This window comes from Macaca fascicularis, chromosome 7, assembly GCF_037993035.2.
Source record: "Macaca fascicularis isolate 582-1 chromosome 7, T2T-MFA8v1.1".
Lineage (NCBI taxonomy): Eukaryota > Metazoa > Chordata > Mammalia > Primates > Cercopithecidae > Macaca > Macaca fascicularis.
Genome location: NC_088381.1, coordinates 35,451,561 through 36,022,080, shown reverse-complemented (window position 1 = coordinate 36,022,080; position 570,520 = coordinate 35,451,561). Strand labels below are relative to the sequence as shown.

The following is a 570,520-nucleotide window of genomic DNA, read 5'->3' as shown; positions in this document are numbered from 1 at the left end:
TTTTTCAAGATGTGGTCCAAGGACCACCTGAGTCAGGCTCACCCCAGGACTAGCTGAATGTCCAGAACCACTGAAGCAGAATCTTCATGCAGTAGATTCTAAACAAAACCTACATTTGGAACAAGCTCCTTAAGAATTATTCTGTACAATAAAACATAAAAAACAGACGCCTAGAGGTATTATTAGGTTGGTACAAAGTAGTTGCAGTTTTTGCCATTACTTTTGTGCCAACCTAGTATTATCAATTTATTGCTAATTGACAAAGATATTTAGACAGCTCTTTGAAAACTTATATTTTTGGCCAGGTGCAGTGGCTTACACCTGTAATACCCATGCTTTGGGAGGCTGGAGCAGGAAGATCACTTGACTGAGGCCAGGAGTTTGAGACCAGCCTAGCCAACACAGTGAGACCCCATCTCCACAAATTAAAACACACACACACACACACACACACACACATTTTTGTCCAATGGCAGACATCTCTTAATCGGCAGAGTGAAGACTCAAACTCTTTGCCTTGTGTTCCTTCCCCTTTGCGACAGCTGCCTTGCTTTTGTCTGTCGAACCCTCAGGGGCAAAGCCGTGCAGAGCCTGTCACCTGCTTGACACCAGAAAGCCCCGTCACTTTTTCTGGAAGGTGAAGGGTCCTTGGATTTCTCTCCACCTCTTAAATTTCCTCTCCCTGTCCTTTCCAAAACGCATGCTTCACACTAAAGAATCCTGAAATGTATTTTAAGCAACTGTAGGATAAATATCCAGCTAAACCAGACATGAGGTAATTTATGTCAATCTTCCCCCACCAGTCCATCCCCCAGCAAATGGAAGTGACTGCACATGAATTTAAGTAACTGTTGACTCAGCTCAGCTTTTTGCACCAAACCAAAGCATATTGGAGATTACTGCTCACTTGTGATTGGCTGTCCTTGATAGCACATCTGCCTTGGTCCATTCGGTTGTGACCAGGGACATAGGCCACCTGAGCAACAGAGACTGTGGGGGGAACAGTTTCATTGAGAGTGGCGTGCAGAGCAGTCACCATCCCTAACATTTATAGTACACTCCCCAAGGTGGTCAAGTCCCAGAAGACTGCTGAAAGTACATTTTATTATAATAACTAGCGTTCCATATAGTTTCATATCATTTGCAGACTCACTGATGCTTCAAGTTGAAACAACACCCTCAGCCGGGCACCATAGCTTACGCCTGTAATCCTAGCCTTTTGGGAAGCCCAGGCAGGCAGATCACCTGAGGTCAGGAGTTCAAGACCAGCCTGACCAACATGATGAAACCCCTGTCTCTACTAAAAATACAAAATTAGCTGGGCATGGTGGCACACGCCTGTAATCCAGCTACTCGGGAGTCTGAGGCAGAAGAATCACATGACCCCAGGAGGCGGAGGTTGCAGTGACCCAAGATGGCGCCATTCACTTCAGCCTGGGCAACAAGAGCAAAACTCTGTCTCAAAAAAAAAGAAAGAAAGACAGAGAGAGAAACAATAGAAACAATACCTCAAATAGAAACAATATCACCTACTCCTGTGTTTCAATACATTTTCAGTAATAATATTTTTTCAACAATATTTATTAATTTCCTATTAACTATTGGTTTCTTTCTAGATATTAGAATACAGTTTATATTCCAAGAAGGATTAAGGACCCAGAGTGGGGGAAATCACGTTGTAAAGAGGGAACTTCTTACCACCACCAAGCATTTTCAATGAGGAAAATCTGAAAATAATGAGGAGTCTTGATCCAAAGGGCCAAGCTACCTCCAACTAAAATGGGCAGTGGGCAGAGGGGATTTACTAGAAAAAAGTGTCACAAAGACACCTTAGAAACAAGGTGGGAGGGGTGATAAAAGATAGGAGGGATTTTCAGGCTGAAATGAATGACTTTTTTTTTGTTGTTTTTTTATTTTGTTGTTTTGAGACAGAGTCTTGCTCTGTTGCGCAGGTTGGAGTGCAGTAGCCTGATCTCAGCTCCCTGCAACCTCTGCCTCCTGGGTTCAAGTGATTCTCCTGCCTCAGCCTACTGAGTAGCTGGGATTACAGGTGCACACCACCATGTCCAGTTAATTTTTGTATTTTTAGTACAGATGGGGCTTCACCATGTTGGCCAGGCCTATCTTGAATTTCTGACCTCAAGTGATCCACCTGCATCAGCCTCCTAAAGTGCTGGGATTACAGGTGTGAGCCACTGGGCCCGATCTGAAATGAATGACTTTACACACAAATGCAATAATATTAACTCCCATTCTCTTCTTACTGTCTTTCTTCTTTGCAGCTCTAAAGGTCTATGAAATGCAGACCTAAGAGAATTATGCAAAGAAAGCAAAGGTTTGACACAGGACTTCCTTCCCAGAAATGTTAGCACTAGAGTGAGGCTGTGCTAGGAAACTCACTAGACCCGGAGCCAAAGGAGCTGGTTGCTTAGCCTTGTTTCACTGGCTATGTGACCTTGACCAAACTTTCTTGATATTTCATTTTCCTATTTGTAAAATGGAAACCGTAATTTCTCTTTTCTTCTTTAATTTATTTTTGTTTCCCTAAGGTCTAAGATGGCTGCTAAGAAACAGTAATTTCTTACTCAGTGGGTAGGAAAGTGTCTGACACATAAAAGATATTCAATTAAAATTCATAACTTCAGTTTCTTCATCTGAGAATGAGAATAATAATGATAACACAGGGTTAGTATAAGGGAGGTAAAGTGGTCTATCAATTACAAAGTCCTGTATATGTATCAAGTCATCATTATTTAAGACATGGGAGGTTGGCAGAGAGGGTGCTGGGGAGTAGGTTCTCAAAAATTTAGCTTAGTGCGCCATCTAGTGATAGACTATAGTTTTGGATTAGTTTTAGAAAAAGCTGAAATGAAGTGAAACAGAAATGATGTCTGCTTCCTGAGTTTTATGAAGTCAGGCATATCTAGACCTTCTAGCTTTTGAAACACCTGTTTAAAAAGAGGTCTGCAACAAAATTTATCTTTCACATTGCCCAGAAACGATATGTGGAAGAAAAATGTGCATGGAGACATTCTCAATAAATGATTAATTCAGTGGTCCCCATATTTTTACCTTTCTTTTGTTTCTTTGTTTTCCTTTTTCAGAGATTTTTTTCTTTCTTTCTTTTTTTAGAGACAGGGTCTCACTTTGCTGCCCAGCCTGGTCTCCTACCTCAAGCAATCCTCCCGCCTCAGCCTCCCAAAGTGCTGGGATTACCGGCATGAGCCACTACACCCTGCCCCCGCTTCCCCCTTTTTTTTTTTTTTTTTTGGTGTTTTACCCCCAAACGTAGACGTTTTACAAAGATTAGTTAATAACAATGCATTAATCGATTAATCAATTTATTCTATTTCTTTCTTTTTTCTTTTTTTTTTTTTTTTTTGAAACAGAGTCTCTCTCTGTCACGCAGGCTAGAGTGCAGTGGCACGATCCCGGCTCACTGCACCCTCTACCTCTCAGGTTCAAACAATTTTCCTGCCTCAGCCTGCCAAGTAGCTAGGATTACCAGCGCCCTCCGCCACACCCAGCTAATTTTTGTATTTTTAGTAGAGATGGGGTTTCACCCTGTTGGCCAGGTTGGTTGTGAACTCCTGACCTCAAGTGATCCGCCCTCCCAAAGTGCTGGGATTACAGGCATAAGCCACCACACCCAGCCTCTATTTCTCATTAATCAAAGACTTTAGCCCATCTGGAACTATTGTTAAGTGCTCTGATGGGTGTGGATGCACTATCAAGAGCTGTCATAATGTGAGACAACGTAAGGACACCTGAGACCTTAGTCAACCTGCAAGTCCTTTCACAATTAGCACCTGACTTCTCATAGACATTTTTTAAATATTAGGGAAAATGTGATCCTGCCTTCAAGTAGGTCACAGTTTAGGGAGAAGACACCCGTGTGTAGTTAATGGAAACAATAGTTTTGAAATTTACTAATTTACTGGTGTCCCTTGCATTTCCTTGTCCTCCCCCCAACTCGCCCCGTTTTCTGCAGAGGCATCCACTTGCCCAAGAGGGAGCTAGGACTGTTACAACAGGAATTCAAAGAGGATGCAGTCCACATTCAGTTTTGAAACTCAGAATAGATACCTGGACAGCACAGAGAGATGATAGTCTTAAAAGCCAGGCTTTGTCATGGAAAAAAGAATTGTCTAAGTTCCTTTGGCTCCTAGTACTGTGTCAGGAGCACTAACTCTAAGCCTAAGTCAGATCACAAACTCACTTCCATCGTGCAGAAGGAATACTCCTGCTACCATTAAGGGGCTTAAGTCTCCCTCATCCCCCTAGAAAGGAGGAAATGACAGTGTGGAAGGCCACCCTAGAGAGGAAGCAAAAATAGAAAACCTGGTTCTCTTTTTTACACAAGTGGAGTGTGGGGAGGAGAAAGGAACGTTGACAAACATGTTCTCCCTTTTCTTCCTCTTAGGGTGAAACTCTGCTGGGGACAAACTGGTAAAAATGCCCAGCTAGGCTGGAGGTAGCTGAGAACCTTGTAGGAGGAATAGGGAAGGTGAAGACTTACTAAAGACACTTGGCATTTGGTCCTGCCCAACATGGTTTGGGCAGCAGAGCAGCAGTTGCTAGACAGGTAAACTCTAGACCAGAGGGTTCCTGGGTGAGGCCAGAGGAAGTGAGGGACCAGCAGGTGCCTGCATCAAGGACAAGGGTCTGCTCTGGCCAGGCCTTGTTCACGGACACAGGAATGAGCACCTAGCACAATGTCGGGTACTCAAAAAGCCTTAGCTAGCCCTAGAGGGTATTAGTTTATTAGAACACAAGAGCCACACAGCGCCAAAGGAAAAGCAGATACATGGTATGCAGAAACAGTATGATAGCTACAGATGCAAATTACTCCCCTTAAGCATTGCATCAGTTAGGGTCCATTCAAGAAAGCAGAATCCTCCCTAGGTATTCCAAACACAGAGAATTTAATAAAGGGAATTAGTCACCCACATTACAGACACTGAGAAGCCAACCAGGAGATAATGAGTCATCCAGAGATTATAAGAGCAGGAAGCCCCTATTAGCCATGTGGTTGGAAGGACAACACATCGGCAACTAGATGGACATTGAATGCCTGAATCGTAAATAGGTTTATTTTTATAAAAATATTAATTAATTAATTTTTTTTTTTTTTTTTTGAGACGGAGTCTTGCTCTGTAACCCGGGCTGGAGTGCAGTGGCCGGATCTCAGCTCACTGCAAGCTCCGCCTCCCGGGTTTACGCCATTCTCCTGCTTCAGCCTCTGGAGTAGCTGGGACTACAGGCGCCCGCCACCTCGCCCGGCTAGTTTTTTGTATTTTTAGTAGAGACGGGGTTTCATGGTGTTAGCCAGGATGGTCTCGATCTCCTGACCTCATGATCCGCCCGTCTCGACCTCCCAAAGTGCTGGGATTACAGGCTTGAGCCACTGCGCCCGGCCTTATAAAAATATTTAATAAGATGGCCAGGCGCGGTGGCTCATGCCTATAATCCCAGCACTTTGGGAGGCCGAGGCAGGGGCATCACGAGGTCAGGAGTTTGAGACCAGCCTGACCAACATGGTGAAACCCTGTCTCTCCTAAAAATACAAAAATTAGCCAGGTGTGGTGACAGGCGCCCGTAGTCCCAGCTACTCAGGAGGCTGAGGCAGGAGAATCGCTTGAACCCAGGAGGCGGAGGTTGCAGTGAGCTGAGATCACACCACTGCACTCCAGCCTGGGCAACAGAGAGAGACTCGGTCTCGAAATAATAATAATAAGATGGCCAGGCATGGTGGCTTATGCCTGTAATCCCAGCACTTTGAGAGGCCAAGGCGGGCGGATCACAAGGTCAGGAGATTAAGATCATCCTAGCCAACATGGTGAAACCCTGTCTCTACTAAAAATACAAAAATTAGCTGGGCATGGTAGCATGTGCCTGTAATCCCAGCTACTCAGGAGACTGAGACAGGAGAATCGCTTGAACCAGTGAGTCGGAGGTTGCAGTGAGCCAAGATCACACCACTGCACTCCAGCCTGGCAACAGAGCGAGACTCCGTCTCAAAAAAAAAAAAAAAAAAAAAAACATATTTAATAAGATGTAGGTAAACTTTTATTTTTATTTATTTATTTTTTGAAACTGGGTCTCACTTTGCCACCCAGACTGGAGTGCATTGGGGTAATCTCGGCTCACTGCAGCCTCGACCTCCTGAGCTCAGGGACCCTCCCACCTCAGCCCCCAAAGTAGCTAGTACTAAATTTCACCTTGTTGCCCAGGCTGGTCTTGAACTCCTGAGTTCAAGTGATCTGCCTGCCTCAGCCTCCCAAAGTGCTGGGATTACAGGTGTGAGCCACAGCACCAGGCCAAGATGTAGGTACATTTTAAAAATTAAAATCAGCATTAAATAATTTTTGCTTAAAAATGTATCTTTGGCCAGGCACAATGGCTTACACCTGCAATCCCAGCACTTTGAGAGGCTAAAGCAGGCAGATCACTTGAGGTCAGGAGTTCCAGACCAGCCTGGCCAACACGGCAAAATCCCCTCTCTGCTAAAAATACAAAAATTAGCCAGGCGTGGTGGCTCACACCTGTAGTCCCAGCATTGGGGAGGCTGAGATAGGAGAATAACTTGAACCTGAGAGGTGGAGGCTACAGTGAGCTCGGATTGTACTACTACACTCCAGCCTGGGTGACAGAGTGAGACTCTGTCTCAAAAAAAAAAAAAAAAAAAATTCTTTAACTTGTATTTTATCATTAAATACAGGCAAGAAGGGGGTTTGTTCTTAATGTATTTAATGTATTTTTATCATTAAATACAGGCAAGAAGGGGAAAGGGCTGTTAATCACCTTCATTTTATAAAGTAAGTTTCTCCCAAACTTAGTTCAGCCTATGCCCAGGAAAGAATAAAAACAGCTTGGAGCTTAGAAGCAAGATGGAGTTGGCTAGGTCAGATCTCTTTTGCTGTCTCAGCTACAATTTTGCATTAGCGGTTTCATGATCTCAAGGGGCTCTTTTCCTGAGGCATTTCTTGGTTCTGTGTTCTCCCTATTGAAACAGATTCCCTAGGAGTTTTCATTCTCTCCAGGTGGGGGCAACAAAGGACAGTGAATCCCATGGGCGGGCCTTGTAGTGCTGTGGAGAGCTCCTCGCACTTCTCTGGTGGCTGGCAGCAAGTGCTGGAAATCTGCAAACATCTTCGCTCCCCTCCCTCTCTTCCCCCATGTCTCAGAGGAATCACACCTGCTCAGAGTCAGATCTTTGCTTTACCTGTGGCCCAAGTCGGTTTCAAGAATAATTAAACTACAAATTTAAAAATTAAACAAAGTATGGTAATTAGAAATAAAAACACACCAGAGACCATCTAAAGTAATCAGATAAGCCCAAGATAAGCTAATTATAAAAACTAAGCACTGAATTTAGCTCCAAATTTCTAGATATCAGGGCAGGGTCAGGATTAGGGTAAAGCAGACTCAAATGCAAAAGGTAAAGGGACACCGAGTGTGGTTACTCACACCGGTAATCCCAGCATTTTGGGAGGCTGAGTTGGGAGGATTCCTGGAGGCCAGGAGTTAAGACCACCTTGGGCAACATAATACAACCCCATATCTACAATTTTTTTTAAATTTTAATTAGCCAGGCATGGTGGTGCACACCTGTAATCCTAGCTACTCAGGAGACTGAGGCTGTAATGAGCTATGAGCTATGATCACACCACAGCTTCCAGCCTGGGTGACAGAGGGAGACCCTGTCTTTAAAAAAAAAAAAAAAAAAAACAGTGATAAGGAGAGGGGCAGACCAAAATCTCAATAACCAAGTAAATAATATTACCATGTAATATTTCCAAAAATCAAAAACCCTCACAAAAAACAGTATGTCCAATTTTTGCATAAAAACATGTATATAGAGGGAAATACTTTTTCTTTTGCCTCAATTCCAAAATGACACCACATAGCACAGTCAGATCTGGTTTTTAGTTAAGATTTGATATTTTGTTCATCTGGGATTTTTTTTTTTTTTTTTTTTTTTTTTTTTTGAGACAGAGTCTCACTCTGTCGCCCAGGCTAGAGTGCAGTGACTCGATCTCGGCTCACCGCAAGCTCCGCCTCCCAGGTTCACGCCATTCTCCTGCCTCAGCCTCCTGAGTAGCTGGGACTATAGGCGTCCGCCAGCACCCCTGGCTAATTGTTTGTATTTTTTAGTAGAGACGGGGTTTCACCGTGTTAACCGGGATGGTCTCGATCTCCTGACCTCGTGATCTTCTCACCTCAGCCTCCCAAAGTGCTGGGATTATAGGCATGAGCCACCGCTCCCAGCCCTGTTCATCTGGAATTTTTTAGTATTAATGCTGATCTTTTAAAATATTGCATTAAAATATTATAATCTTAGAGTGTTTGGTGCCCCTCTAAATTTACCAAGGTGAATTCCTCACTGTCACTCACCTTCATTCCAGACCTGCAAGGGGCCCCCTCACTAGGGAGCATCAGAATCACTGGACTCCCCTGGCCAACAAGCCTTTGCCAGGCATCCCACATGCCCAGGATGTCCTGGGGCAAGCCTGGCAGACACACAGTTCACAAGACACCACCCTGTCAGCCTTGGGCTGGCTCTTCCCCCTGCATCTGGTGCCAGCTACCAAATCCTTCCCAACACAGTGCTCCAGGCACCTCTATCTACTAATCAAAACTGACAGATGAGATAAAAATCTTTTTTAAAAAATATATTGTGGTAAGGACATGCAACATGAGATCTACCCTCTTAATGAAGTTTTAAGTGTACAACACATAGCTGTTGACTATAGGTGCAATGTTATACAGCAGATCTCGAGTTGTTTTTGTTTGTTTGTTTTGTTTTGTTTTTTTGAGATAGAGTCTCTCTCGCTCGGGCTGGAGTGCAATGGCGCCATCTCAGCTCACTGCAACCTCTGCCTCCCAGGTTCAAGTGATTCTCCTGCCTCAGCCTCCCGAGTACCTGGGATTACAGGTGCATGTCATCACGCTTGGCTAATTTTTATATTTTTAGTAGAGTCAGGGTTTCACCATGGTGGCCAGGCTGGTCTCAAACTCCTGACCTCAGATGATCTACCTGACTTGGCCTCCCAAAGCGCTGGGATTACAAGCATGAGCCACCATGCCCGGCCAGATCTCTAGAGTTTACTAATCTTGCTTAAAGATAAAATCTTGTAAAGAACTAGGAAATTATTTTAACGGGGACAACTGACATAATATTGTAGGAATGAGACTGGAGAGCATTTCCAGCTCCAAAGCTCATTTTAGCCTGACAGATGATGGTGCAGAGCTGTAGACAGGGCTGTGTATTTGTCTGCTCTCATGCTGCTAATAAATACATAACCAAGACTGGGTAATTTATAAAGGAAAGAGATTTAATGGACTCACAATACCACATGGCTGGGGAGGCCTCACAATCATGGCATAAGGCGAATGAGGAGCAAAGTCACGTCTTACATGGCATCAGCCAAGAGAGCGTGTGCAGGGGAACTCCCCTTTATAAAACCATCAGATCTCATGAGCCTTATTCCCTATCACGAGAACAGCAGGGGGAAAATCTGGCCCCCACAATTCAATTGCCTCCCACCAGGTCCCTCCCAAGACACATAGGAATTACGGGAGCTACAGTTTGAGATGAGATTCGGGTGGGGACACAGCCAAACCATATCAGGCTGTAAGATGGAAGAGTGAGGTAACTACTGCTCTAGATGCTGCTGCTCTGGGGACACTGTGAGGACTATCCAGTGGAAATTCCTGCAGTTAGAGAACTCGTCCGCATTCGCACAGGCAATACAGTAGGCACTGACCATGGGAGGCTACTGAGCACTTTAAATGTGGCTAGTGCAACTGAGAAACTAAATGTTAAGATATATCTAATTCTGATGAATTTATATTTACATTTCAATGACCACATATTTTCTTTTGGCTGGAACGACCATCTTCTAATCATTTGCCTAAATGATGAAAAAAAAGGGAAAGAGGAGAAGCACCTGCCCTCTGTCCCCTGGGTCTTTTAGAATTTATAGAGTTGTTCCTTTGGACACACACATACGAATCTATAAGAAGGGAGATGTTATAGACATCAAGGGAGTGGGTACTGTTCAAAAAGGAATACCCCACAAATGTTACCATGGCAAAGCTGGAAGTCTACAGTGCTACCCAGCATGCTGTTGGCATTTCTGTAAATAAACAAGATTTCTAGCCAAGAGAATTACTGTATATGTTGAGCATATGAGGTACTTAAAGAGCCAAGATAGTTTCCTAAACGCTGAAGGAAAATGATCAGAAAAAGAAGGAACCCAAAGAGAAACGTACCTAAGTTCCATTGAATCACCAGCCTGCTCTCCCCAGAGGAGCATACTTTGTGAACCAACAAAAGGGAGCCTGAGCTGCTGGAACCTCTTCCCTGTGAATTTATGGCATAATAGGTGCCAAAAACAATTAAGAACCTCTTGACTGTTAAAAAAAAAATCCACGTAATTAGTGGCTACTTATTAGTGTAGCAGGCCTCAGATTTTATATTAGAATCACCTGCAGGACTTGAAGCAATTTGGTGAGCCCATCTCAGAGCCTCTGATTCAGCAGGTCTGGGTGGGGCCTGAGAGTTTTCACATTTTTTTTTTTTTTTTTTTTGAGACGGACTCTCACTCTGTTGCCCAGGCTGGAGTGTAATAGCACGAGCTCGGCTCACTGCAACCTCTGCCTCCCAGGTTCAGGCAACTCTGCTTCAGCCTACGGAGTAGCTGGGATTACAGGCGTGTGCCACCAGGCCCAGCTCGTTTTTGCATTTTTAGTAGAGACAGGGTTTCACCACAGTGGCCAGGCTGGTCTCAAACTTCTGACCTCAGGTGATCTGCCCACCTCGGCCTCCCAAGGTGCTGGGATTACAGACGTGAGCCACCGTGCCCAGGTGTACACATACTGAGTCCCCACTTTCAGTTCTTTTGGGTGGGGAGATCCACTTCTAAGTTCCCTCACATGACTATTGGAAATTGTCAATTCATCTTGACCCATTTTTTGGTTCAGTTCATCTCAAAAAGTTATTTTGTCATCCTTACAAATCCAGAGCTAAAGGACCTCTGCAGGTATCCTTTTACAGTAGACACTGCACTGCAGGCCTACCTGGCTCTCAGAGTCCAGATTCTGGCTGGAGCAAGAAGTCGGTACAATGTCTCCCAGTGACCCCATCCCCAGCTGTTCAGCCCCTTGTGTGATCCCCTCCCACTGTGTGTGCGCTGGACTTGCTTTTCATGAAGAGAATAGTGGAAGTGGTGGCTTGTCACTTCTGAGATTAGGTTACAAAAGACTAGCTCCCTTCCCGTTCACCCTCTCTCACTCATGCTGGTGGAAGCACGCTGCTGTGTTGTAAACAACCTGTCAGGAGGGCTGTGTGGCAGGGCAAGGGACTGATGTCATGATGCTTTGTGATTCTTTTTCCCCCTGAAAGCCTAGTGAGATAATTACAACTTGAATGGAGCCATCTTCTCTGTTCTGCTCTATACTCCCCCAACACGATCCATCTCCCAATGTGTAAAGCCAGGGCCCACAACCTCAGACAGCCCAAGGGCAGGGGTGAAATGCCTGTGATCCTACAAGTCCTGTGGCACCAACTCCCCCCACCTCTGGTGCCTCCATCGATATAGCCAGGGGAAGACATTTGACAAGCTAATTAGAGTGCCTCATTAGGTATTCAGAATTGGGGCATTAAAAAGCAAGGGTTCTCAGATGGCAGGAGGCGAAGCATATATAGAGATATGACTGGTGTCGGTGGCCTAGCAAGTCACTTATGTGGGAAGCCAAAATGTGTCTTCGGAAGTAGTGCAGTGTGCTGGTAACGCTCCCAGAGTGTGGAAGTAGGCGGCCTGGTTTGAATCATGACTCCCACTTATTAGCTGTAGGATTTGCGGCAAGTTGCTTAACCTTTAGGTGACTCTGTTTTCTCATCTATAAAATGGGGAAATGGTATTGAACTCAACTAGTTAAAATGAAAAGAGTTGACACACACAAGGGATACAGCACACACCCGAGAACTGCCAGAGACAAGAAGGCTGCAGAGAAGTCCCCACAGCCTCAAAGCCCACAGACCAGCAGCTCCCAACGACATTCCAGTCCTCAGAGGGGCTGCCAGGACTTGAGCACGTTATTTCAACCATCAAAGCGTTTCCACAGAGAGCAAACACAAATATTTCCTATGGCATTTTACCTAATTAAGTCTTCAGCTCAACACTAAAAGACTTTTCAATTTAAAAATCATATACCACATTTATTTGAAAGTTTTATTTTTCTTTTTATTGCAAATTTCTGGTAAAGGAAAGAACATGGAAGCTGATTCTCATTTGAGCTTTGGTGAGAAGAGTACTGCACTGTGGCTCGGCAGCTCACCACCTCGGTCGCACACCCAAACACGCGGAGGCCTCAGGCACGCACTGATACTTGCGACCCACCTCCCAGAGGTTCTGACTTAATCGGTCTAGGAAGCACAGGGGGACATCAGTAGGTTTCCCAACTCCTCCAGATGATTCCAACGTGTAGCCGAGGTGGAGCACGCCTGCGGTGGCTCATCTCAAGGGGCTGGCAATGTCAGAAGCACCTGAGAAGCTCAGCTGACAGCCCAGTGTCACCTGCTTACGTCACCCCTTGGCCAGAGTCCAGCTGGTGCTCCCGCCTCCCTCTTCCCAGGTGTCGATGTTCTGATTCCTTCTCCTCAAAGACCCCAGAACACAGAGATGCTGGAGGGGCTGTGGCTTCCTGTGCTGTGGTTTGTGCTTAAACGTGGAGAACCACATGAAACGTGTGTACGCTACCACAGAAGAAATTCACTTTCTGATTGCAAAACAGCAATCGCCTCTTTTTTTCCTTTGTTAAGTGGAAATTTGTGGCAAAATAAGAAAATATGTGTTGGATAATAGAGTCCCTATATAACCTCTCACGTCCAAATTTGAAAAAAATTGTCAAGCCATTGAGAGCAAAATATGTACTTTAGCAGCATATTTTATATGGGTAAACAGTAATAGCCAGTTAGATACTGCATTTGTGATTTATCCTAAAAATAGAAAATGCTTTTTATTTTCCTGAGTCCTTGGCAAACAAAAAACTTTTTTTTTTCTTTTTAATTGTTAAAGTATTCCTGTTTTTCTTTTTCCTGGGGCACCCTCACAGTTCAGATCAGTGTGTCTCACTGTCAGTTTTTACATACAGAGATGAACAAACAGCACTGGGGCCAATTTCCAATGACTGATCACATATGGCGATTGAAAATAAAACACCCATCATCTATAAAGTTGCTCAAGATGAAAGTTTCTTGACAGTGCTACAAATGCAATATCAATTTGAATTGTTGTCCATACAAAAGTATGAATTTCTATTCCATTAGTAATACTGAATGATTAATACCTTAACAGTGATAAAATTTTTAGAACATTTAAAAAATACAGAGGATTCCAGTTTTACATCATACTTCTGACGGATTATCATACTTTCTATTTTGTCTGCAAAACTTTTACAGAGTACAGTGCATTGACATGATAAAACCAAGGCACAAAAATACAGTTACAATAAGTGTATATAAACCCTAGCACTTTGTGCCAATTTTGGAAAGAGAGAGATCATAAAGTCTGAAAAATTATCACATTCTATTTGATTAGTGAACAATTAATTGTGCAGTAAATAGACTGTTAACCACCATTCCATTATTAAATATATGGCTATCACTATACAGGCTGTGGATAATTCAAAAATAGTTTTAAATATTAAAACCTGTAATATCTAGGTGGTCGATGCCAATATTGAGCCTCACTTTATCTAAATAAGTCTCCATTTAATTTGCAATCCATATGGCAGTTAGCAATTTTTAAACTATTTCCATTACATAAATGGTGGGATTTATTCTAAATGTTAAATCCTTTCCCCTTACAAAAGACAGAAGATTTACAAGAAGATAACCAATATAAGAAATGCATAGACAACAATAAGAAAATCCAAATTGGACTCAAAGGTTGAAGTCTAATCTACTGGGACATTCTCTTAATTTAGGGTGAGGAACAACACATTCCTGTGATGATTCATTAGTTTCTTAATTAAAAAAAAATAGCCATGACATTTTTCAAAATAGTAAACAGTCTTCATTAGTGCATCAAGCATTGAAGAAAAATTGTCATTTTTCCATTCATAAAATGAAGAAGATAAAAGCCTTTCAAAATCCAGGGTGGGGGATTTCCATTGAATTTAGAGAAGTGAAATAAACTGGTAAAAACTGTATTTCATACTTTTAAAGAAAGAGTATTTTCAAGACTCAAGGTAAACATTTAGACCCATTAAACACATTTCTTGGCACATGCACGCCATGGATGGAACAATCCCGAATGCGGCGACGGCCTGGCTACAGAGGTATCCGGCTCCTAGCCCCACTGGCAAAACTGTCTTTTAGGAATTTGTCCCAGCTCCCTTCACATGGGGGTTTCTGGTTTCTGCATCAGCTGGATTTGCTTCTGTAGCTGGTCCCTGTCCAGCTTCATCTTGGCCTCGAGAACTTGCCTGAGGGATCCTATGCTTTCATAGACAGCTGTAAACCCTTGAAGGAGAGGTAAATTTCACAAGAGTTAATATTTTTTTAAAATTCTATATCAAATTCTGTATCATCTAGTAATGGTTGATTCAGGCAAAAATTATTAATAGATGCTAAAACCCTTGGGGTAAAAGTTTGATGGGGAACAGGTCAGTTTCTAGTTTCTCCCTAGAGACTACTTTTTAATTTACAAAAAGGAAAAAGTAACTATTACAATGGAGAAGACTGTCACATACCACTTTAACCAAGTGATCAAAGCTCATGTCACCAATACTGGGAGAAACCAACATCATGTAACTCCTGAAAAGATACCCTGAGCAGGGCATGACATCACTTCTTGACATTTTTAAAGAATACCAAATGCACAACCTAAATCATATCAAGATGAAGCAAACAGGCCTTGTACGGTGTCTCATACCAGTAATCCCAGCACTTTGGGAGGCCAATGCGGGTGGATCACCTGAGATCAGGAGTTCGAGACCAGCCTGGCCAACATGGCGACACCTCGTCTCTACTAAAAATACAAAGATTAGCTGAGTATGGTGGTGCATGCCTGTAGTCCCAGCTACTTAGGAGGCTGAGGCAGGAGAATCGCTTGAACCCAGGAAGCGGAGGTTGCAGTGAGCCAAGATTGTACTACTGCACTCCAGCCTGGGGGACAGAGCAAGACTCCATCTCAAAAAAAAAAAAAACGAAGCAAACCAATCTAAACTGAGGAGGGACAGTCTACAAAATGCTGGCTGGCTGGTACTCTTTAAAACTGTCAAGATCACTGAGAAACTGATCCAGAATAACACAGACTAAATAAAGAAACAGGACAACTAAATACGATGCGTAATTCTGGATTAGAACCCGAAGGGCCAACATCACTAATCATAAGGGCAATACAAATTAAAACCACAATAAGTTACTACCTCACACGCGTTAGAATGGCTACTATCAAAAAGACAAAAGAGTACAAGTATTGGCGAGGGTGTGAAGAAAGGGGAACACTTGTACACTGCTGGTGGGAATGCAGAATGGGGCAGCCATTGTGGAAAACAGTATAGGGCAGGGGTGTCCAATCTTTCGGCTTTCCTGGACCACACTGGAATAATTGTCTTGGACAATACAAACACACTAACACTAATGATAGCTGATGAGCTAAACAAACAAAAAAAATCACAAAAAATTCTCAATGTTTTAAGAAAGTTTACAAATTTGGGTTGGGCTTCATTCAAAGCCATCCTGGGTCACATGTGGCCTGCAAGATGTGGGTTGGACAAGCTTGGTATAGAAGTTACTAAAGAAATTTAAGGCCGGGCGCGGTGGCTCAAGCCTGTAATCCCAGCACTTTGGGAGGCCGAGACGGGAGGATCACGAGGTCAGGAGATCAAGACCATCCTGGCTAACACGGTGAAACCCCGTCTCTACTAAAAAATACAAAAAACGGCCGGGCGCGGTGGCTCAAGCCTGTAATCCCAGCACTTTGGGAGGCCGAGACGGGCGGATCACGAGGTCAGGAGATCGAGACCATCCTGGCTAACATGGTGAAACCCCGTCTCTACTAAAAATACAAGAAAATTAGCCGGGCGAGGTGGCGGGCGCCTGTAGTCCCAGCTACTCGGGAGGCTGAGGCAGGAGAATGGCGTGAACCCGGGAGGCGGAGCTTGCAGTGAGCCGAGATAGCGCTACTGCACTCCAGCCTGGGGCACAGAGCAAGACTCCGTCTCAAAAAAAAAAAAAAAAAAAAAAAAAAAAAAAAAAAAAAACTAGCCGGGCAAGGTGGCGGGCGTCTGTAGTCCCAGCTACTCGGGAGGCTGAGGCAGGAGAATGGCGTAAACGCGGGCGGCGGAGCTTGCAGTGAGCTGAGATCCGGCCACTGCACTCCAGCTTGGGCGACAGAGCGAGACTCCGTCTCAAAAAAAAAAAAAGGAAATTTAAAATAGAGCTACCATACGACCCAGCAATCTCACTACTGGGTATATTCCCAAAGGAAATTAAATTACTACCTCATAAAGATATCTGCACTCCCTTGTTCATTGCACCATTATTTACAATAGCCAAGATATGGAAACAAATGAAGTGTGTCCAAAAAATTAGTGAATAAAGAAGTTGTGTATATATGCATATGATGAATATTATTCATCCCTACAAAAAAAAAAAAAGAGAGCCTGCCATTTGTCACAAATGGATAAAAATGGAGGACATTATGCTAAGTGAAATAAGACACATACAGAAAGAAAAATACTGCATGATCTCATATGTGGAATCTAAAAAAAGAAAGAGAAGGAAGGAAGGAAAGAGAAAAAGAAAGGAAGGAAGGAAGGAGAGAGAGGGAGGAAGGAGAGAAGGAAGGAAAGAAGGAAGGAAGGAAGGAAAGAAGGAAAGAAGGAAGGAAGGAAGGAAGGAAGGAAGGAAGGCAGGCAGGCAGGCAGGCAGGCAGGCAGGAAGGCAGGCCGGCCAGCCAAGGTGGGTGGATTACTTGAGGTCAGGAGTTCGAGACCAGCCTGGCCAACACCATGAAACTCCATCTCTACTAAAAATACAAAGATTAGCCAGGCATGGTGGTGCACATCTACAATCCCAGCTATCCACGAGGCTGAGGCATGAGAATCACTTGAACCAGGGAAGAATAGGTCACAGTGAGCCGAGATCGCGCCACTGCACTCCAGCCTGGGTGACAGAGCAGGACTCTGTCTCAAAGAAAAAAAAAAAAAAATAGAATAGAGAATAAAATGGTGGTTGCCAAAGGTGGGGAGGAAGAGGAGGAAATGGGGAGATGCAGGTCAAAAGATACAAATTGCTGATATGCAGAATGAACAAAACCAGACATCTAATGTATAGCATGAGGACTACAGTCAATAATACTGTATTGTATTTGGGATTTTTGCTAAAAGAGTACATTTTCGGGTGTTGTTGCCATACACACACACACACACACACACACACACACACACAAATACCTGTGAGACGATATATATGTTAACCTGCTTGAATACGGTAACTATTTCACTATGTATATGTATATCAAAATATAAACATCTTGTTGTATATCTTAAATATATACAATAATTTTTTATTTAAAAAACATGCAATTAGAAAAAAAAGACACTGGACTAGAAAAGGGTTGCTATAAAGGAAACAATGGCACATTGAAAATTGAATATTAAAAAAATTTCATTGATGATACATTGTATTGAAGTTATTTATAAGGGAATATCCTTGTTCTTAGGATATATACACTGAAACAATAAAAGGGCGACCACGCAGTGGCTCACACCTGTAATTCCAGCGCTTTGGCAGGTCAAGGCAAGAGGACTGCTTGAGGCCAGGAGTTCCAGACCAGTCTGGGCAACATACTGAGGCCCCATCTCTTAAATAAAATTTTTTTTTAAAATAAAAAAATGAGCTGGGCATGGTGGCACATGCCCAAAGTCCTAGCTGCTCAGTAGGTCGAGGCAGAGGGTTCACTTGAGCCCAAGAGGTTGCAGTTAGCTACGATCACACCACTTCACTGCAGCCTAGGCAACAGAGTGAGCCCCTGTCTCATTCTGTCATTTTTTTTTTAATTTCCAAAAAATATGGAAATAATAAAGGGTAAAAAAGCATCATGAGGCTAGGCCTGGTGGCTCTTGCCTGTAATCCCAGCACTTCAGCAGGCCGAGACGGGAGGATCATTTGAGGTTGAGAGTTCAAGACCAGCCTGGCCAACGTGGTGAAACCTAGTCTCTATTAAAAATAGCAAAAAAAAAAAAAAAAAAAAATTAGCTGGGCATGATGGCGGGTGCCTGTAATCCCAGCTACTCAGGAGGCTGAGGCAGGAGAATCGCTTGAACTCTGGAGGCAGAGGTTGCAGTGAGCCGAGATCACGCCACTGCACTCCAGGCTGGCAACAGAGCAAGATTCTGTCTCCAAAACAAAAAAAGAAAGAAGAAATATATTGTCTTTGTAATAAAGACAATGGCTTTATCTTAAGGTTCAGAGGCTTTTCATATTAGGTGCTAAATATTAACATCCTCAATGGTATGTTAAATAGATAACAATACATTCATTCAGGGAATGATGCAAAGTTAAACATCGATGAAATATTCAAATACCATATTTTAAAAGTCCAAAGACTAAGAAAGAAAATTCATTTTTATCTTTACAAGTTCTCTAATTTATATATTTAATTATAGCTCCTACAAATAAAATAATAAACATTTGGTGGTAATAACAAAATTATTCTTGGGATAACTAGCACTTTCATTTCCATGTGGCCAAAACAGAACAATGTCACAGAAGAAAATTCATGGGATCATACAATTGGAAGAAGCTGGGAGAGAATTTAATTCCACTTCTCACGCTAGAGGAACATCTTCTTCCTGACCACAATCAATCAGCCTCTACTTGAGTATTTTCCATAACAAAGAGCTCTCAAGCTCCCAAAGCCATCAATCTTTTAGGACTCAGGAACTTTAAGGTACTTCTCTGCCTCACATTGAGTTAAAAGCTGTCTTCCGGTATCTTCCACTTAGTGGTCACAGTTCTGTATTCCTGAGTTCAGAGTATAAATCTAATCCCTCCTGTATATGACGGCACTCAGAACTTAAAATCAGCGCTAATGTTCTCCTCTAAGCAAGTGTGAACTGACGGGCCGTGCTGACCTGCCAGTAGAGGAAACTCATTCATTGCCAGCGTGGTACTATACTGCTAGCACTATAAAATAAGCCCTTGAAACCCCCTCAAAGATATGTGCTTCATTCTGAGACATGTTAACCTTGGCTATGAACAGAAAAGACTTGGCAGATGATGCTAAAGAAAATGTACCTCAGTTGCAGGCTAAGCAATTTCAGTTTTGTTTGCCTGTCTCTCATGGGGGCTCTTTATACAGGTGAAATTCATACAGCATTGTAGCTACTTAGACAACACAGCACAGCTACTCAGAAAATCAACTAAGGATATTTCACAGTTATTACCATTGGCCAGGTTCATAGGTAGTTGCAGGGGATACTAATTAATAGATTTTAGATCAAACAGAAAATAATGCATGTGAGTTGTTTTCGTTTTGGCCTACCAGCATTAACTTCCGCTTTCATTTCCTTGATGTTCTGGTTCATCTGTAACTCCAGCTTGGTGATTCGCCCGTGCATCTTCTCCTCTTCTTGCCTTGTTCTCTGACCATCGAAAGTCTTCTTTTGACCTTCTTCTATTTTGTCAAGTCTGGCTGACATCTGGCTGAGCTTCTTCTCCATATCCCTTTCACTGGCTCCCTGAGATCCATGATAAGAGCTGCACTTAATCACTCCAAAAAGAAATCCGCATTGCATTCACATCAGCCATAATATCATTTAACAACAATCTGCAAGAAACAGATTTGCAACACCTGCTTGTTGCCCACCATACTATCCATTCTCCCTTTCTTCCTTAACAGATCCATGATTTTCAGCTGGGTACAAGGTCATTCAAAATAAAGACTACATTTTCAGGCCAGGTGTGGTGGCTCACACCTGTAATTCCAGCACTTTGGGAGGCCAAGGCAGGCAGATTACTTGAGGTCAGGAGTTAGAGACAAGCCTGGCCAACATGGTGAAACCCTGTCTCTACTAAAAATACAAAAGTTAGCCAGGGATGGTGGTGAGTGCTGTAATCCCAGCTACATGGGAGGCTGAGGCAGGAGAATCACTTGAACCCGGAAGGCGAGGTTGCAGTGAGCCAAGATCTCGCCATTGCACTCCAGCCTAGGTAACAGAGTGAGACTCTGTCTCAAAAAAAAAAAAAATACTACATTCAATGAGATGTAAGTACAAGTGTATACGGCAGTTTCCAGGAAAAGTTAAAAGACAGCTGATGTATATCCTTACTCCTTCCTTCTTCCTTCCCTTTCTGGAATTCAGCCAGAATGGCTGGAGCTCTAGCAGCTATACTGAATTATGAAGATATGGATCACTCTAGGATTGGCAAAAAGTTAAACTAGAAGGATCCTTGGTCACTGAGGACTGACAAGCTATCACGTCAGTCCTGCATTACCTATACCCAGACTTCTGTTATGAGAAATAAAAAATAAGTTTCTATTTCATGAAAGCCACCATTATCCTGGGGTTTACTGTTAGCTATTAAACAAACCCATATATAAACAGTGATTCAAAGACCCAGAATTATTAGTACAAATGTATTAGTACAAATTAGTACTAATGTATTATTAGTATAAATCCAAGTAAGTCAATCGGTAGATGTGATGGAAACACAGGGAAATACTTAAAAGAACATATCTAGTATCTTAAATAGATATAAAATCATATACAAAAATTAAGTCTTTCCTTTTTTCCTTTTTCCTTTCCACATGCTTGGTTTTTATGGGAATCTGTGTCTGCCAGTGAGCTTGGAGGCCAAGACTGCAAACTCCAAGCTGTAAGTGGGTTATGGCATGATACTCCTCTCTTGATGGTGCTCAATGCGGAGTCTGCAATTCAACAGCTCCACATCTGGAGAGAGGAGAGTTAGAGATGTACTGCACCAGTCATTTCAGCTCAATCGTCAATATCCAACAAGCGGAAACAGTGCAAGAAAAGGAAAGGGAGATGGAGATGTCATGCTAAACAATTAAAACCAATGAAAATCTGCTTGCCAGGTACTGGTTTGGGAGCATAACAATTTTGAATATTACATATGCAAGCCTTTCTTTTTTTTTTTTTGAGATAGAGTCTCGCTCTGTCGCCCAGGCTGGAGTGCAGTGGTGCAGTCATAGCTCACTGCAGTCTTGACCTTCCTGGGCTCAAGCTTGATTAGGGCTCAGCCTCCCAAGTAGCTGGGACTGCAAGCGTGTGTCACCATGCTCAGCTAATTTTTGTGTTTTTTGTAGAGATGGGGTTTCACCACGTTGCCCAGCTCAACCGATCCTCCTGCCTCAGCCTCCCAAAGTGTTGGGATTACAGGAGTGAGCCACAGTGCCCAGCACAAGACTTTCTTGATATCGTTTTTGAGCAGTTCTACAAACCTTAGCTCTGTGAGAGACTGGGATGAAGGATAAGGAAAATGGGGGAAAAAATGGTGGATTCTGTTTACATGTTGCACTGCGGTATCTCACATGTAGCTACAGTAGAATGGCGTGATCTGGAGACAGAAATCTATTCAACACCAGGCAAAAAAAAGCAAAACCAGATCAAGAAATTAAAACAAACAAGGACAAAGTTGGTAATTCTTAGTTTTATGTAGAAATGCAGATGAACAATTTGGATCATTAAGGTTTTAGCTTAAGTTCATCTTAACTGAAAGTACTGAAATTTTCTACTTAGTCTTTGTTAACCAAAAGAATTCAGTGTTCTATCTCTTTATGAAGAATACAAATAATCAATATGAACTATGGCAATAGATTTTAAGACAAGAAACAATTGAACAGCTTTAGGTGGTGCCAAATAAATCAGTGATAAATTACTAGGTATTATCATTCAAACAGTGTAGGCCCCTATTGAATAACTTTACTAAATTATTGCTAAACATCAATACCTACACTGTTTTCCTTCACAATCAAGGAAAGCTGATCAATTTTCTGTAAAAGCTCTTTTTCTATCCGTTCTTGTTCCTGTTGCAACCAACTCCGTGCAGATAATATCTGGTTACTGAGTTCCTCAACTGTACCTTTAAATCTAAAAAAATAAAAATAAAAATAAATTGCAAGTTAGATGTAAAACAGTTTTTTTTATTTTTATTTTTTTGTTTTAAGTTCCAGGGTACATATGCAGGATATGCAGGTTTGTTACACAGATAAACATGTGCCATGGTGGTTTGCTGCATCTGTCAACCCATCACCTAGGTATTAAGCCCTGCGTCTATTAGCTATTTTTCCTGATGCTCTCCCTTGCCCCACCCATGCCCCCAAACCCCAGTATGTGTTGATCCCCTCTCTGTGTCCACATGTTCTCATTGTTCAGCTCCCACCTACAAGTAAGAACATGCGGTGTTTGGTTTTCTGTTCCTGCGTTACTTTGCTGAGGATAATGGCTTCCAGCTCCATGCATGTCCCTGCAAAGGACATGATCTCATTCCTTTTTATGGTTGCATAGTATTCCATGGTATATAAGTACCATATTTTCTTTATCCAGTCTATCATTGATGGATATTTGGGTTGATTCCATGTCTTTACTATTGTGAATAGTGCTGTAATAAACATACGTATGCATGTATCTTTATAACTGAATGATGTATATTCCTTTGGGTATATGCCCAGTAATGGGATTGCTGGGTCAAATGCTATTTCTGGTTCTAACAATTTTTTTAATGACATCATATAACATCAATTTCCAACTATCATATTTCTGGTATATATGCCAGCATTAAACTCGGCTCAATCAGAATTGCAAGTTTACCTTTTCTTAGAATTGCACTTAGCACTAACTTGGGAAGCTGGCAAGGCAGGAGAATACAACAGATAAACCATTTGATGGTGCTTCCTACTCACGAGGAGTGGGTGGCACAGGCACTGAGGTGACACAGCAGCACAGAGCTGGGCTAGCTGCAGACCCGTGCAGTTCCGAGGGTCCACGACACTCCTGGCTCAGAGGACACAGTGTCTCTCATGTCCTCTTCTAAGGTCCCCTTCTTCCCCAGGCGCTTCCTTCTAGTCCCTTTTATCTCTTGGGACTAGAACCTGGCTCCCTTTCTCTCTAAAGTTCCCCAAATTGCCCTTGCCCTCTATGGATACTTCCTAACGTAAATCAAAAGAAAAATTGAAAGAAAAAATAAAACCCTCCCATCCTTCCATTCCTCTCCTTTCCCAAATTCCTTATAACTGTCCATACATGCTACCTCCCTCTTAATTACTTCTTTCCAGTTTTTATTATAATATGTAATAAAATACAGAAGAATGTATGCGATGTAGACAAGTGATTTAAATAATGATAACATGAACACCCATTGTAGTAGAGCCACCACTTGTCCTGCAATATGTTCTCTTCTTCTTCCTTATTAAGAAGCCCTCAAATGTCAACTGGGTACATAGCTGCCTAGCCAGAGACCACATTTCCCAGGCTCCCTTGCAGTGAGGTGGAGCCTCCGGATGCATAAAAGTCATAAGCATGGCTTTCCAGTCATATCTTCAAAAACAAAGCTTCTGCCCTGGACTCTCTCCCTGTCCCAGGTTACTGGGAAGCGACAAGGACTGGAGCCTTGGAAAAACCACACTGAGTTGTGAGTGCTGCCTGCCTCCTCTGGACCACTGATCTCTGCACTGTTATGTGAGAGCCAGCATGGAAGCTAGCCTGTACCCTAAGTACACAACCGTGAACCCCCACTAGGTTAAGACATGGAACATGGCCAGGACCTTAGAAGACCCCAGTGTACTCTGCAATCACCCCACAACCCAAGAAGTAACCATTTACTGGAACTTATTGTCCTTTATCATTTTATTCTATTGGTTTGGATCCTAAAACAGCATATTTTTCAGCATTGCTTTTTTTTTTTTTTTTTTTTTGAGACGGAGTCTCGCTCTGTCGCCCAGACTGGAGTACAGAGTACAGTGGTGTGATTTCGGCTCACTGCAACCTCTGCCTCTCAGGTTCAAGTGACTCTCCTCCCTCAGGCTCTTGAATAGCTGGGACTACAGGCACGCACCACCACGCCCAGCTAATTTTTGTGTTTTTTTAGAGACAGGGTTTCACCATGTTGGCCAGGCTGGTCTCCTGACCACAAGTGATCTGCCTGCCTTGGGCTCCCACAGTGCTGGGATTACAAGCATGAGCCCCCTTGCCTGGCCAGCATTGCATTTTTTAAAATTTTATATAAATGGAACAGTACTACAATACGAGTTTTCTACTTCTTTTTTCACCCAGCATATGTTTGTGAGATTCATTCACGCTGATTTGTAGCTGTAGTGAACTCATTTTCATTGTTGAATAATATTCAATTTTGTGAATATACCACAGCTTATCCAGTCTTCTGTTAATGGACATTTGTTTTGGTTTGTTTTTATCCATCTTTGCTATTAAAAATAATGCTGTTATGGGCCGGGCACAGTGGCTCACGCCTGTAATCCCAGCACTTTGGGAGGCCGAGGTGGGCAGATCATGAGGTCAGGAGATTGAGACCATCCTGGCTTACACGGTGAAACCCCATCTCTACTAAAAATACAAAAATTAGCTGGGCGTGGTGGCATGTGCCTGTAGTCCCAGCTACTCGGGAGGCTGAGGCAGGAGAATTGTTGAACCCGAGAGCTGGAGGTTGCAGTGAGCCGAGACTGAGCACACTGCACTCCAGCCTGGCAACAGAGCGAGACTCCGTCTCAAAATAAATAAATAAATAATAATAATGCTGTTATGAAAATACTGATACATAGCTCCTGGTTCACATTTGGAAGAGTTTCTCTAGGGTCTGAACATGTCCAACTTTTCCAGAAAACACCAGACTGTTTTCTAGAGTGGTTGTACTACTTCACATTTTACTGAGTGCTATAAAGAGGTCCGGTTCTCCACACCCCTGCTAACACTTTCACATATCTGATGTGAATTTGTGTCCTTTGGATCTTTTCTAACATTTGGAAATTATACACTCAATTTTATTCTTTTAGAATAGAAATTTTAATATATACATTTAATTTATCAAAGTCTAAAGTTATTCAATGTCTCTAATTTGATTCTGAAAAATTCCTAAGAATAATTTCAGAAATCTTCCTCCTCATTTAGATGTTGTCATTGACTTATATTTTAGTTGTGTTTTGATCCTCTGCAAATTCAACTTTAATATTACCGTTTGTTTAGATTTGCCCAATGTTCATCATATTCTTTGCTCATCCTTTCTTCTTATATTTTGGACCTTCTTTTTGTATTATTTTTTTTTCTTTTTCTTGTTTTTTCTTTCTTTTTTTTTTTTTTTTTGAGATGGAGTCTCACTCTGTTGCCCAGGCTGGAGTGCAGTGGCATGATTTCGGCTCACTGCAACCTCTGCCTCCTGGGTTCAGGTGATTTCCAGCTACTTTCGTATTTTTAGTAGAGACAGGGTTTCACTATGCTGGCCAGGCTGGTCTTGAACTCCTTACCTCAAGTGATCCACCCACCTAGGCGTCCCAAAGTATTAGGATTACAGGCGTGAGACATGGTGCCCAGTCTCTTTTCCCTTTCCCTGAAAGCTGTCTTTTTATTTATTTATTTATTTATTTTATTTGTTTTTTAGACAGAGTGTTGCTGTATTGTCCAGGCTAGAGTGCAGTGGTGCAATCTTGGCTTACTGTAACCTCCACCTCCCAGGTTGAAGTGATTCTCCTGCCTCAGCCTCCCTAGTAGCTGGGACTACAGGCACACACCACCACGCCCGGCTAATCTTTTGTATTTTTAGTAGAGACAGGGTTTCACCATGTTGGCCATGCTGGTCTTGAACTCCTGACCTCAGGTGATCTGCCTGCCTCAGCCTTCCAAAGTGCTGGGATTACCATTACATCCAGCCATGAAGGCTGTCTTTTTAAAATTCCATTAGTGTAGTTAGTACACTTTGAGTTGTTTGTTGTTGTTGTTGTTGTTTTTGTTTTGTTTTTTGAGACAGAGTCTCATTCTGTCACCTTGGCTGGAGTGCAGTGGCTCAATCATAGCTCACTGCAGCCTCAACCTCCTGGACTCAAACAATTCTCTTGCCTCAGTCTCCTGAGCAGCTGGGACTATAGGCATGCACCACCACACCCAGCTAACTTTGAGTTCTTATTTGTCTGAAAGATCTTTATTTTCCCACTGGCTGACAATCAATCAGCCTCTCAGTATCTGAAAGTACCAGACCACCTTCTCACCATTAATATGGCTGAGGAATCAGCGTTGGTCTAATTTCTCTCTCTGTTTTAAGACCTTTCTGTATTTGGTGTTCTGTAGTTTTAGAGCACCAAACTGATATATCTAGACTTGGCTTTTTACTTATTCTACTGGAATGTATTTTGCTTTCTTTTTCTTTATTATTATTATTATTTTTTTTTTTTTTGAGACAGTCTTGTTCTATTGCCCAGGCTGGAGTGCAGTGGTGTGATCTCAGCTCACTGCTGCAACCTCTGCCCCCTGGGCTCAAGCAATTCTCACGTCTCAGCCTCCGGAGTAGCTGGGATTACAGGCCCGCGCCACCACACCTGGCTAATTTTTGTATTTTTAGTAGAGACAGGGTTTCACCATGTTAGCCAGGTTGTTCTGAAACTCCTGCCCTCAGGTGATCCATCCGCCTCGGCCTCCCAGAGTGCTGAGATTATAGGCATGAGCCACTGCACCCACGCTGTGTTTGGTTTTCTAAGTTTGAGATTTCTCTTTCATCAATTCTGTATGCTTGTCTGCCATTCTCTCTTTTGATACTGCTTCTCCCCTATTCCCTCTATTATCTCTCATAGGATTCTGATTAGGCATAGGTTGGGCCTTCTCACTCTATCTTCTTCTATTTGTGTCTATTGCTGTCACAAAAGACCCCTGCGAGCTGGCCTGCCTCCCCTGCAGCCTCATGCCCCACTGCTTCACCCTCACTCCCTGTTCCAGTCACCCTCGTCATCTTTCAGTTTCTTGCATGCCACATTCCGCCCACGACGGGCTGTTCAACCTCGTATATTCTCATCCTACTCTTTACATAGCAAAGCTCCATTCACTCTCCAGCTCTCATCTCCAGCATCCCTTCCTCAGGAAGGCCCCACAACCAGGCCTCTCACTCATTCTCACAGCACCGCTGAATTAGTTTCCTGTGGCTGCTCTAACTAATTACCACAAACCTGGTGCCAGAAAACAATACAGATTAATTCTCTTGCAGTTCTGGAAACTGAAGGGCTAAAATAGGTTTCATTGGCATGAAGTCAGGTGTCTGTAGGGCGGGTTCTTCTGGAGGCTCTGAGGGGAGAATTGTTTCCTTGCCTTTTGCAATTTCTAGTGGCCTCCTGTGTTGCTCGGCTTGGAACCCTTTGCCCTGTCCTCAAAGTGCATCACTCCAGTCTCGCTTCCATTATCGCATGGCCTTCTCTCTTGACTCCTATTGCCTCCCTCTTATAAGGACTCTAGTGATCACATCAGGCTTATCAGAGAAAACCCATTTTAAAATCCATAACTTAATCACATCTGCAAAGTCCCCTTTTGCCGTATAAGGCAATATATTCACAACTTCCAGGGATTAGGACACGAAGATATTTAGAGGACCATTATTCAGCCTATCACAACCACGAACCAAACCTTTAACGTACTTACCACCATTAGTAATAATATAGTAGATGCTCATTTACATCATTGATGAATAGTCATCAGCTCCCTAGACTAAACTCCATAAGGATAAGAACAGAGTCTGGTTTGTGTTCATTACCAGGTCCTCAGCCCCTAGGCCAACAATGAATACGCAATACATACTTGTTGAATGAATAGGTGGATAATTATCCAAACATAAAAAACAATAATTATGAAGGAAAAGTGGCAACATGCTACATGGAAACTTTTCTTTTTAACTTCCATTATTGTTTTCAATTTGTGCAATAAATAAAAACCAAGAGGACAAAGATTGTAGTAATGCATAAACTCATACAGAACTTTAAGTTTTTTTTAAAATAAATTGATTGCTTACTTAGTGTCCAAAAGCTGAAGCTGGTGGTTACTGTCTCTGTGGGACATCTTCAGTTTGGTGCTCTGCTCTGATATTGACAAGTCCACTCTGTTCAAAAGCTGAGAAATCTGGAAAAGAAACCTTGCTTATAAATATCACATCTAACGTCTTCAGATGCAACTTCAGAAAACATTTAGTAAGCCATATTCTAGTCAACGGCATTAAGATTCGATCTAATTTGATAAATTCATTTATGAGTCTACCTCATCTTCCCACCTCCATTTTCTTCCTAATATACCCATTGAAAATCAAGACCAGTAGCACTGCCAAAATATTCATCATGCACTGAACACTTAATTTTACATATAGTTCTCTGATGAGCAAGCCCAATTCCTGCCCAAGACCACAACTTCTACCAGTTGTCATGAAATACAGTCAACTTTACTTTGGAATTTCTACCATCAGTGTAATGGCTAGTCATAGAAAATAGAATTTTTATTGCTTACAAACTCCACCAAGGTCTCAGATTTACTTCCATAACAAGTCAGGTCACCAGTCAATATAACTTGTAGACTATCTCCCTCCTGTTCCTTTCTCACACCACCTACCCATGTCCCTTGTAATACTGGAATTTAACAAAAGCTAGTCCTGTGTGAAATTTCTGTCTTTTCAGCAAAAATTAGAATGTTCATGGCCAGGCGCGGTGGCTCAAGCCTGTAATCCCAGCACTTTGGGAGGCCGAGATGGGCGGATCACGGGGTCAGGAGTTCGAGACCATCCTGGCTAACACGGTGAAACCCCGTCTCTACTAAAAAATACAAAAAACTAGCCGGGCAAGGTGGCGGGCGCCTGTAGTCCCAGCTACTCGGGAGGCTGAGGCAGGAGAATGACGTAAACCCGGGAGGTGGAGCTTGCAGTGAGCTGAGATCCAGCCACTGCACTCCAGCCTGGGCGACAGAGCGAGATTCCGTCTCAAAAAAAAAAAAAAAAAAAAAAAAAAAAAAAAAATTAGAATGTTCCATGTTCCTTACTTAAAGATTCATGGTATTTGTCAGATCCAGAAGAAAGAGAAAGCAGGTCTCTTTTGATGGATATCTGTACATATTTTACTTGGCTCGGTTATAAAAAAGCTTATGATTTCCTTAGCATCTCTTCTCTGGTATAATAATTCCATCCTCACTCATTCTTCAAAAAAGAAATTATTATTGGATTGTCTTTTTATTCTTTTTCATAGTTTTATAATATCTGTATTTTTCACATAAGTAGCTTTATATTCTTATTAGAGATAATTAAGGTTTAAATGTATTTAATCCAATAAGTTAACCAGATGCACCTGTTTTACTGGAATAGTCTCTTTAAACGAACAGTAGCAAATAAGGCAGATACTGTTGAAAAAATCCTAGAAGACAGGCCCTACGATGGCAAACGGAAACTTTTAAGCGGCCAAAAAACAAACTGAAATACCAAAAGTTTTGCTTTGTGAAATTAATCTGTGATGTGTGAGGTCAAATACTCTCATATTCATTAGCCTGCCTTCGCTCTAGCTTTGCCTAATTTTGTCTCACATACAGACTATGTGATGAGGGAGCACATACAGTGAGTCCCAGGGAATACATTATTTCCTGAATCAAAAATTGGGACGAGTGGCATGTAAAGGAATGCTTGATCACTTACTTGTGAAAGAAATAACTTTCAAGGTGTCATTTATAATTTCTGGAATATATTAGTTGTTCTAGGAATGTGGTGGTGGGGGGAAGAATTAGGACTATACCAAACAATGTTGGTGGTTTGGTTGCCAGACACATGAAGGGCCACTCTAGTGAAATAGGAACGGAAGAAGCAAAGAAAAGATGCTTATGATTGGCATAAACCCATGCTAGGTGCCCCAGCTGGTTTCTCCTGTGACAAATAATCAACACCACGTTATTCTTAGCTAAGAACAAATTACTCGCTTCTAAAAGCTACCTGAAACAGGTCGTACCTGTCCCTCTGCGTCTTTGATTTTTGTTTCCAGGATAAGTTTGGCAGCCTGCTGTTCTTTGTTCAAGTGCTGGAGCCCCTCATAGGTCGTTTTGTGCTCTGCAGAAAGTCTGGCTATGCTGGCATCACATCTGTCCAGACAAAGAACAAAGCTGATTCTTATTAAAGTTTAAAAACATGCGCAAACGCTTCCTTACACACTCTGAAATGCAAAACCCACTCAAAGAAATTGCACTATCAATCATTCTTTTGAACAGAGGCTCGAATGAATTCAGAGAACTGGCCTCATTACGGTTTTTAAGCTAAACCACAGGGATGTTGCTTAATAAGGCTAGAGATGCAACCACCAAAGAAATAAAGTCTTTACAACAATCATGAGTACAACACTGTATGTGCAGCAAGAGGACAATACAAAGAGCATAGCTAGTGTGCCGGATGTGGTCTGTCACTCTTCAATACCACCCCTGCCTTTCAAAGTTGGGGGCCTCCTTGGATTTAGGAGGCAACTTCTACCATGTTGGAAAATACTACTTCTAAACTTTGACCAAATCACTTGTAAGGCTGTATAGTATGAGTGGGGTCTAGAGCAGGGGAAGGCTTTGCAGCCAGTTCAAGCTGTAGTAAAAGCTGCTGTCCTGTGGGCCTTGCAACTTGGCAGATCCAGTGGTACTCAAAGTATGTGTGGCAGATGAGCTGTGTGGGGCTTCTGTGAAGTCCTAACAGGAGAGTCACAAATGGACCCATAAGAGTTTAGAGCAGGCCGGGCGCGGTGGCTCAAGCCTGTAATCCCAGCACTTTGGGAGGCCGAGACGGGCGGATCACGAGGTCAGGAGATCGAGACCATCCTGGCTAACACGGTGAAACCCCGTCTCTACTAAAAAATACAAAAAACTAGCCGGGCGAGGTGGCGGCGCCTATAGTCCCAGCTACTCGGGAGGCTGAGGCAGGAGAATGGCGGGAACCCGGGAGGCGGAGCTTGCAGTGAGCTGAGATCCAGCCACTGCACTCCCGCCTGGGCGACAGAGCGAGACTCCGTCTCAAAAAAAAAAAAAAAAAAAAGAGTTTAGAGCTAAGTAATGCTCTGTTCTGAGACAACATTTCTCTGTTGAGGAGAAGCTGCTGGCTGGCTCCTGGGCTCTAGTAGACACAGAATGCCTAAGAGTGGGACATTAGGTGAGTCTGCAATCGGAGCAATCCATCATGAATATCATGCCTATGACTTCATCTTCTCCCTCCTGCTGCTTGGGAGGCTGAGGTTGAGGCAGGAGAATTGCTTAAGCCCAGGAGTTCAAAGCCAGCCTGGGTAACACAGCAAGACCCTGTGTATACAAAAAGATAAAATGACGACACACGCAAAAATAAAATAAAATAAAAAAAATAACCTGTGGCTTCTAGAAGAGTTCTTGATGTCTTGATGACCAGGTGGACTGAGGGAGAAAGTCAGGCCTGGCTACAGATGGTCACACCCAGTATGCTGACACCTTCTGGAATAAGACCGCTGATGCTTACAGGTCTACTCAGGAGTCGCCCTAAAGACTGTCAGGAAGGCAGAATTTCATACAATATATTGGGAGATTCATTTTGCCTGGAATAAGAGATGGCCAGACATTCAAGGAAAGTGGCTAAGGGTTAGAGACTAAGGAAAAAAACTGGAGGATTAGTGACAAGGAAAAGAGTTTATATACATGGATCATTCTTAAGTGACAAAACATTTTTGCTCCTTGTAAATGCTCTTTGTATTGTAGGGACTGAAGCCCCAAACTATACTTTCCAGACGTCCTTGCCAGAAGGCTTCTGAGTTAGATTCTGACAGTGAGAGGCATTTATACAAGACTCAGAAGGTAGAAGAGAAGAACCTTTTATTCTCTCCTGTCAGTAGTGGGCAGACACAGGGGCGAACTGCAGATGTGAGGTGTACATCCACTTTCAGGCACACGCCATCCAGCAAATCACTTACTCCCATGCTATAGGCAGCTAAGATGATCAATGACTCCTTTCTGTGACTTTTTTTTTTTTTTTTTTTTTGAGTCAGAGTTTAACTCTGTGGCCCAGTCTGGAGTGCAGTGGTGTGATCTCGGCTTACTGCAACCTCTGCCTCCTGGGTTCAAGCCATTCTCCTGCCTCAGCCTCCTGAGTAGCTGGGATTACAGGTACACGTTACCACACCTGGCTAATTTTTGTATTTTTAGTAAACACGGGGTTTTACCATGTTGGCCAGGCTGGTCTCGAACTCCTGACCTCAGGTGATCCACCTGCCTCAGCCTCCCAAAGTGCTGGGATTAGAGATGTGTGCCACCGTGCCTGGCCCTTGTCTTAATAATTCTAGACTGGACATAATTGAAGATAGAATCAGTGGATTCAATGATAGTAGCAAGGAACTCACTCAGAATGTAGTGGACAGAGATCAAAAACATGAAAAAATAGTTAAGAAACATGAAAGTCAAATAGAGGGATGCTAACATGAGTCAAGGAGGAGTTCCAATAGAAGGAAATAGAGACAATGGCAGCGAAGCAATATTTGAGGTGTGAATGCCAACAATTTTCTAAAACTGAAGAAAGGCATGAATTTTAAGATGTTCAATGAATACAAACTGGGATAAGTAAAAATAAATAAAGCATGGGGAAATTCAGATAACCAATGATAAATATAAAACCTTAAAAGCTACAGACTAAAGAGAAGTAACCTACCAAAAACTACCAAAAACTGAAAATAAGACTGACAGCCCACAATAGATATAGGAGACAATAGATATCAGAAGATAATGGAGAAATATCTTGTAAGCATTGAGGGTAAATAACCTCTCATCCAAGAATAAGTACAAAATAAAGACTGTTTCTAACATGCAAAGATTAAGAAATGTATCACCCACAAGCCAATATTGAGAAAGTTACTAATGAATATACTTCAGTAAGGAGAAAAGAGCATCCACAAAGGAGTAGGGTGCAAGAAACAATGGTGAGTAAATGGATAAAATTGTGGTAAATTTAATGTATTATTGACTCTAAAGATAGTAAGCTACCAGCTCAATTATTCAAACATTCTTATAGACTCACTTTGCAACAACTGTTCTAGAATGTAAACTGCATGCAAGGAGACATTATATATGCCTTTTTCGTCACTAAAACCCTAGTACCTAGCATACTGCCTTGCATATGGTAGAGGCTTAATAAATATTTGTGAATGAATGAATATAAGGAAATATTTACTATGTACTAGGTACTGTACTAGATACTTGACATATGTTATTTCATTAATCCTCACAAATCATTCCCATGTCATAAATGACCATTAAAAATAATGCCAAATATAGACCCTGATTTTTTATTTTGAGTTCATAATTTTTTAGCAAAATATTATTTAAATCATATTTGGGGAAAGCTGAGGTTTTTAAAATACTATAAAATAAAAAATATTATAGTTTTTTAAAAGACATTATTTTCCAGTCCAAACATAAGCTTTCCAGATAAACATGATCAGGTATCACTACATCAGACCAGTTTCACCTTTACAAAGCTGTTTGAGGGACAGACTGTGTTTTGAAATGTAGTTTGAAAAGGTCTCAAAATTATTCTGAAGACTTCACTAGCTATCATTTGGCTTCACTGCTGTGTCTCACTTGGAAACAAAAGTACTATAACATAAATTTCTATTAATACAACAGTGGCTTGGGCTGGGCACGGTGGCTCACACCTGTAATCCGGCACTTCAGGAGACTGAGGCAGGTGGATCACTTGAGGTCAGGAGTTTGAGACCAGCTTGGCCAACATGGCAAAACCCCATCTCTACTAAAAATACAAAAATTAGCTGGGTGTGGTGGTGCACGCATGTAATCCCAGCTACTCAGGAGGCTGAGGCACAAGAATCGCTTAAGCCTGGGAGGCAGAGGTTGCAGTGAGCCGAGATTGCACCATTGCACTTCAGCCTGAGTGACAGAGTGAGACTCTGTCTCAAAAAAAAAAAAAAAAAAAAAAAAAAAAGTGGCTAAATACATTGAATTATAGTACATAGATGTAGCAGAATGCTCTATATCAAATTAAAAAGTATGCTAGATCTATGTGCATACTGGAAGAGTGTCCACATATATTGTTATGTGGAAAAACTTATGTTGCAGAATAGTACATATAATACTTTGTAAAGTTAAAATCACACTATTAAGTAACTTATTAGACTACAAACCATTATATCATTGTAATGATAAACTATTATCTTATTATTACTTATGAGAAAAGTCTGAAAGGACAGACAACAGACTGTTAACATTAGTTACCTCTAAGGAGTAAAACAGAGCCAAGAGATGGAAAGGCTTTTGTTGTCGTTGTTGTTGACAGAGTCTCACTCTGTTACCCAGGCTGGAGTGCAGTGGCGCGATCTCAGCTCACTGCAACCTCCCGGGCTCAAGCAACTATCCTGCCTCAGCCTCCTGAGTGGCTGGGATGACAGGTGCCCACTACCACACCCAGGTAATTTTTGTATTTTTAGTAGAGACGGGGTTTTCACCATGTTGTCCAGGGTGGTCTCGATCTCCTGACCTCCGGTAATCCACCCACCTCAGCCTCCCAAAGTGCTGCCACCACTCCTGGCCGGGCTTCATTTTTATTTTGTATATTTAATTGCGTTTCTGATTCTTTCCTACCATTACCCATCCCTTGTGTACTTTTGTAAATAAAGAAGCAGGCTGGGTAGGGGACACAGAGAAGAGCACAAGGTAGGATACCAAAGACTCCCATCAGAAAACACGGCTGGGCATGGTGGCTCACACCTGTAATCCCAGCACTTTGGAAGGCGAGGTGGGTAGATCACCTGGGGTCAGGAATTCGAGACCAGCCTGGCCTACATGGTAAAAACCCGTCTCTACTAAAAATACAAAAATTACCTGAGTGTACTACTACTGGGTGTACCTGTCTCTACTAAAAAATAAAAAATACAAAAATTAGCTGGGCGTGGTGGCAGGTGCCTGTAATCCCAGCTACTCAGGAGGCTGAAGCAGGAGAATCGCTTGAACCCAGGAGGCAGAGGTTGCAGTGAGCTGAGATCGCGCCATTGCACTCCAGCCTCGGCGAAAGAGCAAGACTCTGTCTCAAAAAACACACACACAGTGAAGTCAATTCTGGTTTTCTTATATTTCAAATAATGTTCTTACTCTCAAATGTTTCAGAAAAAAATTCCATACATGAAAGAATAATACAGTAAATGACATATTGTTAACAATTGGTGAATTTTGTAATTTTTTATAAATTTAAAATTATTTCAAAATAAAAATATATTTAAGATAAAAGGAGGAAAGCAATATTGCTATTTCATCTAGCATTAAATCAAAGACATCATTCCTGTCTTAAAAAGAACTCATAAAAGACAGTCTCAGGGCTTTAATATAGCTGTGTGTATCGCTCAGCAGCTTTAGTTAAACAAGAATTTGCAATGAATCTAACCAGTTTTCCTACTCATCCTTAATGTTTTACATCATGATGAACAATAATGTACTCATTCCAAATTTTCCCTTTTTGGGTCTTTGGACAGCTGTTATCTCCTAGGTACAATTTCAGGTTGTGGCCATCAGGTGGCAGAGTGACTCTATTGCTAGGCTTTCCTAATCACTGGTGGTCAGAAGTCCATCTAGAGAGTCCCAAACATCTAACGGGTATGACTTGGGCCACACGCTGATGCAGAACTTCTCCGTCTGCATATGACATACTGGCGTAGCATACCAAACACAATGACATTTAAAACATCAGTCTGGTCGCTCATTTTCCATATTATTGTAATTTTTGTATACATACATAATTATTGTATATATGTATCATTAAGCCCTTTATAGCTGGCAGTTATTTAATTATAGTACCATAAAACTATAGGACACTTTATGTCCCAGGGTATTGTCAAAAATAGTAGAGCAATATTCTAGTAATTAGTGGAGCCTAAGATTTGGGTGTGAAATCAACAGAGGAAGACAGCCTAATAAAATATCAGGGAAATACCAGTGAAAGAGAGCCCTTCCAAAACCACTGTCATTGCAAATGATTGCGCCCGTTTCCCAAACTGTACTGAGGAAGTGACATCAGAGGCTTCATAGTGCAGGGTAAACAGACATCACTAAAAGAGTCCATTCAAGTCGCTAAACAAATAAACATGCAAACAACCTCAAAAACAAGCTTAGGGGGCTTGTATCCAGAGTTGCTACAATATATTATCTAAAATGGCCAGGAAAATGTGAACTACACTCAGGGGGAAAAGAACAGGCAAACCAACTGCCTGTAAGAGGACCCAGATGTCAGATTTTAAAAAAGAAAACTTCAAATAGCTAATATAAATACAGAATGAGCAAGCATAGGATGACTGAAACCACACTTTAAAAAGTAAAGGAATGTATAATAACAATGTTTCTTCAAATATAAAATATTAATAAAGCTATAGAAGTTATAAAAGAAAAAGAAGGAGAACCTAATGGAAACACTGGAATAAAAAATCGACAGAGGGGCTCAACAGAAAATGTGAATAGGAAGAACAAAGACTGGCAAACTTGAAAATAGGTGGATAGAGATTATGCAGTCTGATGAACAGCGACTAAAAAAAGAAAGAAAAAAAAATGAAGAGAGTCTCCAAAAAAAAAAAAAAAGGCACCATTAAATGCACCAACATATGCATAATGAGAATAATAGGAGAGAAGACACGAGGCATGGTGGCTTACACCTGCAATCACAGCAACTTGGGAGGCTGAGGCAGGAGAACTGCTTGAGGCCAGGACTTTGAGACCAGCCAGTGCAACATAGTGAGACCCTGTCTCTAAAAATAAAAATAAAAATACTTAGCTGGGCATGGTGATGCATGCCTATAGTCCCAGCTACTCAGGAGACTGAAGTGGGGGGATCACTTGAGCCCAGTAGTTTGAGGTTACAATGAGCCATTATCTTGCCACTTCACTCTAGCCTGGGTGAAGAGTAACACTCCAACTCAAAGGAAAGAGAGAGAAAGAGAAGAGAAAAGAGCATTAAAAATATTCAAAAAATAATGGCTGAAATGTTATGAAAAACATTTCCAAAATGTTATGAAAAACATTAATTGATACAAACAAGTCGTTCAACAAACTCCAGGTAGGGCAAATACCAAGAGATCCATACCAGACACATCATGGCCGGGCACGGTGGCTCATGCCTGTAATCTCAGCACTTTGGGAGGCTGAGGCAGCCAGATCACTTGAGGCCAGGAGTTTGAGACCAGCCTGGCCAACATGGTGAAACCCCGTCTCGACCAAAAATACATAAATTAGCCAGGTGTGGTGGTGCACGCCTGTAATCCCGGCTACTCAGGGGGCTGAGGCATGAGACCCACTTGAACCTGGGAGGCAGAGGTTGCAATGAGCTGAGATCATGCCACTGCACTCCAGCGTGGGTGACAGGGTGAATATGTCTCAAAAAGAGAAAAAGAAAAAGACATAGACAAAGAGAAATATTTGAAAGCAGCAAGAAAAAACAATTCCTCACATACAAGGGAACTAGAATAATATTAATAGCTAATTTTTCATCAGAAATAATTGAGACCACAAGGCAGTGGATGACATATTCAAGGTGCTAAAAGAAAATAAACTGTCAACCAGGAATCTTACATCCAGCAAAATTACTTTTCAAAAAAATAAGGCAAAATAAAGACATCCCAGAAAAACAAAAAATGAGAGAATTCATTGTTAGAAGACCCACCCTAGAAGAAATACCAAAGTTTGTCAGGCTAAAAACAAGTGCCCCAGATAGTAATTTGAATTCTCATGAAAAAACACGGAGCATGGGTAAAGGTAATTATGTAATTATAAAGAGCAATATAAATGAATATTTTCTTTCCTGTCATAATTGATTTAAAAAGCAATTGTTTAAAATAATATGCATACAATTGTATTGTTACATACATAGAACAATGTACATTACATTACAAATTTAACATATTTGATAATAGCACAAAGGAGGTGGATGGAGCAAAGCTGTATTGGGGGTAACAAAATGACAACAGATGGTGTCATTTCAACAGATGCTAGCAAACTGATCCTGCAATATACAAAAAGGATTATATATCATGATCAAGTGAGATTTATTTCAAGAATGCAAGTTTGCATTAACATCAGAAAAGCAATTAATGTGTAATAAACCTTATCAGCTGAAAAAAGGGCAAACCCCACACGATCATCTCAATAGGTGAAGAAAAAGCATTTGACAAAATCCAATACCCTTCATGATAAAAACAGTCAACAAACTAGGAAACTAGGAAAAGAAAATCTTTCTCAACCTAGCAAAGAACATACACAAGAAAATCCACACTTGGGCTGGGCGCGGTGGCTCATGCCTGTAATCCTAACACTTTGGGAGGCAGAGGCAGGTGGATCACTTGAGTTCAGGAGTTCAAGACCAGCCTGGCCAATATGGCGAAACCCCATCTCTGATAGAAATACAAAAACTAGCTGGGCATGGTGGCAGGCACCTGTAATCCCAGCTACTCGGAAGACTGAGGCAGGAGAATCACTTGAACCTGGGGGATGGAGGTTGCAGTGAGCCAAGATCGCACCACTTCACTCCAGGTGACAGAAAAAGACTCTGTCTCCAAAGGGGAAAAAAAAAATCCACACCTAACATTCTACTGAATAATGAGAGTATGGATACTTTCACCTAAAATCAAAAATAAGACAAGGGTATCTGCTCTCACCACATTTATTCAACATCATACTGGAGGTTCTAGTCAGGGCAATTAGGCAAGAAAATGAAATGAAATCCAGATTGGAAAGTAGAAAGTAAAACTCTATTTGCAGATGGCATGATCTTGCATGTAGAAAATCTTTTTTAAAAATCCACTAGAAATTATTAGAAGTAATTAATGAGTTCAGGAAGGTTGCAGGATACAAGACCAACACACAAAATCTACTGTACTTGTCTACAGTGGCAGTAAAAAAACAAAAAGATTTGCTATTTACAGTAGCATCAAAAAAGAATAAAATACTTAGGAATAAATTTAAAGAAGTATGAAACTTATACTTTTAAAACTCCAAAATATTGTTGAAACATATTAAAGATGACCAAAATAAATGGAAAGACACCCACATTCGTGGATCCAAATACTTAATTTTGGGGCCAGCCATGGTGACTAACACCTGTAATCCCAACACTTTGGGAGGCCAAGGTGAGAAGATTACTTGAAACCAGGAGTTCAAGACCAGCCTGGGAGAGACCCTGTCTCTACAAAAAATGAAAAAAATTAGTGAGATGTGGTGGCACATGCCTGTAGTCCCAGCTATTCAGGAAGCTGAGGTGGGAGGATTGCTTGAGCACAGGAGTTCAAGCTGCAGGGAGTTGTGATCACGCCACTGCACTCCAGTGTGGGCGACAGAGGAAGATGATGTTTCTAAAAAAATTTTTTTTAAAGAAAGGCTTGTTTTTTGTTTTTTGTTTTTTTTCGAGACAAGGTCTTGCTCTCTCTGTCACCCTCGTTGAAGTGCAGTGATGTGATCATAGGTCCCTGCAACTACAGGCATGTGCCACCATGCCCAACTAACATATTCATTTTTTCATAGATACAGAGTTTTGCTATGTTGCCAAAGCTGGTCTCAAACTCCTGGCCTCAAGCAATCCTCCTACCTTGGCCTCCCAAATCCCTGGGATTACAGCCATGAGACACTGAACCCACTGAAAGACTCAATATTTTTAAATGGCAATATTCCCCAAACAGATCTACAGATTCAACACAGTCCCTATCAATATTCCAACTGGTTTCTTTGCAGAAATTGACAAACTGATCCTAATTTTTTTTTTTTTTTTTGAGACAGAGTCTCTCTCTGTTGCCCAGGCTGGAGTGCAGTGGCGGGACCTCGGCTCACCGCAACCTCTGTCTCTCAGGTTCAAGAGATTATCCTGCCTCAGCCTCCCTAGTAGCTGTGATTACAGGTGGCCGCTACCACACCTGGCTTAATTTTTGTATTTTTAGTAGAGAGAGGTTTCACCATATTGGCCAGGCTGGTCTCAAACTCCTTATCTCGTGATCTGCCCACCTCGGCATCCCAAAGTGCTGGGATTACAGGCGTGAGCCACCATGTCCAGCCTGATCCTAAATTTCTTCTTCTTCTTCTTTTTTTAAATTTGAGACAAAGTTTTGCTGTGTCACCCAGGCTGGAGTGCAGTGGCATGATCTTGGCTCACTGCAACCTCTAGGTTCAAGCGATTCTCCTGCCTCAGCCTCTCCAGGAGCGGAGATTACAAGTGTGCGCTACTACACCCAGCTAATTTTTGTCTTTTTAGTAGAGATGGGATTTCACCATGTTGGCCAGACTGGTCTCAAATTCCTGACCTCAGGTGATTCACCTGCCTTGGCCTCCCAAAGTGCTGGGATTATAAACATAAGCCACTGCACCTGGACTGATCCTAAATTTCATAAGAAAATACAATGGACCTAAAACAGCTAACACAATCTTGAAAAAACTGGATGAAGTTGGAGGACTCACACTTCTCAATTTTGAAATTTACCACAAAGCTATAGTAATCAAGACAGTGTGGCACCAGCATAAGAAAAGAATTGGGAATCAATGCAATAGAATTGAGAGTCCACAAATAAATTTATACACCTATTGCCAAGTGATTTATTTTCTTTCTTTCTTTCTCTCTTTCTTTCTTTCTTTTTCTTTCTTTCTTTCTTTCTCTCTTTCTCTCTCTCCTCTCTCTCTCCTTCCTTCCTTCCTTCCTTCCTTCCTTCCTTTCTTTCTGAGATAGAGTCTTGCTCTGTTGCCCAGGCTGGCATGCGGTGGCAAGATCTTGACTCACTGCAACCCCTGCCTCCCAGGTTCAAGCGATTCTCCTGCTTCAGCCTCCTGAGTAGCTGAGACTACAGGTGCAGGCCGCCATACCTGGCTAATTTTTGTATTTTTAGTAGAGACGGGGGTTTCACCATATTGGTCAGGCTGGTCTTGAACTCCTGACCTCCTGATCTGTCCGCCTCGGCCTCCCAATGCGCTGGGATTACAGACGTGGCCACTGCTCACAGCCGCCAAGTGATTTTCAACTAGGGTGCCAAGACAATTTGATGGGGAAAGAATAGACTTTTCAACATATTTTGCTGGTATAAATAGATATCTACAAGGAAAATAATAAATGTGGAACTCTACCTTATACCATACACAAAAAAATTAACTAAAAATCGATCAAAGGCCTAAATGTAAGAGCAGAAACTTTAAAACTTAAAAAAGAAAATATACGCATAAATATTTGTGACCTGGATTATGCAACAGTTTCTTAACTATGACACCCCAAACACTAGCAACTGAAGAAAAGATTAAAAATTTTTAAGTTTCAAAAGACACAAGAGAATGAAAAGACATCCCTTAGAATGGGACAGTAATTTTTCAAATCAGATATCTGATAAGGGAATTATATCTAGAATATATAATTTTTAAACTCTTACAGCTCAATAATAAAAAGACAATTACCCAATTTAAAAATGGGCAAGGAATCTGAATACTTCCCTAAAGAAGATACGGCAATGACCAGTAAGCACATTAAACGATGTTCAACACCATTAGTCTTCAGGGGGATGCAATCAAAACCACAATGAGATACCCCTTCAAACCCACTGGGATGGCTATAATCAAAAAGATAGGAAACAACTGTTAGTGAGGATGTGAAGAAATCGGAGCTCTCAGACACTGCTGGGGGCAATGTAAAATGGCGGCCATTTCCGCAAACAGTCTAGCTGCGCTGTTCCTCAAAAGTTAAATATAGAGTTATCATGTCACTCAGCATTTTCATTCTAGGTACACATCCAAGGGAAATGAAAACCTATGAGCACACAAAAACAAACAGACAAATGTTCACAGCAGCATTATTTAAAATAGTCAAAAGTGGAAACAACCCAAACTTTCAACTGATGAATGGGTTTTTTAAATGCAGCCATAAGGAGGAATGTAGTACTGATACATGCTACAACACGGATGAACCCAGAAAACATGATGCTAAGTGTCAGAAGCCAGTCTCAAGGGAACACATTCACTCGAAATGCTCAGAAGAGGGAAATCCATTAGAGAGAGAATGTAGGCCTGCCATGGACTGGGGAACTGGGGAGGCTGGGGAAAAATGGGGAGTGACGGCTAACGGGTATGGGGTTTCCTTTTGGATGATAAAAATGTTCTGAAATCAATTGTGATGATGACTACACGACTATGTGAATATACTAAAAACCATTGAATTGTGTGCTTTAAGTAGTTGACTTATATAGTACCTGAATTAGCTCTCACTAAAGCTGTTCAGAGACAGAGAGAGAGAGAGAGAGAGAGAGAGGAGAGAGAGAGAAAGGGCGCCATCTATCGGGCCTTCAGGTCTGATCAAGTCCTGTTTAGAACATGGTATGCCACGTGAGCTAAATGTGTATCTCACCTCCATAGAGAACTTGCCTTTGCCCTTCTGAGCTGGATTTACAGCGAAAAAAATCAAGGCCCTTTTGCTACTAATTACATCACCAATGGACCCATAAAAACTATAAAATTAAATATGAAATAATATAGCAATCTAGTAACTTAAGAATACCACTTAAAATGTTCATAGCCCTCCAATATAATTCATAATCACTACAAGAAAGACAAGAAGCTTTTCCAAAGAATTTTTATTTCACATGAATTCATTTCAACAATCAAGTCTCATCAGCATTCCAGGCAAAAGACTAATATAGCTAAAAAACAAATCAAAAATATCCAGTACTCATAACAAACATTTTTTATGCCTTTAGAGTGAAAGTTTTTGTTACAGGAAAGGAACAAGTTGGATAGAGAAGTTGATAAGAAACTGAAGAGTATAAGATTCCTGAAAGTATTTTAAAATAATTATTCTACTTTGTATTAGAACCAGCATCATAAGGACAATGTCACTGCTCTTGCCCCTGAGATGATACAGCTACCAGTGGTTGCAGGCCCTGTTCATCGCATGCAGGGCACCAAGCCTCTCACATGTATTCCATCACTTGATCTTCATCTGCAACTCAAGCGGGTATGAAGATCCTCAAAGTCCTCCTAGAGTCCCTACTCTGTCGTGTAGCTCTCCAGTTCTTCTAACTCCCTGCTGTTCTGAGAGGTATCACAGAGCTGGTATTTCTTTTAAGCCGAACTCCACAAATGAAGAGTTAAGGTTTTCCAGTCCTCTTACAGTGAGTTTCCAAGGTCATTTCTTCATCAAAATGGATGATGAATGTTGAGTATCTACTGTTTTCCAGAGACTGTTCCAGGCACTCAGCTATAGAGAGATAACACATCTGGAACCCCCCCTCCAACACAGTAAAGGCAGCAGAGTGAGGAAGACAACAGAGAGACTCAATAGAGCAGTGAGTGCTAGGAGAGCTCTATGGAGTGGGAGTGTCAGGGAAGACTCCCAGAGGGCGTGACACTTCAGCTGAACTTTAAAGACTGAAAAGAAGTTAGAAAAGGAGGAGGAGGCTGGGCACGGTGGCTCACACCTGTAATCCCAGCACTCTGGGAGGCCAAGATGGGCGGATCACCTGAGGTCAGGAGTTAGAAGCCAACCTGGCCCACATGGTTACAACCTCATCTCTACTAAAAATACAAAACTTAGCTGGGTGTGGTGGCAGGTGCCTGTAGTCCCAGCTACTCGGGAGGCTGAGACAGGAGAATTGCTTGAATCCAGGAGGTGGAGGTTGCAGTGAGTCGAGATTGTGCCACTGCACTCCAGCCTGGGCGACAGAGTGAGGCTTGTCTCAAAAATAAAAAGAAAAGAAAAAGAGGAGGAAAAGGAATGCTAGGTACGAGAACAGCACATACAAAAGTGTAGCAATAGACGAGCGTGGCTTATTCAGGGACTAACAAAGAGTTGATCACTGCTGAAAGGTACAGTGCAAGGGGAGAGACAGGAGAGGGAGTCAACAGGGTGTCATCACCAAGGATCACACTAAGGATACTGAAGTTCATCCTATTGAGGACAGAAAATCACAGAAGGAGAGTGATCAACCTGTCCCCATCCAATCCATGCAGCCCTCTGCTATTAGACTGATCTTTACCCAGCGGACGCAAACACACATGCCCAGCATTCAAGGCCCTCGACATGTTGTCTGCACAAACACACCCTAACACTACTCCTCCCTGCTCCAGAGGCCTTGCATGCTAGAGGTCCTTGTTCTTTCTTCCGCCCGTCTCCTTGCAGACCACCCTCATTGCCACCTCAGGCTGATGGGAAGTGCCATTTGCTCCTCAGCTCCGGTGCTGATACGTATTAATGTACTTGGCTCTTAGTCCCAGCAGAGGGCAGAAGAGGCCCATAAATACTTCGGACAAATTTGTCCCAGTCAGATAAAAATAGCCCTAGAAACAGTCCTGGTGCAGTGCTTCCCAGACTTTCCCATGCATATGAATTCAGGGCTCTTGTTAAAATGCAGATTCTAACTCAGTAGTTGCGGGGTGGGCTGGAGACAGTACATTTCTAACAAGCTCCCCGGTGATGTTGAGGCTGCTGGTCCACGCAGCACACTTTGAGAAAATAGCACTTTTCATACTGAGGAGAAAGATCTTTTTTCTAAGTTTCCAATCTTTCCCAGACCAATACTTTCAGAAAATTAAAAAATGAATAACAGAAAAAATTAAATTTCCAAAACGACATACGAACTATGTCAACTTTATATTATCGGATTCAATAAACATAGTATTACCCTATCAAGTTACAAGGTCAGCTGAGTGAGTTCTCCCATCATTTCTTCCCATGAAGACAACACCAATTGCGTAACAAAAGAAACCCATGGCGCCCTCACAACCAGGTTTAACTCCTACCACTGGATTTTATGGCCAAAGCAGGGAGGGAATGTACTAAAGGAATGCAAGGCATTTGCTTTGGGGCTTCCTTAATACATTCCCCACTATAATGGAGTTTGTAGAAAATGGTTTTTGATGAACAGAGACCCCAACATTTGAACACCTACCTTGCTACTCTTCCTCGAAGATCTCCCAAACCGGAGAGCTGGCGCATCTCCAAGGTCTTTAAGGCAGAATTAGTTCCATAGCTAATGTTGTCCCGGGCACGAATCTGCTCCTGGAGTACCTGGGCAACATAAAAAACACTAAGGGAGTCATCTAAGAATTCACATGCTTCCACAAAAGCATTTTCTACTTTTCGCAAAAATAAGAATGTTTAACTCAGTCTTTCATAAGAGACTCCTTTTCAACGGTCACCTGATGCACACTTAAACAGATAACTAGGGGGCTTAGACAGAGACCTTAGAGGCTCCTCCCAGAGCAAGTCCCTTTACTTACCATTAAAAACTAAGTTCCGGCCGGGCGCGGTAGCTCACGCCTGTAATCCCAGCACTTTGGGAGGCCGAGGCAGGCAGATCACGAGGTCAGGAGATGGAGACTATCCTGGCCAACACGGTGAAACCCCATCTCTACTAAAAATACAAAAATTAGCCGGGCGTGGTGGCGGGAGCCTGTAGTCCCAGCTACCCGGGGAGGCTGAGGCAGGAGAATGGCGTGAACCCGGGAGGCGGAGCTTGCAGTGAGCCGATAATGCGCCACTGAACTCCAGCCTGGGCAACAGAGCGAGACTCCATCTCAAAACAAAAACAAAAACAAAAACAAACTAAGTTCCTTTAGTTTTAGTATTTCTTCCTTAGTAATGAAGCCATTTTCTTTTTCTTTTCCTTTTTTTTTTTTTTTGAGATGGAGTCTTGCTCTGTTGCCCAGGCTGGAGTGCAGTGGCACAATCTCAGTGCAACTTCTGCCTGCCAGGTTCAAGCAATTCCCCTGCCTCAGCTTCCCGAGTAGCTGGGATTACAGGCATATGTCATTACATCTGGCTAAGTTTTGTATTTTTTAGTAGAGACGGAGTTTCACCGCGTTGGCCAGGCTGGTCTTGAACTCCTGACCTCAGGCGATCCGCCCGCCTCGACCTCCCAGAGTGCTGGGATTATAGGCGTAAGCCATGGCGCCAGCCGGCATTTTCTTTATAATACAGTATTTGCCGGGTCCATAGATTGGATATGGAGTGTTTTCTTTTTTCAATATTTTGATGGCAGTTTAGAATTCCTCTTTGGGCCAGGCGCGGTGGCTCAAGCCTGTAATCCCAGCACTTTGGGAGGCCGAGACGGGCGGATCACGAGGTCAGGAGATCGAGACCATCCTGGCTAACACGGTGAAACCCCGTCTCTACTAAAAAATACAAAAAACTAGCCGGGTGAGTTGGCGGGCGCCGGTAGTCCCAGCTACTCCGGAGGCTGAGGCAGGAGAAGGGCGTAAACCCGGGAGGCGGAGCTTGCAGTGAGCTGAGATCTGGCCACTGCACTCCAGCCCGGGCGACAGAGCGAGACTCCCTCTCAAAAAAAAAAAAAAAAATGAATTCCTCTTTGATCTAAAGATATCTTAGGAATCTAAGGATTACTTAGAATTGTGGGGTTTTTTTTTTTCATTTTCAAGCAGTTAAGTTTTTTTTTAGTCATTTGTATTATTTATTTCGAATTGTATTGACTTGTGATTTTATAAAAATATTCCTAACACAGTGGCTCATGCCTGTAATCTTAGCACTTTGGGAGTCTGAGGTGAAAGGATGGCTTGAGGCCAGAAGTTCGAGTCCAGCCTACATAATAATAAAGCAAGACTACATCTCTACAAAAAAAGTCTTCAACTCAGGTAAAATTTCTTCTCCTGTGTAACTAGTATTTCTTCTCCATCTGTTTCTTTTTCTCCTCTGGAACTCCTATTACGGACATGCTAGGTGTCCTGGATCTGTCCACCAAGGCTTTTAACCTTTCCCTTGTGGTTCCTCTCTCTTTGCCTTTGGTTGTAATGTCTCAGGGATTTCTTCTACTTTGTCTTGGGGGCAACTGATTGCCTCTCATTCATCTACTGACTTTGTTTTAATTTTTAATTTTTGTGAGTACACAGTAGATGTATATATTTATGAGGTATATGGGAATTTTTTTTTTTTTTTTTTTTTTTTTTTTTTTGAGATGGAGTCTTGCTCTGTCACCAAGGCTGGAGTGCAGTGGCATAATCTCGGCTCACTGCAACCTCCACCTCTCAGGTTCAACCAATTCTCCCTGCCTCAGCCTCTCGAGTAGCTGGGATTACAGGTGCCCACTACCACGCCCGGCTATTTTTTGTATGTTTTAGTAGAGATGGGATTTTGCCATGTTGGCCAGGCTGGTCTTGAACTCCTGACCTCAGGTGATCTGCCCACCTCGGCCTCCCAAAGTGCTGGGATTACAGGGTTGAGCCACCACGCCCAGCCATGGGCTATTTTGATACAGACATACAATGTGTAATAATCACATCAGGGTGAATGATGTATCCATCACCTCAAGTATTTATTGTTTCTATTACAAACAACCCAATTATATTTTCAGTTATTTTTACATGTACAATTAAATTATTATTGACTATAGTCACCCTGTTGTGCTATCAAATACTAGATCTTATTCTAACTATTTTTAATACCCATTAATCATCCACATTTCCACCCTACCCCCCACTATTCTTCTCAGCCTCTGGTAACCATCATTCTACTCTCTATCTCCGTGAGTTCAATTGTTTTAATTTTTAGCTCCCACAAGTGAGTGAGAACATGCGAAGCTTATCTTGCTGTGCCTGGCTTATTTCATTTCACTTAACATAATGACCTCTGGTTCTATCCATGTTTTTGCAAATGACAGAATCTCATTCTTTCTTATGGCTGAATACACTCCATTGTGTATCTGTACCACACTTCTTTATCCATTTGCCTGTTGATGGACACTTGGCTTGCTTCCAAACCTTGGCTATTGTGGATAGTGCTGCAATAAACATAGGAGTGCAGTTATCTCTTCCATATACTGATTTCCTTTCTTGTAGATATATACCTAGCAGTGGGGTTGCTGAATCATACGGTAGCTCTGTTTTTAGTTTTGTGAGGTACCTCCAAAGTGTTCTCCACAGTGGTTGTACTAATTTACATTCCCACCAACACTGTAGGAGTGTTCCCTTTTCTCCATATCCTTGCCAGCATTTGATATTGCCTGTCTTTTGGATAAAAGCCATTTTAACTCAGGTGAGATGATATCTCACTGTAGTTTTGTTTGTTTGTTTGCTTTTTGAGACTGAGTCTCACTGTCACCCAAGCTGGAGTGTAGTGGCATGATACCGGCTCACTGCAACCTCCACCTCCTGGGTTCAAGTGATTCTCATGCCTCAGCCTTCCAAGTAGATGGGATTACAGGTATGCATCACCATGCCAGGCTAATTTTTTTTTTTGTATTTTTAGTAGAGATGGAGTTTCGCCGTGTTGGCCAGGCTGGTCTCAAACCCCTGGCTTCAAGTAATCCACCCACCTCAGCCTCCCAAAGTGCTGGGATTACAGGTGTGAGCCACTGCACTCAGCCAATATCTCATTATAGTTTTGATTTGCATTTCTCTAATGATCAATGATGTTGAGCACCTTTTCATATACCTGTGTTTGCCATTTTTATGTCTTCTTTTGACAAATGTCTTTTCCGATCTTTTGCCCATTTTTAACATAGATTATTAGATTTTTTCGTATAGAGTTGTTTGTGCTCCTTATGTATTCTGGTGATTAATCCCTTGTCAGATGGATAGTTTGCAACTATGTTCTCCCTTCACTTTGTTGTTTCTTTTGATATGCAGCAGCTTTTTAACTTAATTTGATCCCATTTGTCCATTTTTGCTTTGGTTGCCTGTGCTTGTAGGGTATATCTCAAGAAATCTTTGCCCACTCTAATGTCCTAGAGAGTTTATCCAATGTTTTATTTTACATAGTTTGAGGTCTTAGATTTAAGTCTTTTTTTTTTTTTCAACTTTTATTTTTGGTTCGGGGGTATATGTGAAGGTTTTTTACATAGGTAAACTCATGCCATGGATGTTTGTTGTACAGATTATTTCTGTAAGATAATTAAACACAACTATTGGGTACTGAGTTTAATGTGTTGTTGTACAGATTCTGTACATTAAGCCCAGTACCCAATAGTTATTTTTTCTGCTTCTCTCTAATCTTTAATCCATTTTTATTTGATTTTTTGTATACGGTATGAAATAGGGGTCTAGTTTCATGCTTCTGCATATGGATATTCAGTTTTCCCAGCACCACTTATTGAACAGACTGTCCTTTCCCCATTGCATGATCATGGCACCTTTTCAAAAAGGATTTTACTGTAGATGTATGGATTTGTTTCTGGGTTCTCTATTCTGTTCCATTGCTCTATGTATCTATTTTTATGCCAGTGCCATGCTGTTTTGGTTAATGTAGCTCTGTAGTATAATTGGAAGTCAGGTAACGTGACTTCTCCAGTTTTGTTCTTTTGCTCAGGATAGTTTTGGCTTTTTTGGTATTTTGTGGTTCCATATGAAATTTAGGATTTTTTTTTTTTCTATTTCTGTGAAGAATGCCATTGGTATTTTGATAGGGATTGCATTAAATCTGTAGATTGATTTCGGTAGTACAGACATTTTAACAATATTATGTATTCCATTCCATGACCATGGAATATCTTTCCATTTTTATGAGTCTTCTTCAATTTCTCGCATCAATGTTTTATAGTTTTCATTGTAGAGATCTTTCACTTCTTCGGTTAATTCATAGGTATGTATGTGTATATATGTATATATTTATTTACTTTTATTTTTTATTTTTGAGATGGAGTCTCGCTCTGTTGCCCAGGTTAGAGGTTAGCTAACTACCACCTCTGCCTCCCGGGTTCACGCCGTTCTCCTGCCTCAGCCTCCTAAGTAGCTGGGACTACAGGTGCCTGCCACCACGCCCGGCTAATTTTTTTTTTTTTTTGTATTTTCAGTAGAGACAGGGTTTCACTGTGTTAGCCGGGATGGTCTCAATCTACTGATCCACCCGCCTCGGCCTCCCAAAGTACTGGGATTACAGGCATGAGCCCCTGTGCCTGGCCTATATTTATTTATTTAATTATTGAGACAGGGTCTTGTGCTGTCACCCAGGCTGGAGAGCAGTGGCGCGATCTTGGCTCATTGCAACCTCTGCCCCCAAGGCATAAGCAATCTTCCCAGATCAGCCTCCCAAGTAGCTGGGACCACAGGCACACACCACCATGCTCAGCTATTTTTTTGTATTTTTGGTAGAGACGGGGTTTCGCCATGTTACCCAGGCTGGTCTCAAATTCCTGAGCTCAAGTAATCTGCCCACCTTGGCCTCCCAAAGTGCTGGGATTACAGGCGTGAGCCACAGCACCTGGCCAGTATTTAATTTTATTTATAGCAATTGTAAATGAGATTACTTTCTTGACTTCTTCTTCAGATTGTTCCCATTGGCATATAGAAATGCTACTGATTTCTGTATGTTGATTTTGTATCCTGAAATTTTACTGAATTTGTTTATCAGTACTAAGAGTTTTTTGGTGGAGTCTTTAGGCTTTTCCAAATATAAGATCGTATCATCTGCAAACAAGAATAATTTGACTTTTTCCTTTCCAATTTGGATGCCCTTTATTTCTTTCATCTGATTGCTTTAGCTAGGACACCTAGTACGATGTGGAATAACAGTAGTAAAAGTGGGCATCCTTTTCGTGTTCCAGATCTTAGATAAAGACTTTCCATTCTTCCCCATTTAGTATGATACTAACTGTGGGTCTGTCATATATGGCTTTTATTATGTTGAGATGTGTTCCTTGTATACCTAGTTTTTTGAGGGCTTTTCTCATGAAGGGATGTTGAATTTTATCAAATGCTTTTTCAGCATCAGTTGAAATGATCATATGTTTTTAGTCTTTCATTCTGTTGATATGATGTATCACACTGACTGGTTACATATGTTGAACCATCTTTGCATCCCTGGAATAAATACCCCTTGGTAATTATGAATGATCTTTTTAACGTGTTGCTGAATTCCGTTTCCTAGTATTTTGTTGAGGCTTTCTGCATCAATATTCAATGGGGATATTGGCCTGTAGGTTTTTTTTGTTTTTTTGTTTTTTTTTTTTTTTTTTTGCTTCTTTGTTTAATTTCGGTACCAAGGTAATACTGGCCTCGTAGAATGAGTTTGGAAATATTTCCTCCTCTTCTACTTTTCAGAATAGTTACAGTATGATTGCTATTAATTCTCTTTAAATGTTTGGTAAAATTTACCAGTGAAGCCATTGGGTCCTGGGCTTTTCTTTGCTAGGAGGCTTTTTTATTATGGCTTCAATCTCATTACTTGTTACTGGTCTGTTCAGGTTTTGGATTTCTTCATTATTCAATTGTGGTAGGTTGTATGTATCCAAGAATTTATCCATTTATTCTAGGTTTTCTAATTTTTTGGCATATAGTTGCTCATAGTAGCCTCTAATGATCCTTTGAATTTCTGTGATACCGGTTGTAATGTCTTCTTTTTCATCTCTGATTTTATTTAGTTGGGTCTTTTCTGTTTTGTTCTTAGTCTAGCTAATGTTTGTCAATTTGCTTATCTTTTCAAAAACCCAACTTTTTGTTTCATTGATTTTTTTGTATTGTTCTCATTTCACTTATTTCTGATCTGATCTTCATTATTTCCTTTATTCCACTGAGTTTGGTTTGCTCTTGCTTTTCTGATTCTTTAAGACATATCCTTAGATTGTTTATTTGAAGATTTTCTTCTTTTTTGATGTAGGCACTTACAAACAAACTAACAAACAAGCAAAAAGAAAACTAGTAAAAACTCTATACTTTATTTTCACATATATATATTACATATATATTCAGAAGTGCTGCTAAATCTATACTTTAACATCATCTCTACACTTTTTCACTTTTCATTGTTTCTATTCATATCTTATTGTACTGTCTATGTCTGGAAAAGTTATTATTTTTGGTTGGTTCATCTTTTCATCTTGCTATTTAAGATAATGAATAGTTTACATACCACAATTGGAGTATTATAATATTCTGGGTTTTTCTGTGTACTTACTATTACCAGTGAGTTTTGTACCTTCAGATGATTTCTTATTGCTCATTAACATTCTTTTCTTGCATGTTGAAGAACTCCTTTTAGCATTTCTTGTAGGACAGGCCTGGTGTTGATAAATCCCTCAGCTTTTGTTTGTCTGGGAAAGTCTTTATTTCTCCTTCATGTTTGAAGGATATTTTCACCAGATACACTATGGTAGGTTTTATGCTAAGTGTTTTTATCCTTTAGCACTTTAAGTATGTCATGCCACAAGTCTGCTGCCAAACATATTGGAGCTCCATTGTATGTTGTTTCTTTTGTCTTGCTGCCTTTAGGATCCCTTCTTTATCCTTGACCTCTGGGAGTTTGGTTATTAAATGCCTTGAGGTAGTCTTCTTTGAGTTAAATCTACTTGGTGTTCTATAACCTTCTTGTGCTTGAATTTTGATTTCTTGTGCTTGAATTTTGATATCTTTTGTTTGGTAAGTTCTCTGTTATCCCTTTCGATAAACTTTCTACCACTATCTCTCGCTCCACCTCCCCTTAAAAACCAGTAACTTCTAGATTTATCCTTTTGAAGCTACTTTCTAGATCTTGTAGATCTTGTGCATCATTCTTTTTTCATTCTTTTTTTTCTTTTGTCTCCTCTGACTGTGTATTTTCAAATAGCCTGGCTTCAAGCTCACTAATTCTTTCTTCTGTTTGATTAATTCTGCTAACAGACTGATGCATTCTTCAGTATGTCACTAGCATTTTTCTGCTCCAGAATTTCTGCTTCTTTTTACTTTTCTCTTTCTTTCTGTCTTTCCCTCTATCTTCCCTTCCTTCCTTCTTTCCTTCATCCCTCCCTCCCTTTCTTTCTCTTTCTTTCTTTTTCTTTCTTTCTCTTTCTTTCTTTCATCTTTCTATTGTAGCTCTGAGGCATTTTGTTACAAAAACTTAGTACTCATATACATAAACAAATATGAACTTAAAATTCATCATACATTTACTTCATTTTTTAGCTTGATCTTCTAGTAAATCTTTAGCTTCACTGATTTTGGCTGCTATATAAGGAGATCCTCCTTTGTCAGGACTATTTAAAAGCATAATTCATTGATAAGCATCTCTTATTTTCCCTTTATTGGCAGTAGGGCTTACACCTAGTATTAATGCTGCTTCCCATTTTGTCATTTTGGGTTCAAACCCACCTCTATAATAGCCACCACTGAAGGCAGATTTTGTTAGGCTTTGAAAAACCTGTTTTACTTGAGGCTCCATATGCTTCATGGCTTGCAAAACATAACAGCTTGCAAATCCCGCAGCAGCAATGGTCAGTCCAACTGCTACCACTGTACTGGCTATGGCTCCAGCTGGGCTCCCTTGCTTCCTCCAGGAGCACAGCTCATCCCAGCTCCTCTTTCTCTCTCTTTCCTTCCTTCCTTCCTTCTTTCTTCCCTCCCTCCCTTCTTTCTTTTTCTTTTTTTCTATTTCTTTCTTTTCCTTTCTCTCTCCCTCTCTCTCTCTCTCCTTCCTTCCCTCCCTCCCTCCTTTCTTTCTCTCTCTCTTTCTCTTTCTTTCTTTCCAGAAGGATGGAGTACAGTGGCACAATCTTGGTTTACTGCAACCTCTGCCTCCTGGGTTCAAGCGATTCTCCTGCCTCAGCCTCCTGAATAGCTGGGATTACAGGCACCCGCCACCACACCCAGCTAATTTTTGTATTTTTAGTAGAGATGGGGTTTCACCATGTTGGCCAGGCTGGTCTCGAACTTCTGACCTCAGGTGATCCACCTGCCTTGGCCTCCCAAAGTGCTGGGATTACAGGTGTGAGCCACTGCTCCTGGCCAATAATTTCAATTTCTTTGTTAAATTTATCTGATAGGATTCTGAATTCCTTCTCTGTGTTATCTTGAATTTCTTTGAGTTTCCTCAAAACAGCTATTTTGAATTATCGATTAAAAGGTCACATATCTTTGTCTCTCTGGGATTGACTTCTGGTGTCTTATTTAGTTAATTTTGTGAGGTAATGTTTTCCTGCACGGTCTTGATGCTCGTGGATGTTAGTCAATGTTTGTACCCATCCTTCTTGGGAAGGCTTTCCAGATATTCAAAGGGACTTGGGTGTTAAGTAATCTAAGTTATTCGGTCACGACAACCATATCTGCATTAGGGGGTACCCCAAGCACAATAACACTGTAGTTCTTGCATACTTGTAGAAGTACTACCTTTGCGGTCTTGGAAAAGATCCAGAAGATTTCTCTGGATTACCAGGTAGAGACTCTCATTCTCTTCCCTTACTTTCTCCCAAACAAGCAAAGTCTTTCTTTCTTTGTGCTGAGCTACCTGGAGCTGGGAAGGGGTACACAAGCACCTCTGTAGCCACCACCACTGGGACTGTGATGGGTCTGACCTAAAGCCAGCACAGCACCGAATCTTGCTCAAGGCCTGCTATAATCACTACATGGCTACCCCTATGTTCACTCAAGGCCCTAGGGCTCTACAATCAGCAAGTGGTGAAGCCAGCCAGGCTTCTGTCCTTCCCCTAAAGGCAATGAGTTCCTCCAGGCTCCAGGCAGGTCCAGGGACGCTATCCAGGTGCCCCGGCCTAGAATCAGAAACCTTAGACATCTACCTGGTACTCTATTCTACTGCGGCTGAGCTAGTGCTGAAACCACCAAAGTCCTTCCCACTCTTCCCTCCCCTTCCCCCAGGGTGAGGAGTCTCCCCGTGTCCACCACATGCCCACAGGGAATAAAGTCAGGCTACTGCCATTGTTCACTTGAGGCCCAAGGGCTCTTCATTCAGCTTGTGGTGAATCCTGTCAGGCCTGGGACTCACCCTTCAGAGCAGTGGGGCCCGCATTTAGCCCAGGGTACATCTAGAGATCCAAGAGTCCAAGAGCCAAGGCGTGGAGTCAGGGACCCCAAAAGCCTGCTTGGTGCTCTTCTCCACTGTGGCCGAGCTGGTACCTAAGCCAAAGACAAAGTCCCCTTTACTTTTCCCTCTGCTTTTCTCAAGCAGAAGGAGTCTCTCCTGACAGCCACCACAGCTGTGAATGTGTAGAGGCACCCCTAAAGCCAGAATGTCTCAGACTCTTACCCAAGGCCCATGGCACACTACTTGGTTATCACCGCTGGTTGGCCGCCCTGCATTCCAAAACAGTGTCCCATAAACACTGCACTCTCCCTCCCCAAAGCACACAGGCTCTCTCTGAGCCACGTGGTCTGCTGACGGGGGGACGGGGGAGGGGTGGTGTCGGTGATTCAAGACTGTCCTTCCTACCTCTTCAGTGCCTCTTTCTGTGACACGATGTTAAAATCAGGTATTGTGATCGCTCACCTGCTTTCTGGTTCTTAGGAAGGTGCTTTATTTTGTAGATAGTTGTTAAATTTGGTGTTCACGTGGGGAGGACAATTGGTGGAGGCTTCTATTCTGCCATCTTCCTCTGCCCTCCTGTCCATCTACTGACTTTTAGAAATTTAAGTTCAAGAAGAAATGTTATGTGACACTTGGATCTCCTTAAATGTAGGAATTATTTTTTTATTCAAGGCCTACCTGTTTTCTATTTCATCTGCACCTGTGTTAAGGGCAGTGCTTATTCTTCCTCCTTGTGGCTACGGGCCCCATTAGATGTGATGTGACTTTCCTCTCTCTATTCACTGGAGTGCCTTAAGTAGGTAGTCTTGAGAGCAGTGGAAGGGGCTTATGGGCTGGTGGTGCAGCCAGTGGGAAGCACAGGGCCTGTCTCCAGGTGAGGTACCAGGAGGATGCCTCTTTACGTCCTATTCCCTCAGCTCTCCCAGCCCAGAGGCAGTGGGGAACAAGCCCACCCTACAACCCCTCCACCCCTCCATGGGGGAAGCTCACTCACAGGTGTGAGCCTGGACCCTCCTCCTGAGACTCCTAACCATGGGATCCTGCTGGCTCCCCAGGCCTTCCCGCCTGCCTATCCCAACTGTTCAGGAAGGTGGCACCTGGATTGGGAACAGAATGGAGACAGGCACACTAAACCACCACCTTCTCTTGCCTTCTGCGTCAATCCAAGGGTTTCTTGAGATTACATTCCTGGGTATCTGCTTGTTACTATTTATTTCTAGGAATTTTGATGGTTTCTGATGTGCTAACAATTTGCGGGAAATGAATAGGAAAAGCCCAAGTAGAGATGTAATTATGCTTACATAATTTGTTTTTGTGCTCCCTCTTCTTAACTATATTTTCTTTTCTTTTTTTGAAGTATAACATACATAAAGAAAATACTTGTGTATTTTCTTCCGGATTTTCAAACTTCTTAGTAAAAAAGAAAAAGAAATTAGGAATGTACATATTCTGTTTCCCTTAGTGGAAACCTGCTTGCGGCATTGACAGTAAAAAGGAAAATTTCACTGGGCGGCCGCAGTAGCTCATACCTGTAATCCCAGCACTTTGAGAGGCCGAAGCGAGTGGATCACAAGGTCAGGAGTTCGAGACCAGCCTGACCAACATGGTGAAACCCCGTCTCTACTAAAAATACAAAAATTAGCCGGGCATGATAGCACACACCTGTAGTCCCAGCTACTCAGGAGGCTGAGGCAGAAGAATTACTTGAACCCAGCAGGCGAAGGTTGCAGTGAGCCAAGATCGTGCCACTGCACTCCAGCCTAGGCAACAGAACAAGACTCCGTCAAAAAAAAAAAAAAAATTCACCAGAAAGAATTTAGAATTTCAAGACCTATCTATTATTTCTGTAGCTTCCAGCTTTTTCTCAATGAACCTGCTCTATGAAGAGGAATACAAACTAGTTACAATCACCTGTGAATGACAAAATGTGAGTCATCTGAATACATTCTTGCAAGGCAACTTCACATCTGACTAATGTGGTTCTGGCACTCTTCCACTGATGAGAAGGCGCTGGCAAGCTCTCATGCACTCTCTCTTAATAGGAAGTAACACCTATTAGTTAGAGTCAATAGAAAGTAACACTTATTCTTTTTCCATGTAGAGGTGCAAACCTTTGCCTATAGTAAGGCATAAGACCAGTGGTTCTCAAACATCTTTGGGGTACGTAAGTCTCACCCAGATGGCTTGTTATGCACGCAAATTCTTGGACCCCATCCCCAGAAAACCAAAGCTAGAGAACGAGCCCAGTGCCTAATACACTGTATTAGACACTATAGAGCTGGGCATGGTGGCTCGCGCCCATAATCCCAGCACTTTGGGAGGCTGAGGCAGGTGGATCACCTGAGGTCAGGAGTTCGAGACCAGCCTGGCCAACATGGTAAAACCCCATCTCTACTAAAAATATAAACATTAGCCAGGTATGGTGACAGGCGCCTGTAATCCCAGCTACTCAGGAGGCTGAGGCAGGAGAATTGCTTAAACCCAGGAGGTGGAGATTGTAGTGAGCTGAGATCACGCCATTGCACTCCAGCCTGGACAACGAGAGCAAAACTCCATCTCAAATAACAGAACAAAACAGACATTATAGGAATGACAAAGGCTATAACCAATCTTATTTCATTTGAGTTGTTTTTCAATCACCAAGCAATGAAAATGGAAAGCAATTCACAAAAAAGGGGCTTTAAAAAACACATTTTAAAAAAGGTTCAACCGTTCTAGTAAGCAAAGACACAAGAAGTACAAATCATACTATTATAACATATCACTCTGGTGTGGGATGTTGATAGTGGGAGAGGCTACGCATGTGTGGGGGCTGAGAGTATACTTTCTGCTCAATTTTGCTGTGAACCAAAAAAAAAATGCTCTAAAAAAATAAAGTCTATTTTTTAAAACCTCAGAAATAGCATTTTCACTTATTAAAGAAGCAAATATTTTAAATCTATAATGCTAAAAATATATCAAAAATCAAAAAGGTTTCAGCATCTTTTGCTTGCCTAAAAAACAGAAATAAAAAAGGCACAGCTGCCGGGCGCGGTGGCTCACGCCTGTAATCCCAGCACTTTGGGAGGCCAAGGCGGGCGACAATCACAAGGTCAGGAGATCGAGACCATCTTGGCTAACACGGTGAAACCCCGTCTGTACTAAAAATACAAAAACATTAGCCAGGCGTGGTGGCGGGCACCTGTAATCCTAGCTACTCGGGAGGCTGAGGCAGGAGAATGGTGTGAACCTGGGAGGTGGAGCTTGCAGTGAGCCGAGATTGTGCCACTGCACTCCAGTCTGGGCAACAGAGCAAGACTCCATCTCAAAAAAAAAAAATAAAAATAAAAAATAAAATAAAAAAAAGGCACAGCTGGCCCTTCCCAGTACAACTTTTCTGGAGACCAATGCCAAAAAATATATATTCATAATGTTCATAACCTTTGACCCAGTAACTCTAGTTCTTGGAATTAATATTAAAAGAAATAATAAGAAAAATGTATGCATAAAAATGTCTTCATAGTGTGATACACACGTCAAGTATTTTACAAGGTACATTATTACACAAAAACACTCAGAGGTTCACAAAGGGCTTTTAGCCAACAAGGGAAAGTGTGTACAATTTCATATTAAGCAAAAAGAAAGCATAGAAAATAAATATGGAACAGGATTCCAGCTGTGTATTAAGATGCATGTAAAATACTAGAATGTGAAAGTTTTACTTATCTCTAGGGTGGGATTATGGTTTATTCTTTTTTTTTTTTTTTTTGTATTTCCCACAATGGACATACATTACTTTTATAGCCAGAAAAAAAAATGTGCTGTAAAAAAATGCTTAGAAATAAAAAAGCCCGTTTAACTCTCCAAATTCTTATGCAGATGAATAAGGTATTGCATTAGAAGTGCTCTGGGGCCAGGTGTGGTGGCTGACTCCTGTAATCCCAGCACTTTGGGAGGCCGAGGCAAGAGGATTGCCTGAGCCCAGGAGTTTGTGACTAGCCTGGGAAACATGGTGAAACCCTGTCTCTACACACATTTTTTTTTTTTTAATTAGCCACGAGTTGTGGTGCACACCCCTGGTCCTAGCTATTCGGGAGGCTGAGGCAAGAGGATCGCTTGACCCTCGGAAGCAGAGGCTGCAGTGAGCCATGTTCCCACCAGTGCACTCCAGCTTGAGCAACAGAGCAAGACCCTGTCTCAAAAAATAAATGAATAAAAATTTAAGAAAGAAGTGCTTTGAAGAATACAGGAAAGAATTCTACCTGACATTAACAAAGTATTCATGTTACTAGAAAGTAATATGAAAACAGAAGGTGTTAGATGGCTTATTATTTAAATAAATTCTAGAATGAAAACTTAGAAAAGTAATTCCTCTGTAAAGTCAATAATGTTCCTGTATTTGTCATTTTGGAACAATGTATCATCATGATGCATTTATTTTAAAAAAGATTACACCATTATATATGGCATTAATTCTCCGTTTTCAATTCAATTTAAGAAACTTGTTTTTTGCACACCTACTGTGTACTGGGCATCAGGCATACCTTCAGGGAGCTCAGTTGCAGCAAGAAAAACCAAAGGGTGGAAAGTGCATTGTCCAGTTCCACATAATAAACGTGCTTTACACAAGCATGGAGCAGAAGCTAGCCACCTTGAAAAAGGGATGTCCCAAGTCCTCATTTATTTTTTCAAAGACATGGCCTATCTTTAAAAAATCTCCCTTCCCAAGACAGCTTGGAATAGGGACTTCTGTGGGAGCCTCAATGTGCTGTATAATGCTGTTTAAGCAAAGGTGAAGGCAACCAATCCCCTGGGACATCTAAGGCCCCCAAGACAGGCCAGTGTTGCCAGGAACCAGGAAAGAAACAGCTCTCCATATTCCTCCTTCTCCAACTCTTCCTAGATTGGGAAGGATTTGGAAATGAGGAAGTATAATTTCAAATCACCTAGAGAAAGGCCCACCTACAGCAGAGCAGGGAATTATAAGGTAGTATTCCCCTACATAGCTTTTTACCACAGTTCCAGCCTCATATATCAAATTGCCTTCTTGGCATTTCTACCATTTGATGGAAGTCTCTCCCTCCAATAGGCAGGAAGTCCTGTCAGCTCCATCTCCAAAATCGCTCCAGAATCCATCCTCTTCTCTCCATCTCCACCATGCCATGCCTCTCCCTGAACTCTGAAGTAGCCCCCTAACTTGTCTCCCTGCTTCAATTCTTGCTCCCCTAAAATCCTTCTCCACGAAGCAGCCAGCGTGAACTTTTTCAAACATAAATCAGTCTATATCCACAAGGACAAGGGCTTTTATCTGTGTTTTATTCACTAATGTAGCCCCAGCACCAAGAGTGTGAGGGGATTATTTAAATTCCTTGGCTGAACACTAAATAATGGCTTCCCATTTCCAGACTCTAAACTTCTTATCACAACCTTCAAGTTTCATGAGCTGCCCTTCCCCCAGCTCACAACACTCCATCCACTGGTCCCCTTTCTGCTCCTTAAACATGCCCCGCCTCTTCCTGTTTATGGCCTTGGAACCTGCACTTCCCTCACTCTGGAGTGGTCTCCCTTCGTGTCTCCTCCCTCAACACCACCACCTTGGCTTGGCTGGCCCTATATGTCATTCCATTCTCAGTTCACATGTCACCTTACTCCCTTACCATCCTTTTTTTTTTTTTTTTTTCTTTTGAGATGGAGTCTCACTCTGTTGCTCAGGCTGGAGTGCAGTGGTGCGATCTCAGCTCATTGCAACCTCTGCCTCCCAGGTTCAAGCGATTCTCCTGCCTCAGCCTCCCAAGTAGCTGAGACTACAGGCACGCGCCACCATACCTGGTTAATTTTTGTATTTTTAGTAGAGACAGGGTTTCACCATATTGGTCAGGCTGGTCTTGAACTCCTGACCGTGTGATCTGCCCGCCTCAGCCTCCCAAAGTGCTGAGATTACAGGCATGAGCCACTGTGCCTGGCCACCATCCTTTCTAAGACAGCCACACAGTCACTCTCCATCACATCCTTTCATCAGAGCACTTGACATTGGCTAACATCACCTTGGTTACTTAGCATTGACTGCCTGTACACCCCACTAAAGTGTGCAGTAGGGAGAAGACCAGAGGCCTGTGTGCTTGGGCCATTACTGCAGCCCCAGCGCCTCTAATAATGCCTGGCTGTTAGTAGGTTCGCGAGTGATTTATCAATTAATTTAGCTCCATGTTCTAGGATCTGATCTTCCAAGTTGAAGGCTTAGAGACTATCTCTAGCTGTCCATCCTGTCTTTGGTTTAAGCTGTTATCAATCCCTTTGATTTGAGCTGTTATCAGTCTCTGGTACCCAGACATGATCAGGTCCTCAAAGAGGACTCAGACAAGCTAAAATGTACTGGAGACAGAGCAGACACCAGAACACGAATTTATTAATTTACATTGAAAAACCTCTGTCAACAGAACTGAACAAATATTCGAATTCCATTCAATTTACTGTCTTCTCCCCCGGAGTCAAGTCACACAACAAGCCAAATCTAGTGGGTAGAATGAAAACAAAATGAATTTGGATGATAATCACCAAAACCCCTCTGCTGATATACCTGTTTCAATAGAACCAAATCACAGAGCTGCAGGCTGAAATTCTCTTTTTAAGTAAAATGCGTGAAGTCCAGTAGCCAAAACTCTTCCCTCATTGGCAGTACTGGAAGCACACTGAACCAAGATCCTGTATGTCCGTCCAACTACATATTAACATCACTGTCTACGCCTCTGCTTTGCCATGTTAATAAAGCCCAATGCTGCACTCATCGCTCAAGTTCAGAAACTCCAGTAGTCCATTTGCAAATTATTAAACTAGTAAACTATGTATGATATATTCAATTAGATGAGGGCTTGATACAGTTTCCCATAACCCAACTAGGTTAAAGCCAACATTCCAGGCCAGAAGGACATCATGAAGTTGAGCACATGGGAACTAAAGTAGGTCTGCAGATTCTAACCAGACAGGTGGCAGACCCCACTGCCTGGTTCCCAAAGGCCAGAGACACAGCTAAAGCCATAAAAAGACATGGGGGTCCAAACTACTTCCCCCAGCCATCAAACTGGCTTGGAAGGGAAAGCTTACCACCAATAAAAGGACCATGGACTGCTCACCAGGGCTTGGCTTCCAGGGAGTGATAATGGCTTAAGCCAAAGACAGTATGGATAACTCAGACATGTATAATTCATAGTTGACTATATTACTTCCTCTAAATTTATCATTACGATGATCATTTGTGGAAAGTTTCTGAGGAATAAATAATTGATAAGCTTCTCCATATCACAAGGCACACTGCTAACAGAGACTGTGGATGGAGACGTACTAAAACAAATTTTTCCATTTAACATTTATCAAGCACTTACTGTGTACTAGTATACAAGAGTCATCTGTTTTGACATTGGAATCTGCTGAAAGAATATGAACAATAATTATAGGGTTCTGGAAGGGGCAAGGAGACCCAGAGCCTTTGATTATGAAACATTTATTGAGCTCCTACTATGTCTTAGACATTGGTAGGTGTTAAAAATAGAAACATTAAGACTTTGTTCTAGCTCTTGAGGATCACATAGGGTAATGGTTTGATAATATATTTTACTTTTTTTCCAGTGTATAACTGTTCAGAGTCACATGATAGAAAATCATAAAGACTTATCTAGGCAAATTTGCCAAGATACAGTGTTAATATATCTCAATTTGACTAGTTCTATCAGGATCTAGGAGTAAGTTCCACATCTTAAGAATGGCTTCAACTTTACTTCTGTAATATAAATTCACCTGAGGGATGACTCTAAAAAAATCAAATAACCCAGTAAAATTTTACTGCGTGAACTGAAAAACAGCTATAAACCAGCAATAATAATAATAATAATAATAATAATAATAATAAAAACCCAGGCAATTTACAGAAGATATTCATCAAGAATCTCTAAATAAAAAATACACCTTCTGCATCATTGAAATACAATTTAAATATCTTCATACCTCTGCTTTAAAACTGATACTACAAGTATCAAGTTATTTTGTTCTTTGTTTTGTTGTTTTTGCTTTTGTTTTGTTTTCTTTTTGGGGTTAGAGTCTCACTCTGTCACCTAGGCTACAGGGCAGTGGCACAAAATCAGCTGACTGTAACCTCCGCCTCCCAGGTTCAAATGATTCTCCTGCCTCAGCCTCCCGAGTAGCAGGGATTACAGGTGCCCACCACCACGCCCAGCTAATTTTTGTATTTTTAGTAGAGATGGGGTTTCACCATGTTGACCAGACTGGTCTCGAACTCCTGACCTTGTGATCTGCCCACCTTGGCCTCCCAAAGTGCTGGGACTATAGGCGTGAGCCACCGCACCAGGCCAAGTATCAGTTTTATATTATGCCCACTCTCCCTATTTATTTTTTTATTTATTTAGAGATGGAGTCTTGTTCTGTCACCTAGACTGGAGTGCAGTGGCATGATCCTGGCCCACTGCAACCTCCACCTCCCAGGTTCAAACAATTCTCCTGTCTCAGCCTCCCAATTAGCTGGGATTACAGGTACACGCCATCAGGCCCAGCTAATTCTTATATATATATTTTTTTTAGGAGAGATGGGGTTTCACCATGTTGGCCAGGCTGGTCTCGAACTCCTGACTTTAAGTGATCCACCCACCTTGGCCTCCCAAAGTGCTGGGATTACAGGCATGAGCCACTGTGCCTGGTGCCGATTTTTATATTACTTATAAATGAAGACTTCCTTTCAGTACTTTTTAATTTTTACTCTACATCATTGTTATGGACTGAATGTTTGTGTCCTCCAAAAATTCACATGTTGACCAAGCGTGGTGGCTCATGCCTGTAATCCCAGCACTTTGGGAGACCAAGGCAGGAGGACTACTTGAGCCCAGGAGGTTGAGGCTGCAGTGAGCCATGACCGTACCACTGCATTCCAGCCTGAATGACCGCGCAAGACCCAGTCTAAAAAAAAAAAAAAGAAAATTGTATGTTAAACTCCTAACCTTTAATGTGATGGTATTAGGAGGTGGGGCCTGTAAAAGGTGATTAGGTCATGAGGGTAGAATCCTCATGGCTGGGATTAGTACCTTAAAAGAAGGTCTTGCTTCTGCTCTCTGCTCTCTGCCATGTAAGGATACAAAAAGACAACCATCTACAATTCAGAAAGCAGGGGGTCTCACCAGACACTGGATCTACCAGCATTTTGATCTTGGACTTCCCAGTCTCCAGAATCATGAGAAAGAAATTTCTGTTGCTTTAGCTACCCAATCTATGGTAATTTGTCATAGCAGCCTAAACTAAGACAATCATGATTTTATTTTAATGAACTTTGGCTATAAGACAGCAATTCTGATCTGTCATCAAGCATCCTAATATGTTTAGGTAGACATACTTAGGTTCATAATACATATAAATCAATATAATTAGTGTTTCACATTGGAGTCGTAAATTTCTAAACTTCGTTGTTGTTACTTTGTCATTATATATAGTTACTACCAGTTATAAAAAAAGTAAACACTCAAATACAAACTAAATTTTTTGCCAAATTTAGATTTTACTCAGTTTTCCCTGTCTATCATGGAAATCATCACTTGCAAAATTGCACACTCCAAAAATATATGTAAATATAAAAGAGTGCTGTCTGGTTAAGGCAAGAATAACCATTACATAAAATGTGTTTCTGGATGTTGGGAAAACAGCAAAATTGAAATGACTTTCTCACTGCATTGTAAATTTTTCAAAAATCATCTTAAAGAAACATGTTTAGGCCAGCCGTGATGGTGATGGTTCATGCCTATAATTCCAGCACTTTGGGAGGCCAAGACTGGTGGGTTACTTGAGGTCAGGAGCTCAAGACCAGCCTGGCCAACACAGTGAAACCCTGTCTCTGCTAAAAATACAAAAATTGGCCAGGTGTGGTGGTGTGCCTGAAATTCCAGCTACTCAGGAGGCTGAGGCATAAGAATCACTTCAACCCAGGAGGTGGAGGTTGCAGTGAACTGAGATCACACAACTGCACTCCAGCCTGGGTGAGGGAGTGAGACCTTGTCTCAAAAAAAAAAAAAAAAAAAAAAATTGGGGAAAAATTAATTAGCAGAAGTCTAAACAATTGATGACTTTAGATTCCTTAGGTAGTTTTTTTGATAAACCCGATTATCGAAGCAATTCAAGTGAACTCTCGTCAAAGCAAAGATGGGTCAGGGGAGAACTCAGTGAGAAATAAAGCTAGAATTATCTAGTTTCATAAACAAGTTCTCCCTGAAACTCAGAAAGCAAAGAATGGCTGAACAGCACAGCCTGTCACATCTGAGAGTCGATTATAGAAGATTAGGTTCTAGAAGAGCTTCCAAAAGGTAAAGTAGAAAAGAGCATATTTTTGGAGTTTTACCACATGGGTTTATTCTCAGCACTGCCGCTAACTGGCCTTGATACTTCAGGCCACTTCACTCAGCCTATCTGAAAAGGATGCTCTTTGCATTGATAACTTCAGTCTCTTCTAGTCCTTTTTGCTACCAGCATATCTACAACTGGCTTCACTCTGTATTGGGCATTTATTCACTTAATAAGTATTTGCTGAGGTTTGAATGATGGTGCCCCCTCCAAAAATCATGTTGAACTTAATCTCCATTGTGGTGGTATTAAGAGGCTTGGTATTTTGGGAGGTGATTAAGTTATGAGGGCTCTACCCTGAATGGACTGGGGCCCTTATAAAAAGGGTTTGTGGGAGGGGGTCCACTCTGTTCAATCTTTTTGCAATGTGAGGACACAGGATTCGTCATTCTTGCCCTTCCACCTGCCATGTGAGGATGCAGCAAGAAGACCTTACCAGATGCCAAGTGCCAGTGCCTTGGGCTTGGACTTCCCAGCCTCCAGAACTGTGAGAAATAAATTTCTGTTCTTTATAAATTACCCAATCTCAGGTATTTTGTTATAGCAACACAAATATACTATGACAGCATTCATAGCATTTTACTCCAAATATTGTACTAGACAATGCAAAGATGAGTAAGACAAGGTTCCTCTCTTTTTGAGAGGCTTGTAAAGAAACAATGTCAGTCCTATTCAATAAATGCTATAGTAACAGTGGCATGAGTTAGGTGTTCAGGATACACTGAGGGAAAGGAAACTGGGAGCATGAGAGGAACTGACAAGGAGGGCTTCCTAGAATGAAACTGTTAAATAGCGTCAGTGGCCCAGCTGAAGTTGGAAATTATGTATTTAAAGTGGCTCTGGCTGGGCACTATGGCTCATGCTTATAATCCCAACACTTTGGGAGCCCAAGGTGAGAGGACTGCTTGGGCCCAGGAGTTCAAGACCAGCCTGGGAAACATAGCAAGACCTTGTCTCTAAAAAAATAAAATAAAATAAAGTGGTTCTGGCCATTGGAGTAGTACATGGCAGCTACCAAACGGGAAATTATTCCCTGGATCTGGCAGTTGCAGCTAAAACACTATCACCTCTTACGTTGACAGAAAAAATTAAGACGAGGATTTCCTAAGGGTAGAGTTATACGGTGCTTTTACCTGGATGGGGACGGTAACGTCAGAATAGACTGACTCTCATCTCTAGTCTTCCCCTACCCCCATAAGCAAAGGGAACAGAGCTGAGTTCCCACAGGAAAGTGCTGGGTATTCTAAGAATGGGGAAGTAACACTATTTTCTAATACGAAGCATGGTGGAAGTTTGTATTTTTTGTAACATACCTTAGCCCCCTCTTATCTGAAGGGGACACGTTCCAAGACTTCCTGTGGATGCCTGACACTGCAGATAGTACCAAACCCTACATATACTATGTTTCTTTGATCTGATCATCAAGATATCTACTAAGTGACTAACAGGTAGGTAGCATATACAGTGTGAACTAAGGAGGGATTCACATCCCACACAGGCTGGGGAGTGAGAGATTTCATCATGCTACTCAGAATGGCACACAATTTAAAACTTATCAATTGTTTATTTATGGAATTTTCCTTTAATATTTCCAGATCATGGTTGGCCACAGGTAACTGAAATTGCGGAAAGTGAAGCCACAGATAAGGGGGCCTACTGTACTTCTTTGCCAGTGGTTGAGGGGATGGGAACCTGAGAATTCTTATTGATCCCCATCACTTGGATTTTACCTGTCATTAGATTTAGGTGCAGCAGAGCTATCAGTCTCTTGATGAATCTGAAATCCCTTTCAAAACTGAAATGTTCAAGTTGGGGTTCTTCAATTTTGTACAGTTGTCAACTTAGGGTTGCTTAGTTTTTAGCCTCTGGGATAAAACTGACTCAGCACCCAAAAATAAAACTGTAAAGATCATTCTTAATATAGATACCAGCTTCCAAAGACAAGTACATTATTTACAGCAATTTTGTAAACTTTCTACGTTCCTCTGAGGTTGTTCTACTTCTTTAGTTGCAGGTAATTGGACCTGACTAACTTAAGGGGGCAAATGGAAATTATTGGACAACGCAGCAAGACTCCTGTCTCTACAAAAAATAAAATAAGTAGCTGGGCATGGTGGCCTGTGCCTATAGTCTCAGCTCCTCAGGAGGCTGAGGTGGGAGGATCAATTGAACCCAGGAGTTCAGAGGCCTCAGTGACCTATGATCATACCACTGCACTTGAGCCTGGATGACAGCCAGACCCTGTCTCCAGAAAACATTAAAAAAAAAAAAAAAAAAAGAAAAGAAAAAGAAAAGGAATGGGGAAAGGAGCACACAATCAACAGGGAAGCTGGGTTATGCAGGTTGGGAAGGAGATACAAAGAGTATTTCCTGAGGTTCAAGCAGCAGGAACTACTAGCCAGTATCCCGCAGGCAAAGTGGCTGCAAGGAAGGTACTATGGCCATTTCCAGTCTTGGAATCAGCCTGCTCAGGTTTTTGTTTTGGTTTGGCTTGGTTTGGTTTTAGTTTTCAATGTAGCATCTCCCTCTGTCACGCATGCTGGAGTACACTCGCATGACCATGGCTCACTGCAGCCTCGACCTCCCAGGTTCAACAAATCCTCCCACCTTGGCCTCCCAAAGTGCTGGGATTACAGGTATGAGCCACTGCGCCCAGCCCAGCCTGCTCAGGTTTTAAATTCCAGGAAGGGAGGGTCTCAGTGCTCTGGCCTGAGTTATGGGCCCCAACCCCTTTAGCTAAAAAGGGGGAAAGGCAATCTGATTATTAGCCATCCCAGTCTGTACTCAATGAAAGAAAGGTAAATCCCAAGAGAAATCAAATTGCTGTGACCAAAAGAAATCGGAATGGATACCATAAGTCACCAAAGCCACAAAGATCCATTGCACTGTCTTACTAACAAATACACAGTTGTTTTCTTTAAACATCATAAGAAGTATACACTAGAACTCTTAGAACCCTGAAGACAAATGCACTTTAATTAGGATATAATTACAAGTGAATCCTTGTCCTTAGTAAACATATGCGAGAATCTCAAAGAACAGTGAAATCTGATAACTATATACATAGGCCAGAGCCAAGAGGCACAAGCTTGGTGAGAATTATCAAAAAAAAGAGACCAGGTACAGTGCCTCATGCCTATAATCCCAGCACTTTGGGAGGCAGAGGCAGGAGTTCAAGACCACCCTGGGCAACACAGCAACACCTCATCTCTACAAAAAATAAAAATAAGAAAAATTAGCAGGGCATGGTAGCACATGTCTGCAGTCTCAGCTACTCAGAAGCTGAAGTGGGAGAATCAATTGAGCCCAGGAGTTTGAGTCTGCAGTGAGTTATGATTGCACCACTGCACTCCAGCCTGGGTGACAGAGATTTGGTCTCTCTAAAAAAAAAACATGAATTATGCAAACAGTAGCCATAAAGGAGCTGGAATACCTATACTGATATCAGACAAAACAGACTTTAAGAAATATTACAAGAGACACAGAGAGACTTTTTACAGCCAAAGGGTCAATGCATCAGGCAGATATATGCAATTATAAACTTATATGAGCCTAACAACAGTGCCCAAATACATGAAGCAAAAACCAATAGAACTGGAAGAAGAAACAGACAATTCAGCAATGAGAGTTGGATATTTCAATAACTAATAAAACAAGAAAGAAAATCAGTAAGAATAAGAAGGCCATCAAACAAGTCTCAAAAAATGTAAAGAGATTAAAAATGTACAAAGTATGTTCTCAGCCAGGTGTGGTGACTCGTATCTGTAATCCTACCACTTTGGGAAGCTGAGGCAGGAGGATCACTTGAGCCCAGAAGTTCAAGACCAGCCTGGGCAACATGGCAAAACCCTGTCTCTACAAAAAAATTAGCTGGGTGTGGTGGCATGCACCTGTAGTTCCAGCTACTCAGGAGGCTGAGGTGGAAGAATCACCTGAGCCCAGGAGGTTGAGGCTGCAGTAGGCTGTAATAGGGCCACTGCATTATACCAGCCTAGGTGACAGACTGAGACCCTGTATCAAAAAAAGAAAAAAAAGACGGGTGTTCCAAGATGGTTGAATAGGAACAGCTCCAGTCTGCAGCTTCCAGCATGATTGAAGCAGAAGACAGGTGATTTCTGCATTTCCAGCTGAGGTACCTAGTTCATCTGATTGGGACTGGTTGGACAGTGGGTGCAGTGCATAGAGGGTGAGCTGAAGCAGGATGGGGTGTTGCCTCACCCGGGAAGCACAAAGGGTCAGAGGATTTCCCTTTCCTAGACAAGGGAAGCCATGACAGACTACCCAAAAAAACAGGGCACTCCCACCCAAATACTGTGCTTTTCCCAAGGTCTTAGCAACTGGCAGACAAGGTGATTCTCTCCCGTGCCTGGCTCAGCGGGTCCCACACCCATGGAGCCTTGCTCACTGCTAGCACAGCAGTCTGAGATCGATCTGCAAGACAGCAACCTGGCTGGGGGAAGGGCGTCCACCATTGCTGAGGCTCAAGTAGGTAAACAAAGTGGCTGGGAAGCTCAAACTGGGCAGAACCCACCTCAGCTCAGCAAGTCCTACTGCCTCTATAGACTCCACCTCTGTTGGCAGGGCATAGCGGTACAGAAGGCAGCAGACAACTTCTGCAGACTTAAATGCCCCTGTCTGACAGCTCTGAAGAGAGCAGTGGTTCTCCCAGCATGGCATTTGAGTTCTGAGAACAGACAGACTGCCTCCTCAAGTGGGTCCCTGACCCCCATGTAGCCTAACTGGGAGACACCTCCCAGTAGGGGCTGACAGACACCACATATAGGCGGCTGCCCCTGTAGGACGAAGTTTCCAGAGGAAGGATCAGGTGGCAATATTTGCTGTTCTGCAATATTTGCTGTTCTGCAGCCTCTGCAGGTGATACCCAGGCAAACAGGGTCTGGAGTGGAACTCCAGCAAATTCCAACAGACCTGCAGCTGAGGGACTTGACTGTTAGAAGGAAAACTAACAAACAGAAAGGAATAGCATCAACATCAACAAAAAGGTCATCTACACCAAAACCCCATCTGTAGGTCACCAACATCAAAGACCAAAGGTAGATAAAACCACAAAGATGGGGAGAAACCAGAGCAGAAAAGTTGAAAATTCTAAAACTCAGAGCACCTCTTCTCCTCCAAAGGATTGCAGCTCCTCGCCAGCAATGGAACAAAGCTGGACGGAGAATGACTTTGACGAGTTGACAGCGTAGGCTTCAGAAAGTCGGTAATAACAAAGTTCTCTGAGCTAAAGGAAGATGTTCCAACTCATCACAAGGAAGCTAAAAATCTTGAAAAAAGATCAGACGAATGGCTAACTGGAATAAACCGTGTAGAGAAGACCTTAAGTGACCTGATGGAGCTGAAAACTATGGCACGAGAACTTTGTGACGCATGCACAAGCTTCAACAGCTGATTCAACCAAGCAGAAGAAGGGGTATCAGTGATTTAAGATAAAATTAATGAAATAAAGGGAGAAAACAAGGTTAGAGAAAAAAGTAAAAAGAAATTAATAAAGCCTCCACGAAATATGGGACTATGTGAAAAGACCAAACCTACATTTGATTGTTGTATCTGAAAGTGATGGGGAGAATGGAATCAAGTTGGAAAACACTCTGCAGGATATTATCCAGGAGAACTTCCCCCAGCCTAGCAAGGCAGGCCAACATTCAAATTCAGGAAATACAGAGACCACCACAAAGATACTCCTTAAGAAGAGCAACCCCAAGACACATAATTGTCAGATTCACCAAGGTTGAAATGAAGGAAAAAGTGTTAAGGGCAGTCAGAGAGAAAGGTCGAGTTACCCACAAAGGGAAGTCCACAGGACTAACAGTGGATCTCTCAGCAGAAATCCCACAAGCCACAAGAGAGTGGGGGCCAATAATCAACATTCTTCAAGAAAAGAATTTTCAACCCAGAATTTCATAGCCAGCCAAACTAAGCTTCACAAGTGAAGGAGAAATAACATCCTTTACAGACAAGCAAATGCTGAGAGATTTTGTCACCACCAGGCCTGCCTTACAAGAGCTCCTGAAGGAAGCACTAAACATGGAAAGAAACAACTAGTACCAGCCACTGCAAAAACATGCCAAAATGTAAAGACCATTGATGCTGTGAAGAAAATGCATCATTTAACAGGCAAAATAACCAGCGAACATCATGATGACAGGATCAAACCGACACATAATAAAATATTAACCTTAAATGTAAGTGGGCTAAATGCCCCAATTAAAAGACATAGACTGGCAAATTGGATAAAGGGTCAAGACCCATCAGTGTGCTGTATTCAGGAGACCCATCTCATGTGCAAAGATGCACATAGGCTCAAAATAAAGGGATGGAGGACGATCTACCAAGCAAATGGAAAGCAAAAAAAAAAAGCAGGGGTTACAATCCTAGTCTCTGATAAAACAGACTTTAAACCAATAAAGATCAAAACAGACAAAGAAGGCCATTACGTAACGGTAAAGGGATCAATTCAACAAGCAGAGCTAACTATCATAAATATACATGCACCCAATACAGGAGCACCCAGATTCATAAAGCAAGTCCTTAGAGACCTACAAAGAGACTTAGACTCCCACACAATAATAATGGGAGACTTTAACACCCCACTGTAAATATTAGACAGATCAACGAGACAGAAGGTTAACAAGGATATCCAGGACCTGAACTCAGTTCTGCAACAGGCAGACCTAATAGACATTGACAGAACTCTCCACCCCAAATCAACAGAATATACATTCTTCTCAGCACCACATTGCACTTATTCTAAAATTGACCACATAATTGGAAGTAAAGCACTTCTCAGAAAATGTAAAAGAACAGAAATCACAACAAACTGTCTCTCAGACAACAGTGCAATCAAATTAGAACCCAGGATTAAGAAACTCACTCAAAACTGCACAACTACATGGAAACTGAACAACTTCCTCATGAATGACTACTGGGTAAATAACAAACTGAAGGCAGAAATAAAGATGTTCTTTGAAACCAATGAGAACAAACATATAATGTACCAGAATCTCTGGGACACATTTAAAGCAGTGTCTAGACAGAAACTTATAGCACTAAATGCCCACAAGAGAAAGCAGAAAAGATCTAAAATTGACACCCTAACATCACAGTGAAAATAACCAGAGAAGCAAGAGCAAACAAATTCAAAAGCTAGCAGAAGGCAAAAAGTAACTAAGATCAGAGCAGAACTGAAAGACATAGAGACACAAAAAGCCCTTCAAAAAAATCAATGAATCCAGGAGCTGTTTTTTTTTTTTTTTTTAAATCAACAAAATTGATAGACTGCTAGCAAGACTAATAAAGAAGAAAAGAGAGAAGAATCAAATAGACGCAATAAAAGATGATAAAGGGGATATCACCACCTATCCCACAGAAATACAAACTACCATCAGAGAATACTATAAACACCTCTACACAAATAAAATAGAGAATCTAGAAGAAATGGATAAATTCCTGGACACATACACCCTCCCAAGACTAAACCAGGAAGAAGTTGAATCTCTGAATAGACCAATAATAGGCTCTGAAATTGAGGCAATAATTAATAGGCTACCAACCAAAACAAGTCCACAACCAGACTGATTCACAGCTGAATTCTACCAGAGGTACAAAAAGCAGCTGGTACCATTCCTTCTGAAACTGTTCCAATCAATAGAAAAAAAGGGAATCCTCCCTAACTCATTGTATGAGGCCAATGTCATCCTGATACCAAAGCCTGGCAGAGACACAACAAAAAAAGAGAATTTTAGGCCAATATCCCTGATGAACATCAGTGTGAAAATCCTCAATAAAATACTGGCAAACTGAATCCAGCAGCACATCAAAAAGCTTATCCACTACAATCAAGTTGGCTTCATCCCTAGGATGCAAGGCTGGTTCAACATACGCAAATCAATAAACTTAATCCATCACACAAACAGAACCAATGACAAAAACCCACCTGATTATCGCAATAGATGCAGAAAAGGCCTTTGACAAAATTCAACAGCCCATCATGCTAAAAACTTTCAATAAACTAGGTACTGATGGAATGTATCTCAAAATAAGAAGAGCTATTTATGACAAACCCACAGCCAATATCATACTGAATGGGCAAAAACTGGAAGCATTTCCTTTGAAAACTGGGACAAGACAAGGATGCCCTCTCTTACCACTCCTATTCAACATAGTGTTGGAAGTTCTGGCTAGGGCAATCAGGCAAAAGAAAGAAATAAAGGGTGTTCAGTTAGGAAATGAGGAAGTCAAATTGTCCCTGTTTGCAGATGACATGATTGTATATTTAGAAAACCCCATTGTCTCAGCCCAAAATCTCCTTAAGCTGATAAACAACTTCAGCAAAGTCTCAGGATACAAAATCAATGTGCAAAAATCACAAGCATTCCTATACACTATTAACAGACAAACAGAGAGCCAAATCATGAGTGAACTCCCATTCACAATTACAGAAAAGAGAATAAAATACCTAGGGATCCAACTTACAAGGGATGTGAAGGACCTCTTCAAGGAAGAACTACAAACCACTGCTCAATGAAATAAAAGAGGACACAAACAAATGGAAGAATATTCCATGCTCATGGACAGAAAGAATCAATATCATGAAAATGGCCATACTGCCCAAGGTAATTTACAGATTCAATGCCATCCCCATCAAGCTACCAATGGCTTTCTTCACAGAACTGGAAAAAACTACTTTAAAGTTCATATGGAACCAAAAAACAGCCTGCATTGCCAAGATAATCCTAAGCAAAAAGAACGAAGCTGGGGGCATCACGCTACCCGACTTCAAACTATACTACAAGGCTTCAGTAACCAAAACGGCATGGTACTGGTACCAAAACAGAGATATAGACCAATAGAACACAACAGAGGCCTCAGAAATAACACCACACATCTACAACCATCTGATCTTTGACAAACCTGACAAAAACAAGAAACAGGGAAAGGATTCCCTATTTAATAAATGGTGCTGGGAAAACTGGCTAGCCATACGTAGAAAGCTGAAACTGGATCCCTTCCTTACACCTTATACAAAAATTAATTCAAGATGGATTAAACACTTAAATGTTAGACCTAAAACCCTAAAAACCCTAGAAGAAAACCTAGGCAATACCATTCAGGACATAGGCATGGGCAAGGACTTCATGACTAAAACACCAAAAGCAATGGCAACAAAAGCCAAAATAGAAAAATGGGATCTAATTAAACTAAAGAGCTTCTGCACAGCGAAAGAAACTACCATCAGAGTGGAGAGGCAACCTACAAAATAGGAGAAAATTTTTGTAATCTACCCATCTGACAAAGGGCTAATATCCAGAATCTACAAAGAACTCAAACAAATTTACAAGAAAAAAACAACCCCATCAAAAAGTGGGCAAAGGAAATGAACAGACACTTCTCAAAAGAAGACATTTATGCAGCCAACAGACACATGAAAAAATGCTCATCATCACTGGTCATCAGAAAAATGCAAATCAAAACCACAATGAGATACCATCTCACACCAGTTAGAATGGCAATCATTAAAAAGTCAGGAAACAACAGATGCTGGTGAGGATGTGGAGAAATAGGAACACTTTTACACTGTTGGTGGGAGTGTAAATTAGTTCAACCATTGCGGAAGACAGTGTGGCGATTCCTCAAGGATCTAGGACTAGAATTACCATTTGACCCAGCAATCCCATTACTGGGTATATACCCAAAGAATTACAAATCATGCTACGATAAATCATGCACATATATGTTTATTGCAGCACTATTCACAAGAGCAAAGACTTGGAACCAACCCAAATGTCCATCAATGATAAACTGGATTAAGAAAATGTGGCACATATACACCATGGGGCACTATGCAGCCATAAAAAAGGATGAGTTCATGTCCTTTGCAGGGACATGGATGAGACTGGAAACCATCATTCTCAGCAAACTATCACAAGGGCAGAAAATCAAACACCGCATGTTCTCAATCATAGGTGGGAACTGAACAATGAGATCACTTGGACACAGGGAGGGGAACATCATACGCCGGCGTCTGTCAGTGGGTGGAGGGCTGTGGGAGGAATAGCATTAGGAGAAATACCTAATGTAAATGATGAGTTGATGGGTGCATCAAACCAACATGGCACATGTATACCTATGTATCAAACCTGCATATTGTGCACATGTACCCTAGAACTTAAAGTATAATTAAAAAAAAGAAAAGAAAAGAAAAGAAAAAAAAAAAGGATGTTCTCTGCGCCCAACCATAACCCCTAAAATTTCTATGGAACCACAAAAGACCCCAAATAGCCAAAGCAACCCTGAACAAAAAGAACAAAGCTAGGGCTGGGCGCAGTGGCTCACGCCTGTAATCCCAGCACTTTGGGAGGCCAAGATGGGTGGATCACCTGAGGTCAGGAGTTGGAGACCAGCCTAGTCAACATGATGAAACCCTGTCTCTACTAAAAATATGACAATTAGCCTGGCGTGATGACATGTGCCTATAATCTCAACTACTTGGGAAGCTGAGGCAGGAGAAACACTTGAACCTGGGAGGCTGAGGTTGCAGTGAGCCAATATCATGCCACTGCACTCTAGCCTGGGCAAAAGAGTGAGACTCTATCTCAATAAATAAATAAATAAATAAATAAATAAGAACAAAGCCAGAAGCATCCACTACCAGACCTTAAAATACACTACATAGTTGTAGTAACCAAAACAGCATTGTACTGGCATAAAAACAGACACATAGAACAATAGAACAGAAAAGAGAACCTAAAATTAATCCACGTATCTACAGCCATCTGATTTTGGACAAAGGTGCCAAGAACACTCATTGAGGAAAAGACAAATCTTCAACAAACGGTGCTTGGAAAACTGGACATCCATATGCAGAAGAATTAAACTAGGGCCCCCCCACCCCACCCTGGACAAAAACAAACTCCAAATGGGCAAAAGACCTAAATGTAAGGCCCGACATGATAAAACTAATAGAAGAAAACATAGGGGAAACACTTCACGACACTGGTCTAGGAGAAGATTTTATTAAGAAGACCTGGCCGGGCGCGGTGGCTCAAGCCTGTAATCCCAGCACTCTGGGAGGCCGAGACGGGCGGATCATGAGGTCAGGAGATCGAGACCATCCTGGCTAACATGGTGAAACCCCGTCTCTACTAAAAAGTACAAAAAACTAGCCGGGCGAGGTGGCGGGCGCCTGTAGTCCCAGCTACTCGGGAGGCTGAGGCAGGAGAATGGCGTAAACCCGGGAGGCAGAGCTTGCAGTGAGCTGAGATCCGGCCACTGCACTCCAGCCTGGGCGACAGAGCGAGACTCCGTCTCAAAAAAAAAAAAAAAAAAAAAAGACCTCAAAAGCACAGGCAACAAGAGCAAAAATAAACAAATGGATTATATCAAACAAAAACGCTTCTGCACAGTAAAGGAAACAATCAACAAAGTGAAAATACAACCTACAGGATGGGAGAAAATTACCTGCAAACTATTCATCCAATAAGATTAGTATCCAGAATACAGAAGGAACTCAAACATCTCAACAGCAAAAAATATGCAATTTTTTAAATGGGTAAATGATTTGAACAAATATTTATCAAAAGAAGACATACAAATGGCAAACAAATACATGGAAAAAGGCCCAATATCACTATCAGGGAAATGCAAATCAAAATCACAATGAAGTATCATCTCACTCCAGTTATAACGGCTATTGCCAAAACACAAAAAGTAACACATGCTGGCAAGTATGCAGAGAAAAGGGAGCTCTTATACACTGTTGGCGGGAATGTAAACTAGTACAGCCACTATGGAGAAAAGTATGGAGGTTCCTCAAAAAACTACAAATAGAACTACCATATGATCCAGCAATCCCACTACTGGGAATTTATCCAAAGGAAAGGAAATCAGTATATTGAAGAGACATCTGCACCCCCATGTTTATTGCAGCACTATTTGTAATAGCCAAGATATGGAGTCAAACCTAGGTGTCCAACAATGGATGAATGGATAAAGACAATGTGGTATATATATATATACAATGGAATACTATCAGCCATAAAAAAGAACAAAATTCTGTCTTTTGCAGCAACACAGATAGAACAGCAGGACATTATGTTATGTGAAATAAGCCAGGAACAGAAAGTTAAACACTGCATGTTCTTACTCATATGTGAAAGCTAAAAAAAGTTGATCTCAAAGAAGTAAAAATTAGAATAGAGAATACTAGAGGATGGGATGGGTAGGGGGAAGGGAAGGAGATACAGCAATTTGTTAAAGGACACAAAATTACCTTGATCTGGTCACTGCATATTAGATGTATTGAAACATCACTATGTACCCCAATAATATATATAATTATTGTCTGTTAATTTTAAAATTTTAAAATTAGTAACAAAAACAAAAACATCTGACAAAATTAATAAAACCAAAAGTTGGTTCCTTGAACAATCAGGCACAGTATTAAGATGGCAACTCTCCCCAAATGGATCTATACATTATTTGTTTTTATTATTATTGTTATTATTATTTTAGAGAAAGATAGGGTCTCACTATGTTGCTCAGGCTGGTCTCAAATTCCTGGGCTCAAGTGATTCTCCTACTTCTCTCTCCCAAAGTGCTGAGATTACAAGTGTGATCCACTGCACCCAGCCTTTTTAAAATCTATACATGCAAAGCAATGTCTATCAAAGTCACCTTTTTAATATAAACTGATAAGCTAATCCTAAAATTTAATTGAAAATGCAAAGGACATAGACTAGCCCAAAAATACCTTTTAAAAAGAACATAGTTGGATAACTTATATTACCTTATTTCAAAAATATACTCTAAAACTAGAAATCAAGACAATGTGGTATTGACATTAAGAAAATCATACAGATCAGTGGAATCCAGAAATAAACCCTTATATTTTTTGGTCAATTGATTTTCAACAAAAGGACAAATGGGAGAAGGATAGATTTTCCTAGGATAGCAAGATGAAAAAAAATTAACTTAGACCCTTACCTCACACCATATACAAAAATTAGTTCAAAATAGTTCACAGACCTAAGTGCATAAACTAAGAATCTTGAATTAAACATAGGGGAAAATCTTTGTGACCTTGAGATAACAAGCAAATAGTTGTAAAGACACAACACCAAAAGAATAAACCATTAAAGAAAAAAATTGATATTAGACTTCATTAAAACTAAAAATGCTCATACTTCAAAAGACACACTATTACAAAAATGAAAATATAAGTCACAGAATGGGAGAAAATATTTGTAAATCACATATCTGAAAAGGGAATTGTATCCAAACTACATAAAAACTTGCATAAGTTATCAATAATATGACAAATAACCCAATGTAAAAATGAGTTCTGATACCTGTTACATTATGGATGGACCTTGAAATCATTATGCTAAGTGAGAAAATTCAGACACAAAAGGATAAATTATTGTCTGATTCCACTTATATGAAGTAGCTAGAATAAGTAAATTCATAAGGACAGAAAATAGAATAGATGTCACCAGGGGCTGAGGGGAAAGTGGAGTGGGGGGTTACTTTTTAATGGGAACAACGTCTCAGTTTGGGATGATGGAAACCTTTTGGAAATAGACAGTAATAATGATTGCCCAACATTGTGAATGTACTTAATGTCATTAGATTGTACACTTAAAATGGTTAAAATGGTAGCTTTTTTCCCACAATGAAGAAAATCTAATTTTTAAAAAATGGGTAGAAGACTTAGACATTTCACCAACAAAGACATACAAATGATCAATAAGCATACAAAAAGGCGTTCAAGATCATTAGTTACTAGGAAAATACAAATTTAAACCATAATGAGATACCACTACACATCCATTAGAATGACTACAATAAAAAAAGATAATGCCAAGTATTGCTGAGGGCTAGAGAAACTGGAACCTTCATATATTGCTTATGGGATTGTAAAATGTTATAGCCACTTTGGAAAATTATTTGACTATGTTTTAAAAAGTTAAATATAAGCTCACTATAAGACCCAGAAATTCTACTCCTAGTAATTTACTCAAGAGAAATAAAGACATATTTTTACATCAAAGACCTGTCACAAGTGTTCATAGCAGCTTTACTCATAAAAGCTAAGAACTGGAAACAATCCAAATGTCCATCAGTTCCTGAATAGATAAATACAATGTGGTATATCCAGAAAATAGAATATTACTCAGACATAAAAAGGAATATGATACATGCTAGGATATGTCTGAACCGCAGAAAGATTATGCTAAATGAGAGAGGACAGGCTGTACAGTGGCTCACATCTGTAATCCCAGCACTTTGGGAGGCTGAGGCAGACAGATCACTTGAGCCCCGGAGTTCAAGCCCTGCCTGGGCAACATAGTGAGACTATGTCTCTAAAAAAAATACTACATTATGGATGGACCTTGTAATATTAAAAATACAAAAATTAGCTGAGCGTGATAGTGCACACCTGTAGTCCCAGCTACTTGGGAGGCCGACATAGGAGGATTGGTTGAGCCTGGGAGGTCAAGGCTTCAGTGAGCCACTATTGCACAACTGCATTCAAAACTAAAACAAACAAACAAACAAAACAAACAAATAAAAAAAAAGAAAGAAAGAAGCCAGAAGCGAAAGACCTCATATTGTAAGGTTTCCATTTACATGAACTGTCTGGAAAAGACCAATTTCTAGAGACAGAAAGTAGATGAGTGGTTGCCTGGGACTGGGGTAGAAGTAGGACTTGACTGCAAACAGGCTTATGCGAATTTTGGGAAGATGATGGTAGTGTCCTAAAATTGAATTGTGTTGAGGTTGCACAATTTTATAAATTTACTAAAAATCATTTAATTTTACACTTTTTGTGACATTTACGTTATAGCTCAATAAAGCCATTAAAATAAATAAATACAAATCTGACAATGGAAAAAAAAAGAAATGAGGTTTAATTTTAGGAAGCATAATTCAGATATAATCTCCATCATAGGAAACAAAAGTTTTCCTTAATCTAGCCATATATCTATTATTCATATATTCAATCATTACATGTGAAAGATATGAACATTGAGTAGTGAGGGAAACCCAAGCCCTAAATGATCTGAAGCTTCCTGAACTAAACTGTGTGGTCCCTGTGATTGTTCAATAAATAGCAGTAAATCTACCAATTCTAAAAATAGACAATATTGGCCTTTTATTGGTCTCACTCCAAAGAGAACTACAGCAATAAAAAGGGGAGTCTGAGGAGCAATTCGAATGCCTAAATTGTCTGAGTTATAAACTGTATTACATATAATCATTATGAACTAGAAACATTTAACCTGAAGCAACAAAGTCTGACCTTAGTAACTGACTTAATAGCTGTCTTCAAAGATGTGAAAGATTACAGAGAGAAACTATTTGACTAGTTCTTCCCTCTCTTCATTAAGAGTCAAACAAAATAAAGTCATTTAATAATCAGCAAGGTAAATTTAGATTAAACATAACACTGACAGTCACTGTTATCAAATACTGGAATAAATTTAATTAGGATATTTCCACAAGCTGTCTCCTTGGCGATCATTAAGAATAGACAAGACAGACAGCTTTGTTCTAAATGCATTACTGCCTGGGAGGTAGGAATTAGACTTGGGTGACCTCCTGACATGGGGCAATTCTGTGGCAAGGGACATAGGCCACCTGACTTTCACAAACCTTACCTCGATATCCCGATTAAGTTGCTTCACTATGGCAGTTATGTTTCTGATATGCTCCTCCAAGAAAAGCCTGGCCAAGCGGTCACCTCCCCCTTTGTTTTGCATTTTCTGCAAACTGTTGACAATGTCATCTTTAATCCGAAAGGCGTGCTCTACAAGGGCGGCGGTGGTTTTCTCGTGGCAGAGGATCCTGTCTTCCAGTTGCTCCACGAGGCTTACAGATGAGTACGGTGCCATGGTCAGGGACTGGCTGTGTCGGGGCATGGTTCTCACTCGCCTGCAGAAGGGAATCATGAGGGCTGTTCATTGGGAAAAGAGAATTTTTAAAGCCAGATTCAAAACTTCCCAGAGAGGTTTGGAAATACAAATTATCTATAACCACATGCTAAATAGGGTTTGAGGCAGGATTTCTGCCTAAAAGAGTTTTCTTCATGAGCCGGGAAAGATCTTTAAATAATCATGCCCACAGATTTAAGTGTGCTAGAAGTGGTCTCCATGGCTTCCAAGAGCAAGAGGCTGGCAGACTTTGGTACACCGAGATGTCTCCCCAATATAATCTATGTTATCAAGATCAAGTTCAAACAAAGTCTCCTAACATGCTCTCCTCCTCCTCCCTTTCTGAAACAGTGGTTACAAACTCAATGCCTACATGGGTCAGGCAGGTGACATCAATGAGTGAAGCATACTACATATGAGGCAATAGGGAGTGTTAGGGACTTTGGAGAACTGGAAAGGGTATTTCCCAGCTAAAGGGAGCCACGGTTCTGCTGCACCCATCAGTAACCATCAGGGACTTCAGGTCCCTTTTTCCAGATCATCAGATATTTCAAGAAGAGCTAGCAAATTCAGATTTGATTGTGAAATCACTTGATTTTAAAATGTTAACGATTCATTTTAAAAGTATTTAAGGCCAGCGCAGTGGCTCACACCTGTAATTGCAACACTTTGGGTGGCTGAGGTGGCAGGATTGCTTGAGCCCAGGAGTTCAAGATCAGCCTGGGCAACACAAGGAGACCCTATCTCTATAAAAAACTATTTAAAAATTAGCTGGGCATGGTGGCACATACCTATAGTCCCAGCTACTCGGAAGGCTAGGTGGGAGATCACCTAAGCCCAGGAGGTCCAGGCTGCTGTGAGCTGTGACTGTGCCACTGCACTCTAGCCTGGGCAACAGAGTGAGACCCTGTCTCCAAAAAGCGTATTCAAGAGCATGCAGGCCAAGCAATGTACTTCATGAGCCAATTTTGGCCGATAGGCCCCTAATCTGCAACTTCTGATTGGAAAAGCTTAACAGGGATGTTAGCCTCAAGTCCCCAGAGTTATATTTCACTCTCGACAGGACTACTGTCGAGACAGGACTACCTACTGCAGGACTACTGTGAAATCTCTATTTCTTGGGGTCACTGAGTGGTCCACAGTATCCTATAAATTGAAAGCTAGAGGACACAACAGTGTTTCTCTTGCCCTTGAACAAAACCATTCTTGGATAATGTGACAGCCCAAGCTTTCATTTATAACTATCACACCCACTAGCAGCCCCCATGGGATGAGTGGAAAGGAAAAGTATACCTTAGATGCATATTTTCCATAAATTATACCTTTCCTTGGTGACACGAGAAGGAAGTACAGTGCTCCGTTGGGCCATTTTCTTTTTAATAATTCACATCTGTTGAAAAAATAAGCACTAAATTATTTAACAGTTTATATCTAGAACTTAACCTCAAAAGCTTATTATTAAGCTGCTAAGTGGATCATAAATTATGTTGAAACACTGATCAGTTATATTATTAAATGCCTTGTATCATATACATGAAATAAACAGCATATGTTTCCAAATAAGAAGAAAAGCAATCAAGCAAAATCAAAGCTCTTCTGAAATTAATACAGCTAAGCCTTGCAAGACAGATCAACAGGGACTGTGCAATGGAGTTTCCTGAAGCTTCCTCACTTCAAATCTGCATCTCAAGCTTGAGAAACCACTTTAACAGAAACTAGAGTGTCTTTAATAGGCTTATTCAATCTTATACTTCTCTGTAGAAATTTGCAGGAAACTACCTCAGTAAATTTGATCTCAGAAAATTTTTACTACTTGTTCCATCGTAAATGAAGAGTACTTATTTCTAAATTAATCTCAAATAAAATAGCACATGATCAATGTGATCTGATTTGTGGGAAGATAACTACCCACCAAGGGAACGAGAATGATATTCTTCATTAGAACTTGAAAACTTTATAATAAGATACAATCATTCATATTTCATCTTGCATATAAGGAACATTTGGCCATCGCAACTCATTAGAAATATGAAAAACACTAGAGAACGTTTAAAATACTTTTTTAGGTTCCTCAATACTGCCATCAATTGCCTTAAAACAATGAGTGCCTACTAACCATGATCAGATTCCATAATTAATTCTCATTTAGATGCTGGATTCAGAAAGCATTTCTGATTGAAATCACTGTTTTGGCATCATCTCTCTAGTGTTTTATTTTTGGAGTTTCAAAATGTGAACATTTCACTTTCTTAGACAAAGAACTTGAAACAAATTACATTTAAGGAAAAAAAAGTCATTCATGCCAAACAAGCTATGGTGCCCAAAGAGTTCTTCAGTGTCAAAGAGAAGAATTTCTGCCATATAGACCTACAGTAGCCCTCCCTTATCTGCAGGGGATACATTCCAAGACCCCCAGAGGATGCCTGAAACTGAAGCCTATATATACTACTTTTTCCTACACATACATACCCATGATTAAGTTTAATGCATAAATTAGGCACAGTATTCTTGCACTTTGGGGCCATTATGAAGTAAAATAAGGGTTACTTGGTCACAAGCACTGCAATACCCCAACCATCAATCTGATAACAGAGATGGCTATTAAGTGACTCACAGGGCCGGGTATACATGGTGTGGACACGCTGGACAAGAGGATGCTTCCCGTTCTGGGCAGGAGGGAGCAGGATCACACAAGATTTCATCACACTATTCAGAACAGCACACAATTTAAAACTTATGAAATGTTTACTTCTAGAATTTTTTATTTAACATTTTTGACCATGGTTGACCTTGGATAATGTGGAAAGTGAAACCATTGATAAGGGGGGACTACCATAAATAAAATTAGGCCAGTGTGGGAAATGCTGTTATTTCGGATCACAGAATCTTTACAGTTTTAAAGTTGTAAGACATCTCAGTTGAGATATTAATCTACAGAGTAGCCTAACTTAAGAAACATGTATTTGGCATCTATTAGCTAATTAAGTAACCTAACTAGGAAAAACAAAAATCCCTTCTCTCAGGAGAAGTCATCTAAACCAACCAGAAAACAATGGGTCGTGGCTCATGCCTGTAATCCCAGCACTTTGGGAGATCGAAGTGGGAGGATTGCTTGAGCCCAGGAGTTCAAGCCCAGGAGTTCGAGGCCAGCTGGGCAACATGGCGAAACCCCATCTCTACAAAAAATACAAAAATTAGCCAGGCATACTGATGCACACCTGTAGTCCCAGCTACTCTGGAGGCTACTCAGGAGGATCACCTGAGCCCAGGGAGGTTGAGGCTACAGTGAGCCATGATAGCGCCACTGCACTCCAGCCTGGGCAACAGAGGAGACTCTGTCTCAAATACAAACAAACAAAAACAATGGGTGAAGTGGCTAACCCTATGAACAAAAACACATGGGGAGGGAAAACAGGAGAGAGGTCGATTTTTCCTGGGTAGCAGCTAGGTCAGGAAGAACTGATGAGAATGAGTCGGCTTTCCCAAAATAGGGGATGGAGAGATTGTTCCACACTTTCTCTCCAATACTCCAACCTCTACTTCCTTTCTTCTGAACATGCTCTGGCCTGCCTAACCTGTTCTTCCAGCCTCATATTTGGCCACTCCTTACCACAATCACCTGCCCCAGTCACCCGGAACCCTCCCCCTGCCACCCCATCCACCACCGCCCTTGGATATGTCCTGCACTCTCCTGCCATCACGCCTCTGCATGTGCTCTATGGGAAATGCCCTTCCCGCCCCTGCCAGCCTAGAAAACTCATGCACTCTTTAAGGCCTCACCAGCCCCTCCAGTCTATAAAATGGTTCTCTCTTTTGCATTTCTCCAGCTCTTTATCTGTTTACATACTATTTATTATACTCTATTCTTTTTAGTTGTTTAATAGTCAAGCTCCCCTACTAAACGACACGCTCCTTATGGGCATGTTTCAAATCTTAATAGACACAGGGCTGACCTAGAAGTATCCATAAGTGTTTGTTAATGACTGAGTGAATGACCAGCACTTCCAGATCAGAAACTGCAGCAATAAAGATATAAGACAATACAGTTTAGTTAAAAAGTATAATTATTTACCAAGACTGAATCCCAAATATTAGACACTCAATAAGTATCTGAAAGAATGGAGACTTTGGCATTCCCTTCTCTGAAGGTCATTTCATCTACCTGAACAGAGCCACAAAAGTCAAGCCACACCACTGATTATCGGAGATGGCTTTTCAGAAGCAAACCCTCCTAAGTGCTATGCAGCTCTATGACAAGAAATTTCATAAGGTATGAGCTCACAAGACACATTATTCAGAATGGGTGCCCTTTATGAATCTGGTGAGGATCTGCATATCTGGCAGGTCGCTTGGTTTGTTAGCATCACGAATCTTTGCCAGAAAGTGGGATCTATATTGCAGATGAATAAAGATTGATAATGAATAAGTCACAGGATTAAATAACCTCCCAAGCATCGTTTGCAGATCTTCCTGTTGTTAATTCTGGCTTACCTGCCTGAGGTTATCATCTCCTGTACGTTTGTAAGTCTGATCACTGATACCACAGGTCTGTCTACAACCTTATCACACGGGTCTGGGTTTCATGCTGTTTTGATTGTGCTGTGATTCCACTATATTAAACAATATATTAAACAATCTCCACTTTACACGGTTTTAAAATTGGGAGAAGTTGGGGGAAGGGACAGGTAGGTAAAGCAAGAAGAAAAGAATGGGAAAAAATAACAAAAAATAAAATCCGGGGCCAGGCACTGTGGCCTGTAATCCCAGCACTTTGGGAGGTTAAGGTGGGTGGATCGCTTGAGCTCAGGAGTTTGAGACCAGCCTGGGCAACATGGTGAAACACCGTCTCTACAAAAAAAAAAAAAAAAAAAAAAAAGTTAGCCAGGTGTGGTGGCACACACCCATAGTCCCAGCTACCTGGGAGGCTAGGGTGAGCCCAGGAGTTTGGGACCAGCCTGGGTAACATGGCAAAATCCCATCTCTACAAAAAATCAAAAAAAAAAAATTAGCCAGGTATGGTGGCACACACCTGTAGTCCCACCTGGGAGGCTAAGGTTGGAGGATTTCTTGAGCCTAGGAGTTTGAGACCAGCCTGGGCAACATAGCAAAACCCCGTCTCTACAAAAAAAAAAAAAAAAAATTAGCTGGGCGTGGTGTTATGCACCTGTAGTCCCAGCTACCTGAGAGGCTAACGTGGGAAAATCACCTGAGCCTGGGAGGTCAAGGCTGCAGTGAGCCACGAATGCACCACTGCACTCTAGCCTGGGTGACACAGTAAGACCTTGTCTCAAAAAAGGAAAAAAGAAAAACAATCCAAATGCCCCAAATATGCAATATATAAATAGAATTCAGGAGTTCACAGAAGACTAAAGTGAACTGCTATTATCTAAATCATTATTTGTGATTATGAGGATTCTATAAAGGGAGAAACAAAAAAGGAAGTAGATATACATAGAGATGAGTATTTTAATATTTTAATGAAAAAGAAGACATTAATGCCAATTATTATGGTTTTATAAGTAACGTGACACTGAGTAGAAAAACCTGCCATACCATTTTAATGTAAAATGGTAAATGAATTTAATAAATTAAAACAACAATTTTTACTAATGAGTTGAATATCAATCATGTAAAAACAGTTAATTTTTCATTTCACTATTAAAATATAGGATTGATACATTATGCCCAACCATCGGAATAGAAAATAGGCAAAGCATTTATGAATAAAGCGGTTGTAATATGATGGTGAAAGAAAACCCTATTTCCTTATAGCTAAAAACAGAGTGAAAGGATAGAGGGTGGGAACAGTGGAAGGTTTGTCTGGAAAGACAGCTGGGAGTTGTTCTCTAACTCACCTCCAACAGCACCCTCAGGCCTTTGGACTTGATCGGCAGGCCCTGAGGAGTGATAGGAAATTGTGGGATGGTGGAAGGCAAGGGCCTCCCAGGCAAGCAGGAGTCGGAGGAGATGGGGAGGCACAGTGGTGCATGCAGGCCCAAGGCCCTGGTGACTAGACTGGGAATTCAGGCAGCCCAGAGATGGGATCTGGCTGGAGTAGCAGGAGAGGCATGCAGATTCACCTAGGGCTTCTCATTCCTCTCTCTCCTCTTGCCTCCCTCCCTACCCTCTTCCAGCTCTTCTCCCTTACCTTCTCCCTGCCTCCTCTCTTACAATTTTTTTTTTTTTTTTTTTTTTGCTTTCCCTGCCATTGATTCCTCTTCATTTTCCTTTGCCCTTTCTCTTCGCTTCCCATTTTTCCTTCCTGTTTTCCTTCTTCTACTGTCTCTCTCATCCCTCTTTCTCTCACTCTCCCTTTATATAACTACAGTCCAACATAATTTTCTCTCACAGAAAACATGCTGGTAGGATCAGAAAGGCTCTTGCTTGAATCCCGGCTTCCCCACTATCTGTACAATCTCAGCGGGCCCACCTGAGTTGGCTGGGTTGGGGGTCACATAACTAACAGCTGCTCACACATAATGTAAGGAGTAACTGCTTACTCGTGAAGGTCAGGTACTCACGAAGCACATTTATGTGCATTAGTTTAATTCATCATCACAATTGTTTGTAAAGGATTACTCTTATTATCAACATTGAACCAGAGGAAACGGAGACTATGAAATGTTCAGCAACTGGCCCAACATCACGTGTCTAAGGAGAAGTAGAGCAGAGATTTGAACCTAGGACCTCAGCCTCTGCATCACCAGGCATTAGCCACAGAAGGCTATGGAGTATCCAAAACAGTGTCTGGCCTTAGGGCACTGGATAAGCTTCCAGTAAGGGTTGGTTCCTTTCCCTTCCCTGGCTAATGTCCCTTTATGCACATCTGATAGAATACCTATATGATTTTTAAAATAAAACTCTCAGCCAGGAGCGGTGGCTCATGCCTATGATCCCAGCACTTTGGGAGGCCAAGGGAAGAGGATCACTTGAGCCCAGGAGTTCAAGACTAGCCTGCGCAACATAGCAAAACCCTATCTCTATAAAAAATGCAAAAATTAGGCAGGCATGTTGGTGTATGCCTGCGGTCCCAGCTACTTAGGACGCTAAGGTAGGAGGACCACCTGAGCCTGGCAAGTTGGAAGCTGCAGTGACCTGAGATCATGCCACTGCACTCCAGTTCGGGTGCCACAGTGAGACCCGGTTTCAAAATAAATAAATATATAATATAATATAATACTTCATAGACTATGTGTATGCTGCATTTACGAATTGACACTACATCATAAGCATGATTCCATGTCAATATATAAAGATATACATCACCATTAAATTTTTTTTTTGTGAGACAGGGTCTCATTCTGTCACCCAGGCTAGAGTACAGTGGCTTGGTCATAGCTCACTGCAGCCTCCAACTCCTAGGCTCAAGCAATCCTCCTGCCTCAGCCTCCAGGGTAGCTGGGACCACAGGCCCGTAACACCATATCTGGCTAATTTTTCAATTTTTTTACAGAGATGAGGTCTTACTATATTGCCCAGGCTGGCCTCAAACTCCCAGCCTCAAGTAATCCTCCCACCTTGGCCTCCCAAAGTGCTGGAATTACAGATGTGAGCCACTATGCTCAGCCTACATCACCATCTTTAATGCCTGCATGATAGTCCACTGAATGGATCTACCATAATTGCTAGCTAGTCTCTTAATGATGGACATTTTCACTGAAATAGCATTTATAATCATGGATCAGTTCAGCTTTTTGGTATCTTATTTTCCTTTCCTTTGCTCTACAAAATGATGCAGGTAGTGTAGAAAGTCAATGGGGAAGACTGTAAAATCCAAGTTAAGATGGGACTCTGACAATGAAATCTGAAGAATCAGAAAGAGATGGGAACAGCTGATTTATAAAAACGATCCAAGACACTGCTGACACTCACTACTGAAATCAGCAAGCACTCATCATACTAGTTCAATATCCATCTTTGGCTTTATGCTGCATGCTCCACGAGGAGCTGTATTGTCCACAGCTATATCCCAAGCACCTGGCACATCAGAGCTGATCAGTAAATGTTTGCTGGGTGTGTGAATGTCCAGGAGAGATAACTGAATTGAATTAATTTCATGCTGTTGAATATAATCAATTGAATTATATTCTGGCTCAAGAAGGAATGTGCAACCAGAAAGGAGGATGGTATACACAGCATGTCTACTAAAAGCGGAGTTTGAAGAGACAAAACATATTGGTGACCAGACGTGGTGGCTCATGCCTGTAATCCCAGCACTTTGGGAGGCCGAGGTGGATGGATCCTTTGAGGTCAGGAGTTCAAGACCAGCCTGGCCAACAGGATGAAACCGCATCTCTACTGAAAATACAAAAATTAGCAGAGCATGATGGTCCACACCTGTTATCCCAGCTACTCGGGAGGCTCAGGCAGAAGAATCACTTGAATCCAGGAGACAGAGGTTGTAGTAAGCCCAGATCACACCATTGCCTTCTAGCCTGGTCTGGATAGAGTGAGACTGTATCTCAAAAAAAAAAAAAAAAAAATTATTGGTGTTTCCAAGGACCTAAGAATCCAGGGCAGCAGGAAAAGTTCTATAATACAGGGAGATGCATTAGGCTCTCATGGTCCAATGATATTAGCGTAAAGATAATCCTATTCACTCCTTGCCCTGAGTCCATACTCACCAACCACATCTTTTAGCTTTCCATATAGCTGTGCATAAAAGAAGAGTACACAGGAATTGGCAAACACAAGCCTAAGTCTATCTGCCAGCTACTTTTCTCGATGTGAATTAATATGTTGGAATTTCACTTCCAGTGGGAACCAGGCTGGGTAAGTCAGCCTCCGGATAGTCTCTGATCACCCTAACAATGCTGATCTAAACCCACGACACTGGAACCCATGATGCTGAAACATGATGATCAAAAAGGGTCCCTGCTGTGGTGGACAGACTCATAAGGTGCGCCCCCCACCGACACCATCCTTGTCTCTTGGTGTTCACACCTTGCATGGTCCTCTCCCTTTGAGTGTGGGTGGGACCTGTGACTTGCTTCTAACCAAGAGAATACAGCATCCAGAGATCAGCCAACTGACAGTCACCTGTACTCAGTGGGCAGTTGGAGTCAGCTGAGGTTCTAATACCAAATTACACAGGGTGTAATTCTGTTCACTGGAAATAGAATATTTATTTTATAATCTAAGTTTTAAGTCTAAATAGATTTCCAAATGGCTGTCTTGCTTGGCAAATCTTAAAAGAATATTGAAGGATAAGCACTTGAACAAGTTTTGTTGTTGTTGTTGTTGTTGTTTTTAATATATGTAACTTTGGTTCTGTTCTGGCCAATGGAAGCAAACTATAAAATAAATCTAATTTGCCATAAGAGATAAAATCCCCCAGAGATACCATTACATCACATCAGCCTGCCAAAAAATCAAGTCTGATAAGATCAAGTATTGACAAGAATATATATGGAACAACAGGAACACCAGATGGGAGTGTGAATTGATACTACCACTTTAGAAAGCAGTGTTCAATATCTAGTAAAGCTGAAGATGCACAAACCTAACGACCTAATAATTCTACTACTAACGAATCCTCAAAAAACTTTCCAAATGTGCTCTTAAGGAGACATCTGCAAGAATACTCAAGGTAGCATTGTTTCTAATAGCAAAAAAATGAGGAGGTGGGAATGAACGCCCATCATTAGGCAAATGGAGGAATAAACTGTGACGTACTCATGCAATGAAAGAACAAATAGGATTGAAAATAAATGAATTAGCAGCTAGGTGCAGTGGCTCAGGCCTGTAATCTCAGCCCTTTGGGAGGCCGAGGCAGCAGATGGCTTGAGCCCAGGAGTGGGCGTGGGCAACATGGCAACCCCATCTCCATTAAAAAAAAAAAATTAGCTGGGTGTGGTGGCACACACCTATTGTCCCAGCTACTCAGGGGCTGAAGTGGAAGGATCACCTGAGCTTGGGGAGGTCAAGGCTGCAGTGAGCAGTGATCTCGCCACTGCATTCCAGCCTGAGCAACAGAGTGAGATTTTGTCTCAAAAAAATAAATAAATAAAAGGAAAGAAAGAGAAAACGATGAATTATAATTACAAGCCCCAATGTGAATGAATCTCACAAATATATTAAGTGAAAAAAGTAAGCTGAAGAAGGATATGAACACTACACAATGTCATTTTATAAAGGTTTAAATTATGCCAAGTAATATGCCAAATCTGTAACATCTAAAGATGAATGTGGAAATGACAAATACCAAGTCAGGGTCATATTTCTCTCTAAGTGAAAAATAGACAGGAACAGACAGAACACTGGGAGCTTTGACTAAATGTATCTTTTACTTCTTAATTTTTCACTGTGTCAATTTAAAAGAAGGAAATTACTTCTTCCTGCCCCCACTTAAAAAAATATGTAAACCAAGAGTTCAAAGGGGAGTTAAATTGTTGGACACTCCAGGGGATGTACAGAACTCACTCTTGCCCTATACATTCTAGGACCATGAAATTGGAATTCCATGGCAAAGTAACTAATCCCCATGAAATCTCTACTCTTAAAGCATTTTAACCATACCTAATACTATGTGATCTTGACTAGATGATAATATTTCTATAAATGGCTATTGGTTAAATGCCCAACAATAGAAGAGCAGTTAGAACACAGCACATCCACTCAAAAGAATATCAATAGCTGGCCAGGCATGTGGATTACATGCCTGTAATCCCAACATTTTGAGAGGCTGAAGTAGGATGATCGCTTCAGGCCAGGAGTTCAAGACCAGCCTGTGCAACATAGCAATGCCTTGTCTCTACAAGAAAATAACAACAAAAAATAAATTAGCCAGGCATGGTGGTGAACACCTGTAGTCCAAGATACTCAGGAGCCTAAGGCAAGAGGATTGCTTGAGCCCAGGAGTTCAAGGCTGCGTGACACTGCACTCCAGCTTGGGTAACAGAGCTAGCTAGATATTGTCTCTAAAAAAACTAAAAAACAAAAAAACGCTAAGAATATATTTATGTATTTATGTCCTTGCTATAATGCTAAGGTAAAAAAGAAAAAAAACAAAACCCACCAAGGTGGATTTATAGTACACTCTATCTATCTATCTATCTATCTATCTATCTATCTATCTATCTTACTAAACATCCTACAATGCACAATAGTACACATTATTTAGAACTATAACCAGGGCCTGGGAACCAGAGCTTTGCTCCAAGGCACCACAATTGAGATGGTGCAAACATTTTGACTCATGAGTTTAAAGGACGCTGCAATTTATTTTTTCTTTCAGGCAGAGTCTTGCTCTGTGGCCCACGCTGGAGTGCAGTGGTGCAATCTCCGCCCACTGCAACATCCACCTCCCGGGTTCAAGTGATTCTTGTGCCTCAGCCTCCCGAGTACCTGGGATTACAGGTGCTCACCACTACACCCAGTTAATTTTTGTATTTTTAGTAGAGACGGGATTTCACCATGTAGTCCATGCTGGTCTCAAACGTCTGACCTCACATGATCCACTCATCTAGGACTCCCAAAGTGCTGGGATTACAGGCCTGAGCCACCACACCCAGCCAACCCTGCAAATGTTGAAGTTATCCACCTCCACTACCACTGCCACCACTACCATATCCTGCTCCTCTTGCTCCTCCCCCTTCACTTTCTCCCCACAGTGAGAAGACTGCTTGACCATGGGCCAGCAAAGATGGATGAGGTAGGAGACTCAAAGTCAAGGACAAGGTAACCACTGCCCTGCTGAGTGCCCAGGCCACCAATTATCTGCCTGCCTTCTCTCCTGTATCTGAGGCCTCCTCCCTCCATGCCTAGATGCCTCCATGGTCTTGAGGCTACGTTTAACGCTGTTTCTCCCTCCCCTCCCTTCACTCATCCTCCTACCAACTTTCCCCATGCCAAATTGCTGGAATGATCTCTGTGGTGTGGATAGTTGGTATCTGGCTAAATCACGTGCTTTGGTAAAAGGAGGAAGAGGGCTGTGCAACTGAGGTCAGGATGCCTAATTTCCCAAGCCAATGTATCTAGATTGACAAGGCCAAAGGAAGGACCAATGCTAGTAGCAGGAGCTTTCCACAAATTAACCGCACTGTCCCAGTTGGGGAAGTGCCTCCAAATTATGTGCAAAGGAAATGAAAACAGTGCAAATAAGCACACTCTGTCTCCTTCATAGACAGCTCACCTCTCCCCACTCCTGATCAGAATTTTTTAGAATAGCTGAGCCGTCCTTGGGAGAAATATATTGGGCTAGCATACTGAGGAATGCACATGGCATTATGGCTGTGAGGCCGATCTAGGGAAATTTGGGTACGTCATCAAGGACTTACACGGTCTCTAAGACATTGGGCATCCTCACACCAAAACATCTGTCCTTAGGCCAACAGCAGATGTAGCTTACCTGACACATCTTGACATTTTTGCAACTGTACATCATCTCAGCAATCCAGAAATCCTACAACCATCTTGGAGAGCGTGAGGCAAGGATTCTAGCACTAGAAGTATTAGTATAGTCATATCTTGTAAAAGAGTGGAAAGAAATAAATCGAAATGTAAATAGTGGCACTGGGTACATTTTTATTCTGCTTTTCCTAATTTTCAAAATACTTCAACAAGTGTGCTATTTTCACAATGACACAAATGTAAATAAAACCTTCTTGAAGAAAAGAATGAACCAGTGAACGACAATAACAATAAAAAGGATAAATCGTTCATTTACAGCAATCAAAACCAAGAAACAAGCCTGATTCTGGGCTGCAAAGACTACGGTTTAGTTAAAGTAAGTTTGCTATCAATTTTTACTTTCGTTTCCTTGTGGGCACAGAACAAGGCTTGAGGCTGGTGCTCTCATCAAAGCTGGGACTGAAGCCTGGATCGCCTGTGCATCAGGGAATCAGCATGTTGTACAGGTCCAGTGGTTCTGGAGTGACGCCAGCACAGTATTCCAAAAACTTGAGGTTCCAGGAAAAGTGCAAGTCCCTTCACGGGGTCCCAGAGCAGATACTTTCAATGCCCTTTGTGAAAATGACCTTCAGTCCACTTAGCAAGACTTGCACTCTTTCCCTTCCATTCTATCACATTCATAAAGGGAATTCTGTTGGAGGTAGAAGGGAGAGGGGTGATGTGTTTCGGACCCACAAAGGTGAACTTTAGAATGCTTAAACCATTGACAGTGCTCTTCCAGCCAGTGCAGAGATTTCTGCATAATTGAAGGGAGGCAGTCAATCTGCAATGCACACACGGCCTGTCAGGTCCAGACAGATTTACAGACAGACCCCTAGAACCCAATGACTGGTCACTGATGTTGCTTCAATCCACTCTCCACAGCTTAGAATGATGTTAACATTTTTAGGAGAATCCTTGCAAAAACAGATTAGTTTTTGTTCTCCTCTATTAATAACAGCTATTTTGAAACGCTATTTAAATCTTCTATTGTTATTTGAATTTTTCACGGATTATGTCACCCCAGGTGAGCTGCTGTAGGGCAGCGGGAACCACATCCTACAAGAACCTGTAATCTCCACAAAGCCTAGCACAGCGCCTCTTCACGGGACACTCATACATATTCGTTCATTCGCCTTTCTGTTTTTCTAATTTGGGAAGATCCACTGTTTTCATTATTGAGTTGCTCTACCCAAATGACGTATCGATTGCTGACTGAAGGTGCCCTTCCAGCTGTGAGCTCAGCGGGAGGCTGGAGGTCACCCCGCAATGTGCCCGGACACTCACGCTGTGAGCTCGGCGGGAGGCTGGAGGTCACCCTGCAGCGTGCCCGGACACTCACACCAAAAAAGAAGTCATTACTTTTAGGTTGTTTTATTATAATCAACAGCAATATTTGGCAACTTTTCTTCTAGCATTAGAAAAGACACATAACCAAATGTTAAAAAAGAAATCTGCCAAGTGCAACAGCTAGAAGAGAAAAAATATTATTAAAAGCCCATGTAAACTCTCTACCTACTAAACTAGGAGGGGAAGGCACGATTCTGTGTACCCTGGTACAGACAGAACGCCGGTGGTGACTTTTGGTTCTACCCTCTATGAATCGCTGGCTGAAAAGCTAAGAATTTAGGCTCAGAAGAAAGATCCAGTCTCCAGTCTATGCCCTTTTTCTCACACTCAGAGAGAGGAGGCTGGGCTTCTCTGCTTAACATGGTAGTCTTCTACTCTTTTATGTGGAGTAACGACCTGAGTACAGCACATTAATTTTATAACTATTTTAGGAGCAGGGGAGGACTCTTGAGTTTTTCCAGAGATAATTAAAAATGGGGGAAAAAAGAAACCTGAAATAAACAAAAAACAAGCTGAAGGCACCAGGGGTTTCTGAATAACATCTTCCCGGTTCAACAATTTTAAGAATTCCATAATGCGAAAGCAACCCCCACACATTCTCTCCCACATAAACATGCTTTTTATTTAAGCCACACTCAGCGACGGCAGCAGAATCTCTTGCCTGCACTTCTGTAGTTGCTTCATCCAGAGAGAATGTCATCTCCACAAACGCGTTCTGAAGTGGGGCAGGGGGTGACCGCCGGTCAGCAAGTGCAGACACCTTCAAGGAGGAAGACTGAAGTTCCCAGTAAGCTCAGCAGCTCGCCACCCGGAAATCTGAGTTTTCACCACACTGAAATCTGATTTTCAACCTCAAGTACCAATGTTCCCTTGGCAGCAACTGAAAATTTTAGGCTTCTTGATATTTATCAACCAGCACATTCCTAGTAATTTTCCTGGTGTACCAGAAAGAGGTAATTATGTTCCTTCCGATAAACCATTTTATTATCACTGATAACTACATTTTTTAAATAACAAGAACCACTGAGCATGGAAGGGAGTCAACAAAAGACCACCAAGGCATAAAAACCAATTGGGTTTTCTCTTTTTGCAAAAATCACCTGCTTTTATATGGAAAAACTCATGGAACATAAAACCACATCCAATAAGTCAAAAAATAAAATAAAACAGTCAATAGGGAGAGGGAGAACAGTAGAAGAATTAAGAGAGAGGAACAGACAGAAAGAGTGAAATATGGGAGGAGAGAAACAGTGAGTAAGGTGGGGAGGCAGTGCTGAAGGACAGCAGAGGAGACACAGGAGGCCAGACAGCCAGAGGAGGCAGGTGGCTCCAGGGCTCCCAGGGAGGAAGGGAGCTGGAGAAACTACTCCTCTCACATTCAGCTGCTCATTTGGCGTGTGAAGAACTAGATGGGCCATTTTTAATATGCTATGTTAGTTTCTCTACTCTTTTTTTAAAAAAAATCAAATATGCTCTTTCTTTGTCTTGACACATACACACGACGTTAAGATGTCATCAGGGAAGAATCATTTTTCCCACTTACAACATGAAAATGCCTTCTCAAATTATCCACCGTTTTACTAAAAAGATCCTATTTTGAGCCAACACCCACCTGACTCTTCGGGTAAGGCATGGGTCTCACATCCACCATCGCATACCACGTGCTAGCAGACAGCTCCATGGTGGTTCTGTGTACTTGCTTAATGATTTCATCAAATAATTTAGTCCAGTCAACAAATATTCATTGAGCCTCCACATTGCTGAACAAGACACAGCCCCCGCACTGCAGGAACTTCCATTCTGCAGGGAAATAACATTAGCAAGCCACTGTGCAAGAACGCAGGGGCTGGCCAGTGCCACTGGGCAGAAGGCAGGATCAGTTTGAACTGGGCCATCAGGAAAAGCATTTGAGGAACAGGCATTTGAGTCTGATATTCAAAGGGGTAAATGATGTGAATTCAGAGCAGCATGAGAAGGGGTGGAGAGGGGGCAAAGCAGAGGAAATACCAATTGCTGAGGACTATGGGACCCTTGGGTTCCTGTTGCTAAGCAGTGGCTGATTAGGCTAGAACAGTCGATTGAGGCCAGTGTGCACAGGCCTTCACTCCACAACTGCCCCAAACAGGAGACAGACAGTAGGAGTAGAAAGGAAGGCACGAATGGAGGGAGACTGTGCAGGGAACACCTCAACTTGACCCAATGACCGGCTGGATGTGGGAGTGTAAGGAACAGAAAGTCAGAATAACCCCAGGTGTTCAAGCTCTGGTTACACAGAAGAGGATGACGGCACTAATGTCATCAAGGAATGCACTGAGAAGGACACACTCCACTACTCATGAGAAACATCAGACAAGGCCAAGCTACAGGGCATTCTACTACGTAACTGGACTGCACACTTCAAACGTGTCAAGGTTCACGAGAGACAGAATCACTGGGAAATTGTCCCAGATTAGAGGAAATGAAAGAGGCATGACAATGAATGTAACACAGATCCTGGATTGGATCCTGGACCAGAAAACATCTTTTTTTTTTTTAAGCTTTTTTTGGCCAGGTGCGGCGGCTCACGCCCATAATCCCAGCACTTTGGAAGGCCGAGGCGGGTGTATCACCTGAGGTCCGGAGTTCAAGACCAGCCTGGCCAACATGGTGAAACCCTATCTCTACAAAATTACAAAAGTTAGCCAGGCATGATGGCAGGTGCCTGTAATCTCAGCTACTCGGGAGGCTGAGGCAGGAGAATCGCTTGAACCAGGCAGGTGGAGGCTGCAGCGAGCCGAGATCGTGCCATTACGCTCCAGCCTGGGCAACCAAGCAAGACTCTGTCTCAAAAACAAAACAAAACAATAAAGATCTTTTTTTTCCTCCTCTTTTGCTATGAAGGACACTATTAGGTCAATAGATGACACATGAATAAGGCCTGTTGATTAGATAATAGCTCTTAATGCTAATTTTCCGATTTTGGCACTTATACAAGAAAATGTCCTTTTTAAAAGGAAATATACACTTGAGTATTTAGGAGAACAAAGGTGTACCATGTCTACAACTTACTCTAAAATGGTTCAGGGAAAATGACAACATATGTGTGTGTGTGTGTGTGTGTGTGTGTGTGTATACATATGTGTGTGCATAAACACATAGACACACAGACACAGAGACAGAGAACGAGAGAATATGACAGAGTGAGAAAGGTAAAGCAAGCGTGTTAAAAATTAATATTTAGAGAATTTGGTTGAAAGGTATGTTGGGAATTATTTTAATTATTACGACTTTTCTTTCTTTCTTTTTTTTAGAGACGGAGTCTTGCTCTGTCGCCCAGGCTGGAGTGCAGTGGCACGATCTCAGCTCACTGCAACCTCCACCTCCTGGGTTCAAGCAATTCTCCTGCCTCAGCCTCCTGAATAGCTGGGATTACAGGCACTCGCTACCATGCCCAACTAATTTTTGTATTTTTTCAGTAGAGACGGGGTTTCACTATATGTTAGCCAGGCTGGTCTGGAACTCCTGACCTCAGGTGATCCACCCACCTTGACCTCCCAAAGTGCTGGGATTACAGGCGTGAGCCACTGTACCTGGCCAATGATTGTAACTTTTCTATAAATTTGAATTATTCAAAGTAAAAGGTTTAAAAAGGGAAAAAATTATTACAGAAGCCAGGATGACAAGGTAGAGACAAAGCAGCCAGGCTTCTGAGTATTACATTCTGAGTGAAATGTGGGAGACAGCTCAGGGCCCAAAATATAGATTTGAAGGTACCTGGGGGCCCTGAGTAAACAGGGTTAAAAGTGCGGCTCTAAGGTCAGACTGGTGGAGTCTCTTTCCCAGATCTGCTCCTTGAAAGCAGTGTTTTCTTTAAGTTATTCAAATCTCCCTCGACTTCAATTTCTGCACCTACATAACGGGAGTAATCAGAGTCTCTCCCTCACAGAGTTGGAGTAAGGATTAGAGGAAGTAGTACAAGTGGGCGAGGGCGCCCAGTGAGGCGCGGGGAAAGCGCCCAGTGCTCTTTAAATACTACTGTGGGCTCAGAGGGGAGGCTGGGGCAGGGAGAAGGGAAGAGGAAAAAGGAAAAGAAAGACCAAGGACAGGATCTCACAGCATCCCTGTGTCTACAGGCCAGGAAGAAAAAGGAAACAAATGAGGTTCGAGTAGGCCTGGACAACCAGTATCATGGAGACAGGGAGAGAGAGAGGCACAAAGGGCTGACCGCTGCCAGGAGACGCAGGGCAGGGACCAAGGAGAAGAAGGACAGGGCAAAGGCCTCAGATCTGCAGCCAGGACACCTATGCCAGAGCCCTCCAAGGAAGCAGTTTCAACAGAAAGATGAGGGTGAAACCAGAATAGGTTAGTGGACAAAGAAGACAATCTGAGGACAGTTCAACAGAGTAGCAGGGTCAAGAACAGTGCTGCCCCATACGAGAGCCATTGGCCCTATCTGACTACCTCAATTGGATTTAAATTAGTTTAGAATTTACTAAAGTGGAAAACTTGGTTCTCAGTCACACTAGCCACATTTCGTGTGCTGAAGAGTCACATGTGGATAGTGACCACCCTATGAGACAGTGCAGATATAAAATATTTTTCTCACCGCAGAAAATTCTACTGGACAGAGCGAGGACCCTACCATAGTTTCTTATGGGGAGGATGACCCGTATAGTGGAGTAAGGGCTGGGGCGGAGTAGGGAAGGACCAAAGACACTGGAGAAGAGGAACAACAAATGCAGCCAGTTCCCAAAAGAGGTGAGAAGGAAGGAGTCAAGACCAGAGAATGAGGAGTGTGGAGTGCATGTGGATTAACCTTGGGGAAGGGACTTGTAGACATTTTCTTCCTTTGATAAAGAGGAAATAAAGAAGGACAAAGAGAGGAAGAGAAAGACACTTGGGGGTCTTGAGGAAGGTAAAGTGGGAATTTATCTGGTGAAATTAGAGCCAGCGTAAATTTTCAATGGAACCTGTCCAAAAGTCTTTGTGACTTCCTCCTGGATAATGAGGCAGGCTGGGAGAAGAATAAGCAAGTAAGGGGGGTGATTTTGGATTGAGGACTGGAATATGAGAAGCCCAACACATTGAAACAAAGGATTCTGGGATCCCAGACAGAACAGAAATGGCTAGCAACCTACATGCCCCAAGTGGAGAAACAGAGTCACAGATGGGCTGAAGGATTGGAACAGCAAGTGCTTAAGGGATCAGGGTCCTCGGCGATGGTTAAAATCCAGAGCAGTATGTGGGTAGTATCAGCTAAATAGGCTGAAGTCCAAGTTCAAGATCTCGAAGGTTCCGTCTTGCTCAAGACTGAACAAGTCCAAGATGTTGGCTGAAGCAAAGTGGACACTGAGGCTCTAGGAATAGATGTTGAGGAACTTCAAGGTCAAAGAATTAAGAGAGCTTCAACACAAACCCCAAAGTCCCTGGCAAAAGACAAAGCAGAGAAGAGAATGAAGCTGGCTGGTCATGTTTTTTGTTTGTTTATCACTTTTTTGTAGCATTAAGTGAAGAGATCCCCACTGTACCTGGGTGTACATCAGAACTGCCCAGAGAGTTCTGCCTTCTCTTCATCCTCTCCTGCTGTTCCTCCTTTTGGGGTTTGTTTTTAAAATAGGGATTTTTAGGTCTTACTCCCCCACCCTACCCCAGCCCCCAATGATTCTAATTTGGTATATCTGAGGGAGTCCAATGACCAAGTTTTTCAAAATGTCCCAGGTGATTCTGAGGAACCCTGAGGTCGGGACCAGAAGATAAGAAGGAGGGTAGGGGCATAAGCAGACAGCACTACCTTCCGAGAGACTTGGTTGGTGATGGTGCATTGGTTTGCAGGCAGCACTAAGGAGCAAGTGGAAGAGCCTCCCTACTCTGGTGAGAGGCAGAGGACACTAGAGAAGGCTCTTCTGCGGGAAGTTGTTCACTCAGGCTCTGGCGCTCAGGAGAGAAGGTGGGATCAGCTACAGAAAAAATGAAAATGCAAAAGTGTGGCTGCAGGATACAAGAAACCAGACATTGAAAGCCAGGTCGGAGTGACACAGCCCAGTGGCCTGCAGAGAGAGGAGGCTGAATAATGCACTAAGGAGGGTTCCAAGCACCATGGGGTGTGGTTCATTAAAGCGTTGGTAGGGCTCCGTGGCTGAATCCCTGGGCACTCAGGATTGTTCCGTCCATACGCTATCAGATTTCTAACATGTAACACATTAAAGGTTATTAAGCCCTCAGGTAAACAAGCTTGCAGAAGCTTATTCATTAACATTGGAAACTGTGTCTTCCCAACCCACATTCTTATACAAATGATATCAGATTCGAATGAAAATCAAGGGCAGCCTTTAAGTAGAAAGTCAGAAGGGGCAACCAGGGATACGTGTGAGAGGGTACTTCCTCCCTTCCCCTCCGTGGAAGAGGGAACTTTATAGACAGTGGATATGGAAGTGTCTTTTTTAGTACCAGTCAATGCTAAAAATAGGATAAGTGCCACGGAATCCCCCCGCCCCCCAACACACACACACACACGTCAGTGACAGGGCACACAAGACAGATACAGTGTGCAAACCTGGGGATGGTTCTCAATATTTATTCTCTACAAACCTAACTCTTATTTTAAAAGCAAGTTGCAAACGTTTGCCCCTGCTTCTGAGAGAGCTGCACTTTTGTGGATTCGAATCATTCTAGCGTTATTTCTGGTTACTCCTATGAAATAATTTCTAACACTGCCGTACACAGACTTCAAGCTGAGGACGAGAGCGCACGCGCACACACGCACACACACACACGCGCGCACACACACACATAAACCTCGTGCACATTGAAGAAATGACTCACTCAATTTGCTGCTGCCTGCCACGATTGGGTTTTGATTTTACCTGTTCAAATACAAAGTTTCCTATTAGATTAACTACAGGAAAGAAGAACTTAGGAGCATTAATCCTGATTTTGTTCATGTCTTTAGGGCACCTAAGAGGTTTTAACCTGTGCATCTTAAGAAGCCGTTCTCCGGACCACCAACTGCTTGCTCCATAATCTTTCAGACAACGATAACATTTCTTGCCACTTTAGGAGCCAATTAATGGAAACCCCTCCTGGAATAAACATGGTCAAGCTTTGCATCTCCGGTACCTGCAGAACCGTACTTTAGGGCTCTTTCTCAGCTCGCAGTAGGATGGCACAACAGCATTCTGGAACTGCAAAGACCCCCTAGCCCCTCCTTTGAAAGATGAGAAAAAGCGAAGAGGCGGAAGAACAGATGGTTAACCTGCCCAAGGTCACTCACTCTGAGTCGTGGCTCGGCTGACTCGCCTTTACCCCTGGTAATCCGTGCACCACCCCAGCTCCCCCAAACAGTCCCTCGGGCGTCGGTTGGTTCGCTAGCATGCAGCCCCCGCGAAAATGCAACGCCAGTTGCGCTCTGTGCCCAACTTCAGCCCTTCGCGTCACATGCAGTTAACCCTCTCGCCCGCGGCATGTCACATGGGCCACGCGCAGCTCTCTCTCCCCTACGCCTATCTCCTGAGCGGCTGCCCCAAGGTCACCGGCCGTCCCAGGGAGCTCCCGCCGCCCAGCCCCGGAGGCCGCCCGGTCGGGGTTCCCGGGGCGCGGCACTCACCGGCGCGCGGGGCGGGCGCGCCACGGCTGCCCATATCCTCACCGGCGCGGTTGGGTGCGGCGGCCGCTGGCGCTGGCTGAGCAGGGCGCCCGGCTGCGGGCCCGCGCCGCGGGGAGCGCCGTCCAATCAGCGCGCGCCTGCCGCCTGGCCCGGCGCGCGGCCCGGCAGGGTTCGCGGCTCCCGGGGGGCGCGAGCCGCCGCGCGCCGCCCGAGCCGCTTCCGGGCGCGTTGCCTGGACGCGGTTGCCGTGGCAGCCCGAGCTGGAGGCTTTCCCCGCGCACCCGCGCCCAGCCTGGCGGCGCCGCCCCTCCTCCCTCCTCGTTCCCACACCCAAAATAGCCTCTGCTCGTCGCTGCTGTTTCCCACAGAGCTCGCATCCAAGAGCCTTGGAGTTGGCGGGCGGGGATTTCGCTCATTGGAAAATAAATCCTGTTGTAGGGATGGTTGATTCGGAGACGTGTTGAAATGGTGCCTGATGGAGATCATAGCCACGGTGGTGGCATTGCAATTCTCTCCAGAGCCCCAATATACCTTATTTACTAAACCGCTTTCCCACAAAAATAGTTATCTCCCCCGCCTCACCTCAAATTGGGGAGAAGTTATTTGATTAGGCCACGGTGACGCCCCACCTGTGCAGGTGAACGAACCCTCCGGGGCTGCCAAGTGTCATTTACTGAATCTCCTTGACACCTGCAGTTAGGACCCAGGATCGTGTCTCATCGCAGCAGACACGACGCAAGAAAGAACCGCGAACACCCCTCCTCTTCCCAGTCCTTTCTTCTCCTATCAGCTTCATCCCCTCCCAGCGCGTCCTGGCTCTTTCCACCTTCCTCTCGATTTTGGATTCTCATCAGGACGCGCAAACCCATTCACTCATAATTATTCTTCCTCTCGGTGGGCGGGATTTCAGCGGAGTTGAGGAGTACACGACCTTTGCCCGCCTCGCCTCATCTGGTTCGTGCCTCCTCCGCAGACACTGGTGCTTACCCAGCACAGGGGCTCCTGTCTGTCTCCCCCGAGCCTGAGCCCTTCCAACCCAGGGGAAGGAGCCCGACATGGTAGAAGAGCCCGAACTGTGGATTCAACTGAGCGTTTTTGGAATCCTCGCTCCCGCAGGATTATTATTTAGGGGCTGTTAGTATTAAAGACTGTTATTTGTGTGTGATCTTGGGTATTCTGCGACTGTTTCCTCACCAGTAAAACGGGCTAATACCCTTCACAAAGCGCTAATGCATCTGTAACATTCATTCAGACAACAGTATCTATTGGATGCCTGCCAAGTGCTAGAAACTATGCTTAGCCCTGAGACACAATGGTGAAGATGAAAAAAAGAGGCATCACTTTCTGCTCGAACAGAGCTTACAGCCTGACAAGCATTCACCAAATAATCACAGACACATGTAACACTGCCGTTGTGACCAGGAGAGTAATGGCCTTGAGTCTTGTGATGTGTAGATCTGATCTAACGGCATCTCTTTAGTGCTGCAAAATCTCAATGATTATTCTTTCCTCTCTGGGTTAGATTCTCACTGCCTGGTGCATGGTGCGTACTAGGTAAATACATATTGAATTGGATCCTATGTCGTGGTGTTGACACTGTCATTCAGTGTCCCAGTGACTTTCTGGCTGTAACTTGCCACAACATCTGGAAAGGTGTGCATGGGTTAGCAGAAAGTACCCATTCAAACCTAGAGTCCATCACCAAGAGTCTAGAAAAAGGTTCAAAATGTTTCTTGCCTGTCTCCATGGGGGTGCCTGTCAGTGCATATGGAGAGCATCTCAGATGGACACATGACGTCCCCTCTGTCTTGTTTCCTCCTCTTCTTATTGTCCCCTTTCCCCGCCCACCCCAATACCGACCCTACCCCCTCTACTACTTGAGGTGCCAGAGCCTCAAGGCACCCATTCCTGGCTTCCTAGGAGAGTGGTAGTAGATCCTAATATTCCTCAGAATGGATTACCTATAAAACAGAGGAAGTGCCTTCTTACTTCTGGCCATCAAAACCGAACTTTGATTTTTCATTTGCTGTAAGACTCCCTCACTCTCAAAGGTAGGGAAGGAGAGGACCTGGAAGGTGAGGGGCTCTTGCCATATGTCGGTACCTTCTATTTAGGCTGACTTTCATTTCCTTTATAAAAATCATACCAATTAGCAAATAAGACAAATAATTGTATTAATAATTATTTCAAAACATGAATTTCTCCTAAGAACACGGCTTTCAATGTGGTCTTGAATCAGGCCCACGACTTCCCACTTCTTATCTATCTTTTTTCTTTCCAAGTGATTTGTTTTGAATCCCAAGGGGACAAACTTTAATGTACAATGATTAAGCCTACACTAGTTTCTTTCTAACTCTTTCCCTATTTCTGTAGGCTAAATTGCAATTAAATATCCATTTCCAGAATCACTTTGATTGTAACTCATTACAGGAGATGGAGTTTTTCTTGCATTACTTCATTTAAAAAGCCATGATTTATCACAAATTATTTTATGCTGCAAAGGTTACCAAAAAAATTACCAAAGAGAACAACTCTATAAACTCGATGGTTGTAATACTATTTAGAAAGCAGTCATTTAAATACAAATAACTTGTGCAGTATATTATGCTAGACACAATGGAAATTTTTTTTTTCTTTCTTTTGAGACAGAGTCTCACTGTCTCACTCTGTCACCCAGGCTGGAGTGCAATGGCTCGATCTCGGCTCACTGCAACCTCTGCCTCCCAGGTTCAGGTGATTCTCCTGTGTCAGCCTCCCGAGTAGCTGGGACTACAGACGTGTACCAGCATGCCCGACTAACTTTTTTTATTTTTAGCAGAGAGGGGGTTTGCCATGTTGGCCAGGTTGGTCTTGACCTCCTGACCTCAGGTGATCCGCCCACCTCGTCATCCCCAGGTGCTGGGATTACAGGAGTGAGCCACCACACTCAGCCCAACTGGGTGGGAATTTATTTATTTATTTTTTGTTGTTGTTGTTTGTTTGTTTGTTTGAGACAGAGTCTTGCTCTGTAGCCAGGCTGGAGTGTAGTGGCGTGATCTCGGCTCACTGCAACCTCCACCTCCCGGGTTCAAGCGATTCTCCCGCCTCAGCCTCCAGAGCAGCTAGCTGGGACTATAGGCACGGGCGCCACCACGCCCAGCTAATTTTTGTATTTTTAGTAGAGATGAGGTCTTGTCATGTTGGCCAGGATGGTCTCCATCTCTTAACGTCGTGATCCACCCGCCTCAGACGCCCAAAGTGCTGGGATTACAGGCATGAGCCACCGTGCCCGGCTGGAATTGTTTTTAAGTGATTTATTCCACGGCGGGGCTCTGGTTCTACTTGTGTCTCTGCACTGCCATTAGTCATGAAGATGAGATACACACGACATCTGTAAGGCTAGTAAGCAGGCTCCTCTAGGTAGGTAGAGGTCAAGGGCTTGTGTAGGTCAACGTGGTGTTTGTAAGAAGGCTAGAAAGCAGTTAGGCCAACGCCGTGGTGAGTTTGGGATAGACAAAGAGTTAACACTTTGTTTAGTCCTCAGCAATTCTCAACCATGGTTTGTTGAGATCCACTGGGAGGTGTGTTACACATTGTTCATTCTCAATACTAGAATGCTGAAGAATTGGACCACGAGGAATAGTCATATGTAGGGACCAGGAGGAGGAAGAAGGTTCCCACCGGGAGCAATGAGGAAGACCCAGAGATGTAAGGGTGAGGACAATGTCAGAGAAGACACAGGTGAGAAGGCTCAAGGGCAGAAAGTTTCCAGGGGACAAGCCCTGCAGAAAGCCAAGAAAATTTAGTGAATAGAAAGTCATTGGTGACCCTCAGGAGTGTGTTTTAGCTATCAGATTGCTGTGGGTTAAGAAAGGACTGGATGCGGCCGGGCGCGGTGGCTCACGCCTGTAATCCCAGCACTTTGGGAGGCCGAGGCGGGCGGATCACAAGGTCAGGAGATCGAGACCACGGTGAAACCCCGTCTCTACTAAAAATACAAAAAATTAGCCGGGCGCGGTTGTGGGCGCCTGTAGTCCCAGCTACTTGGGAGGCTGAGGCAGGAGAATGGCGTGAACCCGGGAGGCGGAGCTTGCAGTGAGCCGAGATCGCGCCACTGCACTCCAGCCTGGGCTGGGCGACAGAGCGAGACTCCGTCTCAAAAAAAAAAAAAAAAAAGAAAGGACTGGATGCTCATGAGGTCAGGAGATCGAGACCATCCTGGCTAACACGGTGAAACCGCATCTCTACTAAAAATACAAAAACTTAGGCGGGCGTGGTGGTGGGCGCCTGTAGTCCCAGCTGCTCTGGAGACTGAGGCAGGAGAATGGCGTGACCCCCGGGAGGCGGAGCTTGCAGCGAGCCAAGATCACGCCACTGCACTCCAGCCTGGGTGACAGTGAGACTCTGTCTCAAAAAAAAAAAAAAGAAAAGAAAAAGAAAAGAAAAAAGAAAAGACTGGATGCTGTAGAAATGCAAGAAAGGTGTAGGTCACTCTTTAGAGAAGTTCGGCAATGTAAAGAAGGTGGGAAGAGATCTGTAGTGCCTAGTGGACGTTTTTAAGATAAGGGAAAATAGTGTCTGCATATTTATATACAGTTGTAGGTCTGCAGACAAGGAGAGCACAAGGGATTGTTTTGCAATGAGTAACTCAATCTAAATTTTACCATTCCTTTCATTATCACCATATCCATTTTCCTTTTTAAAAATGTTTCATCGGGCCGGTTACGGTGCCTCACACCTGTAATCCCAGCACTTCCGGAGGCCTAGATGGGTGGATAGCTTGAGGATAGGAATTCGAGACCAGCCTGGCCAACATGGCGAAACCTGTCTCTACTAAAAATGCAAAAGCTAGCCGGCCGTGGTGACAGGTACCTGTAATCTCAGCTACTCAGGAGACTGAGACACGAACATTGCTCAAACCTGGGAGGCAGAGGTTGCAGTGAGCCGAGATCGCGCCACTGCACTCCAGCCTGGGCAACAGAGCAAGACTCTGTCTCAAAAATAAAATAAAATGTTTCATCAAATAAGAGAAATCTTACATTGAACAAAGGTGGGGTGCAGACCTTGGGACACTATTCTGTGAATAACCAACGAAAAACTTGGGTTAATAGCCAATAAACACAATATGTTATTCTTTATGACTGTTTTTTGTTGCCAATAGTAATATAGAATTAAGAAAATTCCTTTTTTTCCACGAGGTCAGGAGATCGAGACCATCCTGGCTAACACGGTGAAACCCCATCTCTACTAAAAAAAAATATAAAAACTAGCCGGGCGAGGTGGCGGGCGCCTGTAGCCCCAGCTACTCGGGAGACTGAGGCAGGAGAATGGCGTAAACCCGGGAGGCGGAGCTTGCAGTGAGCTGAGATCCGGCCACTGCACTCCAGCCTCGGCGACAGAGCGAGACTCCGTCTCAAAAAAAAAAAAAAAAAAAAAAAAAAAAAAAAAACGCCGGTTGCGGTGGCTCAAGCCTGTAATCCCAGCACTTTGGGAGGCTGAGACGGGCGGATCACGAGGTCAGGAGATCGAGATCATCCTGGCTAACACGGTGAAACCCCATCTCTACTAAAAAATACAAAAAACTAGCCGGGCAAGGTGGTGGACACCTGTAGTCCCAGCTACTCGGAAGGCTGAGGCAAGAGAATGTCGTAAACCTGGGAGGTGGAGCTTGCAGTGAGCTGAGATCCAGCCACTGCACTCCAGCCTGGGTGAGAGAACATGACTCCATCTCAAAAAAAAAAAAAAAAAAAAAAAAAAAAGGCTGGGTGCAGTGGCTCATGCCTGTAATCCCAGTACTTTGGGAGGACAAGGTGGGCGGATCATGAGGTCAGGAGTTCGAGACCAGCTTGACCAATACAGTGAAACCCCAACTCTACTAAAAATACAAAAATTAGCCAGGTGTGGTGACACGTGCCTATAATCCCAGCTACTCAGGACCCCAAGGCAGGAAAATTGCTTGAACCCAGGAGGCAGAGGTTGCAGTGAGCTGAGATTGTGCCACTGCACTCCAGCCTGGGTGACAGAGCAAGACTCCGTCTCAACAAAAAAAAAAAAGGAAATAAGTCTATGTATTTGGTGCCACAGGAAGGGTGGAAGTGACATCACTGTCCCATCCTCCCCATCCCCCTGCTGATTGAAATCATTCTTTCTCCCAGTGAAAATCTCTGAGGATAAATGTGGCTGGCAACGGCTGAGGAGTCCATGATCACCACCACCAGACGATTATTTGGCCCTTTCTTTCAGCTGCTGGGTTTATTTTTATTTTTTATTGTTTTGGTTTATTCTCAGTGATAAAGTAAAATTACAAAGCATCCCCAGAACAAAGAAGACTGGTACCTCCCTAATCCTACTACCTGGCCTGGACTCAACCCTCTAAGACTCTTTTCCACCCGTCTGCCCTGTTCCCAGCATCAGGAGAGCACCTATTCCTAACTAGGACTTCTGCCTACATCTCTTACATCAGAAATTAGGGCTTAAATTTCCCTGGCTTATTTTATCCCAAATCCAATGAGAAAAGTGAAAGTCTAATTAATCCTGATTCAACTATTTTATTTTACACATGGAGACAAACATTTTCTAATTACAGTACTTAGAAGTCAAAACTTTTTAAAATACAATCAGTGATATATGCAAAGTTATTGCTAATTCATTGTAAGTTTAAAGCCCAAATATGCCTACTACCAACTTTAACATAATCAATTTAACTCTTGTTTTTCCAAGCAAGAGTCAACCCTTTTTCTAAGGGGAGATAATAATGGTATATGTAGGAACATTTCCACAGGAGATATCAGCTTTCCTTTTATTAAGTTTAGAGAAGAACAATTCTAAGTAAAGCTTTAAAAAATTATTTAACACAGGTATTTTTTATAGGCAATACTGAAGGACAGGATGACCAGTAAGGGTGCTCAGAGTAAAACCCCTAAAGTTGCACAAGTTGTAGAAGAAATTTTCTTATAATGGAAGGACATGAGTTTCTAGATTGAACAGAACTACCAGAAACCTGGCAAAGTAAATGAAAAAAAGATTCATACAAAGAAAACTGACTTTGAAATTTCAGAACACAAAGATAAAAACAAAATCCAAAAATTTCCAGACAGTAAACATTACATATAAAGAATTAGGAATCCAAATAGCATCAGTCTTCCCAATATTAGCAGTTGAAGAAAGAAGAGTACGTTTAAAATCCTGAGAGAAACTTATTTCCATTCCAGAATTCTATACCCAGTTAAACCATCCATCAAGACTGAGAGCAGAATAAAATATTTTCATGTACTTCAATTCACAACAATGTACCTCATATGCACCGTTTTCTCAGGAATCCACTGAGAAATATTTTCTAGGTATGAGAAAGTAGATAAAAAAGGAGTAGATGGGAGGGGTGTGGTGGCTCATACCTATAATCCCAGCACTTTGAGAGGCGGAGGCAGGCAGATCACTTAAGGTCAGGAGTTCGAGATCAGCCTGGCTAACATGGCGAAATCCCATCTCTACTAAAAATACAAAATGTAGCTGGGCATGGTGGCCTGCACCTCTAATTCCAGCTACTTGGGAGGTTGAGGCATGAGAATAGCTTGGACTTGGGAGACAGAAGTTGCAGTGAGCCGAGATTGTACCACTGCACTCCACCCTGGGTGACAGAGTGAGACTATGTCAAAAAAAAAAAAAAAAAAAAAAAAAAAAAAAAAAAAAGAGTAGACATGGCTCTAGGTAGTAGAAGATGCACCCCAAGGTAATATCAAAGGAACCATGGCAGGTGCCTATAATCCCAGCTACTGGGGAGGCTGAGGCCAGAGGATCACTTGAGCCCAGGAATTCGAGACCAGCCTGGGCAACATAGTAAGACTCTGTCTCAGGCCGGGCGCGGTGGCTCACGCCTGTAATCCCAGCACTTTGGGAGGCCGAGGCGGGCGGATCACAAGGTCAGGAGATCGAGACCACGGTGAAACCCCGTCTCTACTAAAAATATAAAAAAATTAGCCGGGCGCGGTTGTGGGCGCCTGTAGTCCCAGCTACTCGGGAGGCTGAGGCAGGAGAATGGCGTGAACCCGGGAGGCGGAGCTTGCAGTGAGCCGAGATCGCGCCACTGCACTCCAGCCTGGGCGACAGAGCGAGACTCCGTCTCAAAAAAAAAAAAAAAAAAAAAGACTCTGTCTCAATAATAATAATAATAATAATAATAATAATAATAATAGCAAAGAGAATTCTCAGGACTATGACAAAAGAAAGCCCCAAGAGTGATGTCCAGCAGGTCTGATGGAGAGCAATCACTGCAGACTGGATGAAGCAGAACATTCATCTGACAAGGAATTAATAATCACAATATATAAGGAATGCAACCAACTCTACAGGAAAAGTATCTAATAATCCGATTTAAAATGGGCAAAAGATCTCAATAGACATTTCTCAAAAGAAGACACACAATGGCAAACAGGTGTATGAAAAGGTATTCAACATCATTGATCATCAGAGAAATGCAAATCAAAACTACAGTGAGACATCATCTCACCCCAGTTAAAATGGCTTTTATCCAAAAGATAGGCAATAACAAACGCTAGCAAAGATGTAGAGAAGAGGGAATCCTTGTACACTGTTGGTGGAAATGTAAATTAGCACAGCCACTATGGAAAACAGTTTGGAAGTTCTTCAAAAAACTAAAAATAGAGCTATTATATGACCCAGCAGTTTCACTGCCAGATAGATACCCAAAAGAAAGGAAACGAGTGTATCGAAGAAATATCTGCACTCCTATGTTTATCACAGCACTATTCACAATAACAAAAATTTGGAAGCAACCTAAGTGTATGTCAACAGATGAATGGATAAAGAAAATATGGTATCTATACACAACGGAATACTATTTAGCCATAAAAAAGAATGAGATCCTGTCATTTACAACAACGTGGATGGAACTGCAGGTCATTATGTTAAGTAAAATAAACCAGGCACAGATAGATAAACTTTGCATGTTCTCACTCATGTGTGGGAGCTAAAAAAAAAAAAAAAAAAAAAAAAAAAGGACTCATGGAGATAGAGGGTAGAATGGCAGTTACCAGATGCTGGGAAGGAGACCGGGGGCTGTGGGGGCACAGTGGATGGTTAATGAGTATAAAAAAACAGAAAGAATAAATAAGACCTAGTATTTGATAGCACAACAGGGTAACTTTTGCTATCAACAAGTCAATAATAATTTAATTGCACATTTAAAAATAGCTAAAAGAGGCCAGGCATGATGGCTCACGCCTATAATCCCAGCACTTTGGGAGGCTGAGACAAGCAAATCACTTGAGGTCAGGAGTTTAAGGTCAGCATAGCCAATGTGGAGAAACCCTGTCTCTACTAAAAATACAAAACTTAGCTGGGCTTGATGGCATGCACCTATAATCCCAGCTGCTCAGGAGGCTGAAGTAGGAGAATCGCTTGAATCCAGGAGGCGGAGGCTGCAGTGAGCCGAGATCACACCACTGCACTCCAGCCTGGGCGACAGGGTGAGACTCGGTCCCCCAAAAAATAAAAAATAAAATAAAATAAAACCAAGAAGTAGAGCACTATAGGGAGGTCACTCCCAGGCAAATGGGAGAAAGAAACAGCAACAGATTGTCTGATATGTTTGATGTTAGCGAAAGGAATTATAGTTCTGTCAGAAAGTTTATAGATGAACTAGTGGTATGTGCATAAAAAACTAATAGCCCAAAAAAGGCAATGCTTAATGCTAAGAGTTAAAAGAAATGTGTTCAATCATACTTGACTCAGCTGTGAACAACAGTCATAATGTAAATGTATTACTGAGTGTTGGTTTAATCAAAGATCGCTAAGTCACTCTATTGAGAAGCTAAGGGGGGAAGTGTATGTGGCAGAGGTATGTTGAGGCGTGTTGGAGAACTAAATCCTCACCTTCCTTAGTAGCAAGTGACTAGATAATGTCTAACAGTGAAAGATGAAGAAACATCAGTATAAGCATGTTTGGTTTTATAAACTAAGTATACGTATTTCTTTGTTTGATTTTTTTTTTTTTTTGAGACAGAGTTTTGCTCTTGTTGCCCAGGCTGGAGTGCAATGGCGTGATCTCGGTTCACCACAACCTCTGCCTCCCGGGTTCAAGTGATTCTCCTGCCTCAGCCTCCCAGTAGCTGGGATTACAGGCATGCGCCACCATGCCCGGCTAATTTTGTATTTTTAGTAGAGAAGTAGAGACAGGGTTTCTTCATGTTGGTCAGGCTGGTCTCGAACTCCTAACCTCAAGTGATCTGCCCGCCTCGGTCTCCCAAAGTGCTGGGATTAAGGTGTGAGCCACTACACCCGGCCAGTACATGTATTTCTTAGAGGCAAAAAAAAAAAAAGTTTTTTCATCCAGAGTTAAGAGAAATAAATTATAGAATATTTTTAAAGTATGCATACCTATTGTTTTGAAATTCCTCTGGTTATTTATTTAAGAGTCTTACTGCCTTTCTTCCCAGGACATAATTTCTGTATTTCTGTTTTGGAGACATTCAAAAAGTGTGGTTAGCAAACCACAATTCTTCCATTTAGAACGGCATTATGAAGCCTTTTTTAGAGGACTTAAGACACTAATTTAAAAACTAATTTTGTTCACAAGAACATAAACTCATTGACTGCATGGCAAATTGTTCCAAATATATTTTAATAACTTTCTGACCAAACAAAATCAGAAGATGGTTTTTAAGTTCAGTTTGAGTCCATTAAAAATAGAATAGTCAGCTGGGTGCAGTGGCTCATGCCTGTAAACCCAAGAGGAGGCCAAGACAGGAGGATCGCCTGAAGCCAGGAGTTCAAGACCAGCCTGGGCAGCATAGCAAAACCCCATCTCTACAAAATAAAATAATTATCCAGTCATGGTGATGCAGGCCTGTAGTCCCAGCTACTCGGGAGGCTGAGGCAGGAGGCTCACTTAAGCCTGGGAGGTTGAAGCTGCAGTGAGCTATGATCATGCCACTGTACTCCAGTATGAGCAACACAGTGAGATCCTCTCTCAACAAACAAACAAACAAAAGAATAGCCAAGGCAAAGCCTATTTTACTAATACAAAAATATTTTCCAGATACAGTATTCATTTAAAGTATGATTTTTCCATGTAACAGTAAGAATACTTCATAAAGCAACAAAAAAGAAAAAAAACTTAGCAATTTTTAAATGAGGCTTATGAATGACAAAAGTCAGGGGCCTTTTTCCATAACTCAGATAATTAAAGTAATTATCTGCTGAACACATATTACATGAATTGTAATGAAAAAGAAGGACTCCAAAACTAGAGTCAAAGACTTGCGTTCAAATTCTGGCTTCATCGCTCACCAACTGGATGAGTTGGGGTAAGTCATTTTATTTGTTTCAGCCTCAATTTATTCATCCCTCAAGCACCTAGATGGTATCAGGCACTATTTCAGGCACAGGGACACAGTAGTCGTTGTGTGGTCCATGCCCTCATGGAGCTTACATTCTAAGGGGAAAAAATATCCCAACACTTTGGGAGGTTGAAGCAGGAGGATCTCTTGAGACCAGGAGTTTGAGACCAGCCTGGTCAACATAGCAAGACTCCATTTCTACACAATAAAATTACTGGATCATATCTGGCCTTTCTTTCTGTAACATAAGCAAATAGGTAAATGATGATGCCATTTATGAAATGGAGAACTCTGTGGGAACAGCAGGTTTCAGTGGTGGATATCGAGAGCTTAGTTTTGGACTTGTCAAGTATGTAATGCCTACCAACCTCTAAGAAAAAACATCGAGATGGCAGCTGGAGCTATGAGTCTGAGGTTTTGGGGAGCATTTGAGCAGAAGCTATCCTTTGATTAGCATTAGTATACAGGAGATACATAAAGCCCTGTGACTGGATGGGATTATCTAGGGAAGATGTGCACATGGGGAAATGTATGGGGTTCAGAACGAAGCCCTGGGCCAGAGAAGGAAGAACCAGATGCTAGAAATGAAGAATCAGCCGAGCGCGGTGGCTCACGCCTGTAATTCCAGCACTTTGGGAGGCCAAGGCGGGCAGATCACGAGGTCAGGAGATCGAGACCATCCTGGCTGACACAGTGAAACCCTGTCTCTACTAAAAATACAAAAAATTAGCCCAGCGTGGTGGTGGGTGCCTGTAGTCCCAGCTACTCGGGAGGCTGAGGCAGGAGAATGGCGTGAACCTGGGAGGCGGAGCTTGCAGTGAGCCGAGATCACACCACTGCACTCCAGCCTGGGTGACAGAGCAAGACTCTGCCTCAAAAATAAAAAATAAAAAATAAAAAAAAATTAAAAAATTAAAAAAAAAGAAATCAAGAACCAAGAACCAAGGAAGGTCACTGAGAAGAAAGAGCCTTCATAGTTGAAAGAAAACCAGGAGAGTGTGGTAGCACAGAAGCCAAAAGAAGAGTTTCAAGGAGGGTATGAACCCATTGATCAGCTGGGTCAAAGGCTGCTGAGAAGTTCCAGAAGGTATGGCCCAAAAAGTGAGTGACGAATGTGGCAACAAGGAGGTCACTGGTGACCTTAATGAGGGCAGTTTGGGTGCAATGGTGGGGACAGAATCTCTGCTGGAGTGAGCTAAGCAAAAGATGGGAGGTGAGTGAGAATGTAGTGACCATAGGCAATGCTTTCAAGAAGTTCCCCAGTGAAAAGGAGCAGACAAATGGGAAGGTAGCCAGAAAGAAATGATGTGGGATCAAGAAAAGTTGTTTTGTTTTTTTTAAAAAGTGGAAAATGTTAGCGTAGGTTTCCTTTCAGATAGGAATGATCCAGTAAAGGAAGAGAAATCAGTGATGTAAGAGAGAGGCGGTAATAGTTATAAATCATGTTTTAAAAATCCTGACAGGTGAGTAATTAAATATGAATCTCCTACATTAAATGACATTGGTTTTTTGTTTGTTTGTTTGTTTGTTTTTTCTTTTAATGGAAAACATTAGCGTAGGTTTCCTTTCAGATAGGACAAAATTCTTGATTTCTCTTTCCTCTTTTCCTGCATCACAAGTTCACTGAACTCTACCTCTGCATTCTAACCAAAGTCAGTCCACTGGTGTCTATCTCTATTTCCTCTGCAGTCATTGTAATCCAAGCCACCGTCATACCTCACTACTACAATAGCCTTAAAACTGGTTTCTCTACTTTCTCTTTCTTCTCTTATGCCCTCGTAATTCATTCTCAAGACAGCCACCAGAGTAAATCAGATCAGTTACTCCTCTGCTTAAACCATCCCACGGCTTATCTCAAATACAACCAAAACTCTTTACTGCAGCTTTCACACTTCAACACACATTGTCCTCTGGTACTCCTGTCTTTCACTCCTTTATTTTATTTTATTTTATTTTTATTTTATATGAAAAACTTTCAGCATGAAATCTCCTTGTGAATGGTTCTATGAAAATGTCTGGTATTTTGTTAGCTTCTCATTCCTTATTTCCAAATATTTAATATTGAGTTTATGTGTATCCATTTTATTGGTTCGTAAGAGTTTACATTTCTCCATAATTCCTTTTTGTCACATCTAATAAGTCTGTGTCCACAAGAAACATTATTCTGCTGTGATTTACAGGTCAAGTCTTGGAGTCAGATTGACTTGGATTAAATCTCAGCTCAGCCGAGTGATAACTCTGTGGCCTTGGGAAAAGTTAACTAAAATCTCTGAGCTGCAATGTCCTTTTCCGTCAAAAGTTAATAATAATACCTATTTCAGGCGAGGCGCGGTGGCTCATGCCTGTAATCCCAGCACTTTGGGAGGCCAAGGTGGGCAGATCACGAGGTTAGGAGGTGGAGACCATCCTGGCTAACCCGGTGAAACCCTGTCTCTACTAAAAATACAAAAAATTCACCGGGCATGGTGGTGAGCGCCTGTAGTCCCAGCTACTCAGGAGGCTGAGGCAGGAGAATGGCCTGAATTCAAGAGGCGGAGCTTGCAGTGAGCCGAGATCACGCCACTGCACTCCAGCCTGGGCAACAGGGCGAGACTCTGTCTTAAAAAATAATAATAAAAAGGCCAGGGCCGGGCGCGGTGGCTCAAGCCTGTAATCCCAGCACTTTGGGAGGCCGAGACGGGCGGATCATGAGGCCAGGAGATCGAGACCATCCTGGCTAACACGGTGAAACCCCGTCTCTACTAAAAAATACAAAAAACTAGCCGGGCGCGGTGGCGGGCGCCTGTAGTCCCAGCTACTCGGGAGGCTGAGGCAGGAGAATGGCGTGAACCCGGGAGGCGGAGCTTGCAGTGAGCTGAGATCCGGCCACTGCACTCCAGCCTGGGCGGCAGAGCGAGACTCCGTCTCAAAAAAAAAAAAAAAAAAATAATAATAATAATAATAATAATAATAATAAAAAGGCCGGGCGCGGTGGCTCAAGCCTGTAATCCCAGCACTTTGGGAGGCCGAGACGGGCGGATCACGAGGTCAGGAGATCGAGACCATCCTGGTTAACCCGGTGAAACCCCGTCTCTACTAAAAATACAAAAAAATTAGCCGGGTGAGGTGGCGGGCGCCTGTAGTCCCAGCTACTTGGGAGGCTGAGGCAGGAGAATGGCGTGAAACCGGCGGGGTGGAGCTTGCAGTGAGCCGAGATCACGCCACTGCACTCCAGCCTGGGGCACAGCAAGACTCCGTCTCAAAAAAAAAAAAAAAATAATAATAATAATAATAAATAAAAAAGGATAATACCTATTTCATTAGGTTGTTATGAGGATTGGAAAACAAAATATATACAAAGTGTTTCACATGTAGTAAGCATCCCATAAATAACAGCTATTACTATCATTATCATTACTCCATAGGCAAATAAAAAAGCAAAGTGAAAAATATTCATATAGTTAAGAAATTTACCATTTAAGAGTTACATCAACTTGTGAATTCAATAAATGCAGAAATTTCTTATGAACCAACCAAGTAATCTTCAACTTTACTTTCATGCAGATTTCATTTAACTATGCTTTAAATGCTTTGAAACTAGATCAAGGTGGCTGGGCATGGTGGCTCACGCCTGTAACCCCAGCACTTTGGGAGGCCAAGGTGGACAGATCACGAGGTCAGGAGATCGAGACCATCCTGGCTAACACGGTGAAACCCCGTCACTAGTAAAAATACAAAAAATTAGCTGGGAGTGGTGGCGAGCACCTGTAGTCCCAGCTACTTGGGAGCCTGAGGCAGGAGAATGTTGTGAACCCGGGAGGCGGAGCTTGCAGTGCAGTGAGCCGAGATCGCACCACTGCACTCCAGCCTGGGCAACAGAGCAAGACTGTGTCTCAAAAAAAAAGAAAAGAAAAAATAAAAGAAAGAAACTAGATAGAGGTGTGAACATACAAAACACGATTGAATTGAACACTGTATTTTATCTTTAATTTGTTTTAGAGACAAGGTCTCCCTCTGTCACCCAGGCTGGGGTGCAGTTGTCTGATCATAGCTCACTGCAGCCTCGAACTCCTGGGCTCAAGTGATACCCCAATCTCAGGGGTACTACAAGCTGGTACTACAAGCATGTGTCACCATACTTGGCTAATTTTTTTTATTTTGTGTGGAGACAGGGTCTCACTATGTTGACCAGGCTACTCTTGAACTCCTGGACTCAAGCAATCCTCCTGCCTTGGCCTCCCAAAGTGCTCGGATTACAGAAATGACCCACTGTGCCTGGTCCACTTAAAAACACTTTAAAATGGTTAATTTTATGTTATGTGAAATTTCACCTCAATTAAAAAAACACAACGAACACCTGTTATGTGCTTTATTTTGTTTAAAAGATATGGCCTTATGAACTTTCTTTTCCTTTCCTGGTCAAAAATATCAAATTAAAGTCGATATAAATAGGTGAGAGATGATAGATAGATAGATAGATAGATAGATAGATAGATAGATAGATAGAGGTTTGAGGGTTTAATCTGTCCCCAAGGATAAGAGCTTTAAAACCTCAATTCTTTTTTAAGAGATAGATAGATAGATAGATAGATAGATAGATAGATAGATAGATAGGTACATAGATAGACAGACAGACAGACAGACAGACAGACAGACGGATAGGGCCGGGCGCGGTGGCTCAAGCCTGTAATCCCAGCACTTTGGGAGGCCAAGACAGGTGGATCACGAGGTCAGGAGATCGAGACCATCCTGGCTAACACAGTGAAACCCCATCTCTACTAAAAAGTACAAAAAAAACTAGCCGGGCGAGGTGGCGGGCGCCTGTAGTCCCAGCTACTTGGGAGGCTGAGGCAGGGAATGGCGTGAACCCGGGAGGCGGAGCTTGCAGTGAGCTGAGATCCGGCCACTGCACTCCAGCCTGGGCGACCGAGCGAGACTCCGTCTCAAAAAAAAAAAAAAAAGATAGACGGATAGATAAAGGTTTAAGGGTTTAATCTGTCCCCAAGGATAAGAGCTTTAAAACCTCAATACTTTTTCCGAAGAAGGACCAAGGACTCCAGGTATAGGCCAGCAATAAATACAAGGTATAGCCAGGCAGCAGTGGCAAAGTAGAGCACAGTTACAAGTAAGGATTTAGACTGACATTATAGACAAAATAACAGAAATTCGGAAGAGGCTCCTGTGAGGAAAGCAGACATGGGGGAAGTCTTAAGCAGCACCAGGGAGAGCTCCCAGCCCGTAGTATATATGCTCCTGCTATACGCTAAACTGCCCATTTTCCTCCAGAAACTAAGGTCTTCCCCAGATTGTCCTGCCTTTAAAGCAGGGCCATCATGGACTTAAGGACCTTTCTGACCTCCAGTGATGGGGTCCACATATACTCCCACAGAAGAATTTTTGGTCAAGCTCTCAGGTCAAGCTCCACTGAGCTCCAATTCTACCTAGAACATTGCCCCTCAAAGTGTGATCTGGGCACAAGAGCACAAGCCCCTCTACTGTGTTAGGAATGCAGAGTTCAAGGGCCCCAGTCCACGTCTACAGAATCAGAATCTGCATTTTAACAAGACCTCCTGCTGATTCGTATGCACATTTAAGTCTGAGAGGTACTGGCCTAGAGCATGTGGCCCCACCAGAACTCAGCAGAGCACCGTTTTCAAGAGCCTTCCTTGGCTTTGTTACTGGATGAGTGATCCTGGGGGTAGGAACCCCGTCATTAAAATCATTGGGATTATACAATAAGTCGTATAAAGCATTGGGAAGAAATGTGATAAAAATGAAGAAACAAAAGGAAAAATTATCTCTAGGCTGATATTTGGTATGCAACAACATGCAACTGGTATTTGGTTTAAAATGTGTTTGTTTTTCCATTAGATTCAGCTGTCCTAATTTGAAAGAGCCTCCAAAAATATCAGTTGCTATTTAGCTTCCCTTAGTTAAGACTTGTTTAATTTTGTTAGACAATGAAGTTAATTCTCATCACTGCAACAGGAAAAACAATGTCATGAACCCACAAAAGATGTCCCCACCTACCTATGGTCACAGTGGCATAAGCTGGGGACACTGACTAAAGGCATGTCCTAGTCACTTAAACTTACCAGGGTATAATGGGGACTGCCAGAATCAGCGCTAGAAGCTGCATGTAAGAGATGTGATTCCTGCTTGTGTTTGCTTCTTGAATTTCAATTTCCTAGCAGGAACATTTTTGCCCTGCTTCTTAGACGGCAGTCCCTAAAGAGTCATTCTCCATTTTTATCCTGCAATGGATTTTCTAAGCCATCATTTCAGGTAAATTCTCTATGAATCAATCCAGTATGCATGAGGAATTGGCTCTGAGTCCAGCTCTGGGCTAGGGGGTGTGAAGGGGAAAGGGGCTAGGTGGCAAGACCCAAAATACATTCCAGCTGCATGCTCCCTACCCTCCAGAGGGGCAGAGCTGTAGTTGTTTTTTGGTTTCTTTGTTTTTTGTTTTTTAGATGGAGTCTTGCTCTGTCACCCAGGCTTGAGTGCAGTGGCATGATCTCAGCTCACTGCAAGCTCCAGCTCCAGGAGCGATTCTCGAGCGATTCTCCTGCCTCAGTCTCCCAAGTAGCTGGGATTACAGGCATCCGCCACCATGCTCAGATAATTTTTGTATTTTCAGTAGAGACAGGGTTTCACCATGTTGGCCAGGCTGGTCTCAAACTCTTGTCCTCAAGTGATCTGCCCGCCTCGACCTCCCAAAATGCTGGAATTACAAGTGTGAGCCACAGCGCCCAGCCTGTTGTTTTTTAATAGACTTCAAAAACAGGAAACCATTGGGAAGAAATGAAAGAGAGGGTAATGAAGTACTAGAAAATGTGGTTCGCACTTCAAGTACTATAGAAGGTCAGAAAAGAATGAGTTCTTTCCTATGAAAAGAGGAGAGGAAAATTTAAATGGTCCTTGATGAATGTGTTTCAATTTCATGCATAGAAGAGAGATTAAGGGAAGTTTCTAGGGAGGAAAGAGGGAGTGCAAAGGCACAAAGGTGAGAGTTATTTAATATCTCGTATTTTACCTTCCACTTCCCTAAATGAGAAGAAGAATAACAGGATTTGTTTTAGTTAAATCATAGGTTTTAATGATACGGTTAAATGAGATGGTTTTTGCAATTGCTTTATAGACTAAAGGGTTATTCGAATTATTCCTTACTACTGTTATTATTATCATTGTTATGGGCATGCCTGCTGTGTTTAGGACTTTACCCTAGGCCTATGGATAATCAAACTGATAAAATGATTTCAGTAACCAACTAGCAGTGATTTAAAACCAGAATACCAAGTTCTGATTTCTACAACTTATGATCACACCAGCCAAGAGATTTGAATCAGTCTTCTACGTAAGACATTTTTTTTCTACAGTCAGTCTGTTCAGAAATCAAACTACAGATCAGAAGGATAATGATGACAATATTAACACTGGTCATCATTAATTGTATATCAGTGGACTGGGCTGTCTGCACACATGCCCTTGCTAATTCCTCACAGCAGAACTATGAGGAGGAGACATCACCCCCATTCTGAAGAAAAGGAAACTGGGGCTCAGAGAATTTAAATAACCTATCCATCTTCAGAACTAATAAGTGATGAGCCTGGATTTAAACACATGCTTGTCTGGCTTCAAAGCCTAAGCTCTTCCCCCATGTTACCAGATATGAAAAGGAAATCACTCAAGAAAAGTCACCCTTTAGGGTTTTTCCTACCATGCCTGGGTAACATGAACAACAAATTGGGAGGAAAAAATAGCTGAATACATGAACTAAACTGAACATTGCACCAAGCTTGGAAACACCTTTGTACCCTGGACCAAGCTATTGATTAGACCAGATTCTAACAGCCTTTCTAACTTTTCTTACTCTACTCTTGGGGAGAATGGATTCAAGGGAACCAACCAGCTTACCCTTGTAAATTACAGAATGTTGTTTTCTAAACAGGAAAAGGTGGGGGTTACAGCTGATGAACTTGATTGGTTGTAAAACTCAGTTAGATAAATTACATCCAAAGCACCTCTTCGCCACATAAGGTAGCTTTTCTGTTGCCACTGTTTGTTGCCTCGGCCCCCATAGCTCATTTCTCATCACAGCCTCACAGCTACCTCACAGCTCACATCATGCCCTCAATGTGCTTGCACTGTGAAGCGAATGCTACTGTATTTGTTCTCGGGAAGAGAAAAAAGTATCACCTTTGTCTTCCTGATAAAGTCAGACAAAAAACCTTTTTTATTTTTTTTTATTTATATATTTATTTTGGAGATGGAGTCTCACTCTGTTGCCCAGACTGGAGTGTAGTGGCACGATCTTGGCTCACTGAAACCTCTGCCTCCCGGGTTCATGTGATTTTCCTGCCTCAGCTTCCTGAGTAGCTGGGATTACAGGCGTGCACCATCAGGCCTGGCTAATTTTTTTTTGTATTTTTAGTAGAGATGGGGTTTTACCATGTTGGCCAGGCTGGTTTTGAACTCCTGGCCTCAAGTGACCTGTCCATTGTGGCCTCCCAAAGTGCTGGGATTACAGGCGTGAGCCACTGCACCCGGCCAGAAAACCTTTTTTTTTTTTTTTTTTTAATAGCTACATTGATCACAAAGTAAGTTGAACACTTAGAGGTTGAGGAGGCAACATTAAGAAAACCAAGTAAATATAAAAGGGGAGCTGACAGTTTGGTACAGAATGTGACCACTAACTCAGCATCCTCAGGCTCTGAGAGGGACAGAATCAGAATGTGGAGAGCACAGCCTGGGTGTTCAGCACGCATCCATCTGGACCTTCGGCAAGCTGAACTCACTTTCTATCTATAGCATCCCTCATTTTGTTTTTCTTTTAAAAATGTATTTCCCAGGATTCTTTCACGGCAACCACAGAAGTGCCTTAGCTCTTTCCCCATGTCTCCCCCTTCCCCAGCCCCCATCACCCTCTTCAGTGATTCTGGGCATAGCACCAGATGCAGACACGACAGCACAAGTCTAGGATGGGAACTGTTTGGCTGCTTACTCGCAGAAAGAATTTTGAAAAACTATGCACCCCCCTGTCTATTTTTAGGTTGGCATCTAAAATTTGTCACCATAAGTTCAAATAGTTGCACAAAATGTAATTTCTAGCATAATGATATTTGAAAATAGATTGGTTCCAGCACCCTTTGGAATGATTCCAGTGACCGCTAAGCATACAGATATGGGATACCTGCTTCTTGGGTCATTATGCAGACTCAAGGGCTGAATAGAGACACAGTGCCTGGCACATGATAAATACTATGTCTTTGCCGTATGTGTGGGCGTATAGAGAAAGAAAGAGGGAAAGAGAAGGCAAGATGTTAGCAGTAAATCTTAGGAGGGATTGTAGCAGACGATGTTGATGCCCCACCCCACATCCCCTCAGCTCCTGTTTGAGTTCACTCACAGCTGTGGTTCACAGTTTTTGCCATGGGAAGACTTGACACCTCAAATGACGCATCTCACCGCTTCTCTGCCAGAGGGCTTTCTCCAGCACAGGGAAGCGTGCAATACTACTGGTTAGGCACAACCTGGAAACTGAGGCAGCTGACTTTCTCAGGGTTGACTCTTAACCAATGGGAAGAGGAGGCAGTGGATAAAAGCCCCCGTCTCCCCATCCTTTGGTGAGACAACTGGGAAGCTTATCATGCTTGGTTTCCCAGAAGGTCCCCAGGACGGAGCCCCGGTTGCACACAGCGGTGACTGCCGCAGGAATGCACATATTATTACTGTGTTTTCCTTTCCTGTCACACGTCCTGCACCCTTTCACTTGTGCTTTCTGGGATCGCCTCCCGAATAAACGTTCTGTACCCAGGTTCTCTCGGGATCTCCTCTGAGGGAAACCCAACCAAGTCCAGGAGATATGGGGATTCATTACAGTGCCCTTTCCATTTTTCTGTGGTTTGAAACTTTCCAAAGTAAACATATAAACAGATTTGTTTAAATGTTTTAGAAGAGCAGCCCTACGGTATGTTCAGGGATTGTACCTGGCTGTGTGCTCCAGAATCCAGTCTGTGACCCTCCCAGAGATTCTGTAAACTACTGAGTATCCCTTAATCAGCCCATTTCTGCTTAAAAACAAATCATTGATATTGAATCGTTTTAGTAGCAAGAGATATAGGAGAATGGTTCTGAATGGGGAATCCTTCCATCATTCAAGGGCAGCTAACTCCTCTCAGCCTCTGACTATTCTTTTCGCTGCCATTTAAATATACATTATATATATAATGAACGTGGTGTCTTAAAACAGCACAAACTTATTATCTTACAGTTCTGCAGGTCAGAGGTCTAGCATAGGCCTCACTGGGCTAAAATCAAAATGTATACAGAGCTGTACTCTTTTTTTTTTTTTTCTCTTGAGACGGAGTCTCACTCTTTCATCCAGGCTGGAGGGCAGTGGCACAATCTCGGCTCACTGCAAGCTCCACCTCCCGGGTTCACTCCATTCTCCTGCCTCAGCCTCCTGAGTTGCTGGGACTACAGGCACCCGTCACCACGTCCGGCTAATTTTTTGTATTGTTAGTAGAGACGGGGTTTCACCATGTTAGCCAGGATGGTCTCGATCTCCTGACCTCGTGATCTGCCCATCTTGGCCTCCCAAAGTGCTGGGATTACAGGTGTGAGCCACCGCGCCCGGTCTCAGAGCTGTATTCTTTTTAGAGGCTCTAGAAAAAGCTTCATTTCCTTGACTCTGCCGGTTTCTAGGGGCTGCCTGCATTCTTTGGCACATGGCCCCTTTTGCCGTCTTCAAGCCAGCAATAGCAGATCAAGTCCTTTCAACATAGCATCTCTCCAAACCTCTCTTCTGCCTCTGTGTTCCACTTTTAAGCACTCATTAGATTGGCCCCATCTCAAGATCAACTGACTAGCAATCTTAATTTCCTTTTGCTGGGTGCAGTGGCTCACACCTGTAATCCCAGCACTTTAGGAGGTCAAGGCAAGCGGATCAAGAGGTCAGGAGTTCAAGACCAGCCTGGCCAACATAGTGAAACCCCCATCTCTACTAAAAATACCAAAATTAGCCAGGCGTGGTGTTACATGCCTGTAATCCCAGCTACTCAGGAGGCTGAGGCAGGAGAATTGTTTCAACCCAGGAGGCGGAGGTTGCAGTGAGCCAAGATTGTGCCACTGCACTCCACTCTGGGCGACAGAGCAAGATTTTGTCTCAAAAAAAAAAAAACAAAACAAAAAAACACGCTGCACGCGGTGGCTCACACCTGTAATCCCAGAAGTTTGGGAGGCCGAGGAGAGCGGATCGTGAGGTCAGGAGATCGAGACCATCCTGGCTAATATGGTGAAACCCCGTCTCTACTAAAAATACAAAAACTTAGCCAGACATTGTGGCGGATGCCTGTAGTCCCAGCTACTCAGGAGGCTGAGGCAGAAGAATGGCGTGAACCTGGGAGGCGGAGCTTGCAGTGAGCCGAGATCCCGCCACTGCACTCCAGCCTGGGTGACAGAGTGAGACTCACTCTCAAAAAAAAAAAAGTTTTTTCCTTTTACCATGTCAAGTAATGAAGGAGTTCAGGAAATGCCATCCCCAAATACACCAATTTGGTATATTGATTACTTAGAGCTGGAGGTATTTGAAAGAGAGCAAATGCAAGGGGAGGCTTTCTCTTAACTCCCCACCTGCCTAAATACAGATCCTCAATAAAGAACTCAGTTGTCACCAGTCCCCTCCTCAGGAGTTTCATCAGCCAGGGAAGATTAACTCATCACAGGAGAGAAAACAAGAAGCCAACACCACACCCAGAGAAGGGCCCATTCGTTTTTATTCCAAAATCACTTACTCTCTCCTAAATTGCCTGCATACATCCTCCCCTCTCCCCTATGAAGAGGGCATACAAGCTCCTAAATCCCTCTGGTTTGGGGGGATTCCCTTTTCTTTCCTGTGATGCCCCGTGCACATAATACATTTGTATAACTTTTCTCCTGTTAATCTGCCTGTTGTCAGTTCATTTCATGGGCTCAGCTATGAAACCCTCAGAGAGTGGAGGGGAAGTGTTTCCTCTCCTACAGTAGCATATTCACTAGTTTCAAGAATTAGAATGTGGGTCGGGGTGGTGGCTCACACCTATAATCCCAGCACTTTGGGAGGCCAAGGCGGGAAGGCAGGGGGATCACTTGAGGCCAGGAGCTCGAGACAAGCCTGGCCAACATGGTGAAACCCTGTCTTTGCTAAAAATACAAAAATTAACTGGGCATGATGGTAATCCCAGCTACTCAGGAGGCTGGAGGAGAATCCCCTGAACGTGGGAGATGGAGGTTGCAGTGAGCCGAGATCACGCCACTGCACTCCAGCCTGGGTGACAGAGTGAGACTCTGTCTCCAAAAAATGAAAAAGAATTAGAATGTGGACGTCTTTGGGAGAGCCACCATTCTACTTGCCAGAGCCTCATAGCAGCCTGACCCTCATCTTTCCCTTCTCAAGGATGATTAAGAACACCTGGGAGGAAGCTGTGGGCTGTGGCTTCCCAAGCAAATAGGTTTGCTGAGGAAATGAAAACAGCCATCTACCAATCGCTTAAACAGGAACTCTTTTTTTTTTTTTAGAGACAGGGGTCTCACTATGCTGCCCAGGCTGGTCTCAAACTCTGGCCTCAAGCTATCCTCCCACCACTGCTTTGCAAAGTGCTGGGATTGCATGCATGAGCCACCATGCCTGGCCAAAACAAGAGCTCTTGCATGCTACAATAAGGAATAGCAGATAATGGCTTAGAACTCTGTTTGCAAATTTAGGCTTAAGTACAGAGACTTTTCTATTTTCCCAAGATTATGTCCCCTAAAATAAGAAAATTAGCTATTAATTCCTCAGTTCACAGGGTGTGTGGTTGTGTGTGTGTGTGTGTGTGTGTGTGTGTGTATTTAATACTGTCCAACCAGTTTTGAGGCCCTGGCTGGAGATGGTCGGTTCCTCTTCTTGGGCGGCCAGTTACGTCCACACCTCAACCACCTCCCTGACTGGGCCCTCACACTCTGGGACACTACACACCCACCCTAACTGCCCTGGGCCAGGTGCCAGACAACGAGGGACAGCCCCTGTGTCCCAGAGCCCAGTGAAATTATTCAAATTAGCCAGTAGTAAGCCATGTTCCCCCGCCTCCCACAGAGACCACAAGAAAGGTGCATTTCCACAGCCACCCCCTCGCCCCCTTTGCCACGTGACTGACCCGGGGCTTCACCCGAGTGGCCTTGCGTGGAGTGCTGTTGCTCCCAAGGGAGCTGCACATATAACAAAACTGTAAAACTCTGGTTTCTCTCTCTTGATCTGCACATTCACTTAAGGTAGCATGTTTACAACGCAAGGTACATGTGTTTGGTTTTTCTTACTTTTTATTTTTTGATTGATTTATTTCCCCTTGAAAAGGGGCTCAGGGAGGAACCTTCTCAACCAGTTCAAGGCTCATTTTAATGTCAACAGTGGAAAGTCCAGAAAGGCCTGAGGCAACAGTCTGCCTTCCTACACTGATGCCCAGTTTCCCTCCGGCCACTCCATAGCAGATGGCAGCAGAGACAGTCTAGGCAGGGACCCGCTGTAACACCTTTTTTTTTTTTTTTTTTTTTTTTTTTTGAGACGGAGTCTCGCTCTGTCGCCCAGGCTGGAGTGCAGTGGCGCGATCTCGGCTCACTGCAAGCTCCGCCTCCCGGGTTCACGCCATTCTCCTGCCTCAGCCTCCCGAGTAGCTGGGACTACAGGCGCCCACAACCGCGCCCGGCTAATTTTTTTGTATTTTCAGTAGAGACGGGGTTTCACCGTGGTCTCGATCTCCTGACCTTGTGATCCGCCCGCCTCGGCCTCCCAAAGTGCTGGGATTACAGGCGTGAGCCACCGCGCCCGGCCTGTAACACCTTTTTTAAAAAATTTTTTTTCCAAGACAGCGTCACCCAGGCTGGAGTGCAATGGTGCAATCACAGTTCACTGCAGCCTCAACCTCCTGTACTCAAGCGATTCTCCCACCTCAACCTCCCAAATAGCTGGGACTATAGACGCATACCACCACGCCCAGCAAATTTTTGTATTTTTGTAGAGAGAGGGTTTTGCCATGTTGTCTAGGCTAGTCTTAAACTCCTGGGCTCAAGAGATCCACGAGCCTCAGTCTCCCAAAGTGTTGGGATTACAGACATGAGCCACCGCACCCGGCTTGTAACACTGTTCTTTGGAACTGTCTTTTGATTAATCCAAAAACCAGCGTGCAGGGTAGCAACATAAATTCAGACTGAAGAAATCTTCTCCTTCATGAATAACTGCTTTATAGCAAGTCTTTTCTGTTTCACAAGTCTTCTCTCTCCCCAACAAAACTCCCGGACCTCCTGTGCCATCATAAACGCTAAACTGCCCCAAACTTGCAACCTTACTGCACCATCTTAGGAGTCCCAGCCCCCGGTCCACTATGCTGGACTGTCTCTACAGCACAATCTCCCCACTCAGAGGAACAGAGAAGCTGGACCCACATGCAGATCTGGGCCAACAGCCCCCAAAATCCAAGCCCTCCTTGGGGCCTCTCCCCTCTGCCCCTCCCACCTCACTCTATCCCATTCTCCCCCTTCCTTTTAACTGTAATAGCCTCTCATCCCCCGTTTTGTTTTTTTGTTTTGTTTTTTTTTTTTGGTTGTTTGTTTTTCTGCCCACTCAAGTAAAGGCTGCAGCAGGTTCCACCCCGGGGCACTCACCTAAGACAAATAAAGATTAAAGTATTTTTGTTGTTGAGACGGATTGCTGTCGTGCATTCTCGGCTCACTGCAGCCTCCATCTCCTGCGTTCAAGGGACTCTCCTGCTTCAGCCCCCAGACTCAGCTGGGACTACAGGTGCCTGCCATGCCCGGCTAATTTTTGTATTTTTAGTAGAGATGGGGTTTCACCACGTTGGCCAGGCTGGTCTCAAACTCCTGGCCTTAAGCAATCCTTTCGTCTCGGCCTCCCAAAGTGCTGGGATTACAGGCGTGAGCCACTGCACCTGGCCAATTAAATTATTTTCTTCCTCCTGGTGGAGGGAGATGATTTCACACCTATGAGGGTGAGAGGATGGAAAGTTTCTGAAACTTTTGTCTTTTCCCTGCTCTGAAGGAGAAGTGGGTGCAGCTGTGCTTAGTTTGTTGCGTTTGAGGGCTACTAGATACACTCTGATCAATACTCTGAGTAATTTCCTTCCCCTCTTCATGTTTCCAGCTGAACTATTTGTCAACTTTTCTTGTGGGAACCTCAGTGGTCTCTATTGGAAGATACATATATACCTCTTTGTCTCTGCTATGGACTGATACTCATCTTGCTTCTCCTCTGAGTCCAGTCCTGGGCTCCCAGCAACCATACGTTAAGAGACAGCCCTTCCCTCTAGCAGGCATCCTCTGCCCCAACGACTGTTCCCAAAGCAAATCCCAGCCTGTGCTCTGTGCGTTGTCCTCACCCTCCCTGATCTGTGGGTTATGATGTTTGGACTCATTCACAGGGCAAGATCTTAGAATAAAGTAATTATAAAATCCAATATACTTCAACATAATGTTCAAAAGCCGAATGAAAAGCCTGGTGTAAAACCTATACTAAAGAAACATCTGGGCCTGGCATGGTGGCTCACCTCTGTAATCCCAGCACTTTGGGAGGCCGAGGCAAAAGGACCACTTGAGGCCAGGAGTTCGAGACCAGCCTGGCCAACATGGTGAAACCCCGTCTCTACTAAAAATACAAAGATTAACTGGATGTGGTGGCGCATGCCTGTAATCCCAGCTACTCAGGAGGCTAAGGCAGGAGAATCGCTTGAACTCAGGAGGCAGAGTTCAGCCAAGATCGGTAAGCCGAGATCAGCCATTGAGCTACAGCCTGGGCTACAGAGCCAACAAAGCGAGACACTGTATCAAAGAAAGGAAAAGAAACATCTGTTGCTTGAGCTTGGTTTAAATACAACATTGTTCAAACGCATTTTCTAACTTTTAAAATGTTTCTTTCAAACACAGGATGTGGGACTTTTCTCTGGTTAATGAGTAACCCATTTTCCTGTTGGCTCTGGGTCACCAGGAAGGACTAGGAGTTCCTTCTCCTTCAGTCACTGTGGGTTTTTTCTTGTAGTCCACAGCTCATATACTCCTTCTGGCCTCACTCATTCCTGCCCAGGAAGAAGCCAGGGGTGAGTGTGGGAGGCACAGAGGAGGGTAAGCTTTACTTAAGGTTAAGAGCTAAGTTATTTGTGTGGACTGAATTCAGTTAGCTCTACTCACTAACTCTGTAACCTTGGATAAGTTAGCTTAACCTCTTCAAGCCTCAGTTTTCTGCAAATAGGGGCTAATAGTAGTACTGACACTTTCTTCTGTACTAGTAAGTTCTTCTTTTTTTTTGGATATGGAGTTTTGCTCTTGCTGCCCCGGCTGGAGTGCAATGGTGCAATCTCGATTCACTGCAACCTCCACCTGCCGGGTTCCAGCTATTCTCCTGCCTCAGCCTCTCAGGTAGCTGGGACTACAGGCATGTACCACCATGCGCGACTAATTTCGTATTTTTAGTAGAGACGGGATTTCACCACGTTGGCCAGGTTGGTCTCGTTCTCCTGACCTTGTGATCCGCTGCCTCGGCCTCCCACAGTTATAGGATTACAGCCATGAGCCACCATGCCTACCCTGTACTAGTAATTTCTATATTATAATAATAGTACTGATATCATCTTTGTACTAATAATTTCTGTGCCTTAATACTAATTTCTGTACTAATAATACAGATACAGTAAAATGTCTGTGGCACCAATAATTTAATAATTCTGCATAATTTCCGTTCTATAACAAACTGCTAAATTTTTTTGTAAAGTGAGCCTAATATAGAGTTATTCTGAGTACTGGATGAGACAAAAAGCAGATAAAACATTCAGAGTATAGCATATAGTACAGGTTAATAAATGTCAGCTATTATTATTATTAATGAGGACTTGTCTTCTAGTCATTCTGCCCGAGCCTTTGCACCTACAGAAACTTGTGAAGAAAATCTAAAACTGGCTTGTTTTCAGGTCTGTCTCAGTACAGAAAAGACAGTCCCAGTGAGTGATCTGTGGGGAAAGGAGAGGAGAACATCCCCTTTCCCTGGGACCTCTTCAAGGAGTCTGTGCACTACCTCCCCAGCTTTGAAAAGAATTTCTTCCTGCCAAGGAGAGAAATGGGGATGAAGGGACTGCAGTGAACCACATGGTCATGAAGCATGAAGTAGGGGCTATTGTTTTCTCTCTGGATAGAATAGCGATTTTTCTCAGAGGGACAAGGATGGTGATCAGACAGAGAAGAAAGGGGACTGACTCTGGTTTGGGGCGGTAACTTCTGACTGTCCCAGAGAAAGGCATCTTCAGGCATAATGGAGACTCCAGAGCCAGGAGAGTGAGAGCCCCAGTGTCACTGCACTGGACCCAGGCCTGGAGTAGAAACACATTCCAAACCTCCCATGGCTGTAAGTGGAATGAGTGGGTGTCTGGAGGAGGGAATAGGAGTATCATCTTCCTCACCTCCCCTTCCAGGGAGGAGCCACCAGATAGAGATGAGCTGAATCACTTCAGGGCTGCCCTTAAGACGACATTTTAATTTTTAAATTTTTATCAAATTTTATTTTTAAAGATTAGTCAAGTGTAGTAGTAAGAAGGAGGGAAAGAGTAGAATAAGGTGTTTTATCTGTAACTGACTGAACAATCAAAGTGAGAGATGACAATGTGCTAGCAGCCCTCACTGGCTCTCAGCACCTCCTCGGCCTTGGCGTCCACTCTGGCCGCGCTTGAGGAGCCCTTCGGCCCGCCGCTGCACTGTGGAAGCCCCTCTCTGGACTGGCCGAGGCCAGAGCCGGCTCCCTCTGCTGGGTGTGGAGGGAGAGGTGCCGGGTTTGCGCCTGGCGCTCACGGGCCAGCACCAGCACCGGGTGGGCGCCGGCTCAGAGGGCCCCCGCACTGGGAGTGGCCGGCCCACTGGCCTGCCAGCACCGCCGGCCCCAGAGAGTGAGGGGCTTAGCACCTGGGCCAGCAGCTGCAGAGGGTGGGCCCCATTCCCCAGCACTGCAGGCCCGCATGGGCCGCGCTGGAATTCTCGCCAGGCCTCAGCTGCCTCCCCGTGGGGCAGGGCTCGGGACCTGCAGCCCGCCATGCTTGAGCCGCCGGCCCTACCCACGGTGGGCTCCTGTGCGGCCCAAGCCCACCCAATGGGCACCACCTCCTGCTCCGCAGCACCCAGTCCCATCTACCGCTCAAGGGCTTAGGAGTGCAGGCATCCGGCACAGGACTGGCAGGCAGCTCCTCCTGTGGCCCCACAGCACGAACCACTAGGCGAAGCCAGCTGGGGTCCTGAGTCTGGTGGGGACTTGGAGAACTTTTATGTCGAGCTAGAGGATTGTAAATGCACCAATCAGCACTCTGTGTCTAGCTCAGGGATTATAATCACACCAATCAGCACTCAGTCAAAGTGGACCAATCAGCTCTCTGCAAAATGGACCAATCAGTAGGATGTGGGGGGGGGGCCCAGATAAGGGAATAAAAGCAGGCTGCCCTAGCCAGCAGCGGAAACTGGCTCCAGTCTGTGGTATGGAGTGTTTGTTCTTTTGCTTTTCATGATAAATCTTGCTGCTGCTCACTTTTTTGCGTCTGCACTGCATTTAAGAGGTGTAACACTCACTGCAAACGTCTGCAGCTTCACTGTGAAGCCAGCGACACCACAAACCCACCAGGAGGGACGAACAACTCCAGACACGCCATCTTTAGGAACTAACACTCACTACAAGGGTCTGCGGCTTCATTCTTGAAGTCAGCGAGACCAAGAACCCACCAATTCCAGACACAAAAATGAGATAACTCACTGCCTTCGGACCAGCCAGATTACATTTTAAAATTAGATCTTTAGGGCCTCATTTTGTTGTTTGTATTTTATTTATTTTTATTGGTTTTTTTGAGACGGAGTTTTGCTCTTGTTGGCCAGGCTGGAGTGCAATGGTGTGATCTTGGCTCACTGCAACCTCCGCCTCTCAGGTTCAAGAGATTCTCCTGCCTCAGCCTTCTGAGTAGGTGGGATTACAGGTGCACACCACCATGCCCAGCTAATTTTTTGTATTTTTAGTAGAGATGGGGTTTCACTGTGTTAGCCAGGGTGGTCTTGCTGTCCTGACCTTGTAATCCACCCGCCTTGGCCTCCCAAAGTCCTGGGATTACAGATATGAGCCACTGTACCCGGCTAATTTTTGTATTTTTGATAGAGATGGGATTTGTTGGCCAGGCTTGTCTTGAACACTGGCCCTCAGGTGATCTGCCTGCCACAGCCTCCCAAAGTGCTGGGATTATAGGCGTGAGCCACTGTGCCCAGCTGTATTTTATTTTAAATGGAGTCATCCTTGAAATGACTTGGAGTTAAGTCCACGAATTAAAATCAACTATTTCAAATATTTTAAGAAGTAAAACAAAAACAACAACAACAAAAAAACCATGTATGATTCCCCAACCCTACAATCACCTCCACCCTGATTTTCTGCTTTCAGCCAGGTAGTGCTGAGCCCCTGTCCTCAGAAGCCTGGAATATTTATCAAACAAAAACTTTTTTTCTCTTTTCTCCTGCCGCCCAAGATGCCAGAAGGGAAGAAGGACAAGGGGAAGAAGGTGGCTCCAGCCGCTGCTGTCGCAAAGAAGCAGGAGGCCAGGAAAGTGGTGAATCCCGTGTTGGAGAAAAGGCCTAAGAATCTTGGTATTGGACAGCACACCCAACCCAAAAGGGACCTCACTTGCTTTGTCAAATGGCCCCGCTTTATCAGGTTGCAGTGACAAAGAGCCATCCTCTACACATGGCTGAAGGTGCTTCCTGTGATGAACCAGTTCACCCAGGCCTTGGACCCCCAAACAGCTACTCAATTATAGTACATAAGCTGGTCCACTAGTACAGACCAGAGACAAAGCAAGAGAAGAAGCAGAGGCTGCTGGCCTGGGCTGAGAAGAAAGCTGCCAGCAAAGGGGACGTCCCCACCAAGAGACCACCTGTCCTTCAAGCAGGAATTATCACTGTAGCCACCTTAGTGGAGAACAAGAAGTCTCAGCTGGTGGTGACTGGACGTGATGTGGATCCCATCAAGCTAGTTGTCTTCTGCCTGCTCCCAGCCTCAGCCTCCTCATCTGGAAAGTGGATGATGATAGGCCAGGCGTGGTGACTCACGCCTGTAATCCCAGTACTTTGGGAGGCCGAGGCGGGCGGATCACCAGGTCAGGAGATCGAGACCATCCTGGCTAACATGGTGAAACCCCGTCTCTACTGAAAATACAAAAAAACTAAGCAGTGTGGTGGCGGGTGCCTGTAGTCACAGCTACTCGGGAGGCTGAGACAGGAGAATGGCATGAACCTGGGAGGCGGAGCTTGCAGTGAGCCAAGATCGGGCCACTGCACTCCAGCCTGGGCAACAGAGTGAGACTCTGTCTCAAAATAAATAAATAAATAAATAAAAATAAATGAAAGAAAGTGGGTGATGATAGTGCATTTCTCTGTGTTGTAAAATAAAGGTCCCTGACTGCATTATCAAGGGGAAGGTAAGACTGGGATGTCTAGTCCATGGGAAGACCTGCACCACTGTCACCACACAGGCTAACTTGAAAGACAAAGAAACTTTGGCTTAGCTGGAGGAAGCTATCAGAACCAATTAGAATGGCAGACACGATGAGATCCGTCATCACCGGGGAGTCAATGTCCTGGCTCCCAAGTGTGTGGCTCTCATTGCCAAGGTGAAATAGCCAAAAGCTAAAGAACTTGCCACCAAATTGGGTTAAATGTATGCTGTTGAGTTTTCTGCACATAAAAATAATTAAAATAATACAAATTCTCCTTAAAAAAAAAAGATAAAAACTTTCCCTCTAGACATCTTGCAGAAATGGAGTTACAATACCTTCCTCCTTGTGCTAAGCCAATCCACACCTCTGAACTGAATGTTGAGAACTGAGCTGAGCAGTCTTCACAAAACAAATGCAGCTTGTAGTAAAATATCATGCAGGATGATTTCATTTCTCTATAAACAGCAAATTTATAGAGACAGAAAGTAGATCAGCGGTTGCCTAGAGCTGGGGGTAGGAGTGGGTATGAACCGAAAATGGACATGAGGAAACATTTTGGGGTAGTGGAAATGTTCTAAAACTGGATTGTGGTAATGGTTGCACAACTCTGCAAACTTACTAAAATTATCGAATTGTACACTTAAATGGGTGAATTTTATGATATATAAATTTGCCTTAATAAAGCTCATGTTGTTTTAAAGTTAGTGTAAGTAACTGATTTAAATTGGTATGCCAAATAACACTGGTTAGTATCTACATTAGGATCCTGACTCCACTGCTCGCAAACCACGTGAGTTGAAATAAATGATTTCACATCCCCCAGCCTCAATCTCCTCATCTGTAAGTGGGTGATGATAGTGCATATCTGATAAAGCAGAGTGCCAATTAAATGAGGTAACTTACAGATTCTTAACGCATTATATTTTATCTTAGAAATGAGAATGTAAGAAGGTAAGGAGGTGTGAGTGTTTATCCTTTCTTGGCTTGGGGAGGGAAGGTCATTCTGAATTTTTCAATGAGAATGATCTGGAAGGCGCATTTCAGACTCTCAGACCCACCCATTCCCATGTGCCCAGTGGTTTCACATTTCCCGTCTTCCTTTCCAGGGCCCTTGAACATTGACAGCCACCTCTTTCTGGGTCAAGTTGCAAGGATAAAAGGAATAGTATTTGTTATCAGGCAGAAGGAGCGAGTGGCAGACTGCAGAAGCTCCAGGCCCTTAGGTGACTGTTCTATACTGGCTGCCCTAGGAGACGCTCTAAGGCAGACATAATCAGGGCAACTGAATGTACAACATGGATCCCTGATGCCCAGATAAGCCCAGAAAAGTCAAAGCTGGCTATTGGGAGCAAAATGAGATAACTCAAAAGAGGCAGTGTGGGAGAAAGAGGGATGGGCCCAAGGCCAGTGGGAGGGTTTGTTCTCTCCTCGTGTGTGGAGCGCACTTATGCTGAAGTTTTTAGGGACATGGGATGGACAGGATGAAGTAGTAGCAATTAGTATTATTATTATTTTTTAGATGAAGTCTCACTCTGTCGCCCAGGCTGGAGTGCAGTGGCGTGGTCTCGGCTCACTGCAGCCTCTGCCTCCAGGGTTCAAGCGATCCTTCCACATCAGCCTCGCAAGTAGCTGGGATTACAGGCATGCACCACCATGCTCAGGCAATTTTCATCTTTTTAGTAGAGATGGGGTTTTGCCATATTGTCCAAGCTGGTCTTGAACTCCTGACCTCAAGGGATCCACCCGCCTCAGCCTCCCAAAGTACTGGGATTCCAGGTGTGAGCCACGGAGCCCGGCCTAATTCTTAGCAGAAAGAGGCATACGGTTGCATTCTTCATACCCTCACAAACCCCTCCCACTCTGTTCTTGGCAGGCTGGCCTGTTCATTCATTCATCCCACATACACTACCAAATTCCTGTTCTCACAGACCTTACATTGTAGTGGAAGACAGATCATAAAGAAATAACCAAATGACTCTATAACCTAAATGCTAACAACGAAGGGATGTGTAGGAGGCAAGATGGCTTAGACTGAGGGGTCAGGGAAGACCTCTCTGAGGAAGTAACATGTTAGCAGGGCTTTGAGGGAGCAAAAGAAACAAAGTTTGGAAGAAAGAGCACTCTTGGCGGACAGAAGAGAACATGCAAAGGCCCTGGGCTTGGTGTCAGCTCTGTGTGTTCAAAGAGCACAAAGAAGCCAGTGTAGCTGGGACAGAGTGAGAGGGAAGCAGGGTGGTAGGAGATTATTTCAGGGTGATGCTCAGGGCCCAGACCTATTGGCTTTACTGGCCATTAGAAACTCATGGATTTCATTTCAGATGTGATGAAATGCCATTGGAAGAGTTTTGAACAGGATAGCAAGTGATCTGATCTTGAGGTTATTCCAGCTGTTGTGACAAATATAGGCTGGGCATGGTGGCTAATGCCTGCAATTCCAACACTTTGGGAGGCCAAGGTGGGAGGACCACTTGAGGCCAGGGGTTAGAGGCCAGCCTGGGCAACATAGTGAGACTCCATCTCTACAAAAACTACAAAAATGAGGTGGGTGTAGTGGTGTGTACATGTCGTCTCAGTCAGGAGGCTGAGGTAGGAGGATTGCTTGAGCCCAGGAGTTGGAGTCTACAGTAAGCTATGGTCGCTCCACTGCACTCCAGCCTGGGCAACAGAGCGAGATTGTGTCTCTAAAAAAAAAACAAAGAATGTATAGGAACTTTCTCACCAAACTACTACAGGATTCCACACCAAAGTGAACAGCCCCTTCTACCTGAGAAAATCTCATGGTCTTGTCTAAGGTGCCAAGAAATATGGGCTACAGACTCTGAATTGCCAGAATGAGGAGCTGGGTCTTTCCTCCCATTTTCTCTTCCTGATGGATCTTCTCTTTCCCACTTAGGCCTCGTGCATAGATGTGTCTCCCTCTCCTTTTTTGCCCTGAGAATCAATGGGTTTGTTTGTGGAGGTTTACCTTTAGAAACAATTCAGGTCAGGCACGATCGTTCAGGCCTGTAATCCCAGCACTTTTGGGAGGCCGAGGCAGGCGAATGACAAGGTCAACAGATCAAGACCATCCTGGCCAACATGGTGAAAACCCGTCTCTACTGAAAATACAAAAATTAGCCAGGTGTGGTGGCGCCCACCTGTAGTCCCAGCCGCTCAGAGGCTGAGGCAGGAGAATCGCTTGAACCCGGGAGGCGGAGGTTGCAGCAAGCCAAGATCGCTCCACTGCACTCCAGCCTAGGCGACAGAGCAAGACTCTGTTTCAAGAAAAAAAGAAAAGAAAAGAAAAGAAAAGAAGCAATTCAGTCCCCATTAATTCTCTGATATTGAGTCTTGAAAACACTGGAAAAAATGTTTATTAAGATTTGGAAGAAATTTGCAATTTAAAGTGTTTTAACTGAAAAGAAATCAATTACCTCCCTGAGTGCCATGAATGCTAATTCTCTTTGTGTTTTTTTTGTCTTTTATTATTATACTTTAAGTTCTAGGGTACGTGTGCACAACGTGCAGGTTTGTTACATATGTATACATGTGCCATGTTGGTGTGCTGCACCCATTAACTCGTCATTTACATTAGGTATATCTCCTAATGCTATCCCTCTCCCCTACCTCCTCCCCACAATAGGACCCGGTGTGTGATGCTCCCCTTCCTGTGTCCAAGTGATCTCTTGTTCAATTCCCACCTATGAGTGAGAACATGCGGTATTTGGTTTTCTGTTCTTGTGATAGTTTGCTGAGAATGATGGTTTCCAGCTGCATCCATGTCCCTACAAAGGACACGAACTCATCCTTTTTTATGGCTGCATAGTATTCCATGGTGTATATGTGCCACATTTTCTTAATCCAGTCTGTCACTGATGGACATTTGAGTTGATTTCAAGTCTTTGCTCTTGTGAATAGTGCCGCAATAAACATACGTGTGCATGTGTCTTTATAGCAGCCTGACTTATAATCCTTGGATATATCCCCAGTAATGGGATGGCTGGGTCAAATGGTATTTCTAGTTCTAGATCCTTGAGGAATCACCACACTGTTTTCCACAATGGTTGAACTAGTTTACAGTCCCACCAACAGTGTAAAAGTGCTCCTATCCGGCACCTGTTGTTTGGACAGCACCACATCCTCTCCAGCACCTGTTGTTTCCTGATTTTTGAATGATTGCCATTCTAACTGGTGTGAGATGGTATCTCATTGTGGTTTTGATTTGCATTTCTCTGATGGCGAGTGATGATGAGCATTTTTTCATGTGTCTGTTGGCTGTATGAATGTCGTCTTTTGAGAAGTGTCTGTTCATATCCTTTGCCCACTTTTTGATGGGGTTGTTTGATTTTTTTTAAAGCTCTCTTCAACTCTAACCAGATCTCCACTGCCTGAATTGAAAGAAGACCTTAGGTAAGACTTTCTAGCCAGAGATAACACTTCCATAAAATAACCAGAAGAACTGGGGCACAAAGAGGCTGTACTCATCTGCTTGGACTGCCATAACAAAGCACAGGGTCAGGGTGTCTTAAACAACACAAATGTATTTTCTCACAGTTCCAGAGGCTGGAAGTCCAACACCAACGTGCCAGCGGGATTGGTTTCTAGTGAGACTCCTTTCCCCTGCTTGCAGACAGCCACCTTCTCACTGTCTCCTTGTGTGGCCTTTTCTCTGTCTATGCTTGGGGGTTGGGAGAGCTCGGATGTCTCTCTTCTTTTAAGAACACTAGTCCTATCTAATTAGGACTACAATCTTATGGCCTCATTTAACCTTAATTTCATCTTTAAATGCCAGATCTCCAAATACAGTCATATTGGGGGTTAGGGCTTCAACATATGAATGTGGGGGTAGGAGGTGGGGGGCGGGTAGCACACTTCATAACTGAAGTTCTCAATAAATGTTCAGTGAAGATCTAGGTAAATGAATGGATTTCCCTGGACACCCTGAAACTATCAGAGACCTCTGATGGAGCATGAGGTAAAGACAGTGGCTCAGGCAGAGAAATTATAGACCCATGAACTAAGTGACCTAGAACCTACATAAATCAGTAGCGTTCCTCTACGTCGGCAATAACCCACTAGAAAATGCAATAACAATTAAGACTCAGTTCACTGTAGTAACAACAATCATAATATCTCAAATTTTACCTAGCAAATAATATATATATAAGACCCCTGTGAAGACAATTTAGAAATGCTATTAAAGCATATTTTAAAAGGAATAGAGGATGGGCATGGTGGCTTACACCTGTAATCCCAGCACTTTCGGATGCCAAGGCAGGCGGATCAGTTGAGGCCAGGAGTTCGAGACCAGCCTGGTTAACATGGTGAAACCCCCATCTCTACTAAAACTCCAAAAAAAAAAACAAAAACAAAAACAAAGAAACACCCAAAAAACTAGCCGGGCTTGTTGGCACATGCTTGTAATCCCAGCTACTTGGGAGGCTGAGGCAGGAGAAACGCTTGAACCCGGGAGGCAGAGGTTGCAGTGAGCCAAAATCAAGGCACTGCACTCCAGCCAGGAAGACAGAGTGAGACCCTGTCTCAAAATAAAAATAAAAATAAGTAATAATAATTTTAAATATCCTTCTAGCCAAGCCAAGCACATCGAAGGGACTAAGTAGGCCTGTGAGCCACTAGTTTGTAACTCATGGTGAGTATAATAGGCATGAGGCTTGTTCCTAAACGTAGGGGTGTAGGAGGCAGAAGAATACAAGGAGACCCTCCCCGTCCCACACGCTGTTACCTCTCCACCTCTCTACAGGCAGCTTTCCTAAGGTCCTGGACCTTCAGATCCTTGCTGGAGTTGGAGGCAGAAATGTTCTAGATCTACAAAACAGTTAAGGGATATTAAGGAATATTAAGATAGTCACCTCCCAAACTAGGGCATCCTCCTAACATTATCCACGGCTGATTAGTAACACGTGGGAGAGAAATTTGGGTTTATTACTCTATAGCAGTACATAAAGCAATAGCAAAGTTAATACAAAATCACTTTCCTGTCAGGTCTGCACGGGGTCGGCTCATGGGTCTCTAAGACCTGAAAATTGAGAGCGTTTTCGCACCCCCGCTCCTGGCGGCTCTGCGGTCAACATGCCACGGAACAAATATATTGAATTACGCCGTAAACACTATGGATACTGTTTAGATTACCATGAGGAAAAGAGAAAGAAGGAAAGTCGAGAGGCTCATAAATGTTCAAAGGAGGCAAAGAAAATGATTAGTCTGAAGGCTAAGCTTTACCACAAACAGGGCCATGCTGAGAAAATACAAATGAAAAAGACTATCAAGATGCATGAAAAGAGAAACACCAAAAAAAACAAAAACAAAAAAAGAATGCTGAAAAGATTCCACAGGGAGCAGTACCTGCCTATCTGCTGGACAGAGAGGGACAGTCTCAAGCTAAAGTACTTTCCAACATGATCAAACGGAAACGAAAAGAGAAGGCGGGAAAAGGGGAAGTCCCTCTGCCTAAAGTACGTGCCCAGGGAGAAACAGAAGGATTAAAAGTTATTCGAACAGGAAAAAGAAAGAAGAAGGCGTGGAAGAGGCTGGTTACTAACGTCTGCTTTGTTGGAGATGGCTTTACAAGAATACCACCTAAGTATGAAAGAGTCATCAGGCCAATGGGCTTGCGTTTCAAGAAAGCCCATGTAACACATTGTGAACTGAAAGCCCACCTTTTGCCTACCAGTACTTGGTGTAAAGAAGAACTCGTCGTCCCACTGTATACAACTTCAGGTGTTATTACCACAGGTACTGTCATTGAGGTAAATGTGAGCAAATTGGGCCTTGTGACGCAAGGAGGCAAAGTTATTTGCAGAAAATATGCCCAGGTTACCAACAATCCTGAAAATGATAGATGCATAAATGTAGTCTTACTGGTTTGATAGCAATTCCACATATAATTATTGAGGACTACACACCAATTGAAAAAACTGCCATTACTGTGATGTTTCTGAATAATACGAAACAGCCATACACGTCTGCAGTCATCAAGATATTTATTAAATTGTAAACATTAAAATGGAAAAAAATACAAAATCATTATAAAAATAATAATCCTTTAGGACTCTAACTTCAAACATACCTCTTATCTGCAAATATTAGAAAAGATCACTTTCCCTTTAAATGTGCAAAGAGAAAATGTTTCCAGAATAAATCTGAAACCTTTGTGGTCCTTTAGCTGGAAGGATCACCCTACTAAAAATGCATCAAAGAAACACTAATCAAATAACCAGTGAATGTAAAATTATAAACCAACATGTGTATTAAAGGAAAGAAACGGAGGGAATGTGCAAGGACTTTTAACAGACTGGGAGTTTAGATTTCCCCCCTGAAAGCAACTGGCACTGACAACAGAAGGAGACTGGGATTCACTGGAAGAAGAAGAGCATTGCAGCTTGGAACAGACCTGAGGCCAAAAGGAGGGCAGAGCATTGGCAAAAGTCAGCCAAGGAGGCTGGAGTGAAGGGAGCAGGGGAAGGAATGACGCCTGATGAAGCAGGAGGGGTGTGGACCTGAGTGATTAGAGCTGTGTAGACTGCAGTTAGCCATCCTAGGGTTTTAAGAGGTGGAGAAGGAGGATCATCATCAGCCTTATGTTGAAGATGATGACACTGGCTATAGCGTGATTCATGGGGTAGGGGGTTCTGAGCCGGTGCAGGGCAACCAGACTTGCAACCACTGCTGTGATCGGGAGAGGATGATAATAGCCTGGACTAGCGTGCGAGGTGCAGTGGACGTGGAGAGGAGTACGCAGAAGTGCAAGCTATTGAAGAGGTAAATTTATTAGACGCGTGAGTGGTTGGATGTGGGCAGGGAGGGAGAGTCCATGCTTGGGCTGACTCCTGGCTTTCTGGCTCCGGCATTGGGATGTCTGCAGACACATTCCCCTAGACAGGAACACTGGAAGAGGAATGAATTGGGGGGCAAGAGCAGGAGTCAGTCTTGGACAAGCTAACTTGGAGGTGCCTTTGCAATCTCCGAGTGAACCTCTGGCCTGTTTCCCAGTTCACGAATCCCTCGCCTCCAACAGTTATGATAAAAATGGCAGGAACGGCCGGGCGCGGTGGCTCAAGCCTGTAATCCCAGCACTTTGGGAGGCCGAGACGGGCGGATCACGAAGTCAGGAGATCGAGACCATCCTGGCGAACACGGTGAAACCCCGTCTCTACTAAAAAATACAAAAAACTAGCCGGGCGAGGTGGCGGGCGCCTGTAGTCCCAGCTACTCGGGAGGCTGAGGCAGGAGAATGGCGTAAACCCGGGCGGCGGAGCTTGCAGTGAGCTGAGATCCGGCCACTGCACTCCAGCCCGGGCGACAGAGCGAGACTCCGTCTCAAAAAAAAAAAAAAAAAAAGGCAGGAAGTTAGCTTCTAGGTGTGGAGGAGCAGAAGAGAGACTCGGACAGGGGCTTTTCATTTACCCCCCCACCCTCCCTGGAGCCTCTCTGAAAGAAACTCACTGAAGATACTTTGTTTTTTGGTCTAGTTGAAGGAGAAACTCAAATGTGTTCTGAAAAATAAGTATGGGGCCTTCTTAACAAGGCTATGGCATACTATCCACTTCTTTCCCCTCCTGCCCTGGAGGGAGTGGCTGGCCACTCAATGCTAAACTTAGAGAACCAGCTGCAGCAGGAGGAAAGGAGGAGAGCCAGACCTCTGGGAACATTACTGGAGAACGAGGACTGGCCAGAGCCTTGCATGGGGAGCGACTTCTCCTGCCTCCTGTCTTCAATCGGCCAGAGGCGCAACTTTCAGTTCCCCCATCACGGCACACTTCTTCTCTCTTGTGGCCTCACATGTGCTGCCCCCTCACCAGAACCCCCCTGCCCTTCCTCCTCTCCTACATCCCTTTCATCTGCCTGGGTTCTTGAGCATATTTTATTCAGTGCTTAGATACCATATCTTTCTGGAGGCCTTTTCTGATGTCTCATAGCTGGGTTCAGTGTTTGTGGCAGAGACTGCTAATCATCTACCCCACATCCATTTATCTTGTCTTTTTTTCTTGGTACAAGAACCCCTAATATTGGGCTGAGCGTAAAGTGCTTCGTATAAAGTCTACATTTTCCAATATCTTTTGCAGCTGGATGAGACCATTTGGCTAAACTCTGGCTAGTAACATGAAAGTGGAAATGTTTCCACCTTCTGGGATATGATTTTACAAGGAGAAGACATGCCTTTCTTCCCCTTCCTCTATATGAGTATGATGACTGATTCTTTTCGTTCTTCTTTTTTGTTTCTGTTTTGAGACAGAGTATTGCTCTGTCGCCCAAGCTGGAGTGCAGTGGTGCGATCTCGGCTTACCATAACCTCCGCCTCCCAGGTTCAAGTGATTCTTCTGCCTCAGCCTCCCGAGTAGCTGGGATTACAGGCACATACCACCACGCCTGGCTAACTTTTTGTACTAGTAGAGACGGGGTTTCACCATGTTAGCCAGGAGGGTCTTGATCTCCTGACCTCATGATCCGCCTGTCTTGGCCTCCCAAAGTGCTGGGATTACAGGCGTGAGCCATCATGCCTGTCTGATGGCTGATTTTTTAGTCACCAGCTTGGACTAGGAAGACCTAGACCACACCCTAGAGATGGTGAAGCTTTGCACTAGAAAGAGATTGGATTCATTTCCTTTTTTTTTTTTTTTTTTTTTTTTGACAGTCGTGCTCTGTTGCGCAGGCTGTAGTGCAGTGGCATGATCTTGGCTCACTGCAACCTCCGCCTCCCAGGTTCAAGCAATTCTCTTGCCTCAGCCTCCTGAGTAGCTGGGGATACAGACACACGCCACCCCTCCCCGATAATTTTTTTTTTTTTGGTAGAGACGGGGTTTCACCATGTTAGCCAGGCTAGTCTCGAACTCCTGACCTCAAGTGATCCACCTGCCTCAGCCTCCCAAAGTGCTGAGATTACAGGCATGAGCCACCGCACCTGGCCTGAATTCATGTTCTAATGACTTTATGGAGCTACTCAGTATTTTGCACTGTTTACCTCTTGCCTTCATTGTGTAAAAGGGAAATCAACTCTAATCCTATGTAATGCGCTGTTATTTTGGTTACATGCAGAAAAACCTAATCCAAATTTATACAGTGTTCCTCCCATGTGTTTATTCCTATGAAAATGCTTAGACCCTGCATTACCAATTACTTACCTGAGTGAAAAAAAGTCTGTCTTGCCAGAGTTTACACTCTTGTTCTTATGCAGATAGCTTCAAAGATGTCCTCACCTAACATAACTCATATCTGCAAGTGTTCAGTAAGGAACCAGAAAGCCAGTTATCCAAAGGCAATGCTGTCGAACCACTTCAAATGTTGCTTTCTGGTCTCAGGCTTGATAGTAACCAGGTGATGCTATGGTTAGGATTGTGCTCATTTCTCCTCCAGTGCAAGTTCTATCTCTTGGATGGAATAGTCATTTCATACCACCAATAAACCCACAGAAAACAGGAAGGCAAAAAAAAAGCACGTACAACAAATGTCTTAAAAGTGGTGTCTGCTAGTTGACACATCCTGTGTTGTAGGATTTGGAAAACCAAAAGTAATTTTTAAAATTCTGATGGTTTGGCATTTGGAATATTGAAAGCAATCTGGAAAATCCCGATAGTCCATTTGTGTCTCCATCATTAGCTGAAGAAGCAGATGGTCAGGACAAATTTCAGTAGGATCAGAGGAGTGAGTGTATCCGGTGGATTACCTCACTCCTAGCACCATTAGTGAGGTTGGTGATACACCCTTTAACAGACTCTGCCAACGAATCTGTGTTGATTAATTTACTGTTTTTCCCCAGAATCTTTCCGAGGTCAAATACTGTGTATGACAGTGTTTTATACTTTTATACCAAGTGTTTCTGCCTTAATTGACTCATCTGTAATTGATAGTCTTAAGTATGAGCCAAAATAATAATGGCTAAGAGAAGTACATAACCTGGACAATATCCTGAAAGTCAGAATTTTTTTTTTTTTTTTTTTTTTTTTTTTTTTTTTTGAGATGAAGTATCGCTCTGTCGCCCAGGCTGGAGTGCAGTGGTGCGATCTTGGCTCACTGCAAGCTCCACCTCCCGGGTTCACACCATTCTCCTGCCTCAGCATCCCAAGTAGCTGGGACTATAGGCGCCCGCCACCACGCCCAGCTAATTTTTTGTATTTTTTAGTAGAGACGGGGTTTCACTGTGTTAGCCAGGATGGTCTCAATCTCCTGACCTCGTGATCCACCCGCCTCGGCCTCCCAAAGTGCTGGGATTACAGGCGTGAGCCACCGTGCCCGGCCAAAAGTCAGAAATTTTAAAAAGTTCAAACATTATCCATAGAATACTGTCCAAATATCTGGACACATCTGATAATCTTATAGGATTGAGGTTCCAATTATGTTGGATTTTTGAAGTGTCACGGCCTGTTGGCCAGGCTGGTTTCAAACTTCTGACCTCAAGCGATCCACCCGCCTCAGCCTCTCAACGTGCTGGGATTACAGGTGTGAGCCACTGGACCCCGCCAGGGCTGAAGATTAAATGAGGTAGTGTATATAAAGCACACAGCTGCTATCAATAGGTTTGAGCTATTAGGCAGTGGACTTGAACTCCCTAAAGAGGGACTCCATTTTTTTAAAACTCACACTGTATTCCTAGTACCTACCATAGTGCCTGGCACGTAATAAGCACCCCTCAAATGTCTGATCGATGCTAACTGAAACTATGAGAAGGACCTTGAATGCAAAGAGTTCTTGCTGGGATCCTCCTTTAAGTACAATGCTCCTCTCCTATAAACATAACCCTTCCCTTAGAAGGCTACACAGAGCTGGGCACCATGACTCATGCCTGTAATCCCAGCACTTTGGGAGGCTGAGGTGGGAGGATCACTTAAGCCCAGGAATTGGAGACCAGCCTGGGAAACATAGGGAAACCCTGTTCCTACAAAAAAATACAAAAATTAGCCTGGCACGGTGGCTTGTAACTATAGTCCCAGCTACTCGAGAGGCTGAGGTGCGAGTATTGCCTACGCCCGGGGAGGTTGAGGCTGCAATGAGCCGTGATTGCACTATTACACTCCAGCCTGGGCAACACAGGGAGACCCTGTCTCAAAAAGAAAAAGGAAAATTAAAAAAAGAAAGGAGAAGGAGAAGGAGAAGAAGAAGCCTACACTGGAAAGAATACCAGCCCAGAGTTTATGTGAAAAGGAGATCCCTGACACATTGGTCCTGTGATTCCTGGAGGCTGCTGGGTAGAAGGTTGTTAACCAGAGTAATTTATGCATCATCAGTGACAGGCAAGAAAGAAGGTTTCATACAGCTTGAAGGAGAGAAGTCATTTTATTTGGGCTCCTGCAGTATTATTATTTAGACTCTCATTCATTTTACATCACTTCTCTGATGACTGTAATGAATAAATATTGACAAGTTGAATGATCTGATCCCTGCACTAGAGGGTAAACTTGCATAATCCCTTGTAGACACACTCCGGGGAGTCAGGCTACTTTGTGGAGTTCCTTGCCAGTGTACCTAAGCATAGGATTCTTTCTTGTTCTAAACTGTGGCATATGATTGTGGTTTTGGAGCTGGAAAAGGAGAATAAGATGGAATATTACATGGCAAATGAGCTGGTCATTTCGATTGTTGAACATTTTTCTTTTAAGAAGAGTTATTATTACACCCTCTGCTGGCTTAAGGCAGTGAAAGTCCAGGCTGGGCACAGTGGCTCATGCCTGTAACCCCAGCACTTTGGAAGCCTGAGGTGGACAGATTGCTCGGGCTCCTCCCTACTGCCCTCTGATGCGCTCACTCCAGAAGCGGAAGGAGAGAGGCCCTGGGTAGTGAGTCCACCAGACACTCCCAGACCAGCAGAATCACCTCTTGAAGACAGAGACAAGAATGAGTGAAAGAAATGTAGCTAGGAAAAGTCAAAAGGAGATGACAGGCTTTTGAGATGTTTGGAGCGAGTTTTTTTTTGTTGTTTTTTTTTTTTCGGAGACGGAGTCTCGCTCTGTCGCCCAGGCTGGAGTGCAGGGGCGCGATCTCCGCTCACTGCAAGCTCCGCCTCCCGGGTTCACGCCTTTCTCCTGTCTCAGCCTCCCGAGTAGCTGGGACTACAGGCGCCCGCCAGCTCGCCGGGCTAATTTTTTTGTATTTTTTAGTAGAGACGCGGTTTCACCATGTTAGCCAGGATGGTCTGGATCTCCTGACCTCGTGATCCGCCCGCCTCGGCCTCCCAAAGTGCTGGGATTACAGGCGTGAGCCACTGCGCCCGGCCGGAGCGAGTTTTATTCCCTTTCTTTGGATTTGGGGGAAATTATATCGCACAGGCTGACAAGGAGAAAGAGGGAGGGTGGAAGTTTTGTCTTTATTCACCCATTTGTCTCTCCAACCTTGAATTTGCATGGGAGCTATGCGGGGGCAGGTGACAAGGGTGTCAATCAAAAAGGATATGTGCCATCAGCACCATTAGTAATAAACCAGGCTGGGCACAGTGGTTCACACCTGTAATCCTAGAACTTTGGGAGGCTGAAGGGGGATGGATCACTTGAGCCAAGGAGTTCCAGTAGCCTGGGTAACATAGGAAGACCCTGTCTCTAAAAAATATTAAAACTTAGCTAGTCACGATGACGCACAACTGTAGTCCCAGCTACTTGGAAGGCTGACGTGATAGGTTGAGCCAGGAGGCTGCTGTGAACTACTATTGTGCCACTGCCTGGGCAACAGAGTGAGACCTCATCTCTAAAAATAAAAATAAAAAATAAGATAAATAGGCCAGGTGCAGTGGCTCACACCTGTAATCCCAGCACTTTGGGAGGCCGAGGAGAGTAGATCCCCTGAGGTTAGGAGTTCGAGACCAGCCTGGTCAACAAGGTGAAACCCCATCTCTACTAAAAATACAAAAATTATCTGGGCATGGTGGTGCACGCCTGTAACCCCAGCTACTCTGGAGGCTGAGGCACGAGTATTGCTTGAAATCAGGAGGCAGAGGCTGCAGTGAGTCACGATTGCACCAGTGCACTCCAGTCTGGGCGACAGAATGAGACCTCATTTCTAAAAATAAAAAAACAACCATCCAGCCATTTGTGCATTTTTGGGTGAGTCCACAGAACGAAAGAGAGAGAGAGAGAGAAAGAGCAAGGAGAGAGAGAGAGAGAGAGAAGGAAGGAAGGAAGGAAGGAAGGAAGGAAGGAAGGAAGGAAGGAAGGAAGGAAGGAAGGAAGGAAGGAAGAAGAGACAGAGAAAGAAAGAAACCAGATTTGCTGTATTAGTATGAAGCTACACTCACCTTTGACTAGCTGGAAGCTTCTCTAAGATTGTGGTTAGCAAAAGCTAAGAGCTTCCTAGAGGTAAGATTGAGAAGGTTTTTGTTGAGGCTGTTTTATTGGCTATGTGTGAGCTCTTGGGAGTAATTTGCATAAAACTTATCAGAGTGTATTTTCAAGGTGTGAACCACTAAATTTTCAACATTTAAGATAGGAACCTTGGTCAATCTGACATCTGCCTGCCTAGGTTTTACCATGCACTACCTCCCAAAAGCAATCAGCCAGTTGTGAGGTTAAGGTTTTAGGAAGCAGTTGAGTCTACAAACAGCTTCAGCAACCTGCAATAAGAGGGGTGGGAGTGGGATGTCAGGACCCAGTGGGTGGAGAGGTACGATCCAAGGAGTATGGCTAACAGTAGAGTCAGTGGTTTGGAGTAAGCAGGTCAAGATTGAATGTGTTTCCTCAGCTTTAAAATGGAGTTAATGAGAGTACCAGCCCCAAAAGGCAGTTGTGGTAATTGAATTAGTTAAAGCATGTAGCACGCTCAGCACACTGGTTGACTCATAACGTATTCTCAAGCAATGTGAGCTGTGTTCATCATCACCACCATTATTATCACCATCTTCATCACCGTCATCCTGGCTCTTCTATTTACCAGGTCTGTGACCTGGGGCAAGTTGTGTAACATTTCTAAACCTTGGATTCCTCATCCTTACATTAAAGAAAAAAGATTATCTTCAAGAATATAGTGAGGATGAAATGAAATGAGGCACATAAAGCATCTAACATGATGCTTGGCAAATAGTAGGTGCATGTTGAGTGAGTGTTATTTCCTGTTGGTTTCAATGGCTTTGCTTTATTGATTGATAGTCAAAACCGGTATTTTGGAAGAAAGAATACCAAAGGAAGGAAGACAACAAAGTCCCTGTGATGGGAAAAGTTTACTCGATGGAAGAAACTCTCATGTTTTCGATGAGAGTTTTTATTTTCATTTTTTTGTGTGGTCCCATCGGACATCCCCCTAAGACCTCAGATGTCCTTCAGTTTACAGTTCCACACATTAAGTAGCTTTCATTACTGAAAAAATCAGAGAGGATTGAAGATTTGGGAACATGAATGCGGGGTTGCCAAACTTAGCAATAAAAATGAAGGTGTGCAATATTTATCTGGCCATTATACATGGATGCCAATTTATCTTCTTGTAAACTCAAGCTAGGATTGACTCTTGTTTTGTGACTTTGTGTGATTTACGATATCCACATTCAAGGGCTTCTCAGCGAAAGAGAGAGATGCTGTAGAATGTAGACTCGGCCGGGCACCGTGGCTCACGCCTGTAATCCCAGCACTTTGGGAGGCCGAAGTGGGTGGATCATGAGGTCAGGGGTTCGAGATCAGCCTAGCAAAGATGGTGAAACACCATCTCTACTAAAAATACAAAAATCAGGCCAGGCGTGGTGGTTCACGCCTGTAATCCCAGCACTTTGGGAGGCCGAGGCGGGCGGATCGTGAGGTCAGGAGATTGAGACCATCCTGGCTAACAAGGTGAAACCCCATCTCTTCTAAAAATACAAAAATGAGCCACGTGTGGTGGCGGGCACCTGTAGTCCCAGCTACTCGGGAGGCTGAGGCAGGAGAATGGCGTGAACCCGGGAGGCGGAGCTTGCAGTGAGCCAAGATTGTGCCACTGCACTCCAGCCTGGGCGACAGAGCGAGACTCTGTCTCAAAAAAAAAAAAAAAAAAAAAAAAGAAGAACGTAGGCTCAACTTCTCAGGAAGACAGTTATCAAGAGCATCTTCTCTCATGAGTCATGTTGGGCCTAAGTATTATAAAGCAAAATGGATCCTGGAGGTTAGGTTCTAGTAAGAAGGCCCTGGGTTAACTTCCTCAAGGCTTCTCTTCATTATTATTTCCTGTTACTATCAATAGAGCACTGCTCACTGTCCTTCAACCCCTACCGTTCCCTTACACCTTCCTTAGCCCTACAGTGCCCCTTCTCTTACTAGTGGGAACACTGCACAGTCTCCACAGCCTAAGGGATAGGGGGAGCTATGGCTTCCTAAGGATGATATTATGAGAACCCAACACAAACCAGGCCTCCTGGGCTCCATTTTGTTCAACTCATAATATTCAGATGTTACATCGTTTCTCTTTCCAAACTCCAATGGCATTTCCTAGTGACTGCTTTTGAAATGAAAATGCAGGTAGCAGAGCAAAGTATCAGATTAATGACCTTTATCTCAAAACCTAGTTTTTTGGTAACAAGAGGAGCAGACTTCAGAGAAAGATCAGGTTATGAACTCTCTGTGACATCTCACTCACTGTCCTTCCCTGAAACCATTTTTTTTTTACCTGCAGAGTAGGTCCTAAGATAAGGTGGGGTGTGTGCATGTGTGCGCGCCCCTCTCTCAAATTTTCATGTACAATCTTCATACCATTACTAGCTGAGATCATATGGAGTCAGCCCTCATTGCAGACTTTTAGATCCTGGTCTCTAAGGTGGGGTAGGTGAGGCTTCCTACCTTCCCTGTTTTCAGCGCATACCTGTCTCCCTCCCAGCCTGGGTCAGGGGGTAGAAGAGACTGTGGCAGCACATCTCACCCCAAGACATCATGCCCAGCTCCTAAGCCCCTCCCACATCCCTTCCCACTCTGAACTCATGGCCTGTGGAGCTCCTGGATGGGCCCACACTATCTGAGAGGGGCCAGAAGACTTTGGGGTGACACACTTTGTCTGCCTGCCTCTCAGCATGACTGACAGCACCTGAACCATGAATGCAGAGATAGAATGAATGGTGGCCCTTCTCCAAGCCCTTGGTCCTCCTTTTACTCATGCTCTTTGCCTTCCAGCCTGGGGATCAGGAAAGATTTTTTTTTTTTTTTTTTTTGAGACACAGTCTTGCTGTGTTGCCCAGGCTGAAGTGCAGTGGCATGATCTCGGCTCACTGCAAGCTCCGCCTCCCGGGTTCATGCCATTCTCCTGCCTCAGCCTCCCAAGTAGCTGAGACTACAGGCGCCCGCCACCACGCCTGGCTAATTTTTTTTTTTTTTTTTTTTTTTTTTTTTTGAGACGGAGTCTCGCTCTGTCGCCCAGGCTGGAGTGCAGTGGCGCAATCTCGGCTCACTGCAAGCTCCGCCTCCCGGGTTCACGCCATTCTCCTGCCTCAGCCTCCCGAGTAGCTGGGACTACAGGCGCCCGCCCCTGCGCCCGGCTAATTTTTTTCTATTTTTAGTAGAGACGGGGTTTCACCATGGTCTCGATCTCCTGACCTTGTGATCCACCCACCTCGGCCTCCCAAAGTGCTGGGATTACAGGCGTGAGCCACCACGCCCGGCCAATTTTTTGTACTTTTAGTAGAGATAGGGTTTCACCATGTTAGCCAGGATGGTCTCGGCCTCCCAAAGTGCTGGGATTACAGGCGTGAGCCACCGCGCCTGGCTGAAAGATTTTTTATTTATTCATTTATTTATATATATTTTTCCAGACAGAGTCTCACTGTGTCTCCCAGGCTGGAGGGCAGTGGCATGATCTCGGCTCACTGCAAGTTCTGCCTTCCAGGTTCAAGCAATTCTCCCTGCCTCAGCCTCATGAGTAGCTGGGATTATAGGCAACTGCCACCATGCCCAGCTAATTTTTGTATTTTTTAGTAGAGACGGGGTTTCGCCATGTTTGTCAGGCTGGTCTCAAACTCCTGACCTCAGGTGATCTGCCCACCTCAGCCTCCCAAAGTGCTGGGATTGCAGGTGTGAGCCACGGCGCTCGGCCAAAAGGTTATTTTTGACCTAATTAGAGAAACCAAAGATTCGTGTGCACATGCTCTGCCTTTGAAGATCCTCCTGCTTAGTCCTCATCCCTGGGCAGAAATCTTCGAGAAACACAGGGGCCTTTGCTTCATGTCAGGAGCTGGCCAAAGGGCACTAAGAGTGAAGGGACCATGGTCTACTGAGCTTCTCCCAAAAACCCTGTTTAGCAGAGGAGGAAGTGGGACAAGTGACCTCTAGAAGTTATGAAATCCATCCCCCTACCTTCTGGCAGCCCTGACAATCAATAAACAGTTCCCTCTCCAAGATGATTTCCATTGGAATTAGAACCTGGAATTTCCTCAAATTGTAGTAGATAATTTGAATTTCTGAACCTGAATTTCCTCAGATCATCTTGGAGAGGGCCTTTAAAGATTACAAATTAGAAATGAACTGTTTGATGTTCTCCTTACTTTTTTTTTGGATGATGCATGGGACTCCAGAATTCTCTGACCAAGTGTCCCCAAGCTTGTCTCCAGACCCAGTGCTGACCTTTTCAAGGTCAGTTCTTCTAAGGGTGACCCAGATGCTGGTGTGTGCAACCCAAACTTAAGGGATCAACAAAGAGTGAGTGTTATGAGGAAGTTGGATATATGGGCTGAGAAGTCCATATGGGAATGCAAGAGATGTATGCTGATGCAAGAAGGGCTGGAGTCGGTAGTGGGAAGAAAAAAGGATGAAGGATGAGGGCCAAAGCTGGGGGCTGGCTCTTCCCATGCCACCATGTTCCAGCAAGAGATTCTGACATCTAGGAATTTAAAATTCCAACCTGGACTTCCAGGTTGTTCTGAAGGTATTTTTGTCAAGGTAGGAGGACAGAACATATTGTATTGAATGATTTGGGAGCTTTATTTGTAACTTTAAAATATTTAGACATCTGGTTTTTAGGCCTCCATTTGTGCTCTTGTCAAGACCTACAATACCCCATGACCTACTCCGCTACCTTCTGGGAGAGAAACCTTCACAGTCCAAATGGCTCAGAGCACAGTCCAGCTGAAACCACATGCTGTACCACCTCACATCTGTCCCGCTCTGCCCTATTTTGGCCCCTAAGAGTGGTTAGATCTTACAGGGCACATCCTATGGCCATGTGTTTTGCACAAGCCCTATACTAGTTTTCTGGTCTGTACCGAGGGCATTAAATCAAATGTAAGAGTTTTGCCCAGCTTTCAAGGACCACTACACTTAACGCAATTGAATTATGGGCCTTGAAGCCTTGCCTGAAAAAGATGAGGTGGTTGGGCCGGGTGCGGTGGTTCACGCCTGCAATCCCAGCACTTTGGGAAGCCGAGGTGGGTGGATCACCTGAGGTCAGGAGTTTGAGACCAGCCTGGCCAACATGGCAAACCCTGTCTCTACTAAAAGTACAAAAAAAATTAGCCAGGCATTGTGGCACATACCTGTAGTCCCAGCTACTTGGGAGGCTGAGGTGGGAGAATCGCTTGAACCCAAGAGGCAGAGGTTGTAGTGAGCCGAGATGGTGCCACTGTAGTGAGCCGAGATGGTGCCACTGCACTCCAGCCTGGGTGACAGAGCGAGACCCCATCTCAAAAAAAAAAAAAAAAAAAAGAGGTGGTTGAAATTTGGCTGACAATCCAACTTTCTTCTATTTTTTCCATGTCAGACGGGTAATGGGCCGACATCGTAACAAGGTTTGAGGGAGGCCCACCCATGTCTCACACACAAGCATGAAACCACAGTCATCACACTTAAGAACTACAAAAGGATCGCTGACTCTCTTTTTAAGGAGTGGCACGCGCCAGTGAAGGGAAGAAGGGAGCAATGTCAGGCTCAGGGGGCCACTTGAGGCAGTTTGGGGAAGAAGAAAGGCAGGCAGCAGCTGCTGAGAGGGACTTGGAGGGACAAACAGAAGTGTTTGTAGGTATCCTTAGGGAAATTTTACCATACTTTATGAGAGCTTGCCTCACTTTCCCAAAGAAAAGTCAGTAAATGCTACCTTACTCAAGATGGCTGACGGAGCTGGATTTGTTCATTTGTTTTGGAAGAGGGTGACCAGGGTGTGGAAGCAAGTGCAGAGTCTGGCCCAAAGCTGATCTTGAGGTGACAACAGGAGCTGCAGAAGGGCCCATGTGCATTCAGGCTAACTAATTAAATGGAATGTTGGACACCCATTTCTCTTTCTCCAGAGCTGACCATGTAAAGGCTTCAAAGTAGACGCCAAAGTATCTGAAAATGAAACAGAGGCAGCAGCAGCAGGATCACTCAGGCCTTCCTGGAAGATGAACTAAGAGACAGGTGCGCTGCATGCCTGGCCTTGCTCTACCGAAGCCTGTTTTTAGATATCTGCTTTGGTTGTTTTTGTTCTCTGTTTTTACAATAAAAGGAATTTGTGTTTATTCAACAAAATTTGAAGTGGGCCAGGCAAAGTGGCTTATGCCTGTAAGCACTTTGGAACACCAAGGTGGGAGGATAACTTGAGCCCAGGAGTTCGGGACCAGCCTGGGCAATATAGCAAGACACTGCTTCAGGACCCTGCTTTTTTTTTTTTTTTTTTTTTGGATACAGAGTCTTGCTCTGTCACCCAGGCTGGAGTGCAGTGGTGTGATCAGGGCTCACTGCAACCTCCGCCTGCTGGGTTCAAATGATTCTTCTGCCTCAGTCTCCTTAGTAGCTGGGATTATAGATGTGCACCACCATGCCCAGCTGATTTTTTTTGTATTTTAGTAGAGATGAGGTTTCACCATGTTGGCCAGGCTGGTCTCGAACTCCTGACCTCAGGTGATCTGCTTGCCTCGGCCTTCCAAAGTGCTGGGATTACAGAGGTGAGTCAATGTGTCCAGCTTATTATTTTTTAAAAAATGAGAAATGTAGAAAAAGTTAAAAGCAAAAATAAAAATCATCTGAAGTCTTACCATCCAGTATAACCAGGTAAACATTCGTCATATTTCCTTCAAGGCTTTTCTTCCTCTCTACATAGGGGTGTGTGTGTGTGTGTGTGTGTGTGTGTGTGTGTGTGTGTGTGCGCGCGTCAGGGAGAGTAAAAGAGAGATTTTTAACATAATTGGATCCTCTTCCCTTAAGCAGTGTTTTCAAGGCAGCAGGGTTAATGTGATCTTAAAGTACTAAGATGAGTCATCTCAGAATTATTGAGTAACTTCATGAGATTTGGTAAAAACAAGGTTGACTTTCCTTCATCTTGTCATTAACAATTACCTACTCTAATATCCAGCTGCTTTTCTTATGGTCCATACTCAGCAAGAAGGATGGCAAGATTCAAATCTGAGATGTTAAAGTAAGAAATTTAACATCTTAAACAAATTTAAGGCACTTGCTATTGACTTGAAGACTTAAACAGATTTTTACACCTGAGTCTTTTAGTCACAATAGTCTCACTTCGCACTAAGGTTAAAGAGATAAAAAATCAAGTTAAAGTTAAAGAGTTCAAGAATCAAGCTGAAAGGCTGGGCATGGTGACTCACGCCTGCAATCCCAGCACTTTGGAAGGCCAAAGCGGGCAGATCGCTTGAGCCCAGGAGTTCAAGACCAGCCTGGGCAATATAGCAAGACCCTGTCTCTACCAAAAAAAAATTAGCAGGGCATGGTGGCACACACCTGCAGTCCCAGCTACTTGGGTGGCTGGGGCAGGAGGATCACTTGAGCCTGGGCGTTTGAGGCTGCAATGAGCTGTGTTCGTGCCACTGCATTCCAGCCTGGGAGACAAAGTGAGACTCTGTCTCAAAAAAAAAAAAAAAAGAATCAAGTTGAGGCCAGGCGCGGTGGCATATGCCTGTGGTCCCAGCTACTCAAGAGGCTGAGGTGGCAGGATCACCTGAGCCCAGGGTTCAAGGCCAGCCTGGGAAACATAGCAAGACCCAGTCTCTAATTAAAAAAAAATCAAGTTGAATCATTTGAATCTTCTGGTAAGTCCTGTTCTAAAATATATTAGGACTTGATTTTTGTGGTATAAGTAACTTTGCATTTACTTAGGGATTCTTCTCAAGGATGAATAAGAGATGAGACAGCTCTCCCATATTTGAGGATGGCGTATCAGCAGTATATAAGGAGCAACATAAATTACCTTTTATAATTGAACAGAGACTGGGAAACCAGACTCATTTAGTCACAGTCCCAAAGAGACAAAAGTGAAATCTCAGCTCTTTTTTTCTTAGTGAGTTTGAGAAACTGTCCTGGGAGGAAACATTTCAGTAAATTTAATAATAAGCCTTCATACCCCTGGGTTTTTGCTTATGCTAATCCTTTGTTTTGCTTTGTTCTGTCACCCAGGCTGGAGTGCAGTGGTGTGATCTCGGCTCACTGCAACCTCCGCCTCCCAGGTTCAAGTGATTACAGGCAGGCGTCACCACGCCCGGCTAATTTTTTGTATTTTTAGTAGAGATGGAGTTTCTCCATGTTGGCCATGCTGGTCTCCAACTCCTGACCTCAGGTGATCTGCCCGCCTCAGCCTGCCGAAGTGCTGGGATTATAGGTGTGAGCCACCGCGTCCTGCCACTGCTTATGTGAATCGTAAAACCTAGAAAGTCCCTGCCAGAGGCATTTGCACCAGAGTAACTCCACTGTGAGTGAGGGCTAGGAAAATGAGGCTGGGACTTACTGGGCTGCATTCCCATAAAGTTAGGTATTTCCTTTTTTTTTTTTTTTCTGTTTTTTTTTTTTTTTCTGTTTTTTGAGATGGAGTCTCGCTAAGTTGCCCAGGCTGGAGTGCAGTGGCCGGATCTCAGCTCACTGCAAGCTCCGCCTCCCGGGTTTACACCATTCTCCTGCCTCAGCCTCCCGAGTAGCTGGGACTACAGGCGCCCGCCACCTCGCCCGGCTAGTTTTTTTGTATTTTTTAGTAGAGACGGGGTTTCACCTGGTTAGCCAGGGTGGTCTCGATCTCCTGACTTCGTGATCCGCCCGTCTCGGCCTCCCAAAGTGCTGGGATTACAGGCTTGAGCCACCGCGCCCGGCCAAAGTTAGGTATTTCTAGCCTCTAGATGTTTACAGTTAAGGGCTCAGGTTGTAAATGTTTACTAAGCAGATCCAGACTTGGGAGTGTCCTCATATCCCAGTATCTTGAGAACAAAAGAATTTCTAATTTTGCTTTAAAGATAATATCGATTCTCGCAAAATATAGTAATTAAGAAAATTAATCCTTTATTACAAACCCTTGTAGCAGAGCACATCTCCCCATGATCTTTTCTATCCTGTATATAAACAAGCATTGTACCTAGGGTGGACGTGTTCCTCCTCTTACTTTCAGGAATGCCCTACTGTGTCTATGGAGTAGCTGTTCTTTCACCACTTTACTTTCTTAACAAATTTGCTTTTGCCTTGCACTGTGGATTTGCCCTGAATTCTTCCTTGCACGAGATCCAAGAACCCTCTCTTGGCATCTGGATCGGGACCCCTTTCCTATAGCAATCCTAATCCTCCACCTTTCTATTTTTTGGAGACAGGATGTCACTCTGTCACTCAGGCTTGTGTGCAGTGGCACAATCATGGCTACTGCAGCCTCGACCTCCTAGGTTTAAGAGATCCTCCCACCTCAGCCTTCCAAGTAACTGGGAATATAGGCATGTGCCACTGCACTCTGCCATCCATCTGCTTCGGGCTCTCCAAATGCTGGGATTACAGGTGCGCACCACCACACCTGGCCTTCTCCACCTTTCTAAATCAATCTTTACAGCCAGACAGACCAGAGGCCACCACTCCAAGAAGCCCTCTACAATCTCTGCCAGCATGAATCTTCATTGAGCATTCATATTGTTCTGCCATGTGTAGCAATGTCTTCTGCTTGATAACATGTTTTAAGTGATAAGCAAGATATTTACAAGATATTTACAACCATTACAATGGTTCAAAAATTGAGCAATATAATAAAGCATTTCCACTGTACCATGTTGTTCCTTGCCCCCACATCCCACAAATACTTCTGTCAGCTTCTTGTGTCTTTTCCAAAGTTTCTTCTTGCAAGCATAAATACAAATCTACTATTTCACCATCTCAATTTTCTTACACAGAAGGTAGCCTGATATACATATAATTTAATTTTATACCTTGTTCTTTTTTTTTTTTTTTTTTTTGAGATGGAATTTTCTTTTTCTTTGCCTAGGCTAGAGTGCAATGGCACAATCTCAGCTCACTGCAACCTCTGCTTCCCGGGTTCAAGTGATTTTCCTGCCTCAGTCTCCCCAGTAGCTGGGATTACAGGCATGCACCACCACGCCCGGCTAATTTTTGTATTTGTAGTAGAGATGGTGTTTCACCATGTTGGCCAGGCTGATCTCGAACTCTTGACCTCAGGTTATCTACCTGCCTTGGCTTCCCAAAGTGCTGGGATTACAGGCGTGAGCCAGCATGCCCAGCCACCTTGCTCTTTTCATTTTAACTTATGACTACATCTTGGGAATCTTTCCATATAGGTTTAGAAATAAATTCCTTATTCTGTTTATAAAGGGTTTTGTTTGCTTGTTTTTGTTTTTTGAGATGGAGTCTCACTCCGTCACCCAGGCTGGAGCACAGTGGTACAATCTTGGCTCACTGCAACCTTACCTCTCAGGTCCAAGGGATTCTCCCACCTCAGCTTCCCAAGTAGCTGGGACTACAGGTCCATGCCACTGTGACTGGCTCATTTTTGTATTTTTAGTAGAGACAGTTTCACCATGTTGGCCAGGGTGGTCTTCAGCTCCTGACCGCAAGTGATCCACCTGCCTCAGCCTCCCAAAGTGCTGGGATTACAGGCGTGAGACTCCACACCTGGCCTCTCTAGAGCCTCCACATCTGGCCTCTCTAGGCTGGTCTTGAACTCCTTGCTTCAAGCAATTCTCCCACCTCTGCCTCCCAAAACGCTGAGATTACAGGCTAATTTCCTTCTTTATAAATTACTTCTAAGCGTCACCCCCTGCCACCACTCTCACACCCACTCACAGTTTTTAAACTGAAAAGAAACTAGAATGTTTACATAATCATTATTGGAGCTCGGACGCTATTTAAAGGGAATTTATATAGCTAGGATTCGTGATGGTTGTGTGATATTTTTATGTGGTGTCATGCACTTCCAACTCACTGAGGTCTCTTTTGTAATAAAAATGCATATTTATATTTATTTTGTATAATTTGGAGCAAAACTGCATTACTTTACATTATGGAAGTTTATAATTGTCATAGCTGTTTTTAGAATCACATTCTTGGTCCAACATATAATCCATTTGTTACCAACTCCTTATTGAAGCAGTCCTCCTATGGGAAACTGTCATCAACTTTATCGTGTTTGGCTCTATTTCGGGATTTCCAGGAATTCAATACAATAAAAGAGAGGGGCCATCTCCTTGTGCCCTTGACCTTTGTACATTCACCTTTCCACAGATACAGACATTGTATAGAAATGCACCTGAGCCATCTTTCCTACATGGCATCAGGACAATGAGCCAGGCAACAAAGGAACCTTTTGAGCTATCTCGTGGCGGTGCTGCCTGCCAGTCCACAGCTCATGTCCATCTGTGCCACCAGCTCTGTCAAGCTACAGCATTTACTCAATTACATTCATACTGGTTTCCGCTTAGCCTTGTCGCTTTTTCAAAATTAGTGAAATACGGAGAAAATATAAGTGCAAACACTAGTAAGAAGGAGTGTTGTTCTCCTAAACACAAAACAATTGAGACAAAGAAGGGAATCATTAGGTGTGGAGAAGGTAGTGAATCTTCAGCCTCAATAATGACAACTCATACCGAGACGATGCTATGCATCACTCACCATTGCTATTACTTGATATGATTTAATTCATATTCTTACAACACTAGGCGAGAAATAAATGATGAAGTTACTATTATTATCTCTGTCTTTACAGATTTAAAAAAAAAAAAGTATGCTTTACAGAGGTAAATAGCCTGACCCAAATCTTAAAGCTGCCTATTGGACTTTAGCTGGTCAACTTTGCTAGGATGGAGACGCTCAGATTTTAAAAACATCTATGCATGCTGCAATTATAGCTTAAGACTATGTCTAAGGGACAACACACAATCAGGAATTTTATACTACATTTCAGATCTCTGAAAATAGAAATCTGTGCTTAAAGTACGTAGGTTTGTTTTTGAACTTTATATATCTGACATTGGTGTGTGTTTTGGGAACGTGTTCTATGTGAAGGTAGAACTCTCTTGCATTTTTGTATGCTTTGGATGTACATGTAAAGATGTGAATCCTATGAGGAGAGGGAGCTTGTCTTCTACTTCTCCAGAAGCTACGACAGTGCTCAATAAGGGTTTATTGTGGTGCTGAGTGAAAACAGTAGTCAGCTGGAAACCATGCGGCCATAATGCTGAACACCAAGATCCACTCTATTCAATCTCCCCAAGTGTTTGTAACAATACATTGAAAAACATGTCATCTGGCTGAGCATGGTAGTTCATACCTGTAATTCCAGCTTTGGGAGGCTGAGGAGGGAGGATTGCTTGAGCCCAGGAGCTTGAGACCAGCCTGGGCAATATAGCAAGGCCCAGTCCTACAAAAAAAGAAAAAAAAAATTAGCCAGCCATGTTGGCGCGGCCTATAGTTCTGGCTACTTGGGAGGCAGAGGCAGGAAGATTGCTTGAGATATGTGTTCACACCATTGGATTCCAGCCTGAGTGACAGAGTGAGACCCTGTGTCAAGAAAAAAAAAGAAAAAGAAAAAAAAGTCATCTTAAATACACACACACAACACACGCATCTAGGTGTTTACAGAAATATTTAAAGGCATGTAATCAAAAACACATTTATAAGTACATGATAATAAAGGAAAAGTGATGTCACATCTCCAGTATGTAAACACATTTACAGGCGTAATGACGATAAAGGGGAAATGATGATCGTTACAAAGGCCATACATTTTTTTCTGTTGAAGAGGTGAATGGAATTACCCTCCTGGACTCGTAAGTGTAGAAATCAAGGCAGCAGACAGGCACAGTCAGCAAACTGCTCCATGCCCCAAATTTGGAGTGTCTACCCTGTCTTCCCTCCCCAGAGACTCTGTCCCCATTTGCCATCTCTTCTTAATGGGGCAGTAGGCTTTAGGACACCACTCCTCTCACAGCATTCACTTGGAATGCGACTGGACAGGCACCGGGTCCCAGTAGAGCCTTCCTTGTCAGTGACCTATGACCTGGGTGGAGTGGTTTAAAAGGTTGAGCTGGGTGAGTCAGATTCTCTCTCTGTTTTTCTCTCCCTCCCTTTCTCCCTATGGAACTTGAATCAAAAGGCCTAGAGGGAAGTTTCTAGTGAGCTGTGGGCAACGCTGCAGAAAGGTTGTTCTGGGGCCCACATCAGGATCATGACAGGCTACAGGCACTTTGCAAGCTGAAATTAGGGGAAGAGGAACAACTGTGAGTTAAGCGGGAGAAGCTTCAAGAGACAGAGAAGAACAGAACATTCAACTATGCAGAGATGCACAGCCCTGCCTTCTTTTGTCTTCTGTTTTTCCTGGGCTGCTGGGCATGTATACCTTAAAAAAATTTCTTTCTGGCCTGGTGAAGTGGTTCATGCTTGTAATCCCAGCACTTTGGGAGGCTGAGGCAGGTGGATCACTTGAGGCCAGGAGTCCGAGACCAGCCTGGCCAACATGGCAAAACCCTGTCTCTACTAAAAATTCCAAAATTAGCCAGGTGTGGTGGTGCACACCTATAGTCCCAGCTACTTGGGAGGCTGAGGCATGAGAATCGCTTGAACCTGGGAGGCAGAGGTTGCAATGAGCCAAGGTCGTGCCAGTACACTTCAGTCTGGGTGACAGAGTGAGACTCTGTCTCAAACAAAAACAAAAACAAAAACAAAAAAATAAAGCAAAGGCCGGGCGTGGTAGCTCATGCCTGTAATCCCAGCACTTTGGGAGGCCACAGCGGCTGGATCACTGGAGGTCAGGAGTTCAAGACCAGCCTGGTCAACATGATGAAACCCTGTCTTTACCAAAAATACAAAAATTAGCCAGGCGTGGCCAGGTGCAGTGGCTCATGCCTGTAATCCCAGCACTTTGGGAGGCCAAGGCGGGCAGATCACAAGGTCAGGATATCGAGACCATCCTGGCTAACATGGTGAAACCCCGTCTCTACTAAAAATACAAAAAATTAGCCAGGCGTGGTGGTGGGCACCTGTAGTCCCAGCTACTTGTGAGGCTGAGGCAGGAGGATGGCATGCAGAGCTTGCGGTGAGCTGAGATCGCGTCACTGCACTCCAGCCTGGGAGACAGAGCAAGACTGTAACTCAAAAAAAAAAAAAAAAAGTTAGCCAGGCATGGTGGCTCACACCTGTAATCCCAGGTACTCAGGAGGCTGAGGCAGGAGAATCGCTTGAACCTGGGAGGCAGAGGTTGTAGTGAACTGACATCATGCCACTGCACTCCAGCTTGAGCAACCGAGTGACTCCATCTCAAAAAATATATATATATATATATATTTATATAATATATAAATATATAATATAAATATAAATCTATATATAATGTTTATATAACATATAAATCTATATAAAATATATTTATATAATATATAATATATATATAAATTTATATAGAAATATATTTTTTTCCTTAAAGTAACCCATGTGCTCTTCTGATGCTTGTTACTAAAAGAAACTAAATTGGAGCAACAGATAACGGGAGAAAAAAGTCTCTCTTGGCCAGGTGTGGTCACTCACCTGTAATTCCAGCAATTTGGGAGGCTGAGGCAGGAGGACAGCTTGAGGCCGGGAGTTTAAGGCAGCAGTGAGCTGTAATCACGCCATCATACTCCAGCCTGGGCAACAGAGCAAGATGTCATCTCAAAATAAATAAATAAATAAATGAATAAATAAATAAGTCTCTGCCAGTGGAGGATATAAACTTAAAAAAAAAAGAGACAGGAGAACCATATAAGTACAGCAGTCCAAGACCATGACAGTGGCAAACAGTCATTTCATTTGATAGTCCCCAAGGACCTCGGTTCGTGCAATCCTGTGCAATAATCAATATTTATGGTAATAACCTTGAGTCTTAAAGCAAAAGCTGCTTGACATTCAGTGTATTTTCAGAAGTCAATGAAATGTGTGGTTTCATTCAGAAAAAACTTTTCTTAAAGTTAAAAAAAAAGTTTTCGTGTCTAAAAACAACAAGATTTGGCTGGGTGTAGTGGTTTATGCCTGCAATCCCAGCACTTTGGGAGGCCGAGGCTGGAGGACTGCTTTAGCCCAGGAGTTCGAGACCAGCCTGGGTAACACGGTGAGACTCTGTCTCCACAAAAAAATAAAAAAATTAGCTGAGCTATAGGTAGTGTGTGCCTATGGTCCCAGCTACTTGGGAGGCTGAGGCGGGAGGATCACTTGAGCCTGGCGCAGTGATCCACGTTTGTGTCACTGCACTCCAGCCTGGGAGACAGAGTGTGATGCTGTCAAAAAAAAAAAAAAAAGAAAGAAAAAAAAGAAAGAAAAAGAAAAAAGGACAAAAGGCAAGGTTCATGCAGAGATTTGTTATTTTTTACTTTTTGAAATGCACATCTTTATTGATTCATGCCTTACCTTGTTGCAGCAAAGAGCTCAGATGACTTATAAGAATACACAGAATCCAACAGGAAACTAAACATTGACAGTGAATGAGGAAAAGAAAGAACATCAGGGTATGGACAGGAGATTTAGTTATATGCAAAGCTCATTTCCATGGACTTCCTCATTCTTTGCTAGATCATGGCCCACCATAACTCATTATTTCAACTCCAAATTTTTTAGATTTGGAGGAAGATCAAGGTTTATCTTCTGAATATAAAAATCAAATTGAAACTGGAAGAGAGAAAATAAAATATTGATTTAAATCAGAGAAAATATAATAATCTACATAAACATGCTTTTAATAAGCTGCTAATTTAAGCATATGTTTAAATCATTTCTATTCCTTTACTTCAGTAAAATAATTGTTACAGCAAAATAATTTTATCTTTTTACCTCTGTCATCCAGGCTGGAGTGCAATGGCACTATCTTGGTTCACTGCAACCTCTGCCTCCTGGGTTCAAGTGAGTCTCCTGCCTCAGCCTCCTGAGTAGCTGGGATTACAGGTGCCTGCCACCATGACCAGTTACGTTTTTTGTATTTTTAGTAGAGATGGGGTTACACCATGCTGGCCAGGCTGGTCTTGAATTCCTGACCTCAGGTGATCCACCTGCCTCGACCTCCCAAAGTGCTGGGATTACAGGTTTGAGCCACCGTGCCCGGCCTTAATTTTATCTTAATCAGAAGTAGCATCATATTACATTATACAACTGGTGAAATTCTCTTCTACATCCTTTTTATAAACCAATACCAACATACTAGAGGGAAAAAGTGTTTAGAGTTAAACTCATTATGCAAATAGAATTTTTATATTCCATTAAAAAGCAACGCTTTTTCTGAGAGCTCTGGTTTGGAAAGGCTCACGGGGTTTTAATAAGTGTGCTCCTATTCATTTTGGGCCTGCATTAGGGACAATTTCTTCGGATGGACATTTCTATTACACAATCACTGCTTAAAGGGTAATAGTGTAGGCTTCAGAGCCAGGCAAATGTATGTATTTGATGCAGGATAGCAGAGTAATAGCTTGGGCAAATTACTTTAAGTCTTCCCAACTTAGTTTCTTTTTCTTTCTTTCTTTTTTTTTTTTTTTGAGACGGAGTCTCGCTCTGTCGCCCGGGCTGGAGTGCAGTGGCCGGATCTCAGCTCACTGCAAGCTCCGCCATTCTCCTGCCTCAGCCTCCCGAGTAGCTGGGACTACAGGCGCCCACCACCTCGCCCGGCTAGCTTTTTGTATTTTTTAGTAGAGACGGGGTTTCACCGTGTTAGCCAGGATGGCCTCGATTCAACTTAGTTTCTTAACTGCAAATGGAGCTAACAAGGTCGTATGGAAGATTAAATAAGATATTGTACATTAAGCACTTAGTAGCTAATATCTAGTGAACCTAATATATGATATGTGTTATGATAAAAACAGTGAATTGTAGAGGACATTTCACACTGATAATGATACAAGTCTCTCTTTCATTAGTGTCTTGTTAAAGGTTCCTAATTTTCCCATTAACAAATTTTCTTTTTTTTTTTTTGGAGACGGAGTCTTGCTCTGCCACACAGGCTGAAGTGAAGTGGCAGGATCTCGGTTCACTGCAACCTCCGCCTCCCAGGTTCAATTCTCCTGTCTTAGCCTCCCCAGTAGCTGGGACTACAGGCGCAGGCCACCACACCCGGCTAACTTTTGTATTTTTAGTAGAGACAAGGTTTCACCATATTGGTCAGGTTGGTCTTGAATTCCTGACCTTGGGTGATCCACCTGCCTTCCAAAGTGCTGGGATTACAGGCGTGAGTCACCACACCCAGCCAAATTAATTAACTTTAGTGTTGTGAGTGCATTCTGAATGATTTTTTTATGGTATTGACAGGGAAACTAGTTTTATTGCTCAATATTATTTTCTTGCTGCTTTCCAGAAGCATAAACAATGATTTATTTCACTGATAGGTTTATACAGAAAATTTTACTTTGTATTCGTTTTGTTTTTTTATTGGTTCCTTTTCATTCAGCCCCAGAAAAATGCAATTAATCATGCCAAGGGATGTACCAAGTCTCATCTGACTAGCTCCATCATGTGTCTAGAATGAGTTTTACAGTTTTAAAACTTGCTTCCACTTCACTGCTACTATGGTCTTGAATAAAAATAAATATCTAGCCGGGCTCAAGTCTATAATCCCAGCACTTTGGGGGACTGAGGCAGGCAGAACATTTGAGGTCAGGACTTTGAGACCAGCTTGGCCAACATGGTGAAACCCCGTCTCTACTAAAAATACAAAAATTAGCCAGGCATGGTGGTGGGCGCCTGTATTCCCAGCTACTCTGGAGGCTGAGGCAGGAGAATCACTTGAACCTGGGAGGCAGAGGTTGCAGTGAGCTGAGATCTCACCACTGCACTCCAATCTAGGTGACAGAGCAAGATTCCGTCTCAACAAACAAATCAAGGCCAGGCGCAGTGGCTCACACCTGTAATCCCAGCACTTTGGGAGGCTGAGTCAGGTAGATCATGAGGTCAGGAGTTCAAGACCAGCCTGGCCAAGATGGTGACACCCCAGCTCTACTAAAAATACAAAAATTAGCCGGCGTGGTGGCAGGTGCCTGTGATTCCAGCTACTTGGGAGGCTGAGGCAGAGAATTGCTTGAACCTGGCAGGCAGAGGTTGCAGTGAGCCAAGATCGCGCCACTGCACTCCAGTCTGGATGACAGAGCAAGACTCCATCTCAAAAAAAAAAAAAAAAAAAGAAAAGAAAGAAAGAATAAATATCTGGCAATATAGTACTGAAGCCTCTGAAAAACAGATGGAAATCAGAATTGGGAAAATGTTCATTTTAAAAGGTGAGGATTTTTAAAAATGTAATTTGGCCAGAAATCTAGGGTGACCATATAAGTTATTATTCAAATTAGGCCTTTTTGGGAATGAAAGATGGGTACAATTAATACATTCATTGGACTAAAGGCATAAACCAAGACTCTCCCAGGGATATCAGGCTGTAAGTATGTAAGAGGCCGTTCTAGCCCAAACTGACAATGTACCACCTTCCCTAAATTGAGGATGGAGCGGGAACAGGTTTGAAGTGATTCTTCATGAAATCATAGGCTGTATCACATGACCACACACGATATTCTACACTCAAACTGGGAATTAGTGGGTTCTGTTTTGAGAATCCAAGCTGAGCCTCTGGCCTTAAGGCATCACGCTTAGTTCTAATCTATATGCCTCAAGAAAAACACAACAACAGAAACAAAAGCCAAGAGAAGCATAACTAATATGATCAAGAGCTGTGGCTTCTAATATTTTGTCTGTTAAGGCATCTTTGAGAATCTGATGAAAGCTCTTAACACTCTACTTAAAGAAAAGAGCACACACAAACAGTCCCTACCCTTGGCATGCAATTCAGGGGCCATGGTCTATCCATTCTCATCTAGGTTTCCAGCTCTGAATCTCTGACCTAGAACACCTGAGATGGATGAAGGGAAAAAGGAATCCACATTTACTGACCATCTTTACACACATTTCCTTTTATGCTCACATCAATCTGTTTTATCAATAAGAGAACTGAAGTTCAGAGAAACTAAGATCTCACAGCTAAGTAGAAACACCAGACTTCAAGTCTGTGCGTCACCAAATCTCATAATACATAAAGCACTACTTTTATATATATATATGACTTTATAACAGTCTCATTCTCATATATATTATAAAATATATAATCATATCTATAAATCATATATGCATATAAAATCTCATATATATTATAAAAAATAAACACAAGCATACATCTTCATCAAAGTCCTGCCTACTACAGTTAGGTGTGCCTCTTGAAACTTGAAAGAGATTACAGATTATTAGGGCAATAAAAGTAAACACTAAAACATTTTTAAAAAAATAATCAGAAATGATGATATAATGGACGAATAGTCTCAAGGTAGTTTTTGATAAATCCAAGACTGTTCAATTGTCAGTTGACTGTCAGTGGATTATTAAGAGTTTTTCAGTGTTTCATTGTATTCCTGGGCTATATTTGGGAAAGAAACTACGCCTTTGTATATCTCAAAGCCTATGTCAATCTGACTACTAATCAGGGTTGACCATGGATGGGATGGTGGTTTAGGTAGTGTTTCTTGTGTTACTGGTAAGCTGACATTTCCATTTTGATAACCTCTGTTCATACATTCCTAAAATTCATGATAGGTTTTGTTGTTTTGAGACAGGGCTTCACTCTGTTGCCCAGGCTGGAGCGCAGTGGCATGATCATAGCTCACTACAGCCTCGAATTCCTGGCCTCACACGATCTTCCCACCTCAGCCTCCCAAGTAGCTGGGACTACAGGCATGTACTATAATGCCCAGCTAAATTTTATTATTATAATTTTTTAATAGAGTCTTGCTCTGATGCCCAGGTTGGTCTTGAATGCCTGGTTTCAAGCGATCCTACCATCTTGGCTTCCTAAAGCACTAGCACTGTAGGCATGAGCCACTGAGTTTAGCTGGCCCAATAATATTTTGAAGGTGATATTCCCCTATGAGATATGGAGTCAGACTTATCTGAGAATTTATCATGTCTGTGTGTACCTAGGCAATGCCTAGTACAGATGCCATGCGTTTTCTTTCCAATTCATACTACGTAACCATACCAGATGAATTTCCTACCCTAAACTACAGCTCCAAATATGACAGTTCCTTGCACAAAACTACTGTTGTGTTTCATTATGCTTGCTTCTTTCCTGTAGTTATTTATTCTTTTAAAAAATTCATCATTTGTTTTCCCCATTCTAAAATTGTAAGCTCAGTGAGGGCAGGGACCAGTTGTAACTCCAGTGTTTAGCCGTGCTGTCTTATAATACACATTCGATTATATTGTTGCCAAACTATGTGAATGATTACTACAAGAATTTGGACAATATGATTTTTTTTCAACTTTTAAAAGAGATATAATGAACACACCATGTGATTCACCCATTTAAAAAGCACAACAGTGGTTTTTAGTATATTCATAAACTTGTACAATCATCACCACTATCTAATTCCAGAATATTTTCATCACTTTGATAGGAAAATGCATACCTATTAGCAAGTACTTCCATTTCCCCTCTCCCACAGCCCCTAGCAAACAACTAATATACTTTTTATCTCTATAGATTTTCCTATCCTGAACTTTCATATAAATGGAATTATATAATATGTGGTCTTTTGCTCCTGGCTTCTTTCACTTAACACGGTATTTTCGAGATTTGTCCATGTTGTAACATTTTGTTTACCCTTTTAGACAAGATAATGTTTAACACCCTTTCTAACTCTATGCTCAGATAGTCAAGTGAAGAGCTACAACCAAATTTTTTTCTTTTTCTTTTTCTTTTTTTTTGAGACAGAGTCTTGCTCTGTCGCCCAGGCTGGAGTGGAGTGGTACGATTTCTGCTCACTGCGACCTCCGCCTCCCCTGTTCAAGCAATTCTTGTGTCTCAGCCTCCCGAGTAGCTGAGATTACAGGCATGCACAACCATGCCGGGCTATTTTTTGTATTTTTAGTAGAGAAGGGGTTTCACCATGTTGGCCAGGCTGGTCTCAAACTCCTGACCTCAGGTGATCCACCAACCTCAGCCTCCCAAAGTGCTGGGATTAGCCTCAACCGAATTTCAGAAAGTATCATAGTATCATTATGCTTCATAGTTTTTTCTCTATGCCCTCAAGTTTATCAGTTTTATCTTCTACAGATCCCAGGAAGGGAGCCTGTTAAGACCCACCAAATTTACTTCCTCAGCCTCCAGAACAATGAAATCAAACTCCCTACCCTGATTTTGAGATTCTGCTTCCCCCCCACCAACCCCCCCGCCAATCTTCTGGGAAATTCGACGCTCTGTAATAATGCATTTTTACAGTTCTGATTGTTTTCAGCAGATGTGTTGGCTGAGGTTGGATGGGGTTTCTTCCCACCTATCTCTCCTCTCTCCTTCCCTCTGCCCACCGCACGTGCAACAACTTTTCTGTCATCAAAATGTGCAAAAAAAAAAAAAAAAAAAAAGAAGAAAAAAGAAGAAAGGAAAGAGAAAGAAAAACAGAAAAAAGAAAAGAAAGAAAAAGCAGCCGGAAGGCTTCCTTTGTTTTCCAAGGAAATTCAGGTAAAAGGAGGGGTGGGGAAATGATATTTTTGACTTTGCTCACAATCTAGACGTAGGAAAGAAAAAGGATTTCCTTTGGGCTGCTGCCACGACTCTGATGTTTTATGCTGATAAAATATTTCCTTCTTAAAAAAAAAGTTCTGGGAAAATCATGCATGCCACTTCAACTTGGAAGCGAAACCCACCCTAACTTTCGTCTTAAAACGCAGCGAAGTGAAAGGTCTGCTCCTCTTTCACGAGGGTTTTCTTCCTTACAGTTCGGGTCCTTGCTACCAGGAGCGAGCTGGGTCCGCAGATTTCTTCGGAGGCTGGCGCGGGAGGAGGACTACAGGATCCAGAGGTCTTTGGAAACTCCAGCAGCTCCAAGCTTGTTGGCTACTACGGTTTCCCTGAGGAGTGACGCTGCGAAAACAAACCCTGATTGGTCAGGCCTGAGCTGAGTTCTCCATTTATGGACAGATTGCCCGGCCCGAGCCGAGACTCAGCCAGAGGAGTACGGATTAAGTGGCCGAAGAAAGAGGAACGAGGCAGGCTAGCGAGGCGGACGCTCCGAGTGCATCGGACTCACCTGGGCCGGCGGCAAGCGGCGGCTCCGAGTGGGCTCCTGCCCTCCGCAGTATGCGCCGCGCCTGCTAAGTCGCAGCCGTCTCGCCCTCACCTAGCGCCGCCGATCCCGCCTGGATGGAGTCCCCCCTGGGTTCCCATTGGCTCCTGTGAGTGCTTGGGTGTCGGGAGCCTGCTTTTGGCGAGGGGAACCAACTTTTGAAGTTCGCCCAGGAGACTGCGTTCCAGCCCCAGCTCCCCGGCAGCGGGACTCGGAGGCGCGACCGCGGCGCGAGTCACCATGGTGAGTTGGCCGCGCCGCGTCCCAGGACGCCGGGCCGGGGGACTGGGCAGGAAACCCCGGCGCGGTGCACCCACCTTGGGCGCGCTGCCCGGGCCAGGAGTGGAGAAGGTGGACGCGGGAGCCGGCACGTCGCGAGCTCTGATTTCCTGCCGCTTTCCGTAAACCCGGGCCGGGGGAGAGTGAGCGAGGGGCCAAGGAAAACTTTATTCCAAGTCGCCTTCTGCGTCGCGAAACTTTCTGTGGCCGGGTTGCTATGGCTGCCAGCTGTCGGAAGCCAGGGTGTGGGCGCATCGGCGGCGAGGGGCACGGCGCGCTAGGGGGTCCCCTCCTCCTGCTGGGACGTGGGGGATGCAGCCGGCAGGGGAGGTGCTCGCAGACTCGCGCCGCAGCCGCTGGCGGCGCCCCCTGCCCTCCCCGCGGCCGTGCCCGCCCCGCCCCGGGCACCCTCTCGCCGACTCCCTCTCCTCCCCGCCGCCGCTCCGCCGCCCGGCAGCGCCCGCAGCTGTCCCGCCTGGCAGCGGCACGCGGGCGGGGGCGGTCCCCGGCCTGCCCTGGCGAGGGGCGGCGCGGGCCGCACAAAGGCAGGCGGGGGCGCCAGGTAGGGCGAGCACCTGGCGGCCAGCGGGCTGGCTGTGGAGAGCCGGGGCGATCCGGGCGCTGACGGCAGCTACGCCGTCCCGGACCTGTGCCGGGCGCCGACCCCGGAGGTCTGGGCGCCCGGGACGCCGAGTAAACACCTCCCGAAGAGGACCCCACCCCTTCCCAAGCGCGAGGGGACCGGGGCTTTTCGGGGATCCAGGGGACGTTTCGCACGGAATGACGCTCTCGCGAGTTTCAAGTTTGTTGCTCTTTTCCCTTTGGCACTTTTGGAATGTATGGAAGGGGTCACCTCTTTGACTTGTGACTTTTCTGCTATTCCACCTCCCCAGTCCAGCTGCACTCCCCTCCCTCCCTGTATAACCTTAGCCACCTCCCTTGGGCTTTGGCGTGGTGTACTTTTCTTTCCGGGGCACAAAAGCAAGGACTCTATTTTGAAGAGATAGGCAGTTCATCAGAGAGAGAGAGAGAGAGAGGAAAAAAAAAAAAAAAAAAAAAAAAAAACTATTACAAGTCTTCATAGTTTTCACACTTGCTTCTTTTCAAGTAGTCCTGCTTAGGTGGATGATGTCGTCCTCTTCTGGTTTGCTGCTGTTTCCTAATGGCTGTGGAAGAGAACCAAGTCAAAATGATAACCAGCACAACACTAATTAAACAATCGATAATCCGATGAGCAGCCTGAGGAAGGAGCAGCCGAGGCCCATCGAAACCTGCACTCAAAGCTCAGATGCCCCCTTGCCCCGTGCTGTTTATTCAAAAGAATGATTACAAACAAACATCAATGAGAAACCTTTCAAGGCGTCCTCGACCAAAGCCTTTTCTTTTTACATAGTCCAAAATTAAGTCACTTTTGCCCCATCTAAGAGAACACTTTATCTCTAAATTTCCTCTTCCGGTTTTAAGGTTTAAGAAGTCAGTCTACTCCACGTTACTTTGGACCCCTCCCCTCACCCCAGCAGAGAACCATTCCCATTGGGCCTGTGTTTGGGTGAAGCTACCTCACTGGGCACCTGGTCCCTTGAATTGAAGCAATGTAATAGTCCTGGTACTTGAGAATTGCTGTAATCATTTTCCGTGGGTCAATATTTCTTAAAAAAATCAATGTGTTTATGTCAAGAACTTAAAGAATCTTACTGAATTTAAGTACTTGAGTGGTACCTTGAGGAAATTAACTTCCCCTCGGTTAAACTCATTTTTCATGCTGAACGGACTGAAATATAGTTTCGGTTGCCTTTTCCGAAACCTGGGACACCATGCTTAATTCAGCCCCCTTGCAGATGAAGTGGAGGTTTGGTTAAATGCATGCGAAGAAGGCATGCTCTAGGAAGGAGATGGTTCTATCCGGGGACAAGGTGTGACTTACCGATTGATGGGCTCCCTGCCATCAGCACAGATGGGCATGTTGTGCGCCGCCAGGCGACTATCTGTGCATCAGATACGATTGCTGAGGTCACAGTTAGCTGAGGGAAAAGTTGAAACAGCTGGCTGTCCTGAAACAGGAGATGTGCCATTGGTAGATCTACTGGATCCAGAGTGATGTGGCTGAAGTTAATCATTTCTTTCCTGACTTGAAAAATTGTTCATTATGTATGTGAAGTTGCCTTAGAATACAGCATCATCTTAAATATTATCAGAAACCCAAGTTACAATATTTAATGTTTATGTAAGATTCCGGCAAGCCAAATGATACTTCATTTTGTGTTCTACATGTGCCCAGGCCTGGCCAAGTTGTATCCCTTCAGCTGCTTAGAACAGGAAGGGAAAGGACATTACCTTCTTTGGGTGTGGCTGAAGATTAGCGTGGAGGCTAACAGTCATCAGAAGGCCCTTGGCAGCCAGGCACAGTGGCTCACGCCTGTAATCCCAGCACTTTGGGAGGGGCTGAGGCAGGAGGATCACTTGAGCCCAGGAGTTCAAGACCATCCTGGGGTAACATAGTGAGACCCTGTTTCAGTTAAAAATTATTAGGAAGAAGAAGAAAAAGAAGGCCCTTGGCTGGGCTGTAGGGAGAGCACCTGTACTGTGGACTTCTTCGGTGTAAGTGTGTGTGTGTTTGTGTGTATGTGTCTTTTAGGAAGTCTGGTAGCATAGTAGGAGGGCTCTCCATCTGTACCCGAGGCCCTACTAAGACTCATTCAGTTGTGACTCATAAGGAAAATAGCCATTTTCATTTTCTGACTCATGAAAACAGTGTACAGCTTGTAGTTCACCTTCTATCTTCCTCCTGAAAACTCACTTTGGGACACTTTTCTATCTTGAGAAAACTAAGAACACTACCAGGCAATAGTTATTTGTGTCTTTTTCCTTAGGAGACTCGAAGAAGTTAAAAAAAACCCTGCACATCTTTATAATTTAGTGTAGGTTGTTTAGCAGAGTACAAAAAAATCTCTGTTGACTTTAATCGTAATACACATCTAAGGCTTCCTTTGGAGAATCTGGGTTTATCATCATCCGCAAAGGAAATTCAGCTATTGTGCCCATGACCAGTTTGAACTCTCTGATAGACTCAAACCCATGGCTCTAGATCTGCTGTGTACTTTGGATCCAGAAATTGTGATTCATTTTAATGCAAGGTTTCTGTGCTTTAAATATACAGAAATATTTGAGCAAATCTGAATTGACCATCACCTCAGAACATGTTCAAGATCTGTTCCCTTTTCCTTACTTGCATATACTTGTGAGTAAATTATAGATATGACACACAAGAATACCCAGGAATAGATTTACAACCTAGAAATCTGATGGATAACTGATGATAAGGTAGGTAAGTTCCTTTAGGTGACGGCATGGCATGTATTTAGAAAGTTTGGAATACATTTCAAATGTTTCCTGGGAAGGTAACCTACTTGATTTCCACTGATTAGTTTATCAGATAGCTAGCAGTCTCCTAGTCAAAACAACACAATACAACAAAACAAAACCAGAAAGGAATGGGATCAAGCACAAAAAAAGTTCTGATGGAGGCAAAGGGTTAGGGAAATACCTAGAGTCCGGGACATTATCTAGGGACAAGTGTGAGTGGGCTGTCCTAGTTGGGAAATATTTGAGAGGCCAGGCATCTCCTTGGAGAGAAAACGAGTGGAGCAGTGGATGGAGAGGGATGGAGAAGTATAAGAAGCAGACGTTCACTGAAGTTGAAAGTCACCTCCCACCACACTTTTGCTGAGGACTACAGCCTTGTCAGTGGTTGCAAACTTTTTTTTTTTTTTTTTTTTTTTTTTTTTTTTTTTTTTGGAGAGGGTTCCACTATGTTGGCCAGGCTGGTCTCAAACTCCTGACCTCAGGTGATCTGCCCGCCTCAGCCTCCCAAAGTGCTAGGATTATAGACGTGAGCCACCACGCCTGGCCTCTGCCAATTTTCATATGTGACTTGATCATCTCAGAGGGGCCAAACACACCTGCAGTTTAGCTGTTTGCAGCCACTTTAGTGTAAGTCTTAACATGGTGTCCTTCTGTGAACCACAGTGCTTCTTCTCATTCACTCACCAGGAAGAATGACTAAACGTTCACCACATACCCAGTAGTGGCGTTCAATATTTATTGATACATCCGCACCTTCCTACTGGGTCTCCCTAAAGAGAGGGAGCTGCCTGGTATTTTCAGCCCATACAATCTCTAAGCTATTATAACAGGGAAAGTCTGCATCCAGCTGCTACTATTTGGAGCTATTTCAGCACCTGTGTAGGATGGTTCCACGAGTGGTGAGGCTGCAAATTGAACTTTTCTCTTCAACCCTTCAACTCCTTCCTCCACTGAAAATGCCATGGCCTCCAATGTCACATGATGGACTTCTTGTTTGTCACTCCTTTCTCAGTTGAATCTCATGAATTGGAGGTCTGTCTCAGGAGTTATCCTGAGGGTTAGATAATGAGCAGTGGTGAGCATTCTGATAACTTGGAATACAACATTTTGCTTCTGTGCCTACTGTGGGCATGTGAAGAGCTCCGGTGAGACTCAGTGAAAGACAACATATAGTGCCTTGTGTTTCCTCATGAGACAAGTATGGGGCCTTATTATTTGTTAGGAATTTGAGAAAGCTCTTTATCTGCTTCAAAAAGCAGAAATATTTTAAATCTGTGTAAGTGCAAGGTATTATAAACTTCATGGTAGGATATATAGGAATTATGTACAGTCATGATTTTCCAAGTTTGAGTCTTTTTTTTTTTTTTTTGCAAAAATGCAGCAACTTGTGTTTTTACCAATCTGTGATTAAAATGTTTCTTAATGGTGAGTTAAAAAATTTTTTTTCTTTTTCTCAGCATGCTGAGATGATATTTACAGAGTAAATAAGAGGTTAAAGGTTAAATGCCGAAGATATTAAAATAAACATCTCAGCCTTATAATCACATTCTGTGATAGTGCTAAACAAATTGTGTTTTGAATTTCAATTTCAGAATTTATGTTGGCAGAGACAAAAGGATTTTGGGGCATCCTAGCAAAGTATTGTTTTCATATATCTTTGGGACAGCCACACTTGAGAGAAGTACAACTATAAAAGCCAGCCCTAACATAATGACATGGACTTTGACAACCCATAGAACTTAAACCGTACATGTGAATGAAGTTGGCCCTCCCTTCTGAGTTACCACCATGAGAATGACGTCATTGTCGTTGTTCAAAGCACTTTTGAATGGTCATTTATGAGCTATGTAATAAAACCTATTTTTTGCCGGGTGTGGTGGTTCAGGCATTTACCAAAAAAAAAATTTAAAAATTAGCCAGGCGTGGTGGCATGCACTGTAGTCCCAGCTGTTTGGGAGGCTGAGGTGGGAGGATTCCTTGAGCTCAGGAGTTCAAGTATGCAGTGAGCTGTGACTGCGGCACTGCAGCCTGGGTGAGAGTGAGAGAGGGAAAAAGAGAGAGGAAAAAAAAGAGACAGGGCTGGGCCCTGTGGTTCACGCCTATAATCCTAGCACTTTGGGAGGCCGAGGTGGGCAGATCACCTGAGGTCAGGAGTTTGAGACCAGCCTGGCCAACCTGGTGAAACCCTGTCTCTACTAAAAATACAAAAATAGCCAGGTGTGGTGGCTGACACCTGTAATCCCAGCTACTTGGGAGGCGGAGGCAGGAGAATCACTTGAACCTGGGAGGCGGAGGTTGCAGTGAGCCTAGATCATGCTATTGCACTCCAGCTTGGGCAACAAGAGTGAAACTCTGTCTCAAAAAAGAAAAAGAGAGAGAAAGAAGGGAAGAAGAGGGAAGGAGGGAAGGCCTTATTTTTTATTTTTTAACTCCTTAGTGCCCAGTGCGATCATTCCTATTACTCACCAGACTTTACACCATATACCTCTCAGCTGTTTCCAGAAGTTACATTGTGCCTCAAAGGCAGAACAATTAGCCCCACTAAAGAGATGCAGTATCCAGCAGGTCCCTCTTTCCTGGAATAAGTATAATAACTGCTCTGAAGGGGGCACACTCTCTTGGGTCTTTTTAGCTCTGATAATGTTTGTTACAAAGTCATTTATAGCACTTTAAGGTCATACGCTACATTACAGAAAGTAAAACATAGGCTACCTTGTAGAAAGCCCAGAAGAGAGCTTAAGAATTCTATCCTAAGTCCGTTCGTTAACTTCACAGAGAGATCTAGAGAGGTTAAATGACTTCCAAAGTCTCGTAGCTATGTTTTAGCTGAGCTGGTGCCAGAATCCAAGGTAGATCTGATCCAGTGCAGATCTAACCTTATTAGATCCCAGTCGAATAAAGTTTTTCTTACCAAACAGTGGTGGAAATCATTCTTTAAGGGTCTGGACGTGACCAGGTAGTTTTCTTTCTCAGACTTTTCAAGAAAGTCTGCTTGTAGGTGGAAGGTTACTGTACTAACTTCATTATAAGAAATTTAGAAGAATTCAGCCGGGCGCCGTGGCTAACGCCTGTAATCCCAACACTTTCGGAGGCTGAGGTGGGGGGGATCACCTGAGGTCAGGAGTCCGAGACCAGCCTGGCCAACATGGTGAAACCCCGTCTCTGCTAAAAATACAAAAATTAGCCGGGTGTGGTGGCAGGCTCCTGTAATCCCAGCTACTTGGGAGGCTGAGGCAGGAGAATCGCTTGAACCTGGGAGGCGGAGGTTGCAGTGAGCTGAATCACGCCATTGCACTCCAGCCTGGGCAACAAGAATGAGACTTTGTCTCAAAAAAAAAAAAAAAAAAAAAAAAAGAGATTTAGAAGAATCCACCCATAGTACTACCACACTCTAACACAGTAATTATTTTTGTCTTTGGGTTTCCTTCCAGTCTATTCAAATGCACTGCATTTTTGTTTGTTTGTTTGTTTTTCTGGAGATGGAGTCTCACTCTGTCGCCCAGGCTGGAGTGCAGTGGCACAATCTCGGCTCACTGCAACCTCCCTCTGCCTCCCAGGTTCAAGCAATTCTCCTGCCTCAACTTTCTGAGTAGCTGGGATTACAGGTGCGCGTCACCACACCCGGCCAACTTTTTTATTTTTAGTACAGACAGGGTTTCACCGTGTTGGCCAGGCTGGTCTTGAACTCCTGGCCTCAAGTGATCCACCCACTTCAGCCTCCCAAGGTGCTGGGATGACAGGTGTGAGCCACCACATCGGGCCTCAAACACATTGCTTTTATGTGGTTGTAATTATGGGGCAAATATACAATTTGTGCTCTGTATTTTTCTACTTGTTTTAGAAATCCTTTTTCTTGATAAGTGTATTATATTTTGGTGGCAGTATTATAATCCCATGTAGCCTGATCACCTACTGTGTGTCATAACTGCATGGAGACTTCCTCCAGAAGTGTGCACGGGGAGAGTTCCTCCTTCCACCCACTAGAACTGCTGTGGTCAGTAATGGGCTGCTTAATCTTCTTTGGCTCCTGAGATATGAAGCCCCCTCTTTGGGTGAGTTTGGGATGCATACTCCATATTCCCAGGTTCTAGCCCAAAGGTGCCTACCATTGGTGCTCCCCCTGGATTCTGGCATTGACACTCAAATGTGTGATACCAGTGGGTACTCAGATGTCTGGGTCTTCCTTGGCAAATATGGCTGGTCCTACCAGAGAACGGGAGTGGTTGGAGATGGAGAGCTTTGAATCCCAAAGTAGAGAGAAGACATTGCCATGGCAAAGGAGGTTAGCAAACAGGCTTGGTGAATTAGGCCTGGGCACAGTGGCTCAGGCCTGTTATCCCAGCACTTTGCGAGGCCGAGGAGGGCAGATCACTTGAGGTCAGGAGTTCGAGACCAGCCTGGCCAACGTGTTGAAACCCCTGTCTCTACTAAAAATACAAAAAAATTAGCCGGGCGGGGTGGTGGGCACCTGTAATCCCAGCTACTCAGGAGACTGAGGCAGGAGAATCACTTGAAATGGGAGGTGGAGGTTGCAGTGAACCAAGATCATGCCACTGCACTCCAGTCTGGGTGACAGAGCAAGATTCTGTCTCCAAAAAGATTAATTAGGCTCTGCCTCTGCTTATGAGAAGCTCCCCGTATAGTGGAGAAATAACAAAAGGCTTCCATATACATGATTTCATTTCATTCTAGCACCAGTGTTGGTTTTCATTGCCATTTTGCAGGTAAGAAAATCAAAGTCTAGTGATGGGAGGGGAATTATTCAGGGCCACACAATTTGTATGTAACCAACCAGATCTGCTAAGTCCATGCTCTTTCAAAAGCAATTCAATAAATTATTTATAAATTTGACAATACCAAGTCCAAGTATTTGTATAATTTTTCATTATTTCACATACTCCTGAAGGAAGGTAAGGCTGATAGAAAATCATCAATTTTGGTTGATTTTATTCAGTAATACCAGGGTGGGATAATTTAGACTTAAAAACATTGTCTGTTATGAGTAGTAGTGTTCTGCGTTTTAATTTCCTTGCTTTGGGACTTTGCCGTAGAGACTAGAAGATGTCATAGCGAGAACAAGCATAAAAGTAAGAGAAAGTCGGCCGGGCGTGGTGGCTGACGCCTGTAATCTCAGCACTTTGGCAGGCTGAGGCAGGTGGATCGTGAGGTCAGGAGATCGAGACCATCCTGGCTAACACGGTGAAACCCCGTCTGTACTAAAAATACAAAAAATTAGCTGGGCATGGTGGCGGGCACCTGTAGTCCCAGCTACTCAGGAGGCTAAGGCAGGAGAATGGCGTGAACCCGGGAGGCTGAGTTTGCAGTGAGCTGAGATCGTGCCACTGCACTCCAGCCTGGGCGATAGAGCGAGACTCTGTCTCAAAAAAAAAAAAAAAAAAAAAAAAGTAAAAGAAAAGTCGTACTAGAAGGCTCTCTAATCTTAACTAGGATTAAAAATAACAAAATAGGAAAATGAGATAACAGAGATTTAGCTGTTTAATTCTTATATATGCAACAACAACAAAATTAGAATATCACATTGTTAGTGTCTTAGGAATTTATTTGGTGTGACCACCATTTGATGTTGACAGCAATTTAGGATAATATTACATGGTAACAGATTGTTTTGGACAGTATTATCTGATTCTAAGAGATTTTCAATGAAAAAAAAATAGGGCCGTTTTTAGTGTCTTAGGAAGATGCAGACCTTATAGAAAATTTTAGATTTAAATTCAAAAGCATCTAATAAGCTATTATAAGAATGTAAGTAAAGATCGCTTCCTTCAAGACTTGGGAATGCTGTAATGCAGAAATATGCATCAATGCAAAATGATGACATTGCCCTTTCCCCCCATCATATTATCAGAGATTCCTAACATTTGGATGGGAGAATGTCCTGAAGTCCTCTGAAAATATGTTGGAAGCTACTGACCTGTTCCCTGACAGTGTTCATAATAACAAATAAACATTCCACAGATCACGAGAACAAACAAAACAGGAACAATCTAAATGTTCATTAGAAGAGAAATTCATGTGGCTTATTTGATAATATAGTATCAATATGGATAGGTGTCACAAGGGTAGTGTTTGGTAAAGAAGCAAGTTGTAGAAAGATGCATATCTGAAACCATTTAAGAAAAATGTCAAAAACACAAAATAAGACTACATATGTTATTTGGGGGTCTATACATTTATTTGTGTGTGTGTATATATATGTATTTGTGCGTATATTATTAAAAAAAATATAGGCCAGGCATGGTGGCTCATGCTTGCAATCCTAGCACTTTCAGAGGCCGAGGTGGGTGGATCACCTGAGGTCAGGAGTTCTAGACCAGCCTGGCCAACATAGCGAAACCCCGTTTCTACTAAAAATACAAAAATTAGCCTGGCGTGGTGGTGGATGCCTGTAATCCCAGCTACTCGGGAGGCTGAGTCAGGAGAATCGCTTGAACCAGGGAGAAGGAGGTTGCAGTAAGCTGAGATCATCCCACTGTACTCCAGTGTGGGCGACCCAGCAAGACTCTATCTCAAAAAAAAAAAAAAAAGAAAAAGAAAAAAAGAAAAAAAATCCACAGACTAGAAAGATCCCTACCAAGTTCAAAATACTGAAGGGAGAAAGAGGAAAGGGAGACGACCGAGTCAGTAATGTTTTATTTGCTTTATATATGGAAAAATCCAAAGAAAATATGAGATATTATTAATTCTAGGCAGTTGTACATATATATTGCTTTGTTATTCTCTGTAGTTTTAACATCTTTTCTCAGTTCAGCTGAGACCAAAAAATGCATATAAATATAATTCTTCATTTAACTTCAGGAGGTTTATAAACCCCTGAAGCCCATACAGCGGCATTCCAAGAATTACAACAAACATTGTCTTGAAATGAGTATTAGGGAGTGTGGTAAATTTTGGATCTATATCAGGTTATTTCAGTGACAGTTGACATACAATCACATCAATAGTGAGTCCCACTGACTATTGTATAAAGAGTCATTAGGGGATATGTCTCCCAATGTTCAATACATCTTAGCTCTGCTTAGTCACCTTTCCTTGTGTTGGCTTTCGGTGTGACAGATCACCCAAACTCAGTAACTTAAATAAGAAACATTTATTCTTTCTCATGATTTTGTGCACTGGCATGGCAGTTCTGGTCTCAGCTGGTTCCTTCAGTCACTGTGGTCAGCTAGTGGCTTGGCTGGGAATGGATGATCTAGGGTGGCCTCACTCACATGTCTGGTAGTTGGTCCAATCTCAGCTGGAACCATTGGATGGCTTGGCCACGTATCTCTTGTCACAACAGGCTAGCTCTGGCTTGTTTACATAGTAGTGGTCACACCACAGGGTTCCCAAGAAAAGCAAGGGTACAAGCTCCAGGGCACACGCATTTTCCAACCTTGGCTTGCATCATGCTTGCTATTTTCCCCACTGGCCGAAGCAAGTCACACTGTCAAGCCCAGAGTCCTTGTGGAAGAGGACTGCCCAAGGGCTCAGATTCAGTTCCCCACCCTCAACCTTTTCTGTCACTTTCCTACATTGCCTGAATATATGGAAGCAGGAATAGATTCAGTGGTAGCTCCAGTTTTCCCTGGCTGATCCCCCAAACCCTTGTGTTTGACAGAAGCCAGTATGACTCCTGCTCTGTCTGCTGCTGTTTTCCCAAGGCATGAGGAATTGGAGCTGAAGTCCATTTTGTGTTGATGGAGACTCAGTCTGATTCTAAAACTGCTATCTTTTGTTGGGGAAAAAAGGGCAAAAGCAGAAGCTAACAATTTTTCTATCTGCTAAAGAGTGCTTTACAAAATAAGAGTGCTTACAAAATAAGAAACATTTTACATTAAGCCCAAAGTTAGAGGGCAGTCCATCATGCCAAACCATGCTGGGCTCAATGGCCTGCTGGACAGAAAGGGGAACGCAAGCCTTCTAAGGTGGGGACAGTACTTCTTGCTGCCCAGTTCTGCGTTTTCACCCACCTCTGAGCTGTCCATGTGGAGAAAGGCTTTCCTCACACAGACAAAAATTCTTTTTTTTCCCCTTGGTTGAAAGTCATGTCTTTTGGATGGTAAGATGGTTCTCAAAATAACCCTGTGTCGATTCCATATTCTGTGAGCCACAGATCGTGCTATCTGTGGGCTCCTCAAGATGTGAATCGAGTAGGATTAGTTTAGCTTCATGCCTAGGACTTGCACAGGACATGAAAAATGCCTTAACCTACTGATTTTTCACTTTGACTACTTTCTGTCTTTGTCTCTCAATCAAAAATTTGAAAAAACGTAAGTAGAGAGAAAACAAATTCCTCAACTTCAACAATTGACAACTCATGACCAATCTTGTTTTCACTGTTCTTATCTTCCCCCAGTTTCTTTTGAAGCAAATGCTAGATAGCATAACATTTCATCCATAAATATCTCCACATTATATTGGCTTTCACATAGAGCAAAGCTGGACACTAACTGCTCATTGGACTGAAAGAAGAGCTATGCTCAGAGAACCAAAGCAAATAGCTTCCCTTTAACTTTTAATACGAGTGGCTTTGTTTTATAGAATGATGTAGGCATCTCCAGCCACTGAGGGGACTTCTTCGAGCTTGGCCCAGCGTCATCCACAGAAGGATCTGGCAGTGATATCTTGGCATTCACATCTTAGCATGCAGGATAGCATTGGTTCCCCATCCTACAGTCCCAGCTCTACCTAGGCACTATTCATATGTATCATGGTAATAGCTGTAGAAAATAATATCCCTCGCTCCCTCACTGCCTTCCTCTCTTCCTCTTTTTAGAGATGGGGTCTTGCTGTGTTGCCCAGGCTGGTCTCAAACTCCTGTGATCCTCCCATCTCAGCCTCCCAAAGTGCTGGGATTACAGGTGTGAGCTCTGTCACCCAGGCTGAAGTGCAGTATGTGATCTTGTCTCACTGTAGCCTCAACCTCCTGGGCTCAAGAGAGCCTCTATCTCAGCCTCTTAAGTATCTGGGACTACAGTTATGAACTGCCACACCTAGCTAATTAAAATATATGTATATATTTTGTAGAGACAGGGTCTCACTGTGTTGCTCAGGCTGGTCCAGAACTCCTGGTCTCCAGCGATCCTCCTGCCTTGGTGGCCCAAAGTGCTGGGATTATAGGTGAGAGCTACTGTGCCCAGCCTTGTTTCTTTCAGTGACCAACTACCTTTAAATATGGAATGTCAAGATGAGAAGTATCCTGGAGACCACTTCCAGGGTAGTCTATGAAATTGTTTGTGTCCACGTTCATTCTTATGTGAATTTTTTCCTGGGAAAAAGATTCATAAATCCCCAATGTGGTTCATAGTCTCCCGAAGTGACCCTATAAGTTCCAGAGAATTGTAGTGGCCTGACCTCAGTCTCTCAGTTACTTGGCAAGTTAATAGCAGAGTTGTCCCTAGAAGACAAGTCTCTTGACCCACAGTTCAGGAATTATGGTCGTAAACCTGCTTTTACTGGAAATGTTTGAAAGTCAAACATAATAGAGTATTAGAAGAAAGGTTCAAAGTGGTAAATACTTCTGTGATCACAAAGAAAAATGCATTCAATACAGACTCTAAATAAATATAAGTCAGGTACATAAAGTTTTTACTTTATATAATTAATTGAAAACGCATTATTGACCGGGCACGGTGGCTCACTCCTATAATCCCAGCACTTTGGGAGGCTGAGGTGGGCGAATCACCTGAGGTTGGGAGTTTGAGACCAGCCTGACCAACATGAAGAAACCCTGTCTCTACTAAAAATAAAAAATTAGCCGGATGTGGTGGCGCATGCCTGTAATCACAGCTGCTCGGGAGGCTGAGGCAGGAGAATCGCTTGAACCTGGGATGCAGAGGTTGCGGTGAGCCCAGATCGTGCCATTGCACTCCAGCCTGGGCAACAAGAGTAAAACTCTGTCTCAAAAAAAAAAAAAAAAGGAAAACCCATTATTTTCCTGGTGAGGATACATTGATAATAATTATAAAATCAGTACTTAATAGTTGAGGGCACATAAGATATTACTGGGCTTTAATATCTGGACTCTGGGGCAGATTTCTGTGCTTTGTTTCTATGATCTAGAGCTAGGGCTTGGGGTGTAGAAAAACTGGGATGGCCTTTTCCTTCTAGCTCTTTCTCTCACACACCCCCACACCCCAAACACATGCTCCAACTAGTGTCCTTTTATTTCCCCACAAGGCCTCTTGCCCATCCTCTCCTTGAAGCATTCATCTGGACTTGGAAAGGATGAGGAGAGCTGGAGAAGGCAGGAGACATAGTTTGCACCTGCTGAGAAGTGAGGAAACATAACTAAGGCCACCAAACGAAAAGGAGCTCTCTCCTCCTCCTCATCCTCCTCTTCCTCTTTCTCCTTTTCCTCCTCCTCCCTAAGGCTCTCTTGATCCTCCTTGGTCCAGCACTGCTTAGCAACTCTGCAAGCAAACATGGAGGCCAATGTGGCAAGCAATGTCTGCTCTACAGAGCCAAGGAGACACTGTCCTCTTTGTTTGGGGCTGTGAGTCAAGAGTCTTTAGTTTTTTGCAGCAGTTGTATTTAAGTGTCAGTTGACAAAAGTGAATTTTATATGCTGTAGTTAAGATGTAGTGAATTGTGACATTCCACCACTTGCCAAGTCCTACGATTCCACCTCTGCAGTGTGGCTGCACTCACCTATATCAGCTGACCAAATTCATCCACTTGGTGTTTCCCTTTCAGGCTTAGATGTTCTCCATCTTAGCTTGTGTCTGGCTGGAATCAGTTCCCTCCCGTCTCCATCCCATCAGTCTAATTCTTCTTTTAGACCAGGCTTAACTTTGCCTTCTTGAGCCTTAACATTGAAAATTACCTCCTTGGCCAGGTATGGTGGCTCACGCCTGTAATCCCAGCACTTTGGGAGGCCAAGGTAGGCGGATCACCTGAGGTCAGGAGTTTGAGACCAGCCTGGCCAACATGGTGAAACCCTGTCTCTGCTAAAAATACAAAAAAACCCAACCAAACAAACAAACAAACAAAAAAAACAGCCGTGCGTGGTGGTAGGTGTCTGTAATCCCAGCTACTCGGGAGGCTGAGACAAGAGAATTGCTTGAACCCAGGAGGCGGAGGTTGCAGTGAGCCAAGATTGCACCACTGCTCTCCAGCCTGGGCGACAGAGTGAGACTCTTCTCCAAAAAAAAAAAAAAAAAAAAAAAAAAAAGTTATCTCCTTCTTCAAAAACTCATATGAGCACTTTATCTATAAAGATCTTATGATTGTTCATGTGCATTTTATCTTTCCTTCTGATCAGTTACTTTTCAGGTAGAATCCTTTCTTGTTCAGCTTGGTATCCCAGCCTCTCCTCTCCCTATTCCTGCTTCCCCTCATTGTTTCTTGACTTCCAATACTGAGTATACGATACTATTTTAAAACTTAATGGGAGGACCAGGCGCAGTGGCCCACACCTGTAATCCCAGCACTTTGGGAGACCAAGGTAGGTGGATCACCTGAAGTCAGGAGTTCAAGACCAGCCTGGTCAACATAGCGAAACCCCATCTTTACTAAAAATACAAAAATTAGCTGGGTGTGGTGGCGGGCGCCTGTAATCCCAGCTACTCGAGAGGCTGAGGCAGGAGAATTGCTTGAATTCGGGAGGTGTAGGTTGTAGTGAGCTGAGATTGTGCCCTTGCACTGCAGCCTGGGCAACAAGAGTGAAACTCCATCTCAAAAAAAAACGAAACAAAACAACAACAACAACAACAACAAAAAACAATACTTAATGGGAGGCAGGGCACAGTGGTACAATGCCTGTAATCCCAGCACTTTGAGAGGCCAAGGGAAGCAGATCCCTTGAGCTTAGGAATTCAAGACCAGCCTGGGCAACATGGCAAAGATCTGTCAGTACAGAAAATAGCTGGGTGTGGTGTTGCACACCTGTAGTCCCAGCTACTTGGGAGGCTTATGTGGGAGGATTGCTGGAGCCCCGGAGGCAGAGGGTGCAGTGAGCTAAGATTGCAGAGAGAGACCCTGTTTCAGAAAAAACAACACCAAAAAACCCCAAAAAACTTAATGGGAAAAATGCTTGTATCTATTTGTGTTACGCTGAGTATACAATCTTTAAAACTACCCCCAGGTCTTTTCCTTGAGGGATAAAAGTAGGGTGCAGAACTGCCTACAAGGTGGAGCATCCTTAAAATCTCCAAAAAACTGCTGCCCTTGGGTACTCAGCTGATAGAGTGAACAGGAGGAGTGAATGAATCGGTGAAAGCACCCTGTGATTTAAATGTCACAAGCCTTTGATTTTCGTTGGGAACCTTGTCTGATGTGTGTCACTCCTCGCTCCGTTGCGCTTGCCCTTTGGAAAGATGGAATGGTGAGGACAGAGAGGAGACAGCTGATAAAAAGACACTTAAGAGGGCACCGGAGAGCCACGTGGCTTGTCCCTGGAAGGCGGTAGAAAGCAATCTGCAGTCATGATGCCTTTCTTCACTCATCAGTAGCTATAATGCTGAAAATGGGGCAAACGCCTTCCCCCTACAACTGCTTAACAAAAGGTAGTTCTCCTAGAAAACAGAATCTGTTGTATATGTTGCCAGTGATTTTCACAAGTGTAGATGCCTAAGAAATAGGCAAATATGCTGAGTGCGGTGGCTCACACTTACAATCCCAGCACTTTGGAAAGCCTAGGCAGGTGGATTGCTTGAGCCCAGGCATTCGAAACCAGCCTGGGCAACATTGTGAAACCCCATCTCTACAAAAAATAAACAAAAATCAGCGAGGCGTTGTGGTGTGTGCCTGTAACTCCAGCTACTTGGGAGGCTGAGGTGGGAAGATTGCGTGATCCTGGCATGAGTCTGCCGTGAGCCCTGATCATGCCACTGTACTCCAGCCTGGGTGACAGAGTGAGAGCCTGTCTCAAAAAAAAGGAAGAAAGAAATAGGCAAATACAAGAGATGGAAAAAGGAATTGAAAGAATTGCCATGGGATTGTGCATTAGTTAGACAATTTGCTTTTTAAAATTGCATGTGGTTTTGAAGGACAGGTTGAATTTGGATATTTAAAATGCTTAGGTAAAGCTAAGACTGGCAGGGTCAAACTGTGCCCATGAAATCTTTGTTCTGGAACTCAAGTGAAAAATTGGCAGATTTGCACTTTTTGAGCTTTTTAGAGTACATTTTCCATGTAGCTCCAGGTGGCTGGGTGAAATATGCTAAGCTCTACAGAAGGGTAAAAGAAAAAGCCTCCCGCATGAGTGGCAGGAGTAGGTTAACCTGTAGTATCTGGAAAGATATGTAGATCACCAGTTAGAACATTTGAAAGGAGGAATTGCCAGTGGCTTTTAGACAAGGAATGGAGGAGTCGAGACAGACAAGGTAAACTGGGGCCCTCCTGCCAATCGGAAGTTTTTGAGTGATATTTTTAATATTTATTATTCCATCCTCCTTGGTTGGAAAGTCATGAGGGAGAGGGACACTGTCATGCTCATGGTTCGGGTTGGTATTTCTGGCATGGGGTAGAACTGGCAACTTTGCTGAATTGAACAACTGTTCCCCACTACACCAAAAGTGCCCAGAGGACTGAAAACCTTCCAATTCAACTTGGTGGCAGCAAGGCAGCCGCCAGTGAATGAGTGATTGATGAGAGCCAGCGGATTAAAGGAGACAACTAATTGTAAACTGGAAATATTTTTCAAAGATAAAAGTAGCCTCCTCAGATAAAACCACTAGGGCTTCCTTTTGAGTTTTCTTTTCACAGAACAGGATATTAGTGGTTTGGTGGGTCTCCTGCAGGAGGGAGTAGCTGTGGACGGAAGCTGGTAGGCTGGGAAGGTTTCTACCTGTTTCTCACTCCTTTCCTACTAAGGCCCCTTCAAGTGAGAGGCTGGGTAATTAATTACCTGAGATCACACAACCAGTCCTGACCTGTCCCCACAAGGGGTGGAGCTGTTCTTTACAGGTCAAAATGGAAACAAAATTCACCAGAGTGCTATCCGTTCAAAAGCTGCCAACTCCGAACAGAGAGCCATTGCAATGGTGTCCACCTGGGCACCATTTTGGAAACTGATATTTATGATCACGTTTAGGTTCATATGCCAGGTGCCCGCCTGGCATGGAGGCAGCAGCCTGTTCGAGTTCTGCCACCTGAGGACACCCAGACCTGTGACCCCAAGTGAGGGCTTTTCTGACCTTTGGGGAGGAGTTAGGCTGCTTTTGCTGATATAAAAGATCACTGCCAGATTCATGTCCAGGATAAGGTTTTCCTTGTTAGGTGATACGGACTTTCAGAATGTAGAATTTCCTGACCAAGGTTGTGTCTGTTCTGGTTTAAAGAGGAAAATTTGCTGCCTGTGTTTTTCCTTAAGCCAACGCACCACCCACCTGCGCTAGAGGAATCTGGTATTGCCCTCCTCCAAAGGCCAGGACAGTCTCAAAGGAGACATGCTAATGGCTTAATTGTTTTGTTTATTCTGCTCCTCACAAATTCCAGTAGCTACATTTACATTGAGATAACTTTTTTCTAATGTCTTGTCATTTCCCTTGGTTTTGAATGGCTCTTAATGTTTGCCCTTAGTGTTGTTTTGAAAGGTTGATGGAGCCCGTTAGTGATGGGTGTGGCTTTCTCCAAATGGGGGTTTTTCTTAGTGTGTGGTAGAGAAAGTGAGAGTAATTTTAAAAATAAAATATGCACACTTTTTGTCTGTATACACAAACTGTAGATTATTTTGGAGACTGATATTTATGATTACATTTATGTTCACATGCTTTAGGTTTTGGGGGTTAAAAGATAAACGTGCGCAAGGGAATGGTGATATTTAACAGGACAAAAATTTCACGTTTACAGAGCTGTGGTTTGCTTTTCAAAATGTAGAGGTTTGTTTCTTCACCTTTGCTTTTTTTTTCTTTTTTTTTTTGAGACAGAGTTTCGCTCTTGTTGCTCAGGCTGGGGTGCAATGGCGTGATCTCAGCTTACTGCAGCCTCCACCTCCTGGGTTCAAGTGATTCTCCTGCCTCAACCTCCCAAGTAGCTGGGATTACAGGCACGCGCCACCACACCCGCCTATTTTTTTTTTTTGTATTTTTAGTAGAGGCGGGTTTTCTCCATGTTAGCCAGCTGGTCTTGAACTCCTGACCTCAGGTAATCTGCCCACCTTGGCCTCCCAAAGTGCTGGGATTACTGGTGTGAGCCACCGCACCTGGCCTGTTTCTTCACCTTTGACCAAGAATCAAGTATAAGACTATTCTGGTTCATGTTGTAAATGCTTTTTTTTTTTAGACAAGGTCTCTATCTGTCACCCAGGCTGGAGTACAGTGGTGCCATCACAGCTCACCGCAGCCTTAATTAAACTCCTGGGGTCAAGCGATCCTCTTACCTCAGCCTCCCAAGTAGCTGGGACTACAGACGTGCATCACTGCACCTGGCTTAAATGCATTTTTATAAATTTAGTATAAACAAGACATTTTAGATTGAATAACTTTGTAATGTACTAGGACAGTAATTTTTAATGCAGGTGGGATCCAACTTTTGAGAAAGGGAAATGTGAAGGTTGAAGAAAGTGAAATCAACTGCTGTTGGCTAAATCTAGGTGTGCTGACCTCCTTAGAAAAGAAATGCTTCCTTTGCCTGCAAACCGGAGTTTGGGAAATTTAGAGCTAGGAAATCATGTGGTCGATCTTAACGTTATAAATCACTCAGACAAATACAGGATAATGCTGTTTTCGGAAGTGCTTGTGATTGTACAGGATTACATGTTGATAAAGAGTTTTCAATGGCTCCTCCAGTTTCTGAGGGAGTTCTGTGCTTTGCTTTCTTGGTAATTCCTTCTGCAGACTTTAGAGCCTTTGAGTGGGGCTGGGTATGCTTCCGTGAATTTAACAGTTTAACATGCTGTTGAATAGAAGAGAATCTGCTATTGGATCTAGCAATTACTAAGAAACCACTTCTGTATCATCCAGCATTTGTACTTACTTTGAAGTACGTATTAGTATTTTCCTTGGTTTACAGACAGGAAAATGAGTTAGGTACCCTGTTCAAGGTCACCCGTCTGAAAAGTGGCAGAGAGGGGATTTAAACTCCTGGTCATCTGAATCTAAGGTCTGCTTAGAAGAGGCGCTGTTTGCTTCTAGACACATGCATATTTAAGTTGTGGGTCCATGGACTAACGGCATGGGCATCCCTGGGATATTATTAGAAATACAGAACTTCAGGCCCCACCCACACCTGATTCCAGATCTGTGTTTTAACAAGGTCTCTAGGTGATCACAAAGCACTACTGCACAGGAACACTTCCCCAGAGGAAGTGTGATGGCCGCCCTCCAGGATATCATCTTCCAAGTTTAGGGACGTGCCAGATATCCCAAGCCTTCAGATATGCGACTCAGTCATCTCTAATTATCCTGCTCAACCAAAAATTAAAGAGCGATTCTTCCAAGTGGAATCAAGGGAAACTTTTCTCCTAGACAATTCTGGGGGGAGTCCAGCTGTCTTTAAGGAGATGCACAGAATAGGTTGTTGCCTACAGCACGCTTGGAAAACCTATCAACCCCGGGGTGCCTCTTCCACGGCTGCTGTCCATGCCATACTTTCTCTCATTACTGATCCCTCTGAACTAGTCTATCAAACCTTCTCCTAAAGAGGCTGAGAACAGATTTTGTCAGGCCAGAGAAGAAGAAAGAGATCCAGAATGGGGACTATCAATAGCATGAAAGTAGAGAAGGGCATGAAAAAGAGCCCAGCCTTCAGAACACTCCAGTCCTGGTGCTTTAGAACTGCACTTTACCTTTTCCTCCTACCTGGTTTTCCTTTTAGAATTCCCCCAGGCATCTATGCTGGAGACAGTAGTGTCTTTGTCTGTTGTTCCCCTCCCTGCCTTGCTCCTGCCAGTTCCACCGCCCTGTGAGTATATCTTCACAGGGCCCCCCCTTCCTTTTCACAGTGGCCACCCCAGTTTGGATGTGCATTGTCTTACACTGGGAACATTACAAGAGTTTCTTAAGTGGTCTTCACTCTTATCCCCCTGTAATTCACAGAAATAGCATCAGCACATCATCTTCTAGTAACACAGCTTTGCACCTGTCACTCTTCCTCAAAAACTCTCAGTTCCTACTGCGAACAGTCTAAAGACCAAAATGCATTACGGTCTAAATTACACCAATTACTGGTTGCGTTTATCCAACTTGATTTTCCAGTAGTTCTTCTGAAATAAACTCCGTGAGGGCAGCCTACATGCCTTGTTCCTACTATTAGCTCCTAGCACAGTGCTTGTACACAGTAGATTCTCACTAAATATTGATTGAATGAACGAATGAACTTATTCTCAGGTTTATGTTTTATAGTCTGCCTAGAATACACTCCTTGGTCAGACCATTTCCTGTGACTAGATTTCCCTTCCCTTTTTTGCTGTTTATCTGAATCCTTAAAAAACCAAGTAAGGCCAGGCGCGGTGGCTCACGCCTGTAATCCCAGCACTTTGGGAGGCTGAGATGGGCGGATCACGAGGTCAGGAGATCGAGACCATCCTGGCTAACATGGTGAAACCCCGTGTCTACTAAAAATACACAAAAAAATTAGCTGGGTGGGTGGTGGACGCCTGTAGTCCCACCTACTCAGGAGGCTGAGGCAGGAGAATGGCATGAACCCGGGAGGCGGAGCTTGCAGTGAGCCCAGATCACGCCACTGCACTCCAGCCTGGGCGACAGAGCGAGGCTCCGTCTCAAAAAAGACAAAAAACAAAAAACCAACCAAACAAAACAACAACAACAACAACAACAACAAATAAAGACTCATTTCCTGGAAGCCTTTGATTTAACTCATAGAGATCATTCCCTTCTCCAAATTGTAGCCCTTGTCATAGAGTTATTTATTTGGGACTAAACTATGTCATCTTGCATTGTTATCCGTTTTCATACAGTCTCTTACAGCCCAAGTAGACTGTAAGCCTCTTGAGATCAGAGGTAATTTACATTTCTTTGTATTTTTCAGAATTCACCATCTTTCCTTTTGGCCTTCCCACATTCCTGTACACCCTCGACATTCCCTGGTTATCTGACAGTTCATATTGGGGAATTATGGTTAGTTGTGGATCTGGCCTCCTCTCCCCACTTTCCTCTCAGTAATGCGTGTAGTCTCTGAGGGCAGACACTACATTCTTCTGTGTCTTTTCTGGTTTATTGAATGATAGAGGCTGTACTTTGTCCTTTTCAATTTTATCTACATTCTTTTCCTTCTCCTGCTCAATTCTTGGAACTCCCGTTTCTGAATGTCTACGAGTACAATGATGGTGAATAGAAAGTAATGAAACTGAGTCAATGTATCCTGTAGCTGGAGTGTGAAGGTGAGTCAGCAGACAGCAGCAGTGGATCTCTTCCACCCTGAGGAAAGGCTGGCCTGGTGATCAGGGAAGGAGGTCCTCCTCCCAACATTGTTTCCTGGAACTGAGTAGAACAAATTACTTAACTGTACTTCAGTTTCATTTGTTAAAAAATGAAGTAAGAATAGCTTCCATTCTCTTTTCATTCAAGTGGTGATGCATTGACAATTAATAAGAAAATTATAAAATGCCTTAGATACCACCGTTGGGACTATGTAATGCACCACAACCTGGTCGCGACTGAGGCTGTGTTCTAGCCACCCCTCTTTTCTGACTCTACCACATTGCCCTAAAGTTAGAGGCAACAATAGAATTACCGCATTAGTGTTTTTCTAACAAACCTGTTCAAGTCGTGGCTCACTGAATTTTAGGGAAATGATATCATTTCTCTCCAGTCTTTTAATAGATTGTCTTTGAAAGAGTTGCATGTTGCCCGTTAAGGAAATGCTTCAGTTGAACATAATTAAGGTTAGAAATGGTTTAAGAAAACAGACACATCTCTGCTTGACCTGCCCAGCCTCAAACTTTCGTATCTCTTAGTTTGGGGAGGGATGGATGGCAGATGTAGAGTGCTTCAATTTTTGTTTTGCAGAAAGTTATATAATCATCATATAGAACAGACATCAGAGAACGAAATTAATTAGTAATGCATTCACCGAATTTGGGCAGGATAGTTTGCTTATTTGAAAAAATTCTTGGCAAGGATGAGGATGATTTCTCATCATCCTCCTCCCTGACTGGCTGGGTAATTTAAAGGTTTTTGAGTAGAAATTTTCTGAATAGAGTCGGTTCAGTTTACCCTTTTTTATATGGTAGATTTGGTAGATTGGTAATAGTGCATTACTGGGAGTGAAGGAAAGACACCTTTTTCTGCCTTAATCCTGAGCTGGAGGAAGCACAGCCTTGTCTAGAAGCGAAAGATATAATTATATCCATTTCATATGCAGTATGACAAAATCATTAGAAAATTATAATTGCAAGTAGAAAAAATATAGGAGGCATACGCATATATGTCTAAGATGTTCATATGAGAAGTTATGGGAGGAAAATGAAATAATTACTAATTAATAATTACTGTTAATAAGGTTTCAAGTGATCCCCTTTTTTCCCCTTGCCTGGGTGTGCTTCCATCTTATCCAAGTCTTAGATCGGTTTCTAGATCTAGGCTCAAGAAAATTCCCTCCCCTGGACCCCCAAGCCTTCCCAGATAGACACCTTCCTCTTCCATATGTCCATGACACCTAGTTTGAAATGTTCTTACCTCATGCATCATGGTCTGCCTTGTGTAGACCCTTTAAGCTTTTGTGTCTCATTAAGATACTGAACTCGGTGGCACGGTGGCTCATGCCTGTAATCCCAGCACTTTGGGAGGCCTAGGCGGGCAGATCACCTGAGGTCAGGAGTTTGAAACCAGCCTGACCAACTTGGTGAAACCCCATCTCTACTAAAAGTACAAGATTAGCCGGGTGTGGTGGCGCATGCCTATAATCCCAGCTACTGGAGAGGCTGAGGCAGGAGAACCACTTGAACCTGGGAGCCTAAGGTTGCAGTGAGCCGTCATCGTGCCATTGCACTCCAGCTTGGGCAACAGAGTGAGACTCCATCTCAAAAAAAAAAAAAAAAAAAAAAAAGATATTGAACTCCAGGGAACAGAAGTTGTTTCTGACATATAGCCAATGGTCTTAATCCAGATAAAATTCACCTGTAGTACTTTTTAAAAATGACAGCTCTTGGGCACCATCCTAGACCAAAAGGATTCAGACACAACTGTATTACTTTTCAGAGCTTCCTGGGTGGTTCCAAAAAGCAGCCTAGGTTGAGAGCCACTGTTGGTGGATGTTTAAGCATTGTTGGCTCTGCCATAATTGGAGGCAACACCAAATGCAAACTGATCGGGATGTATTTTTGCCATGCTGTAACACACCATGTAACATAGGAAGTTTTGTGGTTTTGGCTTTTTTGGTTAGGGAGGGTATTATTTAATACAGCTGACTTGAATAAATAGGAAACTAGTTCCCAGGGGACTTTACAAAAGGTAAGCCTTTGTGTGACTAGCGCCTGAGGGGTTTCGTCGATGGCAAGGCTATGGTAGTTTTACCACCTGAATTCTCTTACCTCATCCCCACTTTGGCGTTGACCCTAGACCAGAGGCCTCCAAAACATGGCGAGGCATCAAAACCACCTGAGGAGGTGATTCAGCTGGTTTGGGATGAGGCTTCAAAATCTGTTTTTCACCAGGGTTCCAGGTGATTCCAGTGGAAAAACTGATAGTAAGGGGACCCGCTGCTTTACAGCTGTGTGGAATTGAAAATGACGTGGGTCTTGGATCATAAGCAACAGGGTGTTTTTCTTGCTTTTCCTAGATTATGTTCCTTAACCCCAAATTATGTAATTACATACATATTTTCTCTAGAACTTTTTTGTATTTTTAAATTTTAGCTCCTTATGTCACCCAAAATTTACTTTTCTGGTGTGAAGGAGGGGTATAATTTTTTCCAAATGGTTAATGGTCTTAAAAATAATTTATTCTGTGGTGCATTCTTTGTCTTATGTTGTGAAGTGCCACCTTTATCTTATGTTAAATTCATATCTATCATTTGTTTCTAGCCTCTTCTGTTTCCTTGATCCTTTTCTTTATTCCCAAACCAGTTGCTAGTACCACATTTTATAATTACTCTAGTTTTAGAATATGTTTTTATATATATATATATATTTTTTGGCAAGACTTTACTAATTAAATTCCTTTTTAAATGAGTTCTTGGCAATTTATACTCATTTACTCTTCCAGATAAAATTTGGGATCAATGTGTCAAAGTTCCAAAACAAAATCTCTTTGGAACTTTGGTTGGAGTAGCATGAACCCTCTAGAGCATCAATCCCCAACCTTTTTGGCACCAGGGACCGGTTTCGTGGAAGACAGTTTTTCTGCAGCCTGGGGTGTGGAGTGGGGTTGGTTTTGGGAGAAAACTGTTCCACCTCGGATAATCTGCATCAGATTCTCGTAAGGAGCGCCCGGCCTAGATCCTGCACATGCTCAGTTCACAATGGACTTTGCGCTTCGATGGGAATCTAGTGCTGCTTTGATCTGACAGGAGGCGGAGCTCGGGCGGAAATGCTTGCTTACCGGCCGCTCACCTGCTGCTGTGCAGCCAGGTTCCTGACAGGCCACAGCCGGCACAGGTCCATGGCCCCGGGGTTGGGAACCGCTGCTCTAGAGCACTTTGAGAAGGTGAACGTCTTTGTAACTGATGCCTTACATCCACAGACAACGGTGTCCATCCCCATCAGCCCTTCTTTCAGTGGCCTCCATTCATCTTTATGCTTTTCTTTATACAATTATTTCACTTTTTTTTTTTTTTTTTGGAGACAAGGTCTCGCTCTGTCACCCAGGCTGGAATGCAGTGGCATGATCAGGGCTCACTGCAACCTCCACCTCCTGGGATCAAACGATCCTCCCATCTCAGCCTCCTGAGTAGCTGGAACTACAGCTGTGTGCCTTCATGCCCAGCTAATTTTATTTATTTATTTTGTAGAGATAAGGTTTTGCCGTGTTGCCCAGGCTGGTCTTGAACTCCTGGGCTCTAGTGATCCTCCAAAAGCGCTGGGATTACAGGCGTGAGACACCATGCCCAGCCATCTTCCCCATTTCTTAAGTTTATTATGGGCATTTTATAACCCTTGTTCCTGATTTGAATGGGATATTTCCTATAACATTGTCTTTTGAAAATATTAATAATTTTATCCGTAGTTCTTATAATTTAATGGATATCACATCATAACCCATGGAATTACAAGAATATCACTCACCTGAATATGGAGGGATTGTAGCATTCTGAGGCATTCCATTTTTTACTCTTGCTTCAAAAACAGACAAAACAGGTTCTCCTCAAGTGTCCCAGTGCACTCTTCTTCATGAACAGAGTGGCCTGGGCTGTGGGGTCGTCATTCGGAGGCTCTTTGGCAGAGTTGCAGAAGGAGCTGAGTGTGGGCTGAATGTGGTCCATGGTGGGACACAGCCTGCAGTTTGTGCTTCTGAATAGCTCCCTGGTCGGGAGCTGGATGTTCAGTGATGCACCTCGTTATCCTAAGGTCAAGAAAGCACAAGTGGAAGAAGGGGAAAGACGTCTTAATTCTGCCTAGCTGAATGAGGGATTCAGAAGTGGGAACCAGGCCTTTGCTTATAATCTCAGAAGGAAAAAAGGATGATTCCAGGAATCAAATAATTCTAAGAACCAGTTATATAAAAAGCATTTTGCAAACTACAAAGTGATATTCACATGCATTCGGAAGTACTACCTCCATGTGTGTTAGCTGCATTTGAAAGTCTTTTAGAAAGAAAGCAATGCAATTGCTGGATAAAACCTCATCCCTCTACCCCGGAATTGTTGTCACAGCTTTAAGGAAGTTTTATGTGAAAGCAGAGGAAAGTAACAGTAACTCTTTAATCCAGACATGTGTCTAAACCGTGGATAACTCACAGAAGGCCTTAGAGACTCTGAGAATTGGTGAATATCCTATATATCCTTAGCATCTACAGGCTAAATACCCCTCCATTCCCTGAGTGAGGGCATGCGAGCTGTTAACAATGTCCCATCCCTGGTACCTCACTCTTTGCATTTCCCTGTCTTTCCTCAATCATCTTGTATCACAGGAGTTATAAAAGTAGTTAGGCAGTTCTATTTTTTGACAGCAGATTAAAAACCAAAGTTAAAGGTAAATGCTTAACCCATTGGGTTCTAATAAGCTAGTAAAGCCTGGGCAATATAGTAAGACCCCTATTTCTAAAAAAAAATTTTTTTAATTAGCTGAGTGTGGTGGCACATGTGCCTGTAGTCCCAGGAGGCAGAGGCAGGAGAATCCCTTGAGCACAGGATTTTGAGGCTCCCCAAGAGAAAGCTGAGGCTCCAACAGGGTAATCTGTGGTAAGAGTTAAACCTCAGTCCTGGTACCTTTGCGTTTTTGTCCTATATTTCTTGTGCAATATTCTGCACTTTGCTTAGGTTTTTTTTTTTTTTTCCTAATTTAAATACTTCAACTGCTTTTCTGATCTGTTAGCCTTTCTGTGTACTGTTACCTGATTGCTTTTGGAAAAGAGCTTCCAGTGGGCTAAATATGTTTAATCTGCTGTGGCTTCTGAAGTCCCTCATCTTTAGGGAGAAGTGGCTCCTCTGTCTACCCAATTGGTCAAGCCTCTTTCTTTTCTTAATGTTTTTTTTTTTTCTTCATAAAAAGCTAGGCATTTAAAATTTTTTCTGTTCATCTTTCTAAATAAAGTACTTCAAGTTATTTTGAAAGCTATGGTCATATCCTATCAATATGCAAACAGATGAGTTGATGTTTTAAAAATGACATGCTAGTTTGAGATCTTGGTCTTCTAGTACCTATTGATTCTAGTGCCTATTAACTGGCTAATGACTGCTTGTATTTGTTGAATCTAAATATTATGTTCATTGATTGGTGGTTCCCTGGCAGCACTCCCCGTGGGCCTGTGGGTTGGAGAACATGGGAAGAGATACCTGGTTGGGGAAAGGTGGGAGGTAAGAGTGGGAAGGACTTTGGTGGTTTTGGTGCCAGCTTAGCCACAGCAGAATAAAGTACTCAGTAGATTTCTAAGGTTTCTGACTCCACACCCTGGTTTCCTGATAGCATCTATGGACTCACCTGGGCCCAAGGCTGTCCTGAAGGAAAGGACACAAGCCTAGCTGGCCTCACCACTTGATGATTGTAGAGCCCTAGGGTCTTGAGGGAGCATAGGGCAGATAGTTACACAGGCCTTGGGCAAGACCCAGTGTTGTGCTGGCTTCAGGTCAGACCTGCAGTCCCAGTGGTGGTGGCCATAGGGGTGCTTGTGTCACCCTTCTCCTAGCTCCACACATCTCAGCACAGAGAGGAGGACTGTTTGGGAAAAAGTAAGGGAAAAGAACAAGAGTCTCTGCCTGATAATCCAGAGAGTTCTTTTGGATCTTACACAAGACCACCAAGTCTTGTCCACAAGAACTACAGTGTTACTGGGCTTGGGATACCCCATAATGCAGATATGGCTGTGGTGTCCAAAACTTAGATCATAACAACCAATTCCCTTTGGATACCTGGAAAACCTTCCAAAGAAGGGATGGGTACAAACAACTCCAGATTGTGAAGCCTACAATAAATTCTTAACTCTTCAATGTCTACATACCCGTGAATATCCACAAGCATCAAAACCGTCTGGGAAAACATGGCCTTACCAAATGAAATAAATTGACCAGGGGTCAGTCCCAGAGAGACAGAGATATGGGACCTTTCAGAAAGAGAGCTCAAAATAGCTGTTTTGAGGAAACTCAAATTCAAGGTAACACAGAGGAGGAACTCAGAATCTTATCAGATAAATTTAACAAAGAAATTGAAATAAGTTAAGAGTATCAGGCAGAAATTCTCGAGCTGCTGAATGCAATTGACATACTGAAGAATGCGTCAGAGTCTCTTAGTAGCAGAACTGATCAAGCAGAAGAAAGCATTAGTGAGCTTGAAAGACAGGCTATTTGAAAATACACAGTCAGAGGAGACAAAAGAAAAAAGAATTAAAAAGTATGAAGCCCACCTACAAGATCTAGAAAATAGCTTCAGAAGGGCAAATCCAAGAGTTATTGGCCTTAAAGGAGGTACAGAGAGAGAGAGAGAGAGAGAGAGAGAGAGAGATAGTGATAGTAGTGGAAAGTTTATTCAAAGGGATAATAAGAGAACTTCCCAAACAAAAGATATCAAAATTGAAGTATGAGAAGGTTATAGAACACCAACCAGATTTAACTAAAAGGAAATTACCTCAAGGTGTGTAATAACAAAACTCCCCAAAGGTCAAGGATAAAGAAAGGATCCTAAAAGCAGCAACAGAAAATAAATAACACATGATGGAGCTCCAACATGTCTGGCAGCAGACTTTTCAGTGGAAACCTTACAGGCCAAGAGAGAATGGCATAAGGTGCTGAAGGATTAAAACAACAACAACAACAACAACAACAACAACAACGCTTACTCTAGAATGGTATGTCTGGCAAAAATATCCTTCAAACATGAAGGAAAAATAAAGACCTTCCCAGACAAACAAAAGCTGAGGGATTTATCAACCCCAGGCCTGTCCTACCAGAATTGCTAAAGGGAGTTATTCAATCTGAGAGAAAAGGATGTTAACAAGCAATGAGAAATCATCTGAAGGTACAAAACTCACTGGTAATAGTACACAGGAAAACACAGAATATTATAACAGTATAATTTTAGTGTGTAAACTATTCATATCTTAAATAGAAAGATGAAAGGATGAATCCATCAAAAATAATAAGTTTTCACGGCATAGAGAGTACAATAAGACAAATAGAAACAACAAAAAGTTAAAAAGTGGGGAGACAAAATTATAGAGTTTTTTTTAGTTTTCTTTTTGCTTTTTATGCAGTCAGTGTTAAGTTGTGATCAGTTTAAAATAATGGGTTATAAGATGTTATTTGCAAGCCTCATGGTAACCTCAAATCTAAAAACATACAGCAGGTACACAGAAATTAAAAGGAAGAAATTAAAATGTGCCACCTGAGAAAATCACCTTAAAGGAAGATAGGAAAGAAGGACAGAAGGAAAAGAAGACCCCAAAACAACCAGAAAACAAATAACAAAATGGCAGGAGTAAGGCCTCATTTATCAGTAATAACATTGAATGTAAATAGACTAAACTCTCCAATCAGAAAACATAGAATAGCTGAATGGATAAGAAGCAAGACTGAAGGATGTATTGCCTACAAGCAACACACTTCACCAAATCAAATCAAAATGGCTTAATGCCTTAAATGTAAGACTTCAAACTATGAAACTACTAAAAAAAAACATTGGGAAGACTCCAGGACATTGGTCTAGGCAAAGATTTTTTGGACAAATGGGATCACATCAAGTTAAAAAGTTTCCACACAGCAAAAGAAAAAATCAACAAAATGAAGAGACAGCCCACAAAATGGGAGAAAATATTTGCAAATTTTCCAGCTCACAGGGGTTTAATAACCAGAATATAGTAAGAGCTCAAATAACTCTATAGGAAAAAAATCTAATGATCTGATTTTAAAATGGGCAAAAAATCTCAATAGACATTTCTCAAAAGAAGACATACAAATGGCAAACAGGTGTATGAAAAGGTGCTCAACACCACTGACAATCGGAGACATGCCAATAAAAACTACAATGAGGTATCATCTCACCCAAGTAAAAATGGCTTTTATCCAAAAGACAGGCAATAATGAATGCCGGCAAGGATGTGAAGAAAAGGGGAAAAGGGAACTCTCATACACTGTTGGTGGAAATATAAATCAGTACAGCCATTGTGAAGAACAGAAGGGAGGTTCCTCAAAAAACTAAAAATAGAGCTAGCTACCTTATGATCCAGCAATTCCATTAGTAGGTGTAAACCTAAAAGAAAGGAAATAAGCATATGGAAGAGATATCTGTATTCCCATGTTTATACTAGCACTTTTCACAATAGCAAATATTTGGAATCAACCTAAGTGTCCATCAACTGATGACTGAAATCATCTGTTGATACACAACAGAGTACTAATCAACCATAAAAAGGAATGAAACCCTGTCATTTGTCATCTGCAAGAACATGAATGGAACTGGAGGTCATTATGTTAAGTGAAATACGCCAGGCACAGAAAGATAAATTTCATATTTTCTTACTTATTTGTGGGAGCTAAAAATTAAAACAATTGAACTCATGGAGATAGGGAATAGAATAATGGTTACCAGAGGCTGGAAGGGGGATTGAGAAGACAGGGGTTATGGTTAATGGGCACAAAGAAATAGTTAGAAATAATAGTTAGAAAGAATGAATAAGACCTAGCATTTGCATGCTCATGGCAGCACATGTACTAAAATTGGAACGACACAGAGGAAGATTAGCATGGCTCCTGCACAAGGATGGCATGCAAATTCATGAAGTGTATTTTAAATTTTATTGAAAAAAATATCTCGTATTTCTTAGCATCACAGAGTGACTATAATCAATAATAATTTGTGCATTTATAAAAGAGTATTATTGGATTGTTTGAAACACAAAGGATAAATCCTTGAGGGTGTGGATACCCCATTTTTGATCATGTGATTATTACATATTGCATGCCTGTATCAGAATATCCATATACACCTAGTTATATACACACCAAAATTAAAAATTAAAATGAATTTTATATTATTTGAAGATTTTTCTTAAATCCTTCCTGATTTTTTCCAGAATAAAAACCAAATATTATAAAGTTAGTTTTAATTTTGACATTAAATGTCCAAGCAAATTAGAAATAAAAAATAGTGAGGAGGAATTAGAAACGGCAGTTATTTGCAAAGGCAATTGTAAACATGTCATTTGATGCTACTGTTATTCGACACTACACATGGTAAAAACACAGTGAGTGACATCATAGAAAACCAACTCAAGCATTACTTTTTCCTGACAATTTTCCTCCTCCTTCCAATATTCCATAGAAATTAGACTGTCTAGAGAAAGTAAAACAAGAACACAGCACATCACGGAAATAGAACATCAAGAAAAACAAGTTTTATGTGAAAAGTTTGCCTTATTTAATTTAAATATCAGGCTGGGTTTAAAAAATTACTATTTTTTTGAGACAAGGTGTTGCTTGTCATCCTGGCTGGAGTTCAGTGGCATGATCATGGCTCACTGCAGCCTCAATCTCTTGGGTTCAAGCAATCCTCATGCTTCTCGAGTAGTTAGGATTACAGGTTGCACACCACCATGCCCAGCCAGTTTTAAAAATATTTTGTAGAGGTCAGGTGCAGTGGCTCATGCCTGTAATCCCAGCACTTTGGGAGGCTGAGACAGGCAGATCACCTGAGGTCAGGAGTTCGAGACCAGCCTGGCCAACATGGCAAAACTCTGTCTCTACTAAAAATACAACAACAAAAAAATTAGCTGGGTGTGGTAGTGGACACCTGTAATCCCAGCTACTAGGGAGGCTGAGACAGGAGAATCGCTTGAACCTGGAAGGCAGAAGTTGCAGTAAGCTGGGACTGTGCCACTGCACTCCAACCTGGGTGACATAGCAAGACTCTGTCATTATATATATTTCGTAGAGAAGGTATCTTGCTATATTTCCTAGGCTGGTCTTCAACTCCTGGGCTCATAGCAGTCCTCAGGCCTTGGCCGCCAAAATCCTGGGATTACAGGCTGGAGCCACCATACACGGACTGAATTTTTAAAATTCTTAGTAGGGAGACCTTTTAATTGGAAGTTGACTATAGGAACGAAAAGGAAAGTGGGTGACTGAACAACCCTATTAGGAGAGAAAAATAGATGAATCAACGTGAAGAATGTCTGGGATGGGAGCCTCACATGCCCAGAGCTGCCCTTTTGTGTCTCTTGGGAGGGGCAGTGTTCTGGATGAAGGCTGTCAACAGGAGGCTGGACTACTCTGAATATCGAGGGAGTGACCTTGAGAAATACCAATTCTACAGTATGGAGTCAGTTAGGTCAAAGGTTTTGTACCTCCAATAACCAAGTTATCTTACGTTTCTGTCTGCCTTTGGAAACCAGAAGGTCAGTCAAATATTTGGTTAGAAAACCAGAAACAGGAAAGCATCTTATTACGCATAAAATCTGTATCCAAGCACTATGTATCATTCCACACCATCCATTAGAACCAGCGGAGAGGAAGGCCCTGAAAGCTTTCTGTCTATTGAGGGTTGATAAAATGGAAGAGTTTAGTACCCATTCTTGCCACTTCAAAATGAATAAAATGTGTCATCGACATTTTCTTTCTTTTTTTTTAATCTTTTTTTTTTAATCTTTTTTTTTTTTTCTTCTTCTTTTTTTTTTTGAGACAGAGTCTTGCTCTGTCACCCAGGCTGGAATGCAGTGGCATGATCTCGACTCACTGCAACCTCTGTCTCCCAGGTTCAAGCGATTCTTCTGGCTCAGCCTCCCAAGTAGCAGGGATTATAGGCATGTGCCACCACGCCTGGCTAATTTTTGTATTTTTAATAGAGACGGGGTCTTGCCATGTTGGCCAGGCTGGTCTTGAACTCCTGGCCTCAGGTGATCCACCTGCATCGGCCTCCAAAAATGCTGGGATTATAGGCACAAGCCACAGCGCCCAGCCTGATATTTTATTTATAGGGTGCACTCTTTATTGTTTAAATGTCTATTTTTAGATGTTGATAGACCTTTGTAGGTAGTTTCACCCCTGTCTTTGGTTCTCTTGCACTGTTTGCCGCATAGCATTCTAAATTTTGACGCAAATGGGTTTTCAAGGACCTTGCTCCTCCTGCCTGTGGGAAGTGGTTACAGGTTAGCAGGGGTTGAAACTCCCCTACTGTTTTTCCCAGCTTAGCAGGCTGGGTGGTCACCAGCCCCAACACTTGTGAGAGCCCATAGAGACAGTCCTGGCTCAGCACTGAGGACATCTAGCAGGCAGGGCTGGCTGAGTGTTGTGTGGAGCAAGCTTAAGAGGGGATGTTCTAAAACCAGAGAAGAAACATTTTTCTCTGACAGTTCAGCAGATAATATCCCTTCATGGATTTATGATAAACACAGTCCTCTCATTGACCAAGGTTGAAAAACTCAGAAAGTTTGCTCGGCAGAGATCTGGGAGTCAGGAACGTACTATGTGCTGAGGAAGCCATTTCAGCTCCTCTTTCAAGCAAAAAAATAAAAATAAATTAAAAAAAGAAGAAAGAAGTCAATACTGATCTAGTTTATATAGCTATTATAAAAAATTATATTAATGAAAATAGAAATCCAGTTGTAAGTAAAGACAGCTACCAAATTCCTAAGCAATCTATTCATTTTTGGTTTTTTTTTTTTTTAGACTTGAACACTTCTACTTGCTTTGCCTCACAATGCAATTGTCAATATAGGGCCACTTTAGTTATACTTAGTACCTGACTCTGCAAAGACCACAGAGCTTACTTCCTTTAGAACGATTTTGTTTGATTAGTTTACACTCTTAACTGACATTTCTCAGTTGAGTAGGAGGCAAAAAAGGAGCTTCATTTAACCATATTAGCCACATCATGGACGGGGAAATGTATGGAGTATGTTTAAGTGATTTGCCTTGTTGAGTAAAGATATATCTAAGCTTTGATTTTACTTTGTCCTGTAAGAACTCTGTGAGCAAGATTTTTTTTCTTTTTTGAGATGGAGTCTCACTGTGTTGCCCAGGCTGGAGTGCAGTGGCGTGATCTCAGCTCACTGCAACCTCCACCTCCCGGGTTCAAGCGATTCTCCTGCCTCAGCCTCCCGAGTAGCTGAGATTACAGCCGCAAACTGCCATGCCTGGCTAATTTTTTGTACTTTTAGTAGAGCCGGGATTTCTCCATGTTGGCCAGGCTGGTCTCAAACTCTTGACCTCAAGTGATTTGCCCGCCTTGGTCTCCCAAAGTGTTGGGATTACAGGCGTGAGCCACTGTGCCCAGCCGAGCAAAATATTTTTGACTATAGTAGTTTGAATGTTCTTTTACGTTTCATAATATAGGCTAAAGCTCTATTTTCTGCCAAATGCGAAATTGTAGAACAGAATAAACCCATGTGCTTTATATTATACGAATTATATGTGATGAATGTTCATGTTTAGAAAAATCACAGTCAAGCTCAGCAGTTATAGATATGCATAACACAGCTCCTTTCCTGAGCAGAGCAGGTTTCATCATAATTGCCTTTATATGTTTTGTTTTCATACCTGTAGTAAACTTAGGAAACTTAAAAATTATTCAGTAGAAATTTAGAGTGTGGAGCCCTGGTTTGAGTCCTGGCTCTTGTCATCTTAGATCAGTTCCCTCCATTTTTACATCTGTAAAATGGAAATATTCATAATAATGAAACACCTCAATAAGAATCGAATGAAATAAATGGAAGTGCTTTATAAAAGATAAACAGTTCAATAACTGTACAATTCAATAACTGCAAGGAGGTATTTTATAAGCATAGATTTGTTTTAAAACTAGGTGTTCTCAACCCAAATGCCCATCAGTGATAGACTGGATAAAGAAAATGTGGTACATATACACCATGGAATACTATGCAGCTATAAAAAAGGATGAGTTCATGTCCTTTGCAGGGACATGGATGAAGCTGGAAACCATCATTCTCAGCAAACTAACATAGGAACAGAAAACCAAACACCACATGTTCTCACTCATAAGTGGGAGCTGAACAGTGAGAACACATGGACACAGGGAGGGGAACATCACACACCAGGGCCTGTTGGGAGGTTGGGGGGCTAGGGGAGGGGTAGCGTTAGGAGAGATACCTAAGGTAGATGACAGGTTAATGGGTGCAGCAAACCACCATAGCACGTGTATACCTATGTAACAAACCTGCACGTTCTGCAGATGTATCCCAGAACTTAGAAGTATAGTTAAAACAAACAAAAAAAACTGGGGGTATACCGTGTGAATCACTGGAGGTATCAGAGAATTCTCAGATGGTCCGACACATGTCCAAAATTCAAGTACTATTAAAAACACATAATTTTAAAAATAAAAGATACTTATGAAAGTCTGACTGCTAGATTCAAAGGGACATAAATAAACCTTATTTACCTTATGTATTTATGTCCCTTTGAATCTTGAGACAGGGTTTCACTCTCATCACCCAGGCTGGAGTGCAGTAGCATGATCTCGGCTCACTGCAACCTCCATCTCCTGGGCTCAAGCAATTCTCCTGCCTCAGCCTCTGAGTAGCTAGGACTACAGGAGCACGCCATCGCACCCAGCTAATTTTTGTATTTTTTTTAGACATGACGTTTTGTCATGTTGTCCAGGCTGGTCTCAAACTCCTAGCCTCGAGTGATCTGCCCGCCTCAGCCTCCCAAAATGCTGGGATTACAGGCCTGAGCTACTGCACCCAGCCTAGTTTTTTTAAATCCCAGAAAAATTTTCAAGATTTTTTTTTTTTTTTTTGCTTTTGTGTTAATATTTTGGGAATAGTGGGAGAGTGGGTAGCACACTTTAGTTACTGCAGGACTTGTTTTTTTGTGTGACCAGAGAGAGCCCACGGCAGACAGCCGGGTTCTCATTGGAAAGCCATCAAAACAAGTGCAGACAGCACTGCTTACGGCCCGTGACACTCCTTCCTCTGCTTGAATCAGGACCACACATGGCTTCAGATGATACAGGTTCTTTCCTGACATCTCAAGGGTAGTCATTTGAATGCATCCGTGTCTCTCCCACCACCTCCCAAAATGCCGGCCTAAGTTAATTGGTAAATAAATGCTCAGGCTGCTTAGCAGAGGCCTGTCTCTGGGGCATGAGGTCTAATATAGTTTAAATGTAAGTCCATCGTGGCCTCCAAGTAGCTAGGAAAACAGGTGGGGGACTTCAAAGAGATCTGAGAGCAAGCCTGGCCAGGTCTCTTCTACTTTTCCAGCCCTGGCTTATGTGTGGGACAGTGGTGAAAAGCAGCCCTTGAGGTAGAACCAAGTGGGTTTTTTATTATTATTCATATTCGGCACAGATTTACTGATGCAAAAAACACGCTCTCCTGATGTGGCCACTGAATCATCTCTTGCTTCTTTCAAAATCCCTAAAATCTTGCATTCTGTGGTATTTGGCAGATTACATCTCTTACTGTAGCAGCCTGTGCTTGCCAGCTGAAGTGTCTGAGAGTAGTCTGGAGTCATTTTCACACTCTTTGATGCTGGTCCACCTTTTACTACATACCAAGGATAGTACATATATCCACCAAGTGGTGCCAAATCTTGTTCTTTATTCTTCTTAAATTTTACCATCAAAATTGCACTTTAATAATAAAAACATAAAGCCATGAGCTATGCAAGTAATGAATAAAGATTATTCTGAGTAGGCTTAGGTGCCGCAAGAATGCCCTTGTTTTTCTCTTTCATGGCTTGACCCGTTGTGATGTGAATGTTCTCTTTGAGACAATCTTTGTGTTAAATCTTTACACTAATAAATGTGTTAGAACTTCCTCAGGGATATTCTTAGCAAGGCGGAGTTGGTGGATGTGTTTTTTTTTGCAAAGAAGCTTCCTTTGTCTGCTTGGCAGTTCCCTGTGAGGTTTCTGACCTGTACATGAGACATACAAGTGGACAGAGCAGAATGAGGGAGACATGTATGCCAGTCTCATAAGTAAATCATTCTTGTAGTCAATGTGGAAGAGTTGGTAAATTTCTGTCAGATTTCCTTCTGTTTTTGACTCTGCCAGGCTGAACCCAAAGACCCGACATTGTGACTGGAAAGGGCTACAAAAGAAAGCCCTTGCTGAGTGATCTCTGTATAATTGTCTTTCAGAGACTTCATAAGCTGTGGAGAATATTTGGATGAAGTTGGCAGTTTTATTGATACCATCTGATTCTACTTTGGTCCTATAGCAGTTTCTGCCACTTTGTCCCCAGTGGGGGAAATATGCTGTTACCATAATGGAAAAGGTGGACATTTGGTAGCATTTTTCTGTTTATGTCAGGAGTCATCTAAAATGGTCATATTTTTGTTTTTTTAAGAAAAACTTACAGGTACAAAGTAGGTGTATGTATTTATGGGGTACATGCAATATTTTGATACAGTCCTACAATGCGTAATAATGACATCAGGATAAATGGGGTATCCATCACCTTAAGCCTTTATCATTTCTTTGTGTTATAAACATTCCAATTATACTTTTAGTTATTTTTACTTATTTATTTATTTTGAGACAGGGTCTCATTTGGTTGCCCAGGCTGGAGTGCAGTGATGCAATCATGGTTCACTGCGGCCGCAACCTCCTGGGCTCAGGTGACCCTCCTACTTCAGCTTCCTGAGTAGCTGGAACTACAGGCATGTGCCACCATGCCAGGCTAATTTTTAAATTTTTTGTACAGATGGAGTGTCACTGTGTTGCCTAGGCTGATGTCAAGCGATCCTTCCACTTTGGTATCCCAAAGCATTTACGGGTGTGAGTCATTGTGCCCCACTGACAAGAGGTTTTTCATATTTCTTTTATATCCACTGCCACAAAACTGAGTGCAGTTGGTCTTTTCAGTCAGGAAGTCACTTACCTTTCATGTGCTTCCCTATTACCTGGGCATATTTCCAGGGGGTTTCAGAGGAAGAAGTAGCTCTTTCCTATGAGAATATATGCTGGTTCTGAAATGTTTACTTAGATGCATAGTGGAAGCTCAAAAAGTATTTACTGAACTCACTCTTGTGGTTTAGCTTTCAATTATAAGCATAGGAATAAAGAGAGAAAAAAGCAAGAAAAACTAGAGGCTGCACACAAGGCAGGAAGAGCATGGATCTAGAAAGAAGTGGGAAGTCCGTTTGCTCAGAGGAAGGATACCCACTCACCAATGGGAAATAGGTCCAGTGTTGTGTGGTAGGGTTGTGGGTGGTAGTAGAAATTTCACAGTGGGTGTGGAAGGTTGGTGAGTAGATGGACTATATTCAAAAGTAGATACCTTGCTCTCACCTATAATCCCAGCACTTTGGGAGGTCGAGATGGGAGGATCGCTTGAGCCCAGAAGTTTGAGATTAGCCTGGCCAACATGGCAAAACCCCATCTCTACAAAAAATACAAAAATTACCCCGGTGCGGTGGTGTACCTGTAATCCCAGCTACTCCAGAGGGGGCTGTGGCGGAGGATACTTGAGCCTGGGAGTTCAAGGCTGCAGCAAGCCAAGATTGCACCACTGCGCTCCAGCCTGGGTAACAGAGCGAGGCCCTGTCTCCAAAAAAGAAAGAAAGTAGATAGTGATGAAGCTGGGTAGTTAAAACAGAAATTTGAAAAGCAAGATGTGGAATTGCGATATAGGATTTCAGAGTTTAAAAGAAATGTGACATTTCTTAGTGGATTGTCCTTCGGTTGTGTTTGCTAAGCAGCTGTCAGCTAGTGAGATGACTGTGTATGGCCAATCCAGATAAATAAGATGATGAAGTCTTTATGAAAAGGAAAGAAAAATTTGGAATGCATACCTCTGTCCAGCTCAATTCCTCACTCCTTTTTAAGATGGAGAGCTATTAGGTTTGTCTACACAATAGGAAACACCTGATTGAATAACAGCATGGAGTCAATCTTGACAGTGAAATTGGCTGCATCCAGTAGAATCCCAGGGCTGGTCGTGGTGGCTCGTGCCTGTAATCCCAACACTTTGAGAGACCGAGGTGGGAGGATCACTTGAGCTTTGGTCTCAGGACTTTGAGACCAGCCTGGGCAGCATAGTGAGACCTCGTCTCTAAAAAATTAAACAAACAAAAAAAAAGAACACCAGCAAAATCAATTCCTGGACTCTCTTGTGTTCAGTAGTAGCATAAAGGCCTGACCTAAGTGATGGGGAAAGTTGATTTATGTGGCTGTAGCATCAGACGGATCAATGACAATCCTGCTTGTGGATTTATAGCACAGGGGACACTACGTCTAGAAACACCTGTCTGTGGACTGCTGCTGCTGTCAGGTTAGTAATCTGTGTATTTTAATGTGAATGGACGTGACCTCCCTAGTGTCGACCACATAATGGAAATCCTGGATCAGTATGCTTACTTCTTCCCATCTAATTGCAAGTTGTAATTTGTAAATAATGGGTTTACTTTTTAATTTTGAGAAGGTAAATGTGTTGCTGTACAAAAGTCCAGGATTCTTTCCCATTAAATCGGCAGCGTTCTTGGACATGGTAAATCGTATCACACACTTGTCTCACAAAAGAAGTAGCAGCAGTTAGAAGACTTTGAATTCTCCCTTACCCGTGACTTTGAGCAACCTCTCAGACAACAGAGTTCCTCTTCTGCAAAATGGAAATAATGTCTACAGTATATATTTCTACACACAGAGTTGTTTTAGGACACAAAATGGCAAAGGAAGGAAAGGCTAAGTTACTGCAAAATCGTAGGATACTTTTGCTTTTTAATTTGATTTATACGCACGCCAATTTTTATCTAGAACCTAGATTTCAGGCTAAAGAAGAGAGCCCTTGGGCTTCATTCCACTTGAATTAGTTTCACTTTATCCTTGCTTTAAAATTAGTCTTTATTTCCTTTCATCTCTTTTGAATATCCCCCTTGCCCTGCAATAATAAAAGAGAGCTGCATGCAGTGAAATCAAACCGTGAAATTATAGAATTGTAGAGCCAGAACTAGCTACATATAAACAGAAAAGAAAATCTGATTGAAATATTAATAATTTTCATCAAGGTGAAAATGACTGGCAGGTGTTACTTTAACAGAGTTATTTATCCTTTTTAAAGGTGTGCTACGGAGCTGTTAACCTAATGAAATTTAGATAGTGGAAGGAATATAAGTTGTTGAATATTTGGGATTCATTTGTTTCCATCTCAGTATTTTCGGAGTGGCAGAGCGATGTGTCTGCATACTTTTGTAATAAGAAACAATTTGGGGCTGGTGTTGATAATCAAGTTGATTGCAATCTCTGGGAGGGGCGAGTGTATCTCTTCTTTTTCTTGCCATTTGCATATATTGTTCCACCTCTCCCATCTCATCTGAAATATGGGGCAGTTTCTTGGTTCTTAGTTGTTTCTTTTCTGACATGTTGCCGACGTCTGATTTCTCGTATCAGTGCTCTTCCCTTAGTTCAAAGATACGTCTCCCCAGTTGTAGATGGGGGTTTGAAAAGGAAGGTGCTTGTGATTTAAAAGGCCTGCCACGTAGTGCTTCCATAATACAGTGAGTACACCTGTGGACTGAGCAAGGCCGCTGTCACATCTTTCAAGGTTTGCCTCATCGGTCCTACATCAGGTCAGCAAACTTCTGTAAAAGGCCAAATAGTAAATATTTTAGGCTTTGTAGACCATACAGTCTCTGTCAACAGCTACTCACCTCTGCCATTGTAGCATGAAATCACGTGGCTGTCTTCTAATGAAACTTGATTTACAGAAACAATCAGGCGGGCGTGGTGGCTCACGCCTGTGATCTCAGCACTGTGGGAGGATGACACAGGAGGATTGCTTGAGCCCAGGAGTTCGAGACTAGCGTGGGCAACATAGGGAGACTCCATTTCCACAGATTTTTAAAAAGTTAGCTGGGCATGATGGTGCATGCCTGGGGTCCCAGCTACCTGTGGGGACTGAGGCAGGAGGATCGTCTGAGGTTAGGAGGTCAAGGCTGCAGTGAGCCACGATTGTATGTCACCTAGGCTCCAGCCTAGGTGACGGAGCAAGAGTCGGTCTCAAAAAACCAGCACAAATCAATAAAAATAAAAAATAATCATTGAGCCAGATTTGGCTTACAGGCTGTAGTTTGCTGAATCCTGTTCTACATGATTTTCATAAAGATGGGACAGGTGCACTTACAATATTAAATGGAATGGAGGGTGCTATTGCAAATACCCTCAAGTTGAATCAAGGATAGGTTTTTAAAGCAGTTTGCTTAGGAATTTGCCTACGAAAGACTATTATTATAATTTTCAGTACCTCCCTGTACTGTGTACCTATAGATTGAATTAGGCAAAAACCTGACAATAGACCTTGGGAATATTTGGGGATATTTACTTTCTTCAAGTAATTGAGTTCTACCTACTTCATCTGCTACTTTTTACCTTGCATTGCCAATTTAAGTTAACATTACTGACCTAATGTCAACTGTGTTCCACTCTTAAGGCCGGAAACTGGATTAGAGGTGAGCAAGGAAGGATGAGGAGAGGGAAGTTTACCTTAAATGATCCTTGTAGTCAACATTAGGTACCTTGAGAATCCCTTGCTGCTTGATTTTAAGATCTTCAATTACAGCACTTTGATTCTTAACCTTAAAAAAAATTCTCCTTCAGCCATTTCAAGCCATGTGGAATATCTATTACTGCTTAGGAATTTGCTGTGGTTTTTCATTGACCGTGGCCCCAGACTCTGGAATATGTATTAATTTATCTGGGCAGAGAATACAGAAATCCACATGCAGAATAAAGTGAACTTTATGCTGAAGCAGAATATTGAAGCTGGGAATGATTAATTCTTAAAAAACAAACCACCAGCCTTAATAAATATTGAATTCTAAGAAGGTATTTTGCAGTTTGCTTCTTAAAGTACTGAGATAATCTGACTGAGTTCCCATTTAAAAGTGAGAAGTTTTTTCCCTCCATGAACAATATTTGTTTACAGTCATTGGTAAATTATTAATCTGCATTCCAGTGTTTCATGTTTGAAATACCAGTCCGCCCTGTCCATGGGGATTTGATCTCACGCTGTAATCAGCAAAGGGTTCTGGGAAGTGAGAATGGCTGTGGTTTGCTCTTTTAAAGACCTTAAGAGAGAATCAAAAAGTGGTGGTTATGCAGGAAGTTGGCCTGTCCAGTGTTTGACGGCTGGCAGTTTTCCTATGGAGTCATATGAGACCATGAACTTGGAAGGCACACTAGATTGTGGGAACGTTTGGGTGGGCTTCCCACCGCCCTGTGATTTTCAGAGGTCCTAGAATGTTCTTGAAAGTATTCCTGCAGCTCTTTTGAGTGGATGTCAAATTTCTTTTGGTTTGGGGCTACCCCAAATGTTTACATTCTGAGTCCTTGGTCCATTTTCCTCCCAACAATGCACATTTAGGATTGCTATTGGGTATCTAATGAACTGGATTGATCATAAGATTCTCAGGACCTCTGGTCCCAGCTCGACACCACTTTCTAGCTATGGCACGTTAGGTAAGTCCTTTAACCTCTCTGATTCTCACACTGAATGTAGGTTAGAACAGTATCTACGTCAAATTGTTGCTTGAGGATTAAGAGGAATAATTCATGGGACTTGGCATGAGTCTCTCCACTAGATTGTAAGTTCTATGGAGGAGCTGTCTTCCCAGTGCCTCCAGCAGTGTCTGGCATATAGTGAGGAGCTCAACACATATTTGTTAAATTAACAGTAAGTACTCAGTCAATGTTAATTATTACTGTTGTCATGATTAATATTTTCATACTTATTATTACTTACACTACCCATTTTGAGTCCTTCTCCTTACTTTCTGTTGACAACAGTCATCTTTGTGAAGCAGCTCTGATGGTGTCATTGATAGGATGCTGGGTTCAAATTCTAACCCTGTCCTGATTACCTATGGGCAAAGTTACTTAACCTCTCTGAACTAGTTTCCTCATCTGTAAATTGCGATGATAATACCTTCCCACAGAGTCTAAGAGGGTAACACACCCCTGCCCTTAGTTTTCTCAAACGTATGGATAGAAATAGCCCTGGGACCTACTCCCTTATCAATGTCTTAGATTTTTCACATGCCCTAAGTGCTTAACTCTACAGACCTTGCATGCTCCACACCAGAGTCTTCTGCAGATTGCCCAATATGTGGAGGCTGGTGATGTCCCCTCCCCACAGAACAGCCATGTGTAGCAGGTTGAACAAAACATCTGTATTCTGATGAGGGTCATCTCTGCACAGCTAGAGTTGTGTATGTCCTTAAAGTTTCCATAACTTGTCATCATAAAATACTAAGTATAGTCATACTCATTTATGTCTCATGAAATGAAAAGATACCAACGACACAACTGGGGTTTCATAGAGGTTGTAAAAATGAACTTTCTGGCCCCTCTCATGCTTGGTATTGGGAGAGGGGCCACAAAATTCATTATCTGGTCAATTTTCCACCCCAACGAAGGTGTGTTCCTTTTCAGAGCTTTCAGTAGTCTTGACGGTTTGAGCCTGACAATGGATCAAGTTCTCTTTCCTCCTACAGAATCTCTCTTCCAGTCTACACTCTGGGAGGTAGATGGGACTAAGCAGGCCACTTCCCCAGTGCGAGAAAATGCACTGCTCCACTCCCACATTCTACCTTTGGTTTGAGCAAAGACCACATTTTGCAAGCCCTTTTGCTGCCCAGTTAATCTTCCAGGGTGAACTTTCTCTCACCCTCTGCTGACACCTCTGCCACCCAGCCCCATCGCCTTTGAGAGGGGGAACCCCCCATGGAGCTTTGTGTTTTCCTCCGCGTTCTCCTTTCAGCAGGGTAAGCCCCCATACTCCTGCCCAGGCTGCTGGGCCCACCATCTCCTCTTCTAACACAGCTTCCGAAGTGCTGGGGATGGAGAGGGTGTCAATGTGGCAAACATTCCTTTGCCCACTGATGAGAAGTCTCAGCCTTGCCCAAGACATGTCTGGAAATGGTAGTCCACCCTGGCCTTTCCTTAACTTCACTCCTTCTCTCAGCCTCTGCACATAAAAGTTGTCAGTACATCTTGTTATTTCTGCTTATAAGAATACATAGAATCTTACAGCTTTACCCCACTGTATAGCTGCCCTCCTAATTCAGGGAGCTGGAGAGGTGATTCTCGCTCAGGATGCTGTAGGATATTCCTGACTGGTCTCTCTGCCATCACACTAGACCCTCCTGCACTGTCCACTTAACAATGACGTTTAAAAAGTAAATAAATGGCTGAGCATGGTGACTCATACCTGCAATCCTAATACTTTGAAGGCAGAGGAAGGAGAATTGCTTAAGGCCAGGAGTTTGAGACAAGCCTGGGAAACATAGGGAGACCCCATGTCTATAAAATAAATAAATAAATAAAAATAGCCAGATGTGGTGGTGCGTGCTTGTGGTCCCAGCTACTCAGGAGGCTGAAGTGAGAGGATTGCTTGAGCCTGGGAGGTCGAGGCTGGCACTGCACTCCAGCCTGAGCAATAGAATGAGACCCCATCTCGAAAAATGAAAAATGTTACAAAGTGGCTGTTAAAAAGCAGGTATATGGAGATCTAAGCAGGCATCAAAGCTAGCAGTGCCCAGCGGTGGACCACGGCTGCACTGGTGGGCCCATGGGAATAGACACAAAGTCTTGGGTCCACACAAGGCGGAGGATTACACGGGACACTCCTGCATGGAGGTGTGCCCTCGGTGGAAGAGTCAAGTGGGAAAATGCCTTCCCCATAAAGGGAGATGGTGTCATTACCTCTTCAGTTCTTTTTCCCTACTGCGACCCCACCCGAAAAGCCCCACCTAGGTTCCAGTTCCTAGGGTGCAGGTGCCTGATTGCCTGAAGCCTGGTGCTCAGGATTGTCCTACATTCTCCCCGCTGTTCCCTGAGTGGTTCCCTGACTTGCTGTTTTATAAAACCTTTTTACATACAGTAGAGTGGGGGGCAGGTTTTGGCCACTCAGCCCATAAGAGGTAGACTCTGAACAGGTTGCTTTCGAGTTTTTTTTCCAGTGTCCTTTTTACCCTATTGACAAAGGGAAGAATTTATGTAGGAATACATCATCTTTAATTAAAGCATAGCTATAAATTATACAAGTAGCAATACATATTTTAACACAAAAGCAAGGTTCATAGACAAAAACGGAATGGTAAAATCATGAAAATGTAAATCTGTTGGTTAGGAGACATTTAGGCTCAAAATAATAATTTATGATATGACATTGAAAAACATCTTGTGATTTTAAATTGAAAAATGGGTTCAGGCTGACCACCCAAATAATTCTTTTTTTTTTTTTTTTTTTTTTTTTTGAGAGGGAGTCTTGCTCTGTCACCAGGCTGGAGTTCAGTGGTGCAGTCTCGGCTCACTGCAGCCTCCCCCTCTCGGGTTCAAGCGATTCTCCTGCCTCAGCCTCCTGAGTAACTGGGATTACAGGCATGCGCCACCATGCCTGGCTAAGTTTTTTGTATTTTAGTACAGATGGGGTTTCACCATGTTGGCCAGGATGGTCTCGATCTCCTGAGGTCATCATCTGCCTGCCTCAGCCTCCCAAAGTGCTGGGATTACGGGCATGAGCCACCGCACGTGTCCCACCCAATTCTATGCACTTTTCCAGAGAAGGGTGAACTATTTGTGTCTTCAGGGAAATACGTAACTGTTTTGGGTTTTTTTTTTTTCTATTTTCTTTTTCCTTTAAGCATCTGATAATACAAATGTACTCAAATAGAAGAGGAACCGAACCTTTGAGTTTGATGAGAGTTTTGGTGTTTAAAGAATTCAGGATCATGAAGAATATGGGGTGACTTCCCTCTTCCTATTCCCATTACTTTAAATGTTGTAGTTGTTGCTTTTTGTGCTTTGGGAAGATTCTTGATGCCTCCATATGCTGATTCAATGGACAGCCCTGGTTATAGGCCATGGGGGTCAGAGCTGGAAGGGGCTATGGGAGTCAATCCATGTCCCGCATTTGACAGGTCAGACACTGGAGAACAGATATTTAGAGTTCAAGGACTTGCGTGGACTGACACCGGGCACTACAGATGCCGTGGAAATAGATACCTGCTCCTATACTCACCAAGCCCAGCCTGGGCCAGTGGATGGAGGAAATAATGGTTTAATCTTAACTAATTTAATTTTTAAAAGTTGAAATGCTAAATTAATTTTTTAAAATAATGTTATTCCTTTATGGAAAAAAGCTAACAAAATGATTGGATATGTATACATTTTAGTGTTTGTTTAAAAGATGTGTTATTGGATTGCACTATCAAACTTCATAAAACCTGGAGTTGAAATATATAAATAATCTCAACCTGTGGTGCAGATAGGTGCTAGTCAGCTGATGTCACAGCCTACTGACTGGGACTCACTGTGCAGGAATTTAAGGCCTTCAGGCAAGCTGTGATCACTTCCACAAAATCCCTGGTTATGTCATTTGGAGATCTTTTATCCCCTAACTAAAAAGGAAAATTGGCCAGTCACGGTGGCTCACACCTGTAATCCCAGCACTTTGGGTGGCCGAGGTGGTGGATCACAAGTTCAAGAGATCGAGACCATCCTGGCCAACATGGTGAAACCCTGTCTCTACTAAAAATACAATTAGCTGGGTGTGGTGACGGGTGCCGGTAGTCCCAGCTACTCAGAAGGGCTGAGGCAAGAGAATCACTTGAACCCAGGAGGTGGAGGTTGCAGTGAGCCAAGATCGTGCCACTGCACTCTAGCCTGGCGATAGAACGAGATTCTGTCTCAAAATAAAAAAAAAGGAAAATAGAATTTATTTAAATCGTTAAACCCTACTGAAGGGAAGATAGTTCTTCAGTCAAAAGGGTTTTTTTGTTTTGTTTTGTTTTGTTTTCTAAAAAGCCTTAGAATGCTAAAAGTAAAAACAAATCCAACTATTACTTGAAGTTTTGTAAATGGGAAATGTACTTGTAGTTGAGACTATCTGTATTTTTCTTTATGTCTTAATTACTCCCTGATAGAAGCAAGGCCTTTAGGAGTCTTTTAATGTCTGTAGGACATAAGGCTCAATTTTACTCAAGTCCCCTTCAGTCTGAAGGAAGCAGGTGCAGCACTTGAGCATTCATCCAACCAATTCTTCTCAGGCCCTGCTGTATGCTGCCCTCTGTGTGAGGGGCTTGGGATGGGAATAGATGGAGCGAGACACAGCTCTTTCTCCTACTTGGGCTTCGGGGAGAAGAATGTCACCTTGAACTTAAGGAGCTGTATCTGGCAGTATCTCTGAGGTGTGCTTCTTCTCTACCTTTTCCTCCCCTGGAACCAACCCACATACTCTGGCATCCCCAGTTGCTCCCCAGAACCTGCCCAACTCCAAAGACAGCCTGATTTTTTTTTCTTTTAAAACCCAGACCCAGAAGCAGATCATTTATGGATGGTTTAGCACAAGGCTCTCCACAGTCATGTGTTGCTCATAGGCCTGGGGGTGGCCCCCTTTCCTATATTGTCACTGATTTTCTTTTGAATATTCTCTTTTTCTTTTTAATTTAAAAACATATTCTGTCGGCCCGGCGTGGTAGCTCACGCCTGTAACCCCAGCACTTTGGGACCCCTCTCTGGCTGTACTCTTTGTTCCAAGCCTGCTGTTTTCCCTTGACTTCCAGGTCCCCCTCCCCTCCAGTGTGCTGGGGCCCTGCAGCACACAGCAACATCAGTACAGTCATCAGACAAATGCACACAGAGTTTCTCTGTATCACCCGTAATTTTTTTTTTTTTTTTTTGACACGGAGTCTCACTCTGTCACCCAGGCTGGAGTGCAGTGGCGTGATCTCGGCTCACTGAAAGCTCCACCTCCAGGTTCGCGCCATTCTCCTGCCTCAGCCTCCCAAGTAGCTGGGACTAAAGGTGCCCGCCACCTCGCCTGGCTTTTTTTTTTTTTTTTGTATTTTTAGTGGAGACAGATTTCACCATATTAACCAGGATGGTCTCAATCTCCTGACCTCATGATCCACCCGCTTCGGCCTCCCAGAGTGCTAGGATTACAGGCATGAGCCACCGCGCTCGGCCCATATCACCCTTAATTTTAATTCTGAATGTTAATTCCCTTCTTGAAATTGTTTATGTTTCATGTTCAGAAATTACCATATTTCATCAAAACCTTTGGTTTGGTTTGGTTTTAGAAACATGTTTCTTTTCTGTCAATCTTATTTCCATTTTTGGTTGCCATTGATTTTTCAAAAAGCATCTTTTTTTTTTTTTTGAGAGGGAGTCTTGCTCTGTTACCCAGCCAGGCTGGAGTGCAGTGGCGATCTCGGCACACTGCAAGCTCTGCCTCCTGGGTTCACACCATTCTCCTACCTCAGCCTCCTGAGTAGCTGGGACTATAGGTGCCCGCCACCACGCCAGGCTAATTTTTTTTTGTATTTTTAGTAGAGACGGAGTTTCACCTTGTTAGCCAGGATGGTCTCGATCTCCTGACCTCGTGATCTGCCTGCCTCAGCCTCTCAAAGTGCTGGGATTATAGGCATGAGCCACTGCACCCGGCCAGAAAGCACCATTTTTATATACCTTTAAAAAAGAAAAATATTGCTAACTAAATTAAGACATGTCTTCTATTGTAAGACATATTCTGGTTTAAGATATGTTAAATGGAAGACAAACAAACTCAAAACCCATGTACCTTTTTCTTTTTCCCAATGTGCTTTTTAGAATCAATACAGTCTGGGTCAGGACTCTATTAGATTTCACTTTCCCTCTGACAGAGCCACTTATGCTTTTAAAATAGCCAGGTAAGCAGGACAGTTTCCTTTCAGCCCATCGCTGGCTCTCGTGGCTTCCTTCTTACACATGCTAGGTAAGCACTTTGAACTTGAAAAACACTTGACTAAACACTCGTATGATCTGGATTGTTTAACCACAAAAAGTTTGGTCTTTTATAGTGAAAAATGCTGTGGGTTTCTTTTTTACCTTTAATTTCACTTTTCAAAATTAAAATATAGCTTTTAAGGTCAAAATTTTCAGAGCAATTTGTAAGTATAGATACAGTTTCATGGTGACAGTTTCTTATGTTGTAAAGGTGACACAAAACACATCATCTTTTATTTTAGATTCAAGGGGTGCATGTGAGGATTTGTTACTTGGGTATATTGTGTGATGCTAAGGTTTGGGGTATGATTGATCGTGTCATCCAGGTACTGAGCGTAATACCCAATAGTTAGTTTTTCTTTTTTTTCTTTTTTTCTTTTTTTAATTTTTGAGACAGTCTCACTCTGTTGCCCAGGCTGGAGTGCAGTGCTGTGAACTTGGCTCACTGCAACCTCCACCTCCTAGGTCCAAACGATTATCCTGCCTCAGCCTCCTAAGTAGCTGGGATTACAGGTGCCCGCCACCACACCCAGCTAATTTTTTTGTATTTTTGTAAAGACAGGGTTTTGCCATGTTGGCCAGGCTGGTCTGCAATTCCTGACCTCAGGTGATCCGCCTGCCTAGGCCTCCCCAAAGTGCTGGGATTATAGGCACCTGCCACCGCACCCTGCCAGTTTTTCTTTTCTTTTTTTGAGCCATGGTCTCACTCTGTCACCCAGGCTGGAGTGTGGTGGTGTGATCTCAGCTCACCATAACCTCAACCTCCCGGGTTCAAGTGATTCTCCCAGCTCAGGCTCCCACATAGCCTCCTGGCAAATTTTTGTATTTTTTGTAGAGATGGGGTATAATTAGTTTTTCAATTCTTACCTACCCCACTCCCTCCTGCCTCTAGTAGTCCCCATGTTTATTGGTACCATCTTTATGTCCATGAGTACCCAGTGTTTAGCTCCCACTTATAAGTGAGAATATAGGGTATTTGAATTTTTGTTCATACATTACTTTGCTTATGATAAAGGCCCCCAGTTTCATCCATGTTGCTTCAAAGGACATGATTTTGCTCTTCTTTATGGCTGCATAGTACTCCATGGTGTATATGTACCACATTTCCTTTATCCGGTTCACTGTTGATGGGCACCTAGGCTGATTCCATGTCTTTGCTATTGTAGATAGTGCTGTGGTAAACATGCAAGTACATGTGTTGTTTTGGTAGAACAATTTACTTTCTTTTGGATATATACCCAGTAATGGGATTGCTGAGTTGAATGGTAGTTCTAGTTTAGGTTCTTTGAGAAATCTCCCAGCTGCTTTCCACAGTGGCTGAACTAACTTACATTCCCACTTAAAGTGTGTAATTGTTCTCTTTTCTCCTCTGCCTTACCACCATCTGTTGTTTTTTGACTTTCTAATAACCATTCTGACTGGTGTGAGATTGTATCTCATTGTGGTTTTTATTTGCATTTCTGTCATAATTAGTGATGTTGAGCATTTTTTCATTTTTTTTTAACAGTTTGCATGTCTTAGTTTGAGAAGTATCTGTTCATGATTTTGCCCACTTTTTAATGGGATTATTTGTGTTTTGTTTGTTCAGTTATTAAAGTTCCTTAAAGATTCTGGATATTAGACTTCTGTCAGATGCCTAGTTTGTGAATATTTTCTCCTATTCTGTAGGGTGTCTTTTTACTCTGTTAATAGTTTCTTTTGCTGTACAGAAGCTTTTTAGTTTAATCAGGTTCCACTTGTCAATTTTTGTTTTTGTTGCAATTGCTTTTGAGGACTTAATCATAGCTTCTTTCCCAAGATTGATATCCAGAGTGGTGTTTCCGAGGTTGTCTTCTATTATTATTATAGTTTGAGGTCTTACATTTAAATCTTTAATCCATCTTGAGTTAATTTTTGTATATGGTGAAAGGTAGGGTCGAGTTTTATTTTTCTGCATATGGCTAGCCAGGTGCCCTAGCACCATTTATTGAATAGCAAGTTCTTTCCACATTGCTTATTTTTGTCGACTTTGTCAAAGATCAGATGGTTATAGATGTGCAGCTTTATTTCTGGGTTCTCTATTGAACAGAACAGAGAACAAAATATTGATCGATGTGTCTATTTTTGTACTAGTACCATGCTGTTTTGGTTATTGTACCCTTATACTATAGTTTAAAGTCAGCTAATGTGATGTCTCTAGGTTTATTCTTTTTTGCTTAGGATTGCTTTTGTATTCGGGCCCTTTTTTGGTTTCATAGGAATTTTGGAATAGCTTTTTTTTAGTTATGTGAAAAATGGTGTTGATTGTTTGATAGAAATAGCATAGAATCTGTGGATTGCTTTGGGCAGCATGGCCATTTTAATGATGTCGATTTTTCCAATGGATGAGCATGGAATGTTTTTTCCATTTGTTTGTGTCATCTATGATTTCTTTCAACAGTGTTTTGTAGTTCTTGTAGTTATCTTTCACCTCCTTGGTTAGATGTATTGCTAGGTATTTTAGTTTTTTTGCTGTTGTAAATGGGATTGCATTCTTGATTTGACTCACAACTTGAATGTCATTGGTGTATAGAAATGCTACTGATTTTTGTATGCTGATACTGTATCCTGAACTTTACTGAAGTCACTTTTCAGTTTGAGGTGGAGGAGTGTCTTGGGTGTTTGTTCGTTTGTTTATTTTAGACGGAGTTTCACTCTTGTTGCCCAGGCTGAAGTGCAATGGCGCGATCTCGGCTCACGCATCCTCTGCCTCCGTGTTCAAGTGATTCTCCTGCCTCAACTTCCCGAGTAGCTGGGATTACAGGCATACGCCACCATGCCCGGCTAATTTTGTATTTTTAGTAGAGATGGGGTTTATCCATGTTGGTCAGGCTGGTCTTGAACTCCCGACTTCAGGTGATCCACCTGCCTCGGCCTCCCAAAGTGCTGGGATCACAGGCATGAGCCACCGTGCCTGGCCGTATCTAGGGTTTTCTAGGTGTAGAATTATGTCATCAGCAAACAAAAAAAAAGGTAGTTTAACTTCTTTTTCTATCTTGGTGCCTTTTCTTTCTTTCTCTTGCCCGATAGCTCTGGCTAAAACTTCCAAGCCTGCTTATTTTTGAGCAGTTAAACTTACTAGAAATGTCAGGGCGATTGCATTATTTTATTTTATTTTTAAAAAATAATTTCATATCATGCATTTATTTTCTTTTAAAGGTAGAATACAGAAAGGTTATCACAGAAACTTTGTTTGAGCTAAATTTTCTTTTTCTCTTTTTTTGAGATGGAGACTCGCCCTGTCACCCAGGCTAGAGTGCAGTGGTGTGATCTTGGCTCACTGCAACCTCTGGCTTCTGGGTTCAAGCAGTTCTCCTGCCTTAGCCTCCCAAGTAGCTGGGATTACAGGCACCCGTCACTGCACCGGGCTAATTTTTTTGTATTTTTAGTAAAGACAGGGTTTCACCATGTTGGCCAGGCTGGTTTCAAACTCCTGACCTCAAGTGATCCACCTGCCTCGGCCTCTCGAAGTGCTAGGATTACAGGCGTGAGCCACCTGACCCAGCCACTAAAATGTGTTTTTAAATAACACTTACCCATTCATATGGGTTCTGCTTCTCTAGCATGACCCAGTCATTAAGTCTTCTTAACCCACTATCATGTCTTCTCTGAGGCTTAAAATGCCCAGTTTCTATAAGACAGGAAGTCAGATAGACCTGGGTTCAAGTCCAGCTTTGCAGTTTACTCTTCGTGTAATCTTGAGTGACTTTCTCATTTTCCTCATCTTTAGAATGGGGATAATAATAACATCTGTCTCAAAGAGTTTTGTGAGGATTAAATTAATTGGTGCACATAAAGTCTTGAGTACAATGCCTGGCAAACAGTAAGTACTCAATAAATGTTAGTATTTTTAGTCAACATTCTGGTAGGCTTCTACTACTCCCTACCCCCAAACTCCAGTAAAACAAAAACATCTTCCTCTTTTGTAACTTCCAAATATCTATGACTGGCAATGCAAATCTTCTAGACTCATAATTTTGAAATCTTTTTTTGTTTTTTGGTTTTAATCTGTTGTATGATTTTCGTGTCCGATCAGTTATCAAATCTACCATCCTTTAGTCCTCTAGTTCTCATGACCACTCACTTTGACCATTATAAAAACCATTACCTAGTTTGTTGCATCTAGCATGTCCAGGACAGTGTGGTGGGAAAAGCAGGGGCTCTCATGGTAGTCTCCTTTGGGCTCAATTCTGTTGCATACAGGAGTGTATGGTCAAGATATTGAAACATTTTGAGACTTAGTTCCAGCACTAGGAAGATGGGACCTTCATGTCTGCCTCTTCTAGAGCGATTGTTGGAGAATGAGGTAGGATTATAAGATAATGGCTGGAGAGGCCTGTGTACACCAGAGGCTTTCATTAAATGCCATTTATCTTCCATTTCCCCGCTGGTTCATCCTACATGTGGTGACTACATGTGCTCATGAAATCGCAATTGTAATTACACAGTGTCTTTCTTCAGTGACTCCCAATTTCCTCCTTAGTCAGATCTAAACTCTTCTGCCCTACTTAACTGGAGAACCAGGCTGAATGCATTTGAATTCTGGCTCTATGACTTACTAGCCACCTTGAAACAAATTTCATAACCTGCTACCTCAGTTTCCACATCTGAAGAATGGGCGTGACAATAATCGTGCCTGCCTTATGAGGTTATGTGGCTCAATTGTAAATATTGAATTAGCCCACATGAAGGACTTAGAAAAGTTCCTGTTTCATGCCCTTGCTCTGTCACACCAGCATTCTCCCCATCTCTTCTTCCATCGCTCATCTTTAGCACCCCTAGGCCCTGACAAACCAGATAATTTGTTCTCCTAAATCTGTCCCCCAATTCTGCCCCCCCTTCTTACACAGGGTTTACTGCTCCAAAGAACAGAAATTCGACTTGTACCCAGAGTTCCAAATTAATATGGGGCAGTCCTGAAACTGAAACTATCAGCACTGCTGCTCTGATAACAGTTTGTATAGTTGTCCTAGGTTTGGCATGCTGTCTTCCGGGGCTGGGAGCTGCTCCGAGTGGTCATCTTGCATGTGCTGCCACAAGAGCCTTCTTTATGGAGGTCTCTTGTTGCTGCTCTCTTCCCTTTCTCTGTTGCGTTGCCCTTAGTGATTGTGAGTTTAGAGTTTACCCTAAGCATCCTGCATGTTATCATGACTCATGCCAGAGTAAATTCTACTTAGTTACCAGCCTTCAGCACCTTTTTCCAGGTGTCTTTAGGGAGGAGGGAGAAAAGGGTATGTCTTACCATGCACAGCTCTTATCAGACTGTTAGCATTGCTTGTTTACTTCTCCGTTTACCTTATTGGACTGTAAGGTCTGTGAGGGCAGGTAATGTGTGTGCCTTGTTCATCTCTATCTGCCAACTCATAGCAAAGTATTTGGACCATTAATCAGCACTCAATATTTATCGAATAGATGGATGGATGATAGACAGATGGAAAAAGATTGGAATGTACATGCCCTTTTTGGCATATACAAACATCCGATGCACTTTTTTCTCTGCCTAGGGAGGAAGCTATTCCTGGCAAGAAGACAGCTTAATACTCTAGAATATTCCTGGGCTACTGAGGTTACTTATTTAGCTCTGCTGCTAAGGCCATGGGAAGTTAGTTATTTGCGTTTAGGAGTGGTATTTTACTAATGCCAGCTTTCACAGGTACTTGGATGGATTCCAGATTTATTTCCCTACTCTAGTTGCATTATTTGCTTTGTATGATATCTTCCTTAGAAAGCACAGTGCTTTCATATAAATAATTTGAAAGACTTGCTAACAGATCCCGTAGACCTCACGTAAATCCTCTGTGAAGTTCGCTATGGAAAGCAAGAGGATAGATGTCTAATCCTTACATGACAAGATAAATTTTATAATTGAAAGACCAGTTTATATGGGCAAGAAGTGATCAGACTTCCAAAAAATAAAAAAGAAATAAAGAAATAAAGTCGGAAAGACAAATGTAAAAAAGCGTATGCAGTCATTTGGTCTTAATATCAGAATTCTTTCTGGCTTTTATTCATTTCCCTTTGTTTTCTTTTTCTTCTCTCTCTAATATTGCTATAATAGTGACTGCTGGGAAGAAAGAGTGCTGCCCACAAATTTTTTTGGCAGACTTGGGTATGAGTTAATTAGCATTTTGGCCTCCAGTCTGGAGTGCAGACCCTATTCTCTTTGTAATGGGTGCCGGCAAGGAAGCTTTTCAAAGCAGAGGGAAAAACGGCATCCACTCTGCTGTCAAGGACTTTTATGAGGGTCAAGTGGTGTTGGCAAGAATTCAGGCCAGAATGATTTGGCTTCAGCAAAGAAAGCCACAGCCCTTGTGACAGGTTAGGTTAGCCATAAACCTGGATACACTAAATTCTTAAGATGGTGAGAGATTGTTGCACTCTGGCCCAAGAATTTCTTGTATGCCTTTTTCGGTTTTCGCAAGTGGAGGTTTGATGGTTTGAAGCTGCCCTTCCCTTACTTGCTCTGTCTCCTGCTGCTCAGGCTTCTCAGAATCACCATGAGCCAAACCACTCTGGTACTTGTTGGCCCACGGATGCCTTAATGCGAAAGTATTTCTCAGTGTCTACAAAATGTTACAAAAACGTGTCTGAGTAAGCTGATGGGTCGCAGCTTATTTGTCACTGAGAAAGTCTGAGTTAGTGCCCAGATTCCACCTTTGCAGGTTTTTTTGCTAAGCCTCAGAGAAATATAAACACGAATCTTAATCTAAGTGTGCTTATTTTAATATTTTTATTAGCAGCAACAGCAGCAGCATTGGGGCATTATTTCCAAAGGCAGATAATTCAAGGAAGAGGTTAATGTGATCATTTTAACTAATCATTGCACATATAAGAGCTCATTCAATCTTCCTCACTGTCTGATGAAGTGGTGTGAGTATCATGTCTGTTTTACAAATGAGGAAACTGAGGCACAGAGAGGTTAAGTAACTTACCCAGTGTTTTTTCTTGGCAGATCAGAACTAGACCTTTTTAATTTTTAGTTCTAGGATACATGTGCAAGATGTACAGGTTTGTTACATAGGTAAATGTGTGCCATAGTGGTTTGCCTCACCTATTAACCCATCACCTAGGTATTAAGCCCAGCCTGCGTTACCTATTTTTCCTAATACTCTCCCCCGCCCACCCTAAGAACTAGACCTTTCCTAAGACCCCTTCCAATTCTGAGATTAAAATGTTTTATGTGGATGGGGATGGCAATCAGGTCAAAAGATGTAGCTGAAGAAGTGAGTGGGAGAGAAAGAGGTAGGAGTTGTGTACTAGTTAAGGCTTTTGGGGGCACATGTTATGGAAGCCATTGCTTAGGCAACACAGAGAACTTATTTTAAAACATCATGGTCTGTTGCCTCACAACATCCAAGGAAGGGGAGAAGCCAGATAGCCTCAAGGAGCTCAAGTAAAGGAGACTTTGGGTCTCCTCTCCCCATCGGAAGCTGTAAGCTGGTGGCCCCCAGGCTCCATGAGGCCTAGAGATGTGTTTATTTGGCCCATATATTTTTAAAAATGGAGCTGGTGCTTAAAAATCAAAAGATTACTCATGGAAATCCAGATTTCCAGCTTCTCTAGAAAAATCAGACCCGGCAACCTTGAGGCCTCATTTCCGCTGCCACCCTGCCTGTGGTAATGCTTGACTGGAGCTGTATGGAAGCCGCCTCCTCCTCAGCCCCTCCACCTCCAGCAGTCAGCTAAGCCAGGGTTTTTCAACAGTGACACTACTGACATTTTAGGCCAGAGAGTTCGTTGTTGTGGGGGTTTGTCCTGTGCATAGGAGGATGTTTAGCAACATCGCTGGTATCCACCCACTAGATGCCAGTAGTACCCCCTCCTCAGTCTGACAACCAAGAATGAATCTATAGTCTGCCAAATGTCCCCCGGGGAGCAAAGCTGCCCCGGAGTTCAAATCACTGGGTAGTGTAATGAGCCTAAACCACTGACCACTCATTCCCTAAATCTTTCCATTATACCATTGCTGGGAGTGAGATCACTTGGTCTGGCTTGGGTCAGAGGCCTTCTCCTGTGACCAGGTGGCAGGGTGGCATTAACCATCATGGCTGCAGAGAGGGTCAAGGCAGGCAACCCAATAGGTATCCATCACAGGGTGTGGGAAGGAGGGATGCAGAAGATACTGTGTGAAAACAAGAGAGTCCAGGAATAACTCTTAATAGTATAACAATCTTCACTTCCCAGAAGTTCTTTGAATCTGTCTTCTCAGTGTATTCTCTCCAGCATTGTGTGAAATAGTTAAGGCACATAGTTGCCATTCTTATTCAGGGGATGAGGAAACTAGGGTGCAGAGAATGGTTTTAAATGGCTGCCTAAGTGCACATAGTGAGGTAGAGAAGGGACTAGAACCCAGGCTTCCTGGAGCCCACCTCTGCCCCTCTGGCTACCCCTAAAACGGCAGTCCTCTGAAACATACTCTGCTCTGTCTAGTCCAGGGAGATTGAGGAAGAAAGGCAACACTGGCCATCATCAGACTCAGCCCAGGCCTGAAAACATGAATGATGCAGTCACTTGTGTTTGCAGAGCAGGTTTAGCTGGCAGGAGGCCACCCTGTCTAACTCCTGTTCCAGTCAGTCTGGGCGTAACCCAGCCATTATGGTCCCACTCAGGTTTCGAATGCACAGGAGCAATTAAGTCATTCTCATAATTTCATGTGGTACAGAAAGTCCCAAGCCAAAAATACCATCCTTGGTTCCTACTTTTAGACTCCCAGGGAACTTCCCCCTCCCTCTCTCCCTATAATTCACTTTGATTCCTTCTATTTTTCTCTTCGTGAATGCATTGGCCAGACACAGAGTCCTAGTTTACTTAACAAGGGGCTGCAGAGCCAACACAAATCAAAATAAATCCAGGCTTCATTTGGCAGGAGTGGTGGAAGTTGGGAATTGCTGGAGGTTCTCAGATACAAGAGCCTGAAATACAAGAGCATATGCCTCTCATCTCCAGGTTGTGAGATAGGAGATAGGAGAACACACCACAAAATGATCACTGAAAGATGATGGAGTGCTGGGGGCGGGGCGGGAGTAGTAGGTGCATCTGTACTCTCGTTATTATTTCAGGGTCCTAGATAACCACAATTAAGTCACTTTCTTTATCATTAGTACAGAAGATTTCTTGTCCTATAGAACCATGACATCAGACCTGTGTTGCTTCCTTAAATGATGAGTTTTTCAAAATATCCTTCCGATGCATATTAACAGTTGCTTCCTGGCAGTCAGGTGGCGGATTTGGTCTGTGTGTGTGTTGAGGGGTACATATGTCTACACACTGACTCTGCCTTCATGTGGACCCCCATTTGGGTTATATCAAGAGCTAAATGAAATCTAGTTGGAGATGATTTCAATGTATCCTCTGTAGGAATAGATAATTAAAACTTATTTCTAAGTCTTCTCACTAAAGCAGTGGTTCTCAAAAGCCTTAACCAGCACCAGAATCTACCAGAGGACTTGTTAAAGTGCAGATTGCTGGCCCCACCCCCATGCCCAGAGCATCTCATTCAGCAGGTGGGGGTGGGGCCCAAGACTTTGCATTTCTTTTTTTTTTTTTTTTGAGATAGAGTCTTGCTCTGTCACCAGGCTGGAATGCAATGGCCTGATCTCCGCCTCCCGGGTTCAAGCGACTCTCCTGCCTCAGCCTCCCGATTAGCTGGGACTACAGGTGCGTGCCACCACGCCCTGCTAATTATTTATTTATTTATTTTTATTTTTTAATTTTTTTAGTAGAGATGGGGTTTCACTGTGTTAGCCAGATGGTCTCGATCTCCTGACCTCATGATCTGCCCACCTCGGCCTCCCAAATTGGTGTTGGGATTACAGGCGAGAGCCACCGTGCCCAGCCAAGACTTTGCATTTCTAACAAGTTTCCTGGTGTTGCTGATGCTGCTGGTTTGGGGGCCCCGTTTGGTGAACTAGCATAATCAAGGATGGTGTTCTCGCCTAATCCCAACACTCTGGGAGGCTGAGGCAGGAGGATCGCTTGAGCCCAGGAGTTTGAAGCTGCAGTGAGCTATGATCATGCCATTGTAACAGCCACAGCGACAGAGCAAGATTCTGTCTCTTAAAAAACAAAGAGTGGTGCTCTAAACACAAGGTTTTCACAGCAGTAGTGACAGCTGCTCCTTTATGCTTCTGTTTCTTCATGTGTGTTGTCTCTGGGAAGTCCCCCTCCTCCCAGTGGCTAAGTCCTCTGCTTCCTCCAGGCTCGGCCCGAGTTCCTGTTCCTCCATGGAACAGGACCAGTGCACACTGATCTTTCCTCTTCTCTGAACTCTTTCAGTTGTAAAAGTGAAACCCTAAAATTTCTTTTGTTGCCTTGTATTATGCTCAGATTGATGCATGGGAGTTCTTTTCCCAACTAGACTGAACCGATTTGATTCATGAACGTGACCATCCCTTAGATGCTCTTCTGTGCGTTCTTGAACTTAGCACAGAGCCAAGCACAGGACTCAATTATTTATTTTGTGATGAAAGTTAAAAATGAATTAAGAGAGAAAATACATTGCTGAGTGTCGTAGTCCATTTGGTTTGCTATAGTTGAATACCACAGACTGGGTAATTTATAATGAAAAGGAATTTTATTTCTCCTGGTCCTGGAGGCTGGGAAGTTCATGGTCGAGAGACTACATCTAGTGAGGGCATTCTTGCTGCTTCAACACAGCAGAAGGCATTACATGGCAAGAGAGTGCACGAAAGTGTGTGAGAGATAGCAAGAGAGGGCCATACTCACTTTTAAAACAAACCACTCCCATGATAACAGCTTCCTTTTATTCATGAGGGCAGAGTCCTCATGACCTAGTCACCTCGTAAAGGTTCCTCCTTTTTCTACCTTTCATCACTGTTGCATTGGGGATTGAGTTTTCAGCACACGAACTTTGGAAGACACGTTTAAACCATAACATTGCCTGTAACACCAACTGAGATTGCCTGATATATATACAGTGCTGGAGATACCCACCAAATTATGATTTATGCTTCTTATATGGTAAAGTCCCGTGATTTCTGTGCCCAAAGCTGCAGGTCCTTCTGCCTGCTTCAGAATTGCCCAAACTTTTGGTCTTCTTAAGCAGGGGTCTCCAACCCCTGGGCAATACGGTCCTGTTAGGAACTGGGATGCACAGCAGGAAGTAAGCATGGATGAATGAGTGTTACTGCCTGAGCTTTGCCTCCTGTCAGATCAGATTCTCGTAGGAGCACGAACCTGTTATGAACTGCACATGTGAGGGACCTAGGTGACGTGCTCCTTATTATAATCTATTGCCTGATGTGAGATGGAACACTTTCAACCTGAAACCATCCCACTCCTATGACCGTCATGGAAAAACTGTCTTCCACAAAACCTGTCCCTGGTGCCAAAAAGGTTGGGGACTGCTGTTCTAGAGTAAGGACCTTGTGGTTTTGCTTATTATGATGGACACTCAGGGCCACTCTGGATGGTTGCCATGACCGTGCCTGTTGTCTACTGTGCGTGAGAATCAGTCGCTGGACTCCAGGGCAGAGTGATGGCTGGAGGTCAGCATGCAGGCAGGGAGATGGAGGGGGAAGATGAGCGTGAGTACATGAGTACATGGGACAGGTAGGTTGGGGCCAGACTTGAGAGGGCTTACATGGCACACTGAGGGCTTGCTTGGAATTTGTCCTACAGAAAGTGGAGGTTTTTAACAAAATCACATTTGTTCTTTAGAACCATAATTCGGAGACCACTAACTTCTTACAGAGGATATATATGAAACGACCAAAGGCAACTTTGTGAAGTAGAAGAATTTGGGCATGAAGGCTTCTTTCATCTGGATGGTCAGCCCTTCCCACCTTTCTTTAGATACTGTAATTCATTTCCTAGGGCTGCCTTAACAAATAGCTATGAAACGGTGGCTTAAAACAACAGAAATGTGTTCTGTCACAATTCCGAACGCTAGGATTCAAAATCAGCGTGGGCATCAGGACCACGCTCCTTCCGAAGGTTGGGGAGATTCTCTTCCATGCTTTTGCTCAGCTTCTAGTGTTGCTGGCCAGCCTTGGCATTCCTTGGCTTGTGGCTGTGTCACCCCAATCTCTGCCTCCATCATCACATGACCTTCTCCCTGTGTCTGTTTCCGTGTCTCTTCTCTTCTTTAAGGACATGAGTTATCTCGGATTAAGGCCCACCTTGCTGACTTCATCTTAACTTGATTCTATCTGCAAAGACCATTTCCAAATAAGGTCACATTCACAGATACTGTGGCCTAGGACTTCAGCATATCTTTTTTGGAGGGAACACGGTGCCACCCACAACAGACACACACTTCGCTGCACCTTATTTTAGGACTCAGTGGGGGCAGTGGACTTGCTGCCACACTCAAGCTGGTCAACTTGGCGGTGTCATGTGTTCTTGGTGAGGGCCAGGAAGCTGCCTGCACCTTGAGTAAGTAATACTAGCAGCTCACTTAAGTAATTGTGAAGGGAATTATGCACAGGACCAAAGCAGCAGGCTGTGGGGAACTGACCAAAAAGATGAGTTAGGGCGCTATTGCAGGTGAGAAATAAGGAGACCTTAAGTAAGGCAGTGGCCGTGAGAACAGAGAGGAGGGGGAGTAGTTGAGGGGCGGGTCTGAAGTAGAACCACTAAGATCTGATGTAGTGGGAGGAAGGATCAAGGGTGATACTTAGTCTATTTACAAATGTGATGGTGGGGTGTATAATCCCTATCAGTATATACGAAGGCCTTCCAGACAAGCTTCTCTTTGTCTCTATCTACTTAAGTTATGCTGTCTGTGCTGCCAAGAAGCGTAAAACGGTGAAAATGATATGGAAGAAACTGACGGGCAACCTTAGAAATGCATGTGAATAAATATATTTTAAAGGGAGAAAGGCTCTTCTGGGAAGATTTCTCTAAATGGAGTGTAGATGTCTCAGGGAATGGCAGCTACTGACCTGCTGAGTGGACATCTCACAAGGCAATTCTAGGGCCGTCGTCCAGCCTGAGAATACACAGCTGGCTGACCTCCAGGGAGACTCAAACATTCTTCCTGAACCTGTGTTGCAGGTCCTGGCATCACCGTCATGATGTTCTGTCACTCTTCAGTAGCATTTAGTAAACAGTTTTGCATCTGTTTAGTTTACACAAGAATCTTGGAACAATGGAAAATCCTTTGACAAGTCAGAAAATTCAAGTCCTGTTTTTTTCGGTTGTTTTTGTTTTAGTTGCTTTTTGGGGGGTTGTAGTATTGTGAGGAGACACTTAACTTATGGAAGCCTCATTTTCTCTTCAGTAAATGGAGAACCAACATCATTCTTACAGTATCGCTGTGAGGATGGACATCAGTGAATACATGTAAGGTGCCGGGCTCAGAGCTAGTGCATAATACGCAGTCATCCCTTTTCCCCCTTCCCATCAATCTTCCTTCTCTTCTGTCTTTCAGGTTTTTTTCTTTTAATTTATTTTTAGAGACAAGGTCTCACTCTGTCACCCAGGCTGGAGTGCAATGGTGTGATCATGGCTCTCTGCAGCTTCCCAACTCCCAGGCTCAAGCGATCTTCCCACCTCAGCCTCTCGAGTAGCTGATACCACAGGCATGTGTCACCATGCCCAGTTAATCGAACAGGTTTTCTGACTCTCTGAGGCCCAGAGCTCCTTCTGCCATTCTCCCTCTCTGGGGATAAAATATAAATAATAAATAAATAAATAATAAATCCCTCTAGAGGATTTTTTTTTTTCTGAGATGGAGTTTTGCTCGTGTCACCCAAGTTGGAGTGCAATGGCACAATTTCCACTCACTGTGACCTCCGCTTTCCTGGGTTCAAGCAATTCTCCTGCCTCAGCCTCCCGAGTAGCTGGGATTATGGGCACCTGCCACCATGCCCAGCTAATTTTTTTTTTTTTTTTTTTTTTGAGACAGTGTCTTGCTCTGTCACCTGGGCTGGAGTGCAGTGGTGTGATCTTGACTCACTGCAGCCTCCACCTCCCGGGTTCAAGTGTTTCTCCTGCCTCAGCCTCATGTGTAGCTGGGATTACAGGCATGAGCCACCATACCCGGCTAATTTTTGTATTTTTTGTAGAGATGGAGTTTTGCTATGTTGGCCAGGCTGGTCTCGAACTCCTGACCTCAGGTGATCCACCTGCCTTGGCCTCCCAAAGTGCTGGGATTACAGGCGTGAGCCACTGTGCCCGGCCTTTTTTTTTTTTTTTTTTTTTTGAGACAGAGTCTCACTCTGTCACCCAGGCTGGAGTGCAGTGGCATGATCTTGGCTTACTGCGACCTCCGCCTTCTGGGTTCAAGTGATTCTCATGCCTCAGCCTCCGAGTAGCTGGAACTACGGATGCACGTCACCACATCTGGCTAATTTTTGTATTTTTTTTTTTTTCTTTTTTGGGTAGAGACAGGGTTTCACCATGTTGGCAGGCCGGCCTTGAACTCATGACCTCAAGTGATCCGCTCACCTTGGCCTCCCCAAGTGCTGGGATTACAGGTGTGAGCCACCGCACCAGGCCCAAGGATTTGTTTTAAACTAATTGGAGCCAGGCGCGGTGGCTCATGCCTGTAATCCCAACACTTTGGGAGGCTGAGGCAGGTGGATCTCCTGAGGTCAGGAGTTCGAGACCAGCCTGACCAACATGGAGAAACCCCATCTCTACTAAAAATACAAAATTAGCTGGGCGTGGTGATGCATGCCTGTAATCCCAGCTACTCAGGAGCCTGAGGCAGGAGAATCGCTTGAACCCAGGAAGCGGAGGTTGCAGTGAGCCAAGATTGCGCCATTACACTCCAACCTGGGCAACAAGAGTGAAACTCTGTCTCAAAAAACAAACAAACAAACAAACAACAAACTAAACTCATTGGAATCAATTACAAATAATATACTCACCCAAATAGTTAGGTTAGGGGTCTTAGGGTCTATGAAGCAAACCCTGAGAGTGAAGGTGGGAAGGAAATGTCAGCATTATAAGCAGGATTAACGGAGATTAAATTTGACAGAATCTGGTTCTTGCTCTGTCCCTTTCCCATGGTGGCCAGCCCTAGCCGCCCAGCTGCTGTTGTCTATAAGCCAAAGCTCCTGCGTGTTCTCCTTCCAATAGAAAACGACTATGCGGAACCTCATCCTCCCTGGGCCCGAGGTGTTGGTGCAGCTGCTGAGGGATCTGGTGTGCTAGCCTATGTTCATGTGCCACTGCAGATGCCAGGAGAGTTCCAATGCCCAGGCCATACCAGCAGCTCCCTGGGTGATGTCCGCTTGGACTTAGTTTCACTCTGAAGCTGGGAAGCAATAGCCTACATTTTCAGCTAAATAAAAGCTGGAAATGGTGATCTCGTTAGGCCTGCCTCCTGTACTTCGTGCTTTGGTGCTCTGCTTCATTTTCCTGCCAGGAAGACTTTCCTAGTGCCCCTTTCCATCTGCTTGCATCCCATTCTCAAGTCTCTGAGCAGCGGTTCCCCTCTGAAGTCCATTCCACAGACGTGTTTGTTCAAGGCTGCCAAGATACAGGAATGAGAACGCTTGCTGCAATGCTGCTCATAATAGGGAGACCAGGAAAATAACCCCAAGGGTCATTCACACACCAGGTTTTTGAGATGAATGACATCATGAGCAACTCATGAGCATGAACACCAAGAGTGCCTCACCATCTCGGCTCCTTGTTGATGACATGTCAATCCCTAACATCCAGCCTGACTCCAAGGACTGAGATGATGAGCGTGAAAGTACTTTGTAAATTGCAAATGGTTTTGCAAACCTAAGGGATATGATGAATCAACAGTGAACAAAGTCCTTTGAGACCTTTCACAAATAAAGGCGTTTTATATATCTAAACCCTTGGCACTCACAAATTTAGCATTTGAGGTTTTGCCAACCTGTGGAGCAACCATATGGCAATTTGCCATTTAGCGGAGGCATGTATTTTCCTCCATCCGCAACCTGAGTATCTCACACGAGGATAAGGAGTGAATGAATGAAGGAGAAAGGTTAAAATATGATTACATTGTAGAGTCTTTAAATACTCATTAAAAACAGGTATTTGTTCAGTATCTTTTGTGCTCTCATCAGTGTGCCCTAGGCTATTGAGAAAGAAAGAGTAAGACGAAAAGGTGAAAACTAGAAATATACTATGTAATGGAAAAGACCATTAATATACTCGTGAAACAATTAGTGAGCACAGCAATATACAATAAGGTAATCTTTAATAATATAAACTACAACAGAATTTTCCCTTATTTTGGATTCTGAGAAGTGAGTACTAACACAAGGCAAAGGGATTTAATTACAAATGATTTGTGTAAGCCTCGTGCCACAGAAAAACTTCTGGGGTTGAATTTAATTTTATCACATTTAAATAGAAAAATGCCCACCTGAGAATGTGCAGCTGTGATTACGAGGGAGTTTTATTGGTTGTTACTGTGGCGTGTGTTTATTTCTCTCCCATTTAACATTCTGGATGGAGGGAGTTCAACGCTGCTGTGTAGCTCTGCAGTTGTCTGGTTTTCCTGCTCTGCTATCCTTAGGGTATGCCCTTGGTCTGTGCTCGTCATTATGGGCCCCCGATGAAGCTCTGATTAAGACCTCCTAATTTTGAGTGTCCCAGAACTTGAATACACCCCTTCCACTTATGTCACCCAGCCACATCTAAACTGCATGGTAGGCTGGGAATGAATTCTTTATTCTAGGTGACTGTGTGCCCAATAAAAAGCCAGAGATTTTATAATTCAAGGAAAGGAAGCACAGCTCACAATTGCTGCCACAGGTCAACCTCTGTCTGTCCATGAGCCAATTGTTGAGATGGGAGGAAATCTGAATAGAGAAAGAGACAAGTCAGGCAAGAAAGTTGTGACTCAGGGTTTATCTCATCTACTGGGGGAGTTCAAGGGACAGTTTAATACTGGCTGTATTTTTGGTTTCTCTAAGTAGAAGTTTCATTTAAGTTACTGTGGAATAGGCTGGGTGTGGTGGCTCATGGCTGTAATCCCAGCACTTTGGGAGGCCGAGGTGGGTGTCCGATCACTTGAGCTCAGGAGTTCGAGACCAGCCAGGGCAACATGGCAAAACTCCATCTCTAGTAAAAATACAAAAAATTAGCCAGGCATGGTGGCACGTGCTTGTATTCTCAACTACTTAGGAGGCTGGGGTGGGAGGATTGCTTGATCCTGGGAGGCAGAAGTTGCAGTGAGCCGAGATCACGCCACTGCACTCCAACCTGGGCGACGGAGTGAAACCCATCTCAATAAATGAATAAATAAATAAATAAATAGTGGAATGATCTTCTTTGACATTCTGCTAGATATGACGGCTGCTTAGAGACAGTTGTTTGAGAAAGAATAAAGCAAGCCCTGACCTCCAGGAACTGGTGACTGGACACTGGACGCCACTCGTTCACAGTGTTGCTCGACGCTGGTCAGGTGCTCACAGCTCGACCATGTTGTCCTCCTGTTGGCCATAAGCCGTCTCACAGAGCACCAACCTTGGACAAGGTCCTGGTGAAACCATGGTAAATAGAGACAAAGCAAAGCCACTTGATATTTTTTTCTGAGCACAGACAAAAAAGTTTCCTGTAGAACCCATAATTTTGATCATGACAGGATAAAGACAAATTCCATTTCCTAGGATTTGATTTGAGCCAAGGTCAATGAATAGCTTATTTTATAGCTTAATTGACGACAGTAAATAGTTTTGCAGTCTTAGGTCCTGCTTATCTGTCCTAGGGAGGATAATTTGAACCAGGAGCCTGATCCCCAGGCATTTCTGCCCTAACTAGATCACAGGCTAAGGATGCAACAGAGAATAGTTTCAGCAGAGCCCCCTTGAAAAAAAAGTTATGCTGAATCCATGACGCAACATCCATTTGAAAGGAGCAAAGAGAAGGCAAAGACGCCATGATTTATTTTGTGTCATACCTAAATAATTAGAATAAATCCCCTTTTTCTAGCAGCACCTATAAAAATTTCATTGGGCTTTGGAGGTCTAAAGGGAAATTCTAGCATCAAGACGTATTTCAGTTCCTGTTAATCCAGAGTTACCATCTCAGTTTTGTGAAAAGATGGAAAGAGACCAACTGAAACAGTAGCGTAGGAACCCAGCTCTGCGTTTTGCTTTCATATGTGACCTTGGCCACGTACCTGACCTTCACCTTTCTCGAAAAGAAAACAAAAATAGGCCGGGCATAGTGGCTCACGCCTGTAATCGCAGCACTTTGGGAGGCCAAGGCAGATGACTCACCTGAGGTCAAGAGTTTGAGACCAACTTGACCAACATGGTGAAACATGTAGCTAGGCATGGTGATGTGTGCCTAGAATCCCAGCTACTAGGGAGCCTGAGGCAGGAGAATCGCTTGAACCCAGGAGGCAGAGGTTGCAGTGAGTCGAGATCGCGCCATTGCACTCCAGCCTGGGTGACAAGAGCGAAACTCCATCTCAAAAAAAAAAAAAAAAAGAAAAGAAAAGAAAATGAAAATAGAGTCGCCTGCCTTTTACTCCTCCAGGCATCACTTTAATGTGTATGGAAACTCTTAACTGTGAAAGGCTGTATATCCAGGAAAGGGGCCATTATATTCCTGGTGCTGTTGTTAATTTTATCAGGAGAGAGTCCTACACTGCCGACTCAGTCGAACAAGTAGCTTTTGAGCAATGGTTTTGTGTCCAGTCACTGTGCCTGGTATTTTGTGCCGCTGCCTTTCCCTGCCACATTTGTGAGCTAGGTAGAGGGGCACATTCAAGGTGATCACACTGCAGTGCCACTACTCGCAGATACCATCTCACTGTGGGATTATACTGCTTACTCCGAGGAGAGATCTGGGCGGCATCGTTGCCTCTTGCTTTTGCATTTTATGTATCTATTTATTTATCTTTTTTTCTTTCTTCCTTTTTATTATTTATTTATTTATGTATTTATTTTTAGATAGAGTCTCACTGTATTGCCCAGGCTGGAGTGCAGTGGTGTGGTCTCAGCTCACTGAAACTTCTGCCTCCCGGGTTCAAGCAATTCTCCTGCCTCAGCCTCCCAAGTAGCTAGGAAAGGGTCTCACTGTGTTGCCCAGGCTGAAGGACTGTGGCACGATCCCATCTCACTGCAGCCTCGACCTCCTGGCTCAAGTGATTCTCCCACCTCAGCCTCACAAGTAGCTAGAACTACAGGCACATGCCGCCACCACACCTGGCCAATTTTTGTATTTTTGGTAGAGATGGGATTTTGCCACGTTGCCCAGGCTGGCTTTTGCATTTTAGGTGATGGATTTTATCAAGCTGACATCTGATTCTACCAATCAAATTTGCACTTGATGAGGATCTCAAGTTGAAGACTTTATTTGTAGCATGGAACTCACCTGCCAAGCTGGCATCTCAAAATACCAGCCAGGCATTACATTTTCTTATATGTGGGAACCAGCTAATACGTAGGTGGCTTGGAGTGATTCTGAGGGTTATTCTCACCAGACAACAACTGAAAGTTTCCTTTCTCCACTCTAGGGATGCCTTGGCCTAAGACATTGATTCATAGGTGCCCTGGTCAAAATGTCCTTCTCCCCTGGGCAGAACTGGAGACAGCTTTACCAGTCCTTACCTTCCAATGCCATTTTTAGTTTCTAAAGTGGCAAGTGTCTTTTATTTATTTTCAATACTTTTTACATATTTATATAATTTAGACAGTGTTTCAGAGTTTATAATGTATTACTTTACACCTCATTTTTCAGTTGTAAATGGAATAAAATTGATCAAGCCCCAAGGAGTGTCAGGCACTGTGTTAGATGGACTCTGGAGATTCAGAGAAAAAGAGACAGATTTCTTTGCTCAGGTGGCATGCAGCGCCTAGTCAAAAAATCAGTTGTGTTATGTCTAATTAAAGTCAAGATGGCATGTGAAATCCAGTAATACAGATGAGTCCTAGGCACAGCATGTTTCTTCCTGGCCTCATGAGTTAGGTTGTGGCACCCTTGTCATGAATGAGGAAAGTGAGACTAAGCGGCCTTAAATGACTGCAGTGGTCACCCAGCTAAAGTGGTCTGACTTCTAAATACTGGCCTTGTCTACCCAGCACACTGCCCCACCTCTCACCTTGCGAGCATTCTTTTGCAGTGGGTTGCCATTTCAAGACGGCATGTTAATGTCTGTGATCATATAGAAGTTCTATTTTGGGGTGCCTTTTTTCTCAAGACATTTAGGACAGTGTCTTCGTTATTTGGACATGACCCTAAATCTTACTTGAGTCACAAACTGATCCCTTCATTGGCACGCTGGTTTCTGTTAGCCTCAAGGTGTACTCTTTCTAACTTTTCCTGCCCCCCGCCTCCACATCTGATGCTCATCGTACCTGTGACTTTCCTGAGAATTGGCCAGACCCCATGTTCTTATTACCTCCAACAGAGGCTTTACTTCTGCCAGGCAGGGGACAAGCCTACCTTTATTTAGGTGTTCTGTTTGCATGCATTTGAAACTAGGTTTGAGGGCAGGGGAAGGTAAGTTATTTGAAGTGTGTAGCAATTAGGATGAGGGTATATATTAGGAAAAATGAATCAGTAGTATCGCAGATGGTCGCTTGATGTTATCAAAATAACTCATTGATATGACATCTTCAGGTTAGCTTTCCCGTTCTCTCTCTTGGAAGTCAACCCTGTGAGGTTGGAAACAAGAGTTTAAGAGAATCCCCTGGGCCACCCAGCTGGTAGTAAGTCACAGAAGAGGAATTTGGAGTCCGCTCTTCAGGCTCCAGTGCTAAGCCTCTTCTCTCTGCCAGGTCATGGCAGAATATGGACTTGGCCACGATAAAGCTGCCTCAAGGACCTAGGAGAGTGATTGTTACTGACGGACATGATTCCTCCCAGCATCCAAGAAGATCTCTTCAATTAAACATTATAGCCTTCGGGTATTAGCCCAGGAGACACAGTTGAGGGTCCTAGGTGCTTTCACCTAAGGCAGGGCTGTTGAGTCTGTGAGAGGATGAGGGCATCGCAAAAGAAGGCTAGCTTTCAGGATTGCACAGCGAGGTACCTGCTCCCAGCAGACTGGGGTTAAATTTCCTGAGAATGAGGACATTTCTGAGGAAAAGAGAAGGGAAATTTTGGTGACTACAAGTTGCTATAGTTTAAATGGGGGAATTAATCTATTTTTAAATGCTCAGATGTAAAGATACATTCTTATTGTTGAATCCACATTTTCCTCAGAAGACGGTGGATACATTAATTAAGGAGATGTTTTTATTACATCTTGAGGATTCGGAGGCTGCCACTGATAAAATGTAAAAAGGAAAGCAAATGGGCCAGGTGCGGTGGCTCACACCTAGCACTTTAGGAGGTCGAGGCAGGCATATCACCTGAGGTCAGGATTTCAAGACCAGCCTGGCCAACATGGTGAAACACCATCTCTACTAAAAATACAAAAATTAGCTGGGTATGGTGGTGGACACCTGTAATCCCAGCTACTCCAGAGGCTGAGACAGGAGAATCTCTTGAACATGGGAGGCAGACATCGCAATGAGCTGAGATGGTGCCACTGCACTCCAGCCTGGGCAACAGAGCAAGAGTCTGTTTCAAAAAAAAAAAAAAAAAAAAAGAAAACAAATGATATACAATAAGCTCCCTCCTCCAAGAGTTTGTTATGATTGTGATTTTATCGTTTGGCTGTCTTCTTAGAGCTAGCCTGTGATCCCTTCAAAAAAGCCTGTCAGGATGTTTCATAATCATACCTCCAACCAAAGAGGGGCAGTTTGGGAATTTCTTTTTTAATGGGAACCCTGGAAGATTTATAGCTAGAAGGCAATCACAGGTTTCTAGATCAGTGTACCAGCGTTCAGCTTCCTTTTACATCATGTGGCCCACTTCCAGGTTTCAAAAAGTGTGACCACATCATGGGTAGACTCACATCCTCTTGTGCTTAGGTCTGAGAATGAGCCGGCAGAGTGGGGAAGTAGCAGTGGGTGGGAAGGGTGGGTGTCTGAGGATGTTTGTGGGAGTGTCCAGTGATTGTAAGCCTCAGAAAGTATCTTTGCCAGTAAAGACTCAGAAAAGGGAATGGCTGTGTGTGCGTGTGTGTGTGTGCCTGTGTGCACCAGAAATGGCTCTGTGTGTGTGTGTGTGTGTGTGTGTGTGTGTGTGTGTGTGTGTGTGCGCGCGCCCGCGCTGGGCAGGCAGAGCCATGGGAACAGGAAAACCCAGCACCCCCTTCAGCCTTTTCCCAGGGACTGGCATTCATTGCCAGGCATGCTGGTTGGGAAGAACTGCCCTAGATTTTCATCTAGAAGAGATTCAAGAGGACCCAAAGCCCAGGCACTTGGGACTTCACCAGATGACAAATTATAAAGTAGCTGACTGGTTTGTGGTAAACAGTTGCTCAAATGCCCTTTTAGTTTCTCAGTGGTGACAAAGTATATCTCCTGGAGATCTTACATTACATTAAAGATGTAGGGATTCCCGTTAGGATATTTAAAACCTTTGCCAGACAGGAGATGGTATCACCTACCTCACACCAAATTTGTGCGTCTCACAGCTGGGTATTGAGATTTTTAAAAGAGCAACTTCTGAGTGGAAAATTGTTAGGGAAAATCTAATCAACTTAATTTAAATGGCACAAATGATGATTAGAGCTAATTATTGTCAGAACTTGGGCTGGTGTTTCTAAAATGAAACTACAGAGTTTCTTTAAATGGGGTCATCAGGTTAGGATTCCGTTTTCAAGAAAGATCAATGATTTGTGTGAACTCACAGTCTTCTCAGCTTACCTGGTAGCCAGGGGTAATATTTCACAATTAGGAGTGAATTGCATTTACGTTCTTTTTTCTTCATAGCTCACTGGGGATTTTTAAAGGATGAAAGAATCAAATCTTATGGCAACAAACCCCATTTCTTCACAATGGAACTATAAATGCAGACTTAAGTAATTAATTTGTAAACCTTTGTATCTTTTTGAAACATCATCCTATCCCCAAGGCCTAGCATAAGTTTTATTGGCCAGGTTAAATGACTGAATCAGTGAATGATTGAATAAATGAAAAATACAGGATGCAGTTCAGGAAAAAAAAAAGACCACAAGAGTGCGGCGGCTCTTTAAAAAATGCCATCCCAGAAATTACTGTTATTGTCAATTCCTGTTTGTGTTTAGGAATCCTGAGGAATTTTGGAGTGTGCTACCAATAATTTGTATCTCATTACTCAAGTCAAAGGAGAAATAAATGAGTCCTAAATGTAAACCTTTTACCGTAAAAATGGAAAACCTGTGTTTTTCCAGTGATGTGTCAGCAGTAGTTATTAATATTAAAATCACGAGCATTTTAATATTAATAACTACGTGCATACCTTTCAGAAATGGGCTCCAGGCTTGTAAAACGTAGTACTGACAGAACAAGAATCTGTGGCCTCTGAATCAGCTCACTGGCCTTCATGTCTGTGCTGACTTGCTATAGAGACCAGGCTTTTTTTCTGAGGGTCTATCCCAGTCGCCGTAGTTGTGGAAGTGGTGGTTCTTGTATAACAAAGTGCCTGAGGTAATATTTCCACACAAGAATTTTTAGCAAAAAGAAAATACTTAATGGCTATCCCAGGTGGCAGCAGATTCCCTTGTGGAAACAAGAATGGCTGAAATCAAAGGTTGGGCACCGAGAAGAACTTTCCTCTTTGTGGTTCGAGGACAGATGTTGGCAATCTCTTTGAACTGAATGGTTGGACTCCATCCTTTTCACTCATGTTGTCCTTTACCCCCAGTCCTCACCTGGCTTTTAACAGTCTGGTCTAAAAGAACTTCCATTTCTACCCTTTAAATAGGTTCTTATTTAATGCCACTGTAGCCAAAGAAGGGAGGGGGAACAGGATTGGAGTAGGGGTGAGGCTCACAGGTACCCTGAGAGAGGAAACCAGACGTGAACATCCCACACATAGCAGCTTTGCATATGGACAGACCTGATTTCCTTGTCTGCCTCTTCCCACAGTGCTGTCTGGGCCATTAAGAATCACCTTGACTCATAGTTCCGGTTTTCAGTTCAGCTTCTAGGAATGCATGATTTCACACCTTGTAGAGGTAGAATGCAGCATCACTGATCAGGGCGCAGCTATCTGGCAACCTCAGCCTCTCTGGAACTCAGTGGGCTGTGAGGAAGTCATGTATCTAAGAAGCCCAGACGCATACTCCATAGCCCTTCTCTGTCTGAAAAACTCGGTTTCGGAGTTTAATACATTCCCCCAGGGTACCAAATAACTAGATTTCTAAATGTAAATTTTTTCAGTCAGTTCTTAAGGTTTGATGAGGAACAGGGTATTTACATAGTCTCAAAGTATCTCACCACAAATAACTTTGCATTTATAATAGGAAAAATTACGCAGTGGGGAAATTGGACAAAACCAAATGATACAAATGAGTATCACCTACAAATATCATGTCCCTCTGGACATCATACCCTGAGAAGGACACAAAATTATTTGCCTAGAATTCTAGCCAAAAATGTAAAAGATGAATCTAATTATGACAAATATCAGACAAACTCAGACAGAGGAAAATTCTATAAAATAACTTGCCTGAACTGTTTAAAATGTTGCCATCATAAAAGACAAAGGAAAACTCATGCCTATAATTCCAGCACTTTCAAAGGCCATGGCAGGAGGATCACCTGAGCTTAGGAGTTCAAGACCTGGGCGGCAACATAGTGAGACCTCATCTCTACCAAAATTCAGAAAAATTAGCCAGGCATGGTAGTGTACCCCTGTAGTCCCAGCTACTCCAGGGCTGAGGTGGGAGGATCACTTGAGCCCAGGAAGTCAAGGCAGCAGTGAGCCCTAATTGCACCACTGTATTCCAGCCCGGGCCACAAGAGGCAGACTGTGTCTCAAACAAATAATAAAAAATTAAAAAGCCAGACACGGTGGCTTACACCTGTAATCCCAGCACTTTGGGAGGCTGAGGCAGGTGGATCACTTGAGGTCAGGAGTTTGAGACTGGCCTGGCCACCAATGTAAAACCCCATCTCTACTTAAAAAAAAAGAATAATAATACAAAAATTAGCTGGGCTTGGTGGTGTGCACCTGTAATCCCAGCTACTCAGGAGGCTGAGGCAGGAAAATCACTTGAGTCAGGAGGCGGAGGTTGCAGTGTGCTGAAATTGTGCCACTGCATTCCAGCCTGGGTGACAGAGTGAGACCCTGTCTTAAAAAAAAAAAAATCTGACAAATGTGGTACATGATCCTGCACCAGGGGAAAAAATAAGTCATAAAGGACATTATTGGGATAATAAAATTAGAATATTGACTTGTATAAAAAGTATTCTATCAATGTTAAGTTTCCTGGCCAGGTGCAGTGGCTCACGCCAGTAATCCCAACACTTTGGGAGGCTGAGGTGCATGGATCACAAGGTCAGGAGATCGAGACCATCCTGGCTAACACAGTGAAACCCCGTCTCTACTAAAAAATACAAAAAATTAGCTGGGCGTGGTGGCAGATGCCTGTAGTGCCAGCTACTTGGGAGGCTGAGGCAGGAAATAGCATGAACCCGGGAGGCGGAGCTTGTAGTGAGCCGAGATTGCACCACTGCACTTCAGCCCGGGCAACAGACTGAGACTCCATCTCAAAAATAAATAAATAAATAAATTCCTAAAGTTGTTATTTATGCTGTAGTTAATAAGAGAAAATGTCCTCACTGAAATATTCAGGAGTAAAAGGGCATAATGTATACAACTTATTTTCAAATGTTTAGGGAAAAAAACCATATACATATGTGCGTGTATGTGTGAGTGTGTGTGTGGGTGTATATATATATATATATGAAAGAGGAAGCAAGCATGGCAAAATGTTACAAACTGGTAAAGTTACTGAGAAACTAAACTTTGGGTAAAGAGTATGTGAATTCTTTGTTTATTTTTGTAATTGTTATGTTGAAATTATTTAAAAATAGATGGTTTAAACAGCCCTACCTTCATTATCCTGCACTCAAACACAAAACAAATAAAAAACCCAGTTGTCTCCTACTCTGGGATGGATCAGCAATCACTAAAAGGACTAGGAAGAGGCCTCCATACCCTCTGCCCCTCACCCTTGCTCCAAAATCAAGTCCCTCCAGTTGATGTGGACGGTACCTGCAGACAGACACCTACCAGCATATCCCGACTGTGTTTTAAGGGCAATTAGGCCCAGGGAACTGCTGGGCAAATGAGCTGTTCTCCCTAGGCCTTCATGCTGGCCTGTGTTTGTAAGAGCCCCAGCTCTGCCCTGCAGAGCCAAGAATTTTCTCAGCAACAGTAATGGTGGCCGCAAATTGAGGTCAGTAGGAAAACAGATCTGTTTTGGTTTGTAATGTTGCACACAATTTGATGAGTGAACCGAAAAGAATGTACCCCGGTGAAGGGGACAGCCTGTGAACCCTGTGTTTGGTTCTGAATATCCTTGTGATGCCCAGCATAGGAAACAGGAAACATCAGTTAAAATGGGAAATTGCTGTGGGCTGGATTACTGTAATTCCTTGTCTTACTTAGAAGTTGGCATGGAGCAGTGTCCTTCATCCACAGCGTGATGTTGCTTGCTTTTCTATGCCTTGATAATTTTGCCCTTTCTTTAGGGTGGTGCATTACTAAGCTGAGAGGCTTTTAGGCTGGAATTGCTACCTTTTAGTATGCTTAGAAATTGTGTTTTTAAAGAGCTGTTTGTTTTTTCCCTGTCTCTAGGTTAAAAGCAGTCTAGCTCCACTGCTGGTTCTGGTTCCCTCCTCCTGCCCCCTCTTTAGGTCTAAGTAGGCGAGATTGAGCACACAGAGGGACTCACAGCTCAGCTTAATAATAACCCTGCAGTAAGTGACATAGCCATTGTTACGCTAGACAGATGCACAGAGGTAAGTTCTCCAAAGCAGATGAGCCCGACCGGAAATCTGCGCGTCAGTCCTTCCCCATCTCTACCACTCCTTTGGGGTCCTCTAAAACAGAAAGGGAATTTTGCCAGCCTTTCCACACTGTAACATGGAGATAATTATACCTGCTCTCCGCCCTCCTCGCAAAGTTGTCTTAGGACTCGCCTGGGATGATTAACGGCTAAGTCGTGAAACACTGGAAGCAAATGTGAGGTGGCGTTATTTTCTCTCACTGCATGGGGATCTGACTACAGTAGTTGGGTCCTTTCCCTCTGGAAAGAAGACAATTTTTCTGCATGACCTGGGCTGCACCCTCTGATGGAGATTCCATCTTGGCTGCCTGTTTCCTGTCTCTAGTGCCAAGTACTCAGCCTTGCCTTCCTGGCCCTCCTTCGGTCGGCTCTATTTTCCTACTTAACCGAGGCTACCATTCCCTCAACACAAATCCCCCTTTCTAGTCCAGTTGGTCTTTTTAGGGGGTTCTCACGTGGTGAAAAGCTCAGTGCAAACACAAGCGATGTTGTTGTCCTCATCCATGCCTTTGCTCTCCTTGTTTCCCTCTCAGGAATGCCTTTTTATTCCCTCCTTTCTCCCAATTCAATGCTTAAACTTTTTTCAGTCCTAACTCAAATCTGGTCTCCCTGAAGCCTCCTAGGATGACTCAACTTTTAGTGATTTTGTCTCATTCATTACTTCATTGAACAGGCATTTACAAAGCCATTTATGTGCATGGCTCTTTATTAGGACAAGGAGAGTTCAGAGATGAGGCATGCCCCATCCTCAAGTCACTTACAGTTGAGAAACGGAGGGAGAGGAGATATAAATAAGCCATCAGTGGGGATCAGAGGACAGACAAGATTACCGATAATCTGGGAACTTGCAGGCTTTAAAGAGATAGCATTTGCATTGGGTCTTCAAGGATGGTCTATAGACTGAACATGCAGGATATTTGGTCAAGGTGGTGAGAACCTCATGGGCCAAGATGCAGAGGTCAGATGTTCTATGCAAAGAGCCCCAGGTAGACTGGTGGCAGGAGCATGGGGCATTGAGGGGAATAACACTGGCAAGGAGAGTGGGCTATGAGCTCGGCTAAGGAATTTGAACCTCAATGACTGGCAGGGAGGAGCTCCCCTGAGGGCAAGAGAAAGACCCTGTCTGTTAGGCCGAGTCAAACCCCAGTCCTGAGTGGGCTGAGAACAACAGAGGCAAGGGAACCAAGAAGGCCTGTGTTCTCCCCCTGAGTTGCTGTGGCTGCCATTGCAAATTGGGAGTGAGAAGGCAAAGATACTGGCATTTCCAGGACATTTTGTGGTATGTGGCATGACGTGACCAAGCACAGCTATCCCTCACTATCCAAAGCTGTTTATTTCCAAATTCAATGGTGTTTGGGTAGGACATTTGGAAATAAGGAATGCTCCTTTGTCCAAATCTATTCGGGATAGGACGTAGTGAGATTCCAGATAAGAGGTGATTTATCAAAAATTTTATACAGATCTATTTAGTTACTGATTTTGGAGCTCAGAGAATGAGGGATATCTGCCTTCGAAGGAGCTGGCCCAGGAAAATCTCAGAGACCTCTAAGGGGCATGATCATGACATAGAACTCACACCAAACCATCTCAGAGTGTTACGGTTTGTCTAGTTGTTTAACATAAGCGGGAGTAGTATAAAATGTTTCAATAGTTAGCAACATGCACACCAACCAGTCAGGGTGGACGCCAGCCAGACGCTCTTTCCAGTGGGAACTGAGTATCAGTTCTGTATATATGTCAGGATTTCTGTTGTTATTTTGTTTTGTTTGAGACAGGGTCTTGCTCTTTCACCCAGGCTGGAATGCAGTGGTGCAATCACGTCTCACTGCAGCTTTGACTTCTTAGTCTCAAGCAGCTTTGACTTCTTCGTCTCAAGCAGTTCTCCACCTCAGCCTCCCAAGTAGCAGGGACCACAGGCATGCACCCCCATGCCGGGCTAACTTTGGTATTTTTAGTAGAGACAGGGTTTCACCATGTTTCCCAGGCTGGTCTCAAACTCCTAGGCTCAAGTGATCTGCCCACTTCAACCTCCCAAAGTGCTGGAATTACAGGTGTGAGCCACCACACCTGGCCATATATCTGGGTTTTTTGTTTTGTTTTGTTTTTGCTAAATCAGATGAAAAAACTTTTGAAGGCTTCATTTACCTTTTCTGAATTCACTGTGATGCCTAAAACAACACTGTGCATATGTTAGGGGCTTAATATTTTAGATTTAGCTGAATTTCATTAGCTTTATACATATTTTTTCATTTTACAAAAAATATTTATTTTATTTTGAGAGGGAGTCCTACTCTGTCCCCCAGGCTGGAGTGCAGTGGTGTGATCTCGGCTCACTGCCACCTCCGCTCCCAGGTTCAAGTGATTCTCCTGCCTTGGTCTCCCACATAGCTGGGATTACAGGTGCCCACCACCATGCCTGGCTAATTTTTGTATTTTTAGTAGAGATGGGGTTTCACCATGTTGGCCAGGCTGGTCTCAAAATCCAGACCTCAAGTTAATAATAATGCCAATGTTATGGATTGTTGGGACAATTAAATGAGTTAGGATATGTAAAGCGCTTAGAATGTTGCTTGGCAGATAGTGAACCCTCAATTAACTGGGAGGGGGTTTCATTCTAAGCCAGTGTGCCTTCCATCTGGTCGATTGGGGTGATTGTCCGCTGCCCTTCTTTTCCTAGCAGAATAAAAAGGGTGCTTTGCTGAGTTCTGAACTGTTTTCTCCCACCACAGTTGAGACTTACTCCTTACCTGTGGTGTTCGGACCATTGGTACCCCGTGCCTCCCTGCTCAACTCCAGAAAAGTGCCTTTCTCAGCCCAGCAAACAGGACGGTTTAAACAGTTTATGAGCCGAGGCCTCCCCTTTGTCTACAAACTCCCATTTGCCTGCCACCTCCAATCCTATGGGATATATCCCCCTGACACTTTATACAGCAAGTTCACCTCTCAAGCTCTGGCTTGTAGAAATTCAGTCCCTTCTTTGGTGATGTGGATGCCTGAAGTGGTAGATAGTGGGCTCTGTTCAGATAAGAAAAGACCCCCTAAATGGGTGGACCCGTGCTCATTTCACGGTCTTGTTTGTAGCTATAGTACTGTCGCAATTCAGTTGAGATTTTCATCACACTGGTCAGGAAATTCATAGTGAAGGTTACTACAGCAACCTTAACTCTGCTCTGGAAAGCATAGCCCTTACAATGGGGCCTTTCAGAGGCTGGCCCTGGAGCCGGGCAGTGATTCAGTCTATTCAAAACACAATGGAGCAAACCAGAATAGAAAGGAACTGCACATTGTTTTAGACCTCCCATTGCCACCTGTGGCATTTCGCATTGTCGTCCATCCTTGCGGACAACGTGAGTTTTAGTCTCTCTAGTAACGCACTTCAAATTTCAGAACTCATATACCTGTCAGTCGTAATACATTTCATGGGAGTTTAAATACTAATAATAATTCTGTAGTGGTGTACAAACTCACAGCCAGAACATGCTGCAGAAACACATGTAAGAAAAGGTGGATTAAGACTTTTCGTTTGGAGACAAGGGAATCACCCATTGGATATGTTTGAAAATATTCAAACCACTCTTCAAAACTGATGAATTTGCCTTGAAATCCTGTAAAACGATCATGGATTTTTTTCTTTAAAAAGAATGAAATCTTTAAATGACCAATAGAATAAAATCACCCCTTGCCTTTATCCACAGCCACTCAAAACAAATCCACTCACCAAGCAAAAATTACTTAACAATAGGAGCTGAATGGTTTACTTACATTTTTAAATCTAGAGAGTGTTGGGCAGATTTTTAAAAGCTGAATTTAGCAATTTCGCAAGTGAACTATAGTTATACCAAGCTGTGGTTTCCTTAGAATGGAAGTTTGAAGGAAACTTTTTCTTATTTTTTTTTCCTTTAGAGCATTTATGGTATTTGATTTATTCTTACTGCTTGCCCTGTGATCAAACAACTTTTCTTTGTTGTATATTTAGATCTCTAGGGTTGTTTTATTTCCTTCCCTTCCTTAATGTATCCCTCATGTTTAATTTAAATCATTTGCTTTTTATCTTCCTCGGCATCTCAAGCTATTTCTCTTTTTGTTAATCTTTGTTCTCTCTCTCTCTTTTTTTTTTTTTTTTTTTTTTTTTTTTTTTTTAGTGTTTTTAGTAGAGATGGGATTTCACCATGTTGGCCAGGCTAGTATCTCAGGTGATCCACATGCTTTGACCTCCCAAAGTGTTGGGATTACAGGTGTGAGCCACCGCGCCCAGCCACCTTTGTTCTCTTTTTGCTGCACTGAATTAAGAAAAAAAATAAATAGATAATTGAAAGATTTTTTGTTTTGTTTTGTTTTTTGTTTTGCGCAAAACTAGCAACTACTTCTGTATCTTAAACACAGCAACCTCCAACAAACACCAACAAACAATCGGTGAAACCTTTCCCTTTTAACCCCAGTGAACTCGAATTGACAGGTAGTCACACCCACCTGGGTGTTGGTTATTTGAATAGGAGGTAATACTGTGTTTTTGGCCCAACTCCAAGGAAAGGAAGGGGTCACAGACCAGCAAAGACTATCAGGAGTGCTGGTGCTGCTTTTCTTCATATTTTGGGTCTCTGGGCTCAGGTAGGAGACTTTTGTGTACTTGGGAGCAGAGTATCATACAAATCCTTTCAGCATTTTTGCAACCAGAAACCATGCAAATGTTTTTGCAAATATGCTTGTGGTCTTGCTGGCAGTTTGTGAGCACGGCGCTCTGTTTGAGGTGGTGATGTTGACTTCTATTTTCTATTCATTGTCCTGACCCAAATCGAGCATACTGTTTTGTACATAACTGTGTGAGCACACTCTTTTGTACGTAATGCGTATCAGTTGGTCTCCATTCCTTGCATAAAATGATTTTTACTATTACTGCTTTGAGATAATTTGTGTGTTTATCCCAGAGCCTTTGACTCTCATTCCTGTCAGTACAGCAAAGGAATCCGGCATTTACTACCAGCTCTGACTTTGCAGGGTTGAGAGTGGCATGCTGTTTGACTTTGGAAACCATGTTAAAAATTCCTCCAGTGGATCCCTAGCTGGGACTGTTTTGGCAATTGATGTCTATCTTGCCTACTTTTTCTGAGGATGTCTGTGAGGTTATTTTTAACATATTCAAGTTGTCTGATTGTGCTGAGGCACCTTTGTCACAAAAGAAAGTCACAGTCTATTTCCCCTGCGAAATTTTTGAATGAGAAGCCCTCTCTTACTGAACACCAGGCATGGGGAGTCTCACTTTGAAGCTAGCTACGAGGCATGCTTTCAAGGAGACAAGACAGAGGCCCAAAGATGTCGCAGGGTGGCTCCAAAGCTCTGATCTCAGCTTTGCTGAGGCATCTCCTTTGCCCATGATCTTTCTAAGAGTCTATCATTCAAGGTATCCAAAATGTCCCTCTGTTTAGAAAGGGTAGCTCTGTTCCGTAGCCAAAGCAACACTTCATCCAGTTTACCACGGTGGGACCTAAAGGCAGCTTCAAGGGTTGCATATGAATCCTGGCTCTCAGAGGACATCTCCGGTGAGATATTTTCACCGAACGGGGAATCCATTTCTTCTGTCTTCTACCGTAGCCTTAATAGAAGCTCTCAGGTTTCTAAAGCCACCACATCAGTACAGATCTGGATTCCAGGACACCACACACTCTGTCACCAATTTTTTTATCTGTTAAATGGGGATCACAGTACCTCCGTGTTTCTAGAATTCTTTTGAAACCAAATGAAACAACGTGTGCGAAACACCTAACATAGCATTGGGCACATAGTTGGTGCTCAAGAAAAGCAATGCCCATTCCCTGTTCCACAAACTTTGTGGGGCACACTTCTTGATGTGAGTTGCCCTTTGGATGCCATATTATATTTCACAGATACAATGAGAAGTAAGTATTCTTGGAGAAGGAAATCCAAAAATTTCCTTGGATTTTCTAGGGAGTTGTGAGTTTTAAACTGGTGTGACCCAGCCATGTCCATAATCACATCAGACATGGTCAGCTTGTGTTTTGCTTTCAATTTTAGTGATTCTGGCAGGAGAGAGTTACTACTGGAAGGAACACCTTGAAATGCTACAGCCAGAGATCTCTAACTAGATGACAGCTTTCTAATTTCTGCTTGTATTGCCCCTCATCTTCTGGGGATTGCCTTTCTCCTCTCTGTCTGTCTTGTTTCTAGATCTTAAGCCAATGCCTTAACTCTCGCTTTCTGCCCATAAACGGAGGCCTGTGTCTTGGGTGGATGACAAGGGGTTCTGGGAAAGAGATCTCCAAAGTGGGGTCTATGCACTTCTGTGTGCAAGGTAACTCACTGGAAAGAACATACTAAAACCTAATTTGTGTTTATCTTTATATTGAAAACTAAGATGAAATGAAGCTGCTCCCATATTTAATATTTGGATGAACCCCAGTCTCCTCATGCAGTTTGTTTGCCAGAGGGTCAAGGCTCACAAATGGTATTACTTATTATTTGAGAAATTCAAATTATGTAAATGCCTGGACTCAGCTGATTATTTTATGGTAAGCATCCAAAATAGTACCTTATTTTTCTTCCCAGAAACAAAAAACTTTTGGTACAGGTTTGCTCGGAGGGACTGGAAGCAGAGAGCTGCACAGTGCTGGACTGGGAGTCAGAAGCCCCAAGTTCTAGTCCTGGTTCCAGTCTAGGACGGCCCCGTGGACACATGCTTTCACCTCTCTGGCGCTCAGGTCCCTCATCTCTAAAGTAAGCGTCTTGGACTGCTTAATCGATAGGCCAGGCCCCTTCCAGCTACAATATTTTAGGGTTCTGAATGTAAATATAGAAGTATTCTACCCCTTCCTTATCCCTCCCCCTTTGTTGTTTGTTTAAACACCTTACTTTTTTGCCTACAAGGCATCAGTCTGTTGCTTACATGGTCTTTGTCACTGGCTTCCGTTTTGGTTAGCCTGCCGAACTCCCTGTGTGTCTTCTTCACAGCTCCCATCTGTCTTCCACTTTTCTGTGGCGGATCCCTGTGCTCAGAGAATCCCGTATTCAAATGACTCACATTTATAGGGTCCAATTATACATCACTTGAGCATCATGAAACTTTACAAGTTCTGTATTTTTTAGTTGAATCCTGTCTCTCCTGTTATCTTCTTCTTAGCCAGATGAGATGACAGTACCCAATCTCTTTCTTGAAATATCATACATCCAATCAGAGCTATATTAGTGGCTAGCAGTATCCCAGTGCACTTATTAATAACTAATGCAAAACTTTACTTAGCTGCTACTGTGAGCTAGAGTAATATGAAATCTCTGTGCATTATCTCATTTAATGCCCTCAAAAGCACTGATGGGGCTGGGTATGGCAGCTCACACCTGTAATCCCAACACTTTGGGAGGCCAAGACAGGAAGATCACTTGAACCCAGGAGTTGGAGACCATCCTGGGCATCATAGTGAGACCCCCATCCCTACAAAAAATAAAGAAATTAGCCAGACATGGTAGCACACACCTGTAGTCCCAGCGATGCAGTAGGCCAAGGCAAAAGGATCACTTGAGCCCAGGATGTCCAGGCTGCGGTGAGCTGTGATTGTACCACTGCACTCCAGCCTGGGTGACAGAGTGAGACCCTGCCTCAAAAAAGAAAAGAAAGATTAACAACAAAAAAAGTGATATAATTATTTGCCTAATGTTTGGTGAGTTGGTGAGTGACAGTGGTAGTACTACTTGGGTTTAAGTCAAGGAATAACTGTTTGCAAACTGAGAACTGTAAGGAGTGCCTCCGCCCACCATGCAGTCCAAAACCCATCAGGAACATGGCAGGCTCGCTGAGTGCCTTCACTCCGCACCATCGATTGCCATGTATTTGTATAACTATCATCTACTTTACAGGTTTTTATTTGACAATAATTGATAATCAAACATTCATTCGTTTTCTGATCCACTCCTTCTAGTTGAGGGTTGCAGGTGGCCACAGTCTATCCCGGCAGTTCAGGGAGCATGGCAAGAACTGGGCCTGGACAGGGTGCCATCCTGTCTTAGGGTACTCACACAATCCCCCACACTCACTCAGACTGAGACTGTGTCAACACCCCAATGTACTCAACGTGTATGTTTTTGGGATGTGGGAGGAAACCCTCACAGACATGGGGAAAACATGCAGACTCCTCACTGACTGGACCAGGAATCCGTTTTTCTTCCTCATTCTCATTATCACAAAATGGCATCATTCGAGGACCTGCTGTATTGGCTTGCTGTTGGACTTTTAATAAAGATCTAAGCGGATCAAAGGAAGGCAGAGTCTACCTGTTTGTGGCCACCCTAGAAGCATACAACAGTGAGGGTCCTGGTAAGATCAGTGAAGCCGTGCTGATCTTCCAAGTTAGTTTTTATTGCACATTAATTCCAGAGCTTGCTGATTGAACTTGGGGCTGGGGAGGTGACAGCAACTGCAGGTAGCCCTCAGAAAGTCCGTAGGGAAGGACACATCCACGGAAGATAAGGCTCCCATCTCTGCGCGCTGCAGTGCTTGCCTTCTGCACCACGGGCTTGCGGTTTGGGTGTGGGTTCTGAGAGACAAGCCCGTAGTAGGCCCATTAGAAGACAGTGCCTCCCTTCGTGTCTGTTCTAGGGCTTTTAGTTGAATTATCAAGCTTGTTCTTAATTTTCCCCACCCCTTCTAAATTGTTCAAGCCCAATCCTGTTTTTATCCCACTCCTAAAGTTCAAGGTATGGGCAAGATGGCCCTGCATCCTCTGTCAGGTGATGGAAGGGAGTGAGAGGATGAACTTGTTTATGATCACACATTGAGCTGCCCTGAGCCTGCAGGACCCTTGGTGACACTGATCTGCCATGTAGATTAGTGGCTGCTCCTGTGGCTTCTCCCTGAGATGTGCCCACAGGACTCTGATCTCTGCCACCCATGAGCCAGCTGTGGTCTGAGATCTCTGTTTGTAAACATGTCTCATTGATACTAAAGGCCCCTAGACCAATGCCCTTGTGGCTACATTTTGCCCCAAGAGGGACATGGTGCCAGTGTGCCATAGATCAGAGCAGATCAGGCAAGCCAAGGGTCCAGAAGTGACCATGCCAGAAACAGGCATATTCCTCACTTCAGTCTTTGGTTCAGCGTTGGCTAGTGGTTGTTGCGTTCAGGGAATGCTCCTTGCCCCTGAGCTTGACTTTTTTTCCTGGACTCAGTATCCCTATAGCACACCCACAACAGAGACTGTGCCCACATCAAGACACCCCTGATCGTATCCAGACCCTTCCCCACTTAGCACATCCAGACACAGTACCCCTAAGTGAGAGATGATACACCAACACCTTACCTGTGTCACCGCTACTTAAAATCCAACTCTTTCTACTCTCGTGGAGTTTCCACGTTGGCTTTTGAAAGACAGAGATAAGAAAATAATTTCGTCAACCTTATAAAACTTTAAAAAATTGAGTTCTTATTCAGATATGCCCCAAACATTTTTCAGAAAAATAAGGCAATCTGAGAAAACGGTAACATGTGAGTAGTTGGTTAACTATGTCAGCATACCTCCAGCATTTTGCATGACTTATAAATAATGCATATTTTGTAAGCAGTATAGGAGAGATTCTTCCAAGGATAGGATAGTCCTGACTTTTTGTCAGGTTGATATCAACTCTGCCACAGCCTGCTGATAACTCTTTGCATATTTTTCTTTTTCTCAGAATAGCAGTTAATTTAGGGTTTCTTTCTTCCATGGTACAGAGTGATAGTTCATATTATGTCACAAGAAATTGTTCAGTTACCTCCCTGTCTTTATTTATATGCACAGCTGCTGGTATTTCTATCTAGTCTCCCTGCCTCATTACCTTGGCTTCCTAATTCAATTAGAGAAATGTATTGAGAAGCTACTACTTCAGAGACTATCATTTTCAAACCACAAATTAGGACACAGAGTCTGGTAGGATTTTTGACTTACAAATCTGTTAGGCTGGTGCCACTAATAGCAAAAACCGCAATTACTTTTGCACCGATCTGTATGATTAATAAAAATCTTATCAATGGACATGCAAGCACTAATTTGGTATGCATTTAATAGGCTGACTTAATTTTTTCTTTTATTTTCTTTTTCTTAAAGAAGTTTTTTTCACTTTTATTTTTAAAATTGATTTCAACTAATTAATTTATTTTTATTTTTATTTTTATTTATTTATTTATTTATTTTTTAAAAGACAGTGTCTGGTCAGGCGCGGTGGCTCATGCCTGTAATCCCAGCACTTGGGGAGGCCAAGGTGGGTGGATCACTTGAGGTCAGGAGTTCTCTATTGAAAATACAAAAAAAAAAAAAATTAGCTGGGCGTGGTGGTGGGTGCCTTCTGTAAGCCCAGCTGCTACTTGGGAGGCTGAGGCAGGAGAATTGCTTGAACCCGGGGGGCGGAGGTTGCAATGAGCCAAGATTGCACCACTGCACTCCAACCTGGGCGACAGAGTGAGACTCTGTCTCAAAAAAAAAAAAAAAAAAAAAAAAAAAAAGACAGTGTCTTGCTATGTTGCCCAGGCTGGTCTCAAACTCCTGGCTTTAAGTGATCTTTCTGTCTCAACGTCCACTGGGATTAAGGACATGAACCCCCATACCTTGCAAGATTGCTTTAACTGTAAATAATAAAATTCTGTGAAACTGGCCTTGCCCAAGGCACAGAGGCATGTGAGAGGTAGAGCTTGTACCCAAGTCTGTTGATTTTAATCAATTGCTAGATTAGGAAGAAAAGTTACAATACTGAATCGTATTACTGAATGTCTAAGAGCTTTGCACTTAAAAACAAGAGTGATGACGGGGGAGCTATCTTAAGGGACTGTTAAATGCTTGATGCATATGGCATGCTAGCAGAACCACAGCTGAAAAGACAAACATCAGTGTGACTCTTTTGTCATTTGTTTGATTAAAATATAAGCAGAGTAGAAGCGAAATGAGCATTTGTCATATTAAGGAATCTCAACCATTTGATTCATATTATTCTGTAGCTTGAAATGTCCTTACCTCACTAATGATGTGGTGAAGATTAGCCTGTTACTCTGTTTAAAAAGTTAATTATCCAGGTTGGGCATGGTGGCTCACACCTATAATCCTAGCACTTTGGGAGGCTGAGGCAGGAGGATTGCTCAAGCCCAAGAGTTTGAGACCAGCCTGGGCAGCATAGTGGGACCCTGTCTCTAAAAATTTAAAAAAAAAAAAAAAAAATTGTTTTTTGGTAGAGAAACACAGCCAGGTATGGTGGTGCACACCTGCAGCCCTAGCTACTAGGGAAGCTGAGGAGGGAGGATTAATTGAGCCCTGGAGGTTGAGGCGGCAGTGAGCTATGTTTGCGCCACAGCACTCCAGCCTGGGTGACAAAGTGAGACCCTGTCTCAAAAAAAAAAAAAAAAAAAAAAAAAAGTAATCATCCAGCCTCAAATGTCTGTTACTCTTAACTGGACTACTTACAAGTTTAAGAGAGGGAGAATTGTTTTTAGGGGCAATATCTCTTCCCTTCGACCTCCTGAGTTGGGGGCAAATAGAAATGCTTTGGAAACTTATTTCTTCCTTGGAGCAGACTCTGGGCCCAGGACTCCCATTTACCCCACGATAGCTGCTGCCACAGTGCCGCCGTGTACCTGCAGCAAACATGTTCTGAGGTGAACCAATGTAGCCTGGCATTTATTCACCCAGCTAGTACAGATTGGACACTCCCATGCTCCAGGCACCACCCTGCTGGGGGGACATGGCAGGGGGCAGAGGTCATCCCAAGGCTGACCCCAGGGCATGGAACTTTCTCTGTCTTGTGCGAGGATGTGCAGAGCCAGGCTGCTCTGTGGGCTTCTAGCTGCAGGGCTTTGTACCAGGTATTCTGTTTACCACATGGTACTTCTTTTTCTTCTGTTAAAAAAAAGAGGATAATACAAGTACTTGGTGGTGTCATTGGGCAGAAGAAAGAAGTTGATACATGACACATAGTAAACATGCAATAAAGCCGTTACTATGAACTTTAGAATTATTGCTGTTTCCAGCTGCTGTTACTTTATTATGAGAGGCAGTAGGTACAGTGTTTGAGGGCAGAGATTTGGAGCAGACCACCTGGGTTTGAAGCCCAGCTGTGGGAGCTGAGCAAGTTACTCAACCTCCCTGTGCTTCATTCAGTTTCCTGCCTTGTGAAGTTGTAAGGATTAGATAAGTGATATGTAAAATGTTTACAGCAGTGCTTGATATGTAATAAGAATTAGCTGTTATGTGAGAATAATAATAATGTATTTCATTCATTCAACGAATACTTGGGGGTTGCCCATGCCATGCATCGTGGCACTCTACTAGGTCTTGGAGCAGAATAGTGAATAAGACTTGGTCCAGGGGTCAGTTTAATCAGGGAGTCAGGCACTCAGGTAATGATGTTAGAGGAGACTTCTAAACAAGATGATGCCTGACCTGTGCGGGGTGAGTTTAGTAGGCATAGAGTTGGGGGTGAGGTAGGGAGGAGTTCGTAGAAGAATACCCTAAGCTGGGGGACAATGGGAATGTAGGTACTAAAGATCCCACCTCACACACACACTCTGGAAACACAGAAACAAAGCCCAGTATGATATGCACAGAAAATGGTGTGTTGGGAACCTCAAAGCTGGGAGAAAGCAGGGGTTAGAGATGGACAAGGACAGGCCAGAGAAGCCTCACTAAGATTTGCACTTCAAATGCATGCACAGTTACCTTGAGGGGGTTCCAGACCAGGCTTGTGAAGGCAGCCACTGTCCTCTGACTGCCCGTCTCCCTGGGATGAGGACAACCAGAGCCCTTTTCGTGCCCTGTAGGATGGATGCCCTGAGCATCTCAGAGAGCCTGGGCTGCCTCCCTCCACCTCCCCCTCCCTCTCCCTCTCCTTTCCCCCTCCCTTTCCCCTCCCTTTCCCCCCTCCTCCCCTTTCCCCCTTCCCTCCCTTCCCCTCCCCTCCCCTCCCCTCCCCTTCTATCTTCTCTCTTCTCTCCTCTTCTCTTCTCTTTTCTTCTCTTCTCTTGTTTTCTTTTCTTTTCTTTCTTGATGTAGTCACGGTGTGTCACCCAGGCAATAGTGCAGTGACACAATCACGGCTCACTGCAGCCTTGACCTCGTGGGCTTAAGTGATCCTCCCGCCTCCAGCTCTCGCGAGTAGCCTGGACCACAGGCATGTGCCACCACGCCCAGCTAATGTTTTAATTTTGTGTAGAGATGGGGTCTCGCTATGTTGGCCAGGCTGAGCCACCACACCCAGTCTTCAAAGGGGCTTTTGGTGAGGATCAGAGATAGGAGTCACCATTCTAGGGTTCCTGGAGTTTGTGAGGGAAAGAGGACAGAACCATTCTGGTAGTGCTTGCAGGAAGCACTTCCTGAGACAGAAAGAATACAAAGCAGGTGCCCAAGAGAATTTCCTGCTCAGTCTGAGGACAAGCCCAGACCCTGGGGACTACTGACATGTCCCACCTGTGGTTAGAAGGGTTTTCTGAGGTGGGAGGTGTAGATAGAGCAGGGGCCTTGGGAGCCCTGATGGAAAGTGTGGGGAATTTAGAACACGAACACAGGCCGGGTGTGGTGGCTCAGCCTGTAATCCCAGCACTTTGGGAGGCCGAGGCGGGTGGATTATGAGGTCAGGAGTTCGAGACCAGTCTGGCCAACATAGTGAAATCCCATCTTTACTAAAAGTACACAAAAAATTAGTTGAGCGTGGTGGTTTGTGCCTGTAATCCCAGCTACTCGGGAGGCTGAGGCAGGAGAATGGTGTGAACCCAGGAGGTGGAGGTTGCAGTGAGCTGAGATTGCGCTACCGCACTCCAGCCTGGGTAACAGAATGAGACTCCGTCTCAAAAACAAAAAAAACCAAAAAAACAAAACAAAAGAAAAAAAAAGAACACAAACACAGGGTAGGTTGTACTTGTGAGAACAAAACCTAGGCTCTCAATTTTCCACACCAGAGTAAAATACGTTTGGGAAATAGAACAGAAGTTATTTAAACTCCCTATGGCTAGACTTGAAATTGACAAGAAAAGGCCCAATAGGGAATGCCAGTGTGTCCCCAGGTGTGGAACATAGCACCAAGATAGACCTTAACATCGGTATTACAACCCCACATTGGTATATTTTACAATATTTGTCTTTTCCTTTCCTTTTTTAAATAGGGTCTTGCTTCGTCGCCAGGCTGGAGTGCAGTGGTGCAATCACAGCTTACTGCAGCCTTGAACTCCGAGGCTCAAGCAATCCTCCCACCTTTGCTTCCCAAAGCCTGGGGATTACAGGCATGAGCCACTGCGCCTGGCTTACAACATTTGTCTTCGTAGCTATTTTTACACATTGAAGAAAAAAAACTAGCACACCAAACTAGCACCAGGTTTAATCAAAATTATTAAGGACAGTTTACAGAAAAATTTGAAGCATAGTACTGGTGGAACGTGGATATAGGAAACTTGCTAAAATAGTTGAAAATGACTGAGGTTTGGGAAAGATTGCAATATGGTATGGTGTATGTCAGAAAAGTCATGGGGGCCGGGCGCAGTGGCTCACACCTGTAATCCTAACCCTCTGGGAGGCCGAGGCAGGCAGATCGCCTGAGGTCAGGAGTTTGAGACCAGCCTGGCCAACAAACTGAAACTCCGTCTCTACTAAAAATACAAAAATAAACTGGGCGTGGTAGCGCATGCCTGTAGTCCCAGCTATTCGGGAGACCGAGGCAGGAGAATCACTTGAACCAGGGAGGTGGAGGTTGCAGTGAGCCAAGATCACGCCATTGCACTCCAGCCTGGGTGACAGAGCAAGACTCTTTCTCAAAAAAAAAAAAAAAAAAGAAAAGTCATGGGGAAAGTCAGACATGGTAATCCTAGGGCAGACATATCGCATGGAGGGTGGGATACCTTCCTGCTTCAAATGGTGTTAATATTGAAAGAACCCGTAGGTTGAAAGAGGTACAAACTTGAACACGTCTTTACGAAGCGAAGAGGAAGTTACATAAAGACCTTGCTTTGCGACCTGTGGTCTGGCGATGGGTGGCTTCTCTTGGGCAGCGTGTCATCCAGGACACCCTTGTCCTCATCCTGTAGTGGGTTAGAGGTGGGGATGGGGGCGGCCTGGCAGCTACAAAAGTTTCCACAACAAAGCCTCTAAAACTGGGTAATCATCAACCTCACCAGTAAAGCCACTACACAGTTCCTGACATGAGATTAGTATTTGGTACAATGCTTCCAGAATAATCAAAATTTTTATAATATTTTTTCATCTGTGATGATATTAAACAGTGGTATTTGAAGAGTAGCTGGCCCTTAGTAAATGTCATGCACCGTAATTCATCACACCTAACATGCTACTGGTTATAAAAGGAGCATCATCATTTTATTTACTGCATTGAAAAATAAAAAAAACACTGCCAGTTAAGCTATGACACATCATTGATTATAAGACATCCTTTTTTTTTTTTTTTTTTTTTTTTTTTTGAGATGGAGTTTCACTCTTGTTGCCCAGGCTGAAGTGCAATGGCGTGATCTCAGCTCACTGCAACCCGTGCCTCCCAAGGTCAAGCAATTCTCCTGATTCAGCCTCCAGAGTAGCTGGGATTACAGGCATGTACCACCGTGCCTGGCTAATTTTGTATTTTTAGCGGGAACGGGGTTTCACCATGTTGGCCAGGCTGGTCTTGAACTCCTGACCTCAAGTGATCTGCCCTCCTTGTCCTCCCAAAGTGCTGGGATTACAGGCACAAGCTGCTGCGCCCAGCTGATTATAAGACATCCTAATTTCAGAATGTGAAAATGTGAAAAAAAATACATCTTAGAGTTGACGGAACACATTAACTCTTCATTTACAACATCTTATCTTTGAACTGTTCATTGATATAGAAAAATGATCTTTTTGAGATTAACATTTCAGGCAGAGAAAGTAAAAGAAAGCCGTTGTGTCTCTTCCTTCTGGGGACCTATTGTTAAAAAAAAGAGTTTGCTATATCTGCGAGCTGGAATAAACAAAAAGAATTGGAGACTGAGTTGACATGAAATAATAAAAAATATGGAAAACAGTGTCAGACATTTATATATTTCATTCTGCTTAGCGACATTCCTTCACATCCATTATCTTATTTGATCTAATTTTTTTTTCACAGTGAAAACAGCTCTATGTGTGTATATTTTATAGATACACACTCAGTAGAAAAATAAAACCATACAGAAATTACACTTAGAGACAAACAACCACAACATTTTAACAACTGTATTTTTGTACAGAGATAGTGCATATAAATACTATCATATGTTCAATCAAAACAAATTTGGGGCTCGTTACCATCCCTTGTTATTTTTAACAAACTTTTTTTTCCTCCTCCTTCTAACCCACTCAACCAATGTTGCTAGCTTGGTGTTCACCTTCCATGCATTGGATCATGTCATCATGTAAAACCAACTCTACCCCTAAAAGGATTGGGGGTGGTTTGATGGTTCGTCTTATTTGATCTTTCCAATGGCCCGGGGGCAGTGTAGTGTTATGAACCCCTTTTTGCTGGGGAGGGGACAGGCTCTGAGAGGTGGAGTGATTTGTGTGACACTCTATGGCTAAGTGGCACAGGGTCTTGGCTGGGAGGGCTAGTCTTTGAGAGTTGTCCTTGGCTTTTTTGAGATCAAGTTGGTCACAAATACAACCTTGCAGCCTGAGACAGTCCCAGTTGATGCCTCTTCCTCCAGCTTTATTATTAACAACTGTCTCTTCTGCATCCAAAGTGTCCCAGGTTGAATGGTGCGTTATATGTTTGCTCTAGTGGTGGAACACTTCTCCAGTGGGGGCCAACTCTTCTGGGAAAGTTGATTCCAGACACCACCAAGAGATCACCGGACCCACGGTAAATCTGGAGCCAGTGTCTACCCTTGGACTTAACGATGATATTGGAAGTGAGCTGTGGTATAGCAGAAAGAGCAGAGAAAAGGAAGTCAGAAATCCCTGTGTCAAATCTCAGGGATTAAAGGAGACCACGTATGTGTAAATGCTACACAAATAATGAATTTGTGGTATGGTCACATGTATTTAAGTGGATGAAACTTTATGAATAAGCACATACTTCATATTCATTGAGTATTCCCTGCGCCAAGCCTCACATGCCAACCCCCCAGTGCACTTTTCCACCCACTCCAAGCAAAGGCAACATGGTGCATTATGACCCCAGGTTTCAGTTTCTCCATTTGTGAAATAGTGCAGAAATTATAATACTTGTGTCTTGCAAGTGTTGTGAGAATTAAATGAGATAATTATGTAAAAAGCATTGGCACATATTTCTGGTTTCAGTAAATGTTAGTTCCAATTACCTAGGGGTGTAAGGGAATGAGAGTGGTTTGTTGGCTACTGACTATGCTGTCCCCTGTGCACTGTTCCAGAAACACTTTTTCTTTGTATTGTACTCTGTGCACTGAAGTCCAGCACACACATACTTGCTTCAGAGATACATCTTCCCATCACCAAAATATTAGGAGGTTTAAATTTCATAAAGTTGAAATAAAGTGCAAGCCCACTGCTGGTTTGCAGACCAGTTTGCAAGCCCACTGCTTTGTATGTAGCAGACAAATATTTTTGGCTGAGTTTTCATAATTTGCAATGGAAATAAATGTTTTTGTCCAGTAAAATGGCAGAAATGTAAAAGGTGGAATTCCAGAATGTCTTAAAATTAAAAGATAAAGTGTTAGCAGGTAGTTCCTTTCCTGTTATTACTCACGGAGACAGAAAAATCTCATTAAAAAAAAAAGCTCAGTTCGACTGCAGGCCAGAGTGTTACCCATTGTCCATTGTTCACCATAAGAATATGGTTTATCTGCTTCTCAGGGTGATCCACTTATAACACTGGGGGCATTCTAGTCCCAGGTTTTCTGAAGTCAGGTCTGCTGTCCTATTGTGCTCATGGGCCACCTAAATGGCCCAGACATGATACTATCTTATTGTCCGGACAGCATCTTCCAATCACCTTTCCAACCTGGACTTAGCACAGAATCCAGTCTTAGGACAGTCCTAGCTTTTGACTTTGAGAGTTTGGTCAGTGTCCAACAGCACCCCAGAAAATGCTCAATTATATTGATGTTTCTATTTCTTTTAAGATTTTACTGACACATGCATATGGTTAAAAATTGTGAACTGTACAGAAAGGTCTAAAATGGAAAATAAAAGTTACGCTTCTCTTAGAACTCCAGGTTTTCTCCCCAAAAGTACCAACAAAACAATTATAGCACACATGCCTTTTTAAAAAAAATTACACAAATTCAATAATTCCATTTCTGTTCCACATATTGACTACTCTTTCAATGAAACAGTGTCTTGAAGCTCTTTCCATATCAGTACATGCAAGTTCCTTTAATGACTGCAAAGTACTCCTTTGCAGAGTGTGCTGTATTCTGATCAGTCCCTTAATGATGCTTCTGTTTCCCTATTACAAACTTTGCTACAGTGAACAACCTTGCCTATGTATCTTTTGCAGGTATATCTTGAGGTAATTCCTAAAATATACAGTTGCCAGCTCAAAAAGGATGAGGCTTTGATTTTTTTGTTTGTTTTGTTTTGTTTTTTTGTTTTTGAGACGGAATCTCGCTCTTTTGCCAGGCTGGAGTGCAGTGGCACGATCTCAGCTCACTGCAACCTCCGCCTCCTGGGTTCAGGCGATTCTCCTGCCTCAGCCTCCTGAGTAGCCAGGACTACAGGCACATGCCACCATGCCCAGCTAAATTTTGTGTTTTTAGTAGAAACGGGGTTTCACTATGTTGGCCAGGATGGTCTCGATCTCTTGAGCTTGTGATCTGCCCACCTCGGCCTCCCAAAGTGCTGGGATTACAGGCATGTGCCACAGCACCTGGCCGAGACTTTGATTTGTATTTAGTCAATTATGTTTATATATTGGTCTGTGTCTCTACAATTTCAATACTGATTTCCAAATTGCTACCTAAAAATACTGTGCGGTATACTCTTTGTAGAAGTTTGGGAGAGTACTGATGGTCACCTCCTCCCCCCTGCCCTGTACGGGGGCCTTGTTGTACTTACACAACACACTTAATCGTCTCTCTTTTCTGGGCATTTGAAGGCATTTGAAGATGGTGGTTACCCAGTATATGGGTAACTCCTCCTTTCTCCCAGATGAATCAAAGAACAGTGCTCCCTGGGACACTAGTAAAGTGTTTGCAAAACCGCTGCTCTGTCGGCCGGGCCTACCCTGGGGCTGTCTCCTGGGCAATGAAGGTGGACTTTCAGGAGAGAATAATCCTCCCTGTGTATGCTGACTCACCTTTGCTCTTCCTGGTCCCCACCCTGGTAAACACACCCCAGTTAGTGAGGTTCCACCTTTAAAAAAATCAGTCAGGGAATCACGCAGCTGAGGTTCCCAGCCTCAAGGCTGAGTTCTTCCTCTGTGTGAGGGACTCTGGTGTTTGGGTGCCACCTCTTAAATGTTAGCAACAAACCAGGCTATTATGTGGATAGGGGCGTACCCTACTTTCCAGAACTTGCACATGAATCAACTGCTTTTTAATAAACTACATCATCCTTAGAAACTGAATGTGGATCTAAGAGTGTCTGTTCTCAATCTCTATCTAATGGAAATTTCTCCCTCATCATTTGTAGGAAGTCTCAGGGGTAAGAGTAACTTTTCATTATTGTGACTACATTCATGTTGTAGCTGGCATGCCCGCCACTGCCCTCCTCCCTTTGCACAGTGTGCCGCGCTCACCAGGGGCTGCTGGAAAATGCAATACCTTGTTGAGTGTCCACCTGTTTAAAATGGTACCATTTTTAGTGTGGGAAGCAAAAGAGAATTCGTCAAAAATGAAGCTCGCCTGAGAGTCGTGAGGTGGTAGCCTTTGCCCTCTGAAGAGAATGGCTGTCCTCACACTGATGAGGAACCATCTCTGCTGCCCCCTCCCAGCACACATGGCAGCCAAACCTGCCCCTGCCTGTCAGCAGGGGTAGAGGAAGAAATGAGGGGCAAAACAGGTGTGAAGGGTTAGTTGCTCCAGAGCCCTAATGCATATTCTCACAATTCCAGGGTAGTAGTTTGTGTCTTAGAACAACTTTCAGCCTCTGCTCCCTAGATCGCAGGATTGTGTATGGTAACGGTGCCCCACCACCCTGCCCACTTACTCCCGGGATTCAGCGGCTGTGTGCAGAGGCCGTGTGCCTCTGGACAAGTCACACTAGTACTAAACTCTGTTGTCCCCAACCCAGTAACAGAAAAGGGTTTTTGTTTCACTGTGGGGAACTTTTCAGCTCCCCAGGCTGTGCTGAGAGCCTGCACATCCATGTTTGGTTTCCAGCTTTCCTGCCAACCTTACCACCCTCTGTTAGAGCTTCCCAGCTCAGCCCTAGCCCAGCTTTCGTTGATCCACCTTGTCCTTGACGCTCTGGGCAGGTCAGGTTCTCCCAAAGGCTCTGAGTTGCTCCCACCTCCAGGTTCTTTCCTCCCTCCCTTTGCCTCATCTGGGTGGGTTTTTGGGGGAGTGGGGAGAAGAAACACATAGTGAGGAGTGGTCACTAAAGACAGAAGTTATCATTAGAAAACCTTGGGCAGTTTACAGTTTTTTCAGCAGTAAAATAGAGATAGTAATACATAGTATGGGGGGAGGGTTGTGAAGGTTGAATGAGTTCACATATGTGACTATAATTGCCTGGCAGAGGGAGGGAGAGACAGGGAAGGGAGACAGTAGTTAGGGAGGGAGGGCAGAAGAGAGACAGAGAGAGAGAGAGACTGATATGTGACCTACTGGGTATAAAAAAAGTATCAAATCAAAAATAGCTTTGGTGTTTAGTCTTTAATGCTAAGAAGAGATGGTCATGAATAAAAATTATATGTTATTTTTTGGTTTGTTTGTTTGTTTTTTGAGACAGAGTCTCACTGTATCGCCCAGGCTGGAGTGCAGTGGCGTGATCTCAGACCACTGTAAGCTCTGTCTGCTGGGGTCACACCATTCTCCTGGCTCAGCCTCCTGAGTAGCTGGGATTACAGGCACACACCACCATGCCCAGCTAATTTTTCTATTTTTTTTTTTTTTTTTTTTAGTAGAGACGGGTTTTCACTATGTTGGTCAGGCTGGTCTTGAACTCCTGACCTCGTGATCTGCCTATCTCGGCCTCCCAAAGTGCTGGGATTACAGGCGTGAGCCATCATGCCCAGCCTAAAAATTGTGTGTCTTTTTAATGATACATTTTGTTTTGGAGACAGTCTGTCATTCTGTTGACATGTTAAACTTAATGGCTAGAAATATCCAGTAAGTCATTCATTTAGGAGACTGAACAAACCACGTTTGGATGCATCCATAGTCATTGAATCTTCGGTTCACATCTTGCCTTTGTTACTTATTAGTTGGGAGATCTCAGTTTCCTCCTATGTGGCATGGGAATATTAACCCCTCTCTCCTAGGATTGCTTGCAGTAGTAAGTAGATCACCCTCCACAAATCAAATAACTCATTGCTTTGCATATTGTAACCACTGTCGCCTCGTTGGAGATCGCAGACTGGAAAATTAGTCCTCTTTGAGCACTAGAGACTGGGGCTAGGAATCTTCAGTGTCGAGTGATATTTGGAACTATAAGACTCAATGAACTCCACTGTGAGTGCTGTTCTACTAGGAAATAACTACCGTGAGAAAGAGGAGGAAACAGCCTCTGAGTGGGGGCAGTCAGGAATGTGTGTCTGTGCAGTGAGACACAGAAAGACTGATGGCTTTGATGGGTTATGCTAGGAAGGCAGTTTCTTTGGATCAGCACAAACATATACACCATGACACAGAGCTTCTCTGTTTCTTGTCCTTTATAGAAGTCTAATAACCACTTATTAACAGCCCTTGTGTTTTGTTCAACGGTGCTTACATTTTTAGACGTCTATGAGGGCTAAAAACCAACCAACCAACCTACAGGTTGGTTACTCTGGGAGCTTAGTTTTCTGTGCAGAGTTACCGTGGGTGCCCAGAAACCTGGAAAAGGTGGGGAGGTGAGGAGAGGAGGAATCACTGGGAATTATCTGGCTGGACAGAGACCATGGGCATTCAGTGGAAATCTAGTGAGTCACGCTGTGGCCAGTGCTTTTTTCTCTTTCTGCTTTGCCACAAGAGGAAGAAGGAGTGGTGAGGTCTGAGGTAATTTTGTAGAATTGATGCTGCATGTAGTTCTGAGAATGCCAGATATAGAGAGTTTCCCTCTGCAAGACAGCATGGGTGGCAAGCCTTCCAGAATCCCTTCCCATGTATCCTTTTCCGGTGGTAGCCCCTTCTTGGCTGATTTTAGAAGATGACTTTTCCTAGAGCCTCTTAGAACTTGCTGTTAGCAAAGGATCTGTGTTTCCCATAGAAAAGAAAGTAAACCATTTAATGAATTTTTAAAATAAAATTTGAAATGGCTTCTATCTTGTGTCTTTTCATCTTCTCCTCTCAAAAAGCCTCCTTTTCCCTTTTTTCATCCTAGTTTTGATGTCTGAGCAGTTGGCCCGTCTAGATACCCTTATTCAGAATTTTTCTCTCCTTCATTCAAAGTCCCCCAAATAGTGAGCAGGGAGGGAACAGGGGTGAGTCTCACCCAGTTCAGTGCCCACTGCACTTACCCATTGGCGACACTCCCAGTAGAATGCAAGCATTTGAAGGTAAGGGAGGATCTTCCAATATTGTCATGTAATATTTGCCATTACCTCATATTTATTAACTTTTTTGCTGATAAGTGTAGATTATAATGAATGTCCTTCCTCCTCTGGTCTCCTCCGGCAAATTCTAAATATCTTAGACCTACTTCAAATGGCTCCTTTTCCGGGAAGTCATTTCTTCTGCCTCTCCCAGGACGAAGTGGCCTACCCTCCACTCCTGGAACACCCATTTTGTGTGTGTATGTGTTGACTGTTATTGATGTGTGAATCACTTTGTTCCATCATTATCTAGGTGTCCTTCAAGGAACTTTGAACTGCCCAAGTGCTCAGCTCCCCAAGTGCTCATGAATCAACTTTGTTCCATCATTATCTAGGTGTCTTCATGGGACTTTAAGCTACCCAAGTGTGCCATAAGAACTTGGCATATAGCTGAACACATGGGGAACCCCACTACAGAAATGTCAAATGAAAGGAAGCCCTGCAGTCCACAGAGTGTTCAGAGGCCGCCCCTGGTGTGAAGCTGAAAAATGCTAGACGTAGATGAGGGCCACAGCTTCGTCTACCCAAGGGGGCCACGCAGGGATGAGGTCTTCCTCTCCTGGGCGTGTTCCGTGATCTCATTTCGTCTGTCCTGTCCACATCCTTGTTATTAGAGCAGTCATCAGTCATAAAAATGTAGCCATCTTTTGAATATGGAAAGGCAGTATTACATGTATGACAGTGATAGGTTTATGAAGGGAAAGTAATTTAGATGACTTGAGAAATTATGACTGTGTGACACAGCCTTTGTGTGATACACATTCTGTCCAGTTCTGGGTTCTATCATATAATGTGCAAAACGAGACTAGAAAGTTTCTGTGTCGTTGCTTATTTTCACTGACAAATTCAACACAACAGTATGGTTGAAGGAGTCATCAGAGACTATCGATCATGCGTTATGCTGTATTCCTGACACTGTTTAGCACTTCATGCGTGTTATTTTGTTTGATCCTTACAGCAACATTGTGAAGTGGGTCTGTCTCCCATTTTACAAATGAGAAAAGAAGTCACTTTGTGTCACTTCAGGGACACAGTGAGGAGCTTTTCCCCACTTAGTCTGTAGATAGCAAAGCTGGAACTCGAATCCTCATCTTATTGATTGCAGAATCTGTCTCTGCACTGCTCATTCTGCTACATTTTATTTGAAGAATATTTGGGACACAGTGAGCGCTTAGGGAGCTTTTCCCCACTTTCCTTAGTCTGTAGGTAGCAAAGCTGGAACTTGAATCCTCATTGATTGCAGGATCTTTCTCTGCACTACTCATTCTGCTACATTTTATTTGAAAAAATATTTGGGAAATTAACAGCATTTTCTCTTTGTTACTACAGGGGAAAACAAACTATCCTAGTAATTGTGTGTTTTATGTTCCCAGGGAAGCAAAGGTGCCTACCGATACCATTGGCAAAGCCACAATGTCAAGCACAGTGGTGTGGACGACATGGTGCTACTCTCCAAGATCACAGAGAATTCCATCGTGGAGAATCTGAAGAAGAGATACATGGACGACTACATTTTTGTATCCTTTATTGGCTGCTTTGGACATTTCTAAGTGATATTACCATGTCCACAGTTAAATTGTGGCTTTATGCTAGGTGCAGCAGCTCACGTGGGTAATCCCAGCAATTTGGGAGGCTGAGGCAGGAGGATTGCTTGAGCCCAGGAGTTCCAGACCATCCTGGGCAACACAGGGAGACCCCTTCTCTATTATAAAAAACAAACAAACAAACAAAAAACTGAACTTGTGGCTTTATTCCTGCTTGAGAAGAGGTGTCTGAAAGTCTGAATGGATGCTGTGTGCTCACATTGTTTTCACAGTTTCAGAATGAGGTTTTGTATGTTTATATCACTTGGTTCAGGCTGTGCAAAGGGCAGAGACGATGTCCAATTATTCTCCTGGCATTTCACAAAGTGAAGACGTAGCCAGTATTTACCTATTTTCATCTATAATATTGTCCCTTTGACATGCTGTAGTCATGCACGTGGTGTCTGAAACCTCTGCTCTTCCTAGAGGAAGTCCTGGTTTGCAAAGAGTTCTGTCAATAAAACATCCTGATTGCAAAGCAGAGACATTAAAGTCTGGACCTAAAAAGCTTAAAAATTTTGCCAGTTTTTCTGCATTTTAATGTTTACTAAAGGAAATGTGAGAAGTGAAGATTGACTATTGAAAATATCTGACGTTCTGGAGTTGTTCTTTATGTTTCAATTTTAGCTTGCCAGTTGCCAGTTTTTACGGGGCTTTAAAAAATGCAGAATGGAAATTTGATTCAAATGTGGGTTGACTTCATTATCAACAGGGAACTGTGATATTTGCTTAAGTTCCTATAGGATTCAGGAGTTTCGTCTGATGCAACTATGTAAAGATATAGTGGTAGAACTATTGTGAAAGTTCGTCATGGACATGCAAAACTCTGTGTGAAATCTACATAATCGTACCAAAAAGTTTAACTTTGATGCCAGTAGTACCTTCTGAAAGTATGGTGTCATGGATGACCTATTAAAAAGTGGAGTCTTTGCTACTGATGTAATACACATCTTAGATTTTTACCCAAAAAGCTTGGGGAAGAATAGTTTTCACATCAGTGGCTTATTATGATTACTTAAACTGCTTGTTTGACTATTAGCTAAAAGCACTGGAACGTATGCAGTAATAACTTTTGCAGGGGCTGCCTATCCCATCACTGGTAAGTTGGGGGTGAGGTGGGGGTTCAAATTATCAGGTATTCAGTAAACAATACTATTAAATAATTAACAGCATTATTCCAAGGCATTGGGACCATTCTGACCAGTACTCTGCTGTTTCTTATTTACTATAAGGGAATTTTACCAATATCTATGTAGTTAAACCTCTGAACCTCTGTTTTCAAGGATTAACAGATACAGTTGGATTTATTGGCTGCATTATAATTGCATCATTTAAAAAATTTATTTTATCTTTATAGCACTTTGGGAGGCCGAGGCGGGTGGATCACTTGAGATCAGGAGTTTGAGACTAGGCTGGCCAACATGGGGAAACCCTGTCTCTACTAAAAACTCAAAATTAGCGGGCTATGGTGGCATATGCCTGTAATCCCAGTTACTTGGGAGGCTGAGGCAGGAGAATTGCTTAAGTCTGGGAGGCAGAGATTGCAGCGAGCCAAAATCGCACCACTGTACTCCAGCCTGGGTGACAGAGCAAGACTCTTGTCTCCAAAAAAATTAATTAATTAATTAATTTTATTTTTAAGTGACAAATACTAATTGCATATAGTTGTTGTGGGATATAATGTGATTTTTTTTTTTTTGAGACAGGGTCTCTCTCTGTCACCAGGCTGGAGTGCAGTGGCATGATCCTGGCTCACTGCAGCCTCTGCCTCCGGGGCTCAGGTGATCTTCCCACCTCAGCCTCCCAAGTAGCTGGACTACAGGCACACACCACAATGCCTGGCTAATTTTTTGTAGAGATAGGGTTTCACTATGTTGCCCAGGCTGGTCTCAAACTTTTGAACTCAAGCAACCCACCTGCCTCGGCCTTCTAAAGTGCTAGGACTACAGGTATGAGCCACCGCGCCTGGCAATGTGATGTTTTAATATGTGTATACATTTTGAAATAATAAAATCAAGCTAATTAACATATCCGTCACTTCACATACTTATTGTGTGTGGTGTAAACATTTAAAATCTACACTCAGCAATTTTGAAATGTACATTATTACTTATATAAGTTCTGTATCAGGGTGGCGACCTATGGCTGACAGACAAAATCTTACTCACCACCATTTTTTGGACAGCAGTTTTGTTGGAACACAGCCGTGGTCATTCGTTTAGTTGTTGTCTAGGGTTGTTTTCACACTACAGTGGCAGAGCTAAGTAGTTGTAACAGACTGTCTGCAAAGTCTCAAATATTTACTTTCTGGCCCTTTGCAGAAAAAAAATTGCTGACTTCTGCTCCAGATACCTGTGCAGGGCTTCTTTTTTTGTTTTGTTTTGTTTTGTTTTGGTTTTGTTTTGTTTTGTTTTGTTTTGAGATGGAGTCTTGCTCTGTCACCCGGGCTGAAGTGCAGTTGGCGTAATCTCGGCTCACTGCAACCTTCACCTCCCAGGTTCAAGCGATTCTCCTGCCTCAGCCTCCCAAGTAGCTGGGACTACAGGCATGCGCCACCATGCCCAGCTAATTTTTGTATTTTTAGTAGAGACAGGGTTTCACCTTGTTGGCCAAGATGGTCTCGATCTCTTGACCTCATCATCCGTCCGCCTCGGCCTCCCAAGGTGCTGGGATTACAGGCGTGAGCCACCGCACCTGGCAGCTTCATTTAATTTAATTGCACAAAAGCAGTTATGTTCAGTTGCAAGTTTTTATTTTATTTGGTCAAAATACTGAAATATACTTTATCTGGACTTATCACCATCAAAAAAATGTCAATCACTTTTACGTGCGGCACCCACAGCACTTGAAAACTGGCAGATAATTGATTAGAAGGAGCTGGGTGGCAGGATGTGGATCTGGACTGTCTGGCTTGGTCTGCATAGATCTGGTGACCGTAATGTTTTGTGACCTCTGTGCCTTGGTTTCCGTACCTGTAAAATGGGAGTAATAATAAAATCTCCCACATGAGGCTGTTGTAGGGTGAAACGAAATGAAGAATGCAGCAAGTAAACAGTAAGTATGAGTCATTATTACCACGCACTGGGGCAGGTGTGTAAGTGCTTCCCATATTTCCGAGTTATTTTCCAAAAATTCAACTGTAAAGTTGTTTATTGGAAATTAAAATTATTTTGCCACAGAAACCTAAGTTATAAATGGAAGATTGACAAGCCCATAGAAATCTTCATTTCCACTGACTGTAGTAGTTGAACAAATTGTATTTTGAAATGTTCTTGGAACGTGGGCTGAACTTACTGCGTTGTAAATATGGAAATACGATTTTTTGATAAGCTGGGTATAAAAAGAAACAAATGATGTCTGTAGTCAGTCCCTCCTAACTGCAGACAGCCTCACTCCTCCCCATCACGATTGTTTCTCCCAAAACACCAGAAGCAGGGACTATGTCTTGTATATCTTCTTCAAAAAGCAACATATAAAAACCCCTTAAAGCAATACATGTTCATTTAACATGGTTCATACCATGCAGTCAAGCAAAAAGGAAAATACCAAAGTAACCCAGAACCCATCACCAAAAGTTAGTTCTTATTAATCTCTTGGTGTAGAGCTTTCAGTTTAACCACATATGGTCATGCATATAGGTGTGCTTTCTTGTTAATTTTAACAAAAATGGCATCATCCTGCCTCATGTATTTTTTGGTTTCCTGCCTAATTTTTGGCATGGTGCATTGTATTAAGTATTCATTGACAATTTGTTGACTGTTAAGACTTGCTTTTTAAATTCAGACAACAGAGTTTTTAAATGACTCACACAGAGAGGGCTGTTTATGTGCCTTTGAATTAATGCTTTTGAATCGATGACTGATGAATCGTGTGCTCTACCAAGGAAATGAGTTACTAGACCACTAATGACTTTATGTTTTAGAAATCTCTACCCACTCAATATATGAGAAGCCCAGCATAAATGTGCTTTCTGTCATTAGCACAGAGTAGCTTTCAGCTTTGAGGAAGCTTGATGGATGTTTATGAAATAACACGGATGGTCTGCTGCAAATCTTCCTCTGCTAAGTGATAAAAGCGTCCTTTAACACTTCAATGTTAAGGGAATATTATAATAGAATGGCATTACTGTAAGTAAGAGTTGGGTTTTTTTCCTCTCCTATGTTTAATTGTTAAGACAAGAAGAGACTTGATTTCACATTAAGTTATAAAATTGCTCACTTTATCCCTTCTATATCTAATTCCTGCACATTGTCTTGTACTGAAAGACAGCATTTGGGGCAGTCGATTGTTAATGCATTCAGGCTGAATGCACATTTCTTCTACATTAGGAAAAAAAAAATCCACTTTGAAAATGCTGACATTGTTTACCAATAAAACTCCATATTTTTGAGTTATTTGTCCTATGACAAAGAAGGTTTAATTTGCCATCTGTTTGTCATCAACGTTACCACACTTTCTACAGTTACATTGTAAGATCTATGAGGAAGACATTAGTGTTCTCTGTTGTGCGTGGGGAGAGAGCACTTTTGACCACTTGGCTGACGAAAAGAGTTCCTGTGCAAAGCACTCCGTGCTTGTTCGGTCCAACTTTCCAAACTTGTTTTTACTCAAAGACCACACATTTTTAATCCTTGAATTAGGAGTCCAGACTTTTGTGCTAGCCCCACTGGATTTCAAAGCAGCGTAGTTGTTTTCGAGCGAGGCGTGGCCCTTGGCATCCAGTTCACTTGGAGGGGCAGCGTGCTACATAGCAAGATAGATGCCCGGCTGAAGCCAGAGCCTCGAGTTCCAGCCCACCCATTCTCCACGTGACTCTGGGAAAGTCACCTCACCTCCCTGTGCCACCTCAGGGATGAACCCAGGGAAGTCCACTTAACCAGCATAGGTGGTTTTGGGAAATTCACTGACTATTAAAACAGATTTTAACTGGCAGGGTGTAGTGGCTCATGCTTGTAATCCCAGCACTTTGGGAGGCCAAGGTGGGCGGATCATGAGGTCAAGAGATCGAGACCACCTTGGCCAACGTAATAAAACCCCGTCTCTACTAAAAATACAAAAATTAGCTGGGTGTGGTGGCACACGCCTGTAATCCCAGCTACTTGGGAGGCTGAGGCAGGTGAATTGCTTGAACCCGGGAGGCGGAGGTTGCAGTGAGCCAGGATTGAGCCACTGCACTCCAGCCTGGTAACAGAGCAAGACTCCGTCTCAAAAAAAAAAAAAAAAAAAAAAAAGAAAAGTTCAACTCTTGGCACTGCCTAATAAGACTATTGAAAACAAATATTTGAGGCTGAGCATGGTGGCTCATGCCTGTAATCCCAGCACTTTGGGAGGCCGAGGCGGGCAGATCACAAGGTCAGGAGATCGATATAATCCTTGCTAACAAGGTGAAACCCGTCTCTACTAAAAATACAAAAAATTAGCCGGGCATGGTAGCGGGTCCTTGTAGTCCCAGCTACTCTGGAGGCTGAGGCAGGAGAATGGCGTGAACCTGGGAGGCGGAGCTTGCAGTGAGCCGAGATCACACCACTGCACTCCAGCCTGGGCAACAGAGTAAGACTCTGTCTCAAAAAAAAAAACCAAAAAACAAAACAAAAAACAAACAGAAAACATTTTAAAGTTGTGCTACCATCACATTTCATAAAAGAAAGAATATTTTTACACCAAAAATGTAGGAAGGAAATAATCTAAGAATAAAGGACAGTTTCTTTATATTGAATAAATTAAACTTTATGAAAAATTCAGTGCATTGTTTCTTTTTTTGTCATTCTTGCTGCAGGTTAGTGGAAACTCATAGATCCATGGACAGGCATTTGGGAACCCATCAATTAAAGATATCTTGGGTCGGGTCTCTTTGGTCTCCCAGAGTCTTTTAAATAATTGACATTTTTTTTACTCCTGTTTTTTGGTATCATAGCTTCATATCTTCCTGCAGTTTGAAAATTAACCTTAGGCCACACCTTCACCACCAAGGATTATGTGGGTAGGGACAATGATTGGAACGGCTTTTCCCAGAGGCACACCTGAATTATGTAATAGGAGTGGGAGTGAGCATTGTTGGAATTACCTGGAGTTCCCAAACCAGCAGGAGAGCACAGGTCTCCGGAAAACAGCTAAGGCCTCTGCACACATAGCAAGGTGGAAAAGGTGAAAATTGTTTAGATAAACAATTATTCCAAACTCTCACCGGAAATAACTACGATATGTTTATTTTCTTGAAGTCTAAATTAAAGTCTCCTTAGTTTTTCTGTAGAAACAGCCATTTTATTTTTTGAGACTTTATTTTTTATTTTATTTTATTTCATTTTATTTGCTCTGTCACCTAGGGTGGAGAGCAATGGCGTGATCACAGCTCACTGCGTCCTTGCCCTCCCAGGCCTAAGTGATCCTCCCACCTCAGCCTCCCAAGTAGCTGGGACTGCATGTGAAGACCACCATACTTGGCAGGTTTTTTGTTTTGTTTTGTTTTGTTTTTAAGAGACGAGGTCTCAGCATATTGCCCAGGCTAGTCTCGAACTCCTGGAATCAAGCAGTCATCCCACATGTCTTCCCACAGTGTTGTGATTATAGCACCCAACCAGAAACAGCCATTTTAAACCAAACTTTATTTTTTAGGTGTCTTCCCAAATAATATTATCCTCAAGAACCCTACTGATAAATTTAGGGAGCAGTTACAAATTTCCCTCTTCATTTCATTCTGAGCTGAGTCATTGATTCAGGATTGGCTTAGAGTAGTCCAAAAGAAATTTTTTTTTTCTGAATATCTCCTTAACCAGGCCCTAATCAGAATTTATGTAATGTACTTGGTGAAAAATCAAGACTTAATGAGGTATCTCTTTATATAGCAGATTAACAGTGTTTAAAATGTTGGTTACTTTAGGAGCTCATAGGCAACTGAATTCATATTTACTAAGTAACCAAGGGATTGGTGGGGAGGTGGTACCTTTGGCTGATGGCCTGAGGGCAGCCCTTTATTCTTTGTGTGCAGTGATCAATTTGTCTAGGACAAGGTGGCAGTAACCACATTCCCTTTACAGCTAAGGGAAGAAGTACCCTCCTCCACGGAAGGAGCTTATTTGCCTGTTTGTTTTTCCCTGGGGATGGATATAGACATGAAATAAACATCTTCCTCTTCTGAAGTGAAGATGGTTCTAGCAGTGCTGTATTTCTTTAAAATTGGGTTTGCCATAAGAATCATTATTACTTCATTCATTAATTGTTTGTTTGTTTTCTTTTTTTGGAGCCAGGGTCTGGCCTCTGTTGCCCAGGCTGGAGTGCAGTGGCATGATCATGGCCCACTGTAACCTCGACCGGCTTGGCTTAAGGAATCCTCCCATCTCAGCAGGAACTACAGGCACGTACCAACATGCCTGGCTAATTAAAAAAAATTTTTTTGTAGAGATGAGGTCTCACTAGATTGCCCAGGCTGGTTTCAAACTCCTGAGCTCAAGGGATCCACCCGCCTTATCCTCCCAAAGTGCAAGAACTACAGGCTCCAGCCACCACACCCAGCTTGTTCATTCAATTTTGATTAGGTCCTTACCATTTAGAAAAGATACTTTAAAAAGCCACCTAAGGGAAGTGGGTTTTCGAGTATGCAAAGCATCACAGAATCTAAGTCAGAAGAGGCTGCCAATTTAGGGTTGCCAGATAAAATTCAGGACTGCTGGTTAAGTTTGAATTTCAGATAAATAACAAGTTACTTTTTACTATTTGTACCAAATATTACTGGGGAACATACTTATTTGGGACATAGTTTAAAAAAAATTCTTGTTTGAATGACTTTCCAATTTAACTAGTTTTCTGTGTTTTTATTTGCTAAATCTGGCTACCAATAATAATGTTAACACAGTACTTGCTTATCTTAGACATTCTAGCTTGTTGATCAGGAGTACGGGCTTGGGATCCAGACTGCCTGAGTTAGAATCATAGCTCTGCCACTTATAGTTTGTGACCTTAAGCAACTTTTAAAATTTCTCCATGCCTCAGTTTCCCTGTACAGGTTGAGTATCCTTAATCTGAAAATTCCAAATTTGAAATGCTGCAGAGTTTGAAATGTTTTGATAATCGACACGATGCTCATCAGAGCATTTCGATTTTGGGTTTTTGGGTTAGGGATGCTGAACTGATGGTGAGTGTAATGCAAACGTTCCAAAATATGAAAAAATGCAAAATCTGCAAAAAGCATTTTGGATAAGGGATAGTCAACCTGAAGTAAAATAGGGCTGTTAGTTGGTGCTAAGATGTAAATGTATATGTGTTTAATTAATTTTATCACCCTTTATTGAGTCTTGGCTACAGCATCATGGACGTCTTATCTGCTTGATAATTTTAAACAGTACATATATGTGTCCTAAATTTTACCTCAAAGAAAGCGGGCTACTAATCTGTCATTGGCCTCATTCTGACTGTGGCAATTGGGAATACATTTTCCATGGCCCTGCTTCCATTAACTCTTCAGTAATTTTCAGTGATGGCTCACTGTATCATTAGCATTTTCTCTTAGCACTATGGCCTGCCCTTAGACCAGAACTGGGCGCCACTGGAGTGGTCTTAAAACCACCTCATCTTCCCTAATAGCAATTCATGTTCAGCCTCTTCAAATCTGAAGATCTTTCTGGTCACTGACAAAGAGAAGTAAAATCACAATCATGTCATCCTGCATGCTCACCTTGGTATATGCACAATAATTTAAAATCTTATCTTTAAAAAAATTACATGATTATATGATCCATCTCACATTGATTTGTATTCAATAATAATAACCCTGTGTCTAATAGAAACTAACAAACCATTGCTTCTAAAACAGCGCCTGGCATGTTAAACCACACTTGATATATGCGTCATGATTTCAGATATTAACAGGATAAAACATGTGCCTTAGGCGATGTTAATTAAGGAAAAGCCACTACTACGTGCTATGTTCAGACACAGTGCTGAGCATTTTATAATTATTTAAGTATAGTGAGAGTATCAAATAGGTCCTATTTTATCTCCATCAACACCAGCCAATCTGACTGAACACCTGGGCTGGTTTTCATGGTACACAGGTCTTAATATGTAAATAGAAAAATGTCCCCCTGTGGGAGGAAATCTCATCGTTTTAAGTCTTTATCTAAAACTATATATTTGTAAATAACTTTCTGTTTAACAATTTATTTGTAAAACTTCTAAACACCTTGAAATCGATCATTGAAAGAAACAGTTTTGAATGTCTATGTGTGTGTTTGTTGTTGCGATTTTTCCATGAAGTCAAGAAGTTATATCTGTTCTGTTTATTTTGTTCACTGTCATATCCCGAGCATCTAAAACAGTGCCTGGCATGTTAAGTAAGCACCCAATTCAAATTAGTTGATTGTTGAATGAATAAATGGAAAATTTTTTTCATGTGATCATAAGACTTCATTTATTTTGGCATATTAAAATGTGTTGTGTAAAATTTTTAAGGCCCAGCATAAACATAGCCTCTCTGAGAAGCCTTCTTGGATTCTCCAAGCAGAAATAATACCTTCTTTCCCTAAACCTGATGTAAGTGGGGTTTATAATTTTCTTCTCTGAAAACTACCTTATTGATGATTATTACTATTATTTTGAGACGTCTCTCTGTCACCCAGGCTGGAATGCAGTGATGTGATCTTGGCTTGCTGTAACCTCTGATCTGGGCTCACTGCAACTTCTGCCTCCTGGCCTCAAGCAATCCTCCCGCCTCAGCCTCCCAAGTAGCTGGGGCTACAGGCACACACCCCCATGCCCGGCTAATTTTTTTGATTTTTTTTTTTTTTTTTTAAGAGATAGAGTTTCGCTATGTTGCCCAGGCTGGCCTCAAACTCCTGGCCTAAAGCAGTCCACCCCTTTGACCTTCTAATATGCTGGGAGTACAGGCATGAGCCACTGCACCTGGCCAGAAAATTACCTTGTTGACGCCTTTTAATTCCTCTAAGCTTGTGGAGAACAGAGCTGTTAGTTCATCTTGTATTCCTGTATTTGTTAAATAAGTAGATGATTTTTTTGGGCGGGGGGACAGAGTCTCACTGTGTCGCCCAGGCTGGAGTGCAATGACACGATCTTGGCTCACTGTAACCTCCGCCTCCTGGGTTCATGCAATTCTCCTGCCTCAGCCTCCTGAGTAGAGCAGCAGGGACTACAGGCTTGTGCCACCACACTCGGCTAATTTTTGTATTTTTAGTAGAGATGGGGTTTCACCATGTTGGCCAGGCTGGTCTCCAGCTCCTGAGCTCAAATGATCTGCCCACCTCAGCCTCCCAAAGTGCTGGGATTACAGGCATGAGCCACCATGCCCGGCCGATGAATGTGTTTTTACTGTACCTAACAGATATGAAAGTTCAAAGGAAAAAATGCATATAATTTCAGGGGAGGACTGGTAACTGGTTTTTTCACTCCTTGGCCATTTTTGCTTTGTTTTCTTTTCTCCTTGCTGCACATGTCGCCGATCTTGAAAGAATGTGCTTTAATTTATTTAACATAATGATTTCATTTTGTAGCACCTTGGTAATTAAATTTATTACTCTTCCTTAGGAGGAACAAAGCCTGTGCTAGTTGCATGATTGCTTTTGTCTTTATTTGTAATCTTTTAGAAAGCAAGCACACAACCTTTCCACTTGGACAGTCATTACCAATTCTTGGTAACATCTGGTTACTTAATTTGAAAAATGTGTAGCTATGAAGATTAATGATGGACCTTAACTGAGTTTAAATTCAGACATACATAGGATCTGTATTAATCTCAGTCAACCCTTTCAAGCAGATGCCATATTTTGGGGAAAAGGAAATTGAAATGTACCAAGGAGCGGTAAGTTACACGTCACATAAATTGCTGCCTTATTTTGGGCTTTTATGATGCACACATGGTTTTTCTTGAAGTTAGCAGTACTTTGCACTTTTCTGTTATGAACTTTTTATTGGAGAAACTTGTGACTTTTTTATTTTTAATGATCTTTTTATTTTTTAATTTTTATTATTTTATTTTTATTTATTTATTTATTTTGAGACAGCATTTTGCTCTTGTTGCCCAGGCTGGACTGCAATGGCATGATCTTGGCCCACTGCAACCTCCACCTTCTGGGTTCAAACAACTCTCCTGCCTCAGCCTCCCAAGTAGCTGAGATTATAGGCACGTGCCACCACACCCGGCTAATTTTGTATTTTTAGTAGAGATGGGGTTTCACCATGTTGGTCAAGCTAGTCTTGAACTCCTGACCTCAGGTGATCTACCTGCCTCAGGCTCCCAAAGTGCTGGGATTACAGGCGTGAGGCACCGCGTCCGGCCAATGATCTGCTTTTTAGAGCACAGCTCAAAAAACCTTAGGACTATCATTATTTGAGCCTTATTTACGTAGAAAATTAATTAAATGGGATGTAAGACTTACAGCTCAGGGATCTTCCTGCTTCCACATATGCCACAAAAATCTAAGGAATAAAAATTATTTATGGGTAAAAAATAGAGCAATGGGTACTGATTTGCAGAATCAGAACCATTGTTAAACTACGACTATGACTTGAACATGAAAAATGAATCTTGTATTCATTTTTGTCTTCAATCTTGTATTACTTCATTTATTAATTTGACCCTGGTTCCTATTCATAATCAGCTCCCTAGCCTTTCAGTTGTATAGTAAAACTGGAAGCTGTAATTCTCCTTAATATATTTTATTCTGTGATTCATCACTTCCCGAGGCCTCCCCATCTCTGCATCTTTTTCCTTTCCTTTTCCTTCCCTTTTTGCAGCAGAAGCACAAGAGCATTCATTAATCCTGACCCCTAAAAAGCAAACAAAAGAGAGCCCACACAAATTCATCAGTTGAAGTGGAAGGCAATTTACCCAGAGCAAGAGCCCACCCCATTGTTGCCAGATGAATGGTGCCGGTAGCTGGAGCCGAAGGAGGCTGCCACGCGAAAGACCTTTGATAATGCTGCCTTTATGGGAGCCCAGCACAAGGGAAACACTGTCAGCAGAGGCTGGCCCTGCCCTAGTGCCCCGATCAGCAGGCACACAGAGCTGGCTTGGCATCCTCGATGACAGCCAAGGCACTGTAGATGGAAGTGCCGTGCATGTGTGTTTCTCTAGTTTTCTGAAAAGGGTTGCTGTATGCACGTCCCTTTTAGACCATTTATCTTTTGAAGTGTTCTCTTTTAAGGAAATGTAGAATTTCTTAAAAATATGCTTAATTTTACTGCTAATGGTAACAGATGATTGTAAAACTGGTATTTACTGAGTGCCGTGTACTATGTTATACTTGCAGCAATAATAAAACAGCCCTGGTTGCTGGCTGTGTCATACCATCTATCTCCATTTCATAGATGAGGAAACTGAAGGTTAGAGAGGTGAAGTACTAAAATATACTGAGTGGTGGAGCTAGGAGTTGAAGTCAGGTCCCAATGACTTTGAGAGTCTCAGGGGAGGGAAGAATCAGGTAAAGGAAATGCCCACTGTATAGTTTTCTCACAGATAGCTGAGAGGTTCAATAAGACCACAGATAGGAAACCAGTTTGGAAAATACAGGGTGACATGCAAAGGTCAAGTATGACAGTTCTGCAGCATTGAAACCTTACTGGGCAGTGACTTTCCCCCGTTGCCCATGGCTTTCTTTCCACTTTATTTCCTTCCATTTTCCATCTTCTTGTCTTTCTTACAGTCCTCTACTTTCTCATTTCAAAGAGTCATTAAAGATTGTGCACTTGAGACCAGAAACCCAAAATGATGGTAACTGAGAGGGGTACTAAGGCCTAAGTTTTGGTGACACTCTCACCTCAGTGAGAACCTGACCTAAAGAGGGGAATTTTTTTTTTTTTTTTTTTTTTTTTTTTTGAGACGGAGTCTCGCTCTGTCGCCCAGGCTGGAGTGCAGTGGCCGGATCTCAGCTCACTGCAAGCTCCGCCTCCCGGGTTCACGCCATTCTCCGGCCTCAGCCTCCCGAGTAGCTGGGACTACAGGCGCTGCCACCTCGCCCGGCTATTTTTTGTATTTCTTAGTAGAGACGGGGGTTTCACCGTGTTAGCCAGGATGGTCTCGATCTCCTGACCTCGTGATCCGCCCATCTCGGCCTCCCAAATGAGATCCCATTGTTTTGGACTGATCTCATGCACTAGCATTTGGTCTGGTCTGACAGACCAGACCAAACGAACATGGAGTCACTCATGTTACATGTGATGTAATCGAAACTTTAAAGAAACAGACCAGGAGATGCCAGCAGGGAGGAGGTCCCCTCTACTCTAACCCTTACAGAAAGTAACCTAAAATCTTTGTTCCCATCTTACAAACCCCACTGTTCTGCTATTTCTCAATGATATTTGAGAGCAAGTAAGTACATTTTTACAGTGGTGACAGAGTGACATCAGTGCCTAAAGTTTTGGTATTTCAAAATTGAGAGGATGACCAAAAGAGGGAAATTGGACTGGGCGTGGTGGCTCACGCCTATAATCCCAGCAAATTGGGAGGCCAAGATGGGAGGCTCGCTTGAGTCCAGGAGTTCAAGACCAGCCTGGGCAACATCGTGAGACCCCGCCTCTATTTAAAAACAAAAACAAAAAAACCAAGAGAGGGGAATTGTTAAATTAAGTTTAGCCTAAAGCTGCTTCCTTGCATATTTTAAGTTCGGGCTAAATGTTTTTTTTTTTTTTTTCTTTTTTCTTTTGAAACAAGGTCTCACTCTGTCACCCATGCTGAAGTGCAGTGCTGTGATCTTGGCTCACAGCAACCTCCACCTCCAGGACTCAAGCGATCCCCCCACCTCAGCTTCCCAAGCGAATAGCTGGGACTACAGGCGCACACCACCATGTCCAGCTACTTTTGTTTCTTTTTTGTAGAGAGGAGGTCTCACTATGTTCCCAGGTTGATCTGGAACTGCTGGATTCAAGTGATCCTCTGGTCGTGCCCAAGAAGTGCTGGGATTACAGACATGAGCCATCACACCCAGCCCTAAATGTTTCTCTGTACTCAGTAAACTGTAGCCTAACCAGATGTGTAAACAAACTATAACCTACTCTTCTGCCAGTCACTGAGTTTTGGCCAATCAAAGGTGGCCAACAATTCAAACTGTGTTCAAATAAGGCAAACTCCAAACTAATCTGTAACTAATCTGGCTCTTTCTGTACCTCACTTCCATTTTCTATATATATATATATTTATTTTTTTTTTTTTTAATTTTGTTTTGTTTTGTTTTGAGATGGAGTCTCACTCTGTCACCAGGCTGGAGTGCAGTGGTGCAATCTCAGCTCACTGTAACCTCCACCTCCTGGGTTCAAGCAATTCTCCTGCCTCAGCCTCTTGAGTAGCTGGGATTACAGGCATGTGCCAGTACGCCTGGCTAATTTTTGTGTTTTTAGTAGATACGGGGTTTTGCCACATTGGCCAGACTGTTCTCGGACTCCTGACCTCAAGTGATCATCCCACCTCAGCATCCCAAAGAGATTACCGGCCTGAGCAAGGGCCGGCCCTCACTTCCATTTTCTGTATATCACTTTCCTTTTTCTGCCCAAAAATCTTACAGCATATGGCAGCGCTGGAGGCTCTCTGAACCTATTCTTGCTCCAGGGTGGCCTTGTTCACGAATCATTCTTTTCTCAATTAAACTCTGTTAAAGTAAAATAATAACTATAATAATCCTGTAGAATCCTAGTGTATACTAGAAGTCCATTTAAAACCATATCCAGATATCTGCTCCTGACCATAAGATTAAGGCAGAGATCACATATTCTGGCTCCTGCATAGGGTTCTTTAGGTGATCAGTCCTAGGCATAGCTTGCAGCCTTCCCTGGGTAGTTCCCCTTATGAGCGCCCTGCCTACAACATGGGAAGAACACTGGGTATTGGATACAAAGCCCCCTCATCCTAACCCCTCCCCACCAAACTCTCATCTTCCAGAGCATGGCAGAGAGCAACAACTTCTCAGCCAGGCCCCCTTTTCTATAGTAAGTCACTGCACAATAAAATAGATTGAGTAAATTAATCCAAAGATGGATTAAGTAAATTAAGCTTCACCTTTGTATATCACTCTACCTTTCCAAATTGCTTTCCCATCCATCATTTATACTGTGAGACTTGCAGCTTGGATGCTATTATTCCCATAATTATAGCTCACTGCATCCTCCAGCTCCTGGACTCAAGCTATCCTCCCACCTCAGCCTCCCAAGTAGCTAGGACCGCAGGCATGTGCTCCCACACCCAGGTAATTAAAAATTTTTGTGTGTGTGGAGACTAGACTCCAAGTCCTGGTGTTAAATGACTCTTCTGCCTCAGCCTGCCAAGTAGCTCGGAGTGATCACAGGCTAGGAGTGTTCTTTCTCCATATATACCCAACAAAGTATTTCTCTTTTTAGTAATTTTTGAGGTTGTGGTGAAGGTGCATGTCAAGAAATTGAATAAAGCAGGGCTGAAGTCAGCCTGAGAATTTATTAAGCATGGAAAATGTATTTAGTTTGATATTTGTGCATAGCTAAGATATCCCATAAGATGAAATCACAAACCCAGGAGAATATCTTAATGTGGTAGGATTTTTTTTCCAATAGAGATGAAACAAACTGGCTAAACTAGCTTATCCCTTTAAAGAACACACCTTCTTGCCCTCCTCTTATGGAAAGATTTAAGTATTTTTTTCTGATCCATAGATAATCTCACCTAATTCCCTCTGAGGCCCCAGAATCTACAACGTGGCCTCTTCGAAAAAATTACATAGGAATTTAGAATTCTGGTAGAAGTCAGAGCTAAGTGTTGGGCAGGCCTCTCCTAAGACCTGTTGCCCGAGTGTCTATAGAAACATTTAGAAATGGACTGTCACCTGCAGAGGCATGTATGGGTGGAAGGGTGGGGTGTTGGAGTGTCTGAAGACACTCCACATCCGGAAGGCTGAATCATGGATATGCCTACGGAAGGCTCCTTCCAAATTCCGTCTTAATGTTGCGAGGGTGTAACCTTGATGACCTAGGAAATTTTATGAATTCTTGTATCATGCAACCTTTAAGATGTAATTATAGGCGTTGGAACTATGGTGCACGATTCATTTCCAAATTCAGAAAAAGAAATTTAATGTGTTGCCTGTCTGACCATGATTTTGTTTTTCTTGTTTAATTTTTATTATTTATGTATTATAATTTTTTGCTTTTCTAGGCACAGTATGAAAACCCACCACATATCTATGCCCTTGCGGATAGTATGTACAGAAACATGATCATTGACAGAGAGAACCAGTGCGTCATCATCAGGTATGAAAAGTAGCCTTATCTGTGGCCATGGAAGATATGAGACTATGCTGTGGTTATGTATTTCGGTCGATAAGCAGTGGTTTTGCAACAGCTACTGATGTCACGGCCTGGTTAATGTGTCTGAGTAACAAGCAGGTTAGCTGCTTTATCTTGGTTTATTTATAACTCTATGTAATAGAGCTCCATACCATAAAACTTTTGAGCTCCCCTGGGGTTGCAGTAAGTATAATAAACATGTTTTCACTGTTTAGTCAGATGGAATCCTTTTCTCTAGGTCCCTATTTTTTCTTTGCCTTCATAATTTAGTAGTTCATGTTTGAACATTTTTGGTGAACTTTGTCATTTGCATTGAATTTGGGGGGAGATTACTGGTAATGGCCGGCATTAGGTGTCTGTAACCACGTTTCATAATCCCTCTAGCTTGACACACGGCTCTGAGTCCTGCCTGGTTTTAAGTCAAGTTTGTTCAACCTGCGGGCTGCAGGCCATGGGCCACATGCAGCCTAGGGCAGCTTTCAGTGTGGACCAAAGCAGATTCGTAAACTTTCTTAAAACATTATGAGATTTTTTGCAATTTTTTTTTAAGCTCTTCAACTATCATTTGTCATAGTGTGTTTTATGTGTGGCCCAAGACAATTCTTCTTCTTCCAGTGTGGCCCAGGGAAGCCAAAAGATTGGATACCCCTGGCGTAAGTGCTTTTAAAATTCTGCTTACTTATAAAAATTAGCTGGGCATGATGGTTCACGCCTCTAATCCCAGATACTAGGAAGGCTGAGGCGGGAGAATTGCTTGAGCCTGGGATGAGGAAGTTGTAGTGAGCTGAGATCGTGCCACTGCACTCCAGCCTGGATGACAGAGCAAGACTCCATCTCAAAAAATAATAATAATAAAATAAATTCTGTTTACCAACTCCAAGTGGGGTGACTCACACCTGTAAGCCCCAGAGTTTGAGACCAGCCTGGGCAACATGGCAAAACCCCATCTCTACAAAAAAATACAAAAATTAGCCAGGCATCTGGTGTCATTTGTCTGTAGTCCCAGCTACTGGGGAGGCTGAGGGGAGAGGATCACTTGAGCCAGGGAAGTCAAGGCTGCAGTGAGCTGAGATTGTGCCATTACATTCCAACCTGGGTAACAGAGCAAGACCCTATCTCCAAAAAAAAAGGGGCGGGCTCATACCTGAGTGGAGGCTGAGACAGGCAGATCACTTGAAGTCAGGAGTTCAAGACCAGCCTGGGCAACATGGGGAAACCCTGTCTCTACTAAAAATACAAAAATGAGCCAGGCATGGTGGTATATACCTGTAGTCCCAGATACTCAGGAGGCTGAGGCAGGAGAATCACTTGAACCAGGAGGTGGAAGCTGCAGTGAGCCAAGCTCATGCCACTGTAATCCAGCCTGGGCAACAGAGTGAGACTCCATCTGAAGAAAAAAAAAAGCTCTGCTTACTATTGTGAATATTTTCAAACACTGGAAAGTATAAGCATCCATATTCGCATCACCTAGAATTTGACAGTTCCCAATTTTATCATACATATTTGTGTTCATCTCTTTTAGTTAATTTTTCTGAGATATTTTTGAAAAAAAAATCTTTTATTATGGATAATTACAAATATACACAAAATGAGAAAGAATAGTAGAATGTGTCCCTGTATATCTGTTTTACACTGTTATCAGTATATGGCCAATTCTGTTTTATTTGGTCCTCCCATTCTGTCCCACTTGATTACTTAAAGCAAATCTGGTAGGGCATGGCAGTGGATTCATTTCCAAGGTCCAGAAAAGATTACATGTAATACTAGCACTATGGGAAGCCAGGAGGCAGGAGGATCACTTGAGGCCAGGAATTGGAGACCAGCCTGGACAACACAGCAAAGCCTGTCTCCATAAAAAAAATTTTTTTAATTAGCTGGGTGTGGTGGTGCACACCTGTAGTCCTAGCTACTAGGGAGGCTGAGGCAGGAAGATCACTTGAGCCCAGGAGTTTGAGGTTACAGTGAGCTATGCTTGAACCACTGCACTCCAGCCAGGCGACAGAGACCCTATCTTTAAAAAAAAAAAAAAAAAAAAGCAAACCCAAAGATCCCCTTTATTTGTCGATAATTAGTATGTGCCTCTAAGAAATCATTCTTATCACACCTTAAACATGAAGAATTCTTTTATAGTATGTAATATTATCAGTATTCCAATTCCGTTGTTTTCCTATAATTTCTTTTTTATAGTTAGTGTGTTTTTATTTAGGATCCAAACAAGGCCCATACACTGCACCTGATTGCTATGTCTCTTACGTCTCGGCTTTTAACAATTTTCCTTTCCCCTTTTTGTTTTCTTGGGTTTGTTAAAAAAAAAAAAAAAAAAAAAAGTTGTTTGTCCTGTAGATTTTGCTATACAGTCTGGTATTGCCTAATTGTATCCTATGATGTTGCTTAAGTATTCCACTGTCCCCTATATTTTCTGTAAATTAATAGTTAGATATAAAAACTTCATCAGAGGCCGGGTGCAGTGGCTCACAGCTGTAATCCCAGCGCTTTGGGAGGCTGAGGCGGGCAGATCACAAGGTCAGGAGATCGAGACCATCCTGGCCAACATGGTGAAACCCCATCTCTACTAAAATACAGAAAATTAGCTGAGCCTGGCAGCATGTGCCTGTAGTCTCAGCTACTTGGGAGGCTGAGGCAGGGGAATCGCTTGAACCCAGGAGGCAGAGGTTTCAGTGAGCTGAGATTGCGCCACTGCACTCAAGCCTGGCGGCAGAGTGAGACTCTGTCTCAAAAACAAAACAAAACAAAAAAAACTTGATCAGACTCAGATTCCTTTTTTGGCAAAAGAGACTTCATCAGTGATGCTGTGCACTTCGTGCCTGTTGCTCTCTCTTCGTGTGTCCAGATTGTCATTGAACCCATCTGTCATAAATCATTGTTTAATTAGTGGTTGAAAAATCGTTGTTTTCTAATTCTGTTATTTTTCTGCATTTATTAGTTCTTTTGCTTGGTCACCTTCAAATAAAAACTATGTGGGAAATTTAGACAAAACCCTGGATTCATTGCCATTACTCACCTGTTTTCAAAACAATGAATTGTTGCCCTAGCAGTCTCCCAAGGTAATGTGTTTTATTTTCTGTATTATTCCAAACTAGTGGACTTTTAATATTGTACCTGTTTAACTACATTGCAGCTGTACTTTTCAAGGCTGGAATGATCCTATTGTTGAGTTGTGACAGTCTTTTATCTTAACTCTTATGTCCTTTGGACATGACCCCAGTAGGCTCTGTTAGTTTCCTTCTTTAAGACCTTCTAGCTCATCTTGTATATTTCCTATGTAGAATCCACTGTCTCTCTGGGGGCCTTGGTTCCTTTCTTTTCCTTTTCTTTTTGAGACCAAGTCTCATTCTGTCACCCAGGGTGGAGTGCAGTGGTGTGATCTCAGCTCACCACAACCTCCGCCTCCTGGGTTCAAGCAATTCTTCTGCCTCGGCCTCCTGAATGGCTGGGATTATAGGCATGCACCACCATGCCTGGCTAATTCTTTTGCTCTCTTTTTTTTTTTTTTTCTGAGACAGAGTCTTGCTCTGTCACGCAGGCTGGAGCACAGTGGCGTGATCTTTCTTCATTGTAACCTCCGCCTCCCAGGTTCAAGCAATTCTCCTGCTTCAGCCTCCTTAGTAGCTGGGATTATAGGTGTATGCCACCATACCCAGGTAATTTTTGTATTTTTTGTAGAGATGGGGTTTCCCCATGTTGGCCAGGCTGGTCTCAAACTCCTGACCTCAGGTAATCCACCTGCCTTAGCCTCCCATATTGCTGGGATTATAGGCGTAAGCCACTGCGCCCAGCCTCTTTTGCATTTTTAGTAGAGACAGGGTTTTACCATGCTGGCCAGGCTGGTCTTGAACTGCTAACCTCAAGTGATCTGCACACCTCAGTTTCCCAAAGTGCTGGGATTACAGGCATGAGCCACTGCACCCCGCTGGGCCTTGTTCATTTTAATAAAAGGGAAATGGCGTTAAGAGACCACTAAACTGGGCACCAAGAGTGCTCGCTGCCCTGTGTTGTCAGTGCCTGTAGTTCTTTGAAAGGAAAAATCTAGGGAATATGAGCTTTTTAAGAGAAAAATGAAATTGGAAAATTGTTTTCAATTAATTTTTAAGATTTCAGAGTTTTTATCTCTTTGATTTTAATTTTTGTATCCCATTTCTCTTATGCTGAAAAATCTTAGTTCCTGATTACGTTAGCAATTATTTGCATTGCATTGTATTTTAGACAGAATAAGTTTGTTAATGCTTTTAAAGTAACAATACCAATATTAGTAGCAATACTGAATTGATTTTAAAATTTCTTTGTTATTTTTTGTCCAAATACCCAATATTTACAGTCAAAATACTGGGTTTCATAAAAGTCACTTAAAATAATCCTTTTCTATGTCAACCTGACCTATAGTTGGGTTCATTTATTTCATTTTCAATTTTAGTTGTTTAGCATTTTTAAATGTAATTTTGTTTTTATAATTATGCAAAACATCTACATGGTTCCAAAGTCAATACTGTAAAACATGAGCACTGAAGCATTTCAAGGTAAATATATATCTGAAGTATTTGGAGGCAAATATAGACTTCATGACATTTTACCCCTAAATATTTCCACAAGCATATTTGAAAAATTGAAACATTTTCTTACTAATCCCAAGACCATTATCATAACTCAATAATTAGTAGTACATTTTCAACATCATCTAAAAACTACAAACTTCTCTGATAGTCGCAAATGTCCTTTTCTGCTGGTTTATGCAAATCAAGTAATGATGAATGCATTTGGTTATGAATCATAAATGTATTTTTATCCTACCACAGTTGCCCTATTACTACTATTTTTTTCATGACACTGACTTTTTGAAGAAACCAAAACTAGTTTTCCTACAGACATCATTTACATGTGTCTAATTGCTTCTTCCTGGTCTCACTATACTTATTCCTTCGATTGGATTGTCCACAAATTTAAGGTTATATCTAATGACTTGATTAGATGCAGATGCCAGTTAAATTGTGTGAGGAGGAGCACCTGGGTCATGTTGAATTCGGTTGCTTGATAGGCAATGCTTCTGTTTGACACTAAGCCGAGGTCACCGGCTACTAGAGAGGCAGGTGTTTTCCTAACTGGAATTTAATGAGGGTCCAGGATGAGTTTTCTGATAGAGTCCTCTGCCATTTCTCCTTCCTCCCATTTTCCCTCTTTTGGGTGTGTGCCGAAACAAGCGGGATGGGAATGGTCTTGTTACATGAGCTTGCCAGTCTGGAGGTCCCCTCAGTCTTCTGCAGCCCACGTGTCTCCCTCCACCTGCCACTGCAAGGTCCACTGGCACTGAAGCGGGATGATGCCCACTTCCAGATCCTTGTTTCCAGTTGTTCAAGTGGCAGAGATTTCAAGGAACCTGCTCCCAAGGATTTCTGTTGCAGTGGCTGTGCTTTCATTTAGGAGATTTGCTTTCATTTAGGAGCTAGCTGGAGTTGGACCAAACTTCACGTTAAGGGCACAGGCCTCCTGTAGACTGCCCTCCCTGCAGACATCAGCTACATGGTGAGGGCTCCCCAGGCCACCCTTATCAATTCATGGGTTCCCACTGCCCTCCCCTGCCTCCCCGCAGGTTCAATAATTCACTAGAAAAACTCACAAAACTCAGAAAAGCCCTACACTTAGGATTACAGGTTTTTTTCTGGCAAAAGGATACAAATTAGAGCCAGACAAAAGAAGAGAGGCTGAGGGTGAGGTCTGGAAGGGTCCAGAGGTGGATCTTCTGGTTTTCCTCTCCCTTTGGAGTCATGGACGGCGCTACCTCCTACTGGTGTGAGGTGTGACAATACTCACAGTATTGCCAACCAGAGAACATCACCTGAGCCTCTGGTGTTTGGGCTCAATAACGCACTGCCTGCCTGGCCCGCCTTCAGTTTCCAGCTGCTCTCGAAGGCTTGTGCAAACGCCTTTAGTTTCCAGTTGGAGGTGAGAATTGTGATGGTATGTCCCAAAGCACCCAACATAAATCACATCATCAGACTGTCCTATGGTCAAAGCCTCCGAGCAAGCAAAAGGACTCCTCTTAGGTAGGACGCTCCAGGGGCATAGACATCACCGCCCAGTCACCGAGGGCAAAGGCCTGAGCCCTTGAGTTCATTCTCTTCTGCACCAGGGCTGTGGTTTGTCTGCTTTGAGAAAGCAAATTGGAAACCTCTGGCATGCCGTCGTTCATGCTCACCTGACCCTGGGCAGCACATCTCACGCCTGTCTGGACCTTGACTTTTTCACCTGTGAAGGAACTGAATGACTAGATGACCTTTGAGGTTGTTCTGGTTTTGGAACTCTTCCTTCCAAATAATTTTGGAGAGTAGGAAAGGCAGGGAAATCCTGTTCTGGGTAGAAAGGCCAGGTTTGTAGCCCCTGACACTGGATGGGGCAGGTGCTACATCTGTTAGGGGCTGAGTTGAATGGTGACTTTTTATTTTTTTTTTTTGAGACGGATTCTCGCTCTGTCGCCCAGGCTGGAGTGCAGTGGCGCAATCTCTGCTCACTGCAAGCTCCGCCTGCTGGGTTCACGCCATTCTCCTGCCTCAGCCTCCCTAGTAGCTGGGACTATAGGCACCCGCCACCAAGCCCGGCTAATTTTTTTGTATTTTTGTAGAGACGGGGTTTCACCGTGTTAGTCAGGATGGTCTGGATCTCCTGACCTTGTGATCCACCAGCCTCGGCCTCCCAAAGTGCTGGGATTATAGGCGTGAGCCACCGCACCCGGCAAATGGTGCCTTTTAAAATGCATTTGTGAGCAGAAAACAAACAAACAAAACCATTTTCCTGGAGGCTGGAAGAGAAGCCTGGTCCTCGTGCTGAGGGATTCTGGCATGGCTGGAAAGACTAGGAATCTCTGGTGTCATTTAATTAGGAAATAAAAAATGAAAGATGACCTAATTTCTATGGTGTTGTTTTAGACTTCCACCTCCCAATTTCCCTGGTGTGACTGTCTAAATGACACTTTAGATGGCATAATGCAGCCCATAAAGGCGGTGTTTTTAGTTTCCTCTCAGTCTTACTCATGTTTTCTAATGCAGTGGATACGGTGACAGGATGGACTGGCACCTGACCATTTTGAGACTAGAAATGAGTGTAACAAATTGGATTTTTTTTTTTTGAGACGAAGTCTTGCTCTCTTGCCGGGCTGGAGTGCAATGATGTGATCTCGGCTCACTGTAACCTCTGCCTCCCGAGTTCAAGCGATTTTCCTGCCTCAGCCTCCTGAGTTGCTGGGACTACAGGTGCCCGCCACCACACCCAGCTAATTTTTCTCTTTTTTTTGTATTTTTAGTAGAGACGGGGTTTCACCATGTTGGCCAGGATGGTCTCGATCTCTTGACCTTGTGATCCGCTCGCCTCAGCCTCCCAAAGTGCTGAGATTACAGGTGTGAGCCACTGCGCCTGGCCACAAACTGGATTTTAAGAGAAATAAATCAAGGAAGGAGACACCCTGCTTTCTCAAGCACAGGGCTCCATGGAAGCCTAGGTCCATCTACCAGCTTGATTTATCAAAACAGCTGGAGTGGAGTAGCCTTGGGTAGACTGAGCCGCCAAGCAAACTCACAAGGAAGTGTGAATCAGACCCCAATTCATTGTTTCATAGGGAGAATTCTGCCTGTGGACAGCTGATTATGTGCCTTGGTATACAGTCCATGAAGGGAGCTAGATTACCACAAGAAGGCTGGATAGAGGGGTGAATTCTGAGTGAACAGATGATCTTATTCACTAATACTGGCTCACAGCACTCGCCTCTATCTGGAGATGTGAACACATGAACTAAGGGTGTTGCTCTAGCCTGCAGAACAGTCCTTTTACTTGGAGAAAACATCTTATCTCTGCTGTTTACTTTCCTGTCCTGACTCTGCTGTAAGTCAACCCCGTTTTGTTAACCTACAATCTCTCCTGCCAAGCCCTGACATCTATTAGGCTAACTTCTAGTCAGGAATAAACACCTGGGGTTGACCTTGGATATTTCTTATGCCTTCCTCCTTAGCCCACTGGCAGACAAATCAGGGAGAGTGGCTTCTATAGATGAGGATTTTTTTTTGAGATGGAGCCCCAGGCTGGAGTGCAATAGTGTGATCTTGGCTCACTGCAACCTCCGTCCCCTGGGTTCAAGAGATTCTCCTGCCTCAGCCTCCCGAATAGCTGGGACTACAGGTGCCCACCACCACACCCAGCTAATTTTTTTTGTATTTTTAGTAGAGACAGGGTTTCACCATGTTGGCCAGGCTGGTTTTGAGCTCTAGACCTCAAGTGATCTGCCTGCCTTGGCTGCCCAAAATGCTAGGATTACAGACCTGAGCCACTGCATCTGGCCTATAGATGCTAATTTTATCTACCATGCCTTGTGTTCACTAAATTTTTTTTTTTTTTTTTTTTTTTTTGAGATGGAATCTCACTCTATCACCCAGGCTGGAGTGCAGTGGCACACTCTTGGCTCACCACAACCTCTGCTTCCTGGGTTCAAGCGATTCTCCTGCCTCAGCCTTCTGAGTAGCTGGGATTACAGGGGTGTGCCATGACACCTGGCTAATTTTTTTTTTTTTTTAATTTTTAGTATAGACGGGGTTTCACTCTGTTGGCCAGGCTGGTCTTGAACCCCTGACCTCAAGTGATCTGCCTGCCTCAGCCTTGCAAAGTGCTCTGATTACAGGCGTGAGTCGCCATGCCTGGCCTAGGTTCACCAATTTAACTTTCTAGGGTTAAGTATTTCTGATTCCTGAATTGCCTTACTGGTTCAGTGGCTGTACAGATATGTAGGCTCCACCTCTGGAGATTCTGTTTCAACTGATCTGTGGTGGCCTTGGAGCATTAATATCTTTTTTCAAGCTCCCCCAGCTCACTGTGCTTAAAAGCCAGGGCTAAGGCTCTTGAAATCCTGATTTCGGTCACCTCTTGCTGTTAGCACCATCAGGCCCCGCAAGATAGACTTCCTGACTGCCTGCCCTCTGCTGGTTGCTTTCATATAGGTTGTCTCTTTTCATCCTTACCGCTGTGTTGGCATTGTTTTTTGAAACTTCATCTAGAAAATGAGGCTTAGGAGAATTCCAAGATCCAAAACTAGTAGATGGCAGAGCCTCTATTTGAATTTAGCCCTGTCTGACTTCAAACCTTCCGCACTTTCTTTATACCTGTTAGCAGTGTTGTCTCTCTAGGTCTCAAGTTTCCCGTATTTTAATGGAGATGTAATAGCTACCGTACACCATGGGACAGAGGTCAGGACAGGTTAGTTACCACTGGACTTGAGCTCCTAGGATTAAAGTCTCCCACTCTGTCTCTCGCATATACAGGTGCCTTTTTATTTTTGTTTTTGCAACAGAATCTTGCTCTGTCACCTAGGCTGGACTGCAGTAGCACAATTTCAACACACTGCAACCTCCGCCTCTCAGGCTCAAGCGATCCTCCCACTTCAGCCTCCCGAGCAGCTGGGACCGCAGATGCACACCATAATGCCTGGCTAATTTTTAAATTTTTTGTAGAGATGGGGTCTCCTTATGTTGCCCAGGCTGGACCCAGGTGCTTTTTAAAACTAACCCTTTGTACATTGTTGGCCGTGATGCTCTCTGCGTACCCAGGAGGATGATGATTGGGCTTGTCATCAACTGGAGGATAAATGACCACACAGACTGAGTTAATGGAAGAACATGACCTTATTGACACATTAGCTTTGATTTCTTACCAAGAGGTAAAGATGCATTTATATACCAAATGGCCATACCTGGGCAATTTCTGTATTTTACCTGACTTGTTATCCAGTGGATGTGTTTGGGGGCCAGAGCTCAGTCTTCCCCTCCTTTTCATGGTTCTCTATGGCCTATTTCTATATTATAGCAGGTCTCTGAGCAGAGAAATTATAGCATTGATGCCTGGTTCAAGAAGATAAGGCTATTGGTAGAAAAGAGATGGGATGTTGAGGGAATATGGAAATCTAGTGCAGCAGTGAGGGCCTGACCTGAATTAGAAAGGCAAAGAGGAAGCCAACGTATGACTTTCAATAAACCTGTAAAGAAACAAAAGAATGGGCAAGTAGAGGTAGACTCTGGGCAGTGCCAACAGAAAAATGCAGCAGCAATAGCTACATTAGCATCATTAAGAATGATAGTGAGGCTGGGCGCAGTGGCTCACTCCTGTAATCCCAGCAGGTGGGCAGATCACCTGAGGTCAGGAGTTCGAGACCAGCCCGGCCAACATGGTGAAAGCCCATCTCTACTAAAAATACAAAGATTATCTGGGCGTGGTGGCAGGCGCCTGTAATCCCAGCTACTCGGAAAGCTGAGGCAGGAGAATCAGTTGAACCCAGAAGGTGGAGGTTGCAGTGAGCCAAGATGGCACCACTGCACTCCAGCCTGGAAAACAGAGCAAGACTCTATCTCAAAAAAAAAAAATTAAAAATTAAAAAAAGGAATGATAGTGAGCCCCTGAAGGCTTGGTGGGTACCTGTGAGCCCAATAAATGAGCCACCCATATCGGCTTAGCTCATTAATCTGTTGTCCAAAATCCAGAATTTGGATTTGTGCATTAGAACCACATATGTGACACCTTTGGATGTCAGGGACATCTCTGCAAATCTCTTCAACAAAATGGTCATGATGTGGTAAAGGAAGAACTGGCAAGCTTGTCCATGATCTCCACCATCTCTACATCACCAGACAAGATCTTGGCAGTGTGGCCCTCTGGCCACTTCACATTTGTGAAGCCCTTGCCAACTGACCCATGGAGAATCACGGGGCCTCGGAGAACATGTATGTGGCACTTTTATGGCTGCCATCCAAAGTGAATTCTTATCACTTTTGGCCTAAATCGGCTGTTGCGCCTTAGGCTGTTTAAAAAATATGATGTCAATTGGAAAGCATCCCATTTGGTGCTGTTTCTCCTTTTTTTATTTGAAATATCCTGACGCAGTTATTTTCTGGTGAGTAGACCATCTGTCCTAAATATATCCAGCACCAGTTTGAAAAGTCTTTGTCGGGTGCATCCTGCCTAGGAGCTAAATAAATACTTTTTTAAAGAATAAAGACATGAGAGAGATTTTGAAGGTACATCAGTGGGATTTGCTGACTGATTGAGTAAGAGAATTTTCATACAGGAAAAGGAGATAGTAGTCATCACGAGCTGAGACTTCTGACTTGTGTGCTTCAATATATATTTTAGATTTGAAATATGGCATTTTTGCAGTAGTAAAGATAAAAGGGAAAAATTCCCAGTGCCTTCAATATTTGGCTCTTGGGTATCCTGTACTCTTTGCCGTGGCACCATCAGGTGTCTCCGGATTCTCAAGCTATCTTCCTGCCTTTGATGTATTTCAGGAACCTTTTATTATTAGCATGGGGACTCTTTTCAGGGCTCTCCTGAGTTGCTGTGGGTCCACCCAATTTCTTGTTTATCCCAGCAGCACCGGCCTTTGAGCTCGCCATCCCCCTGGCCTGGCTTTGGGAGGCCCTGTCAGCCCATACCTCTAACCATGGTAGGGTTGCCTGGGGCTGCCGCTGGCTGTAAATTTGAAGAGCAAGGGCCCAGACTGACCCTCTTCCCCAAGCCTTCTGCAAATCTTACATTCTAGTCTGGTAGCTAAAATTCCTTTATCATCAGCTAAGGAGTGCTATTCAGGAGGGCTGCCTAATTAATATATTACCCATAATCGTAACAGCAACTCTTTTTGAGTACTTTCTTTGCATCCTTTTAATTATATCATTTTTCATCTTTACATCAGCGTGGCAAACTAGGTGTTGCTATCCCCCACTTTTGCAGATCAAGAAACTGAGTCTCAAGAGGTAATGAAACTGTTCAAATCTTGCATTTGAAATGTGACGAAGTTGTGCTCCCGGCCAGGGCTGTCCGCCTCTGGTACAGCGGTCTTTATACTTTTGTCTGCTGCTTTAAGCCAGCAGGTGTTAGGTTAACTGGTTAATAATGCATTACCACTTTCAGTCATGAGGTGCAGTGGAAAGATCTCTGGGGGGAGTCATAGGGTAGATTCTATTCTTTCTGTCTAAGGCGTGTGACCCATGCAAGCCTCAGTTACTTCATCTATAAAATGGGAATTCATTCCTTAAAGGAATGTAAAGAAAGTGTAATGAGGAAATATACATGGAAAAAATTTTTTAACTCTTAAAGAGTGATGTAAAAGATCCGCTAGTAACATTAAAAGGGATTTTAGAGCTGGGAAATAGCTGAGCTGGGACTCAAACTTGGTCTTTATACTCAGCATTGGGTTCTTCTGACTGCATCAGGCTGGGCCAAGATGAGCATTGCCATGGGGCCATCCATGTTCTTGGCAGACTAGGCGAAAATTTTGTTTGCTTGACAACACCAGTTAACTAGATATTTGTCTGGGGTTGGGAAGAAATAACAGCTGTTGGTCTTATTCACACTTTCCTCAATCTGTTAAAGAATAAATTTGTCTTATTTACCCAGTGGTTTCAGCATGGCTGTTTGTTTTTGTCTCTTATACCATTAGCCATGGCATGTATTTGAGAATTAGTTTTTTAGTGAAATGCTAAAGTTGGACAGAGGACCCCTCTCTCCATAGCCCTGGAACCTCCCAGATGTGCTTCACCTCCGACTTGTTTCTGTTCCAGATCTAGTAGCGCTGCCAGGAAGGGGAGTCTGTGAATTGAGTCATTGGAGAAGGTTGTCCAGGACCTTCTTTGATGTGGTTTCTCATTCTCACAGAATTATTTTGTCTTGTGATCACAGTGATGTAGGCTATTTATTATTTGTTAGTTACAACTCTGTGTGAAATAAATGTTGTTGGCAGAAGGCTTGCTTAAATGGGTATGTATCAGTAAAGACTCAGGAGTAGCTAAAAGTTTGCTAATACTATAAACTATGCTATTCATGGGGTTACTTTGGGAAACCTTGTGGATTTTGATTAACTAGTCAACCCATATGAGAATCTTCAAGGTTTACCTTGCTCTGGGCAGTAGAGCTCTGGCTCCCGATACAGCCTCTCTCACCTCCTTTTCTAGCTCTGCCACTCACTAGCTGAGCGTCCTTTAGCAAGTTGCCTACCTTTTCTCACTTCAAATAATGGAGATAATAAAAGCACCTACCTCACAGGGCTCTTATGCAGACCAAGTGATTGATACATGTGAAGCACATATAACAAGTCTCTGACATGCATGATACACACAATGAACATATCCTACCTACAATTATCATAGCCACAATATTTCAGTGTGTTCCTTTCGAGCCTCCTTTGGAATTGATGTTATTTCTCATCGTCTGGACTATATTTAAATAGATGAACAACTGTGTTCATCTTTTATAACTCTAGAATTACAAAAATTGGTTTTTAAAAAAACTATCCCTTTATTTTTCGTCCTTGGGTTATACCTTTTGAAATAAGAGTTGTGTTCAATACTATATATCTCTATATTTGAAAAAATAAAAAATAAAGCAGGGTCTAATTAAATAAGCCCAGTGGGAATTTCCATTGTCTTGTTTATCTTCCCAACACATTGACACAGTTGATCCTGACTCTGTTGGCCCCCATGAAGCCACATGCATCTTCTTGCTTCTCTGTGGGCCTCTCTGACTTTTCTATCTTGTTCTCTGTGTTTGCCATGTTTTTTGCCCTTTACAGCTCTAAAGAGTTCAGGCATTAAATTCTGTAGGATGACCTCAGGCTGAGTCTGCCCATTTCCTCGTGACCAGGCTGAGGTCATGCGTTCTAGGCTGGACTACCATAGAAACAATGCAGTGCTCTTGACCAGGCTCAGGTCATGCGTTCTAGGCTGGACTACTATAGAAACAATGCAGTGCTCTTGATCACCTGGTTCCATAGGCATCTGCTAGGTTTCTTCACATTAAATTCACTGTATTTTCTTTTAGGATGTGTATTTTGTGGGGATATATTCTGAGATTATGACAACATCCTGCTCCACATCAAACCTCCACCTACCAGCCTTAACATCCATTAATGACTCCTGGTCACCTGTATGATGGCTGCCAAATGGTGACGATCTATTTCCATCATTCCTTCTACATTTATTAGTTGGTATTCCACTATGAGGAAGATCTTTCCCTTCTCTCCTATTTATTGATTGACTCATTTACTTTCTTATGGCAGTATGGATTTATGGCTTCCTATTTTATTCAAAGGATCATAATCCATTATTATCATTACTTATTTTGATTTGGTCAGTGGGAACCCCTTCCAGCTGGCTCTTCTATGCTTGACATGTCGACACCAGTCACTATACATTTCCTTACCTTTTGGCACAGTTATATGTTTCACGCCCAGCTTGAATTTTCCCTTTTATTGAAGAATGGTATTCAGAGACCAGCATCTGGTGCTTTGTGTGTTTAGTGACACCGGTGTGCCGTTGCTTTAAGGCCCTCTTAGTGAACAATGCTAAGAGATATGTTTACTTATCGATTCTACGTTGATGGGTATTTGCATTATTTTCACTATAGCGATTTTATTTTCATTGTATTTATTTTTAAGGTTTTAATTTTGGGCAAGTGATTCTGGTTTCGTATTTACAGAAGTCAGATAGTGGTTCACTTTTACATTAATAGATTGTGTCAATTTTGAAAAACTAAATAATGTATCAGTTGTTCTATATAGGTAAAGGCAAATTCATCAGTATGCTGCCTTGAGAAAATGGAAGTCTAGAGTCTGTATAAAATGTAGCACGAAATGGCACAGGCCAGAACCCTTGGTGCATCCCCAAACCTGAACCCAAGGTCACTGTCTTGGATCTCTGCACTGCCTTCCAGCTCCACTCCCAGCTTCCCACCTCACAGTCAAGCCCTATCATTTATTTATTTGTTTAAATTTTTTTTCTTTTTTTTTTTTTTTTTTAAGAGACAGAATCTCACTCTGTTACCCAGACTGGAGTGCAGTAGCTCAACAATAGCTCACTGCAGTCTCAACCTCCCAGACTCAAATGATCCTCCCACCTCAGCCTCCCAAGTAACTAAAAACAGAGGAGCACACTACCACACCCACCTAATTATTTTTAATTGTTTTTATTTAAACATTTTTATTTTTATTTATTTTATTTATTTTTGAGATGGAGTCTTGTTCTGTCACCCAGGCTGGAGTGCAGTGGTGCAGTCTCAGCTCACTGCAACCTCTGCCCCCCAGGTTCAAGTGATTCTCCTGCCTCGGACCTCTTGAGCAGCTGGGGCTATAGGCGCGTGCCACCACGCCTGGCCAATTTTTTTGTATTTTTAGTAGAGACAGGGTTTCACCATGTCGGCCAGGCTGCTCTTGAACTCCTGACCTCAGGTGATCCACTCGCCTTGGCCTCCCAAAGTCCTGGGCGTGAGCCACTGCACTCAACCAATTGTTTTTATTTTTATTTGTTTTATTATTATTATTGTTTCTTTTGTGTTTTTTGGTTTTGTTTTTGTTCTTTTTAAGAAACAAGATCTTGCTGTTTGCTAAGGCTGGTTCTCCAACTCTCTTGGCCCCCCAGATTATTGAGATTACAGGTGTGAGCCACTGTCTCCTCAAGTCCTGTTTACCCATGATTCCCTTCACATGTACCCCACAGAATTTTTGCCTCTTATGTATGGCTCAGGCTTCATCCCAGCCCCTAATATGTGTACACACAAGTACACATACACACACAACCCACCTGGCTAATTTGATTGTCCTTGTTGAGATATAACTAGTTGTGACTTTGTTTAGGAATCTTCTCATCAGGGATAGTTGCCACCCACAAATCCCTAAAACCATACCCCCATCGCCACTGTGTTATTAATAGCCTTTGTATACTTGACTGCCCTGTGGGACAGTGAGTGACTTCTTCTCTGACAGGAGCCACATCTCATTCTAGCCTTCGGCTTAACACACTGGGGCAGGGGGGTGTTAGACAATGCTTGTTGGGTGAACAAAAGTAGGCATCATTTTTGTTTTAAGTGTCTGTCCTTTTTAAACCACAAACAAAAAGTTGGAAAAGTGACGTTTCAATTACATTGATTCAGCCAGTTACAAGGGAACACCAGTTCCTGTGGTACAGAAACAACCAGGAGAGAGATTTTGAGATCAGAAATGGGGGATGGGAGTGCATTGGTGAGTCTTCCAACAGTGATAACAGCTGATCCTACTTATTTTATGGAATATCTCAAAAAATAAAAATAAAAAAGAACAACCGGGTGTGGTTGCTCACGCCTGTAATCCCAGCGCTTTGGGAGGCTGAGGCGGGCTGATCACGAAGTCAGGAGATCGAGACCATCCTGGCTAAGAAGGTTACACCCCGTCTCTACTAAAAATACAAAAAGTCAGCCGGGCATGGTAGTGGGTGCCTGTAGTCCCAGCTACTCGGGAGGCTGAGGCAGGAGAATGGCGTGAACCTGGGAGGTGGAGCTTGCAATGAGCTGAGATTGTGCCACTGCACTCCAGCCTGGGTGACAGAGCAAGACTCCGTCTCAAAAAAAAAATAAATAAATAAAAAGAAAAAAAGAAAAAGGAACTGAAATATTTTTACATTTGCTGAATAAGTTGAAGTGAATAGAAAATATTATTGACTTTTAAGTGAGGAATAACGTTTCTCAGAAAAATAATTATGGTCCTCGGATTATACCATTGTAAATGGCTTTTTTTCCGCAGAACATTCTTTCCATTTCATTGATATTTTACCGTATGTTTCCATTTCTATAGTTAGTACACAGACCCACAGACACACACAGACACACACTCTACAATACTTCCTATTTGAATTAATATTTCCTATAAAGTCTGTTATGATTTTGATTTAAAATTGCTTGGCTTATTCCCAGCTGGCTATACAAGAACTAGGGAGTTTGTTAGAAATTCCTATTCCTAGACCCTGTCCCTGGAGACTGGGATCCAGCAGGTCAGAAGACGGGCCCAGACATGGGCAATTAAAAAGTACTCTGACGATTCTGATAGACTGCCAGATGTGGGAACTACTGGCATATTTTCCTAATTTCTAGAGTATTTGTGTGTGTGTGCATGTCCATTTTAAAAGTCAATTAAATTAGGAAGAGCTGCCTGGAAGCATAAACAAAGCAAGTTGCCCTACAACAACTGCTATGAGATGTAAAGTAAATAATTTGGGATATATTATTTTGTCTGATACCTTCACTTTCTTTTAACTTGGGTTTTAGTCCCCAAGAAGAAGCAGTATTTTCTCATCCCAAATAGGCCAGTATAATTATGGTTGTATATACTGTAAGTTTCAAGTCATTCTGTAACATTCCATTATTGTACCATATTTTGACCAAATCAGCAGCTTCTGATCAATAAAAATTCTTCTTAAGTGTCTGTAAATTGAAACCAAGTAATGAAAATTCCGATCAATGTTTAGTGAGAACTAATTATTTTAAGTCTTCTGGAAAATATCACAGTTACTGAGAATGCAGATACCCTATTTTTGGAAATGGTATACTTATTTTAATGTATGAAAAGAGCTACTTTCCATTATTATTACTTTCTTTTGTTTCCAACAAAAGAGACAAAATATTTCATGTCTGAATACAGTATTAACCAAAGACACAGTGGGGGGATTATTAGGATTACTTTACTTTTATTTTATAATTCTTTTTTAAATTTAATAAATTCTACTTTATATATATTATTTTATATTCTGATTCTAATAGGGTTTGCTCGTGCTCACCCTCTCTCTCTTTTCCAGCTTGTTCTAACGAAGCTTAAATGTGACAGTGTAAACTTAAGGAAAATATACATACTCATGGTGATATATAGGAAGTTGTATAATAATATAATGAAATTGATCAGTGGTGATTATCATTGTGAGGTGTGATCCCCCCCTTATTCTCTGGAAAAGCTGTTTTAAAAACTCTGAAAGACACAAATCTCAAAAAATCTTTGAAAACAATTTTTTTTTTTTTTTTTTTGGTGAGACAGAGTTTCACTCTTGTTGCCCAGGATGGAGTGCAATGGCGCAATCTTGGCTCACTGCAACCTCTGCCTCCCGGGTTCAAGAAATTCTCCTGCCTTAGCCTCCTGAGTAGCTGGGCTTACAGGCACCTGCCACCACGCCCAGCTAATTTTTGTATTTTTAGTAGAGACGGGGATTCACCATGTTGGCCAGGCTGGTCTCGAACTCCTGACCTCAAGTGATCTGTCCACCTTGGCCTCCCAAAGTGCTGGGATTACAGGCATGAGACACTGCACCCGGCCTAAAAATCTAAAAAAAAAAAATTAAGTATTTATGAGAAAGCACATCAAAAGAAAAAAGAGCCAGGCGCTGCGGCTCACGCCTGTAATCCCAGCACTTTGGGAGGCCAAGGCAGGTGGATCACCTGGGGTCAGGAGTTTGGGACCAGCCTGGCTAACATGGTGAAACCCTGTGTCTACTAAAAATTAAAAAATTAGCTAGGTGTGGGGTGCACACCCATAATCACAGATACTTGGGAGGCCGGGGCAAGAGAATCGTTTGAACCTGGGAGGTGGAGGTCTCAGTGAGCCGAGATTGTGCACTGCACTCCAGCCTGGGCGACAAAGTGAGACTCCATTTCAAAAAAACACAAAAAACCATTCCTATACCAGCCTCCTAACAAGTCAGGAATATTTCTTTTTCCTTTTGGATTTGTTTTTGTCCATACGTTATTTTCACATAGTTGTAAACTTGTTATAAATATAGTTTATAGGTATTTCACATTACCACTTAACTTTAGCTGCATTATCTTTATGTTGCTACATAGTCTTCGTAAGTATTTCAAATGACTGCAATATTATATTGGGTGGTTGTACCATTGTAATCTTGAACTTTCCAATATTCTTGAATGTTTACGTTGTTTACAACTTATAAAATGGAGTTTCGTTGTTGCCAAAACGTGTAATTCAAATGAGAGAGTGCATGTATTGACCCTGGATCTAGTAAATACATCATCTGAGTATGTCAACCATTTGAAATATAATTTCCCCATGGAGTTGAATTTGCCAGACCTACTTACTGACTGTGAGTAAGCATGTCCTCTGGAAGCAGTGTGACAGCTTGTCCCAGGCTTGCTGGTTTTCTACTTGCTACTGTAGCTTATGAAATTTCAGTTTGGTTTTCTTACTCATGTGACCATGAAGCCGGGAGCATAGCACTAGGATAGTGAGTGAATTGCATAGATGGGTTCAGACTTTTGAAGGTCATGAGCTCTGAACAGAGGATGGTTCCCACCTCCCCATAATTTCTTTAAAACCATATTATTAGTTCAAGGAAATTCAGCGAAGTTCTGAGTTTTGCTATATGGCCAGCTCAATTCTTTGTTCGTTTGTTTTGGTTTGTTTTGAAATGTAAAACTATTTCAAATTTCAGTTTCCTTTTGGGAATGGGAGGGTCGCCTTGCTTGGTTTTTCCCTAAGCAAATGTTTTCTCTTTTATTGGGTAACTCAGCAATTGATAACAATCGATTTGGGCTGGATATTCACAGAACATTTGCCCTGCACCCTAAAATTTTTTATTGCAAAGAGCAAACAAAAATATTGTCCTATGAACTTGTAACAGCCTGAATTTTTCATACTAACTCCCGTCATCATTTTATATGACATGGGGTGCTTTAACTCTATCCTGGTAACACAAAGGGTACCAACAGAAAGATGAAAAATCTGACTGACTTAAGCATGTTTTGAATTGAGGTCATTATCAATTCAGGGGGATTTTGAAGGAAGAATGGGAATTTTGAAGAGCAGACTATATATTATTAACAAAGGCTCTCCCCGTGCAGGAAGGCTACCCAGCGGAAGGTGGCCTTTGTTACTCAGGATGTGTAATATTGCTTCAAGGTTTAATTTTAGAACTTCTAAAATAAGGAAGCTTGCATCAGTTCAAGGCACATGGTTTGAAACCTCAGAGTGCCCACTTTTTCTTTTCTTTTTTTAAATTACAAAAATAGCATATGCATTACAAAATGTTTGAAAACTAATGAATTAAAACAAGTTTCTCATAGTCTCTGCCTTGACCAAAGCCTTTGTTAACATTTTATGGTAGTTCCAGTCTTTTTTTCTTAGGTACTTTTAAAAAAAAAATTGTAATCATGTTTTGTATATAACTTGAATGACTTATTTCACTTAACATGATTTCATATGCTTGTTTCCTGTGTTTACAGTCTTCATGTCAGTTGTAATTTATGCAGAATTCCACCCTTGTGATACTCCATAATTTTCCTGATCATATCCCCCATTATTGGGCATGTAAAATGCTTAATGGTCAGTGGTGTGCACAGTGGTAATTATCCACACCATGTTAATCCGACTCACATGGGCGACTTAATCCTCTGTAACTTGCCTTTCTCTACTGGTGTTGCACTTAAAAAAAAAAAAAAAAAGGATTCTTTTCTGCCTGTTTTGTCTTTGTCTGTTTTGTGTGATGGAGGGGGACGAGGAAGGGAGCTGGTTGTAATCCACTTCTCAGGTGGGCACTTTGTCTGTTTTTCTTTAGTGGTGAAAGTGGTGCTGGAAAAACAGTGGCTGCCAAATATATCATGAGCTACATCTCCAGAGTGTCTGGAGGAGGCCCCAAAGTCCAGGTGAGTGGGCAGTGGCCCATTATGATACCTTATGCTGTGGGAAATGTAAGAGGCTCCATTTGCTGTTAGAGAATAATTTTTCTTCCACAGAAAAGACACTGGTTCTTCTATAACTGTGAAACTTGAAATATGGAATGGAAAGGAATAGCACGCGCACGTGTGTGTGTGTGTGTGTGTGTGTGTGTGTGTGTGTATGTATATATTTTTTTGAGACAAGAGTCTCGCTCTGTTGCTCAGGCTGGAGTGGTGCAGTAGCGCGATCTCACCTCACCACAACCTCTGCCTCCCGGGTTCAAGCGATTCTCCTGCCTCAGCCTCCTGAGTAGCTGAAATTACAGGCGTGCCCCACCACGCCCAGCTAATTTTTGTATTTTTAGTAGAGATGGGGTTTCACTATGTTGGCCAGTCTGGTTTCGAACTCCTGACCTCATGATCTGCCCGCCTCAGACTCCCAAAGTGCTGGGATTAAGGAATAGCATATTTTAAGGTAGAAGTGCCTAATATATAATGAACTCCTACAAATCAATAAAAAGTTCAGCAACCCAAAAGGAAAATAAACAAAGGACATGAAAGACAACTCATAGAAAAGGAAAGATAAATTACTCACAAAACATGAAAGTATGTTCACCATCATGATAACAAGAAAAATACAAATTAAAACTACATTAGAAAACTATTTTTTGCCTATCAGATTGGCCAAAATCTTACCATGTTTTAAACACTTGATTGATAGGAAGTAGGGACGCAGTTGTTTTCATACATTGCTGGTAGGAGATGAACTAGTACATTTTAATGAAGGACATTTCAGCAAAATCTATTAAACTTATACATATTTGCCATTCAATGCAGCAGTTCTGAAAAGAATTTATTCTTTAGAGATGCTGAAATGTATACATAATAATACATGTATAAAGTTATTTCTGGCGATTTTGGTAACGCAAAAGACTGGAAATAAGTGTTCATCACTAGGCAACTGGTGAAATAATTTGTGGTTCATTATATAATAGAATATTATACACCAATAAAAATGAGGCTTCATGTACTGATAGACAATGGTCTCTAACATATATGATTAATTACAAAAGGCAAGGTTCAGAACATTGTGTGTAATATATGCTTCCATTTGAGGGATCAGAAGAGAGTGTATATTTCTATTTGTTTGGATATGTGTCACATATCCCTCGAAGTATACACAAGAAACTGTCAACAACAGTTGTCTTGAGGGAGGGGAGCTGGGGGATTGGGAGAAGGGCCTACCCTTCCTGTATACCCTTTAGAAACTTGCATGGTTTGAACTATGTGAACCACTTACCAATTCAAGAAACTTATAAAAATTTTAAAGGACATAGACAGAGAAAGGGGAAAAAGAGAAGGAGAAAAGAGAGATTAAAAAGTGTAAAGGAAATGTTAGGAAAGAGAAAAGATCCAGAGAATGAGGGCACTCAAGAGGTGAAAATTAAAATCAGCATTGGCAGGAATGAGTAGAGCCTGCTCCCCAGAGCCATGGATGATGGTGATGGAGAGCTGAGGTCCGTAAGGGGCAGCTGAAGCTTGGCGCTTATCACCACTGTGCACCACTGGTGACAGAATTCATTCCAAAGATTAGTTTTTTAAATCAGAATTATTTAATGTTATTGCCATGGTCGGCTATAGACTTTTAAAAGACACACAAAATTCCCTTTATTGTGATTCCTTTTTTTTTTTTTTTTGAAATGGGGTCTCACTGTGTCACCCAGGCTGAAGTGCAGTGGCGCGATCTCGGCTCACTGCAGCCTCCTGCTCCTGGGCTTATGCAATCCTTCCACCTCAACCTCCCAAGTAGCTGGGACCACAGGTGTGTACCACCATGCCTGGCTAATGTTTTTTATGTTTGGTAGGGACAGGGTTTCACCACGTTGCCCAGGCTGGTCTCAAACCCCTGAGCTCAAGCGATCAACCCACCTGGGCCTCCCAAAGTGCTGGGATTACAGGCGTAAGCCACCATGTCTGGCGCCTATATATTAGTTAAATAGTGTTCTATCATGTACTGGTAGATCAGAAAGCTTAAGGTAGAGCCAAACATTCCTCCTTTGAGTTTGTGGATCGACTCTTTCTATCTTTCGTTTGCTGGCCAGACGTGCCTATACCATTTAACAATAGCTTCTCTCAGGGAGACAACCAAAGACTGAATCTTCTCTATCTCTTCCCTTCTTTACTTACAGACTTTAAAACTGAGAATATTTATGTATCCATCCATCCATCCATCCATCCATCCATCCATATCTGTTCATCAGCGATCAGTGATGTCCAACAGAATTTTGTGGCGTGTAGAGAGCATATCAGGGAAAAGGGAAAGAGCAAACTAAGGCTGCGGAGTGAAGGGTTCTTAAAGTGGCCTCCTTCTCTGAATGAAAGGAAGATGGAGAGCAGCTCTGTCCAGTGGAAAGATGAAGCAAGCCATATGTGTAATTCTAAATTTTCTAGTAGCCATGTTAAAAGAAGTAGAAAGAGAAAAAGGAAATTACTTTTTAAAATAATATTATTTAACCCAATATGTAAAAAAAAGATTCTATTATATAATCAATATAACAAAATTAATGAGATATTTTATTTTTTTGGTACTAAGTCTTTGAAATACAGTGTGTATTCTACAGTTACATCTCAGTTGGGGTAGTTTATGGCTTCCATATTGGACAGTAAGGGCAGCTCTAGAACCTGGGTTCATGTGGTTCAGTCCACTTGCTTTTCTCTATTCCTGTGATTGCACTTGCTTTTCTCTATTCCTGTGATTGCACTTGCTTTTCTCTATTCCTGTGATTGCACTTGTTTTTCTCTATTCCTGTGATTGCACTTGCTTTTCTCTGTTCCTGTGATTGTACTTGCTTTTCTCTATTCCTGTGATTGTACTTGCTTTCTCAATTCCTGTGATTATACTTGCTTTTCTCTATTCCTGTGATTGCACTTGCTTTTCTCTATTCCTGTGATTGTACTTGCTTTTCTCTATTCCTGTGATTGCACTTGCTTTTCTCTATTCCTGTGATTGCACTTGCTTTTCTCTATTCCTGTGATTGTACTGGATCCTGAGAGGGTTGACATGGAGACAAGAATCCAGGATGCTGTTTTACAGATGGTCTGCTCTTTTTTTTTTTTTAGACAAAGTCTTGCTCTGTCGCCAGGCTGGAGTGTAGTGGTGCAATCTCAGCTCACTGCAACCTCTGTCTCCTGGGTTCAAGCAATTCTCCTGCCTCAGCCTCCTGAGTAGCTGGGACTACAGGCATGTGCCACTACGCCCAGCTAATTTTTGTATTTTTAGTAGAGATAGGGTTTCACTATGTTGGCCAGGATGGTCTTGATCTCTTGACCTCATGATCCGCCCGCCTTGGCTTCCCAAAGTGCTGGGATTACAGGCGTGAGCCACCATGCCTGGCCGATGAGCTGCTCTTTTACCTTGGTTTGCTCTTTCTCTTTTCCCTAATATGCCTGCCGCATGCCACAGAATTCTGTTGGACATCCCTGATTGTTGATGAATACATATAGATGGATGGATGGATGGATAGATGGATATATAAAGATTCTCATTTTTAAAGTCTGTAATTTAAAAAGGGAAAAGATAGAAGAAGATTCTGTGTTTTGTTCTCTTCCTGAGAGAAGCTGAGTGTTGTTAAATGGTATAGGCATGACTGGCCAGCGAAAAAAAAAAGATAGAGTTAATGAAGATCCACAAACTCAAAATTGATTGTACAAAGAAAAGCAGAGTTTTATAAATCCATGAGTTTTTAAAAGAGAGTTGAAAGTGTGTTTCTAGGCTTTGAAACTGACCCATGAAAGGACCACCCCCAGAATTGCCGTTAGTGCCATTGCTAAGGATGATTCCCCAGTCACAGTGAAAGCCCAGTTCTCATTTCTCATGGCAGTTTCTCTCCTGAAGTCAGGAGGGTGCCAGAAGAACACTTTGGCTGTTACATAGTCAGTCAGTAGTTAGTGCATTAATTTACTCCTCTTTGCTACACCCCTACGACCTGGTAGCCAGACTGCAGACAGTTAATGTTGATTTTCCTCTTCCTGTTTTCCTATGAGGACAATGATACAGAGCCCTTGGCTTGGAATTAGTCAGTAGCTAAAGAGCACAAGCCAGAAGACTTGTTATTTCTGGAACATGTTTAACCATAGCATGTGAATAATTAGAAGTACAAGGAATGACTCACTTGTTGAAAGACTTCTCCAACATCAAATTCTATCTCTTGAGCTGTCTCATGTCTATGGTGTGTTTTGCACACTTTTGCACAGAACTGGGATGTTTGAAAAACAAATCCTTCCCCCCTAGTAGGCCAGGACTTGTTCCACACAATCCACTGTTGACCCTTGCTGCCCAAAGTGTGTATCAATGCTGGCAAAACCAGCAACACCAGGGAGCTGGCTACAAATGCAGATTCTTGGGCCCTACCCCAACCTTACTAAGTCCACATCTGCAGTTTGACAAGATCCCCAGGTGATTCATGAATATTAAAGTTTGAGAAACACCAGGCTGTATTTCCATGACCTTGTTTGCGGGGAGGAAGTGGGTTAATTTTCCTTAAGATGACTTGCAGTGAAGCAGGTGGAGGTGTGATGAGATGGGTGGGTAGACTAGTTGGGAAGGGGTAGTGAGAAGAAAGACCCTGGCCAGAACAGCAAGGAGGCACCCCTTCATGTACCACTTCACTTTTTATCCTGCTGTGATACCTGGCACTCCCACAAGTGCAAGGTGAAGCTGCAGCAATCAATTTGGAAACCCAAGCTGAGAACGTTTGTGTGAATAGTTCCTGATTCACAGTGGCACCCTGGCTCCTGGGGATCCTGTATCAAGCCATGAGAACTGGAAGACCCAAATACACAAACAGGTTGAGGTCTGTCATGGTGAAAGAATAAATCCTTCAGAAACCCCGCCAGTGACACATGGATGTGGGGCCCCTCGCCTTAATGCATTCAGAAACCAGCTCCTTAGACAAAGTTTGGCATACTGTGCGGTAGGTGTTCACACCTTCCTAATCTCCAGTCTGTTTGCTGGGACAGCACGTGAAGGACATTATCCTACAGTCCAACCCACTGCTGGAGGCCTTCGGGAACGCCAAGACCGTCCGGAACAACAACTCCAGCCGATTTGTAAGTCTCTTCCCTGTTTCAGACAGTGTCACTTGATTGATAATGCTGATGTTTCTGACTGAAGTCCAGTATCCCACGGGAAATGGGAGCTTTTCACATGCCATCAGGAGGCCACCTCTTCAATCTTTCCTTCATTTTCTATAGCAGCATGCCACCAAGCTGCAGTTTACCCTTTTTTGTGGCCCGGGGATACAAACAAGATAATTTTGTAAATCATTTTCCACATCAGTTGCCTTACTAAGGAAAATAAATGATGAAAGTGGCAGCTTTGGCCTTGGAGGAGTTGTCTTTATGCCCTGGAGGAAAGACTTGCTTTCCTAGACCAAGAAATAACTAGAGTAGATGGGTATCCCAGGTATCAACCACTGGCAGTGGTTTTGCTTCTTAGAACTTGGTCCATAGACTTTGAAGGGTGCAGAGAGTTGGACTGATCTGGCACCTTGGAGACAAACTTCCTCCTCTCCGTCCCTCAGAGCGAGCTGCCTGCCCACCCCAGCCCTCTGGCTTTGTGCATCTGTCTTATGCCCTACTCATATAACCTAACGACATCCCAAAGTGACTGGACCTGGCCTCACAGGTTGCCTCTTAACTGGCTTACCTAACTGGTAATGAAAATATCAACCAAATGCATTGTTGTGAAGGCTTCTTTAGTCATGTTTCTGTCTGAGTGTCTCCCGAGGAGGTAAATAGGAAAGCTGGCAAGGCTGAATATGAGTATGTTCCCCTTAACAAAAGCCACATTTACAGAGAAACAAATGTTTACCCAGTAACCTTGATTTATATAGATTTTGCATCTTATTTCAACCATAGATCATGTCTGGCACTAAAGCATTCACGGAGCCATCTGTGAGGCTGATTCTGGAACATTTTAAAATAAATAAGTGGGAATTTTGGAGAAAAACAATTTTCTTTTCCACTGTCTATTTTGGAAAGAAGCTTCTATTTCCAAGAGAATTTTTACTATGTGCTCATATAATAATTGTCAAGTTCCCTGGTGGGTTCTCTCTGTTAGACTTGCCCTTACTTTCTTTGCTTTCCAATATTATTCAAACTACTCATTTGTTTGTCTGTCATATTTGGGCCCAATGCCTGAGTTGTGTTATCTTGAAGTTTTCCGGATAATAAAAGAGGAAAGAAGAATTAAACAAATTTTCCACTTGAACTTTTTTCTTAATTTTCAATCTAAATCTTGTAAAAATGGACTTGACCAAATTTAACTCTTTATTTGCCTTTTCCCCTGTCTTGGATTCCTTGGAGACCAGAAAAAAATAATTAAATTGATATCTTCATTGATTTTTGCAATATAAATTGTTCATTATATTTGGAGTTTACATCAATTTCTGTAAATAACAAAAACACTCAACATTTATTATTTTCCTAATTGCAAAATTTTATACAATCCTGATGGAAAGGTGGGGAGAGACAATTCAGACACACACTGACACACTCACCTACACACACACACACTCTCTCTCTCTCTCTCTGTCTCCCACTATTCACCATCATGGATGAGAGAAATGTAAATGAAAACCACATATCATTTTCTGTCTCTCACATGGGCAAACATTAAGTTGATTGATAATAATCAAGAAAACATGCTATTGGTTGAGAACTGATACATTCTTCCAGGAGAGTGATGGGGCAGTTGTTATTAAAATTTTAGTCGTTCATTATCTTTGCCCAACAATACTTCTAGAATAAATTACATAAGTTTCCTGCTTAAATAACTACTTATTTTAAAAGATATTCAGAATATGTTGTTAAATTAAAAAAACAGATTACAGAACAATATTTACAATATGTTCCTTTGTTTTTTAAATGTGCACATGATATGAAATGTAACTAAGAGATATATAAATCCAAGTTTGACATCTGACAGTGATTATTTAGCAAGAGAATGAAGAAGTGGCATCAGGGTAGAATTATGAGTAATTTCACTTTTAAAAGTGCACAGGTATTATGAAGCATAAGAATGTATATATTTAACACTTATAAATCTTTTCAAGTTAAAGAATGTATTATGAAATATTTCAAACACGATTTAAAAATAATACAATGAACATCTATGTATCCGGCACCCAACATAGGAAATAAATCATTACCAAGGGTTGAGTTGAAACTTCTTTTCGTTTCATTATCAAAATGCAAATGCAACATTCTATTCCCTTTATACAATTTCCTGCCTTCCCCCCAAGGCTGCTATACAGCAGTCCTATAAATATGTTAACCTTTTGTTAGAAAGGTTAACTTTTATGTGATAATTATGAGCCATGCATATGCATTTTATTTTATTACAGCAGTGGTTCTCAACCTTGACCACACATAAAAATCAGCTGGGGACTTTTTGAAAACCACACAGCTCTGGGCCCTGGTCCTAGAGAGTCTGATGTGCGTGGCCTGGGCTGACAGCATGTTGGAAAGGCTCCCCAGGTGTTTCTAAGGGGCAGCCAAGGTTGAGCACTGCTGCTAGGAGGACTTGGGAGCTTGCCTGTCCAACACCTGCCTTTCCTGGGTCAGATGTTCTGTTTGGTTTCATTTTCCCTCAACTGATGAGGAATGGGGGACAGGCACTGAATTATTCCCTCTATCACATGCCAAAAGGAAAGCGTGGTGAAGGCGGCCACCAAAGGAAGCACGGGAGCTCCTGTTCAGCAAGCTTTGCTCAGGTGCCACTGACGTTCCGCAGAGCCATGGCTGCTGGTTCTCTGCCTGGTGCTGCTGGGTGTTTTTGTTTTTTGCCGCGAGGAAGAAGGTCATCAGATTAAGACACATAGACAGTTAGAAGCTGGCCTTCTTTGGTGGTCTCTCTTGACACCTAGAATAATTAAGAACAGGAACACAGCATGTACTCACACATTTGCAGTGTGCACAGTACTTTTCTTGCCCTTAATGAGTTTATAGCTCCAGTCACAGACATAAAACCCAGCTGAATTCATCCCTGAAATGGGTGGATTTAGTGAGCATACACATTTTTATGTTATTACATGTGAATGTGGTGAGGCTGGGCATCTTCTCCAGTCTGGCCATAGACCACATGGCTCCCTCTTTTCCTTTATTTGTATTTACTCTTCTGGCCTCTGAGGGTGCTTAAGTTTCTGAGGACAGGAGAGAAATTAAGTTCTAGTGAGAAAAAAAGAACAATTTAAATATATATATTATATATAATAATTATTATAATAATTATATATAATATATAATTGTTATAATAATTATATAATTTTTATTCATTTTATTTTGTTTTTTTGTACAGAGTCTTGCTTTGTGGCTCAGGCTGGAGTTCAGTGGCATAATCTCGGCTCACTGCATCCTCCACCTCCCAGGTTCAAGCGATTCTCCTGCCTCACTGGTACTGCAGGCACCTGCCACCATGCCCAGCTAATTTTTTGTATTTTTAGCAGAGATGGGGTTTCACCATGTTGGCCAGGCGGGTTTCGAACTCCTGACCTCCAGTGATCCACCTGCCTCGGCCTCCCAAAGTGCTGGGATTACAGGTGTGAACCACCACGCCTGGCTATATATAATTAAAATAACAACCCAGATACCTTTTCAACTGCAGTCTAGGCTTTTATTCTCCTTTGTTCCCTATTAGCAGTCATTTAAAGAGGAATTTTCGTAATAAAGACAGTGACAAAAATCCCTAGGCCCATGAGTAGCTGGAAAGAACTTTACTTTTTATAAAGTGTTTTCATTTCGGATAAACATTTTAGATGTTCCATAGGTAAGAGGGATTGAGTGTTTTTGCTCAAAGCCATGAGGTGAAGTCTGACAGCAAGAGTGCTCTTCCTCTGAAAGGGTGCCGTGCCATTTTTCTGCCTCATTTTTTACACCTTCCGGTTGAGCAGGGGGGCACCTACTGGGGGGAAAGGAGCAAGGAATAGAGCATATCCTTATTTAGTCATGCTGGAATGATAGGTGCTCGCTCATAACAGAATCCTGTGGCTGGACAAAAGCACGGGTTATTGTCTGATTGAAAACTGTAAGGAAGTCTAGACTCAAATTAGGTGTAATTCAGAATGTGTCTTTTATTAATGAATTTCCTTGAAATCTATACTGTATTCAAAGCCTGTTTGGGACATCATGTTTTGTTCACCAACCACTGAAGGAAATCCCTAACTTTCTTGCAGGGAAAATACTTTGAAATCCAGTTCAGTCCAGGTGGGGAACCAGATGGTGGAAAGATCTCCAACTTCCTTCTGGAAAAATCTAGGGTGGTGATGAGGAACCCAGGAGAGCGGAGTTTTCACATATTTTACCAGGTTTTCCTTTCTACTTTTTTCCTGCCCACTTCCTGTCCCTTCTCTACATTAAAATATTTCTCAGACTTCAGGCATAGAGTGTAGTCTGGCAAGCCAGGGAGGACTGATTATGGTACCATGTGCAAGTCAATGTGCAGAATTGTGAGAATGCCCCTGCCCTCAAGGAGAATGAGTTCTAATTGGAGTGATAAGACAACAATTCCCCCAAAGCTAAATCATCAAGGAAGTATTGACGTAACTTCAAAACAAAATGAGGAGTGTTGGAGTCTTTGCCAAAGGAATTCATGTGGGCAGGTTTGGCCGGATAGTAGGAGAGGTATGAAGGAGGTAGAACCCGGATGGAGAGTGGAGGGGATTGATCAGGAAAGACAGGTGTCCTGCGCTAAAGCAGTGGAGGTGGGAGAGGGAAAGTCAGTCAGGGAGCCCGGCCTCAGCCTGTGTGCAGGGCAGGCATCTCCAGCACGTGAGCTGTGGGAGGGAAGATTTGAGATAGGTTTGGGATCTTCAATGCCAAGTTGAAAAGTTTCCACCTAGACCCTCAGAAGTCGTGGAGAGTTTGGGGCCAGAGCAGTGTGCAGGGTGCTTTTCGGTTATGTTACAGGCCTCAGCAGTCATCTGAGTCGGCTACTTTTATTTTATTTATTTTTTTATTTGTGACAGGGTCTTGCTCTGTCGCCCAGGCTAGAGTGCAGTGGCACAATCTTGGCTCACTGTAACCTCTGCATCCTGGGCTCAAATGATCTTCCTGCCTCAGCCTCCCAAGTAGCTGGGCCTGTAGGCACATGGCACCATACCTGGCTGATTTTTGCATTTTTCGTAGAGGTGGGGTTTCACCACATTACGCAGGCTGGCCTCTACCTCTCGGACTCGAGTGACCCACCCACCTCAGCCTCCCAAACTGCTGGGATTACAGGCGTGAGCCACTGTGCCTGGCCCTGATTCAGCTACTTTTGTAAAAGTTTTTAAGTACTTAAAAAATACAATGATGTTAATAACCAAATTTTTTATGTTCTATTTAGTTATTAGTATTTTATACTGAAGATCCACATTAGACTTTCTTCGAAGAAAGGCCTGGTCACTGTTTTTTGTTTTGTTTTGTTTCATGTTTAGTTTGCGGATCCCTGTATTAGAAGGACATTAAACTGTGTAATAGCTCACATTCAGTTTTTTCAGTTACATACATATCTTAGGTGATGCCAAATAATTCTTTTAGTTGATATCTGTTGATTGAAGAAGTATAATAAATGTCTAAAACTTCTGTGAATTCAGTCATTTTTAAAATCGTATTAAAGCAACATGTATAGATAAGTGAAAAAATATATATATTTCACAGAAATAATACTGAGTGCTAGATGGAAGTGTATAATGGATGCCAGGACTTCTTTAAATAAATGCAAACCCTAACCCTTCCCCAGGAGTCCTCTGCCCTTAGGTCAGAAACCACCGGAATAGAGGCTGGGATCTGGTGGGCTCAGGGCTTCAAGATTCTGACATGAAAGTAATTCTTGGCGGGGCATGGTGGCTCACGCCTGTAATCCCAGCACTTTGGGAGGCCGAGGCGGGTGGATCACAAGGTCAGGAGATCGAGACCATCCTGGCTAACACGGTGAAACCCCGTCTCTACTAAAAATACAAAAAATTAGCTGGGCATGGTGACAGGCGCCTGTAGTCCCAGCTACTCAGGAGGCTGAGGCAGGAGAATGGCGTGAACCCGGGAGGAGGAGCTTGCAGTGAGCCAAGATGGCGCCGCTGCACTCCAGCCTGGGCGACTGAGCGAGACTCCGTCTCAAAAAAAAAAAAAAAAAAAAAAAAGAGTAGCGTGTTTGTAGCTAGAAGAGAGTTAGAGAAGATAGATTTGAAGATGCAAGTTAGAGGGAATCTACAGTATATGGGTGGGGAGAGGACTGAAAATAGAGGAAAAAAAGGAAGGGGTGGGACCAAAAGATGAACATTCAGGAGACAGGGCAGGAAATGAAGGAAGCCTGATGTCATGGGGTGACCTAGAGCTTCTCAGTAATGGAGATGAGGCCCCCTATGCGGGGAGGGGAGCCAGGACGGCGTTGTGCAACTTGACAAAGGTGGGAAGCATGGATGGGAGCTGTCACTATTTTCCTAAATATTATTAGGTTAGAGCCAGGGTGTGCTGGAGCTGGTTCACATGGGCGATGCACATCTCTTCCCTCTTCCTTCTGTGACATTTCTTTGGTAGTTGAAATCAGTCAGAGTGGGAATATTTATACCATGAATATTGGCAAACACTACAAATCAATTTTTTTCCTCAAGGGTTAAACATTTTCCAGCACACCACTGGTTAAAGCCCAGTAAGAGGGTCTTGCCCAGGCCCAAGGCAGACATCAGAGTTTGAACAAAAAGCCAAGGAGTTGAGCGTGGTGACTCACATCTATAATCCCAGTGCTTTGGGAGGCTGAGGTGGGAGAATTGCTTGAGCCCAGGAATTTGAAACCAACCTGGGCAACAGAGTGAGACTCTGTCTCTACAAAAAGTTAAAAAATTAACTGGACATGGTGGTACATGCCTTTAGTCCCAGCTACTTAGGAGGCTAAAGGGGGAGAATTGCTTGAGCCTGGGAGATCAAGGCTGTCATGAGCCAAGATTGTGCCACTACACTCCACCTTGGGTGACAGAGCAAGACCCTGTCTATAAAAAACAAGCCAAGGGACAGTCATTGGTCAGGAGGTTTCAGAATACCAGAGAGCAAGAAGCTGCATGGCAGTTTTTTAACATGCACCCTGCAGTGAGAAGCATGGAAAAGCCAGCTCCACTTGAAAAAGCTGTAGCAAGTTGGGCAGGAGCTAAGTAATGAAAATCTGTTTTGCTTTCCACTCTGCCAAGGGTGGCAGTCGAGTTCCTTTCAGTGGACCAGGGAAAATCCTCAGCTCTTGCAGGTCTTTCCGGAGTTAGGAATCAAAATTTGCAGAGATGACATGGGGCTACTACAGGTACATATTTGGGAGCCAGGACTGCCTATAATTTTAGAAAGCAGAGATAGAAAGTCCTCATCACTGGGTTTGGGAATGGTGGCTGCAGGATGCATGAGGCGACTTCGGGTGCCTTGTGGTCCACATCATGGCTCAGCCTGTGTTCTCGTGCTCCAGCTCATCGAGGGCGCCTCTGCAGAGCAGAAGCATGGCCTTGGCATCACCAGCATGGACTATTATTACTACCTGAGCCTCTCGGGCTCATACAAGGTTGATGACATTGACGACAGGCGGGAGTTTCAGGAAACTCTGGTAAGTGCCGGCGCAGGGCCAGGCGGGTTCTGCTCTCCCAGCTGGCCATTTCCTGTGGCCGAAAGGGCAGTGAAGCTTGATAAAGCGAAGAGCTGCATCAAATGTCTGCCTGGTTCTGTGTGAGCACTCTGTGTGCTCATTCATGTTCCAGTGCCCTTTCATACCCATGTGCCAGTTGCCTGAGGACCACTTAATGATTTGAGATGGATAAAAAGACATGAATTCATCATTATCCCCCTGCAGGAGCTCTGGTAAATAGGCAAAAATGATGCGTACATTGAGCACACCTGTTTGCTGATGGCCTACTCTGTTCGTGAGCTGTTATCTTAGAAGGGCTAAGCAAACAGCACGTCTGTGGACTGAATAGGTTTAGAAATCTTGGAACATCTTTAGTCTTTTCTCTTATTTCTTTTCTGGTTTTGAAGACTCTGTTCCCCTCTGTACTGCGCAGGGCAGAGGACCCTTTTTCTGTGCCGTGCCCTTCACATTGCATGTATGTTATGGGCCAAGTTGTAAAACTTGGTAGATTATGGAGGGGTTCCATCCTGTGAGCAGCAACTAAAATGAGTCAATCTAGAACTTTCTAGAGGTAAGCTGACCACCCACTTAGCCTCAAAGGCCTTCATTACCACTGCCCTTTGAGTCTGTTTCAAGCTGGTGACTATTCCTCAACTCAGATCCCGAACTGAGCAGTAGAGTCTGAATGAGTAGTGTGGATTCAGTACATTTGTGGTTGAAAGGGACAGAAAGTTCAGACAGACTGTGTCCTGGGTGCCAGGAAACAAAATGGTGTCAACAGGTCACATGGCCTCAGAGCAGATGGGAGAAAAAGTGCCAGTAAGGAGTCTGCACACTGGTCCTAGAGTATAGTTTTCTTAGGAGATGGCTCTCTAAGATTTAGACATTTTAGCGGTATTTATTGCATTTAAGGGACCTCAGAAACTGTACTTTTAGATGATGCTTTTATTGGATTTCCTGGAGATTTTTCATTAGATCCTTTTGCAAGTACAACATATTCTTATCCCTCCTGATGAAGGGAAAGATCTCTTGAGTCCACTTGGAGTAGGTGGAAAGGTCAGCAGTGACCTTCGAGGGGAAGCTGGCAATAAGAACACATCAAAGGATGAAGATAGGACTTGGAGACTTTGTGTACAACTACCACTCCTCCGAGTCTCATTCCTCCTGGAGTATTCCCTTATTCCTGGAGGACGGCATGCTCTGCTTAGAGACAGAACTGCCCTTCCAGCATGACTTTGAGACATGAGAAGAATGTGTACACTGGGCAGTGATCATGTTGTACAAGAACGTCCGGCTGTCATCACAAGGTCAGCCACATGTGACTGACTGCACAACCCAATCTATGTTTTTTTTTTCTTTTTGACTCGTCTGTACTTGTCACACCCTTATTTAGAGCAACTGCTCTGCCTTGGCTGCTTTTAAAGCTAACGACCAGTTTCTCTGGATAGTTTCTCTTTTCTCTTCCAGCATGCCATGAATGTGATTGGGATCTTTGCAGAAGAGCAAACGCTGGTGTTGCAGATCGTGGCGGGTATTCTCCACCTGGGAAACATCAGCTTCAAAGAAGTTGGCAACTACGCAGCTGTGGAGAGTGAAGAGTGTGCGTAGCCCTGGCACGTGGTCATTGATTGAATGAGGGGTGGCTAGCTCTGATTAGAAGTAACCCAGCACTTTCCTTTGCTTAGATCTTAAATGGGAATATTGGGAAGAAGTGAGAAATCTACGTGTCCTCTGTGGCAGAACAGAATGGCTTCACGAGAGGTCAGACCTCTTGTATGCACCTGCCCCTCTCCTTATCCCCAGCCTTTCCAAGTCCCACATCATCGATGATAAATGGAATCGTTTCAATTTATCATTAACCTGGGGAAAGCTGGGAGAATTTCACATCTCGGTTTAAAGATAAAGTGATCTTTAAGAGTAATGGCTTAAGAAGAGTAATGATCTTAAGAAGAGTAATGGCTTCATGCAAAAGATTTAGTCTCTTTATGAAAACCTTTAAGTAACTGGTCTTTAGGATCTAAATTCACTTAAAGATTTTAAAGAGCAAGCAATATAATATATGTAAATAGGGGAAGTTCACAGCTTCACAGTGTGTTCCACGGATTGGATTAGATTGGATTTCTGAGCACAGGAAAAGATGGACGTTGACTGTTGTGTTGACATTTCTGATGATCACCTTTAATGATCACATCTGCATAGCTGGAGCCTCCACACCTAAATGGTCGTTTTTACTCTTTGACAAAAAAAATCAGGGTTCTTCCTGCAGAGAGATGTTGTTGGTTATATGTGCCCAAAATCTACCATAAATACAGCGGCACATGACTTTAGCCTCTTAGGCATCAACAGCTTGCAGGCTGCTCTCAGAACCCACACATCCTTTAACCACCCAGGAAGACATTCTTCCTTTCTCAGCATTCTTTAAGGATGATAAATTTAGATGCTTAGTAATAAATAGTATCCCACTCATTGCTGACAATGCAGTAGGGATATTTCCATTCCAAATAAGGTTCTTTTTTTATATTTTTGTTTTCTTTTCTGATAAAAGAGGGAAGTTCTGCTAACTTCTGATGTCTATCTGATAAAGAAAAAGATGAATTATGTTTACCAGGAAAGGGAGTAGAAAACCTTAAATATACAGGGTGTCCATAAAGTCTGAAAACATGACCTAATAATCATAATAATGATAACTGTGTTTCTAAACTTTGTGTACATTATCCTTGACATTTAACAAATGCACATATGTTTCCAGTAGGATCATTAACACTTGGCCTTTTAATGGTAACAGTGTTGGTTTGGTGGTAGTTTCTGTTGAAGTAGACTGGATTTCTTTTTGCCTTCTTGGATAGTAAAATAATTTACTGCCTCTTTATGCTTCACAACAAAATCATGACACTGAGACAGCAAACAGTTCCCTAGATGTCTGAAGCAAGAAGTGTTTTATTGCACATTGATGTCCAGAGTTAGTAGTCTTCTCAGCCAGATGGGTAAGGCTCAGCACTGGCAACTGCCCATGAAATTCCCTGACCAGAGGCGATGGAGGCATGGAGATCGGAAAAGGCTGAGATGGAAGCCAGAGAGGTCTAGGAAATGGGCCTCCCCCCCAATAATTTCCCTTGATTTGGGGTTTTGTTCATTTGGTAATACATTAACGTGGCTCGAGGGGATATGCAGTGTATGTTCTCCCTTCTATACCTTTTCTAGTCCACTTGTTCCCCTCGTCAGAGGTAACCAAGGTTCCCAGTCTCTTGTGTTCCCTTTAAAGAATGTGTGTTTCGGAACAACTACACACAACCACTCTTTTTTCCCCACTTTTGTGCAATAATGGGGGCTTATACCACGATGTTCTACAGTTGCTTTTTCACTTAACATGTGTCTTAGTCTAGGCATGGAGGCTCATGCCTGTAATACCAGCACTTTAGGAGGCCGAGGCAGTGGATCTCCTGAGGTCAGGAGTTTGAAACCAGCCTGGCCAACATGGTAAAATCCTGTCTCTACCAAAAATGCAAAAATTAGCCAGGTTTCCTGATGACGTACATCTGTACTTCCAGCTACGCCGGAGGCTGAGGCGGGAGAATTGCTTGAACCCTGGGCAACAGAGCGAGTCTCCATCTCAAAAAGGGAAACAAAAAATTATATATATAAAAAATATATAAATATATATATAATTATATTATCTTCCAGTGATTCCTGGGAAAAAATTTTATATGTATATATATGTATATATAAAATCATATGTATATATAAAATCTCATATATATATATGAGATTATTCTATACCAATTCATAAGGAGCTTTATTTTTTATTTTTTATTTTTTTAAGAGAGATGGGGTCTTGCTTAGTTGCCGGGGCTGGTCTCAAATTCCTGACCTTAAGTCATCCTCCCACCTTGGCCTCCCAAAGTGCTGGGAGTCCAGGCTTGAGCCACCGCACCTGGCCATCATTTTTATAGCTGCATAGCATTCCATTCATTGGCTACACTTTTATTTCTTTATTGAACCAATTATCTGTTGTTGGACATTAATATGGTTTCTGATCTGCTGTTACAAGACTGAATGAACACTACTGAAATGAGTAGCCTTGGTTTCTGTCTTTCTCATATTTTAGTATATCTATGAAGTAGAGGGAAGTGGTAGTCCTTGCCTTTAAAATAGAAAAAAGCAGACTTTCTCTAGCTATTGCAGTGTGGAAAAAAAATGGTAAGATTTTCATCAGAACTGGCCTACTAAAGCAAAATAGCCATATTAATAACAAGCTTTTTTTGTTGTTGTTTTTTATTTTTGTTTTGAGACAGAGTCTTTCTCTGTCACCCAGGCTGGAGTGCAGTGGCGCTATCTCAGCTCACTGCAATCTCCACCTCTTGGGTTCAAGCAGTTCACCTGTCTCAGCCTCCCAAGTAGCTGGGATTACAGGTGCGCACCACCACGCCTGGCTAACTTTTGTATTTTTAGTAGAGATGGGGTTTCACCTTGTTGACCAGGCTGGTCTCAAACTCCTGACCTCAGATGATCTGCCTGCCTCGGCCTCCCAAAGTGTGGTGATTAGAGGCGTGAGCCACCACGCCTGGCCAAACAAGCTTTGTTTTTACCTGTCCTTAGACTAATGGAAGTGTAGCATTTCCTTGGTGAAATCTTTATGTTGCTGTGAAGCCAAACAAACCTCACCTTAGGCACATGTGTACGTGTCCAACAGCAATGCAGTGAGGTGGCAGGTATTACATACCAAATTAACCTAAGAATTTTAACGAAAGAACAAGTCACTATTTTGATAACAGTGGGGAGGAAAAGTAGAGTTGATAGCGCCCCTCCTTTACCCCATTATTATTCACGGATTACAAAGCACAGAAACTCAACACCAAGGACAGACAAACCTTTTTTTACCATGCTGAGTCTTTTAAATTTGTAAAAATTGAATTTTATTTTTGCTACATCTTTTTGGTGTTTCTCTATTCCCTATATTTCAAATTTAGGTGGGAAAATTAAACCTAACTTTGCTTTACACTTTAATGCAGTAATAGTAATCTATCTTCAGGCCGGGCGCGGTGGCTCAAGCCTGTAATCCCAGCACTTTGGGAGGCCAAGACGGGCGGATCACGAGGTCAGGAGATCGAGACCATCCTGGCTAACACGGTGAAACTCCGTCTCTACTAAAAAAATACAAAAAACTAGCCGGGCGAGGTGGCGGGCGCCTGTAGTCCCAGCTACACAGGAGGCTGAGGCAGGAGAATGGCGTAAACCCGGGAGGCGGAGCTTGCAGTGAGCTGAGATCCGGCCACTGCGCTCCAGCCCTGGCGACAGAGCGAGACTCCGTCTCAAAAAAAAAAAAAAAAAAAAAATAGTAATCTATCTTCATTATTTAAATGTGTGGAAATACTACTTTTTAGCAGGTTCTTCTATGTTTTCCATGACTCTGATTAACTATATCAGAGTTACACACCCACATTTTAAAATTAATCATTGCTTTCTCCCTCCCTCTCCCTCTCCAGTTCTCCAAGCTTCCATACTGACACTCCTGTCCAGACACACTCACAACTGCCTCATGGAAACTCACAGCCTGAAGAAAGCCAATATTAGCAGCCCTGTAATTTCAGCATTAGGGCAGGCACTGAAGAAAATATGAGGCCATAAAAGTTTGAAAAACATGTCATGGATTCTTTTTCAAGCCAAGCGCTGTATTTCCGCTCTAGTGTCCTTCGCTATTTCCCTAAGCTTGTGACTGTGATTCTTGGCCCAGTTCCATTCCTTGTGTTGTGAGTGCTTGCGGCTCTCCATGCCCTCTTCTGCAGAAAAGGACCACAAGATGGAAGTAGAGCGTGTGTCTTTGTTGTCCCTTCTCGCTCTTTTGTCTCCAGGACTCTCATCTTAGCCCTTATTGTTGTATCTCTTTAGCAAAGGTCATAAAGATAATGGCATAAACATCTTAGTCAAATATTTTAACCATGTGGGAACGTGGTTAGGGCTTAGGAGAAAGCCATATTTACAAAACAGAGAGATTGAGGCTAATTATTCATTTTATGAACCTATTCACTGTATAGTTCCTATAAACAATGAGAGGAGCTCTTGTGACTGTCCTGTAAACTGCTGAGGATGATGTCCACTGCATCAAGTGAGATATCACTCTGATAATAAAACCAACAGGATACTCTTCCCTTAGTGAGGGCTTCTTATATGTTGGATATGTTGGTAAACGTCTGTTGATTCTCACAACAACCCGACATGGGTGCAATCTGATTTATGAATGTCATCTGTCCTTACTCTGTGCACAGGAAGTTTTAGTTCACTGGAAGACACACCCAGATTCCTAGACATGTGTTTAACACTAAAACTAAGTACAATGGCCATTTTCAGATCAGTGCATTTGATTTTGTTTACATGTCTTTTCTAAAAGGAAGCCCTTCTATTGCTCAAAGCATTTTTATGAAACACTCATATAGAGGATAAATGTCTTATTCTGGCATTATACGTTTTCAAAATGTATTCACTGACTTATTCTCATTGGAAGGTGTACACTGAGAAATGTCAGCTCGTTATATTCTAACACCATCTGTGAAATTCAAACAGATTATCTTTTATTGGGAGGCTTGTGATTTTTTAGCATTATCATAAGGCCTTTAACAAAATTCTTTTATCAGATAATTTTGGTGAAGCATTATGCAAAAAAAGAAAACTCATAGCCAAGTTCAAAATTTCCATTGCATCTATAAAAATCTTTCATTCATATTGGAAAAATCTGAGCATTCTTTCATGTCGAAGAATGGTGTCATTTATTTATATGAGAACGTTCTGCCCAGAAATCAGGAAAACCCCATTTATATCACTAGCCCTCCTTAGTTAAGTTTCATGGTCTGAAACAAGATGTTGAGCTATGGAAGTCTCTGTTTTTCTATCCAAAGACCACAAACTACCATACTATGTGACATTAGGGCAGGATATGAACATCCCCTTCATTTCACTCTATATGCTACCCTCAGAGGAATCTTCTTATAATGCCCCTCTTTATTAGCCATCAGGCCCCCTTTTGCCTCCAGCCCAAATATATCATACCATGCAAGGACTGCCAGCATTGGAATCTGTCCTAACCTTTTTAATCTGACCTGAACTTTCAGCGGCAGCCAGTGCTAGTCCACACACCGTAGCCCGCGTCTCGTCTCTATCATGTCTCCCACACTTCTGCTTCCTCCCCTTGGTACACTCCCTTCTCCTCTCTGCATCTGTACAAATCCTATTTATCCTTTACACCCAGCTCAAATCTCTTGACTACCCCAGCAAGTAGTAATATCTTCCTGTTCTAATTTCTCCACATCTTGTCTGTCTGTGTTACATATTCAGCTTTTCCAAGGGTTCTTTATTTGGCAAACTATTTTTTGCCTCGTCTAGATTGCTTTCAAGATTTCTTACATATTTTCTATTCTTTCCTCCCTCTTTAGTAACCCTACACGTGCTAAATACTCAATAAACATGGGATTAGTAAACATGGTAATTATTAGTTCAGTAATATCAGGTGCTTCAAAAATGATGCTATGAAAACATTGTACTAAAAAGGAAGAAAACAATATTTGGAGCCAAAGAAATGTTTCTTGATTGAGTTCCTTCCGGGCTGTCTTGCTGGAAGCTTGGAGAGATGTCCATGTTAGGCATTTAACTGTGATCTCGGTAGGAGGGATAGGTTTGCCATCCTTCTTGGATCCCTGATTTGTATTATTGGAAGTCTCAGTCATCGTAGGAATTGACTCATGTAATAAAACAATTGGGAAGAACAAAGGAGATGGATGTGTGTGGGATTACTGATAAGCAGCCTTCACTAGAACATAAGCTCTTGGGGCCTGTGACTGTGCCTTCTATGTATACACATGTGCATGTGCACATAAGTGCCTCCATATGTTTGTGAGATGAATTGGAAGTGTCCCAATTCTGAAAGATTGTCATGTTTTGTTTTATGTTCTACAGTTTTAGCTTTTCCTGCATATCTGCTAGGGATAAACCAGGACCGGTTGAAAGAAAAGCTAACAAGCCGGCAGATGGATAGCAAGTGGGGAGGCAAATCCGAATCCATCCACGTGACCCTCAATGTGGAGCAGGCCTGTTACACCCGGGATGCGCTCGCCAAGGCCCTGCACTCCCGGGTTTTTGATTTCTTGGTAGATGTAAGTAACACAAGTTGATGTTGGTGATGCTTCATATCTTAGCTATAAAGAGTCAAACTAGTAGGCTGGGCGCGGTGGCTCACACCTGTAATCCCAGTACTCTGAGAGGCCAAGCTGGGAGGATCGCTGCAGCCCAGGAGTTTGAGACCAGCCTCTGCAACGTGGTGAGACCCCGTCTCTACAAAAAACACAAAAATTAACCAGGTGTGGTGGCAGGTGCCTGTGGTCCCAGCTACTCAGGAGGCTGAGGTGGGAAGATCACTTGAGCCTGGGAGGTCAAGGCTGCAGTGAGCCGAAATTGTGCCACTGTACTGCAGCCTGGGGGGCAGAGTGAGATCCTATCTCCAAAAAAAAAAAAAAAAAGTAAAATGACTAATGGTTTTGTGTTCCTGTTCTGGCTCCTTCCTTTCACCCATTACTTTACTTCGCTTTCTGTCCTCTCACTCTGCAATCACTGAATCCTGCATTTCCTTCTAGAACTGCCCAACAAGATACCTTAGCTAAATCTAATATGGTAACAAGTTTCTTCTGGACAAAATATTCAGTAAAGCTAGGAGTAGAGACCAGAAAAAGAGGAGACCCACGTTCATGGGCCTTTCTTGATTTGTGGGCCTAAAGATTTAGGAATATGTTTTCCACATACTTCTGTGTTACAAATTAACCCAAAACCTAGCGACTTGAAACCATAAGTGCTTGTTTTCTCAGTTTCTGAGGGTCAGATATTTGGGATCGGCTGAGCTTGGTGGTTCATGCTGATTGGAACTGTGGTTGTCTGAAGGCTTGACTAGGGTTGGAAGATATGGCTGAAAGATGGATTGCCCGTGTGGCTGTTGGCAGGAGGTCTCAGTCCCTTGCTTCGTGGACCTCTCCTTGAATATCCTCATAACATGATGGTTGGTTTTCCCCAGAGTGAGTGATCTGAAAGACAGCGTGAGCAAGAAGCCAGTCTTTTATGTCCTGATCTTGGACTCAAGTATTGTCACTCTGCCACGTTCTGTTTATTAGAAGCAAGTCACTAAGGAACGTCCACACTTAAGGGGAGGGGAATGAGGCTTCACCTTTGGGAGGGAGGAATATCAAAAACTTTCTGCATGTATTTTGAAACTATTAGATATTTTTGGTTATGGTATAATTATATGTGTGTGTGTATGTATATATACACACTCTTACATATGAATATATATTTATGTATGTATATCACATATGTATTCTGACAATTAGTCTTTCAGCAGTGTAGCGCTGCCAGTAACAATCTTGTGTTAATCACTGTAGCCTCTAAATGGTAAAATAATAATACCAGGCAGTTATATAGCACTAACTATATAAGCGCCCAGATACTAAGTATTTTAAAGAGAAAAAACCCTCACTTAATTGTTACAACAACCCTGTGACTTAGGTATTATGATCTCTGCTTTACAGATAAACTAAGGGAGGCATAGATTGATTAAGGAATTTGCCCAAGGTCACTCCATTATTATGTGATTGATCTAGGAGGCCCTAGATTCCTAGCTAGTTTGCTCCTTTGATGTTTATATATTCAAACTAGAAGGACCCTAGTCAAGGGACAACAGGGGGCCATTCGATCCAAAAGATCTGTATTTGATTCCAGGCACTAACATCTATGTGGCTTAAAGTACGGTTAATGTGGTTAGAGTAGGGTCAGGCAGGACAGGGTAGGAGAAGTATTCTAGGTAGTTCTAGTGGCTATTTAAAGTATAAAATTGCTTGGGAAGGTCAGGGTCATACCAAACAGAAGTCATGCAGTTAGCTTGTTCAGATCCCTCGTTTTACTGAGAAGGGAATGTAGGGCCTGAGCCATGGTGGTTTTACCCAAGGCCAATCGGCAAGAGGGCAGTGCGGCCTGGGACTAGAATCCACGTATCTTGTCTGTTTGTTCAGAGCACCTTCCAGCACTGGGCTTCCTACCTACCTTCCTTCCTGTCATCTGTCAGTTTTTTTGTAAGTTGTAAAAGTACATGAATACTCATACAAGTGATCCTAATTTGTGGTGAGATTTACTGGGCACTGACTATGTGTTGTGTATAATTACTCATTTGCTCACAAAAGATGATATATCATTTTGTTTACCTGGAAAACACCTCTGGTACTTCAGAATTCGTCCAGGTATTCAGCACCTCAAAGAATTCTTTGCTTCACTCCTCCTGCACTGCATCCCCCACCAACCCCTCTATCCAAACCTTCCCTGCTATCATTAAGTCTATTCCCATGAATTGCTTGGCCTCTTCTCACAGCGATTAAGAACACAGATTTAGGCATCATACTGCTTAAATTTAGTCCCAGACCCTGCTTTTTACATAGAACAACCTTAAGCAAGCCTTGGTGTGTGGAAAATTGGGAAAATAATGGTATCACTGCCATTTTGAGAATTGAAATGGGAATTAAGTGAAACAACACATTAAGAGCACTTAACAAACCCTGGCAGAGGTGAATCTTCAATAGATGTAAGCAGGTTCTATTATCAATTCAGAGATAATGACTATTGTTACTACCTGCAGATAGCGCACGCTCTCTATAAGCTCCTGGGAACAAGGATTGTCTTGTCCTTAGCATCCCTGGCATATTGTGTTGGGTCATCATTAAATGACTGGTGAATGGAAGACAATGGAAATGACAATTACGGATCCTTTAGTGTGGGTTCTTCGTGTGAAATAGGTTTTACTTCGATCATCCAAGATGACATATTCTTCTAATTGTTAAGACCTCCTGAAAAAGCTGACTCAGCCAGAAATTAATGGTTATCATCATTAAGCAAACATTTTTTGTTTCTACTGTACTCGCTTTTCTGAATCCTGGTGGTTTTCCAAAGCGCTTGCCTTTGCACTGAGAGTTTGTTAATGCAGCAGGTCTCCTGCCTTCACGTTATCCTCTGTTTCCTCCAAGCAGTAGTGTTTGCTATGTAGAGTCCAGCTTCCCTTTCCCCAGCGCATGCCCGTTTTTAGTATAAATGGAAAGGAGTTCACTGCCGTGCTGTTTACTTTCTCTAGTCGATCAATAAAGCCATGCAGAAAGACCATGAAGAATACAACATTGGCGTCCTAGACATCTATGGCTTTGAAATATTCCAGGTAAGGCCAGTTTGAATAAGTAGGGGTTGAGGAGGGTGGCATATTTCATCTGGCCTGCAAGAAAGAATTCTAGGCAATGCAAACACAAAAAAACAGAAAATATACCACCACCACAACAAAAATACCACTCAGGCTCATTTTGGCCTTTGTGAGTTCTTCACGTACCTTTACCAAATTAGTTTCTCCTAAATATAAACTTCTTTCTATTGATGCATCCAACATTTCTATGAAAGCTTTTCACATGAAGACATTTCAATAAATCACTCAAGAAATGACTTTTAAATGATTTTGTGAAACAATTACATGTGAATAACTTTTTTTTTTCAGAAAAATGGGTTTGAACAGTTTTGTATCAATTTTGTTAATGAAAAACTGCAGCAGATTTTTATTGAACTGACATTAAAGGCGGAACAGGTAAGCAGTCCCTCGTCCTTCATCCTATTCTATTTATAACTTATTTTGTTTACAAGGGTATCGATTTCTGTCTTTTGATAATAGATTTGGGTTCCACTCTTATATTAGGAAACGCACCTAATAAAGTCAGGCAGAAAAACCATACGCCATTGTGGTATTTTAATCCATGAAATATAAATACCATCTGCAGCATTTGCCTTCTTCTTTAAGCAAATGATGCTGTGACATTGGACATAAGACTGGCTGCTTTTACTATACTGACTCACTGAGCACGTGGGAAATGGGAGCCTAGTTCCAACCCCAACTGTCTGAGGCATATATTGTGTTCCAAATAAAAGACTTGGTTTTCTCAGATTTACTCCATTCTCAATCTTCCCTAACAATACATGCATTTTTAACAAAGCTGGTATTTCAATACTTACCTGAGGTAACATGCCTTGCTGTAGTTTCTTCTAAAGTTCGGTGCAGGTCGGGTGCTGTGGCTCATGCCTGTAATCCCTAGCACTCTGGGAGGCCAAGTCGGGAGAATTGCTTGAGTCCAGGAGTTCAAGACCAGCCTGCCGGACAAAATGAGACCCCATCCATACAAAAAATAAAACAATTAGCTGGACGTGGTGGCATAAGCCTATCGTCCCAGCTGTTCTGGAGGCTGAAGTGAAAGGATTGCTTGAGCCCAGGAGGTCGAGACTTACATCATCACACCACTGCACTCCATCCTAGGCAACAGAGCAAGACTCTGTTTCAAAAATAAATAGTAGCCAGGTGCAGTGGCTCACGCCTGTAATCCCAGCACTTTGGGAGGCCGAGACCTGCAGACTATTCGAGGTCAGGAATTCGAGACGAGCCTAGCCAACATGATGAAACCCCATCTCTACTAAAAATACAAAAATTAGCTAGGCATGGTGGTGCGTGCCTGTAGACCCAGCTACTCCGGAGGCTGAGGCAGGAGAATCGCTTGAACCCGGGAGGCGGAGCTTGCAGTGAGCTGAGATCGCGCCACTGCACTCCAGCCTGGGCAACAGAGCGAGACTTCGTCTCAAAATAATAATAATAAAAATAAATAAATAAATAGTTCGGTGCAGTTTCCATCGTTTCCTGATAGCATATTGTTTAGGATTCCTGGGGCCACCATAACAAAGCAGCACAAATTGAGTGACTTGAAACAGTAGCAGTTTCTTCCCTCCCAGTTCTGGAGCCCAGAATCTGAAATCAGGAAGTCCTCAGGGCCATACTCCTTCTCAGGATAGAGGGGAGAATTCTTCCTCTGCTAGTTTCTGGTAGCTCCTGACATTTCTTGGCTTCTGGCAGTTTGACTCCAATCTCTGCCTGTGTCTTCACGTAGCCTTTTGCAATGTCCCCCTGTGTCTCTATCCAAATCTCCGTCTCTTTTCTTTTATGAAGATACCATTTTAGCTTTGTGCAATGGCAATATTTTAGCCAGTGAGGTTTATCTGAGGCATGATTATTGCTAATTGAAAACTTTTCACAATACCCTGCCATGACGACTTGAAATATAGTCGGCATTGACGATTTTTGACAGTCTCTATGGAGAGTGAACTGTTTAAAAAAAAAAAAAAGAAAAAGAAAAAGAAAAGAAAGACACCATTTTTTTTGGATTTCGAGTTCACGCTAAACCCAGGATGACTTACTGTGGGGTCCTTAGTGAATTACATTTACAAAGACCTTACTTCCAAACCTCACATTCTAAGGTTCCAGGTGGATGTGAAATTTGGGGGGATACTATTCAAGCCACTGTATACATCAAAGGCTGTTTTGGGGTCATTTAGTTATGGAAGTGTTTATGCCTGTGCTTAGGAAACACCATACCAGCGGGTTTCACGTGACCTTCTGCCCTGGAACCCACCCTTGGTTGTTTTACTGTAGCTACTCTAAGGGGTGGGGAAGGCTAGAGGTTCACATGAAACCCATTGCTACTGTTGCCATCTAAGTCCCTACCACGTCTAGCCCAGTCTCCTGCAGTAGTCTCCAAACTGGTTTGGTCGTCTCCATACGGGTTTCCCGTGAACCTCTAGCCTTCCCCAACCCTTAGAGTAGCCAGAGCAAAACCACCAAGAAAGAGCGCAATAGCCAATGAGATGGGAGCGGGGAGGCAGGGGCTAGATCATATGGGAAATTGTAGGGCATGGCTGAGACTTTGGGTGTTATAGTAAGTGGAATGAGGACCCATTGAAGAATTTTGAGGGAGGAGTGACATGATCTGATTTGTTGTTTGTGTTTTTGAAAGGGTCACTCTGGCTCTGTAGGCTTATAGAGTGGGGTGAGGCAGGGGAAAGCAAACTAGAATGGAAGTTAAAAAACCAGTGATGGGGATACTGCAGGAGACTACGTTAGATGTGGCAGAGACTCAGACGGCGATGGTAGCAGTCCAGGTGGTGAGAGGGAGTATCTGGAGAGTGAGAGAATGGGACTTGCTCAAAATAATTAACAATAGCCAAGAAAGAAGGAACAATCATGGGTGATTCTTAGCTTTATACCCTGGATAACAGGGCTGATGGTGACACTATTTACTGGAGGGTGAGATGAGAAGAGGGGTTGTTTGGAGGTCATGGGAAATATGGAATCAGAATTCCTCTAAACAGGTTAAGTTGGAGAGGCCCATTTATTATACATCCAAGCGAAGATTCCAGTCTGTAGAATGGATTTGAGTCTGGAACCCCGTGGCGAGATATAGATGAGAAATCAATTCAGGGGTCATTAGCCTATAGGTGATGTATTTAAAGCCATGGGATTGATAGAAATCACCTAGAGAAGAAGGACTGAGAAAACAAGAAGGCTGAAAGATTGACCCCTGAGACTCCACCACATATAAAGTTCTGGAAATAAGAAAGAGCTAGCAGAGGAAGCCGGCAAAGTGAAACCAGTGAGGAAAGAAGAAAAAACCAGGATAGTGTCATGGTTTTCAAGTTAAATGAGCCTCTGATAGACTGAAGAACCTTCCCATTAAGTACCTGGATGCTAATCTACTCCTGTCCTATATTTAATTTTAATTTTTATTTATTTATTTATTTTTGAGATGGAGTTTCGCTTTGTCGCCCAGGCTGGAGTGCCGTGGCGCGATCTCGGCTCACTTCAACCTCCACCTCCTGGGTTCCAGCAGTTCTCCTGCCTCAGCCTCCCAAGTAGCTGGGATTATAGGCACACCCCACCACACCCAGCTACTTTTTGTAATTTTAGTAGAGACGGTTTCACCATGTTGGTCAGGATGGTCTCGAACTCCTGACCTTGTGATCTGCCCACCTCGGCCTCCCAAAGTGCTGGGATTACAGATGTGAGCCACTGCGCCCAGCCCTATGTTAAATTTTAAGTTTTGTGATTTTTTTTGTAACTGGATTTATGAGTTCGGTGCTACTAAATTGCAGTTTTCGTTGGCCAGAAACAATTGTGTGGCAACAATTTCATAGGGTTCAAACTAAACATAAAAATCACCAAGTCATAAAGTGTTCCTTTCCTGTTACCTCTTAGAAAATAAGAAATTAAAGTTCCTGGTATTTGTTGAAGGACATTTAGGTTTTTCTCTTTCATGGGAATTTTTGTCCATTCAGGGTCTGTCCGTGCAGAGCTCTTGCTATTTGGGAAATAATGTGAGTTCCTGGTTTCTGTCTTACAGGAAGAATATGTTCAAGAGGGAATAAGATGGACACCCATTGAGTACTTTAATAATAAAATTGTATGTGACCTCATAGAGAACAAAGTGGTAAGTGTTGGTTTAGTATATCTTCACTGCTCACAGGTTTACATTAAGTGAGTTTTTGTTCTGTGTCGTTGTTTTAGAACAGGCAAAGTGACAACTCTGATTTGCAGAGAATTTGAGCAATTGTATTAGTTTTCTGTATGTGTGAAAAGAAAACAGTAGGGCTTTATTCTGGCAGTAAATATGAACATGTGGATATGAGTAAAATGTCAATTTACAAATGGAAGTTGTTACTGATTCTAAGAGAAGACAGCTGTCACACGATGACTTAGCATGTGAAGAGCCATAAAACTGGCCCTGTGTTCTAGTCCAACTTCTAGGACTTTAGCCTTAATGACTGATTCAGGCTGGGCATGGTGGCTCATGCCTGTAATCCCAGTACTTTGGGAGGCCGAGGCAAGTGGATCGCTTGAGCACAGGGGTTCAAGACCAGCCCCAGCAACATGGTGAAACCCTGTTTCCAAACACAAAATTTAGCTAATACAAAAATTGTATTAGCTAAATACAAAAATTAGCCAGGCATGGTGGCACGCACCTGTGGTCCTAGCTACTCTGGAGGCTGAGGTGGGAGGATCGCTTGAGCCTGGGAGGTTGAGGCTGTGGTGAGCTGAGATTGTGCCACTGCACTCCAGCCTGGGTGACAGAGCAAGACAAGACCCTGTCTCAAAAGAAAAAAAGATGATTCAAAATAAAAGAAAAGTGATACAGAACAAATATCTCTATAGGATTATATATATATATATATATAAAAGCCAAACACTGGAAACAGTGAAAACATCCGTAGACAACTTATTTATTTATTTATTTATTTATTTATTTATTTATTTTGAGAGGCATCTCACTCTGTTGCCCAGGGGTTTCACCATGTTGGCCAGTTGGCCAGGCTGGTCTCGAACTCCAGACCTCATGATCCACCCACCTCGGCCTCCCAAAGTGCTGGGATTACATGCATGAGCCACCATGCCCAGCCAGACAACTTAGTTATTAAACAAATGAGAAATATAGCCATTAAAATAGGAAGTATGAAGAATATGTAAAACATGAGGAATGCTTATAAAATAGTGCTGTGTGAAAAAGGAAATGCATTATAGAGTGTGTACACTAAATAACTATATAAATGATGCCTATATGGGTAACATGCTGAAAGAGAACATTAAGAAATAGATTAGGTCAAAGGAAAATGTTTTTATTTTACTTTTGGATTCTTAAGTCAATTTGGCATGAATATGAGTGAGCAGATAATGATCTGTGCATGACTGTTGGATAAAACTTCAGGGAGTTAAACAGCTTTTTGGAAAATGGAGTTTCCTCCCTCTTTAGATCTAAGTGGTGACTTCCCATTTGGGACTATTAATTGCATTCTTGCCTGAAGGGGAAGACTGACTTTCAAGATGGTATCTTAAGTCTGGGGAGCTGTTTCCTTCCCTAAGAAAGGACCTGATAAGCATTGTCTGTTTTGGAGAGGTCAGTGACTAGGGCCTTGCCTTCTTGCTCCCATCAGAACCCTCCTGGTATCATGAGCATCCTGGATGATGTGTGCGCCACGATGCATGCGGTGGGTGAGGGGGCAGATCAGACACTGCTCCAGAAACTTCAGATGCAGATTGGGAGTCATGAGCACTTCAACAGTTGGAACCAAGGCTTCATCATTCATCATTATGCTGGGAAGGTATGGCCAATATCCATTTTAATGTCTATCTGTTTTAAGCTTTTGGGTCTGTGATCCGGTTTCTCATGAAGCAAATCATATGCCTCGCCGTATTTTATTCATTCAACAAATAGAACTTATTGACTATCAAAAGAAGCAAAACAAAAGATTGTATATACTACTGCATATTTTTTTTGTATGTACATACTTTTATTTTTATACTGTAGAAATGAACATAGGTGTAAGACAGCAAGAATGAAAGAAATAGCATATATCTAATGAAAAGACTCAGAATTTCTAGAACACAATAAATACCTACATCCTACTTTTTGGGAACCAAATGCTAACAACATGTATATAACAAGGCAAGTGCTGTTACATCAGAGGTACCAAAAACACTTAGGAATTGTAAATAAGTATCATCCAGCACGTGGATGCTAAATAAAAGAGCTGGAGGACTAAATAAATAGGAAAGTCACTCTACCTACTTTCCTGTTTCCATCTTTTAGGAATTCAAGTTTATTCAAAATTTCGTTATATAATCCTGTATCTGTGATCTCTTCAATAATTTCGGAATGGTAGTTTTAGACAACTTTAAATCTTGAGCTCCTTCTGAATTTCCCAAAGTGTTTTTGCACTTTTTTTCAGACGGTCCTCTTCTTCAGGGGTCAGCTTTATCTTTATAAGATGGGTAATACCATTCTCTCCCAGGATACAAGGAATACTGAGGAATACTTCTTCATCTATTCCATAGAGGCCCTTAATTATGGTGGAAACTGGATGTGTTCTCCTAAGATTCTTCAAAATACTTTCTGTTAAATCAGCCACAGATAGGCCAATGGCCCAAGAAGTATAACCTTTCATTTTAATAATCTCATAGGCAGTAGCAATCACTTCTTCGTGGACATTTTTCCATTGCTCAGGATCTTTATCAGTTCCTATATCAGAGTTCAGGTCCTTCAAAGGGACACCAGCTATGTTCACTCCACTCCACACAGGAACACTTGAGTCTCCGTGCTCTCCGAGGATCCATCCATGGCAGCTTTCAGAATGGATACCAAGCTTTTGTCCAATCAAGAAACGAAAACGAGCAGTATCCAGGTTACAGCCGCTTCCAATAACACGGTTTTTGGGAAATGCACTCAGCTTCCAAGCTACATAACTTAAGATATCCACTGGATTGGAAACAATAATCAGTTTGCAGTGGGGACTATGCTGGACAATATTGGAAATCATTAACTTGAAGAGGGCCACATTTCGCTGCACTAAATTAAGGCGCGTTTCTCCCTTTTCTTGGCGTGCACCTGCTGTGATAATCACTAGGTTGGAGTTTGCGGTGACAAAGTAATCTTTGCTACAAACAATATTTGGCATTTTCGTGAAAGAGCTGCCATGTTGAAGATCCATCGTCTCACCCTTCAGTTTGCCTTCATCAAGATCCACAAGGGCAAGTTCATCGATCAAGCCTTTTAATAAGATGCTGATAGCGCAGGCCATGCCCACCGATCCAGTTCCTATGATGGAGACCTTACTGTGATGAACGGGCTCCTCAGAAGTGAAGCGCTCAATAAGCTCACTCTTCACAGTCGCCATCTTGCTCACGGAGGTGAAGCGCCAGGCGCCCTTGAGTGGGATGCGCGCTGCCTGACGGGGACACAGGGCCATCTTCAGGCACAGGAAATTCGCTCCCACCGAGCTCACTCTCTGGCTGGCCCGCACAAGAGGCACAGTCCAACTCATGGCTGCTCGCTCAAGAAGTGGAGAGAGAGAAACGGCAAAAAGCTGCTGACCAGAACGTTGAGACACCAAGAGAGCCGTTGGCAGGACCTTCAGCCCTCTACTGCGGGTGCGCATGACCCGCCTCCTGGCCCTCTACTGCGGCTGCGCGGGCCTTTCCAGCGTCTCCGACACGTGCTTTCCGTGGGTGCTCAGACTAACGGTGAAGGGCTGCTTCTCTACCAAGTGATTTCTGGAGTTCGTTTTACAAAGAGTGTTCTCATCAATAGTTGACATGCTGAAGAAGCTAACCCAGATCCCTGGGATTACTAGTTTTTTATTTTTAGTATGAGTGCCAAGGAAAAATGCTTCTATTATCTACAGATGAAAATAAGGTTACGTTTTCTGAACCATGACCCTGCCGGGAAGGATAGGGCGCTGTGCGTTGCGTACCGGTGGCTGCCTGCACCATCTCCCAGTGTCCGAGAAGTGGGCTCCTGCTTTCTGGTCTATGGCGCTGGAGGCCTATTTTGAAAGGATCCCGCTGCCTTGGTGCCAGTCCTGGCCAGGACCCGCACTGGGACAGTCAACTGAAGCTTGAGCAGGGTAGGGGCCAGCTGGGAGTCACTCCAGCACTAAATCTCACCATACTACTGCATATTTTTGGAACATGAATCACCCTGCTACATATATTAGCTGCTGAAGAAATAGATTTTCGTCTTGCCTCTTGCTGGAATCACAGACTGGCATTCCTTGTCTCCCCATGCCGACTGGGAGTATAAATCAAGGCCCAGAGTTCACTTTTGGTGTTTGTTCTCATACAACCCATGAGTATTGGGTGCCTAGTGGGTGCCAGGCTGTGTGGGGCTGCAGATGATAAAAAAGTAATTTGAGGTCATGGTCTTGGGGACTTCCTGGTCCTATGGAAATCCCCTGGTCTCATCCATCATCCCAGCTGACCTCTTGTTAAACAGAGTATCTGAGCATGAGTTTCTGGCCAGATTGGTGCAAATTTGATACCGCTTCTGGGAGAAATTGCAAAGCCTCAGATGACATGGCTCATTGCAATGAATTACTGAGCATGAGGGGCTTCACTTTTGCTCTGTCTTAGCTAAAATTTAGGAAAGAATTGAGTTTGTCATTTAGACACCCCTATGAATCCACTGAAAAAGGGGTGTGGGGCCTTGAGAGCTGGAGTTCTGATTATGGATCACCTGGGCCATCCAGGCAGGCAGATACTCATCAGCATCTGCAGGTCATCCCCGCTAAGTCAGCTAACAAGTAAGACATGCACAACCTTCCTGTGACAGTGCACAATGAAATCCCAAATGCAACATCTGGAAATCCACACGTTGTGGTGAGGATAGCCATGGCAACTTGGGTTTTTTGTTTGGTGAAATTAGACTTTTTGTTCAATAAACGATTTTGTTCGATGAATCACATTTTGTTCGATGAAATTACATTTTGTTCAATGAAATTAGATTTCTTTCCGTTCTTGGCCAGGTATCCTATGACATGGATGGCTTTTGTGAAAGGAACCGGGATGTGCTTTTTATGGATCTCATCGAGCTTATGCAGAGCAGTGAGCTGTAAGTATGTTTTGCCATAGCTGACAGGGGATATAGGTTTGATGAAATTTTCAATATGAAAACAAACTTATGAGCTGGGTGTGGTAGTGTGCTCCTATAGTCCCAGCGACTCGGGAGGCTGAGGCAGGAGGATCACTTGATCCTAGGAGTTTGAGGCTGCAGTGAGCTATGATCACTCCTATGAATAGCCACTGCCCTCCAGCCAGGCAACATAGGAATACCGTGTCTCTAATAAAGAAAAAACAAAAACAAAACAAAACACCTGTGATGTTTAGTGGTTAGGATTTTGTTCCTTCGTGCTATTGGGTCTGGATTATTATTGATCTATTTGGTTTCTCAAAATAGCTTTCTTTTCTCTATATCAGTCTGTCCCTTTTATGTCCCTAACACTTCATGCACCCAAATTCCAAGTGCCATCTACAGGTCCTTGAGGGCATCAGACTTTCTACCTTTCAATACTATTATCAGGGAGAAGTGAGTCCACTGGCTTTGGATTGGGATGGCCATTTCTGACCATTTAAGAGTGGAACAGTCTGGTTCTATGACATTTTGCCCTTGAACTCTTCTTCATGGTCTTTGAATTTTTAAAGATGCTTAATGGCTTAGCAAGACCCACATTAACCAGAGTCCCTGAAGTACTTAAGAAATGCTTGAGAAGTCTGGGAGGGACAACTAAAGAAGGGGTGACTCAGAGATCCATTTTAACTCCCAAGACCCTGTTTCAGCTATAGGGGTAGAACAGTGGGGGTATCCCCCTTGCACACTGCTAGAACTGTCAGGACCACCTCTGCCTTCCTCCCCTCTTCCCTGAAAAGGTTCTCAAGATCCTGGATAACACATAAGAAGATGTAATTTACATGAGCAGGTCCATGCTTGCAAGGCAAGGCCCATGCATGCCAGATCTAACAATTTCTAGAGCTTATTTCAAGTAAGAGCTGCCCTTCTGGTCTCTATTACTTAAGCTGTCACAACAGCAAGGCCAGTTCCTCTAATCAACAGCAGCGAGCCTGATAATTTCCTAATAAAGGACTGACTGCAATGAAGGCAAAGCAAGAGTTTCCTTTTCAGGCCCTGGACAGCTGTTCTGCTCCATTTAATTCTCTCTCTGTCGCTCCTTGCCCCTCCTCACCCTCTGCTCTCCATCTCTGCCCTTCTTTGCAGTCACACCACCATTTTTGAGATTTTGCATTTCTTTTTATTCACAACATACAAAATCGATCGGTTCTTCTCTGAGATGGTTAGGTAAGCCACAAGTCCTGGCTTGTGGGTTTTATGGCAGTCAGGTGCAGACTTGCTTCCAGAGATTGTTTTTAAAAACTTATTAAAATTCCTGCCAAGTTTAAGAGCTATTATTGCTTCCATATAAACTGCTGTCGTATAGACATGGCCTATTATTTTATAAACACATTTGATGTCAAAATCTGTAGTCGTGTCTGGTCAAGTTAAAAGTAGATTGCTGGGGAGACTTCCTGGAACATTCAAGATGCCCAAAAAGTCATTGAGGAGGAAGTGAGTTTGAATTTGAATGTCAGATTGCTAATTTACGTGGATCCCGTCATTCACCCAGTCAGCAAATATATATTATGGACCAACTGTGTACCATGCTATGCTTCAGACACACCAGGGACACTAAGATGAGGAAGGCATTGTCCCTGTCCTATTGCTAGTGAGGCAGACGTGAAAACACATGCAGCTCAAATAACACCACTAATGAAAGTATATACAGGCCGGGCACGGTGGCTCACGCCTGTAATCACAGCACTTTGGGAGGCCAGGGCAGGTGGATCACGAGGTCAAGAAATCGAGACCATCCTGGCCAACATGGTGAAACCCTGTCTCTACTAATAATACAAAAATTAGCTGTGTGTGATGGTGTGCGCTTGTAGTCCCAGCTACTCAGGAGGTTGAGGCAGGAGAATCTCTTGCACCTGGGAGGCAGAGGTTGCAGTGAGCCAAGATCACGCCACTGCACTCCAGCCTGGCGATAGAGTGAGACTTTGTCTCAAAAAAAAAAAAAAAAAAGAAAGAAAGTATATTCAGGAGGCAAAGTGCTTGTGATTTGTTACTGCTCCACTTAAAATTGCTCATACTCAAAAGCAGTTTGTCAGGGTTTTCTGTGTAGAGCTGGGAACAGTGTGCTACTGGCATCTGGTGAACAGAGACCATGGATGCTGCTAAATATTCCACAATATGTAGAAGAGGCCCCCTCCTTAGCCCCCAACAAAGAATTATTCAGCCGCAGATACCAGTGGTGCCCAGGCTCAGAAACTGCTCTAGAGCAAAGCAGCATCTGCACTGAATCCAGATATTTCATATAATTCCCTGAGTTCTGGTCTAGCTTGCTTGTGTTAACAAACACATGCTGGCCAGGCGCAGTGCCTCACGCCTGTAGTCCCAACACTTCCAGAGGCTGAGGCAGTAACACCTCTTGAGCCCAGTTGTTTGAGACCAGCCTGGGAAACATGGCAAAACCCATCTCTATAGAAAATACAAGAATTAGCTGGATGTGGTGGCACCTGCCTATAGTCCCAGTCACTCAGGAGGCTGAGGTGGGAAGATGGCTTGAGCCTGGGAGGTCGAGGCTGCAGTGAGCCATGATTGAACCCCTGCAGTCCGGCCTGGGCAACAGAGCGAGACCTTGTCTCAAAAACAAAAGAAAACGAAAACCTGAAATCCCCTACTGACCTCCCTCCGTTATGTTCTACTGTCAAGATATACCTCAATTCCTGTGACTAGGGACGTTGGAAAGCAACGTTTTAAAATTTATTTTGCAGTCTTTGATTCCAAGTTGCTTATATCTTAGAATTCTTTCCTTTCATGTCTTTCGTCCATCGTTCATTTCCCCAAGTCACATCTTGATGGCCTGTGCTGTGAGTCAGATGGCTTTTCTGTAGCCAAGGTTATGTGCCTGGGGACGGCCCTCCACCCCATCCTCTAAAAAGGCAGGCTTTCAGACCCCAAGGTACTTACAGATTGCTAATTCATTCTCTTTCTCCTTTTCCAGGCCTTTCATAAAGTCTTTATTTCCGGAAAATCTGCAAGCTGACAAGAAAGGGCGCCCAACTACTGCCGGAAGCAAAATAAAGGTTAGTTCTATTTTAGGAAATTTATAGATTCTTAAAAGGGCTAGGGCTTCCTAGGAGTCAGGAACTGCACCCCTGGGCCAGGATACGAGGTCAGCGAGATGTGAGGAGATGGTTACAGAAGATGCTCAGAAGTAATGTCGCTGCTTGTTAAAAGGTTCCAGGACGCAAGCTGAATTTGACTTGGCTGTACCAAAATCTTAAATGGTTTAAGTACCTCATAGCTTAATAGTCAGCAGCTGATAATCAGCTACTTTCTAAGAGAAAATGGCTTTATACAGAATCTGGAAGAATTTATGTTAAACTATCAGGGAAATGTTGTGGTTCGGAGCCATGTTTTGGATATTGATAACAGTTTTCCAGGCCAAGCCCAAAAACCTGCCAGTTATGGAACGTTACTTGCCAGAAATTCTACTTGGTCTTTTAGGGGCAATTTATACGTCCCTCCTCACTGGGCCCTGCAGGCCTTTCCTTGCTGGGAATTGAAGACACATCTGGCCACATGGTGTCTCAAAGTCTGAAGGAAATCTTACAGTGTTTCTCAGAAAGTAGGTAGGGTTCTGTGGTACCTGAGCCATTGTGTGGCAAAATTCGTTGTCCCTAATTACACTCTGAATTAAGAGTTTGTGGGCCGGGCGCAGTGGCTCATGCCTGTAATCCCAGCACTTTGGGAGGCCCAGGCAGGCGGATCACCTGAGGTCGGGAATTCAAGACCAGCCTGACCAACATGGAGAGGAGAAACCCTGTCTCTACTAAAAATACAAAATTAGCCAAGCGTGGTGGTGGGCGCCTGTAATCCCAGCTACTCAGGAGGCTGAGGCAGGAGAATCACTTGAGCCCGGGAGGCAGAGGTTGCAGTGAGCCAAGATAGCGCCATTGCACTCCAGCTTGGGCAAGAAGAGTGAAACTCTGTCTCAAAAAAAAAAAGTCTGTGTCAGCCACATGTAGTGGTTCAGGCCTGTAATCCCAACACTTTTGGAGGCCAAGGAGGGAGGATTACTTGATCCCAGGAGTTTGAGACCAACCTGTGCGACATAATGAGAACCCCATCTCTACTAAAAATAAAAATTAAGTGTGGTGGCTCACACCTATGCTCTTAGCTACTTGGGAGGCTGAGGCAGGAGAATCACTTTAGTCAAGGAAGTCAAAGCTACAGTGAGCTGTGATTGCCCCAGTCTGGGGGACAGAACGAGACCCTATCTCAAAAAAAAAAAAAAAAAAATTGTTTTTGTCATTGTGTCACACACACTTAATCTTGTAACTCTAAGAAATATTCACTAAGCTATTTTTTAAAATCATGCTGGTTAAGAATAATTTTTTTAAAAAATTATACCAGCTAAATACTTCCTCAGTTTTTCAATCAAAGGAATGGTTGAGTGACAGCAGGGCTTTGAGTTTGCTTGCCTGTGTTTGAATCTCAGCTCTGGCTTTTCCTCGCTGTGTGCTTGCCAAGGTGTTACTTATGCTCTCAGTGCCCTCACCGCTTCCCTGTAAAATGGAGATATTGGTGTCTATCTTAAGAGATTACTGTGATGCTTCAGCTTCGTAATTCATCGGAAGCATGTAACGCAGTGCCTAAGGCATACTGAACACAAGATGTATATATGTGCTCTGACTACATTCTTCCCCTTTAGCCCCATTCCTATATCACCGTTGTTGGTCTCTGCTTAATTGTTGCTTTTTCCTTTTTTGTAAAGTTGGGTTCTCACAATGTCACCCAGGCTGGTCTTGAACTCCCGGGCTCAAGCAATCCTCCCGCCTCAGCCTCCCAAAGTGCTGGGATTACAGGTGCTGCAAGCAACCGAGTCCAACCTGGGCTTTCAGCTGTAGGGTAGAGCCCTCTGAGTGTCAAGAACATCATATTGAAAGAACTAGAGAAATTTAGTAGCCCCAGGACAGCCACTGGGTTAGGCTCACTGGAGCAGAAAGCTGAAGGCAGAAAACAGATGAAATTCTCATGAGGCCCAGATATTACTGTCTGTGTGAAGTTTCTGACTCATGCCTTTACTGCAAAGTGCTGGATAAGGATTAACTCTGGGCTGGAAAATCGAGTCATAAGACTGTCACATTCAGATCCAAGGGGCCCGGATCATCCAGGTTATGATGACTCATTTCCAAGTGGTCTGGATTATTCTCTATAAAAAGGAGAGCAAGGGTAGGGACACTTTTTTCCTCCTTGAAGATTTGTCCCCTTTCTTTTCCTTCATATGCTTGTCTGGTTGAAGGTTCAAAGTGCCATCATTGTGTGGGGTGTTTCCAAAATGTTTAGGTTTACAAGTCTCAGGCCCTTTTCTAGGGAGGTCAAGCTGAAGTCAGCCAGTTTACCTAAAGAGAGTACAGCATGTTTTCCCACCTCCAGGCACACTCTCCTCGGTGGATGTTGTGACCTCTGTCTGCCTGGCTGTCTGCCTCCACATAGGAATAAAAGTTTCTCCCAGTACCTCTTACAGCTACAAAGCCATGGCCCAATCTCCGATACATTCCATATCCACAGTATTTTGCAGACATCACTGTCATCTTAACAATATCCCTGAGGCATAAGCATTTAAAAGGGTTCTGAGTTCCTTGAAAAAAAAATTAAACTGGTATTCAAGGTCATCGTAGTGTTATATATTTCATTATCTTGTAATTATTTAAACATGTAAACTGATTTGCAGGATTTAACGAATATTCATTTGATGGGAACTCTTATTATCTTGATTATAAATAAAAGTATAAATATAGTAATATTTAATAGCACTTGATTTTGAGGTTTTACTTAATTCGATATTGTTGTGTCTGGAAGGGACCACTACAGGTTGAGCATCCCAAATCCTGAAATGCTCCAACGAGCATTTCCTTTGAGCATCATGTTGGTGCTCAAAAAGTTTCAAATTTTGGAGCATTTTGGATTTCAGCTTTTCAGATTCGGGATACTCTACTATAAAGTATAATGCAGGCCGGGCACGGTGGCTCATGGCCACCTAGCACTTTGGGAGGCCAATGTGGGTGGATCATTTCAGGCCAGTCTGGCCAACATGGTGAAACCCCATCTCTACTACATATACAAAAATTAGGCCGGGCGCAGTGGCTCACGCCTGTAATCCCAGCACTTTGGGAGGCCGAGGCAGGCGGATCACGAGGTCAGGTGATCAAGACCATCCTGGCTAACACGGTGAAACCCCGTCTCTACTAAAAATACAAAAAACTTAGCCGGGTGTGGTCGCGGGCACCTGTAGTCCCAGCTACTCGGGAGGCTGAGGCAGGAGAATGGCGTGAACCTGGGAGGCAGAGCTTGCAGTGAGCCAAGATTGCGCCACTGCACTCCAGCCTGGGCGACAGAGCGAGACTCCGTCTCAAAAAAAAAAAAAAAAAAAATTAGCTGGGCATGGTGGAGGGCGCCTATAATCCCAGCTACTCAGGAGGCTGAGGCAGGAGAATCACTTGAGCCCAGGAGATGGAGGTTGCCGTGAGCCGAGATTGTGCCATTGATGTGTCAGCCTGGGCGACAGAGCGAGACTCCGTCTCAAAAAATGAAAGAAAGTATAATGCCAATATTCCAAAATCTGAAAAAATCCAAAATCCAAAACACTTCTGGTCCCAAGCATTTCGGATAAGGAATACTGGTCCCATATTTAAATTAGAGTGAAAGATTTTTTTTTTTTTTTTTTTTTTTTTTTTTTTGAGACGGAGTCTCACTGTGTCTCCCAGGCTGGAGTGCAGTGGCGTGATCTCGGCTCACTGCAAGCTCCGCCTCCCGGGTTCACGCCATTCTCCCGCCTCAGCCTCCCAAGTAGCTGAGACTACAGGCGCCCGCCACCACGCCCGGCTAGTTTTTTGTATTTTTAGTAGAGACGGGGTTTCACCATGTTAGCCAGGATAGTCTCGATCTCCTGACCTCGTGATCCACCCGCCTCGGCCTCCCAAAGTGCTGGGATTACAGGCTTGAGCCACCGCACCCGGCCTAGAGTGAAAGATTGATGGTACAGAGAAACAGAATCAAGCCCAGAGGTGGCAAAGACGGACTGGTTACAGCTTTACCTGAGTGCAGCTGGAGCTGTAAGGGACATGACACAGGAGGTGTAGGCATCATGTAGGTGATTGGATTGGTTGGGGATTTTTTTGGTTTGTTTTTTGTTTTTGTTTTTTATGTGTGTGTGTGAAATGGAGGCTTGCTCTGTCACCCAGGCTGAAGTACAGCGATGTGATCTTGGCTCACTGCAACCTCCGCCTCCCAGATTCAAGCGATCCTCCTGCCTCAGCCTCCAAAGTGGCTGGACTACAGGCGGCACCACCATACCTGGCTAATTTTTGGGTTTTTTTTTTTTTTAGTAGAGATGAGTTTTCACCATGTTGGCCAGGCTGGTCTCAAACTCCTGACTTCAATTGATCCGCCTGTCTCAGCCCCACAAAGTGCTGAGATTACAGGAGTGAGCCATTGCACCTGGCCTGATTGTTTGTTTTTTAATGTCTATTTCAATCTCTAGATTAAATTAGAGGTCTTCTAGTTCAACCTACTTAGTTTACAGATAGAGAACTGAGGGCCAGAGAAATCTAGTGATTAGTCATGTAGCTTGCAAATAAAGGTGCCAGGACCCACAGTCAGGCCTGCTGTCATCTCTGAAGGTAGAAGAGGAGCTTTCACCCTAAGCCCTTTCTCACTGTGCTGTCTGTATATTTTAACACCTGCTTCTGTTGAGCAAGTGCTATTGGTGCCTTTCTGTCCTAACTCAGAGACCTTTCTTGGCTGGAATCAGAATTAAATTGAGTTACTGCTTCACAACCACCTCAGCAGACATCTTAAGTTGACCCAAGGCTGGGCACAGTTGTTCATACCTGTAATCTCAGCACTCTGGGAGGCCAAGGGGGGAAGATTGCTTGAGGCCAGGATTGGAGACCAGCCTGGGAAATATAGTGAGACCCCATCTCTACAAAAACATTTTTTTAAAAATTAGCTGGGTGTGGTGGCATGTGCTTCCAGTCCCAGGTTACACAGAGGGCTTAAGTGGAAGGATCATTTGAGCTTGGGTGGCCTAGGCTGCAGTGATCTGTGATCATGCCACTCTACTCCATCCTGGACAACAGAGCAAGATCGTGTTTCAAAAATTAAAAATAAATAAATAAAGTTGACCCATGGCTATTGAAATGCAGGATAATTTTGATGGTTAAGATGTATTTCTATTTGCTGAAATTATTCACAGCCTGGTGGCTTCTGTCTAACCCTACCTCTCCCAGTTAATTCCTTTTATATCACACTAAAAGATCCCATCTCTTTGTCAGCAAGGCAGGATAGCATTGTTGCCAAAGAACAGGCTTGGTAGCCTGTGGATGCCGGTTCAAGCTTTGCTTCTCTTGCATGCAGATTGTGTCATCTTGAGCAATACTTTGTTTCTTTAAGGCCCAGCTTTCTCATCTAAAAACAGGAATAATATTAAATAGTAGCTACCTCTTCAGGTTGTTGTGGGGCATAAATGAGATAATCCATGTATCTAATCCATGCTGCTAACTCAGTAAATGTTATCTGTCACTATTTTAGCTGGAGAGGAATATGGCAAGTGACTTATAAACTTAAGTCACACTTGCCTCTGTATGTTTTCTTATGCTGAGGTGAGAAAGAAGGAATGCTGTTAAATACTTAGGACAAAAGAGTTTGCCAAGTTATTCTTGGAAATTATAAATTGTAGGCCAGGCGCAGTGACTCACGCCTGTAATCCCAGCACTTTGGGAGGCCGAGGCAGGTGGATCACCTGAGGTCAGGAGTTCAAGACCAGCCTGACCAACATGGTGAAACCCCGTCTCTACTAAAATTACAAAAATTAGCTGGGCCTGGTGGCATGTGCCTGTAGTCCCAGCTACTCAGGAGGCTGAGGCAGGATAATCGCTTGAACCTGGGAGGCGGAGGTTGCAATAAGCTGAGACCACGCCACTGCACTCCACCCTGGGCCACAGAGTAAGACTCTGTCTCAAAAAAAAAAAAAAAAGTTGTAATTAAATACAAAACTAAAATCTAAAATAAAGTTTAAAAAATTAAGAATTTGGGGACTTTAAGAAAAAAAAGCTGTGTTATATTCAACTCTGCAGTCCCTCTCTGGCTCTACCTGATGTGTTGGAAAAATCATCAAATTTGTTGTCAATTGCAGTCTACATCATCAAAGAACATAAGAGACAATTTACTTTTTCATTATAGGACTTTGCTTTGATCATGCAACCTCTGCAGCCCTGTCTGTCCTCAATTTCAAGCATCGCAAAGAAAGCTATTTCCTGCACATCTAAACAGAGAATTTCATTCACCAATGAATATCTTGCTTTGAATATACTCAATAGTTTTTCTCAAGGGTTTCAGATTTCTGAAACCCATGAAAACAGAAAAGTCCTAATTGAGAGAGGGTTGTCTCTTGCAAGCAGATCCCTTCTGCTGACTTTGTAATGGTTTTCTGGCTTTGGAGGTCCCTTTTGGCTTTTTTCTTTTAGAGGTTTTCTCTCTTCATGCTGCTTTGCTTGGAAGTGGAGTTCGCATGTGTACCACATCCTTGGACCCACAGGGCGTGCTCAGCTGTGGGGTGGGAATGCTGATGTGAGCTCTACTCCCGTTTCTTCAAACAAAGGTTGAGATTCTCAGGGTTCAAAATACTTCGTAAGCAATTTCTGCTTTATGTGGCTTTTTCTGCTTGAATCCATTTATACTTTGGGTACCCAGCGCACAGGCATTAATAGATGGTTTTATATGGAATATTCTAGATTTGCGAAGAAGTGAGATATCAGCCACAGATAAAGTGTTCAGACTCCACAGGTTTTTAAATGGACATATTGAGGAAGAAACTGAATGAAATGGCATATCAAAAGTTTATAAATTCTCAAATTTTTATGAATCTCCAATTCTTTAACTATGAATTTTAATCACTTTAGCAAAGTGATTCTTCATTAGTTGGATTGCCAGAAAAGAGAATGTAGGGGATTTGATGATTTATCCTTACAAATAATTTTGGGGGCAAAAAGTTAATGAGAACAATATATCTTCAAAGGCCCTCTATCAGTCTAAAATGAACTTAGTTTGTTAACTGACATGCTTCACTGTACCACTTGAAAATCATGTTGTATGTGAAGATTTATTGGGATTTTTGCTTTTCGTTGTTGTTCTGTTTTCTTAACTGTATTAAAAATGCCTAGTTGCTTTTGAAGATTGAATTTCAAACCCATTTAGGAGTGATAAAGTCATCATAAAAGTCGGCAAAGCTTTCGGAAAGTTTAGTAGACCTGACTTAAGCTTAATGAGCAGATTGTCATGAAGATTAATTCCTAGCTATATATTTCTACAATAGAGTTTTACAAGCCTCCTTTGAAATTTGGTCTTCTGTAGAGAAAGTTCCGTGATGCTGATACTGCTCTTCCTTTCTAGAAACAAGCCAATGACCTCGTGAGCACCCTGATGAAATGTACGCCTCACTACATTCGCTGCATCAAGCCAAATGAAACCAAGAAGCCCAGAGACTGGGAGGAAAGCAGGTATAGGGGGAAACCAGCTTAGGTGGGGCCGGGACCTTTTTCCCTCTGCTCCAGGTGAGCTGTCCTCCGTCACAGGCAGGAGCAGTGTCAGTTGCCCGCACATGTCTTTGTCGTGCTCTTGCGTCTTAACTTTTTCAGGACAAAGGCTATATACTGTTTCTCCTCTGTGTCATTTCCTAAAATGTTAGCAGTGCCATTCATTTCAGAATTAGCAGTTTGTAGTGTTGATCTTGGCTAGTCTGGGGGCAGATGGAAAAAAAACAAAACATAACCTCATACCGCAGAGTCACAATGGTTTTAAAATGAGTTTGAGGTTCTGTGTAGACATTCTTAGTACACCCAGCCCCTGATCGGACCCACAGGATGTGGCCTAGAATGCTTAGCTTGGGGTGGAAAGTGAAGGGCGGAAGACCTGGTAGAAATACGGTCCGGCATTTGCTATGCCTCATGAAGACACCGGGACACGCTGGAGGCTCTGGCATTCCCCCTAAGCACCGTGCTGATGAGCAGAACGACTCTGGGAGGAAAGATGTCAAAGGGAAGATGTCAAAGGGAAATGTGGAGCACAAGAATTCAGCGAGCCCTTTCTGCCCTGACTTCCAAGGAAACCCTCCCACAACTAGCATTTAGGGAAGTGACCTGGGCAGGAGGAAATGGCGGCATTGAGTAGGAGGCTAGAGGGTGTGAATTTTGTGGCCCACTGGGGGACCCAGACACACATTGTTCAGAGGCCTGATCCCACTGTCCATAGAAGCATGGGAAGGAGGGCTGGAGAGACGCTTAAACTACAGAGAGGACCCCAGCCATCGTCACCTAATATCAGTCCCAGGATGGGAGCCTACTGGAATTGCTACCTCTTGTCTTCTCTCTTGGAGAAAAGAAGATAGGCTCTTTTAGGTGTCAAGTGAAGATCTCTAGGTTTAGGTTCCACGGGAAGACCAGGACTAAAATTCCTAGCTGCCAATTACCTCCTGCAAGGGATAGGTGTGGCCATTTTCCATCCTGCCCGCAAGATCCTAAACCATGGCAGACAGATGATACCTGATCCTTTAGAGGAAGAAACAGATCCATAGTAAGAAAAACACATAGGTCAAACATTTACTGTCTGAAAGTTCATTTTATTTAATACTGAATACTTCAGGGTACAGTCTAAGTCTTTTCTCTCCTCTGAAGAAGCCAGGCTGCGTGGATGTAGGAGCTGCCATGTTTTCAATCCACAACGTTTCTGAATAATCTCATCCATAGATGCATATTCTTAAGGATTTTTTTTTTTTTTTTGAGTCAGAGTCTTGTTGTGTCACCCAGACTGGAGTGCAGTGTCATGATCTTGGCTCACTGCAACCTCTGCCTCCCGGGTTCAAGCGATTCTCCCGCCTCAGCCTCTTGAGTAGCTGGGATTACAGGTGCCACCACTACGCCCGGCTACTTTTTGTATTTTTAGTAGAGATGGGGTTTCACCATCTTGACCAGGCTGGTCTTGAACTCCTGACCTCATGAGCCACCCTCCTCAGACTCCCAAAGTACTGGGATTACAGGCGTGAGCTCCCACCCCTGGCCCCTTAAGGCATCTTTTCCATTCAATCTCTGAAATTTTTCAATTTAATGTAGTCAGATTCCTTCTATAATATTGTCCATTAATGATATTCAGGCCCTGATGAGGAGCTCATACTTTCTAAAGTGACCAACTCTTCTTTGGTCAATTCTTACTTTAGGAGGCTGTACAGTCCTTCTCTAGTTCACTTTGAAAACATGCCATAAGAATCATTCTCGGCCGGGCGCAGTGGTTCATACCCGTAATCCCAGCACTTTGGGAGGCCGAGGCAGGCGGATCGCAAGGTCAGGAGATTGAGACCATCCTGGGTAACATGGTGAAACCCGTCTCCGATAAAAATACAAAAAGAAATTAGCTGGGCTTGGTAGCGGGTGCCTGTAGTCCCAGCTACTCGGGAGGCTGAGGCAGGAGAATGGCATGAATCCGGGAGGTGGAGCTTGCAGTGAGCCAAGATCGCACCACTGCACTCCAGCCTGGGTGACAGAGCGAGACTCCATCTGAAAAAAAAAAAAACAAAAACAAAAAAAAATCATTCTCGTCACTTTGCCACTGGACAGCTTTTCTGTTAGTTCGAGGTGACCATCGTGTTTCCTTTGAATCTTCTCTTCTACAGGTTAATCCCTCTCAGTTCCCTCAACAGTTTCTCTGGGACATGAAATGTAAGCATTCCCCATCTGATCCCTTCTCTTGGATGTACTTAGTTTGGCCTCTGCTTTTGTGAAATGTGTAGCTCAGTTTCTCCTTTCAGACTAAGAGGGTAGCAGCATTGTCATCTCTTCCCGTCTAAAAATGTATTATGCTTACACCCAGGAGTTTTAGGCTGCAGTGAGCCATGATTGAGCCACTACACTCCAGCCCAGGTGATAGAGACCCCAAGTCAATCAATCAATCAGTCAATCAATCAAATAGAAAACATCTTGTTTTGCCCTCTTACGTTGGTTCCCAAACTTGAGCCTGCCTCAGAATCCCCAGGAGGCCTTGTTAAAGCTGAGATTTCTGGGCTCCATCCCGAGTTTCTGATGCAGTGAGTCTGAAGTGGGGCCCGTGCGTGTACATCTTTAAAATCTTGCAGGTGGTGGTGGTGATGATGGCCCAGGCATTGCACTTGGAGAATCACTGATCTAGAGCAAAGAACTAGACTGGGATTTGCAAGACCTGTGTCCTGGTACTGACATATCACTAAGTTGTTCGAGTGAGACTCTTCATCTCCTTAGCCCTCAGTTCCTTCCTTCTAAGAGGGTCCATCTAGAATAGGATCTCCTTCCGTCTGACAGAATGAAGGCTTCCAGACAGTGGCTGTCAGTCTGCCTCTGACTCTGTCACTTTTACACTCACCTCTTACACATACCCACACGTGCACATCCCACCCACGCATACATCCACATGTACACACACACACACACAATAGAACAGTGATATTAAATCAATACTCCAATATGATTACTCCAATCGAATCTTTAGTCAACCTTAGAAATACATTATGAGAGTCTTAGAAGCAGAGGTATTGCCAAAGGGGGTCTTAGCCCACCTTCCCCCATTTCAACCTCTATCCACCTGTCCTTCCCAGCAAATACTCTTAAATGAAAACATCTCACTTGCCCTACAAATGCAGTGCCTCCCCTAGCACACCATCCTGTACCGCACGTAGATAGTTCTGCTGAAAGCACCTCTAAAATAGAAATTTTGCAATAGCTGCTTGGAAGTTCACCAACGCTGATGCTGCCTTCTTGTAAAAATCCACCTTGATTCATTGGAATATCAGAAAATGGAGAAATTAAATGAGTGGTACATTTTATTCAGTAAATCCTCATAGGATGAGGATGGTATTTTCTCTTTTCTTTTTCTTTTTTTTTTTAATGATTCCCCTTCTTTGAATTGCAGCAAAAATTTTTATGACATGCATTCAGATAAACTGGTTTTAAGAAGTTCAAGGTACTAGTCGGTCGAGCATTGATTTATAATTCCAGTAAGATCGCTTTCTGGGATTCCACCCTTAATCCCGGTTTGGGTTTATTGTGTAACAGATGGTTTCACTCCATCAGTGAGTCAGGAGCGTTGGGGTCCGTGAAAGGGCAGTGTGCTTCACTGGCCAGGATTACACACCCAGTTGAAGCTCCTGGTGAAGAGGGTTACTCATCCCACAAGTTTATGGGGTATGGGGTTTTTCTTTTCCTGTTGCAAATGTGTTTTTGTTTGGGTTCTGGCAAGGTTGCTTGCCCTGGATTCTGAATTGCTGCCTTGCAGAGTTCTCTAGCCCTGATCGATTTGAGTAAACGGCCAGGGACAGTCTTGGAAAAAGACTCTCTCTGCAAGACGGAGTTGGCATAGCCTAGGGAACAACCGGGCACTGTCTGGCCGGTGACTGCTGAGGAGGTGACAGTGCTCCAGGAATATGCAAAAATCAACTTGTGTCCCTTTGGTGACCCCAAATTTTAAACATTACAGGACTTGCTAGACTGATTTCTACAAGAAAATTTCTTGATGGTGGAAGCTGTAATGAATGAAATAATGTTTTAACATGAGGAATACTCCTTCCTATGTGATTCATGGGAAAGGAACGTTTCTGCTTGAATTAATGGGTGATGCATTCCTGCCTCGAAAGCCTGGCGTGAAGCCAGTATTTATGAAAAGTACTTTGAAATGAGCAGAACCTTTAAATGAACAGCTCCATGCATTTTTCTCACTAGAGAAAAGGCCAATGGCGAGTTTTAGATTTGGAGGATGAGAGAAAGGAAAATTAATTATTTTTAATTTAATTACCTTTTAATTGACGTATTTCTTTCTCTCTCTCTCTCTCTGTCTCTCTCTGTCTCTGTCTGACTTATATGGGCAAAGGTGGATATTTAGTGCAGACGGGGTTTCACTGTGTTGGCCAGGCTGGTCTCGAACTTCTGACCTCATGATCCACCATCTCGGCCTCCCAAAGTGCTGGGATTACAAGCGTGAGCCACTGCGCCCGGCTTAACTCTTTGCGCATAGAGGCTTTTTAAAAGTTAATAATCTTAGAGGAATCAGCATTTCTGGCTCTTGGCTCTGTAAGACCCATCAAACTGGAGACTCTTAAACACCGCTCCCATTGTGACCTCATCCTTCCAATCAGCCAAGGCTGCACCCCCAGTGTGAGCTTCATCTGTACCCCTCCTCCTGTCCCACAGCACCCCGCCACTGGCCTTTCCTATCCTTGTGCCTTTGCTTTCACAGCCCTCTGCCTTGTCCTCTGCACCTCGTGGATTCAACTGACCCCTCCAGGCCCAGGCACATCACAGTGCTCCTGAGAACCCCCATACTGTGAAAAATCCATTTCCTTCTCTATTCTCCTTTCCTGGTTTACATATTGTAGCTGGGAATGGATGAGAATAACAACAGCTTTACTTCGCTCATGCTACGAACTAAGTGCTTTCCATAGAAAGTACTCATCTAGAAAAAAAGAATTTATGCCACCATTCCCGTTTTTACAGAAGAGGAAACTGAGAGACACAGAGAAGTTGCATCATGGCAGGGCCAGTGGCACAGCAGGAATGCAGCGCCAGAGGCTCCTAACCACTGTGCTGCCTGTGCGGGCTCCAGCAGGAATCACAGCATTGTCCTTTTTTGGTGACCCTACCATGTTGCAATAGGGACTGTGTGTGACTGGCCCACCGCAGACATCTGCAAGTATGAGGCTTACTTGGAAGTGGTGGTTTCTGTAAGAGCCTTACTGGGGAGACGGCTGTCGGGAACCTGCGTGACATCGGAACGAGGATGCTTCTGATGGCCTTTTCAGCTCCGCAGCTCCTGAAGGCCCATTTTGCTGAGTGCGTTAGCCCCACTGTCAGCACAGATAACCCCAGATGTACCAAACAGGGAGCGCGAGGAGTTACCTCCCTACTGCAGCACAATCCTGACATTCCGCCTTCAAAAGAGAGAGACTTTACTTTTTATGTCTAATTTGCCTCAATATACCATGTTTTCAAGTGTCTGTGTTCAGCCAGCTTGCATAGCACGCAGCCCAGGCCCAATTTAACTTCCCAGAGTGGATGATCTGAAGCAAGTGTTCAGGATCTGTCGGCATCCAGAACACCGTGTTTCCCAGCCAGTGGTGGGTTTTCATAAGGCACATGTCCGTGCTCCACCCTAGACCCAGCAGGCCTACTAAAACAGCAACCCCAAGGTGTGGGGCATGGGCCATCTTCTGGTATGAAAATCCTCATGTGTGAGAATATTAACCTAATAGTTCTTTATGTCTATTTTTTCAAAAGAGATTGCTAGATTTTTACTAATAAGAAACCAGGATGGGCCAGGTGTGGTGGATCACCTGAGGCCAAGAGTTCAAGACCAGTCTGGCCAACATAGCGAAACTCCATCTCTACTAAAAAATACAAAAAATTAGCCAGGCATGATGGCACACACCTGTAATCCCAGCTACTCGAGAGACTGAGGCAGGAGAATCTCTTGAACCCATGAGGCAGAGGTTGCAGTGAGCCGAGATTGTGCCACTGCACTCCAGCCCAGATGACAAAGCGAGACTCTGTCTCAAAAGAAAGAGAGAGAGAAAGATAGAGAAAGAAAAGAAGGAAGCTCTAGCATCATTTAATTCAAAAGTTAAAAGTTCTTTCCTTTAGCCTTCTGATAAACCAATATTTTTGTTCATACTCTAGATGATAGTTAGATGGGTCTTTGTGTTACTGTTATTCTTTGAAACAGATATGTAATACCCTGTTGTTTAATGACTATATTTTATTTATTTATTTATTTTTTGAGATGGAGTCTCACTCTGTCATACAGGCTGGAGTGCAGTGGTGTGATCTCGGCTCACTGCAGCCTCTGCCTCCCAGGTTCAAGTGATTTTCCTGCCTCAGCCTCCCGAGTAGCTGAGACTACAGGTGCACACCACCACGCCCGGCTAATTTTTGTATTTTCAGTAGAGATAACGTTTCACCATGTTGGCCAGGCTGGTCTTGAACTCCTGACCTCAGGTGATACACCTTCCTCAGCCTCCCAAAGTGCTGGGATTACAGGTGTGAGCCACCGTGCCTGGCCTAATTGCTGTATTTCAATATTTTAAAATTAGCATTATGTCATCTGAGAGGTCAGCTCAGTGTTTGAATGCTATAAATTGTAGTCTTTTGAATATGTTTCCCTACAGCTTGGAACTGGGGGTTTGGCTGGTGAGAACACGGGTGAAAGGATTATCCAGTAACGTCCAGGCCCCATTTTCTCCTTTGCACAGGGTAAAGCATCAAGTCGAATATCTGGGTCTGAAAGAGAACATTCGAGTGAGAAGAGCTGGCTATGCCTATCGGCGCATTTTCCAAAAATTCCTACAGAGGTAATGAACTAGTGACTCTGGCCTTTTTTAAAACAGGTTTATTGAGCTATAATTCAAATCTATACAATTCACCCCCTTCAAGTGTATGAGTCAGTGGCTTTTAACATATTCACAGAGTTGTGCAACTATCACCACAGTTAACTTTAGGACATTTTCTTACCCTGAAAAGAAGTCATGCTTCCCTTTGTTGTCAACCCCCAATTTTCCCCTTGCCACGGGCCCAGCCAGTCACTTACCTACCTTCTGTCTACAGATTTGCTTATGCTGGGCTTTTCATAGCAATGGAATCATGTATGTGTCCTCTGTGACTGGCTTCTCTCGCTGAACATAAGATTCATCCATGATGTTGCACTTAAACACCTCCTTCCTGTTAATTGCAGAATAGTAATCCATTGTATGGATATAGCGCAGTTTACTTATTCATTCATCAGTTGATAAACGTCAATTGTTTCCACTTCTTGGCCATTATGAATAATGCTGCTATGAAAATCTGTGTACAAGTTTCTATGCGGTCATATTTCATTTATTTTGGGTGTATGCTTAAAAGTGCAGTTGCGGCCGGGCAAGGTGGCTCACACCTGTAATCCCAGCACTTTGGGAGGCCCAGGCGGACGGACCACGAGGTCAGGAGATCGAGATCATCCTGGCTAACATGGTGAAATCCCGTCTCTAGGCCGCGCACGGTGGCTCAAGCCTGTAATCCCAGCACTTTGGGAGGCCGAGACGGGCAGATCACGAGGTCAGGAGATCGAGACCATCCTGGCTAACACAGTGAAACCCCGTCTCTACTAAAAAAACACAAAAAACTAGCCGGGCGAGGTGGCGGGCGCCTGTAGTCCCAGCTACTCAGGAGGCTGAGACAGGAGAAGGGCGTAAACCCGGGAGGCGGAGCTTGCAGTGAGCTGAGATCCGGCCACTGCACTCCAGCCTGGGCGACAGAGCGAGACTCCGTCTCAAAACAAAACAAAACAAAACACAACACAACAAAAAGTGCAATTGCTTGGTCATATGGTAATTCTGCATTTAACCTTTGAGAGGAACTGCCTGATTGTTTTCTGAAGTGACTGCACCATTTTACATTTTATACCACTAGCAGTATTTGAGGCTTCCAATTTATCTAAATCCTTGCCAACATAAGTTATTTTCTAACCATCCTAGTGAGTGTGGAGTGGTATTTCATGGTGGTTTTGATTTGCATTTCCCAGATTGCAAATTATATTGAGGATTTTTTCCTGTGCCTATTAGCTATTTGTATTTCCTCTTTGGAGAAATGTCTGTTAGGCCCTTTGCAATTTTTTAATTGGGTGTTTTGTCTTTTTATTATTGCATTGTAGTAACAATTCTTTTACTGTTATTTCTTGTAGAATAAATCAATAGCCATAACTATTCATTAGGCTGTCTGTTTAGTGTAACACGTAAGTTCAGGAATTCTTGATAATTATGCTACAGGAAGGGTGGAGGTTTAACTTGACTGAACAAATTAACAGTATGAAGACAATTTCAGGAAAATATTTAACCCACTTAAGACAATAAGCTTAAAATATTTAACCTCAAAAATCTTGTACAATCCATGTATAAATTTAAACTTGTTTTTATATATCCCTTAACATGTATTTGGCAGGACCCGTACTTAAATTGTTCTTATTTTGTGTTGTTTGTAAAAGGATAAAATGTAGTACCCCTAAAATGTGACATCACTCTAACTTCTCTAATGATTCTGTGGCGTTCCACCATATTTCAACATCTATTTAATTTCCTTTAAGGAATAGGGAAACAGGCCGGGCGCGGTGGCTCAAGCCTGTAATCCCAGCACTTTGGGAGGCCGAGACGGGCGGATCACAAGGTCAGGAGTTCGAGACTATCCTGGCTAACACGGTGAAACCCCGTCTCTACTAAAAAATACAAAAAACTAGCCGGGCGAGGTGGCGGGCGCCTGTAGTCCCGGCTACTCGGGAGGCTGAGGCAGGAGAATGGCGTAAAAACCCGGGAGGCGGAGCTTGCAGTGAGCTGAGATCCGGCCACTGCACTCCAGCCTGGGCGACACAGCGAGACTCCGTCTCAAAAAAAAAAAAAAAAAAAAAAAAAAAAAAGGAATAGGGAAACAAAAAAGAAGCAAGCCAAATTTAGTGTTTTATTTATTTATTTAGAGAAAAGGTCTTGCTCCATTACTCAGGAGTGCAGTGGTGCAACCATAACTCACTGCATCCTTGAACTCCTGGACTCAAGCCATTTTCTACCACCTCAGTCTCCATGTAGTTAGTACTGCAGGCATGCGTCACTATGCCCAGATGACTTTTTACTTTTCATAAAGACAGGGTCTCACTATGTTGTCCCGGCTGCTCTCAAGTGATCCTCCCACCTCAACCTCCCAAAGTGTAGGGATCATCATCATGAGTGACCACACCGGGCCAAATTGAGCATTTGAGTCAGAAACAGTTACATCTTCCTGATATATTATGCAGGAGCTGGATATAATGGGTTTTTTTTTGTTTGTCTGTTTTAATTCAGATTGTATATAACAAAGAACTAGTAGACTGAAGAAGAGGTTAATTACTGTCTTTGGAATCTAGTATTTCTCATAAGACAGTTCTTATTTAGGGCTGTTGTTTCTTGTGCTATGAGATTAGGACAGTTGACTCACCATATAGAGGTTATAAAAAAGGGCTAATCATTTCGTATAATAAAGCCTCAGAAACTCAGTCCCCCACATTTGAGTTTCCTAATAATTTTGGAGGTGAGTTAGACTAGGAACAAGGTTCATCCTCTTTGTTCTCTGAATTGAAGACGGCAGTACACCTATAGTGTAAGCAGGACTACGTGAAAGAAATATTTAGGAAGTTGAGAAAATATATTTGTAAGCTTTTGCATCACCATAGCACCATCCATTTGCTGACAAACAACTGAGATGTTAGTTATGAGACTTCCTTAAACAGATCGGTAACACTAGCTTAGAAGAGAGTTTCTCAGCCTGAGACACTGACATTTTAGGCTGGAAGATTCTTTGCTGCCGAGTCTTTCCTGTCTATCGTGGGATGTTTAGCAGCCTTCTTGGCCTCCACCCACTAGATGCCAGTAGTGTACTTTCCTCTGAGTTGTGGCATCCAATAGTGTATCCAGACATTGACTGATGTTCCCCCTACAGGGCGCAGTCAGTTGAGGAAGTTTGGCTTAGATCATCATTTTTTTTAATTTTTTCTTTTTTTTTCTTAGAGATAAAGTCTCCCTTGGTTGCCCAGGCTGATCTTGAACTCTTGGACTCAAGCAGTCCTCCTGCCTTAGCCTCCCAAAGTGCTGGGATTACAGGCGTGAGCTACCATGCCCAGCCCCAGAATACCCTTTTATAATTAAGAGGGACCGGGCTCAGTGGCTCACGCCTATAATCCCAGCACTTTGGGAGGCTAAGGTGGGCATATCACCTGAGGTCAGGAGTTTGAGACCAGCCTGGCCAACTGGTGAAACTTGTCTCTACTAAAAATACAAAAATTAGCCAGGTGCAGTGGCACGCATCTGTAATCCCATCTACTTGGGAGGCTGAGGCATGAGAATCACTCGAACCAGGGGGGCGGAGGTTGCAGCGAGCTGGGATGGCGCTGTTGCACTCCAGCCTGGGCGACAGAGCAAGACTCCATCTCAAAAAAAAATTCCACACAGCAAAGGAAACAATCAACAAAATGAAGAGACAACCCACGAAATGGGAGAAAATATTTGCAAACCATCCATCTGACAAGGGATTAATAACCAGAATATAGAAGGAGCTCAAACAACTTTGTGGGAAAAAAAATCTAATAATCCAATAGAAAAAATGAGCAAACGATCTCAATAGATATTTCTCAAAAAAAGACATGCTGATGGCAAACAGACATATGAAACAGTGTTCAATATCACTGGTCATCAGAGAAATGGCAAAGTAAAACTACAATGAGATGTCTCACCCCAATTAAAGTGGCTTTTACCCAAAAGACAGGCAATAACAAATGCTGGCGAGAATGTGGAGAAGGGGAACCATCCTACGCTGTTGGTGGGAATGTAAATTAGTATAACTACTATGGGGAACAGTTTAGAAGTTCCTCCAAAAACTAAAAATAGAGCTACCATATGATCCAGCAATCCCACTCCTAGGTACAGAGCCAAAAGAAAGGAAATCAGGATGTGAAAGAGGTACCTTCACTCCTATGTTTATGGCAGCACTATTCAGGATTTGGAAGCAATCTGCATCCATCAACAGACAAAAGGATAAAGAAAATGTGATACAAGCTGGATGCGGTGGCTCACGCCTGTGATCTCAGCACTTTGGGAGGTCATGGTGGGCAGACCACTTGAGATCAGGAGTTTGAGATCAGCCTGGCCAACATGGTGAAACCCTGTCTCTACTAAAAATACAAAAATTAGCCTAGTGTGGTGGCCCATGCATGTAATGCCAGCTACCTGGGAGGCTGAGGTGGGAAAATTTCCTGAACCCGGGAAGCAAAGGCTGCAATGAGCCAAGATTGTGCCACTGTACTACATACAGCCTGGGTGATGGAGCAAGACCCGGTCTCAAAAAAATAAAAAAGAAGAAGAAGAAGAAAAGAAAATGTGATACACATAGACAGTGGAGTACTATTCAGGAATAAAAAATAATGAGATCCAGGCCAGGTGTGGTGGCTCCCGCCTGTAATCCCAGCACTTTGGGAGGCCAAGGTGTGTGGATCACTTGAGGTTGGGAGTTTGAGACCAGCCTGGCCAACATGGTGAAACCTCCTCTACTAAAAATACAAAAATTAGCCAGATGTGGTGGTGCACACCTGTAATTCCAGCTACTCAAGAGGCTGAGGTGGAAGGATTGCTGGAACCCAAGGAGGAGTTTGCAGTGAGCTGAGATTACGCCACTGCCCTCAAACCTGGGTGACAGAGCGAGATTCCATCTCAAAAAAAAAATGAGATCCTGCCATTTGCAACAACACGATGGAACTGGAGATCATTATGTTAAGTGAAACAAGCCAGGCACAAAAAGACACACATCACATGTTCTCACTTATATGTGGGAGCTAAAAATTAAAGTAATTGAGCTCATCAAGATAAAGAATAAAATGATGGTTACCAGAGGCTGGGAAGGGTAGTGGGGGGAGGGGAAGGGAAGTGGAGATGGTTAATGCATACAAAAAAATAGAAAGAATGAATAAGACCTAGTGTTTGCTAGCACAAGTGGGTGACTATAGTCAAAAATAATTTAATTGTACATTTTAAAACAACTGAAAGAGTACAACTGAATTTCATGTAATACAAAGAAGAAATGTTTGAGGAGATGGGCACGCCATTTTCCATGATGTGATTATTACACATTGCATACCTGTATCAAAATATCTCATGCAATAAGTAAAAAAGAAAAAAAAAAAACTCATGCAACCCATAAATATATATACCCACTGTGTATCCACAAAAATAAAACAACTCATCAGTCCAGGTGCAGTGGCTCATGCCTGTAATTCCAGAACATTGGGAGGCTAAGGCAGGAGGATTACTTGAGCCCAGGACGTCAAGGCTACAGTGAGTTAGCCTGGGTGACAGAGCAAAACCGTGTCTCAAGAAAACAAGAAAAGAGAAACCTGATCAGACCTTTTTTAATCTATTCTTTTTTTTTTTTTTGAGAAACCAGTTCTGAAAGACCTCCTTCCTTCGACCTTGTTTTAAAAACCAACCAACCAACCAACCAAACTGACTTCTATAAGTAATGCTGGGAGTGCTGCCATCTCAGGAGACCAGGAAGTCTGTGCACACTTTTTACCATCTAAGGCCGGACACCCCAACTCCCGGCCGGGGACCAGTACTGGTCTGTGGCCTGTTAGGAACTGGCCCATACAGCAGGAGGTGAGCAGCAGGCCAGCGAGCATTACCGCCTGAGCCCCACCTCCTGTCAGATCAGTGGCGGCATTAGATTCTCACAGGAGCACAAACCCTATTGTAAACTGCACATGCGAGGGATCTGGGTTGTGCGCTCCTTTTGAGAATCTTAATGCCTGATGACCTGAGGTGGAACAGTGTCATCCCAAAACCACCCCCACAACCCCGTCCATAGAAAAATTATCTTCCATGAATCCTGGTGCCACAAAAGGTTGGCTGGTCTAAGGGATCCTGTGCTACGTGCATGAGCTGTGAACTGACTCTGTTGATTTTCTGGATCTGTCCCGAGTGCCATGCTAGCTTCATGGTTCCATGCATGGTACTTTACGCTGTGCCTCATTCTGAGTAGGCATTTTGTGAAATTTCTTATGCATTTTATGTTGAGGAACTTTCACTGAAATGCTTGTATCCTTGGATGTCTCCCTTCTTAGCTCCCCTGCCGTAAGCTTTTCCTTTCAGAAGAGACACATAGCCTTGTGTCTATTGTCAAAAAGTAGCCTCTTTTATTGTTGTCATACTTTTCTTGGTTTGAGAATACTGGGGCCGGGCAAGGTGCCTCACGCCTGTAATCCCAGTCCTTTGGGAGGCCGCAGTGGGCAGATCACCTCAGGTCAGGAGTTCAAGACCAGCCTGACCAACATGGTGAAACCCCGCCTCTACTAAAAATACAAAAATTAGCCAGGCACGGTGCCGGGTGCCTGTAGTCCCAGCTACTCAGAAGGCTGAGGCAGCAGAATCTCTTGGATCCAGGAGGCGCAGTGAACCGAGGCTACACCATTCCACTCCAGCCTGGGTGACAAGAGTGAAACTCCGTCTCAAAAAAAAAATTACTGGGAGGATAAAGTTTGGAAGGAAATAATTTTTCCATAAAAAGGACATTTTCAGTCCCCCACACTATATTTCAAAACTGTTATTGAAGCAGTCCACTCAAAAGTGGCTTGAAGTCCTAATATATGAATGGGCAGGGGTATTTCTCTGGAAAGAACACCATTTTCCATAAGACTCTTGAGTCTGGGATCTTGGTCATGCAGAATTCATCCAGAGTCCACCGCCGACTCTCTCATCCTGTGATGGTCTACAGGTAGTTGAACCATCTCATATAACTTTATTTTTTCCAAAGGTGAGAGGAAAGGCTTTGTTCATAAAATTGCTTTCTAGGTGTCCACAGAAAGGCTGCCAAATGAGAAACAGAAAGTAAAAGCCTGAAGAGAAAGGATATGTTAATACCCAGCACAACTATCCACATATGCATGTATTATACACCCTCCCTAGAAAGGAAGTTCACAGGCCTAAACAGAGCCATGGCTCAGAGACTACCCAGAGCGTAGTGTTGGTTTAGGAAATACTCTATGTGTTTAGTGTGTGTTATTTTCCTCTCTGGAAAATCCTTTATATTTATCAAAACCATCCCTCTTGACTGAATATTGGAGAGCAAAAATCAAAAGATGCCTTAATTCCCCCATGGGTGGGCCCCATGCTCTTAGAGTAAGTCCTGTGCTACTTGAAACAGTAGCAGGAGGCACCCGTTTACACCGTCTCCCCACTATAACTTTTATGCCTTTATAAAGTGTTAAAAAAAAAAAAAAAAACTGTTAGAAATAGCAGCCATGTTGCGTCTTAGAAAATGAGTTTTCCAGAAAACACCTGTCTGAGCTAGGCAATGTGTGTTTCTTTCTGTGGTTGGCAGCAATAAGCCCAAATATGGATTCTGATGCGTAGGAGGAAGAATGTGGTAGAAACATAACAGATTTGCAAAGTTTATCTTGTAGCATGATTTACGCTTCCTCACAAGCATGCTTCCTCTGACTTTGACCTAGCCTCTCAGAATGTGGGGATGATAAAGGCATGCCTCGTCAGCAAAGGCATTCCACGTCATGGGCAAGAGAGGAGAAAGAATAGGAAGCCCAGGAAAGCACAGAGTGGTAGAGAGTGTCCTTGGAGGTCAGAAACAGCCTTAATCTCAAGTGCCAGCAGCTGGGAGTCCCTGGGGTCCGAGCTGCATTTCCTCTGAGAAGGAAACCTGGGATCAGTGATCCAAGAGATAACAAGAGCCGGGAAGAGATTCCAGGCAGAAAGAGGAGCCGGCACAAAGGCCTTGAGAAGAAATATTAGCATATTTGAGTCTTAAACTGAAAATGTGTGATGAAAGGAATGTAAGCTATTATTGCCATCTGTCCAAAATTATCACAGGTACCAATTAGGCAGGGGCACCATTGCCCTGTGCAACCTGCTCCCACGAGTATTATCCTAGAGAAAGACAGTGGCATGTGTCCTTGGTAGGACGACATGTATAGTTGGTTCATGCCCTGGTCTCCAGTGCGATACCAAAGGATGGGGTCAGGATGTATCAGGCTTCATGGAAGCAAAGGAAGCCCCAGGCAATTCCCATGTATTGCCAAGACCCTCACCAGTGGAGGCCTTGTCAGGATAAGGGAGAGAAAGTCTCTGCAAGGTTCATTACGGTAAAAACAAAACAAAACAAAAAACGCAGCATTAATTTTGTAGGAAAAAATGTGAATTGCCATAAAGATCCATTTCCAGTTGCACAATAAATATACTTCAGTTTATAATTTTAGGTTAGATCAAGCCAAGCAAAACTGTACTCTTAGAAACTTGTCACCTTGAAAGTCTGTAGTCTTTTCCTTCTCACTTCTATCCTCCTTGAACTTTCTGCCTCACCCAATTAGATTCCCAGCACCTACTCATTTTCACTAACTCCCCCAATCACATCTAGAAAGGTTCTGCTATTAGTCATTTATGTGTAGCTTAATTTGTTTTGATTAATGTCATTATACCATATATGAAAGTTATTCATGCTAATGTGTGACTTCCACTCGGCATTTTCATTTTTAAGCTTTTTATCTCTAATTAGGGAATAGGAGGATTTACCTCTCCAGAAAGTTTATGATATTATCAGGCAAGATGCAGACATTTGAGAGGAGCAGAGAAGGCTCCTAAAATCACCTTAGTCCCAACCAGCTGGCCCTGTGGGAGCCCTGGATCCTAAAGGCAGGGCCACTCAAGGTTCCCTTCTCCCTTGGCTGTCATAAATCAGTCTAATCCTGATAGTAGTTTCTGGGAATAAAGGAGGGCCCTGGCTTCGCTCAAGGCCTGGGGACCTAGTGCCTGGGCCCTGGATGTGCTCGCACGTGGGCCACGCCCTCCAACTTCACACCCACGCATGCCCATGATGATTCTGTCCATGTTTGACAAACTGTAATGTGCTTGTCTCTCCTTGATTATATCAGCCTCTGACAAAATAGGCATGTATAGTAGACTGGATAATCTTAAAAAAAAAAAATTTAAATGTGAACCAGTCCATGGCTTTTTTGCAGTGTCATAATGAAAGAGACAGACAGGGATTCAAATCCCATCTCTGACACTTACTAGCTAAGTAGCCTTGGGCAAGTCATAATTTGCCTCTGTCTCTTACTCTGCAAAATGGAAAACCAACCTGATCAGGTTGCTATAGGAATGAGGAGATCGTACATCAAAAGCTTCGGTCACAGCACCTCATGCAGAGAGAGCACCCATCTGCATTAGCCAGGAGTGTTCATTATGACTGCTGTGTGCCAGGCATGGTTTAAGGCTCTGGATGTACAGGAGGAGCCACACAGATGTGGCATCCAGTCTCCTGGAGCGCTCACCTTCATGCGGGAGGCATAAATTAACCAAATAAACCCCAACATGAATATAACTACAAATCAGAGTACATGCTCTGAAGGAAAAATATTACTTGCTATGAGAGAAACTAACAAGGGAGCAGTTTTTGATTTTTTGTCCAAGAAGGCCTATCTGGGAGTATCACTGAAGGTGAGACACCCAAGGGGGAGCCAGCCGAGTGATGAGTTTGGGGAGCAGCACACCAGTAGAGGGAAGAGCAAGGGCAGAGGCTCTGAGGAAGGAAAGGGCATGGTGGGAATGAAGAAGAGGCCATTCTTGAAGAAATGCAGCAAGCCAAAGTGAGAGTGAAGAGGCAAGGTTGAAGAACAGCCAAGGACCAGCTCCCAAGGGCCTCATGACCCAGATGCATAGAATTTCAAAGGTGAAAGTTGATATACCATTGTTATAATAGCTGCTTAGCAGGAGCTTTGTAAAACTCTTTGCGTCGTTAAATGCCCTGAAGAAATAGGGAGATTATTATTGAGACAAGACCATTTGATTTTGCCTAGAGAGCACCCCTGGTGACCTTCCACAATGCTATTTTTAGACAGTGGTAGAGAGTCCGCAGGTTTTCACCAGGGTGTTGACAAGGGAATGCTGGGAAAGGGAAGCAGCGGGAGGCAGCTCTGGAACAGGCATCCCAGACTGGGGATTTTTGCAGTCATGGCGGTCCATGCCTGAGCCTTCGAACAGCTGGTAAATAGATGATCAGTAACTTTGCAGCACTGGGCACCTTCAGAGCGGAGCTCTTGCCGCCTTGCTCAGGTAGAAAGCCAGTGTGGTCCCACCCAAGTCTGATTCTCTTCTCCCCAACGTCCCCACAGGTATGCCATTCTGACCAAAGCCACCTGGCCCTCTTGGCAGGGAGATGAGAAGCAAGGCGTCCTGCACCTGCTGCAGTCGGTCAACATGGACAGCGACCAGTTCCAGCTGGGGAGGAGTAAAGTGTTCATCAAAGCCCCCGAGTCTGTGAGTGCTTGGCTGGCTCTCCACTCTCTTCCCTCTTGCAGGGCCCCCGCCAGCCCTGCTCCACCCCTTGCCTGGCTTCTTTTTCTCATTCTTCACTTCACGCCATCAATGCTGTCTCCTCAAAGAAGCCTTCCCTCCCTTCCCGGTCTAAGTGGGTCCTTCCCTAAACACGTGCTCTCCGTAGCCCATCACCGCCCCGTTCATTTCCTGCAGAGCACTGAGCAGGTAGAAAAAGGGGCGTCAGAGAGTGGCTCCTTCCTCGCTGACTGTCTCGCTGCTCCCTAGCTGCTACACTCCTTGAGGGCAGGGACTCTTTGTTCCATATGTCTCTATATACCCAAAGTCTCACACAGAAAATGCTCAATAGTTACTTAGTCTCTAAGAGTATCTAAGCTAAAGAGGGACTCCACTGTCCCACCCATGATTAGTTGACACCAAGTCAGTTACACATAGGCTCAGGATTCCTCCTGGAAGGTGCCGCAGAGTGCCGGGTGGGAATTCCCAGGATTGTACCTAGAAGGCCTTGCGGGAGCCTAGAAAGGACTGTGAGGGGGAAAATAGGTGGGAGGAGAAATTTCTGGTTTAGAGAACACAGTACGTACCAGTAAGGCATTCATAATACACATTCACAGTTCACAGACAGACCGCTACAGCTGCGTTTACAGACACTTCTTGCTTTCCTGATGAGAATGTGCTCAGTGAGCCCCATGCATGCCCACAGGAAGTTCTGTTCAGTTCTTCTGCCCAGTTTGCTCCAGGGCTGTAGAATAAAGACATTCATTCCTTTTGAAGCTGGAGAAACTGCTGGAACCAAGGTTCAGCATCATCGTTTCTCGAGGCTCCCTTAACCATCACAAGACCCCGTTTCGAGAGTCAGTGATGAACTTGGCAGAAATCAGTCATGAGACCAAGGGGAAATCGTATGGGGACTCACAGTAAAAGGGAAGCATTTGATGTCAGGCACATCCCAGTCTTGCCGTTAGTTTTCTTCTCTAGGGTGAGCCCATAGCCACTGTTACGCCTGCCTCGTAGGATCAGCCCGAGACGCAGGAATGATAATGGCTATAACTGAATGGCTTTGTGAGACATCGAGATTATTAAATAAATAAGTGGCACGCAGAGATGGAAGCCATTTATGAAACGTTTGTGGTAGCATTTTTCTACTTTGAGTTATTTGTAGCTTCACAAGAATTTTCATTTCCAAATATAAAGTGAAAATGTTGTGTCATTTGCCATTAAGCAACCCACAGAACAGTTCCTGTTCTTTCTAAAATGGGATGGAGTGATTTATCGGTACAATTGAGAACTCCTTGTTTCATACCCGCTTTTACTTTTCAACTTGTGAGATTTTCATATATAATTAAAACAGCCTCAATATTTGTAATACTATTTTTTCTGATTCAGTTGCGTTGGAGGGGGTTATATTCAAAATCAAGATTTATTTTTGGCTGTCCTTTTCCTTGCCTTACACTCAATTGTGTTATTACCATTACTTGACTCTCCTTTCCCCCATCTTTGACATGTGCACTCACACACGCACACCATCACCTCTGCTCTCTCCCCTGCCCCAAACGCATACATCCCCATCTAGCCCTGACATGCAAATACTTTCACAAAAGTTGGTTTTTAAAATCTGGCTGGGCACAGTGGCTCATGCCTGTAATCTCAACACGTTGGGAGGCTGAGTTGGGAAGATGACTTGAGGCCAGGAGTTCAAGACTGGGCAAGTCAGTTAGACCTCATCTCTACAAAAAAATTTAAAATTAGCTGGGTGTGGTGGTACGCGCCTGTTGTCCTAGCTACTCAGGAGGCTGAGGTCAGAGGATCACTTGAGCCCAGGAGTTCAAGGTTACAGTGTGCTATGATTGTACCACTGCAGTCCAGCCTGGGCAACAGATCAAGAAAGACCTTTTCTCTTAAAAAAAAAAAAAAAAAACAGGAAAAGGAAAAAGAAAAAAAGAAAAACTACCATGTGGTTTTACCTTAATAGTAAATGTGCTGAATATACAAAATTACCTATTTGCTTTAACAACCCCCATCATGGCTGGGCGCGGTGGCTCACGCCTGTAATCCCAGCACTTTGGGAGGCTGAGGCGGGTGAATCAAGAGGTCAGGAGATCAAGACCATCCTGGCTAACACGGTGAAACCCTGTCTTTACTGAAAATACAAAAAAAATTAGCCGGGTGTGGTGGCGGGTGCCTGTAGTCCCAGCTACTCGGGAGGCTGAGACAGGAGAATGGGGCTTGAACCCGGGAGGCGGAGCTTGCAGTGAGCCGAGATTGCGCCACTGGACTCCAGCCTGGGCAACAGAGCGAGACTCTGTCTCAAAAAAAAAAAAAACAAAACAAAACCCACATCAGACACCATGGGGTTTGTTTTTGTTTTGTGTTACATGTATCCATGTCTTTTGGCTTTTTCATTCAGGGTTGTTTTGTGTGTTTTTCTGTTGTTGTTATTGTTTGGTTTTGTTTGGTTTTTATTCTCTCCTCACCTATGTTATCAAGGTTTTTTTTCTTGAACCTCCCTAATTTCTAACCCCCTGGACTTTTAAAAAGAAATCTAAAATCCAGCGAATCTTTGAGATAGTCTCTAGGAAGTTGGGAATCGTTTGCCTCTTCATCCTTTCTGAGTCACAAGTGTATTTTCTGTGATACGCCCAAAATAGTTCTGGGAAAGAAGAAGGAAAAGAGACTTACTCAGAAACCCAATACACAAGATAAGAAATATCAATGGATATTCTTACAACAGGCAACTAACTGCAGGGCTCAGATTTTAAACTTTCTGTCCAGTTGCTAATCTGTGCATTCCACTTGGGGTTTAGAAATCTGTCCTTATGTCCATTGTATACGGCACTGAAGCCGGGGGAATTACGTGGCCCCTCCCCTGGTGTCTGGAGTTTGGGTTGTTGTTTCTGCACAGATGGAGCTATGAGAAGGAGAGAAGTTGAGTGGCAGGAGAGGATAGGTCTGGCTCCCAAGCATATACCCGGCTAAACAGAGACAACAAATCAAGCCCAGCTGCCTTCAAACCACATTGGCTTGTTTACTTCTGGAACATTTTTGCAATGACTATTCATCATCTTTACTTTGGATTCTTATTGGTTGATTTTCTTTTTTTCCTAGAGAGTCATGGAAGCCACTCTCAAGGTAGATGAAAAGGTTTCCTACCATTTTACAAGTGGATCAAATGCAGGTTTACAGAGAAAGCTTTGCATGTCTAAATGAGGAGCCTGGCAGAGCCTGAAAGACCTAGGTTCACTTTCTAGCCCCACCCAGTCTTAGTTCCAGTTTTCTCATCTGTAAAACGGAGATGACAGAGTATGTGGCTCATGTAGCTGTGATGTTGAATGAAACTGCGTGGAAATCATCTGGGTAACTTCTGCCCCACAGTGGGCACTTGGCTCACTACAGCTGTTTGTTGTCGCCTTTATTATTCCAAAGCCTGGCTGAGGTGCAGCCTCAGCATTCATTGGTAAAATGGCCCAACTCTCAAGACCTGGCAGAGGCTGATGTGGCCCCTAAACAGCTCCAGCCCTCCTGGGCAAATCCAAGTCCTAACTAGCACACCTCAAGTCCAGCTCCAATCACTGTGGTTATTATCCTCGCTCGGCTGCTCCGTGGTGAATCCTGAGACAGGAAGTCTGTATTTTCTTGGAACTGAAAGTAGAGCAGCCCTCCTTCCACAGCAGCACAAGCCCTGCTCCTGCAGAAACTGGAAAATTCTGTTTAGAGGCTGCATGCCGAAATGCCGCACCAAACAACAGCAACAGCTCCACCTACTCACTTGATCTGGCTTCCTAATAATATCTTTGGATGAAGGTGGGGGATAAGTGGAGAAGCGCTGAATCGCTCATTTGATTCTCACAGAGACTGTAGCAAGGCAGGGCAAGGTCCAACTGAATACACTCAAATTCTATTTCCCATTGTTTTCCATTAAAAGAAAAAAGGTATAGGTCATTTTATAGTGGGAGATAAAAAACATGCCACAGTAAGCATTTCACGTATTTGTTCATGAATCAGAGAAGTTGCTTCCTGTGCATGTCATTGTCTAAACTGAGTGTCCCTGGAATGACAAGAAAAGTAGTGTTCAGGGATTGGGGCTTGGGGCTTGGCTCACATTTGTCTTCTCTCCATTCACAGCTATTTCTTTTAGAAGAGATGAGAGAGAGAAAGTATGATGGATATGCTCGAGTGATACAGAAATCATGGAGGAAATTTGTGGCCCGGAAGAAATATGTTCAAATGAGAGAAGAAGGTATTTTAGCAATTTTGTTTCATTCATTTTAACAAATCTGAAGAGTAAATTTGAGCTTAAGTGAAGTTCTAAGTTCCATTTTATTTTGCATATAATGTCATGCTACAAATATTGCATCATTTAGAGTTTATTTGTATATTTTCACAGTATTTTCCTCCTTTTTCTGACTGACTTATCCTTCTTCCATCTTAACCCTCTTGGGAATTGTAGCCTCAGACATCTTACTGAACAAGAAGGAGAGAAGGAGAAACAGTATTAACAGGAACTTTATAGGGGATTACATTGGGATGGAAGAGCACCCAGAACTCCAGCAGTTCGTGGGCAAGAGGGAGAAGATTGATTTTGCAGACACAGTCACCAAGTACGACAGGAGGTTCAAGGTACGTGCTGACTGTCCGCCTCTGAGATCACCAGATTCCTTACTTTTTTAAAAAAATAACTTGTTATTTTGCTTTTGTTGTTACCAAAGCAGAACATGGTCATTGTAGAAAAATTTAGAAAAAATATAAACCGAAAGAAAAATCAGTACCTATGCCCAGAAACAATCACTGTTAACATTCTGTGTATATCTATATCTTTCAGAATGTTTTTATGAAAACATACATTTGTGTGTTTAGTTTTACAAAACTGAGATACATATTGCATGCTGTTTTATGTCCTGAGGTAGTTTTTTATTTGTTTGTTTGTTTAAATAATGCCAGGGAGAATTTTCAATAGTAATACAGGGAACAATATAAGTTATTTTACATGGCTTCATAGTATTCCATTTTACAGATGCCTTATTATTTTTAACCAATTTCTCATGAATCTATTTTTAGTGAGTTTTTCTTTTTTACTATCATAACTTCAATGAGCATCTTTTCACACATCTTTGTGTATCTATCTCTCCCCAAATATTTTTAGAAGAAACTGATAGGAGTGAAATCGTTGAATCAAAGGATTGAGAATATCAAGTAATATTGCAGAGTATCCTCACCCATTTTCCCAAAGTGGCTGATAAGTAAGGCATCTCTAGCCACAGGAGGAACAGCTGATTTTTCACCTCCTCCCTTAGATACCTTTTGATAAAGTCTTGGTCCTAATAGACAAATTTGAAGTTTCAGAAGCTCATGGACCCATTAAGAGCTTTTGGTTTTTTGGCAGGGATGGGGAGGTCAAAAAAAAAAAATGTAATGAAGTAAACAACAGAAGCACGATGTTATTTTCCTAAAACCAAACCATTTCTTGCAACCTGTGCATGGCCCCAGCTGCTGTGACGGCAGCTCTGGGTTCACTCGGGTCCTTAGCTCTTGCAGCAGTACTCGTTATAAAGTGGTTACCCACAAATTCCCGAGTAGATTTATATTAGATTATTGAGAATTATCATTCAAATGACAATATATCAGTATTTTAAAAAAAAATTTTATGAACTCCCAAGAAAACACATGCAGACACCGCCGCCTGTTTAGAAACACGCTGTAGTGCATCCTTGGTTAGCTCGCCACAGCTATTGGTGACTTCCCCTTTACACCTGCTGTCCTGATGCATCAGGTGACTCCATGTGAGTTTGCCAGTTTTTAAGTCAAAAAGGGTGAAGTCATTTTTTACATGTCATCTTAATAATCACAAATAATGCCATCTTTTCCCGTCATGGGCCCAGTCATGTGATGAAAGGAACAGCGGTCCCAACAGTAGTGAAGATTGACTGTCCAAGGCCGCTTCCCACTGTCCTGGTAACAGCGGTCCACCGTGTGAATGGTTGTCATCACATTGACCGTGTCTGTCCACCTTTTTTTGAGACGGAGTCTTGCTCCGTCACCCAGGCTGGAGTGCAATGGCGCAACCTCGGCTCACTGCAACCTCCACCTCCCAGGTTAAAATGATTCTCCTGCCTCAGTCTCCCAAGTAGCTGGGATTATAGGCACCCACCCCCACACCCAGCTAATTTTTGTATTTTCAGTAGAGACGGGGTTTCACCATGTTGGTCAGGCTAGTCTCAAAACTCCTGATCTCAGGTGATCCACCCGCCTCGGCCTCCCAAAGTGCTGGGATTACAGGTGTGAGCCACCGTGCCTGGCCTGTCCAGCTTCTTAAAGCTCCTCTCCTTACAGGGTGTAAAGCGAGACCTGCTTCTTACCCCAAAGTGCTTGTACTTAATCGGACGAGAAAAGGTCAAACAGGGCCCAGACAAGGGCCTGGTGAAAGAAGTCCTGAAGCGGAAAATCGAGATAGAACGGATCTTGTCTGTGTCCCTCAGGTGAGTGACTGGAGGCGCAGAGGCAGGACTGCCCCATCTCGCCTCAGCATCACTGTCCGCTGTTCCAGACAGCCAGGAGGAAGGCCGGGCGGGGCTCCCCTGCGGTCAGAATCATGATCAAGAGAATGGAATTTTCCTTGGTCCCAAAGGGAAGACTCCCTAGTCTCAGCGAGTCTTGATATGTCAGGAAGAAGGTACCAAGAACAGGTTGCCTCCGGACAGCTCCCCTAATCAAGGGGACCCAGATCTATTGTAACCATAACATGTTAGAAATGAACCCAGTATATGGAGCACCTCAGAGAAGAATTTCTCTTGTTGCAATGGAGCCAAGGGTTCAGAGCTCTGTCCCCCAACCCACCTCACCCAGGTTGGAAGCCTCACCCATTTCCCTGAGCAGAGGGTCCTGGAAGGGAAGTTTCTTTGGGACTTCCTTAGGGAGTGCAAGTTGGTCTCCATTCTCTGTAGTCCTGGAGTCATCGCGAGATGCTCTCTTTGCTCCAGTTCTCAGGCAGTGGGGAGTGGTGTTTGCTTCCGCAAGGCCTCAGGCAGGGCCCTTGCTCTTCTCGGCAGCACCTTGGCTTCCTTTCGGCAGAAGGGCTCCTCTGTCAGCTGTCGGAGCATCTCCTCCGTCACTGGGACCTAGGCTAGGAGTTGTTAGCATGGGAGGTTTTCCCATGCTAAGAAGTCCTCCCATGCTAAGAACTCCTAGACTAGGAGTCATCCCATGCTAAGTCCTCCCGAAGTCCTCCCATGGTAAGAACTCCTAGACCAAGTTCCGCTGACAGAGGAAATCCTCGCAATCCATGAAAGCTAAGAATGGAAGAAAGGCCTCCTCGAGCCCCATAGCTTCCTCCAAGAATCATGTCCCTGGGCCTCTGAGGCTAACACTACTTTAGTCAGGAAAAGCTCTGGGTCTTTGCATTAGAGACGTTCTGCTCTCACATGAACATGGAATTGGGACGCCTCTCAAACTCTTACTCCACACAGAAGACAAAACTGCTGCGCTCAGGAAAAAGCAGGGGTTTGATGTGCTCAGGCGTCTGACCTACCGAGCTGGAAATCCTAGCTCCAGTCTGATAATCCAAAGCAGATTTCTTGTTGCGTCTATTCTTGCCTGTGTCTCTGTGGTTTCTGATTCTATCTGTTCCTAATTTCCCTGGATAAAGGCCAGGCGGTGGAGGGCAGTTAAGTATGTCAAACATGCCAACTCAGGATGTGGTAAAGTTGCTAAGCAGATGAGTCCACAGTGTCCATTTTGCAGCCCCTCCTCAGGTAGGTTTCAAGGCCATTGGTTTTTTTTTTTAAAAAAAAGCTCTAGGCGCTGACTGGTTTTCAGAAGGTCTTCCTGAACATTCAGCTCACTGGCTGGGTCCCAACCTGAGCGGGGCAGTGGCTGCTGGCCACACTCTTCCTAGCTAGCTGGGCCCTGAGGTTGCCCTGGGAACCCAACAGGAAGCTCCTTGCTTGTCATCGCATGGGGACCTGCCACGCCTGGACTAAGCCAGGTTGGCCACAACGTGCTTGGCAGGCACCCTAGGTGAAGGTCAGGGAACCACAGCTCTAGGGCACGTGTAGTCACTGTGCTGAGAGTGACTTTCTGTGTTATTGCCCGGGTCTGTCTTCAGTCCCTCAGACCCCTGGTGGAGAGCTCATGACTGGGACCATAAATTATCCTCATTGAGCTACATTTGTGTGGTTCTTTTGTTTTGTTTTGTTTTGTTTAGACAGAGTCTCGCTCTGTCACCCAGGCTGGAGTGCAGTGGTGCGATCTCAGCTCACTGCAACTTCTGCCTCCTGAGTCCAAGTGATTCTCCTGCCTCAGGCTCCAGAGTATCTGGGATTACAGGCGTTGGCCACCACCCCTGGCTAATGTTTGTATTTTTAGTAGAGACAAGGTTTCACCACGTTGGCCAGGCTAGTCTTGAACTCCTGACTTCAAGCGATCCACCCACCTTGGCCTCCCCAAGTGCTGGGATTAGAGGTGTGAGCCACCGTGCCTGGCCTTGAGCTACACTTGTATCAAGCACTTTGACACTTACTATCTTATCGGTAAGTCCTTGAGAGGGTCATCAAGCAGGGACTGTAGGGACTGTTCACACTCAAATTTCTTCCTTTTATTTCGTTTTTTGTTTGTTGTCTTCTTTTACAGCCTCTGGGGATATAATCTCTTATGGTAACACCAGCTGCTTTTTCTTCTTCCTCCTCAGTATTCATCGTCTGGAAGGTTCTTTTCTTGTGGTCTTTCGTTTTTAGAGGCTGTAGTAAAATGAGGTACTTAGCCTAAAAGTTTTTCTGATTCTAAGGAAAATAAAAGAAAGTGTGAGTCATTTGAACTTGTGATGTCTGCGTATTGCAGTCACTGAACCTCACACTTGCCAAGATGAGTAACAGTGTTCCCTCATTTCTTTATACTTGAGTTAGGCCAGTAATCAGAACCAAGTTAGGAAAGCAACCAGAGGGTGATGTGTGTGCAGAATCGAACCCAGAGTGGAAACTAATTCTGGTACCAGACTACTGAACGTGCGTGTGTGTTCTCAAAATACTTCAGTACTGGCATAGAGAAGGATTTTAACAGTTGTCTTGTACTTCAGGAAAAAAGCCGCAACATCTGTATGTGTTTTTCAGTATTTCTGAGATTTGAGTAGTTGACTATTGGCTGGAATGATATCAACATATGGCCTCCTAGTTACGATTTATCCAAGTATCCTATAAGCTTGATCTTAGCCCATCTCTAACTCTTATAACTAATGTCAATGCACAGTGGGCCTACATCTCCCTATTCAAACCAACCAACCATTTAGTGGAAGTTATGATACAAGGGAAATGTGAGCATGACTAAATATTTGGTCTGAAGAATTTATTGTTTATTTCTGTAGGTGTGATAATGGTTTTGTGGTTAATTTTATATAAAGAGACGTTATCTTTTAATGATATATACTGAAACATTTGAGGATAAAATGAAGGCTGAGCGCAGCGACCCATGCCTGTAATCCCAGCACTTTGGGAGACCAAGGCAGGAGGATCACTTGACCTCAGGAGGTTTGGGACCCACCTGGGCAACATAGTAAGATCCCATCTCTACAAAAAATGTAAAAATTAGCCAGGAGTGGCGGTACATGCCCGTGGTCCCAGCTACTCGGGAAGCTGAGGTGGGAGGATTGCTTGAGCCCAGTGGGTCAAGACTGCAATGAGTCATGATCACACCACTGCACTCCAGCCTGGGCAACAGAGTGAGATCCTGTCTCAAGTAAAAATAATATCATAGTCTTTACTTTGGTTTAAAATAACCTGGAAGTTATTTTAAAGTGGAAGCGGAGAGAGTGACGTTGTAGATAATTGTGATTATCCATGGATTGGTGCTTGAAATCTGACATGTGGTTCATTCTACTATACTACTTTTTATTTTTTCGAGACAGGGTCTCACTTTGCCACCCAGGCTGGAGTGCAGTGGCACAATCTCGGCTCACTGCAGCCTTGACCTCCAGGTTCAAGCGACCCTCCCACCTCAGTCTTCTAAGTAGCTGAAACTTCAGGCAGGTACCACCATTCCCGGCTAATTTTTGTATTTTTTGTAGAGACAGGGTTTCCCCATGTTACCCAGGCTGGTCTCCAACTCCTGGGCTCACGGGATCTACCCACCTCAGCCTCCCAAAGTGCTGGGATTACAGGCATGAGCCACTGTGCCCGGCCCTACTATCCTGCTTGTTTACAATTTAGAATTTTCTATAATAAAATGTTTTTCTAATCCTCCAGTAGACATTACATTTTTAGAAGTCTTTATCTTTTCTAAACATACTGATATATGTCTAGTTGAATTACGGTTAACATTTTTTTTGAAGCTTTCATTTACAAGAAAGAATAGGATCACAACAGGTAGAAATAGGGCCAATAGCTCAGAGAGAGATTAAGACTGTAGTTTGTCAAAGGGACTCCAGGATAATTTGATCAGGAAAAATCCTTATTTAAATAAATTTAGGCTGGGTGCGGTGGCTCATACCTGTAATCCCAGCACTTTGGGAGGCCGAGGCAGGCCGATCGCTTGAGGTCAGGAGTTCAAGATCAGCCTGGCCAACATGGCAAAACCCCCTCTCTACTAAAAATACAAAAAAATTAGTTGGGCATGGTGGTGGGCGCCTGTAATCCCAGCTACTTAGGAGGCTGAGGCAGGAGAATCGCTTGAGCCTGGGGGCAGAGGGTGCAGTGAGCTGAGATCACACCACTGCACTCCAGCCTAGGCAACCGAGCGAGACTCTGTCTCAAAAAAAATAAATAAAAATTAAAGTGAAACACTGATGCTTGCATTTCTGGCTTCACTGGAGACTTGGGAAGAGTGTCAGGAGGTCACATACCAACACAGAGTTGAGACACAGGATTTCTGAGGCTTGTGGTGGCTGCTGACAGAAGGCCATGCCTGGGTTTTTGAAGGATCCTCCCAGAGCTGCTGCTTGTTCAACTACTGACCTGGCCCCAGTCTTATTTGAAAAACAAGGAAACTTATTTGAAAAACTCAATTCCACTCATTACCACAGGTGTAATGACCCATGTTCTTGGCTTTGCTATTGTAGGTGTTGAGCTTGGGGCCATGGAAGCTCTTATTTGGGGCTCTCTGATGAGGCTTCTCGTTTTTCTTCTCATTCTGGTAGCTGACCACAAGAAGGATGAGACCAAAAGTTGTGTGGCTGGCTGTCTGGATTAACAGATTTTCCAGTACTTGTCTCCAATGGGAAAAACAACCCGTAAGACGGTGCTTTTTAGACAGAGGCTCTAGCTCCCTGGTCACAACATTCTTGCCCAGAATGTTTCCTTGCCTGAATCCCCTAAACTTTCTGGCAGTAAAAACAGCCCACTTCACTGCCTGTCCTGCTGACCTGAAGCATTACTGGCATCGTGGCTTGCTGGGGCCTGTAAGCACTGGGAACCTGGAAGTTGTCAGCATCATGGGATTGAACACCTACCTGGTGCTGAGCCCTGGTTTTCGAAGGTGGATGAGGCACAGTCACTGCCTCGGGAAGCTCCTCTCATTCTGGAAGGGGGAACAGACAGCTGAGTAAACATGTGCCTTACTACAAGTGTTCCCAGCGTGATTTAAAGGATACTCCTGGGACTCAAAAGAGGAGAGTGGGTCTTTGCACCTGCGGCTCAGGTGAAGCTTCTTTGAGCCGGACACATCACTGCTGAGGCCTGCACCTGCGTCCAGGCTTTCTCAGAGAAATGGAGAAGGTTCTGAAACTGGTGCCCCTGGTTTCTCTGAGTGGTAGAATTCTGGGCAAGGTTTATTTTCTTCTTGATTCGCCTCCATATCTTCCAGTTTACTAAAAGCAGCATATTTCATAAGCAGGAAAGACTTTTGTAAAAGCTTAAATAAAGGCAGGGCTATCCTTGGAAATTGCCTTTTCAGCTTAAAAAAAAAAAAAAAAAAAACTCCTTCAGGACTTTCCTTGGTGTTTTGTAACTACATTTCTGTGAAAAGATATATTGGTTAAGAGAGTAAAACAAGATTTTCTAGTGTTGTCAGCAATACAACAGTAAGCCACAAAGACGGAGGAAAAAAAAACAAGGGCAGATCCAAACCAGAGACTAGTAAGAGGTCTTCCAACACAGGGTGCGGCGTCAAACATCTGTAAGGAATTGCAGCATAGGAATAAGTCAGGGGTGAAGTCCAAAGATAAGTCTGGCTTTTTAGAATAAATAAACACAAAAGCTTTGTTTTCAGGTCCAGGAGCATGGGCTGAGGAGAGCAGAATGAGCTGAGACCCTGGCCTGGGTGAAGGTGGTCTGCCTGGCTCCAATGCCTGGATCACTGAAGGGAGGGGACTTTGGATTTGATGGTTAAAGTCAAAGTGTCCAAACACATCTCTTCTCATTTCTAGATTCATGCTGATAATTGACCTGGAAGTTTTGGCCCGCTTGCTTTTTTCGTTATGATAATAATGAAACTCCTAATAAATCTAAGCACATTAAACCAGTCAAGGTGACTTGTGCTGGGCTCATTTAGCCCTGTTGAATAATCACCATCCTGCCACAGTTCAGTCAGGCAAGCAGGCATGATCAGACATGCCAGAGAGAGCTTTGAGCAAACCACCAAAACAGGGAGGAGTTTCATTCCCCACCCCAGAGGCCAAAAAGTGGAGCTTCTTGTTTCACTCTGGTCTATTGCATGCGCTCTACCTATTGCAGCCGTGTTCTTTCACCTGGGCTAGGGTGCTAGGAGGCTTAGACTTTATTAATTCAAAATGACTTGGAAGAGCTCTTTTGAGCAGCTTTTCATAAGTGCTTTTTGGAGTTTTGGATTGCTGGCTGTCCCTTTAAAGGGAGGGAGGAGGTGCTTGTTCCCAGGCACTGTAGAACTGGCATGTTGGCCCTGAATTGCCTTTGCATGCACTGTTGACTGATGGAGATGAAAACTGTCTGTTGTTTAAACCACTGGTTGTCAAGGTTTATCCCTGATCCCAGCTATCACAGGAGGGGGCAAGAAGCATGGCTATGATATGGGGATGTCTGAAAACAAACATCTGGGGTAATGATAATGACCAAGTGCTCCTCCCAAATGGCCATTATTTGGTAAACCAAATAAACCACGGTAAAGTGTTCTGACTTCACATCCAAGGGAAAGTTTGGCTGCTCTTCAGGAAGCTGGCCATGAAAGGGCCAAGCTCCTTTCCCCTGACGCTGGCCTCTTGCTTCCAGTGAACTCCATGCACCGCCCCACCCCACCCCCATGGTTTGTGCATGCTGCCATTCTATGCCTTCCTATTCAATTGTGCTGCAGTTCCTTCAACCTCTTTTTCTCCTGTGGATTACCAAGCTCCTTTCCTGTAGGAGGACTGAAAGTGCATAATTTGAAAAAAAAAAAAAAAAAAGAGAATTTAGTTTTTACAGTTCTAGAGACCGGGACGTCCGAGGTCAAGGTGCAGGCAGATCTGGTGTCTGCTGAAGGCCACTGTCTTCTTTATAGATGGCACCTCTTGTTGTGTCCTCACATGTGAGAAGGATAGAAAGGGCAAACCACTCCTGTAAGGTCACTAATCCAATTTGTGAGGACCCCTTCCTTGTAACTTAATCACCTCCTTAAGGCCACACTTCTTAATACTAGCACATTGGTGAATAAGCTTCAACATCAGACCAAGGTAGAGGCTGTGGCTACAGCTACTGGTTCCATCAGCTCCGGGTCACTAGCTCCCTGTCTCAGCCCGGAGAGAAGGTTCCTGACAAGCCTGGGAGAGTCCACCAAGATTCTCTGTCCAAGGGAGCCCTGTGATCCCAACAAGGGCCCAGCCCCTACCTTGACCTGTGAATGGGGCTGAACAGGGATAGCACAGGAGTTTCCTTTTAAATGGGTCAGATTTTACATGGAAGAAGGATCCTGGGTCTCAAAGATTCTCTACAGCTCAGTCCTCTGTGTGGTCCCCTTGCCTTATCATCTGGCTTTGTCACAGCCTGGTAATCCCACTGGTGCAGTGACACCAGGAGCTCCGAGAGCAGAGCAGAGCTCCTGAGCCATGCTGCAGGGCTCTGGGTGTTCAAAGAACCGTGTGTGTGGCGCTTGGAGAGACTAAAATGTGACCATGGTCAATTCACTGAAGCGGGTTTGCCTAATTTGTTTCTAATGCCTGGGAAAATGCTTACAATCCCTGATGAAATCTCATTCTTCAAAGGGTTGTTTTCGGTATTTGGCAGTGGTACTTGGAGATACTCATAAACTTATATATTACAGCCTTTAGGGTGGTGGCCCCATTCACCTGAGTGATAAATCTAACAGAGAATGCAAATTCTCAATTACACACGTTGTCGCTCTCTACCAAGCCTAGCCAGGCCTGAAGATGGAACTTCGTCTCACCCACCTCCCCTGACCACCAGGCATTTCCTCAGCGCTGGGTCTGCCTCAGCGTTTCTCTGCCATCACCCTTTAGCTCCCAACACCTGCTCCCCTCCAGGCAGAAATTTCTCCACAATCCCACCCTGTCCAAACATGTGGTTCCTACAAAGATGTGTTCTCTCCTTGTCTGACAAAATTCATTAGCTTGAAGGTGATGATTTTTGCTTGTTTGCTGTTTGTCCATCTGACCTTTGCATCTCTGAACTTGGACGTGTCTGTACATTCTAGTAGCTCCTGGTTTGCAGTGTCCGCAGAGCACTGTTTGCCAGAAGGTTCTTAATAAGTACCTTGAAGTCCAGGACATTGGCTTCCCTCTTGATAACCGAGCTTATAATTCTTCAAGTTCAAATTTACTACAATAGCTACAACCATATCATAAATTATACTAATACTAACTTGGAACTTAAATGTAGAGTTATCCCTTTTCAGCTGCATTCTATTCATAACGTTCTGGATTTTTATGGTCTTAAAAACACAAGTTGGATTTGAAAATGGATTTTTTAAAAATATGGGCTAAATTGTCCTTAAGTTCCTCATTTTAAAAATCATGTGGAAAAAGTACTTTGATTATCCTTTTGTTGGGCTATAAACTTTCTTTGAAAGCAGATTTCAGCAATCTCATTATGTAATTCCATTGTAGTTGGTTTTTGTTTGAAAGATTATTACTATAGAAAGACTAAAATCTTAGCACTATCTTGCAGGATTTTTAAAATGGAAGAAAAAAAATAGAGTAAACAGAAGCACAGCTTTCACCAAGTGTGTTTGTCCAATCTCTTTACAGTACTATGCAGGATGACATTTTTATTCTCCATGAGCAAGAGTATGACAGTTTGCTTGAATCTGTCTTCAAAACTGAATTCCTAAGCCTCTTAGCAAAGCGTTACGAGGAGAAAACCCAGAAGCAACTACCTCTGAAATTCAGCAATACGTAAGTCCGGATCTGGGACCCAAACTTCTGCGTGTAGCTAAAAAGGGGCCTTGATCGCACCCCTGGGATTCAGGATGGGGCTGGGGGAGGCTTGCGAGGAGGAGAGTGGGGTCTGGCTGGCCCCAGTGGAACCTTAGAGCCTGCAGAAGACAGTCTGGATAGCAGTCACAGACTTGGAAAAGGTTACTTTTGCATTTCTGTGAAATAATGACTTCGTAGACTAGTGTATTTTATCATTTAGACAAAAACCTCCTAAATGAGGCAGACAAAGGCAGATTTTTATGTCTCACCCAAAAATAGGGTTTTTAATTTAGCAGAGCAGACAGGAATAGAATCAGGCTGGAAGCAGATGAAAGTGACAAAGGTGGGGGCATAAATTCCCCAAACTAATGCATAATAAAACCTATTTATTGGTAGGGCCTCTGGGGGCTTGAGGACTATAGGTGGCCAATGTGTTGTGTAGGTGGCTCACCTTCCCTTCTTTTTTTTTTTGAGATGGAGTCTCGTTCTGTTGCCCAGGCTGGACGTCTGCCTCCCATGTTCAAGCAATTCTCCTGCCTCAGCCTCCTGAGTAGCTAGGATTACAGGTGCTCACCACCACATCTGGCTAATTTTTTGTATTTTTAGTAGATATAGGGTTTTACCATGTTGGCCAGGCTGATCTTGAACTCCCAACCTCAAGTCATCCGCCCACGTTGGCCTCCCAAAGTGCTGGTATCACAGGCTTGAGCCACCATGCCCGGCCTCACTTTCATTTCTTTTGGCAACATGACCTAATGGACCAGGTACTGGCATACTGTTGACCCTCTAATCTCAGATTTGCTGAGTAAGAGTTATTTAGCTAGTCTGGACAATATAGTAAGACCACATCTCTACAAAAAGTAAAAAATAAAAAAAAAAAAATTAGCCGGGTATGGTGGTGCATGCCTGTAGTCCCAGCTACACGGGAGGCTGAGGTGGGAGGATACTTGAGCCCAGGAGGCAGAGATTGCAGTGAGCTGAGACTGCGCCACTACACGCCAGCCTGGGCAACAGAGCAAGACCCTGTCTAAAACACAGAAAGAAAGTTATTTAACTTTTCTTTTTAAATGTCCCCATCTATAAAATGGGAATATCCTCCATCTTTTCCCAGCTACAAGAATGAGGCCAAGACAAAGCCTTAATATCATGATGAGGGGAACTTATAATAGGCAGCTACTTAAAATTATGATTTTTCCTTCCTATGATATGAGAAAATATAAGTTAAAAGCAGAATAAGGATTGCATAATGCAGGCATATGGGCAATACAGAAGCATTAAAACTGGCTGGGGAGTTTGGGAATTGCAGGTAAATCCTGTCTTCTATTTGGATCTTGGTTGCTAGTGTGTCTTTTTCCATCCCCGGGTGGGATGTCATGGTGCAAGAACAGTACGGGACTAAACAAAGCCAGGTTCTGTGCTAAAGAGTCTTCAAGCTGGCCTGGGTCTGGCATCTGTCAGTCCTCCACAAGCACAGGAGCAGGGACAACAGCTGGAAGCACAATGACAGCACAGTGGTGTGACCTGGAAATTGTCTCTTTCCTCTGTCCCCTCAGCAGGTGCCCCTGAGGCCACCTGACAGAGTGGCACTGGCACATTAGCGAGGTGTACCTCCCTCACCACCTGGTGTCTCATGGTACCGGGCCCCAGATGCTCCTGCTTCTGGCTCATTGTCATGCAGCGACAGTGCCACCCCATGGATGCGGTGCACATCCTCAGGGCCCTGCCCCGGTGTGGATTGTCCAGTCTTGCCTCATGTTTATGCTTTTCCAGCAGCAGAACTCCATGGCAGGATCTCTGAGCACCGTTTTCTCACTGCTTCCTTCGACCTGTTAACCCCAGTGTGCTTTTTGCAGGCTTGAACTGAAGTTGAAAAAGGAGAACTGGGGTCCCTGGAGTGCGGGGGGCTCCCGGCAAGTGCAGTTCCACCAAGGCTTTGGGGACCTGGCTGTCCTCAAGCCCAGTAACAAAGTGCTGCAGGTCAGCATTGGACCTGGACTGCCCAAGAACTCCCGTAAGTGCTCCACGGGCCCTGCAGGCAGAACTGCCGCCGCTCACCCGAGTCTCCTGAGCGAATGCTAAAAACGTGTGCACAGATGTGGGGGCTGAGAATCAGTACACCTGCTGCTTCCTGGGGCTCAGGCTTTCTTCAGAATGGAACATTTCAAACTAAAGCAACAGCAAGGAAAATGAGCAGGTTAAAAGTTTCTGAGGGACTTAGTACTTATGTATCAGTATACCTGGCATTACAATATTGTGATTAAAACAAATCAGAGTTCGTTAGCTTCAAATTTCCCCTCCCTTTCCAGTCAGATCTTGTCCACAATACCAACATCATCCTCTATGCCACCTTTAAAGAAATTGACTGGGCCAGGCGCAGTGGCTCACACCTATAATCCTGGCACTTTGGGAGGCCAAGGCCGGACGATCGCTTGAATCCAAGAGTTCTAGACCAGCGTGAGTAACATGGTAAAATCCTGTCTCCACACACAAAAATAAAAATACAACAATTCGCCAGGCATGGTGGTGCACGCCTGTAGTCCCAGCCACTTGAGAGGCTGAGGTGGGACGATGGCTTATGCCTGGGAGGTCAGGGCTGCAGTAGCCTGGGTGACAGAGCAAGACCTTGTCTCATTAAGAAAAAGAAGACACTTTGGGAGGCCGAGACGGGCGGATCACGAGGTCAGGAGATCAAGACCATCCTGGCTAACACGGTGAAACCCCGTCTCTACTGAAAAATACAAAAAAACTAGCCAGGCGAGGTGGCGGGCGCCTGTAGTCCCAGCTACTCGGGAGGCTGAGGCAGGAGAATGGCGTAAACCCAGGGGGCGGAGCTTGCAGCCAGCAGAGATCACGCCACTAAGAAATAAAACACCACACACATACACACACACACACACACATACACACACAGACACATGCACTACCTCAAACCCCAGTCTAACTCCTTCCCTGGCCTTTGATTCTTTTTCTATTTATAATTGGTATTTATAACTTATATCTATAGTACACAGCATAGAATAATATATGCTATGTATACTGTGATATTGTTCTAAAATTTGGCCTGTGTGTGTGATCACACACATGAAGATGCCATATGTAAAATAACTGTGTCTAGGCCAGGCACAGTGGCTCATGCCTGTAATCCCAGCACTTTGGGAGGCCGAGGCAGGTGGATCAGCTGAGGTCAGGAGTTCGAGACCAGCCTGACCAACACCCCGTCTCTATGAAATGCAAAAAACTAACAGGGTGTGGTGGCGTATGCCTGTAGTCCCAGCTCCTTGGGAGGCTGAGGCAGGAGAATTGCTTGAACCCAGGAGGCGGAGGTTGCAGTGAGCCAGGGTCACGCCACTGCACTCCAGCCTGGGCAATAAGAGCAAAACTCTACCTCAAAAATTGATTAATTAATTAGCAATTTCTCAAATCCATCTGCAAAGGTACACTTTAACATGTTCTCTAACATATTAATACAATACCAATAATACAATACCAATAAATGCCATCTTTTTTTTTTTTTTTTGAGACGGAGTCTCGCTCTGTCACCCAGGCTGGAGTGCAGTGGCCGGATCTCAGCTCGCTGCAAGCTCCGCCTCCCATTCTCCAGCCTCAGCCTCCCGAGTAGCTGGGACTACAGGCGCCCGCCACCACGCCCGGCTAGTTTTTTGTATTTTTTTACTAGAGACAGGGTTTCACCATGTTAGCCAGGATGGTCTTGATCTCCTGACCTCGTGATCCGCCTGTCTCGGCCTCCCAAAGTGCTGGGATTACAGGCGTGAGCCACCGCGCCCGGCCCATCATATTTTTATATGTGTAGGGCCACCACTCAGGAAATGTTGGTGTATGTCTGTGTATCCGTTAGTACTTGCAGAAAACAGCAACTTTTGGGGGGATTTCGGAAGAGACTTTTCAAGAAGAAGATGTGGACAGGGTTTAGGGAACAAAGTAGGGACCCAGGGAAAAGGAACAGCGGGAGATCATTGTTACCTGCAAACCTGAAGCAGCAGAGGGAGGAACGAGGTGAACTGAAGGCTGTATAGGCAGGAAGGAGGCACATGAAGTCCCCCTACCTCCCTCCTGACATTCTAGTCTCCTGCCAGTGCCTCCTGTTGGCCTGGCCTATAGGCCTCACCCCACTGGAAGGCAGAGGCCTGGCTGTCCACAGGACTCAGACCCCAGGGCACGGAGCCGGGCAAAGAAAGGCTGCAAATAACCAGCAGGCGGTGTGTGTGCAGCGGGCCCCAGAGTGGAAACTGCCCAATAGGTGTTGGATTCTACCTTATTTGGGGTGGGGAGAGCGGCCTAGGTACTGGGAGGGAAGCGCCCAACAGGCCACATCCGTTTGCCCCTGGTCCCACGTGGTTGGTTCTCCCAGGCCCCAGAGCTACAGCTCCTCTGCTGTGTCTGCAGTGTGCACCTTGTCACCTCCCACCCTTCTCTATTCTTCAGCTCTTCTCTTTATAAGAAATTCCCTCTGCACCCCTCTTCCAGCTGGTTTAATCCTACCTTCCTTCCTGTTCCACTCGAGACCCTATTTATTGATTTTCTCCCCCCCAGAGATGTCTCTGCAGAGATCTCCTCTGGCTCCTCTGGCCCTGCTGTCCAGCCCTGACTGTGACCCACAGTGTGTTCCTTTGGCCCCCGCTTGTTGCTAATTCCTTCATGTCTGTGTCAAGGGTACAAGTCTGCTTCTACTCCTTGTGGTCTCTGTGTTTAGTTCAAGGACCGTAGAACACACACTCTTGCGTGAAAGGCCCTTGACATAGGCAGGCGTGCAGTCAGCGCCGGAACGGGCTTCCTGCCAACCCCGGTGACCCACAGCGTTAGTGAACCTGCTCAGCCACTTAGCGTGTAGAACATGAATGCAAATGTTAAAATGTTCCGTCTGTCTCAAAAAGTCTGCAGAAATAGAAACACCTTTGTTAGACGATCAGCCCTTCTTTAAAAGCCACGGTCTAACATTTCAAAACTGTACCTCTATAAACCTATCCTCCAGCCCCTCCCACCCAGTAGCTACCATTACATACTTCCCTCAACTGCCCCTTCTCCGCTGCAACTGTTCTCCTGCAGATCCACCTGAGAACTGGAATCCAAGCTTCTCAAAAATTTTCCATATGCAAAGAACCATGAGGATCCATAAAACCAACCAGTAGCGCTGATTTTAACTTTGTCTTGCTTGTTTATTTCAGGTCCTACCAGAAGGAACACTACCCAAAATAGAGGTTATTCCGGTGGGACTCAAAATGCCAACTACCCAATGAGAGCGGCCCCTCCTCCCCCAGGTAAGCCAGCCATGTACCATAGTCTGGGACCACTAAATCTGGACCCATAACATAAAATATGTTTGGGAAGAAACCCATTAGCAGATCAATGCACACATATTAACCAGGCATGGACCATTTCAGTGCCAGATGTACAACGCAGCAGCTCTGCTGGAGACCTCACAATTCAGAAAAGTAGGAGTCAGTGAGACTGAGCTGCGGCTGAGTTTGCAATCTGGATTTCATTACTTCGAAATATTACTCCCTTAGGAAAGGCTTCTGACAGAGAGAAAGGAGTTCTTGTCTGTGACAACTAGACTGTTGTCAGCTTTTAAGACACAGGAAATAGGCGTTTGTCAGGTCTAACCACACCACCACTACCCAGCTCTGGCCAAATACCACTACAGTAGCCCCGGCTTATCCTCGGAGGATGCATTCCGAGACCCCCACTGGGAGCTTGAAAATGCAGATATTACCAAAACCTATCTATACTTTTCCAGTTTGAGTTTTCCACAAAACCAGCAGAAATTTTTTTCCTTCTTCACAATGTTACAGATAGAAGATTCGTTGTTACTGTAGATCTTAGCAACTTCTGCATAATTTTTTATCCTCAGTAAGTTGAGAACTTTCACCCTTTCACTTAAAGGAAGCGCTTAATGGCTTCTCGTTGGCATATCCAAATTGCCGGCTTCCTGGGGCCGTTATGAATAACAAGACGGCTGCTTAGTGACTGATGACGGGGTAGGGGACACAGCATGGATAGGCTGGGCAAAGGGACGATTCGCATCCTGGCGGGACAGAGCGAGATGGCACATAACCTAAACCTTAGGAATTGTTCATTTCTGGAACTTTCATTTAATATTTCCAGGCCACAGTTGACCATGGGTAACTGAAACAGTGGAAAGCACAGTCATGGATAGGAGGGGAGGGGGCCACTGCACAGTATTTTGTAAGTTACAGCAGCTTAATGACTGAATAGAAGAAATTTGTTTTCTATTTGTTTTCTGAGATGAGGATTCAGGAGGCCTGTTCGAAAAAACAAAGTAATATCTGAGAGCATTACAAAATTGTTATAAAGTTTATGCTTATATTTCATGTTTATCTCTTCTTTTTTGGGGATGGGGTCTCAGTTGCCCAACTGGAGTGCAGTGGCATGATCATAGCTCACTGTAGCCTCAACCTCCCTGGATCAAGCGATCCTCCCACCTCAGCCCATTGAGTAGCTGGGACTACAGGCACGTACCACCATACCTGGCTCATTTTTTTACTCTTTGTAGACATGGAGTCTCACTGTGTTGCCCAGGCTGGTCTTGAACTCCTAGGTTCAAACAGTCCTCCCACCTTGGCCTCCCAAAGTGTTGGGATTAAAAGTGTGAGCCACTGCACCTGGCCTCTCATTTTGAATAATAAAAATAAAACTGACAGATCCATACACTCTAAACCTGAATCTTAGACTTTCTGCCTCTAAAAATCTGTGTAGCGTTTGCAAAACACTTGCAAAAATACATAACATCTTTTAATGTTTTTCCATCACTCACAAAATTCAGTTCATAAAAAACTGCTCCCAGAGTGTTTGGTATTAAGCAGTTTAGGATTCTAAGTCTGATAGGGTCATTTTGAGACTGTATTTGATTCCAGTCTTTCCAGCCAAGAGAATTCTATTTGTACCAATGTCTTAGATAAGGAGTAAAAAGCATTTCTTGAGGCTGGTTGCGGTGGCTCACGCCTGTAATCCCAACACTTTGGGAGACCAAGGCAGGAGACTTGCTTGAGACCAGAAGTTTGAGCCCCGCCTGGGCAACATAGCAAAACCCCATCTCTATAAAAATGTTCTGAAAAATTAGCTGCAGCTGGGCGCAGTGGTTCAAACCTATAATCCCAGCACTTTGAGAGACCGAGGCGAGCAGATCATTTGAGGCCAGGAGATTGAGACCAGCCCGGCCAACATGACAAAACCCTGTCTCTACTAAAAATACAAAAATTAGCCAGGCATGGTGGCGCACACCTGTAATCCCAGCTACTGGGAGGCTGAGGCACAAGAATTGCTTGAACCCAGGAGGTAGAGATTGCAGTGAACTGAGATCACCCCACTGCACTCTAGCCTGGGTGACAGAGCAACACTCTGTCTCAAAAATAAATAAACATAAAAAATAAAAATTAGCTGGACCTAGTGGCACATGCCTGGAATCCCAGCTACTCAGGAGGCTGAAGTGGCGGGCTGAGGTGGCTATGATTATGCCACTGCATTCCAGCCTGAGTAACAGAGTGAGACCCTGTCTCAAGATTTAGCTGGGCATGGTGGCATGCACCAGTAATTCCAGTTACTCTCAAAGCTGAGGCATGAACATCATTTGAGCCTGGGAGGCAGAGGTTGCTGTGATCTGAGATCGCACTACTGTACTCCAGCCTGGGTGACTGAGTGAGACTCTGTCTCCCCTCCCCATCCAGCACCCCTGCCCCCCCACCCCCGGCCAAAAAAAAAGACATTTCTTTAGTCTCTGGAATCTCACTGTTGCATGCTAAAGTATGGACACTGGGGCCCAGCAGTGAGAAACTAATCCTCGTCTCTTTTGGAGTCCCCGTCCTGCCTTGACCCAGCTCTGTCTCCTCCTTTCTTCTTTGAAGAAAATCCAAGCACAGAGGAACTTAAGAGAAGCCCTGTAGTACCATATTACTGCGTGTGCACTGGTTCCAGTGGAGAATTCTGGCCAAGTCCACCTGGAACGCTCACTGGCCTCAGCTAGGTTGGCCAAAGCAGCCTCAGATCCAATCAGGCCACAGAGTTTCCGAACTTGAGCAGCGCTCCCCAACTAAGTGCCAGTTCTTTCATCAATCAAATGAGACAATGGGACCTGGATCCATTCAACCAGTGCTTCTCAAACTGTCTGTGGTGGAAGACCAGGGGTTTTCAAGGGGTTTAAAAACATGTCCAGTCCCTCACAAACCATACATTTGTATGATATAATAAAAATGAATTAGTAGAAGAAGAATTTTTAAAGCATATAAAATATAAGCCAAAATTTCTTATTATAAGATGCAACTGGCATGAAATAGATCTGTCAAACTGCCATGAACGTTTCTAAATGCTTACTCTTAACTTCTGATCTTATCGTGGACAAGGGGATCTCGAGCAGCATGTGGGGCGGCCCCTGTGGGAACCCCACTTTTATCATGGGCCATGTGACATCCCAAGGGCATGTCACACTTAAGATGCCCCTCTCCTTTCATTGGGACCCTAAGCAGCAAGTGGGGTCCTTCTACCTTCCTCCATCCCAGACCCTGTGGGAGCCCATTCAGCTCTCACTTACTGAGGGAATGGGGCAAGGTGAAGGGCAGCTGTTTGCTCCAAATGTCTAGTTCTGATCTGGTCTGGTGGCCTGTGGGAGGAAATTGCTAGAGACGTGGCTGGATGAGGAGCCACCCTCTTGAAAGCTCTACCCTGAGAAAACCGGGGTTCAAAGTAAGAATTCCAGCTATTATTACTGGGCAGGAAGAACCCTATTTCTGCAATAATAAGGATATAGAGAAAATGCATGTCGGAGCTGGAAGCCACCAAGCAAATTCTGGACCTATCTCGTGGTTCTTTCGTGAAGAACTGAGACTATGAAACATCAGCTCTCTTGCTCATGATCAGTGTAGCTATCAGAGGCAGAGCCGGAACTGAACCCCTGGTCCTTCTCTAAGGGTCATCCCACTGCTACCAAAGAGTTCTCTTCATTGGGTTGGAAGAGGTTTTTGGGTGGGGTTCACCACAGTGGGCCTTGAAGAGTCTTGTTCTCTTTCTCCAGTCAGCCCAGATCTGTCAGTGGGAGAATGAATAAGGGCCTCTTCATACGTAGCATGGAATGCTAATGCCCGAGTCAGCCAAGATGCATGGTTTGGAGCCTGTCACTCTAACCCATTACTTATTGGCTAATGTGATTTTAACTAGACATCGCTGTTTGGCTGAGAGAGCTTGCTGCATCCGGACTGAGCCAACTGGGTGGCCACTTTTCCCTTGCTTGTGTAGCGCACGCCGTCTGCCTCACACAGCAGGCTCCTGCAGTGGATGCCCAAGACTGACCCCTTGAAAATGGATGTCCAGCTGTTTAAACAGCTGCCTGCCAACCCTCTTGAGTCATAACCTCATAATTTTTCTGAGGCCCAAGAAGGTGTCTCCCAGCCAGCTGTAAGCTTACCTTTCCTTACTGTGGGCTTTGAACCCCAGGAAATCTGGGGATTCTGTTGTCACCAAGCATGTGCTGAGTGTCCGCTGTGTTCCGGGCACATCCTGGGAAGTTGACCATGCATTGTTGGGCGCATTAAATACATAAAATTTTATTTGTCAGTTATACCTCAGTAAAGCCTGGGAATGGGGAGAACAGAGAATCCGCTCTAATTCTCACAATGTGTTAGCAGTGATGCCTTCCATTTTTTTCACATGGGGAAATTGAGACTCAGAAGTTAAGTAAGCTGCCCTTGTAGTACGTGGAAGAAATGTGGAGAGACTTTTGGCAAAGGATCCAAAAATGTAAGCCTTATGTCCTTCTCTCTTTCTCTCTCTAGGATACCATCAGAACGGAGTCATCAGAAACCAGTTCGTGCCACATCCCGACGCTCCTGGAAGCCAGAGGGCCAGTCAGAAAAGCCTGTACACCTCCATGGCCCGCCCGCCCTTGCCACAGCAGCAGTCTACTGCTTCAGACCGAGTGTCACAGACGCCAGAGAGCCTGGATTTCCTCAAGGTCCCGGACCAGGGAGCTGCAGGGTAAGATTCTCACATCCTGTGGATGAAGCTGGCAAGCTCCACTCCATCATTCAGAACAAGGGTTCAGAGGTTCCTGGGGGCTGTCAGTGCAGGATTCTAAAGTTCAGTTTTCCACCTCAGTGCTGTATTCCGGGAGCCAAGGCTGTGGGGCTGTGGGGCTGTGGGGCTGTGGCTGGTACTTCTAAAGGTACAGCCGCATTAATAGCAGACAGCTCATTTCATTCTCCAGAGAAGGCTTAGCTTGGAAACATCAGAAAATGGGTGCCCTTTGGCCCCAGATACAGTTACTCTGCGACCTCTTTGTTTTTTCTGGCATGGTTGAGGAATAAGGGAGCTTTTGATTTGTGTCTGTGCCTGCAGTTGCATAAATACAACAGCTTTAAGAGTCTTCAGCAACATTAAGAATAACATCCCAGTGTTCTATATGATGTTTGTTGAAGAATAAGAGTTTTTGTGGCTTTACAGTGACAGCCTATCTGCCTTTCTAGAATATAAATAAAGAGTGGTGAAGAGAACCCAGGCTTTTTAGCTGGAGGAAGTAAAGATGCCTGAAGCTCTGTGTAGATATTAGAAGAGCTCTCAGTTTTAAAAGGGGGTTAAGACATGTCCTGTGGAGTCACAGGGATGGAACTAGCGCCAGCTGAAAACCAGTTAGTGAACTCAGCCAGGAGGTAGATTTTGGCTCCAGTAAAGGAAGAACGTTGTAGCAACCCAAATATGAGTTGCCCTCGCATGTAAAGAGCATTTTGTCCCTGGGAGCATCCAGGCACCGGCTGGATGGCGATCACCAGGCAGGAGTGTTCAGAGTAGTGTTGTCAAATGTCAGATCAGGTCTCTCTAACACTGGACCTGCTGCTTACCCTCTAGTTTCCTTGTCTAAGCACTAATGTAATGCCATCAAGCTTGCAGGGTTGTCGGGAGGACTAGAAATAATATCCATAAAATCTCTAGCATGGTACTTGGCTGGCAGGAGTCTACTCACATAACGCTAGCTTGAGGGTGGTGATGATGGTGACAGAGTGATGATGATGAGGACCCCCGTCACTTCATGGAGGATGAACTAGAGACTTGTAAGGAATCTTCCAGCTCTGCACGACTCTCCGGAGTGGCTCTGTCTGCTAAAGCCAGTAACGGCCTGCTCCCGCCCACTCTCTCTTCTCTTCCCCTCTCTCAGGCCCACTTCCATTTTCCACTCTCTCCTGTCTCTAGCACCATGGAGAAGTTTCAAATGAGGATCAGGAGGTATGAATGCAAAACAGACCCGTGCAGGAAGAGAAGCAGCATCTCCTTCCTCTGAGGGGGGCAGCCATCCATCCACCTTTTTGTTTGTGGTTGGTTGCTTTGTTTTTTGAGACAGGGTCTCGCTCTGTTGCCCAGGCTGCAGTGCAGTGGCACAATCTTGGCTCACTGCAGCCTCCTCCTCGCAGGTTCAAGTGATTCTCCTGCCTCAGCCTCCTGAGTAGCTGGGATTATAGGTACCCAGCGCCACGCCCAACTAATTTTTTTTTTCTTTTTTTGATACGGAGTCTCGCTCTGTTGCCAGGCTGGAGTGCAGTGGCATGATCTCGGCTCACTGCAATCTCTGCCTCCCGGGTTCATGCGATTCCCCTGCCTCAGCTTCCCAAGTAGCCAGGACTACAGGCACGTGCCACCACACCTGCCTAATTATTTTATTTTATTTTTTGTATTTTAGTAGAGACAGGGTTTCACTGTGTTGGCCAGGCTAGTCTCGAACTCCTGACCTCAAGTAATCCACCCACCTCGGCCTTCTAAAGTGCTGGGATTACAGGCATGAGCCACCGTGCCTGGCCCCATTAACCTTTATGCCCTATTTGCCCTATTATTCGATGTTTTTCCTGCCTTAGCAGCTTCCTTCTAAAGACCACAGAGCTTTTAGGAACTTTACCATGTTCTCTCCTAGCGTTCCTTTTCCCCTGGCAAGTCTTACCTCACTTCATTTGGGCTACAAATATGAAAGCACCTTAGCTGTTTTTTTTGTTTGTTTTGTTTTGTTTTGTTTTTGAGACAGTGTCTTATTCTGTTGCCAGGCTGCAGTGCAGTGGTGCGATCTCGGCTCACTGAAACCTCCATGTCCTGAATTCAAGTGACTGTCCTACCTTAGCCTCCTGAGTAGCTGGGACTACAGGCGCCCGCTACCACACCCAGCTAATTTTTTTGTATTTTTTGTTGAGACAGGGTTTCACCATGTTGGCCAGGATGGTCTCGATCTCTTGACCTCATGATCTGCCTGCCTTGTCCTCCCAAAGTAGCTGGGATTACAGGCGTGAGCCACAGCACCCAGCTTAAAGCACCTTAGTTTTATCACACAGACGGCCATCAGTAGAGTGGATGCCACCCTTATATAGACCTCTCCCTGCGCGCGCGCGCACGCGCGCGCATGTGTGTGTGTGTGTGTGCGTGTGTGTGTGTGTGTGTCTCCCTCTCCTCTTCCCTTCCACTACCCCCCCCTCTTGGGTAAGTAGCTATATCCTAGCAGTTGTCATGACCATGGTTTACCTAATTGGCTTGGTCTAAACCAGTAGTTCTCAAACTCTAGTGTGCACTAGAATCACCTGGAAAGCTTGCTGACCCACTTCCCGAGTTTCTGATTCTGTAGGTCTGGGGTAGGGCCTACGAATTTGCATTTCTACCATGTTCCCAGGTGATACTCTGATCCAGGGACCACATTTTGAAAATCATTAGTCTGAAGGCACCTGTGGTCTGATTGATAAAGCCAGGGAAGCTTCCATGTGAAGGTGAATTGCAAGGGTGCTGTTAGGCTCACAGGATTTTCGATCTCTAACCCAGACCTACACCTTTCAGGTGGGTGAGCATCACTAAGTCACCCCCCTAGGCCCAGTTTGATCCCTCAAAGTAGGCAGGGTATTAAAAGCAGTCAACAGAATGCACCAAATCTCTTAGCTCTGTCTGCTAGCTGCCTACTTACTTTGGTTTTGGCAAGCAAAACCATCTTTCCAGCCTACTTTGCAAGTTGCAGACTTGCACATCAGCCAGCTGGGAGCATCTGTCAGCCAAAAGTAGGCAATTTAGGAACACTGTGTCTTAACCAAGGCTGCTCCCTTCCAGCCCTCTGCCATGTGGTTCCCTATTTAAGTCTTATCGCACCCTTTGCCGCCTTCAGGCCTAAAGACTGGGTACACGTGGTGCTGTCTTGGAGGCTGGCCATGAGGCCGGAAGGAGAGGACACCTTCACACCTGTCTACTAGGCAGTAAGATTTCCTTGTATGTAAAACACGATTAGTAGGCACACTGTGTCTTAGCCTCCTCTTTGTAACCTTAAATCTGCTGTGCAAACATTCCTTACAAAATAGTACCTTGGGCAAAGGGCTGAACCTTTTGTTAGTATTTATTTTCTAAAACACATAAAGGTGAAAATTAAAAGTGTCTAATGTGGCCAGAGACTTTGGATGTGGCATTTTATGGATCCCCATGGTTACCTAAATTTAACAGCTTCTTCGTGTTTGCCATAAAAACCTGAATTGCATTTATCCCACAGGAGGCTGTTGAAGCATGCAGGGAATTTTAGGATCCCAAGTTTGTACTTTTTCCATAAATATGAAAATTCTTATATACATCAAAGTTCTAAACAGTAACCTTGACTTTAACCAGTCTATGAAAGGAGGATTACTATGGTCTTTCTTTCCCGGCTCTCACATTCTGGGTTTCTCTTTCCTTCCTCTCTCATCCCTCAGTGCACTTTTTCTGTAATTTATTTTGGATCATGTAATATGGATAAAATCAAATGATGTAATTAGCACCTCAAGTTAATTCAGGCAAGTCTTTATCAGTTTATTTTAGGTTCAATCAGTTGTTTTGAAGAGAGCATGAAGATTTCACTAAATTAATTACCATCCCAACTGGATTCTTTACCCTTGCATTGCAGTATTTGTGCACATGGTAGCTATCATTATCATTCTCCTGGAAACACTGAGAGATCTGCAGTGGGAATCAGAATCTTGCCATCGATTAGTATAGCTTTTGAAAAGTCTAACTCAGGTCAAAGATCTTTCCTGATTCTCAAGGAAAGAGAAGAGGTTAGGCAAGAATCTTATAAACAGTTCATCCAGGCCGGGCATGGTGGCTCACGCCTGTAATCCAGCACTTTGGAAGGCCGAGGTGGACGGAACACGAGGTCAGGAGATTGAGACCATCCTGGTTAACACGGTGAAACCCCATCTCTACTAAAAATACAAAAAATTAGCCGGGCATGGTGGCGGGCGCCTGTAGTCCCAGCTACTCGGGAGGCTGAGGCAGGAGAATGGCATGAAACTGGGAAGCGGAGCTTGCAGTGAGCCGAGATTGCGCCACTGCACTCCAGCCTGGGCCACAGAGTGAGACTCCATCTCAAAAAAATACACAAAACAGTTCATCCATCCACTTTTGCTCTGATCTCACTATCCAGTGTGTGTCGTAATTTTCCCTCCTATAACTGAAATGTACATAATCTATCTGCAGTTCATTCTTGGAAGCATTAAAACCCAGACTGGAAATGTCTGTTAACCTTTTTAATCCTGTGGTCCATTTTGTGGGAGGACAACTTCAGGAAATTTCAAGATACTCCAGAGATTAATCCAACTAGAAGTTGGAAAAACAGAAAAATCTTGCAGGTGCTCAGTGGTGGGGCCTCTGGGCATGCCACAAAGGAGGGGCCAACAGAAATAGTTAAATGCTGCCTCTGTGTCTCTTGTCAAGATCCTCCCAATGGAGTCATATTTTCAAGGGGCTTAAAATTTCCATCAAGTGTCCAACAGCAATATTTCTCAACCCATAATCTATGGGAGCAGCAGCCATATCCTGGCCCGGGCAGACATGGTGCTGAGGAATTCCTGGCATCCATTTCCACATTTCCAGTAATGTTTATAGATTCAACCTTTTGGAACACAGCATATTTTTAAGAGCCAGTGGAATAAAATGCCATTATTTTCCTTCTTGGAATTTCAAGACATACATTTCACATCTGCAGAACAAAGAGGTGATATTCGAAAGCTTAATCCCAGCTCCCCTTGATAGACTAGGCACACCCACCCAGGAGGTATGGGAGCTACACAGAAATTCACAAAAGGTGGCATTTAGAGTGCAGAGAGCACAAGATTTGCAGCTATAAGAGCAGGATGTGAGTCCTGGTTTGTCCATTCATTCCTTTTTCTTTTATTCATCAATATTTACTGAGCCGTGTGCCTTCTATGTGCTACCCCAGGCTTGTCACTTAATCTTTCTACTCCTTGGTGTCTTCACCTGTACAATAGGGATACTAATAATATAATAATTTTGAAAACCCACTCGTCAGAGTTTTCTTGAAGGTTAAGTAAGGGCTTTGTGTGCTATAAAGCACAGTGCTATTTGAAAGTTATTTTGTATTTGTCTCATTACTGTTATTCATTGGTTGGTCTCACAAGGAAATTTTAATGCTCTACCAGGGTTGAAAGGTGACATTCCCTGGCCCAGTGGCTTTATTCTCAAGAACTCAAATCTCTGGCCTGCCTAGAGCCGTGGATTCCATGAAGCTCTACACTTCAGGCATTGCTGGCTTTAATGCGGGGAATGGACAGCCTAGGGAAGCCAAAACAAGGAGACTAGACAGGGAGATGCCCGCCCCCAACACACACACACACCCTTGGCAGCTGTGCCTGTTCTCCATGGGCACAGAGCATCAGTGGCACACAGTTCTGCAGTAACGGTAACAGACACTAGACATTAGAGCCTCATTTGGACGATTTGAAGAAGGAAAGTCACAAACTCCTTCCGGCTCTGCACTATTCCACAGTCTCTCTCTCTCTCTCTCTCTCTCTCTTTTTTTTTTTTGACAGAGTCTCACTCTGTCACTGAGGCTGGAGTGCAATGGTGCGATCCTGGCTCACTGCAGCTCAACATCTGCCTCCCACGTTCAAGTGATTCACATGCCTCAACCTCCCAAGTAGCTGGGATTACAGGCATGAGCCACCACGCCTGGCTAATTTTTAGTAGGGACAGGGTTTTGCCATGTTGGCCAGGCTGGTCTCGAACTCCTGGCCTCTACAGTCTCTTTCTAACTAAACATCTATCTCAGCTGCAGTCATCATAACAATGAACATCCCATGGAAAGAATGGACATTGCCAGGACAGAGGGAATTAACTAGCCCTCAGTTGAGTTTTGATGTCATTTGGGGTTTTGTTTCCTTGTGGACTTTTGGCACCTTGTGAGATTCGGCAGCCATCTGTGAGGACTCAAATGTCAGCTGACATCCTAATGTCTTGGGGCAAATAGATCAGTTGTTTCTTCTCTGGTCAGTAATACAGGACTCTTGCAGTGCAAGTTTTCACAAAGCAAACTGGATGTAGTGTGCTTAATTCATCAGGAAATGTTATTTGCTTCTGGGTTATAATGTGATTGCCCTACTCAGAAGAAAGAACCTGGTGCAAAAAGAAGTTGCTGTAGGTCAGCTTTTTCATGTAGTTATGTTAATTGGTAATAGACACATAAAGTGATGTGTACAAATTACCCTAAAATAAGAAAACTAAATTGCATTGTACAAAATTACATATAATGAAACACTGGATTTGCTCAGTAATATATAATTTTTTAACCATATACTAACATGTATATTATATATATAAACAATATATATTAGATATAATGAGCCTTTATTATTGAAATGTCAAAAAGAAAAATAACTTATTGTTGAGTCTGAAATCTTGCTGCAACTCCCCGTTATCTAGCTGGGCACAGTGGCGCATGCCGTTAATCCCAGCACTTCGAGAGGCCAAGGCAGGAGGATCACTTGAGGTCAGGAGTTCGAGACCAGGCTGACCAACATGTGAAACCCTGTCTCTACTAAAAATACAAAAATTAGCCGGGCATGGTGGCAGGTGCCTGTAATCCCAGCTACTTGGGAGACTGAGGCATGATAATCACTTGAACCCAGGAGGCAGAGGCTGCAGCGAGCTGAGATCATTCCACTGCACTCCAGCCAGGTGACAGAGTGAGGCTCTGTCTCAAAAAAAAAAAAAAAAATTATCTCAATGAAATAATTATTTTTATAACACAATTTTCAATTCTGTGATGTTTATTAGAAATACAAATACTGTATCACAAAGTACCAGAATTACCAAAATTATCTAAATTCTACATAGCCATTATAAAACAAATGGGGGTAAATGGCTGTAGTCCCAGCACTCAGATGGTTAAAGCAGGAGGATGGCCCAAGTCCAGGGGTTCAAGACTGCAGTGAGGTATGATCATGTAACTGTACCCCAGCCTGGGCATCATTGCAAGACCTTGTCTCTAAAAATACTAACAATAAGGAAATAATGAAACAAAAGTTGGCAAGGCATTTTTAGACATGAGTGAGCCTGTTTTGTTGTGAGGGCAGCATGAGGATGGTAGGATGGTAGTGTTCTGGTAAACAGTGGGCACTCCAGCGAGGAAAAGGCCTGAACTGTAACATTTACCAGTTTCTCGGGTAAAATTCTCTCCCCATGGCCAATTTCAAGCTACCGGTGTGACTACTACTGAGTACGGAGTTGGGAAAAGATGGGCAGTCTCACACCATTGTATAGTATTTCTACCACATCAGCAATAGACTTTAATAACTTCAAATGCGTAGATAGAAGGAAAATAAGTAGACCAGGAGTGGTGGCTCACGCCTGTAATCCCAGCACTTTGGGAGGCCAAGGTGGGTGGATCACTTGAGGCCAGGAGTTTGAGACCAGCCTGGTCAACATGGTGAAACCCTATCTCTACTAAAAATACAAAAAAAAAAAAAAAAAAATTAGCCGGGCTTCTTGGCACATGCTCGTAATCCCAGCTACTCGGGAGGCTGAGGCAGGAGAAACGCTTGAACCCGGGACGCAGAGGGTGCAGTGAGAAGTAGGAAGGGATAAATGATTAGCATTTATTGCCTTTGCTTTAATACAATTTCTTTGTTGTCAATGATTTGATTTTTAATAATGGCCGTGTTTGACAACTGGCTCATAAAATGCCTGAAAGTTCTATCAGCTCTTGCAAGCTGGACTGAGGCTGTTCTGGCACGGTGGGCATGGGGTCTCATGTGCCCTGTAAGGGGGTTTGTAATCCCTTCCTCCTGGATTAACCAACTGCCTTGGCTGGGAGTTGGGGGGCTCCAGCCACCTAGAAGACCTCATTAATCAAATTTCTGGCAGTTTCTTTGAAAGTCATTCCCGGCCGGGCGTAGTGGCTCATGCCTGTAATCCCAGCACTTTGGGAGGCCAAAGCAGGTGGATCACTTGAGGTCAGGAGTTCAAGACCAGCCTGACCAACATGGAGAAACCCCATCTCTACTAAAAATACAAGATTAGCCGGGCATGGTGGCACATGCCTGTAATCCCAACTACTCGGGAGGCTGAGGCAGGAGAATTGCTTGAACCCAGGAGGCACAGGTTGCGGTGAGCTGAGATCGTACCACTACACTCCAGCCTGGGCAACAAGAAACTCCGTCTCAAAACAAAATAAAAAAGGAAGTCATTCTTCTCATTAATGACGCAGGATTGCCACCTAGTGACACAGAGGAGATTGCCTGGGTTTTCCAGGCTGTTGGAGTCTGGGAAAATGGCTGTTTCCACCGACTGTGTTCCACGACAGCTTCATGGCACAGATTTCCTGTGTTCCTCCGTGCTGTTCCGAGCTCTCTGTAAAACTTTCCTAGAATTAGAAAAAAGACCTAGAACCCGGTGCAGTGGCTTACGCCTGTAATCCCAGCACTTCGGGAGGCCAAGGTGGGAGGATCACTTAAGGACAGGAGTTCAAGACGAGCCTGGGCAACGTGGCAGAACTTCATGGCTAAAAATAAAGAGGCCGGGCGCAGTGGCCTACACCTGTAATCACAGCACGTTGGGAGGCTGAGGCAGGCGGATCACTTGAGGTCAGGAGTTCGACACCAGTCTGGTCAACATGCCGAAACCCCATCTCTACTAAAAATACAAAAATTAGATGGGCATGGTGGTGGGCGCCTGTAATCCCAGCTAATTGGGAGGCTGAGGCACGAGAATCACTTGAACCTGGGAGGCGGAGGTTGCAGTGAGCCGAGATCATGCCACTGCACTCCAGCCTGCGTCACAGAGTGAGACTCGGTCTCAAAAAAAATAAAAATAAGTTAATAAATGGAAAAGAAAAAGGACCTAGGCCATTGCCTGAATCTGCTTAGGTGTTACAGATGCAGAGCGTGGCCTCAAACCCAGCACACAGACTCAAGCCCACGTCCCCCTCCTGCTACACACTGTCAGCATAGAGCTTGAGGCCCCATCTCAGGGGGAGTCAGCCAGATAGCCACACAGGTCACCGTCATGCTACAATTCACCCTGCTCTGGAGGAGCCGTGGGCTAGGGGAGGGTGTGGCGGGGGGTTCACCAGAGTCTGGGGACGGAGTGATGGAAATGAGATCCAAGGCTGAGCAGGAGTTAGCAGTCCTGCCTGGGAAGTGGGGAGAGGCCAGGGGAGCGTAGCCAGACCAAGGAGGCAGAAAGGTTCCGTGTGGCTGCAGTGCCAGGAACCTTAGGCATGGGCCACCATGGTGGCCAGTGGTGAAACCAGCAGGAAATTCCAGGAGCCTGCATCAGTCATCTCACAGGAGCGTCATGAGGGTGAAATGAAGCAGCATCTGTGAAAATGCCTAGCACAAGGCCTGGTCCAGTTGAGGGGAGTTTATCCAGACTTCACTCAGCTGCTGGCAGTTTCCCAGAAGACATCCTGTCTGCTCGCCCTCACAAGGGTGTAGCCATGTGCAGGCTGGCCAGGGAGAATGGCTCTCACTGTGGCTCGCTTTGGGAATATGCTGCCCCAGCAGAGCAGTTGTGCCCCTTTGTGATCACAAGAAAGAGCCAATGGTGGCAGCATCAGTGTTGCCCTTCCTAATGCAAAGTGCAGAGGTCCTCCCTCCTCCACTCACCTGCCCGCTCCTCCCGGCTGCCATCAAACAGTCCCCACTGTCCACACCCTGCTCCCCAGCAAATGTCCCATCTAAAGCTGCCCTGGCCTCCCCCACCTCTCACTTGTGGAGTACTAGGAACCCCATTCAGCCTGGTGATAAAGGGCCAGATGGCTTACGTTGCCAGCACAGTAGCAGTTGCCCATAACCTGGACAATTAGGCCAGCTGTTGTCATGGGTCTACAGAGGACCCCAAATTCCCCGGGTAATTCCTGAGGTTTTACTTTGGCCAGTAGTCACGTATCCTGAGGAAGCAGCCTCTGATGCCTTGAGATCAAAGACCATGCAGTGGCCACACACACAGCTATTTGCGTGGTCCACCTGCATCCCCTTAGGTCTTGTTTATAATTTGGTATCTTATCACCAGAAAGAATCCGTTCAATCAGACTTATGATCTCTAGTTTAAAACAATCTAGATGCCTTTTTTTTTTCCCCCTAATTACCCTGGCTAGAGTTTCCAGGATAATATTGGACAGAAGTGGTGAGTGCTGTTTTTATTCCTGATCTTATGGGGAAATTGTTGTAAGTTTCACCAGTAAATATGATGTAAACTTGAAGTATGTGGACAAGGGTCCTCTCCCCAACCAGGGCTCATGAAGAAAGGTAAGAAGGCACCAATGTGGCCTGAAGCAGGGAGTAAGGCTGGGGTGTGAGCAGGGGCCGCACCTGGCAGAGTCTGTAGGCGCCATGAAGGGTTTTGGTCCTTTTTCCAAGAGCAGAGAAAAGCTGTTAGAAAGATTTTCAGGTTGAGGTTGGGGCGAACTAATAACAGCTGAGCTAGCATGAGGGTCAAGTGTCCTAGAAAGGAAACAACTGGCAAGGAAGACATGAAGGACAGAAACAAGTCTTAGTCAAAGCTGGAAGCAGGTGGGGCAGAACAAGTGAGTGATGCCCAGGGCAGGGAGGGTCTTACCTCTCAGGAGCCATCCGTCTTGTCTTACCCCAACTCCAGTGGGGGGAATCCTTCAGCAGGAGGACCCTGTACCTAAGCCCCCGTACTTGGGCTCTAGAGACCTTGTCAGTCTGCATTAAGGACAGCAGGATTTTTCCCCTGCACAAGACAGGACAAATTTCCATCTGTGGGTTCAATTGGCCCGCTGTGCCCATGGGTTCCACATCTGTGGATTCAACCAAACTTGGAATGAAAATATTTAGAAAAAGTACAGATAGCTGCCTCTGTAGTGAACATGTACAGACTTAAAAAAAAAAATTTTTTTTTTTTTTTTTTTGAGACAGAGTCTTACTCTGTGGCCCAGGCTGGAGTGCAGTGGCGCAATCTCGGCTCACTGCAACCTCTGCCTCCTGGGTTCAAGTGATTCTCCTGCCTCAGCCTCCCAAGTAGCTGGGACTATAGGCGTGCACCACCACGCCTGGCTAACTTCTGTACTTTTTGTAGAGACAGGGTTTTGCCATGTTGGCCAGGCTGGTCTCGAATTCCTGACTTCAGGTGATCCACGTGCCTTGGTCTCCCAAGGTGCTGGGATTATAGGCGTGAGCCACCATGCCTACTCAGTCCTATATTTTTAAAAAAGCCTTTTTCTTGTCATTATTCCCTAAACAACATAGTATAACAACTATTTACATAGCAATTATATTAAGTATTGTAAGTTAAATAGAGGTGATTTGACGCATACAGGAGGATGTGCATATGCACATTGTTTATATGCAGTTGTTACACTCTTTCATATGAGGGACGTGTCTGTGGAGTTTAGTATCTGTGAGGAGTCCTGGAACCAGTCCCCCGGGGAGACAGGGACGACGGTTTTGGGTGTGTGTGCGTGCACATGTGTGCATCTGTGTCCTTCCACGTGCACTTCTAGCCCAGTTCTGTGGCCTGCCAGGCTGGAGGCTTCCTCCCTCCCAGGGTGTTGTAATGCCCGCCCCCACCCCCTTTCATTCCTTGTTGCTGAGAAGTCACATGACATCTGGTATCCAGGCTAATGGCTCTTATTAACCAAATGCTGACACATCCCCAATATATAGGGTGCTTAATTTAAAACCTGCTTGCCTGGCCAACGTTCAGAGAAGCACACACTTCTTGAACAGGGAATGGGGATTTCCAATAGGCACTAGGTAGAAAATGACTGATGTCACACTAAGAACCTATAAAATGCCTTTCCTCTGCACTAAGAGAGAAGGGCAGGGGGGTGGTGGTAAGAGGAGTGGAGCCTGAATAGCCTTGGGGATTGCTCCCTCCCATGTGGGGTGGTGGAAAAGCCCAGTCTCAGGGGAGCCCAGCCCCTCCTAGGGACAGTCCACCACCCTGCTGGCAGTCCGTGTCCCCCCCAGCCACCCCTTTGTGATCCAGGTTGTTCATCAGCACCCCATGAGCATCTGTCATCACAGGACCTGGGCAAGGCCAGCAGGCTGTGGCTCCTGAGAGCACAGCTCAAAACTGGGTGTGGTGGTTCTTTCCAGAACTCAGGCCCCAGAAAGCCCCTCCCTTTTCCTCCTTGCTCCTGTAGGTGTGAGTGATGTGCAGACCTAACAGCCAGTCCCACCATGTTGAAGTCCAGCCCAACTTCTTCAGGGAGAAATCTTAAGTTTCTTTTGTAGGGAAATGAATATAGCCTTTACTTTGGTTTGTCCTTAAGCAAAGTGGAAAAAAAAGAAATGTTCTCCATGTTTCCATTTTCCTTTTTGTTTTTGCTAAATGCTTTTTATGAACATATTTAATAAATAAATGTTTCAGGTGTAGGTGTAAAGATCTCACTAAATAGGAACAAGTTGAACTTACATACCTTTGAAACGGTATATGAATGGTGACTGAAGGCAGCATAGTATATAGAAAGAATAACTTTAAAGCTAGAAGATCTGGATTAGGGTGAGAGCACTGGAGGTATTTTTAATAATTATGACAGTGGGGTGGAGGGAGTGTCACTGGTATCCAGTGGTAGAGGCCAGGGATTCTACAGGGCATAGGACAGCCTCCCTCACCCACCCCCATACACACACACACACACACACACACACACACACACACACCAGAGAATTCCCAGCCGCAAATGTCAGTTGTGCAGATGTTGAGAAAGTGCTCTGGATAAACTCTTGTATAAGAATATTCACAGCAACATTTTTGGAGGGGCAAAGGGGAGCTCTGAGGGGTAATAATGAAAGAATGGGAAGGAGATCTGAGGAGTAATACTGAGTGACAAAATGAGAGGGAAGTCTGTGGAGTAATAATGAGGGGGTGGGAGGAAAGATTGTGGAGTAATGAGAAGGGTGTGAGGGAAGTCTGCAGAGTAATGAGAGGGTCGAAGTGTGAGGAGTAATGAGGAATGGGAGGGAAGTCTGAGGAGTAATAATAAGAAGGTAGGAGGGACATCTGTGGAGTAATAATGAGGGTTAGGAGGGATGTCTGTGGAGTAATAATAAGGGGGTAGGAAGGACGTCTGCAGAGTAATAATGAGGGCTGGGAGGGAAGTCTGACAAATAATGAGAGGGTGAGACGGAAGTCTGAGAAGCAATAATGAGGGGGTAGGAGGGATGTCTGCAGAGTAATGAGAGGGTAGGAGGGAAGTCTGAGGAGTAATAATCGGGGGTAGGATGGAAGTCTGAGGAGTAATAGGGGTTGGAGGGAAGTCTGAGGAGTAATAATGAGGGAGTAGGAGGGAAGTCTGCAGAGTAATAATGAGGGGTGGGAGGTGTGAGGAGTAGTAATGAGGGGTTGAAAGGGAAGTCTTAGGAGGATGAGGGGGGTGGGAGGGAAGCCTGAGGAGTAATAATGAGGGGTGGGAGGTAAGTGTGAGGAGTAATAATGAGGGGTGGGAGGTAAGTGTGAGGAGTAATAATGAGGGGTGGGAGGTAAGTGTGAGGAGTAATAATGAGAGGTGGGAGGTAAGTATGACGAGTAAAATGCGGAGTGGGAGGTAAGTGTGAGGAGTAATGAGGGGTGGGAGGTAAGTATGAGGAGTAATAATGAGGGGTGGGAGGTAAGTGTGAGGAGTAATAATGAGGGGTGGGAGGTGTGAGGAGTAATAATGAGGGGTGGGAGGTAAGTGTGAGGAGTTATAATGAGGGGTGGGAGGTAAGTGTGAGGAGTAATAATGTGGAATGGGAGGTAAGTGTGAGGAGTAATGAGGGGTGGGAGGTAAGTATGAGGAGTAATAATGAGGGGTGGGAGGTAAGTGTGAGGAGTAATAATGAGGGGTGGGAGGTAAGTGTGAGGAGTAATAATGAGGGGTGGGAGGTAAGTGTGAGGAGTAATAATGAGAGGTTGGGAGGGAAGTCTGAGGAGGAATGAGGGGGGTGGGAAGGAAGCCTGAGTAATAATGAGGGATGGGAGGAGAAGTCTGAGGAGTAATAATGAGGGATGGGAGTGAAGTCGAAGGAGTAATAATGAGCTCGTGGGAGGGAAGTCTCCGGAGTAATGAGGGTGGGTGGACAGATGGGATGGGAGTAGACAGGAGTGAGGTCTGAGGCATAATAAGGATATGAATGGGGAGCAAAGTCTCACGGCAGCATTTTTTACAATAGTGAAAACTGGAACCATCCCAAGTGACCATTCACAGTGCCCTGGAGAAGTAAACTGTGACACAGTCACTCGTGCAGTGGTGTAGTATCAGGCAGCGAGGATGAAGGAACTACAGCTGCAGGCATCAGCAGGGCACATGGTCCAGTTGTTGAGTGTGTGACCGTGGAATATGATGCCTTTCATACAGTTGATACAGTCGGACCACAGATATTGGTTAGGGGTATTTACATGTGTGGCGAACTGTAGAGATGAGCCAGAGAATCATGAATACAAACTGTAAGGTGGTGGTAATCTGGGGGGAATGCAGTGAAGGAGAGATGCCTACAGGCTTCTGTGGCACCTGCAAAAGTTCCATTTCCCAACTTGAGGAAGGAGGGACAGATACCTGAATGTTCCTGATTTAAATGTATGGGTATACTTTTGATACTTTTATATGGATATGTGTCTCCCACATTGCCTTCTATGCTGGGGACACAGTAACAGCAGCAGCTAAGGTTTTTAAGAGCTATGTGTGTTTGCAACAACCTTGTCAGAAAAATTACTTTTATTCCTCAAGTTTAAAGACTACGCCCTGGGCCATATGTCTTCTAAGGATGAATTTGAACTTGAACAGGCCAGTGCCGGCCACCATGCTCCAAACCACCGCTCGGTGCTGCTGCCTCCTGTTGGGGCCCAGTCTCACCTGCTCCTCTCTCCCCACAGGGTCAGGAGACAAACGACCAGTAGGCCTCCCCCAGCAGGGGGCAGACCCAAGCCCCAGCCCAAGCCCAAGCCTCAGGTGCCACAGTGCAAGGCTTTGTATGCCTATGACGCTCAGGACACAGATGAACTCAGCTTTAATGCCAATGACATTATTGATATTATCAAAGAAGGTAAGTGTGTGGCCGGTTGGCTGGGACAGCCTCCCAAAGAGCACATGGTCACATTGCTGTAAGATCTAGTGTGAAGATGAAGAGAATTTATGAGCTCCTCAAACTGCAATTTGTAGAGGCAGATCCAGGCCTCAGGCTCAGTCTGATCAAGACACCAGCTGCTCCTTTAATGCTTCTTTCAGCTCTGCCCGCTTCTTTATATCCCCTCCCTTCTCAAGCTGTTTTTCTTCATGGTAGCAAAATGGCAGCAGCAATTCCAGGCCAACATACCAAACCATGTCTGAAATCTGCATCATCTCTGCAACTTCTTTTCTTAGCCATTGGACGAAAGTCCTGAGTTTTATTCTGATCAGACCAAATTAGTCATGTGTCCATCCCTGAACCAACTTCAGTAGCAAGACAAAGGCTGTACCCTGAGTGGATTAGAACTGGTAGGGGCTGTCCCCAGAAACCGGGGCGGGGGGGGTCTATCCCACCCACACTTCCTGGCTTCCTCATAATGAAAGTAGATGGTGTGGAAGCCAGGGAGACAACCTTCAATATCCATTAGTAAAGCAGTCCATGGGCTTGGCTGAGTGCTTTATTAATTTGGTAGATATCTTTTTACAACAAACTTCTTGATTTAAAGAACAAAGGGAAAACAATATGGATGGAGCCACATCACTTGAGCCCGTATAGGAGCAGTGTGTGTTTGGCTGGGGCAGAACAGACTTACTGATCTTCACTTTCACCACCTCTCTCCCCCTGCAGATCCTTCTGGCTGGTGGACGGGTCGACTACGAGGCAAGCAGGGCCTGTTCCCCAACAACTATGTGACCAAGATCTGAGGCGCCCATGACTCTGACGCATGGGGCAGAGGAGCTCCAGGCACTGACCAGGGGAGGGGATATTTAGGGGCTCCCCTTACAATCCACAATGAGCAACTGCTTCTCCAAGGCCTGGAGCTATTCTGGTACCTTCCCCATGGAGGACACTGAAAAGACTGGGTTGGGGACAGGGAGTGTCACTCCGTAAGTGATCCTAAAAGGTAGCCTCTTCATAGGAACCCAGGAGGGCAAAACCACCATGCATTAAGATTTATTTATTGTATTTAAACCTGGTGAGAGGACAAGTGAGGTCTGCTCAGACCTTATAGGCTTCTATCAAAACAGCACCCGGCTTGCTCACCAGGCCTAGGGAATGGCTGTAGGCGGCCGCTGACAAGTGCCTTTAGTTGAAGAGCACATTTCTGTCATCTCTTTTGTCCGTACCTGATACACACATTCCTCTCTGCCACCTTCCCTCAGGGAGGACCCGCCCTCTGCAGACTGGGCTCAGCGTGAGCAGGCACTTCCCACGCACATGCCAAGGGCAAGCTGGCCTGCTGAGCCCAGGGGGACAGCGGGGCACTGGTTTACACTTTGCCGCGACCATCAAGGCCGCCAAGCAGGTCAGGGGCTGGGGGCTGGGGGCTGGGCTGCCGGCTTTGCTTTCTCTGGGTCTTCAGTTGGAATGTGGCTGGCCCATGTTGGTTTGTGTTTAAATGCTGTACTTATTACAAGAAGGATCTTTTTTCAAGCTGTACATTTATAAAAACAGATCATATACTGTATATATAAAAATCTTGAGATGGTAGAAACATGTATGAATGTACTAAGTAGTAGTCCACTGTACTCATAAGGTAGGTTTTCTTACAAAACTCACACCAGGTACTTACAGATGTGCCCTGCTCTTTTCCAATTACGGAATGTCATTGCTTTCTAGCTCAGTCCCTGCAGACTCTTCTCAACTCTTTCCCTATAGGAAACTTCCTCCGCATCCCGCCCCCACCTCCTAAATAAATAAAGGAATCCGCGAACACCTTCTTCTTTCATGACATTTGTTATGGGTTGAATTGTGCGCCTCCAAAGAAGATGTTAAAGTCCCAGCCACCAGTACCTCAGAATATGACCTTATTTGGAAATGGAGCCTTTACGGAGCAAACAAAATTAAAGTGAAGTCATTAGAGTGGGTCTTAATCCAATATAATGGTGTCCTGATGAAAAGGGGAAATTTGGACACAGAGACCAACATGCAGAGGAAAGACCATGTGAACAGGCAGGGAGAAGACAGCCATTCACAAGCCCAGGAGAGAGGCCTGGAACAGATTCTCCCTCACAGCACTCACAAGGAACCAACCCTGCCCACCTTGGTCTTGGACTTCCAGCCTCCAGAACTGAGGCAATACATGTCACTGTTTAAGCCACTCAGTTTGGGGTACTTTGTTACAGCAGCCCTAACCAACTAAAACAGTGTTTTCTTGCCATAATAGTGAAAAGTCGGAAACTGTAATGCCCATCAATAATGGAATGGTTGTAAGTAAGTAGAGACTGCCATTTCTCTACCTCTCCTCCTCTGGTTGCCATGGCCATTCTTAAGCTACTGGGAACTTAAGAGTTTGAGCAGCATACACCTTTGAGTCATTTCAGGATCCTCAAGTCCATGGGAAAAAATTATCAGGGCTTACATATAAGGAAAAAAAAATGGATCTAGATTTGAAATGAAGATACGGCATTTCATTCTCCTTTTACTTCAAGAACAGGGAGCAAACTCCATTCTGTAACAGTAACAAATAACGTTAAAAGGCTACTTCAGTTCCATGTTGTGACCAGAGAGGAAAGTAAAGCCATGATGTGGTAAAATGAGGAAAGGTAATCCTATTGACACTAATGATCTCTATATATTTTACAAAGTACTTTCACATTCATGGACTCCCCACAGTGGGACGAAGATACCATAAGAGCTAGGACCGAGGAGCATGCTGGGGTCCCCACAGCCACCAGCACTCAGGCTACTTTCTCAGGGCAGGAACACCAGGACCATCTTCCCTTGTTACAAGCCCCTGGCTGGCTGGGACAAGCCTTTGTTTTTCCTCCTGATTGGCATTTTACACTTGTGTATAACTGGGAACCGTCAGGCTCTAGGTGACAAAACTGGGACTGAGTGAAATCTCCCACGAGTAGCACGAACACCCTCATCCATGGAAATCACAGACCAAGCCCTTAGCACCTGCATCGTGTGCCCAGCCAGTGCCAGGCTCACGGAGATGCCCAACAAATGGTGCTGAAATAGGTGAGTGACCCATAGGGGAAGGAGACTTAGATCTGTGTAGAGATGCTGAAATGCTGACACTATTAAGAAAAGTTTGGAGAAATACTGGTTTATCTTAAACTTATTTGTATATATGTAGAAATTCAACATGGGGACTACCAGAAAAATGCCTTTTTTCCCCTTTAGGGTCTTTAAGACACTAACCTGGGTTTCCTCTAGTCTCTGGATCTAGCCTGGCCTGCCATTTTGTTCACTGTGCAGTTAAGTAAATATGACCACTTCAGGAGTCACTTACCAGGAAAGAACATACAGAACGGGGCCACCCCCACTTTCTGGAACTTGCCATCCTGTTTGAAATAAGGGGTGTTGATGTGCACACACAGCAACATGGAGAGCAGTATCAAACACAATGTAAAAATGTGATACCCCTTCAACCAAAGGTTTCAGGTAACCATGAACTAAATGAGAAGGCCTGACTGTGTACCCTAGGGCAGAGGTGTTCGAGCTTTAGTGGTAGATGAGAGAGAGACAGAGGTGTATATAAGGGTGGCATCTACTCTACTGATGGCCATCTGTGAGACAGAGGCTGATCTCAAATTCCTGGGCTTAAACAATCCTGCCTCAGCCTCCCAAAGTGCTGGCATTATGGGCATGAGCCACCGCACCTGGCCAACTGGCTTCTTAAAGACATGCAAAAGGTCCATCTCTTCCACAGTGTTTTTTTTAGCAATACACAGACATGTGGAGAGAGCAAAGGGTGAAGCCTTCTTGAATAAGCTTGCTCCCCAACCAGGAAGGGTGCCAACCCACTGACCTCCCAACATGGGGTCCCAGCCCACTGTAATCAAACCTGACTCACCACTATTACCAAGTCCAGCCCAATGGAGGTGGAAAAGCATCGTGCAGTTTCCTTCTTAAAGGACCTGCCCTGTGTGCACACCATGTCCACCAGTATTCTACCGGCCAGAGCTTAGTCATGTGGCCTCAACTCAAGGGGGCTGGTCTTTCCACAGAGCTGTCTCAGCAGCTTATCCAGAGCACCAGAATGAGAGCGGCCTCCTGCCAGGTGGAGCTGTTCACAAAAATGAGTGAGAGAAAATATGGATGTGCATCTATGAATTACAAACTCCATGGGCTTCCACAGAGCATGGCTTTTACATATCTAAATGCCCTCTCTTTGCGACTCCCTCCTGAACTCATCCCCAGACCCTCCCTGAGTGGAGCTGGTCACACTAAGTCTGCCTGTGCCTCTAATTGCTACCATTTCTTTTATAGGTGGTGTCCCAGTTAAGATTTCCCTGGCAGTAGAGCTGGATTCTGGTTTCCAGGGCAATCAACAGCAGAGCATGAATGGTGCTTCTCTGGTGGACGATTTAACTCTGTGTTTCTGGCATCCCTCACTTTTGTGATCAAAAGACCAGAGGAGCCATTCGGCAATTCTGCCCTCTTTCACTGTTTTGCTTTTCTCCCAGGGCCTGATTACAGTTCTTTCTGGATTTAGTAACGTGGTTTTATTCCTACCCACTAATCTTGATGCCTTTTTCCCTACTAGGCCATACCTCTCCACTCTGAGCACCCTTTCCAACCAGAAGCCTGGCTCAGTATGGTTCACTGGGTCGCCCAAGGTCACACAGTTCTTCCCTGGGGGAGCCACCATTGGAACTCTGAGTCAAAGGCCTGTGCTTTTTTATTTTGAGACAGCGCCTCACTCTGTCACCTAGACTGGAGAAAAGTAGAACAATCACACCTTACTGCAGTCTCAAACTCCAGGGCTCAAGCATTCCTCCCACCTCAGCCTCCCAAGTAGCTGGGACCACAGGTGTGTGCCACCACACTCAGCTAATTTGTAGACATGAGGTCTCCCTATGTTGCCCAGCTGGTCTTAAACCTCTGGGCTCAAGCAGTCTTCCCGCCTTGGCCTCCCAAAATTCTGGGATTACAAGCATGAGCCACTGTGCCCAAAAGGCCTGTGCTTTTAATCATTTTCTCCAATTCAACAAATACTTAGTAATGTGATGGTCTACTGTGTTAGCCTTTCAACTGCCAATATCTTTCTCTCAAAAACAAAAAAATATATTTTTTAAAAAGAAAAAAACTCATGCATAGAACTCAACAGCTAGAAACTTGTAAACTCCTTTAATGGGCAAGAGCTCCATCTAACAAATCTGAATCCTCTGATCCATCTCTTTCCAAGACCATTAACCTTCTCCTTAAAATAATAACATCTATGTTCAAGTATCTTCTTCGTACTGGAAACTATACTAAGTGCTTGGCATACTTTATTTAGCACAACCCTATGAGGTAGACACTCTTATCCCCACTTCACAGGTATAGAAACTAAAGTATAGAGGTCACAACTACTTAGAATCAAACTCAAAGCACCCACGTTCAGAGTTAGTGCTCTTCTATACTATGAATCCATATCCCATTTTTAATTTCCATGTTTTTATGATACGGTTTCTACTTCTGCCGCTCATTTCACATTTATGACATTTGAGTTTGGGGTGCCTGCTGTGCCATCTAAAAAAGTATCTTAAAGGTCTTTATGACATCCTGGAAGAATTTCCTGAGTCAGAACATGCAATATTTAACTAAGTAAAATATGTAATAAGGAAGCTATAACATGTCTTTGGATATGCTTACAAAACTCAGGCGTTCTTGGAGAGAAGTTGAACTCAAGCATCTCTGGGAAATAATTGCTTGTCAGAGCCAGGAAAGCTGCCTTTCATGGTCTCACTTCGTTACCCTTCACACTTGTGATCAGAGTTGTCTAAGGCTGCCATGGGAACAAGCTTCACTAACCCAATAACGGATATTCATCAACTCTACACTAGGATTTCAACATATAAAGATATCCAAAACTTACAGTTAAAGACACACTAGTCAGGCAGTCCTGCCTGCCCAGGAAGAGAGTAAAAAGCCAGCCCTGACTGGAGCCACTTTCTCCTCCCCAGGGGCAGTTGTCCTCAACCACACCTGAATCACAGGAGCAGACACTGAATTTCTGTCAGCAGGAGGCAGCTCTTACCACACTCTAGGTTGGGGAAAATAACTGAGATAAATGAGTTTACTGCAAAGCACAGAGCCTTTATGAATCTTCCAATCATTTGCAATGTTTCACAAGTGTATTTGACTAACTCCTTTCTCTTACAACACCAATTAACATCTTGTTGAACCAGCGTCTTGGGAAGTTGTTTTTATACGAGACTATGTTTACGGTTTTTAAGTCAGTGGTTGGAGGTGAGGATGCACTCCCCCCACAGAAAACAATGTTTGAGCATCCCAGATTGACCTCAGACTGCTGAGCTACCAGCAAGAATTCCAAGCCAATGAGTGTTAGCTTGCTGGGCTCCGTGGGGGTGGGACCCAACGAGCCAGGCATCGGAGGGAATCTCCTGGTCTGTGGTTGTGAAGACTGTGGGAAAAGTGCAGCATCTGGGTCGGAGTGTACCTTTCCTCCTGGTACAGTCTCTCACGGCTTCCCTTGGCTAGGAAAGGGAAATCCCCCGACCCCTTGTGCTTCCCAGGTAAGGTGACGACCCACCCTGCTTCTGCTCACCCTCTGTGGGCTGCACGCACCTACTGTCCAACCAGTCCCAATAAGATGAACCAGGTACCTCAGCTGGAAATGCAGAAATCACCTGCTTGGTTGGGGGAGGGGTGCCTGCCATTGCTGAGGCTTGAGTAGGCGGTTTTACACTCATAGTGTAAACAAAGCTGCCAAGAAGTTCAAACTGGGCGGAATCCACTGCAGCTCAAGGCTGCTGCAGCCATACTGCCTCTGTAGATTTCCTCCTCCCTGGGCAGGGCATCTTTGAAGATAAGGCAGCAGCCCCAGTCAGGGACTTATACATAAAACCCCCATCTCCCTGGGACAGAGCACCTGGGGGAAGGGGAGGCTGTGGGCATAGCTTCAGCAGACTTAAACGTCCCTGCCTGACAGCTCTGAAGAGAGCAGCAGATCTCCCAGCACAGTGTTCAAGCTCTGCTACGGAACAGGCTGCCTCAAGTGGGTCCCTGACCCCCGTGTATTCTGACTGGGAGACACCTCCCAGTAGGGGCCAACAGACACCTTATACAGGAGAGCTCTGGCTGGCATCTGATGGGTACCCCTCTGGGAGGAAGCTTCCAGAGGAACAGGCAGCAATCTTTGCTGTTCTGCAGCCTCTGCTGGTGATACCCAGGCAAACAGGGTCTGGAGTGGACCTCCAGCAGACTCCAGCACACCTGCAGAAAAGAGGCCTGTTACAAGGAAAACTAACTAATAGAAAGGAATAGTAGCAACATCAACAAAAAGGAAGTCTACTCAGAAACCCCATCCGAAGGTCACCAGCATCAAAGACCAAAGGTAGATAAATCCACAAAGATGGGGAGAAACCAGCACAAAAAGGCTGAAAACTCCAAAAAACAGAATGCCTCTTCTCCTCCAAAGGATCACAACTCCTCACCAGTAAGGGAACAAAACTGGATGGAGAATGAGTTTGACAACTGACAAAAGCAGGCTTAAGACGACGGGTAATAACGAACTCCTCCGAGCTGAAGGAGCATGTGCTAACCCAGTGCAAGGAAGCTAAGAGCCTTGAAAAAAGGTTAGACAAATCGCTAACCAGAATAACCAGTTTAGAGAAGAACATAAATGATCTGATGGAGCTGAAAAACACAGCACGAGAACTTTGTGAGGCATACACAAATATCAGTAGCTGAATCGATCAAGCGGAATAAAGGATAGCAGAGATTGAAGATCAACTCAATGAAATAAAGCAAGAAGACAAGATTAGAGGAAAAAAGAGTAAAAAGAAACCAACAAAGCCTCCAAGAAATATGGGACTATGCGAAAAGACCAAATATATATTTGATTGGTGTAACTGAAAGTGACAAGGAGAATGGAACCAAGCTGGAAAACACTCTTCAGGATATTATCCAGAAGAACTTCCCAACCTAGCAAGGCAGGACAACATTCAAATTCAGGAAATATAGAGAACATCACAAAGATATTCCTCAAGAAGAGCAACCCCAAGACACATAATTGTCAGATTCACCAAGGTTGAAATGAAGGAAAAAATGTTAAGGGCAGCCAGACAGAAAGGTTGCATTACCCACAAAGGGAAGCCCACCAGACTAACAGCAGATCTCTTGGCAGAAACCCTACAAGCCAGAAGAGAGTGGGGGCCAATATTCAACATTCTTAAAGAAAAGAATTTTCAACCCAGAATTTCATGTCCAGCCAAACTAAGCTTCATAAGCAAAGGAGAAATAAAATCCTTTACAGACAAGCAAATACTGAGAGATTGTGTCACCACCAGGCCTGCCTTACAGGAGCTACTGAAGGAAGCACTAAACATGAAAAGGAACAACTGGTACCAGTCACTGCAAAAACATATCAAATTGTAAAGACCATCAATGCTATGAAGAAACTGCATCAACTAATGGACAAAATAGCATCATAATGAAAGAATCAAGTTCACACTTAACAATATTAATCTTAAATGTAAACGGGCTAAATGCCCCAATTAAAAGACACAGACTGGCAAAGTGGATAAAGAGTTAAGACCCATGAGTATGCTGTATTCAAGAGACCCATCTCACATGCAGACACACATAGGCTCAAAATAAAGGGATGGAGAAATACTTACGAAGCAAATGGAAAGCAAAAAAAAAAGCAGGGGTTGCAATCCTAGTCTCTGATAAAACAGACTTCAAACCAACAAAGATCAAAAGAGACAAAGATGGGCATTACATAATGGTAAGGGGATCAATTCAACAGAAGAGCTAACCATCCTAAATATATATGCACCCAATACAGGAGCACCCAGATTCATAAAGCAAGTTCTCAGAGACCTACAAAGAGACTTAGACTCCCACACAATAATAGTGGGAGACTTCAGCACCCCACTGTCAACACTGGACAGATCAATGAGACAGAAAATTAACAAGGACATCCAGGACTTGAACTCGGCTCTGGACCAAGCAGACCTAACAGTCATCTACAGAACTCTCCACCCCAAATCAACAGAATATACATTCTTCTCAGCACCACATCACACTTATTCTAAAATTCACCACATAATTCGAAGTAAAACACTCCTCAGCAAATGCAAAAGAACGGAAGTCATTAACAGTCTCTCAGACTACAGTGCAATCAGATTAGGACTCAGGATTAAGAACTCACTCAAAACTGCTCAACTATATGGAAACTGAACAACCTGCTCCTGAATAACTACTGGGTAACTAACAAAATGAAGGCAGAAATAAAGATGTTCTTTGAAACCAATGTGAACAAAGACACAAAGCACCCAAATCTCTGGGACATATTTAAAGCAGTGTGTAGAGGGAAATTTATAGCACTAAATGCCCACAAGTGAAAGCAGGAATGATCCAAAATTGACACTATAACATCACAATTAAAAGAACTACAGAAGCAACAGCAAATATATTCAAAAGCTAGCAGAAGACAAGAAATAACTAAGATCAGAGCAAAACAGAAGGAGACAGAGACACAAAAAACCCTTCAAAAAAATCAGTGAATCCAGGATCCGGTTTTTTGAAAAGATCAACCATACTGATAGACCACTAGCCAGACTAATGAGAAAGAAAAGAGAGAAGGATCAAATAGACACAATAAAAAATGATATAGGGGATATCACCACCGATCCCACAGAAATACAAACTACTGTCAGAGAATACTATAAACACCTCTACACAAATAAACTAGAAAATCTAGAAGAAATGGATAAATTCCTGGACACATACTAAACCTCCTGAGACTAAACCAGGAAGAAGTCAAATCCCTGAATAGACCAATAAAAAGTTCTGAAATTGAGGGAGTAATAGCCTACCAAACAAAAAATTCCAGGACCAGACGTATTCACAGCCAAATTCTACCGGAGGTACAAAGAGGAGCTGGTACCATTCCTTCTGAAACTATTCCAAACAACAGAAAAAGGGAATCCTCCCTAACTCATTTTATGAGGCCATTATCATCCTGATGCCAAAACTTGACAGAGACACAACAGAAAAAGAACATTTTAGGCCAGTATCCCTGATGAACATCGATACAAAAATCCTCAATAAAATACTGGCAAACTGAATCCAGCAGCACATCAAAAAGCGTATCCACCATGATCAAGTCAGCTTCATCCCTGGGATACAGAGCTGGTTCGATATATGCAAATCAATAAACATAATCCATCACATAAACAGAACCAATGACAAAAACCACAACTGTCTTAATTGATGCAGAAAAGGCATACGACAAAATTCAACACCCTACGCCTTCATGCTAAAAACTCTGAATAAACTAGGTATTGATGGAATGCATCTCAAAATAACAAGAGCTATTTATGACAAACCCACAGCCAATAGCATACTGAATAGGCAAAAACTGGAAATATTCCCTTTGAAAACTGGCACAAGACAAGGATGCCTTCTCTCACCACTCTTATTCAACACAGTATTGGAAGTTCTGGCCAGGCCAATCAGACAAGAGAAAGAAATAAAGGGTATTCAATTAGGAAAAGAAGAAGTCACATTGTCTGTTTGCAGGTGAGATGATTGTATATTTAGAAAACCCCATAGTCTCAGCCCAGAATCTCCCTAAGCTGATAAGCAACTTCAGCAAAGTCTCAGGATACAAAATCAATGTGCAAAAATCACTAGCACTCCTATATACCAATAACAGACAGAGAGCCAAATCACGAGTGAACTCACATTCACAATTCCTGCAAAGAGAATAAAATACCTACGAATACAATTTACAAGAAATGTGAAGGACCTCTTCAAGGAGAACTATAAACCACTGCTCAAGGAAATAAGAGAGGATAGAAACAAATGGAAAAACATTCCATGCTCATGGACGGGAAGAATCGATAGCATGAAAATGGCCATACGGCCGGGCGCGGTGGCTCAAGCCTGTAATCCCAGCACTTTGGGAGGCCGAGACGGGCGGATCACGAGGTCAGGAGATCGAGACCATCCTGGCTAACATGGTGAAACCCCGTCTCTACTAAAAAATACAAAAAAAACTAGCCGGGCGAGGTGGCGGGCGCCTGTAGTCCCAGCTACTCGGGAGGCTGAGGCAGGAGAATGGCGTAAACCTGGGAGGCGGAGGCTTGCAGTGAGCTGAGATCCGGCCACTGCACCCCAGCCTGGGCGGCAGAGCAAGACTCCGTCTAAAAAAAAAAAAAAAAAAAAAAAAAAAAAGAAAATGGCCATACTACTCAAAGTAATTTATAGATTCAATGCTATCCCCATCAAGCTACCATTGACTTTCTTCACAGAATTGGAAAAAACTACTTTAAGTTTCTATACGGAACCAAAAAAGAGCCCGCATTGCCAAGACAATCCTAAGCAAACAGAACAAAGCTGGAGGCAACATGCTACCTGACTTCAAACTCTACTACAAGGCTGCAGTAAACCAAAACAGCATGGTACTGGTACCAAAACAGACATATAGACCAATGGAACAGAACAGAAGCCTCAGAAATAACAGCAAACATCTACAACCATCTGATCTTTAACAAACCTGACAACAACAAGAAATGGGGAAAGGATTCCCTATTTAATAAATGGTGTTGGGAAAACTGGCTAGCCATATGCAGAAAGCTGAAACTGGATCCCTTCCTTACACCTTATACAAAAATTAACTCAAGATGGATTAAAGATTTAAATGTAAGACCTAACCATAAAAACCCTAGAAGAAAACCTAGGCAATACCATTCAGGACATAGGCATGGGCAAAGACTTCATGACTAAATCACCAAAAGCAATGGCAACAAAGCCAAAATAGACAAATGGGATCTAATTAAAATAAAGAGTTTCTGCACAGCAAAAGCTCCATCTGACACAGGGCTAATATCCAGAGTCTACAAAGAACTTAAACAAATTTACAAGAAAAAAACACCACCATCAAAAAGTGGGTGAAGGATATGAACAGACACTTCTCAAAAGAAGACATTTTTGCAGTCAACAAACATGAAAAAATGCTCATCATCACTGGTCATTAGAGAAATGCAAATCAAAACCACAATGAGATACCATCTCATGCCAGTTAGAATGGCGATCATTAAAAAGTCAGGGAACAACAGATGCTGGAGAGGATGTGGAGAAATAGGAATGCTTTTACACTGTTGGTAGGACTGTAAATTAGTTCAACCATTGTGGAAGACAGTGTGGCGATTCCTCAAGGATCTAGAACTAGAAATACCATTTGACCCAGCCATCCCATTACTGGGTGTATACCCAAAGAATTATAAATCATTCTACTATAAAGACACACGCGCACATATATTTATTGTGGTACTGTTCACAATAGCATGGACTTGGAACCAACCCAAATGCCCAATAATGATAGACTGGATAAAGAAAATGTGGTACATATACATGGAATACTATGCAGCCATAAAGAAGGATGAGTTCATGTCCTTTGCAGGGACATGGATGAAGCTGGAAACCATCATCCTCAGCAAACTAACATAGGAACAGAAAACCAAACACTGCATGTTCTCACTCATAAGTGGGAGTTGAACAATGAGAACACATGGACACACAGAGGGGAAAACCCCTGCTGGGGGCCTATCGGGGCGGGGGACTAGGGGAGAGATAGCATTAGGAGAAATACCTAATGTAGGTGATGGGTTGATGGGTGCAGCAAACCACCATGGCACATGTATACTTATGTAACAAACCTGCATGTTCTGCACATGTATCCCAGAACTTTTAAAAAAAAAAAAAAAAAGTTCAATGCCCATTAAAAACCAACCAAACAAAAAAATACAAAGCCATTTAGCCCATAATGTACCTGAAGCTGCACAACGAGAAAATGCATCCCAAGCTTCAACTTGAAGAGGATGCCACAGGCCCATTTTCTCCAGCTGTGACCCATGGGATGCCTCTCTCTGGTCTCAACCATGCCTTTGAGAGAGGGACCCATTACAAGGGTTGCTCTGGGCCAGACGTTCCAATGCAGGAATGAGAGAGCAGCTGACTAGCTTCTAGAAAGGAAAGTGTCATGGTTATCTTTCCATTTTAAATTTTCATAATAGACTTATTTGTATTCAAGAAGCTTAGGAATAGGTTTACTGTTCACTGAGGCCAAGTTCTAGTTTTTCCGTTTGAGAAAATGGTAGAAAGGTCTTGCCCAAGCCATAATGGCAATAATCTACATGCTATTCATAATAGCTCAAAAAGAAATTAGTCAAAGCAAGCTTTCACTGATTTCTTCAGTACAGAATACACAAATAAATACACATGGGATACCTTAAGAAAAACCAATCACTTTATTTTTCCTCAATATATATTTAGAAAATTGGTCTGAGAAGAGGTTTCATGAGATAGACCAGAGGACTATGTACAAAATCAAGAGTTCTAAACCAGTAAGAAAAAGGGTACAATGAAGCACACATCCCCAGGGGCGATGGCAGCCTAGGACCTTCCCATCAGTGGGGAGGCAAGATCTTTGACGGCTTTTGAGTTCAGCTGAGGGATCGTGCTGATCTTCAGGAGTTTGCTGCTTGCATACTTATTCTTGATGGCCTGCAGAATTTGTGATTAAGCACATGTCAGGAACCCCCACTGGTACCTTATTCCTAGTCTAATTCACAACTGTCAAAGGTCCAGGCCACAATCACCATCACAATGACAATGCCCAATTGCTGAAGCCAGTGAAAGCTCTGGGCTCATCACATGTGCCTGACCATTTCCTTCCATCCCCATTAATGAATAAAACCCAGCTGGGTAGGGCCGGGCGCGGTGGCTCAAGCCTGTAATCCCAGCACTTTGGGAGGCCGAGACGGGTGGATCACGAGGTCAAGACATCGAGACCATCCTGACTAACATGGTGAAACCCCGTCTCTACTAAGAAATACAAAAAACTAGCCAGGCGAGGTGACGGGCGCCTGTAGTCCCAACTACTCAGGAGGCTGAGGCAGGAGAATGGCGTGAACCCGGGAGGCGGAGCTTGCAGTGAGCTGAGATCTGGCCACTGCACTCCAGCCTGGGTGACAGAGCGAGACTCTGTCTCAAAAAAAAAAAAAAAAAAAAAAAAACAAAAAAAAAAAAGAAAAAAAAAAACCCAGCTGGTAGCACAGGTGATCAGAACAAATGATTTCAAGGTCCGAGTAGCAGGCTTCCTCTCATAGCCTACCAGAGGGATGGGAGGGGGAGCTGTGTTTATGACACCTAAGTGCCATCAGACATAACAGGTTCACCAGACCTGGCAGCAATAGCCGACAATCAAAGAGGGTGGCAACTAGCACTTAACAAATCCCAGACAGTCCTCTCAGGACTGAACACACAGTACGCTACCATGAAGTAAATCATGTTGTGAGGACACTTTAGACTCTTCTGAGGTTCAAATGCCTTGCTCTTTGCCACAACACACTTGGTGAGCTCTGATGTTTGGTGTCACACAAGGACAGCACTAAGTCTCCTCTGGTTCCTCCTCATAGGTGGGCCATACAGAGATAGACACCACGCCCTCAGGATGCCCCCTGAATGGGCGTCTTCTCTCTTAACCATGCTTGCTAATTAGGTGTTTTTCCATCATTGCCTCAAAAGATCCTGGACAAAGGCTCTGAGTAACATCACCTGAATCCTGCTTCCACACTGCCATTTGAAGTGGGCCCTCTCTCTTCCCAATCCCATGCAGAGCAGCCTTCTCTGCTTGCAAAGTGCCCTCCCCAGGACACTGGTATGAGCACAGAGTAATTCAACACATTGAGTAACTGGCTGGCTGACTAGGAACTGGGCCTAGACATGGCTAGCCTATCGACTTTGTTTCAAAGAAAGTTTGCTCCCAGAGTTTATCCGTATGCTGCACACCATACTATATCAGAAAAATATAAAGGATAAAGGATTTGTGCTAAAACTCTCACGTTATTAATATATTTACATGACAGCACACACACACACCCCACATATACACAAAACCCAGAACCTAAAGCATTCCACAGCTTAAGAAACAATAGTACTTACGATGAATTTAGTTAAGTTTTCGTTTACTTTCACCACATTCTTGGCCATGTGCTGCATAACTTCCAATACTTCATTCTCTGTGTATCCTGTGTAATACTGCTGCTTTAAGTTCTGAAACACAAGAAGCAGACACACATGACTGAGGGGAAAGAGAAAACCTCTGCTTCTTTAGAAGAACACATCTCGTACATGATGACATTACTTATGTAAAAGCTGTACAAAAATATTCTTACCTTCTGGAAATTCAATCAAAGTCCTAAGCACTCCCACAGTACCAGCAACACTAAAGCAGCTGGTAAATGCAAGATGATTCTGGCCCTGAGACCAGACTAAATGAAGACATTGTGAAGCTCTCAGCTAAATCAAGTGCCAAAGGTCCCATAGGATCTTTTAAAGAGGTTGCACCGGTAGGAGTCCTTCAAGTGACAACACTGAAAGGGGATGAAAAAGGAGACACTTAAAACAAAGTGTCCCTTTACAGTGCTGGCCACATCTCACACAACCCTGCGTCAAAGCCCTTCCCAGCTGTCTCTGTTATGAGCTCAAGAACCCAAACAGACATACTGTCGGTCAGGGAAAGATATTCAGAAATAAGAAATAAACTGTGCTAAAAAAGCAACAATCTATCAAATCCAGAAGAACTAGGTAGGACTACCTACAATTCTCTTGTTGAACCCTGTGTAATTAAGCACCAGAGAACAGAGAGAACTCAGACAACACCACAACAAGCCTTGTGACCTAGCCTCCCAAAGAGTAAAATACAAGCAAAAGAACAGCTGTCCATTGATAGTAGGATTTATCATGTAAGAAGATACATAAATTGGCGGGGCCCAGTGGCTCATGTCTACAATTCCAGCAGTTTCGGAGGCCAAGGCAAGAAGATTGCTTGAGTTTAAGAATTTCAGACCAGTTTGTGTAACATTGGGTGACCCTATATCTATGAAAAATGAAAAATCAGCCAAGGATGGTGGTGTCCACCTATAGTCCCAGTTACTTGAGGAGCTGAGAAGGAAGGATTGCTTGAGCCCAGAAGTTTGAGGTGTAAGGAGCTATTAAGGCCATTGCACTCCAGCCTGGGCAACAGAGTGAGACCGTGTCTTTAAAAAAAAAAAAAAAGGAAAAAGGAAAAAAAGATCAGGCACAGTGGCTCACGCCTGTAATCCCAACACTTTGGGAGACCGAGGTGGGTGGATCACCTGAGGTCAGGAGTTCGAGGCCAGCCTGACCAACATGGTGAAACCCTGTCTCTACTAAAAATACAAAAATTAGCCAGGCGTGGTGGCACATGCCTGTAATCCCAGCTACCCAGGAGGCTGAGGCAGGAGAGTTGCTAGAACCCAGGAGGCAGAGGCTGCAGTGAACCAAGATCGTACCACTGCACTCCAGCCTGGGGAACAGAGAAAGACTCCCTCTCAAAAAAAAAAAAAAAAAAAAGGTATGTCAACTGACTTTAAGAATTCTGTGACAAAAATTCTAAAAGCAAAAGTACATTTTTTTCATATGCATGGTATAATTGGCAAATTAAACCACAATTTAATCTTTTTCTTTGAAGACCGGGTCTTAACTCTGTTGCCCAGGCTGGAGTGCAGTGGCACTATCAGAACTCACTGCAGCCTTGATATCCTGGGCTTAAGTGATCCTCCCACCTCAATCTTCCTAGTAGCTGAAACTATAGGTGTGCGCCACCATGCCTGGGTTCTGTCGCCCAGGCTGGAGTGCAGTGGCGCAATCTCGGCTCACTGCAACCTCTACCTTCCGGGTTTAGACAATTCTTGTGTCTCAGCCTTCCAAGTAGCTGAGACTACAGGCATGTGCCACCACACCCAGCTAATTTTTGTATTTTTAGTTTAGTTTGTATTTTTAGTAGAGACAGAGTTTCACCATGTTGGCTAGGCTGGTCTCAAAGTCCTGGCCTTAAGTCATCCACCTGCCTCAGCCTCCCAAAGTGCTGGGATTACAGGCATGAGCCACTGCCCAGTCTACACAATTTAATCTTAATCCTAAAATACTTTGAAGGGAAAAAAGAGGAAGCAAGAGTAAAAACTGAAATAATGCACAATTTCTAGAATTTTGAAATCAATTCTCAGAAAACTGGGACAGCAAAGCACATTTAAGAGTAAGGTGACTAAAAATGAGCCATTGGTACCATATATCAGTGGCATTTTTGCCTCAAATGTTTTATTTAAAAAAAATTCCAAATCTACAGAAAAACTGAAAGAATGACCCTGTAGATATCCTTCATGTAGATTGATCAATCATGAACATGCACCACGTTTTCCTCCTCTCCCTCTCTCTATATATGTATACTCACACACAATTTTTGCTATGCCATTTGAAAGCAATTTGCAGATATCACAGCACATCCCTGCTAAACATTTCAGAAGCATATTCTAAAAAGTACATTTTTGTACCTATCCATAACACCATTCTCACATAAGAAACACTGTCACCAGTGACTATTTTTTTAAGCATCCAGGCAGTTCCTTTTAAAATGTCTCACATTCTGGATTTGCACATTTCCTCATGATTTAATTCATGTCAAACGTTTTGGGCATGAATAGGTGATAATGTATACATCTTACTGCACAACATGGCACAGCAACTCAGGTTGTCTGCCAATGGCAATGCTGAGCTTAATCACTGGGTGAAGGTGGAAACCACCAGACCACTTCATCATAGATGTGCAGTTTTGCTACAGAATTAACAAGTATCTATGGGATGATAATTTGAGACCATGTGAATCTTGTTTCCCAAAATTATTCCATCTAGTGATTTTTGCATTCATTGATGCACCTTGCTTGAATAAATTATTACATTACAGGTTGAAAATTAGTGGTTTCTAACTCTACCATTCTACTTTAATTATTCTGATTTTTAAAAATGAACCCCTGTTTTATTTTTTGTATCATTATGGACCCATGAATCCTTTTTTTTATACACTACAATCTATTACTGTCATTTTTCTTTTTAATGCTCTAATTCAGTCAGCCAGAGCCCTTTCAAGCCCATTCCTATGTCCCTCCTTCCCTTCCTATTTTATTGTGGTGCAATCATAGGTCACTGCAGCCTCAGACTCCTGGACTAAAGGGATGCTCCTGCCTCAGCCTCCTGAGTAGCTGGGACTATAGGCACATGCTGCCATGACCAGCTCTCCTATGTCCTTTGGTGTGACCTCATTGATCTTTGAAAATTTGTGTGCTATCTGGCACAAATTTTTCTAGGCTTACCTTGTACTTCCCCTGCCATAGCCCTTAAATCGGCAATTTCACTAATGAACCCTAGTTGACAGTAGATGATGGTATTTAGTATCCAAGATGTGCGCACTAAATATGCTCACTACTACTGAGTTGTCACTGTTTCTGAGACCCTTTATTCTGAATTTGCCGTTATTTTCAAAACATAATAGGGGTTTTCCTTTGTTTTTGTTTTGCTATTTCCTACGTGAGGACTAACCTTTAGTTTTTAATTGTTAATATTTTCTCTCTTAGGCCAGGCACAGTGGCTCACGTCTGTAATCCCAGCACTTTGGGAGGCCAAGGTGAGAAGATCACTTGAGCCCAGGAGTTCGAGACCAGCCTGGGCAACATAGGGAGAGCCAATCTCTAGAAAAAACTTTAAAATTAGCCAGGCATGATGGCGTGTGGCTGGGTCCCAGCTACTCAGGAGGCTGAAGTGGGAGGATCACTTGAGCCCAGGCAATTGAGGCTGCAGTGAGCTTTAGTAGCGGCACCACACTCCAGCCTGGATGACAAAGCAAGACCCTGTATAAAAAATTAACTAATTAATAATTTAAAAAACTCTTCCTATAGTGAAAATTTTAGTCCTTAATAACATGAATAAATTTGTTTTATCCTACAATATACATAAAATAGTTCCAGAATTATAACAACAGATTAACAACGAACCTACTAAGTAAACTTGATGTTACCACTTTAGTCCTTTGTTTTGTCATACTTTAAATCCCACTAAGGATGCTCAGTCAGAATGCTGTGTTCAGGTTACAGACTTTTTTTTTTTTTTTCTTTTTTTGAGACAGGGTTTTGCTCTGTTGCCCTGGTTGGAGTGCAGTGGCATGATCATAGCTACTTCAGCCTTGAACTCCCAGGCTCAAGCAATCCTCCTGCCTCAGCCTCCTGAGTAACTAGGACTACAGGTGTGCACCACCATACTCAGCTAATTTTTAAATTTTTTGTAGAGATGGGGGTCTTGCTATGCTACCCAGGTTGGGCTCGAACTCCTGGGCTCAAGCAACAAGTACTTAAATTAATTCTTTCCTCTGTGTTCTGTTACCAATTTCACATGTGGTTACATTGTTTATTTCCACTTAATTACAATTTAAAGTTTGCATAAAATATTTACATTGTTCAAAAATCAAAAAAGTTACACTGTATTATAAAGTCAATAAAAGGTTACAATCACAAGCCCTCTCATCCTCAACCTCCGCCCTGTTCCACAGAACCCCATAGTATCCACTTTCATTCTTTCTGGTTTATTCCTCCTGTACCAAAAAATTAAACAAATATATAAATATATATACATACAGACACACACACTTTCTTGCATAAAATGTAAACTACAATATACATTGTTTAGGTGAACAGCTCCACCATGTTGCCCTGGTGACCTTGCCTATATCCATATAGGACAGGCCAAGGCCTGAACCACAGCTGATTGGTCCTGGCAAAATGCTTTGTGATCCTGCCGGAAAAGGAGGGGATGGCAGATGTGGGCAGAGCTGCGGCCCAGCCATCTCCCATTCACCTCCCTATCTCCTCTGGGAGGCTGTCACCAGACAGCTTCTTCTATTTTTTTTTTTTTTTTTTGGAGACAGAGTCTCGCCCTATCCCCCAGGCTAGAGTGCACTGGCACGATCTCAGCTGAATGCAACTTTTGTCTCCCGGGTTCAAGTGATTCTTATGCCTAGGCCTCCCGAGTAGCTTGGATTACAGGCACCTACCAACATGCCTGGCTAATTTTTGTATTTTTAGTAGAGACGGGGGTTTTGCCATGTTGGCCAGGCTGGTCTCAAACTCCTGACCTCAGATGATCTGCCCACCTTGGCCTCCCAAAGTGCTGGGATTACAGGCATGACACCCGGTCAAGACAGCTTCTTATCCCCTAGGTTCTGATGAAGTTTTCTGCTGTGCTGCTTTCAGGGTATACCTGCAGACTAGAAGACTGCTTAGCAGTGATCTACAACTGGCTTCTCCACAGCAGTGTACCTGTGGCTTGCACTGCAGCCATCCAGCTCCATTTGTTTCCACATTATCCTTTTTGCCATGTGAAACAAAGACCCAGGGAGCTGCCAACCTTGGCTACTCTTCTGAATATACAAGTGGCTCATTCTATTCTTACTGGCTAAATCAGTCAGGCCTTGGCCTTCCTTTGTCTCGTGTGCTTGACAACTTTTTGACTTAACATAATATCTAAGAAATTGTCAGTTCTTAGTGGCCTTCCTCATTCTGTACTACTCTATAATGCATACATGCACCCTGGTATATATAGTCAACTCACTTCTATTTGAACTGTTCCAAGTAGCTTGCTTGCTTTCTTTCCCAAGAGACAGGGGTCTCTCTATGTTCCCCAGGCTAGACTTGAACTGAGCCTGAGCTCAAATGATCCTCCTCCTTCAGCCTCCCAAGTAGCTAGAACTATAAGCACAAGCCCCCACACCCCTCTGCAAGCAGCTTTCCTTTAGGCCTTTGAACTTTAAACAGTTGCTTCAGGCTAGGCATAGTGGCTCATACCTGAAATCCTAGCACTTTGGGAGGCTAAGGTGGGTAGACTGTTTGAGCCGAGTTCAAGGCTACCCTAGGCAACATGACAAAACCCTGTCTCTACAAAAAAATTACAAAAATTAGTGAGGCATGGTCATGCATGCCTGTAGTCCCTGTTACTCGGGAGGCTGTGGTAGGAGGATCACTTGAGCCTGGGAGGTCAAGGCTGCAGTGGGCTGTGATGGCACCACCACACTCCAGCCTACACGACAGAGTGAGACCCTGTGTCAACAACAAAACAAAACCAATTGCTTCAATGACAGTGTTGTAAAAATGCTAAGGCCTTTTCATATTATGAGAGACTAAAATATAGCCTAATTAATTTCTTCTTAAATCCACCACTCACCCATTTTCCTTGTCCTAGAAGCTTCTGAGACAAACAGGAAGCAGCTGCTGCTACCTTAGAAGGATGATAATGCACCATATCATAGTCGATGAGAGTCAGCTCCATCAAATATTTGGCTAAAGTGTGCTGTTCAACATCAACCTAAGAAACAACAGCAACGGACAGTAAGAATCACAACTGTAATTACTATCTTGCAAAAGTCTGCATGAAGCCTTGGAACTCCAATTCACTTAACTCACTTATCCTTCTGAAGAATTACTCTATTCCACACTATGTTGTAAACATAGATCATGAGGCCTTTCTCTTAAGAACTGATGAGGTAAGCATTAAGACTTATCTAAAGGATGCGTCCTATAAATTAATAAGCTTTCCTTTAATTAGGTGAAGGTTTCTAGGATGAGACACCAAGCAAAAACAGTCTCTTACAGAGTTGGAGGCACTTACTTCCCCGGCTTTTGATGCTCGCCTTAAGAAGTGTAGTGGCAATGGTCGACCCAACTCAAATTTCAATTCTTTCAAAATTAGAGTTTCCATTTCTCGGATTTGGGAACTGGTATAAGCGTTGTCTGTGATGTAAACAAAGTCTTCAATATTTGGAGAAAACATCTCCTCATACTTGGAAGCCAAGAGCAGAGCAGTAATCCCAACTAATTGAAGCTTCTTCCGGGAAACTGGCTGAACCTAATGCAAAATTAACGTATCAAAAGTCACACCTAACAAGAAGAGCGAAGCTTTGGGTGGGAAAAGAGGAAAGGGAACCCAGTCCTGGAAACGTGCACATTGTCTTTGCTCATGGCCCTCATAAGGGCACAGGAGACCTGACTGTTCCACCACTGATCATGACAGCTATCTGTAATTGAGTACTGTGTGCTAGGCACAGTGCTAAGATTCTAACATACTGTCTCATCTAATCCTCATAAAAATCCTAGGAAGGACATATTTTATTCCTCAATTACAAATAGATGTCCTGAGAACAGATTCAGACACCATGCCAAGATCATTCAGTTGCCAAGAAGGGAAGAATTCAAGCCTGAATACCAAGCTCCTAGTCACTCTTCCCACAACTTCATGCTGACTTGAGTATCTGTGGCAGCCCTGACCTGACACACTAAGCATGGTCGGAATAGAGATGAGGCCAAAGAAAAAAAGTGAGAATTTCATCCTGGCTAACACGGTGAAACCCCGTCTCTATTAAGAAATACAAAAAAACTAGCCAGGCGAGGTGGCGGGCGCCTGTAGTCCCAGGTACTCGGGAGGCTGAGGCCAGAGAATGGCGTAAACCCGGGAGGCGGAGCTTGCAGTGAGCTGAGATCCGGCCACTGCACTCCAGCCTGGGTGACAGAGCGAGACTCCATCTCAAAAAAAAAAAAAAAGAAAAAAAGTGAGAATTTAATGGATGGCTAATTTCCTTAATCCTTACCAAAAGCACACCCATTATTCAGCTTAGAAAATTTTTCACTAACGCTTTGGAGTCAGGGAGACTCTCAGGCTAGGTAAAGTGTTTCCCTTAATTGCTTTCTTTCCCCTCCCAAACTGGGACTCTGCGCTTTTCTTGCTTCAACTCTCATTATTAAAAATCTACCATGGCTGGGCACAGTGGCTCATGCCTATAATCCCAACACTTTGGGAGGCCGAGGTGGGCGGATCACTTGAGCTAAGGAGTTTGAGACCAGCCTGGGCAACATGGCAAAACCCCATCTCTATAAAAAATCAAAAACTTAGCTGGGTGTGGTAGCATACGCCTATAATCACAGCTTCTTAGGAAGCTGAGGCAGAAGGATTGATTGAGCCCAGGAAGTTGAGGCTACAGTGAGCCCAGATTGTGTCACTACACTCCAGCGTGGGCAACGACAGAATAAAACCCTGTCTCAAAAAAATAAAAAATAAAATATTGTTGTGCTTTCCTGCCCAAAGAGGAATGCATACTACCTGGGATTTTGTAGTATCTTAGGGCCATTATTGTAAAGTAATTTTTATTACATTGTTTGGACAGAATTTGTGCCTGACCTAAACCCCTATCCTGAATGTTGACTTTAAATAAATAAATCCTTATCTGCAGGGCTATTGTTTGGTAGATAACACACTGGTGATTTATATCTGCTTTCTCTTCTAACAGGTCAGGGGCTGTGCATTACTCACTGATAAATATGCTGAAGATTATTTTTGCCTCTCATTTTCTTATATTACTCTTTATTACACTACATTCTCAGTCCACTCCACACACACCCCTGCTCCTTTAAAAAAAACACCTTCTTCTTCCACCTGCTTCTTCTACAGTGATTCAATGCCATAGTTGGCTGGAAATGTGGAGGTTCTCTAGCCAAACTCATCATTTTTCAGAAGAGGAAACTTAAAACTTAACACCAAAGAGCACCAAACTATGGAAATTGTGCAAGCAGGCCCAGAAAACCAGCATCCAAAGGCACTACAGGCTTCAGATGGACTTCCAGCCCAACTGATGGTATATTCCTCTGATGAAGGATTGTGGCAATGCAATATTTCCCCCAAGTGCTTTTTAGTTGACTGGTCTTACAGAAATGCCCAATATTGGTCAGCATCATCAAAGGCTTGACACATCTGGATTACTTCCCTTTTTAGTCCCTAAAGTTCTTTGGCTTCTCATAATTTGATTTTTGGTTTTTTTTTCAGAAGTACCCACTTTAGTTTTCTATCTCCCAAGCATAAATGCAATGTTCAATGAGCCACTGGCGTGAAGTCCCTGAAGCCACACCTACCTGTAAAAATCGATCCATAATGGCAACACACATGTAGAGAGTCTCCTGCAGAAGCCTAAACTTGGAGTGGACCTGCACCAGCCAGTCCACCAGGATGGCACGCATGCGTCCATTTATATCTCTTCCATCTAAGAAATGTGGGTTTATGGACTGCAAAACCTGTGGGTAGAATCAAAAGTTTAAAAAGCTGACCTTGTTTCCTTCCCAGCTGTGTGATAAATTCCACATTGCTTATACAACCAAAACACAAAGACCCACCCACCTCCAGCTGCCTGAGATACTGATAGATATCCTTAACGTAGTCACTGCAGAGCTGAGGGTTCTCCCAATCTTCATTATCAATGTCCTCGATTTTGCAGAGCAAGGCATCAGAAAAAGCTTGGCAGAGATTCTCTTCCTTCATGGAGACATCCTCAGGTGTGGGAGAAGGACCCTACACCAACAAATTAAGGCACATGTAGGAGAAGCCTTAGCCACAAATACATGCAGAGCCAACTGGCTTAAATATCAATATCATAAGCACATTTGAAATAAGTTGAAGACAAAACAAATTCCATACCAAGAGGTGAATAATTCAAGATAACGTATGTGAAGTTCTTCAAGAGACACTTATCTGTTTAAAACTAATTTCACTCAAACTGAAAACTTAAGTCCTCCCAATGGCCTACAGACCTTATATAATCTGGCCCTCCCCACTTCCCTCGCTGACCCATCTCCTGCTTCTCTCCCCTGACTGCTCCACTCAAACCAGGTTCTTCTTACCCAGAAAGCTCTTGCCCCTATGTCCATATGGGTAATTCCCTTACTTTCTTCAAGTTTTGGTTAAATGTTACATTCTCAATGGGGTCTATCCTGACTCCTATTTAAAATTATCTGGCCAGGCACAGTGGCTCATGCCAAGGCAGGTGGATGGCTTGAGCCCAGGAGTTCAAGACCAGCCTGGTCAACATGGCAAAACCCCGTCTCTTCTTTAAAAATACAAAAATTAGCTGGGTGTGATGGTGCCCCCCTGTAGTCCCAGCTACTCAGGAGGTTGAGGCAGGAGAACAGCTTGAACCTGGGAGGCAGAGGTTGCAATGAGCCAAGATCAGGCCACTGCACTCCAGCCTGGGCTGGACGGAGCAAGACTCCACCTCAAAACCAACCAAATAAACAAACAAAAAACAAAATTATCACCTGTCTCCAATCCCTGTCCTCCCACCCTACCCATATGTCTCATCTCTGTTTTTTCTCATAAAACCTATACTTCTAAAATTCTATAGTTTATATAGTATGTGTATTATTATCTGTTTACCTCTGCCAGAATGTAAGCTCTAAAAGCTTACGTTTATTTAATTGGTTTTGCCCACTAAGGTACCTCAAACATCAATATAATCCCTGATACGTAGTAGGTGCTCAATAAATGAAAGAAACTTGACCACCTGGGTTCAAAGATTATTGGAGCAGATCATTCTACTTTAGTAGCAGCCTCTTCTGCAGTATAATGTTTTCTTCTCTTTACTAATTTATTCTAAATTGAAAAACTGGCAACTAAAAAGGAGAAAAGCATATTCCAGTCTATAAATAAAATAGGAGAAGGGAGCAAAGACTGAGCAAGTATACAACTCAGTATTTCACTTTCCTATGCTGACTGGGTAATTATTTATAAAAATTACACAAATTAAAAATTTATAAAGTCGTTAAAACAAGCATTTATTAATGAAATATAAATAAATCATTGCTTTTTAAAATTTTATTTATTTATTTATTTTGAGATGGAGTCTCACTCTGTCCCCCAGGCTGGAGTGCAGTGGCATAATCTCGGCTCACTGCAAGCTCCGCCTCCTGGGTTCACGACATTCTCCTGCCACAGCTTCCAGAGTAGCTGGGACTACAGGCGCCTGCCACCATGCCCGGCTAATTTTTTATATTTTTAGTAGAGATGGGGTTTCACCGTGTTAGCCAGGATGGTCTCGATCTCCTGACCTCATGATCTGCCCGCCGTGGCCTCCCAAAGTGCTGGGATTACAGGCGTGAGCCACCGCACCCGGCCAAATCATTGCTTTTAAAAAGAAGTACTTCTCCAAGTAAAACCTAATAAGATGCTAAGCTATACAAATATATATTAAGGTAATAAAATATTTTTTAAAAAGGAGGCAGCCAGGCGTGGTCAGAAGTTTGAGATCAGCCTGACCAACGTGGTGAAGCCCCGTCTCTACTAAAAATACAAAAATTAGCTGGGCCCGTGGTGGCGCACACCTGTAAACCCAGCTACTCAGGAGGCTGAGGCAGGAGAATCGCTTGAACCCGGGAGGCAGAGGTTGCAGTGAGCCGAGATTGCGCCACTGCACTCTAGCCTGGGCAATAGAGTGAGACTCTGTCTCAAAAAAAAAAAAAAAAAAAAAAAGAGAGGGCTTTATGATAGAATAATTTCAATTTACAGTAAAGCTCAATGATTATAATTTCCAGTCTTAGAGGATACAACAACAACAACAGAGAGCAGTTTAAAACATGTCCTCCCCTCTTAAATCAAAGGTTTTAAACTGAGGAGGGACCAGGTGAGCAAAAGCTATGCAGGCATGCACGCCATTTATTCAAGAATTTGAGAACCCAGGCTAAGTGTGGTGGCTCACACCCGTAATCCCAGCATTTTAGAAGGCTGAAGCAGGTGTATTGCTTCAGCTCAGGAGTTCGAGGCCAGCTTAGGAAACATGGCAAAACCTCACCTCTACAAAAAATACAAAAATTAGCCAGGCATGTTGGCGCACTCTTGTTGTCCCAGCTACTTGGAGGCTGAAGTGGGAGAATCACCTGAGCCCAGGAGATCAAAGCTGCAGTGAGCCGTGATTATGCCACTGCACTCCAGCCTAGAGATAGAGTGTGACTCTGTCTAAAAAAAAAAAAAAAAAAAGAAAAAGAAAGGAAAGGAAAGAATAGCATAGAATAGAATAGAAGTTGGACACCTGGAAACCTCAAGGAGCTAGGACAAATGAGTAGAGGTACCCAGGGTACCAGAGACGGTAAGACCTTAAGGAAGATGAACAGGCAAAAGGAAACCAAAGAAAATCAAGGCAATTCAGGGAAGTGCAAATTGATTTGAGATGTCAGCAGGATAGCCTGTGAGGTGTGAGAAGATGAGCTGAAAAGCAGAACAAGAGCCGGGCTAAGCAGCTTAGATTTTATCCAAAGGTAAGGTGCAACAACTGAAGGAGTTTAGCAAGTGACTGGAATCAGATTTGCATTGTAATAAGTATATGCAGCTTCAGGTGAAGGTTAGCCTTTTCAAGGATAAGCATTATCACCCACCCCTGGAAGGGCAGTCAATACCAAAGTCTGGTTTAAGGAGTCAGAGGTTATCATGTGCTATCATAGCAGTTTAGAATGTTTTTCTGGCTCCTATTCAGAAGTGCAACTGAGTTTAGCCATATCCAAAAGCCACCAGGGGCAGGGTGTGGTGGCTCACATCTGTGATCCCAGCACTTTGGGAGCCTGAGGTGGGAGGATCGCTTGTGCATAGGAGTTTGAGTTGAACCTGGGCAACACAGTGAGATCTCGTCCATCAATCAAGCAATCAACAACAAAAGCCACTAGGTTAAGACAAAGATTCTTGCCCTGGCCCTTAATTTAGAATTACTTGAAAGCATTCATTGTGAACTCCAACATAATTTAATTATTGTAAGACCCTTTATAAGATCCTACTCATCTGGTCAGGTAATCTGTTCTAGCTATGACTCCTCAGTATACCTCTCATAAGCGTGCATCTCTCTCTGTGACAGATAAAGCCATGCTTTTACTCCTGTGTTCTCCAACTTGACAGGGAGCTCCTCTGGACAGAGTCAATGGTTTATTCAACTTGTTTCCCCAGTGTCCAGCAAACATGGGACTAGTAAAAAGCCTTCCTTGTCCTTTCAAACTACTGTGTTTACCAAAGCCTCATTAATCAGCAAAAAACACCATTTTCTTCAAAACCTGCAGGATAATAAGCTTCTATGACTACCTGTAAAGGGCTGGAACTCTTCCAAGGACTCACTTTGTGATTCAGTTGTGTCAGCTGCTACCAAGAGAGAAACCTGCCCTCCAGTTTTGCAGAAAGGATGGTATAAATTTGGTTAGAAGACAGGGAACATCTCCTATCATGGACACAATGGACACATGGCTTATGTTATCATCTTTCCAGGAAAATTGCTAGAAACCCATGCACTCAAGTGGTATTTCCACACCTCCAGGGATTGGCTCTAAAGAACAGTGATAACCCTGCAGATAGAGCAGGTGACAAAGTAAAAGCCAGAGAGCTGACCAGAGACATGCAGGCAGAGGGATTCACCTGCTAGAAGGTGTGGCTCTACCTAAATCATGGACTTAGAGATTCCTTCACTACTGTCTTTCTCAGAGGGAAATGTATTTGAATTGGAAGTAACTGTTGTTCATTAATTCCTGATAACTTCTAAATCTAGAACATGTAGCTATATGTTTCAATCCTGGAACTGATTTTTATATGAACTGAGCTACAGGTCCATAATGCTTTATCTCAAACAAACAGTGGCCTCAATTTTGCCAGGAAGCAAGAGAAAAAGGAGTCAGCCAAGGATTAAAGGAAACACAAAAAGGGTGAAGTTATGGAGGTCACAGGAGGAAACTATTTTTCTCTTTGTTTCTTTCATATTTGAGCTCTTTGCTTTAAAAAAAAAAAAAAAAAAAAAAAAACAGTCTTCTTTTCTTCTTCTCTAACTTGAACAGTAATAGGTATCCATGGTAAAAGTCTGACGTTTTAAGGAAGAAAATGCAAGTCAATCTTAAGTCCAACATAATACTCAAAAATAACTACCATTCAATATTATGCATACAAATGTACATTTTAAAAGGAAATCTGGGGTTGCACTCTTTATATATTGTTATAATCTGATTTTTCCACTTAATGTTACAAGCATTTTGATGCCTTTAAATATTCTACTAAAACATCATATTTATGGCTGCATAGTATTTCCTTAAATGGATTTAACTAGAACTTCTCTACTCTATAAGAGACATTCATCATAGCACTATTTAAAAGTACTTGATTATCCCTCTGATCATTTTCTTTGGATTAAAAACAGACCTACTGGGTACAGAGAATAACCATTTGAAATATATTACCGCCAGGCGCAGTGGCTCACGCCTGTAATCCCAGCACTTTGGGAGGCGGAAGCAGGTGGATCACCTGAGGTCAGGAGTTCGAGACCAGCCTGGCCAACATGGTGAAACCCCGTTTTACTAAAAAATACAAAAAATTAGCCAGGTGTGATGGCTCACACCTGTAATCCCAGCTACTCGGGAGGCTGAGACAGGAGAACCACTTGAACTCAGGAGGCGGAGGTTGCAGTGAGCAGAGATCAAGCCACTGCACTGCAGCCTGGGCGACAGAGCAAGACTCTGTCCCCCTGAAAAATACATATATATTGCCAAATCGCCGTCCTGCGATGTGGGAGGAACCACATTCAAACCCTTACACATGCAAAACACTACACAACTGCTAAGACATCAAGGTCTGAATACCAGCCTTTGGGTTTGGCTTTCAGGAGGTCACTATTATAGAAACCTTCAAGGTAAGGCTTCTTAAAGGAAATCCCATCTCAACTATTTGTTCTAAGCTTTAGTTCTCATAAAGAGCAACATGCTTTCAACCATCATCTCTGTGGAGAAAGCTGACAAATCCATTCCTTGCCTTCAGATGTTGCTGCCACATTTCCAACTGCATTTCCAGGCAGATGTCCCTCTGTTACCTCAACAAATCTGAAGCCAAACGGGATACCTTTACCAAAGATACTGCCCTCTCCTGACTTTCCTACTTTTTGTTCATCTACTGCACAAATGGTTTATTTAATATCCAAGTGGTTAAGGATACCACTCCTGCATGCAAGCCATGTGTCCAAAGTATTCCTTCCTAAATATAAGATGATGGCCCTGAAAGACGTTCTGAGACATCCTAACACATTTGATGTTGTTTCTTCATACCCAGTATTGATACTAATGTATGGGCAGGCGCTTAGGGAAGATCTGGGCTAGCTCGAGCTCATCAGCTCTTGCTTGGACAAGTGCAATACCCCCTAACTTACCTCCCTACATTGTTTTCATCATTTCTCTACTCCTCAAAACTCTGTTTCCTCAAGCCTAATGGGATAAAAATTCAAATCCCCAAGACCTTCAAATCCGACTGCAACCTTCTTCCCAGCCTTACCTTCTGGTTCCTCACACAAGCCGCCTGACTCAGTTAAGTATTTCAGACTCCTTAACCAAAGGACATGCTTATAGGTCCATTACCGCTTTGGTACCTTGATCTTTGTTGCTACTTTGTTATCCAAAAAGGTGCCCTTTCCTATCATTTTCTCTCTACCCCTAAAAATCTCACTCATTCCATGAATTTTCCCAACCACTCCATCCTTTATTTGGTTATTAAGGTAATTAACTTTATTATTCAGGGTCGTAGTTTTTTTTTTTTTTTTTTTTTTTTTTTTTTTTTCAGAGACAAGGTCTTGCTCCATTGTCCAGGCTAGAGTGCAGTGGCACAATTATAGCTCCTTGCAGCCTTGAACTCCTGGCCTCAGGTGACCCTCCTGCCTCAGCCTCTCAAAGTGCTGAGATTACAGGCATAAGCCACCATGCCCAGCTTCAAGGTCATAATGTTAAATTAAGTACCATCATTTAAAAGGTGTATATACTCATTTCCTACACTGTTGCTTCAAAGGAGAGTTCTAGCTATGAATGTTCGTTAAAAGGTGCAGCAATGATAACGGCACCCTTGTAGTCTGGCTAAAAACAGGCTACCTCATTAAATATGTTTGTAAATTCAGAACTTCCTACCTTTGGGGCCAACATTTCCATCTGTACTGGTTTGACAGAAGCAGTAGGTTTCAGTTGTTTGTTGACATTTGTTGTTTTGGTGGGTTGAACTGGTACTTTGGTGTTCTGAGCTTTCTATAAGGAAAAAGAAACATGAATAGGGCAAGACAGCCAGTGTTGTGAGACTCAGCACTATACAGAATCGGCCTCTGTATTCACATTCAGTCTTCATCATTGTTACCTTAGCTACTTGTGCTGCTCTGGTTGTAACTTTATTTCCAATTTCTTCTAAAACAGTTCGCCTAATAGTCACATGACTCTTAACTTTAGAATTAAATCCTGTGTCAATATTCTCCAAATCACTGGACACCTGAAAAAAAAAAAAAAAAAAAAAAAGGTAATGAAACCTTGAAAGAATTTGAAATACTTTGCTAATGTTAGATACTCAAATTTAGAATTGCTTTGGGAAAGGACAATACGTCAAGATCTATTTGCAAGATGGAAAAGGTACATTTCAGGAAGTCTAAAAAAAGGCTATTCGTGATTAATAACATCACTCTAAATTAGGCAAATCACCCATCTACTTTATCTGTAATAAAGATCCTCCCACTAACCTTGCAAAACTATTCTGAATATTCAAGTGGGCCTGTAAGAGAACTTCAAAGCTTATTACTATTTAATGATTATTTATCATAGTACCCATATCACTTGGTAGAGATCCCTGCAAGTTAAAGGCATATACTTAAAAACCTTCCTTTACAGAGCTTGGTAATACGTAAATTAAGATGAAAAATTATAAAGCTATAATATTAATAGTTAATAATAGGTCTGGTTGTTTAAAAACCAGATGTTTAAAACCTAAACTAGCTTTGATTCTTATGCCATTTTACAAATAAGAAATGCTCCTGTATGCATGATCTTTTAGAAGTGCAGCTTTTTAAAATGAGGCTGCCATAGAATGGATTTTCTCTTATATTAAGGATATTTAGAATGGAAATAGTTTCCTTGGATAATACAGTTTTAGCTCCCAAACTCAGGGAAGGTGGGAATTGTATGAAATAAAAATTGTCAGTTGACTTTAACCTGCTTTAGACATAATGTGCTTAGAAATAAAACTTGCTAGGAAAAGCAATTCATACCAAAAAAAGCTTATTATAGAAGAGATAAACATTTCATTAAAAAAGAAAAAAACAAAAAACCAGCATGTCCTATCCCTCAGAGTTCAGGGTCCTGACTCTAATAAAACTCCCAACAAGGGGTCTGAGTGGATCTACCAGGATAGAGGGACAAGGGAAACTCAAGCCTTCCCTGAACAGAAAGGTTCTGACTATTAAATAACGTTATAGAATACATTATTATAAAAAATTACTTGTCAGTTGGACTTAGATCCACAAAAGGATATTAATTAGATGCTGAATATGTTCAATCTATTAGGATTCTCAAAAGTCGGGCTGTTCAATTTTTTCCAGCAGCAACTACCAATCTGAAAAAAGTGTTTGAAAATGTAATGCTTATGGATAGAAGCCAGCTAATGTGACTAAATTTAAATTCATCTGGATAGGAAAATTGGCAGCTTTTATCTAACCTTATAGCCAAGATGATGGAACTCAGGTGTGTCAGGGCCCTCTAGCTTTCAGCAAAGGAAAAAAGTAGGTCCCGGCACAATTCAAGCCCACAGGAAAAATACCCAAAACATCGTAACACTTTGATCTCTGCAAGGATGAAATAAATGAATTTGGACCCTTTTCTCTCAGTCTGCCACGTTGGTCCAAACTATATTCAAAAATCTCTATTACATTTGAGTAAATAAATTTTTTAAGGGGACAAACCCATGTATTAGTGAACGTAGCCTGGAAGACTTAGCGTGCAGCAATAAATGGGAAAGTCATACAAAAAGAAATGTGAACAATCAGAAAAACAGCCTGGCAGTTGCCTGATGAAACACGCACACTTTACTGCCTACAGAACCCTTCCAGTCCTCCTCCCAGCCCCCACCACAGATCCCTTAGTTGGCAAGGAGTTGTTAAGAAAGGGGGAGGGAAATCCCAGGAACGTGTAAGGAGATAACTCTCTGGCAATGAAGAGCACTTGGGGATCGCTCGCTGAGTACTAGGCCCAGTGCTCTGGGGGCTCGCTTGACAGGTGCCATCTCGGAAGCGCTTTCCTACACTTCTCCCACCCCGGAGCAGGGAGGGGCACAGGGAGAGCGGAATCCAGACGGGGAGAGGCCGGCAGGAGACGACCCGCCGCAGGGCCAGGGACGTGGGCGAAGCGGGGAGCTCCGGAGAAGAGAAAAGCAGTCTAAGTTGGGACGGAGAAGCTCGGAGCAAATGAGAGAAGCGACAGGGGAGCTGTGGGGCCAACGGACTCGCCTCCGACAGCGGTCGCCGAACACACTCACCGTCGGGCGTCGGAGCAGCGCCATGAGGGACGGGGAAAGCAAGAGTGCCAGCCCGGCCCAGGGAGGGACACGGACTGAAAAGGGAGGGCACTAGCGTACGAGGCGCCGTTAGGGCTGCTCTCCGGGCCCGCAGCGCTGGGGATCTTCGACGCTGTAGCCTTGTTCCAGGATTCAAATACCGCGTCGCTTGCGCCCCATTGGGCGGCCCTGCGCACGGCGCGCTCTTCTCATTGGCCAACACAGAGGCACTCTCGCACTCTCATTGGCTGAATTTTCTTAGACCCGTTTGATTGTCCCAACAGCCGGTTGGGGTGTTTTTTTTGCCTACAGTCTTTAAAAAAAAAAAAAAAAAATCCCAGTCTCTGAGACAAACAAAAAGGAACTGTCTCATTGGGAAAGCAGACGTAGGATACCTCTGAATTTTGACAAGGCCTCATCTACAAATGTCTGTCAACGTTTGTACTGGGTGGGCGGAAGTTGGTTGGCCTTTATTCGTCCTCGGCGTGTTGGGGTTTAGGTTGTGTTGGCCGGAGTGCAGGAACCGGCCCCTCCGGGTTGCTCAGGGCAGCAGTGCGTTAGGTGGTTGAGACATAAAAGTGTGCTAAAACAAAAAAAGGGAATAATGGCGTTTACTCAAAAACCCAAATTCTCAAGTAAGGCAAAAAAAAAAAAAAAAAGATAAAAAGAGATTTGTGTGATTGGTGATTCATGTAAGTTCTCCATTGTATTCCCAGCGCCTAGTACATCGTTTGTCATATATGGTTGGTGCTCAATAAATATTCGTCTAACAATCAGCCCAAGCAGAGAATTCATGACTAAGACCCCAAAAGCAAATGCAGCAAAAACAAAAATACATCAATGGGACCTAATTAAACTAAAAAGCTTCTGCACCGCAAAAGAAAGAAACAGACAACCACAGAATAAGAGAAAATATTTGCAAACTATGCATCGGAAAAAAGACAAGTATCCACAATCTACAAGGAACTCAAATCAGCAAGAAAAAAAAATAATGCCATCAAAAAATGGGCAAAGGACATGAATAAATATTTCTCAAAAGAGATATTCAAATGGCCAACAAATACATGAAAAAATGCTCAACATCACTGATCATCAAAGAAATGCAAGTTAATACCACAGGGAGATACCACGTTACTCCTGCAAAAATGGCCATCATTAAAAAGTCAGAAAAACGGCCGGGCGCAGTGGCTCACACCTGTAATCCCAGCACTTTGGGAGGCCGAGGCGGATGAATCACTTGAGGTTAGGAGTTCAAGATTAGCCTGGCCAACATGGTAAAAACCCATCTCTATTAAAAATACAAAAATTAGCTGGGCGTGGTGGTACAGACCTATAATCCCAGCTACTCGGGACGCTGAGGCAGGAGAATCACTTGAACCTGGGAGGCAGAGGTTGCAGTGAGCCAAGATCACGCCACTGCACGCCACCCTGGGCAACAGAGTGAGACTCTGTCTCAAAAATAAATAAATAAATAAATAAATATTTGACCAAACTTTCCCATCATTCTTAAATGGTTCTGTTACTTGGGTACGAATAATCAGTGTGGTTGAACGAGCCTTATGTAAAGTTAAATTCCTAAATTGCCTCAATCCCTATTACCTAACAGGAATAATTGTAGCTACTATGTGAAAAGATGTTAGCCTATCCATAATCATCCTCTAACTAAAAACTAGGTATCCTATGGAAACGTCTCGGAAAAGAAATATAGATGTTTTAGTGCACTGAAGTTGTAAAATATTTTTGCTTTATGTTGATATGTTATCAAAAGATACAACCATAAAAGTGACAAATCTTGCTTACTCATAGGGCTTTGTAAACAAATGTTATGAATGGTAAAGTGCTTTCTTATTTTATTTTTTTAAGTCAGGGTCTTGCTCCGTTGCTCAGGCTGGAGTGCAGTGGTGCCATCACGGCTCACTGCAGCCTCGAACTCCTGGTCTCACGCCATTCTCCTGCCTCAGCCTCCTGAGTATCTGGGACTACAGGCATATGCCACCACTTCCAGCTAATTTTTAAAATTTTTTGTAGAGACAGGGTCTCACTGTGTTGCCTAGGTTGAGTATAGTGCTTTTATTAACTGACTTGACATCGTCAAAATTCAGTAATTGAATTTGTATTACCATGTTTTATCTTTTTTTTTTTTTTTTTTTTTTTTTTTTGAGAAGGCATCTTGCTCTGTTGGCCAGGTTGGAGTGCAATGGTGCAATCATGGCTCACTGAAGCCTTGACCAGCCAGGCTCAGGTGATTCTCGCACCTCAGCCTCCTGAGGATCTAGGACCACCGGAGTGAGCCACCTCGCCGAGCTAATTTTTTTATTTGTAGAGACGAGGTCTTGCTATATTGCCAGGTTGGTCTCAAACTCCAGAGCTCAAGAGATCCTCCTGCTTTGGCCTCCCAAAGTGCTGAGATTACAGGTGTTAAAAATGAAGGTAGTATTTCGTTTTGTACTTCTCACTGCAACTAACCTAAAACCTTACACACAAACTTCTTCTTCTTCTTGTTTTGAGACAGGGTTTCCCTCTGTCACCTAGGCTGGAATGCAGTGGTGTGATCATGGCTCACTGCAGCCTCAATCCCCTGGGCTCAAGTGATCCTCCTACCTCAGTCACCCAAGTAGCTGGGACTACAGGCATGCGCTACCACGGCCGGCTGATTTTTAAATGCTTTGTACAGATGGAGGTCTCACTATGTTGCCTAGGCTTATCCCGAACTCAGGGACTCAAGTGATCCTCCTGCCTCAGCCTCCCAAAGCACTGGAATGAGCAACCATACCCGGCCCATCCATGTATTTCTTTTTTTCAAATATCACCTTGGGAGGCCGGGCATTGGTGGATCATGCCTGTAATCCCAGCACTTTGGAAGGCCAAGGCGGGTCGATTGTCAGGTCAGGAGATCGAGACCATCCTGGCTAACACCGTGAAACCCGGTCTCTACTAAAAATACAAAAAAAAAAAAGGCCGGGCATGGTGGCACGTGCTTGTAGTCCCAGCTACTTGGGAGGCTGAGGCAGGAGAATTGCTTGAACCTGGGTGGCGGAGGTTGCAGTGAGCCAAGATCACGCCACGGCACTCCAGCCTGAGAGACAGAGTGAGACTCCCTCTCAAAAAAAAAAAAAATCAAGCCGGGCTCGGTGGCTCACGCCTGTAATCCCAACACTTTGGGAGGCAGAGACAGGCGGATCACCAGGTCAGGAGATTGAGACTATCCTGGCTAACATGGTGAAACCCCGTCTCTACTAAAAATACAAAAAAAAAAAAAAAAATTAGCCAGGCGAGGTCAGCCTCAGGAGGCTGAGGCAGGAGAATGGCGTGAACCCGGGAGGTGGAGCTTGCAGTGAGCCAAGATCTGCACTCCAGCTTGGGTGACAGAGTGAGAGACTCCGTCTCAAAAAAAAAAAGCACCCTGGGAAACCGAAAGTTCCTTCACTGCCGAGTCCTCTGAGAACATAAATCATTTTGCCACATGGGCTTCTCTATATGCAAAGCTTTGGTTTGGGGGGAAAAGTAAATGTGTTCAGAAAGCTTGTACTAGATATTGTAACAAAACGATGAGACTTGTTTTACCTCACTGTGGTGGATTAAAGAGTGCCATTTTTATTTTTATTTTTTTCTGTGTCTTCTGTGAACAGGTGTAATCTATTTTCTCTCTTTAAATTTGGGCTAGCCTTATTATTTGCTTTAACCAACAGAATATGATAGAAGAGATGCTGTTCCGGTAACGGGATTGGGTCTTCGAAGCAGTTTATTTCTCCCTCGGAGTCCTGCGTCACCACCATAAAGAGACCTAAGCTATTCCTGTCTAGAGATGACATTGAGAGAAATGCCCAGTGCATTATCACCTGTCCTAACCACCCCAGCTAACGCGTCACATATACAAGGTGAGGCCACGTGGACACTCTGTCTCAGTAGAACTTGCAGCTGAATGTAGCCACATGAGGAAAACGTCATACCACAGTGAAAGATGAGCTATGCCTGCCCTGCACTGCCCAAATCATGCAACTGTGAACAAATAAATGTGTTTTATAAACCACTCAATTTGGGGATGGTTTGTTACAAAACAGGTTAACAAATACACTTACCTGGGGGGTATTCCCTGTCCTTGCACCAAATCAGCTTTTTGTTTGCTGGAATAGTCTTATCATCTTGGTGTCACAGGGACAGGGGGAATCACAGTTTAAGAAAACAGCACAGTATCTGTGATTTCTGATCATTTGTAAACTGAATTCTCACTAATGTTACCCTGGTAGATTTTTCACATGGGAAATTCGAGTTGCCTTCGTCATTTCAAGGAGATGTTTTGGCATTTGGTTACCTCCTGCAGGCACAAGAAATCATCTGGTGCTGAATTATGGATGAGATGTAATTGAAAGCCTTAGGAAGCACAGAGGCCATTCTGATAGAATGTTTGCCACAATCACTTGAGGTCAGGAGTTCGAGACCAGCCTGGCCAACATGGTGAAACTCTGTCTTTACTAAAAAATAAAAAAAAATTAGCCGGGTGTGGTGGCAGGCATGAGTAAACCCAGCTACTTGGGAGGCTGAGACAGGAGAATCGCTTGAACCTGGGAGACGGAGGTTGCAGTGAGCTGAGATTGCACCCCTGCACTCAAAAAAAAAAAAAAAAGAATTTTTGCCCACAGAAGTTTACATGTTTGAAGGTGGGTCTTGACATATGGAGTAAGAATGTTTTCAAAATTTGTACACAAATCCTTGGCTCTACCTTTCTTCAAATGGTGGAACTTAGTTCACCACCTTGAGTACAGCCTGCCCTTAGTGACTCTCACTTCTAACAAATAGAATGTGGCAGAAAGGACAAAGTGTAACTTCTGAGACTAGGTCTAAAAGTGGCATGTGGCTTCCTCCTGGCTTTCTCTGGGATCATTAGTTCTGGATAAAACAAGTTACCCTGTTGTAAAGACATTCCAGCAGCTCTCTGGAGAGGCTCCTGTAGCAAAGAAGTGAACTCTCTCAGTAGCCACTGAGGAACTGAGGCTGCCTGTCAACAGCCTGCGGACTCAGCAATCTTAGAAATGGATTGTCCAGACCCAGTGATGCCTTCAGATGACTGTAACCCAACAGTGTGCAGAAGGGTGGATTTTAAAAAGGTTAAAAAAAAAAAAAAAAAAAAAAGAGCAACCAGGTGCAGTGGCTCACACCTGTACTCCCAGCACTTTGGCAGGCCGAGGTGGGCGGATCATCTGAGATCAGGAGTTCTAGACCAGCCTGGCCAACATGGTGAAACACCATCTCTGTTAAAAATACAAAAAGTAGCTAGGTGAGGTGGCGTGTACCAGTAATCCCAGCTACTTGGGAGGCTGAGGGAGGAGAATAGCTTGAACCTGGGAGGCGGAGAGTGCAGTGAGCTGAGATCGCGTCACTGCACTCCAGTCTGGGTGACAGGGTGAGACTGTCTCAAAAAATACATATATATGACTGCAGCCCCAACAGTCACCTTGACCTTGATTATAACTTCATGAGAGACCCAGAAGTAGAAATGCAAAACTAGGCTGTTCCTGAGTGCCTGATCCACAGAAACTGAGATGTTTTATGTGTAAACCACTAAGTTTTGGGGTTACAAAGTGAAAACTATTGCGTAACAACAGATAAAGCTTTGGGGAGAGACTAGTTTTTTGAGAGACAGAGTCTGGCTCTGTCACCAAAACTGAGTGCAATGGTGCAATCTCAGCTCACTGCAACCTCTGCCTCCCAGATTGAAGCAATTCTCCTGCCTCAGCTTTCCAAGTAACTGGGACTACAGGCATGCACCATCATGCCCAGCTAATTTTTGTATTTTTTTTTAGTAGAAATGGGGTTTGGCCAGGCTAGGCTCAAACTCCTGTCCTTGAGTGATCCATCTGCCTCACTCTCCCAAAGTGCTGGGATTACAGGTGTGAGTCACCACCCCCAGCATTGTATATAATTCTTAAGATAATATCTATGACTGAGAGAAAATGACATATTCAATATTGTGACACGTGAAGTTTTCAATAAAAAAAATATACATATATACTGGCCGGCCACGGTGATGTGGTGGCACACATCTGTGATCCCAGCTACTCTGGAGGCTGAGGCACGAGAATCACTTGAACTCAGGAGGTGGAGGTTTCAGTAAGCTGAGATCGCACCACTGCACTCCAGTCTAGGCAACAGATGGAGACTTTATCTCAAAAACACCACCAACAAATATACATAACACTGTGTGCGTGTGTGTATATATATATGTGTGTGTGTGTGTGACACACATATACTGTGTTCCCAGAGGTTCTGAAGTTAGAAACCAGGATGTATTTTCTACAGATTTAAACTATTCCCATTTATGAAACACTAATAACAAAATGTCCTCAAGAGCTTATATTTTAATTTTAGTGATTCAACTAGTTACAAGTAACAGTTTTTTGTTTTTTTGAGATGAGTCTCACTCTGTTGCCCAGGCTGGAGTGCAGTGGCGCCATCTCAGCTCACTGCAAGCTCCGCCTCCCAGGTTCACGCCATTCTCCTGCCTCAGCCTCCAGAGTAGCTGGGACTACAGGCACCCGCCACCACATGACCAGCTAATTTTTTGTATTTTTAGTAGAGACGGGGTTTCACCATGTTAGCTAGGATGGTCTTGATCTCCGGACCTCGTGATCCATCCACCTCAGCCTCCCAAAGTGCTGGGATTACAGGAATGAACAAATAACAGCTTTTAAAACAGAAGTAGTTTTCTCTAAGTTAGCTGTTATGGTTCAAATGCTGAAGTGTGCTAGCAGCTAAAATAAAGTCACCGGAGTAAGAAAAAGGTTTCAAATTATCAGTTTATCGCTTGCATGTTAAAAACAATAAAAATAAAGACTTGCTGACAAAAGAATTTTAGTTTTTATGTATTTGGACAGCTATCACTGAAATGTCCATTTTGACATATAAGATGCAGCAGGATATGGAAGACACCAAAACAAAGCACAAAAAGTCAAAATGTTCAAAGTCATTTTCTTCCTTACTTTCTTCATTACTTATCACATTTTCCGGTAACTAATGGCAGTAGCTTAATAAGCTCCTATATTAACAATTCAGGTTTATGTCACACTTTTATTAAATAAATTTCAAAGTAACGAAGCTTTGCCTACACTAAAAAAATCAGTAGCAATTATAAAACAAGTCAACAGGTAGTCGTGCATCTAAATCTGATGTAATATTCAAAAAATAGAGAAATCCACCTGTGCTTTACTTGTATTCGGGGGAACATCAAGAGGACTCCATGACATACAGTTCTCCCATCTTACACTTCTTCAATCCCTTGGCACAGACCCGGGGTATTCCAGTGGCAAAGTACTACATCCATTACAGGCTACTTACTTAAAGGAAGACAGGCTACTTGCTCTTTTCCCCAGTAAGATGGCAGCCATAGGTCACTCAGTCCTTCACTCTCCCCTGACCTTCTATAACCTCAGTTTAATCGTAAGGTATGCTCTTTAAATCCATCGTCCATCTACACACATACTATGTTGAAGCATGTTAACAACGACAACTATGACAGTGTAACATTTACTAATATGAAGAAAAGGGCAAGTAGTCATAACTGAACGAACATAAATGTCAAATTATGCAAATGTCAATTTGAGTGAGATCACTATTTTTGAATTCCAAGATGTTTAATGTAAACTGTTTTTATAAAAACTAATTATGAAACACAAAGACAATAGAAATATAAGTTATTTATTAATCAATCCACTTACAAAGCAGGTGGCTTAATGCAAGCTTATTGACATCTTCACATATGATCCATGGGAACATGTCCTCCACATACAGACAGTGATATTACTGACTGGATGCATTTGCAATCTGGGGCATATTAAGCATATTTAAACAAATAAAATTAGGCTATCCTGTATATGAAAGTATCTTGATAATAATATGCATCCTGAAGTAGATTAAAACTTCCTCCAAAGGAGAAATGTTAGTATGTTAACTTAACTTTATATTCTATATTATGCAGTAAATCTTAACTATAGAAATTAAAAATTTTAAATCAGTGATCGACTCTTGGTAATGTATGAAGTGGGAGTATATAACCATAGCAACAGTAGGTTGACAGTATAATTTGTGCCTCACAGTATCTGCAGATTTACTGTTTTCAAGTTTAGAGAGAAATAAAACAAGAGACATGTAGATTCAGCTGACTTTATTTATCTTTAAACTAATAAAAATCCCTTAAAAGTGATCCTGGGACCTTTAGAAGTTCTATGAATGCACAGATACCTGCCAATGACTTAAATTCCAAATCTTGCCTTAATGTGTCTACAAAATCACTGTAAGCAGATATCTTAACTTTTCGTGCTTAGCAGAAGACAACAAATTCTACATGTCTTTTTCAATTTCCCTAAAATTTTGTTAAATCTGCAAGTATGTACAATCTAGCTAACTGAAATTAATATTTAGTGTTCATCAGAGCTGTTTCACAGCAGCAAAAACTGAATCAGGGAAATAAAATTCTAAATGATGTAGGAAAAAGATAAATGCAATCAGAACAGCAGTCTAAATGTATGATATCAATATTCAACTCTTATCTGCACTGTGTTGAAAGGAAAAGGATACACCAAGAAAATTTATACTGATCACTCTGGTGATGTGACTACCACCTGCATCTGATTTAATATGGGTTGTATTCTGTTCCCAGTATTAAGGATGGTATTTAACTCAGAACTCCATATAGTAAATATACAGCAGCCATTTTGTCCTAATTAAGGAATGTCTTAATACACAATATTATCATTTTCTAGAGGATCTTTATACATTAAACTAAAGTACATGATTGATTAAATTAAAGATTAGTAATGGATAAAAAATTCATAATTATCTAGGCTTGGTACTATGTAAAAAACAAAAAGACCACAAAATTCTACTTACTAAAGCAGCTAATCTTGCCTGCAAGTTTAGGGTCACAAGCCCATAATATGTGCAAAGAAATGCAATACAAGGAACCATGCAAAAATACAGTAAAATGATACAGAAAAATGTCAAATCTAGAAAAAAAAGCTTTTATAAATACATGAAAATCAACTGTATACATAAACTGTAGGTCTAGCATTAGTTGTACCATATAGCAGAGCCAGCACTCTAAGTTCAATGCTTCCAAATCTGCGCAGGTAAGTCATGCCATCTTTGGTTGACTGCAGTACCAGGAAGGATGGGAATGAGAGGGAGGGCAAGAGTTCTGAAACATGGTGTCAACTTTCACTTGGGAGCTGGGCCTCAATGTCCACTCTGCATATGGGGCACTTCTTATTGGTGATCAACCATTGGTCAACACACACTTGGTGGAAAAGGTGCATACATGGAAGACGTCTATTATTGGCAAGAAAACAAAAAGCAAAAATTAATTTTATGATAATTGCACATGGTAAATTATATATGTAATAATTCAATAATGTTTTGAAGTTACTAAGCATCTTTCTCTTCTATAAAAGACACAGATTAAATTAGCACTCTGGGCAATATAATATATAAATGATCAAGATAATTAACTTTCAAAGCTACAGGATCATATTATATAAAATCTTAAAAATTGTAAGCACACAAATTACACTGGCTATTATTCCAGTTTTGTTTTGGTACAGGAGATGCCAATGCTCTGGAGTTAGTAGTATGTTACCTGTCACATAATATTGCAAATATATTTTTAAATATCAAATCATCACTGCATTTGTAATGCCCTTTAAAAATACATATTATCTCAAATATATATTTATTACCTCATTTAATTCTCTCTCAAAAACATTAGCATTCATGTGGCAAATATATAGTAACCACAATTTCCTCACTAAGAAACGTCTTAGTATAATCTTTATACATAAACTTAAGTACATAACTGATTAAAAGTGAGTAATATTGTTTTCATGGAATAATTGTTATATACACTTAATACTGTGCTACTGTTTAACAGGTAGGTTAAAAGGAGATGTAATGATTTTAGTTTGTTTACATCGTGCCAAATTACCAATCAGAAATTGAGAAATAAAGCCTCCAAGCAAGATAGGGTAACATTAATTCTGAGTGTTAAGAGTGGGATAAAAGTTACTGATTTGTGTCCATTTCCACTTCTAGCCACCGTTAAAGAGTTTTTATACACTTTTCAGACTTCCTAATATCTTCTTAAAATAGTAGCTTTAAACAGTTTCTCAATTATTCCTTGAACAGTATTGTCAATACTGTAAAAGCATTAAGTTCCAAATTTATAAACCTTCATTAGAAATATCGTGTGCAAATAACCTTGTCATATGGTAGACAATAATTTTTTTCTCAGCCAACTGAAGAGGTATGACAAAATTATCCTTATAAATTAGGGCAATAATATTACTACATGGTTCTGTTATATATGATATAGAACCTGTTTCATATGGCATTATGTTAACATTAAAAAAAAGAACAGGAAGAAAACAATTACTTAAGTGATTATACAAATAAAATGCCTAAAATTAATATTAGGGTTAACATACTAACATTTTCTAAACAACAAAAGTGCAAGAAGGGAATAGTCCTACGAGTTTAGAGGAAATTTTAGGACAAAACCAGTTTATAAAAGACGCTATAGCCGAGTGCCGTGGCTTATGCCTGTAATCCCAGCACTTTGGGAGGCTGAGGCAGGTGGATCGCTTCAGCTCAGGAGGTGGAGGTTGCAGTGAGCTGAGATTGCTCCCCTGCACTCCAGCCTGGGCAACAGGAAGAGACCATCTCCCAGAAAAGAAAAAAAAAAAAAAAGATGCTGTAAAACAAACCGCATAAGGCTAATCTGGATCCGTTTCAAGTTTTGAAGAACACATTATAACTTTCTAGGACCTCCAAAACCTCTCAAATTCTCATTTCTGCAAGATTTACAGAAGACAATTTTGACTACAAAATTTCCCTGGCCAAACCTTGTGTGGCCCTAAAATAGGTAGTACATTTCCCACTCCCACATTGGTAACATAGAGACTTTAATCTTTTATTGTTTCACTCACTAGATGAAGCCAGTTCTACCAGTACGTAACTGATTAAAGGTGAGTAATATTGTTTTCATGGAATAATTGTTATATATACTTAATATTGTATACTAAGGGCTCTTATGGAGAGACTGGTAACAGTATATGCCAAGAATAATCTTTATTTGGTTTCCAGTTTACTTTTATCCTTTTTTTCAGAGACAGGGTCTCACTCTATTGCCCAAGCTGGAGTGCAGTGTGGTGTGCTCAAAGCTCAACTGCAGCCTCAAACTCCTAGGCTTGAGTCATCCTCCTGCCTTAGCCTCCTGAGTAGCTGGGACTGCAGGTGCACACCATCACATGCAAATAATTGTACTATTTTTCTTTTTTGTAGAAACAGAGTCTTGTTATGTTGCCCAGGTTGGCCTCGAACTCCTGGTCTCAAGAGAGCCTCTGGCCTTGGCCTCAAAAAGTGCTGGGATTACAGGTGTGAGCCATCATGCCTGGTGTAATTTACTTCTCAAATAAAATCCCATGTACAGTTTTGACAATGGATTTTAGATAATTAATTTCTAGTTACCTCACATCTTCACCTTCCTCTAAAATAGACAAACAGATAGTACATTTTTCCTCTGTGTCTTCCTCAGTCCCTTCTTCCCCATCTTGTTTGCAGTGCAGTTTCCTCTGTGAGAACCAATCAGTTGTTACCTTATTAGTAGAGATGACATTATTGAACAACTGAGTAAAGTCTGTGTTTATTTGAAAAACAAAACAAAACAAAACAAAACCACATATTTGCCCGCACTTTTTTCCCAGGTAAGACTGTCATAAATAAATGGATGAATTAAGTGACTATCATCAATTAAGTATATTTTTAAGACCCTCTAATAATTGGGATCAAAAGCAAAATAAAATTTAACAGAAACTCATTCACTTGAAAGCTATTACTTTTAATCCACAATGAGAATGATAAACAAAATAAACTCTTTTTATCCTACCATGAGCATAGATAAGTAAGTTTTATTTTACTAGTGAATGTTTCAAATAACATCCATTTAAATTAACATTAGTTACAGTACTTAGCTTGGACAGTTGAAGACTTGAATGTACTGGTAATACCTCAATACTCTTTGAAAATAGATGAAAAATACAAAGAATAGTAATTTTCACACTTTATGATTATTCTCTACATAGTATAAAAGTCTCCGACCCCTGGGCTGCAAACCAGTACCCGGGTGCACAGCAGTAGGTGAGTGGCAGGTGAGCAAGCATCACTGCAGGAGCTCTGCATCCTGTCAGATCAGCGGCAGCGTTAGATTCTCTTACAACCTGTTGTAAACTGCGCATGTGAGGGATATAGGTTGCGTGCTCTTTAGGAGAATCTAATGCCTGATGATCTGAGATCCCCTCTGCCACCTATCCACGAAAAATTGTCTTCCATGGAAACTGGTCACTGGTGCCAAAAAGGTTGGGGACTGTTGGTATTCAGCACTGTTTGCTTTAAGACACGTATTTAACACGTCTACTCTGTAACAATGCTATACAAGCAACTGAGGGTAGAGTAGAAGAAATACACATCAATAAAATGTCCATCAAAATAAACTGCTAGTTAAAAAAATTATAGTACTGCCAAATGATGGAATTCTGTATAAGCTATTAAAAATAATAAGGATGATCAGATGGCATGAAAGGCAATCTGCAAACTATGTGGTTACCATCTCTTTTTTTTTTAAGTAGACAAAAAATATATATACATATGTACCTTATTAGAAAATGCTAAAAAGTATCTGGAAGAATATCTAAATCCTTAACTATGATTTCACTTCTGGGAAGAAGGACTTCTGGGAAGAAGGTCTGCAGAGTAAGAAACTGCAGAGTATATATTTTTTATACTTTCCAAAATTTTTAAACAATATGTATGTATTACTTCAATAAAAATGTCATTGCTAGAATCCACAAATTCAAAGAAGGCATATATCACATTTATGCATTTCAGTAACACTCTAGAAGCTTCACTGAATAAATTCTTACCTTCTTATATTTATGTGGATATGTACATCTTTCAATTGTCCCCTGGGATGCTCCACGATTGACATTTCCTAATCTTTCTTCCAAATGAATCAGTTCCTGAAAGTGAAGAATAGTGAGTGGTAAAAGCCAAGATGGTTATTCCTTGAACAGTATTGTCAACATTGTAAGAGAAATAAATTTCCATACTTAGAAACTTGCAATATAAATACAGTGTTCAAAAAAACTTACATATGACAACTGGTTATTTATATACTTATATTTAAGTATATATATAAAAGTTTATATGTTGTCCAGGCTGGTCTCAAACTCCTGGCTTCAAGTGATCCTCCCACATCGGCCTCCCAAAGTGCTGAGATTGCAGGTGTGAGCCACCATGCCTGGCTTAATGTTTCTCATACACAGTAAGGCAAATGGTTGTTTATAATGTTTTCCTCAGCCAACTGAAATGGTACAGCAAAAGTTATCTTTATAAATTACAACAATGTTACCACATGGTACTACATGAGTCAGTATGTATGTATGCATGGAGAAGATGAAATCATTCTAGTAAATTAAGGAACCAAATCAGCAATAGTTCTAAGTCACACTGACTCCAACTTCCAAATTGACATAAAAAAAACACAACAGGGGCCGGGTGCAGTGGCTTGCACCTGTAATCCCGGTACTTTGGGAGGCCAAGGTGGGTGGATCACTTGCGGTCAGGAGTTCGAGAGCAGCCTGGCCAACATGGCGAAACCCTGTCTCTACTAAAAATACAAAAATTAGCCGGCTGTGGTGGCGGGCGCCTGTGGTGGTGGGCGCCTGTAATCCCAGCTACTCAGGAGGCTGAGGCAGGAGAATTGCCTGAACCCAGAAGGCAGAGGTTGCAGTGAGCTGAGATTGCGCAACTGCACTTCAGTCTGGGTGACAGAGCAAGACTCCGTCTAAAAAAAAACCAAACAAACAACAAACAAAAAAACCCAAAACCAAACTTTAAATCACATTTGAATGATTTGTTCTTCCTGAAAATTCAAACAAGACATTTAGCTACAAAGGGAATTACTTAGGTTTTTTTTTCTCTACCAATTTCTCTAAAAATTTAGCTGAGTCAAAAACATTAGGTTCCCTATCACATTTAATGGTATAGTTATTTATCTGACATTTATATTAATACATTTTTATATTCTTCTATATTATTTTCATTGACTCATCTTTAAATACTTGGGTAACTTTTGACCCTAAGATTAATATTACTTACAAATATTTCTGTAACTCCCAGAAGCAACATCAGAAAATCACATATTTTACTGCCTTGTGATTCCCAGTCACTGTAGCAGTCCTACACAATTGTGTATAATAGTGTATATATCCTCTCTCTGCATTAAACATACTACAACAAACATATTCATTTATTTTATTACATACCTCAAAATTGCCCCTGAAAGGACCTCTGAATGATGTTCCATCCAATCCTGATGAAATGTAACGGATATGAGGATAACCTGCCATATCAGGAACCTATTTCAACAGAAGAGATAGGCTAAATCAATTAAGAATAGACTTGTGATTTACTGTTAACATTGAATAATTCAAGACCTTCAATGTTTTCAATTCAACTGCTCATAAAATTCAACTTCAATAAGAATACATAACTCCAACTAAGCATTCTGTAACAGGTTTATAACCTTAAAGTATAACCTAACTCTCCAAAATGCCCAAACTTAAGCGTGATGCTCTTAGTAGCTCAAACTTGAAAAGAGTAAAATTGTCTTAAGATCCTGTCAATTTCAGAGAGCTTTGTTAAAACAACAACAAAAAATGTACACAATTTTCCAACAAAATTTCACTTCAAGATAAGTTTTTTACTTCACTTCTGTTAAGCTTCCTAACAGCCAAAGTACCCTATGCCTTTTTTGCTTGATTGTATTAGGGAAAGTTTTAACACTATTTTCTAATTTTTTGTTAGGTATAGTCAATCTTCATTATTTATGGATTATGTATGTGTCAACTGACCCACAGGCTAAAATTTACTTGTAACCCCATAATCAATACTTGTGCTTTCAGAGTCATTTGTGGATATGCCTGGAGGCAAAAAATTGGAGTTGCCCAACATGCAACTCTGTTCTCAGCTGAGGTAGAACAGGGCTCTGCCGTATTTGAGCTCCTACTATAAACCAGTGTCTTGTTTGCAGTCTGTTTAGTGCCATGTTTTTCAGTTTTGTACATTTTGTTGGTAACTGTGTTGTTTAAAATGGCACCCAAGCATAAAGCTAAAGTGCTGTCTAGTGTTCCTAAGCAAAGAAGGCTGTGATACACCTTATGGAGAGAATACGTTTCACTCACGTATGAGTTACAGTGTTGTTGGCTATAAGTTCAATGTTAACGATTCTACAATATTTTTTAAAGTTGTCTTTAAGCAGAAACAGGCATAAAAAAAGGTTATACACTGATTAGTTGTGAACAGAGGCTTGCAAGGGTCCCATATTTGCTAACTCAGTGTTTGCAGTAACTGTATAGATCATAACTGCCATGTATATTGAGAGTATTAGGAAAGGGCAATTCTGAGATACAGCACCATTCTTCCATCTTTAAAAATAAATCTCCAACACTACTTTTTAATTAGCCTACAATGAATCAAAACATACTTTAAGCAGAATTTATAGCTTTAACAGACACTTTGTAAGTGGAAAACAATTTAAAATAAGTAAGCAATAACTTTTAACCTTCAATAGTGTATTACTTAAATTATTTACAACTTCTCTTATAACCAAGATCATTACTACTCAGCAGATAACCCAACCTCCTAAACATCTCCAAAGAAATCAGAAAGGAAATCCTGCATCCCAAATTATCTAAATCTTCACTTACCCTGAAAAGCCTCTCCTCCCTAGTCTCGTTCCTCCAGCCTTTATGGATAAGCTTTTCTCCTATTCAACCTCAATCCTCACTACCTGCTCCTACCTTCACCTGTTCACCCTGGGTCATGCTTACTTAACTACTCCCCACCAAGCCTCCCTTCAATATCTTCAAACAATTCCTCTCTAATGGTTTTCTGTCTTAAACCTAAAAATACCTTAAGTTTCTCCAAACCTAAATTCTCTACTAATCCTGGAATTATTGCCAACCAACCCTTCACTTTCCCTTCACAGCCAAGCTTATAAAGCAAGAAGTCTATATTCACTGTCTCCATGTTTTCACTTCCTTACCGTCCGTAACCTAAGTGGTGCCCCATCTACATCACTCACCATTACTGAACCATTCTGACACAAAAGACCAATAACCATTCTAATGCCAAATGCATGAAGACAATGAGGATGGAGACCTTTATAATGATTCACTTTCACTTAATGAAGAGTAAATATATTTCCCCTCCTTATAATTTTCTTAACATTTTTTCTCTACTTTATTGTAAACTATCACTATCTATTGTAGATTATCAAGTATGTATAACATACAAAATATGTGTTGATCAACTGTTTATTTTAGCAGTAAGGCTTCCGATCAACAACAGACTATTAGCAGTTAAGGTTTTAGGAACTCAAAAGTTATACTCTGATTTTCAACTGTGAGGAGGGTCAGCACCCCAACCTCCACATTGTTCAAGGGTACTTTACTTTCGGATATTTCAAGGGTACTGTACTTTCTGATATTATTTTAACTTTGTTTCTCAACTTTTCAAGCCAGTTCTCAGAATCCTTTGTGCGAGGCATAGTATTATCATTTAAATACAGTATTGTCCTTCTCTAAGGTTTTTTCACCCTCTTGTCACTCTGCACATTTTTCCTGAAAACCTAATCCTCTTCCATGGATTCATTACCTCCATATACTGAGAGATCAAAACATATCTTTAACCCAAATATCTTTGGAAATCCAGACCATAAGCTTAACTTCCTACTGGACATTCAACTTTGATTTAGATTTAGTACATCCAAGACCTAATTCACCTAGCCCCTTCACCCAAACCCTGAATATCTCTCAAATGTGTCTCATCATTTTTACGCCAACTACGACTGCTTTCATTCAGGCATTCATCAATATTTACCTCTTCTACTATAACGTCCTACCTGGTTTCCCACATTTAAATCTATTTTTCCACATAACTGAGGAGGTGATCTAACTATAATCTGATTAAATGACTCTAAAATCATAAATCTGATCAGGACATTTCCCCTTCAATGGTTTCTGAGTTCCAATTTCTTGGTAGAACAGTTTTATTTCTCACTGCTGCCTGACCTCACTCCTAAAATGAGAAACACCAGCTTACTTGGAGTTCCCAGTGCTTGTGCTATTTGCTACAACTTTACATGCTGTAACCTCTGCAAGAGCACCATTCTAAAATCCAGTCTGCTTAGAAGTCACATGTACCAGAAAGCTTCTCTGAAAGCTTCCCTGCAGTGCCTCTACCCACAACAACACAAAACTATTCCCTTTTCTGTACCACTTATATAACAAGTATGTAATACAAATAGCAAACGCAATGTATGTTTTGTTGAACTTGTTCTTTAGCGCTTACTTTACAAAATCTGAACCTGCTTAAATCAGATGTAAAGAATTAGTATAATCTTTCTGCAGATTAGAAAATCAGGCTGGGTGCCCTGGCTCAAGCCTGTAATCCCAGCACTTTGGGAGGCCGTGGTGGGCAGATGACTTGAGGTCAGGAGTTTGAGACCAGCCTGGCCAAATGGTGAAACCACATCTCTATTAAAAATACAAAAATTAGCCAGGCATACTGGCATGTGCCTGTAATCCCAGCTACTTGGGAGGCTGAGGCAGGACAATCACTTGAACCCAGGAGGTGGAGGTTGCAGTGAGCTGAGATCATACTACTGTACTCCAGCCTAGGTGACAGATTGAGACTCTGATGAAAAACAAAAAAAAAAAAAAAAAAAAAAAAAAAGAAGAGAAAAAAGAAACGTATGACTGCATCAGAATGGATCTATTACCACTTATGGCAAAATAACTGAAGCACAGTATTCTCCTGACAGTGGATTAAGAGTGCCTTGGTATACAAAAAAAATCCCACACTTTTCTGTCATTTTGTACATTAAGAGTACATTTTATGATGCAAATTATACACACAGATTTTAATACATCTAATACCTTTTTATAGCACAATTTTTAGCTAACAAGATTACTCTCAAATTCTATTAAAACACCTATAACTAATATAGTAAAATATTTCCAATAAAATATTTAGAAAATGAACTTTTAGAACATGTCAAAATTTTGAAAATTTTCCATTTTACCATTAAAGGAAGAGCTCCTAATTGTAAGTGATGAAGTCGAGGAGGTGCGTGATAATGGGCCAAATGAGGATGCAATGCACCAGGTGTATAAGTAGCTGCAGTCACTCCAGCTTCAATTCCCAGTTCCCTGACAAAAGGATGAGAACAGTTTAATCCTCCTTAGGGTTTCTTTTTTTATCAACAGACATGGGGAGTTATGTTTACACTTAAAAAAGTAATCTAAGGTTTCTTAACTTACAAAGCTGAGGAAAGATAAGTTAGCCCAAAATATTTAACTAATAATTTCAAATTTATTTTAGAACTGAAAACTCAAAAAACTTAAATTTTGTGATAATGAGGAGCAAAGCATTTGTACTTGGTTTCACATCTTACAAAGGAAGGAAACATATGGCTACAAAGGTCCCTTCCAAGTTAAAAGCCTGATTCTACTTGAGGAGCATACAACACAGAATTTACTTTTTTGGTGTATCTGAATGTTACAGATGTTTTCTGGGTTTTTGCTTGTTAGATATCATCTCTTGGTTGTTGACATTAAGGACAATTAGAATAGCAAACTCTTCTACACCTTATAAAAGAAGGGCAAACAAAATTTTAGAAGGGGTAAAACTGTTAAATGCTAAATCTTCATTTATTTATTCTCATTTTATGTTCTGCCTCAAATTCATTGTGGTTCAAGATCTCAATGAATGCCCACACACAATGGATTCAGAAAAAAAATTTAATGAAAATCTGCCCTCATTTATCAAGGAAAGACCACAAAAAATTGGAATGAAGGCTGAATTTCCCTTGTCAATGGCAGGTGAGGGTGGTGGAGCAAATCGGAGTACAAAGGTGGGGGTCAGATAAAGAAGATGTGAAAAGTAGGATCAGTCTAGGGAGTTAACTTTGGTGGTACCCCTGAAAAACAGGAAAAAAGGTCCACTCCTCTTACTTACATGGGAACTCTAAAAAACCTAAACTCACAGGAGAGAGTAGCATGTTGTTTACCAGAGGCTGGGGAGGTGGTGGGGGGTCGTGGATGAGGAAAGGGGAGATGCTGGTCAATGTGTACAAAGCTTCAGCTAGGAGGTGTAAGTTCTGATATTCTACTGTACAGCATGGTGACTACAGTGAAGAATAATGTACCGTATATTTAAAAACTGCGACAAGATTTTAAATCTTCTCACCATAAAGAAATGATCAATATTTGAGGTGATAAATATGCCATTAGCCTGATTTGATCACTCCACAATGTATACATGTATTGAAATATTATGTTGTACCTCCAAAATATATACAATTATTATTTGTCAATACACATAAAATAACACCTAAAAAAAAAAGTTCTACTCCTGCTTGATATGGTTCCCTGCCGCAGCTCCTATTCTTTCCTCTCCAAACCACTATCTGCCCAGAGGCAGTGTCTCACAGTTAAACTGGGGATTAGGTTTCTCCACATCACCCTTCTGCAAAGCAATCAATCACAAGGCATCTCTTCCAAAAGTTTTGCCACAAGCTGTGAAGCATTGTTTTGAAATTAAACAAGATACTGACCAGGCAGACCTCTCTGGAGCCTGTCGAGGATGTGAGGACATAGTCTGAGGCACATGAATATGATGCCCATGACCATAGTTTGGGTGCATCCTATGTGGATGGGGTGGGGGGCGTTCATGTGCCCGCCTGGAAACACAGAACACAAAAAGACCACTGGAAATAATTGAATAATTGGTTATTTCTTTTCTTAATGCAGAAAAAACCCCTAGTATTAATACTACAAACATCTACAGTCATAAATTTTATAACAATACATTATAAAAATATATAAAATTATTTAATTATTAAGAAATCAAGAAACCATCACCTCCTCCACAGATTCTAATTGTTCATTTATTCCAGTGCTTCCAATTCAAATATCACACAAGGAAAAAGGTAATTTTAACATTATCTTGTACACTTTCTTTACAAGAGATATTTTAAATAGGAGAATAGGAATAGAAATAAAATTTTTAAAAATTAAATACCCCAGGCAAACATTGCAGGCACAAATAAATTATTTTATATAAACATTAAAGCAGGACAAATTGAAACCTTAATTTTGCTTCATTTACTCTTATATTGCAAAGACATTCAACTATTTTAATGGATGAAAGTTTAAGAGAAAAAAATGTTAACCTTATGCATTTTTTTTTCAAAACACATGTAATGAGTGTTAACACACCTAGGAAACTTGTATTTAGCTCCAATCATACTTTTTTTTTTTTTTTTTTTTTTGAGAGGAAGTCTAGCTCTGTCACCAGGCTGGAGTGCAGTGGCGATCTGGGCTCACTGCAACCTCTGCCTCCCAGGTTCAAGGGATTCTCCTGCCTCAGCCTCCTGAGTAGCTGGGCCTATAGGCGCGTGCCACCACACCCAGCTAATTTTTGTATTTTTAGTAGAGGTGGGGTTTCACCATGTTGCCCAGGCTGGTCTCATCTCTTGACCTTGTGATCCGCTCACCTCAGCCTCCCAAAAGTGCTGGGATTACAGGCGAGAGCCACCACGCCCAACCTCCATTCATACTTTTTATTCTGCATCCCAGTTTACTATAATTTCTCTTCCTAAAGTCAGTTAACAGAAGACACTAAAACCAACTTAGTTTCAGGGATTCACTTTTTGTTTGTTTATTTATTTATTTATTTATTTTAAGAGGCAGAATCTTGCTCCCGGATAGCTCAGTGTAACCCTGAACTCCTGGGCTTAAGTGAGCCTCCCACCTCAGCCACCTGAGTAGCTAGGATTACAGATGTGTGACACCATGCCCAGCTAAGATTCATTTTTATAGTCTAATTATTTTATATTAGTTTTTAACACATTTGCAGATTTTGCATGTTTATTCTAAACAACATTTTGCCAGTTACTGGAGGATAAGACTCTTAAACTGGCAATTTTCTACATAAAAGGCAGCAACAGCCAGAGATTTGGGATATAATCTTAAATGACAGAACTAAAGCAAAAAGTTACACAAGAGCTGGATCATTAATTAGATCAAGAGTTTGGAAAACAGGTTATGTGAAGGATAAAACAGGAAATTTTTTCAGCTCTACAGGCCATACGTTCTCTGTTATAACTACTCAGTCTTTGTAGTGTGGAAACAGCCACAAACAACAGACACTTTTTCAGTTTGTTTGTAACTGAAAAACTGCAGCTGTTTTCCAATAAAATTTTGTTTACAAAAATCAGTAAGCAGAATTAGACCAATAGAGTTTGCTGCTCTGAATATGAAAATCAGATCCTGAATACTCAAAAGAAAAAAAAAGTTTCATAAATTTGAAGTACAGTATTTTTCATAAATTTGAAGTACAGTATTTTCACTGTCAGGTTTTGAAAATTCTATTAATACTTTTCTTCCCTCTGGTTAGTAACATTCAAATATTTGATATCTTTAGATCTCGTTCCTCAGAATCATCAATTTTAACACTGATTTTTACTATGTGATATTGCAGAAACAGACAAAATATTAGTTCGCATCAGACTAGTCTGGGTATTTTTTAAAATTGGTTTGCATAAAGAAATTACCCTGGGTCACCTGGTAAAACTGGTCAGATTTTACTAATCTGGTATAAACTTGCTTTTTCAACACATACAATTTAGGAAAAGGCAGGGGAAGATTCTGGTTAGCAAAGAATCAATTTCTTATTGATTTAGTATAAGGATTTAGTATAGTTACTTTTTTGGGGAGAGAGAGAGAGACAGGGTCTTGCTATGTCACCCAGGCTGCAGTGCAGTGGCATGATCATGGGAGGATCATTTAAGCACAGGAGTTCAAGGACACAGTGAACTATGGTCACACCACTGCACTCCAGCCTTGACCCCCTGGGCTCAGGCGATCCTCTCATCTCAGCTTACCGAGTAGCTGAGACCACAGTAGTATGCCACTACGCCCAGCTACTTTCTTTTTTTTGTAGAGACGAGGTCTCCTTATGCCCAAGCTGGTCTCAAACTCCTGGGCTCATGTGATCCTCCTGCCTTGCCCTCCCAAAGTGTTGGAATTACAGGTGTGAGTCACTGCAGCCACCTATCTTTTGTTTTCTATTGTTGTTAAAGGAGACAAGGTCTTGCTCTATCACCTAAGCTAGAGTGCAGTGACACAGTCACAGCTCAGCTTTGACCTCCTGGGCTCAAATTATCCTCCTGCCTCAGCCTCCTGAGCAACTGGGGATTACAGGCATGAGCCTCACCCAACTTATAGTTACAAGTTACATTATTTCTAAAGACTTCGTGGTGTTTTTTTTTTTGGTTGTTGTTGTTGTTGTTTGTTCTTTTTTAAAAAAAAGAAAACAACAACAACAAAAAACAGTATTTTACTGTGTTGCCCACATGGACTCAAACTCCCGGGCTCAAGCAACCTTCCTGGCTCAGCCTCCCAAGCAGCTGTGACTACAAGTGCATGCCACCATGCCTAGTTAGATTTCAGAGTTGTAAAGACCAATGGAAGTAGAAGAAAAAGCAAGCTTGACTTTCTTTTTAAAAATGTAAAACATACGTTGGATGCTGCATCATCCTCCTCCTTTGAACTTCCATCCTCTGCATCACTTCATGAGGATGCAGTCGCTGTGCTGGAGGTGCGGTGGCTGGAATATGGTGCGATATTGGCTGGTGTGTAGGAGGAAGATGCTGAGGGATTGGTGCAGCTGTACTGGCTAAGTGAGTTGGTGGTGGGGGTGCCACAGGATGAGATGTTGCATGAGAAGATATTTGAGAATGGAAAGCATGTACGGGATGAGGAATAACATAATCCACCTGAGGTGGAGGCTGAGTCTGAGGAGGGGGATTTCCATGAGAATGCGGGCAGGCAGAAGCTTGATGATGAAGTGGCCTTGTCAAAGAGGCATCTGCAAGAAAAATATTTCAAGTATGTTACACAGGCACCATGCAGTTGAACATATATTTCTATTATACATTCCTATTGTACTTTTAAAGATATTAGTAGATATTTTTATGAATACTTTATCAAGTATTCAAGCAACTGCTCAAGCAACTTGCTCCCTTCTTACAATAATCTTGGATATCTTATGTAAATATATATTATAATTTAACTTCACTCACAGTTTCACAACATTCTATTATATGAATATACCAAAATGTACTGACAAAATCCCCACTGATAAAAAAGAAACCCAAATGCTATGATAAATATCTGTGTATGTGGTCCCTCCTGCACTCACTCTTTCATTTATATACATGTATACACACATACATACAGATCATTTCTGTAGCATAAATTGCTGTAAGTAGTTGTGGGACAGAAAGAAAAAAATAAATTTAGATGCCAGTTGATAAAATACCCTTTCCAAAAGGTTGCCGTAATTAATATTTCCATCAAGAGTACACAGGAAGGGCCGGGCACGGTGGCTCACACCTGTAATCCCAGCATTTTGGGAAGCCAAGGTGGGCAGAATCACCTGAAGCCAGGAGTTCAAGACCAGCCTGGCCAACATGGCGAAGGCCCGTCTCTACTAAAAATACAAAAATTAGCTGAGCGTGGTGATGCACACCTGTAATCCCAGCTACTCAGGAGGCCGAGGCAGGAGAATTGCTTGAACCTAGGAGGTGGAGGTTGCAGTGAGCCGAGAATATGCCACTGCACCCCAGCCTGGGCAACAGAGTGAGATTCTATCTCAAACAAACAAAAAAAAAACACGGAGTACACATGAAGGCCTGATTACCCCCACACTACCACTAAATTTTTTTTTTTGAGATGGAGTTTCACTCTTGTTGCCCAGGCTGGAGTGCAATGGTGCAATCTCGGCTCAGTGCAACCTCCGCCTCCCAGGTTCAAGCGATTCTCCTCAGCCTTCCAAGTAGCTGGAATTATAGGGATGCGCCACCATCCCTATACAAAATTTTTTTTGTATTTTAGTAGAGATGGCGTTTCTCTATGTTGGTCAGGCTGGTCTCAAACTTCTGACCTCAGGTGATCCGCCCGCCTTGGCCTCCCAAAGTGCTGGGATTACAGGCGTGAGCTACTGCGCCCAGCTCACTACCACTAAATTTTTAAAATAAATGCCAATCTGAGAAAAATCTTTTATTTCTTGACCACTTGTATTTCTTCTCAGAATTATCTATTTACATGCTTAGCCTATTGTATTATTCACCTTTTTCTTATTGACTTATAAGTATTCTTAACATATATGGAAGCTCTGTCATAATAGGGTGTAAACATTTTTCCAAACTGTCTCTCTCTCTCTCCCCCTACCCCATGTTATCATCCCTGTGCTACATTAAGATGAAGGAGGCATATTTGTTTCCCAATAAATATGGAAGTAAACTCCTTAATAAGATGGTTCCTCGCATTTCTTCATTCTACATCTTTATGTTTCAAAGTGACTGTTGAAAAATCCCTCTGAGGAATACACATCTTCCTTACTCTTAGAGATGTGCATCTACTTGACATGTAAAAAAAAAAAAAAAAAAAAGTTTGTTTCCTTAGATTTCAATCCAAATTTCATTTTATTGGAAAATGTTCTTGGAAGTCTGATATACAGCAACAGCCATTCTCTAGTTTCATTACAGAAGAGTTTTCAATTTTTAATGCTTTTGATTCATTCAGCAAGGGCAGAAGTTAGGTAACCACAACTCAACTATATTTTTAAAGTATGCCTTGTTTGTATGTACTTAAAGGAAACTTTCAACAAATCTAATTTTTAAAAGTTGCAAGACAAATTTTTAAACCAATTTTCGAACTGTTTTCAAATCAATGCTTTACTCTTTGAGAAGGCACAAAGCTCAGTAGCTCTTAATCATAAAAAATGAATACACTATGTTTATGATTGTTAACTATCCTTTCTCAAATTCACAGCATTTTTTCTAGTTTCAAAGTGTTATATTTGTGTAATCATTATGCAAGACAATATTCACAAATATTACAAAACAAGTAGTTCTGTTTCAGAATGAGTCCATTTATTTAACTACTCTTAACACATCACTTTAATTCACTGTTTATCTAAACAAAACAGGTTGCTGATCATTTTAAGAATGACATAGTCTACATTCCCAAAAACCCTTTCCCTTCCTCTATTTGTGTTCCCAACAGTTTAAAAAAACAAAAAGTCTTGATATTGTTTCCTAGACATTCAACGTATCACTTGCAGATGTAGTATTATGATTTGTTCCAACATTTACTCACTACATTCCTATAGCTTTACAGTGTAGACCAGTTGCTTTGCTTTACAGTGTAGACCATTTGCTTTATGATTAATCATAAGTAGCCTTACCTGTACCTCTCTCTCTCTCTCTCTTTTTTTTTTTTGTTTTGAGACAGAGACTCGCTCTGTCTCCCAGGCTAGAGTGCAGTGGTGCCATCTCAGCTCACTGCAACCTCTGTCTCCCGAGTTCAAGCAATTCTCTTGCTTCAGTCTCCTGAGTAGACGGGATTACAGGCGCCCGCCACCACGCCCAGCTAATTTTTGTATTTTTAGTAGAGACAGGGTTTCGCCAGGTTGGCCAGAGTGGGTTCGAACTCCTGACCTCTGGTGATTCACCTGCCTCGGCCTCCCCACAAGTGCTGGGATTACAGGCGTGAGCCACCGTGCCTGGTCTTTTTTTTTTTTTTTTTTTTTTTAAGAGACAGGTTCTCACTATGTTGTCCAGACAGGAGTACAAGGATTATTCACAGGTGTGATAACAGCACACTGCAACCTTGAACTCCTGAGCTCAAGCAATCCCCCTGCCTCAGCAGCCTCCCGAGTAGCGGGAAATACATGTTCATACTACCAAACCAGGCCTTACGTATCCTCTCAATACATCTTATTAATAAGATAGCAAAACTTTTAAATAATAGCATTTCAAGTACAGTTCTTTTATCACTTAATCAAGACCATAAACCTTTCAAAAGCAAGGAGAGACATATTCTTATTGCACAAGTATTGTTGTTATACATATAAATGTACTTACGAAACAGCAAACTATTCATTTGGATCCAGGTATCACAATTTATAGCCAATAGAAATTATTCCCATTTTACAAGTGTGAAGAATGTAAGGACAGAGAGACTAAATAACTTATCCAAAGTCATTAAGCTAATTAGTGAAAGCTGGGAGGTCAACTCAAATCTATCCAATTCCAAAGCTAGCGCTCTACTACACCATACTGTCTCCCCCAGTTCATTCTGGATGAAAAAGGTTTAAGAACCACATGTTTCACAAGTGAACTAAAGCATACAGGAAATGTTTTTTAAAAGCATGGGCGAGTTGGGGGGAGAATACAGACACTCCTTCAGGAAAAGAAGCCCAAAACAAAGTCATCAAAATGTCTCTAACAGAACATAATACAATTTAAATTTCCTACCTTCATTCTCATTAATACACCCCTAATGAGGTGTGTAAATTGATGCAGCCCCTTGGAGAGAAACTTAATAGTATTTATTTGAAAGTTTATCCCTCTGACATAGCAATCGCATTTCTAGGAAGTTATACTATACATAAACTCAACCATAAACAACTTAAATGTCCATCAACAGAAGACTGATTTAATATACAATGGACTTTATGGAAGTATTAAAAACCAATGAGCTTGATTTGTATGTGCTAATAGGCAAAAATCAAGATATACTGTTAAATTTAAAAACAAAAAGCAAGAGGTAGAATATGTTTGATTTCCCAGTTTTAAAAGGTAAGACATATACATACCTATAGGTACAAAGAAAATTGCTAAAAGCTTTTATAGAACAGTTGCTACCTCTGATATATTAAGATTAGTAAGCTGTGCGAAGAAGCTTTTAAATTCTCATTTTATATTACTCTGCACACTCTGAATGTTTTAGAATGTAACAAATGAGTCTAAAACATTTATTAGGACATTTTGAAAGGAATGAACTTACCCATGAACTGCTTCAGTATATTATTTTTAAAGGATAGGGCAGAAAATTACACATATTGAATTTCAAATAAAAGATGATCAATTAAAAATGAATACCATCAAGTATTACAAAATAGGCCGTGCATCACAGTGGTGCTCATACAAAGAATGGGCCCATTGGTCAACGCTTTGTAAAAACTGTTTCTAAATCTATTTTCCAATTTATACTTTAAATTTTAAGTTGCATTACCGAGAAGGTAAATAATATATTACCAGTTTCACTGTACACATTCTGGGTTGATCCCAGCCGTGTCTGCAGGATGCAGATTTTTTTAAATGACTGGAGTAGAAGAAAAAATCCAAGAAGATATATAACTGAAAATTACCCCTTGCCAGGTAATCAGACCAAAAACACAAATTTCCTTGCTCACTTCCTGGTTCATTTCTGGCATGAATTTTTCAATTTCATTATTAGCTTACTAACAAAATAGTAAATATGTTACACAGCCTTAGGGTATTTATCATTTCTTATGCTAGCTAATGAATTTCAATTTCTTTAGAAAAGCATGCCTGGGGTTCTATTTTATTTTATTTTTATAGAAACCAGGTATCACTATGTTGCCCAGGCTGGTCTCAAACTCCTGGCCTCAAGCGATCCTCCTGTCTTGGCCTCCCAAAGTGCTGCAATTACAGGAGTGAGCCATCATGCCCAACCGTGGTTATATTTTAATTGCCTGCATCAAATGAATATAAAAACCCTTTTATAACTCCCAAAGCTTGCTGTGAGGAAATTCTGTCTTATGCCTCAGTTAACTGCTTGAGAATTCTTTTTTTTTTTTTTTGAGAAGGAGTCTCACTTTGTCTCCCAGGCTGGAGTGCGGTGGCGCGATCTCGGCTCACTGCAAGCTCCTCCTCCCGGGTTCATGCCATTCTCCTGCCTCAGCCTCCCAGTAGCTGGGACTACAGGCGCCCACCACCACGCCCGGCTAATTTTTTGTATTTTTAGTAGAGACGGGGTTTCACCGTGTTAGCCAGGATGGTCTCGATCTCCTGACCTTGTGATCCGCCCGCCTCGGCCTCCCAAAGTGCTGGGATTACAGGCTTGAGCCACCGCGCCCGGCCGAGAATTCTTAAAATTTACTTTACTGTGCCTAGAAATACTACTCAACTTTCACATTTCTTCAGCTATCCTAAAGAACAAATCTAAATTCCTTAAGACTTCCATTCAATCCACCTCAATTTCATAATATTAACATGGGAAAAAAAATAACCTACTCTTAAGCCAAGTAAATACTAAAAATTTAAGAACTGGGATTAATTACAGGTTATTTCATAAAGGAGTATAAAATATTTCATTGATATGCCTCTAGATTTTGTGTCCATTAAGTTTATACTTACAAGGGGGAGGCATGTAATGTCGACATGATGAGAGAGAGGGCTGTGGAGGGGGCTGGGGCTGGGGCTGCGCAACCATGCTTGATCCATAGCCATCCATTGATGATAAAGGTTGACTTGGTGCAGCAGCAGCCTGATGGCCAAAGATTGCGGCTCGGGAGGAAGAAACAGGGCAGCAGGGGTCAAATGCAGATGCTCCATGAAAACTGCCACTTCCATGACTTCTGATACCATTGTTGCTCAGGTCTACTGGCAATGCCTGCTATATAAAAAGAAAGTATATTTTATCTTTCTAAAGTTTGGTCAAATATTTCATGTTATATTATAAAAGTATTCCTAACAGAAACGAAAAAATATAATCTTTAAATTAGTTTGAAAACAGTAAGATTCTTAGTGTGAAGAACTAGTGAGCACCAACAAAATACTTGGTTATCTTGTATTTATCAAGTGTATCTTGGATTGTGAAAATTGTAGTGGTTTTATAGTTAAACCAATTTTTAAAAATCAAGCATAAGATTTTATCACAAGATGAACAAAAGCTTAATAAAGTCTTTTTGTCTTATAACAAATACATCTTAGAAACTTTAAAATCATACTTCCATATTCTCCTTTATCCCAACATAAATTATGACTAGTACTTTAGGATTCCTTGAGAAATCTATCTCTAGTACTATCACACTAGAGAAAATAGTAAGGTTCTAGGAAAAATCCTGTCTGCCCCAAGTTCCAAACTGTACAAAGTAAGAATTCAACTAAAACTCTAATAAATCTACATTATTCAAAATAACAATGGACATAAGATTTTTCAGACTAAATTATGAATTACCTTTGCCACTTAAAGCTTTCAATTGTTCAAAAAAATAAGAACAAAAAAAGTTAAACCACTGCTTCCTTTTATAGACACATTTATTGCATTTTATAGGCACATTTAGTGCTTTGCAGATGTTCAGGGTTTTTTGTTTTGTTTTGAACAAACTGAAGGTTTGTGGCAACACTGTGTCAAGCAAATCTATCAGAGTTATTTTTCCAACAGCATGTGGAAATTCTGTGTCTATCACATTTTGGTAATTCTCATAATATTTATATTTTTCTCATTATTTTATCTGTTATGGTGATAGTCATTGATGTTACTATGATCATTGCTTTGGGCACCAAGAACTGTGCCCATATAAGACAACAAATTTAACAGATAAACATGTGTGTCCTGACCAGATATTTCCCCGTTACCCTCCTCTCCTCTCTTCGGGCCTCCCTATTCCCTGAGACACAACAACACTGAAATTAGGCCAATTAATGGCCTCTAAGTATTCAAGTGAAAGGAAGATTTGCATATATCTCATTTTAAATCAAAACAGAGAAATGATCAAGCTTAGTGAGGAAGGCATGTCAAAAGCCGAGATAGGCCAAAAGCTAGGCCTCTTGCACCAGTTAGCCAAGTAATGAATGCAAAGGAAAAATGCTTGAAAGAAACTGAAAGTACTCCAGTGAACACATAAATGATAAGAAAGTGAAACAGCCTTATTGCTGATCTAAAGAAAGTTTTAGTGATCTAGATGGAAGATCAAACCAGCTACAACATTCTCTTAAGCCAAAGCCTAAACCAGAGCAAGGCCCTAACTCTTCAATTCTATGAAGGCGGAGGGAGGCAACGAGGCTGCAGAAGAAAAGTTTGAAGATAGCAGAGGTCAGTTCATGAAATTGAAGGAAAGAAGCTATCTCTATAAGATACAAGTGCAAGGTGAAGCAGCAAATGCTGATGCAGAAGCTGCAGTAAGTTATCCAGAAAATCTAGCTAAGATCATTTATGGAAAGGGCTACAATGAATAACAGATTTTCCATGTAGACAAAACCGCCTAATATTGGAAGATGTCATCCAGGACTTTCATAGCTAAAGAGAAGTCAATGGCTGGCTTCAAAGTTTCCAAGGACTGGATGATTCCTGTTAGGGACTAATGTAGTTGGTGGACTTAAAATCCAACGCTCATTTACAATTCCAGAATTCCCAGGGCCCTTTAGAGTTAGGCTAAATCTATTCTGCCTGTGCTCCATTAACAAACAACAAAGCCTAGATGACAGTACATCTATTTACGTGGTTTACTGAATACTTTAAGAATACTGTTGAGACCCACTACTAAGAAAAAAAGATTCCTTTCAAAACGTTACTGCTTGGCAAAAGTGAGACCTTTTCTCAAAAAAGAAAAAAAATTGCTGTTTATTGACAACGCACAGTCACCCAAGAGCTCTAATGATGTATAAGAAGATTAATGTTTTCATAGCTGCTAACACAACATCCAGTCTGCAGACTATGAATCAAGGAGTAATTTCAACTTTCAAGTCTTATTATTAAAGAAATACATTTCATAAGGCTACAGCTGCCATAATAATTCCTCTGATCAATCTGGGCAAAAGTAAATTGAAAACCTTACAGAAAGGAGTCACCATTCTAGATGTCATTAAGAACATTTGTGGTTCATGGAAGGCAGTCAAAATACCAACATTAATAATTTGGAGGAAGTGGATTCCAAGCCTCATGCATACTTGGAGGGGTTCAAGACTTCAGTGGATCTTCGAAGTAACTGCAGATGTTGTGAAGACAGCAAGAAAACTAGAATAAGAAGTTGGACCCCGAAGATGTGACTGAATTGCTGCAACTCATGATAAAAGTTGAATGAGTTGCTTCTGACAGAGAGCATAGAAAGTAGCTTCTTTCTTTTATTTATTTTATATGTATTTTTGGAGATGATGTCTCACTCTATTGCCCAGGCTGGTGTACAGTAGGGAAATCTTGGCTCACTGCAACCTCCGCCTCCCAGGTTCAGGTGATTATCTGGCCTCAGCCTCGCGAGCAGCTGGGATTACAGGTGCATATCACCACACCCGGCTAATTTTTGTATTTTTAGTACACACAGGGTTTCACCATGTTGGCCAGGCTGGTCTTGAACTGCTGACCTCATGTGATCTACCTGCCTCACCCTCCCAAAGTGACAGGATTACAGAAGTGAGCCACTGCACCCGGTCTCTTTTACTTTTTTTGAGACAAGGTCTCACTGCGTTGCCTACACTGGAGTGCAGTGATACAAACAGGGCTCACTGCAGCCTCCACCTACCCAGCTCAAGCAATCCTCCCAACTTCAGCCTCCCAAGTAGTTGGGACCACAGGCGCATGCCACTGCACCCAGCTAATTTTTAAATTTTTTGTAGAGACAGAGTCTTGCCATGTTGCCCAGACTGGTCTTTAACTCCTCCCACCTCAGCCCCACAAAGTGTTGGGAACAAACGCATGAGCCACCATGTCTGGCTGGAAGTGGTTTTTTTTCTTTTTTTTTTTTCTTTTTAACAAAAAAATTGCAGGCCCCCAGAGACAGCATTTTAAAAAATAAAAAGAAAAGAAAAAACCTACAGCAAAAGTGGTTTTTTGAGATAGAATCTACTCCTGGTAAAGATAGTGGGAACAAGACGGAAATGACAGCAAAAGATTTAGAATATCACACAAACTTAACGTATTACATTAGTACATTACATAAACTTAAAGCAGTTGCAGAGTTTAAAAGGATTGATTCCAATTCTGAAAGAAGTTCTATGGGTAAAATGCCATTAAACAGCATCATGTGCTACAGAGAAATCTTTCATGAAAGGAAGAGTCAATCAATGCAGCAAACTTCACTGTTATCTTACTTCAAGAAATTGCCACAGCCCCCCAGTCTTTAGGTGCCACCACTCTCATCAGTCATAGCCATCAACATTAAGGCAAGACCCTCCATCAGCAAAAAGTTTACAATTTGCTTAAGTCTCAGATGATTGCTGGCATTTTTAAAAAATGTATTAGCAATAAAGTATTTTTAAATTGAATTATTTTTAAACTGAAACATGTACAATAAGGTATTTTTAAACTGAAGTATGTACATTTTTTAAACATAATGCCACTGTGAGGTGGACTTAGTATAGTGTAAACATTAAATTTTACATGTACTGGGAAACCAAAAAATACATGTGACTGGCTTTACTGCAGCATTCACTTTATTGTATTTATTGTGGTTGTCTGGAACCAAACCTGCAGTATCTCCAAGGTATGTTTGTATTAGGCATATGATTTTAGAGAAAGCCCACTAAGTTGGGAAATAAACCAGAGGGTAGATTCCATTTCCACTCATCAAGTAGTATTTTCCTCCAGAAGTTTTTTATTATTATTATTATTATTATTATTTTTGAGACAGGATCTCTGTTACCCAGGCTGGAGGGCAATGGTGCAATCTTGGCTCACTGCAACCTCACCTCCTAGGCTCAAGCGATTCTCCTACCTCAGTCACCCACAAGAAGCTAGGACTAAAGGCAAGAGACCCCACGCCCAGCTAATTTTTGGTTTTTTGTTTCATTTTGTTAGAGATGGGGTTTCACCATGTTGCACAGGGTGTTCTCGAACTCCTGTGGTCAAGCGATCCACTCGTCTCAGCCTCCCAAGGTGCTAGGATTACAGGCATAAGCCACTGCGCACTGCCTTCCAAAAGCATTTGGAAAAATCCTAAGTAAAACGCTTTCACTTCTAATCTAGAACAAAGGCAAGAATCACTTCTTTGTAATTTTTTTTTTTTTTTTTTGAGACGGAGTCTTGCTCTGTCACCCAGGCTGGAGCGCAGTGGCGCGATCTTGGCTCACTGCAAGCTCTGCCTCCCGGGTTCACACCATTCTCCTGCCTCAGCCTCCCGGTGCCCGCCACCATGCCCAGCTAATTTTTTTGTATTTTTAGTACAGACGGGGTTTCACCGTGTTAGCCAGGATGGTCTTGACCTCCTGACCTTGTGATCCGCCTGCCTCAGCCTCCCAAAGTGCTGGGATTACAGGCATGAGCCACCGCACCCGGCCACTTCTTCGTATTCTTAAATACAAACCTACTGCTTAGGTTCATTGGAACCATACTTTTCAAAATGTGATTAAAGATCATAAAGATCTGATGTTATATACGCATTATACACAGGAACTGTTCAATACTGGAAGCTGACGGGTTTGAGATGATAAAACCTAGGGTAACGTATTTGTCAAAGGCCCAAGTCACCCAGCTGTCCTCAGAGGAACCACAGTAGTCTTTTTAGTTTCAGTGAGCTCTAGGCTCAGGGGGAATAATAGAAACAGAAGGAACTCTGGGTGCTGAAAGGAAAGGGAAGTGATGATACAGAAGCTGGGAAAGAGAAAAGGAGGAGCTCCTTTTGTTTGTATTATTTATCTACAATCAAGCATATATCTGTTCTCCTTCTGTTGAATTAGCAAATGCAATGTATGTCTTCAATTCAGGTAAATAAGGTTTAAGAATAATGTTTTAAGAGTGAATTTAGGTTTATGGTTCCAATCCTTTCCCTACTATTTAGACTAAAATTAAAATTAGATGTGGACTAGAATATCAACATCTTATGAAAGTGACCACATTTCATCTTATCTTCATCTCCAGTCAGTGATTAAGAACATTCCCAGAGTAAAGTAATTCCTAGAAGAAACTGAGGGTTAACATTAAAGAATAAAGGGGAAAAAACAGTAATGAGAACCCTCTTCTTCACAAGTCCAACAGTTCATTCAACTCTTATTCTCAAAAGACAATCAAGGGTAAGCAAGATGAGTATAGTGATAGGACATAATAATTGGCTTACGTAGATTATAAATGACGCATCACACTAATAAACTACTAGGCACGGTGGTACATGCCTGTAGTCCTGGCTAATTGGAAGTCTGGGGCAGGAGGATTACTCGAGCCCAGGAATTTTAGGACAGCCTGAGACACAAGGCAAGACCCTCTCTTAAAAACAAAAAACAAAACAAAACAAAAAGCAGGACGTGGGGTGCGGTGGGGTGAGGTTGGGGAGTGGAGGGGTGTGTGGCAGGGGTGGGTAGGGATGAAAGCCATATCATATCAAAGAAAGCAGTGAGAATTATCTACATGACTACTGCATCTTCTTGGTCTGTAGGTCTAATTTTTCTTTGACTATGCACAATCTGGCACTCAATCATAAGATATCTACAAAATCACAAATCTCAGGTTTTGTTTGCTTCTTCTGCTCCTCTACTTTCTGCTGTGCCCAAATAGGTCTAAAGTGAAGACTATATGAGGTTATTTTATGAGCATGTGATTAATTTTAAAGTCCTACAAACATTGATATGAGTCTGTTGTCTTCAAAAATCTCACTCTCTTTACCTTCAAACCCATTATCACCACCGAATGCCTGGGATCCTGCTGATTCTTCTCAAGTTTTGTTTGCAGTCCAAATACTTCTACTAATACTTATAGATGGGTAAATGGGTTATATTTATTTTACACCAAACAGAACTGTAAAAGAGATCCTACCTATAATTAACTCAAGCTGAAATAAAACATTGTATACATAATTGATGTCTCAAACTAGCTGTATTATTTTATTAATAACAAAATATTCTGCAAATGAGACTTTTGGCAGCTCTTTAATGTAGGAAAAGCTGGTAGACCCACCTCTTCACCATTTTCCTACAATACTTATGAAGCATTTTGTAACCAAATATAGCAAAAGAAAGTTATACTTTCAAGCAGATCCTTTCCTTCAATCCACTGGAAAATTTTTCTTGATGCTCCCTCATTCCCAAGAGATAGGACAGATCTGGACCATCCGTTAATACCCAGAAAGGTTACCAAAATCGAAGTAACATCTAAAATCTCCTTAATTATATTTTCTACTCAATTCAAACTTCCTCTTGATAATAGCAGCTATATTTTTAAAGAGAATACCTATCCTTTTTTTTTTTTTTTTTTTTTTTTTTTTTGAGACGGAGTCTTGGTCTGTCGCCCAGGCTGGAGTGCAACGGTGTGATCTCAGCTCACTGCAACCTCCACCTCCCAGGTTCAAGCGATTCTCCTGCCTCAGCCTCCCGAATACCTGGGATTACAGGCATGTGCCACCACGTCCAGCTAATTTTTGTATTTTTAGTAGACATGGGGTTTCACCAAGTTGGTCAGACTGCTCTCGAACTCCTGATCTCATGATCCACCCACTTTGGCCTCCCAGAGTGCTGGGATTACAGGCATGAGCCACCGCGCCCAGCCCTTATTAATTATTTTTAATCCGTCAGACCCAGAAGACATACCATCAAAATTTTAAAAGATGAGGCAAGTACTTTAGGAAAGGTCAGGCGACATAGAAAAGCAGTAGCTTGGCCGGGCACGGTGGCTTAATGCCTGTAATCCTAGGCAAGAAGAGTGAGATTCCGTTTCAAAAAAACAAAAATAAAACAAAAAACAACAACTTCGCAGTCTTGCTCTGTTGCCCAGGCTGGAGTGCAGTGGCGTGATCTTGGCTCACTGCAACCTCTACCTCTAAGGTTAAAGTGATTCTCCTGCCTCAGCCTTCCAAGTAGCTAGTACTACAGGTACACACCACCACACCCAGTTAATTTTTGTATTTTTAGTAGAAACGGGGTTTCACCATGTTGGCCAGGCTGGTCTTGAACTCCTGACCTCAGGTGATCCACTTGCCTTGGCCTCCCAAAGTGCTGGGATTACAGGCGTGAGCCACCATGCCGGCCTCTTTGACTTTTTTTGCAGCACTTTTTTCCTGGAATATTATATGTCAAAATTACAACTTTTCTCTGAAATTACATTTTTTGTTTTGTTTTGTTATTTGTGTTTTTTTTTTTTGAGATGGCATCTCACTCTGTCGCCCAGGCTGGAGTGCAATGGTGTGATCTTGGCTCACTGCAACCTCCATCTCCCGGGTTCAAGCGATTCTCCTTCCTCAGCCTCCCAATTTGCAACACCCACACTTGTATTACAATCGTACATGGAAGTGACATAACAAAAGTTAAAGGAGCATGGAACATCTGACTTCTTTTACTCCATGTGATCGCCAATACTAACTTAATATTATTTGACATTTTGCGAACTCACTAATAATACCAACTAATTTAATTATAATTTTTTGCTGACATTTTGATTCTCCATAAACTGAAAACCTCATCTGCTCCTGAGAAAACATGCTACAGGTCTGCATGTGAGAAGGCTGTTTATTTCTAGATGAGTGAAGGTTATAGTGAACTCTAGAGTAGGAGGTAAAAGGGGAAAAACTGGGAGAATTTTCCAATTCTTCATGAATTAGCCTAACACTAGAGTTTCAACAATTTGTTTAAAATAAGATCCCAAAGATCAGATTCAACTGTATTTAACTAAAAACATCAAAAACCATTCCAGAATAAAAAAAAAATAGTGATTTTTAGATTATGTATCAGTTTTGATTACCTACATCCCTGGTCCGTTCAATTAGTTGTAATAATTCAGTCCATCTGAAAATCCCAGAGACTTAATTAAAAAGAAATCACAGACCACAAAATTAGGCCATTTTTGAATGTAAGAATGTGACTAATTCAGTGTATAAAATCTATCCCTAGGGGCTTTTTCTCCTCCTGAAGCCACCACAACTAAAAAAGAAAGGTGGGTTGGTTTTAACTCAAGTAATTACTACCTCATGCTGGGTTTTCCAGTCATCTAAAACAGGAAGAAGGGGAAGGGAAATAAGAAAGGAAAGGGAGGGAATGAAGGGGAAGAGGAAAGGCAAGAGAGGGAAGGAAGGAGAGAAAGAGAGGGAAGGAAGGAGGGAAAGAGAGAAAGGAAACAGAGGAAGAACGAGAAGGAGTTAAAAAAAAAAAGAGGAACGGAGGGAGGGAGGGAAGAAAGCAGGGAGAGAAATGCAGGGAGGGAAGAGAGACAGGAACGAGGGAAGAGGGAGAGAGAGAAAAGCGAGAAGGAGAGAGAAAGAGAAATTGGATGCAAGAGGGAGAGACAAGGGAGGCAGGAAAGAAAGACTGACTCAAATTCCACATACCTGTTCATGATAGCTGGTACCAGAACTACTATTTGCTCCACAAGGTGCTTGTACTTGTGGAGGTCTTTCCACAGGGCAAGCAGGATCACTAAAGGAGGGAGAAACTGGGACAGCTGGGTGGGGAGTATGGTGGTGGTGGTGATGATGTTGAAAATGGTGACCATGCTGCTGAAAGCAACTTGTATGAGGATGTCCTAATGCATGGTGGTTCTGTGACGACCCTCCACATGGTGAGTGCTGGGGACAGCAGGAAGGTAACCTTGGCATTGCAGGAGGGCCAGTTTCCGTTACAGCACTAGATGTAGTTCTCCTTGAGTCATCTTGAAACAGAAAAAAATGCACAGAATAATCAAATCATGAAATATCACTGTGTAAAAAAATAAGTATGGGGTATAAATAATTAATAAATGTTTAAAGAAATGTTTAGTAAATTCAAATCTCCGTAAATAATGTGATAGTGCCACATTCTTTTTTTTTTTTTTTTGAGATGGAGTCTCGCTCTTGTTGCCCAGGTTGGTGTGCAATGGTGCCATCTCGGCTCAGCAAAACCTCCGCCTGGGTTCAAGCGATTCTCCTCCCTCAGCCTCCTGACTAGCTGGAATTATAGGCATACGCCTCCAGGTCTGGCTAATTTTGTATTTTTAGTACACATGGGGTTTCTCCATGTTGGTCAGGCTGGTCTTGAACTCCCAACCTCAGGTGATCCACCCGCCTTGGCCTCCCAAAGTGCTGGGATTACAGGCATGAGCCACCACACCCAGCCAATAGTGCCACATTCTTAACATATACATCATATGATTTTAGGCAGTGGTCTTCATTGGGATTTTTCTGAAACTCTAAATTTTTCAGGAGGTTCATATTTACTGTGATGTGTAAGTATGACAATAGATCATGTTTTCCTAGGGCATAACAAATGATTTCTTACAAGTAAAATTGCATTTTAAAAGTTTAAAAATACCACGAGTCCTTCCACTATATGCTACAAAGCAAATGCTCTTTCCCTGAGCTCCATGAACCCCTAACATCATAAATCATTCCTAAATAATGCAGACAGCCATGTACTTCTTAAAATCTCACCTTCTTAAGACACAGCCACCCAAGTCTGAGTGTACCTGGCTGAGTCTCTCTATCCGCCAACCTTTTTTTTTTTTTTTTTTTTTTAAAAGACTGGGTCTCACTCTGTCACCCAGGCTGGAGTACAGTGGCTCGATCTTGGCTCACTGCAACCTCCACCTCCCAGGCTCAACAGGTTCTCCTGCCTCAGCCTCCTAAGTAGCTGGGGCCATAGCCACACAGCACCATGCCCAGCTAATTTTTGTATTTTTTTGTAGAGATGAGATTTTGCCACATTGCCCAGGCTGGCCTCAAGCTCCTTCATGAGCTCAGATGATCCGCCCACCGTGGCATCCCAAAGTGCTTAGATTACAGGCGTAAGCCACCATGTCTGGACCAGAATCCTTTTTCCTTCCTTTTGATGCTATACAATAGAATATAAGAAATGACCAGACTCTAATACTTGGAAAATAAAATGTGCTTTATAATAATCTAGTGACTTAGTGTCACATCATGGGGAAAGAAGCATGGAGTCAAATGAATCTGGGTTCTCATCTGGGACCTTTCTTTAGCAATGTGACCTTAGAAAAGTTATTTAATCTCCTTTTCATCTATAAAATGTGGTAATAAAATTGCCTTGCACGGTTGTTCGAAGATACACGTCTTGATATAAAACACGAGTCCTGATTATGCTCTCTGCCACATGCCCAGTTATTTTGAAGGTATGTTCTTCTATGACAGAAGAACTGCAAAAGTATCCCCTGAAAGTCTGTGCCAGTGTTTCAAACTCATTTAAAACCCAGAAACTTTTCCTCAAACTAAATATTATATGGAAACTATATAAAAGAGATTTTAAAAAACTGAAGCCTCTGATTAAATTATAAGAGTGAAGAGCCTAAAGCCAAATCCTTGCCCTGCTGCCACTCTTAAACCTCCACTCTGATTCTGAGGCATGTCCTCAGAATCTTTAGAATTCTGGAACATTACTGTCCTAGCCTTGATTTTGGAGTACCCAAGAGTAGGGATACCTTGCTCCTATGTGGCTCAAAGTACCTAGCTAATCTCTTCTGGGCCAATATATCAATTAGGAATCTTCTGCTTATTTACAAATAAAATAAAAATCCAACCAAAACAGCTTAAACAATAAAGGGAATTATGGGCTCACATAAATGAACCCGGGTAGGGGGGTGCTTCAGACTGCTTGATAAGATTCCAGCAAATTTCCCTAAAATTCTCCTGATTCTGCCCTCTCTTACATGTCCTATCCTGCCTTTCCTGATTCTCATCTCTTCAAAGTCTGTGCTCTAACCTCTGTTACCCAGTAGCTCTAATCTAAGTTTCTGTATATTCGTTTTTTCCAAGTTCCTAGTCTGGCCTATGGGGGCTAATCTCCCAACCCTTTTGTAAAGGTTCTTAACCTGGGAACTCGAATTCACGGGTCTGTGAACTTGGACGGAAGAAAAATACAAACTGTCACTAACCTCTAATTGCCCTGAGAATTATGTTAAATATTGTAATTTGTAATAATAACAAAGACAACAAATTATCTACTTTTTAAAACAAATAATAGCAGTTCCAAAGTCAGTTCTATAATTATGTTACTTTCATTCACTTGTATTCCAAATGTGTTGAATAACCTGGACAGTGTTAAAACTGGCCTATCAGGAACTGACCGTGATCAACAGTGTCTTAGGGCTATGCTGAACCCAACATTAAGTAACTGTTTCCTATAAATTACAATATGTATAGCAATTATTCATTATTACAGTAGCTTTACTTGCTACAGCATTTTCAGGGTTTTATCTTAGTCCCTATGTAAAAGTGTTATACAAGTCAATATCATTTATTGTGTATTACATCAGGAAAAAAGGTTGAAAACCTTTGAGACACTAAGCTCACTCACTGGGATACACTAAATTACCTTCATGGTTCCTTCCAACTCTGACACTGTAATTTTACAAACCAAGTTACCTGAGGATTACATGTGACTCAAAAAGTCAGGGTATGAGTTTATAACCATCACTAAAGTGATGGATATGACACACATCTGTTCAGAAATAGCTTGTCATCTTTTACCTTTGAGCATTTTGAATATAAAAATCAGATTGAGAGAAGAGGAAGCACAATGACTATAATGTATTTAAGGCTGAACACATACTTAAGGTGTAAAATCATTAACAGTATGGCTTCAAAAAAAAGACTGACCTTTTAGCTTTACTTCCTAGGCAACAGATTTGGCTTCCAATTAAATAGTCTATTTTCCTATAGTCCAGAACCTCTTTGTTTCTCAAATAGGCTTGCATCCGAAAAACAACCAATTAGCCTCTCATTCAAGAGTTACTACCCAAATAAAATTGCCATAAATTAGAGGTAAAATACAAAGACATACGATTCAGTAAATAAAACACTTCCTTTTCTATTATAATAAACCCATAGAGGGCCCACTAAAAATGAGACAATCATGAACCTGCATCAGGGAAATTAACTCCACAGCCCAGTGACAATAATTTAGTTAAAGTGCCTCCTAGGAGTGCCTTCAGCAACTCTAGCAGGATTACCGAGATGCAGGCATGACTTTAATCATTCATTCAACAGTCTTACACACAATAAAGTCGTGGTAAAAGATCTATAAAAGGGGCCGGACTTGGTGGCTCATGTCTGTAATCCCACCACTTGGTGAGGCGGAGACGGGCGGATCACGACTTCAGGAGATTGAGACCATCCTGGCTAACACGGTGAAACCCCATCTCTACTAAAAATACAAAAATTAGTCGGGCATGGTGGCGGGCGCCTGTAATCCCAGCCACTCGGGAGGCTGAGGCAGGAGAATGGTGTGAACCCGGGAGGCAGAGTTTGCAGTGAGCCGAGATGGCGCCACTGCCCTCCAGCCTGGGTGACACAGCGAGACTCCGTCTCAAAAAACAAACAAACAAGCAAACAAACAAAAAGATCTACAAAAGGCACTGGATAATACAACGGTGAAAATGAAAAGTCCTGGCGTTTAACATAACTTACAGTAAGGTCTGCCTTTGCTGTTTTTATCTTTAGCAACCAGAAACATGCTTGCACAATGTAGGTGGCTCAATAAGCGCTTTCTATATTTAAGTTAAATTCACAAGGGAAAAGCAGCATGCAATCATGTAGCTAAGTGCCAAGAAGAGAAACACTTGCTCTTTGGCCCTTAAGGAGCTCATCATCAAGCATGGAGACAATTCAGGATACAAATCAACCAATATTAGAACAGAAGCACTGGGTTCTAGCACAGCATAAAGCAATGCTGCCCCCAATATCTGGCAATGCCTGGAGACATTTTTGGTTGTCACAATCGGAGGGGAGGTGATGTTACTGGAATTTAGAGGCTAGAAACCAAGGATGCTGCTAAATATCCTGTAACGCACAGTCCTTCCCCACCTCCCACTGTAAGAACTATCTGGCCCAAAGTCAATAATAGTGCCAAGGTTGAGAAATCTTGGCATAAAGGCGAAAAGGAGAGGTGCCACGCCAGATTGCCTAGGTTTGAATTCTTGCTCCACTATCATATAATCTTGGATATGTTATTTCACCTGTAGAATGAGAAGAGTAATAAAATCTCCCTCATTGGTTACTGCAAAACTCAGTTATTATAGGTAAATCCACCGGCCAACATTATAGGCTCAACAAATGTTAGCTATTGTTATCCACTAGAGTGTAAGCTCTGTTAGAACAAAAATTTATCTGTTTTGTTCCCACTACCTAGAACAGTGCTTGACATATAGTGTGCAATCAATAAATATGTGTTAAACAAATGAATATATAGGATATCATGTATGCATAACACAAGGACCACATGGAGAGGTCAGGCAGATAATGAGCTGTTTGTGGCACACTGAGTTTGAACTGACTGCAGAATGGTCCAGGACAGATGTCCAAGAAGCAACTGGATATGAAAGTCTAAAATGGCCAGGCATGGTGGCTCACGCTTGTAATCCCAGCACTTTGGAAAGCTGAGGCAAGTGAATTGCTTGAGTCCAGGAGTTCAAGACCAGCCTGGGCAACATGGCAAAACTCTATCTCTACAAAAAATACATAAATTGACCAGGTGTGGTGAAGTGTAGTCTACTTGTGTGGCTACTTGTGGGGCTGATGCAGGAGGATCACTTGAGACTGGAAAGTGGAGGCTGCAGTGAGCCTGTACTCCAGCCTACGTGACAAAGCAAGACCCTGTCTCGAAAAAAAAAAAAAAAAAAAAAAAGACGTTTAAAACAAATACAGTGGTCAAAAAACACAGAAGAGAGAGTCATCAGCATACTAGTGATAGGTGACAACACTTACAGTAATGAAATGGGCTAGTGAGAAGGATGAGAACACAGTCCTGGGAAGAAAACGAATTATGAAAAGGAGACTATTGTCAGATTTTATAAGATCATGTTTATTCATTATGAAAGGAGTCAGAAGCCCATTAGAGGAAAGAGTTTAGTGTGACAAAAATACACTTAAATGTACATAGACATAACACAAGTGTACATGCGCATGTACTAAGGAAATGAAACCAGAGAAGATGATGAAGACACAGGGAAGATAACTGTTGAAGCAAGGTTAAGGACAAAGGAAAGGACAAGAGGTAGAGCACAGATAAAGGAACTGGAAGGGACAGGAAGGAGTTAGGAGACTGGGAATTAGTAGAGGAGGTCAGGTAGAGAGCCACAAAAGTTTATATGAAGGCGTTGGAAGTTGCAGGAGTTCATGCTTAAGAACTTCCATTTATTCATTTTTTAAAATTTCCCCTGGGGAATGAAAACCTTGAGGAAAAGGAGAGTGTTTTGAAATAGGCACTTAGTGGAAGGAAAGGGAACTGATCAAGATATCTGATCAAGATTTCCTATAGAAAGCCCAGGATTAGAAACCATAAATTTATGGAGGAACTTGGATAAGTGTGAAGCTAGATGGCTTGAATGTGAGGGTTGGAAATATTCAAAGAGGTACAAGATAAGAACAGGTGGTGGAGAAAATAGTTGAACTAATGTTCCATAGTGTCCTGGAAGGAAATGGACCTTAAGAGAGGCCCATTTAGGACTGTAGCCAAGATGCTCAGAAATTAAATCTGATTTGTAAATGAACGAGGATTTACATATAAAAGTTTTCGGACTATTCTGAAATAAAGTTGGGACTGTATCACATAAAATGTATGTAAGAATAATGCTACAGATAGACCAAGTGTGGTAGCTCACACCTGTAATCCCAGCACTTCTGGAGGCTGAGGCAGGTGGATTGTTCGAGCCCAGGAGACTGAGGCCAGTGTGGGCAACATGGCAACATGGCAAAACCTCCCATCTCTACAAAATTACAAAAATTAGCCGGGCGTGGTGGTGCATGCCTGTGGTCCTCCAGCTAGTCGGGAGGATCACTTGAGCCTGGGAGGCGGAGACTGCAGTAAGCCAAGATTGCACCACTGCACACGGGCCTGGGCAACAGAGTCAGACCCTGTCTCACAGAAAAAAAAAAAAAAGAATAATGCTACATAAAGCTATAACAGGAGACAGGCGTCAATGAGAAGTCAAATCCCTGCCTCAAAGATTATTACAGTTTTGTCAAGGTACTTAACTTCTTAGGTTTCTTCATGTCTGAAATGGTAAGAGAAATGCCAACATCAATAACTTTTTTACTTTTTGAAACAGGGTCTTGCTCTGTCAGCCGGGCTGGAGTGCAGTGGTGCCATCGAGGATCACTGCAGCCTCGACTTCTCAGGATCACATGATATACTCCTGACTCAGTCTCTGAGTAGCTGGGACTACAGGTGTGTGTCACCACGCCTCGCTAATTTCTGCAATTTTCTTTTTTTGTTTGTTTGTTTGCTTTTGTTTTCTTTTTTTCAAAGGAGACAAGGTTTCACCATGTTGTGTAGGCTGGTCTCAAACTCCTGGGCTCAAGTGATCCGCCTGCCCTGGCCTCCCAAAGAGCTGGGATTACAGGTGGGAGTCTCACGACGTCAAGGATTTTTTTTTTTTAAGAGTTAAAATATATACAATATCATATAAGATACCCAAGTAACAAGCTAAGTGAAGAGTATGTACTCAACAAATGAAATAAAAGTCCATTTCATTTCTGCCTACATTTTTTCAGAGAACGTACTTAAAAGACACCCCTACTGGGCACGGAGGTTCACACCTGTAGTCCTAGCTACTTGGGAGGCTGAGGGAGGAGGATCACCTGAGCCTGAACTTCAAGACCAGCCTGGGCCAGAAAAACAAAAAAGATACTCCTGGGAAATCTCTTTGAGAATGTTTCTTAGTTCTGCCCTCAGTTTTCCAGAGGAGAGAGTACTTCCTGATCCAGCCACACGTAGTTTTCTAATCTGTTAGATGTAAATTACATGAATATTAAAAGAATTAAATGAGACACTATTAAAAGCAAAAAGTGATAGAAAATATAAGATGGTTTCATTATTAATGGTGATTTAGTCAATCCACAAGCTACAGGGTCTACAGTGTCCCTAGTGGTAAGCAGTTAGCAAGTTCCTATCTCTGTACCATTATCCAAAAATGAAACAAAGCTAGTTTCAGTCTCAGTTAAACAAATGATACGAGAGAGAGCCAGAGATATCATTGCTAATTGAAACATAAGAACTATCTTGAGATAACAGCTAAAACTGTAAAGAAAACTCCGGAATAAATATTTGTAACCCTGGATTAGGCAATGGTTTCTTAGATATGACACCAAAAGAACCAACAGTAACCAAAAAACCCCAGAAAATGGACATCATCAAAATTTTAAAAACTCCCTTGCTCATTCTCAATTATTTTGGGAAGATACCTAAGGAGTGGACTTAGTGCATCCAACGGTAACTCCATCTAACTTTCTGAGGAACCATCAAAGTGTTTTCCTCAGCAGTTGCACCATTTTGCATTCCTACCAGCAATTCACAAGGGTTCCAATTTCTCTGCGTCCTTGCCAAGACTGGTGATTTTGTATTTTTGTTTGTGTTGTAATTATAGACACACTAGTGGGGTGCAAAGTGGTATCTCATTGGGGTTTTCATTTGCATTTCCCTAACGATTAGTGATGTTGAGCACCTTGTGCTTCTCGGTCATTTGTATAACTTCTTCAGAAATATCTATTCAAATCCTGCCTCATTTTAAAATTGGGTTGTCTTTCTGTTAGGTTGGGGCTTTTTGTTTGTTTTTACTTTTTTATTTTTTAAATATAAATAGAGATAGGGTTTCACCATGTTGGCCAGGCTGGTCTCGAACTCCTGTCCTCAAGTGATCCTCCTGCCTCAACCTCCCAAATACTGGAATTACAAGCATGAGCCACCACACCCAGCCTGTTGGGCTGTTTTAAGAGTGCTTTGTAGATTCTGGTTTCTAAAGTGCTTATCAGATATAGGATTTGCAATATTTTTCTTTCCCCCATTCTGTAGGCTGTCTTTCACTATCTTGATAGCGTCCTTTAATGCACGAAAGTTTTAAATTTTGATGAAGTTCAACTTATCTACTTTTGGTTTTGTTGCTCATGCTTTTGGTGTCAGCCACTTACTTGTCCCCAAGCTCTCTTATTTGAGGTATAATACTCTGGTCACATATAGCATACAAACTCAAATATGAAATCAGCCTAATTATAGTAAAGACTACCTTGATAACATACGAAGTTTACTATAACATAAGAATACCCGCTTATTAACACAGCTAAAATCTTAGACTTAAAAACAATAATATTTTCCCTAACAAAAGTAATGACAAAAAGTCTCCCCTCCCCCACTTTTTTTACATACCTCCTATAGAAGTGCCAGTGGTACTATTGCTTGTAAGAGTAGCTGAAGTCTCTGACACTGTGGAAGGTTGGCTACTGGTGACAGCTGAAGCAGTATCAGAGGCCTGCTCAGAGGTAGATGGATTTGAATTGTTAATGGAAGCGCTAGTAGCTTGTGATTCCATTCTTGCAGAAGTGGTTGGTACTACAGTAGGTTCTACAAAATACAAAACGTCAACTTAGCATTTCAAAACAAATTAGATAAAGGGTTATATTTTAATCTAAGCTAATGTGTTTATAATTATTAAATAACAAAACTTTAAAAATACAAGCTCTCTAATAACATACGGTAAAGAAAGCTTTCATAAAGCTAAACTGCAATATCAAACTGACATGTTAACAAAATATGGCTACATTTTTAAAAATTCAACACTGATATGCATATTTCAATAATTTAGGTAATTTAATAGTTTTTCTGGTAGCTTCTAAATAAGTTGTCTGATCTATAACAAAGAAGAGTAAAAGGAAAGTAAAAGTTCCTTGCTATGCACATACACATGATCACAAGCTGTCGGAATAGTGTTACAAACCATAATGTGTCTGGCACAATATGGATTCTAGGGTAAGACTGCCTGGATAGCAATACTGATTTCACCACTGATAGTATGAATATAAATAAGTTACTTAACCATTCTCCATTTCCTCATCTGTAGAACTGGGAAAGTATCAGAATTTCTTAATAGAACTGTCATTAGGATGAACTGAGATCACATACTTTGTATGATGCTTTACAGACAGCAATCACTTAACATTAGCTATGATTTCTAATACCTGTTTTAATCTTCTTTCCATGCCTTTTATATGTTTTCCAAAGAAAATTTTGTAAATATTAATATTCACCAGTGCTTTCTAATAAAAACTAACATTTTTCCATCAGAAAGTAAAAGAAATTTCAGGTAGACTTCAACTTACAAGTAAGTTTCAAAGAACTAAGTTTAAAATGGTTGCTTAAAATTGAGAACAATGGGAATAAATCCATCCAAAGCATAGTCACAACAATTAAACCTGAAAATAAGGCAGTCTCTTAATGTGCTATGGAATGAGAGGGTTGACTTTCTATACAATACGGTATGGTAAGCTAATTCCTTAGGCACAAATAGTAACTGTGAGTCTATATGGGACACTTTGAATGAGGGTGTGTCCAAATGTATATGCAAATTGCTTGTACATAAAAAAGGGGGAAAAGAACTTCTGTTTATTTGTAAATAGTTTAACTAGTGTTTCTCAACCTTGGCAATACTAACATTTTGGGCTAGACAATATTTTGTTCGTTGGCGAGGAGATGTGCACTGTGAACTGTACAATGTTTAGCGACAACCATGGTCTCTATCCATCAGATGTCAGTAGCATCCTCCCCTAACTGTGAAAACCAAAAATGTCTGCAGACATTGCCAAATATCACTTGGCGGAGAAAACTGCCCCTATTTGAGAACCACTGGTCTGATGTACTTAGTTTTGGATTTATTTTTAATAAGAGAGAAGCCTTCCACTGAGAAAAACTAGTGGGGGAAAGGGAGCATCTACTGATCACTGGAATACTTTTAACCCAGCAAAGTGTAAATTCTGGTTGAACTTACTGTAATGTGGAAAAGGCTACTCTATCACCTTCTCCTACTTACCGGCTAGCAGGTGTCACATTGGAACACAAACAGAAAGTTTCCAAAATAGTCACCCTATATTTAATTAACTCTCATCATTAATTAATCCCTATTACATTAACCACTGTCTTACAGATAATTTATGGTGTTTCAAAACAAAAACAAAGAGACTGTTGAATGAAAGGCAAACAGTTGTTTATCTCTTCATAAACAACTGAGTACTGATACTCTGAAAGTTAAGACCACCAAAACTGCAAATAGCCCATAGAAGAGCTGATTGCATATGGCCTCCAACTCTTTCGACCTACCTGATATATTCTTTGCCCAATTTATAGCTAACTCCCAAACCTAACAAACTCATATATGGCTTATCGTTTTCCTTTTGGGAAATTATGATTGACCATTTCCTAAGATATAACTAATAATACCTCAAGATGATTCTTAATATGCGGGCAAATTCGCATATGTATTCATTCATATATTCATAAATCCCACCACTTTTCCTAACGTCTGTATTCCAACTCTGGTTTTGTTTCCTCAGTTACTTGGGTACAGCTGTAAGCCAAAATACAATACAAAAAATGAGCAGCACAAAAAGATATCAATAATATTGAAGGATAACATAACTTTTAAAAGTAAAATCAGACATTTCAAATAGCCAGTATTAGTCATTTAAAATTCAGTTATACTGCTTTTGTGTTTATATTTAAAAAGTGCTGCTTCTACTTTTTCATGGCAAGTTAAAGACAATCATATTACAAATCAAACTAAACTAGTTTGAGCTAACCTCAAACTACAATTCATAAAAATATTTTTTCCTGAGAAAATAGCTAGCAAGTATTGAAACAATAACCACAAAGAATTTTATGTAAATTTACAAGCGTAGGATATTATATCAATTAAAAACTTGAGATTTAAAAATCTGACAATTTCTCTGTAGTTTAATAATACATTACCAGTAAGCAGAAGGGGTTTCTAGCATATTAAAAGATTTCCTTTTATCAAACTCCTTTTATAATTTTCTACTGTTACTACTTCAATTTACCATCTTCATCAACGGTAAGGTCCACAACTTCTGCTGCATTCTGCCTCAAGGGCTGTATAACAGTAGAAATCCTACTGCGGTTCCGTGGCTCCTGTGGCCGACTTGCATGAGAACTTGAACCCTGGCTCCAGTGAGATCTGGAGTGTCCAAGGGTTGAACGAGACCTTAAATGACATCAATATTAAGTTAGTAAATATAAATAAAGAATTATTAGTCACCACAAAAACCCATAAGCCTTTCTTACTAAATGTTACATTTTTCATACAAAATTTCTCCAAAGAAATAATCGTAATAGAATTAAAAATCATGAGTAGCACAATGTCTGGCACTCAGTAAACTTTGCTGAATGAATCACCGACTAATTGACCTAAGAATATAAGAAATGCTATGTTGTACCAATCATTAGTGTAAAATACAGGATTCTGTTTCAAGAATGCTACTCTCTCTTCCACGGTTACTTTGGGTATTTACCCAGGTTATAATAAACTGTTTACATTTTCTGTTAATAGTTAAAATTATTCACCATAGGTAACGGAATAAAAATAACATCCTACACATTTAATAATATCCACAAGGTCTTGTATGTTTAGCTCAGGACAGATTTGCAAAACATTGCTTTAGGAGTCCTAAACCAAGCTAAGCTTCTAGTATTGCCATAAAAGAAAACAAAATAATAATAATAATAAACAAGCACCAGGGAGATTTCCTGATGTGTAGATGTAAGGATATTCTGATTAGTTTATTAGTTTGGTAGCTACAAGAAATATCATTTGCGTGAGCTACTTTATGCTTTTAAAACATGTGACTGCGAACCCTACACATCTAACTTCATTTAAGTATGTGTGTGGCATTACACTGGTCTAAATTTACTTACAGGTGTATATACTTTTAAGGACTCAACTACTAAAGATTTGGACTGAGGATATACAGGGATAATATGTAGAATATGCAGTCCTAAGTCTCCAGGAGAAAAAAATAACTCTTTTAGAAAGGTGAGGTCAATAAAACACAAGGGCTTTCTCCTGCTCAAACTAATATAAAACTGCTTATAAGCTTATTGTCAGCATTTATGGAAAATATCTGCAATATAAAAGGTCATCAGGGGTGGGAGCTTAACCATTCAGAAGAGAACTCCAAAGGTCAAAGTGGGTTGAAAATGGCCTCAACATTTACAGCCCAACTTGAACTTCAACGATTATAGAACCTAGAGTTTAAAAAGTTCAAATTCTAAAATAAAATTCTTAAGAAGGAGTATAAAGGTTAATTACGGAGCCACTGTCAAAACAGGATAGCACATATCAGAAACAGTTGTGGTATAGCTTGAGCCATGATAGTAAACAAATGTCATGGGATAAAATGGTTTTATCTGAGGACAGATATTACCATTTAAAATTCTTGAAAAACCAAAAGTCTATGATGAGACTGAGTAGTCTATTATCTCTGGGAAGCTCTTAATAGCTGAAGGAAATTATAGGTCCACTTTGCAGTACTTCTGTGAAAGCCATCATATTCTACTAGATGGAACAACTGCAAAAAAACTGAATGTATGAGGAAATCTCAAGGAGGTATTAGTGGCCACTATGATTAGTAACAACTGTCAAATCCTGACACAAAACTCTAAAACACAGAAATACTCTCTTACATGAAAGAGCCAGGCTAAGCATAGGTGGCTCATGCCTGTAATCCCAGCACTTTGGGAGGCCGAGGTGGGCAGATCACAAGGTCAGGAGTTCGAGACCAGCCTGGCCAATATGGTGAAACCCAGTCTCTAATAAAAATACAAAAAAAAATTAGCCAGGCGTGGTGGCTCATGCCTGTAATCCCAGCTACTCACGAGGCTGAGGCAGGAGAATTGCTTGAACCTGGGAGACGGAGGCTGCGGTGAGCCAAGATGGCGCCACTGCCCTCCAGCCTGGGTGACACAGGGAGACTCCATCCCAAAAAAATAAATAAATAAGTAAAATAAACGAAAGGGCCAAAAGCCAGCTAAACAGTAACAAAGTTAATATCTCAGATAACAATTAAGGAAATATAAGAATGGGTCATGTACACTGTGGGTCTTTTTCAAGATCATTGTCTATTACTCAGGTAAATGCACCTGCTTGACATCAACCATGTCCAAAACAAGACCTCTAGTCCTACAATGAAAAATATGTCCATAATTTCAGTAGTCCTTACAGCTCATAAAAATTGAGTCAATGTTGTACCAAGCACTATGCACAGTCACAGGATAGGTGTGGTACATAACACTGATTCTCGGTTTTACTCAGAGTTGGGGAAAATCATATAAAATTAAAACAAACAAGGATATGTTATAGAATGCTCACTTCCATGCCTTTAGAAGTAGCACTTCGATGCTAAAATGGCAAGTGGAAAAGCATGTTCTAAGTGTTTGTAACAGATGTCAGAAATATGAATATATACTTTTAAAATCAGTAACATATTAACATGCAACAAACTAATGCACTTCTAAATTCGTTCCAACACAAAAATTAATATTCATCTGTTTATTAGTTTGGTGTATCAAATGTAACAAAGCAACTCTTTATTGCTATTATTACGAATACTTATAATCATCTAAAGTATAAGATGAATGCTGTGTTAGGAGCTGATATTTCACAGGGAAAGTCAAAGTGATAGAAGTTGATATTTCACAGGGACAGTAAAGTGATTCTGCAATAAGGCAACGTCTTTTCCAGTTATTTATAAAAACACATGAGGATGTTTCATTGATGTGTTAGTTCAGAGCATAGATAAAATTACTAAGTGAAGGACAAAGAGTCAAACAATATGTTTTGAATTAGGGTGCCCTAACACAGTAACAGCACAAGTTTCACTAGTATCAATGAGTAACATATTGAAACAAGTAGATTCTAACCAAAAGGGCTATTTCAACATCAATACCCCTTAATATTTTTTCATTTTTAATTTTAATACCATCCCAAATATTTACATACTATTCACATCTAAATTTCAAAGGAGATCAATTCTCCACATCATTTAAAAAATACAATTTGGCCGGGCACGGTGGCTCAAGCCTGTAATCCCAGCACTTTGGGAGGCTGAGGCGGGTGGATCACAAGGTCAGGAGATCGAGACCATCCTGGCTAACACGGTGAAACTCCGTCTCTACTAAAAAATACAAAAAAATTAGCCAGGCGAGGTGGCGGGCGCTTGTAGTCCCAGCTACTCGGGAGGCTGAGTCAGGAGAATGGCATAAGCCCGGGAGGCGGAACTTGCAGTGAGCTGAGATCTGGCCAATGCACTCCAGCCTGGGCGACAGAGCGAGACTCCGTCTCAAAATAAATAAATAAATAAATAAATAAATAAATAAATAAATACATACATACATACATACATACAATACAATACAATTTTATAAAACACTAAGTAAAATTATTGTTTATTCAGAGCATTAACTCTTAACTCTCATTGGATACTTGGGGTGCTTTTAAAAAGACTAACCTCTAAAATTCTAGTTCAAATCTGGGAAAGAGTCTAGGCAACAATATAGCTTTATTTTATTATCTCTCCAGGTGAGTTTAACGCAGCCTGCTTTGAAAACCACAAATCTAGATGGGCTTGGTGGCATGTGCCTACAGTCCCAGTACTATGGAGAATGAGACAAGAGAATCACTGGAGCCAAGGGGCTCAAGTCCAGCCTGGGTAACATAGCAATATTCTGTCTCTTACAAAAAAAAAAAAAAAAAATCCATTAACCTGATATATGCATACTCAAACTGGGTCTCAAAAAAATAAATAAAAATAATGCAAATATCTGCAGCACAAATAGGTTTAATATTTATATTTAAAATTTCAAAGATTTAATTAAGAATTAAAATCTCACCGATAGCCTTCTCCAACTGTTACAATCTCCACTTCACTATCAGTTGAGGTAACATTAATTTCTTCATTGGCAGTAACCTGGGGAGTGGAGGAAGCTTCTATCACCACAACATCTTCATCAATACTTCCTGGAAACAAAAAGAAAAAAACATTTAAAGGTATCTTCCTGTCAGCTAATTGTTAGGCAGAAATCTTTATTCTGACTTTGAAGACTATGAAATTCATTGCAAACCTAAAAACCTTATCTGTCAAAAAGTTTTTTTAAAAAAATACACAAGGAGCGAAAAACACACATAATGAAAATGGTAATCACTGTTTTAATCTATACTCCTTTGCATGTTTACTTTCTCTTCTATGGATTTGGTGTATTCATTACAAATGTTCAGTGGTTTCTACATGAATTTGTAAGATCTTACATAGATATTTATCCTGTAATATCTGTAGTATATTATAGATCTTGTATATATCATTATATAAGATATTAACCCTTCAATATCACAGAAAAAGTTATTACAGTAGCTTTGTATGTTTTTTCCAAGGTTGTTTTCATTTAGGTGATATATTATTTTAAAAAAACACACAGTAGCTTTTGAGTTTTATGTTATGAAATTTGTTATTGATTGATTGATTGATTGACTGAGACAGTCTTTCACTCTGTCACCCAGGCTGGAGTGCAGTGGCATGATCTCGGCTTACTGCAACCTCCTCTGCCCTCTGGGTTCAAGTGATTCTCATGCCTCAGCATCCCAAGTAGCTGGGACTACAGGCATGCATCACCACACCAGGCTAATTTTTTAGTACCGATGGGGTTGCACCATGTTGCCCAGGCTTGTCTTGAACTTCTAACCTCAAGTGATCCATCCCACTCAGGCTCCCAAAGTGCTGGGATTATAGGCGTGACCTACCGCACCCAGCCAAAATTTGTCATTTTTAAATGTGTGTTCTTTTCTAAATCATTCTAAGCTTGGAAAGTGCATCCTTATTTACAAGATGGATACATATTAAATTAGACTTGGTCCAAGTCTTTGTTTAATATTCCTTATATTACTGTTATCTAGAACTGATTTTTGTTATGACATTAGGTAAGATTATATAAATAGAATCCTGCTCTGTCTCTCCACAGCTAACTAGCTATCACCAAAACATTTATTGAAAAATATTTTCTTTTACCCCATTAATTTTTGATATCTCCTCGAATTTTCAGTTATGCAAAAGAAATACATTCTGGAAGTTTACTGCACAACATAGGGTCTATGATTAACAATAACGTATTGTATGTTTAAAAATTTGCTAAAAGGGTATATCATGTTAAGTGTTTCAACCAAAAAAGGAAATAAAGGTAAGGGGACAGGAAGAAATTTTTGGAGGCAATGGATATAAATTCATGGCATTGATTGTAATGATGGTTTTACAGGTGTTATACCGCTCTCCAAACACATCAAGTTATATATACTACCTTCAAGCTTTTAGTATACTAATCATACCTCAATACTGCAGTTAAAATATTTTTTGATACTTCTCTTAAATATTATGCATATTTTAGGGTCCATTTTGAAACAATTCAACCCCTTTGATATAGAGTCTAGTGTCAGGGTAAGTCTACTTTTTAAAATAGTCTTTTTGAGGTATAACTTACATACTTTGAAATTCAACCATTTAATCTGGCCTTTTGCCAGAAACCACTATCTTCCAATAATTCACCAAGATGACAAACACAAAGGAAAAGAGAACAGGCACCTGCAATATGTTCTCTAGGGCTTTTAGAAAATATGGAGTTGTTCCTTTGGCCACAGGCATAGGAATCCACAAGAAAAGCGATGCTGTAGACATCAAGAAAATGGCTACTGTTCATACAAAAATTAGCTGGGATTTGGCGCTCGCCTGTAATCCCAGCTACTCAGGAGACTGAAGAAGGAAAATCACTGGAACCCAGGAGGCAGAGGTTGCACCAATCTCGGAGGTTGAGCCGAGATCACACCAATGCACTCCAGCCTGGGCGACAGAGTGAGAATTCATCTCCAGAAAAAAAAGAAAAGAAAATGGCTACTGTTGGCCGGTTGTGGTGGCTTACGCCTGTAATCCCAGCACTTTGGGAGGCTGAGGTGGGCGGATCACGAGATCAGGTGTTTGAGACCAGCCTGACCAACATAGTGAAACCTCGTCTCTACTAAAAGTACAAAAATTAGCCGGGCATGCTGGCATGTGCCTGTAATCCCAGCTACTCAGGAGGCAGGAGAATCACTTGAACCTGGGAGGTGGATGTTTCAGTGAGCCGAGATCACACCACTGCACTCCAGCCTGGGTGACAGAGCGAGACCCCATCTCGGAAAAAAAAAAAAAAAGAAAGAAAAAGAAAATGGCTACTGTTCAAAAAGGCATGCCCCATAAATCTTACCATGGCAAAACTGGAAGTTACAATGTCACCCAGCATGCTGTTGGCATTGCTGTAACAAACAAAATTCTTGCCCAAAGAATTAATGTACATAATGAGCATCTAAAGCACGACAGCTGAGATGGTTTCCCAAAACACATGAAGGAAAAAGATCAGAAAAAGAAGAAGCCAAAGAGAAAGGTACCTAGGTACAACTGCCGCACCAGCATTCTCCACCCAGAAAAGCACACTTTGTGAGAACCAATAGACAGGAGCCTGAACTGCTGGAACCTATAACCTGTAAATTCATGGCATACTAGGTGGCCAAAAAAAAAAAAAAAATCAAAGACACCAGGACTATAAACAAAACAAAATAAAACCTGAGAGCATTATGCTAAGTGAAATAAGCCAGTCACAAAAAGACAAAAACTGTGATTCCGGTTATGTGAAGTATCTAAAGTAGTCAAATTTGTAGAAACAGACAGTAAAGTGGTGGTAACCAGGGTCAGAGGGAGGAGAAAGAGAAGTTGTATAATGGCTATAGAGTTCCAGTTTTGTAAGATGAAAAAGTCCTGGAGATGTTTCACAACAAATGTAAATACACTTTTTTTTTTTTGGAGACAGGGTTAGGCTAGAGTTTAGAGGAACAATCACGCTCATTGCCCTCCATCTCCTGGGCTCCAGATATCCTCCTAACTCGGCCTCCTGAGTAGCTAGGACTACAGGTGCACACCACCGCACCCAGCTTTTTTTTTTTTTTTTTTTTTTTTTTTTTTTTAGTCTTTTAAGAGATAGTGTCTTAGTACATTTCTTAGGCTGGTCTCAAACTCCTGGGCTAAAGCAATCCTCCTCCCACCTTGGTCCCCCAAAGTGCTGGGATTACAAGTATGAGCCACTGCACCTGGTCCCAATGTGAATATACTTAACACTACTAAACTGTATGCTTAAAAATGGTTAAAATGATTTGGGTTTTTTTTTGGTTTTTTTTTTTTTTTTTTTTTTTGAGATGGAGTCTTGCTCTGTCGCCCAGGCTGGAGTGCAGTGGATCTCAGCTCACTGCAAGCTACGCCTCCCGGGTTTACACCAGTCTCCTGCCTCAGCCTCCCGAGTAGCTGGGACTACAGGCGCCCGCCACCTCGCCCGGCTAGTTTTTTGTATTTTTTAGTAGAGACGGGGTTTCACCGTGTTAGCCAGGATGGTCTTGATCTCCTGACCTCGTGATCCGCCCGTCTCAGCCTCCCAAAGTGCTGGGATTACAGGCTTGAGCCACCCTGCCCGGCCTAAAATGGTTTTTAAAAAAGTAATACTCCATTTCTTCTCTGCTGTGTTTTTTACAAACCTGTTATTGAATGGCTTCTTCATTACTATCACCTGTCAATACAAATGTAAGCCAACAGTTTACAAATAATGTCTATAATTAAGAATTTTCCCATAATGAGTGTAAAAAAATTCACCCACTTTAAGTGTACATTTTGCTAATTTTAGTAAATTTATGGAGTGTAATCATCACCACAATCCAGTTTAAGAACATTTCCAATAACCCCCAAAGAGCTTGCATGTCCTGTTTCAGTCAATCATCATCCCCTATACCAACTTCAATACCCCTGCAACAACTGATCTGCTCTCTGTCATTACGAATTAGTTTGTATTTTGTCAAGTTTTATGTTAAGTAGAGTCACACATTACATACACGTTTGGCTCCTTTCACTCAGCATATTTATCTTGAAATATATTCATTTGTTGTATCAATATTTGTTCTTTTTTTATTGCAGAGTAGTATCCAATCGTATGGATATAACACACTTCGTTTATCCATTCATCCACTGATGGACATTTGGGTTTTTCTCAGTTTTTGCATATTACAAATAAAGCAGCTATGAACATTCATGTATAAGTCTTTGTACAAACATGTGCTTTCATTTCTCTTAGGCAAATACTTCGGAATGTAATTTCTAGGTTCTATGGTAAGTTTGTTTAACTTTTTAAGGAACTGCCAAATTGTTTCCCTAAGTGGCTCTACAATTTTACATTCCCAGTACGGAAATGAAGGTTTTAGGTTCTCCACATCCTCACCAATACCTATTATTGTCTCTTTTTCATTAAACTTGTTCCAGTGGCTATACAGTGGTATCTCATTGTGGTTTTAATAACCATTTCTAAAATAAGAAGGCTGAGTACAAGCGCTCACGCCTATAATCCCAACACTTTGGGAGACCGAGGCAGGCAGATTGCTAGAGCAAAGGAGTTCAATCCAGCCTGAGTAACATGGTGAAACCCTGTCTCTACAAAAAATACAAAAATTTCCTGGGCATGGTAGCCTGTAGTCCCAGATACTCAGGAGACTGAGGTAGGAAGACAGCTTGAGCCTGGGAGACAGAGGCTGCAGTGAGCCGAGATGGCACCACCGCACTCCAGCCTGGGCAACAGAGCCAGACCTTGTCTCAAAACATAATAATAATTAAAAAAAAAAAAACAAAAAACAACGTAAAATAACTAATGGTGCTGAGCATTTTTTCATGTGATTATTAGTTACTTTGGTTTTTGTTTTTGTTTGAGAAAGTGTCTTGGTCCAACGCCCACGCTGGAGTGCAGTGGCACGATCATAGCTCACTGCAGCCTTGACCTCCTGAGCTCAAGCAATCCTCCCACCTTAGCCACCCCAGCAGCTGGGACTACAGGTACATGCCACCATGCCCAGCTAATTTTTAAATTTTTCATACAAATGAGGTCTCACTATGTTGCTCAGGCTGGTCTCGAATTCCTGAGCTCAAGCAATCTTCCTACCTTGGACTCCCAAAGTGCTAGGATTATAGATGTGAGCCACCATGCCAAGTCTAATTTTATTAGCTACTTTGGTGAAATGTCTATTCTTTTGTCCATGTTTAATCTGAGTTTTTGGTCTCATTGTTGAATTATAAGAATTCCTGGCCAGGCACCATGGCTCATGCCTGTAATCCCAGCATTTCGACAGGCTAAGGCAGTGGATTGCTTGAGCCTAGGAGTTCAAAACCAGCCTGGGCAACATGGCGAAACCTTGTCTCCACAAAAGCTACTCCGGAGGCTGAGGTGGGAAGATCACTTGAAACCGGGGCGCTGAGTCTGCAGTGAGCCAAGATTGTGCCATTGTACTCCAGCCTGGACGACACAGTGAGACCCTGTGTCTCAAAATAATAATAATAATAATAATAATAATAATAATAATAATAATAAAGAGTTCCTTATATATCCTGAATTCATGCCTTTTCTCAGATATACTATTTGCAAATATTTTTTCACAGTCTGTAACATGCCTTTTCATTTCCTTAATAGCATCTTTTGAAGCACAAAAGTCTCTAATTTTGGTGTTCAAATTGGCAACTTCTTTTATGGATTGTGATTTTGGTGACATATTTAAGAAACCTCTGTCCAACCCAAGGTAACTGAGATTTTCTCCTATGCCTCCTTCTAGAAGTTTTATCATTTAGTTCTTACATTAGGTCTATGATCTACTTTGTTAATTTCTGTGTCAGACAATAGGTAAAAGGTCTAAATTTATCTTTTCTGCATATGGATATACAATACTCCAAAGAACAGAACAGGCCAGGTGCAGAGGCTGACGCCTGTAATCACAACAATCTGGTAGGCTGAGGTGGGCAGATCGCTTGAGCCCAGGAGTGCAAGAGCAGTTTGGGTAACATGGCGAAACCCCATTTCTACAAAAAATAAACAATTAGCCAGGTGTGGTGGCATGTGCCTGTAGTGCCAGCTACCCACCAGAAGGCTGACGTGAGAGGATCACCTGAGCCCTGGAGGCTGAGGCCGCAGGAACCCCTGATGGCGCCACTGCACTCCAGCCTGGGCAACAGAATGAAATCCTGTCTCAAAAAAATAAAGGGGGGGGAAAAAAAGCAGAAAATACCAGCAGACACTGGTAAATAAGGGAGATAATGAAAGATTATCTGATTTGGAGAAACTTTTTTAAAATTACTTAATAATATTGTATTTATACTCTGGAATATTTGCAAAATGTTATTATCAATTAGATAGAAAACATAACATTTATTAGAAGTTACAAGATGTGAAAATGTTTGAAGTGGTTTTTCAAGTCCTAAAGATTACACACACTGACTGAAGTAAAATGCATTTTTAACAGCACAAATATATCTTATGGGCAGAAAAAAAAAAAAAAAAAAAAACAGTAGCACCCAAGTGGCTATTTAAAATAATATTGTAGATTGAATTTCCAAATTATTTTCCAACTCTTGCTTCATAATCATGAGCACAATGCAGCTTAAGGTAGAAGTACAAAGGGAACCTTGAGATATTAATCCAGCTAACCATTGACTTTGCAGATGTTACTTGTTGTTAATTAACTCAAATTATTAAATATGGAATTAAGTAATGGTGGTAAAAGTATATTTAAAACTAAAAGCATTATGTATCAACAAAAAGTCATGATTTTAAAAAAACTTTTCTTATTTCAACCCATAAACTGGGCATTACCAGTTCTACATGGAGAAAAGTTATATCTACATATCAACTTTATTTATGATTTTTCTCTACTTATCTGTATACAAAATTTCTTTCAAAACCTGTTTTAAAAAAGAGGAAAAACTAAGGTCGGGCACAGTGGCTGACGCCTGTAATCCTAGCACTTTGGGAGGCCGAGGTGGGAGGATCACAAGGTCAGGAGATCGAGACCAGCCTGGCCAACGTGGTGAAACCCCGTCTCTACTAAAAATACAAAAATTAGCCAGGTGTAGTGGCAGGCGCCTATAGTCCCGGCTATTCTGAGGCTGAGGCAGGAGAATCACTTGAACCTGGGAGGCGGAGGTTGCAGTGAGCCAAGATCGCGCCACTGCACTCCAGCCTGGGTGACAAGACCAAAAACTCCGTCTCAAAAAAATAAATAAATAAAAATAAAAACAAAAAAAAAAAACTGTAAAAAATAAGCTAACATTATTGAACACGTTTCACATGGCTTATGTAACATTTTGAAACCTCAATGATAAATGATACAAAGCTAGCTTTGCTAATCCATGAAAATTCAATTTATATAACTTTTTATGAATACAGAGATTATGTAACTAAAAGTATATAAATAGCTTGCTGAAGCACTCTTATTCTATTGCTTTAACATCATTATTTTTCTAAAAAGGACTTTATGCATAATTTGAACATAATACATAAAAATTATATAACTAAAGCATATTCACAACAGGCAACATTTTGGCATCTACAATCTAGTGTTTTCTAGGATAACAGTTATTTAAACCAAAATTTTAAAAAGGGAAACATTTCTAAAATTATGAAGTTAATCTTATTAAATAGCACAGCTTAAAAGAAAATCAGGAGAATAAGTCATTTCTTACTGGGTCAATTTTATTCTCATTTTATCTTTTACATTTAGAAATACTAAAGGACAAAAAACGAGTATAGCTAAGATAGTGGTAGGACTGTGGGTGATTTTCTTTGAATTGTTTGTTTATTTATTTTTTTTTTTTGAGACAGAGTCTCGCTTAGTCGCCCAGGCTGGAGTGCAGTGGCGCGATCTCGGCTCACTGCAAGCTCCGCCTCCCGGGTTCACGCCATTCTCCTGCCTCAGCCTCCCGAGTAGCTGGGACTACAGGCGCCCACCGCCTCGCCCGGCTAATTTTTTGCATTTTTTTTTTAGTAGAGACGGGGTTTCACAGTGTTAGCCAGGATGGTCTCGATCTCCTGACCTTGTGATCCGCCCGCCTCGGCCTCCCAAAGTGCTGGGATTACAGGCGTGAGCCACCGCGCCCGGCCGAATTGTTTATTTTTTAAGATTAAGTTGTTTATAGCTTTTAAAACATCATGAGAAAAATAACATATTTCTCTGGCTACCAGACTAGAAAGAATATGAGTAGTATCACAACGATAACAAAAACAATGGTTTCTCTGCGAGAGTTCTTTATGAACTCCTCAAAGTCCATTTCTATTTCCTGGTAAGAGAGCACAGATTCTCTTGGCATCAGCAATAAGCAATGTTAGCCACTATACTCACTGATCACCTTAGTCCCTCTGTGCCTTAAGACTGGAATGATGCTAACAGTAAGAAGAGTTTCCATGGCCAGGCGTGGTGGCTCATGCCTGTAATCCGAGCACTTTAGGAGGCCGAGGCAGGTGGATCACCTGAGGTCAGGAGTTTGAGACCAGTCTGGCCAACATGGCAAAACCCCATCTCTATTAATAATACAAAAATGAGCTGGGCATGGTGACGTGTGCCTCTAATCCCAGCTACTCGTGAGGCTGAGGCTTGAACTCGGGAAGTGGAGGCTGCAGTGAGCCAAGATTGCGCCATTGCCCTCCAGCCTGGGCGGCAAAGCAAAACTCTGTCTCAAAAAAAAGAAAAAAAAAAGATAGTTTCCAATCTGTGAGCACAAACTTTGTGCCATATATAGTATTATGCATGTCTAGCCCCATCAAGAAACTGAAGCTTAGAAAGTTTAAGTGACTTACAAGCAAACAATAAGCAACACTTAAAATTCAAAGCTAATTCCAATTCTAAAGCTCACATTCTTTTCATAAATGACATCATGTTACCATACCTACTAAACATGTGGGCGTGTAGTTACTATCAAAAGCATTTTCATGCTACCAGATGCTTTTGCCACTGCTCCTGTCTTTTATAGTCACAATTAAAGTTACTGAAGTTATAGCAACTGACTCCACTTTGGGACTCCTCTGTTGGTATCTTTCCAACAGAAATGAAAACATATATATACACAAAGATTTGTACCCAAATGTTCACTGCAGCATTTTCAAAATAGCAAATACCGGAAACAATTCAAAACGCCCTTGACTTCTACCTACCTAGAGGAGCCTGCTCACTAGCCTTATAGATGTCATGTGTATCTCATCTTCATGACTAATGGCAGTACAGAAACACAAGTAGGACCAGAGCCCAGCCAGGGAATAAATCACTTAAACAATTCCAGCCAGGGGCAGTGGCTCATGCCTGTAATCCCAACACTTTGGGAGAGCAAGGTGGGCAGATCATAAGGTCAGGAGTTCAAGACAAGTCTGGCCAACATAGTGAAACCCCGTCTCTTCTAAAAATACAAAAAAAAATAGCTGGGCATGGTGGTATGCACCTGTAATCCCAGTTACTCAGGAGGCTGAGGCAGAGAATCATGTGAACCCGGGAGGTGGAGGTTGCAGTGAGCTGAGATCACACCACTGAACTCCAGCCTGGGCGACAGAACGAGATTCCATCTCAAAAAACAAAAAACAAACAAAAAAACATGCCATCACTGACAACTAGATAAACAAAATGTGGTATATCTATACAACAGAATGCTATAACTAATAAAATAAAAACTAATTACTGATACCTGCTACAACATGGATTAACCTCCTTAAAAAATTATGCTAACTTAGGCTGGGCCCAGTGGCTCATGTCTGTAATCCAAGCACTTTGGGAGGCCAAAGCAGGTGGATTGCTTGAACCCAGGAGTCGGAGACCAGGCTGGACAACATGGAGAAACCTTGTCTCTACAAAAAAATACAAAAATTAGCCAGACATGGTGACATGCACCTGTAGTCCTAGCTACTCGGGAGGCTGAGATGGGAGGATTGCTTGAGTCTGAGAAGCAGAGTTTGCAGTGAGCTATGATCGCCACTGCACTCCAGCTTGGGCAACAGAGCAAGACCTGCCTCAAAAAAAAAAAAAAAAAAAAATTATTCTAAGTAAAAGAAGCCAGACAGTAAAGACCATATATTATATGATTTCATTTATATGAAATGCCCACACAAGGCAAATCCATAGATACAGCAAATTAGAGGTTGAGAGGAATGAAAGCAGGAACAGAGACTGACAGCAAGAAAGCAGGAGGGATCTTCTGGGATTGATAAACATATTCTAAAACTGTATTATGGTCATTACTGCACAGCTCTAAATATACTTTTAAAAATTACTGAATTGGGCTGGGTGTGGTGGCTTTCATCTGCAATCCCAGCACTTTGGGAGGCCAAGGCAGGCAGATCACCTGAGGTCAGGAGTTCAAGACCAGTCTGACCAACATGGTGAAACCCCGTCTCTACCAAATAATACAAAAATTAGCTGGGTGTGGTGGCATGTACCTATATAGTCCCAGCTACTTGGAAGGCTAAGGTGGGAGAATCACTTGAACCCTGGAAGTGGAGGTTGTAGTGAGTGGAATATCGCACCACTGCACTACAGCATGGGCAACAAAGTGAGACCCTGTCTCAAAAAAAAAAAAAAAAATTACCAAATTGTACACTTTAAATGAATGAATTTTATAGTAGTTAAGTATACCTCAATAATTTTTAAAAAACATAAAACACTCTCTGCAAGATACAAAACTAGACATCAACAAATGAAAAAACATTCCATATTCTGGAATAGGAGGATGTCAACTCTCTGTAATATAATCTACAAATGCAATCCCAATAAAAATACCATCCTAGACCTCCCAACCCCCAATCACCTCCATGTAAACCAACTGATTATAAAGTTCACTTGGAAGAATAAACAAACAACAATATCTAGGAAAACATTAAAGATTCTACAATTAAATGAGTGTTCTTCCTGTACATGGACAGACAGAGCAATAAGACAGAGTAAAAACTCCATAAAAAGGCCCAAATGCATATGGAAAATTTAACATGTGACAAAAGTAGCATATTTCAAATCAACAGGAAAAAGATGCTAATGACCGGATTGGGGACAAATGGATAGTCAAATGAAAAAAAAATTGGGTCCATTTTTCATATTATACATAAGAATAAACACCAAATGGATCTATGCTCTAAATGTTCAAAATGAATTAAGTACAAGGACTGGGGGAAAATGGGCTAATTTTGCTACAACTTTGGAGTGGAAAAAGTATTCCTAAATACGACTCAAAATCCAGAAGCAGTAAGAATAAAAGTTGATAAATATGACTTGTGGAAAAAAATGTCGGCCGGGCATGGTGGCTCACGCCTAAAATCCCAGCACCCTGGGAGGTCGAGCAGGTGGATCACTTGAGCTCAGAAGTTCAAGACCAGCCTGGGCAATATGGCAAACTCCCGTCCCTACAAAAAAAATACAAAAATTAGCCGGGCGTGGGGGTGTGCACTTGTGGTCCCAGCTACTCAGCAAGCTGAGGTGGGAGGATCGCTTAAGCGTGGGAGGCTGAGGTTGCAGTGAGCCGAGAAAGCAACGCTATACTCCAACCTGGGTGACAGAGTGAGATCCTGTCTCAAGAAAAGAAAAAAAGAAAAAAAAATTGGCATATAAAGTATGTAAGTCAAGACACCACTAATTAATTTGTGAAAAATGTGTGTATTATATAGGATTTATATAGCTAATATATAAAAAGCTTCTAAAAATGGACAGAAGAATGAAGACCAACATCCTGATATCAAAACAGGCAAAAAATAAAAACAAAAAAATATGAACAGACTGAATACAGGAAAAGAAATGCAAATGACCTAAGGTTTTTAAAACATATGAAAAGATACACATTACACATTTTAAAAAATAAAAGAAATACAAATTTAAAATGTACTGACATACTATTCCTCAGCTATCAGATGGACCAAAAACCCCCTAAAATCTGACAACATATTCTGTTGGAAAGATTTTTGAGAAAACAGGCATCCTTGCTGGTGAGCATTCAAAATGGTTACAATCACCATGGAGAAAAATGTGGCCATATCTTACAAAATAACATATGCATTTGTCCTTTATTCAACAACTGCCTTCTATAATTCTATCCCAAAGACACACTGGCAAAAAAAATATGAAATGACATATACAAAAAGCTATTTATTGCAGGAATTTTTTTTTTTTTTTTTTTTTTGAGACGGAGTCCCACTCTTGTCACCCAGGCTGGAATGCAGTGGCACAATCTCTAGATCTCGGTTCACTGCAACCTCCACCTCCTGGGTTCAAGCAATTCTCCTGCCTCAGCCTCCTGAGTAGCTGAGATTACAGGCGCAGCCACTACGCCCGGCTAACTTTTGTATTTTTAGCAGAGACGGAGTTTCACCATGTTGGTCAGACTGGTCTTGAACTTCTGACCTCATGATCCACCTGCCTTGGCCTCCCAAAGTTCTGGGATTAAAGGTGGGAGCCACCGCACCGGGTCAAAAAAAGCTGTTTATTGCAATGCTATTTGTATTTAAAAAAAAAAAAAAAAAAGTCTGCAAACTGTTCATCAATAGGAGACTGGTTGAATACACTGGTACAACCATCCAAGGCAGTATGATGAAGCTTAACAACAAAAGGAATAAAAAGAAATGACACATACAGAGACACATACTTTCATTCCTCTACAGTATCTCTGTATACCCCAACAATAGTATATATTAAGTGAAAAAAGCAAGAGACACTTTTGAGTAAGAGAAGGGGGTCATATTTTGAGTTTATTTTTGAAGGAAAAAAAATGAAAGAATTAACCAAAACTAAAGACCTGAGTATATCTTGTTTTAAAGTTTTGCCTCTGAAGCCAGGTAAATGTTTTACATAATTTAAAAAGCAAAATTAAATTTTTTTAAAAATACCCTTAAAAAAGCCAACCCTGAAATAAATGAACCTAAATGCATGTGAAATTGGTGGCACAACCACACAGAAAACTGGCCAAGGGCAAAAAGGCACTATACAAAACAAAATACTTAAACTGTATTAATTAGAACTACTATATTAGGTTGGTGAAAAAGCAAGGGCAGTTTTGCCATTAAAAGTAATTTTTATGTTGAAACTAGTTCACTTATGTGTATGTATTTATGGTATATACAGGATAAGGCAAATAAGCAATGGTTAATATTAAGAATCAGAGTTTTCAGCATAAGAATACAAATATAAAACAACAACTTACATAAAAACCCTAATCCTAAACTTATAGTGGAAATATTCACTTAAAGATTTATTTTTTTCTAAATCTTTACATTCCTAGTTTTGTTAAAACAGTCAAAATGTGCTAGGCATGGTGGTTCAAACCACACCTGTAATCCCAGCAAATGAGGAGGCTAAGATAGGAGGATAAGTTGAGGCCAGGAAGTTGAGACCACACTGGGCAATGTAAGAAGATCTCATCTCTAAAAAAAAAATTAAAATAGAATTGAAAAATTAGTGGAGCAAGACAGCATGTGTTGTCGTCCCAAGTACTCAGAAGGCTGAGGAAGGAGGATCACTCGAGCCCAGGAGGTCAAGGCTGCAGAAAGCTATGAGTGCACCACTGCTCTGCAGCCTAGGCGACAGAGTGAGACCTTGTCCCTTTAAAAAAAAAAAAAAAAAAATTAGGTTAAATTCAAAAAAGCCAAAAGCATTGGCAACCCAGTAGAGCAAAAAACACCTTAATTCCCAGACTTTAGTCTCTATCACCTCCCAATAAAAGAAAATCGGGCCAGGTGCGGTGGCTCACACCTGTAATCCCAGCACTTGAGGAGGCTGAGACAGGCGGATCATGAGGTCAGGAGATCGAGACCATGCTGGCCAACACGGTAAAACCCCATCTCTACTAAAATACAAAAAGTTAGCCAGGTATGGTGGTGCGCGCCTGTAGTCCCAGCTACCCAGGAGACCGAGGCAGGGGAATCACTTAAACCCAGGAGGCGGAGGTTGCAGTGAGCCAAGATCACACCACTGCACTCCAGTCTGGCGAAAGAACAAGACTCTGTCTCCAAAAAAAAAAAAAAAAAAAAAAAAAAAAAGTCAGGAGTTCTTAAAGGAACAGCTGTTTCTAGGTCTGCGGCAGGAACTATAGGTTAATCTGCACCAATCTGACATACCAGAGAGTAGGGAAGTCATCAAAGACCACTAGGATGGCATCAAAAGGACAATGACCCAGTCTGAAGATGTTCCCAATGGCCAAAGATGAAATCATTTTAAAAAATATAAAAAGACTGCAACAAAGTGAAATCCATCAAATATACTAAAATTCATGCATTCATGATACTGAAAACCAAAAACACCTCTTTGGATGCCGCTAGAATACCAAGTCATTCTGAGAAGTGGTAAATGAAGGAAGAAAATCAAGCATTCATCTCGCCTTTCCTGTCTGAACAGAATTTCAGAATAACCAATTAGCTGATGAACGAAGTGTTCTTCCTTCATAGAAGAATCTCAGATAATAAACTTAAGCAAAGTGATAGAATATCAAGGCTGGGAGTGGTGGCTCACGCCTGTAATCCCAGAACTTTGGGAGGCCGAGGCACGCATATCACCTGAGGTTAGGAGTTTGAGACCAGCATGACCAACATGGAGAAACCTCATCTCTACTAAAAATACAAAATTAGCCAAGTATGGTAGCATAAGCCTGTAATCCCAGCTACTCGGGAGGTAGAGGCAGGGGAATCACTCGAACCCGGGGGACAGAGGTTGCAGTGAGCTGAGATCACATCTTTGCACTCCAGCCTGGGCAACAAAAGCGAAACTCCATCTCAAAAAAAAAAAAAAAAAATCAGTATTTTGCAACCCCTAATATAATGAATCTCGGCAAGACCATTAATAACTGCTAAAAAACATTACAGAAAACAGTGAAGGGGAACTTTATAATGGAAGGATCAGAATGACACCTGAACCCTCTGATCAAGCTCAATATGTGACGCAACAGACAGCACATAGTATCACCAACAAAGTACTGCCGGGACTAAACTTGAACCTAATCAAGCTTTTAGACCTAACTATCAGTTTACAGAAACGATGCCATATATAAAATAGAATTAAACCATGTGTGTTGAAGTCTCTATGAGTAAAATGATATCTACAATTGTTCTGAAACTCTCCAGGAAAAAAAAAGAGGGGTTAGAAATGAAATATGAATGGTGGAATGTCAACAACTGAAGCGAGATAATGAGTATATGGGGGAGTTCATTGCATATTTCTGTTTTTGTATATGTCTAAAAGTTCCCAAATAAAATCATAAAACCAAAAAAAAAAAAATCAATGCTATTTTTCAAAAAGAGGGACAGAAGTATTCACAGCCTTAGATATAATTCCTGATCCTGGGACTCTACAATTCCAAGGGTTATCTTTTTAAGCAAACTTTTAAAAAAGCTTAAAAAGTCAATACAGTATGGACTACACATGGAAAACATATATATACAGCTACTGGATAATTTTTTAAGGCCCAATATAAGGTAAAATGACACCTGTAGTTTGAGACAAAGTTTCTAGTGATGCATCACTCATGGAGTCAGTAAGTGCCATATCTCACACAAAGCAGATGAGGATCCTATGCTCTCACAAATTGTGATGACTTAAAAAATGGTTCTAGCAATTACCAAGACATCAATGTCTATGATGCTTGTGTGGATAAAATTATTTTCAGGAAGGGTGCGTAATAATCACTAATTCTAAATTAAAATTTTTTCAATATTTTATATGTAAATAAGGTAATAAGACATATGACTATTTTAACAACAGCCTTAAAACTTTGTATTTCAAAGCAAGATAGACAAAACTTCTTTTTCTCCTCAGTGGTAAAATGGGACTGACTTAAGCTCTCTTATTTAGGAGCATATTTGACATTTACATTTCCTTCAAGACTGAAGGAGATATAATCTATAATACCTATTAATTTTAAAGTTAATAAAGTATCAGGAAGTCCTCATATCCACAATTAATTGGGAAACCCAAGGTTTTAGTGCTACTAAATGTTAATTACTTCCAGTAAGGTTCTCTGAATAGATCCTAGAAATACATTACTAAAATTAACACCCATTCTCAAACCTAGCTTCTGTTAGGTTATTTTAAATATCTGAAGTTCTTTACAAATATTATAGGAACAAAACAGAATGTATAAATTATCAGCCTCACTGGCAACTGGGAAAAACTCAATGTCCAACAGGCTTGCTAATAGCCCAAGTAACATATCACTTCGGCTTTCTATAAAGAAAGTTATGTATAGAAATAAAGTTAAAATAATAAAAAATAAAGAGTTAAAGTTAAAAGCCAATTAATGGGACAGCAAAAAGGGAATATTTTCCAGAAATCTGTTGATTATAACCAATAAACTGGTTATGTGCAGTGGCTCACACCTATAATCCAGCACTTTGGGAGGCCGAGACAGGCAGATCACTTCAGCCCAGGAGTTTGAGATCAGCCTGGGCAACATGACAAAACCCTGTCTCTACGAAAAAAAAAAAAAAAAAAACATTAGTCATGTGTGGTTGCACACACCTGCTGCTGTCCCAGCTACTAAGGAGGCTGAGGTGGGAGCATCACCTGAGCCCAGGGAGGTTGAGGCTGCAGCAAGTCGTAATTGAGCCACTGCACTCCAACCTGGGCAACAGACAAGGCTCTGTCTCAAAAAGCAAACAAAACCAAACCAAAAAGAACCACAAATAAACTGATGATGTAAAGTCAGTTAATTATATACAACTGTTGTGTCTTGGAGTGTTTTAAGATATTACAAAATACTTAAAATGTAGAACATTCTTCCATCAGTTTATTTCCCAATAGCCGATAAATATTGATGCACCAATATGGTTTGGCTGTGTCCCCACCCAAATCTCACCTTGAACTGTAATAATGCCCACATGCCAAGAAGGGGCCAGGTGGAGAAAACTGAATCTTGGGGACAATTTTCCCACATACCATGTTCTCATGGTAGTGAACAAGTCTCATGAGATCTGATGATTTTATAAATGCGAGTTCCCCTGCACAAGCTCTCTCTCACCTGCTGCCATGTAAAATGTGACTTTGCTCCTCATTCACTTTCTGCCATGATTGTGAGGCCTGCCCCGCCATGTGGAACTGTAAGTCAATTAAACCTCTTTCCTTTATAAATCACACAGTCTTGGTCGGGTGTGGTGGCTCACACCTGTAATTCCAGTCTTTTGGGAGGCCGAGGTGGGCAGTGGATCTCTTGAGGCCAGGAGTTCGAGACCAGCCCAGCCATCATGGTGAAACCCAGTCTCTACTAAAAATACAAAAATTAGCCAGGCGTGGTGGCGCAGGCCTGTCATCCCAGCTACTCGGGAGGCTGAGGCAGGAAAGTCACTTTAACCCAAGAGGCGGAGGTTACAGTGAGCCCAGATTATACCACTGCACTCCAGCCTGGGCCACAGAGTAAGACTGTCTCAAAAAAATAATCAGAACGAATTACCCAGTCTCGGGTATGTCTTTATTAGCAACATAAGAATGAACTAATACAGTAAATTGGTACAGAGTGGACCACTGCTGTAAAGATATCTGAAAATGTGGAAGCAACTTTCGAACTGGGTAACTGGCAGACTTTGGAAAAGTTTGGAGAGCTCCAAAGAAGATAGGAAGATATGGGAAAGTTCGGAACTTCCTAGAGACTTGTTGAATGGTTTTGACCAAAATGCTGATAGTGATACGGACAATAAAGTCCAGGCTGAGGTAGCCTCAGATGAAGACAAGGAACTTCTTGGGAACTGGAATAAATGGGTCACTCCTGCTATGCAAAGAGACTGGCAGCATTTTGCCTCTGCCTTAGAGGTCTGTGGAACCTTGAACTTGACAGAGATGATTTAGGGTATCTGGCAGAAGTAATTTCTAAGAGCAAAGCATTCCAGAGGAAGAAGAGCACAAAATTAAAATTTGCAGCCTGACAATGTGATAAAAAAGAAAAACCCATTTTCTGGGGGAGAAATTCAAGCCAGCTACAGAAATTTGCATAAGTTATGTGGAACTAAATGTTAACAGGTATAACTACCCAATGCCTGTACCATCATTGTATCTAGGAACTAACTTGCTTCTAATTTTACAGGCTCATAGGCAGAAGGGACTTGCCTTGTCTCAGATGAGACTTTGGACTGTGGACTTCTGAGTTAATACTGAAATGAGTTAAGACTTCAGGGGACTGTTGGGAAGGCATGATTGGTTTTGAAATGTGAGGACATGGGATTTGGGAGGGGCTGGGGCAGAATGATATGGTCTGGCTGTATCCCTACCCAAATCTCACCCTGACTTGTAATAATCCCCATGTGTCATGGACGAGGCCAGACGGACATAATTCAGGTAGGCAATTTTCCACATACCATGTTCTCATGGTAGTTAGTAAGTCTCATGAGATCTGATGGTTTTATAAATGGGAGTTCCCCTGCACAAGCTCTCTTTTGCCTGCTGCCATGTAAGACGTGACTTTGCTCCTCATTCACCTTCTGCCATAACCGTGAGGCCTCCCCAGCCATGTGGAACCCCTTTCCTTTATAAATTACCCAGTCTCAGGTATGTCTTTATTAGCAGTGTGAGAATGGATTAATAAATGCACATTGTAAGAAAAAGTTGTCCCAGAAGCTCCAGACTAATACCCAATCATCCATACAAATCATATCAACATTTAGTAAATAAATCAAATTAAAAGTTCAGACATTACAACTCTATCCAGAAAGCCTGAGTTCAAGTTCTAGTTCTACCATTTGAATTACCTAAGACTTTTTGCCAAATCACTTTATTTGAATCACTCAAAATATGACTAGGAAATAACCTATCTCCTAAGAATCTAAGGAAGTTAATTATTTGAAAGAGCTGAGATTTCTTGACAATAAAGTTAAGTCCCATTAATATTTCAGTTTAACTATTCTGAAAATAGTTTTTAAAAAATCATTCCAAACTGATTTTCCAAATGTTTCATCTGTAATATGAGTGTGACGATAATGGAATCCATCTCATATGAGTACTGGAAGGATTCAATGAGAATACACATAAAATAGAACATTACTAGCACAGAGTAAGCACTCAACCAGTGTTAGGTATTTTTATTACCAGCATGATATTAGCATCGAGGAATTTAATGCAAACTTCTTGGAGGGTATTCTGGTAACAATAGCTAACAACACTTTCAATGCATATACCCTCTGAAACACTTTTAGAAATTATTCCTTAAGATACACTTACATAGGTGTACAAAATGCAAGCTCAAGTTTGCTCAATGCAGCAAATATTCACTGACAAAAGCTGATTAAATACATTATCATACAAAGGGAATACTACGCAAATGTCAAAAAGAATGAGATAACTATACATGGTGATATAAAAAGAGCCACATTATTTATCCTTGAATAGGCTTTCACATTTTCTAAGGGAGATAAGAAACTACTAATAGTGATTACTTCTGGGTAATAGTAAGACTGGAGGATATGAAGAACAGATAACCTTTTATCTTCTATTTTAAACTTACTAGATACTTTTAAAATTCCATATCATGTGAATATTATTAAATCATTATTTTTTTAAAAAATAGTTTACAGAAATCACTTGTCTAGAAACCAGAAAACATTGGGTGTTCTTGGTTTCAACATTTTGGATTTCTGTTTCTAATGTTTGAGGGTAATGTCTGAAAATAATGTAATTAAAATAATGTAATCCTTCCAAGAAAGGCAGTAAAAAAAAAGAAAACTTGCTACAATAATTATTAAATAAGATTTTTAAATGCATTAAGTTTGGACTTCTCTTTAATACTTGGGACTATATGAACCCCTGGCACTGATAATGACATTCAATTACTATATTCTCATTCCCCTAGAAACACCAGCTCCTTAGAACTTCTGCTCCACATCAACCATCCTGTCTCATTAACTTCAAGCACAAATTGAGCTCTGCTGTTCTCGCTCCCAAAACCAGTACGTGCACATTCTGACCACCTGAGAAAAAAGTGACAATTAAGCAAGACAACCCCTCATTTCCCTTATTTTCAGGAAACCTCTGGGAATGGTTATTCTACACTCTTCTCAGCTGGCTATACATGATCAAAATGAACTCTTCTCAAAAAAGTATTTGTGTAGGTTAAAACTGATCTGAACATGGCCAAGCCTAAGATTAAGAACAAGGTTACTGGTTTTAGGGTTCTGGCAAAAATAGAAAAATGAAAATGAAAAAGGAAAGAAATTCGTGGAAAAGGAAGGGACTCATAAATAAGAACAGAAGAAGAAATGGCACATCCAAAAGTAGACTAGCAAGCCCTGACCTTAACAGGCAAGACATAAGGTAAAACTGAGAAAGCTTATGTTAGTATTAGAAACCATGACTTAGCTAACCCTTTAGAAAGCTCCCCCTAAGCCCACTGCCCTATTCACTAATTTCACAAGAAATTAATCTTTTCCCTCAGTTCAGACAGCTCTTCAATGCTCACTTCAACAGCTCCCTTTAAATCACAACTGTAAAAGTGATGCATTATCTTAGGATGGTCTGTATATATGGAACATACATTTCAGGACTGTCTGCAAATAAACTTATTCTACTTACGTATCACATTTACTGTGTGTGTGTGAGAGAGTGTCGGTGCGCATGAGCAAGGGCACATATGTGCAAGAGCACTGACAGGAAATAGTCCCTATCCAATTTTAATTGATGTATTGTATGCACTGTCAGGACTAAAAGTCTCTGGGTTCTAGTATTAGAATAAAAGTTACTACTCAAATACCTGAAATTATTTTTCAACTATAATGAACATGATAACAGCAAACAACAAGAACACAGCACTTAAAGAAAAAATATTGAGAGGCCAAGGCAGGTGGATTGCCTGAGCTAAGGAGTTCAAGACCAGCCTGAGCAACTTGACAAAACCCATCTCTACAAAAAATACAAAAATAAGCCAGGTGTGGTGGTGTGTGCCTATAGTCCCAGCTACTTGAGAGGCTGAGGTGGGAGGACGGCTTGAGCCCAGGAGGTGAAGGTTGCAGTGAACCAAGATTGCATCACTGTACTCCAGCCTGAGCAACAAAGCCAGATGCTGACTCAAAAAAAAAAGAAAAAATAATATTAACCAGTCTCTTTTAGTTACTAGAACTGTTCTTACTATGGTTGAATCCATCATACAGGGAGCTGAAAAAGTATTAATAAAAGTCAAGCATATTAAAGAAACACAAGGAAAAAAATGTGTACCATAAATTAAGAACACATATAAAATATAATCTAATACGTATAAAATGTATCTAAATAAAGCCAGGTGCGGTGGCTCATGCTTCTAGTCCCATCATTTTGGAAGGCCAAGGCAGGCAGATAATTTGAGGTCAGGAGTCAAGACTAGCCTGGCCAACATGGTAAAACCTTGTCTCTACTAAAAATACAAAAATTAGCTAGGCATGGTGGTGGGTGCCTGTAATCCTGGCTACCTGGGAGGCTGAGACAAGAGAATTGCTTGAACCCGGGAGGCGGAGGTTGCAGTGAGTCGAGATTGCGCCACTGCACTCCAGCCTGAGGGACAGAGTGAGACTCTGTTTCAGAAAAAAAAAAAAAAAAAAAGGAATCAATGGCTATTCCCCCAAAAATCTCTGACTTATTTTTGTCACTAGAAATTTTTTAAATTTTTATCTTAGCATTGGAGTCATGGTTTAATACTGCAATTGGTAATTTAAATGGCTTAAAAATAAAAGTTAATAGAGCCTGATAGTAATTTTAAATAAAATCAGTAAGACACAAACAAAAAATTAAGCACATATACAATGCAATCGGTTCCATGTTTTACTCAGCTTAAACATTTTTACCTGAGGGAACAGCTGAATTGTTTTGGTGGTTTTCACTGGCAGAAACAAACAAATCTTCTTCTCCTTCAGTTGATGAGCTAGAAGAGGATTCGCTGCTGAGGTCATTCTCACTGGAACTACTAGAACTAGGTAGCAAGGCATATTTTCTTCGCGCTAACACTTCTCGTTTCTTCCTCTGCATTAATATCCTCTCTTTTTGTTTCTGTGTCCTCTGTGAGGAATTATTTTTTACAAATCTCTTTCTGCATGGAAGTCTCCGTAATGAACTGCTATGTAAACAGGGTCTTTTCATTAACAATCCTGATACAGATTCTGTCTCAGTCCGAGGCCACTTATGAGACCGTGCACTATGGCTTCTACTTTTAGCACTCAAAATGGTCTGGGAATGTCTTACAGGGACTTCTTTATCCTCATCTGAAGTCACAGTATCAGAATCTCCAAAATGCAGACTAGATGAAGGAGAAGAAAGACAATCACTAAAAGAGGAATCATTATCTTCATCACTTGGTGCTCCTAGGTGTTGCCTCAGTCCTAATATTCCCTGGTTTTCTTTAACACAATTCTGCACATACGAAGGGCCAGCCTGCTGGCTTTTGCGTTTTTTCCTCACAACGACACTTTTTTCTTGTTCTTGCTGGTTACCATTCATGTCCTTCTCTTGTTTTTGAGAATCATCACAAAGGTGAGAGAATTCATTCCCCACTTTACTATTAATCATCTCAACTCCTGCAGGAAAACTTTTGGCTGCCCCAATGGGCTCTGGATGCAAAAGGATCCCTTTCAGACTCTCCTGTGTCTTTGGTGCATCAGAAGGAATCTCACTCTTCATATCCACTTTTAAGGTGTAGAGCTCGTTATATTCAGGAGTCCATTGAGACATGGGAAACTTTAAGGAAAGCCTAGAAGACAAAATTAGATATTTAAAAGAATTTTAATGTGTTTTATTATACTATTTAACTGAAGAGTTCTCAAATTCCACCAAGAAGGTCCCTTATAAAGGCAGAACTGTCTTTTCCTCATCAGTGCACAAAATGTCTGTTATGAATTATTTTACTGTTCTTATAAAACATTGTTCTCTGGTCACTCTACTCATGCACCCAATTTTTAGAAATACAGTAAATATAGAGCATAAGCCTACTTAAAAACTTCTATTGGCCGGGCGCGGTGGCTCACGCCTGTAATCCCAGCACTTTGGGAGGCCGAGACGGGCGGATCACGAGGTCAGGAGATCGAGACCATCCTGGCTAACACGGTGAAACCCCGTCTCTACTAAAAAGAAGTACAAAAAACTAGCCGGGCGAGGTGGCGGGCGCCTGTAGTCCCAGCTACTGGGGAGGCTGAGGCGGGAGAATGGCGTAAACCCGGGAGGCGGAGCTTGCAGTGAGCGGAGATCCGGCCACTGCACTCCAGCCTGGGCGACAGAGCGAGACTCCGTCTCAAAAAAAAAAAAAACTTCTATTAATCAAAAACTGATCTTGTTGCATATCTTACTACCTTCAGCAACATAACATATTTGGTCAAATCAAACAATTACTTCAAAACCTATTTCAGTGAAATATAGACAAAAGGATTCGAATTCAAAAGACTAGTCAACATGTTTTACTCCTGGTATGACATTTTTAAGTGGTTATTAAATATTTCTGTACATCTAGATGGTTACATTAGATTGATACTATTAATAATGAGCTAATGAATATAAGCTTCTCTTTTCTATGTTTTTTTCCTTCATACCATTCTATTAATTCTCTAATGAGAATCTGAATTCTCCTGATAATAGGCACAACTACTGCATTTCAGTTTTAGATACAGAAAGATTACAGCCAAGACTTTGGGCTGCTGAAGATTATTCAGTTAAATAAACAGTACAGCAGAATATAAAATCAAACTTTGTACAGCTAATCTATCTAAATCATTCAACATCTTAAATTACGAGCTGCCAAAAGGAGATATGAATTTAAAGCATTTACATCAATGCAATGTACATATGAAAATAACTTAAAATTAGTAAATATCATGACAAAATGAAACATATTCATCAGAAAGGCAGTTACTGTGACAAACGAAGAGCTTCACTGGTGTAAAATATGAGTAAACACTGTTAACATATTTTTAACAAGTTTTTATTAAGTATAGCATACACATATAGTCTAAGTTTATAGATCAATGAACACTAACAAAATGAACACCTCTATGTAACTGGCAAACAGATAGAGAAACAACATAACCAGCACCCTAGAAATCCTCTTGCCATTACTACAACCCACCGAGTTGTTAACCACTATTCTAACTTCTGACACCATAGATTTGTTTTGTCCATAAAATACATTTTTAAACCAGTTCCTAAAAAGCGAGTAAAACAGCTGTTTTGTAAGCAAGTATTTTCCCTCTCTACAAATGGGTTACAGAAATATATAATCTTACAGGTCTCCCATGTTACTGTAGTATACAACTTTATTATCAGAACAAATGACAATAATTAAGGCATAGAATGGCCTATTCCTACAAAAAGCTATCAAAACCACTATCTTCTTTTATTCTTATTTACAAGGACAGGCAGTGCTGTATCCAAGATCAGCCATCAAGCCCTATCTGTAGTTCAGCAGGATCAGTGATAAACCAGGAACACAAAGATGAGTGAACATGAGCATGGCAATGAGCAAATTACAGAAGGCAGCCAGTCAGACAAGGATCATTTTAATTAAAGGCAAGAAAACAGAAGTCACAATGATAAAACACAGGTACATGTGATCTAAGAGTTGAACGGGATCAAATAGGATGGCTATAATAAAGAAGACAGGTAATAACAAGTGTTAGAGAGGATGCAAAAAAAAAAAAAAATTGGAACCCTCATACATTGCTGATGGAAATGTAAAATCGTACAAGCTACTTTGGGAAGCAGTCTAGCAGATCCTCAAAAATTAAATACAGGCTGGGCATGGTGGCTCATATCTGTAATCCCACCACTTGGGAGGCCAAGGCGGTGGATCACTGGAGGCCAGGAGTTCAAGACCTGCCTGGCCAACATGGCAAAACCCCATTTCTACTAAAAATACAAAAATTAGCCAGGCTAGTTGCGCATGACTATAATCCCAGCTATTTGGGAGGCTGAGGCATGAGAATCGCTTGAACCTGGGAGGAGGAGGTTACAGTGAGCTGCGATTGCACTGCTGCAGTCCAGCTTGGGCAACAGAGCAAGACTCTGTCTCAAGGAAAAAAAAAAAATTAAACACAGAATTGCTATATGACCTAGCATTTCCACTCCTAGGTATGTACCCAATAGAAATGAAAACATATACTCATAAAAAAACTTATAAACAGCAACATTAGTCATAATAGTCAAAAAGTGGGAACACAAATGCCAATCAACTGACGAATAAATAAATCCACATGAAAGATTACTCAGCAACAGAAAGAAATGAAGTATGGTAGTCCCTCACTATCACTATCCAGTTTAACTTTCCACAGCTTCAGTTACTCACAGTATGACAGAGAGACCACATTCACGTAAGTTTTATTACAGTATACTGTTAGAATTGTGCTATGTTATTGTTGTTGTTAGTCTCTTATTCTGTCTAATTTATAAATTAAACTTTATCATAGGCATGTAGGTGTATGAAAAAAGAAACACTATATGGTTTCAGGCATCCACTGGGGGTCTCAGAATGGTTTCCCCTTGGATGAGGGCAGGGACTACCATACTGATTCAAGCTACAACACAGATGAACAATATGCTAAGTAAAAGAAACCAGTCAAAAAGATAACATAATGTAAGATTCCCTTATATGGAATGTCTGGAATAGGCAAATCTACAGAGATAGAACGTGGGTACCTAGGGCTGGGGATGATAGGAAGATTAGACTATAATGGCCAAAAAGTATGGAGTTTCTGGCCAGGCACGCTGCCTCACACCTGTAATCCCTATACTTTGAGAGGCCGAGGTGGGTAGATCACCTGAGGTCAGGTGTTCGAGACTAGCCTGGCCAACATGGTGAAACCTTGTCTCTACTAAAAATACAAAAAATTAGCCAGGTGTGATGGTGTGCACTTGTAATCCCAGCTACTCAGGAGACTAAGACAGGAGAATTGCTTGAACCAGGGAGGCAGAGGTTGCAGTGAGCCAATATCGCACCAATGCACTCCAGCCTGGGCAACAAGAGTGAAACTTCGTCTCAAGATAAATAAATAAATAAAATAAAAGGTGGGCCGGGCGCAATGGCTCACGCCTGTAATCCCAGCACTTTGGGAGGCTGAGGTGGATCACCTGAGGTCAGGAGTTTGAGACCAGCCTGACCAACATGGTGAAACCCTGTCTCTACTAAAAATACAAAAATCAGCCAGGCATGGTGGCAGGCACCTGTAATCCCAGCTACTCAGGAGGCTGAGGCAGGAGAATCACTTGAACCCAGGAGGCAGAGGTTGCAGAGAGCCGAGATTGCGCCACTGTACTCCAGCCTGGGCGACAGAGCAAGACTCTGTCTCCCGGAGGAAAAAAAAAAAGGTATAGAATTTCTTTTTTCAGTGAACTGAAAATGTTCTACAATTGATTGTGGTGCCAGCTATGCAACTCTGTGAATATACTAAAAACCCAATGAAATTATATCCCAATAAAACTCCTGCCAGAAAGTCAAGAGGTTAAAATAAAAAAAGTGAAAAAGTCAAGAGGAAAAGTATCAAGATTTCTGGGCATCTGATTAACTATATAGACTCCATCAGCAACAGAAGTCTCATGATGTATCTTGGAAACAGCTGGGGTTCTTCCAGAAATCCATGTCAGAGTTATGTTCTGGTGGATTTCAGAGGAGGAGATCTTGGAGTCTTTACTGGCTGAAGATTTAAAAATTAGACTCCTCACCCATAATTACTAAGTTCTCATGTTGATAATGGAGATCATGAGAGGCAATGAAAATTTGCCAAAAACCAGACAAATTCTGAGAACATGGAGCCATGTACATTCATTTACAAAGAAGCGATTCATAGCACAATTAACTGAACCCAATTTCTTTTCCATCATTTCATGTCCCAAAGCCAAAACAATGCAATCAACTCTTTACGGTTAAATTTGCTCCAATTTTTGGTCAATTTAGTCTGTCCAATGAGAAAACAGTAGAGGGGAGCAAGGAGGGGTGGTTTGGTGTATGCTGTGGTGTGTGTTTGTACACCAGTAACTGTTCTCTGAGTTACCATGTCATGCAGTCATTAAATGCAAAATTAGCATCCCATATAACTAAGAGGTTCCCACCCAGGGAGTAATTCACACTATTTTTTTTTTTCTAAAATCCATCGCTGTATTGTATCATGTTCTAAACGCTTTTTTCTAAAATCCATCGTTGTATTGTAACAATCTGTATTTTGAACCGAGAAGAGGAAAGTTCAAAAAGAGACACAAGTATTGCACTTAACTTAAAAAGTGGCAAATATAACAACAGATAATATTCTCAATGATTCGCTATTTGATAAAACCGTATTCTAGTCTTTTATTTTTGTAAAAATTATTGGCTGATCTAATTTACAAAGGAGGCAAATGTGTACAAGATAGATCTCCTTGGTGACATTATAAATGGCTTGCTGTTATACATTGCTTCAATAGTGAAACCATAATACTAGTCCCTCTTTGTGTACATCGATCCAATCATTTTATTGCTATATCATGATGACTTCATGCTAATTACTCCTGATACTAGTGTAGAATACACCACTATTGGTAAACCTTGCACTAAGAAAATACAATAGCTAAAAAAAATACTTTCAAAACTAAAATTTAGAGTTGGGATTCACATTTTATGTGATCAAGTTTATGTGAGCAAAAGGAGGACAAACCCATTAAGACTACCCATACAACTCTGAAGAACTCTACTTCTAAACTGTGATACACTATTATTGGTATGATGCTTCACTACCAATTATAAATATGAATACTTGCTTCAACTGTAAATAAAAATGTAATTATTGCTTACATGACTCTAAAGAAACAAGATTTTTAAAAGAAATTTTAAAAGCCGGCCAGGCACAGTGGCTCACATCTATAATCCCATCACTTTGGGAGGCCGAGGCAGGCAGATCACCTGAGGTTGGGAGTTCGAGACCAGCCTGACTAACATGGAAAAAATCCGTCTCTATCAAAAATGCAAAGTTGGCCAGGCGTGTTGGCACATGCCTGTAATCCCAGCTACTCAGGAGGCTGAGACAGAAGAATTGCTTGAACCTGCAAGGTAGAGGTTGCAGTGAGCCAAGATCATGCCATTGCACTCCTGCAATGCGAAATTCCATCTCAAAAGAAAGAAGAAAAAAAAAAAGCCATAGATGACTTGGCATTTTTCTACAACAGTTTTAGAGATTATCAGAAAATCAACTAGAAATATGTCTACCATTTAACTATCTTTTTCATATAATTAAGTGAAAAAAATAATACTTGTACTACAGGGGTATCACTTGGGGTGTGTATTAAATTTTTAATTATCTTATTTATTTTTCTATGTGCCAGCGTAAGTGTATTAAACCAAATGCCTGACAGAATATTCTCTTCTGCTACCTATAACTACTACTACTCATATCTAGATAATACAGACAATAATGTTTTGTTACATATTCTAAATAGTCAAAATTTCATTAGCAAGAAACGTATTTTCCCTCAAAAGTATCACTCTGGACCCTTAAGTGCATTAGCTCATACTAAAATTTCTCAAGAGATTTCTGCTAGGAGTACACAACCTAACAATGTACTCAATTATGAAAAGAAGAGTGCAACCCTGATAAACTTACTACCTTTCCTAGTAGAAAGGAGAAAGTTATACTCAGGATAACTGCTATGAAACTGTAAGATAAACTTGATTTCTGGCTGAGTGTAGTGCCTCACGCCTGTCATCCCAGCACTTTGGGAGGCCAAGGAGGGTGGATCATAACAGCATTATTTGCAAAAACCAAAAGGTGGAAGCATTCCAAGTGTCCACTGAAGTGATGAAAAGATAAACAAATGTGATATACATGTACAATGAAATAGTATCCAGCCTTAAAAAGGAAACCCTGACGCATTACAACATGGATGAATCTTGAAGACATTATGCTAAGTGAAATAAGAAGACACAATAAGACAAATATTGTATGATTCCACTTATATGAATTACCCAGAGTAATCAAATTCATAGACAGAAAATAAAATGGTAGTTGTGAGGGCCTGAGGGAGGGGGAGAAAATGAGTTAAGTGTTTAGTGGTTACAGAGTTTCAGTCAGGGAAGATAAAAAGTTGTGAAAATGGATGGAGATGTTGCACAACAATGTCAATGTACTTAATGCCAAATTATAAACTTAAAAATGATAATTTTATCTTATGTACATTTTACCACCAAAATAATTCAAAAGACATATTGTTACAAAACCCTATCCTGGAAAGGCTAGTAAAGTCACTCAAGAGAATGGGCATAAACATGTAAAAGAAGAATATTTAATCCTATGTTGGCATCTGCTTCTCAGAGAATCTGGACTAAAACACACTTCATTTAAAAAATCACCCTCTCTTCTTCATCACTCAAACTCATATTCTGTCTTTCATAAAGTACTTGCTACTAACTGAAAAGATCTTGTTAGCCTATTTATTACACAAAGCGTCTCAAAAGAATGTAAGTTCCAAGGAAGTGGAAATCTCATCTAAGCAATCTTCAGCAATGAAAACAGTTGACTGGCACATAGTAGGCACTCAATTAGTATTTTTTAAATTGCATTAATCTGTAAAAGAATGGGTAAAAGGAAGGAAGGAAACACAACTGCTATATTTCTAGCTTAGGTAACTAAGAATATAGTGACACCAATAGTTGAGATAGAAAAGAAAATACACAGAATGAGAATAGTAGTAACAAAATTAGGAAAACAATACCTAAGATTTCTTTAACATTTACTATTGTCCAATTTCCTTTTTCAGGTATTCTGGAGCCACAAGATGGTTACCATATAACTGAGGATGATCAGGTCCTTAAAACAGAGAAACTGACCATAGAAAAGAACAGTAATGGCCGGGCGCGGTGGCTCAAGCCTGTAATCCCAGCACTTAGGGAGGCCGAGGCGGGCGGATCACGAGGTCAGCAGATCGAGACCATCCTGGCTAACACGGTGAAACCCCGTCTCTACTAAAAAATACAAAAAACTAGCCGGGCGAGGTGGCGGGCGCCTGTAGTCCCAGCTACTCGGGAGGCTGAGGCAGGAGACTGGCGTAAACCCGGGAGGCGGAGGTTGCAGTGAGCTGAGATCCGGCCACTGCACTCAAGCCTGGGCGACAGAGCGAGACTCCGTCTCAAAAAATAAAAATAAAAAAAAGAAAGAAAAGAACAGTAAGGAGCCAAATGATTCTTTTCCTGTATATTATTGGTAAACTGATCTACATGCTACTTCTTGGGGATAGGAAATATTAAATAGGAAAGTGGTTGCATCTTCCAGAAAGTCTATTAAGATCACTCTTCATGTCCCTTAGGGTCTCAAGGCTCAAAGTTATAAAGTTCAAGGCTCAAAGTTCAAACTAGAAAACTGGCAGGATTCAGCTCACAGACATGGTTTGTTTGGCATATATAATTCGGGGCAAAAATAACTGATAGTTAATAGTGAAACACGGCCAGGGGCGGTGGCTCAAGCCTGTAATCCCAGCACTTTGGGAGACCGAGACGGGCGGATCACGAGGTCAGGAGATCAAGACCATCCTGGCTAACACGGTGAAACCCCGTCTCTACTAAAAAAAAAAAAAAAAAAAAAAAATACAAAAAAACTACCCGGGCGAGGTGGTGGGCGCCTGTAGTTCCAGCTACTCAGGAGGCTGAGGCAGGAGAATGGCGTGAACCCGGGAGGCGGAGCTTGCAGTGAGCCGAGATCGCGCCACTGCACTCCAGGCTGGGCGACAGAGCGAGACTCCATCTCGAAAAAAAAAAAATAGTGAAACACTAGGCATTCTCATTAAAATCTGGAAGAAAAAAAGGTCTTCACTGTTATAAAACATTGTTCTGGAAAGGCTAGTAAAGTCATTTAAACAAGAGAATGGGCATAAATATTTAAAAGAAGGTAATTTTTTTCATTACTGGCAGATGACACTGACAAATGAGCTCAACAGTAGAAAACCACTGGCAACAGTAAGACAGGCCAATTACTTATATATTTACTAAAAATAAGTAACACCCCAAAAATCAATGACTTGACTTTACACAAACAATAGCTAGTTAGAAAATACTACAAAATAACAACAACAAAAAAATACTACTTACAATAGGAATGAGAAGATTTAATATCTGGTATGAGAAATTAACAAGAGACACATAAGACCTACACGAAAACAATTATAACAATGGTACTTATGCAAAAATTTATGGGAAATTCAATTTGATGCCAAAATAATAGCAAATTCTTTCAATTATAAAACAGGGTAAACTAACATGCTATTTCCTCACTTTTTTCTTTTTTTCTTTTTGAGACTGAGTCTTGCTCTGTCGCCCAGGCTGGAGTGCAGTGGCACAATCTCGGCTCAGTGCAACTTCCGCCTCCCGGGTTCAACCGATTCTCCTGCCTCAGCCTCCCAAGTAGCTAGGATTACAGGCATGTACCACCATGCCCAGCTAATTTTTTATATTTTTAGTAGAGACAGGGTTTCACCATGTTGGCCAGGCTGGTCTCGAACTCCTGACCTCAAGTGATCCTCCTGCCTCAGCCTCCCAAAGTGCTGGGATTATAGGCGTGAGCCACCATGCCCAGCCAATTTCCTCACTTTCAAAGATTCTCTGTCATCAAGGGAATCCACCAGAACACAGTAGATCTGTTCATACTTTTGCATTAAGCAGCTCAGAATTTCTCCTTACTTTTCTCAGATCCAAAGTAAAACCTAGATACCCTCTAGGTAGACAGCAGGAAGAACAGGCAATCTCCTTATTGGATGTGTCTATGCTGATATAATGAGAATCTTCCTATTATTTGCCAATGTCACTTTGGTCAGTCTTTTGGCTGCATTTAAAAGACACTGGAAGAATGATTTATATGGAGTGTGAAGAGATTAAACAACTTAAATCCAAAGACGTTCACTATACTCCTTAACTTAAACAGATATCCACAGAAACAATGACTTGCTAAAAGAGGACTGCACAAGGGCTATCCACTTGAGGAGATTAAGGGACATCCTCCATTCCATGGTGGTCTGGATATTACTGCTCATGCTATAAAAAGGAATGAAAATACAGTTAAATGTAGAACAGAACCGTCAGATTCTGGAAGTCAAAGTTATCTTTTGGGAGGTCTGTCTAGGATAACTATCTCCTCTGACAGGTAAAGAGGAACTGAGAAGCAAAGATGGAACCATGCTTACATTTAGACAGACTTTCACATGATTTTAATATCTCAGCTAAGGCTTGCTCTGAATGAAGTTAAAAATCTCTGTCGCCTCTAAGTATAAAGACCTCAAAACACAGGGTAGAGAACTAGCTAACAGACAAAACCACTAACAGGAAAATTTCAAGGTTAATTAGTCTTATAAAATATTTTTATTTTATGCTTGCAATCCCAGCACTTTGGGAGACCAAGGCAGGGGAATCACTTGAGGTGAGGAGTGCGAGACCAGTCTGGCCAACATGGTGAACCCCATCTCAACTAAAAATACAAAAATTAGCCATGCATGGTGGCACGCGCCTGTAGTTCCAGCTACTCAGGAGGCTGAGGCGGCAGGATCGCTAGAACCTGGGAGGCAAGGTTGCAGTGAGGTGAGATCACATCACTGTACTTCAGCCTGGGTGACAGAGAGAAATTCTGACTCAAAAGAAAAAAAAATCGTAAGAAGCTAGAGAAAATGAAGGCATAGCAATAACCAAAAAGCTACAGTAAATCTAAGAAACATGTGAAAACATTATGGAAAATGAAATATTCAATGGATACTGAGTGATAAACAGTGATGTAGATTTTCGATCTAGGGATCAGTGAGTTACAGTCTTGATTGACTCTGCCACTACGTAATCTTGGCCAAACTACTCTCTAAAACTGTTTCTAGTCTATAAAATTGGAATAATAATAGTACTCACCTCATAAAATTCCATAACTGTTAAATGAGAGTACCTAACAAAGCACATGGCATAGTGGCTGTTATTAATTACTTTCCTAAAGGAGCAGTTACATACATAAGGCATAACATTTAAGACCTTCTCTTATACCTAAAAATAAATGAAATCTTTGAGATCCAGAAGGGCATAAGCCAGGCGTGGTAGTTCACGCCTATAATCCCAACACTTTGGGAGGTGGAGGCAGGTGAATCACTTGAGGTCAAGAGTTCAAGATCAGCCTGGTCAACATAACAAAACCCTGTCTGTACCAAAAATACAAAAATTAGCCAGGCATGGTGGCACCCACCTGTAATCCCAGCTACTGGGGAGGCTGAGGCAGAAGAATCACTTGAACCTAGGAGGCGGAATTTGCAGTGAGTCGAGATCACATCACTGCACTCCAGCCTGGGCAACAGAGCAAGACTTCATCTCAAACAAACAAAAAAAGGCAGGGCATAAAATCTAGGATCTAACCTATGAGGACACAGAGGTATAAGAATGATACAATGGACTTTGGGGGAAAGGGTGGAAAGTGAGGTGAGGGATAAAAGACTACACATTAGGTACAGTATACATGACTCAGGTGATGGGTGCACCAAAATCTCAGAAATCACCACTAAAGAACTTATTCATGTAACCAAACACCACCTGTTCCCCAAAACCTACTGAAATTTTAAAAATAAAAATTAAAACAACAAAAAAGAAGGGCATAAAAAACTGTTCCCACAAAAGTTTGAAGTATAGAAACAAAGGACCAAATTTCTTTAGCATAAAACCTATCAAAGCCAAGAATTCTACAAACTTTCCTCTATTATGGTGGACTGGAGTTTGGTAGCTGGATGTTTCAGCTCCCTAAACTCTAATACCAGACATTCTACTTTTGGAAACAGGTAAGTCAAACCTCTCTCAATTAATAGGTTTCAATTTCTCAATGAACTTAATGATTTTCTCATCTGTCTTGTTAAAGTATGGTGAAATCCTTAAATATTAGTCATCAAAGAGAAATATAACATCAACTGACAACTCCCGTCAATACAAACTGGGTGAAGTTCAATATGTTATAGAGTATACTGCTCTAGCTATGACTCTGTTATTATCACGGTCAATAGCAAAATGAAGGGTGTATCTAACCTCACAAGCCTGAACAGTATCTGGGAGTCAGTTCTTTTTCTGTAGGGTGGCAGCACTACAAGTCATAGGGGCATACTGCACAAGTGTCTAATATTTCTGGTAAGGAAGCCTGGATCCTGAAATGTATACTGAAACATAAAACATGAGACATAAAGATACTGCCAATTAATTACTATATAATACAATACATAATGCATATTTACTATATATATAATGCATATTCTGTATAGTATATATTTCACTATACATAATGCATAGTATATATTTAATTATATTTATGTATAGTATATACATATATATGTATACTGTATATTTATATATAGAATTATCTTACAAAATATATAGTATATTTGCATATTATATCTAACAAATTTTATATATCTAACATGTAAAATATTTTATGTATGAAATACATTATTTATATTTTATATAACACAAAATATACAATTATATGATATATAAAATAAAATCTAAGAGAACTAAACTCAAAAATCCATTAAACTCATTTCAGTGCAGTAGCTGTATTTTCCTATCAATAAATACTTTCATGTTCTTTGTGGTTTTTTTGAGACGGAGTCTCACTCTGTCACCCAGGCTGAAGTGCCGTGACATGATCTCGACTTACTGCAACCTCCGTCTCCCAGGTTCAAGCAATTCTCCTGCCTCAGCCTCCCAAGCAGTTGGGACTACGGGTACACACCACCACACCGGGCTAATTTTTGTATTTTTAGTAAAGACAGAGTTTCAACACGTTGGCCAGACTGGTCTTGAACTCCTGACCTCAGGTGATCTACTCACCTCAGCCTCCCAAAGTGCTGGGATTACAGGCATAAGCCACCACATCCGGCTTAAATACTTTTAAATATCCAGTAATAACATGTTTAAAAGTGCAGTGGAAAAAAGATCACTTTCCCCAAAGCAACAAAAATAGTTATATAGTTATTCCAAGATATTAAGCCTGACAAGAACTGTGTATAAACCTATACGAAAAACACTACAAAACTGTAAAACAGAATGTAACAGACAATCTTAGTAAAGAGCGAGAGACCTCATTTCCGGATGAGCAACGACTCCAAATTGGCTCCATCACAAAATAGAAGAAAGCCAATTTTTTCTTAAACTATAAAACATAAACACTACCATCAGACATATCAGGACTTTAAAAACACTGTATTTTTTCAAATGGCCTGAATACATACACCTAAGGATCCATTCAAATTAATATTGTTTGCATTTTGTTTCTCATTATTTTGTTCAGTGGAACTCTAAAATAATTAAAACTTAACTGAAGAAAATAAATAAGTGGATCCCACCTGTAATCCCAGCACTTTGCAAGACCGAGGCAGGTGAATCACTTGAGCCCAGGGATTCAAAACCACCCAGGGCAACATAATGAAACCTCACCTATACAAAAAAAAAAAAAAATACAAAAATTAGCCGGGGTGGTGACACGTGCCTGACGTCTCACCTACTCGGGTGGCTGAGGTGGGAGGATCACTTGAGCCTGGGAGACAGAGGCTGCAGTGAGCTGAGATCTTACCACTGCACTCCAACCTAGGCGACAGAGCATGGTGCTGTCTCAAAAAAAAAAAAAAAAAAAAAAAGAAAAGAAACAAATGTACAGTTATATGCACAAGTGAGAGGGCAGAAACAAAAGGGAAAATCTGAACTCAAACTTTTCTTCATCCTTTTCTTCTTTAAAAGAAAAAAGTATTCCACAAAATTAACTGCTAAGCAGCCTTTTAAAATCAGGCAGGATTTGTACAAATTGTTATGGAAAGTATGGATCATTTTCTTTAAACAGACTACAAGTCTACTATTATAGCATTCTTCTTTGTGAAACAACTTACATTAATATATGCATTTTAAAAATACTGAAAAATACACACTTAACAGTTCAGGAGTGAAACAATAGGGTAGAAATTTATAGTACTGGGCTAAGGTCTTTTACCCTTTATAAGTTTCTGTATACATAGTTTGTTTTTTCTAAAAAGTAACCATTTACCAATTTTGAAATTAAAGATTTTTTAAGGAAATAAATTATGAGAATATATTTAAATTTTTCACTACATTAGAACACAACTTTGTTGACAACAGATTTCTACACAAACAAATCAAATATATGCAAGCACAATTTTTACAGGAATCTTGACTAGGCATAAAATTTCTTAATGACTAGAAATGACCACCAATCCTGGACACCTTAATGACAGAATAGGGCAGAAACTCGGAAATGGCAGTGACTGTTACCAGACTTGAATGGAATTGTCAAATGTGAGAACTGATTTTTAGTTACTGGTATTAGTCTACAGTTCTAGGCATGTTGTTTTTGAACCCATGTTTACAAATAAATTTTAATGCTCGAAAATGCTAATTTATCAAAGCATTCCACAAAATCTTTCTTCATTAAAAGTGTAATAATTATTGCTGCATTAATGGAAAGTAGTCTATAAGAGCTCAACAAGTAAGCCGGGCAGGTGGGTCACACCTATAATCCCAGTGCTTTGGGAGACCGAGGCAGGTGGATCACCTGAGGTAAGGAGTTCAAGACCAGCCTGGCCAACATGATGAAACCCCATCTCTACTAAAAATACAAAAAAATTAGCTGGGCGTGGTGGCGGACACCTGTAACCCCAGCTGCTACTCGGGAGGCTGAAGCAGGAGAATCGCTTGAACCCAGGAGGTGAGGTTGCAGAGAGCCGAGATTGTGCCACTGCTCAATCCTGATCAACAAGAGCGAAACCCCATCTCAAAAAAAGAAAAAAAAAAAAGTTCAGCAAATAATGTGACAAACCTGGAAGACAAACCTCCAGGACCTTTTGTTCTTGATAATTCAAGTAATAAATCTGTCAACTTTCAAAGCTTCAAACTTACAAACTACTCTTAGAGATTTCTGTTATTTCAACTTCCATTTTCCAAAACTGAACTTTAAGTGGCTTCCAGATTTCCCTGGAGATTGGAACTGAAGAATTCTCTCTTTTAAAGTGATAGAAGCCAAACTTAAAGACAATTGATGTTTTTATAAATATATGGAAAAGATATCTGCTTCAACATGTCTTCAAAATTTAACAATCTGTAACAGGTAAATGTAGAATTAAACCATATTCCCAAATAAGCTCTTAAATCTTTATAGCACCACATTCTACATTCTTAACTATTAATTTTTTTGTCAATACTATTAAATGGCTTGGTCGTTCTCTTATGAATAAGCATTGTCACATATGCTAAATGATGCATTTACCATCTCTAGAAGATCAAACTTAAAAATACAAAAATAAAAATTATTGTGGCCTATACAGCAGTGGTTTCCAGTCTTTTTGGCACCAGGGACCGGTTTCGTGGAAGACAATTTTTCCACGGACCCAGGGTGGGGATGGGTGGGGGTGGTTTGAGATGATTCGAGTACATTTATTGTGCACTTTATTTCTGTTATTACCATTGCAATATATAATATTATACAATTCACCATAATATAGAATCAGTGAGCTTGTTCTCCTGCAACTAGATGGTTCCAACTGGCGACGATGAGAGAGTGACAGATCATCAGGCATTAGAATTTCATAAGGAGCATGCAACCTAGATCCCTCACATATGCAGTTCACAACAGGGTTCATGCTTCTATAAGAATGCGGTGGCTGATCTGACAGGAGGCAGAACTCAAGAGGTAATGTGAGTGATGGGGAGTGGCTGTAAATATAGATGAAGCTTCACTACTCATCCACCACTCACCTACTGCTACATGGCCTAGTTCCTAATAGGCCACAGATGGGTACCAGTCGGTGGCCCAGGGGTTGGGGAACCCTGCTATACCGAACTCTTTGGAGAAAACAATGTCACTGAAGCAGCAAGCACATCCTTGTGACAGGCAGGAAATACTGTTTTAAACAGGTAGGGTAGAACAAAATTATGGTGGGCCCAGCAAGATGAAAAATGTTGACTGATATGGTATACGCTCAATTACTCAATAATCACAGAATAACTACTTTATATGCTGGACCTGTGGGCAGAGAGAGAAAATACAGGGTCCTATCCTTCAAGAAGCTCACAATTTAGTATGACAGAATTATAGAACAAAAATATTTAGACCAAGGTGGGCAGATCACGAAGTCAAGAGATCGAGACCATCCTGGCCAACACGGTAAAACCCTGTCTCTACTAAAAATACAAAAATCAGCTGGGCGTAGTGGTGCGTGCTTGTACTCCCAGATACTCGAGAGGCTGAGGCAGGAGATTGCTTGAACCCCGGAAGTGGAGGTTGCAGTGAGCCGAAATCACGCCACTGCACTCCAGACTGGCAAAAAAGCGAAATTCCATCTCAAAAAATTTATATATATATGTGTGTGTGTATATATGTGTGTGTGTGTGTATGTGTGTGTGTGTGTGTGTGTGTGTGTGTATATATATAAAAAGAACAAAATTGGCCAGGAGCAGGGGCTCACACCTGTAATCCTAGCACTTTGGGAGGCAAAGGTGGGCAGATTGCTTGAGCTAGGAGGTCAAAACATGGCGAAATCCCATCTCTACTAAAAACACAAAAGTTATCCAGGCATGGTGGTATGTGGTATGTATGCACCTGGAGTCCTAGCTACTCAGGAGGCTGAGGCGGAAGGATCACTTGAGCCCAGGGACAGAGGTTGCAGTGGGCCAAGATCATGCCACTGCACTCCAGCCTGGGCATGAGAACCTGTCTCGCATAAATAAATAAATAAATAGCCAGAAAACATTATAAACATGCTATAAATAAAAGCACTCTGTAGGAACAAAAGGAGGCGGCAATTAAGGACTCTGATAAGGGCTTCATAAATAAAGCGGCATCCAAGTCAAACCATGAAGGATGCACAGGATGACAGTGGGCAAAGAATATTCATTTCAAACAATGCTGAGACATGGCAAGAAATGGCAACATCTAAATACTCTAATGCTTGGGACTGTAGGTTCTTTTGTTCTTTTTTTTTTTTTTTTTTTTTTTTTTTTTTAGTAGAGAGAACAAGCTGGGGTCAAATTATCAGAGTGAGTACAGGTTTCTGTTTAACCTAGTTTGAGGGAGACTTACCTGAGGAGCTGAAGGGAATAGACTAGAGGGAAAGTCTGAAAGACTACAGAGGAAGCTCTTGCAGTGATGGTGACAAAGAGTAGTTTCAGCAGTTTTACCACATTAACATGCCAATTGTTACTAACAATATTATCTCCATTTTTATTAAAATATATAAAATATTTCAATACTATTGTAAAACTATATATGAATTCATAAGAATGATAAAAGAATAAAAATTTAGAAACATACAAAACACAAAACATGACAATATCTCTAATATGCTAGTATGCAAAGAAAGCCTTCAAAATGGTAAGGAAAACATAGGTGACATCTATCTTATCCATAATATTTTTATTCTTTATTTCCCTTTTGAGAAAATTATAAAGAAAAACAACAGAATAAAAAAAATTCAGCTTTGGTCCTAGTAAGTACTGATCTAAAACTAAGGCTAAATAAAAAAGGTCAAACTACAGAATTTTAAAAAAACAAGAAATTGGGTGGTGAGGCACAGGGGTCAGGCTCACACGTATTATCCCAGCACTTTGGGAGGCCAAGACAGGCAGATGGCCTGAGGCCAGGACGAGACCAGCCTGGGCAACATGGTGAAACTCTGTCTCTACAAAAAATACAAAAATTACGGGAGAGTGGTAGCACACAAATGTTGTCCCAGCTATTCAGGAGGCTGAGGTAGGAGAATCGCTTGAGCCCAGGAGGTCAGGGCTGCAGTGAGCCATGATGGCACCACTGCACTCCAGGTGGTCCATAGAGGAAGACCCTGTCTCTCAAAAAAAAAAAATCTGCAATTCCTGTTAATACAATTTTTCAAATACACCTCTTTGTTCATGACAGTTTTCCTGATAACATGCTTTCTTTCTGCATCCAAGGAAAGATCATTTTTTCTTAGGCTCAGAATAAAACAGAAGACTCACAACTTTCCCCTATGTGCTTGCCCCTACAACAAGTATACGTTCCTTCTGAAACTTTCTAACTTCTAAAGAAACAGAAAAATGCTTTTGAAAAGCTGTTTTCTATAATTCCACAGCAGAAAAGTCAACACATAAATACTGCCAAGTATTATGATATAAATGTGATAGTGCAGGTATTTTTACCCTTCACTGTTCCCCCAAATATCTAGATTCAAACTCTCCAAGCATTCTGCACAGGAACTGAGTAGTCAGATAAAAAGGGCACTAAGGCCCAATGCTCAGATTCTGACTTGTAATACCATTCTCCAATAAAAGGAACAAAGGCCTCTTGGTGAAACAGCTGATTTCACCAGGGCATTGAAAATATAACCCTGGAGCATCTTGCAGTGCCAGAAAGTAAATAAACACCCAAAAGAATACAGGCATGTCAAACAGGACACTGGAGCCAAGCTGAAAGAACTCCCAAAGGCCAAAGCTGGAACAATTTTGACAACAAAATAAATAATGTAGTATCAGTTCTAGTCCAAAATTTTAAAATGAGGCTGGGGGCAGTGGGTCACACCTATAATCCTAGCACTTTGGGAGGCCGTGGCGGGCGGATTGCCTAAGCTCAGGAGGTCAAGACCAGCCTAGGCAACATAGTGAAACCTCTGTCTCCACTAAAAAACACAAAAATTAGCATGGGTGTGGTGGTGCATGCCTGTAATCCCAGCTACTCGGGATGCTGACGCATAAGAATTACTTGAACCTGGGAGGCAGAGGTTGCAGTGAGCCAAGAAAGCACCACTGTACTCCAGCCTGAGCAACAGAATGAGACTTTGTCTCCAAAAAAAAAAAAAAAATGAACATCCATGAATCCATACTGATATAAATAAATCTTCCTTACAGAAGAATTCCAAACATTTATGTAGACACTCCCTGGTCCAGGAGTTGAAGCTTAACAACCCCTCCCCCACCAATCTCAAGTAGGCAAGAAAAGAGTAACTCTATATTGGAGAAACCTGGCAAACACTACTCAGCCAGGTGATCACAATTAATCAAATCAGTGCTAAGTCATGTTGACACCATGTACTCCTGATACAATGTGATGAGAAAGGCAGGGCACTTGACCTCCACGGCATTCTTTCCCAAAACCCCAAACTATGAGAAAAACATTCGGCTAACCTAGATTGAGGGATGGTCTATTAAATATTTGACAGGTAATCCACAAAACTGTTAGTCACAAAAAGTAAGGGAAGACTGAGAAACTGTGAAACCAGAGTCTACATTGAAATATTATCTGGAGTTTTTTTAACAATGATGTATCAATGTTGGTCTCCTAGTCATGACAAACGTGCAGTGGGTAAGATGTTAACAACAAGGGAAACTAAGTGAGCAATATATGGAAAATCTTGTAAAACTACTGCAAAATAAAATCTTTTTTAAAAAAACAAGGGTATTATTTACAAAGTTCCCTCAATCCCTAGGAAAGGCAGGAGAGAAATGAGTGACTATGGAGCTTACCCTGCTCTCCAACTTCACCATCCATTCTTTCACTACTGCCAATCTCCAAAAATCTAAAGCTGGAACCAGACCGGGCATGGTGGCTCACGTCTATAATCTCAGCACTTTGGGAAGCCAAGGTGGGTGGATCACCTGAGGTCAGGAGTTCAAGACCAGCCTGGCCAACATGGTGAAACCCTGTCTCAACTAAAAATACAAAAATTAGCCAGGCGTGTGGCAGGCACCTGTAATCCCAGACACTTGGGAGGGCTGAGGTGGGAGAATCGCTTGAACCCGGGGGGTGGAGGTTGCAGTGGGCCGAGATTGCGCCATTGCACTCCAACCCAGGCGACAAAGCAAGACTCCGTCTTAAAAAAAAAAACAAACAAAAAACAGAAAAAAAAAGCTGCAACCACCATGAGAAAACAAAGGGCCTAAAACCATCCAGTTGCTCCACTGGGACAGCAAAGCATACGTCTGTATACACTGAGAAATTACACGTAAGTCAAAAAATTATAGGTAATTTTTCTATGGAAAAATTATCCAATCACGTCATCTTCTCAAATTACCAATAGTAATTTTCCAAATAAACACATTTCTTGTGTTAAAATGTTCAGCAATCATGCATTAATAGTCAATATGTACACAAAGCACACATATGCCCAAGTGTGTATACCTGTGTTTTATCTGTTTCTTTATGACATAAAGCATAAAGAAAACCTATTATTAAATGAGAACAGAGAAGTAGTACTTCAAAGCACTAAAGGCTAAGGGTCTTAATCATCAAATACTACAATTACCTAAGTGGAAATTAAGACAGAACCTAAAGGCTAAGGGTCTTAATCATCAAATACTACAATTACCTAAGTGGAAATTAAGACAGAACCTAAAGGTTAAGGGTCTTAATCATCAAATACTACAATTACCTAAGTGGAAATTAAGAAACAACACTAGGGCAGGTGCGGTGGCTCACGCCTGTAATCCCAACACTTTGGGAGGACTAGGTGAGTGGACCACCTGACATCAAGAGTTCGAGACAGGCCTGGCCAACACAGTGAAACTCCGTCTCTACTGAAAATACAAAAATCAGCTGGGTGTGGTGATGCATGCCTGTAATCTCAGCTACTCAGAAGGCTGAGGCAGGAGAATTACTTGAACCTGGGAGGTAGAGGTTGCAGTGAGGCAAGATAGCGCCACTGCACTCCCACCTGGGCGACAGAGCAAGACTCCATCTCAAAAAAGAAAAAAAAGCAAACAAAAAAGAACACTAAAATTTAGCCACTTATTCTTATATAAGCTAGGAATCTTTGGTCCCAACTTTGACAACCTTAGTTTGGTAGTGAACCATAAGACATTATCTTCAGTTGGAACATATGCCAAATGTTAAGTTTCAATGTGCTATCAACTTGTGTTCCCCAAAATTCATATGCTGAAGTCCTAACACCCAGTACCTCAAAATGTGTCTGTATTTAGAGATAAGACTTTTAAAGAGGTAATTAATGTTAGATGAAGTCATATGAATAGGTCCTAATCCAATCTGACTGGAGTCCTTAAAAGAAGGGGAAATTTAAACACACAAAGCAACATCAGGATGCAAACACACAGAAAAAAAGACTGTGTGAGAACAGGTCTTTTTGCAAGGGGTCATCTGCAAACCAAGAAGAGGGGCCTCAGGAAAAACCAAACGTGCTAACACCTTGATACTGGACTGACAGTCTACAGAACTAGGAGAAAGTAAAGTTTTGTGGTATAAGCCACTCCATCTGTGGCATTTCATCATGGCCGCCTAAGCAAACTAATAAACTGTGGAATAAACACTTTCTGAGTACCTTAAATGTGCTAGAATGCCCAAAGTATTGTAAATACAAGAATGAATAGACACAGACCAGTCCTGAAGTAGTTATAATCTAGCAGTTAGTGAGAAATATCAGTAGGTAATCAAAATGCAGCGTAAGTGTTACGACAGAGGCATGCATGGAAACTTAACAGAAGTAGAATCTATTCTGATTCCGAAGCAGAGGGTGTACCAGGAAAAGTTTTCCAGGAAGGACAAAAGAATGAAATTCGAAGAAGAGAAATCCAATTACCCTATTTTTCATGGCAGAGGTTCCCTGAATCAACTACATAATTAACAATGAAGTATACCTAAAAATGTATAAAACAAGTTATACGAAAGACAAAATACAATCTTCTGATAGACAACTTTTAATCTTCAAGATGTCAAATTCAAACAACTATCAATCTAGAACGATGACTGTTAGGAAGAAAAGGGGAAATTAGATGACTTCTTCAGACACTTTTGAGCATATGAAAAACTAGACAAAGGTCCATGGAATTACAAAATTTCCCTCAGAATTCATTCCAATTAAAGAACAGGAGGAGGAATCTACTTTATTAGACCTAAAACCCCAGGTTCTCCTTTAATCTTCAACATTAATACTAAGCTCCCAACATATCTCATCAGGCAACCCAGTCTCAATCTTTTCATTACCTTCCAGCAGGGAGAACTGTAAGTTATAATACACTTCAAAGATTAAAACAGATGTGGAGGCCAGGCATGGTGGCTCATGCCTGTAATCCCAGCACTTTGGGAGGCTGAGGCAGGTGGATCACCTGAGGTCAGGAATTGAAGACCAGCCTGGTCAACACGGTGAAACCCTGTTCCTACCAGAAATACAAAAATTAGCTGGGTGTGGTGGTGGGCACCTGAAATCCCAGGTACTTGGGAGGCTGAGGCAGGAGAATCGCTTAAACCTAGGAGGGCAACAGTTGCAGTGAGCTGAGGTCAAACCACTGCACTACAGCCTGGGTGACAGAGTGAGACTCTGTCTGAAAAAAAAGAAAGAAAAAATAATAAATAAATAAAACAGATGTGGAATCCAGCTATCATCTATCAAAACAGACACATTTGCAAAAATATGAAATTTGCTCTTCTCAATGTTTTTGTTTTGAAAAAGTTATTTTCATAAAATACTATTTATATTTACATGTAATGGGTTTATTAATTTCAAAATAAATATTTTTCTTAAATTAAAACAAAAAGAACTTATCTAAAAATATATAATTAGTAACATAAAACAATGTTCACAATTAAAAATTTGCCTACAACATGTATTCCAAAATCTGTTTTTAGTCATGATTTCATGTGAGGGCATAAACAAAATGCCGTATTCTCAAATGGTACAAAGCTTAAAAAGGACTGCATATAAACTGAATGACACAATCAGAACCTGAAAATAATTATTAAAGCTTACAATTTAGCAAAACCATTTTAATTTTTTGTTTGTTTTTGAGATAAGGTCTTGCTGTTGCCCAGGTTGGAGCACAGTGGCAGGATCACAGCTCCCCGCAGCCTTGACTTCCTGGGCTCAAGTGATCCTCCTGCCTCAGCCTCCCAGGTAACTGGGACTATAGACATGAGCCATCATTCCGAGCTAATTTTTTGAATTTTTTGCAGAGATGGGGTTTTGCCATGTTGCCCAGTCTGGTCTCAAACTCCTGGCTTCAAGTGATCCACCTGCCTCGATTTCCCAAAGTGTTGGGATTTTAGGTGTGAGCCACTGCTCCTGGCCACTGAATAATTTCCTTGAGTCAAATTACCGCGTAATATTCTGGACACTCACTCACAAATGCTCCAAGTTCTAATTTTGGTGTCGTTCTATAAAAACACTGTATTATCTAGCCACCTTTCTTCAGACTCAAATATCAAAGTTTTCTGATCTGAAATTATCAAACTCTAAAGACTTTTTCACCAGTCATCACCATTTGGTCACTTATAAAAAGCACAATGGGATAAAGCGGGTTCTACCAGCATCTTCCCTGACAGAGATAGTCACCCTCACAAAGACTATGCTCTAGCTAATATGAAATATCCCAAAATAAGAAAAAGCAATCCTCCCAAAACTGATAACACGTAAAAATAAAATACGTGGTTGAGTGCGGGGGCTCACGCCTGTAATCCCAGCACTCTGGGAAGCCAAGGTGGGCAGATCACCTGAGGTCAGTAGTTCGAGACCAGCCTGGTCAACATGGTGAAACCCCACCTCTAATAAAAATACAAAAAAATTAGCTGGGCATGGTGGTGAGCCTATAATTTCAGCTGCTCAGGAGGCTGAGGCAAGAGAATAGCTTGAACCCCGGAGGCGGAGGTTGCAGTGAGCCAAGATTGCGCCACTGCACTCCAACCTGGGTGACAGAGTGGGACTCCACCTCAAAAATAAAATAAAATAAAATAAAATAAAATAAAATAAATGACAATATTAACACAAAGCACAGGAGGGGAGTAAATGAAAGTATACTGTTTTAACTTTCTCATATTATACATACAACCATCTATTATTCCTTGAAGAAAGACTGTGATAAAGATGCATAGTGTAAACCCTAAAAGAACCACAAAAGTTTTTTTTTTTTTTTTTTTTTTTTTTTATTTTTTTTTTTTGAGACGGAGTCTCACGCTGTTGCCCAGACTGGAGTGCAGTGGCGCGATCTCGGCTCACTGCAAGCTCCGCCTCCCGGGTTCCCGCCATTCTCCTGCCTCAGCCTCCTGAGTAGCTGGGACTACAGGCGCCCGCCACCGCGCCCGGCTAATTTTTTGTATTTTTAGTAGAGACGGGGTTTCACTGTGGTCTCGATCTCCTGACCTTGTGATCCGCCCGCCTCGGCCTCCCAAAGTGCTGGGATTACAGGCTTGAGCCACCGCGCCCGGCCCAAGTTTTTTTTTTTTTAAAGTATAAGCCAAAAGTGGCGATAAATGTAATATGATTTTTAAAAATCCTCAATCCAAAAGGAAGCAGGAAATGAGAAAAGGAACAGGTGGGACAAACAGAAAACCCACAGCAAACTGACAGATTTAAATCCAACTGTATCAACACTGGGGCTACTGGTGTAAGGACAGACTAGAGTCCAGAAATAGACTCAGATACATCATCAAATGATTTTCCAACAAAAGTGCCAAGATAATGAGGAAGGAACTGTCTTTTCAACAAATGATGGTAGGCTGAGTGAAGTGGCTCATGCCTATAAATACCAGCACTTTGGGAGGCTGATGCAGGAGGATTACTTGAGCTCAGGAGTCAAGACCAGCCTGGGCAATATAGTGAGACTCTGTCTCTACAAAAAAAATTTTAAAACTAGCCAGGCATGGTGGTGTATCCCTGCAGTCACAGCTACTCAGGAGGCTAAGGCAGGAGGATTGCTTGAGCCCAGAAGGTTGAGGCAGCAGTGATCCACAATTGTGCCACTGCACTGCAGCCTGGGCAACAGAGACACAGTCTGTCTCCAAAAACAAACAAACAAAAATGGTAGTGAAACAACTGGAGAGCCAGATAGGAAAAAAAGGAATCTCAACACTTACCTCACACCAGATACAAAAACTAAACCTAAAACTATAAAGCTTCTAGAAAAAACATAGCAGAAAGTTTATGTGATTATATCATGGGCAAGAATTTCACAGGATACAGAAAGTAGTACCATTTCTTAAAAAAATTAATAAGCTTGACTTTATCAAAATCAAAACCTCTGCTCTTCAGAGATAGCATTAAGAAAACAAAAGAACAAGCTGGTAAGCTAAAGACAGATAAAATTATATATACATATGTTTATGTGTGTGTGTATACAAACATATATAAGTAATTTGAATAATGAATATATGAAAAAAACTCTTATATCCTAATAAGACAACCCCACAAAAAAATAGGCAAAAGATTTTACAAAACATACAAAAATAGCCAATAAGTAAATTTAAAAATCTTCAATATCTTTAGTCACCAGAGGAATGTAAATTTAAACTATAGTAAGACCCCATTACACACCCAACAAGACTTAAAAAACCCCACAAAAAATAGGCAAAAGATTTTACAAAACATACAAAAATAGCCAATAAGTAAATCTAAAAATCTTCAATATCTTTAGTCACCAGAGGAATGTAAATGTAAACTATAGTAAGACCCCATTACACACCCAACAAGACTAAAACTAAAAAGACCGAAACCACCAAACATTGGCAAGGATATTCCACAAGCGGAACTCCACACATGACTCTCTGGCAGCTTCTAATAATGTTAGCTATGCGTACATCTAACCTATGATCCAGTGATTCCATGCCTAAGTTAGAAAACACGGATACAAAGACTTGTATATGAATGTTCATCGCTTTACTCATAATAGCCAAAAATTAGAGAAAAAATAAATCTCCAAGTGAATGGATAAATTATGTTATACAGCTACAAAGGGATACCAAACAGCAACAACAAAGAAGGAACTTACTGATACATGTATCAATATGGATTCATCTCAAAAATATCATGCTAAGGGAAAACCAGACACAAAGTATTTATTTGAAATTCTAGACAGGCAAAGCTAACCTAAAGTAAAAAAAACAAAAAAACAAAAACTTGAACATTGGTTCTGTCTTTAAGGGATGGGGACAGGACTGACAAGGAAGGAGCAAGAAGGAACGACTGTTTGAGGCAATGGTTGTTCGTGTTCAATACCTTCATAAGGATTTGGGTAACAGATTCATTTGGCAAAACTTAAATGGTACACTTAAGATTTGTGCATTTCACTGTATGTAGAGTTTACTTTAAAAAATGTAAACAGCCTGTAATTCCAGCACTTTGGGAGGCTGAGGCAGGTAGATCACAAGGTCAGGAGTTCAAGACCAGCCTGGCTAAGATGGTGAAATCCCATCTCTACTAAAAATACAAAAAAAATTAGCTGGGTGTGGTGGCAGGCGCCTGTAATCCCAGCTACTCGGGAGGCTGAGGCAGAGAACTGCTTGAACCCGGGAGGCGGAGGCTGCAGTGAGCTGAGATCATGCCACTGCACTCTAGCCTGGGTGACAGAGTGAGACTCCGTCTCAAAGAAGAAAAATAAATAACTGTGAACAAATATTTGACTCTAGTTAGTGACATGAAAACTGTAGCTTTTTAGGGATAAAATGCACTGATGTCTGTAACTTTATTTTTTTAATTTTGTAACTTTAAAATGCATAAAAAGCAACAGGTTTGGCTGATGGATGGTTTGAGGAACAGATAGATGGCTAGAAATATCATAAATAAAAAAATAGCAAACTGTTAATCATAGAATCTAGGTGGCAGGGAGATGGGCGTTCAATGTACAATTCTTTCGTCTTTTCTATGTTTGCAATTTTGCATAATAAAATGCTGAAGGGAAAACATTTGATGAGCAGAATATCAAACACAAGAGTAATAATACTACTACTTACATGAAATTCTAAAACAAAGAAAACTCATGTATGATGTCAAAAATCAGATGAGTAGTTGCCTGAGGCAGGAGATGTGGGTGGCTGATAGAAAAGCACGAAGGTACTTTCTAGAGTGATGGAATGTTTTATGTCCTGATTGGGGTGCTGATTGTATGGATACACACATTTGCCAAAATTCATCTAACTATACATAAAACATGTGCCTCATATTGTGTATAAATTATACATCAAACATCAAGTTGATTGGTTTTTAAAATAAGTTCACTATATAAAATCTGGAATACACAGAAAAACCACAGAGAAATTAAGTCTCAATCCCATCACCGAAATAAAATCACCAATCTTTCCTTCTCTTGCCAATGACCATGCCTACTGGAGATAAAAATATACCTTATACTGTTTTCCTTAGAAGGAAATACAGAAATAGTGACGTCCTCAATTTTGGAATTCTTTACTCAGGCAACTCAAAACCCATTGATTTAAATCCCCACATCCCCATCACCGCTGTGACTCATTAGCAAGTTATTAATCATTCTGTGCCTGAATTTCCTCATCTGAAAAATGAAAATATTTATCACAAAGGGTTGTTGTAAATATTAAACAAAGTAACATATGCACATGATAGCTCTTATTGTTGTTGTTTTTAAAGATGACGAGTCAGCTAGTTTTTAGAAATCATCCAGGCAAAGGAAGTCCACAAGCTTCTTCCCTCTGAATTCTTCCCCCTATCCATCACCACATTTTTTAAGCAGGCCTTCAATCCTCTAGCTACACCTACCTCAAACTAGCCTAACTTATTCGAGTGAACCTCAAATTCCTCTTGAAGATTAAACCAAAACATTGAGTTGTTAAAGGCCAAAGCAAAAGTTGCAGTAACAAAATAAATAAAAATAAAATCAGAAAACTAAATTAAAAAGATGACAGCTATCCTGAGAAGGCAGGATCTAATGTTGGGAGCAAAACTGCCCAAGGAAACAATTTCTCCTTGAATGAAGTCCAACAAGTTTATTTAGATAAAATTTGTTTTTACTCCACATATATGATTTAGGTCAGTCATAACATGCAACCTGGAGAGTAGTAATGAAAGACTGTGTTCTAGAGGCTGGGTGCAGCGGCTCGTGCCTGTAATCCTAGCACTTCATCGGGGAGAGGATTGCTTGTGCCCGGGAGTTTGAGATCAGACTGGGCAACATAGGTGAGATAGGTGAGACTATCTCCACAAATAAATAAATGAACAAACTGTATGTACTAAAGAAAGAGAACATGAGTTGTAAGACGAAAACCAGGAAGAATTACTGACACTTTAATGCCTGACAGTAAAGGCATACTGAAAGTTGGAATTTGGGAGAACACCTCTGGATAGACATCGTGCCCATAAAGTGAACTTGACAAGAAAAAAATAATTTAAACCATGTAGGAGATTATGCTTGCCCTTCTGCTCACTGATTATATGCCTAGAATCAACACAAAATAGAAGATTAAATTTTGCTGCTCTATATTAGGTCTCACTTCCCAAGTGTCTCTCAGAATGTGAGCATCTTACTATGCTGTCAGATTCTAATCTTTGGAGCCATTTATTTTTCCCACATTATAGGCCATATACACAAACCTACTCTCTCTGATATTTAACAATGAAAACATGATTTGTTCCAACAGTGGAGGGAAAATGGGAAGTGCTGGACTTCCAGAGACTACATATTTATACTGTATATTTTCTGGGCAACTTTAGGGATTTCCAAGGTTATCTCTGACTAAATGCCATTTTTGCTTTCCTTGGATCAGTATATTCCGACAGTGAAGTGAAAATTCTTGTTGCAAGAAACAAAAAATGCCAAGATATTAAACAACTCTAGAATACTGGTTTGGGGAAACCAAGAATTCATTATCCTGTATGCTGATATCAGCTACTTTATTTAACAAACCTTTTTTGGTTTGAATTTTTGCTGTAAGTCACTGATCAAGGTGATAGAAAGGTGCTACCCTTTCCTAACAAATTTCATATTTTAGATAAAAATAGTAATCCTAATCCTAACGTGAATTCTTGTACACATTAAGTCTCATCTACACACATTTATCTACCTGTATACTTTTTTGCAATCTTCAGAATTTTAGTTTCAGTAAACCTAAACAGCAAATTCCTTCTGTTGGAAATAATAAAAAGAGACCACTGAGGATCGGTAAAGATAATTGGGAGAGAAAAGATGGAATATTTTAAATTGAAGCTTGTTAAAGACAGATAACTAAAAACAAAGTCAAGACCTTAAAACTGCTAATCCAGAACTGCCATCTATGAGGGAAAAAACATGCATTCACACTGGAATAAAATAAATAAACCCAAGAGCCTGGGAAGAGGGTTTCAAAAAGATCAATTCAGCTATGGCAAGGAGGATAAACACAGGATAGGTCATTCAAACTTCTTCCATCCCAAGCATCTGGAATGAGAACAAAACCTAGAAAAGTCACTCAGGAAATAGAAATTAATTTTACAGTAGCTTATTAATATTTTAGAAGATACAACACTGACAATACATTAGCTATCACTTACTCATTTATGGTTCTCATTCAATAAATATTTATTGAAAGCCTATAAAGAGCTAGGCACTTGTTTTAGGCACTGGCATCAGCCATGAACAGGACATAGAAAGTCTTTGCTGTCATGGAAATTACATGCAAATGAGAGACCAAAAAAAACCAAGATAATTTTAGAGGAAAACGTGCTATTAAGAAAACAGGTCACATGCAGTGACTCACACCTGTAATTCCAGCACTTTGGGAGGCTAAGGCAGGCAGATTGCTTGAGCTCAGGAGTTCAAGACCAGCGTGGGCAACATAGCAAAACCCTGTCTCTACAAAACACAAAAATAAAAAAATGAGCTGGGTGTGGTAGCAGGCACCTGTAGTCCCAGCTACTTGAGAGGCTGAGATGGGAGGATGGTTTGAGCCTAGGAGGTGGAGGATGCAGTAAGCAGGGATCATGCCACTGCACTCTAGTCTGGGCAACAGAGCCAGACCCTGTCTCAAAAAAGAAAAAGGCCGGGCATGGTGGCTCATGCCTGCAATCCCAGAATTTTGGGAGGTTGAGGTGGGCAGAGGGCTTGAGCTCAGGAGTTCCAGACCAGCCTGGGCCACAGGGCAAAAGCATGTCTCTATAAAAACTTAGCTGGGTGTGGTGGTACATACCTGTCCCAGCTACTCAGGAGGCTGAGATGGGAGGATCACTTGAGCCCGGGAGGCAGAGGTTGCAGTGAGCTGACACTGAGCCACTGCACTCCAGCCTGGGCAACAGAGTGAGACCTTGTCTCAAAAAAAAGAAAAAAGAAAATAAAACAGGCAGTAGGATCACTTGAGGCCAGGAGTTCAAGGCTGCAGTAAGCTGTAATAGCACCTGTGAATAGCCACTGCAATCCAGCGCTGGCAACATAATGAGATCTTATCACAAAAAGGAAAGAAAGAAAACAAAACAAATGGTAAAGGTTGACTATCAACAGGATCCTCTCTAAGAAGCTAAAAATATGAATCATAGCCACTAGTCAGTCAAGCCACACAATTCTGGAGGAAGAGTATTCCTGGGAGAGAAAAAATAGGAAAGACTATGTGACAGGAAGATGCCTAACAGGTGCAAAGAACTGAAAGAAGGGAAGTAGAAGGAAAGGGAAATGGCACACAATGAGATCAGAGGTAGTCAGGGCCGGATCAGGTAGAGCCTGTAGGGAACTTGCTGAATTTGGTCATTCTCTTTTTTTTTTTTTAATTAAATGCACAGCTATGAGGGCTTTCACTCAGAACTTCAGTTCCCATGACTACTTTTACGTAAGATTATTACATGTGTTACATATGTTACTCAACCATACTTACCATATTTACCATGGAGATTTTCAGGAACTTGGCCCTCACAGTAGAAGAATGTTCTAATAAAACATGGTAACTGCTACAAATAAGTACCAAATACTATGGGAACACAGAAGGGACAGCTATTAATTCTAAAAGAAAAAACTGAAAGAAGTTTAAGAGCTGATCTTTAAAAGTAAAATTTCATGTAGAGAATAAGGATAAGGATACATCAGAGAAACGGCAGGAAGACAGTCAAGAAAACAGAATGGTGAGTTTTAACCAATACTATACAGTAGTCTCCCCTTAACCACAATTTACTGTCTATGGTTTCAGTTACCTATGGTCAACATGGTCGAAAAATATTAAAGAAAAAACTCCAGAAATAAACAGCTCATAAGCCTTAAACACTTATGAATGCCTACACAGTGCCCAAGTCATTAACCTCACTTTGCCATTTTATCATCATTTTCCATCATCACAAGACGGGTGAGTATAATATTTTAAGAGAAAGAACACATTCACATAATTTTTATTGAATATAGTTGTAATTTTTTGCTATTAACATCTTACTCTGCCCAATTTGTAAATTAAATTTTATAAAAGGTACGCATGTTGTGGTTGTAAGCATCTATCTACTGGGGGTCTTAGACTGTATCCCTCATGGATATGGGAGGACTACTGTATTTAGTTCTTTAAAAATGATTTCATAAAAAATAAAATAAAATCCCATGATAATATAGCTTTTGTAGGTGTTCTGTAACAAATCTTATATCACATGATTTTCCTCACTTAATAAAAGTATTAAGTATTTTCTATTAAAGACCCTAGCTGTCAAAATAGACTTAGGCTTTCTAAAGCGAACCTATTCACCAAATGTACAGAGCCCAGTTCCATGTCACTAATATAACTTTTTCTGGCAAAATTATCATGATTATCAAAAGCAGAAGTTCACATCTTTTAACAACATGGTAAGTTATACAAGACCTTTATCTCAAATCTCCCTCCAATCCCCAATAAATTGATAGTAAAAGGAATTCTTTTTTTAAATCAACAACAAAAATAGGAACAAAGTAGAGATGACAATAGAATCCCGTTACCTGACTGACAGGAAATCCAGAAAAGAGAAGAGAGGTAAAAAATGGCTAAGAAGTTACCCGAGGTAATATAAGTGTGTCATATAACTGAAGAACATGAGCCCCTGATACCTCTGTTCCCAGAGACTACCATTCTCCTCCTCACCTACTCCACGAAAGCCCCCATTGTTTCTAGGCTATTTCTCAAGGAGGTCAAGCACGCTACGGCTAGTCACACTGCCTTCAATGCTCTTCCCCCAGATAATCACGAGGCTCACTCATTCACTTCCTTTACATCTGTGTTCAAATGTTTCCTTATCCATGATACCTTCCCTGAGCACCTTACATTAGTAGTTAATACCAACATCAAAATTTTCATGGAAAGGCAAAAGAATAAAAATATAAAGTTAACCCAACCCTCTATCTTCCTTTTCCAGGTCACTTATTTCCATAATCACCATCCACAAAATTTGTTTCCTCACCAGAGCAGAGATTTTGTTTTGATCACTACTATATGCCCAAAAGCTTAGAACACATATTTGGCTTTCAATAGGCATTTGCTGAATTGTTGTTTAACATAATCAAAAATCTGACATAACTGAAAGATGGTGTGAAAGGAGAATAGCAGGCTCATCAAAAACTGGTTAATTTCTGGAGCAGCAGTTATCTTTTTTTTTTTTTTTTGAGACAGAGTTCGGCTCTGCCACCCAGGCTGGAGTAGAGTGGTGCGATCTAGCTCACTGAAACATCCGCCTCCCAGTTCAAGCAATTGTTGTGCCTCAGCCTCCCTGAATAGCTGGGATTATAGGTGCCCGCCACCACACCCGGCTGTTTTGTATTTTTAGTAGAGACAGGGTTTCCCCATGTTGGCCAGGTTGGTCTCGAACTCCTGACCTCAGGTGATCCACCTGCCTCGGCCTCCCAAAGTGCTGGGATTACAGATGTGAGCCACCGCACCCGTTCCTGAGGATCTTCATAATCTTAAAAATTGGCCAGGCACTGTGGATTGCTTGGGCCCAGGAGTTTGAGACCAGCCTGAACAACATGGTGAAACCCGTCTCTACTAAAAATAGAAAAATGAGCCAAGTGTGGTGGTACGTGCTTGTAGTCCCAGCTACTTCGGAGGCTTAGGTGGGAGGACTGCCTGAGCCCAGGAGGCAAAGAATGTAGTGAACTAAGATCTCACCACTGCACTCTAGCCTGGGTATGAGAGAGAGACCCTGACTAAAAAAAAAAAAAGGAAACAAAAATCATTGGAAGATCTGAAAAAGCTTTTATATCTATTGACACTTACTGATATGGTCTGGATCTGTGTCCTCACCCAAATCTCAGGTCAAAGTGTAATTCCCAGTGTTGGAGGTGGGGCCTGCTGGGAGGTGACTGGATTATCGGGGCAGTTTCTAATGGTTCACACCATCCCTTTGGTGCTGTTCTCATTATGGACTTCTCATGAGATCTGGTTGTTTAAAATTATGTGGCACCTCCCCCTTCTCTCCTGCTCCCACCATGTAAGACACCTACTCTTGCTTTGCCCTCTACCATGAGTAAAAGCTCCCTGAGGTCTCCCCAGAAGCAGATGCTGCCACGCTTCCTATACAGCCTATGGAACCTTCAGCCAATTAAACCCCTTTTCTTTATAAATTACCCAGTCTCAGGTATTTATAGCAGTGCAAGAATGAACTAATACGCTTACCCTATTAGAAAGTAAAACTCATAAATGCTTTAAAATGTATTATTTTAAAACTGCAGTAATAGGCCAGATGCGGTGGCTCACACCTGTAATCCCAGCACTTGAGGAGGCTGAGGTGGGTGGATCACTTGAGGTCAGGAGTTCAAGACCAGCCTGGGCAACATAGTGAAACCCCGTCTCTACTAAAAATACAAAAATTAGCCGGGTATGGTGATGTATGCCTGTAATCCCAGCCACTCAGGAGGCTGAGGTAGCAGAATCACTTGAACCTGGGAGGCCAAGGTTGCAGTGAACTGAGATTGCACCACTGCACTCCAGCCTGGGTGACAGAGTGTGACTCCATCTCAAAAAATAAAACAAAAAAACAAAAAAACAAAACAAAACAAAAAAACCACTGCAAACCCACCATATCTAATAAAAGTAACTTTTATTAAAATATTTTCAAAAATTTAATGAGTGGTAATACTACACATTTTTTGCAAATCTCTCTAATGGCTAGCTTAACAGAAGAAAGCTGGATTGTCACATTTCCATCTGTATTCAATCTATCATGATATGCTGTTCTGGTTAAATTATAAAAAAATCCAGTTTCACACAAATATGTAGTTGAAAAAGGGAGTGGTATTTTTAAAAACCTTTTCAGGTAAGTGTGGGTGCTATTCCTCTTTGATACTACCCCAATACTTTACAAAGGCAGCTTGAACTTAATTGCAATGTGGAATCTGAAACCTTATCAGTGAAACCTCGTACTATCTCAGTGAAAAATCAACTGTTCGATACCGCACTTTACATAGACCTTTCACCCAGACATGACTTTGTAACATCATGGTCATCTGAAAAATATTGTTTCACCAAGTTATGTACCTCTTTCAAACATGACACATTTCATTATGTAACAGTTAAAAAAAAAAAATCATTTGTTAATAACACAACCAATCTCATTGCAAAGTCCTGAGAAACTGCCAAAATTACAGCGACTGATAGGAGTTTTCCACAATTCTAATTTTTGCTTGAAAGTCTGAATTTTATCTTGGCAATAAATTCTGTCATTTGTTTTTCATGAAGTGAAAGGCTCACTTCATTTATTTTTGAGAAAATATGTAAAAATATCCGAGTTCACATAAATACAGTTTGCTTCTTTCAAGTAAAAATGTGTTCCATGAAAAAAGTGACTAGTTTGCTAATCCAGCTTATAACTAAATCAAACAAGTTCTTTTCTCAAAATAAGCATCATACTTTGGTATGCAGTGGAAGACCCTGCAACAACCTTCCCAAGAACATACGGACACACCAAGGGGAAGAACACTCACTGGAATCTTTCAGAGGGTGGAGGGTGGGAGGAAGGAGAGGATAAGGAAAAATAACTAGTGGGTACTAGGCTTAATACCTGGGTGGTGAAATAATCTGTACAACAAAACCTATAACACAAGTTTACCTATGTAACAAACCTGCACTTACAGCCCTGAACTTAAAGTTAAAAAAAAAAAAAACAACAAAACTTCCCATTTTGTCACATGGAATATAAAACACATATGTGCTCAAGAATCAACATTAATAAATTAACAATTTTTTTTTTTTTTTGAAACAGTTTCACACTGTCACCAGGCTGGAGTGCAGTGGTGCAATCTCGGCTCACTGCAACCTCTGCCTTCTGGGTTCAAGCCATCCTCCTGCCTCAGCCTCCCGAGTAGCTGGGATTACAGGCATGTGCCACCACGCCCTGCTAATTTTGTATTTTTAGTAGAGATGGGGTTTCATCATGTTGGCCAGGATGGTCTTGATCTCTTGACGTTGTGATGCGCTTGCCTTAGCCTCCCAAAGTGCTGGGATTACAGGCTTGAGCCACCGCGCCCGGCCTTCATTATATGTCTTTTGAAATTGACTTTTAAAACCATGTACAGATATTAATTAGTTGAAAATTTAAAATATTCAAAATACTACTTTGAAAAAACACATATTAAGTTAGGTTGAATAAGTAAATAAAGCAAATATCCATACACAGGTGAGAAACCGGCTATGAAATATACCAAGATGTAACAGTAACTGCCCAGGGGGAAAAAAAAAGAATGTACTGGTGAGTTTTCAATCACATACAGAAATTCTGTTTTATAACTTTATTTATTTATTTATATATTTATTTTTAACACAGAGTCTTGCTCTGTTGCCCAGGCTGGAGTACAGTGGCGTGATCTCCGCTTACTGCAACCTCCACCTCCCAGGTTCAAGCGATTCTCCTGCCCCAGCCACCTGAGTAGCTGGGATTATAGGCATGCATCACCCCGCTTGGCTACTTTTTTTGTATTTTTTAGTAGAGGCGGGGTTTAACCAGGTTGGCCAGGCTAATCTTGAACTCCTGGCCTCAAGTAATCCATCTGCCTCGGCCTCCCAAAGTGCTGGGATTACAGGTGTGAGCTACCACACCCAGCCCAATTTTTAAAATTCACTTTAAACTTCATCAAAAAGCAACAGTTTTCTTCAGATTAGAATGTCTGATGACTTAGTTAAAAACAGTTAAAAGTATAAACTTTAGTTTTTTAATAAACAGTTAAGTGGCTAAACACACACACAATCTTTTTTTCTTCATTTCATATGATCACAATTAAGAACATATCAGGGCCGGGCACGATGGCTCACGCCTGTAATCCCAGCACTTTGGGAGGCCGAGGCGGGCGGATCACAAGGTCAGGAGATCAAGACCATCCTGGCTAACACAGTGAAACCCCGTCTCTACTAAAAGCACAAAAAAATTAGCCGGGCGTAGTGGCGGGCACCTGTAGTCCCAGCTACTCGGGAGGCTGAGGCAGGAGAATGGCGTGAACCCGGGCGGCGGAGCTTGCAGTGAGCCGAGATCGCGCCACTGCACTCCAGCCTGGGCGCGGATCCAGACTCCATCTCAAAAAGAAAAAAAAAAAAAAGAACGTATCAGAATATAACTCATCATGTATTTGAAAAACAAAACAAGAAAAAAATTGCTTTATGATAATAAATTGCTGAATCTGAGGTGATTATTTCATAAAATCTTCAAAGAAATACAAACCTACCACCAAAAATCTAATTTAAATTTAGTTTCCTAGTGATGTCCTGATGCAGGAAAAATGTTTCTTCCTGTATATAAATAACACAACAGCAAATTGGATTGCCCACTAAAAGGAACCAGGGTTCCATGGAAAATGGCTCATTCCAAGACTGACACAGGAAAGAAAGAAGATGCGCTTGCAACATGTTGCTGTGCCAGAAACACAGGAAATACTTTAAAAAAAAAAAAAAAAAAAAAACAAAGGCTGGGCATGGAGGCTCATGCCTGTAATCCCAGCACTTTGGGAGGCCAAGGCAGGGGGATAACGAGGTCAGGAGTTCAAGACCAACCTAGCCAAGATGGTGAAACCCCACCTCTACTAAAAATACAAAAATTAAGCCAGGCGCGGCGGCTCACGCCTGTAATCCCAGTACTTTGGGAGGCTGAGGTGGGTGGATCACAAGGTCAGGAGATCGAAACCATCCTGGCTAACACGGTGAAACCCCGTCTCTACTAAAAATACAAAAAAAAAAATTAGCCGGGCGCGGTGGCGGGCACCTGTGGTCACAGCTACTTGGGAGGCTGAGGCAGGAGAATGGCATGGGCCCGGGAGGCAGAGCTTGCAGTGAGCCGCAGTGAGCCGAGATCGCGCCACTGCACTCCAGCCTGGGCAACAGAGCCAGACTTTGTTTCAAAAAAAAAAAAAAAAAAAGAAAATACAAAAATTAGCCAGGGGTGGTGGCGGATGCCTATAATCCCAGCTACTTGGGAGGCTGAGGCAGAGAACTGCTTGAACCTGGAAGGCGGAGGTTGCAGTGAGCCGAGATCGTGCCACTGCACTCCGGCTGGGGGCGACAGAGTGAGACTCTGTCTCAAAAACAAAAAAGAGGACAAGTTAAAAAGATACAGGAGCCCACGTGGAAAGGCTCCTAATGGACAAATCTGGGACAATTTGAACATCAAAATAAAGGTAATAATGGGTTATAAACCACTGAATAAAACAGGGAACACACGATTCTATATTAATGAGATAAAAGAATGTCTCTTCCTTATAAAAGAATGTCCATTAGTGAAGAAAATGGATGACTTACAAAATAAACCCTTTCCAACCATCAGAGTAAAGATGAGTATACGCAAGAAACATCAATAGATGCTACATGGGCCTTGGGGGATGTGGGGAGTGATGAGGAACAGGATGATCTGATGAGGAGCAGAGTATCTGCACTATCTCAAAGTTATCCCCACAGATTGCTTATTAGGTACACTGTTTCACATTACAGGAGACTAAAGAGATATGAAAACTAAATGCATTTTGTGATCTTGAACTGGGTCCTATGAGGAAAATGCTGTAAAGGGATAAATGCTATTATTGGGACAATTTGACAAAACTGGAAAATGAGCTGTAGATTAATATTATCAAAGTTAAATTTCCTGAATTTGGTAACTGGTGCAGTGATAATGCAAAAGAACACAATACACAGTGAATATTTAGAAACAAATAGGCATAATGTAATATAATGGGCATGATGTAAGCAATTTACTTCTAAATGATTCAAATGAGAATAAGGGGCCAGGCACAGTGGTTCATGCCTATAGTCCCAGCACTTTGGGAGGCTGAAGTAGGCTGATCACTTGAGGTCAGGGATTTGAGACCAGCCTGGCCAAGATGGTAAAACCTCGTCTCTAACTAAAATACAAAAATTAGCTGGGCGTGGTGGCGGGCACCTGTAATCTCAGTTACTTAGGAGGCTGAGGCAGGAGAATCGCTTGAACCTGGGAGACAGAGGTTACAGCAAGCCGAGATCACACCACTGCACTCCAGCCTGGGCAACACAGCAAGACTCCATCTCAAAAAAAAAAAAAAAAGAGAGAGAGAAAATAAGAAGGCAAGTATGACAACATTAAAAATTGGTAAATCTGAATAATGGGTATTCAGGAGTTCTCAGTACTATTTTTTAAATCTTTCTGTAAGTTTGAAATTATGTCAAAATAAAAAATTTAAGTACCCGGGCATGGTGGCTCATGACTGTAATCCCAGAACTTTAGGAGGCCGAGGTGGGCAGATCACTTGAGGTCAGGAGTTTAAGACCAGCCTGGCCAACATAGTGAAACCCCGTCTTTACCAAAAATATAAAATATAAGCTGGGCGTGGTGGCATGCACCTCTAATTCCAGCTACTTGGAAGGCTGAGTCAGGAGAATCACTTGAACCTGGGAGGTGGAGGTAACAATGAGTCAGGATGGTGCCACTGCACGCCAGCCTGGGCCACAGAGTGAGACTCTGTCCAAAAAAAAAAAAATTAATTAATTAAAGTAACAACAAATTGGGATGTCAAAAGATAATAAAATAAGTAATTTATTCGAGTGCCCTACAGTATATATGAATAAGGAAAATGACTACAACATTGATTCAGATTTGACACCTAGCCATATATAGAATTTCTTTTTTTTTTTTTTTTTTTTGAGACAGAGTCTCGCTCTGTCGCCCAGGCTGGAGTGCAGTGGCCGGATCTCAGCTCACTGCAAGCTCCGCCTCCCGGGTTTACGCCATTCTCCTGCCTCAGCCTCCCGAGTAGCTGGGACTGCAGGCGCCCGCCACCTCGCCCAGCTAGTTTTTTGTATTTTTTAGTAGAGACAGGGTTTCACGGGGTTAGCCAGGATGGTCTCGATCTCCTGACCTCGTGATCCGCCCGTCTCGGCCTCCCAAAGTGCTGGGATTACAAGCTTGAGCCACCGCGCCCGGCCTAGAATTTCTTAAATTTTGTATTCTGTAAAGAAGGAAAAATATTTTTTAAGAATCCAATCACATACATACTAAACTAAGATGCTAATCCTGTATGCCCTCAGGAAAATACAGAAATCTTTTTCATGTTAACACAATCCACACTGCTGAACCAGCAAGCCATAAGCCCCTTACAGGCAGGTGTTAAGAGCCTGCCCTTTGTTGTAACTCAAGCACTGCCACAGTGCCTGAAATACAACACTCCTGTTTGTTGAATAAATACTGAACATTTACAAATAGAAACAAAATACTGTATTTTATCAAAATGAAAAGAAACTGGGAAGGGAAGAGACAATTAAATACGGTACTTTTACAAATTTTTTTGAGACAGAGTCTCACTCTTGTCACCCAGGTTGGAGTGCAGTGGCACAATCTCAGCTCACTGCAATCTCCACCTCCTGGGTTCAAGCGATTCTCCTGTCTCAGCCTCACAAGTAGCTGCGATTATAGGCACCCACCACTACGTCCAGCTAATTTTTGTATTTGTATTTTTATTTTCTTTATTTTTGTGTTTTTAGTAGAGACAAGGTTTCACCATGTTGGCCAGGCTGGTCTCGATCCACTCGCCTCGGCCTCCCAAAGTGCCGGGATTACAGGCGTGAGCCATTTCACCTGGCCACTTTCACAAATTGTTTTAAGACATTTTTAAATATGATTGAACATTTTCTTTTTCTTCTTGAAATGGAATCTTACTCTGTTACCCAGACTGGAGTGCAGTGGCGCAATCTTGGCTCACTGCAACCTCTGCCTCTTGGATTCAAGTCATTCTCCTGCCTCAACATCCCGAGTAGCTGGGATTACAAGCACCCGCCACCATGCCCACCTACTTTTTGTATTTTTTGGTAGAGACAGGATTTTGCCATGTTGGGCAGGCTGGTCTCAAATTCCTGACCTCAGGTGAGCCGCCTGCCTCAGCCTCCCAAAGTGCTAGGATTACAGGTGTGTGCACCACCATGTCCAGCCTAAATATGAATGAACATTTTTAAAAAATATATTATTTTATTGTATTTCATTTACTCATTTGAGATAGGGTCTGCTGGCTTTGTCACCCAGGCTGGAGTGCAGTGGCACAATCTCGACTCACTGCAACCTCTGCCTCCTGGGTTCAAGCCATCCTCTCACCTTAGCCTCCCAAGTAGCTGGAGTGCAGTGGCACAATCTCAGCTCATGGCAACCTCTGCCTCCTGGGCTCAAGCCATCCTCTCACCTCCGCCTCCCGAGTAGCTGGGACTACAGGCATATGCCATTATGCCTGTCTAATTTTTGTAATTTTTTGGTACAGACAGAATTTCATCACGTTGCCCTGGCTGGTCTCGAACTCCTGGGCTCAAGCAATCCACCTTCCTGAGCCTCCCAAAGTGCTAGGATTACAGGCACGAGCCACTGAGCCCAGCCAAAAAAAAATATATTTTAAAATATGAACATTTTCAAACCTCAAAAAAGCAGAGAACAATATTAATATCCATGTACCCATCACCACAATCCAACAATTAACCAGATTGTGCCTGACCTGCTTCATCTATCTCATCTCCCTCCACTGCTTTTTTTGGTTTTTATCTGGTATCTGTTTAAAATAACAGACATCTCTGGGCACGGTGGCTCACGCCTTTCCCAGCACTTTGGGAGGCCAAGACGGCTGGATCACCTGAGATCAGGAGTTCAAGACCAGCCTGGCTAACATGGTGAAAATCTGTTTCTACTAAAAATATAAAAAGTCAGCAGGCGTGGTGGCGCGCTCCTGTAATTCCAGCTACTCGGGAGCCTGAGGCAGTAGAATTGCTTGAATCCAGGAGGTGGAGGCTGCAGTGAGCCAAGATCACACCACTGTACTGCAGCTTGGGCAACAAGAGGGAAACTCCATCTCAAAATAAAATAAAATAAAATAAAATAAAATACCAGACATTTGCAAGTTTTCTCCCTAATTCTTCAGTCTCTATCATTAATAAAAAGTGGGCATTTTCTTACATGAACATAAGGCCATTATCATCCCTAACAAAGTTACAATAACTCCTTGATATCATATAATACCCATCCATATTCAGATTTCCCCCAGTGTTTCAAAAATGACTTTCTACAATTGGTTTGAGTCAGGGTTTAAACACCACCAACATATTATATTTGGTTACTACACATAAAATAATTTTAATCTGTCTGCATCATCTGGCAGCAAATATGAAAAGCTTAACAGACAAACCAAATAATTAATTTACATTTGTAGATTCTCTAGAATCAAACCTCATCTAATGCATTTGCTATTCCTGCTATCTGCAGCAGTCTTCCTCCAAATCGTCACTATGGCGGATTTTTTCTAGTAATTGCAGTCACAGGTCAAATTACCACCTCTAAAAAGGCCCTCCCTAACCACTCAATCTATAGTAAAACCATTTCCATCCACGCCATATCACATGGTCCTATTTTCTTCACGGCACTCACCACTACCTGAAACCATTCTGTTTATTATGTTCCCCCACACACAACAGAATGTCAGCTCCATGAAGGCAGAGTGCCTTCACTGAAGAACAGTGACTGTGCCTAGAACATGAGACATTCAATAAATGTATCTAAATAATGCAGTACTGCTCTTTAAAATGTAAGCTCAGCTAAGTATTTGGAGACTTTTTTGTTGTTTTGTGTTTTTTTTTTTTGAGACAGAGTCTTGCTCTGTTGCCCAGATTGGAATGCAGTGGCATGATCTCAGCTCACTGAAACCTCCATCTCCCGGGTTCAAACAATTCTGCCTTAGCTCTCGAGCAGCTGAGATTACAGGCACGTGCCACCACCATGCCCGGCTAATTTTTGTATTTTTTTTTAGTAGAGACAGGGTTTCACCACGTTGGCCTGGCTGGTCTTGAACCCCCGACCTCATGATCCACCCGCCTTGGCTTCCCAAAGTGCTGGGATTACAGGCATAAGCAAGCGCCCCCAGCCTCAGCTAAGTATTTGTCTTTAAACATTTGTAATTCACTCCTCATGTAATGACATAAATTGAGTACCTGTAGAAACCTGAGCCAGCTGTTACCAAGAATCTGTAGGATGTAGGAAAGAAGCAAACAGAGGTTTAAGACATCCAAATGTAATTGTGGACTTTTACTGAACAATAATTACAGGTTTCTGAAAGAAAAACAAATTATTCAGGATGATTTTTAAAATGTTACCAGGAGTAATAAAAAATTTCATTTTTAGTACCATCTGAAAGCTATTAAAGCTTGAGTAATTAATATCTACAATGGGACAACAATAACAATAATATGTGGAACAACAATCATAGTTTGTTTGTTTGTTTTGAAAAACAGTCTCGCCCTGTTGCCCAAGCTGGAGTGCAGTGAGTGGCACGATCTCAGCTTACTGCAACCTCCGCCTCCCAGGTTTAAGCCATTCTCCTGCCTCAGCTTCCCAAGCAGCTGGAACTACAGGCACACACCACTAAGCTTGGCTAATTTTTCGTATTTTCAGTAGAGATGGGGTTTCACCATTTTGGCCAGTGTGGTCTCGAACTCCTGACCTCAAGTGATCCACTCGCCTTGGCCTCCCAAAATGCTAGGATTACAGGGGTCAGCCACCACACCTGGCCCTCAGTTTCATCATAGGTTTTACACACACACATTTCATGAGGAAATTGATGCTTTCTGTACAGCATTTCTTTCCGGGGATTTGATTACGAAGAATAAAACAACGAATACCAAAAACCTAACTAGATATACAAACCGTTAGATTTGGGACCTAGAGAAAACCAGTTATCTATTCTACAATTCTCACTTAAACAGAGAGACCTGAAGCCCAAGGAGGGTTAACAATAAACTCGGGGATCTAATGTATAGCAAGCAAAGATAGATCTAAAATCTAGATCTTCTGTCTCTAGTCCTATATTATTTCATAAGATAATGTTACCCATAGAATGTTAATGTCAGGTTATAACATATTTTAACTTCTATCATTTTTCAGATAGTCTCTTTTATTTCCTACTGAAGTCTTAGCCCAAAAGGGGAGAAAAAGGCAAAAGAAGGGCACGTAAGTATGCCTCAAGTAAAGCATAATACAGAAACCCCTCTTTAAACTATAACAACAACAACAACAAAAGCATCTAAAAATCTAAACGGTTTGATTCAATTAGTTTCTTTTATATTTTTTATTTTAAAGTAAAATAACTAGGAGTATCTGCTAAATGACTATACCTTAGCTTTATACAAGCAAGGTACTGTTCTCTTAAACATTAGAATAGCTCTCTCTCAATAATCTGTAGAAACGGAGTACCACAGTGAAATTCGTTAAGGTGTAACCTCTTTTGTAATGCATTTTTCACCAAAATGGAGTCACTTTGTTTATATCTTTCTTTAAAAACCAATTCTATGTCAGGTGAAATAACTAGCAAACATGTGGCCAACAGACACCAAACAAAAGTTAAAAAGTGACAGAAGGATCTGCACATGATATAGCACTCGTGATAAACAAGGGGAGACTCACTCTTCCTACTTTTTCCTATAATATTATTTAGACCAATTTACAAACACCCTCATCAATTCTTAGAATACTATTGTGAATCTTTGGTCACAAACAAATGAGCAGGAGAGAGATGATAGTCATCTGTCCAAGGTTAAATGGCAAGAAAGTGTCCAAAATAAGATAAATCAAGGCTTTTAAAAAAAATCAACATAAAATTATTTTAAAAGTAAAAGGACCTCCTTCTTATCCATCTGTTTTACCTCACAAACATAACCAGACTAGGGTGAAACAATGTGGCTTATATTGACATGAAGATTTTTACAAAAATACATACAGTAACAAACGATCAAAAGGTGTATCTTTACTGTAATAAAGCTAAGTCCAGTGTTACAGAACTTGTGTATGGTAATCTCAAAATCACATTCAAGCATTTACAAGCATCACACACACACACACAAAAAAAACAAAAATGAGAAAGGAAATGGAACCTTAGCTTATCTTTTCCCAGTTTGTTCTTTTTAGTTGAAGAGGCCCCTAAAACAAGAAAATTATAAATAAAATACCAAATGAAATAAAGTTTAGATTGTCAGGTTCAAAAGCTACAGGAACTCCTACAAAACGTAGTCTATGTCAGTTGGCATCTTACCATTCAAGAGAATTCTACATTAATGCCGCACATAAATCAAAAAACAGGAAAGCTTACAACAATACAATGGAGTCACCCCACACTATACACATGAACAAATTAAATGAATACCCTATACTTCCTGGTATTTTTTGAATAATCAAAACTTACACTTGGGTTGAGAAATACCCTCTGTAAACATCTACTATAACCTATTTAAGAACTGTTGTGACAAATCTATTTCTGCTGCACTGAACAGATATTCCCACTACAGCACTGACACTGTCTCTGATAAATTATCTAAGGACAATAGTAAAAACATTCAGCTTCTTTTTAAATGACCAACAAGACAACTCCATACAAAATCAGACGCGTCTGTATTTCAGCTGTTCCGCGGACTACGTTTCCTTGATCACAGCAGCAGCAGGCGGCTCCCTAGCCGTCAGGGCTGACTTAGCGCCCCCCAACTCCCCGGGTCCGGGTTACCTTCATCACTCCATTGTCAAATCGCACTCCTACGCCTCGGTCCTCAGCCCCCATCCTGAGACTCTAGGGAGAGTCGGAAGAGGGAGAGAAATCCCCTCACCCACACTTCCTCAATGTAGGCTGTGGGTGTGTCGGTAGACGAAAGCCTTGCCCAAACACAAATCGTCTGCGGAGACCCAGACCCTAAATCACCACTGAGCCAGAGATAACCGGCCGGTCGCCGACCCCAGCCTTCCGCGGCCGCAGCCCTTCCTCTTTCTCCCCTCCAGGCCGGCCCCTCCCCCGTTGCGCGCACGCGCGGCCTCCAATGGATCCCCTCCCCCCTGTTCCCCTCACCTTAATCATTAGCCACCCTCTTCTCTTCCAGGGTCCGGGAATCACTGACCCAGGAAGGAAGACAGAAATGTAAGGCGTAAAGAGTAATGCGTCGAGAGCCAGCGATCTGCGCCTCAGACGTCGGCCTAACAGGCCCCTAGAGTCAAGAGCAGTGTCTGTCACCGCCACCAAAACTGTACGTGCGGCAGCGCCTGGACTCGGCCCAGCTAAGCCGGCGTGGGTTCAGAATGCCTAATTTGGTCCCACAAGAACTCCTTCTCTGAAGCTGCGGGCGTTTCTACGCTGCGCAGACCGAACACCTCCTCGCCGTCGCCGCCACTGCCGCTGCTCCCCTACCGCCGCCGCCGCCGCCGCCGCCGCCGCCGCCGCCGCCTAACCAATTCCTCCCCTACCGAGGAGAGCACGACACTAGGGGCCTTTACGACAGTTCGGAAAGTGAGAGCGCAGTAGCCTTCACGCCTCCATTAACATCTGTTTGGTTCTGCGCTTGCTCGATTCCCGTTTCTCACCGTCCCGCCCCCTCGGTCCCGACCCTCCCCCTTTGTACTGGTTTTATCAGTCTGTTGGCGAAACTGAAAGGTGTCACAAAGCTCATTATTTAATTTTCTTTGGTAATTATGCGTTCAACATTTAAGCCAAATCTTGACTACATCTTGGTTCATTTTTTCGTAACTAAAAATTAACCAACCACAGAAATTACTATATTTACAGATACACGTAAACAGAAACATCATGAGTTAGTGTCTTTCACAACAAATGATACCCATATCATATGCGCTAATTACATAAAGATCAGGGCACCTCACTGTTAATGCTTCCGGAATCAGATCAAAAGTGGTAACAGATACCTCCTGCGAACTCGGGCTGTACAATCGCATAAGCCTCCTTGTTTATTTTATAAAAGTCAGTAGATAACAAATGCGTCATTATATGCATTAGGAGGATAGACAGAGGATGAGCCTTAGAGTCCATCAGGCAGACTTCCTTTCGAAAGTCCAGTGATGCCACTTAAGAGTTCTCTGATTCATGAGATCCTTATAAATCTTAGTTTCCTCCTCTATAAATTGGGAAAACGTATTGACCTCAAAAGGTTCTTGTTAGATTAAATGAGACAGTTTATATAATGCTCTGAACATTACTCGCCACTTAAGTGTGCACTAAACATTAATTCCCTCCCTTTGCCATCAACTCATCTTTTTCAGTACTTTTTTTGTTCACTCATATTCTTCACATCGTTCAGCAAACAAATGATTTTGGCCAGGCGCGGTGGCTCATGCCTGTAATCCCAGCACTTTGGAAGGCCGAGGCGGGTGGATTACCTGAGGTCAGGAGTTCAAGACCAGCCTGGCCAACATGGTGAAACTCCTTCTCCGCTAAAAATACAAAAATTAGCCCGGTGTGGTGGCGCACACCTGTAATCCCAGCTACTCGGGAGGCTGAGGCAGGAGAATCGCTTGATCCAGGATGGTGGAGGTTGCAGTGAGCCACGCTCAAGCCTTGCACTCCAGCCCGGGTGACAGAGGGAGACTCCGTCTCCAAGAAAAAAAAAAAAAAGGCCTGGCGCGGTGGCTTACGCCTGTAATCCCAGCACTTTGGGAGGCCAAGGTGGGCGGATCATGAGGTCAGGAGATCGAGACCATCCTGGCTAACACGGTGAAACCCCGTCTCTACTAAAAATACAAAAAAATTAGCCGGGCGTCGTGGCGGGTGTAACCCCAGCTACTCGGGAGGCTGAGGCAGCAGAATCGCTTGGACCTGGGAGGCGGAGGTTGCAGTGAGCTCACGATTGTGCCACTGCACTCCAGCCTGGGTGACAGAGTGAGACTCCATCTCAATTAAAAAAAAAAAAAACACAAATGATTTTATAATTACAATAATAATCGAGGAAAGCAGACTGGGTGGGGAAACTAAAAGAGCATTTGATTAGGATTTTCCTCAATCCTCCTATTTTCTCACTCTTAAATGTAGAATTTTGCCCGGACTTTCTTATCTTCCCCTATGGTTTTCACTGTTACTATCTCATGACTTCTCAAACCTGTATTTCCAGCTCTAACCTTTTTCCTAAAGCTTTTGACCTGTGCTTTTCAATTAGGTAGACACCAGCCACATGTGGCTGCTGAGCATTTAAAATGTGGCTAGACCCCCTCCTGTTCTCCCTCTCCCCTCCCCTTTTCCTTTTCCATCTCCCTTCTTCAAAAAGAAAAAAGAAAAGAAAAGAAAAGAAAAAAGTGACTAGTACAAATTGAGAAGTGCTTTAAGTGAAAAATCCATATCAAATTTCAAAGGTACAATACAAAAAAAAAAAAAAGACTTAAAAATCTCAGTACTTTTTAATATTTATTATATGTTGAAATAATATTTTGGATATATTGGGTTAAATCAGTGGTTCTAAAGCTGGGATGATTTAGCAACATCCGGAGACTGTTGGTTGTTACAACTCAGGGAGGAGGGGTGTGGCTACTGGCATCTATCCACTAAGATAGAGGCTAGGGATGCTGGCCTCTACGTAACAAAGAATTCTTTGGCCCAAAATGTTAATAGTGCAGTTGAGAAACCCCAGATGAAATAAAAGAGTGAGGGCTTGAACCCTGTTGGGATGCTGAAGGAAAAGAGTCAGCAGAAAAAAAGAGCGGAAAGATAAAGAAAATAAAGGGATGCTCAATGGAGAAAAATACCTACAGAGTGAGAGGAAATGAGATTTAAAGCTCAGATGGAAAGTTAGCCTTGGATACGAGAAGGCACAGCCTTTCCACTGAAACAGGTGAGAAGGAAGAAGACTGCAATTTAGGTATGTTAGCTTCAGGGGGCAAATTGAGGGCTTGTTCATTGAATGAACTTGACTTCCTTATGAAACATGAGGTGGGGCCATCTACTAAGATGTGAGCTTTGGAAAACGCTGGGTGCAGAGTGACTAGAAGAGATTTAAAAAATCAGAACAGTCACTAACATAATGGCAAAAAGGGCAACAAATCAAAGCCCAGAGCGGAAGAGAAGTGAGGTTGAAGGGACAGGTGTTTTGCACTTGTATTTAGAGGAATAATGGTAGATTGTAGGGATAAGAGGCAGCTCTCACCTGAATTACACATAACAACTTTCTGATTTCTATGCTTCTGCTTCCACCACTGTCACCACCCCACCCCAAACTCAACCTTAAGCCACAGTTAGAGTATGGCAGAAACTGATTAGACATTAAATTGCTTAAAATATTTAAATGACCTTCCATCACCTTCAAGTTAAAATCCTTAGCATGACAAATGAAGCCCTTCAAAATCCAGATTCTTCCGTACCACTTCATACCACCCCTAGCTCCCATCCTGTCCCCTGACCCTTCCTGGACCTCAGTGGACTTCTCAAGCTTCTTGTAGATCTCCAGGAAAAAAAAAAAAAATATATATATATATATATATATATATATATATATATTCTTCCTACATAACTATCAATTTTCCCCATGAAGCTAACACACCCAATTGCATTTGTACAATCACTTCTTTCCTGTCACGTGTTTCAGTGGAAAGGCTATCCTTTCTCCTATGGAAGGCTACTTCTGCCATGTGACCTTTGGATCTCATTTCCTCTGCCTCCATGGGAACGTTCATCAACTGAGCATCTCTTTATTTCCATTATCTTTCCTCTCTCTTTTTCTACTGTTTCTTACCCTTCAGAATACAAACAAGGTTCAAGACTCACCCGATCTTAACTCCATATTCTTCTAGATATATGTCTTTTTCCATCTCTCTGCCTTTGCACAGTTCCTTCTGTCTCAAAATTCTCCCCCCTTCTCCACATTTGCCACCCATGCTTTACCTGCTTAACAAATTCTTATCCGTTGCTCCAAGCCCTCTTCCATGAAGCATTTCCTTACCTCTCTTCCCGCCCCTTGAAATGGACTTAATCACTCCAGTTTTAGTGCTCTCTTCAATCTTTATACATACATTTAAGTATTATGATTATTTACGTCTATACCTGTCTCAAAACTTAAAATCAGAGAAAGTGTCTCTCTTTAGCAGAAAAATAGCGCTCAATAAACATGTATTGGACTGTACTGAATAAGAAGAATGGAATTCTAATCTCAATTTTGCCACAAGAAACCAGAAATCCTTAAATCACTTTAAATATCTGAAAAGGAATTTTACTCACTTGTGGAGAGATCAAGGTTATCCAAATGCACTGCAAACCAAATTCTGCTTTCCTAAAACTGCAGCCAAATAATGTTTACCAAATTAGTCTGCATATATGGGCCAGCAGTATCTAACTATCTGCCTGCCAGGAATTTGGGGAGTTTGGTCTGAACATGGAAATACTGGGCTGAATTAGTGAGACACCTGCAATCAAAGGGAATAAGAAAATTTCTACAAACTACCAAAGTCAGAAGGAAAGACTGGTATGCCCGTCATCCACTGCATACTTCATAACTGAATAAAGTCTGCAAGTGAGAGTAACTAATTATATGGTCAGCTTTGTGAGCTCTTTGGAAGAAATGGAGAAAAGTTTGAAGATTTAATGCAAGAGTTAGGAAGATCTTGTGAAATTCTTGAAAGTATTTCGTGAACTATTTCCTCAGATGTAGAGCTTTGGAAATAATTAAAAGGATCTCAGAGATGAAATAGAACACTTCGTGATTCAGAATATTTTATTTTCTTGTTGGCATGTGAAGATATCACTGGAACTTGAAACTGAATGAAAAACGCTATAGACTCCATAACTACTGATTTAGTTGAGGTAGTACAGCTCCTTATTAAAATTTTCTGTATGTGCTGGGTGCGGTGGCTTATCCTTGTAATCCCAGCACTTTGGGAGGCTGGAAAGGGCGATCACCTGAGGACAAGAGTTGGAGACCAACCTGGCCAACATAGTGAAACCTCATGTCTACTAAAAATACAAAAATTAGCTGGATGTGGTGGTGGGCACCTATAATCCCAGCTACTCGAGAGGCTGAGGCAGGCAAATTGCTTGAACCCAGGAGGCGGAGGTTGCAGTGAGCCGAGATTGTGCCACTGCACTCCAGCCAGGGCAATAGAACAAGACTTCACCTCAAAAAATACATATCTAGATAAAAAATGATTTCAGGCTATGTGATTGGAAGGAGACTATTTTTAAAGATTATATATGTAGCATATACTACATATAGTACTGTATAATCTTTATTACACATAGATAGAAACAGAAAAGATAGTGATTAGACACAGCCCTTTATCCTACTACTAAACTGTTTTGCAATCAATGCAATCATAGATCCTGAAAAATTGAAGAGCTATTTAGTAGAAGAATAACCTCAAAAGACAATACACTTATGATGAGTACTTACCAATTGAAAAATTTCCATTTGTCTTTGGAAGGCAACTTTCAAGATATATTTGAAATATCGAGAGGCCGGGCATGGTGGCTTATGCCTGTAATCCCAGCAATTTGGGAGGCCGAGGTGGGTGGATTACCTGAGGCCGGGAGTTCAAGACCAGGCTGGCCAACATGGAGAACCCCCGTCTCTACTAAAAATACAAAAACATTAGCCGGGCGTGATGGCACACGCCTATAATTCCAGCTACTTGGGAGGCTGAGGCAGGAGAATTGCTTGAACTCGGGAGGTGGAGGTTGCAGTGAGCCGAGATCATGACAAACAGAGCAAGACTGTCAAAAAAAAAAAAAAAAAAAAAAAAAAAAAAAAAAAAAAAAGAAGAAGAAGAAGAAATATCAATAACTAATACTATCTCTGTGACTCTTTCTAAAAATCAGAGGTAACAAATTATGGACTAACCAGGGGAAACAGAATGCCTGGAATTTTGTAGATGAGCAAAACTTCAAATATTCTGATAAGTTTCTGGTTATCAGGCCAAATTCTGGGCATGTCTGAGGCTATCTCATTCTTTGAAAGTATATTTTTATGATAAAAGAGTAGAAAAATGAAAGTGAAAGCTACCATCCACCATTGGTGATGTAAGCCTAGAATCCCAAGTGAGGAGTTCCAGCTGACTGGTAACCATTCTCAGAAATAGTTTAGTCTGTTAATTACCAGTATTTTTATACGCTTGGTCAAAGTTAGTTATAGGTTTACCAGTAGGCATTTTCATTAAGTTGTTGTTAACTCTTGAAATGCTTTTGCAATGCTGTTTTTAAAATTCAGAATTTTTAATGCGCTCACCTCTATTAGCAATTTTTTTTTTTTTTTTTTTTTTTTTTTTTACAATTACAAGTTTCTGGCCAGGTGCAGGGGCTCACATCTGTAATTTAAGTGCTTTAGGAGGCTAAGTTGGGACAATCACTTGAACCTAGGAGTTCAAGACTGGCCTGGGCAAAATAGTGAGGCCCCATCCCTACTAAAAATCAAAAAAAATTAGCTGGATATTATGGCATGTGCCTGTAGTCCCAGCTACTCAGGAGGCTAAGACAGGATAATCACTTGAGCCTGGGAGATTTAGGCTGCAGTGAACTGTGAACATGTCACTGCACTCCAGCCTGGGTGACAGAGTGGGACCTATCTCAAAAAAAAAAAAAAATCACAAGTTTCTGATCATTGAAAAGTTAGCCTGGATAACCTCCAAAGTGCCTTAAAGTTCTAACATTTCATACTTTGCTTCAGACCTAAGTAGATTTATGAGAACGCTATATTACAATTTCAAGTGTGATTTACATACTGGCTACTTAGTTGCAAATTCAGAACAGGAAGTAAAGACACTGTAATGCATTTGCTTGTTATTATTTACAGATCATGCAAAGTTTTCCAAAAGCATTTAAAAGTTTCTCTAAACTACATTAGTATTGGTTTTAATTGCACAAACTAATACTTGATTATGATTTTAAGTTATAGGATTGCAGAGACTGTGCTTTGTTTAATTAAAAGATTACATAGTACAGCCGGGCGTGGTGGCTCACGCCTGTAATCCCAGCACTTTGGGAGACGGAGGAGGGCGGATCACCTGAGGTCCAGAGTTCGAGACCAGCCTCACCAACATGGAGAAACACCATCTCTACTAAAAATACAAAATTTACCGGGCGTGGTGGTGCATGCCTGTAATCCCAACTACTCTGGAGGCTGAGGCAGGAGAATGACTTGAACCCAGGAGGCGGAGGTTGCTGTGAGCTGAGATCATGCCATTGCACTCCAGCCTGGGCAACAAGAGCGAAACTCCTTCTCAAAAACAAAACAAAACAAAAGAAAAAAACAACCAAAAAAAAAAACACATTATATAGTACATTGTTCTCAGGAGGCTGAGGCAGGAGGATCATTGGAGCCCAGGTACTCAGGGTTGCAATGTGCTATGAACGTGACTGAATAGCCACTACACTCCAGCCAGAGCAACACAGTGAGACCATGTTTCAAAAAAAAGAAAGAAAAGAAAATATTACACAGCACATTAAAAACACTGATATATTGGGGGACTATTCAGATATAAAGATATAGAAGAAGAAGAAAGAGAATAAAATGAAAGTGCCCATGGGCTAAAAGCAAATTTTAAAAAGTTATTTGACAACTTGAATTCAAACACCTTTAGTAGTCAGGGCTTCTGGTAAGATTGTAATTATTTCTGACTTTTGACAGAACATAAGTCACTATTATGCAACAGAAATTTGTAAAGATTAGAGATTTTAGTTTAATATCTTAATTTTAAAATTTGCTTAAGTATTTTTAAATTCCGAAAATATCAAGTGATTAAGGTTGATGATCACGAAACTCTGAAACCCAATCTATTTAAATTATACAGATAAGAAAAATCTATTTCAAACTTCACTAACTTAGAATTGAGTTAAACTAGGAAAGAGTGCCACCTACTGAAGCAAAATTGCTAAACATCTCAACATCAAGAACATTTTGCAAAACCTGTGAAGCTCTAGCATTTTTTTCTCAAAGATGTACATTTAAGATAATCTTCATACAGCAAATATTATTTTATGTAATGAAATTTTCTTTTTCAGTAGAAGATAATGGACTAGACTGCCCACAGGTGTTTATCATCCCAACATCACACTGACAAATGAGAAAGGAATTAAAAACGTACAAAACAAAAACAAGAAAATGGGAGAAGGTCATTAGCAAGCAAGTTATTCCACCTAATATCTAGAAGATAAAAATCAGAGGACTAGTGATTGTTATAGCAAAGTAAAAAGGCTACACCCGACCGGGGAGGGTGGCTCACGCCTGTAATCCCAGCACTTTGGGACCCGAGGCCGGCGAATCACCTGAGGTGGGAAGTTCAAGACCAGCCTGACTAACATGATGAAATTCCGTCTCTACTAAAAATACAAAATTAGCCAGGCGTAGTGGTGCACGCTTATAGTCCCAGTTACTCAGGGGACTGAGCCAGGAGAATCACTTGAACCCGGCAGGCGGAGACTGCAGTGAGCCAAAATGAAGCCATTGCACTCCAGCCTGGGCAACAAGAGCGAGACTCCATCTCAAAACAACAACAACAACAAAAAAGCTACACCATTAACTACTGTCAAACAAGGCTGCACCAGCAAGCAAGCTGCTGTGCTTTGCAGAATACAAGACAGGCTACGGACTCAAGCCAAAGGCAAGCGAGGTTAAGAGTAAAACGTAGAAATGAAACCGGAAGAGATAAATCTTAAGTCTCTCTGGGCACAGTCCAGTGAAACCTTTTCACCACTCTCTCACCACGTAAAGAAAATGTGGCATCTAGGCCTTTAAGTCCTAGGCTAAAAACAGGAGTAGGGAAGTTCTGTAAAGAAACAGATTGAAATAGTTGAGAAGAACCAGAACAGCTGGTGAGACAAGCAGGGATAAATACTTCACATTCTAAGATGTATAGGCCCCACCTGCCCACACATGCCTGGCGGCAGGCAGCACCCTTCCACACAGACATCACACTTAGGGTTTTCTTGGTTTTGGTTTTGGTTTTTTTTTGAGATAAGGTCTTCCTCTGTCGCCCAGGCTGGAGTGCAGTGGCACCACCTCGGCTCATTGCAAACCCCACCTCCCGGGTTCAAGCAACTCTCCTGCCTCAGCCTTCCGAGTAGCAGGGATTACAGGTGTGCACCACCATGCCCAGCTAATTTTTGTATTTTTAGTAGACACGGGGTTTCGCTATGTTGTCAAGGCTGGTCTTGAACTCCTGGCCTCAAGTGATCCGCCCACCTCGGCCTCCTAAAGTGTTGGGATTACAGGTGTAAGCTACCGCGCCCAGCCACATTTAGTTTTCATTAATGCACTACGTTTAAAAATACATTTATTGACAACCAAGAAATGCCAGATAGGTCTGAGCACGGTGGCTCATGCCTGTAATCCCAACACTTTGTGAGGCTGAGGTGGGAGAATCGCTAGAGCCCAGGAATTTAAGACTGGCTTGGGCAACATAGCAAGACCCCATCTCTACAAAAAAGAATTAAATTAAGAAATGTCGGGCCGGGTGCTGTGGCTCACGCCTGTAACACTAGCACTTTGGGAGGATGAGGTGGGCAAATCGTTCAGGAATTCGAGACCAGCCTCTACCAAAAATACAAAAAATTAGTTGGG

The 570,520-nt window shown here is 42.4% G+C and overlaps 5 protein-coding genes, 2 long non-coding RNA genes, 2 other non-coding genes and 3 pseudogenes across 51 annotated transcripts; 5 read left to right on the top strand and 7 right to left on the bottom strand.

The window, feature by feature from the left end:
- Positions 1-12,225: 12,225 nt before the first annotated feature.
- On the bottom strand, positions 12,226-134,641 carry FAM81A (family with sequence similarity 81 member A). Of its 29 annotated transcripts, none has more exons than XM_065547993.1 (12): positions 102,356-102,521; positions 101,722-101,831; positions 101,575-101,615; positions 89,371-89,494; positions 82,356-82,423; positions 80,761-81,034; positions 44,925-45,043; positions 29,997-30,126; positions 28,037-28,143; positions 21,999-22,134; positions 19,566-19,761; positions 12,226-14,533 (listed from the first exon to the last, which is right to left on the bottom strand). In XM_065547993.1, the coding sequence occupies exons 5-12, from the start codon at positions 82,400-82,402 to the stop codon at positions 14,409-14,411; spliced, it is 1,134 nt and encodes a 377-aa protein (XP_065404065.1). In that variant the 5' UTR covers positions 82,403-82,423; positions 89,371-89,494; positions 101,575-101,615; positions 101,722-101,831; positions 102,356-102,521; the 3' UTR covers positions 12,226-14,408. The 29 variants fall into 29 exon arrangements, with proteins under 29 accessions (XP_065404065.1, XP_065404064.1, XP_073852020.1 ...); XM_065547992.1 differs by having other exon boundaries at positions 89,371-89,488; XM_073995919.1 differs by lacking the exon at positions 101,722-101,831 and adding an exon at positions 100,544-100,709 and having other exon boundaries at positions 82,327-82,423; positions 89,371-89,488.
- LOC141407206 (mitochondrial import inner membrane translocase subunit TIM14 pseudogene) lies at positions 52,758-53,275 on the bottom strand (annotated as a pseudogene).
- Positions 134,642-140,267: 5,626 nt separating the features above from the next.
- Positions 140,268-141,064, top strand: LOC102131030 (ribosome biogenesis protein NSA2 homolog pseudogene; annotated as a pseudogene).
- A 12,742-nt stretch (positions 141,065-153,806) lies between these two features.
- On the bottom strand, positions 153,807-153,916 carry LOC123575029 (small nucleolar RNA U13; annotated as a pseudogene).
- Positions 153,917-160,859: 6,943 nt separating this feature from the next.
- Positions 160,860-170,113, bottom strand: LOC135971814 (uncharacterized). Its single transcript, XR_012415003.1, has 3 exons — positions 169,976-170,113; positions 162,812-162,909; positions 160,860-161,482 (listed from the first exon to the last, which is right to left on the bottom strand). It is a non-coding gene; the product is annotated as an uncharacterized lncRNA (long non-coding RNA).
- On the top strand, positions 169,652-170,156 carry LOC141407205 (uncharacterized). Its single transcript, XR_012415004.1, has 2 exons — positions 169,652-169,790; positions 170,048-170,156. It is a non-coding gene; the product is annotated as an uncharacterized lncRNA (long non-coding RNA).
- A 110-nt stretch (positions 170,157-170,266) lies between these two features.
- Positions 170,267-410,322, top strand: MYO1E (myosin IE). Its single transcript, XM_045395539.2, has 28 exons — positions 170,267-170,637; positions 270,048-270,191; positions 280,975-281,064; positions 286,378-286,472; positions 306,902-306,989; positions 312,021-312,110; positions 316,235-316,366; positions 319,483-319,617; positions 321,103-321,235; positions 327,580-327,776; positions 330,782-330,862; positions 331,190-331,276; positions 334,905-334,991; positions 336,490-336,657; positions 339,856-339,941; positions 342,946-343,027; positions 350,400-350,506; positions 357,268-357,366; positions 367,734-367,878; positions 372,019-372,133; positions 372,344-372,513; positions 374,224-374,369; positions 383,027-383,173; positions 385,048-385,205; positions 388,378-388,470; positions 392,995-393,196; positions 408,314-408,483; positions 409,234-410,322. The coding sequence occupies exons 1-28, from the start codon at positions 170,635-170,637 to the stop codon at positions 409,308-409,310; spliced, it is 3,327 nt and encodes a 1,108-aa protein (XP_045251474.2). The 5' UTR covers positions 170,267-170,634; the 3' UTR covers positions 409,311-410,322.
- On the top strand, positions 201,217-201,321 carry LOC123574751 (U6 spliceosomal RNA). The gene has a single exon (XR_006699953.1). It is a non-coding gene; the product is annotated as a U6 spliceosomal RNA (small nuclear RNA).
- On the top strand, positions 332,688-332,828 carry LOC123575059 (U4 spliceosomal RNA). The gene has a single exon (XR_006700222.1). It is a non-coding gene; the product is annotated as a U4 spliceosomal RNA (small nuclear RNA).
- LDHAL6B (lactate dehydrogenase A like 6B) lies at positions 337,010-339,788 on the bottom strand. The gene has a single exon (XM_045395540.3). The coding sequence runs from the start codon at positions 338,488-338,490 to the stop codon at positions 337,231-337,233; it is 1,260 nt and encodes a 419-aa protein (XP_045251475.3). The 5' UTR covers positions 338,491-339,788; the 3' UTR covers positions 337,010-337,230.
- Positions 410,323-421,803: 11,481 nt separating the features above from the next.
- Positions 421,804-441,723, bottom strand: CCNB2 (cyclin B2). The gene is made up of 9 exons (XM_045395538.2): positions 441,577-441,723; positions 439,417-439,545; positions 439,197-439,310; positions 432,643-432,813; positions 432,381-432,539; positions 430,090-430,326; positions 429,646-429,786; positions 423,523-423,633; positions 421,804-422,082 (listed from the first exon to the last, which is right to left on the bottom strand). Exons 1-9 carry the CDS (start codon positions 441,598-441,600, stop codon positions 421,972-421,974), a joined length of 1,197 nt encoding a protein of 398 aa, XP_045251473.1. The 5' UTR covers positions 441,601-441,723; the 3' UTR covers positions 421,804-421,971.
- A 7,542-nt stretch (positions 441,724-449,265) lies between these two features.
- RNF111 (ring finger protein 111) lies at positions 449,266-561,458 on the bottom strand. Of its 15 annotated transcripts, none has more exons than XM_005559664.5 (14): positions 561,052-561,458; positions 515,927-516,825; positions 494,150-494,276; positions 490,303-490,466; positions 487,622-487,816; positions 478,822-479,141; positions 469,997-470,255; positions 464,286-464,634; positions 461,318-461,470; positions 459,785-459,911; positions 455,964-456,056; positions 454,560-454,655; positions 453,109-453,236; positions 449,266-450,915 (listed from the first exon to the last, which is right to left on the bottom strand). In XM_005559664.5, exons 2-14 carry the CDS (start codon positions 516,804-516,806, stop codon positions 450,798-450,800), a joined length of 3,009 nt encoding a protein of 1,002 aa, XP_005559721.1. In that variant the 5' UTR covers positions 516,807-516,825; positions 561,052-561,458; the 3' UTR covers positions 449,266-450,797. The 15 variants fall into 15 exon arrangements, with proteins under 15 accessions (XP_005559721.1, XP_005559724.1, XP_065404057.1 ...); XM_005559667.5 differs by having other exon boundaries at positions 453,109-453,212; XM_065547985.2 differs by having other exon boundaries at positions 461,318-461,443.
- Positions 561,459-570,520: the final 9,062 nt, after the last annotated feature.

Bases quoted from the DNA above. Each gene is read 5' to 3' on its own strand.
- MYO1E (XM_045395539.2), top strand. The intron at 385,206-388,377 runs GTAAGTGCTCCA...TGTTTATTTCAG, and splicing joins TGGACTGCCCAAGAACTCCC to GTCCTACCAGAAGGAACACT. The intron at 388,471-392,994 runs GTAAGCCAGCCA...TTCTCTCTCTAG, and splicing joins AGCGGCCCCTCCTCCCCCAG to GATACCATCAGAACGGAGTC.
- FAM81A (XM_065547986.2), bottom strand. From the start codon at position 102,123: ATGCTAGCGAACCAACCGACGCCCGAGGGACTGTTTGGGGGAGCTGGG. The intron at 22,135-28,036 runs GTAAGCAATCAA...TTATTTTTTTAG, and splicing joins CTTCAGCTTTTGGACACTAA to ATTTAAAGGTACAGTTGAGG. The intron at 19,762-21,998 runs GTAGGTATTGAT...CATGGATCTCAG, and splicing joins TGATTGTGAAGGAAAACAGT to GGAGCCAGTGAAAGGGATAT.
- LDHAL6B (XM_045395540.3), bottom strand. From the start codon at position 338,490: ATGCGCACCCGCAGTAGAGGGCTGAAGGTCCTGCCAACGGCTCTCTTG.
- RNF111 (XM_005559664.5), bottom strand. From the start codon at position 516,806: ATGTCTCAATGGACTCCTGAATATAACGAGCTCTACACCTTAAAAGTG. The intron at 487,817-490,302 runs GTAAATTGAAGT...TGTATTTTGTAG, and splicing joins CCTTACCGTTGATGAAGATG to AACCTACTGTAGTACCAACC. The intron at 464,635-469,996 runs GTAAGTATAAAC...TTTTTCTTGCAG, and splicing joins ACATTACATGCCTCCCCCTT to ATGCCTCTTTGACAAGGCCA.
- CCNB2 (XM_045395538.2), bottom strand. From the start codon at position 441,600: ATGGCGCTGCTCCGACGCCCGACG. The intron at 439,546-441,576 runs GTGAGTGTGTTC...TTTTTTTTTCAG, and splicing joins CGCTGCTCCGACGCCCGACG to GTGTCCAGTGATTTGGAGAA. The intron at 432,814-439,196 runs GTAGGAAGTTCT...TTGTTGGTGTAG, and splicing joins TGGAAATGTTGGCCCCAAAG to GGTCCTTCTCCCACACCTGA.